Source organism: Bos javanicus, chromosome 10, assembly GCF_032452875.1.
Source record: "Bos javanicus breed banteng chromosome 10, ARS-OSU_banteng_1.0, whole genome shotgun sequence".
Lineage (NCBI taxonomy): Eukaryota > Metazoa > Chordata > Mammalia > Artiodactyla > Bovidae > Bos > Bos javanicus.
Window position 1 is genome coordinate 14,332,532 of NC_083877.1, and position 565,036 is coordinate 14,897,567.

At 42.0% G+C, this 565,036-nt stretch overlaps 4 protein-coding genes, 2 long non-coding RNA genes, 2 other non-coding genes and 1 pseudogene across 12 annotated transcripts; 5 read left to right on the forward strand and 4 right to left on the reverse strand.

Annotated features, from left to right (window-relative positions):
- The first annotated feature begins 13,615 nt into the window (after positions 1-13,615).
- Positions 13,616-16,699, forward strand: LOC133255487 (small integral membrane protein 30-like; annotated as a pseudogene).
- A 2,541-nt stretch (positions 16,700-19,240) lies between these two features.
- On the forward strand, positions 19,241-24,534 carry C10H15orf61 (chromosome 10 C15orf61 homolog). The gene is made up of 2 exons (XM_061430171.1): positions 19,241-19,780; positions 24,312-24,534. Exons 1-2 carry the CDS (start codon positions 19,435-19,437, stop codon positions 24,437-24,439), a joined length of 474 nt encoding a protein of 157 aa, XP_061286155.1. The 5' UTR covers positions 19,241-19,434; the 3' UTR covers positions 24,440-24,534.
- A 19,196-nt stretch (positions 24,535-43,730) lies between these two features.
- Positions 43,731-315,429, forward strand: MAP2K5 (mitogen-activated protein kinase kinase 5). Of its 2 annotated transcripts, XM_061430172.1 has the most exons (22): positions 43,732-44,444; positions 50,784-50,832; positions 67,294-67,361; positions 83,685-83,754; positions 88,098-88,138; positions 89,168-89,235; positions 97,799-97,847; positions 104,986-105,050; positions 130,467-130,506; positions 145,708-145,776; positions 145,872-145,953; positions 157,080-157,141; positions 162,913-162,961; positions 195,063-195,136; positions 196,099-196,149; positions 206,370-206,441; positions 227,779-227,808; positions 248,254-248,280; positions 248,592-248,624; positions 268,967-269,028; positions 271,974-272,019; positions 314,974-315,429. In XM_061430172.1, exons 1-22 carry the CDS (start codon positions 44,310-44,312, stop codon positions 315,076-315,078), a joined length of 1,347 nt encoding a protein of 448 aa, XP_061286156.1. In that variant the 5' UTR covers positions 43,732-44,309; the 3' UTR covers positions 315,079-315,429. The 2 variants fall into 2 exon arrangements, with proteins under 2 accessions (XP_061286157.1, XP_061286156.1); XM_061430173.1 differs by lacking the exon at positions 227,779-227,808 and having other exon boundaries at positions 43,731-44,444.
- On the forward strand, positions 251,608-251,992 carry LOC133255676 (HIG1 domain family member 1A, mitochondrial-like). The gene has a single exon (XM_061430174.1). The coding sequence runs from the start codon at positions 251,684-251,686 to the stop codon at positions 251,963-251,965; it is 282 nt and encodes a 93-aa protein (XP_061286158.1). The 5' UTR covers positions 251,608-251,683; the 3' UTR covers positions 251,966-251,992.
- LOC133255677 (uncharacterized) lies at positions 276,938-290,393 on the reverse strand. 4 transcript variants are annotated; one of them, XR_009739009.1, is made up of 4 exons: positions 284,855-290,393; positions 284,228-284,313; positions 283,071-283,210; positions 276,938-277,113 (listed from the first exon to the last, which is right to left on the reverse strand). It is a non-coding gene; the product is annotated as an uncharacterized LOC133255677 (long non-coding RNA). The 4 variants fall into 4 exon arrangements; XR_009739008.1 differs by having other exon boundaries at positions 284,716-290,392; XR_009739006.1 differs by having other exon boundaries at positions 284,868-290,386.
- LOC133255678 (uncharacterized) lies at positions 290,484-308,753 on the reverse strand. The gene is made up of 4 exons (XR_009739010.1): positions 308,678-308,753; positions 300,147-300,212; positions 296,968-297,045; positions 290,484-291,125 (listed from the first exon to the last, which is right to left on the reverse strand). It is a non-coding gene; the product is annotated as an uncharacterized LOC133255678 (long non-coding RNA).
- Positions 315,430-333,758: 18,329 nt separating the features above from the next.
- SKOR1 (SKI family transcriptional corepressor 1) lies at positions 333,759-342,702 on the forward strand. Its single transcript, XM_061430175.1, has 9 exons — positions 333,759-333,898; positions 334,118-336,317; positions 337,408-337,498; positions 338,374-338,481; positions 339,047-339,118; positions 340,443-340,517; positions 340,772-340,846; positions 341,359-341,424; positions 341,899-342,702. The coding sequence occupies exons 1-9, from the start codon at positions 333,792-333,794 to the stop codon at positions 341,991-341,993; spliced, it is 2,889 nt and encodes a 962-aa protein (XP_061286159.1). The 5' UTR covers positions 333,759-333,791; the 3' UTR covers positions 341,994-342,702.
- A 5,539-nt stretch (positions 342,703-348,241) lies between these two features.
- On the reverse strand, positions 348,242-348,348 carry LOC133256327 (U6 spliceosomal RNA). Its single transcript, XR_009739192.1, has one exon. It is a non-coding gene; the product is annotated as a U6 spliceosomal RNA (small nuclear RNA).
- A 14,307-nt stretch (positions 348,349-362,655) lies between these two features.
- Positions 362,656-362,790, reverse strand: LOC133256295 (small nucleolar RNA SNORA70). The gene has a single exon (XR_009739169.1). It is a non-coding gene; the product is annotated as a small nucleolar RNA SNORA70 (small nucleolar RNA).
- Positions 362,791-565,036: the final 202,246 nt, after the last annotated feature.

The window sequence follows — 565,036 nt, forward strand, 5'->3', positions numbered from 1 at the left end:
TAAAAAAAAATCGTGTTCCTACACTTAATGTATGATCCAGCCATTCCACTCCAAGTTATTTACCCAAGAGAAAAGGAAACATATATAAAGACTTATACATGAATGTTCATAGCAGCTTTATTTGTAATAGCCTTAAACTGGAAACAACCCAAACATCTATCAACAAGTGGATAAACAAACAAATTGTGGGATATCATACAGTGAAATACTACTTAGCAATGAGAAGGAGTGAACTGTGGAAAAACTTAAAGACATGGATGAATCTCAATATAATTTTGCTGAATGAAAAAAATTTAATTAAAAAAGTACATATCCATTTACAAATTATTCTAGAAAATACAAGCTACAGTGTCAAAAAGCAGATCAATAATAGTGCTCAGGGGTGGTAAGTAGGTAGTAGGGAAAGGGAGGATTACTAAGGGGCAGAAGGAAAATTCTGGGGCTTCACTATATTGATTGTGAAAACGACTTCCTAGATGTCAAAACTTATCAAGTTGTACTCCTTTAGTACATGCAGTGTTTGAATGTCAGTTATACCTCAAAAAGTTGTTTTAAAAAAATCATCTACTAGGAGAATACACTACATTAGAAGAAAATGAAATATTTATTACAAAATAAAAATGCATATTTTAAAACAGCCTGAAAACTGACTCCAAATTATGACTTTTAAAAAATGTGTGCATATATGTATACACACACACACACACAATACTGTAAGGATAACCCCCCACATGTTAATAGTGCTTACTTCTTAATGGTGGGGGGTTTTCTTTCTGTATTTTCTGTCTTATAATGAACCTGTTTTTAATTAATGGAACAAGTGAAACAATCTAATTTGGGGGAGGCTGGGAAAGCAAAATATGAGTTTCTTCACCATAAGTTCTACTATCCAAAGTGATAATGAACTTAGGGACATCGCCTGGGAATACCATAACCAGCTCACAGTTCCAAGTTCACAAAGCTGTCACCAGATAGTAATAGCCTGTTCCCTAGCACCATGGTTGGAGAAGGCAATGGCAACCCACTCCAGTACTCTTGCCTGGAAAATTCCATGGACGGAGGAGCCTGGTAGGCTGCAGTCCATGCGGTCGCAAAGAGTCGGACACGATTGAGCGCCTTCCCTTTCACTTTCATGCATTGGAGAAGGAAATGGCAACCCACTCCAGTGTTCTTGCCTGGAGAATCCCAGGGACGGGGAGCCTGGTGGGCTGCCATCTATGGGGTCGCACAGAGTCAGACACGACTGAAGCGACTTAGCAGCAGCAGCAGCTAGCACCATGGTAGGGTATTCTAAGCTTAATACCCTAAGTCTGAGTATTCAAAAATTCATGACTTTTTGGTGATACCTACTCATGTAAAGAGAGATGCATAAAAGGACGAATTCTTCTGGCACCTGCACCTGCAAATGTTTGGAGGAACAGATAGTGATTAGGAGGCATTTGTAGTTTCTAAATGGGTATGGAATATATATGGGCTTCCAGGTGATGCCAGTGGTAAAGATCCCGCCTTCCAATGCAGGAAACGTAAGAGACTCTGGTCAGGAAGATCCCCTGGAGGAGGGCACAGCAACCCAACTGCAGTATTCTTGCCTAGAGAATCCCATGGACAGAGAAGCCTGGAAGGCATGGTCCTTGGGGTCACAAAGAGTCGGATACAATTGAAGCGACTTAGCACAGCACAAACATCTGCTGTAGATTTAAATGTCTTAGTGGATGTTAGTTCCAATTCTTTCTTTAACGGACAAGTAATTTCTCCTATTTCTGGCACGTAAAATAAGAAAGTAGAATTGATATCTAAGCTTCCTCCTAGTTCCAATGTCCTATGATTCTATGCCACCATCGTTAAACTATCAAGAGGACTACGTTTTATGTATCACACAAGGAGGTGATTTTTTCTTCCAGTTTTCTCTTCCATCTACTGGAAATAATGGATGAAAAATATTTTGCAACTTAGTACAGCCTCTTAAGTGCCCTCATCAACTATTCAAAAGAGACGTGATTTTATTTTCTTTAATTTTTATTTATTTATTTTAGGCTGCACTGGGTCTTCCTTACAGTGTTCAGGCTTCTCATTGCAGTGCCTTCTCTTGTTGTGGAGCACAAGCTTCAGAGCACAGGCTCAGTAGTAGTGGCATAGTTGCTTAGTTGCTTAGCAGCATGTAGGATCTTCCCAGGCCAAGGATCAGACCTGTGCCTCCTGCATTGGTAGATGAATTCTTAACTACCGCACCACCAGAGAAGTCCAAGTGATGTGACATTAAGTGTTTATAAAATATTTTATAATTTAAAATGGTTCATTGAAATGCTAATGATTTTCTCTTGGAAGGAATTTTTTGACTAAAAATTGTAGCACGCCAAATATGTGCTTGAGACCAGGATAATGTCTTTCATTTTGGGGGAAAACCATCCCCAAGAAAAAAATGCAAAAAAGGCAAAATGGTTGTCTGAGGAAGCCTTACATTAAATAGCTGAGAAAATAAGAGAAGCGAAAGGCAAAGGAAAAAGGGAAAAATATACCTATCTGAATGCAGAGCTCCAAAGAATAGCAAAGAGATATAAGAAAGCCTTCCTTAGTGATCAATGCAAAGAAATAGAGAAAAACAATACAATGGGAAAGACTAGAGATCTCTTCAAGAAAGTTAGAGATACCAAGGGAACATTTCATGCAAAGATGGGCATAATAAAGGACAGAAACGGTATGGACCTAATAGAAGCAGAAGATATTAAGAAGAGGTGGCAAGAATACACAGAAGAACTATAAAAAAAGAGATCTTAACCCAAATAACTGTGATTAACTGTCATTAACCCAAATAACTGTGATGGTGTGATCACTTACCTAGAGCCAGACATCTTGGAGTGTGAAGTTAAGTGGGCCTTAGGAAGCATCACTACAAACAGAACTAGTGGAGGTGATGGAATTCCAGCTGAGCTATTTCAAATCCTAAAAGATGCTGCTATTAAAGTGCTGTACTCAATATGCCAGCAAATTTGGAAAACTTAGCAGAGGCCACAGGACTGGAAAAGGTGAGTTTTCATTGCAATCTCAAAGAAAAGCAATGCCAAATAATGTTCAAACTACCAAACAATTGCACTCTTTTCACATGCTAGCAAGGTAATTTTCAAAATCCTTCAAGGTAGATATCAACAGTACATGAACCAAGAACTTCTAGATTACAAGCTGGATTTAGAAAAGGCAGAGGAACCAAAGATCAAATTGCCAACATGCATTGGATCATAGAAAAAGCTAGAGAATTCCCAAAAACATCTGCTTTGTACTAAAGCCTTTGACTGTGTGGATCACAACAAACTGGAAAATTTTTCAAAAGATGGAAATACCAGACCACCTGACCTACCTCCTAGAAACCTGTATTCAGGTCAAAAAGCAACAGTTATAACAGGACATAGAACAACAGACTGGTTCCAAATTGGGAAAGGAGTACGTCAAGGCTGTATATTGTCACCCTGCTTATTACCTTATATGCAGAGTACATCATGCAAAATGCTGGGCTGAATGAAGTTCAAGCTGGAATTGCCGGGAGAAGTATCAATAACCTCAGATATGCAGATGATACTACCCTAACAGCAGAAAGCGAAGAGGAACTAAAGAGCCTCTTGATGAAGGTGAAAGAGGAGAGTGAAAAAGCTGGCTTAAAATTCAACATTCAAAAAATGAAGATCATGGCATCTGGTCCTATCACTTCATGGGAAATAGATGGGGAAACAATGGAAACAGTGACAGACTTTATTTTCTTGGGATGTGGATGGTGACTGCAGGTATAAAATTAAAAGATGCCTGCTTCTTGGAAGAAAAGCCATGATGAAACTAGACAGTGTATTAAGGAGAAGAGACATTACTTTGCCTACAAAGTTAAAGCTATGGTTTTTCCAGTAGTCATGTATGAATGAGAGAGAGATGAGTGAGAGTTGGACCATAAAGAAAGGTGAGTGCCGAAGAACTGATGCTTTTCAAACTGTGGTGTTGGAGAAAACTCTTGAGAGTCCCTGGGACTGCAAGGAGATGAAACCAGTCAATCCTGAAGAATATCAACCCTGAATATTCATTGGAAGGACTGATGCTGAAGCTGAAGCTCTAATACTTTTGCCATTTGATGTGAAGAGCCAACTCACTGGAAAAGACCCTGATGCTAGGAAAGACTGAAGAAAGAAGGAGAAGGGGACAACAGAGGACAAGATGGTTGGATGGCATCTCTGATTCAATGGACGTGAGTTTGAGCAAGCTCCCAGAGCTGGTGAAGGACAGGGAAACCTGGCGTGCTGCAGTCCATAGGGTCTCAAAGAGTCGGACACAACTGACTGACTGAACAACAACACTTTCTTGCACTAAGCTCTTAGATATTGCAAATTACCTAAAGTAATGAAAACATTTTATTCTGAAAACATTTTTATCTAAACTGATGTAATGAGTACCTCCTGTATCAGATCTTAGTGTAAATAGGTGGGATAGAAATGTGAATAAAAGCTTTAAATGCCCCTGTATAAACCAGAGCATATCTTCTTTACATATCTACTTTGCATCACTGGTGGCTCAGATGGTAAAGAATCTGCCTGCAATGCAGGAGACCCGGGATCAATTCCTGAATCAGGAAGATCCCCTAGAGAAAGGAATGGCAGCCCCCTCCAGTGTTCTGGCCTGGGAAATCCTATGAACAGAGGAGCCTAACATGCTACAGTCCATGGAGTTGCAAAGAGTCAGACACGACTGAGCGACTAACACTTTCACTTTTGCAACAGCGAGACAAATAACTAGAGTACTATCTCTGAACTTTTCTTTAACTTGTATCTTGACTTGAAAAGAGGTGGAAGATGTATTTTGTATCATTTTTATACAAAGCAGATGTCCTCCCTAGGGTTGCATGAATGCTTTGATACCATATTTTAAAAGATTTCCTAAAATGCACTATTTCCTGGGCCACATCCATAAGCAGGCATGCACTGCCTTTCTCAGAAGTCTTCTGACATCCTGGTAGCAAGGCCTGAATAGGGAGCTGAATGTAGGATGATTCTATATCCCTCTATAAAGCCCACTCTAACTGTCATGGCTAAAACATTTCCTTAAATATCATTGCCAGGACGGAAATCCCTTTGCTTCCTTCATTCTCATTCATTCATTCATTCCTTCATTCTACTACCAACTCATAGATTCTTGACACTAAAACCATGAAAACCAAAACTTATAGATGATGTAAGCTTTTAAAACTACCTATGAGCATTTTTCATAAGATTTCTTTGTCTTTCAATATACCTGTATTTTAATTTTTCAATTTACCTATGTTTCTAATTACAGAAACCTATACTCAGGATATGGAGAAGGCAATGGCAACCCACTCCAGTACTCTTGCCTGCAAAGTCCCATGGATGGAGGAGCCTGGTGGGCTGCAGTCCATGGGGTCGCTAGGAGTTGGACACGACTGAGCGACTTCACTTTCACTTTTCACTTTCATGCATTGGAGAAGGAAATGGCAACCCACTCCAGTGTTCTTGCCTGGAGAATCCCAGTGACAGGGGAGCCTGGTGGGCTGCCGTCTATGGGGTCGCGCAGAGTCCGACACGACTGAAGTGACTTAGCAGCAGCAGCGGCAGCACACTCAGGATAAAACAATCAAATAGGATCATATAGCTTCAAAAAACAAGTAAAAAAAACAAACACAGAACACCTTTTGAAAAACAGAAAAGAACAGGGAAGAAATTTAAAAATCAACAATTATTTCACCACCTGGAGATTAGCAACTGTTAAAGCTTTGGTGTGCATGTGCTGTTACTCCTGCCTGGGCTGCTATTTTTCCCATTTCTTCTGCCTGACGCTCTCCTCTCCCAGAAATTTCTGGGGGCTCACTCACTGCATTCAGTCTCTGTTCATCTGTCACTAGACCAGAGGAGACCTCCCTGACCACCCTTCCTAATTAGCACTCCCTTACTCTCTATCACCTTACTCTCCTTTATTTTTTTCAGATAACAATATATGGTATTTAATAAAAAATCTGCCTATTTTTAAAGTATCTGTCTCACCCAAAAGACTGTAAGTATAAAGATACAGCCCAGCTCCTGGAACAGTACCTATCAGTAGAAAGAGTTGCTCAATTTATATATATTGATATATACATGAAAAGTGAAAGCGTTAGTCGCTTGATTGTATTCAACTCTTTGCAACCTCAGGTACTGCTGCCCACCAGGCTCCTCTGTCCATGGAATTTTCCAGGGAAGAATGCTGGAATGGGTAGCCAATCCCTTCTTCAGGGGATTTTCCCAACCCAGGGATTGAACTCGGATCTCCTGCATTACAGGCAGATTCTTTTACTGTATGAGCCACCACGGAAACCCATTGATATACACACACATAACTTAATCTTTTATCACATACATATTGAGTTCCTAGGGCTTCCCTGGTAGCTCGGCTGGTAAAGAAGCTGCCTGCAATGCAGGAAACCTTGTTTTGATTCATAGGTCAGGAAGATCCCCTGGAGAAGGGATAGGCTACCACTCCAGTATTCTTGGGCTTCCCTGGTGGCTCCAGTTGGTAAAGAATCTGCCTGCAATGTGGGAGACCTGGGTTCGATCCCTGAGTTGGGAAGATCCCCTGGAGGAGGGCATGGCAATCCACTCCGGTATTCTTGCCTGGAGAATCCCCATGGACAGAGGGGCCTGGCGGGCTACAGTCCATGCGGTCACAAAGAGTCACAACACAACTAAGCACTGCACAGCATCGAGTTCCTATTATACAGTCTTTTATCTTTGTATATAATTTTTAAAATAGGTTATATCAGGCATACTATATTGCAGACTGTGTTTTTCACTTAGCAATAAATTACGATGACACATCAGAAATTCTTAGTGTGTGTTAGTTGCTCAGTCATGTCTGACTCTTTGTGAGTGCACGGACTGTAGCCCAACAGGCACCCCTGCCCATGAAAGTCTCCAAGCAAGAATACTGGAGTGGGTTGCCATTTCCTTCTCCAGGCGATCTTCCTGACCCAGGGATTGAACCTAGGTCTCCCACACTGCAAGCAGATTCTTTACCATCTGAGTCACCAAAAATTCTTACCCAGTGCTATTCTAATAATGGTTTAAGGATGTTACTAATTCTCTATTGTTAGACCATCAAGCACATGGGCATTTCAGCACATCCTTCCAGTACACATCATGTTACTCTCAACCAGTTAAGATAGTTATAAGTAATATTAACAATGCCTTATATTCACACAGTACTTTACAGTTCACAATATATTTTTATATGCCATTTGGTCCTTACAATAAACTCAAGCAAACAGAGCAGAAACTCAGAAAGGTTACATTATTTCCCTAAAATCATAAAAAAAGAACAGTAATAGGGAGTCTAGATTCAAACCTAGCTCTATCTATCTCTGCAGCCTGGGCTCCTCACTTTAAGTCATCACCCCTGGTTGAAGCCTTCATTTTACAGATGAGTGATCCATGCTTAGAGAAGGGAGTAATGATGTGCCCAGAGTTACAAAGCTTCTTTAAGAAAGAATACAGGTAAAGTAGAACCCAGGTCTCCTGATTCCCTGTCCAAAGCTCTCTCAACTACATGCTGGGTCAACAAATTAGGGAAAAAAAACCCAAATTGCTCCATAGCTACAACGGTAACCAACACATGCTGTTACACTTCTCTGAAGATTACTCTGTATATTTGCTCAGTGCTGCGAAGTGCCAACCCGATGACACTTGCAATCCTGAGCTTATTTGATGTGTTTGGGAAGCAAATGAGATTCCAGCACCCCTGTTGCGCATAGGTGCTCAATGAGCATTTCCTGCATAGTGGGAAAGTGCCCTATATTTACAGTATTTGATCCAGTTTAACAGCAAGATCTAATGTTAAAATTAGCCTTGTAAAAGTTTTCACCCTAGTTCATACAAAAACAAGATTCTGAGATTATGACTAGCAATTTTTCATGAGTTGATTTATCTGAATAAAACCTATAAGGTTTTGAACCATTAAACATTCGATTTAGAAAAAAAATCTCAGCATACAGAAGAATAAACTGAGAAATGGAACAGATCTGTTTCTTTTAATAATTATGAGCAATATCTCAAACTCAGCATCCTTAGACCATTGAGCTGTGTAGGATGAATGTGCTAATTAATCAATTACTACCCAACAATGTACCCTGTTTATTTACTGAAATGCACCAGAAATGTGTGCAGAACTGGTAATTATTAATCATCTTCAGTAACAAATATGACTCAAGTTCACCTTCATATAATTAATAGAGCATGTAGTTAGTTTTAACATCTTGCTTTATTAGAAACAGCAAGAAGGAATAAAAAGAAAGAGCTGAACTACAGTTGTGGTTCACTGAAGTGCTAGCTTGGACTAAATGTGCCTCTGACTCACAGCAGCAGCATTATTCATGCCTGTCCAAACTATGGCTAGATGTTCTCTCCATTAAAAACTAAGTTTGTAAAAACCAAACTTTTTAATGTGAATAAAATTTTAGATGTACAAAAAAGTTGTAAAAGCAGTCCAAAGAATTCCTACATATTCTCTATCCAGGATCCCCTAATAAAATCCAAGTGTTAGAGCTTGATAACTTGCTTAGAGTTGGGATCTTTGCTTATGGTAGGCAAACACCTTATTGCATGCCTTTCAATTTTAAAGATATTTCAAAAGTACTGTGATATGCATAGAAATAGTTGTTTAACAACAAATTTTGCAAGTGATTCCATTATGAAAAATAATTCTTTTTTTTTCTTGAGGATCATAATGTGTGCCCTCAAATTTCCTTTTGAGTCAGACTGACTCCTGGGTATAGACAGGCCATATTTTAGTTCTATAATGTATTTCCTGTTTACTTACAAATTGTAACATCTAAAGTGTGTTAGTAACTTTTACATCTGAGTCTAGCATCAGATGATTCTTTTTAATCGAAGTCAAACATGAGGTTTTGAATTCTATCAATGTAGGTACAGGTCCCAGCTCTACTACCTGCCTGCCCTGTGACTGGAGCAGCTTATTGTAACCTCTAACTTTGGACACTCGGTTTCTTCAGTGTGAAGATGAGGAAAATGAAACCCTGATTTGGAATGTTGTTTCAATGAAACAATAAGTAGAAACTTGAATGTATGCTCAGTTGCTCAGTAACGTCTGACTCTTTGCAACCCCATGAACTGTAGCCTGCCAGGCTCCTCTGTCCTTGGAATTCTCCAGGCAAGAATTTCTGGAGTGGGTTGCCATTCTTTTCTCCAGAGGAATCTTCCTGACCCAGGGAGTCGAACCTGAGTGTCTTGTATCCCCTGCGTTGACAGGTGGATTCCTTACCACTGTGCTGAGAAGCCCAGTTGGAAAATACTTAGCATGAAATAAATACTCAGTAACTGGCTAAGTATTATTACACTGACATTATGGCCCTCTGCAGCCACTTTTAGCTTAAAAAAATAAAATATGCACAAGTATGCATACACAAATCAAAAGGTATTTCATATAATGGAAACTGAAAACGTAGATTCACATTTTTTAAGTTTTCCTAAAGGGAAAAACTGATAAAATTTAATGCTGTTGAACTCCAGTATTCTTGCCTGGAAAATTCCATGAACAGGGGAGCCTGGTGGCTACAATCCATGGAGCTGCAGAGTTGGACATGACAGAGCAACTGAGCACATGCACACAGTAAATCAAAGGGCTTACCAGGTGGCTCAGCGGTAAAGAATCCTCTGGCCAATGCAGGAGCCCTGGGATCAAACCCTGGGTTGGGCAGATTCCCTGGAGAGGGAAATGGCGACCCACCCCAGTATTCCTGCCTGGAAAATCACATAGAGAGAGGAGCCTGAAGGGCTACATTCCATGGGGTCACAAAAGAGTCAGACACGACTTAATGACTAAACAACAACAGTAAATCAAAAACCTGTCCCATGTGAAAATACCAGTGGAATGCCACTTCCAAAACCTAAACTGACAAATCATAAATCAGTGGTAGACTACTGTATTTCTATAATAAAATGATTCAAGGCCCCTTTAAATGGAGAGCCCCCTCAGGGCATCTCAGTATTTGTTTATAGATCATTAACTACTTGACAGTGAGTCTGGAGAGGGGGCATAAAGACTCACAGCTAAAGTGCTAAGAGTCACTGTCGGTTGAAGATCAGCAATAAAGCCAAAATATCTTAGGAATTTGATATGAAAATCTGATTTCTACTACAAAAACGCTCTATGCTATTCGTGAATAAATCTGTTAGTAGGACGAGGCTCACTTTACAAAGCTGAGACTAATATGGGTTTTATGACAAAGTGAATTTACTGGGTCATGTTTTCAAATGCTTCCCCAAACACTGACTACATATTATAAAGACTGTAACATTGAAAACATGCCCATAAAGTGGACTGTGTTATCTACCAGCATAAATCATACTTGGTTTCAAAAAGTCACAAATATGTCTCCTTGCTACTGGATTCTGGCATCCACAGGACAGGAGAATAGCATAGAAATGTTTCCTAATGAGCAGCTTACTGAAAGCTGAGTGACCAGAATTTTGATTCATGTTTCTCGTGTTTGATCTTAGATAAGTTTCTTTCCTAGTCTGCAGCTTAATTTCTCCGAATATCAAAATTAAAATTAAAACCACTGACTCTGAATACTATGATTTCCTTTCTCCAACATCCTTCAAACATACTAATTGTATTCACTTTACCCACTTTCAACCCCTGCCCCCGACTTGTTCAACAAATAAGAGTGCCTACCATATGCCAAGTTACTAGGTTCTGGGGTCACAACCGTTAACAAAACACACAAAACCCTCTGGCCTTATAAAGTTTACATTCCAGTGGGGTGGGGAAGGCAGGGAGAACTTGAAAGTAGCTTAGACATAGATACTTTTGGAAGAGATCCCTGTACCCACTTTGTTCACAATAAAATGTCTGACCAGAGTAATTCTTCTTGTCACTCTTTGTAATAGCAGCCCCAGCTGCCAGCCAACTCCTTGGAGGCTTTCAGAACATCAATCAATTCCACAGAAGGACTCAAAAAGATCTAGAAAAAATATAGCAGTTCTTTCCTTTCCTAATGACTCCTGCCATAACTCAGTACCTCCAAGAGAATGATTTTGCATAACACCAATGTATATTGTCCTTCCCAGGGAAGACACAACCATATAGGAATGGAGCAGCAAGCACCACTTGCCACTGATAGAAATGGGAAAAATGAATGAGCATCCTTCCTGTTGTAGAGATAACTCATGCACTTCCTCTGGTGCTGAGCTTGGCTTAGAGGGCACTGAACTGTTAGGCAAATTTGGTTCCTAGGAGACTCAGGACGGTGGCTCTTTGGAGTATGTTTTTAAATTCCACAACATGCTGGAATATGACCTGGGGCAGCAACAATTCCATGGTCCTCCTTTTCTTAAACCAAAAGTCCTAAAGCTTCAAACTGGAAACTGTAAATGAAATTCTAATACGAAATATTTCTATCCCTTTTAAATAATTCCTTTATCTTTTACCAACTCGTTAACATATGCACTTAATATCTTGCTTTTAATTCTCCTTCTGAGAACAGCAGTGAATTAAAATCTACATGCCTACCCTACTTTCTTTTCAATCACATTATAAGCGTGCACACACACAGAAATATAGTGATCAGAATCTCACAGTATGGTGGCAAAAACAATACAAGGATAAAGATTCTACAAATGTATGAGGTCACACTTGGCTCATGTTCACTATATACGGTTTCTGTTCATATTTGTTAATAAATACTAATAGGATGTGTTAATAGGTATATTATATATTACAGAACTCATTGTTTTCAAGCTATTTATTGAAGTATAAGATACATGCAGAAAAGGGCACACATCATATGTGTTTAGTAGTTCACAAACTGAATATACCCATTTAACAAGAATCAGATCAAGGAAGAGAATAACTCATAGGTTCATCACCTATAACAAATGTATTGCTCTGCTGCTGGTGGTGGTAGTTTAGTCAATAAGTCACGTCCAACTCTTGCAATCCCATGAACTGTAGCCTGCCAGGCTCCGTTCATGGGATTCTCCAGGCAAGAATACTGGAGTGGGTTGCCATTTCCTTCTCTAGGGGATCTTCCCAACCCAGGGATCAAACCCAGGTATCCTACATTGCAGATTCTTTACCAACTGAGCTAACAGGGAAGCCCATTTACTCTGGTGGGGGATGCTAATAATGCGGAAGGCTATGCATGTGAGGCACAGGGAATTTATGAGAAAGATCTGTACCTTCCTCTTAATTTTGTAGTGAGTCTAAAACCACTCTTAAAAATTTGTCTTAAAAAAAGAACTATAAAAATCAAAGACTGTTTTTCAAAAGACAGAATAATTCCAGTCCTCCAGAAGTCACCTCATACTCCTCGTAGTAACTGTCTCTGCCAACCAGTAGTGATCACTATTCTGTCTTCTAACAGAACAGATGAGTTTAGGCCAGTTTTTATACTTCATAGAAATGAAATTAAATAGTAAATACTTTGACACCTGACTTCTTTCACTATTCCCTATGTTTATGAGATTCATGTGCGCTGCGTGTGACTGTAGGTCATTCTTGTTGCTGTGTAGTAGTCTGTGGTGTGAATGTGCCATAATTTGTAATCCACTCTACTATTGATACAAATTTGAGTACTTTCCTGGTTGAGTACTACAAATATAAATAGTGCTGCTATGAATATTCTAGTATATGTCTTATGAAGAACATATGCACACAATTTCTGTTGGGAATTGCCATGGACTGTTTGTGACCCCATAAACAGTTTTGAAAATGTTGAAGCCCTAATACTCAATGTTATGGTATTTGGAGATAAGTCCTCATGTGTGAAGAGAGGATAAAGGTTATGTGAAGTCATAAAGGTGTGACCCTAAAATAGGCCTGGTACCCTAACTGGAAAAGAGTCAGACACAGAGTTAGCTCTGCCTACCGTGTGCGGATTTACAGCAAGAGGGAAACATAAGCCAAGAGGAGAACTCTCACAGGGGACCCAACCGGCTGGCACCTGATCCTGGACTTCCCAGTCCCCAGAACTGTGAGAAATAAATTTGTTGTTGGCTAAATCTAGGCTGTGGTATTTTGTTATGGCAGCCTGAGCACACTACCTAGGAGTGGTATGGCTGGGTCATAGGTATGCACTTATTTAGCGTTAATCAATAAACTGCCAAAAAAATTTCCAAAGTGGTTGCCAACCATGTATAAACGTTCTAACTGCTGCATATCCTTAGTACTTTCTATCTTTTCTACCTTAGCCCACTCCAATGGGTATGTAATATATAAGGTAATATATATTTTATTAATAGTTCCATTTCTCATATGATTAGAGAAACTAAGCAGTTTTTTACATTATTGAACATCTAGATGTTCTTCTTTGGGAAGAGTCCACGAAATATTTTGGCCAGGTTTCTATTAGATTGTCTTTTTTTTTTTTTTTTTTTAGATTGTCTTTTTTAAATGATTTGTTCTGGATACCAAATGCTTTGTCAGATATATATACTGTAAATACTTCTCTCACTCTTTTGATTACCTTTTTATTTACTCTCTCAATAATGCCTTTTAATGAACAGAAATTCTTAATTTTAATATATTCCAAACTATCAACTTTGTAGAACTTAGTTTTAACATGTTCTGAACATTTGCAATGTCGTAAGTGCCTTTAAAACAAAACCAAAACAAAATCCCTTCTTTCCAGGAGTGGCATGATACACCCATGCACATGTTAAAAGCTGTACAAGGAAGCACTATTTATAGATATTTTTAAGGGATTCTGTCTAAGGCATAGGTCATCTCTCCATACTTTGTGGAAAACTAAATATTTGTGCATTTAATGCACTTAATTACTGGACACTAAGCAATGAACACTGACTTAGGCTTTTGAATAACAACTTCTAAGTCCCTTTGGGGGCACTTGAAGAATTAGAACTGAAAATTCATTGCTATGAAGAATTAGAACGGAAAAGAAAATCAAGCATCTGATCTGAATTGTAGTTTTTTGAGAGATTATTTTATTTCAAGTATGGAAGGAGTACTATATAAAGTTAGAAAAGATATCTAGATGTCATGTTCTTTGGCTCTGCATCTTTAGGCTGGGGTAATATTTCATTAAAACACTCTTGAAAACCTAGGTGTGGTACACCATCTGTCAGAAATCTTTGGACGAACTTCCTCTCTTACAATAGAAAAGAGAGATAATCAAAGAGCCTTGGATCAGAGAAACCTTTACCACTGATGAGGTTTTTCCAGGACAGCGTCTTCCAACAGAAATCCTTCAGCTCCCTAGCTATTTTACAAGCCTCCAGTGGCTCAGACGGTAAAGCGTCTGCCTGCAACGCAGGAGACCTGGGTTTGATTCCTGGGTGGAGAAGATCCCCTGGAGAAGGAAATGGCAATCCACTCCAGCACTCTTGCCTGGAAAATCCCATGGACGGAGGAGCCTGATAGGTTATAGTCCAGGGGGTCACAAAGAGTCGGACACGACTGAGCGACTTCACTTCACTTCACTTCATGAGACAATGCAGTGCTACCTATATAAATTTCTGGTTCTCTTTATCAGTGGTTTTTGCCTTATATACTACAGAATGTAGGATTTCTCAGACTGAATTCAGAGGTTCCCCAAATGTTTGATTCAAATTTTATTTTTTTAATAGATTTTTATATTGTCAAAAGGGAGATGTCAGAATTTTAACATATTACAAACTCCCCATGCTTTAATTTGAGGTTAAGCCATTTCAGCATAGATCTCAAAATTCATCTCCAGTTGTCATCTTTAGTTGAAGCACATGCCCAAGATTTCAAGGTGAATCACTTAAAAACCACTCTTACTTATATCTACTTCTCCCAAGAGATCAGGATTTTCTTGATAGTAAACAACCAAAACAAAGGAGTAAGAAACTGTTATTTTAAAAAAAGAAGAAAAAAAGAAACTATCCTCAAGCTACTATAACTGCAACTATTGTCCATAGCCCACAACTTCAAAAAATTTTCAGCATAAAACAGCAGGGTCAAGAGTCCATTGGCAGTGGGCGAGCCATGGCATCCCAACCATACTAATTCCTGTTGGTCTTACCTATGTCTCTGCCGGCCAGTCTCCCTTGATTCCTTCCAATTTCTAAGCTTGGGTCTTCAGACTTCCTATTTATTATTTTGTCTATCCAACTGCCTTCCAACAAATTCCTTTTCTGCTAAAAGCAAAACAAAACAAAGTAAAAACCCAAGACAACAACAAACTAGTCTCATTTTAAAATTTTACCTTTAATATTAAAATTTTGCACTTTATAAATGTTTAGTAATAAAACACAAGTTTTCATCTACTTTATAGGCTGGGGTTCTATGACAGATTGTTTCAAAAGGAACTCCATCTTTTTAAAATTTAATTTGAATTTCTGTAATGGTTACTGCCTTGAAGGCACTGCCATGTGTAGCCGCTTAGCCTCAGCATCCGGAGCTCCTGGAAGGAAGTTAGAATTAAACAAATACCACTTTCTTTGTAAGCTTCGGCCTTCAAGAACCAGTCACCTCAAGATCTCAACATCTGATACCAGTTTCAACAAAACTGTTTCTAATCATTCTTTTCATTGCCTTTGGTACTGCCTGTTGTCGAAGCAGTAGAAACTAGAGATACAACAGCTCTCTTGTCAGGTGTGGTTCTCAGCATTATAGGGATCTGTGCTTGTTTAGGGGGTGTGTATATGCATGAAGAAGAAATGCACAGATATGACTTTAAAGGGTCTCCTGAATCAAGCCATCCGGTCCCACCACTTCATGGGAAATAGATGGGAAAACAGTGGAAACAGTGTCAGACTTTATTTTTCTGGGCTCCAAAATCACTACAGATGGTGACTGCAGCCATGAAATTAAAAGACTCTTACTCCTTGGAAGGAAAGTTATGACCAACCTAGATAGCATATTGAAAGGCAGAGACATTACTTTGCCAACAAAGGTTCATCTAGTCAAGGCTATGGTTTTTCCTGTGGTCATGTATGGATGTGAGAGTTGGACTGTGAAGAAGGCTGAGTGCCGAAGAATTGATGCTTTTGAACTGTGGTGTTGGAGAAGACTCTTGAGAGTCCCTTGGACTGCAAGGAGATCCAACCAGTCCATTCTGAAGGAGATCAGTCCTGGGATTTCTTTGGAAGGAATGATGCTAAAGCTGAAACTCCAGTACTTTGGCCACCTCATGTGAAGAGTTGACTCATTGGAAAAGACTCTGATGCTGGGAGGGATTGGGGGCAGGAGGAGAAGGGGACGACAGAGGATGAGATGGCTGGATGGCATCACTGACTTGATGGACGTGAGTCTCAGTGAACTCCGGGAGTTGGTGATGGACAGGGAGGCCTGGCGTGCTGCGATTCATGGGGTCGCAAAGAGTCAGACACGACTGAGCGACTGATCTGATCTGATCTGATCTGAATCAAGCCTTGCCCTGAAAACCTTTGTGCTATTGAGGTTCAGAACTGAGCTTTGGTGTCTCAAAGTTCCCAAGAAAGAGTAAACTGGGTAGTTTCACATTCTTGGTTATTGACTGCACAAACCAATATAATGGAAAAATTGATATATTTGAACAATTGGTATACTGAACAAATTGATAATATTGTGTTAAATGGAAAACAAAATGTTTTCTTCACAACAAATAATGCACTGAAAAACATCATCTATAGTTCGCATTTGCTAGTTAGAAAGAAGGTCAAAGAAGTGAGATGGCTGAAATTTATGTAATATTTCATAGTTTCAGAATTCTCAATAGGAAGAAGGAAACTCTTGCTCAAAATCCTAGGAAACTGTTACGGCTCAGTTATAATCAGTATCTCTTGTATCACTAAGGTGTCTTTTCTCCATTATTTTTATTGGATTTTTGTTACCTCCCAAGTTAATATTGTACCTAGATATTAAATATAGTTGATTAAAAATTAAAACTTGTCTTTTGTGGGGGGAAAAGTTCAGAGAACATATTCAATGTATTTAACATTGAAATGGAGAAGAGATTTAATGTTTAACAAAGACAAAAATATCTCTATATGAACTGAGCAACATCTCCATGGTGAGAAGTACTATATTAAATATAAACCCATTATGTAAAAAGTGTTAAAAATCATGGTACTGAATTTTAAAATGTTAAGTATAAACCCATTATAAAAAAAGTTTAAAACATTTAATTTGAAATCATAGTATTGAGTAACTTCCCAGATTCTTGTCTTAGCCTCCTTCCAACCATTTCTGTGCAAATCTAACTATATCATGCCTCCCCATAAAATATTTTAAAAACTTTTATCTAAAAGGGAATCCTATAAAGGTAAGGTTTAAATTATTTGCTTGACTACAAGGCCCCTGAAATTACTTATCCTACAAGATTTGGTACATGGTTGTGAGTGTTCAATCACTGTTTGTTGAAGGAATCAAAAACTGGAGAATATAAGAGTCGCCACACTATCCTCCACTCCCCTTGAGTTTTCAGCAACAATATTAACAGCAGTGGTTATATGGTGCTTACACATAATTATCTCATTTACATCCAGCACTTTCCAGACACATTTTGTATGGTTTTTTCCCAAACATGAATTTAAGACATGTAAGAGGAAATGCCTCTCTAGAAAACAGATGTATACAAGTTCTTACCCCAAGAAGAACTGCTGCAAAACTTGAGAAAAAGTTTTCCTAAAGAGTTTTGCAGCAATGAAATTAAAAAGACGCTTACTCCTTGGAAGGAAAGTTATGACCAACCTAGATAGCATATTAAAAAGCAGAGACATTACTTTGCCAACAAAGGTCCGTCTAGTCAGTTCAGCTCAGTCGCTCAGTCGTGTCTGATTGTTTGCGACCCCATGAATCGCAGCATGCCAGGCCTCCCTGTCCACCACCAGCTCCCGGAGTTCACTGAGACTCACGTCCATCGAGTCAGTGATGCCATCCAGCCATCTCATCCTCTGTCATCCCCTTCTCCTCCTGCCCCCAATCCCTCCCAGCATCAGAGTCTTTTCCAATGAGTCAACTCTTCACATGAGGTGGCCAAAGTACTGGAGTTTCAGCTTCAGCATCATTCCTTCCAAAGAAATCCCAGGACTGATCTCCTTGCAGTCCAAGGGACTCTCAAGAGTCTTCTTCAACACCACAGTTCAAAAGCATCAATTCTTTGGCGCTCAGCTTTGTTCACAGTCCAATTCTCACATCCATACATGACCACTGGAAAAACCATAGCCTTGACTAGACGTTCCTTTGTTGGCAAAGTAATGTCTCTGCTTTTCAATATGCTATCTAGGTTGGTCATAACTTTCCTTCCAAGGAGTAAGCGTCTTTTAATTTCATGGCTGCAGTCACCATCTAGTCAAGGTTATGGTTTTTCCAGTGGTGATGTATGGATGTGAGAGTTGGACTGTGAAGAAAGCTGAACGCCGAAGAACTGATGTTGAACTGTGGTGCTGGAGAAGACTCTTGAGAGTCCCTTGGACTGCAAGGAGATCCAACCAGTCCATTCTAAAGGAGATCAGTCCTGGGTGTTCATTGGAAGGACTGATGCTAAAGCTGAAACTCCAATACTTTGGCCACCTCATGCGAGGAGAAGACTCATTGGAAAAGACTCTGACGCTGGGAGGGATTGGGGGCAGGAGAAGGGGACGAGAGAGGATGAGATGGCTGCATGGCATCACCGACTCGATGGACGTGAGTTTGAGTGAACTCCGGGAGTTGGTGATGGACAGGGAGGCCTGGCGTGCTGCGATTCATGGGGTCGCAAAGAGTCGGACACGACTGAGCGACTGAACTGAACTGACTGAAAACTAAAAGACTCCCGGTCTGGCCGTTTTCCAGCCTCTGAGGGAGATGGTGGTGCACACTGCATGGAGAGATTTAAGGCTTTCTAAAAAACAATTTTTTTTTTTCTGTTGAAATATCTGGGGCGTATTATAAAAAACACGAAAGAGGGAACCTAAATGGAAAAGTGCTCTCCGGCTTTACTAGCCAATGCAAATCTCGGGACTTGGCTTTTAACTCACTTCCCTGAGGACAACTTCTTCAAATGTTTCCTCAACAGCACCAATGAAGGATTTCTTCAGTCCACGACTTGGAAAAGAGACGCGGGCTTGAGTTCTGCCACTCTGTTGGGTACAGTTATTTAATTTTAAAGCTTAATTTCCCTCATACCTGACCTAGTAAAACTCACGAATACCCCCTCACTCCCTCCCTAGGGTTATTAACGACTTTATGAGGTCTTTGGTGACGATTTAACTACCTCAGCTAGCTCACTCCGCCCGGCCCTCCTCGCTGCTCCACTCTCTCCCCAGGAAGCCGCGAGACCTTTGTGCGCACGCGCCGCCGCGCCCCGGGGGCTCTCGCGCACTTGCGCGGCGCCCGTTGGGCGTCCCACTACCAGCCCCGGGGAGCGGGCGCGCGCGCGCCCCTTCGGCCCCGCCCCCAGGGGCGCGCGCCCGTAAGGCGGCCGAGGGGTGGGGGACGCGGGCGAGGCCGGTCATGGAGGCCCTACGGAGGGCCCACGAGGCTGTGCTTCTTCTGCTGCTGTGCCGGCCCTGGGCCGCGGGCGCCGCCTCCCGCCCGAAGCCCCGAGCCTCGGAGGTGCTGACGCGGCACCTGCTGCAGCGGCGCCTGCCTCACTGGACCTCCTTCTGCGTGCCCTACAGCGCCGTCCGGAACGACCAGTTCGGCCTCTCGCACTTCAACTGGCCGGTGCAAGGCGCCAACTACCACGTCCTGCGCACCGGCTGCTTCCCCTTCATCAAGTACCACTGCTCCAAGGCTCCCTGGCAGGACTTGGCCGGGCAGGACCGATTCTTCACGGCGCTCAAGGTCGTCAACCTCGGTGAGTGGCCCCGGGCCGGTAAAACACGTCCCGCCGCCGACGGCCCCACTGTTTGCAAAGCACGCTGACGTTCTGCCTCCGAGGCCGCGACCCCGTCCCGAGATCGGACCGCGCCGGCGCGGGGTTACCCTGCCCCGGCCCCGCGCAGGCTCGCCCGGGCGCACGCGCTCGCCACGCTTCGCCCAGTGTTGGGGCGTTTCCCAGACTGCCTCCGCGTCCCACCCACTCTGCAGCCTTGCAGGACTGACCCTGGTCCTGGGCTTCGTATTCCCCGCCCAGCAGGTGCTTGTCAGAGCTAAGTTGTTGCTCGCGAATGGTACCCCGGGAAAGTGGGGCTTATTGACAGGCCTGTACAGTGGGACCCCCCTGCATCCGCTCCCGGCGAGAGGGCATTTTATTCTTACTTCCAGCCACTCGTTAACTAGAAAGAGCCTTCCACTGGGCAGTAAGAAGGAAGGTGTAGAGCGCTGAAAATGGCTCTGAGGTTTTTATAAAATGCCTGATTATATGGCAGGATTCATTCTCATGAACATCACTTTGTTGGTGCGTTCAGAGTATAAAATCGGAAACTACTTTTTTAAGTTTCTTTGTTCTCTTTACATGAAGTCCCAGCAAGTTCGTTTTTCTAAAACCACCGAAGGTTTTCACCGGTGGTATTGGCTTCTTAAGATATTAGGCCTAAAAGATATTTAAAAGATTGCCTCTTTACTGGTATGTTTTCATGGGAGTATTCTAAGTCAGAGTATTTACTCTTGCTGAATGTTTATTATGTTTCGGTTAATGTCAGAAGAGGCGTGAACATTCACATGGGTGCATCTTTCCTGTTTTATAGGTAAATGAAAGATAGGCCTCAGGATGTTTGAACCTATTAATAACTGATAATCCAATTAATCCGTAATTCAGAATGTAGATGTGCAAGCTAACTTACATTATCCAACCAGTTTTTTGAACCAGAATTAAAGCTGAATACGCGGCCACACTTTTACTATATAGTCTTGACAGTTTCTTAAATTTAAATATATTAGGTGTGTTTTTGCTTATAATTACTTATAATTGCTTATAATTACTTATAATTGCTTATAAATCAGGGGTCTGGAGCCATTGCTCCACTAGTACTGTCCTGAGTCCATCCTATTAAGGAGAAGATTATTTAGCGTTGTGTAATCTTTTAAAAGTATGCCTTATTATTTGGCTGATGAACTATATAGAGCACGCCCACTAATTCTGAGGTTGATGTAAAGAAGTTGAAGAGTGTAGTGATTAAGAAAATTCAATCCAAAATTATTTGGAGAGACTAGAGTGATGACTAGATTCAGGAAGAATACGTTAGTTTTATTGAATAGCATCTTCAGAAACAGAAAAAAGTCATTCTTCCCAAATGTACAGTTAATACACTTTAATGGGTTAGGAAAAGCATAACTGGAGAGTTGTGGGTAAACTATGTACCCAATGCCTTTTTCTAAAGAAGTTTTCACCATTTAAGAGCACCTTACTGATTAAGGGCCTAATCTTTTTAGGTAGAAAGAAATCCAGAGGAAATAGGATGCCCAGAACATGCTCACATAGAAAAGTAGTGAAAGTAGTAAAATCTTTTGAAGAAAGAAACAACAGCTGTAGTTTTTTTTTTTTAATGTGTATGGAAGAGAAAGCTGAATCGTGATTTAATGGTGTTTTTGACCTCTTCAAAAATTTAAAAATTCTGTTTAAAAGAGAATAAGAATTTTAAATTAAACTGAAAGGGAAACTTTCTGCTCAGGTATTTGCTTCCATACAAATTGGCTTATACTAATAAAAGGAGATTTTTTTTTTCTGGACTTTTTATTCACCAATTTGGTAATGTTTATTTTGTATTATTGTCTTAGGGGAGGGAATTAGATAATAGGATTCTTTCTTATTCTGTGTTGTGCTATTGCGCCTCTGGATCATCAAGTATGTATTCTATTTAAAAATACTTAGGATTTTATTCCTCCTCTTCCCTTTCAAATTAGTAATTATCAAAGTAATTCATTTTTCCATTTTGTAAATAATAAAGATTTCTCTTTTACCCATTTGTTCCCTTTCTTGCCTGCCTTCCTTTCAATGGAAGTGACATTTTACTGATGGTTTATCAGTCTGCGTATCCTGCTGGGAAGTAGATTGAGATTTAAAAAAATCAACTTACCATTGGAATGAATGGGTAATTGGAGACTTGCTACAAAGTTCTAATTTTTTTTAAGTGCTTAATTTGACAGTGGTTTACCTACTGTTCAGCTGACTCAAAATGAATTATTATGCAAAGAACTGGGTTTCACATTCATTTTGATGTTATGATATGTTTCAGACAGTCTAGAAAAAATTTGATTTTTCATCAAACCTTACAAATTTTATAGCATATGTGCTATAAAGAAAATTATGGGGTTTTTTAACTGTGTTAATTATGTATGTGGCTAATCTTCACATTTAGTGTATTAGCCTGACTGCATTAAATAAGTAGACTGCAGGATAAAAAAAAATAGAGAATTTCTGACTCTCATATCACATCTCAACCCTCTGTCAAACAGCATTAACAGTTCCTAGTTGTTAGTTATTAGTAATCCTTGGTCAGTCCTCCATTTTAGCTGAAAAAATACTGACCATTTGTGTGATTTTTTTTAAAAATCAATATTTTACAGGAAACTGATAAATACTGTAAAAACAAACAAAATTTTCAGTGTCACCAGCTATTTCTTAACTGAATGTCCTTATCATTGGTTTAAAAGTCATATTTTATTTATTTTACTATCAATATATTTGGAAGTGAGTGAAGTTGCTCAGTCGTGTCTGACCCGTTGCGACCCCATGGACTGTAGCCTACCAGGCTCCTCCCTCCATGGGATTCTCCAGGCAGGAGTATTGGAGTGGGTTGCCATTTAAAATTAGTAATTATTTCTAGAACCTGTTTTTCTCTCACTCTATTGATTTTCACCTTTTGAAGTTGTGATAACATATATTAAAGTTTATTTTTTATTTCATCTGCTCCTTCTTCACTCACTTCTACCTGTCTTATGCTTCACTCACTTCTGCCTGCCTTACTTTTGTTCTCTTGTCCACTCCCCCATTCTACACCCCCACTTGCCCCCCCTTTTTTTTTGGTTGAATGATTAATAAATAGCTCTATGATGCTAGTTTTTGTGGCTTTTTTGTGACATTCCCTTGAGGCTTTCAGAGATTTGCAGGGAGGTGTTCACAAGGCAAAGAAGGCAATATATTGTGAAAGGTTTCACAGGAGTTCCAGGAAGCCCTGTGATTGTAAAAAAACAGTGACCCAGTATACTCCTAAAAATAGAGAGGTGCCAGTCTGAATGGGGTTTTTGCCTTTTCTCATTGCCAACTAGTGATGCTTCCCCTAATTAATCTTTGGCATCGCAGTGGCTGGAATGCAGCTTCAGGGAATAAGCACAAAGTAGTCCAGTGAACTTATACAATCAAAAAAGAGCATAACACAGCAAAGATACTCTTGCAGAAAAAATAAGAAAACAATTTAGCAATATGGTTAGTTCTGAGCATGTGTTGATTTCCCTAGGAACTAGAAAGAAAGTGATTTTCCAAATTACAGCTCTTCTTTTAAATTGACATTTTCTGTCCATTTCTGTCCTATGTATGTTCCACTCATACACAGGAACAGTAAAACTAATATTTGTGCAAAGCATACAATATTTTTATCGATTTCATGTGCCTTTGGTTCTATACATATGTTTTTAATGTTATTAATAGTCATTGGTTTTACATAAGTGCCTTACAAAAAATAGGAATTGTAAAAGATTTTTTTTTTTGGTCCAGCTTAGTCTCATGTGCCTATGAGGGCTTAATGCAATGTCTGACTAGTATATGTTTAGTTTCATGTATCACAAATGGCAGCTTATCACAAATGGAAATATTTCAAAGAAGAAATATATTCTTGGAGTCTACTATTAACCTATTTCAAGTAGGTTGAAACAAGATTTTCAAATCAGTTATAAAACTATGAATGGGATTCTTTCTTTCTCATGCTTGTTATTATACCAAAATCTTCCTTAGAATTAGGTTTTGCCTTTGATTTTGAAGACAGCTTTTTGACCTAGTTTCTTTTAAATTGTACAAAAATTATTTTAGCCATCAGTATTACTGTCCAACTTATAGCACAATAAAGATGACCTAGTAATTTAAGTTCAAGGCCAATAATGAAGAGCCTCTACAATGAAATAAATTAATATTCTCTGCTTATTTGTGAAAAGACTATAGAATTACTTCATAATTACTCAGAGGTAATGAATTAATGTTTGTAAAGTGCTTGAGGTTTACACCAGTCTTTATCTATAGTTGTAAAAATCTCTAGGCTCATACAATTGTTACTGTGTTTCACAATCATAGATGAAATTGACCTCTTAGGTAGAGTCAATGTTTACTCATATTTTTATAACTTTATAATTTATTGATGTTGCTAAAGAGTGCTATGTGATTTATACTATGACAAATATGAGTACATGATTAATCAATGTTTATTTCACAAATAACATATTTATTTGTTTTTTAGGTATTCCAACTTTATTGTATGGACTTGGCTCCTGGTTATTTGCTAGAGTCACAGAGACTGTGCACACCAGTTATGGACCAATAACAGTTTATTTTCTAAATAAAGAAGATGAAGGTGCCATGTACTGAAAGTGTGCGTTGAAGGACGTAAATATCAATAGATTTTTTTTCTCGTGTATGTGCAATATTTATTTTTGACCCTTTAAAATAAAACTTTGCAAACACCTTTTTCTTCCTACAGTGTCTGGTTCTTTAAGATGAATCATTGCCCTCAAGAGGCAAAGCTTTTCATACATTGTGATATATTGCGTACTCTGTTTAGCCAATGGGAACCACAAACACATAACATTATACCATTTTTTTCCTATAACTAGGTTGAACTAGAGATAAAAAGTGATTGTAATTTATAGATTCTGTAGTTATATATTAACTCTTTGAAAATATAGATACCCACACAAAGAAGGAAGGAAAAAAAAGTCTACAACATTGGAAAAAGTAGAGAATTTTAGAATATATGATGGAGAATAAGATAACGTCATTGGCAAATCTAAAATTGATAAGAATTCTAATTGCAATCTGAAATTTAAACCATTCAGCTGCCAGGATTTCAAATGGAAATGTGTTAAAAGCCCTTGTGCCATTTTCCTGTACTAGAGGTGTGGGTGGAATGTTGAACCTTCCCATTACCTAAAGAATCCAATACCACACTAATTTTTTTAATGTGATAACAACTCCATTTAATGCAAATGCAGCAAAATAAATGAAATTAAGACTTATTAAAAGTTAAAATAGCATGCTGATAAAGCTGTAAGAACAATTAAGATCTAGAAAGACCCAGAAAAAATAAATTTGGTAACTGCTTAAAAAAGCAATTAGCTGAAACGGTCCGTATCCATAGACTTATTGGCCATGGGAAGTGGGCTGAAATTTTAAAGACCTGATGGCAGTTTTGCGTTAGAATTTTATTAAGTTAATTGCATTTTTGAAAGCAAAGTCATTAAAAAAATTTTATCCTTGGGGGTAGTTACAAAATACCCAGACGAATGGTAAATTTCAGAAATTTGGAGTAATTTAGGGAGAACTAAGTAGAACTATTTAATTTCTAAACCAATGAGTGTTTAAGATTTATGATCTCTCCCATAATTACAAACATGCATTATATATCATTTTATGTTAATGTGTTGCTGATGCTCTGCAAGGTTTACACATTTTTGTAGCAAAATATTTTATAAAATTCAATCTAGCCAACATTGGGGTGCGTGCTTCTAACAAATCAGGGAAAGAGAGTGGAAGTAATTGAGGTGAAGGTACCAGAATAATAGAAGTAACACAAACTGGCTTTGTTAAAGGTAGTCATTTTAAATGAGCTACAGAGAGTGAACTGTTCTTCAAATATATGTAGTGTTCACTTGTCTAAAAGCAATTCTAAATAATGCCTTAATCAAAGAAGTACTTATAGTCCAGAAGAATATACTTGACACTAGTTAACGGCTTACACAAAGGAGATAGTGTTACATTAAGCTTCATTAATAATAAAACTGACTATTAGCATTTTGCAAGGAAGGCTAGAACTGATTTCCTCTGTAATGGGCAAAGTTAAATAACTATAGCTCATAAGTTTTAAGTCAAATACTGGTCATTCATTGCTGTTGGTCTTGTCAATACTTGCTGTAAAGGTTTGGTCCCCACACAAGGCTGATAAAATGGTTTTTAATTACTAGACTATAAATACAGCTTTTCAGTAAAGTTGCACTTCTTTTCACACTGGCCTGTTTGATTTCTGATAATTTGTACTGCTGACTCTGCTTACCTGTTTTTCAATAGCTACAATCACAGTGACTTCTTGTCCATATGGTGATAGGTAAGTCTCCTTGGAGAACATCTTTGACAAACTACCCTATTGATCTCTGTAATTCTCTGCTGTTTGCAGCATTAAATAGAGCCTTGATTTCTTGCCTGATGTGCTCACTGTGTAACAATTAAGCAAATGTAATATTTTCTTGTATTACATGAAAATCAATAGACCTCTTGCTCTCATGGAGTTGATCATGGTGAAGGATGAACTCAATAATGGCTAAGGGCATGGTTCAGATATTTAAAATATCATTCCTTGGGTTTATGAAGCCTTATAGTGAACCATTTAGCCTGAAAAATGCTTCTCATTGAACAGCAATGGTTTAAGTTTTTTCTTTGAAGTTGGATATTACATCAAAGTATTGTGGCCTAAAAGGGATAAAATATAAATGCTGGAAGTCAGGAGACTGATGCTATTTTTAGTCATAGTGCTGCCTTACTTTTTGACTTCAGGCTAATAACTCCTCCTTTGTGTCTTAGTTTTTTCTACCTGTAATCTGAGAAGGGCAAAATAAGAAACCCTTCTACCTTAAAAGTGTATCTTGCATGTGCTCATAAGCAAATGTCAGTTTTATTTCAGAAACGCTAGTTTTGTAATCCTCATTCTTGTTTTCCATTTATGTTTAAAAGGCTTCATCAGTAAAAGGAGTTTTAAAATAAGGTGAGAGGAAGGGAGAAGGAGACACACTGAAGGCAGTTTGTGTGAGCCTGTCTGCACATGCTGGCTATGCCTGAGATGGCAAGCAGGATTCAAATGGACGCTGCCCTTCTGGATAGCAGTTTTCTTAGGAGGAATTGTGGAAACAGAGACAGTTTTTCTGCATCTACTACTTTAATGGGATTTTAGTCTTTAATCCAGGCAAAAGTGTTTTTTAAATGAAGAAGATTAATTTCAGTTTAAAATCTTGCATCTCTTCTGTTGTTACTTCTATACAAATCAATGATCAAATGTTGGAAAAAATTTCTAGTCAAAATTTGTGGTTCCTGTGTAAGTGGTGAACCACCATAAAGATTCTGTAACAGAAAAGAAAAGATGCAGTAACAGAGTTGGAGGCAAGAAAGAGGTTACTAGTTTCTCAGTGCTAATGTCTTGACACACCAAATTGTAAAAATAGTTACAAATTCTTTCATCATATACATGTGTTGTGTTTAGTTGCTCAGTCGTGTCCAACTCTGTGATCCCATGGACTGTAGCCCACCAGGCTCCTCTGTCCATAGGATTCTCTAGGTAAGAATATTGAAGTGGGTTGCCATTTCCTTCTCCAGGGGATCTTCCCAACCCAGGGATAGAATCCAGGTCTCCCACATTGGAGGCGGATTCTTTACTACCTGAGCTACCAGGGAAGTCCATATTCATCACACATTTGGTTACTAATATTTTGCTTATTGTTGGCTTCAGTAGAAATGAAAACTTTTAATTATTAAAAGCCATATATATTTCTTTTAAAATATACATTTTATCTTGTGTCACATATTTATATTCACACAAAACTATAATCACAAAACATCTATAATTTTCTTGAAGTAATGTCTTTTAATTCCATTAAAGAATGAATGTCATTTGAATGAATGGAGTGACCTACTAAAGACAAGGATCTGGATTTCATTTCATTTAAAAGCTAATACAGGTAACAGAAACCTTATCCTAAAGCTAGTGGATTGGGTATCTTCTTTTTCTCAGCACTTAGCATTCAGACAGTAATGATGTTTGGGGCATCTTAACCTAAACCAGTACTTAGCATTACATCTCACCTGGGTCAACAGTCTAGGGTATCAGAGTTAAACTGTGTTACTGTAAATTAATGGAAAATGTAACTGCACTTTGCTGAAAGATCAATGTCCAATAAAGGCTGCACAATCAAATCTTGTTGCAATGATTGAGGTCTTTAATTGCCTTTCAAAGATAAGGTGGTAATCAACACAGCTTTAACTGATCTTTTTTACTAGTTCAATTACATGCTAATGACTAGTGCCAAGTCAGAATCTTTAACTACTTATACTTATTAAATCTTATGTTAGTAATGAAAAATTACTTTAGCTTACCCAATCGATAGAACACACATCTTAATTACTATATTTCACTTTTATACTATTTTGTGTGCTTGACAAATGTTTCACGAGTTTTCCCAACAATAAGCAGTGTTGTTAGTAGGGAGCACAGGCCATAAGAGTCTTTTTCTAACAAAAACTAGAGATCAGATACTAAGGAAAAAATTCTGCTTTAAACGAAAATGTGGATAAAATAGTTCCTAATGGTGCAAGCTTAGTCATCCAGTGACTTCTGAAAACTGTCTTGCTAATTGAAAGTACACTTAATACAACTGGGACGAAATAAATCTAGATTATTTTTACTAAGTGTATTTCTAAGTTCTGTTAGCTTTCTAGTAAGGAAACTGATTTCATATACAGCCTACTCTAAAAATGTGTTTGGGGGAAGGATAAATGTTAGAAAAGGCAAATGACTAAATAAATAAGTTGAGGATCATCAAAATTAAAAACTTTTGTGTTTTAAAGGACACTATCAAAATGAAAAGACAGCTGACATGGGAGAAAATATTTGCAAATCATATATATGATAAAAGGACTTGTAGCCAGAATATATAAAGAACTTTACTAACTCAACAACCAAATTGAAAAATATGGACAGACATTCCTCCAAAGAAATTATATAAATAGTTACTAAGCACGTGAAAAACATTTAACATTAACTGTTAGAGAAATGGGAGTCAAAACCACAGCGAGATACCACTTCATAGCCACTGGGATGGCTATCAGTTCAGTTCAGTCACTCAGTCGTGTCCAACTCTTTGCGACCCCATGAATCTCAGCATGCCAGGCCTCCCTGTGCATCACCAACTCCCGGGGTTCACTCAAACTCATGTCCATCGAGTCAGTGATGCCATCCAGCCATCTCATCCTCTGTTATCCCCTTCACCTCCTGCCCCCAATCTTTGCCAACATCACGGTCTTTTCCAATGAGTCAACTCTTCGCATGAGGTGGCCAAAGTATTGGAGTTTCAGCTTTAACATCAGTTGTTCCAATGAACACCCAGGACTGATCTTTAGGATAGACTGGTTGGATCTCCTTGCAGTCCAAGGGACTCTCAAGAGTTTTCTCCAACACCATAGTTCAAAATCATCAATTCTTTAGCACTCAGTTTTCTTTATAGTCCAACTCTCAAATCCATACATGACCACAGGAAAAACCATAGCTTTTACTAAGCAGACCTTTGTTGGCAAAGTAATGTCTCTGCTTTTGAATATGCTATCTAGGTTGGTCATAACTTTCCTTCCAAGGAGTAAGCGTCTTTTAATTTCATGGCTGTAGTCACCATCTGTAGTGATTTTGGAGCCAAAAAAAGTCTGACGCTGTTTCCACTGTTTCCCCATTTATTACCCATAAAGTGATGGGGCCAGATGCCATGACCTTAGTTTTCTGAATGTTGAGCTTTAAGCCAACTTTTTCACTCTCCTCTTTCACTTTCATCAAGAGGCTTTTTAAAAGTTCCTCTTCACTTTCTGCCATAAGGGTGGTGTCTTCTGCATATCTGAGGTTATTGATATTTCTCCCAGCAGTCTTGATTCCAGCTTGTGCTTCTTCCAGCCCAGTGTTTCTCATGATGTACTCTGCATAGAAGTTAAATAAGCAGGGTGATAATATACAGCCTTGACGTACTCCTTTTCCTATTTGGACCCAGTCTGTTGTTCCATGTCCAGTTCTAACTATTGCTTCCTGACCTGCATATAGGTTTCTCAAGAGGCAGGTCAGGTGGTCTGGTATTCCCATCTCTTTCAGAATTTTCCACAGTTTATTGTGATCCACACAGTCAAAGACTTTGGTATAGTCAATAAAGCAGAAATAGATGCTTTTCTGGAACTGTCTTGCTTTTTCTATGATCCAGCAGATGTTGGCAATTTGATCTCTGGTTCCTCTGCCTTTTCTAAAACCAGCTTGAACATCTGGAAGTTCATGGTTCACGTATTGCTGAAGCCTGGCTTGGAGAATTTTGAGCATTACTTGACTAGCGTGTGAGATGAGTGCAATTGTGCGGTAGTTTGAGCATTCTTTGGCATTGCCTTTCTTTGGGACTGGAATGAAAACTGACCTTTTCCAGTCCTGTGGCCACTGCTGAGTTTTCCAAATTTGCTGGCATATTGTGTGCAGCAGTTTCACAGCATCATCTTTCAGGATTTGGAATAGCTCAACTGGAATTCCATCACCTCCACTAGCTTTGTTCGTAGTGATCCTTTCTAAGGCCCACTTGACTTCACGTTCCAGGATGTCTGGCTCTAGGTGAGTGATCACACCATCGTGATTATCTGGGTTGTGAAGCTCTTTTTTGTACAGTTCTTCTGTGTATTCTTGCCACCTCTTCTTAATATCTTCTGCTTCTGTTAGGTCTATACCATTTCTGTCCTTTATCGAGCCCATCTTCGCATGAAATGTTCCCTTGGTATCTCTGATTTTCTTGAAGAGACCTCTAGGAATCAGCGAACTAAAATGGACTGGAATGGGTGAATTTAACTCAGATGACCATTATATCTACTATGTGGGCAGGAATCCCTTAGAAGAAATGGAGTAGCCATCATGGTGGCTCAGATCATGAACTCCTTATTGCCAAATTCAGACTTAAATTGAAGAAAGTAGGGAAAACCAGTAGACCATTCAGGTATGACCTAAATCACATCCCTTATGAATATACAGTGGACGTGAGAAATAGATTTAAGGTACTAGATCTGATAGAGTGCCTGATGAACTATGGATGGAGGTTTGTGACATTGTACAGGAGACAAGGATCAAGACCATCCCCATGGAAAAGAAATGCAAAAAAGCAAAGTGGCTGGCTGGGGAGGCCTTACAAATAGCTGTGAAAAGAAGAAGGATGGCTATAATAGATAATAAAAAGTGTTGGCAAGAAATGTGGAGAATATGGAACCCTCATAACTAGTTAGTGGGAAGGTAAAATAGTGTAGTCACTTTGGAAAAGTTCGGCCATTCCTGAAAATATCAAATATGAAGTTATCATATTACCCAGTAATTCTGTTCCTAGGATATATACTCTACAGAGTTGAAAATGTGTTCACAGAAAAACTTGTACACAAGGGTTCATAGCATTATTCACTAGCAAAGACCTGGAAACAATTCAAATATCAATAAGTGGATAAAAATAAAATTTGGCATATTCACACAATAGAATATTACATATTCAACCAAAAAAAAGGAAAGAAGTACTGATTCATGCTATAGCACTGACAAAGCTTCCTTGAAAACATTACACTAAGTGAAAGAAGCCAACCATGAAAGACCATATATTGTATGATTTCATTTATATGAAATGTCCAGAATTGGCAAATCTGTAGAGACAGAAATTGATTGCCTAGGACTGGGGAGATTGGGAGGAAATGGGGATTAAGTGATAGTGGGCATGGGGATTCTTGGGGGGTAATGAAACTCTTCTAATGGCCACACAATTCTGTGACCATACTTAAAACATTGAATTGTACACTTTCAAAGGAAGAACTGTACAGCATCTGAATTAGCTTTCAATAAAGCCATTAAAAACTAATAAAGTGGGGAGGGGAAATGGGTAGTTAGTGTTTAATAGGTATAGAGTTTTAATTTTGTAAGATAAAAAGAGTTCTAGACTTGGTGGTAATGATGGTTGCACAGTGATGTGAATGTACTTAACACTATATGCTAAAAATGGCTAGTGTGATAAATTCCATAATGCATATTTCACCATAAATAAAAATAATGTTTAAAAATTCGTAGTTCAGTTCAGTCATTTAGTCGTGTCCTACTCTTTGTGACCTCATGGACTGCAGCATGCCAGCCTTCCCTGTCCATCCCGAAGCTTGCTCAAACTCGTGTCCATCAAGTCGGTGATGCCATCCAACCATCTTATCCTCTGTCGTCCCCTTCTCCTCCCGCCTTCAATCTTTCCCAGCACCAGGTCTGGGTCTTTTCTAAGGAGTCAGTTCTTCACATCAGGTGGCCAAAGTATTGGAATTTCACCCTCAGCATCAGTCCTTCCAATGAATATATTCAGGACTGATTTCCTTTAGGATTGACTGGTTTGATCTTGCAGTCCCAGGGACTCTCAAGAGTCTTCTCCAACACCACAGTTCAATTCCTTGGCACTCATCTTTCTTTATAGTCCAGCTCTCACATCCATGCATGACTACTAGAAAAACCATAGCCTTGACTAGACGGACCTTTGTTGGCAAAGTAATGTCTCTGCTTTTGAATATGCTGTCTAGGTTGGTCATAACATTCCTTCCAAGGAGTAAGCGTCTTTTAATTTCATGGCTGCAATCACCATCTGCAGTGACTTTGGAGCCCAAGAAAATAAATTAGTAAAGGATTCAATTAAATTTTGAAAGATTAGTAAAGGATTCAATATTACTATGATAAACTGTGACCGCATAATTTCTATAGAAAATAACTGTATTTAGAAAAATGTTAGAAATAAAAAGAGGAAAAAAAACATTTTATATGTTGTATTCTTGGAATTTTAAAAATTTTAGTATGAAACCTAGTTTGAATTAAATAGATGAAATTTCATTTGGGATCATTTTTAGTAGCATTAAAGGTATACTTGGTTTGAGTTAATTTAAGAAAAAGTCAGGGAGTTCCCTGGTGGTCCAGTGGTTAAGACCCCATGCTTCCACTGCAGGGGGCACAGGTTCCGTCTCTGGTCTGGGAACTAAGATCCTGCATGCCTCATGACATGGCCAAAAAATTTTTTTAAAAAGATAAGACCAAAGAAAAGTACATAAAATGTTGGTAAATGATCTTTTAAATCCTAGTTGCTGGATAAAGAATATCAGCTACTACCAGAATGAGGTTTTATATAGTATTGCTTATAGCTATTTTAGTTGCACTTATATCATTTTAAATACAGTTTATGAACATTGTACTACTCCATTATATTATTAATTTATCTTCAGTGATATTTATAGTATCAATTTAAAAGCTGTAAAACTTCATGAAAAGTAGCCTAAACAAGGATTTTGATAAACCAAAGCTTTCAGATTTAGAAGCAAATCATGTACTTCTTAAGGAAGATTTGAAGTTTTTTGATGTTGATGATGATAGAATTATGAACCTTATAAACTCAGTAGTTTTTAGTTAACCTAAATACATAAATCTATTTGAATTCATCTTATGAAAAGAGATATGTCATTAGATATATGATCATTATATGCTTTAGTGATTCATGGACCTTGTTACATACATGCTTTGTAATGTATGAATTATTTAGCAAGAAAAATCACAATAATTTTGTTGTTACTCAAAAATTTATAGGTTGGCAGAAACAATTATGCAGCCCCTGAAGCTGGTATGTTAAGGTAACATCATTAATGCTACATATGATGATTTTTTTAGTAGTTATTTGACATAACCTTTACTGCTTTCGCTAGAATATATCAGTAATTTTATAACAATCTGTCTGTAAGCAGAACACTGAATTTATTAACCACAGAGTGATTCATTTAATTCTATTTTCATGTAAGTGTACAACTTAAGTGAGATCTAAAATGTTGTCTACCCAAACTCTAAAGCAAAAACAAAAATGTACAAAATAAAAATCAGTATTCTAATAAATACATGTGAATTTAAAACTCCATTTAATGAAAATAGATATTTTTATTTCAAAAATGTATGTGTTTATGAATTGGATTAAAATAATTCATAAATGTAGGAGATTATCTTGCAACCTTTCTTTACACATAGTACTAAGGCTCTAACTATGAGATAAATGCAAAATTTAGTTTCTTATGCTTTCAAATATCCAAATTTAAGAAATGTAGGGACCAAGAATTTCAAAGTTTGAATTAAAATCTAAATAGTGTCACTCATTTTTAGATTACATTAAAAATCAACACTCATTCATTCATCCTACAAGTCCTTTGCATTGATCAGTTGAAGGCAAACTTTCCTAATTTTACCTATCAACAAAATCTAGTAGTTCTGAATCTACACATAGGGTTCAGTCAAGCTATACTGAACAAGATGACTTCTGTATACAGCTGGATGAGAACAATGTGTTACTAAGTTTTGTGTTTCCAGTATTTTTCATATAATGAAGGCTGTATGTCAAATGAACGTGTGATGATTCAAAATCAAAAAGAAAACTTGTCTTCTTTTTTAAAAGCTTTAAGAAAAGGATACTTCAATTGGAAATCGTATGGAGTTTTTTACAAGAATAGTCAACAAGTCTGAAATATTATCTCAGGTGTAATGAACTTACACTGTTCTATGCCTCCTGAAAAATAAAAGATTGGACTCGCATTTAGTTTTGAGGCATCTCAAAAGGCGTCATTGTTTCCTTGCACAGGAATTTTGCTATTTGAAAGTCAATGAAACATTAAGCAGAAACTACTAGGATGAGTTAGACTTACTCTTTTTAAGCAGAACTAGAAGTAGTGTTAGTAATAAGGAGACAAGAAGAATATTTTGATTGATTTGGAAAAAAAAAAAAAGGAATGGTTTACCTCTTAAGGCAGTGAGTCCTGTTATTGTGGATGTTCAGAGGGGCTGTATGACAATTCATTAGGTGAATGTAGAGAGAATTCTTGAATTGGGCAGAAGATTAGATTGGTGATTTTTTAAGTTTCCCTTATCTCTGAGATTTTATTATCATTTTTTCAGGCCTGGGTCTGGTTTAGCTTGGTTTTATTGCTTTTCCACTATGTGTATAATACAAAGAACCTTGTCTTGAAGATGATAAATATGGTTTAAGTTCCTGCTGTACCATTACTGGTTGAGTAACACTGAGAAAGGAGAGTGAAAAAGCTGGCTTAAAACTCAACATTCAAAAAATGAAGATTATGATGTGGCAAATAGATGTGGAAACAATGGAAACAGTGATGGACTTTATTTTCTTGGGCTCCAAAATCACTGAGTCAGTGACTGCAGCCACGGAGTTAAAAGATGCTTGCTCCTTAGAAGAAAAGCTATGACCAACCTAAACAGCGTATTAAAAAGCAGAGACATTACTTTGTCTACAAAGTTCCGTACAGTCAAAGCTATGGTTTTTTTAGTACTTATGTGTGGATGTGAGCATTGGACCATAAAAAGGCTAAGAGCTGAAGAACTGATATTTTTGAACTATGGTGTTGGAGAAGATTCCTGAGAGTCCCCTGGACTGCAAAGAGATCAAACCAATCAGTCTGAAAGGAAATCAACTCTAAATATTCATCGGAAGGACTGATGCTAAAGCTGAAGCTCCAATACTTCACCCACCTGATGTGAAGAGCCAACTCACTGAAAAGACCCTGATACTGGGAGAGATAGAAGGCAGTAGGAGAAGGGGATGACAGAGGATGAGATGGTTACATGGCATCACTGACTCAATGGACATGAGTTTGAGCCACCTCCGGGTGATGGTGAAGGACAGGGAAGCCTGGCTTATTGCAGTCCATGGGGTCCCAAAGAGTCAGACACGACTGAGCGACTGAACAACAATACTGAGAAAAATTAGAGCCTTCTTCGTATATACAATATACAATATGGAGTTTATCCAAAACTTACATATTGTTCATTTGTGCTGGGTCCCAGATAAAGCACTTTACACATATGAACTCCTTTAATCCTCTCATAACAAATCTATGAATTAGGCACTATTTTTATTCCCATTTTTTAAACTCTGGAAATCAAGAAGTCTTACTCAAGACTTACATCAACACACATGATGAGTGTTATTCCAGTTTCTGTAATCTGTCTACAGAATCCAAGTTCTTAAGCAATACTCTATACTTTCCTATGCTGCTGCTACTGCTGCTGCTAAGTCGCTTCAGTTGTGTCCGACTCTGTGCGACACCATTGATGGCAGCCCACCAGGCTCCTCCGTCCCTGGGATTCTCCAGGCAAGAACACTGGAGTGGGTTGCCATTTCCTTCTCCAATGCATGAAAGTGGAAAGTGAAAGTGAAGTCGCTCCTATGATGCACAGGATAACAAAGGGAGATGTTTTAGACCTTTGCAAGCTCTAAAGCCTCACAAAAATGTGAGATATTTTATTCATTAATACAAATAAAAAAATATAGATGCCTTTAAATGATCAGAAGAAGGAAATAATAAAACTTACATGATTTTCAGGAACATCAGCCTACTCTCCCTTAGGGAAAATGTATTGGGTAGAAATTCAATCCAATGACATCATAAATTAATAAATTTAATTCATGTTAGAGCATCTAAAATCCATAGTACAGGGACTTCCTTGGTGGTCCAATGGTTATGAATCCACCTACCAATGCAGTATCTTCCCTGGTGGTGCAGAGGGTAAAGAGTCTGCCTGCAATGCTGGAGACCCAAGTTTGATCCTTGGGTCAGGAAGATCCCGTGGAGAAGGAAATGGCAACCCATTCCAGTATTCTTGCCTGGAGGATCCCCATGGACAGAGAAGCCTGGCAGGCTATAGTCCATGGGGTGTCGAAAAGTCAGACATGACTGAGCGACTTCACATTTACATCACGTTTACCAATGCAAGGGACACGAGTTTGATCGCTGGTCCGGGAAGATTCCACATGCCAGTAGGGCAACTAACCCCCTGCATCACAACTACTGAGCCTGCGCACCTAGAGCTTGTGCTCTGCAATGGGAGAGTAGCCCCAGCTTGTTGTGACTAAAGAAAGCCCACTTGCAGTAATGAAGACCCAGTGCAGCTAAAAATAAAATAAATAATTTAAAAATACAAAATCCATAGCACATACTTGGTGTTCTACGAATATCTGTTGAACTGTTGTTTCTGCTTCTGCATGGTGCTGAAATTGCTCTCACTGTTCTTTTTCCATTCCTGCCACAACACAAATGTGTAGACTTTCCCATCACACTTTGGGGTTTGTCTCTTATCACTTTTGTCCATGCTTCTGCATATTCTTTTTCTAAATTAATGGATATTAGCCCTATGAGGCAGAGAAGGCAATGGCACCCCACTCCAGTACTCTTACCTGGAAAATCCCATGGACGGAAGAGCCTGGTAGGCTGCAGTCCACGGGGTCGCTAAGAGTCAGACATGACTGAGCAACTTCACTTTCACATTTCACTGTCATGCATTGGAGAAGGAAATGGCAGCGCACTCCAGTGTTCTTGCCTGGAGAATCCCAGGGATGGGGGAGCCTGATGGGCTGCCATCTATGGGGTCGCACAGAGTCAGACACGACTGAAGTGACTTAGCAGCAGCAGCAGCCCTATGAGGAAAATTTTATTTTTTAATTGTTATTGTAAATTATATCTTTTTAAAATTAAAATTTCTAAGATATTATTGCAGGTGTGTAGAAATGCAACTTACTTTAAAAAAACATTTTATTTTGGGAAAACTTCAGGTTTACTGAAAAATTGCACTATAGTACAGAGAGTTTCCATATACCTTCGCACAGATCACCCTAATATTGTTGTTCAGTTGCTCAGTTGTGTCTGACTCTTTGCAACCCCAAGGACTGCAATGCACCAGGCTTCCCTGTCCTTCACTATTTCCCAGAGTTTGCTCAAACTCATGTCCATTGAGTCGGTGATGCCATTCAACCATCTCACCCTCTGTCGTCCCCTTTTCCTCCTGCCTTCAACCTTTCCCATTATCAGGGTCTCTTCCAATGAGTCAGTTCTTCGCATCAAGTGGCCAAAGGGTTGGAGCTTCCAGCTTTAGTATCAGTCCTTCCAATGAACATTCAGGGTTGATTTCCTTTAGGATTAATGGGTTTGATCATCTTGCAGTCCAAGGGACTCTCAATAGTTTGCTCCAGCACCACAGTTTGAAGACATCAGTTCTTCAGCGCTCAGCCTTTTTTATTGTCCAGCTCTCACATCCATATATGACTACTGAAAAAACCATAGCTTTGAGTACATGGACCTTTCTAGGCAAAGTAATGTCTCTGCTTTTTAATACATTGTCCAAGTTTGTCATTGTTTTTCTTCCAAGGATCAAGCATCTTTTAATTTCAAAAGCATCTTTTAATTTCACCAACTGCAGTTATTTTGGAGCCTAAGAAAATAAAGTCTGTCACTGTTTCCATAGTTTTCCCATCTAATTGCCATGAAGCGATGGGACCAGATGCCATGATCTTACTTTTTTGAAAGTTGAGGTTTAAGCCTGCTTTTTCACTCTCCTCTTTCATCTTCAACAAGAGGGTCTTTAATTCCTCTTCCCTTTCTGCCATAAAGGAGGTGTCATCTGCATATCTAAGGTGATTGATATTTCTCCCAGCAATCTTGATTCCAGCTTGTGCCTCATCCAGCCCAGTATTTCATATGATGTACTCTGGATATAAGTTAAAGAAGCAAGGTGACAATATACAGCCTTGATGTACTCCTTTTCCAATTTGGAACCAGTCCTTTGTTCCATGTCCCATTCTAAATGTTGCTTCTTGACCTGCATACGTATTTCCCAGGAGGCAGGTAAGGTGGTCTGGTATTTCCATTTTTTTAAATAATTTTTTAGTTTGTTGTGATCTACACAGTCAAAGGCTTTAGTGTAGTCAATGAAGCAGACGTAGATGTTTTTCTGAAATTCTCTAGCTTTTTCTATGATCCAACAGATGTTGGCAATTTGATCTCTGGTTCCTCTGCCTTTTCTAAATCCAGCTTGTACATTTGGAAGTTCTCAGTTCACATACTGTTGAAGCCTAGCTTGAAGGATTTTGAGAATTACCTTGCTAGCATGTGAAATGAGTGCAATTGTGCGGTAGTTTGAACATTCTTTGGCATTGCCCTTCTTTGAGATTGGAATGAAAACTCACCTTTTCCAGTCCTGTGGCCTCTGCTGAGTTTTCCAAATTTGCTGGCATATTGAATGCAGCACGTTAACAGCATCATCTTTTAGGATTTGAAATAGCTCTGCTGAAATTCCATCACCTCCACTAGCTTTGTTGGTAGTGATGCTTCCTAAGGCCCACTTAACTTCACACTCCAGGATGTCTGGCTCTAAGTGAGTGATCAGACTGTTGTGGTTCTCTGGGTCATTAAGACATTAAAACTTTTTTGTAAAATTCTTGTATGTATTCTTGCCACCTCTTCTTAATATCTTCTGCTTCTGTTAGGTCCATACCATATCAGTTAGGTCCATACCCCTGATGTAAGCATTTTGCATAATCAATGTACAGTACTGAAAAGTCAACATTGGTATATTACTGTATTATTAACTAAACTCCAAACTTGATTCCACATCACTGTTTTTTTATTACTCTCTTTTTTTTCTGTTCCAGGATTCCATTGAGGATCCCACAATACATTTAATCATCATATCTCCTTAGTCTCCTCAGGTCTGTGACACATCCTCTGTTTTTTATGACCTTGACAGTTTTGAGGATTATTTGTCGAATATTTTGTAGAATGTCCCTCAATTTGTTTTTGTCTGATGGTTTTCTCATGATGAGATTGATGTAATGGGTTTTGGGAAGAAGATCCCACAGGTCAAATGCCCTATTCATTGCATCATATCAGAGAGTACATGACATCAAAGATGATGTTAACCTTGATCAATTGGTTTGGATGGTATCTGCCAGGTTTTTCCACTAGAAAGTTACTCTTTCCATCCTCTATTCTTATCATATTCCTTTAAATGAAAATCAACAAGTATTGGGAATTCCCTGGTGATCCACTAGTTAGCACTTGGTGCTGTCACTGCTGGGACTGGGTTTGATCTCTGATCGGGGAACTAAGATCCTGCCAGCTCAGTGGTGTGGCTGAGGGTAGGGGAGGGGAGGAGAAAAGAAAAAGAAAAAAGAATCCCCAAATCAAGTATTTGAATGTTATATGCCTTGGACAGCAAGGACCAGTCAGTCCTTAAGGAAATCAACCCTGAATATTCATTGGCAGGACTGATGCTGAAGCTGAAGCTCCAATACTCTGGCCACCAGACGCGGAGAGCTGACTCATTGGAAAAGACTGTGATGTTGGGAAAGATTGAAGGCAGGAGGAGAAGGGGATGACAGAGGATGAGATAGTTGGATGGCATCACCGACTCACTGGACATGAGTTTGAGCAAGCTCTGGGAGATGGTGAAGGACAGGGAGGCCTGGTGTGCTGCAGTCCGTGGGGTCACAAAGAGTCGGACACGACTGAGTGACTGAACAATGCAGGGACACTAGGCACTGAAGGAGGCAAGAGATTCCTGAACATAGGAGGCAATCGACATGTTATGAAGTTTGTGGTTCAATGGGAGTCTATAATGTTTGTTGTCTCAGCCTCAGCGATGGTGGTGGTAATGGCAGTGGGAAGGCAAAGGAACAACTGAGGCTCAAGACAGGCAGAAGATACGCATGGTAGTTGCATTTGTATTAGTCAATCTACTTTGCCTTCAAATCCTACTTATTCATTCATTCATTCAGCAGATATTAAAGTGCCCACTGTATGCCAGGTACTGTTTAGTTACCAGAGATACAGCAGTGATTAAAACACGTACCATTCCCTCCTCTTGCCAAGCTATAGATTAGTGTGGAGACAAACACAGGAGTGAAACGTGTGTCATGGTAGATTGTGATGAGTGTTAGGAGAAAAGTAAACTAGGGAAGGGGACCAGGCATCATGCACACCTGTATGATTGCATCCATGGATGGGGTGGGCTTGGGGTTGATTTTTAATAGTGAGCTAAAGAAATACCTCAACAAGAAGTTGATTTTTTTTTTTAATTATATATTTATTTGGCTGCACCTGGTCTCAGTTGTAGCACGCAGGATCTTTGATTCTTGCTGTGGCATGTAGGTTCCTTTAGCTGTGACATGCAGGATCTTTAGCTGAGGCATGCAGAATCTTGTTTTTTTCAGTTGTGACATACGGGATCTTTAAGTGCTGGCTTGAGGAACCCCTAGTTGCAGCATGTGGGATCCAGTTCTCCAACCAAGAATCCAATCTGGGCCCCCTCCCCTCTACGTCCCCCACACTGGGAGCACAGAGTCCCAGCCACTGGACCACCAGGGAAGTCTCCAAGAAGGTGATTTTTAAGTCAAGATCTGCAAAAGGTGAGGGAATGAGCCATGTGGATATCTGGATAAAAGCAATCCAGGGAGAGAAAAAGGAAAATGCAAAGGGCCTGAGGTGGGATGCCTGATGTATTCAAGGAACAGTAAGAAGGAGGATGGTGTGAATGAAGTTTGAGAGCTCTTAAAGCCAGGAGGTGTGGAGGGCAGAATAGAGTTTTGCAGTTCAAGGAAAGGACTTTAGTTTTTATTCTGTACAAGTTAGGAGGCGATCAGGAGAGTTTTAACCAAAGGAGTGACTTGATCTAATCCTGGTAATTGGGTTGAGAATAGACTGTTGTTAGCATTGGCAAGAATGGAGACAGAAGTTTAAGAGAGAAATATAGTATGAATATAATACTGGGATAGTATCTATGAAGCATTCAGAAGGGATCAGATTCTGGGTTAAGGATTTGTGATGGGTAGCAAGGTAAAAAGAGATGAAAGAAAACCTCTATGAATCAATGTAGTAGTAAAATGTTAATTTTCTTCATTTAAGAAATACTTTATAACAAAAAGAATAAATAACCCAACTAAAAAATGGGCAAAGGACTTGAATAGACACTTCTCCAAAGAAGATATACAAATGGCCAACAAAGTATATGAAAACATGAACATCCCTAGTCACTGCTACTGCTGCTGCTAAGTGGCTTCAGTCGTGTCTGACTCTGTACGACCCCATAGACGGCAGTCCACCAGGCTCCCCCGTCCCTGGGATTCTCCAGGCAAGAACACTGGAGTGGGTTGCCATTTCCTTCTCCAATGCATGAAAGTGAAAGTGAAGTCGCTCAGTCGTGTCGGACTCCTAGCGACCCCATGGACTGCAGCCTACTAGGCTCCTCCGTTCATGGGATTTTCCAGGCAAGAGTACTGGAGTGGGGTGTCATTGCCTTCTGCGTCACTAGGGAAATGCAAATCACCCTAGTGAGATATCACCTCATATGCATGAGAACATGGCTTTTAACAAAAATACAGAAAACAGCAAGTGTTGGTGAAGATGTGAAGAAATTAGAACCCTTGGGCTACTGGTGGGAATGTAAAATAGTGCAGCCATTGTGGAATATGGCAGCTGCACAAAAAATTAAAAATAGAATTATCATATGATCCAGCAATTCTACTCGTGGGTATATATCCAAAAGAATTGAAAGTACAAATTGAGTTGGTTTTCCCCATAGTACTATGAATAAAAAAGCCATTTTAACAAATTATGAGTTCATAGAAAATCTCTGGTTTTGTGGTCTATTTTTTCAAATAATAGGAAATGAACTTTCAATAAAAAGTGTATGGGGACCTTGAACAAACGATTTATTTTTCACAGACTGATGTGTAGGTGGAAAGGGGCAATTCTTTCACTATCTGGAGGATCTGACTAAATGAATTTCCTCCTAAGCTATTAATTTACAATAACTGAAAAGGGATAATTTATCTCCTACAATGGACTTTCAAGTTAAATATAGAAGGAACGTAGGTAGAGAAAATATGCAGAAAAATTGGTATTATATCAAAACTGATAAATAATTTTAATGATTTTTTTGGGTTGCATTCATCAACTGACTGTTAGGGAAATAACACTCCTCACCCGAATTTATACAAAATTCAGTCCCCCGATATAAAGCGATATGTAGGTTTTTCTTAGAGATAAAGGACGAAACAATTTGTAAACGAACTTCCATATAGGCGTCACAGATCAACAAAATTGTGCATTTAAAAATCTGAAGTTAACAAGTCATTTAAAAATAATCAAGGGTTATTGCTACTGCCTGTGATATCACCGATTGTGTAAACATTGCTGTCTAGGTGAAAATTTATGGACTGTCTAGGATATTTTTTGCAACGGTTTAATAGGAAAAGATGATGCCACAACTCCAAATGTCCCTAGGCAGTTTAACCTCGTCACTGAATTTCTTGCCTGTCGCTTTTCAATAGGGGGCTGTTTGCTATTTTAGGGCAACCGTGGGGTAAAGAACCTCATTGAAAAATCCACAGTCACATTACTCATTTGGGAGACAGATAATCTCTAGATCTGTATCTTGGAAGAAGGAAAAAAGGCAACCTTGTTGATCGTTTGATGTACAAACTCCGCGAATATTTAAGTACACGGGCTGATAAAGCAGGAATTAACGAGAGCTGCCGTTCTATTTTCTAGGCTTCTGTACAGGCACACAGTCAGTACTCATTTGAAGTCATCAATCGGATTTTGGCGGACCTCTGCCCTAGTTCACTTTCCTCCTTCTTTTGTTAGATGCTTTTACCTCGACGACTTTAATCAGGATCGGGAAAGGAAAGGGCAGTCTCCGTGGATGGTCGCTTCGCAACCTCTCGGGTCTCCGGACAGAGTATTCCACTTGATTCTCTCACTCCAGACTCGGCACCAAGCACTTGCTCCTGTGGTCCCGCCCTGCGACGGGCGGGGGCGGGGACGGCCGGGAGCTGCCCTCTTCCAACATGGCGCCGTGGGAGGCGGGTCCGCTCTCCGGCTCCCGGGGTTCCGGCGCCGCGCGTTTTGGTTCCGGAGTAACAGTGCCCTCGCCGCTGCCTTCCCCCTCCTGCTGCCGTCTTCCCCCTCCTGCAGCTGCAGCTGCCGCTGCCGCCGCCGCCGCCGCCGCCGCCGCCGCCAAGACGCTGGCCTCGGATGGCCGCAGCTGAGTCGCGCGCCCCGCGCACTTTGGCTGAGGTGGGGCAGAGGACTCGTCTCCGGCCTTCCCGGGGACGGTCCGCTCGGCTTTCTTTTGGTCCGGCGGCCCTGGGACTCCTTCCTAACAGACCCGAACTGAGTCCCCCCAAGTCGGGGACCCTCCGCTCCTCTTAAGGAGGAGTGGACACCTGCCGCTGTATCTCCTTAAAACGGGGTCCTCTCTTTGCCGTCCCCTCACACCCACACAGACGGCAGAGAGCTTCACGATCCCTTTTGCCATCTTCTCCAACTCCAGAACCTTCTGACCTCCGCTAGTTCCTTCTGGCTTCTGCCCCTTATACCCCGTCCACTCTCAGCAGGAGACGTCCCTCAACCCCCTACAGCCTGGGCCTGGCTGCGAGCCTGCGGGCTGCTTCCGGACCACCTCCTCTCTTCAACCCTCCACCCCCTTCGTGCTCTGACCCACGGTCCTCCTGTCACCTCTTGGCGCCCCCCACGTCTAACCAGGGGGAAGGGGGCCCCCCTACCAGGATGTGAGCCCCTTTAACCTGTAATGCTGTGGCTGCTCCTTGGCCCCTTCCATGCCATGGAGAACCAAGTGCTGGTGATTCGCATCAAGATTCCCAATAGTGGAGCAGTGGACTGGACAGTGCACTCTGGGCCGCAGCTACTCTTCAGGGATGTGCTGGTGAGTGCTAATTTCAGTGTGTCGGTCCTAAAGAGTGGGGCGAGGCATTTGTGGGGTAGTCAGCACTGTGATCACTGAATCTTACCCTGGTGGCCTGAGCTAGTGACCATTGCTGGCCTCCATGTGGGGGCGGTTTTATTGCTTCCACAAGCATTGATTAATTGCATGGACTGAAATCTGACAAGTGTTGAAGTCTGTGGGGAAGTAGAGATGAATCAGATTGGACCCCTGCCCTCAAGGAACTCAGCCTGGACTGGGATAAAATTTTTTACACAGAAGCAACCAACGGAGATACACAAAGCTGAATCTAGAAGAGAGTTTTGTGGAATGTCCCTGGCCGGATTCCAGGTCTTTCTACTGAGTTCTCTAAACTTGGTAACTAGTGGAAAAGAGAAAGAAGACAAGCCTAACCAATCACGTTTTAGCAAACTTAAAGTGTCCTAAGTTTTAAGATAGTATTTTATGTAAAGAAAGAAAGAGAGGTAAAACGAAGAAAAAATGCAGCCCATTAAACTATGACGTGCCATACATTGTACAAAACCCAATTTCAGAGATGTTAAAATAGAGGTGTTATTTCAGAGATGTTAAAATGTACTTTTAAGACTCAGTGAAGCCTTACTTTCATAATATTCAAACTGTATTTCAAATAAAATGGAATGTTAGACTTGGCACTCAGCTTTCTTTATAGTCCAACTCTAACATTCATACATGACTACTGGAAAAACCGTAGCTTTGACTAGATGGATGTTTGTAGGCAAAGTGATGTCTCTGCTTTTTAATATTCTATCTAGGTTGGTCACAGCTTTTCTTCCAAGGAGCAAGCATCCTTTAATTTCATGGCTGCAGTCACCATCTGCAGTGATTTTGGAGCCCAAACGAATAAAGTCTGTCACTGTTTCCATTGTTTTCTCATCTGATTTCCATGAAGTGATGGGACCAGATGCCATGATCTTTGTTTTTTGAATGTTGAGTTTTAAGCCAACTTTTTCACCCTCCTCTTTCATCAAGAGGCTCTTTAGTTCTTCTTTGCTTTCTGTTGTAAGGGTGGTATCTTCTGTGTATTTGAGGTTATTGATATTTCTCCTGGCAATCTTGATTCTAGCTTCTGCTTCATCCATCCCAGCATTTCATATGATGTACTCTGCATATAAGTTAAATAAGCAGGGTGACAATATACAGCCTTGACATACTCCTTTCCCAATTTGAAATCAGCCTGTTATTCCACATCCAGTTCTGACTGTTGATTCTTGACCTCTTCCTTGATGGTAAGGCCCAAGCTCCTTGGCATGGTCCTCTGGACCCGTCTTGATTGGCTCATGCCTGCCTGGCACCAGCTTCATCTCTCACTACACCCACATGAGCATCCTGTCCTCCAGATATATAGAATTAACCTTGAGTTCTCCAAGGTGCCCAGGCCATGTCTACTTGGCCTCTTTCTTTAGCTAGCCCGCTCCTACCTGTCCTTCAGAGTCGAGCTTCACTTTTCCTCTGTGTTGGTCTTGGTCACATGCCCCTCCTCTGTGTGCCCACAACTTTGTCCTGGCAAAGTACATGGGTTTTGTGCTAATTTTGTTGGTCCCCTCCGCTAGATGATAAAATTCTGGAGGAGATGGACATCTTTGTTTCTGGTGCTACCTAGGACCCTGAAAGATTTGTTTACGAGGGAGCTTCAAAGAAGATGCACACCATTATGGTTTTGTGGACAGCACACTAGGTTTTGAATCAAGAACTTTGGATTTAACTATAACTAGGCAAGTCACTGTTCTTCTCCAAGCCTAAATTTTCTTGCTTGTAAATTAGGAGTAATGATACCTGCCTCAAAGACTTCTAAAGATTAACTGAGATTGTGTCTTTGATGAGAAAGACATGAGATTTCTTTGACTTTACTCATTTGAGACAGCAGAAGGTATTTTTTTAAGTAGAATGGCTGTTGTTGTTTAGTCACTCAGTGGTGTTCGACCCTTTGCGAACCCATGGACTGTAGTCCTCCAGGCTCCTCTGTCCATGGGATTTCCCAGGCAAGAATACTGGAGTGGGTTGGCCTGTCTTCTCCAAGGGATCATCCCGACCCAGGGATTTAACCCACATTTTCTCCTGCGCTGGCAGGCGGATTCTTTACCAGTGAGCCACCAGTAGAATGAGCCCAAGTAGAACGGTACAGTGTTTGAAACAGATTCTTGAGCCAGGCTGACTGGGTTAAAATTGGAAGCCTTACCATACTCACTCGAGCAAGTGTCTTCTGTATCTCAGTTTCTTCATTGGTAAAAAGAAAACAAAATAGGGTTGGGGGATAAAAATAGTGCCAACCTCATAGAGTTCTGAGTTCTAGGGCAGTTGATACCTGTAAAGTACTTACAACAACCTAGAGCTTACTAAGTTCTAAGTGTTTTTGTAGCAATGGAAGAGACAGGGCCTGGGCATCTCTTATTTGTACATTGGCTCAAGGATGACTGGCCTAAAAGTAAGCCTTGCACAAACAGTTCCATGATTGAGAGCTGAATGCAAGGTGCCTTTACACGTGCTTACTCAGATAAGCTCAAGTGGAGCATATTATGTTGGGAAGGCCTGATGCAGGGCTTGTGACAGAGGGTGTTATGCGGTATATCAAGTTATTTGAACTGCAAGCTCAAATCTTGCAGGACCCCTGAGCTCTCTTTTCCAAGATTTCCTTCAGCAAGAAACCAATAGTCCACATCAGCATTTTTGGCTGGGAACCTTAAAGTTTTAAGCCAAATGAAACCTTCACTGTTCCCCTTCATCTGATGTAACTGTCCTCAACATCATTTTTCAAATGAGGACTCATGAAACCCAGATGAGGAAAATGATAAAGCCACACGGCTAGTTTGTGCAGAACCAGACATGGAAGCCAGAAGCAGTTTGTAGTGACTGAGTCAGCTGGAGCTGAGGGTCTTTTGGACTCGGAGTCGGTAGTTGAGGGTACCACTCATAGCTCTACCGAAAGGCTGGGACTCCTTGGGCAAGTCACGGGGCCTCTCTGGTGGCTGTGTCCTCCGTCTGAAATAGGGACTGGCTGCCGTGTGAAACAGGCCCAGCTGGTCCTCTCAGGCAGAGGCACGTGGGTTATCCGTTTTTCAGCTTTCTGTGTTTCATGTCGTTTTTGGCGACACAGTCCCCAGTTTGGGGAAAATTGTGTAGGAGGTCTGGATTAGTGAGTGGTAGGAGAGAACGTTCCCCCTTTCCTCTGAATCCTCTCTCCCAAGTTCCAGCCCACATTTCCTCCTATCTGTGAAGTGTCTGTCATAACTGAGCCTGTGATTTCTCCTGCCTTCTAACTTAACTATTTGCAAGTTTATGTCTCTTGTTTGGCCGTTTTATCATACTCTGTGTGCTTGGTTGCTCAGTCGTGTCCGGCTCTTTGCGACCCCGTGGACTGTAGCCTGCTAAGCTCCTCTGTCCATGGGATTTCCCAGGCCAGAATGAAAGTAGGTTGCCATTTCCTTCTCCAGGGGCTCTTTCCTGACCCAGGGGTTGAACCCGCATCTCCTGCATTGCAGGCAGATTCTTTACAAGCTGAGCCATCGGGGAACTGTAGTGCTCTGAATTGTTAGTTTTTTAGGTTTGTCTCTATTTTTGTGACAGATTATAATCTTCCTGACGTCAAGGAGTAAGTCTTATTCTTCTGTTACCTACAGATTTTTGTTGTCTTTGTGCTCCTGGCATGTTGTGGATGCTCCCTTATATTTTTGGTTTGCCATTGGTTTGACTGAAGGGAAGAAGAAGAAAAGGATCAAGAAATGATCACCATCCCATGTGTAAACCCATGTGCTCTTTTGAAACATTGTTTAGATTGGGTAAAATGTTGAGAATAAGGGTCATTTTGAAATTAATCACTTAAAATACAACTGGAAAATATGCATAAAGTTGGATGTGCCTGCTTAGAAAAGACCAGGAGATAGTGTTTTATTTTCCAACTTTTTACCCCTTTGTCATCACAATAGCTCCACATTATTTGCCTTAACAGAACAAGGTGGCTGGTTATGCTCATGTGATTCTCATGATTCCCTCACGATTCTTGCTTTTTCTGTCTCTGTTTCTCCATGTTAGATGTAAAGTTTGTGTGGCTCCTTGTTTATGTTGATGGGCTAAGGAGGCCATTGCTGCCCAGCAGTGTGTTCAAATAGTTGTTAGAAATTTGTCATTTGATGGGGATCTGCTATTCATAAGTAGGAAGGATCCTAAGTTAGTTTGCTAATTCTGTAGGGTTCACACCTTGAGACTGGTTGTCTGAAAGTAAGCAGTCATGACCTAGACTTGGAGAGCTGGGAAGGGTGGAGGGTGTTCGCCCTTCTCTCCCCTCTTTTAAACCAATACTGGCTCGTGTCGTCCTCGGTAAATGCGTAGAAGGATTAAGTGAACAGAGATCATCCTCCATTAATTGCTGGGTGCTGAAATTTAGGGTTTTGTTATGAGCTAAGATTTGTAACGTTCCAGTCATCAGTGACTGTTTTATTTATTTAACAGACACTAATACTGAGCTTAACATGTGCTAGACACTGTTGTAAGCGCTTTATAAATATTAACTTATTAGTCCTACACGGTAGGAACAAGTATGATCTCATCTTACACAGAAGGAAGTGGAGGCCCAGAGAGATCCAGTCACTCAGGGCCTGAACAGCAGAGCCAAGGTCCAAGCCTAGCAGTTTGGCTGTCCTCCACACTCTCAGGCTTTGCGCCGGTTGCCTGTGCATTCCATATGAACTCAGCAGTTTTCATTTACCTGTCAATAGATACTTTCTACCTACAAATATCTAGAAAGAATTTTTTCTTCAATAGTAAAATCTTTTACAGATACTTCCTCAAAAAATTGTTTCATTTGCTAAGACTAAAGGAAAAAAAAATCTCTTTTGGCTCTAATGAGTGAGGACTGCCTCAGATAGTTCCTTTTGATCAATTTCATATGCACAGATTGACTTAAAGCACACAAACACACACAGAATAGAGGCAAGGCTATTATGCAGATTGCCACTGCAGCAAAAGCTTCTAAAGAACTGCCTTTAGAAGGAAGTTGCAGCCACCACACTGCTAAGTGCCCTGCTTGGAAGGGCTGTGGGCGCCCTGCTGAGAAATACTGCAAGCAGCTTTGTCAGCTGGCGCCTGGTGCCAGTTGTGGCACGGCCCGGGAGGGACGTTGCGGCAGAGCTCCCCGAGAGCAATGGAGTGTGTAGACCGTGTGGGTTGGACTGGACATCATGGAGGGTCACTTTTCCCAGAGCTGTTTCTCAAAGGTGTTCTGTACCCTTTTAAATACACTGTCTCTGTAGACTATTTTTCAAGTGTTTTTAACTTTACAGGTTCATTTAAACATTGATACCAAGTTATACGCACTTCTTTTGTAGGCTAGATTAACTACATAATAGATTAACTCTGTTTTGATGTCATTAAATATGTTTCTCAGTTGCACAGAGTAGAGGTTGATAATTCTTTGTATTAAATGTAGTATTATAGATTTACATCATCATGATGGAAACTTATTTTTTGAACTCCTCCCATTATGAGTGCAAGGCATGGTATTATTAGTTACATATCAACAACTACATTTGTTGAAGATCTATGGTGTATTAGGTTAGTTCATGTTTATTACATTATTTTATACTTTTTACGTTACCTCCATAAGCATTGGGCTTCAGTGGTAAAGAATCTGCCTGCCGTGCGGGAGGTGCAGGAGACATTGGTTCGATCTGTGGGTCAGGAAGATCCCCTGGAGGAAGAAATGGCAACCCACTCCAGTATTCTTGCCTAGAAAATCCCATGAACAGAAGAGCCTGATGGGCTGTAGTTCATGGGGTTGTAAAGAGTAGGATATGACTTAGTGACTGAGCATGTACCAATAGCATTATAGATCCATATTGGAGGATAATCAAATTCAGGCTCAGAGAGGATGAGTAATTTGTTCCCAGTCACACAGCTTGTTTAGTGCAGAGCTGAGATTCAGATCCAGGCCAGTCTGACTCCTGAAACCTCTTTTTCTACTAACAGTACATTAGCTTCCCATAGAAGAAACCTATTTTTTTTTTGGAAAATGCACAACAGTGTACTTGTCTATGCTATTGAATCCAGGGTAAAAACTTACATTATTAATACAGAGTGGGAAGGATGTTTTAATGGTCCTCTCCCCTAGAAAAGATTTAAACTCTAAAATAGAGATTTAAACTCTGGACCTAGATTGCTGGGCTAAGTGTGATTATGTGCTAATGTTTTTATAGTTTATGCCAACATTTCAAAAATCTTTTCCAGGTTCACATATTTCCTCTAGGATTTGCCACATGTTGGCAGTAAAGAAGATGGCTAATTGTGTTTCTTTATTCTTTCTTTGTTTAGGATGTGATAGGCCAGGTTCTGCCTGAAGCAACAACCACAGCATTTGAATGTAAGTCTGGGTTATATACTTTGACTGTTTCTGCAGTAATTTTTCAAAGGGTTTATGGGTTGCGTTACTTTAGAAACTGACAAAAACAGATTATTTATGATCATCATATGGTACATTTAAATATTTATAAATTAATGCAAGTTTAATGATGATACTGAACCAAGTAATATTTTCTTATTTAATCATATCTTGGGTGTACATATTTCTGTAATATAGCTTTAATTACCAACATGACCTTTATCTGCTCTTGCTCCTCACTGTAATAATATTGTAGGACAAAATGAAACGTGTAAACTACCTGTAGGCTGATGATTATTGATGAAAAGATTTTAATCCTTTGCTACCTTAAAACAGCAACAGAGTAGAGCAATTAAGTGAATGTTGCGTGGAATAATTCTGCTTTAATGGGTCTTCGCAAGGCTTTTGGATGGGGACAACAACACTTCAGGTCTTGAGTCATTCCCCCCACCCCACCCCCGCCCCGCACCAAACCAATTGGCTTGGGGCCTGGGGTGGGGGCAGGGTGTACTAGAAAACTGGTTTGACATAAGCCAGGGGGATGTGAAGGACTAAGTAGGATGAGAGTTTAGTCAGTAGCACAGGGCCTCTGGTGTTGGGAAGGATAAAGAAAGGTTTGTAACTGTGGCCCCAACTTTTATTGAAGATGTGGTCTGCTTTTCCCTGTGGAAAAATGTACAGTATCTCCACATGATTGTATCTTTTTTGTTTTTTAAGCAGATGGTTAATGACAGAGAGTACAAGGTCCTCTCTTTTATTTATGTTCTCTTGGAGACAAATTTGACAATATTTAAAATATAGAATGTTCAAAACCTTTGTCTGGACAGATCCACTTTTAGGAAACTGTCCAACAGAAATACCTACACATGTGTTGAATGCCCTTCAAACAAAGCGTACATTGTGGAGTTGTTTTTTTTTTTTTTCTTTAATTTTGGCTGCTCTGTAAGGCTTGTGGGATCTCAGTTCCCTGACCAGGGATTGAACTTGGGCCACAGCAGTGAAAGCATCAAACCCTAACCATTATGCCACAGGGAATTCCCTGTAATTATTTTTAAAAGCAAAAAATTTAGAGGTAAGCTAAATGCCTAGAATAATTAACTAAGAATTTTAAACATTGACATGGAAATATATTTGGGATATACTGTTAATAGGTAAAATATGTATGGTATGATCCCATTTTGATTAAATATAGTATGATCCCATATTTATTCCCTACTTCCACCTCCCAACTTCGTGTACATATTGAGACAAAGATCTGAAGAGGTGCCCTCTGCAGTGCTTTCCAGTCATTTCTCCTGAAAAGCAGACTTGGGGCTGTAGTAGGGGAAGAGTTGACTGAATGAACATACTTCCTGCTTTATCTCTCTCTCTATTGCTATTTCAGTATTCTCTATTGAATATTTTTCAACAATCACTTCATGGTTTTAAAAGCTACTTGAGTAGAACTCCTAAAATAATTAATAAAGAAGAGTATTGTATTAACCACACTGAACTTCATATACTACTGAAAAATAGCATGTATATCTGAAATACATGTTAGTGTTGCAAGCTCTTCAGACGCCTTGCGGTAACTCCTTGGGGGTGCCAAGGATTTTATGGGTGGTCTGGTAATTAACATTTGGGGTACTTAACTGCTGCTAGATGCTGTGTTAAGAGTGTTCCATTGGTTATCTCATTTAATTTAACCTTCACAAGACCCCCATGAAGTACTTTGAAGGACTGTTATTTGCTCTGTGCTACTTGAGGACATCTCCTCTAAGTAACTTAAGTCTCACAGCTAGTAGGTGATAAAGTGGAATTTCTCATGTGTATATTCTCAGCCACTGTCGAGACTTGTTCTCAGAGCTGTCATAATTTTTGATGTTGTGCATTCTGATTGTTTATAGGTGAGGCAAAAAAGAATCTTATCTTGCTTTTTCTACTTCTGCCTTTCTGTATCCCTCCAAGTGGCTTGATGAACCTGTGCCTTTTTGGCTTTCAGAGTCAGGGTTCACAGTAGTAATGCTGATTATTTTACCTATCATTTATTGAATGCATGTCAGGAAGCAACAGTTAGAACTGGACATGGAACAACAGACTGGTTCCAAATAGGAAAAGGAGTATGTCAAGGCTGTATACTGTCACCCTGCTTATTTAACTTATATGCAGAGTACATCATGAGAAATGCTGGGCTGGAAGAAGCACAAGCTGGAATCAAGACTGCCGGGAGAAATATCAATAACCTCAGATATGCAGACGATACCACCCTTATGGCAGAAAGCGAAGAACTAAAGAGCCTCTTGATCAAAGTGAGAGTGAAAAAGTTGGCTTAAAGCTCAACATTCAGAAAACTAAGATCATGGCATCTGGTCCCATCACTTCATGGCAACAGATGGGGAAACAGTGGAAACAGTGGCAGACTTTATTTTGGGGGGCTCCAAAATCACTGCAGATGGTGACTGCAGCCATGAAATTAAAAGATGCTTACTCCTTGGAAGGAAAGTTATGACCAACCTAGACAGAATATTAAAAAGCAGAGACATTACTTTGCCAACAAACATCTGTCTAGTCAAGGCTAGGGTTTTTCCAGTAGTCATGTATGGATGTGAGAGTTGGACTATAAAGTAAGCTGAGCACCAAAGAATTGGTGCTTTTGAACTGTGGTGTTGGAGAAGACTCTTGAGAGTCCCTTGGACTGCAAGCAGATCCAACCAGTCCTGAGTGTTTATTGGAAAGACTGATGTTGAAGCTGAAACTCCAGTACTTTGGCCACCTGATGTGAAGAGCTGACTCATTTGAAAAGACCCTGATGCTGGGAAAGACTGAGGGCGGGAGAAGAAGGGGACGACAAAGGATAAGATGGTTGGATGGCATCACTGACTCAATGGGCATGAGTTTGGGTAAATTCCGGGATTGGTGATGGTTAGGGAGGCCGGGTGTGCTGCAGTCCTTGGGGTCGCAAAGAGTCGGACACGACTGAGCTACTGAATTGAACTGAACTAATTGATGGGCTGCTGTGTGCCAGTGTTCTTGATGATGTACCTGGATTGTTGCTAATCTTTGCAATAATTGTATAAGGTAGGAAAATTACACTTGTGAGGAAACTGAAACTCAGAGACATAAAGAGATTGTTGAAAGTGATCAGCTAGGAAGTGGTAGAGTCCATATGTAAATACAGTTCTGTTTTGAGCGTGAAACTTGCAGCCTTTTTAACCAAGCATGTTGAAAGCCTGTGAAGGGTGTTAAGTGTGGTTTATGAGTGTGATGGAACAGTAAGTTCCATCTTGAATAAGTAAAACTTTGATCAAAGAAATATTTATGGTAATATATATAACACTGAAAAGTATACTTAACACTAACAGAAGAAATGTTTAAATTTCTAGGTTTAACTTCTTAGAGTCTTTACTTTCCTCCCCCGCCCCACAACAAGGGCAGTGGCGCTATACCCATCAGCTTCTGGACCAGTTTTAGGTGGCAAGAATAGGAACAAATGGACACAGAGACAAAGTAATGATAGTTCTTCATTTTATTGTGTTCAGATTGTTGTGAACTTTCCATTATAGACTTAAAATCCTATGCGAGCTTCTTTCATTAGTGTTCTAGGGTGACCTTATTTTCTGTAACAAAAATCCATACTAATGAATGAAATTTATGTGCAAAAAATACTGATAGTTGGAAAGATGTAGTTTATATGCTAATTTGCTGAAATGTTAGAGCTCTTTCAGTAGTTTATGGTATGATGGAACAAATCTTGAATAAATAAAACTTTAAGATATTTATGGTAATATATATTATTATATATATTTAATATATATATTAAAATAATATATATTATTTATGGTAATATATATATATGGCTGCTAAGTGTGGTGGTTTAGTTACTCACTTGTGTCTAACTCTTTGGGACCCCATGGGCTGTAGTCTGGCAGGCTCCTTTGTCCACGGGACTTACCAGGCGAGAATACTGGAATGGGTTGCCAGTTCCTTCTCCAGGGGATCTTTCTGACACAGGGATCAAACCTAGGTCTCCTGCATTGCAGGCGGATTCTTTACCAACTGAGCCACCAGGGAAGCCCTGCAAAGTATACCCAACACTAACCTATACAAAAGAGGTGGTATTATATTTAATGATATAATTGACAAGAGAAAGGACAACGTCAAATTTACCTGTTCTGTATAAATGTAGAGAAAAAGAGTAAGTGGAAAAGAGGGGAAGGGTTAAGGTTCTCTTACCGGAAGTTCAGTTCTGAGAAATGCCATCTTGCTGGTGAAACCCCCATTCCCCACCGGTGTGGCTCATCCCTCTGGGCACATCACTGGAGCAGGTGACCTGTTGGGCCTGCCCTCCAGTTGGCTGTGTGCCTGTTTCCCATCCTCCCTAGATTTTGATGACTTGGTGACAGGGGCCACGTTTTATTTCACTCTGGCTCTCTTCTTAGTACAGTGGGCCCTGTATATCCACAGGTTCCACATCTGCCAGTTGTATGACACCATTTTATGTAAGAGACTTGATGGTCCACGGATTTCGGTCTCCTGTTCGTAATGGAGCGGGAGGGATGTGGTTCTGGAACTAATACCCTGTGCATACTGAGCAACAAGTATACTTTGTGCCTCATAGAAACACCTTGTTGAGTAAGATGGAATGTTACATATGTCCATATTCAGAAGAGAATTGTAAAATGCATGTAACCTAAAGTTAAGTAAAAAATTTGCTTTTTTGGGGGGAATTATTTGTACAGTTATTCAGCCATGGGATATAACTAGTTGGTGGTGGACAATTCAGGATCCAAAATCAAATTCCCACACTTGTCCTGAGAGGGCAGAGGGTCTGTAAGTGGTTATATTCTTTCTGATTTCTGTTTCTGGGGATAGCGTTTCCAAGGGGATTTAGAAGTGAATGAGGGGAAGGAGTCCCATTCGGGCCAGACTTAACCTTTTGGACTAATGACCTCAAACCTCTTTTTCTTTTTACCACTTTTAGGTGAAAGTACTACTTTTCAATATATAGTGTCTAGTTTTTTGTTGTTTTAAGTTAAGAAGATGATCTTAAAAAAATTTCAGTCAGTATCAAAATAAAGCAAAAAGTCCCCAGCCCCAATTCCCTAGTTAATAGTTTCTTCTGTATCCTTCCAGATATTTCCTCATACATAATATATACAATATTGCAGCTAGTTGCCCCTGCCATTACTTAATAGTATATATTGGGTCTCTTTCTAATGTAAGTGTATATAAATCAGCTTCATTCTTTTGGATACTCTTATGGCTAATTTAACCTGTTGGTGGACCAGTTTTAAGTTTAAGACGTTATCAGTTTTTTTTAGTAGCATTAGAAAAGAAAAATGCTGCAGTCAACAACAGCATTGTCTCTTATGACTTTCCACGGTGTAGAAATGGATTTGGAACTACTGAAACAAAGAGTACCGTATTTTATGTTTTAATAGCTATTTCCACGTTGTTCTTTACAAGGTAGAGCCGATTTGCACTCCCACCAGCAGTGTTCAAGAATGCCCATTTCTCTCTACCCTCACCAAATCAACTTTTTAGTTGATGTCAATTTGATATGTGAAAAAGATTATTATATTATAATTTTATTTTGTATTTCTTCAATTATAAATGAGCTTGAGCATCTTTTCATTTATATTTTGGTCATCTGTATTTAATTTCTGTGAACTATTTATCACCTTTGCCCATTTTTCTATTTAGGTTATTTGTGTTTTTCTAGTTGACTGAAGAGCTTTCCAATATTAAGAAAATTGGTCCTTTGTCTTAGATGTTATGTTTTTGTTTAGTTTATTGCATTCATTTCAGCTTGTTTTGGTCTTTCTTTTCCTCTTTTTTTTTCCCATAGAGAAATTTAAAATTTTTGCATGGTCTGGTTTGTCATATTTTGACTTCTGGATTTATGTCATGCTTCGAAAGGTCTTCCACATTCCAAGATGTTGGAGAAACATTAATTCAGATTCTTTTTTCTTTCTACTTTAATGAGGTTAAATACACACTTTTAGGTATGTACGTAAATATGTATGTTTGTATGTGTATTCATGTGGGTTCTTTTTCTTCACAACATGTATTTTATTACAAAGGCAGAGGATTTTTAAAAAAATTTTTGTACCATTTTCAGTTTATTTTGGTGCAAGGAGTCAGGCGGAGATCCAACTTGATTTTTCAAGAAGACAGACAGTTGATTCCATGCTGGTTATTGAATAATTTGTCTTTCCCCAGATATGAGAACACTTCTGAGATGAAGCTAAATTCCATAACCATAAAACATCTTGTATGTTTGCGTGTGTGGGCCCTATGTATGCTATAGGAGCTTGACATTCATATAGGTCCAAAGAGCCCTGCTGATTTTCACGGTGTCATTAACAGATTAATGAGTACACCAACACATGAGGTGAGAAAAGTCAACTGTGCCACTAAGGAGTTTCCTGTGTATATTGTTACATGTGTTCCTCTCCCTGGGTTTTCTCTAGACAAGTTACTAGTATAAAATTACAGTTGGGCTGGTGTTGCTGGATAGTAAAAATCTTACTGTTGACTTGATAGATGCATTTTAAGTCTATGTAGACAAATGCTGACTTCAGTTCAGCTCAGTTCAGTTCAGTCGCTCAGTCGTGTCCGACTCTTTGCGACCCCATGAATTGCAGCACGCCAGGCCTTCCTGTCCATCACCAACTCCCGGAGATTGCTCAAACTCACATCCATCTAGTCGGTGATGCCATCCAGCCATCTCATCCTCTGTCGTCCCCTTCTCCTCCTGCCCCCAATCCCTCCCAGCATCAGAGTCTTTTCCAATGAGTCAACTCTTCTCATTGGAATGAGAATGCTGACTTATACATATAAATACCGTAAGGTCCCACTTTTCTGGGATACTCTGACATCATATATTCTGATCTATAGCCCTCATATGGGTATCTTCACACTGCTTAAGCCAGGTTTCTGAGTTTTGGTTTGGAAAATACGACTTTAGGATAAATCTTTGTTTTGTTTTTCTTTAACTGTGACTATTTTATACTCACTCTTCATTGAATAGAATCCTTTTCAGTTGTTTTATGAATTTCTGGGAAAAATGAAGCATTATTTTCTTACACTGTACCATATCTAAAAGCTAACTGTTTGCTTGTAAGTAAAACTGGGTAGGTTAATGAAAAATTGTAATTTCATATTAGACATACACTGAGTCTAAAAATTAACATGTAAGCTATATACAATGGAATATTTGTTGTCTTTGTTGAGTCACTAAGTTGTGTCCAACTCTTTTGCAACCCCATGGACTATAGCCCGCCAGACTCCTCTATCCTGGATTTCCCAGGCAAGAATACTAGAGTGGGTTGCCATTTCCTTCGCCAGGGGATTCTTCCTGACCCTGGGATCAAACTCATGTCTCTTGCATTGGCAGGCAGATTCTTTACCACTGAGCCACCAAAGAAGCCCACAGTGGAATATTACTTAGCCATAAAAAGGAGCAAAATAATGCCATTTGCAACAACATGGATAGATGTAGAGATTGTCATACTGAGTGAAGTAAGTCAGACACAGAAAGACAAATATATACTGTCACTTATGTGTGGAATCTAAAAAAGGGGGATACAAATGAGCTTATTTACAAAACAGAAGTAGAGTCACAGATGCAGAAAACAAATTTATGGTTATCAGGAGCAAAGGTGGGTGGTGAGAGGGATAAACTGGAAGATTGAGATTGACATATATACACTACTATATATAAAATAGGTAACTAATAAGAATCCACTGTATAGCACAGAGAACTCTACTCCATACTCTGTAGTGGCCTATATGGGAGAAGAATCTAAAAAAGGAGTGGGTATGTATATATGTATAACTGATCACTTTGCTGTGTACCTGTAACTAACACAACATTGTAAATCAACTATACTCCAATTAAAAAAAGAAAAAGAAACCCAGGGGAAAAGACTATCCTGGATGTGGCCTAGAGATGCCTTTTAGTGATCCATCAAAATATCTAATAAATGTTTCCCCATTGCTGGTGGAAAAAAATTAACATTTAAGAGCTAATTGTGTATTCTTAGAATTTGGAAGGGTATAAAGGGGGCTTTAATTTATTGAAATTTTATTTTGAAATATCACTGATGCAAAAAGTCCAAAACATTTTTAGTCTTATGAGAGTAGTTGTTAGTGGTAGTAGTAGTAGTAGTAAGTGTTGGTAGTCTGGCTGTTTTACATGAGAATTTAGAAGTTTAAGTCCTTTACCCAAGCACCAGGTTAGTTCCTTAAGGGCAGTAGATAGTGATGCTTGTTTTTCAGGTTTTTTTTTTTTTTGGCTGCACCCCATGGCTTGCAGGACTTTAGTTCCCATCCGGGAATTGAACTTGTGCCCCCTACAGTGAAAGCACAGAGTATTAATCACTGGACCGCCAGGGAAGTTCCAGTACCACTCACTTTTGAGTCACTAGAAACCCAGCGTAGCACCTGGCACATGGTAAACTCTCAATTTGTGCTTCTGGAATGTATGAATGGTTGAAGGAGTGAAGTAGTAAGGACACGCCTTCTGTCTCTCACCCATCAGCAAATCCTGTTGGCTCTACCTTTAAAATATATCCAGCATGTAATGACTGCTCTAAATCTCAACTTGGTTTAGGCCACCGTCACCTCTTACCTGGACTAGGACTGTGGCCCCCTGACTTGTCTCCTGTTTCTGCTTTGCCTCCACATAGCCTCTTCCTCAGACTGTAGCCAAAGTGATCCTTTTAGAAGTTAAGTGAGATCACTGCACTCAAGACCCTCCAGGGTTTCTTTCTCACTCAGGAGTGAAAGCCAAGTCATGCAAGGCCCTGCCCTTTCTCATCTGCCCCCAGCTCTACACAGTCATTACTCCTGTGAACTCGTCTCTCTCTCCTTCATCTTGTTCTCAGTCTGTTCCAGCTACTCTGGCTTTCTTTTAGTCTCTCAGGCATGTGAGGTATTCTTCTGCTTCTCTGCCTGAAGCATTCTTTCCCCAGATATCTGTACGGTTCATCCCCTCATCCCTTTCAAGTCTTTCTCAAGTAGGGTATAACCTCCGTGAGGGCAGGCGTTTTCCTTTTTCCACTGTTATTATCCCCAGTGTCCAGAACATTACCTGTGACAAATAGTGGGCACTTAGATATTTTATTTGAAAAGAAAGAGGAAGCAAAGAAGAAGGATTCAGGAGGTGGGAGGCGGAGCTAAATTAAAACTCATGGATATGAAGATTTAGCCTTAGAAACTATGGCCTCCAGTCCTGACCAGATCTTAGACCCTGAGAAGGGTTCTAAACTTGGCAGGTCTTCTGATCATTTCCTGTTGATGTCTTTTTTAACCTCTACAACTCTGTTTTCATTTCTTTCCTCTTGCCCTAGAAAAATGCCTTTGCTGTAGTTCTAATGGACCCTCTTACCTGGCACTGAAGCAATATGACACATGACAAATAAACCACAGTATTGTCTTAAGTTTCTGTGTGGCTCTTGGCAGAAGCTAAATTATTTCTCTCGAAAGCTGACTTGAGCCCTGCCACTGCAGTGGGTGTAGTGTGCCTGAGAGCTCCCCAGAATCTGCTGTTTGTCTGCTGTTTACTCGGTGGGAACTCTGCTTGCCGTTCTGACCGCCCCTCACCTGAGGCTGCCTCTCCTCCATTGGGCCTTTATGTTCCTCCTCTTGGTTTCTCTTTTGGATTGCATGTTGCTTCGAAGGAAATCGCTACCAACATATGGCCTGTTATGATTCTCTTTTCCCAAACTCTGCCATTTTGTATATTTGTGACACACTGCAGATTTTGTGAAGATTGCTTCATAATATTTGTTTACCATCTGCTGCACTCTATTTGGTATCTTGCTAGGATTTTTTTCCTCCATTTTAAGTGACATTAACAGAATCCAGCCAGTACATAGACTTTCTGGTTCTACTTTTGCTTCCCTAATGTGCTGGAAAATCATATTACTATGCTCCAGGCAACTAGAGAAGGCTGGAATTCTCATTGTGAACCAGTGTATCAGAGCGCTTCCCTGCCCCCCTTCTTGGTCATATCTAGTAATGCTTTTTTGGTCAGATGGCAAAGAACCTCCATGTGTAAGGCAAAAAGAGTTCAAATTATTTTTTTCTACTTCTCTTAGTGCATTGGCTTCCTAGTGTTCTTCAGTGTATTTATACCTTTGACACTTTCTGCCATTTTAGTAAGATTTTTATGATTTATGTTTCCAGCTAGTGTACATTTATAGCTAATCTAGTTTGATAGGCCCAGCCAGAGTCTTTGATAGATGGACTATGTATATCCTACTTTTTATTCAGAAAAGTATTTTAAGTTATTGTCATACTAAATTGCTTGGTATGTAGATCTACTTTCTTATCCTTTATTAACTTGTCATTACTCTCAATTCATTGTCTACTTAAAATTTTTTTCCAGCTTTATTGAGATATAATTGACACATAACGTTGTGAAACTTTAGGGTGTATAATATGCTGATTTGATCATTATATAGTGCAAAATGATTACCACTGTAGTGTAGCTAACATGTTCATCCTGATACATAATTAGCGTTTCTTTTTTGTGGTCAGAACATTTAAGATCTGTTAGCAGTGTTCAAGTATGTAATAAAATATTGTTAGCAATAATCACCGTACTGTACATTGGGTCCTCACACTTTGTTAGTCTTAAAACTGTAAGTATATACCCTTTGACAAGTATCTCCCTGTTTCCCTACTCTACAACCCCTGGTAACTCTGAATTTCAGTTGTTTAGATTCCACATATAAGTGATATCATACAGTATTTGTCTTTCTCTAACTTATTTCACTTAGCATAATGCCCTCAGGGTTCATCCATGTTGTCAGAAATGGAAGAACACCCATCTTTTTTCATGGCTGAGTAATATTCATGTTTTTGTATCTGTGTCTGTGTGTGTGTGTGTGTGTGTGTGTGTGTACGTATGTGTACACATCTTCTTTATCCATCGATCCATTGATGGATACTTGAGTTGTTTACAGTTCAGTTCAGTCGCTTAGTTGTGTCCGACTCTGCGACACCATGAATTGCAGCACGCCAGGCCTCCCTGTCCATCACCAACTCCTGGAGTTCACTCAGACTTATGTCCATTGAGTCAGTAATGCCATCCAACCATCTCATCTTTGTTGTCCCCTTCTCCTCCTGCCCTCAATCTTTCTCAGCATCATGGTCTTTTCAACTGAGTCAGCTCTTTGCATCAGGTGGTCAAAGTATTGGAGTTTCAGCTTCAACATCAGTCCTTCCAATGAACACCCAGGACTGATCTCCTTTAGGATGGACTGGTTGGATCTCCTTGCAGTCCAAGGGACTCTCAAGAGTCTTCTCCAACACCACAGTTCTAAAAGCATCAATTCTTCGGCGCTCAACTTTATAGTCCAACTCTCACATGCATACGTGACTACTGGAAAAACCATAGCCTTAACTAGGTGGACCTATGTTGGGAAAGTAATGTCTCTGCTTTTTAATATGCTGTCTAGGTTGGTCATAACTTTCCTTCCAAGGAGTAAGCGTCTTTTAATTTCATGGCTACAATCATCATCTGCAGTGATTTTGGAGCCCCTAAAAATAAAGTCAGCCACTGTTTCCACTGTTTCCCCATCTATTTGCCATGAAGTGATGGGACCGGATGCCATGATCTTACTTTTCTGAATGTTGAGCTTTAAGCCAACTTTTTCACTCTTATCTTTCACTTTCATCAAGAGACTCTTTAGTTCCTCTTCACTTTCTGCCATAAGGGTGGTGTCATCTGCATGTCTGAGGTTATTGCTATTTCTCCCGGCAGTCTTGATTTCAGCTTATGCTTCTTCCAGTCCAGCATTTCTCATGATGTACTCTGCATAGAAGTTAAATAAGCAGGGTGACAATATACAGCCTTGATGTACTCGTTTTCCTATTTGGAACCAGTCTGTTGTTCCATGTCCAGTTCTAACTGTTGCTTCCTGACTTGCATACAGGTTTCTCAAGAAGCAGGTCAGGTGGTCTGCTATTCCTATCTCTTTCAGAATTGTCCATAGTTTATTGTGATCCACACAGTCAAAGGCTTTGGCATAGTCAATAAAGCAGAAATAGATGTTTTTCTGAAACTCTCTTGCTTTTTTGATGATCTAGCAGATGTTGGCAATTTAATCTCTGGTTCCTCTGCCTTTTTTAAAACCCAAGAAAAAGAAATGCAAAAAGGCAAAATGGCTGTCTGAGGAGGCCTTACAAATAGCTGTCAAAAGAAGAGAAGCGAAAAGCAAAGGAGGAAAGGAAAGATACAAGCATCTGAATGCAGAGTTCTGAAGAATAGCAAGGAGAGATAAGAAGGCCTTCCTTAGCGATCAATGCAAAGAAATAGAGGAAACAATAGAATGGGAAAGACTAGAGATCTCTTCACGAAAATTAGATACACCAAGGGAACATTTCATGCAAAGATGGGCTCGATAAAGGACAGAAATGGTATGGACCTAACAGAAGCAGAAAATGTTAGGAAGAGGTGGCAAGAGTACACAGAAGAACTATACAAAAAAGATCTTAATAACCCAGGTAATCACGATGGTGTGATCACTGACCTAGAGCCAGACATCCTGGAATGTGAAGTCAAGTGGGCCTTAGGAAGCATCACTGCAAACAAAGCTAGTGGAGGTGATGGAATTCCAGTTGAGCTATTTCAAATCCTAAGATGATGCTGTGAAAGTGCTGCACTCAATATGTCAGCAAATTTGGAAAACTCAGCAGTGGCCCAGGAGTGGAAAAGGTCAGTTTTCATTCCAGTCCCAAAGAAGGGCAATGCCAAAGAATGCTCAAATACAATGAGTACAGATATTTCCGTAAACTTCTGATTTCAGTTCCTTTGGATACAGACCCAGCAGTACAATTGCTGGATCATGTATTAATTGTAATTTTAATTCTTTGAGGAACCACATCCTATTTCCCACAGTGGTTGTTTCAGTTTACGTTCCTTCCTACCTACAGTACATGAGGGTTCTCTTTTCTCCGCGTTCTCACCAACACTTGTTCTCGCTCGTCTTTTTAGTGATAGTGTAACAAGTGTCAGGGGATGCCTCATCTCGGTTTTGATTTGCATATCCCTGATGGTTAGAGATGTGGAGCACCTTTCTGTGTACCCATTGGCCCTTCGTGTATCTTTCTCGAAATTGCTTGTCTTTAGAGAGAAGTGTATTCTCATTTTAAATTTCAAAGCCAATGATTTGCTCTTGGGTTGCCGTCATGGCTTGGATTTTGCCTTTGGGCCAGAATCATTTGTCTTCTCTTAGTGTAAGTTCTTTTTCAACTCAGTCTCCTTTCTGACAAGAACAAGGAGTCTTCATTAAAACTACTAACTGCAATTATTAAAGAATGAAGCAGACAGTCCTTCAAAGAGCAATCTGTAAGGGAAAGTAGTTCCTACATAAAATGAAGCTTCTCATTAATCCATGAGAACTACTAGTCACTATGTCTTATAAACCTGATTCTGTCCTCAGGCTTTATTAGAATGCCTCTTTCAAGTTCCCTTGTCTCCTTATGAGACAGCACTTCAGGTTTGCATCGAAGTTGCTCTGGCGTTTTAAGTTTTTTCTGTCCACTTAAAGCGGAGTGCCCTTTAGTGTTTCATCGCTGCTTTCTATGGAACTGCTAAGTAAGAGATTATTCTGGTAACTGACTTCCCTCACAGTTACCAGATTATTTATGTCAACTGAAATAATCCTTCAGTGATTTCATAGAATTTTAGAATTATACAATCTTTGGTTTTAAGTAGCCTTAAAGGTTCAAGCCCAAGCTTGAGAGCTTAGAGAATTATTTTTGTTGTTATTGTTACTGATTTAAAGAGACTGTGATTGAAACAATTTTTTTCTGAAATCTGTGCCTTCTCTTTAAAAATTATAAAAAGATTCTTCACCTGTTTTATTAAACTCCAAGTACTTCTTCATTCCATGTGGACAGTACCTTATTGAGGTCTATTGTGTATTGGGATTTGAAAATCATCTGTCCCTTTGTAGCCACCATCTCTACAGCTAGCTGTGGTGTAGCGATGAGGTTTACATAAAGCTACTTTGTTCAGACTGAAAATTTTACCAAGTTCAGGACTTCATCAAGAACAAATCATTTTAGTCCACATCCAAACTGAGAATTTAACTTGCTTTTAAAAAACATTTTTAAAACAAAAAATGTAAAGTGCTTTCATATGTGGTGATATGTAACATTATATTCCTTTATACAGTGTCTGTTTTTTTCTCCTTTGTTTCCTGCATTTATGTGACAGCTTTTTGACTTAACCTTGAAAATACTAGTTTCTGGAACCTACGTAGAAACTATCTCTGTTTCCAAAATTAGAACAGCATTTTTCTCCCAGTTTGACTCTAGCCTATAGCTTAAAGAAAGAAAGAGAGGGAAGGAAAATGCTGGATTTCTGTGTAGTTCTTTATATACGTAACCTCCGTAGGAATATGCCTTCTTTGTTACTGAAGGTGACCACTGTGTGCCGTTTATACTTAAGAGAGGCAGCTCTTGGTAGGTAATACCAGTGGTGATTGTTGCAGCTCCTAGCTATGTGAATATTCAGTGTGACTTGATGATACTGATTTACATCCAGTTGGGGAACTCTGCAGGAGTGAACCTGTATCTAGGATCCAGAACAGTTACTCTGGAGGGAAAACCCCAGTGAGAGCTGTTGGCCTGGTCACTGAACAGGACAAATTCAGATGCTGCTTTCCCTCATACTGTCAGATTGCTGTTGGCTGTGAGGGAGAAAAAGAAGGTAGCATTGTGCTCTGAAATAGGCTAAGTAGGAGAGAAAACAGTCTCCCTCTTAGGGTTCCCGTGGCCTGGTCACCAAACAGTGGGCTATCTTAAAAAAAGCAGCTAGACAGGAGGGAGGGCCTGCTCAGGTGTGGTGGGCTAAGATCCAGGTGCTAAACTGAACTCCCCCTATATTTTCAGTAAGAGTTCTCAGAGCATGTCATGCTAGCTTATTCTCTTTATGATGAGAGATTTGTCTTTTTCTCCAGGCCTGGGATCAGGGTCTCTGCCTCTGATCGAATCAGCAATTAGATGCCCAAGAGTGACCAAAATAAATAAATAAATAAATCCTAGCTCGGTTTCGGAAATGCACACCAGTGGAGGCACCCGTTTGAGAGCCAGCCTATCCCTTCCACGCTGTCCCCATGGGAGGCTGTGTACGGCTTCCATCAGTGTTGCCCTTGCTCAAAATGTTTTTGGCATTTTTCAATCAACTGTACATTTAGAGTCTACTAAGTATGCCGTTTTCCTGTTGACAGATCTTTATCCTCAGAAGGATGAAATAGCTAGCTAAATATTTAGAAATAACCAGAAGTCATTCTGCCTGGCAGATAGTATGGATGAATGAGTGATCAGATGTGGACAGTTTCGTTAGGGACTAAAAACAAGATCTGGTATTTTTGCTTGACTTATCTTCAGGTTCAGAAAGCAGTTTTGGAGACATATTTCACGACTGTTTTAATAAAGGGAAGGATCAGTGAGGTCATTGCACTGTTCTGGATGTGGCTCCTTTGATGATCCACTTACTCAGATTTACCCATTCTTGTTCAGTATTTTGTGAAGTCTTATTATCCTCTAGTTTTAAGAGAGTTTAAATGATTTCACAGTAGTGCAAATCACCATTTGAAGCTTTCTGTGGTCATAAAGTACTCAGTATAAGTGAAACAGTTCAGAAAACGAGAGATCAAGTGGGTTATGAGGAGAACTGTATTAGAGTTGCTTTGTAAGTTAACCTTACACTGGGCTCTCAGTTCTGTAAAAAAGGGAATGATAATAATCAAGTCATATTGTCCACATCATAGAATCGTTATGAGGCTTTTAAGGGTGTATGGAGCATAAATCACAGTGCCTTGTGTTATAGTAGTGTTCAGTAAATGATAGCCATTTTTATTATGCTATTAGGACATGATAGATTGCCGGGAGAGAAGAAGAATGGAGAAATAGAGGGATAGGGTGCCGTGCGGGAAAGCAAAAAGTACTCATAGTTGAATAAGACTGGCCTTTCTTCAGTTTTTAAAGTTTTTCAAGCCAAACCTGTTCATACTCCAGTTGTATGTACTTTATTTTTAAAATATTTATTTACTTATTTGGCTGTTCCATGCAACATGTGTGATTTCAGTTCCCCGACCAGGGATTGAACCCATGCTCCCTGCAGTGGAAGCCCAGAGTCTTAACCACTAGACTGCCAGGGAAATCCCTGTATTTACTTTAACTTAGGTTCCTGTCATAAATGACATGAGCAATATTTTAATTTTCAGCTGTCCCTAAAATTTATAGTTCTTTATTGAGATTCTGTTGTATTCTGAATGAAAAAACCAAACCAGCAAACTAATAACGTCAACATCTGCAACATACAGTGTTGAGGGTGTGGACATCAAGTTTGTATAAACCAATTGTATTATGTTTCCAGCTGACATGGTTTTCGTATATTAAAAAAATCTTACCACTTACATTATGTTGCTTTTTAAACAGATGAAGATGAAGATGGTGATCGAATTACAGTGAGAAGTGATGAAGAAATGAAGGCAATGCTGTCATATGTAAGTCTACTGCTAATGAGGACTTTTCTAAAAATCTTGTTGTAATTGAGGATGCAGTTTCTTGATGTAGTGAAGATATGAAAGTAAATCACAGTTGCTCTTAACATTTTTCTATACAATATGTAAAATTTTTAAAGATCTCCTTACGTGAAAGTTAAGGGCATTCTTTTCAAAAGACACTTACTGATCATATCATGAACATTAAGAATAATGCATCTTAATGACTTTTGCATTAGGTATGGTGCAGACTAAATGGACTATCAATTTCCTGTATTTTTTATGCAGTACTTAAAGTAACGGCTCATTAAAAATGAACCCCTGGGCTCTAAAAAATTTTTCAAAATCTACTTTCAACTGGAGATCCCTTTCACCCCTTCCAAACAGACTGTAGTTATAATGTAGCTGCTGGCTTAATGTGGATACATGACTTACAGATGTACTCTCAGTGATTTTATATACTAACCACCCCACCCTAAAAGGAACTGCAGGGTTACTTACTGAATCTAAGTGATTTGAATATATCCCCAAATGACTTTTCTTTTGTGTTTCAAATTTCAGTGAAAATTTGCATTAACATTTGTCTCAGGGCCAAGGTAGATAGACAAGAAAAAAGGATACATTTCTAAAACTTTAATACTAAGCTTGAATAATTTAGCTACTCTGGAGAGAAGTAGCTTCCCTGAACCCTGGTTTGTTCTTTTCTCTTATTTCATTTTTTCTTAATTCATTTTGTTTTTTCTGAGCTTGCAGTCTGTGTACAAAACCTTCTCTAGTGGTCTGGTGAAGAGAGCATTAGACTGGAAGTCAGGAGACCACTGCCCTTCTCTGGCTTCCTGGCCTTAGGCAAAACATTTAACCTTTCTGTGCAGTAGTTGCCTCATCTGTCAGTTGTGGATAATAATACTTGTCCTTTCTTCTGCACAGGGTCATTGTAATGGTCAAATGGGATAATAGATGTGAAACCCTTTGAAAAGTTAAAAATTCTATACAAATGCAAAGTGGTATTATGGTAGAAATGATGGAACTGGCGCCCTGGCTTTTCAGTGAGTCTCTAATCTTAGCAAATGATTAGGTTGTAGGTTTTTAACCAGGATATTGTTTCATTGTAATGAAAACTGTAAAATATCTGTATGGGTTTCCACCAATAGTTTTAATTTAGGGTAGGAGGAAAGAGAACAAGAAGGATGGCATGGTTAACAGACCATGCATTCAGACTAGCACAGAGTAAAAAAGTCAATTTCCCATTGACTTCACATTAACTTATTTGAGAGTCTTTGTGCCCTGAGAATTTAGAGCAGGGCTCATCAGTACCTTGAAAGGCAGAGTAGGATTGTCTGCTGAAAGGTCTAGCGCTAGTATTGATAGATCAACTACCTCTCCTGAGAATGTGACATGCTTATTTTTAGAAAACACACACACACAGATGGGTTCCAGTTTTTTCACATGGATCCACTGCAGAGAGAACACTGCTGACATCCATGTACTTCATTATGTCTCTGACATGACCTCACACAAAATCGTGCTTTCAAAAATGTACTTTTGGGAAGATCTAACAAACTGTGCTCTTTGAGAAGTGTTACTACATGTGATCCTAGTGGTAGTCATAATTATTTCCACTGCTAAGTGCCCATTTTACACTAGATGCTTAAGGTATTTAGTTTCCTTTAGCTTTCATCATCACTCTGTAAAGTAGATAGTATCATCCCTACCTTTCAGATGAGGAAGCTACGGTTAAGAGACATTCCCAAGGTCTTATAGCTATATGAGTATGAATATGGACTATACGTTCAGCTTCTCCTTGTGCCAAGGCCCGTGCTCCTTCGCTGTTTCATACTGCTGCTCTCCCACCCACCTTCTTGCACATTAGTACTGGGAGCTTTCTATGTGTTAAAAAATGAGCTTTTTTTTTTTTTAATTTTGAAAATTAAAAAAAAAAGTTTTAAAAATTGTAAAAAACAGAGTACATTTTGTAAGATCTTATTGGCTTTATATAATGATTCATGAATTGGGCAACATCCCATCCAGCAGATAGAAAGGCACTCTAAAGATGTGGCAGGAGACAGGACAAGGAAGTCACTTTAGCCAAGAGCTGATGGTTTCAGGCAAGGTCACCTTCCTCTGGGGGACAGCAGGGGTCTGTCAGGTGGATGACCTCCCTAGCAATGACCAGGAAATTCCAGACTGACTGGTTAAGGTTATATTCCTCAGAGAGTTTTATGTAAAACTCACTACATTTTTCTTATGTTCGTTCATTTGCTGTGGATGGTGAAAACTTTTTTCTGTAAACTGGCAGTGGTTCATAGAATGGGGTCTAGATGATCAGGTCTGAGTTTTCTCTTTAATTCACTTGATATTCATAGATAAGAACCTGAGGCCCCAAGATAGAGCTCCACTCCCCAGATTGTGAATGTTGGAGCAGATTATTTTAAAATGAAAATGAAAATAACCCTGAGAGAGATAACAGGTTTTAAGTTATTTAAAACCTAACTGGATTTCCTTTTGCTCTTATCTGTTGAGGCAGCCTCTACCGTCAGATACTCTTTGTTTATGTATAGTCAGGCTCTGAATAAACAATTAAATAGTAAAGAGTAGAGGAAGCTCTCTCAGAAAGCACAAACAGGTTTGGTTGGCTGCCATTTTGATCTGTTTTGGTTTTTATGGTTGAAATTCCTTTGGGTTACAGTTTTGCCATAAAGAGAACAATTTGGACTTAACCTCACAATAGATTTTGGTTGATAGTCTTCAGTTGCCAACCTGGTATTAAAAACCTGTATTGGCCTTTTATTTTTTAAGTTCGGTTTGGCTCTGAAAAATTTTGATTCCAAGGACTTGGGACCGCATATTTACTGTTAAAAAAAAAAAAAAAGCTATGCTTTTCATGTGGAATTCAATAAATTTGCAGTCACTTTAGTATTTCTTTAAAAACCATATGGGGAAAGCAAAACTAGACATGTTTTTGCCATAAATCATTTAATCATTCTTTTAAAAAAAAACTACGGTGTCTGAGTTGAAACTTGCAGAACTCCCCCCCCCACCTTGGATGTAAGCATTTTCTGGCTTTGGGCCAACAGAAGCATAAGTTTGTATCAGTAATTTAAATAGATTTTTGTATTAGACCTGAAAATGTTGCCTTTTTAATTGAAAACTTATCAATTATTTAAATTGCTAGCAGCCCGAGGCTGTTAATTTTATGTGTGCCGTGATAACGGCATACAGTGGTTTTGATGCATGAGACACACAGAATGTCGCGTTGTGGTGAGGACTTGTCATGACAGTAGGTTGTGCGCTGTTAAATAATAACTAGCACATTAACCAAAGTCTGTTGTCACACATTAGTACCATTTTATGTGTTATTTAGAAGTTGTATTCTTTTCTTCATTAGATATATTTTTAAGAGATAATGAGAAGAAAACAAAGCTATAATAAATTGTCTTTTAAGAAAATGTAAAGTAATTTGGTCTCCAAGGAGATATTTAATGTATTGAGAGAATTCAGCAGCCAAGTGTTATTACAGCACCATTGTGATCGCTCTCTGCGTTTTGTTATGAGTTTGTGTTAATCAACAATCTGTTTTTATAGCGTAGTTTCTTGTAAGTTATGTTGTTAGAATATTCCACTTCTGGGATTGTGGCTTTTCCTCTGACACTATTGTATCTTTTTAATTTCTCCATAAAGTATTTTTTTAATTAGAATTTGAAATGCTTTATTAGAAAAAAAAAAAAATACACCCAACCTACATATCCTGAAAACTAAATACCTGATCATTGCTAATTATTTAAAGGACCCTGTTAAATACTCCCTTAAAGTAGTTTAAATTGTTTTGTTGTTCTTGTTTTCCTCTCTCATTTTCTAGAAGGATAGACAATAGTCTGCTGCTTTTCTCCTTCCATCTTTTTGTATTTGTTGTCTGGTAGTGCTGACCTCATTTCCTTACAGCATGAAACAGCAGTGCTGGGCCTTATTTTTGATTCATCGTAAGCGTTATTTATCATTGAGACTCAGTTATAGGAGGGGGTTATTTTAATGTTAACCTCTGCTTTTAGGTGACCTTTCTTCAAGGATCCCAGCAGTGCATCTTACTTTTGTAAATGGGCTCGTATTTGTTTCTGCTAAATCCTGTGGCTAGTAAAGGGTTTATTACACCTAGTTCTCTTGATACTGAGAGGCTTGTATGAGTGGAAAACAGTATTAATAAGAATTATTTTCTTCGTTTTGCCTAATCTCTCTATTTACACCATTTCTCCACATTGCCAGAAGAATGTGGGATGGGTTTAATGTAACACCTCCCATCATGGCAGACACTGTGTATTATTGGAGTGTAAGTATTCCCTTTGACATACGTGACTGTAGTGTACCTTGTTGGATGTTGGGTACCATGAGGGAGAATACTCTTTGACTTCTGTAGCACCTTGTAAATTGGGATATGATTGACTTTATCCTAGTTTTATGCATAACTTGGAGATTGCCTCAGAAATCATAGTTGCTCAATAGATAGCCCGTGGAAATTTGCTGCATGACTCGGAACTCAAACCGGGACTCTGCAGTAGCCTAGAGGGATGGGATGGAGAGGGAGGTGGGAGGGAGATTTGAGAAGGAGGGGACATATGTATACCTATGGCTGATTCATGTTGATGTATGGCAGAAACCAACACAATTCTGTAAAGCAATATCCTTCAATTAAAAAATAAATTTTTTAAAAAAAGAAAAAAATCATAGTTGCTCAAGTAGAGTTGGAAGAAACCCTTAGAGGGTTCGTCTCAACTGTTTGAGACCGTTGTCCAACTGTCTCATTTTACAGATAAGGAAACTGAGGCCCAGCAAGATCAGATTCAGTTTGAGGTTATATTGCTAATCAATGGGAAGGCCTGGACGCAGACCTAGGTCCTGGAATCCCAGTCTTCACTCCTGGTTAAGTGATGTTTTTGTTTTGGCATTTATTGAGATCCTACAGAAGAAGCTTTGCAAATACCACTGTTTTCCTGATAACAAAAAAATAATGCTACTTAGTAGCATGTTAGTGTACCTGAGTTTGAAAAGGACTGTAAAGAAATACTCTGGGCTTTTGAAGTTTCCTTCCTACAGGGCTGAATTTTACCTTAGGATGTGTTGCCCAGTTAGCTGTTAAACTTTTAATAGCCTTAGGACCTTTACGATTAGGAAGTTTTCTACATAGAGCAGAGATTGGAAGCTCTTTTCCACATGGTGCTTTTAAACATGCTCCACATTAAGTCAGTCCAGCTTACTTTGTATGCAGCAAAATAGCTTGGTCTTCAGTGAATGGTTAGTCCCATCGTTTGTCATGATCCATCCAAACAACTGGTAATACTCGATACTGTCCTGGCAGGGTAGGGAAATGGTGAAAAGAACAAGACAGGAAAACTGAATGCAATAAATAAATGGTGTTGGAAATTATTTAGCTTTTTTTTTTTTAAATTGGAATAGTATCATGCTTTAAGGTATAGAGCATGACACTTTACGATCCCATGGACTTTACAGTCCATAGAGTTCTCCAGGCCAGAATACTGAAGGGGGTAGGTAGCCTTTCCCTTCTCCAGGGGATCTTCCCAACCCAGGGATCAAACCCAGGTCTACCACATTGCAGGCAGATTCTTTACCAGCTGAGTCACCAGGGAAGCCTAAGAATACTGGAGTGGGTAGCCTATCCCTTCTCCAGCGGATCTTCCCGACCCAGGAATCAAGCTGGGGTCTCCTGCATTGCAGATGGATTCTTTACCAACTGAGCTATCCAGGAAGCCCAAATAAATGGTGTTGTAAATTAGTTTGTTTTTTTTTTTTTAATTGGAATAGTGTCGTACTCCAAGCTATAAGTAAGATTTTTGTATTTTTTTTATCATCCTAGTCAAAGAATGAAACTTCTTTTCAGAGGCAGATTATTTTAGCTTTCTTGTCTATGTTATCTGGGACATATGGATGTCCTTGAAATAGTGATAAGAATGTAGTGGCCCCTTATTTAGCCCCTCTTTGAAATACCTCAGGACATTTTTGCTAACAAGAAGCAGAAGCAGATGGCAGTTTGCATCAGATTATTAGGTAGCTCGTGGAAGCAAAGGAAGAGAGCATAAGCAGGCCTCAGTCAGGGTGGCACCAGAGTATTCTGGGGCTTCGAACCACCAATATTTTGTCATTAATATGTCCACGCTCTTAGTTCAGCTCCCTCTCTATGGAGGGCTCAGGATGACCTACAGTTTGGGTCCTCTGGGGTCCTATGTTGAGGTAGCTGACATGAGGGGACAGAAAAATGCAAGACATCAATTAAGCTCTTAGGGGCTATCATAGGAGCTTCTCTTCAAGAGAGATGTGGACTGGATGGAGATGATGGACGTCTAGCAGTCAGGTTGCTGTGGGGCATAACCAAGGCGTTAGGCTCTTGTTCGCACCTCCAAATGAACCCATTCTCTTAGGGCCAGTTTTACTGGAAACAAGAAGGGTGTTTTCTATATATATCTGAAAGGTGAACATAAATTTGCTATAACACAGTAAAGTTAGAGGAATTCAGTACATTTTCAACTCATGACTATAATATGTCCAAAAAGGTGTAAATTGTAACTGGAAATTAAAACAAGTTGTCTCTATTATTACAGGTCTCTCTGTTATATGTTATTTACTCATCCTCACTGCCTTTTCATTAATTCTTTTAACAACATCTGAGCAGTAGGCTGAATCTTTGTTGAACACGATTGGAGCTGGCTAAATAAAGTAGTCTGCTTGTAAGGGAATGTCCTGTTTGGCCTGCTCTCTTTATGACCTGATGCTCCTGTTTTATTTAAGTGGTAGGTTCCCTGAAGCTATTTAAACTTCTCCTCCTTTGGAAGTATGGCAGAATTGCTACAACTTAGAGATCAGGTGAAAGGCCAGTGTAGGCAGTGCCTAAAGCCAACCATGGTAGTGACTAGTAAAGCCTTAGCTGAGAGGATCCCACAGGTTTTGGACCCATCGCTGAATACAAGTTTAAACTTCTGCCAACACACATTACCTGAAACTCGGCCAAGTTGAATTTCATCTGCTGCTGGCTATCCAAACTTCAATTCCTATTAAGACCATCTGGAGTTCCCTAACATCCTTTATAGTTTTACTGTCCAAAACAAATAGTGTTATCATTAAACTTGGCCAACTTACTGTCTGTTTCATTTTCAAATCACTAATAAATACATTTGTCTGGTAACGTTGATCCATAAAGAGGCCCCAGAGTTGTTCCCTGTTGACCTTTCATTGGAAGACTTTTCATTGTGATTTTCTTTCTCTTCATCTAATCAGTCCATGGCCATATGTGGACCCTTGGTCTAGAGTCATCTAAGAAAGAACATGTGTGACTTGTAGTCACCTCAAGGCAGAGGAAATGAGTTTTCAGGGATTGAAGCCAGATAATAAAGATAGTTATTGTTTGGTATTCAAAATAGATTAGCTTCATATGTTATTTTTGACTAAGGAGCTGCTGTGTGCTTTTTAATAGGTGAGCATCATAGAAGGGATATGTCTTAAATGTAAAGTATAAGAAATAATTCAAAGAAAGTATAATTGATGACATAGATGAGTGTAATTGTTGTAACTGAATTTGTAGCCATCTGACAGAGTTAAGATTGTTGAGTTCTTTACCAGGAAAACTAAATGATATAACCATGGACTGCAAATAGTTTGTTAGTTTATTGATTATTGCTGTAATTACTGACTCAGCTACATATAATGGGGTATGCTTGGAGTATTGACAAAACAGGAATTTAAGAATTTTATCATTAATAGGAAAAGCCAGCATGCTTATTTTTTTATAAGTATATCCTCATACTGTACTGTTTATATTGTCTGCTAGAAGGCATGCTAAGGAGAGATTAGAGACCTTTCTGTTATAAATGTATAGAAGAATGATAAATTTGATTTGAGTTGACATGTAAGACTTGCCACTAAGTTAGAGATGTAACCAATGAGAATACGTAGTTGTCATGTCTGTATTATTTCCTGTTGGCCTCTCCCCTTGGACATATGCAGAGTGGCCATTATGCATATGCTATGGTGCTATACACTCTATGGCTACATACTCTACTAGCTTCTTAGATTTTTTGGAGACAGGTCTTTTTGAAAATGTGAGGAAAGGTGTTCTTTTCCCAGAAAATTCACACAGTGTAGCATTTCACCTAGGAGTTCAGGAATTTCAAGGATCTCCCAAGGCCCGTATAGACACCAGATTAACACCTCTGGCATAAGACATAATAAAATACATGAGACATGGTCCATGCCCTTGATGAACTTCCAGATGGAGAAACACTGTTCCTTATAGTACCTTTCCACTTGTATTATTATTTATAGTCTTGTACTAATTGAGGGGAGTTGAGGGCATACTGACTCAGCCTTGATGAACATTACTTAAATGCTGCCTCTGTACTTGGTCTGAAGATTTCAGCAGTCTTGTTTAGTGGTTTCTACGTCACCCTATTGTTATGGCCGTTTTTCTTGTAAGTACTGTTGCTTGGAAGTGGGAGATTCATAGTAACACGGTGCCCTATTTTAAGATATCTTTCAAGTACTTTATAAAAATGTTTCTTATATACCAGCTTCTCTGATTGTGATGTTCCTGACACCTCTATGAGGTGAGCAAGGCAGGTATTTTTTTCATATTTACAGCTGAGAATACTGAGGCACAAACAAGTTGCCTGCCTTTCTCAAGGTCACATGGCTGGTAAATGTCGAGATGGGACCTGAGATCACTCACTGATTTGCCCATTTATTCATAGAGCCAGTTTTTGTGTGTGTGTGTTTTGTTTTGGCTGTTCTGGGTGTTTGTTGCTCCACGTGGACTTTCTCTAGTTGCAGAGAGTAGGGGCTACTCTTCATTGCAGTGTGAGACTTACTGTGGTGGCTTCTCTTGTTGCAGAGCACAGGCTCTCAGGTGCGTGAACTTCAGGAACTGCAGCACGTGGAGCTTAGTAGTTGTGGCTCCTGGGCTCTAGAGCACGGGCTCAATAGTGTGGCATATGGGCTTAGTTGCTCTGTGGCATGTGGGATCCTCTCAGATCAGGCATCGAACCTGTCTCCTGCATTGGCAGGCAGGCTCTACCACTGAGCCATCAGGGAAGCCTCCAGCCAGCTTTTTCATACAGTAAATATTTATGGGATGGCAAGAATCTAGCCAAGCCCTATGCTAGGTGGTAAAGATGCAGTGAACATATAGTTCACTCCTTCAGGGAGCTCATGGTTCAGTCAGGGAAGTTAACAAAAAAGGAAAGAGTATTTTATGTGGGAGGACAGGAAAGACTCAGAAATACCAGGCAGAGTGATCAGTGCTCTCATATACCTAAGCACTTGGTATTCTGTGAGCTCAGAGAAGGAGCTCCGGATCTAGCTTTGGAGACAGATAAGACTTCCTGAAGAGAGTAGTGTCTAGGTGGAGTAGCAAGGACAAGGGGACTGGAAAGCGTGTTTGAAGAGAGAGAATAGTGTGTTTAAAGGCCCAGGTGAAAGGATGCCTGGTGTATTTAGGAGGCACTGCCTGTGATCAGTGTGGTATGGACAGTGCGGGAGGGTTGAGATGAGGTTGCAAAGGCAGGTAGGCTCGATCATGGAGGGCCCTAGCTTGAGGATATGAGCAGTGGGGAGAATGTAGAGTTAGTAAGAAGGTGATGGATTAGATGTGGGGAAGAAGGAAAGGAGTGGTCTGCAGGGCTCCCAGATAGCCGGTTTGGGAGGCTAGGTCATGGTGATGTCATTCATCCGGATGGTGAGCCCATCTGTTGGAAGACAGGCCTAGGGCATGAGGGAGGGTGGGAGAGGTGGGGACCTGTTGAATTTGAGGGGGCCTCTGGACAACCAGTTGGGTATGTTCTGAATCTTAGGAGAGAAATCTGGGCTGGAAATAAAGGTTTGTGATTCATCAGCTCCTAATTAGTCTCAATGACTCCTCTGGTAATTGAAACCTTCGAAGTGGCTGAAGTTAACTCAAGGAGAGGATAAAATAAAAAAAGGAAGGTTGATGAAAAGCCATGGGAAACTTGAGTATTTAAAGGAGGAATGGGGAAAGAATCACTTACAGGAAACTGAGCAGTGTGGCAAGAAAGGCAGAAGGAAAATGTGGGTGGCGGGGAGGGGTGGCGGAGCCCCTGAAGAAAGAGAAGTCACCAGCCAGCACAGGATCTGCAGTATATTAATACCTTCCCACCACCCCCGGCCTCCGAAAGGCCAGGCGACATGGCTTCACTTACACAGGTGACAGTGGAGAAGCCAGGCTCTCCACCAGCTCAGTAGTCCACCCACTAGCCTACTTTAGTTCAATCTTTTGAGGTATGAGAAATAGGAGATAGCTGATCTTTTTAAAAAAAAAAAAGAAATGATTATATTTTAATACACAACCAAAATATGAAACACCATAGTAAATTGATGGCAATAAAATATGGTATTTCATTTGCATTGCATGACAAACAGTTAGCATCCTTAGTCATAAATGAGAATAACTTACCTTTTGACTCTCAACTAGCAAACAAACATTTTATGTTCTAAGTGCATGGACTAGAATGAAAGGAGTGTTTTTCTTGGTTGACTGATAAATGGTTTACGACATTTGTCAAATAGGTGTGAATAAATGTAAATATCTAGTATTGTTACCAAGCAAGGACTCATGTGAATGAGGTGCAGAACGCTCTTGGCAGTGGGTGTTTGTAGTGAAGTGGAGGTTTATTTGCTGGGCACTAAGCCAGGAGAACGGGTAGCTCACGGTCCAAAGACCTAAACTCCTCCATGGCTTTCAGGTTGGGGTTTTTAAAGACAGTGTGAGGGATGGGGGTCATAGGAAGTTGATCAGCTCATGGACCTTCTGATTGCTTGGAGGTGAGGTTACAGGGTAAGGTTTCAGGAATCTCAGCCTTCTGGTTCCAACCAGTCTGGGTCAGTTCCAACCAGTTCCAACCAGTGCTTGTGGTTAGCAGGTAGTCACCATCCTCCACCTGTTCCCTTTTAAATCTCTGAACCACTAATCATTACAGTTTACAAATGCCTTCACTAATCTATTGCTGCAGTTTAATTCAGAGCTTCACAGTAACCCTATATAACAGTTTCTGTAGAACACAGATATGCATCAGATTGTTAACAATATCCCTTCAGGAGGAACTAAGCAGGCCTGTGATTCTGTTGTCCTAATAGTTTACTCCTTGCATCTGCTCTTTGGAACTCAGGGAAGCCTAGGAGAATAAAGTCTTTTTCTACAACAAGAAACAGAGGACACGGAGGGGCTTTTGAGTCCAGGAGGGCCCTGAAGGGTCTTACTTAAGTTTCAGTCCCTCCTGTTTTTTTGATACTCCTTAATACTGAGGGGAACAGAGGTGGAACAAGAAAGGGAATAAAGGTTTTGGATGGAGAAATTAATCATAAACTTGGCAGGGGGGTTGAGGGGCTCTGTCTCTGTATTGAGCCTAACACACAGTAGGTATCCAGTGGGTGGGAGTTATTTCTAGGTGTATCTCTCTCATTGTCTCTTTGTTTTCTCTCCTTTCAACAGAGGACTTGTGCCTTGTAAAATTAAACTGTGCTGTATTGGAACTCAGTTTTATGTGGCAGATTTCCATGAAGAAAAAAGTGTTGTAATTATTGATTGGATTGCGCTGTTAGAATTAGAATTAGGTCCATAACAGATAGGAATACTGTATGATAAACTTGCAAACAGAACAAAGCCAAAAATTGTACTTGTTATCCCCTTGTTGAATCTGGCCCTCTGTTTCAAATTAATTAGATTTTTGGATAACTATGCTAAACTTTGTCACATCCTTATTAAAATTGTTTAAGGATTTTGAAGAACATCTCAGAGGGACTTTGAAACTAATCTGAGTCTGGTACTGGAGATTCCATTAGCAATCACAAAACTGATTAATCTTTTACTCAGTTAGCTTATTGATTATTGCTGCAATTACTGCATGTAACAGATTCTACAGGGGATACCAGAGAAAACAACGTTTTATAACTGCCGCTGACGTGTTCAGAATGAATGCAGTCTTTTGTACTTTTCAAACATACCGTTTTTGTGTCTTTAAATCCTGGAACACTTCTACTTAGAAAGTGCTGTGCTTAATGTTGTTTCACTGTTAGGAGGTTCACTTTTAAATCTCTCAACTATTAATCATTACTGTTTACAAATGCCTTCACTAATTCTATTGCTGCAGTTTAATTTTGAGCTTCACAGTAACCCTGTATAATAGAGAAGCTATCTTTATTCTTATTCAGAGGAAACTAAGGTTCAATGAGGTTAAATGACCTCCTGAAGGCTGTGCAGATTAATAAATGGCAGAATTGGTATCAGGCTCCATTTCAGTCAGTATGTATCAGACACCTACTATGTGCCAGGCTTTGTGTTAGGGGTAATGAAAGCTGGATAGGATAATAGAGGTTGAGCTAAGAAAGCCTTTTGGATAACTTCTAATTATAGCTCTATTAATGTTATCATGATCACTTTGTTACTTTTCTGTCTAAAACATATCATTAATAAATACCTTGGTGTAAAAGATTTAGATTTTTGTCTAGTTTGGTTGGTTGTCTTTTCATTTTGTTTTTATCTAGTATAAACCTAGTCTTTGTCATTATTGCTTATTTTATCACTATTTAGAACAAAATTGGAAAGAATCCCTCTAAAGGGAAAATACATAAAACCCTGAGAGAGGATGAAGATCTAAAAGGAATTTGCTTTATAACTTGTTAAATGCTCTCATATTTTCTCGTGTGAGTCTTACAATAATCCTGTGGGTACATACCACCTTCATTTTACAGCTGAGTAAGCTGAGACACCGTGAGCATTTCTTCACTGAGGTCATCAGTTGAAAGTGGCCAGTCCTGAATCCCAGGGCTCGAGTCTCTAACTCGTCTCAGTGCCTTGCTCGTCTCTCTGGGCAGCACAGGCCTTGCGGTTCATCAGGACTGCTGCATGCCAGGAGCTACTGTGCATGGCCTACGTTTTATCCTTGTCCATTGAGGAATGCCATGTGAGCAGTGGCCTAAGGTCCGAGCCCCCTTGGCAGCCACTCAGCTGTCGCCAGGCTTGCTCCTGAGGGGTCATTTGCCTAGGGTGGGCCCATGCCATGGGTTTACTTACTACCCTTTATAGTTTGCCCTTGAGGGTGAGTTACTTTGGAGTGTGGAACACAAGATTCTGTGTTAATATGAACACAGATCAAACCCTGTATTTTAGCGGGAGAAAACGTTCCTTGGATTTGGAAGAATTGTAGAAAACAAAAAACAAATCCTAACCACTTGCTTTGAAGAAATTGTCAAGTGGCATGCTTAATATCATTACTGTGACTATGTTAATCAGCGTACAAAGAGATGTTTATAGATTGCTAAAAAAATTCCTGCAATGGTTATAAAAGTATGTATGGCTTGCCAGTTGATTTGATGCAGCTCAGAAATGAAAGGGAAACCATTTTTATTTATATATTTTGTGAGGTAAATAAATAAAGTTGGAAAACAGGTCAATTTCATGCATGCAAGGTTTTATAGTAGGAAAAAAATACCTTGCACCTGTTCTGACCCTTTACATGTGAGGTTATTTGTTTTCAAACTTGACCCCAAGCACCAGTTTCAGACAACTGTAATTAATTTGTTAGATAAAGCATAAGGATATTTTATTTGTTTTGATTTCTAGGACTGTGGTCAAGTAGTAACTGAAATTACTAACCTATTGTACATAGCAGTTAATTAAAGAAAAGCATTAGGTATAGGAGAACACCACCACTGCTGTTGTCTTGTATCAGTATAAAAAGGCAGTAATTTTTTTGACAGCTACTGATTGGAAAGTTGCTTGCAGCCTTCCAGAAGCAAGAGGGTACATGCCGTGGATCAATAACCAGCAAATTTCCCATTAAAAAGAATACCTGAGCAATGTTTCAAATAGCCACTGGCATCTTAATTTTCCATGGAAACCTCAAATACTTGTGTGCTGAGGACAAGTCATTTTCGGACAGTTTTTCCAGACTACTTGTTAACAGTTATTGCTGTCCCATAAGGTTGACAGCCTACAAGATTGATATTTCATTTACTTGTCATCACTGTTTGAGTAATGGCGAGCACTATATTTCTGTGATTTTAAGGAATATAGTTTCCTGAAAGACATTTGCTTTAGTATGTATTCCATAGAGTGTATCACATGCTTATGCTGTGTATATATACTTTTACATCATAGAGGGAGAGGATCAGTTTCCTTTATGGTTTGAAAGCTCTCAGAAGGCAGGGTATCCTTCTATTAGCCCATAGCCATCAAAAATCCACTTTCACTTTGTTTTTAGGGTGAGGATTCTTAGACTTGTTAACTTGTGATTCTAAAGATGATATGGAATTTTGTAACTCCCTTTTATTTCTAAGGGAAGAATAAACTCAATCTTGTGATAATTTTAATGTACATAAAAGCAATAAGAAGATATATGTACATGTTTTTTAAAAAGAAACTTTTAAGAATGTCAACAAATAGTGATTATCAAAGAGAAATTTTCTGGAAATGTGATAGTTAAAAAGGAAATATGCATGTGTTTTTAAAAAATATTATTTACTTATTTTTGGCTGCATCAAGTCTTGGTTGCAGCATGTGGGCTTTCCATGGCAACACTCAGGCTTCTCTCTAGTTGAGGTGCATGGATTCAGTAGTTGCCCTGTGGGCTTAGTTGCCCCACAGCATATTCTTAGTTCCCGACCTGGGATTGAACCTGCGTCCTTTGCACTGGAAGGTGGATGGACCACCAGGGAAGTCCCTGCATTTGTTTTTAATACAGAAACAAGTACAGAAGGGGAGTTCTGCTCTTTGACAGTCCCTTGAAACACAAAACCAGTGGTTTTCCTTGTTGATATTTTCCACCAAGAACATCATTTTGTTGTTTGTCAAGTGTTGAAAGAAGTCAGGGCACAGAAGCCATTTCCAGGTTAGGTGGAAATATGCTCATCAATTAACATATTAAGGAAAATAGGAGCAGACTGTAATACAGCCTACTGAATGAACGTGTTTATGATGCTGTATGAAAGCTTTTTGAATTTGGAACTTTATTTTTCATGCTCAAATTTTTAAAGTGAAATTTGATCTATACTAAAGTATTTCAGAAAACTAAGATCATGGCATCTGGTCCCATCACTTCATGGGAAATAGATGGGGAAACAGTGGAAACAGTGTCAGACTTTTTTTTGGGGGGGCTCCAAAATCACTGCAGATGGTGACTGCAGCCATGAAATTAAGACACTTACTCCTTGGAAGAAAAGTTATGACCAACCTAGATACCATATTGAAAAGCAGAGACATTTCTTTTTCAACAAAGGTCCATCTAGTCAAGGCTATGGTTTTTCCAGTGGTCATGTATGGATGTGAGAGTTGGACTGTGAAGAACGCTGAGCGCCAAAGAATTGATGCTTTTGAACTATGGTGTTGAAGACTCTTGCGAGTCCTTTGGACTGCAAGGAAATCCAACCAGTCCATTCTGAAGGAGATCAGCCCTGGGATTTCTTTGGAAGGAATGATACTGAAGCTGAAACTCCAGTACTTTGGCCACGTCATGCGAAGAGTTGACTCATTGGAAAAGACTCTGATGCTGGGAGGGATTGAGGGCAGGAGGAGAAGGGGACGACAGAGGATGAGATGGCTGGATGGCATCACTGACTTGATGGACGTGACTCTGAGTGAACTCCGGGAGATGGTGATGGACAGGGAGGACTGGCGTGCTGTGATTCATGGGGTCGTAAAGAGTCGGACACGACTGAGCTACTGAACTGAACTGAAAGTATTTTAGAAGATTAAAGCATGAAAGTTATGCATGCTTGAAACTGGGCTACCTTTTTATCATGTTAATCCTATTATCTTTGGATGGGTCATATCTTGTTTGCTTGTTACACAGTCTCTGTGATTTTGATTTCCATTGTCTGTACATTTTATATACAAATATGAATAATGTTTGATTAACTAACTGGCATATAGGTCCAAACTGAATATGAGGCATCTCCATTTTGCTTTGTAAAGTCCAGGGAAAAAGAACAAAAGGCAATTTGAGAAATTTCTACTAAAATACTTTGTGTCATTTTTAATATATATTATTTTCAAAACATTTCTAGAGATCAGATACTAACCTAAAGTCTTAATCAGCCATTTTTACTCTTAAAGACAGTGTGAAGGATAACACTATACTGGACTTTCAGTTCTGAGTATCCACCATAGTCAGTTTGATGTGCAAATAGAGTAAAAGAATTCTCTAGGCTGATATGTATGTACCAGCAATTTACAAAAGTACTGTGAATTAAACAACCCATAAGTGTCTGTTCCAGTGTTCATACATTACTGAGTAATCTCTTTCTATAATCTCTTTGCAGTATTATTCTACAATAATGGAACAGCAAGTAAATGGACAGTTAATAGAGCCTCTGCAGATATTTCCAAGAGGTAATGTTGAACAAATTCTAATCAACAATGATTATTTCAGCAAACTGTTTCATCAACAGTTATGTTTTCCAAAGGTTTAAATGCACATAACATGATGTTTAGCTCTTAATTTGAAAAAACAAAAGAAGTATTCATTACCATGGGATTGCAGGCTATATTATAGTTATGGCAGATAAAATATCTAATTTAGTAGAGTAAATTAAACTAACTAGATTGTTTTTTGTTTTTGAAGTGCATACTTACATTCGCTTAAAGAACTCTTTGGGGGTCCACATGGTTTCTAAACCAAGGAAAATGAATGACTTTAATTTTGGATATTTATAAATTGTGGCTCATGATGGTAGCCAGAGCTGCTATTAAGGAGAAAGCTCTCAGCTAGTGTAGAAGCCATGATTTACTAGAGGGTTTTAGGAGAGATATTTTGGTGGAATGTTTGGTGCTGGATTTTTGGGGGGATACATCTTCTAAATAATTGAAAATCCTCCTAAATAGGAATTTGATTGTTAAGTCTCAAAAAATATGAGCTGGTGAGAGTGAGTCTTGGTGAGTCATATCATTTGTTTTTCCCTTTAGGTTTGATAGTACTAGCCTTGTAACAGATATGATTGCTCAACTGGATATAAATGTTTCCTCAAAGTTTGAATAATGGTGAAAAAGAACAGTTTAATTATATAAACCATTAAGTCTTTCACCCATTATACGTTGCCCTACTTGGAAGTCTGTGTTTTCTAACTGATGAAACAGATAAGAAAATTTCTGAGTCTTCTAGAAATAGCTTAATTAAAATAATTAGAAGTTAAACTTCCCTTCGTTAACTGATACTGTACAAATAATCATGGTATGAGTTTTCCAGTTAGGCATTCTAGACTTTCATTACCTGTAACTCTCTGAAGTTTAAATGGCTCAGTTAACCAGTAGACTGCTATTTGCACTGATGAAGTCTCCAAAGGCAGCTGGCTCGGGGCCAGCCCATGAGAAGGTCTGGGTTCAAGAGTAATGCTCTTCTTTTAGCATTAAGGTGGGCAGCCAGCTTAGGAGTATTTAGTAAAGTATTGATAATAACTTATTAAAGAGCTAAGTGAGTAAATAAAACTTGGCCATTGATAACATGTCTGAAACAAATATAATTCAGTTCTGTTGTACCTGAAGACTAAAACTTGAAAAAAAAGAGGAAAAAAAAGTTGCCATTTCTATGTATCAGGCCAATAACAGGATGCAAATTATTTCTTAACAAGACAAGAGAATTTGGGGAAATTTCAGAACTGTTTTTCCATGAGGAATATTTTTTTTTTTTACTGGCTGAAATCATTTCCATAAATTGCTTTCCTGCTTTATAACTTTATAGCTCTCTTGTAGCAAACCCTAGTACAGTACCCTGGATTATTGTAATTCCAATGCCTTGGGTCTTCATTTCTTTTCTCCCATAATATTTACTTCTCTTTGTCCAGAATCTTTCCAGGTTCTCTTTGTTTTCTTTTATCTTGTGAACAGTCCCTGTCAGTCTCCCTGTCCATACCATTGTGCCCCTCCCATGATAATAACAGCCATTTTTAGATATCTTCTCTGTTCAAGCACTAATATTGCTTTTTGTGTTACCATTTATAGTTCTCTCAAAAGTCCTGCCTATTATTGCTTTATGTTATAGTTGAGAATATTTAGGTCCAGAGACATTAATTAACTCTAGTGTTAGTCACCCAATCATGTCTGACTCTTTCCGATTCCATGGACTGTAGCCTGCCAGGCTCTGTCCATGGAATTCTCCAGGCAAGAATCCTGGAGCGGGTTGCCATTCCCTTCTCCAGGGGATCTTCCCAAACCAGGGATTGAACCCTGGTCTCTTGCATTGCAGGCAGATTGTTTCCCATCTGAGCCACCAGGGAAGCCCACTAAGTAGCTCTAGAGACACACAGTTTTTAAGTGGTTAATGTACACTTTGAATAAGAATTTTGTTGAAGTTATAATTTGCTTAAAGTAGGAGGGCTATTTGCTCTTATACAGGTTAAACTATTAGTAGAGTGTGTATCGGAGAAGGCAATGGCACCCCACTCCAGTACTCTTGCCTGGAAAATCCCATGGATGGAGGAGCCTGGTGGGCTGCCGTCTATGGGGTCGCACAGAGTTGGACACGACTGAGCGACTTCACTTTCACTTTTCACTTTCATGCATTGGAGAAGGAAATGGCAACCCACTCCAGTGTTCTTGCATGGAGAATCCCAGGGACGGGGAGCCTGGTGGGCTGCCGTCTATGGGGTCGCACAGAGTCGGACACGACTGAAGCGACTTAGCAGTACCAGCAGAGTGTGTATGGGGGTAGTTTGGAGGACTTGATAGGAGTGTGGAGAAAAGTATGTTGTAGGGAGGAGATTCTTAAATGAAAATATGTTAGACATGAGTGTTACATGTAGTCCTAGCACAGAATCTGCTGTTGTTGTTGTATATCTTAGTCTATTAGTCTCCAGTTAACAGAATTAGCCTTCAATGAGAAGAATCTATTACCTTCCAGTACATTATTAAATATAGTTCTTCCATGACACATTTAAGTTTTTTAAAGTGAGACTCAGTCTCCCTGTCTCTGTGGTTTTGTAGATACTGTTGTATAACTCTTCTTAGTTTTCTACTTTTTTTGCATATTTATCTACATAAAGTATAGACTTTATACAATTTTATTTTTATATAATTTAATATATATAAAAGTTTATATTAGATTTATATGAATTTGGAGTTTATGGAAATTTTTACAGTTAAGAGTGTAGACATTAGGTATGTTACCTGGGTCTACTGAGTTGATGAGAGGCTCTCAGGCCCCATGTTATAAAGAATCTCTAGACTGAGCAAATCATAAAGACAGGAGAAAATGATTCTGTTCTAACAACAGGTCTTCTCATTCCAAGTGGCACAGTTGTGTTGGATAGTAACTTCCCTGCTCAGGACTGAGTGCTCTTTGTAGTTAAAAGATATGTTAACTATTAATAAGCATGAAAATTCCCTGGCTTTACAGTAACTTCTGACTCTACAATTTTATAAAATTAAGGTTACTGTATTTTTTGAATACTGCTTAGATTTCCAGTTATAAAGATTTAAGAAGCCAATTGAGGGGCAAGGCAGATTTTAAGGTACCAGATAAGAGTTGATGCCTGTCTCTAATCCCTTAGTTAGTCACTTCCTTACTAAATGAAGTTTATAAATGCACTGGTACTTCGGAGGAAATGCTCTGAAGCGTTTTCTTAGGAAGTATTAATGGTCCCTAAAGGACCAGGCATCAAGTGTATGTGACTGTTGTTTTGTTCAAAAAGTTAATTTCCATTTTAAGGAAAGAGAATTTGGAGTCTTAATTTTAATGTATTTTAGAAAAACAAATAAAAATGCTTTATTGAGGTGTAGATTTTTTTAAGGAAAATAACATAATAAATTTGAATATGCTTGAAATACACAAAACTAAAGCAACCGATGTGCTTTGTAATTATTACCTACATCATCTTCTTATTTAACAGCTGTATTTCTTGTCAGAAACAGAGGGAAATACATGTACATCTGAGAAAGGAGCAAAAAAAAAAAAAAATCAGATTCATCCTTCCCCAATCAATCAAAATTGACGGCCCCTTAACATATAATACATAGGACACCGTAGTTTTCAGATGGAAGCAGCCTATAACATGGGCATGAAGCTCTTTATTTTTTTAACATCTGATGAAGAAGCATTTACTGAATTGGAAAAGTGTTGTACTAATCTGTAACTCAAGATGATGTAGAGAAATTAATGTTATTTTTCCTGGTACTGCTTTATCTTTAGACTTAAATATTAATAAATGTCAAGATTTGTAAGAAATGTGACAAAATTAATGATATCTCTGTATTTTAGCAAATTTGACTACTTATTGCTTTGCAAATTAATATTCAAACTTGACTATATCATAGAATCTCTAGCAATCTTTTTGGCATTAAAAGACCCTCCTCCCTCTCCTCTCCAAAAACCCTAGCTATTTTCATTGTAGAGTAAGCGATAGCAGATATACGATGTAATAGAGTGAGGAAAGATTGCAGAAATTTGAATTATGAAAGGAATCTAATCATTTTAGCTCAGTTAACTTGATTTTTATATGTTTTAAGCAGAAATTGGAATTTATATGAGATGGTGTCAGAAAGCTCTTTGCATTTATAAATGCTCACTCCTGCAAGTTAAAAACCCTGGTTCATAATTCCCACTCTGGGTCTTGGGAGCCACTTTTCAATCATTTCTCTCTGCTAATTTTGGTGTCACCCTCATTTCTTTTTAAACGATTCATTTTGAGCAAATTTGTAAATGGCCCTGATGTGTTCTACAATTTAGTCAATTACTGTTTCAGCCTGCAAGCCTCCTGGGGAACGGAACATACATGGCCTGAAGGTACGAATTTCAATAATTGTTTCAGTAAAGTTAGATGGATTTGTAATGCTGTGTTCCACTTATTGAAATGTCAAATAAAACTGCACTTTCTCAAGCTCTGACAAGCGATCCCTTTTTTTTTTTTTTTTAAATGGGATGTGGAGGGGGAGTCATCTGTAGTATTTGTTCAATATGTGTGTGTGTGTGTGTGTGTGTATATATATATATGTGTATATATATATATATATATATATATATATGGGATTTGATCCCAAATTTTTAAAAACCTTTTTATTTTTGGAATTGTTTTGTTGGTCTGTTTTTTCAGGATGATCCTGGCTACTGATCTCCACAAAGATTTATTTGAGTGAAAATATAGACTTCATTTCAGTGATTAATTAAGCACATAAGCATATTGCACACAGAATACCCCCCTCTTCTTTTGACATGTTTATGCTGGAAACATATATCTATTTAATGTCCTTTCATTGTTCTGTGTATTTTAAATTCTAGATTTCTGCTTAAGGCTTTACATTTAAAAGAAAAACTGGCTATTGTATTAGACTCAAGTGTTTTATAATTAATTACTTGGACCTCATTTTTCAGTGAATAAGAGACATTCTGCAATATTCTGCCTAGTTTTAGAGCTGGAGGGATATAATAATGTGAGATTCGCTATTGGCCCTTGGATGTATTCTTAATATACTTTTTTGAACACATTGTTTTTTATATAAAACAAAAAGAAACAGTGAACCGAATTTCTTCTCTAGAATTGAATTCAGTTCTAGACAGTGAATGAAAATTTCCCATTTATCTCTTTTTTTCCAGCACTATTTAAATATTTGAATAATGGCAGAAGCAAAGTATTATGTAATATACAGGTTGTACATTTTTTGTAACCTATATACTGAATAGACTCCAACCATGGGTTGGTCTAGCAACAAGCTAATTAACCTTCATAGTGAAATGAGAAATTTGTGGCAAATTATAGGTTAATTAGAACTGTGTCCTCAGAACACAGACTGATCAAGATTCTTTCTTTACTTGTAGGTGAATACCCGGGCTGGACCCTCTCAACACAGCAGCCCAGCCGTCTCAGATTCACTTCCAAGCAATAGGTGAGAGCACGCAAGTAAAATATGCCCGTAAGCATGAGTATCTACAGAGCTGAGGGTGGGGAAGAGGCTTGTGGGATGACACCTCTTTTCCATGAGACCACAAAAGTGTGTATGTGGCTAAGAAGAAATCTGACTGGTTAAGTAACCCCAGCTTTGGTATTGACTGAAAAGAAAGGACCTCATAGAGAAAGATAAAATTAAACAAGTTGAACTGTTAATTTTGGTCTGTGGAGTGGTTTTCCTTCAGTCTCCAGATTATACAGAACCAGAAAATTCGGTGTCTTTGGCTGTTTCATGCTCTGATGATCTGGTTTTTAGGTTGTATAATACTTATTATTTCTGTCTTCCTTGTCCATCTTTTGGCAGTATGATGTTCCACTGATGCTTCCCCAGAAAGAGACAAGAAAAGAGTAAGGTAGTGAAATTTAAATTGGCCAGCCATGTTGTTCATTTTCGTACCTTTGGTTATATAAGAAATTGAGGTATTTTAGAAGGAAGACAGTTTTCATTAATTCATTCTGATGTTGTCCCAGACTGGGATGGATACTCAAGACTTGAGCCTCTTCAAAGTGTTCTTCTGACAGGCCTGAGAACTTACTTCTAGAAGATGAATGTCCTCAAGTAGACTGACCTGCTTAAGCTGAAAGAAATCTAGGTCATGTTTGTTATACATCCAGTTATTCTGCTAGTAGACATCTTATTTCTATTCCTCTGGTAGATGTCTTATTATTGTGCTTGAAGATGCCACTTGAAGTGGTTGTTCTGTGTGTTTGTGTTCACACTGGTGACTGAAGAGCCATCACAGAGCCAGATCACCCTTCCACTGTGTGCCCTGGTCTTCCTGGGTTTAGGGCAGTACTCAGTGCTGGCAGAGCCCTCATCTGCCGAGATGTAGCTTAGGCTTCTACTTTCCCTTCCATGCCCCTCCTTACCCCCTCCACTCAGATCTTGGTTCTTTTGCAGCTGGGCTTTACTGCAGGTAGAGTCTGTCCTCTTGACTCTTTCTTTGCTCTCCTGTCCCCTCCTCAAAAGTCACTTCCTTAGTTGTTTTTTTTTTATAGCGTCAGTAGATCTTATCCACAGCTTTCCTGCTGTGAACACACTACTCTTAAAGTGCGTTTCCTCTTTAAACAATTTATTCTGTGTTAAAATACATCCACTGATTTTTCACCAGTGGATCATCTGTCTCCTGGTCCTGAGGGGCAGGTCTTTTAGTCCTCATCCAAGAGCTCGGCCCTGCTCAGCAATGCTCTGAAGCCTCTCTCTTCATGCCTGTTGGGTACGTGAGCCATGGCCCACTGGGTAGAGGCGTGGGGACTGAGGGTCACTTGTTAACAGTCCACTCAAAGAGGGCAGGGCCTTTAATCATTACCACTACTTCTTGAAAAAATGATGTCCAGACGGACTATGAGCCTTGAGTGAAAGCAAGGATTTTTCCTCGTGTTTTAGGTCAAAGTTCATCATGGTATAAAAAGCTGGATGAAGCTGAGAAAGATGGTAAGACAGAAAAGCAGTAGGATAAATTTTCAGTTCTCTCGGGTTTGGTTTTAACCAAAACCGAAGTGAATTAGCTTGGCTTTTAAAAGACTATCATTTATATTCACGAAGTATTATATAATCTTTGATTATATTATATAATCTTTGAGTACTATATAATCTTTGAAGTATTATATAATCTCTTATATAGTAAGAGACTGTCTGATTTAGTGGTTCTCAGCCCTTTATTGCAGCATCTTCCTTTAGGGATATGACAGCTTCCCAGATAGTAATGGTAGTTTGCTCCAAGAGAGATTTTTGTTATGGGAGGAGTGTTGTTGGAGAAGTCCTACAGGTGATTTTAATGTACCACCCTAGGTTGGCCATTTTCTGTGCCCGTGTTGGTAACTAATCAGAAATATTTATTGAGTGCCTCCTAGTTATTTGGTGGTGTCCTACCCACTAGGAATACCTTGTGGTCCTTGTCCTCTGAAGTATGCTAATAGGAATATAAGACCACCCTACAGTATGCAAATAATTATACTTTACAATCATTGTTAGGAAGAAAACAAGCAGATTTTAAAGTGAAAGAATTCTGGGCAGGCATGTGTTTAGATTTGAACTGGGTGTCAGAAGTGGGAGGAGAAAAAAAAAAAGAAGTGGGAGGAGGCAGTGACATTCCATTTCGGCCTGAAGGATGAGAAGGACCTAGCCACATCCAGAGCCAGAGAAGGGCATTTCAGAGGGGTGGGAGAGCATCAGTGAAGGCCCGGGGGTGGTAAAGGAACTCCATGTGTTTGGAAGGAGGCCAGTTAGGCTGGAACACAGGGAGGGCTGCTGGGCTGGGGGAGGGCATGAAGAGGTGGGAGAGCAGTAGGAGTGACAGGAGAAAAGGATGTGACAGGAGCCAGATCAGGTGTGGCCTGGTGCTGGAGTTTTCCTCTCAGTGTATTGGCAAGCTGTTAGATGACTTTCAGCAGAAGACCACCATGGCCAGCACTGTGTTTACAGAAGACTCTTGCCTGTGGTGTGGAGCAGGAGAAGGAGAGGCCCCCACCTAATCCAGCCCTCCTTGGGTTCCTGACTCCCCTCTCCTTGCCAAATGGTCGTCCAGGTGCTTCCTAAACATCCCTGTGGCAATACGCCCTTTACTGGCTGAAGTACCTGTTTTATGTTCATGTAGCCAAGTCTCAGTGGAGAAGGCAATGGCACCCCACTCCAGTACTTTTGCCTGGAAAATCCCATGGACGGAGGAGCCTGGTAGGCTGCAGTCCATGGGGTCGCTAGGAGTCGGACATGACTGAGCGACTTCACTTTCACTTTTCACTTTCATGCATTGGAGAAGGTAATGGCAACCCACTCCAGTGTTCTTGCCTGGAGAATCCCAGGGACGGTGGAGCCTGGTGGGCTGCCATCTATGGGGTCGCATAGAGTCGGACACGGCCGAAGCGACTTAGCAGCAGCAGCAGCAGCAGCAGCCATGTCTCAGAACATTCTTTTTCATGAGCTGAGCTTTGTGTCCTTTTAGCACCCACTTGTAAAGACTGAAGGAAAGTTATGACCAACCTAGACAGCATATTAAAAAGCAGAGATATTACTTTGCCAACAAAGGTCCATCTAGTCAAGGCTATGGTTTTTCCAGCAGTCACGTACGGATGAGAGAATTGGACTATAAAGAAAGCTGAGCACCGAAGAATTGATGCTTTTGAACTGTGGTGTTGGAGAAGACTCTTGAGAGTCCCTTGGACTGCAAGAAGATCCAACCAGTCCATTTTGAAGGAGATCAGTCCTGGATTTCTTTGGAAGGAATGATGCTAAAGCTGAAACTCCAGTACTTTGGCCACCTCATGACAAGAGTTGACTCCCTGGAAAAGACTCTGATGCTGGAGGGATTGGGGGCAGGAGGAGAAGGGGACGACAAAGGATGAGATGGTTGGATGGCATCACCGACTCGATGGACCTGAGTCTGAGTGAACTCTGGGAGTTGGTGATGGACAGGGAGGCCTGGCGTGCTGTGATTCATGGGCTCACAAAGAGTTAGACATGACTGAGCGACTGAACTGAATTGAACTGTAAAGACTGAGTTTAGCCCTCAGAACAGGGCTGTTCCCTCTTCTAGGTGATGCATCTACCAGTCATCTTCCCGCCAGTCATCTTCCTGCCAAACAATCCCACCTAGATTTCCTGTCTCAGTAAATTCTCCCACATCCACCTGGATGCAAACTCCAGATGACCTGCCAGGCATCCTTCACTGCTTCCTGGGTCTCCCTTAGCCCCACATCCAGTCAGTCCCTACATTTGTAGGTTCTGCCTTCTGAATCACTGTGAAGCCTGTCTGCTTGCCAGCATCTCTGTTTCTGCAAAGGTGGATCAGGCTCCCTCGACTGTTGCTCCAGCCTCCTGACAGCTCCCCACTGCAGCACCTCCTCCACGGTTCAGCCAGCGTGACCTTGCTGATGGGTGTTTTGAGCCCCTCATTCCCCACTTTACTGATCCATGTAGCCTTTAGTACGAACTGTAGCTTCCACAGCAGGTAAGCCGTGGACTCCCACACTTGGGTCCTCTGCCCACTCTAGCCCCCTGGCCTGCCGCTCCCCATGCCCCTTCCAGTTGATGCTCCAGCTTTGCTAATGAATACATGGTACCCTTGATGGATGACATTCCCTCTTACTACTGGGCCTTCACATCTGCTGCTGTCTCTTTCCTGTTTTCTTCTTCTTTTAATCCACTCCCTCCTTTGCCTTCATCCTGGCTAACCTTGGTTATCTTTCAGGAACAAAGCTGTTGTCTTCTTCTGAAAACTGTCCCTCATTATTGCCCACCTCCTTGTCTATGCCAGGTACCCCTTCTATGAATTCCCATTATCTCCCTGAGCTTGCTTTTACTATAGTGGTTAGCACATTGTATTGTAATCACTTCTGTCCCCCAATAAATTCTGTACTCTTTGAGGGCAGTGATGGTAGCATATTCATCATTTTTTTAAAAAAGATTATTGACATTGATTTACAGTGTTGTATTAATTTCTGTATAGTAAAGTGTTAAGATATATATATACACACACATATAGATACTCTTTTTCATATTCTTTTCCATTATGGTTTCAGTAGATAAAGAACATGCGGTACATGTATACAGTGGAGTACTACTCAGCCGTTGCTGAACCCTAGTTCCCAGCATGATGCTTCACACATAGGTGATAGTTAGTCAGTGCTGCTTGAATAAATGAGTAGACAGATTCATTTATATTCCCTCTAGGTTTTGTCTCTGAATCAAATTCTCCCAACTCATTCAGCTTTTCTGCTATGTTATTTCTAACATAGCAGGAAGAGTGAAAGACCCTTTCACTCTTCTTTGAATATCTCAGTGTCCCCTTAAAGTGCCACACCCAAGTGACAGTTGTATCACACTTACATTTTAAAGGCAAAACTAATACAATTATGTAAAGTTTAAAAATAAAATAAAATTTTAAAAATAAATAAATAAAAGAAAAGGAAAAAAATAAATAAATAAAGGATCTTTTTAAAGTGATTTTTAGATAGCTCAAGTCACAGTTACCAGATAAATCACTGAGTCAACTGCGGCACAAAGAAATTGCCAGGATATATAAATGTAATTTTTTACCAGATCGAGTTTGGTAGCCAGATATTGGCCTAATGAATGAAATCAGTTTTTTCCTCTGTCACTCTTAAAGCATGAATTGGTCTTCGCCTTAGGTGGATGACTGTTTATTAAATTGAGCTTACGGGACTTCCCTGGTGGTCCAGTGGCTAAGACTCTGAGCTCCCAGTGCAGGGGGTCTGGGTTCAATCTCTGGTCAGGGAACTAGAGATCCCATATGCTACACCTAAGAGTTTGCATGTTGCAACTGAAAAATCCTACATGCTGCAACGAATACCTGGCATAGCCAAATAAATAAATTTTTTTTAATTGAGCTTACTCATTCACATGATGTTCCTAGGCCATAATTACTGAGTTCAAGTCCCACTGCCAAGCATGGCCTTTCCTGAACATCTTGGCTTTCTCCTATAAAATTAGGATGATTAAATTTTCCATCTATCTACTCTGGTGTTTAGAAGATTGATGAAGTTGTATTAAGGAATCACTTTTTGTTTCTTGGATGAAAGGTGTTGTGTAAATGCAATGAATCAAAATGTTATTATTTTAGGTTGCATGACATAATGGAATATCTGTGGAGAAACATTGCCTGGGCATTGTTTGGTTATTTCTGTTTTTATAATAATTGCACATATTAAATTGGGACTATTTATGGGAATATAAGGATCCAAATGTTTTCAAGAAAAAAAAAAGTGTACTTATGTTAGAGAGATAGACTAGAGTGATCTTGAGCAAGGTCTGTACCTTGGGTTTCTCTCTCTATATATAAGAAGTAACTCCCCCCTACAGGGTATACCCACAGGGGTGTAGTTATTGGGAGCATTAGATCAGAATACTAAGTAATACCATTTAGCACAATGCATGGCATATGCTCATCACTCGGGAAATAGTAGAGTCTGTTGTTTTGTTTTCAGCTGGTCTCATTTTAGGCAGTTATTTTATTTTTTAAATATATTTCAGATTTAGTCCTATTCTGCAGAATTCTTAACTGCTGCTTAGTGCATGAATTCTTAGACTTGGGAGGATGTTATTAAAGTTTAGAATCATTGGTTGAAGACATACTTTATAAAGTCTGGGGAATATAGAGACTAGGGGCCCATAGTTTTCATTTAAGAAATTTAAGAAGTATTTATTTATTTATTTTTAATTTTATTTTATTTTTAAACTTTACAATATTGTATTAGTTTTGCCAAATATCGAAATGAATCCGCCACAGGTATACATGTGTTCCCCATCCTGAACTCTCCTCCCTCCTCCCTCCCCATACCATCCCTCTGGGTCGTCCCAGTGCACCAGCCCCAAGCATCCAGTATTGTGCATCGAACCTGGACTGGCGACTCATTCCATATATGATATTATACGTATTTCAATGCCATTCTCCCAAATCATCCCACCCTCTCCCTCTCCCACAGAGTCCAAAAGACTGTTCTATGCATCAGTGTCTCTTTTGCTGTCTCGTATAAGGGTTATTCAAAAAATGGGCCAAAGAACTAAATAGACATTTCTCCAAAGAAGACATACAGATGGCTAACAAATACATGAAAAGATGCTCAACGTCGCTCATTATCAGAGAAATGCAAATCAAAACCACTATGAGGTACCATTTCACGCCAGTCAGAATGGCTGCAATCCAAAAGTCTATAAGCAATAAATGCTGGAGAGGGTGTGGAGAAAAGGGAACCCTCTTACACTGTTGGTGGGAATGCAAACTAGTACAGCCACTATGGAGAACAGTGTGGAGATTCCTTAAAAAACTGGAAATAGAACTGCCTTATGATCCAGCAATCCCACTGCTGGGCATACACACTGAGGAAACCAGAATTGAAAGAGACGTGTGTATCCCAATGTTCATCGCAGCACTGTTTATAATAGCCAAGACATGGAAGCAACCTAGATGTCCATCAGCAGATGAATGGGTAAGAAAGCTGTGGTACATATACACAATGGAGTATTACTCAGCCATTAAAAAGAATACATTTGAATCAGTTCTAATGAGGTGGATGAAACTGGAGCCTATTATACAGAGTGAAGTAAGCCAGAAAGAAAAACACCAATACAGTATACTAACGCATATGTAAGAAGTATTTATTAAGAAAAGTAATTATAACTTGGAATGGTGAGTGTGGCCAAACTTGAAGTCTGAGGTTTTCTCAAATATAACTTATTAAGGGTAACAAATGAATGTGTGTGAGTGTGTGTGTGTGTGTGTGTACTACTGCTGCTGCTGCTAAGTCACTTCAGTTGTGTATGACTCTGTGTGACACCCTAGATGGCAGCCCACCAGGCTCCCCCGTCCCTGGGATTCTCCAGGCAAGAACACTGGAGTGAGTTGCCATTTACAACTAGAGTAATGACCACCATTTATCAAACACTTAGTATGTGTCAAGTCACTGGGCTAGGCTCAAGGGTGGGAAGGAAATGGAATATGTAGAGACGTGAGTAAGATGCGGTCTCTGTTCTCAGAGAGCTTCCAGTCTTGGGAAAGGGTGTGGAGGAAAGAAAGACATCTACAGATAACTACCAAAGGGAAGAGTTAATTTGGCAGATGGGGAGAGGGTTAGAGTAGATAGATTAAGGATAGAGTTAACAAGCTTTAAATTTCAATTAAAACATTGATGGGAAAAGGTACCATTTTATACACCACTCTACTAATTGAGTGAATGTGTACAGGTGTAACTCAGTGTGAAGCTAGAAGGAATTCTTAGCATCCTTTGGCCACTTTCCCTCATATAAATTTTTACATAGTCATATATGTCCAGAGAAGAACATTTCCATATTTCTTACGTAATTCTGGAAACTGACACTCATACCTGTGGGAGAAGAAAGAGAAAGCAGCTAAAATTGATTTGATGCCTACTGTGTACAGAACCCAGTGCTAGGCTTTTTGTCATATTTAATCTTCTTGGTTGCACTATGACATTGATATTTCCCCCACTTTATAGAAAGAGGAAATTGAGATTTAGAGAGGCTAAGTATCTTGTTCCAGAGCACACAGTGAGTAAATACTGCGATTATTTCTGCCACACATTTGCTTCTCAGGAAGCTGCATTGTAACTCTTAACTATAATAAAAAATCAGAACTTAAATTATTTTATCTTTTTGAAGTTCTGTAATCTTTGGTGTGAACATTCTAAGAGTGCATTCTCAAGTGCTTGGTAGTGCTCAGCATAAAATAGCCACTGGAAGGCTATCCCGAAACAGCAGAACTAATAGCAAGGAGAGGTCTCTGAAGTAGTCTGTGCCTCAGTTTAGCTTCATTATTATAGCAGACTTCTGTATCACTTTAGATTACTGACGGGCTTCAGTCTCTTACTGATGCCTTTGGCTAGTTACTTTAGAAAATATTTTACGTAGGGATAAGGATGTAAAAAGTGTAGTCTATGTCTGCACCTAAAGCAAAAGTGTATTTTAGTCTAGAACATTCAGTGTTGTTAATGAATTTGCTATTAAAAACTATGCCTTTTGTTTTCAGCTTAAAGAAGTCTTCTGCCGAACTGAAAAAAATATTAGCCAATGGCCAGGTAGGTTTCATTACAGATTAAGATTTTCTGATAGTAGTAACTTAGTGCTGTCCAGGTTTTTTTTTAATCCATAAACTCAATAAACAGATAAAGGGTCTGTATATTTCTTCTTGTCATAAATGAATTACATGGCTTAATTTGATTGGCAGAACAATTTGCAGCACGTTTTTCAAACTGTGCTAATGGGTTTCACTCCCAGCAGATTGAAGTACCATGCACACACCCTGCTGCCAGCTCAGGGTAAAAAAAAGTTAATCAGTTCTGAACAAGTGTGTCAACCAATGGGTTGTTGAAATGGCCCTGCGTCCTGAGGTGACTGTTTCTTTCATTATCTTTAGGGAGAAAAAGAAAAACTGTTAACTTTCTCACCTTAGTTCCTTCTTTTGTCCTGAAACTAACACTGGCTTTTTAGAGGAACGGAGTCACAACAGACCTTTGCCATTTAAAATTCCTGGCCTTCAGGAACCCTCAGTTTGTCCAGTTGACTGGTCATCAAAAGCAGAATGACCTCCTCCTGTCAGTGAGGGACAAACGGGCCTGCAGGCCAGTTATTTCTCACTAATTTTGATCCAAGTAAATGGACACATCTGAAATAGTATAGTGCTTTTAAACATACACTGGTAAATTAAGCTACCTACAGGGTCCTCGATTCTTCAATAGCAACATAAATGCGCTTTAATGTTTGTTATAGAGGAAGCCCTTTGATAGCCTTGGAGGCAGGCGCCTGTCCATTGCGATCAAGCCTGCCTATTAGGCTCTATTGACTGAGACATCTGTGTCACCGCAAATAAAAGACTCTTATTGATTTTCTTAACTGCTGTTCACTTCCCGTCCATGTTTCGAAGGCTGAAATCTTAATTATCTCAGATGCTTATTCAGTGCCTTCACATGCTGACCTCTCCAAGCCTCATTGGCATTTCATGAATCAAGTGCTTGTAGTGGAGGATGTCAAGAAGACAAAGCTGGGTCCCCATGCTTGTCCTTTAATATCACCTGTAACTTGGTGGCCTGATAGATGTGTGTGCCTTAACGTGATGCCTGTATGGTGGTACTTCTGGAAACCTTACTTATTTAGCATGTAATCTCTTGAATGTAGTTAGAAAAAGTAAATTGATTTGGTTTTGACATCTCATTGTCATCCAGAGTGTGTGAATTCTAGTCCTTAACTATTCAGTGTACAGCTACGGAGAATCTGGTGGTGTATGTATAATCTTATTGGTGCCCAAATTTTAGATCATGTTTATCTAACAGTACTTTTAACTTGAAGCAGCCAAAGTCTTTGTTTCGGTTGAGGTCCACATATATATCCCTCTAGTGCCCTGCACGTTTTCAGACACACAAAACAAAACCTGACTAAAAGCTGAAATACTGAACCTAGGGTCTTTATGTATCTCCAACATGTTTGCATTCTAGTTACTAACTGTAACTTATGAGTTACTTGTGTTCTTCAGCTGGAAAATATATTTCAAAATTGACATAAATTAAGAAGCTTTAACTACATTTGTTCAACCCAGGCAATGGAAAATAACCTGTCATAGATTCTTTCAAAAATGAAAAACAGTTTATTTCCAGGGCAAAAAAAAAAAACAAAAAAACATTCTGAAATGTTCCTAGTATTCTGAATCTAATGCCATAAATATCTTAGTGCCCTCAGTTAGGAGATTCTCTTTGGTGGAGAATTGTCACGGCAATGATTTTTGACACTTAAAGATTGTTTATTGCTTTCCCTGGGGAATGTGATAGCCCCATGTTAAACAGCATGGCATTTCCTTACTTTTAAGGATTAGCCATTTTACATTTACTTTTATTCACAAAACAAAACAAAGAACTCCCACCTTTGGAAGTCTTCGAAATATCTCCTCCTCCTTTTAATTCCTTAGTCCTTGGTACTATCAGGTAAGTAAAGAATGAGCGAGATTGCATTGCAGTGAGGTAACATGTTCCATTGTGGCGTCAATAAATTTCTGGGCTGAACACTGACACCACTTGCTATGGAAGATGTAAGTCACATTTAACGATACTTTAACACTTAAGCATAGTTTTTTATTTTAGTGGTTTATGCTCTCAAGCATTAATAATGATTTGCCTTTCCACTAGCCTCCACTTAGATTTAATAAGAAATTCATATTAATCATTAAAAGAAAGGGACATGATTCTTCAAGATAATCAAATATTGACAGGTTAGAAATAGCTTTCTGCCTGGGTTCATTGATATAGGTTATGTGATATAAATATTTATTTCTTTTCTGTCACTCAGAGTAAATGCCACCAATTGATTCAGCATTGATATAGTGTCAACAGTTCATAAGAAACATTTGACTGGCTTGTGTTTTCCGATTAGTCTCTGCTGTATAAAGTGGGATTTACTAAATCTCTCCAATTGTCTGCTCATAGAGTGTGACTGCTTTCTGAAACCATTATTGCTTCGATTTGTGAAGCGAAGGTCTGGTGATAGGACTGGTTTCTGTCAGACCTTTACATATAAAAGTAGGATTAATTGAGCATTTTTGTTTTAATGATTTATAAGCGATAGGTACTGATTCTTCTTAATACAGGCAGACAGTAAACAAAGAATATTTTCTTTGTTGATCCATAATTGAATTCCATTTCATTTTCCTCATTAATTTCATTAATATTATATTAAATCAAACATTTTTTAGGAAGTTTAACATTTAGTCATTGGAATGAAGGCATTGTTTTTCTGTAATCACTTTATGATGGAGGGTTCCTTTTTTTTCCTGCTTGAAAAAAATTCATAAGGTATTTTTGGCATGTTTTATTGAGTGCTATAAGTCAGTACCACTGATGTGTTTTCTGGATGTGTTTCTCCCACTTCAGTTGTAGTGCAGTATCATCTGTTTAACATTGGCCCTTGATTTGAAACTGATTAGAAATGGCCCAGTGGGTCAATTTAAAGGATTAAAAAAGTGCAGTTACCCCAGGGATGTATGACTTTGACCTTTGCATCTCTAAAGTTGTCTTTCCTCGGTTTTTTTAAAATTTGTAGGAGAGAGTGACAGTGTTTTCTGTTCCTAATTACTCAAGTATAAATGTACTGTGAAGTCAGAAATCTAGAAATAATTCTAATCCTGCTACATGTTTGACTGTTTTGTGGACTTCAGATACCTTTAAAAAACTTCCTGTGTTTAGGAGAAAAAAAAAAAAAAGGAGGAAGAAAAATAGTATTCAACATAAAATTAGCTTTAAAAACTGTCCTATTACCAATATATAAAACACTTAGATTCTTCCAGTTCATCTTAGGTCTGACCTAAATGTGGATGAGAGTGTGTGTGTCCAGACGGCACGACCGCTCATCTCCCCACACCAGCAAAACCTTCCCGAAGCCCTTCCTGGCGCCCCCCACCCCCCGCCTCTCTTTCAGCAGCAGCAGAGCCCAGTGCCACTCATGTCTCTCAGGTCATTTGCCAGCATGGCAGTTGACACATAATTGTAACTCTCAGGATTTTTTTTTCTTCTTCCTCCCTCACATCTGTTATTCTGCCTTTTATTTGCCTTTTTTTTTTTTTTTTTTTTTTAGTTGAAACAAGGAAACTGACTAATACTGAAAAGTTATTTGGTATCTTTAATTGTATAAAAACTTTCTTTTACCTCTTATTTAAAGAGCTATGCGATTTCTCTTCTTAAAAACAAACATTGTAGTTGATGAAATTGCTTTTAACTTTTGAGTGCCCTTCAGTTGATTATTTTCCTTTCTATGGGCCAGTGACCATTGATGGAGAGGCTGTCCCTCCATACTTACCCATGAGATCACCTGAGATCGCAGAGCAGAGTATCCTGAAAGACTCAGTTCTCACCTTGACTAGTTACGTGACACAAATGAATTGGGTTATAAACTTAAAATGTTGTAAAAATATGTGATTTTTATGTTACCTGATCTCAACTATAATATTTAAATACTGTACTTTGTAGGCTTATAAATCCCACTTTTGTATCATGAGCACTGTGCCTAAGTTTCATTTTAGAAAAGTTGAATTAATATGCTTTTCTAAACTAAAAAAGCAGATATGTTGTTAGCTATTTGTTTATTCCTTTAATGATTGTTTCATATTTAAGATCAATTAAAGTAACCCATTTTGATCAGAGATACACAATTCTTAAATTTTGTTGTAATCAGTTCATAAGCTTGACCCTAATAGTTTTCCTTTTTAAAACTTTTCTGACATGATTAATACTTACATAATCTATAAAAATTAGAAGGTTCCCATAGGCAAAAAGTGGAGAAGGCAATGGCACCCCACTCCAGTACTCTTGCCTGGAAAATCCCATGGACGGAGGAGCCTGGTGGGCTGCAGTCCATGAGGTCGCTAAGAGTCGGACACGACTGAGCGACTTCACTTTCACTTTTCACTTTCATGCATTGGAGAAAGAAATGGCAACCCACTCCAGTGTTCTTGCGTGGAGAATCCCAGGGACAGGGGAGCCTGGTGGGCTGCCGTCCATGGAGTCGCACAGAGTCGGACACGACTGAAGCGACTTAGCAGCAGCAGGATAGGCAAAAAGATCTGATATTTTTAAATAGAAAAAATCTACCAGTCTATTTACAGTCTAGGCAGATTTCTATATAAAACTTTAAAACATTGTAGAAACACTTAATTTTTTATGGATACTGTTTTTTGAGTGACATCGTTCTAGAACTTATTCTTTAAAACCATTTTTATCTTTATGATACTCTTACAATCTTACTCATTATCTGAGGGACTCCAAATTTCCACCCTTGAATTTGCCTAAACGTTGTATTGGCATGCGCATAACACTTGTCTGTGCACACACACCCCTACACCCTGTATAGCATCCATAACATCCCCATATCGCTGAAGCTTTCAGCTTAGCCCCTGCCTTTTTTCTGTCTACCACTCCTGGTTAAGTTAGAGTGCTAGGTGGGTGACTGCTCCACTTTTCTTTTCAGCCTAGGGGTTTTAGGTAAAAAAAGACTGATGTTGGGATTATAATGGCTGAAGCTACTTAGAGACCTACGCCTTGGCCTTTTCTGCCTCCAGCAAAATATCACAAAATCAAGCCCCCTCTAAAGTCCTAGGTCTCTCACAGTATGTTATTGGAATGTGTAATATCACTGAGTCTTGATATTTATATTTTTCCAAGAGGAAACTACTGTTCCTTTTACCTGGAAAGTTCTGATGGTGTGGGGTAGATGGAGGGGATGTAATCGGACTGTGACCTCTCTAGGGCCCAGATCCTATAGCTGCATCCAGCTTACCCTTAAACCTCATTGCTACCAATTCAGAATTTGTGGACGTTGAATGAACTTTCTCCTAGAAATTTACTTCAGGCCGTGATGAGGATACAGATTGTTCAGCAAGTTACTAGTACAAATTAGGTTGTTGCAGTCATGTTTAGGAAGTTGCAGTCATGTTTGAGGAATGTTTTCAAGAAAGTAGCCTATTTGTACCCACCAATATATACTGATATTTACATACATAAATATTACATATTTTATACTGTTTGATCAAGGTAAACCCAGTAGCAACTCTGCTAGTTTGTTTAGCATCTCAAGTTACTTTATGTGCAATTTCATGCTGCTTTGAAATTTGTCATTTGGTCCAGAATAATGAGATTTTCTTTTCTTCATGCCACATTTTATATAGGTTGAAATAGGTTTTATTTTCTGTGTTAGTGGTTTAAAGGAAATGAAGAAAAGAATTTCCCTCAAATAGAAAAATTTTTGCCAATTTTTATGACTCATCTGTCATTTTGCCTCTGACCCTAAATGTAGTAATTAGCTGGTTGCAAATTACATCAGTTAGGTTGTACTACAATTAAATCAGGTGCTTAGATTGGCCTTTATACATTAATCTGTCAATATTCTTTTACAGTGTGGCAGAATGGCTTGGAAAGGAAGCTGTAATTCCACTGTATTCCTAATTATCACAGCTCTCTGAAGCTTCACCCTCAGAAATGTATAGAAGAAAAATATTTCCCTCGATAAATGGAGCCTTGTTTTATTCCACTGGTGAAAGTTTAGAGTAGAGCAAAATATTTAAAGCTTTACTATAATGGTCTGAAAGCAAACTTTTTTTTCCAGGTGATACTGAATTAAAAACTCCATCTATTTTTTGCCCATGCAAGGCAGTGCAATTCCCTGGAAATTGATTTTTTTTTTCAGGGCTTACTATGGCTTTTCCCAAGCTTTAGCTATATGGAAAATAACACTTTATTGAATCCACTTAGTGTATAAAGTTGGCAGTTAATTTTTAAGCAACTGGACCAGTGTGTAGAAAATTACTGAATTCCTTAAATAGAATCTGACTAGTCTTAAAGTCATTTGATAAATAATTACTTAGGGAGTTGTTTCAAACTCTAAAACATTATATTGTGGGTACTAAAATAATTTCACTTCTATTCACTATACAAATGAGAGTAGTATTTGTGGTATAACACTTTTACAGAATCTGGGGAAATGTACGTGTTGCTTTATATAATGGATTAGAAAAATGACTTTAGTTTATACTAATCACATGCTTACTTGCTTTCCTTTTATGCATTATAACATTTTACTATATGTGCCTTTTAAAGTGCATCGATTTGGCACTTTTCCATAAGATTTCTACCCAGCTATTGCTGGGTACTAATTTATCATTTCCCCCCAAAAAAGCAGTGTCAACTCTAGGAAAATCATTAGCATTATTCAGTTAGTTTATTTACTGTTAATTAGAGGGTCACTTGAGTTTTCAGGGGCTGATGTATTTACAGATTGTGCATTGGATTACTAGGGGTGTGTGTGTGTGTGTGTCTTGCCAAGTCTGACTTTGGTTATGTGCAGTGCTGTTTGGCAGCGGTTATTGTAGTGCTGGAGACCGTTCTTATCGGTATCTCTGACCTGACCCTTTTGAGCTATGTTATATCATTCCATTTTGACACCTTTTATCAAACTTTAATGAAATGACCCAGGCAAACAAATTGTCATTAAACTTTCCATCACTTTGTCCCTTGGTATCGTCTTTTATAAATTGGACAGCAAATGTTGTATTGATCTTCTCGTTCTTGCAGCTGAACTTGAAATGACCCAGACTGCTTGTTGTTTATGGCCCAGAGTTGCTTTTCCTTGACATTTCCATCCACAGCATGACACCCTTTTTGTTTTTCTTTCTTTCTTGTGGAGATGAATGAACAAGACATACGGTATCGAGACACTCTTGGTCATGGCAACGGCGGCACAGTCTACAAGTGAGTAGTCAATTTTGTTTAAACTTTCTCTCCACTTTTGCCAAATGTGGGTATCCAAGTTCTCCATGGCAAAGATTTTTAAATGACTACCAGCACTTAGATTTTATTTCCACATGTGACTCCAAAATTCTGTAAGGCATCTATTTTCTCAGAAATTGCTTGGAAAAGTGCATTTATATTGCCTTTTTAGTATTTCTGAGTCTGCATCTCTCCTGGGTGAGCATTTAATAGTCCACCATTAGCAAATATACCTTTAACTGGCCTGAAGTTTAATGCATTTTTTTTTCACTCTTTTAACACCATTATTTTTTTTAACTTGCTAGCACCCTATGCTAGTCCCCTGCCTGTTTACACCTATGCCCAGTGGAAGACAACCCTTATAAATACCATTGCTTTGCCCTGTGTCGACACTTAGTTATTAAAAAGCCTCTTCCTGTTGTGTTTCCTTCTCTCCTCGCCCTACACCCCTGAGAGAATTTCTACACATTGATGAATATGTTAAGTTATAAAATTCTCCCAAATTCTGGTTGCAGTGATCTTAGCCTAAAGGAGTGTTCATTTTCATATTAAAAAATGCTAACCGTAAAAAATACTTCTCTCGACAGGGAAGTCTTTCTCATGCAGTAGTGCAAAGTTTAAACTACATAATGTAATATCTGGTACTTAATAGTCTGCAATGATGTATGAAAAATATTCCACTAGGAATTAAAAAATCCATATTCTGTAAGAAAGCCCTGAGGGAGTAATAAAGCTTTCCTCCAGAGAGCTGTTTTCCATATATACACTACCCCTGCATCACATTATAATTGTGTTTTTACCTTAGATATTTTACTATTGATATTAATATATATTTTCAAAGTTGTAAAATAATTAATTTATGTTTTTATTGGTTACTGATTTTCTTAGAATTTTGAGTTCTTACTAACCATGTCTGAATATAGCTAAAAATTTCCCTGTTGCCCTTGAACATGAAAGGTCGCATCCTAAAATTCCAGAATATCCTCAACTCAGATGCCACCTTGGCATAGAATTAGATTTCTCGGGTTAGAAGCTCCTTCAAAGTTATCTGGTCTAGTTCCCTCCCTAGGGCTTTGATCCTCTCCGTAGGTGGAGCCAGGAAATGTCCTTTCTCCTAAAGTCCTTGAACATAGTCCTTTAAGAACATATGTTTACATATTTGGATGGTTTTTTCCTGTAGATGACTGAGTATGGCAAGTAGTTGGTCTGAATGTTAATTGCTTCCACTAGGCTAATTCAGATAATTAAATAATAACACATTTCTTTCACAATCCTTAGGTCTTACCCTCTTGCCCTTAAAATGTGTGATGCCTAATTTGCCTAAAGAATTTGAGGCTACCATTGTCCTTTCCTGGATCTGTACTATCATACCTTCCCACGCAGCCCCTAGTACTACATAAATAGCATTTCTTCATCCTGGTCTTCTCACTCTTATCTGACTTGACTTTTTACCCTGTCCTGAAGGTTCTTGGGTTCAGGTACCATTAGAAATAAGAAGGAACATGTATACTCAAATTGCTTCTCTTGAGTTCCCTAAAGGGAGCAGTTTTCAAAGTCTCAGCCTTTCTTCTTCTTAATGCTTTTATGCTAATGTTCAGGTGTAATAAAACAGAAAAGTTTTCTAGCAACTCTTTGAATGCCTTTTATCAGCTTCGAATAGAATCCAAACACATTTCTTTAGACTTCTAACCTACTTACTTGTGCTGTTTCACCAAATGTTTGACTCTTGAGCGTGTTAATATTTTTAAATTGAAGGCCTGTTGTGAATTTACTGTCCTGGTTTATTCTAGAGAGGAGAAAACATAAGACCAAACCCCAGCAGATAATTTTTATTGGAAATAATATTCTATGTGTTAAAATTTTAATCTTTTATCTTAAAACAGGTTTATAAAAAAGGGGGAGAGGGCATACAGGGAAGTAGAAATAACATGCTCATCCAGCAAGGGGAAATTACAGCATAAAATTATGTTAGTGTTGTTTTTCTTTAACTGTTATCCTTAATTGTAGTAAAAACATAAAAATTACCATCTCAACCATTTGTAAGTCTACAGTTCAGTGGCATTAAGTACGTTCACATTATTGTGTAACCATCAACACTGTCCATCTGCACAACTTTTTTGTCTTGCAAATAATTTCCCATTTGCCTGGCTAATGTTTTTAGCTAAGAAGCATGGCTAGAAGTTTTCTTTTTATTAGAGTCACAGTATCCAAGGGAGGGTCCTTAGCACGAGTTCTTTAATTTGCTAGGATGCCACAGTGACATTAGCAACTTCTCCTGGGTTTATTTAGTTGGCTTTCATTGCTTATGCTCAAAACACTTTGTAAGATTCAGTATGTTTTTGACAGTGGTTGTCATTATGGAGGGTGAGTGGCGGTGTCATGACCATTTCAGTACTTTATGTCGTAGATTTCTTATGAAAAGAAGACATTTCACTTATTGCCTAGGTGATTCTTAAGGAGAGAGAACATGAAGATATAAAATTACATAACCACTTGTCGTTGATCAGTTCAGTTCAGTCATGTCCAACTCTTTGCGACCCCATGGACTGTAGCATGCCAGGCTTCCCTGTCCGTCTCAAGCTCATGTCCATTGCGTCATTGATCATTGATCATTGTCATTGATCATTGGTCTTCATTTCTGTCTGGACTTCAATTTGTGGTGTTCTCCTATTTCTGGCTTTTAGTTCAGCACAAAGAAATGGTATAATCATCAAGAAATGAAAAGCCACTTTACTAAAGTCTCTATAAAACTGAGTGTTTGATGTGTTATGATTGACTTTCTCCTATACTAAGTTTACCTTAATGGTGTTGACTATAAAAACTGTGATTTTTCAAACAAAAATGATTACATTACAGGCTATGCTACATAAACTAGATGAAGAAAATATTGGAAAATCCACTCATTGGTAACAAAACTGCCTAATGGGCCTATTTATTTTTTTTCTTATAAAGAATAATAAAGCTAATAAATGTGAAGCAAAAGTTGATATTTCAGTCTTATTTGCTCCACTTGAGATGTTGTGAATTTTAAGGGATACGATGTTGTGTAACTACAATATATGTTATTTAATAGTTGATCACATTTTCATCCTTTAAGTTTGGGTATTCTCCTCAGTTATACAGTATGAAATTCTGGGCCTATATATTTGAACCAAATGCGGATTCTGTATATAGCCCCCTGCTGAACTCATGATAGCAATCCAGCCAGGTAATTGTAAATTGTGGTATCTCTTGGATTATTAGTTTGGGTGAAATGGATCAATTCTAAGAGAAAGAATTATTTAGGAAAAGTAAATGAATGTACTTTAACTGCTTCATTTCCAAAAGTACAAGTTGCTCCAAAAAATAAATCAGGAAGCACATATGTACTATTCCCTTCTGATAGATTCACAATAAATTCTGAAAGCTTAGAGGAAGTAGAAAACAGTATGTGTTGTGGTTAAGTATAGGGACTCTGAGTTTGAATTCTGCATCTGCCGCTAACCAGCTTGTGTGATGTTGGGAAAGTTACATAGTGTCTTCTATCTCAGTTTCCCTATGCTTAAAATGGGGATAATACTAATACCTGTCTTACAAAAGTGGGCTTCCCAGGTGGCTCAGTGGTAAAGATTCTGCCTGCCAATGCAGGAGACGCAGGAGACATGGATTCAATCCTTGGGTTGGGAAGATTCCCTGGAGGAGGAAATGGCAACCCACTCCAGTACTCTTGCCTGGAGAATCCCCATGGACAGAGGAGTCTGGTGGGCTATAGTCCATGGGGTCACAAGGAGTTGGACAGGACTTAGCAACTGAGTACACGTCGTACAAAATTACTGTGAGGTTAAATCAGATGTTCCATAAAAAAGGCTTAGTACTGTGTCTGACACTGAATGTTCATGATTCTTACATGAACTTACTACTGTTCATGATAGAAATGAACAATGATAGAAAGAGCATTAATCCCTGGGCTTTCTATGCTTACTTGGCCATGGGATTCTTTTCTTGAGAAAGATCTGTAAATATCTCACAGAATTAAAGTTGTATTGAATTAACTTTGAGAAATTCTGCAATATGATACCTAATATATTTCGATGTTTCCTTTGGTTCTTTAGTTCCTTTATGAGTATGGTTTATTTTTATATCGTATATTATTTTAAATAGAATGATTTTTCAAAGTTTCAAGGTATATTCTCATTTATTGTAGTTTACTTTCAAATTGCTATAAGACAGCTGGTATAATGGCAAGCCTGTTTTACCGCTGGTAAAAGCTGGGGCTCACATTCATGTAACAGAACCAGCACTCTACACAGCATCTCTTCCTTCCACTCTGTTTCTCCCTGAGGCAGTGTTTTCTCAAGGTCAGGCAGAGTCCATTGCATTTACTTGTATTTTCTAGTGTACCCAGCACAGTCCTAAGGATAGAAGAGATGCTCTATACATGCTGGCTGGAATAAGAATGAGGCCAGTGGAGGTTTTTTCCAAGCAGGTTTTAGCAGGGTTCTTTAATTGGATCCTCCCCATATCTAGCTAGTTTTAGAGGCTGCATAATTTTGAGCCTGAATAATTGTTTTAGAACATTCACCAAGAAGCATAGGGATTTCTAAACTAAAAGCATATGTTTGAATGATTAATTTTCTTTCACATATTAAAAACTTAGTATTTGGTATCCACTATCTCAACATTCTAGTTACTGTCCTTTTTTCTTGGATAGTAAGTCACATGGAAATGAAAGTAATTAATAGGACCAGTTACTTTGAAAACGTTCTATGATAATGAGCCAGGCACTCAGATTTTTTGCTCCTTCAGTGCATTGTTTGAAGGAGTCGCAAAAGCTCTGGGTCCAAAAATGAAGTAGTATCTACCTCTTAGGACTTAGGCCATGCTGAGTCAGTTAGCCAACACACACTTAAGGATCATCTGTTCTCTTTTTCTTTAATGCAATTATTTAGGCTAAGACTCTTGCTGTCAGCTTTCTGGCCATGTATTCTAATCTCAAGGTATTGGAAAACAGTAGTGAATTTTCTAAATGTAGCTGCTTCTTATGGTACAGTTAAGAGGTGTAACCTGGGTTTGAGGTAGAATTTTCTCAGTGGTATAATCGGTAGCATGTATGCTAACTACATGGTGTTTCAAAGATTGGATGTATACCATTATTTAACAATTAATTTGACCATATCTAGAGATAAGAGAGGAGGGAAGGGTTAACAGTTCTCAAAGGTGTTGGTCTTGCCTTCTTTCTGTTGTCTTACCTATATTATGAAATATTTGTTGGGCAGTAGGGTGGGGATGGTTCTTGGAGACGGTAACTCAGATCATGTGAACTATTAAACTGTATTCTACCCTTGTGATATGACTTACAGGCCAACTAAAATATTTTTGTTTCAGGACTGGAATTATATCAGCCCATTGCAGTGAACATGATTTATTTCATGAAAATTAGAAGCTGTGGTGGTCAGTTATAGAAAATGAAAAAAATACATGAATCGTTGCCTAATTAAGTGCTCTTTAGTAAACAAAATATTTTAAAACATAGGATTCCTGAAGGGAAAGTGCAACCAAGAGGGTCCTTGATGTAAATATTGGGAACCACATAATACCGAGAAAAACTCTGATTTCCTTTTTCACCAAACAACCCAAAGGTGCCAAACCGGAAACAGTCACAGGCCTGACCCCAGTTTCTCTAACAGCTGCATCAGTGGCCCCACTTCTTTTTGTTTTTCTGCCTGAAGTGCATCTGGTAAATTAAGAGTAGTTTTTAAATGGTTTTGATATTGACCCAAGAGCTAGGGTGATTGTTTGATTTATTTTAACTTTAAATTTCCAATCAAATGAAGTGCCTTTTCCTTGTAGCCAGGATCGTATTTTAAACAAGCAAATAAGACATCATCTTAATGTAAAATTAAATACTTGTATATGGCTGGATTGTATTGTAGCATCATGTGACAAGCAAGGATATTAAATATTTTCAGAAAATCGATGAACATTTGTCAAATAAAATTAATTATGTCCACTTCCCTCTCTCAGCATTCGCTGTTACAGGTTGGTTTCATACAGTGATGTGCATTGTATTGATTAGAACCTGAAGAATGAATCTGAGCTCCAGACTCTCTGCACCTTTCCCACCTTTGCTGCCCCATCTCCACATCCCCATAACTTCACACATGCTCACATTCATTACAGCAATGATGGATTATTGGCATCCAGCCAACATGACAGGATGTCACAGGTCGCTGAGCAGAGATTTTCAGACTCTGTTTCCACCCGAATTAACTATTATTGAAATAGTTTATTGAGATTGAAGTATTGATCATTTTCTGCTAACCTTGGCTTAAGGGAAGGAAGAAGAGGCGGGGGTGTTTCTGAAAGACACTAAATTTCATTTTAAAAAATCTCATTTATTTAGCCTTTTCTTCTTCCTTTTTTATAGCCCTTATTGTTTTATTGCTTGGAAAAGGGTATCTTGGCTTTATTTTTATGACAGTATAATTATACTTCAGAAATGCACTTGATTACTATGGGTAACAAAATTGTTCTAGTATATTGGTTTGGCCAATATTGCTATACAAACAACTTTTCAGTCAATTGAGTCTGGTAAAAATCAATACATTATGGTAATATTTCAAGTAAGAATTTGCTGAATTGAAGTATTTCAACTCTATCTCCTTTTAGGGAAAAATAGTTTTGAAGTAGCAAGACTTCTTTCTAATATTTTATTTTAATAAAAGTGCTTTCTTTATAGAGAAATATAACGTCCTCAGCAGAAGTGGTTAAGAACAGATAAGCATTAGCACACTTCTGTTTTTATAGGGTGGAAGAGGTCTAGTTTCCATTAAAATCTATTTTCTGGCTGCATTAAGAATGTATAGCATCCAGGTTTGACTTTGTCTCGCAGGGTGTAACTTTTGGATTTTTGTGTCTAGTTCTGGGTGCTGACTTTCTAGAGAGATATGGACAGTTCAGAGAGCACCCAGAGGAGCATGGGGAGAAAAAACAGGGGTCTTGGACATTGTGCCGTCCAGTCCTCCTTCGTTCATTAGTGGGCACCTTCTGAGCATGTGCTGTGTGGAGGGCACTGCGTCAGCTGTTGGGGAGAGCAGGCTCTCATTGGCCTGTGTCCAGATGGAGGGAGACGTCTTGTCGATAGGTAAGTACAGGGCCTCACGGTCTAGGCCATGTGTCTCTGTGGTACACAGGCCCTTGTGGGCCGAGGAGGGAGTGACAACTTTTAGCTCTTTCCTCAGGAGGATTCAGAAAGGGCCTCATGGAGGAACTGTTATTTGAGTTGAAAAGTGATCAGAGGAGTTGGCTGCCTTTTATCTGAATAAGAAAAAATCAAGAGGTCCCCTGACAACTGACATAAAGTCTGAAGAGCATTCCTGTAGACAGAGGAGCAGGTTTTTCTGAAGGCCCACCTCAGATTGCTTGTCTTGAATGTCTGTGTGACAGTGCCTTTGGTTAGAGTGAGCCCTGTACTCTTTCTGCTACTTTACCCACCGGCCTGTCCTCCCTAGAGGTCATTTGAACGATGTCTTTCCAGGGCCCAGTACCACTCGTTACCTACTGTAGACACTTAGTATTTTAGGAATTAACCTGTAGAGGCTGTCTTCACAGTCTCAGGATGGATGCAAAGTATTCATGGATGTATCGCTGGGTGGCTCTGGCTTCTACCTTAAGCAGAATGATACGGCTTAGTGTTCAGGACTGCTGAGAAAAGAATTCCCACCTAGACTGGACATGAAAAGACTGCAGAGATTACTCCTGAGTGTAAAGTTCCAGAATGAAATTTAGCATTCAGCTACCATAAAAATGTTAATGTCAAGTATTGTTTGGTTTTGTTCTTTTAGATTTTGTCTTACTGTATATTCATTGAATGTATACTCACCGACAGTCGCTCTGTGCCAAAGCCATCCAGTAGTGAATAACACAGGTGGCCAGTGCTCCTGGAGCTTGTTCTAGGGGTGCAGACAGACAGCAATCAAGGAAATGAATACCGAAGTAAGATGATATCAGACCTTACAAGTGCTGTAAAGAATGCTCAGCAAGGCTTATCTGAGGAGGGGATATTGGAGCAGAGACCTGAAGGACAGGAAGGAGCCAAGTCATGGGAGAATCTGGGAATCCAGAATCCAGGCAGAAGGAACTGCTGTGGAGAATGCCGTGAGATGAGTGTGAAGGTGTTGTGTCTAGGAGTGTGGTTGGAATTGGAGTAGAGCAAGCTCAGGGGATGGTGGAGAAATGGGAAGGAGCCTGATCATGTGGGATCTTTGAGATCTCGCTAAATCTTTGCCAAGAAGCATGGTCGATATACTTAGCCCCTTTTTACTCGTGAGAAAGATAAAGCTTGGAAGGGTTAAGTGGCATGCCCATGGTCAAATCAAGATTAGAACTCAGTATCAAAACATCGAGTTGTCCACCTCAAATTCCTTCTGACACTACATCATTACTTGGGCCTACTTCTCAAGCCACGGTTTTCCTTTTTGTCATCTGCACTCTTTTAAGTTTCTCAATTTTTAACCGAAATTATTTTTCAGTGTGAGATGTAAATTAATATATGATCTTGAAAGTCAGTGATGCACCATCTCTAGTTGTTAATTTTAGAGGCTTTTTAGTAGATGTTAAAACAACCATTACTTCGCTGACAGAATTATGGCGACATAACTTGTTATTTGGTCTATCCTTTGGGTCTCTTTACTTATCAAAAGCTTTGAATTTAATAATTGGATCCTGAGATTAATTCTACGTTTGTGCTAGAGGAGTTGGAGCATTTCTTGATTTATAAGACACATTAAATTTTTCTAAACTATTTTACAGTGTCTGATGTGTTAGAAAATTAACGGCTCTTGGTTGGCATATAGCACAAGCAAATATTTGTATGCCACAGCATCTAGGGTATTTACTTAAATTGCTTTTTTGGAAAATAATTCACTGGAAAGTACAAACCACATTTACTGTGTATAACTTTCTGCCACAGTTTTTTTTTTTTTTTTTTCATTGCTCTGTCTTTGGTTACCTTGCTATAAGAGACCGTGTTCCTGTTAAATTGCTGCCTTACTGGAGTCGAATACACTTAGGTTCTGATTTGTGCATTAAAACTGAATTGGAGGAGCAGGTTACTAACTGAGAGGGGGAAACAGCAATAGAGACTTAAGCTCTGGGTATTAAGCATCGAGTTTTTTTAAACATTACTTTGATTTTTAAGTGTAACTTTGTATTATGTTATCCTCTTGACCCTAAAATTTCCATATTTTTCCTAGTCAGTACTACAAAAGAAGGAAAGAAAAAGAATGTACAGTATTATTGCTCAAAGCAGAACTGTGGTTTTTGTTTTGTGAATTCAAATAATGAAGTGAAGAATGTTCAGACAAAATCAGAACTTGCTTTAGGGCACAATCAATATAGTATTTTAACAAGCTTAGTGTACTTGGAAAATATACATTGTGTAAGATTCTCAAGCATACTGATTCTATTACGACTACTAACTTTAGAAACAAAATGTAATAATATACTGTAGTCAATAAACAAAGCTCTGATTAAATTATAATTAAGTTTTCTGAAAAGTTATCTAAAAACTATGAATAAAATGTATTTTTATGTTGTCTGAGTAACAAATTATATAGCCAATGAAATTTTATAGTTGTAGAGAAAATGATAGGTGGGATAAAATTACAGAGTGAATTTTTACTACCACACATGTGCCGAGTTTAGTTTCTGTACACCATTTGTTTTTTCTTCCTTTTAACTTTTTTTGAAAGTTAATTTTTTAGTGTTGCAGAGTGTAAGCCTTGGGTAACTGACTGAAAAGGCAAATGCGAAGTTTCTCTGCTTCCCTGGAAGCCTAGTAAAATGTGTTAAGGCCTTGCCTTCATGTCCCCAGCATGCAGTGGATACTCAGAATCGTATGGCTGCATTTGTTTCCACCCTGGGCCACCGTTGCATGCCAAGGGTTAACGCCAGCAACGCTGGAATGTAGCTGGGTAGAGTAGGTGTCACCAACATTGTGTAACCTGTGATGAAATCCTGAAATCAAGGGATTTCTCTGAGGAGTTAAAGCAGACAAGGGCTAGAACCACCGTTGAAAGTCATGCTTTCTTATTTCTTGATGCTTTCCCAGTGCCCTTTTTAGTAAACAACTGCATTTTGATTCAGTGAGGAGCTAGCGTAAGCATACTATGTGCAAGCCTAAAATCTTCTGATGGCATTTTCTAGCACATAGACTACAGCTGTATTTTTTTTTAATTTTACTTTATTTTTAAACTTTACAGTATTGTATTAGTTTTGCCAAATATCGAAATGAATCCGCCACAGGTATACCTATGTTCTCCATCCTGAACCCTCCTCCCTCCTCCCTCCCCATACCCTCCCTCTGGGTCGTCCCAGTGCACCAGCCCCAAGCATCCAGTATCGTGCATCGAACCTGGACTGGCGACTCGTTTCATACATGATATTATACATGTTTCAATGCCATTCTCCCAAATCTCTCCACCCTCTCCCTCTCCCACAGAGTCCATAAGACTGATCTATTTTGTATTTGTATTTTTTGCATCAGGCAAATGTACCTTACAGATGACTTATGGGAACAAACAGCTGTCTTCTTTCTTCTCACCTTCCCTGAAATTTGTAATCTTTGAACTAAGTGATTAACCCAGTATTTAAAACATTAATTCCCGTCTCCAGACTTCAGTCAGTTCCACATATAGTTCTGCAGAAATTGCATCTTTGGGTTTTTTTCATTGCTCATGATTTTGTGAGTGCTTTTGTGTATGTATTTAAATCGTTGGAGTCTTACAGATGTTTTGACCTCTGATCTTTACAAACAAGTCTGGTTTCTTCCTCCCATGCAGACCCCTTTCCCTTTCTCCTCTCGTTAATCTTACTTTAAAAATATATGTGAGGTCTTTAAGCCTTAATCTCCTGAATAGATTGGAGAATCAGCTCCTCTTGACTAATCTCAAAGGACTTTGTAAAACAAAATGTTACTTAATTTTTGGAGAGAATGTTCTAATGCAGTTTATATATTTTTGGAAATCGCTACAGATATCTCAAAAAGAAGAGCAAGATGGAATTTGGTTTAGAATCCAAATACTTTCTCCTGTTGTCCAAAACATAGAGGCAAAGATTTTTCTTTGCTTAAAGATGACTCTCCCTGGATGGTGTAAGGTATGATGGTAGTTTGAGTGTTGTTCATTTTTTAGGTTAAAGGAAAAAGTTCCTCCTGGTTTGTTTTAACCCTAGTCATGATATGCCAGTGTCATGAAGTCTGTTATGCACAAAAGTGCACAAAATGAAGATAAAGTGCCTCTCTTCAGCCTGACAAAAGCCATTCCTTTTCAGAATGGTAGCTGCAGCGAAAGTAAATAAGTGAATGGACAGCAATCACAGCCTAGTTGATGAAACTGTTCAATTAAAGCACAGGCATTTACATGGTGTAATTTCCCTAAATTGCCAATGAGCCCCTTTAGACACAACCAGTGTTCAAATTGATTTCAGCATTGATTTTGGCTGAAGCTGATAAATTTCTGCTTGTTAGTTAAAGTAATTTTGCAGAAGACTTTGTACTGCAGTATTGAAGTGTTCATTTAGCTGATGGTTAAAAGAGGAGTTATTTACAGAGGCCTCTACTGTTGTTGTGAGATGGGACAATTCCCCAATCATCTTTTACTTTTAATTTTTTAGGCTTCAGTATACCAATCAATAGGTGATTGAAACTGATTAAAACTTATCCAACCAGCTGCCTATGGCAGTTTAATTAGAAGCTGGATGATTCTTAAATTAAAGTTGTCTTATTTTCATTGCATAGCCATCTTCCAGAAGAGTAAAAGACTAACAGTGCTGAAAACTTAAAGTTTGGCTTTATTAAAGTATCTAGCAACTGTTAAATCACTCAATAGCTATTCCTGAGACAACTCAGAAATGTATTCAGAGGCTTTTGCCTTTATACAGATTAAAAGTAATAATGTGCTTATTTGCTAGCCAAGAAGATTTTTTTGTGTCAAAGGGATAATCTCTGGGATAGTGAGATATGTGAAAGAACCACGATCTGTGATGTATATCGTATTACACACGCAAGATGAATGTTTGAGCTTTACTTTTTAAATACTGTAGTACAGGATGAAACTAGCCATCATGATGTCCTGTGCATCTCCCTGCTGAAAACCATCAGCTTTGAATTTGTGTTTTTTTGTTGTGTTTTGAGGCCTTGATTAAAATCAATCCCCAGTGAATGAAAGCCCACTATTTTCATATAAATACATGCTGACTTTTCACCAGTATTGTGAGCAAGGTTATAGAAGAGAGATTTTTGTTTGTTTTATTTTCCTCTCCCAGGGAAGCTTCCCCATACTCATTTTCTCTAGTGTGGGACAATTTCTTGAGTTTTTAATGGAAATGGGTTAATATTTCTGTCATAGGGGACAGATTACATCTGGTACTACAGGGAAGAAGGGGATAAATGGCTCACTTTTCAGAGGTGCATTTACTCTTTGACCCACTAGGGTACTATTTAGTGTGCTAGGAGAGGTAATTTAGTAAATTGTACCCCAGTGGCCTGAAAAAGTTAATGCAACTCTGAAAAGTGAGTCATTCAATCGATTTTCCCTATTGCTTTTTAAAAACCAGCACTGACCCTATCCAGAGAACCTTGAAGACAACTGGAATTAGAGGATCTAGAAGCAGCCCATTTATGTTCACACAGGATTGTTTGGGACAAGCATTGGATTTGGCTGCAGAGGAATTTGAATCCACAGCCCAGTCCAAAGCTTCAGTCAGTTCAGTTCAGTTCAGTCACTCAGTCGTGTCCGACTCTTTGTGACCCATGGACTGCATCACTCCAGGCTTCCCTGTCCATCACCAACTCCTGGAACTTACTCAAACTCATGTCCATCGAGTTGGTGATGCCATCCAACCATCTCATCCTGTGTCGTTCCCTTCTGTTTCCACCTTCAATCTTTCCCAGCCTCAGGGTCTTTTCTAATGAGTCAGTTCTTCACATCAGGTGGCCAAAGTATTGGAGCTTCAGCTTCAACATCAGTCCTTCCAAAGAATATTCAGGACTGATTTCCTTTAGGATTGACTGGTTGGATCTCTTTGCAGTCCAAGGGACTCTCAAGAGTCTTCTCCAGCACCACAGTTCAAAAGCATCAATTCTTCAGTGCTCAGCCTTCTTTATAGTCCAACTCTTACATCTATACACGACTACTGGAAAAACCATAGCTTTGACTAGATGGGCCTTTGTTGGCAAAGTAATGTCACTGCTTTTTAATATGCTGTCTAGGTTGGTCATACCTTTTCTGCCAAGGAACAAGTGTCTTTTAATTTCATGGCTGCAGTCACCATCTGCAGTGATTTTGCAGCCCGCAAAAATAAAGTCTCTCACTGTTTCCATTGTCTTCCCATCTATTTGCCATGAAATAATGGGACTGAATATCATGATCTTTGTTTTTGAATGTTGAGTTTTAAGCCAACTTTTTTCAGAAAAAGTTCTCCAAAGCTTAGGAGATAAGAATCTTGAAGCAGTCGTTAACCTCACCAAGCCTTGGTTTCCTTATCTGTAAAATGGGGCTAATAAAAATATCTGCACATTTTTGCACAACTTAAATAGCTTCCTTATATAAAAAACATTTTATAAACCATAAAGCACAATTGAATGTTACTTATGAGTAGAAGGAGGTTTTCTGAAATAGCCATTTTTATATCTCATTTTGGAAAGTGACTTATTGTTAGCTTTCCACTATGAGCAGAGATGATATTGTAATCAAGCCATTTCAGAAAGAAGTTTCCTAACTAGTTAATCGTCAAGATACTCTTGTTTCCCTCCCACATGTGTTGCCTCATTTTTTTCCTATCCTCATCATTAGGCTTTCTCTTGCCTCTGTTTTGGCCATTAACATTCTTTCAGAAGCTTTGATCAAGAGATCACTATGACTATAGCTTCCTTAATCTCAAAGGTACTTGGGCCATGTATTAAAAGACATTACTGTAGTTGATGTTAAAGGCTTGAATAAGGCTATATCACCTTATGAAAGAAATATGGAGGAAGTGATGACCACATTAACTTTGAGACAGATGTGGGAGTAAAAAGGAGAACCAAAGTAAATAGAAAGAAGAAGAAATCATAAAATGTAGAGTTAAAGTAGCTCTGGTTGGAACTCTTTCTAACCCTGCCAAGTTCTCTATATTAAACATTAGGTTGGTTTGTGAGCCCTGTGTATGATCAGCATCTTGAAAGAGTTGTTAATATATGTGACCTAATAACATATTTGATTTGATACTTAAACAGTCTGGGGGGCCCTGTTGCTTAACCATAAATCATTTTACAATCAGTAGTCAGCATTTGTAATGGGTTTTTAGGCAGAAGGAACGTTGGCATAGACTGCTATTTGAACTAGTACAGTTTATATAAAAGCTTTTTACAACTGCTGTTTACTTTGGATTTCCTATTTTAACAGCTAGAGCCTGGCTAATGTGTTTATCTATTATGGGAGACAACAACTGTCAGTGTTGATTTCCCTGAAACTATTTGAATTTTTTTTTTTTCTGTAGATGGCTATTTTGTTACGTGACATATTGGTAAAATCCACCCCCAAAGAAACCTACCAAGAGAATAAATCTCTAAAATGATCTAGCAATAAAACAAAATTTTCATTAACTGAACCATACATCGCTAGTTTACATTTGGTTCCTGATTTTAATTTTAATTGCATTAAAAAACAACATCCAGGGTTTTTTAGAAAAAATTAATCTCACAAAATAACAAAATATGTTTGTTTTGTTTGTGTATGTATGTCTTTCTTAAGCCAGAACTTAACGACTGGTTTCACCATTTTAGTGACTGGCTTGTTTTCTTAAGTTTCCCATTCATTTGGAGAGTTTCCAACAATTGATAGTGCTCTATAAATAATTCACAGTAATTGCATCCCGCTTTTCAGTAACCTTTTATGCAGTATGCTCTGTGAGAGTGGAACTTAAGTCAATGGCATTTATTCCACGTGGTATGTGAAAGAATTGCCCTGCCCCCTCCACAGGGCAGTGGCATTTCAGTGTTCTTGTGTTGCTGTCATGATTAAAAGTCATCATATGTGCAATTACTCTTGAAATCCTGGCTCCAAGAGGCAGAAAAAAGGGAGGAGGCGTATTTCCCTAGTCATTTTGATGACTGTTTTACTAACAGAGTGACACTTATCACATGTCATATTACAATTTATGCTGAAACATGAAATATTTGCAGTCAGATCATAGGTCAGTCCCCCATTCTTAAATTATATCCTACCTCACCATTAGAGAAGCACAAATATTCCCTATTATAATTCTTCTCATAATTGAAAATAATTTGATTAGAAAGTATTTAGAAATTGATATGCAGAATAGTGTTATAGAAATTAGATGCCTACTTTAATTGTATGAGATTGTACAAGCTTTATCAGAAAATATATGATCAGCTCTAGGTTATTTATTTTGTGAACAGGAGTCATCTGGGCCGATTCATATTTTTTCGGTTCTCCTAGAATTTGAAATTCTAAGCATAAATAATTTCAGTAAACATTGTAAAATACAGATGCAATTGATCTTATGCATGACATAAATTTGTGTGGGAGTCCAGATGTTGAAATGTGAACACAGGTTGCTTCTCCCTTATGTCCTATGTGAATCTAGGACTTTTTAACATTTCATTTTCAAATTTCTCCTTTTCCTTACACACTTTTAAAAATTCTTATAGAAATTCTGTTTAGTTTTTTGGATTGATGTATCTTTTAATAAAATCTTATTAGGAACTAGATGGAAGTTAACACACCTTTAACCTTGTGTGTATTGTACTAGACCCATCTTCATATAGAAAATTATAAGATTAGTTGCATTTGTCCCCAAATATCGCTTTTGAAGTCAGTCACGTGTTCTTTTGGATACCTGCCCTGAGCAAGGTACTGCACTTGGCAGTGTCAGAGGTGTAACACCAACATTCCGGGCCTTGGGAGTACTATTCTGTGGGTTCTGTTGCTGGCATACGTTCTGTACCTTCTCATCTCCTTTACTGGTTTCTTCTCAGCTCCCTGATTTCTGGATTTGGAGTTGTTCGGGTCCATTCCTCGTACCTCATCTCTATTTATTTCAATTCCTAATTGAGGCACTTCCATGGTAGTCTACTGGCTATGACTCTGTGCTCCCAGTGCAAGGGGCCTGGATTTGATCCCTGGTTAGGGAACTAGAGCCCATATGCTGTAACTGAGAGTTTGCATACACAACTGAGAATCCCATGTGCCTTACTGAAGATTCCACATGTCACAACAAAGATTGTAGATCCCCATGTGCTTTAACCAAGACACACGCAGCCAAATGTGTATGTGTGTGTTAGTTGCTTAGTCATGTCCGACTCTGCAACCCCATAGACTGTAGCCCACCAGGCCCCTCTGTCCATGGGATTCTCCAGGCAAGAACACTGGAGTGGGTTGCCATTTCCTTCTCCAAAAGGAACTGTAGAAAGAAAGAAAATGAAGTCGCTCAGTTGTGTCTGACTCTTTGCAACCCCATGGACTGTAGCCTACCAGGCTCCTCCATCTGTGGAATTTTCCAGGCAAGAGTACTGGAGTGGGTTGCCATTTCCTTCTCCAATGTAGCCAAATAAATAAATTAAAATATTTTTTTAAAATTCCCAAGTGAGATTTTGTAGTTTCATGGCTTTACATACCATCTATATGTTGATGAAGCCCAAATGTATATCTCCAGTCCTGTCCTCTGCCCTGAACTTCAGACTCATATCTAATTACCAGTTGAATGTCTTAGGCATTTCAAAGTTACCCAAAGCGGACATTTCCTCTAAAATCTGTTCCTTCTTAGTTTTTCTAATCTTTGTAAATGGAAACTTCATCCTACAAGCTGCTCATGACAGAGAGTTTCCAGTCATTCTTCTTTCTTCTTTTTCTCCCAGACCATCCATTATATTAACCCACAAATCTTGTTGGCATTTCTTCAAAGCTGTTTGAGCAAGCGGACCACCTCTGACCTACCACCATATTCTAAGCATCTATTATCTCTTGCCTCCCAGCTACTGTTCTAGTTTCTGTCCTTAATTTCCTACAAAGAATTCTCTTTACCCAATAGCCAAAATGATCTTTCTGAATATAAACTCTCCACATGTTTTTTTTACTGTGACTTTTTATAGCATTCAGAATAATAGCCAAAGACCTCACCATGGTCTAAATGGTACTAAACAATCTGTCTTCCCATTACCTTTCTGACTTGTCTCCCACACCTAGTCTTTCTTATTCCAGTTCCACACACATGTCAAATACACACTTCCACCTTAAGGCCTTGAACTCAACATTTCCTCTGCCCACAGTCCTCTTTTTCTGTCTAAATGGTATGCTCCTTTACTGTTCACATATAACTGAATGAGAGGTGCATTCCTTAATTTCCTCCTACCTATAATATTTTTTTTAAATGCCCCTAATCTTGATCACTGTCTATATCCCTACCTTTAGTCTTTTTTATTGCAGTTCTGCTACGTGACATATTGTGTATTTATTTGATTATTGTCAGTCTTGGCCCCACTAGAAAGTAAGCTCCAGGAAAGCAAGAACCTTGTCTGATTTGTTCTCTACCCCAGCCACAATGCCCACCATTGTTCTTGGCAGTTGGAGGTATGCATTATTTATTAAATACGAAAACTAGGTATCTAAGTGGAGAGTGTGTCATATACTCTGGTAGAATTTGGGGATATAGCAGGGAAGACAATGGAGCTTGACCCTGACTTGAAACTTGCAATAAAATAGGATAAGATACAGACCCTATATTAAGAATTCACAGATTGTTTGGTAATTAGTGTTTACAGTATAGTTAAACAAAGCATTTACTAGTGAAGTTATATAACACTTTTGAAGAAAAATAGTATTAGCAGCAACATGTGACATATCATAAAACATCAGAGTAGTTGATGCCAATGGATGAACTGGCATCAACCACAAGATAGGGAAACATAATCCATCGGATAGGGAATATAATATGTGAAATTTTAGTACATTCTTCTTCTGAATTCCACGTTCAACATTCACAGTATCCTGAAGTAAACTTATTTCAAATCATTCCCTGTGTATACTCTGTCTGTACTGGAAAGAACACAAGCATTAAATTGAAATAGACCTGAATTTGAATCTTACACCTGCCATTCATAAATTCTTATTACCTTAATATCCTCACATCTGTTTCTATTATTATCTGTGAAATGTGGCTTATGTTATATACAACATATAGAAATTAGAATAATTCTGTGGACTGTTAGAAATTGTTAGTTCCCCGTTTCATTTTTCTTTCTCCCCTTTCCTGACTACAGCATTTAATTATTATCTCACAAATATTTGAGTATCTATGATGTGCTAAGTATTTTGCTAGATACTATATATACATTGTTGAATGAAGTTGATGTGGTCTCTGCTCTCATGAAGCTAAAAAGTATAGGATTATATATTTAAGGATGACTAGATAAGAGTCTTCTCTTTCTGCTAATAAACACCATAATTCTATGATCTTTGCTTGAAATTTTAGGTTTAGCCTCCTCATCCCATGTGTCATAGATTATATCTGGCCAAAGTCTTCTATCTATGTCCCTTTTCCACATCTGGTAATACTACCTAGATTCCTACTACCCCCTCTTGCCTAGCCTGTGGTAACACCATTCTAAGTGCTCCTTGCTCTTTCACGTAGTGCTGTGGTGATCTGCAGCCAGAGTAAGAATTTTAAAGTCTGATCATAGCACTCTTCTGTCCAAGAACCTTCAGTGGCATTTATCGGCCAGCAAATTGTGGGTAGCAGGTTTGCACCAATAATACTGAAAGCTGAAAGACAATGGTATCCTCACAAGATAAAAAGGAAATAACCGTCTCAATTAAACTGTCATTCAAGAGTGAGGGCAGGGGACTAACCTGGTAGTCCAGTGGCTAAACTCTGTAATGTCAATTTTGGGGTGTCCAAGTTCAGTCTCTGGTCAGGGAACTAGATCTCACATGCTGCAGCTCAAAAGATCCGGCATACCTCAACTAAGGCTTGGCACAGCCAAATAAATAAATAGTTTTTTAAATGCTTTGTGGTGACCTAAATAGGAAGGAAATCCAAAAGAGAGGGGATATGTGTACATGTATTAGGCCTTTCCAGGCGGCACAGTGCAGGGGACTTCAGAGATATGGGTTCAGTGATTAAGTCGAGAAGATCCCCTGGAGGAGGAAATAGCAACCCACTCCAGTGTTCTTGCCAGGATAATTCCAGGGACAGAGGAGCCTGGCAGGCTACACTCTGTAGGGTCGCTAAGAAGTCGGACAACTTAGCAACTAAACAGCAATAACAATCCAGGATAGTAGACAAAGAGAGGTGAAAAGTAAATGAATAAGGTGGTAGAAATAAATCTATATGTATCAATAATTATAGATATATGTTGCCAGTTAGTAGATTGGTCAAGTGGAACTTAAAAAAATACAGCTATCTACTATTTTTAACTATTTTAGAATATATTCGTAAAACATGAAGACAGAAAAAGGTTGAAAGGAAAGGGTTGGGGAAAAGATATTAGGCAAAAACTAATCAATAGAAAGCTAGTGAGGTTATATTAACATAAGACAAAGCAGACTTTAAGCCAAAAAGTTTTGTGGGTTTTTTTTTTTAATTTTAGGGATGAAGATAGAAAGGACTACTATATGATGATAGAAGAAAAGAATATATAATAGTCTTAAGCTTGTATATAGCTAATGCTGCTGCTACTGCTAAGTCACTTCAGTCATGTCCGACTCTATGCGACCCCATAGACGGCAGCCCACCAGGCTCCCCCGTCCCTGGGATTCTCCAGGAAAGAACACTGGAGTGGGTTGCCATTTCCTTCCGCAATGCATGAAAGTGAAAAGTGAAAGTGAAGTCCCTCAGTCGTGTCCGACTCTTAGTGACCTCATGGACTTGCAGCCCACCAGGCTCCTCCGTCAATGGGATTTTCCAGGCAAGAGTACTGGAGTGGGGTGCCATTGCCTACATAACCTTAAAATACATAGAGCAAAAAAAAAAAAAAAGCTTGACAAGGAAAAGTTAATAAATCCACAATCATAGTAGGAGAATTGTCTTTCAGTAATCAATAGATGAAACAAATAAAAATTAAAGATATAGAAGACTTTAACATCATCATTAACAAGCTGATCACATGATCATATAACACTCTTTATCAATCATATTGAGAGGATATAGAGGTATAGAAAACTTAAGAATTGATTATATACTAGGGGACAAAGCAAGTCTCACTTAAGTTTGTAACTTACAGATCACTTTTTCTGACTATAATACAATTAGTTTAGAAATTAATAATAATAATCTTAAACCTCTTATTCATTTGAGAATTAAAATGAACATATCTGAATAATTTATGGGTTGTGTAGCACATTATAATGGGACGAAAATATTTGCAGCTGAGCAGGGAAAAATAGCATATGTGAAAACTCATGAGCCCAAGTCATACTTAAAGGATAGTTTTTTATATGTGTGTTAGAAAAGAAAAATTGGATATTAATAGGTTTAGAATCTAAACCAATAATTTTTTAAAAGAGCAATTTATTCATTCTTTCAACAAATATTTATAAAATTTGCCCAGTACAGGGTTAGGCACTGGAGATACCATATAGAGCAACAACAACAAAATGTCCCTGTTTTTACAGAGCTTGCTTTCTAGTGGTTGGAAATAAATAATAAATTGTGTAGAGTGTTGATGAATTATATGAAGAATAAAGAAAGAGAGAATGAGCTGTTCTACGTAGGATAGTCAGAGAAGTAACATTGGACCTGAAGGAAGTGATGGAACAAGTCAAGTGGATATTGAAGGAAGAGTGGTCCAGGCTGAGATGTAGGTAGAAACTAGGGCCTGAGGCAGAAAGATGTTTTGTGGAACAGAGTGAGTATTGTGCATAAGAGAGATTTGCAGAAGCAGAAAACTGAGCTTTTCCAGTCTGTTTGAGTGGTTTTACTCTTAAAACACCCATCTACCCTGGAAACTTTCTAGCTTCCTAACGTGTAACACCCACTTACTCTGTGCCAGGCCTTGTCCTCTGTGCTTTACTTATCTCACTAAACCTCACAAGTCTATAACATTGGGACCAATTTCCCCTTTTCAGACATAAGGCACGAGAGACAAGGTGAGGTTTGATAACAGTCCATGTTCACATTAAGTGTCAGAGCTAGCATCAGAACCCAGGCAGCGTCTCAGAGCATACAGCCTTCCCTCCTCTCCCTCCCCTGGCAGGTTGGCAGTGGTTGCAGAATGCTTCCTTGCTGGGAAAGATTTAGTGTGATGGTCTTAGCCTGATTGAAATAGGGCGGCACCTTTGTAAGTTTTGAATTATGAGTTTCCCTGCTCTAGAATGCAGTTAAGAGAACTTAAACATTACCACATATTTTTTTAGTTCCTAGAATACATGTGTTCTGCCTCAGTTCCAGTCTTGTCTTTGCCATTGACTGTGTATGCTTGAACAAGTTTTTTAACCTTGCTTTTAGATATTTCTCCCTTAAAAGGGAGGGATTAGATAAGACAGTACTCAATATTATTGACTTGCTCAATACATTGTCTGAATTTGTACTACCAAAATTAAAGGTTGGTACCAACTTTTTTGTTTATTTATATGGAACCTATTGTTCCAAATGGAAAGAGAAAGTAAAGAAAGTATGAAAAGTATAGATGTTCTCTTTGCTTGTCTTGTTATTTTAATACTCAAAAAATTTATACCAGGCTACTTAGCTTTTACTTAGCCTAAAGTGTGTATAGATTGTGTGCTCAATTTTAAGGGCTGGGACTATTCCCAGAAGTTCTGTGCTGGTCACAAAGTGGAATGCTCAAGGACTCAGCACTAAAAGTAACTTATAAAAGTGCTTCCTTCATGCACTCATTGGAACAGGTAATTACTGTGGCAACAGCAAACTAATTTGAAGTGTTAGCTGTTAATTAAAACAATGCAGAGGTGTATAGTTGTCTTTTGGTGTAACCAGAGCCTCCATTCAAACTTCATTAATCACTTTACAGTTAATGTGTTGAGGAAGGTCAAGGCAGTTGAGATGCAGTATCCACTGAAAGTAAACAAATTCCCTGTCTCTGGGTAGAATGCCATTTGCAAAGTTAAGGGATGCACTTGACTCCTACCTGGCGTTGCCTTTGTCTTCCACTTCTTGAAAATTAAATGTTAATTTGGTACTGTCATTGCACTGTAAACCAAACCACACAGCATTTTTAGTGCTCGAAATCGAACCCAAACTTCCACAGATGAATAAACGTGCATCATAATTAAATCATCAAGTTTCCCCTTTTAATTCACTTGGAAATAGGAGACCCTTCTTTTGGAATAGATCAGCTTTCTTGATAAGCTAATTGAGTTGCCAAACTGTCCAGTATGGTATTTAGTATGTACTAGATTATTTGCTAATCATTTCCCTATCACTCCTATCAGTCTCATATATCCAGGTGTTGCTCACTGTCCAGTGTAACAACACTGTTTTGAGTCCTTGTGTATGCATTCAATTATATATCTTTACATTTCAGTGTTTGTAATATAGAATGTTTTAAATGTTGACATTGGAAGACAGTATGATACTTTGAGAAGAAAAATGGTATATGATTGTTAAGTGTTACATATTATATTGCCTGGAATAAAGTTGCTAAATGCCTTCAAATCACACTTCATATTGGCTTAGGCCAACAACTTCTCTGTCATACATTGAGAAAAAACACAGTGTAAGCTTTTATATATTAATTTATGGCATGAGTTCAGACATATCATGAATTAAATCATGACATGTAGTTTCATACATTGTAAAAGTCTGATGTTAACACAGATAGTAAAGTAAGTGGTAATTTGTTGTAAAACCAGTATAATACAGGGGTTCCACTTTTGAAAATGTGTATCACTTTATACAAAGTATAAAATTTTTTTAAGTTATTTAAGTTATTTTATAATTGAATAGTATTTATGTATAATAGGGAGGTTGGTGTTTAGAAAAAGTCTTTAGACACTGTATAGATTAAAGTATTCTCTGGTAAAGTGAACAATTGATGATTTTTATAAGCTTGCCTTTCCTTTAATGATATGTATCTGAATTTCTGTACAATTAATTGATAAAATTGCCACCCTACTCCAGTACTCTTGCCTGGAAAATCCCATGGGTGGAGGAGCCTGGAAGGCTGCAGTCCATGGGGTCGCTGAGGGTCAGACACGACTGAGCGACTTCACTTTCACTTTTCACTTTCATGCATTGGAGGAGGAAATGGCAACCCACTCCAGTGTTCTTGCCTGGAGAATCCCAGGGACAGGGGAGCCTGGCGGGCTTCTGTCTGTGGGGTCGCACAGAGTCGGACACGACTGAAGTGACTTAGCAGCAAAGGCTAAGTTTACCTTCCATAATTGTCTTGACCTTTGTCTACTCAAGTAGGAGAAGCAGAATGAATTGTTGAATGAACAGTCCTAAATATGGATATATATACATATTGATATATGTTTCTTCTTAGTCGTACCTGAATTTGTAACATTTTATATGTGAAAAATTACAAATACTTAAACCATTTCTATAAGTCAGTCACTTTAAAAACACTTGTCAATGACCTCACAACTCTGTAAACATACTAAAAATCTTGAATTGTACGTTTAAAACAAGTGAGTTTTATCATAAATAGTCACACCTTAATAAAGCTGTTAAAAAATTTCAGAGCAACCACATGATTACTTCCACCAAAATAACAGAAAATGGTGTTTTCATTTTTAATAATGATGGAATATATGTTTTGTTTTTATTGTATGAAATAAGCAATTTTTGTAATAATTCTGTGTGGTAATAGATGTAAACTAGATTTGCTGTGGTGATCATTTCAAAGTATACACAAATATTGAATCATAATGTTGTACACCTGAAAGTAATATAATACTGCATGTCAATTAAATCTCGATTAAAACAATAAAAGAAATGAGAAATGTTTACTGCTAGGTCATTACCCAGTAAAATTTGGGAGCCTGGAAAATGTAGTTTGCGGCTTAGCATGTAAAAATGGGAAATTCCTGAGAAGCTAAATTTCTTTCACCCACATCTGTCCTACCCCAGTTACACCTTAACATTACTTGGATTAAGAGAAGACCAATTTGATCTTGGCTAATATGTAAAATCTTTTGTGGAGCAAGATTTTAGTTCTTCCAAACTAATTTGTTTCTTTATACTTACATGAACGTGCCATAAAAAGTGCTTGTTTATGTTACGCGGTTGGTTTTGACATCTTTATTTAAAGCGTACTGTTTCTGGATGGTGGTCAGAACGTGCCGTCAGTGCAGTCCATGGGCACACATTTCATTTCACACGAAAAGTCTTAATGAGATGTAATGGTATTTTATTTCTGCAAACATAATTCCCTTAGTATTTTTCACAAATGAATGTATTCATATTGCTTGATTTAAATTGTAATTATTTCACTGTATCTGATCACTTGAACTGGGCTCTGAAGGTTTTTTAGAGTGTAATTTTATTTATTTTATTTTTGGTTGCGCTGGGTCTTTTTGCTGAGTCGGCTTTTCTCCAGTTGTGGCAAGCAGGAGCTACTCTCTGGTTTCAGGGTGTGGGCTTCTCTTGTTGCAGAGCATGGGCTCTAGAGTGCTCAGGCTTCAACAGCTGCAGCACCTGTGTCTGTGGTTGCGACTCCCAGGCTCTAGAGCACAGGCTCAATAGTTGTGGCACATGGGTTTAGTTGCTTCATGGCATGTGAGATCTTCTTAGATCAGGGATCGAACCCATGTCTCCTGCACTGGCAGGCAGATTCTTTACCACTGAGCCACCAGGGAAGCCTTGTTCTGTAGCTTTCTGAAAAATACTGAGAGATGCTAGCTTTAAGAAAAAGATAACTGTCATACTTGATCCTTGTGACTCTATGACTTCTTACATAAATTTATATCTTAAGCCAATGTGTTTTGAGATTATTTTAATGAAATGTAGGGATGCAGTTTATCTGTATATATAATTGAGAAAAACGAAAGGGAAACCTCCCATTTTATGTGGCTCTGTACCGTGCTTAGCAGAGAACACACCACCACATACCGTGACAGTATGCTGTAAGGGATCTGGAGCCAGAAGACTTGGGTTTGATGTCTAGTTCTGCCTCTTATTAACTTGTACCATTGATAAACTGCTTAGCCTTCTCTATGCTTCAGAGTTCTGGGCTCTAAAAAGTGGATAATAATATCAGAATTAACTCAGAGTTATTTTAAGGTAGTACATAATGAATCACTGTGTAAACCATGAACCTCAATAGAAATGTAAATTACCAGTTATTAGTGTTCTCTGAAATGATCATATTTCTCTTACTGAGGATGTATTCAGATTTATATTATGTCCTTAGCCATTTTGTTTAGTAATCCCAAGTGATTTTTTTTTTTCTTTCCACAGAGCATATCATGTCCCAAGTGGGAAAATACTAGCTGTAAAGGTGAGTGCTAGATAAGTTTTATGAAATTTATGAATCTTTTGATGCTTACTGCTTTCTCTCCCACCGCGACCCCTGTTAGCTTGAATCATAGGTATTGTCAAAGAGGAAATGAAGCGGTTTAAGGTTTGGGTGGTGGCCCTGTTGTGACCTTCAGGATCCCCGCACTGTGATTTGACTCATCGTCTCCTACGCTTCTTTCCATGTTCCCCTCTCAGTGCACCACTGCCTTCCTCATCTTACAGTTCAGAAACTTGGTAGATGTTCACTTCTTTCTTTCTTTCATCTGCCACATCCTGTAAGTCACCATGTCCTGTCAGAAATTTCCCCTGAAATGGGTCCGTGTGCCACTTTCTTTCTGTTCTCATCCTCATTGCCTTTGCCTTGTATCAGGCTCACATACCTCGTACTTAGACTTTTATAACATCTCCACTGTACCTTTCACGTGGCCACTGGAGGTGAGAAGTTGAACCCCAGACCTGATGCATCACTGTCTTGGCATCCCTCTTCCCTCAGCCCTAGTAGTGTAGAACGGAAAGCCTATGATGCCTGTCTCCCTTCTTACGGCATTCTGAGAGACCCTAACACCGCACCATCGAATACAGTCAAGCTGCACGTAACTCAGGCATGTTCTGGGCCGTTACCTTAGATGCTCCTTGTTTGTTCCCCTTGTGTCCACAATCCACACTCCATCCCTGCTGTTCTCCAAGATCCCAATCCTGCCCGTGCTGCTTTGCGTTTAATTTCTGACCTTGGCTGTTGGTGCTTGATTTTCTCATCATTTTATCTCAGATTTCCCTATGGAGTCTCTCGAATTGCACCTCTGAACCCTGTATCACCTCAAATTCAAGTCCATAGAACTCCACTTCCAAACTGGGCTTTTAGCTAACAAACTTCATCCCTCACTCCCCTGAAGATGAGTTAGGCCATCTACAGACAGACCCCTACACACCTTCCAGCTGCACCTTCTGCTTTACCTGCCCATTGCTCTCTGCAATGCCCATTATCCTCAGTCTCTTTAATAATGAGAGCTTTTATTTTTTGAATGACTACTATATGCCTGGTATAATGCTTAATTCTATGTAGCTCTTACCTTTAATTTTCAAATGTATAAAGTAAGCCTATTATTTTAGATTTGAGGACACAGAGACTCAGAAAGCTGAACTGTCCAAGGTCACCCAGATTGAAGAGCCAGGACCAAGGTTTAAAACAAAATGCATCAACTCCAAAGCACATGTCTTCTCCTACACCATGCAGCCCGTATACATGTTATTAGCACTGCCCATGCCTTTGATTTTTATCTGTCCTTTCAAGGTCCATCTCCTCCAAGATGCCTTCTTAGCTGTCCATAGTGAGCATGTATTTCTGCATCTTTTATCTAACCTAGGAAACTAAGAATAAGAGTGATTAAACTGTGTGTGTTGTATCTTTTAGTAAACTCAGACCAAAACAGACTCAAGCCTCCTGACTGCTGTGCAGTCCAGAGTTGTTCTTCCATACCACACTTAATACAGCACCGAGGATGTGCTGTGTGTATTATCAAGTCTAGTTTTAATAATTCAAATAGCTTTTGGTGGAGCGCTCCAACAGAGCTCCTTCTCGGGATGTTTACTTTGATATTCCAGCCAAACTAGGTTCACAGAATTGTAGAACTGAAAGAGACCTTAGAGATCATCTACCGTGGCCCCACATTTTAAAAAGGAGGAACCTTGAGTCCAGCCAGTTCCCAGGGTAAGTGCTATAGAGATCAGGCTCCACCTCAGTCCTCATGAGTTCACTTGAGTGCAGCTCTGTGGCACCAGCTTAGCATTAGTTGTCCTTTCCATGTCTTCTGAGCTCCATCTTCAAAGAATGCCTCCACCAACTCAGCACTGTTTTCCTTTGTATCTAGTTATTTGTTTATTCCTTTGATGTCAAAACTTTTAGACTGTTGCCAGTGATGTTTTAAAGGTAATCAACTTTAGTTTGTTTATTCCAGGAGAGGGGAGCACTGCTATAAATCACCCCCTAAAGCCCCACTATTTGGCCTTGCTACTGTATTATAATTTTTCATAATTTCATACATTTTCATTTATGTTTAACCTAGGTTGATATTAAACTTCTTCTGCATGATTATTTAGCTGGGTGTGGCAAGGGGCCAACAGTTATCTCTGGAAAGGATTAAAAGCAATTTAAAAGAAAAGACACATTTTTAAAAGGCTGTTAAAATAGAGACCTTCAATAAAGGAAAACAGTAGGGCTTTACAAATATGCTGTTTGCTAGACCTAAGCGTAAAACTGACCTACAGGACAGGGACTGTATCATATTCGCTTTGTATCCCTTGATTTTATAGAATTAAATGTTAGAAGCTCACATTGAATGAATGAATGATTTGAGTAGATATAATTATTGTGTTTAAACTTTTGGTTAGCCCCGAGCTTCTTGGCAGTGAAGGCAAAAACCATTTTGTCTATATATTAGTCATTGTTGTTCAGTCGCTCAGTCATATCTGACTCTTTGCGACCCCATGGACAGCAGCATGCCAGGCTTCCCTGTCCTTCACCATCTCCCAGAGTTTGCTCAAACTCATGTCCACTGAATCAGTGATGCCATTCAACCATCTCATCCGCTGTCACCCACTTCTCCTCCTGCCTTCAATCTTTCCTAACATCAGAGTCTTTTCCAGGGAGTTGACTCTTCACATCAGGTGGCCAAAGTATTGGAGCTTCAGCTTCAGCATCAGTCCTTCCAAAGACTATTCAGGGTTGATTTCTTTTGGGACTGACTGGTTTGATCTCCAGGCAGTCCTAAAGGACTAGTCATAATCTAAGAGGAAAAAAAAAGTGTCATTATTTGCTTTAAAACAGGCTGAGTTTTTTCATTAAATTTTAGGAGTGTTATTTAGTTTCCAGATATTTGGGGATATTCCATATATCTTTCTGTTATTAATTTCTAATTTAAATCTATATGGTCAAGTAACATACTTCATATAATTGAAATTATTTTAAGTTTATTGATATTTATTTTTTGGCCCAGAGTGTGAACTGTCTTCGTAAGGGTTCCCTGTGTACATGAAAAGAATGTGTAGTCTGCTGTGTAGGATGTGGGATAAATATCAATTAGATTAAGTTGGCTGATAGTGTTTTTCCAAATTTCTGTATCTTTACTGACTTTTTATCTATTTGTCCTATCAATAAGAAAACAGGAGTTGCTTGTATATTTTTGAGATTAGTTGTTTGTCGGTTGCTTCATTTGCTATTATTTTCTCCCATTCTGAAGGCTGTCTTTTCACCTTGCTAATAGTTTCCTTTGATGTGCAGAAGCTTTTAAGTTTAATTAGGTCCCATTTGTTTATTTTTGCTTTTATTTCAATATTCTGGGAGGTGGGTCATAGAGGATCCTGCTGTGATGTATGTCAGAGAGTGTTTTGCCTATGTTCTCCTCTAGGAGTTTTATAGTTTCTGGTCTTATGTTGAGATCTTTAATCCATTTTGAGTTTATTTTTGTATATGGTGTTAGAAAGTGTTCTAGTTTCATTCTTTTACAAGTGGTTGACCAGATTTCCCAGCACCACTTGTTAAAGAGATTGTCTTTAATCCATGTATATTCTTGCCTCCTTTGTCAAAGATAAGGTGTCCATATGTGCGTGGATTTATCTCTGGGCTTTCTATTTTGTTCCATTGATCTATATTTCTGTCTTTGTGCCAGTACCATACTGTCTTGATAACTGTGGCTTTGTAGTAGAGCCTGAAGTCAGGTAGGTTGATTCCTCCAGTTCCATTCTTCTTTCTCAAGATCGCTTTGGCTATTCGAGGTTTTTTGTATTTCCATACAAATTGTGAAATTATTTGTTCTAGCTCTGTGAAGAATACTGTTGGTAGCTTGATAGGGATTGCATTGAATCTATAAATTGCTTTGGGTAGTATACTCATTTTCACTATATTGATTCTTCCAATCCATGAACATGGTATATTTCTCCATCTATTAGTGTCCTCTTTGATTTCTTTCACCAGTGTTTTATAGTTCTATATATAGGTCTTTAGTTTCTTTAGGTAGATATATTCCTAAGTATTTTATTCTTTCGTTGCAATGGTGAATGGAATTGTTTCCTTAATTTCTCTTTCTGTTTTCTCATTATTAGTGTATAGGAATGCAAGGGATTTCTGTGTGTTGATTTTATATCCTGCAACTTTACTATAATCATTGATTAGTTCTAGTAATTTTCTGGTGGAGTCTTTAGGGTTTTCTATGTAGAGGATCATGTCATCTGCAAATAGTGAGAGTTTTACTTCTTCTTTTCCAATTTGGATTCCTTTTATTTCTTTTTCTGCTCTGATTGCTGTGCCAAAACTTCCAAAACTATGTTGAATAGTAATGGTGAAAGTGGGCACCCTTGTCTTGTTCCTGACTTTAGAGGAAATGCTTTCAATTTTTCACCATTGAGGATAATGTTTGCTGTGGGTTTGTCATATATAGCTTTTATTATGTTGAGGTATGTTCCTTCTATTCCTGCTTTCTGGAGAGTTTTTATTATAAATGGGTGTTGAATTTTGTCAAAGGCTTTCTCTGCATCTATTGAGATAATCATATGGTTTTTATTTTTCAATTTGTTAATGTGGTGTATTACATTGATTGATTTGCAGATATTGAAGAATCCTTGCATCCCTGGGATAAAGCCCACTTGGTCATGGTGTATGATCTTTTTAATGTGTTTTGGATTCTGATTGCTAGAATTTTGTTTAGGATTTTTGCATCTATGTTCATCAGTGATATTGGCCATGGGTTCTGCAGGGGAGCATGTGTAGTCGGTAAAAACGAAAAAAAAAAAGAAAACACAGCTCTAAACAACCACATAAGATACGTTATTAATATTTCATATTAGAAGGAAGGTACCTACTTCATTTTCAGAGAAAGAAAATAAAAACCATAAAACCATACTGGAAAAGAACATAACATTCAGGAACACATTAGTGAAGGTTTGGGCTTATTAAACAAATGAAAAGCTCCTTCTAATGGTATCGTAAAATGAAAATTAAATTACAAAAATGAAAAAAAAATAAAATAAAATAAAAAAAAAAGAAAACAGGGTGTTGAAATCTATAGCAACAATTGTATACTTGTCTATTTTTTCCTTGCAGTTCTATCATTTTTTTTACTTCATATTTTTTTGTAGATCTGTTAGGTTACTTAGGATTTTATGGCCCCTTTATCATTACAAAGTGATCTTCTTTTTCCGTGGTAGTATTGTTTACTCTAAAACCTATATTGTCTGATATTAATGTAGTTACATCAGCTTTATTTTGACTGGTGTTCGCGTGATATAGTCTTTTATTTTTAACCTGTTTTATCTTTATATTTTGGCCAGTCTGATTATCTTTGCTTTTTAATTGAGGCATTTATATCATTTACATTTCATGTGATTATCAATACGGTTGGATTTGAGAATATCAATTTGCTGTTTGTTTTCTATTATTTGTCTATGTCCTTTTTAGAAAAAACAGTTGCTTTAAAGTTTATAGTATACATGGTTAACTTACTGAGGTCCACCCTCAGGTAATATCGTCCCACTTGACCTGTAGTACGAGCGCTCTACATGCTGTACTTTCATGTACTTCCCTCATCCTGACCTTTGTTGTTGTTATTGTACATTTTACTCATGTTAAAACCCCCAAAATACATTGTTACTGATTTTGCTTTAGACAGTCATTTTTAAAGGCATTTTACATGTAAGAATAGGTTTATTTTATATTTGCTTACATTTTTACCATTTCCAGTGCTCCGTATTCCCTTGTACAAAACCCAGATTTCCATCTGCTATCGTCTCGCTTCTGTCTGAACGACTCCCTTCCTTTACCTTCCTTACAGTGCACGAGTCTCCTGGCAATGAATGCTTTCAGCTGCTGCATGTCTGAGAAGTGTACATTGACTTTAATTTTTGGAAAACATTTTCACCAGATAGAGAATTCTAGTTTAATTGTGCTTTACTTTCAGTATTTTAGAGATTTTGCTTTACTGTTTTCTGGCTGACATTGTTTCCAGTGAAAACCTTACTGTACTGTCATTTAGAAATCTTTATTCCTCTGTACATTAGAATTGACGTCTTCTCTGACTGCTTTTAAGATTTTTTTTAATCACTGTGCATGCTCAGTCACTTCAGACGTGTTCAGCTCTTTGCAACCCCATGGACTGTAGCTCTCCAAGCTCCTCTGTCCATGGGATTCTGCAGGGAAGAATACTGTAGTCGGTCACCACGTCCTCCTCCAGGGGGTCATCCCTACTCAGGGATCTAACCAACATCTCATACATCTCCTGCATTGGCAGGCGAGTTCTTTACCACTAGTGCCGCCAGGGAAGTCCCTCTTATTGCAATTTGATTGTGGTGAGTTTTTGTGTCATTTTCTTCATGATTCATGTACTTAACGATTTGTTGAGAGATTTGGATGTGTGGATTTTTAACTTCCATTAAACTTGGAAAAATTTTAGCCATTATTTTCTTCACATATTCCCTCACCTTTGGGAACTTCAGTTCAGTTCAGTCACTCAGTCGTGTCCGACTCTTTGCGACCCCATGAATTGCAGCACTCCAGACCTCCCTGTCTATCACCAGCTCCCGGAGTTCACTCAGACTCACGTCCATCGAGTCAGTGATGCCATCCAGCCATCTCATCCTCTGTCGTCCCCTTCTCCTCCTGCCCCCAATCCCTCCCAGCATCAGAGTCTTTTCCAATGAGTCAACTTCACATGAGGTGGCCAAAGTACTGGAGTCTCATCTTTAGCATCATTCCTTCCAAAGAAATCCCAGGGCTGACCTCCTTCAGAATGGACTGGTTGGATCTCCTTGCAGTCCAAAGGACTCTCAAGAGTCTTCTCCAACACCACAGTTCAAAAGCATCAATTCTTCAGCACTCAGCTTTCTTCACAGTCCAACTCTCACATCCATACATGACCACTGGAAAACCCATAGCTTTGACCAGACGGACCTTTGTTGGCAAAGTACTGTCTCTGCTTTTGAATATGCTATCTAGGTTGGTCATAACTTTCCTTAATTGCATATATATTAGGTCACTTGAAGTTGTTGTTCAACAACAACTCTTTGCAAACCCCATGGACCGCAGCACGCCAGGCCTTCCTGTCAATCACCAACTCCTGGAGTTCACTCAAACTCATGTCCATTGAGTCAGTGATGCCATCCATCCATCTCATCCTCTGTCGTCCCCTTCTCCTCCTGCCCCCAGTCCCTCCCAGCATCAAGGTCTTTTCCAATGAGTCAACTCTTCGCATCAGGTGGCCAAAGTACTGGAGCTTCAGCTTTAGCATCATTCCTTCCAAAGAACGCCCAGGGCTGATCTCCTTTAGGATGGACTGGTTGGATCTCCTTGCAGTCCAAGGGACTCTCAAGAGTCTTCTCCAGCACCACAGTTCAAAAGCATCAATTCTTTGGCACTCAGCTTTCTTTATAGTCCAGCTCTCACATCCATACATGACTACTGGAAAAACCATAGCCTTGACTAGATGGACCTTTGTTGGGAAAGTAATGTCTCTGCTTTTTAATATGCTGCCTAGGTTGGTCATAACGTTCCTTCCAAGGAGTAAGCGTCTTATAATTTCATGGCTGCAGTCACCATCTGCAGTGATTTTGGAGCCCCCAGAATAAAGTCTCTCACTGTTTCCATGTTTCTTCATCTATTTGCCATGAAGTGATGTTGCAGAAAGTGAAGAACTAAAGAGCCTCTTGATGAAAGTGAAAGAGGAGAGTGAAAAAGTTGGCTTAAAGCTCAACATTCAGAAAACTAAGATCATGGTATCTGGTCCCATCACTTCTTGCCAAGAATAGATGGGAAAACAGTGGAAACAGTGGCTGACTTTATTTTTCTGGGATCCAAAATCACTGCAGATGGTGATTGCAGCCATGAAATTAAAAGACGCTTATTCCTTGGAAGGAATGTTATGACCGACCTAGGCAGCATATTAAAAAGCAGAGACATTACTTTGCCAACAAAGGTCCATCTACTCAAGGCTATGGTTTTTCCAGTGGTCATGTATGGATGTGAGAGTTGGACTATAAAGAAAGCTGAGCACCAAAGAATTGATGCTTTTGCACTGTGGTGTTGAAGAAGACTCTTGAGAGTCCCTTGGATTGCAAGGAGATCCAACCAGTCCATCCTAAAGGAGATCAGTCCTGGGTGTTCATTGGAAGGACTGATGTTGAAGCTGAAACTCCAGTACTTTGGCCACCTCATGTGAAGAGCTGACTCATTTGAAAAGACCCTGATGCTGGGAAAGATTGAAGGCAGGAGGAGAAGGGGACGACAGAGGATGAGATGGTTGAAGGGCATAACCAACTCAATGGACATGGGTTTGGGTGGACCCTGGGAGTTGGTGATGGACAGGGAGGCCTGGCGTGCTGCAGTCCATGGAGTCACAAAGAGTTGGACACGACTGAGCAACTGAACTGAAGTGAACTGATGCAACCACGTGCCATGATCTTCGTTTTCTGAATGTTGAGTTTTAAGCCAACTTTTTCACTCTCCTCTTTCACTTTCATCAAGAGGCTTTTGAGTTCCTCTTCAGTTTCTGCCTTAAGGGTGGTGTCATCTGCATATCTGAGGTTGTTGATATTTCTCCCGGCAATCTTGATTCCAGCTTGTGCTTCTTCCAGCCCAGTGTTTTCTCATGATGTACTCTAGATATAAGTTAAATAAGCAAGGTGACAACATACAGCCTTAATCCTATTTGGAACCAGTCTGTTGTTCCATGTCCATTTCTAACTGTTGCTTCCTGACCTGCATACAGGTTTCTCAAGAGGCAGGTCAGGTGGTCTGGTATTCCCATCTCTTTCAGAATTTTCCAGTGTTTAGTCTAGAGCTAACTTTCCCGGGTCAACTGAAGCAGTAGTCTTCTGAATACTCTGTCCTGATGCCTTGGCAAATATAGGGTTTTCATCCTTCCTGGTGCGAACACAAACTCTGCCTAGTGTAAGGTCTGGAGATCGTTTCTTCTGGTCTTTCTTGGGGTTCTTTCCCTGGCCTCATGTAGTTTCCTGACATCCATGTGCAAATCATTACTCACCTAAAGACTCCAGGTGCCCTCTGCAGTTTTCTGCAGCTGTCTCCTTTTGCTCTTCTGCCAGTGAATTCTAGCTGCCTTGGCCTCCTCAACTCCCAGTTCTCTCAGCTTAGGGAGGTGGTTGAGCTCCCCTAGCTTCCCCTCCCTGCATGGGTACTAAAAACTCTTGTCTAGTCACTAAGCTGGTCATAGGACTCATCTCATTGGTTTTCCATCTCTCAGAGATCACTGTCCTATTTTAGCTGATGTCTAATTTCTGGAAGCCTGCTGATTTTTTCTGTTTTGTTGTTATTTATTTATTTTTTTTAGTATCTTTTCCATTCTTATCACTGTGCTAATCCATACACTTATTTTTGCCTCTTGGCAGACATGTCTCTTGACCAGCTTTTAAATTGTTCTCTAAAATAGAAGCTACAGAAGTCCAGTAGATAGTACTATCCAATAGTACTATATTAAGCAGGTATCTGGGCTTCCCAGGTGGTATGGTGGTAAATAATCTGCAGGAGATGCATTGGGTAGGTAAGATCCCCTGCAGTATGAAATGGAAACCTGTTCCAATATTCTTGCCTGGAGAATTCCATGGACAGAGGAACCTAGCAGGCTACAGTCCATGGAGTTGCAAAAGAGTTGGACACAAATGAGCATCTGAGCACACACTCACACACAAGCAGGTGTCTACTCTGGTGACTCACTGATAAAGAATCCACTTGCCAATGCAGGAGACCCAGGCTCAATTCCTGGGTCAGGAAGACCCCAACCCCCACCCCCAGGCAAGGAAATGGCAGCGCACTCTAGTGTTCTTGCCTGGAGAATCCTGTGGACAGAGGAGCCTGGTCAGCTACAGTCCATGGAGTCAGAGTCAGACAAGACTTAGGAACTAAACAACAAAAAACTCTGCTAAGCACTGTACGTGTATTTTCCATGTTTAAAGCTCACCGTGACCTTTTGCATTTACTACTGTTATGGATCTTCATTTTACAGATGCAGAAGCTGAGGCACAGAATACTTAAATAGCTTAGTCCCACACCTAATAAGTAATGGAAGCAAGCTTTGAACCCAGGGAAGTCTTGCCTCAATCAAGTCCATGCTGTCAACCTCTGTTCTGTATTTCTGTTCACTACTTTGGGATTTGGCTTCTTAAAGCATAGCTCTGGTCACATTTCTTCCCTTCTCAAAAGTCTTCAAAGACTCTGCATGACTTCCAAGTAAACTAAAAGCTCTATGGGATGGAACTCAAGATCTTGCACAATACATCCTCAGCCTACTTCTAAAGCATTATCTTATGTGTCTGAATTCTGTGCTGCTTTTAAGTTGAACTCATTGCCTTATCTGAACCCAAGTACTTTCTTACTTCAATACTTTTATTCATGTATTTCTTTCTAATTAGAATGCCTTCACCGTCTCCAACCTGTCCAAATCCTCAACACCCGTCACGGGTCAGCTCCGAAGCTTGCTCCTCCTTGAGCTGACTTGAATAGATCCTGTCACATCTGGTAGATCTATCACTTACCACCTTCTCCTTCAGACCTCTCTAGGATTCTCTGAATGTGTCCCTTATGGGTGTCATCACAGGGTGACTTCTGGTGTTCTGATAGTATACATGTTACATTTCCCCTAGTACATTGAAATCTCTTTGAAAGTGGTGAACAGGTCTTGTTATCTTGTCTTAGTCATTGATTTATGTAGAATCTTGCATATGGAGTGTAATACAGAGCACTATGTGTCATGACTTGGGGTTCAACACATAATTTGTTGAACAACTAACTGAGTAAATAAACTTTAGCCTTTCATTTGTTCTTTCGTTCATTCATTCATGTTTTAACGTAATATCCTAAAAGCAAGTTCGGTTCACAAGCAAAATATCGCATAGTGTTCTTTGTGTTCATTGCTCTCACCCAGAGTATTTCTTAGCATTTTTTATATTAAGGGCTGAAATGAAAGGTTAAGAGTTAGAAGCACATTTGATCTTTTCCTGAACCCCTCCTGACTTTTGTGTGACTTCAAGCATGTCACTTGAACCTCTTAGTGACCTCAGCTGTGAAACCAGGCTGCCTGGTGTCATAGAGGGATTGCGAAGAGCAGCAAATCACAGTCCTTGTCTGAACAGAATCACCTGCAGGGCTCTGATGCCTGCATAGAATGATGAGGGAAATTTAATTTCCCAAGTCAAATGATCATTTTCACCCATACTTTAAATGTCGTGTGGGATCAATTAGATGAGAGTCCTTGAAAATCTGTTACTTTTCTCTTCCTACTCAAAATATTTCTAATTTTTGTTCTTGTAAATGTTCTTACTTTTTAGACTTTTTTGCCCAAAGGTTATTGCAGTGTCTAAGCATATTAGTGTTTACCACTTCAGACTTCAGAGGTGGAAAATATCACTTCAGATATTATAAAAAGCAAGTTGAACTTTGGGAATAATAGAAGTACCCTGAACTTTTAATTTATATCACTGAATTTAGAAAAAAAAATTGCCTCAAAGAGAGTACTTTGAAAATGTCACTAGTGCTATTTTAAAGATAACTATTTGATGACGATATCTAAATACGTGTTTCTAACTAGCTTTTGGGGGGTGACAGTGGTGGGAGAAATATAGTTAAGCAAGACAATTGCAAACAAGTAGAGCAGAAAACAAGTAAAAATACTATTAGCCATTTTGCAAATAGAACCTTTTTATACTGTTAATGTATTGTGTAAAATCTTTGAAAGAGTAGAGCTTAAAAGATTCCCTTGTACTACATATTTTCTAATTGGGAAAAACCCACTGTACAGGAAATTTAGCCTTGTATGTAGCACATGCTGATTATCATTCTTTGACTGCTTTGGGTTTCTGCTGCTTTTAAAGTAGCATTTAAATGGACCATTTGATTAATCATTTGTATACTGACTGTAATCCTCCCAAATTTCCTTTCTGAGTTGTACATACTGTAAAAGACAATTATGTCGCCACAGATTAAATAAGCGAATTAAAACAGAATAGCAGCTTAATTTGACCTGTGATTTTGCTCTCCTTCCCTTTAGTGGAGCGTGTGCCACTCCAGCAAATAAATGAAGTCATCCATGACAGCTTGTGATGAATTGCCGTATTTATACTGTATATTTTAATAGCCTCACACTAATTTAAATTGAGCACAGAGTAAATTATAATTCAGTCACTTGACTGCTTATATTTAACTTGACAACTCATCCTTACTTGTCCTGGAGGTGTAGTGGAGAGCCGCGGAAATGCGCTCAGGTATTTCAGTTTCTTGCTTAACCCTTTCTCCAGGAAGTGCTTCATGTTCAAATTCTCTCCAGTTTGAAAAATTGAGCTCTTCCTAAAGAGAAGAGAAAATAATCATGAAGACTCAGGGAGTTCATACTTTCCTTGTTCTTCCAAAAAAATTTAGTATTTGTCATGCTTTTTTCCCAGGTTTTCCATTTTAGGGTAGATTTTACTTTCCTTCTCAAGTTCCCAGAAATTACTTTATTCACTTTTTTACCATTATGGAATCTCCACTATCCTGGATTAAAGCAAATTTCAAGAATGATCAAGACCTTTTAGAGTGCAATGAATCAGTCCCACGAGTACACTATTACTCGCTACAGTTTAGGCCAGTGTGACGATTTTATTTTGGTATTTATGTCTTTGATTTTAAGTTCAATTATAGAAATCAAACAGTTCATTTCCTTCCTGTCTAGAAGTAGCTTCTTATTTAGAGAATTATGGTTGTAAGGTGTGGTATAATTAAGTACCACATCACTCAGTGGGCACCACTTGTTTAAGACCGTGTGCTGGGTGCTGGGTATGGAGGGAGGGAACCAGAGAAAAAATGCACAAGGCTTAGTTGTTGCCCTTCGTGGGCTTACAACCACTGTACTCTCTGGGCTTCAGTTTTTAGGAGCCACGGCATTAATGCGAAAGGCAGCATGTGATGGGAGAAAGATAGAGGGTCTGATAGAAGGCTTTAGTGCCGGCCTGATGGAGGTGGTGGTGGCATTCAAGCTATGTTTAAAGCATAGAAAAGGTATTATGGCCAGTGACTATGGAATGGAGCGAGAAAGCACACCTCGCGTGGAGGGAACACCTGGACTAAAGACGGAAAGTGGGGAAAGCATGGGACGTGTGGACTGGTAGCAGTCATCTGGTTCTACATGTAGATTGGATTTGTGGTAAGGAGTGGTGGGAGAAGGAACTGGAATAACAAATTGGAGGTAGATTGTGGAAAAATTCCTTGAATATCATGCTAGAATTTCAACTTTATTCCAGACTATGGAAGCCTAATTAAGATTCTCTGTGAAAAGAATATGTTCTTGGCTGGTAGTTTTAGGTTATTCCAAGATTTTGGTTAGCCATGTGGAATCATGTTGTTTCTTGATTGGGGGCCTGGAGATGCAGGTCTTTGGTAGTGATACTATACACTGAATAAACAGCATTTTTTTTGAAACTTTAAATAAGGGATTCTCAACCTTACTGTGGGCTACAAAATCAGCTGGCAAGTTTTTAAAAATGCAAAGATATGGGCCCAACCCCAGAGATTCTGATTCCTTTATTTTGGGTAAAGCCTGTGCATCATCAGGTTTTTTTAAAAGTGTCCTTATTGTATATAAATACCTTGATATAAAGGTAATTATAATGTGAGGCGAGGGTTGAGCACCATTGCTTTAAATGATGCTTTATTCCTTTTAGCAGAATTTTTCAGGCTGGAAGAGTCCCTGCACTTGACACAGAGGGTCAATGTTAGCTCTAATATTATATGGTATAGAATTGAAACAACACTAGATGAATTAATTTTGTTGCTAACTTTTATACAGGAGCAAAAATGTAAGTGAATATTGTAACAAATGACTATTGATTGAGAGAAATGTTTAAATGTTTTCTTGGCAGTTTTGCCTTACACTTACAATCTAGTTTAGTGAGAGCTTTTATAAATAACCCTAAAGCAAACTCTTGATAGAAACTGCTGTGCCTTCTTGTACTCATTCTACCCTCCCCCAGTGGATGTCAGTACTAGAAAATTTGTGTTTTTGGAGATTATCCTTTTCTTTCCTTGCTCTGTCATCAGTTTACAATTGAAAATTTATGTTTTTTCCTCCAGTATGATTATATATATATGTGTGTGTGTGTGTGTTTATATATATATTCTGCAATTGTAATACAGAATGTAGATCAGTGTTGGATGGTGTATAATTACTGTCCTTGGTAATCCTGAATAAGTTTTTATTTAGAAATGTCTGGAATCAGAAACTCTGTCACAAATCTTTAAAACTATTGTCTAGTTATTTTATTATTATCATTGTTCTTTTTAAGTAAAAAACAATTCCCTTTGAATTGACTTCACAGTAAATGCTAAGTGAAATTTGAAAGGTTGATGGTCTTCTTTCTTAAAATAAGTGTTCAAAATAAACTAGTATTATATGTATGTTTATAAATTATTGTACATTTCTTTGTTATGAATTTGACTCAGTGGTTGATATTTTAAGGGAAACCATAAAGCCTTGGAACATACTGGAAATTGTGTGGTCCTTGGAATCAGGGAGAGGCCCTGATGTTGCCGGGCCTCATGACTCCTCAGAGCTTTGGTTTCTTCCTTTTTAGAAAGAAAGGAATTAGGTGAAATAATTTCTGAGGTTCCTTCAAGCTCAGTTTTATAACAGTTGTGGCAAAGAAAGATTACCCAATTGGAAGAGTATAAAAACCTGATATATTTTAAAAACTCCTTATTTCTCTCATAACTAAAAATCTACTTTAAATGTTATTTTTACTTATCATTCTCTTCTGCTTTGCCCAGTATCTGAATTACAAGACAATTAATTTTTAATGGTTTCAGGGTCACTCCGGTCTTCCTCGTCTCAAAATAACCAATGTGGCCAAAATAGGGTGTGTAAATTAAGGGTGTTATAACGTAACTGACTTTTGAAGCCATTAATACTGACCTTTGAGACCTGGCTTTTTCCTTGATCCCATCAATCACTTCTATACCACCTCCCCCAATGCAAAGTGTTAGACAGATGTGGACACAGTTTGTATTACCAGAGGTTATGGTGGTGGAGAGGAGAAAAGTGGAATGAATAGAGGAAACACCATATTTTTTAGTTTTTATATTTCATAGTGAATGTGGCTAGATTTAATTTAAAGGTGAATAAATGTGTGAATGTTGATTTCCTTGTATGTTTAGGTCATACTACTAGATATTACACTGGAACTTCAGAAGCAAATTATGTCTGAATTGGAAATTCTTTATAAGGTAATTTTTTTCTTGGTTATTTTTCCTTATAAAGTATGCCTATGACAGTATTGGCTTGCAGGCTTTTAACTGCTTTTGTCTTATTTTTGTTACAGTGTGATTCATCATATATCATAGGCTTTTATGGTGCATTTTTCGTGGAGAACAGGATTTCAATATGTACTGAATTTATGGATGGTGAGTCTTCCCTTTTATAATACTTTAAAAGTGATTTTGAGAGTAGAATACTTTAAAACCTGATGTTGATACAGGTATCAAGTAGAATTAAAAATAATTAAAATATACTAATAAGTACCTCCTTTATGCTCTAAAACATCTTAAGGGTTCCCAGTGTTAAATATTTATAGTTGAGCTATAATTTCAAGAATGTAGTTTCATTTACTTTTATTGAAAATTTAAATAGAACAGATTAAATGCTAGTCTAATCAGTGGTTTGATATTTGATTCTTCTATACAATCTGTCTTCACTTGTGAAACAGATGTTCTGTTCTTTTAATGTTTCAATAGCCAAAACAGATTTTCTTTTAAAGAAATCTATTAACCCAATGTCCTACGTCTTTTAGAAAGAAATCGGTTCTTAATTGCAAGATAAGAAATCGTTTTCTAGCACAGCTGTTTAGCCAAGATGTGTTTAGTTTTCTTTGGACTCTAGCCCTTTCCTTCCTTCATTTTTTATTCATTTCTACTTTGGTAAATCTTTTTTGATCTGAATATTATGGCAAAAATGCAGATTTCTTGGTTCCCTGTCAGTGAAATGATGTCACCACTGTTATTGTTTATCCATTTGAAATCAGAGCAGTCTTTACATTTCACATATTCAATTTTTTAATGTCCAGCTCATTAAAACTCAACATTTGGAGTTCCCTGGTGGTCCAGTGGTTAGGACTCCATGCTTTCACTGCTATGACCTGGGTTCAATCCCTGGTCAGGGAACTCAGATCCCTCAAGCCAAGGGATGCAGCCAAATATATATACATATATATATAGTTCATTTGGGGCATTCTCAGTATATTAATAATACAGTTAGTTCATTCCCTATAAGACTTTTTAATGAGCCTACATTGATACCTTGATACTATAAGAATGTGTTCTAAATTTGTTATAGTAGATGTCAAGAATTAAAAGTCTTACAAACATATTAGTATGACAATTACTCTTCAAGGAGACCAGCTAGAAAAAGTGAGTTCACAGAGCCAGTGAGTGTGTGCATGCTCACTCACTCTGTCGATTCTGACCATTGCAACCCCATGGACCATATGTAGCCTGCCAGGCTCCTCTGTCCATGGAAGTTTCCAGGCAAGAATACTGGAGCAGATTGCCATTTCTTCCTTCAGGGGCTCTTCCTGACCCAGGGATCAAACCCACATCTCCTGCATCTCCTTGCATTGGCACGTGGGTTCTTTACCACTGAACCAGCTGGGGAGCCCTTCATAGAGCCAGTACATGTCATTGTTTTATGGCTTTCCATCATCCTTTTTTGACTCCTCAATTTGTGTTACATTAAAAAAATTATTTATTAAGATGGTAGGATGTGCATTTATGCAGTTCAGTGGTTTTCAGTACATTCATAGGATTGTATAACCATTACCATTAATTCCAAAACGTTTTTATCACCCCAGAAATAAATTCCCCACCCATTAGTAGTCACTTCCTATATTCTCTTCCCTCTAGTCCCTGGCAACCATTAATCTACTTTCTATCTGTATGAATTTCCCTATTTTGGACATTTCAGATAAGTGAAATCATACAGTATGTGGCCATTGCATCTGGCTGCTTTCACTTAGCATAATGTTCTCAAGGTTCACGCATGTTACAGCATTTATCAGCACTTGATTCCCTTTTTTATGACTGCATAATAGTCCATTATGTGGATGTACCATATTTTGTTTACTCTCATCCGTGATGAGCACTGATGCTCCTTAGAGGGGAAGCTTTCAGTCTTTCATCATCAAGTGTGATTTAGCTGTGGGTTTTTGGTAGGTGTCATTTATCAAGTTGTGGAAGTCCCCTTCTCTTCCAAGTTTGTTGTATATTTTTTATCATAAATCAGCATTAGATTTTGTCAAGTGCTTTTTCTATTGAAATGATCATGTGTTTTTTGTCCTTTATCCCATAGTTATAGTGTATTAATAGATTTTTGCATATTGAACCAATCTTGTATAACCTATTTTATATGTTGCTGGATTTAGTTTATTAGTATTTTGCTAAGGATTTTTACATTCATATTCTTAAGTGATATTCATTTGTAGTTTTTCTTGTAATGTCATTGTGTGAGTTTGATACCCAGATAATTCTGTCCTCAAAGGATGAGTGTACAGTATTCTGTCCTCTTCCATTTTTTGGAAGAGTTTGCTGGAAAGATTGATGTTAATTTTTCTTAAAACATTTGGTGTAATCCACTGGTGAAGCCATCTGGTCCTGGGGTTTTGTTTGTGAGTAGTTCTTATGGTCAGGTGGCATCTGTTGTTTATTATTAGGAGAAGTCCAGTACTTCTACCCGTTGCATCTTGTACTGGAGTTGCCAAGAAAAACACAATCCAGGCAAGCACTGGACTGAACAATTTTTTTTTTTTTAACTTTACAATATTGTATTGGTTTTGCCATATATCAACATGAATCTGCCACACAGAGCAAGATCAGCTTCAATAGTGGGTGTCAGTTTCCCATGGCCAGCAGCAGGTCCCTCCTGGCAGTCTGTGGAGGGCAGTTGGCCTGCACATACCCATCTCTGTTGCAGCAAAAATAGCCCCCACTCCACCTCACTCCCTTGGAGTCAGAAATGCTAAAAACTGAAGGCATGCCTAAGGTCCATTGAGGCACATGCTTAAACAGGAAAAAGAAGTACATATTGAGCCTAAAACAGGGAAAGGGTCCAAAACAAGGAGATAAACCCACCACAGGCTATATGGCCTCTTTATCTCTTAGTAAGCAACTGTTCTAGCCCCAAGGCCCATTGTTATGTGGCCAAGCAGGATTTGCAAGACTGTGTGCATAAGACTCTCTTTTCCAAAAGTTTTTTTTTTTTTAATTGTGGTATAATATGTATATAATTTACCATATTAGCCATTTTAAAGTGTGTAGTTCAGCAGTATTAAGTATATTCACATTACTGTGCAACCACTGCCACTATATATCTCTTCAACTCCTTTCCTTTTGCCAAACTGAAGCTCTATACCCGTGAAAGTATGACTCTCTACATCCTGTTCCCAGCCCCTGGCAGCAAACATTCTACATTTGTCTCTATGAATTGGGCTACTCTGGATGCCTCATCTGAGTGGAATCTCACAGCATTTGTCTTCTGGGGACTGGCTTGTTTCACTTTTCATAATGTCCTCAAGATTCACCCAAGTTGGGACATATGTCAAAATTTGCTTCTGGTAATACTGAATAGTATTGTGATGTAGTTTTTAAAATTACCAACCAATATCTTTACTAGTTATAGGTTTATTCATCATTTCTATTTCTTCCTGAGACAGTTTTGGTAGTTTGTGGCTTTCTGAAAGTTTGTTCATTTTATCTAGATTATCTAATTTGTTGGTAAACAATTAGTATTCCTTTATAATCATTTTTATATCTGTAAAGTCAGTATTAATGTTCTCTCTTTCATTTCAGATTTTAGTAATTTGAGTCATATCCCTTTTTTCTTCAGGGTAGCTAAAAGTTGGTCAGTTACTTTGTCTTTTTCAAAGAACAAACTCTTGATTTCTTTGCTTTTCTCTATTTTTTTTCTGTTGTGATTTACCTTTGGTCTAATATTTATTCATTTTTTTTCTACTAGCTCTGTTTTTAGTATGCTCTTTTTCTGTATTTTTAAGCCGTGAAGTTAGGATATTGATTTGAAATCTTTCTTATTTAATGTAGATGTTTATAGCTATACGTTTCCCTCTAAGCACTGCTTTAGCTGCCCTCTAGAAGTTTTCATATGTTGGTTTTGTTTTTTTCATTTTCGTTTACCTCAAAGTATTTTCTAATTCCCCACAAAGATAATCCCTTGTGATTTCTTTCTTAGGAGTGTGTCATTTTCCATGTTGAATTTGTCCTTCTGTTGTTGATTTCCAATATTCCACTGAGGTCAGAGAACATACTTTGTGTGATTTCAGTCCTTTGAAACATACTGAGATTTGTTTTACGCTCTAAAACATTGTCCCGGAGAATGTTCAGTGTGCACCTGAAAAATACATTCTGCTGTTGTTGGGTAGAGTGTTCTTCAGATGTCTGTCAGGACTAGTTGGTTTATGGTGTTAAGTATTTTATTTCCATGTTAATCTTTAGTGCAGTTGTTCTGTCTGTTGTTGAAAGTGTGGGGTATTGAGGTGGGGTATTTTGTTGCCTGTTTCTCCCTTCAGTTTTGTCAGTTTATGCATCAACTATTTTGGCATTCTGTTGTTAGATGCATTATGTTTTAATTGTTGAAGGAGCACCAACTGAACTCTGCCTGTGCAGTGACCATCAGGCAGCTGGTGTTTGCTGTACTGGCAGGCTGCTGACTTTCAAGGCTGTACTGAAGGTGGGGAGCAGGCGAGTTAAAATGCCACAAAGCTTGCTGTTCTTACCAAGATTCAAGCCTAGTCCTGAACAAATAATTTTGGGGTTGCTACAATCCTTTGGCTAATTTCCAGAGTCCTGAAAAGGTTGATTCTGACCAATTTTGTCTGTTCTTTCATTGCTTTTGCGGAGAAGGGAATTTTCAGAGGACCTTATTATACTCTGCCATTTTCAGTGACATCACCTTTTAATACATTTTAATGCTTTAAATCCTTAACTTAAAATATTCACTTTGTTCAGTTCAGTTCAGTTGCTCAGTCATGTCCGACTCTTTGCAACCCCGTGAATCGCAGCATTCCAGGCCTCCCTGTCCATCACCATCTCCCAGAGTTCACTCAAACTCACGTCCATTGAGTCGGCGATGCCATCCAGCCATCTCATCCTCTGTCGTCCCCTTTTCCTCCTGCCCCCAATCCCTCCCAGCATCAGAGTCTTTTCCAATGAGTCAACTCTTTGCATGAGGTGGCCAAAGTACTGGAGTTTCAACTTTAGCATCATTCCTTCCAAAGGACACCCAGGGCTGATCTCCTTTAGAATGGACTGGTTGGATCTCCTTGCAGTCCAAGGGACTCTCAAGAGTCTTCTCCAACACCACAGTTCAAAAGCATCAATTCTTCAGCGCTTAGCTTTCTTCACAGTCCAACTCTCGCATCCATACATGACCACTGGAAAAACCATAGCCTTGACTAGACAGACCTTTGTTGGCAAAGTAATGTCTCTACAAAGTAATTCACTTTGTAGTCTATATTTAATACTGTTTCTGAGACTCATCGCTCTCTAGGCTCTAAAACCCTTCTCCTACTGCTTTTGGCAACTCCTTTTACTCCACACTAACTGGTCCCTGAACAATTAAATCTCTCACTTAAGTTTTTCCCATATCCTCATCAACTCTTCTAAAACTTGATTCCCCTCCCCCAGATTTTACCTGCCTCTTTCTCATTCAGAGACAATAGTGAGCTCTCACAGGTCCTCACTCTTCCACCTGTAACTTAGTCACAACTGCACTCACCTGATTCACCTCTCACATGAAGAGCTGCTTAAGGTAAATCTCTTTACATGTGCATCCCCTTGGTAGAGTTTCTCCATTAGCCACCCTCTCTTTTTTGGACTTTCATTCTCTCTGTAATACAATAAAACAGTCCTCAAAAATATGTGGACCAAAAACTGTGTACCGTCAATCCTTCTCTTCCTATTGCAGTAAAACTTCACAACTTTCTCTCAACCTAGATCTCTCATTTCAGTGTAGAGTTTCATTGTTTATTTTAATCATATATTGTTTATTTCCAGATGTCAATTGGGCATTTTCTTTCAGACAGTATTCTAAACCTGGGGGTACAACATTGAACAAGACTTAATCCCTGTTGGTACAGGACTTAAATTCTAGAAGGGGAGACAGACAAGAAACATACAGTATGTTCTCAGAGGGAGTAAGTGTAGTTAGAACTTAAAGCAGATAGATGATGACAATGAGGAGAGGAGGTGCTCACCTTTGACAGTCAGGGATGGCTTCTTTATGGGAGTGGCATTTTCGCAGAGACTGAGTCAGTGAGCCAGCTTAGGGAGGATCTTTAAGGCAGAGGGAATATCAAGTATAAATGCACTAAGATGGGAAGCAAGGTGTCATCGGGCCCCACAAGAAAGTCTTGGTGATTTGGGAGGACCTGGGGCCAGACAGGAGGACAGAGAAGTAGGCAGAAGCTAAATTGTATAGGCCTTATAGGTCCTGGTGAGGAATTTATGTCTCAGCCTGAATTTGTTAGGATGTATTAAAAGGTTTCAAGTAGGGAAGTGATATGATATGCCTTTCCATTAAGTCAAAATTAAGTTCACTCAGAAATACCCAAATACAGCATGTGAGACTTTATGTACATGTATTTGAATTACCATCATGGAAGTAAATTGTTTCCCCCACAACCCATGTTGCAAAGAAAGAAAGGACTGTTAATTTTTTTCAACAGGAAGAGGCTAAGAGAGCTTCTGAATTTCTTGCTTGTGGCTTCAGATTTACATTTTTTACTATTAATAATTGTTGTTCAGTCACCCTGTCATGTCCGACTCTTTGCAGCCCCATGGACTGCAGCACGTTAGGCCTCACTGTCCCTCACCATCTCCTGAAGTTTGCCCAAGTTCATGTCCCTTGCATCAGTGATGCCATCCAGCCATCTTATCCTCTGATGCCCCCTTCTCCTTCTGCCCTCGATCTTTCCCAGCATCAGGGACTTTTCCAGTGAGTCAGCTGTTCACATCAAATGACCAAAATATTGGAGCTTCAGCTTTACCATCAGCTCTTCTGATGAGTTTTCAGAATTGATTTCCCTTAAAATTGATTGATCTCCTTGCTGTCCAAGGGACTTTAGGACTCTTCTCCAACACCACAGTTCAAAGGCATCAATTCTTTAGTGTTCTGCCTTCTTTATGGTCCAGCTCTCACAACCATATGTGACCAGTGGGAAGATCATAGCCTTGACTGTAAGGACCTTTGTCAGCAGAGTAATGTTTTTAACACACTGTCTAGGTTTATCATAGCTTGCCTGCCAAGAAGCAATCCTCTTCTGATTTCATGGCTGTGGTCACCATCCACAGTGGTCTTAGACCCCAAGAAGAGGAAATCTGTCACTACTTCCACCTTTTCCCCTTCTATTTGCCATGAAGTAATGGGGCCGGATGCCATGATCTTAGTTTTCTTAAGATATAGTTTTAAACCAGCTATTTCACTCTCCTCATTCACCCTCATCAAGACCCTCTTTAGTTCCTGTTTGCTTTCTGCCTTTAGAGTGGTATTATCTGCATATCTGAGGTGGTTGTCGTTTCTTCTGCCTGTCTTAATTCCAGCTTGTAACTCGTCCAGCCCGGCATTTCTCATGATGTGCTCAGCATACAGGTTAAACAAACATGGTGACAGCAGACAGCCCTGTCATACTCCTTTCTCAATCTTGAACTAATCAGTTGTTCCATACAGGGTTCTACCTGTTGCTTCTTGACCCACATACAGGTTTCTCAGGTGACAGGTAAGATGGTCAGGTATTCCCATCTTTTTAAGAGCTTTCCACAGTTTGTTATGATCCACACAGTCGAAGGCTTTAGCGTAGTCAATGAAACAGAGGTAGATGTTTTTCTGAAATTCCCATGCTTTCTCTATGATCCAGTGAATGTTGGCAATTTGATCTCTGGTTCCTTTTCCTTTTCTAAACCCAACTTGGACATCTGGAAATTCTTACAAGATTTTAAGCAAGACCTTACTAGCATGGGAGATGAGTGCAGTTGTTCAATGGCTAGCACATTCTTTGGTATTACCCTTCTTGGGAATTGGGATGAAAATTAATCTTTTCCAAACCTATGGCCACTGCTGGGTCTTCCAGATTTGTTGACATATTGAATACAACATCTTGATGGCATCATTCTTTCGGGTTTTGAATAGTTCTACAGGAATTCTATTTTAATATTTCCAAATTAATAATTAGTAATAATCATCATTTTAAGGAAAATGTTGAGATGAATATCACAGTAATGTTGCTTTGTTCATTTGCCACATATCTGTGTTTATTCCACATGCAAGATACTACTTTGTATTGTAGCCCTGTATTAGGATAAGCAGAGCCCTTACCCCATGAGTTCTTTTGACTTAATTTCATGAAGATGATAGCCCCACTTCATCAACAGAACTGTGTAGTTGTTTGGCAGTTGAGTGAGTTTTTTGCTATTCTATTAGCATTCTTCCTCCTAGTTCTCATGGTAGATAGTAGCATGCAAGGAAATGACTGACTAAGGCTAGGGAATGCAAGAAAGTGACAGATCACAGTGACCTGGACCAATGATCTTGGAGTCGTGAGGAAAAGGATCAAACCAAACATGCAACAGATAAATGGGTCTCTACATGCCTTGCATACCAATATCACAGCTAAGATTAAACTGTCTCTCTGAGTGTGTGTCATATAGTCTCATTTCAGTGAGACTAAAAAGTTCACATGTGATTCTCAAGCTGTGTGTTATGGGGAAACCTTTTAGATCTTTGGAGTTCAAAGACTCCAGTCTTTCCTGGGTTCTGGCCTCAACTGACTCATGGCTGTGACTAGAACACCCCACTCTCTAGGACTCAGTTTCTCTCCTCTGTCAAATAAAGTTATTGGACTGATCTTTAATGTCCCTCCAGCACTAATGTGCTGAGATTTGATGAGTCTAAGGATTGCCTTTTGGGAATAGGCCTATACGATAGAAATGATAGTAAAACTCAGTAAAAATTCAACTGAAAATCCTCTGCCGTTTTTAGCCTGATAAGAATTATTTAATATCACGAGAACTCATCTGACTTAGTAGGAGCTCTTGAGTGTCTTTTTAAAAATATATATATGTATGCATGCATTTGGCTGTGCCAGGTCTTAGTTACGGCATACGAGATCTCCAATGTTTGCTGTAGCATTCAAACTCTTAGTTGCGGCCTGTGGGATCTAATTTCCTGACCTCGAACACAGGGCGCCCTGCATGGGGAGTGTGAAGTCTTAGCCACTGGACCACTAGGGAAGTCCCAGAACTCTTAATTCTAAGTGGATCTAATGATTGTGTCAAAGACAAGATGAATCTGTGATGACAACAAAGCCAGCTATGTAAAGATTTCCCCATATGGATGGCTAAGGAGAGTGGAATATAACTGAGATTAAATAGATATTTACAAAGACCAGTGAATTACCTCAAAATGGGATTTCTTTTTGGCTTGTTCTACTAATAATGGTAATAACCTAATCTTTGCCTTTTTTGATTTAGCTTGTTGACTATTGTCCTGTTAGCTAATTAGGCCCTGATTTACAGCCTATGTAAAAGTAAATCTCCTCTTAGGACTTCTTAGTAGTATAGTAGTATATGTGAATAGATTTGCACCTCCTAGTTTTGAGCCACTCGAGCTGTTCACGTCATAGGGGATTGGCTGCTAAACTCTATTTCTGAGCATTCCAAATACCAACATGTAAAGCTTGGTATTCTTGAGATTTTTTATCCTTACAACTGCCAGTTCATCTGAAAGATCAATGAGAACATGAAATGTTTTCTCTACCATGTTTTCACTTTTATTGCATATATAATAAAAATGCCATTTTAGTAAATAAATATGGTTCACCTCGTTGCAGAAGTGTCTTTTTCTTTTTTTTTTTTTTTTTAGAAGTGTCTTTTTCATTCTCTTCCCAGTAACACCCAGAGACAAAGCATAAGGCTTAGTCATACTGTGGCTTTCTAGCTTCTCATCAGAATCTGAAAAATATAAGCCAAAGCTGCTGCAAGAAGTGATCATTTTCCTCCTTTAAACAGGATAAATACAAAGCCAGTTTCTTTATATATTGAATATATGTAATATTTTTTACAGGGAAAAATAATTTTTTCTCTGATGTTCAGCTTTAGGAAAACTTCACATAAAAAATTTTGTATTTGCCAAATAGAGTTAACTGCATTTGAAGAGGATAATATGCTCCATGTTATTATCTTATGAGGCATATTTACAAATTATCTAGTGGTAAATTGTTAAATATGAATTTTTAGCCTATAATAGAAACAAAAATTGTTTCTCAGATATCTTGGGTAATTCCTTCATGGAGCTGAAAGACTGTAAGTCTCACCCTTGTCTCAAAGAAATGTTATTGCATGTGGTTAAAATAGTTCTCATATAATCATATCATTAGTAGGAGTAAAGTAGTGTTTCTTTGCATAACTTCCTGAAATTCTTATACTACTTGTGTAAGATTAAATATTTAATAAGCATACTCAAATTTATACTTCCAAATGAATATTGGTTCCTTTGAAATAGTTTCCTGGGAAAGTTATGCAGTTATTTTAATCATGTTATTGTTGCCGCAAATGGTTTGTGATCCCTTCTTTTGAAAATGTTTTCAGAGCAACTTAACCTATCTGATAAACTTCATGTTGATTTAAATTCACTTATTTATGCATCTGACAGATACAGAATATGTCCTCTCTGCTAGTTGTGCTAATTTCTAGGTTGATAAAAAATCGAAACAACATGACTCCTGTCTTTATCATGTTTATAATCTAATGATTTTATTTTTTGGAAACCGCCAAAAGCTCAATTTGGTAAAGGTGAAGCATATTAGTGAATACCATTTTAGTGAAAAATATTATGACTAAAGAGATTTTTTTTTAACCTCATAAAGTAGTTTTCAAAATAGTATCAGAGAATTTCCAAAAAAACAAAAAACTATTTTGTTCTAAGATAGCTTCTTTGGAATATGTTGATTGCTTGTCATGATACGTAATTTGAAGGTTAACATACATTTAGGTAGATGTTAACATTGCCATTTTACTTTATTAATTTTTATATGTATTTTGAACATTATACTCACCAGCTTCTGTTTGGTTAATGTGAAAATTCTAAGATAAGGTCTTGGTTTACCTTTGAGAAAACTGTTAACACAAGTGAGATACCTAGATATGATCGTCCTTTCGATCTTTAGTTTTGTGTATGTATTTAAGTTTATGTAAAGTACGGATACTTAGCTGGTCCTTCACTGCTTTCCTTCAGTTTTTACATGTGTATGATTATACACTTGAGAATAAGATGAAAGTGTCTAGTTATGCTTCATCTGGAATTACGATTGTATCATAAATAAAATTGGACTAGAAAGCTAATTTTACCCTAGACATCCAATTCATGTTGTAAGTAGAGGAAAAAAAAAGTCTCACAGTAGCTGTCAGAGGAGGGGCCCAGTGCACTGTTCTGGTGGTTTCATTGTTGTAATACAACATATTTGTCTCCACAGGAGGCTCTTTGGATGTATATAGAAAAATTCCAGAGCATGTCCTTGGAAGAATTGCAGTGGCGGTGAGTCTATGGCTTCCACTCTATGACATGTGGGTGATTTATTTGTGTTAGTCAGGCATTATTCTCCTTATAGCCTTAGGATTTTTTGTTTTTCTATTTCTTCAATCCCTACTGACTGCCAGGGTCTTCTTAACTCTCTCATCGTTTTTGTCCTTTCTTCCTCTTGTAGACCAACCTATAATAATGACATAGAAACATGACAGTTTTCAGGCTTATGGATTTTTTTTTTTTTTTTTTTTTTTGGCCACACCATGCGGCTTGCAGGATTTTAGTTTCTGGACCAGGGATTGAACCTGGGCCTCATCAGTGAAAGAGCCGACTCCTTACCACTGGACCGCTGGGGAATTTCTTGCATATTCTGACTTGTGCTAGTTCATGTGTTTGCAGCGATCTTACTACTCTTATTAATCAGTAAAATTTCCACATTCTTCAAAAAGAAAGCTGTTTTATTGACATTTTGTAGTTACAGGCACACAATTAGAAAATACATTTAAAGCCTAAATTATTAAAGTAAAACCGTCTGCAAGGAAATACTACTTTGGTCTTAAAGATTTTTGTATATGTTTTATGTACTTGGTTTTTAATTGTTTCACCATCTGTATCTAGGAATTTATTCCTTTGTAATTAAAAGAAGTTTTCCATTTTTCTATATTCACTAATAAACTGACAAAATATATCAACTAAATTAACATTATTATTTAAACTCCAGATTTCAAATTTGGAATAACATAGGCTAAACAGTGTCTAAGAGAAGTCATGGGTGGTGTAATAGTAAACAGTTGCTAACCTAAAGGCACTCTGATAACTTAAGCAGTTTAATGCAGAACAAAGTGATTATACCATGTACCATTTAATTAAATGGCTGATTTTCACATTCATTATACATCAAACTGACAACTCAAATCCTTTAATCCAACATGGACCCTTATTTAGTCTTAGTTCATTATAATTCACAGCTTTCCTTTTTTCTTTCCAATTATTAGTGTGAACTGCCCAGGGTGATGAGAACTTTCTTTTCTGATGCTATTGCTGCTAAGTAGCTTCTAATCTACATGTTTAGGTAGATGAGTATGAAATTCGAGTACTTAAATCACCATTTTAGATGAAAATAAAAATGTTTCATTTCCTCTTTTAATCTCAGGGGGAATGAATGCTTTGTGGCTTTTGGCAGTTCTTGGCTCTAAAGTTTAATAACACGTATAATAAAGGGCAAAAAAAAAAAAAAGAGGGATACCAATTGAAAAAGAAAAAAGTATATGAGTTCTCTATACTCAATTATCTATCAAACTTGGCTAAAATAGGAACCTGCCTTCTTCAGAAGAGAAGCTTGTTCTTCCTGGAGTTCATAAATCTTGCCTCCCTCTTGTGTAGGGCAGCCACACAAGGCCATTGGTATTTTCAATTCTCCTGAAGTGGGAAGCCTGTGAAGTGAATGGAGTCAAGAAAAAAAAAAAAAAATCCAACTCTAATACAGGGCTTACCTATTGAGTAATCGAAAATATGACAATGGTTTTAGTGAAAAGCATTTGAAATAAATGCCAGTTAACCTTCACGGTAACTATAGATTATTGTACATATTTTAAACATGTGCGAGATGAGGTACAGCAGAGTTAAATAGCTTGCCTAGAGTTCTGTAATTAATCAGTAATAATCAGAACCCAGGGCAGTTTAACTCTGGGCCCCATACTCTTTCCCTCTGCTTTCCTAAGAGAATGAGAAAAAAAGAGGAGGAAATGAAAGGAAGAACAACGTTTGAAAGTAAAAGAGAAAAGTACAAATGAAAGAATACGAGAGTAACAATATACACTGCTTCAGATTCTTTTCATGTCTTAGAACCTCATCTTGGCATCTCTTCCTCCCCACAGTAACTTTATTTTCTGAATTCTAATAGTCTGGCATGCTGTACAGGCCCACAGATCCAAGGTTCATTACAGAATAGACCCCTGTCAGCCTTTATAATATGTTGTTCACATTTTCTCTTGATGGATGTATGGCAAGAGAGTATTTTCCCAGGGAAAGAAGTCCATATAAACTGGTTGATTTCAGCCTTCCAACTTGCTCAGTGATTTTTTCCCACTTTGTTTGAATCTGGCCTTCCTATAAAGAAGAATGCCTTTCTGCCTTTCCCTGCCACCTAACACATTTTATTTTTCCTCTAATTTCTGAAGCAGTGACACTGTGCACTGTGAGTGCTCATGTTGATGGAAGTCGTCCCTGAAACGATGTGCACTTGACGTGTCAAGCAGTGAGTGATTGACAGCAGATATGAGCACTTTTAGTGTCAAGGCTTCGTCAAGCCATTGTTGTGAAACCTGGCTTACTGAATACCAATAATACCCTCTAGGTTTTCAATGAACAGATTGCTAGCTCCCTGTACACTTATTTTTCTTCTAAAGGAAAATGTAGTCTATTTTGGCAAAGTTGGAAGAATATTTTCTTTTTTGAATCTCCAATAAAACTTTTAATTTTAGCAAGTATCATAAAATCAGTATTTGTTTTACTTTTTTCTGCCCAGTAATCTGAATATGGTGGATTGACTTCACCTTGTATGTTTTCTGATTATTCATTTTCTGTGGGACTAATTTTTAGTGGTGAGCTATGTTTAATGGGAAAGCTTTATAATATTCAACTAAGCTTATGTTGAGAAATTTAACCTTGTTTCCAGAACTCAGAGGGTGATTACTAAATAAGATGACCTTGTCCTTTGCTCAAAGAAGATATTGTTTTTATTGTTGATGTTATTTTTTTACAAGCATTTAAGGAAATATTTTTGTCCTGTTTATTCCTTCTGTGTTAGTTATTGCTATTTTAATATTTTCTTTTTTTAATTATCTTACTGTTCAGAGTACATGTGTTTTATTGTAATGCCACTTAGTCTGAATTCTGGAAGAAATAATTTGCTATAGATATGTATTCTGTTCTCTTAAAATAGACAAATATATCATAGAATTGATTATAATGCATTAGCAAATTTTTCAGGAGTACATTCCACTCAGAATAATTAAATATGTTAACTTCTGCTCAGCATTAATTGATATAGATTTTATCTTCTGCATTTTTCGTATTTATAAATTGTTTTCCCCTTTATATTTCTATTTTTAATATTGCTCTTAATCTTTTTTGATCAACTAAAATCCTTGCATATTTAGCCCCAACCCTCTTTTCATCATTCTCAAGATATGTAAATTGCCAATTAATTCTCATAATGGTAGTTTTTCTTATATTCCTGACTCACCTAAAAATGTCTATTATGATGGACGTTTACAAATTCTTGCCGCAAATCTTTAATAATAGTGGTGTGTCCTTTGTATCTGATACCTAGTTATGAATGGTCAGCCTTCAGGTTGTGAAGTTCACACTCATGTGCATACAGGACCAGTGGGTATGAACAAAAACATATGCATCTCCTTTTATAACACCTTCTATATAAAGACTTTTGAGACTTTTAATGATTAAATTTCCCACATAGAAGGTAGCACTGTCCCCCATGTACTTAAGGTCTCAGAAACATCTTCTTTTCAGTATCTTACTCAACTAATTATTCTTAATTCGGGCTATTAAATTTTAAAAATCCAAAATCTAACCCAGACGGTTTTATTTTCTCTCTTTATTTCTTTTACGTGCCCTTTTGATATTATGCTTCCACACACAGGCTTGCAGCAGCCGGTCAGAATGGCTTGTGAGGATCATCATCTTGACACACTTTGTTGTTTTCTACCCTAATGTCATTTAAAATGTTTTAGGGGAAAGTTTTTATTTTGGAATAATTTTAAACTTCCAGAAAACTACTATTTGGAAATACTAAGAATTCCCAAAGATGCTTCACCCAAACCCCCCAACTGTTAACAATTAACCACATTTGCTTAAACATATGTATGTTTGTGTGTGTGTTAGTTGTTCAGTCGTGTCCAACTCTGTGCAACCCCATGGACTACAGCCCACCAGACTTCTCTGTCCATGCGATTCTCCAGGCAAGAATATTGGAGTGAATTGCGATGCCCATGTCCAGGGGATCTTCCCGATCCAGGGATCAAACCCAGGTCTCCTGCCTTGCAGGCAGATCCTTGGTAGTCTGAGCCACAACATGGGCTTCCCAGGTGGCTCAGTGGACAAAGTATCTGCCTGCAAGACAGGAGACACAGGTGGATGCAAGTTCGATCCCCAGGTTGGAAAGAGCCCCTGGAGAAGAGCATGGCAGCCCACTGCAGTATTCTTGCCTGGAGAATGCCTTGACAGAGAAGCCTGGCAGGCTATAGTCCATGGAGTCACAAAGAGTCAGACACGACTGAAGTGACTGAGCACGCACTAAGCCTGTGCACCACAACTACTAAACACACACACACACGCGCACACACGCGCACACACACACATTTAAAATTTTTTAATTTTATCATTTACTTTTATTTTTGGCTATGCTAGGTCTTTGTTGCTGTGCTCAGACTTTCTCTAGTTTCATCAGGTGGGGGCTACTCTCTAGTTGTGGTGCACAGGCTTCCCATCGCGGTGGCTGTCTTTTCATGGAGCACAGGCTCTAGGGTGCACGGGCTTCAGTAGTTGTGACACATGGGCTCAGCAGCTTGGCACACAGGCTTACTTGTCTTGCAGCACGTGGGATCTTCCAAGACCAGGCATTAAATCTGTGTCCCCTGCATTGATAGGTGAATTCTTAACCACTGGACCACCAGGGAGGTCCCTATATAGTTTTCCTGAAACATTTGAGAATAAGTTGTAAGTGTCATGACCTTTTACTCCTAAATATTCCAGGTGTATTTTTCTTAAGAACAAGTATATTCTTTTAAATCACCTCTATATACTGATCAAAATCAGAAAATTAGCACTGATACATCATTATTACCTAATCAACCGTCCTTATTCAGGTTTTGCCAGTTGTCTAATAATACCCTTTATAGACCACAAGAAAAAGTTTTCTTGTCCAGCATCCAGTCTAGGATTATACATTATAATAGTTGTCATGTCTCTTTAGTCTCTGTTAATCTAGAACAGTGTCTCAGTGTTTCTTTGTCGTTCATGACCTTGATGTTTTTGAAAACTACACTGCCCCAACACTCTGATCATATGTTTTTACCTTGGCCTGAATGCTTTTTCCACTTTTCCTCACATCAGTGGGATCTGCTGCTCAGAGCCTGGCACTTCAATAAAGCCCTCCTGACTGTTGTTAGGGGAAGCAGCCTTTACTCCATCCATTGCCTTCATTAGTTAAGTTTTTAAAAATGTCTCTCCTTGGTGGGAGGGAGATTCAAGAGAGAGGGGACATAGGTATACCTATGGCTGATTCATGTTGATATTTGGCAGAAATCCCAACACAATACTGTAAAAGCAATTATCCTTCAGTTAAAAGTAAATATGAAAAGGAATGTCTCTCCTTGGTCATAAATGTCATGACTTAACTTTTTTTTCATATGCAGAAGTATAGAAAATAAGTGAGAATCTGTGTCCCTTTTCCCTGTCCTCCCCCCGTACACTAGCACTGAGAACTTTGGTGTGACTGGACTCCCGAGTCGCTCTGTGTGCGCACATACTCGTTTCTTTCGTACATTATCCTCAGAACATTGTGAGTTTATTAAGTGAAGGAGCCTGTAGCTTGTACATTCAGTATCCCTACAGTGCCCGGCACGGAAGGTGTTCAGTAAATGCTTGTTGGTTAACAGACTTTTGAAGGAAGAAATTATGGTGGATATGATTGTGTGTTTAAATGTGGAAAATTCCTCATAAAAACCATCATTGACCCGTTTTCTCTTTCTTAAATTTAGGTTGTTAAAGGCCTTACTTATTTGTGGAGTTTAAAGATTTTACATAGAGGTATGTACTGAGCTTATGAGCTCTGACTTATTTGGGGGTAGGGTGGGGGGCTCTCTGGAAACCTTGATTTTTAAAGTGAATTAGATGATCTCATATTTAAGCCAGGTGATATATTTGATAGTAAGATGGCGCCTTCATAAATGTTATTTTTAAAAAATTTTATTCCTTAACAGCTCTGATATAGATTATATACTTGGTATTATATTTTTTTTGTGAATGATGTTTACGAAACACATAAAATGGTATTTCACAGTATTTGGAAATGACAGGATCTTATTTTTCTTAACTCTAGTTAATGAAAAGCCTTCACTTTCTAGCAGTTGTATCCCTTCCTTTTGTTAACATTTCAATTATCCTCATGCACTGTTTCTTAAGAGGCAGCTTCACAGACCTTGAAAGTGAAACTTGAAGGAATTGGTGAATGCATCAGCAATTAGTCTCCTAAGTCTATTAACAGAATGCATGAAAAGAATTACCAGGTAACTGTTGAATGTTGCAAAAGGAACCTCCTTTCGCACTTTTTAATATTCCCAAAATGTCTGAATTCATTTGGAGCAAATTATTAAGTGAGAAACAGACTATAAAAAAGCAACTGCAAGTTGGCCTAATGTTAGTAACTACTGTTTAAGTTTACACATCTGTTCAGCCTAGCTTTATGCACATTTGGAGAATGCAACAGCATACACATTAGATGTGATTAAGGGAAAGTTTTGTTTGTTTTTAAGGTATAAGCTATGAGAGAGAAAACAACCGATGCCTGCAGTTGTAGCATCACATCTGTCACTAAGGGTTTTTTGTTGTGATTGTGGTTGTAGTTTTAATATCCTAGTGATTGCAAATTTTTGTTTAAATTCTCCTTCCTCTTTTGGAGAGGGTATGTAGATATTGACATGCAAAACTTTCAGTTCAGTTCTTGAAGGTGTTTATGCTGATTAAATGGAATTATAAACCAAGTTTTTCTTTAAAGCCAGTCCACTCTATTTCTGAGTATATAGTTGGTACAAAAGTTACATGTAGAGAGAGTGAACTAACTGTGTCAGAATTATTCTTCCTGGGAATAAATAAACATGTTAGTACATCTGGTGGGTGAGAAAAAGTGGAGCATTTTCTCCCCAGGATTAAAAGAGAACAGTCTTTAATGTAATATGACTTATATTCCTCCCCTGTACTCCAACTGCCCCACACTTGCAAACCCATAAAGTGGTTATAGCCATTTTAATAGGAGTTAGCACAGTGGTCAGTTCTTGTCATTTTATTGATTTTTATGAACATCTGCTATCCTTTTGACAAAGGAACTCAAGGAAGTCATCAGTGCTCAGCAGCAGAACCTTAATTTAAAGGCCTTTGCCATGGAAATGCAAATGTTATTATTAAAGTGACCCTTAGGCTCATCCTGTACTCTGGGCATACAACATAATTCTGGCTTATAGGGAATTCTCACTTATAATAACTTTCTATGCGGACTCTTAGTAGCACTAAGAACTATAGTAGATAGGGAAATGCTATTCAGTTATTCTGCAGTCATCTTTGTTTTTCTTCTTTAAAACCATTGGTTTTAGCTTCACTTTTTGTCTGGAAGAATAATGGAATTTTTCATTTGAAATGGTGTCTTGATAGACATGTCTAATGGATTTATGTCTGCATCTAAAAATAAAGACTGAAGAGTTGGTTAGAGTCCTGTGCAACCACTCTGTGTCCCTGTGGGCAAGTGTGGCTGAGCAAAGCCTCTCAGAGGCAGGTAGGTCCTTCTCCCCAGCTCTGGATGCAGTTTGGGCTGAGAAGGGTTCTTTGATCAGTGATGTATGAGGGCGTTAGTGGTTTGACTGATTAAGGTCATAGAAGTTTCAAAAAGGAATCCTAAGCCTGCACTTCTCTTTTCAGTCTGTGCTAGCCAGTCCAGTTCCCACAGAGAGTAACCACTATAAGATGCCACTGGTTATGGGTCAAGGTTATCGGTGAGAGGCTAAGTGGGGATTCTGGTAGTGGGCCCACTAACCCTCTCAAGGAGTTTCCATTTTTTTAATTTATTTGTTTAACTGAAGTACAGTTGATTTACGATGTTGTGTTCAGGTATTCAGTGTGTTGTGTTCAATGTTCAGGTATACGATGTTGTGTAGGATACAGCAAGATGATTCATTCATACACAGATTTTACACAAATATACACAGATTTGTACAAAGATATACAGATTCTTTTCCCTTATAGGTTATTACAAAATATTGAGTATAGTTCCCTGTACTATAGAGTAGTTCCTTGTTGGTTATCTATTTTATGTATAGTAATGGGTATATATTCAGTGTTAAGTAAGTATCAATAAGTGAATGTGCGTCTGTGTCTCTCTCAATGCAAAGACTGATGAATTACGGTGCAGATGGACAGTTATTCCCCAGTAATTATGGGTCCTCAGCTATAGAAACAGTGTGCTGTCGTAGTTTACCTTATTAAATATGTATGTTTAGCTTTTGAGTTTCATTGTTATTTGTGGAAATTTTACCTTCTGGATTTAAAAGTACATGTTTTTTACTGGAAAGTGGAAGAAGCCACGTGTCCCAGGAGACTTTTGTAAAGCTTTGTAATGAGAAATTTACTCTAGATTGAGTAGTTGTTAACTTAATATTTTAGAGGTTTTGTCCATATTTAATAACTTGGATTTCATAAAAATAAGATTAAAGATGCCTTTATATTTACCAAAAGCTATTTAATTTTCTCCTTGATTAAAAAATTGTAGCTTTCTAGATCAGTTCAATCAGGCAATTAAAGATCAGAGCTTTTAAGTTCAGCTAAGGCAATTAAATAGGTAATATACTTTTTTTATACACTTATGCTGTATAGGCTTATTGCTGTACCTTCATAAAAGCACATATCCTTGTTTTTGCTTTCTCGAAATGAATGGTGAGGGGAGTTCTAGCTGAATATGTTTCATGCTGTCAAATCAAAGACAGTGGTCCTTCTCTGGCAGGGGCTGCGGGGAGCCTGGTACAAGCGCTGTGAGAAGACAGAGCGAAATGAAGACAGGGAAAGGCAAACACTCATGAGCGGGCTAAGCCTCCTTTCCTTTGTCTTGCCTAAGTACCTGTATTCTCCTCTGACAGTTGGCTTCTTCCTCACCAACCGCTGTCCCTAAAAGCCAGGATCCTTATACTCAGGAACACAAATTTCAGAAGACTAAGAAATGGATATGTATTCAGTAAAGAGGACAAACTGTCTCTCACATTTCAGTGGCTTCCCTGAAGTACAGTGGTCCTGGATTTGTGACTGTTAAAAAAAATTATGCATATAGAAGTATATAATATATTGTGGAGTTTATATTGTAAAAGATAGTTAATGGCTTCCAGACAAGCTGTTGAAAATTGAGCCTTTCCTATAGAGCAAAACCCCATGAGGACTGTAGAGCAGGACAAAGCCTGAGCAGCAGCAGTGATGGGCCACCCGTCCGTCCTGTGGGCCTTGTTAGTCTGGTGCAGGTCAGTTTATTTGTGTATTGTGTAAAGTGGAAATTTTTTTAGGAATTGAAGTGTACAAGATCCCACCAACCCATAGGGGATCATCATATATTATATTCAATCAGGTTTTACTGATGTTTATTTTGTTCTTTTAACAATCTAGTTGATGTGATATATACGAAAGTTTTTATAAACTATCAGATATTACTAGTGCAGGTATGTTTTAATTATATAATAACTATTATTAGAATTATTGGAGAAGGAAATGGCAACCCACTCCAGTGTTCTTGCCTGGAGAATCCCAGGGATGGGGGAGCCTGGTGGGCTGCCGTCTATGGGATCACACAGAGTTGGACACGACTGAAGAGACTTAGCAGCAGTAGCAGCAGCATTATTAGAATTAACCACTTTATTCTGTTAATAAGCTTATCTCATTTCCAAATCAATCCAGGGAGAGAGTTTATTCTACTTTGTATTACTAGGTCAAAAATTATGAAAATCTTTTCTTCAAGAAAAGCATGTGATATCACATGAAGACATAATTATTAAAACTGTTTGAAACATCCACCAAGATTAACTACTGTGGAAAAAAATTGTCTTTATTAAAAAGCATTTGTGTGAGCCCTGTAAGCATAGCATGTACTGACTGAGTAAAAACAAAGAAAATGAACAGTGAGAAAGTCTGTTAGGCCAGATCCAACATTACAGCAAATATTGCAGCTTAACTTCAAAACATACATCGCCACTAATGAGGTGAGAGCCCTGCATATTAATAAACCTACAGCTCCAGTCACAGCCATCATTACCCACATCAAACATAAATACAAGATTAACACCTATGCCATTTCTTTGGAAGATGTGAGAATGCCCTGGCAGTAACTGCTCTGTGTTTCCCTGAGGATAAAAAATAGAAATGGAACGGTAATGAGAATAGAACTTGGATTAAGAAAATAAAATTGGCAGTCAGGCTGGGGCAGTCTTACACAGATGGAGAAGTTTATAGAAAGAAAAAAGCCTAGATAGTTGGTGTCCCAGGATATTTTTTGCATATACAATCCTGGTTAGTTTCATTAATTTTCTCTAATAGGAGAGCTGTCTCATATAATATATATATATATATATATATAGTTGTATTACTCTGAATGTGAATGCTGCCCAAATAGATTTATGTTTGGAGAAACTAAGTCTCGTGGTTTCAATATACATGTTAGAAATTTTATTTTCTACTCCTCTTATTATTTTTTTATAACTCCAGCCTCAATACTTATCTTCCAGTTGGTGTTGTCATAGACACCAAAGCCAGTTTTTTAAAATTATTTTTAATTGAAGGATAATTGCTTTACAGAATTTTGCTGTTTTCTGTCAAACCTTAACATGACTCAGCCATAGATGTACATATGTCCTCTCCCTCTTGAGCCTCCCTCCCATCTCCCTCCCCATCCCACCCCTCTAGGTCGATGCAGACCCCCCGTTTGAGTTTCCTGAGCCATACAGCAAATTCCCGTTGGCTATCTATTTTACATATGGTAATATATGTTTCCATGTTCCTCTCCATACATCTCACCCTCTCCTTCCCTTTCCCCATGTCCATAAGTCTGTATTCTGTGTCTGTTGCTCCAAAGCCAATGTTTTTAGTTTTTTCATTGAGCAACTTTTTATCTCAACTGTGTTCTAGGCACTTGTCTATCTAGTTGGAATATATTGATTTACATAAAACAAAAGATTCTGACACTCGTGGAACTTATATTCTAGGTTGGGAAGCCATCCATAAATAATGAACATAATAAAAATAAATAAGTATAGAGTATGTTAGAGGGTAGTCATTAATATAAAGAAAAGAAAACGTAGATGAAACTTAGGGGAGGCAAAAGACGGGTTGCAGTGTTCAGCAGGTAGGCCTCACAGAGATGAGATTGAAGCGAAGGCTTAAAGGAAGAGAGTTACTAGCCGGGAAGGTATATGGGAGAACAGAGCAGAAGATACCAGTGGGAGGTGCATAATGTGCTCATGGAACAGCAGGGAGGTCAGTGTGTCACACTGAGGACATGAGAGAGGGTGCTGTCAGCTGTTAGGCAGTGTCACGGTAACCAGGTGGGTTATAGAGGCTCAGTTGTGAAGATGTGGAGAAGTGGTCAGGTTCTGAATATATATATAAATGTAGAGTTAGAATTTCTGGGTGGGTTACTTAGGGATTTTAAGAGGAAGAGAGGAGCTAAAATTGCTTCAACTTTCAACAATAGCTCAATGTGATAAAAATGTTTCCTGCCACATTTTTTTCCTGCTAAAAGAGAGACTTTCTTTAAAATTAAGGAAAAAACTGGTAATGCCAAGTGCTGACAAAGAATACGGAGCAACTGGACTCTCATACATTGCTGGTAGGAATATGAAGTGGTCCAGCCACTTTGTTTTTGTGTGTGTGTGTGTGTGTGTTTAACTTTTTTTTTTTTTCTAATTTTATTTTATTTTTAAACTTTACATAATTGTATTAGTTTTGCCAAATATCAAAATGAATCCACCACAGGTATACATGTGTTCCCCATCCTGAACCCTCCTCCCTCCTCCCTCCCCATACCATCCCTCTGGGCCGTCCCAGTGCACCAGCCCCAAGCATCCAGCATCGTGCATCGAACCTGGACTGGCAACTCGTTTCATACATGATATTTTACATGTTTCAATGCCATTCTCCCAAATCTTCCCACCCTCTCCCTCTCCCACAGAGTCCATAAGACTGTTCTATACATCAGTGTCTCTTTTGCTGTCTCGTAGGGTTATTGTTACCATCTTTCTAAATTCCATATATATGCGTTAGTATACTGTATTTATGTTTTTCCTTCTGGCTTACTTCACTCTGTATAATAGGCTCCAGTTTCATCCACCTCATTAGAACTGATTCAAATGTATTCTTTTTAATGGCTGAGTAATACTCCATTGTGTATATGTACCACAGCTTTCTTATCCATTCATCTGCTGATGGACATCTAGGTTGCTTCCATGTCTTGGCTATTATAAACAGTGCTGCGATGAACATTGGGGTACACGTGTCTCTTTCCTTCTGGTTTCCTCAGTGTGTATGCCCAGCAGTGGGATTGCTGGATCATAAGGCAGTTCTATTTCCAGTTTTTTAAGGAATCTCCACACTGTTCTCCATAGTGGCTGTACTAGTTTGCATTCCCACCAACAGTGTAAGAGGGTTCCCTTTTCTCCACACCCTCTCCAGCATTTATTATTTGTAGACTTTTGGATCGCAGCCATTCTGACTGGTGTGAAATGGTACCTCATAGTGGTTTTGATTTGCATTTCTCTGATAATGAGTGATGTTGAGCATCTTTTCATGTGTTTGTTAGCCATCTGTATGTCTTCTTTGGAGAAATGTCTATTTAGTTCTTTGGCCCATTTTTTGATTGGGTCGTTTATTTTTCTGGAGTTGAGCTGTAGGAGTTGCTTGTATATTTTTGAGATTAGTTGTTTGTCGGTTGTTTCATTTGCTATTATTTTCTCCCATTCTGAAGGCTGTCTTTTCACCTTGCTAATAGTTTCCTTTGATGTGCAGAAGCTTTTAAGGTTAATTAGGTCCCATTTGTTTATTTTTGCTTTTATTTCCAATATTCTGGGAGGTGGGTCATAGAGGATCCTGCTGTGATGTATGTCGGAGAGTGTTTTGCCTATGTTCTCCTCTAGGAGTTTTATAGTTTCTGGTCTTACGTTTAGATCTTTAATCCATTTTGAGTTTGTTTTTGTGTATGGTGTTAGAAAGTGTCTAGTTTCATTCTTTTACAAGTGGTTGACCAGATTTCCCAGCACCACTTGTTAAAGAGATTGTCTTTAATCCATTGTATATTCTTGCCTCCTTTGTCAAGTTTGATACTGTCCTCCAAAGTGATTTGGCAGTCCCATGCCATATGGCTTTATGTGTAATAGCTCCAAACTGGAAATGACTTAAGTGTCTTTTAGCTGGTGAATAAATAGACTGTAGTACATCCCTACATGGAATACTACTCAACAATAATAGGGAAGAAACTGCTGATTCATGCAGTGACACAGATGCATCCCGCTTCCTTATGCTCAGTGGAAGAAGCCAGACTCAAAGGGCTACCTGTTGTGTCATTCCACTTCCATGACATTCTGGAAAAGGCAAAGCTATAAGGATGGAAAACACATTGGTGGTTGCCCAAGGTAGAGGAAGAGTTGACTGTAGAGCTGTGAGGGACTTTGGGGAGATGTTGCAAATGTTCTATATCTTGATTTTGGTGATGGTTATATGACTGTACATGTTTGTTAGAACACTTAAACTTACACATCTAGAGAGGATGAATTTTACTGTAAATTATATTGGACCAACCCAATACCTCAGTAAATCAAACTTTCTTTAAAAAAGGAAGAGAAAAAAGGCAATCTCTTAGTTCTTAGCAGTGCAGTGGAATTTCTACTTTAGAAAGAGATTTCCCTGCCTAAAGAGACAGACCATTCTTTCAAGGGGTCTGGTTGATTCTGTCTTTATTACCATATCTTGTAACGCCTGAAAAATCCTACCTAAGTTTGGTCTAGCAACTCACTAGCTTGAAAGACAAAAAAAGGAAACCCTCAAGGTTTGCAATGTCAGAAAGAGAGGGGGTGGCAAAAGAAAGGGAGCAGGGGGAAAAGGAAGGAAAAGAGAAGAAAGTTGCTGTTGTCCTTGGTCAACAATTTAGAGCATCTAGAAATTGGACAGATTTTTCTTTCCTTTGTTAACCCATTTTTTTCCCCTCAGATATTATTTAAGAACTGCAAATGTGCACCACTGAATTGGCCTGACTTGGGCAGTTTTAAAAGTTCAATTTCTAAGAGGGAATAGGTTTTATGTAAATTCCCAGTCCAGTCCTGTTGACCGATTGCCTCATTGTGTGACCCTGGAACAGCAGGTGACTCCTGCTCTCTAGGCATCAGTTTCCTCATATATATGATGAGAGGATGGCCGGATGATCATTCAGGTTCTGACAAGCACCAGGATTCTGGATTCTTTGCTTTGTAACAGAAGGAAATATGATATCTTAACAAGGTACAAAGCAAGTGAGGTATGGAGAAGAAAGAAAACAAATGAAAATCCCTGAGAGTAGCTTTTCTATGAAAATTGTAATAATAGTAATAATAACAGTAATGAATATTAATTAGGTGCTTACTGTGTACTAGGCCCTGTTCTAAGTACTTAATGTGTACAGACTATTTTGTGTTCCTTCAAAATGGGGAACTCTAGGAAATAAATATTTTAGAACTAAAGAGGCTTAAATGCAGACAAATAATTGAGAATTAAAGCAGTGTGGCTTATCTAAGAATATGGTTGCTTTCTAAATCAAACTGATGGAATCAAATCAAAAGATAAACTCTTTATGGGGAAAAAGTTTTTAAATTGTAAAGTATATTGAAAATAAAATATTATCATGAACAAAAAGTTACAGAAAGGACATATAGAGTCACAACTTAGGTGGAAAACAAAGGAATTAAAAAAAAAATTTCTATTTTGAATTAATTGTAGTTCCACAAGAAGTTGCCACCAGAATGTACAAGAAGGTCCCCCTCAAGGGCACCCTTTTTAAGGAAGGAATGTGTAAGAGAATTGGAGGCTGATAACATAGAAGAGTGTAGGCAGGTGAATGTTATGTATATTTGCTAATACCTTTTAAGTGAGATCAGTGTAAATTTTAAAACTTAGAGTGTTATAAGAATATTTATGTTATATTCCAAGTTATGTTTCATTTATTAAATGAAAGAAAAGGAATGAACTTGTAGAAGTAAAACCTCTGAATTCCTTAGGAAATGAGCTTTGATATCAAGGTGGTAGTGTTAAAAGAATACCTTAGTGTATTTAAAAGTTGGAAATTGTGATGGGGAAAAGTTAGGAATGATCATTTGCTGGATTCTTTAGGGAAAGGATTGTTGGAAAACATTTCTATCAATAGGAAACTCACCTGGTTAACTTGAAGTATTGTATGAAGAAATGTAACATACACAGACTTTCATAACCTCTTTTGCAGAGTTTTACATAGTTGGTGCTTACCCATACGTGAGTTTTATTTTTGCTATCTAGAGGACCAAACACAGGTTTTAAAAAGACTGGTTTGAGCAACCCAAGACGTTTTAAAAGAAACCATCCCCAGTTGGTTTTATGTTGTATTATGTGATGATGAGAGGACTGGCATGCACAGGCTCCTTCCCTGGGCTTTGTGACCGCTTAATCAAATGTGTCTGGAAGGAGGCGTTTATGTTAAGCATATGTTAAGTGCTCATGGTGGAAGCACAGTTATAGCTAGGCTCCTGTTCAAATCCTTTAAATAGTATCCTTTAGATGTATACATTAATCATATGCCAGTGATGTAGTAGATTGTAACTTATGAGCACTTGTGTTTTTGGAGGGAAAAAAAAAAAAGGTTTAGCCCATTAACTGAAGCAAACAAACTAGTTCAATGACTCTGGGTTGTTGATTTTATGTTGGATATACATAACCTGGCAAGTATCTGTTACTTGCCACACATAAATGAGCATCTCTAAAAATTAAGCCTCCTTCCCCACTTTGCTCATTCATTCTCTTTCCCTTGAGTAATCACTAGGAATTTCTGTATTTCTGGTAATGATTTTCAAGACAGGAAACCCCATATAGCATTCCTTAAAAGTGTTTTTTTAAAGATTGTATGTCTAGGGTATATAAACAACTATCAAAACTCAACAGCACGCCCCCAAATAATCCCAATATAAAATAAAATATTAGAAGAAACATTCCACTGAAGAGGATATACAAATGGCAGATAAGCACAGGAGAGGATTTCAGCATCATTAGCTGTTAAGATAATGCAAATTAAAGCCACAGCAAGGTACTACTACACACCTGCCAGAATTTTAAAAATAGCGATAACATCAAATGCTGGCAAGGATGCAGAGAAATTAGATCACTAATACACTGCTGATAGGAATGTATAACGATGCAGCCCTGCTGGAAAACAATTTGACATTTCTTAAAAATCTAAACATGCAACTATCATATGACCCAGCACTTGCACTCCTGGGCATTTATCCCAGAGAAATGAAGACTTACGTTCACACAAAAAGCTGTACACAAGTATTTATAGTAGCTTTGTTCATAACAGCCAAAAACTGGAAACAGCCCTGACATCATTTATGAGTGAATGGTTAAACAAGCTGTACTCCATTCACACCATGTACTACTACTCAGCAGTAAAAACGAATGAGCTTTGGATATACACAGCCTGGATGAATCTCCAGAGAATTATGAGTTAAAAAGAAAACCTAGTCACAAAAGATTACATACTGTGTGACTCCATTTTTATAAAATTCTTGAAATGACAATTACAAAAATGGAGAGTAGATTAGTGGTTTCCAGAGGCTAATGAGAGGATGCAGGTGTAGGAAGGAGGTGGTGTGGCTGTAAAAGATGTGGTGATGGGCACATTCTCTGTCCTGATGGTATCAGTGTCAATATCTCATTTGTGATATTGTACCAGAGATTTTTAAGATGTCACCATTGGGAGGAAATGGGTAGAGGGTATACAGAATGTATTCTTTTATTTATAACTGCATACGAATCTACAATTATCTCAAATTAAAAAGCTTAATAAAGAAAGAATATGTGGTTGTTCTATGATTGTCTGTGTTGAGGTGGTATACTTAATCAGAGAGGACTGATATTGTGGACTTAGTTTCTCTTTCACCCGTGCATCTGTGATGGGATTTATCATAGACAGAGCCATCCCTTTTAGGACATTTCTAAGAAGGTGAGGACCCAGGGAGATTGTCATGCAAGCCACTTTCCCTTCTCTCTGAAAATGAGTATCAGTGAAAATCTTAGGCAAGAGAAGTCATGTTCAATACAGGGAGGGATTACAAATAGTCTGAGAGGGTATTTGCTGCTGCTGCTAAGTCGCTTCAGTCGTGTCCGACTCTGCAACCCCATAGACAGCAGCCCACCAGGCTCCCCCATCCCTGGGATCCTCTAGGCAGGAACACTGGAGCGGGTTGCCATTTCCTTCTCCAGTGCATGAAAGTGAAAAGTGAGACTGAATTTAGTCCCCTGTAAATACCTATCCTAAGATGCTTCTGCCTGGCTGGGGATTGGGATTTAAAGTAGATTATGTTGTCATTGTGTGTTTGACTCACAGTTCTTTATGGCACCCAAATATATGCCCCTCACCTTAATGGTGAGCCGCTGTCCAACAAGCCAACATGAGGCCTCTGTGGTCTGTTGCGTGTTGGAGTGACTAAGCCCTGCTCACAGCTTTGTCTTTTAATCTAACTATGAAGTTTTAGGGTTTCTTCAGAGGGAAAGGGAGAGCAGCTGTGTGCCAGGTGGTTCCTGTTGGTAGAGGGTTGGAGGCCACAGTATGTTTGTAACACTGATTGTGTGCCAATGTATATTTGTTAGGTGAATACACTGAATCACCATTTTCTGGGAATAATTTTTTTCTCCTGGAGTTTTTTGTAGTGTAGCTGAATTGGAAGTCATCCTTTGTTCCTCTCTCTGTTATTAAAGTAAGATATTTATCTTCAGATAGAATATTCTGCCAAGAATGTTTAGCAAGCAGTTAAACCTCCATGGCTGTCCCTTTCTCTAAAGGCATGATTTAAGGTGATCAGCACCATGGAAATGAAATCCATTCTTTTGCTGTTGGGGAATTAAATTTCTTCTCCATTGGATGCGGTAATTATTACTGTTACTGTTATTATTTTTTGAGTGCCTTATTTGTACTGTTGTATTAGATCTTTTGTGTGTATCATTTTATTTAAGCTTCTTTATAACCCTGCACGGAAGGTGTCATTGTCTTCCCATTATCAGATGAACAAACTGAAGCTTAAAAAGGATAAATAACTGAATCAGGAGAAAAGTGATAACTGGTTGGTAGCTCTAGATTTTGGAGAAGGCAATGGCACCCCACTCCAGTACTCTTGCCTGGAAAATCCCATGGACTGAGGAGCCTGGTAGGCGGCAGTCCATGGGGTCGCTAGGAGTCGGACACAACTGAGCGACTTCACTTTCACTTTTCACTTTCATGCATTGGAGAAGGAAATGGCAACCCACTCCAGTGTTCTTGCCTGGAGAATCCCAGAGACAGAGAAGCCTAGTAGGCTGCCATCTATAGGGTCGAACAGAGTCGGACATGACTGAAGCGACTTAGCAGCAGCAGCAGCAGCAGCTCTAGATTTAGGGTCAGATCAAGATTTAAGTTCTGCTTCAGCTTCTTAATACAACTCAACTATGTGACTTTGGATCAGTTTTAACCTCTTTGAGATCACAACACTCTGGCACATAATAGCTATGTTATAGTTCAAATTACTGCTTATCAAGATGAGCAGCAAGAGGTTAAGCGAGAGAATAGTTAGAACCTTCCTCAATCTTCTCTCCTGTATCTACTTTATGTGATAAGTGAAAAAAATCTAAAGTAAGCATATGATAAAGATCAACACAGCTATTCAAGGCCAAAACTGGGATAGTAACCTAGCCCACAAATTCAGATGATATTTATCTCATAAACATAATGCTCTTTGCTAGGGTTTAAGAGTTAGGATTGTAAACTCTAGTTGTATGGCTTTGAGCGAGTAATTTCACTAACTTGAGTCTCAATTTACTCACCTATAAAATGGGGTTAATAATAGACCTATCTCAAGGGTTATGATGAGAATTAAATAAGCTACAGAATACATATGATGATAAATGCATTTAGCTTGGCATATAGCAAGTGCCAGAGAAGTATCAGAGAAGGCGATGGCACCCCACTCCAGTACTCTTGCCTGGAAAATCCCATGGATAGAGGAGCATGGTAGGCTGCAGTCCATGGGGTCGCTAAGAGTCGGACACAACTGAGCGACTTCACTTTGACTTTTCACTTTCATGCATTGGAGAAGGAAATGGCAACCCACTCCAGTGTTCTTGCCTGGAGAATCCCAGGGACGGAGGAGCCTGGTGGGCTGCCGTCTATGGGGTCGCACAGAGTCGGACACGACTGAAGCGACTTAGCAGCAGCAGCAGAGAAGTATAATCTGCCCTAATTTTTGTTATGCTTTAGAATAATTTACCATAGTTGGTCTTCTGGACATGCTGCTGTTGCTGCTGCTGCTGCTAAGTCACTTCAGTCGTGTCCGACCCTGTGCAACCCCATAGACGGCAGCCCACCAGGCTCCCCTGTCCCTTAGATTCTCCAGGCAAGAATACTGGAGTGGGTTGCCATTGCCTTCTCCGTCTGGACATGCTACTCCAAGTCAAGTCTATAATCAAAATATATCTTATAATTTATTTATGTGGTATTCTGTTGCTTCCTTTCCTTCTTCAAAGAAAAGATTTTGTAATCATAGGAATCTTATGTCTTGGAGTATCTTAGATTCATGGGAAGTAGGTAGTTAAGAGCTGGGGGCAGAATATAGTTCCCTTCTGACTCCCAGGAACCTCTTCCTCCATACATGGTATTTCCCATGCATCAACCAGAGAATGTTGCTGGGTAGGATCTAAGATCCACTGTGTTAGAAGGGAACCTGTTTTACTTACTACTAAAAGGAAGGCAGAATTGAGAGGCCTAAGCCTTTTTGTCTCTGGTATTAGTCTTATAAATGCCACATGTCTCCTGCCTTTATCATATATAAAGAGAGAAAACCAATGTTTGTTGCTTCTATTCAGAACTGAATCATGAGACTCTAGACAATATCTTCCATTTAGGATGGCTAAGTATGCTGCTTAATTTTATTTAAGGCTTTTCCAAGAATATTTGTATGGCCTACCCTTTACTGTGTGATGGAATGATTAGAATACCTTTTATATCGCATTGTGGTTTTCTCTTAAGTGTGTTCCTGTTGTGCACAGATGCATTTGTAACGCAGAGTGTCATCATAGTCTATATTTAATTGTACCTGCTGTTCTCATTCATTAGGATGCAGTCCCCAAGAAATAACTAGATAGATATATTAGTTGTCTTTTCATAAGACAATTAAACATAATAACATAATGAAAGAAGGTTGCTGAAGCACACTGGCATAGTGTTAGGAGAGCTTACCAGGAGTGAAGACCTGTAATGTGTCCTCCAGCTCCTGGTAAACTGAGTGGTTTCGTGGCATTCAAGCAAAATATTGTAATTGCTTTATAGAGGGAAAAAATTGAAGAGAAGTTTATTTCTGCTTCCATTATCATCCCACAAGAGAACCACATGCTGTATTTTAAAAACTGAGCTCATGTGTTCTTAAGGATTGCATGGTGCCTGTTTCTAAAAGTGTTCAGTGAGACTTCCACTTGAAAGCACAGAGCAAACTAAACATTTTAACTATAAGACACAATGGAGACCAGAAGGGAGCAGAAGTCAGACGCATCACCAGAACCTGATATGAATAGACCACAGCAAAAACAGAATCCTCAGTTTGCATGAATTTCCTTTTCTGAAAAGAGAAAGCATAGAGTCACATATGCAAAGTGATTTTCTTTGGAACTAAACTTAAAATTGATGTATAGAGCCCTATATAAAGTGCATTGGATTACTCCAGTCGTAGTTCTGTGAAAGGGATTTTATTTATCTGTTTTGAACAGCCCCCTCGGTGCCCAGTCATTTCCTGTGGAGGGTTGTCTCCTGCTCTGACCCCTGCTTGTGCTGGGGGTGGGGGCTGGGCAGTGGGCGGAGGAGCCTTTTGTGAAGAGCTGCAGAAAGCACATGCTCCTGTGGGCCTTTATTATCGAGCTTCAGCTTGATGCTGTTTGTGTGGGTTGTTTAATGGCTAATTGATGCAGCATGGATAGGATATAGTTTCCTGCATGAGGCAGTTATGGGTGGCAACATGGGTTTGTCTCAACATGATACCAATTTCCACAGTCAATTTGGTCAATTCAGTGAAGGGGAAAGAAAAAAGAGTCAGTCCAGCCTGAAAATCAGTCAAAGGAGTACTAGAGGTTATTGAGGCAACTATGGTTGGTTGATCAAAATTTTCATGTTTGGCCCATTTGTTTTCACATTTTGTATACATAGCCTTAGTCATTTTGGGAAATAATCTTACACACAGAAAAGTAACATTTAAAATTTAGTATCTTTTAAAAAATACTTATAATCACAATCAGGTCTTCTAGAATGTGTTAGTTTTGAGAGGGAATAACCATTTTACCATTGATATGCAGTGTATGATTAGTGTAAAAAACTCATGTTTTATAATTTGTTATAAATAGAGTAAGAAGGTGACCACAGGGATCACAAAGCACCGGAGAAATTATGGAGAAGTTAAATAATTGTGTTTGGGCTGATTTTTAAAACTGCTTTATTGTTATGTAACTTACATATCATAAAACTCACCCATTTTAAGTGTGAGGGGTTTTTAATAAGTTAGAGAATTGTGTTGCCATCACTGTAATCCGTTTGAGAACATCTCCCATCATCCCAAAGAGGAAGCCACATGCCCACTTGGGTTCAGTTCCTGTTCCTAGCCCCAACCTCCAGAAACCACTAATCTGTTTTCTGAACTTATAGATTTGCCTTTTTTAGACATTTTACGTAAATAGATTTATATAACATGAAGTCTTTTCTGTCTCACTTCTTTGATTTAGCATAATCGTTTTGTGGTTTATCCATTTAGTAACATGGATATGTCAGCAGTTCATTCCTTTTTTAAAAATGTCTTTTTAAAATTGAGGTATAATTGACATACAACATTATATTAGTTTCAGGTGTACAACATAATGATTTAATATTTGTATATATTATGAAGTGATCGCCAAAATAAGCCTAGTTAACATCTGTTACCATACAGACATAGAGAATTTTTTTCTTGTGATGAGAACTTTTATGGTTTATTCTCTTAGCAAATTTAAAATGTGTAATACAGTATTATTAAATGTAATCTCTGTGTATTAAATTGCATCCCTGTGACACACTTATTTTAAAAACAGATGTTTGTACGTTAGACTCCTTCACTCATTTTGCCCCCCTTGCAAATCCCTCCTGCCTCAGCAAATACCAGTCTGTTCTCTGTATCTATGAGTTTGTTTTGCTGCTCTTGTTGTTGCTGTTAGATTCTGAAAAGTGAGATCACATGGTATTTGTCTTTTTTTGATTATTTCAGTTAGCATAGTGCCCTTGAGGTCCATTTGTGTGGTCTCAAATGACAAGATACCATTTTTTTATGGCCAAAAAGTATCTCATTATATATACCACATTGTATATAGTACATATGTATACACCACCCTGTATGTGCCGCATTTTCTTTATTCATGAACATTCAGGTTGTTTCCCTGTTCAGTTATTACAGATAATGGTGCAGTGGACATGGGGGTGCAGATACCTTTTGGAGTGAGTGTTTTATGTCCTTTGAATGAATACCCAGAGGTAGAATTGGTGGATCTTACGGTGGCTCTGTTTGTCATACTTTGAGGAATCTCCGTACTGTTTCCCATAGTAAAAGTGAAAATGTTAGTCACTCAGTTGTGTCCAACACTTTGCGACCCCACAGACTGTAGCCCACCAGGCTCCTCTGTCCATGGGATTTCGCAGAAAGACTACTAGGAGCGGGTAGCCATTCCTTTCTCCAGGGGATCTTCCTGACCCAGGGATCCAACCCACGTCTCCTGCACTTCAGGCAGATTCTTTACCATCTGAGCCACCAGGGAAGCCCATTTTCCATGTACCAATTTACATTTCCATCAGCTGTGACCAGGGTCCCTTTTCTCCACATCCTTGCCAGCAGTTGTTATTTCTTGTCTTTTTGATAATAGCCATCCTAACAGATGTGAGGTGGTATCTTATTGTGGTTTAGATTTGCATTTCTCTGATAATGAGTGATGTTGAGCATCTTTTCATGTGTTTGTTAGCCATCTGTATGTCTTCTTTGGAGAAATGTCTACTTAGTTCTTTGGCCCATTTTTTGTGGTTTAGATTTGCTTTTCTCTGATGATTAGAGATGTGGAGCACCTTTTCATGTACCTGTTGGCCATCTGTATGTCTTGTTTAGAAAAATGTCTGTTCAGACCCTCTGTTCATTTTTCAATCACGTTGACTTTTTTTTTTTTCCTGTTAGGTTGTCTCAACTTTTTATATATTTTAGATGTTAACCCTTAATCAAACGGGGCTTCCCCAATGGCTCAGAGAGTATAGAATCCACCTGCAATCCAAGAGACAGGAGACAGGAGTTTGATCCCTGGATCAGAAAGATCACCTAGAGGAAGCATTGGCAACCCATTCCAGTGTTCTTTTCTGAAAAATCCCATGGACAGAGGAGTCTGGTGGACTCCACGGTCCAAAGGATCACAAACGGTTGGACACGACTGAGCACACATGCAGACAGACAGACACACTTTAATCAGATACATTATTTGCAAATATTTTCTTTTATTCATTTGGTTGCTTTTCCAGTTTGTTGATGGTTTCCCTTGCTCTGCAAAGCTTTTAAGTTTGATATAGTCCCACTTGTGTGTGCTTTGTTTTTGTTTTTGTTTTTGTTTTGCTTTTGTTGCCTCTGCTTTTTTATTTTTACTTAATTTTTTGGCTGCTATGGGTCTTCGTTGCAGCACATGGCTTTTCCTCTAGTTGGAATGAGCAAGGACTGCTCTCTGTTTGCAGTGCACAGGCTTCTCCTTGTGGTGGCTGCTCTTGTTCTGGAGCACAGGCTCTAGGGTGTGCAGGCTTCAGCAGTTGTGTACACAGGCTTAGTTGCACCACAGCATGTGGAATCTTCCCAGACCAAGGGTTGAACCCATGTCCCTTGCATTCCAAGATGTTTTGTTTACCATGGGACTACCAGGGAAGTCCCTGTTACCTTTGCTTTTGATGTCAAATCCAAAAAAAATCATTGTCAAGACTGATGTCAAGGAACTAACCCTTCTGTTTTCTTCAGGGGCTTTTATGCCTTCAGGTTCTATATGCAAGTCTTTAATTCATTTTGAGTGAAATTTTGTGTATGTTGTAAGATAGTGGTCCAGTTTCATTTTTTAAAGTGTGGCTGTGCATTTTTTTCAAAAACCATTTATTTAAGAGACTGTCTTTTATTTCTCCTTTGAAGAGTCAGATATTTTTGTCTGGTTTTGGCATCAGGGTAATGCTGGCCTCACAAAATGAGTTTGGAAGTGTCCCTCTTATGCTATTTTTCTGAAGAGTTTGAGAAGAATTGGTATTCTTTATTCTTTGACTATTTGGTATAGAATTCACTAGTGAAGCCAGCTGGTTCTGGTCTTTGTTTGTAGGACGTTTTAACATTACTGATTCAATCTCCTTACTAGTGTTTGGTCTCTTTCAATTTTCTATTTCTTCATGATTCAATCTTGGAAGTTTGTATGTTTCTAGAAATTTATCCATTTACTAGTAGAGGGATATTTGGATTGTATCCAGTTTGGGATTATTACGAATAATGATACTGTTCATACACAAGTCTGTATTTGGTTGTGTGTTGTATGTATCTTTCTTTAAATATTTGTAATCACAATGAATCAGATCACCTAATACACATCAGTTTTGGAAAGAAATAACCGTTTTCCACTGATACATACTGTATGATCAGTGTCAATAATTAACTGATATTTCATACTTTATTAAAATAGGAATGCAACCACAAAGATTATATGGTAAGTTTACATTTAATTTTAAAAGACACTTTGAGGCTGATTTTTATTTAGTTACAGGCTCCTCTAGAAAACCACCTGTGGCATGACACTGATATCCTATTTGTAAGTTCTGCCATTTTTCCAACTTCCCAATAGTTTTCTAATAATCCTCTACATGCTTGTATGCTCAGTCGCCTCAGTCATGTCTGACTCTTTGCCACTTGATGGACTGTAGCCCGCCAGGCTCCTCTGTCCATGGGGTTCTCCAGGCAAGAATACTAGAATGGGTTGCCATGTCCTCCTCCAGGGAATCTTTCTGACTCAGAGATCAAACCTGAGTCTCTAGACTGCTGGATTGGCAAGTGGGTTCTTTTCCACTAGTGGCACCTGGGAAGCCCCTAATAATCCTGTAAGCACTGCCTTGGAGGTAATCAAGAAGACTGAAATGGCTGAAATTTATAGAGCAGAGTCCTAGAGAGGAAGGAACTGTGCAGAGAAAGAGCTCAGGAAGTTACCTGGAAGTCTCCTTGAGTTTTTGGCCAAGTATCAGCCTCTGCTTTTATAGGGTAAAATCTTACAAAGCTAGTAGAACTCATATAGTGAAATTTGCATCTGATCTAATATATCAGATGATTCACATCTTGACTTTCTAGGGTAAGAGTCATTGTCATTACTGATTCTACAGAGCAGTAGCTTCCAGTATATATAGTATATGTTTCTCCCATTTATTGTGTTTATTCGATGAATCATTGAGCACCATTTCTTTGACAGGCACTGCTAAGCACACAGTCTCAGTTAATTTTTGTAACAACTTTTGTCAATATAGGAAGATCAGATATCACCTTTAATCTTATATATCATACACTCACACATACGTATTCACTCTCTCATACACATGTGCCCTCAAATCCTTTTTTGAAATAAATAAGCTAAAATAATTAAGAATTTATTTAGTTAGCCTAAATCTGAATTCATGTAATGGAATTTGAAGCAAATGGAATCTTTTTATGTTGGAATTTGCTTCAAATTCCATCACATGAATTCAGATTTAGGCTAACTAAATCCTCTGATTTAAGTTTCACTTTATCTGAATAAAATAATCCACCTTATATCTGAGTCATCAACAAACCTAGTATATAGTCAATGAATTTATCTCTTCCATGTTTGGAAGAGATGGAAAAATTATAGAATTTTGATAACAACTTCTATAATTCTATAGAATTCTATAATTCTATAGAATTCTATAATACTATAGAATTCTATAATTCTCAAGAATAGTTCCAGGAATACTAAAATAATTTTTGTTGTTGTTTTGGCTTGTTTTCAACTTCATTCCAAGCCATAAACAAGAGCACAACAGATTAGGCCAGAAACATTACTTTTAAGAAAACAGTTGTAACTATGCATATTTTAATGCAATTTCATGTTATGGAAAACAAACAACTGAGAGCATACAGCTTTTCATTCAGCTCACTTAAAAACATCATAGCCTTTCTTCTGTAAGCAAAGCACAAAAAAGATGAGTCTTTAAAGTGACTGATTATAAATGGCAATCATCAGGGCAGATGTAAGTCATTTTGGTTTAATCAGGCCATTAATTATTAGGGTTTATCAATTAGTTTTATTGAAGGCAAAGAAGCTTAAATGAATAGTGGAGCATTGATTTTAACTGAGACATTTTCTAAAAGAAAATACAAATGAGATGTGTGGAATCTGAAATTATATACAGGTCCTTTTCATTCCACTAAAAAGTAACAAGCTGCATCTAATGTAAACCGTAAACCTTTAGTGAAAAACCAAATTAACTCTAATTCCTTTGCATTATACATAAAATAACACATTTTAGTGTTTCCTAATTTGAGGTTTGTTTTGTGTTGGCCACAAAGTCAACATTATGTCAGATAAAGTGAAATGAAGGTTCAATGTAAAGTTATCCATTTGTGATATCAGGTATTTCCTATCCTCTTTCATTTTAGAAGAATCTTAGTTGTTTTATACAGATAAGGGTATATAGGAGTCAGTGTAGATTCCTGTTGGCCAGATCCTCTCAGGAAAAGCAGAGGTAACACAGAAAGTGTGTGTATTTGCCCACGTGGGCACATGTGTGTGACAGAGTGAGTATGTGTGTATAAGTGTATGATATATAAGATTAAAGGTGACATCTGATCTTCCTATATTGACAAAAGTTGTTATAAAAATTAACTGAGACTGTGTGCTTAGCAGTGCCTGTCAAAGAAACAGTGCTCAATGAATCAACAAATAAATACAATAAATGGCAGAAAAATACACTATATATACTGGAAGCTACTGCTCTGTAGAATCAGTAATGACAACAACTCTTACCCTAGAAAGTCAAGATGTGAATCATCTGATATATTAGATCAGATGCAAATTTTATTATATGAGTTCTACCTGAAGGCAGGCTTCTTGCCAAAAGACTAGCACTGTTCACAGAAGAACTAACAATGATTCCATCACATGTGTCTCCTGTCACAATATTTTCCTACTCCTTCAGTGAGATTTCACAGTAAGATGGGCTTTTTAATGATGATGTGACAAATATTTAAGTTGCAGCAGTTGTCAACCTATGTAGATTATCAGTAGTTATGATGCAGTTCTGTTTAACAATTTGGAGTGAAAAGTGAAAGTCACTCAGTCATGTCTGACTCTTTGCAGCCCATGGACTGTAGCCCACCAGGCTTCTCTGTCCATGGAATTCTCTAGGCAAGAATACTAGAGTGGGCTGCCATTTCCTTCTTCAGGGGATCTTCTCGATCCAGAGATCAAACCCAGTTCTCCTACATTGGTTCTCTGCAAGTAAGTTAACTACCTGCCAGTATCAAGTTTCACACTCTTTAAAGGATTTCAGTAAAATCACTCAACAACATAATGCAAATATCTGGCATCTAGTAAAAGTCAGCACATGAAAAAAAATTTTTTTTTCTTGTGACAGTGAATGAAAGACTATAACCAGAAAAATAATCAATCAATAGAAATGAGACTCTCATGAGGTGGATGAACCTAAAGCCAGAGTTATACAGAGTAAAATAAGTCAGAAAAAGAAAAACAAATATAGTATATTAATACATATATTAATATATGGAATCTAGAAAAATGGCATTGATGAGCCTATTTGCAGGGAAGGACTGGAGATGCAGATATAGAAAATGGACTTGTGGACACAGTGGGGGAAGGAGAGAGTGGGATAGATGGGGAAGGTAGCGTCAACGTGTATACATTATCAGGTATAAGATGGATAGCTGGTGCGAAGCTGCTGTGTAGCACAGGGAACCCAGTCTGGTGCTCTGTGATGACCTGGAGGGGTGGAAAGAGGGAGAGGGAAGGGAGGCTATGGAGGGAGGAATGTATGTATAATTATGACTGATTTGCATTGCTGTATGGCAGAAGTCAACACAACATTGTAAAAAAAATTTTTTTACTTAAATTTTAAAAATAGGCAAAAAAATAAATTACTAAGGAAGAAAAAGCCAATCAAATCTAGAAGGAAGATCCTAGACAGACGTCCAAATATCAAAGCGTGGAGCCTGTTTGTGTGCAGAGTCCAGATCTACTGTGTAAAAGACTTGCTAGTTGTCTATCTGCAGTAATTCAACCCGCATCCACTTTTCTTTCCACACACTCATCTGTGATGCAGAGGCTGCTGCTGCTAAGTTGCTTCAGTCATGTCCGACTCTGTGCGACCCCATAGACGGCAGCCCACTAGGCTCCTCTATCCTTGGGATTCTCCAGGCAAGAATACTAGGTCTCTGCAAATCACATTTCAGAGTACCTTTGGACTGGTGACCCTTTGTTAGGTGCTGCCAGTAGGGGGCAGTAGAGAGAGACTGAGGTGGGAATCAGAGCCAGTGGTTTCTGCACCTACCTGGTTTCTGCACCTCTTGCAGCATCACCTCAGCATTGGGTCCTGACCCAAGCACCCAGCTTCTGTTAGCACATGGAGAACCAGCCCCATATGCTCCTTCACAAATATGACCTGCATCTGGGCAGTGACCTCTTCTTGGAGGTCTGAACACTTGACTCTTTAAAGCTTCTCTTCTGAGTTCTTGGACCTTCCTGGTGGCAAAATGGTAAAAAAAAAAAATCCACCCGCAATGCAGGAGACGTGGGTTCAATCCCTGAGTTAGGAAGATCCCCTGGAGAAGAAAATGGCAACCCACTCCAGTATTCTTGCTTAGGAAATCCCTTTGACACAGAAGCAGAAATCTCTCTGAGGACGCAATAGCTGCTTCCTAAAATTATTACCCTAGTTTCATTTTTCTAGCCTTCCAATTCCTATGTAGCAAATTTCCTATATTAAATTCTTTCTGTTAAAAAAAAAAAAAAAGAAATAGGACTCTCCCATTAGGAGACAAGGACTTTAGAACAGTTATTATATTAATAAATATACTCAAGGATTTCAAGGAAAACATGAGCATTATGAGGAGAGAAATGGGAGACAAAATCGAAGGGAGCTTACTAGATATGAAAAATAAAACACCTGAAGTAAAAATTTCACTTAGTGTAATTAACAATAGGTTAGAAATTGCAGAAGAAACAGTTTGTAATCTCGATGTTAGAAACATAGAAATTATCTAAAATTACTGCAAAGAAAAAAAAGACTTTAAAAAAAATGAGCACCAACTCATTTGACCTTTGAGACAGTATAACAAAGTCTAGGATGTATGCGTAAGTGAAGTCTCAGAAGGAAAGGAAAAAGAAAAGGGAGCAAAAAATAATTTGAAGAAATAACGCTTCTCAAACTTTCCAAATTTGACGAAACCCATAAACCCAGATATCTGAGAAGCCTAACAAACTTAACCAGCACATATACAAGACCATACCAAAGTACATCAAAATAAAAACTTTAAAGCCAGTGGTTTTTTTAAATCTTTAAAATATTCAGAGTAAAAGTAATACATTAAAGATTGGAACAGAAAATGGGAATGACAGCGGACTTCTTTTCAGAAGCTATGCAAGCCAGAAAACAATGGAAACACATCATTACTATATTGAAGAAATGAAATCCTTTAAATCCAGAATTCTAAGTCCAGTAAATATATTCTTCCAAAATAACAGTTAAATAAAGGCTTTTTAAGGCAAATAAAGAAGAGAGAGTCCATTGCCAATAGACGATCATTATAAAAAATGTTAGAGGAAGTTATTTAGGCAGAAGGAAAATGATACCACATTGATAGTTAGGTCTACACAAAGAAATAAATAGTACCAGGAATGATATACCTGTGGATATATAAAAGGGCTTTTCTTTTAAATTTTTTTAAAAAGATGATTATTTAAAGAAAAAATAAAGACTATATTGTGGCATGTCCTCTATGACATGTAGAGGAAAAATAGGTAATAGTATCACAAAGGATGGGAGGGAAAAAATGGAAACATACTGTTCTAATATTCTTACATTATCAATTAAATACCCTAATATTATTTGAAAGTAGACTCTGAAATGTTAACATTGTAATCCCTAGAATAGCCATTAAAAAAAAAAAAAAAACACCTTCCAGTGGGCTGGCAAACTTTAGCCCACAGGTCAAATTCGGCCCACTACCAAACAAAGATTACTGGAGCACAGCCATGTTCACTTGTTTACATATTGCCTGTGATTGCTTCTGCCCTGCGGTGGCAAAACTGAGTATTGGCCTCAACACCTGAAATGTAGTCCTTTACAGAAAAAGCTTACCAGCTTCTGGCTTAGAAGCCAATGGTAGGGATCAGTGGAATGCTAGAAAGAGCCAAACTAATCCAGAAGAAGGCAATAAAAGAAGAAAGGAACAAAGAACAGATGAGACAAATAGTAAGATAGTAGAGTTGAACTCAACCATATCACCAATTACATTAAATTTGAATGGTCTAAATACTACAATTTATAGCAAAAATGTCAGATTTGTCAAAAAAGTAAGACCTAGGTGATACTGTGTGCAAGATAACTTCCTTAGATATTAGTGACAGAGAAGTGTTGTCCAAACACTAATCATTGACTTTTTAAAGCAAAATTATTACAGGGTTTATGATATATATTGAAAAGGAAAAAAATCACCTAAAAATAACAAATCAATCAGCGGTTGCCAGAGGTCAGGATGGAATTGACTATAAAGGGCACAGGGAATTTTGGGGGGTGATATAAATGTTTCATATCTTGATTATGGTATAGTTATATGGATGTATACATTTGTCAAACTCATTAAACTATATACTTAAAATGACTGCAATAAAATTGATTTTTAATGAATAAAATTGATTTAAAAAGCAAAGTTAAACAATAAAATTTCTTTTCAGATATTCTGAACTTGCCAGCAGTTAAATCAAAAGGAAATATAGCAGGTTTATGTTGATCTTTTCTAAATGCTGACATGAAGACCAGACTGTTTTAGATTGATTTCTGAATCAGTAGATCTGAGGTATAAACACACAGACAACACACATATACGTGTATATTCATATATGTATATACACACAGACAACACACATATGTATATACACATACAGAGGAGCCTGGTGGGCTACAGTTCATGCGGTCACAAAGAATCAAACACAACTGAAGTGACGTAGCATACATACATAGATCTGCTGCAGCTGCTGCTGCTGCTGAGTCGCTTCAGTCGTGTCCAACTCTGTGCGACCCCATAGACGGCAGCCCACCAGGCTCCCCCGTCCCTGGGATTCTCCAGGCAAGAACACTGGAGTGGGTTGCCATTTCCTTCTCCAATGCATGAAAGTGAAAAGTCAAAGTGAAGTCGCTCAGCCGTGTCTGACCCTTAGCATGGACTGCAGCCTACCAGGCTCCTCCATCCATGGGATTTTCCAGGCAAGAGTACTGGAGTGGGGTGCCATTGCCTTCTCCGACATAGATCTGAGGTGGAACCAAAAAAAATTTTTTTTTAATGCGCAACCAAGCTTGGAAACTCTCTAGTTACATAATTCTCACTGTTTTTATTATAGAAGCAAATACCATTTAGAGTATACATAAGCAGTGGTATTATCCTGAAATCTCATATATACTATTTTTAGTCAAAATATATACCAACAGTTCCTTAATATGACTCTTCTGAAGGGTAGAGACAGATCTTACTCATGCTTCTCTCCACAGTGCCTACCCTGTCATATCTGGCACATGCTAAGGCATCAGTAAATATTTGTTGAATGAGTATTTTTGAATGCCTATAGGTTCTCTCAGAATGAACAATATCATTCACAAATATATTCATTAATAGTGAAATACACTTATTCTGAAATATATGCCATCGGATGGGAAAAGATGGAGCTCCATCTCAGTCCAAATTCATGCCTCTCCAGGTACACATATTTGCCGATTTATTTAGTGGGAATATTCATTCACGATTTGTTCAACAGATACCATTTCTTATGCATATCAGGCACCATTCTAAACATAGAATTGAACATAACAGATCACATCTCTGCATTCATGGAGCTTCCCTTCAAGAAGGGAAGACTGAGACAGAACAGATTTACATGTACCTATATAGAGTGTTGATGATGCTAAGTGTTAAGAGGAGCATTGAAATAGGGAAGAGGGAAAATGAATCTCTGAGGTTGGAAGTACTGCTTTTCATAGTGGATGGTTGAGGAAGGCTTCTCTTACAAGGGTAACATTTGAGCAGAAACCTGGAAGGAAAAAAAAAAGCAAAGGCTCAGGCCACGCCTGCTTGTATATATGGGAGCAAAGTATTCCAGTGATATAGAACCACAGAGCAGGAAGGAGCACGCCTGAAAAGGCAGCCAGTGAGATGAAGCAGAGCAGGCAGGGAGAGGAGTAGGAAGGATGAGTACAGAGGTAATAGGGGGGCAGCTCAGAGAAGGCTTCAGAAACCATGAGGGCTGCTTTTTGCATTGAGTTGGGAGATCCCTGGAGGTTTCAGGCAGAGAAATGACATGGTCTTACTTACGTTTTGGGGTTTTTATTTTTTATATTTTTCGGCCATGCCATGTGGCGTGCAGGATCCTAGTTCCCCGACCAGGGATTGAACCTGCGCCCCCTGCAGTGGAAGCACAGCATCTTAACCACTGGACCACGAGGGAAGTCCCTGATTTAGATTTTAAAAGAATCACTTTAGCAGTGCTGTTCATGACAGGCTGTAGAGCAAGTGTGAAAATAAGGAGACCAGTTCTTTGGCCTTATTGGGGAATGAGTACATATAGTCTGGCAAATATGCCTCTTCATAAACATTGAATAGGTTTTATCATTCTACTTACTGGACTCTGGAAATTACTTTTGTTCAACTAGTATTTTACCTAAATACATCTTGAAATTACTGCAGTAGCAACAGAAATTATTCCTGAACATAAAGAAATACAACACTTTTTATGACTTGGTTGATTGCCAGTAGATAATAATAATACTTTATATTTATAGAGTGTTTGACAGTTTAAAAGCTATTGTACATTCATTATTTCATCTAATCCCCACAATTTTTTAAGATGCAGTAACTTTTATTATCTCCCTACAGAGGTGAAACCTAAAACGTCACATGCCTAGTCCAAAGTCACATTTGGCAGGGCCCAAAAGACTGAAATCCAAGTCTGTGTGTCCACTGAGTCAGGCTTCTGTCTCCTCACCTGAATCCATTGATTTTGTTTAAAGGGATCTATTGTGGTCCAGTGTTGCTGGGGAGGGGAACACTTACACTAGCAAATTCAGTGCATTGTTTAGGAAGCCATCAACCAGTGAGCAAGATGTTATGCTCACACAGGATAAATACAAAAATGTGTAAAGACATTCCTCCCCCGTGAACTTATTACTCGATGATACCTTTAACGGTAAATATGGTAAGTAATTACTGGTTTAAAAAAAAAAAAAAAGGTGTCACATGCTCAATTCTAAATGGTACAGAGAGTAAATGCCTTGGCAATTCAAAGGAAGCAGTGATTTTGGTGGCCAAGTAGATACGTTAACAGGGAGATGGGATACTTGAGTTGAAGGATGGACAAGATTCAGTCAAAAAATATCAAGTAAGGATTTCTAAACCCAGGGAGGTTGAAGTCTGGGACACAGCATGAGCGATGGTGTGGTAGTGGTGTTTTAGAGATTTGTTTCTTTTGAGACAATGGCTAGACCAGTCTAGTTGGAATACAGAAGTTGTTTTAGGATGGCTGTATGCCTGCTGCTTTCATACACAAACTATTTCTGAAAACTAAACTGAAAAGTTAATGTACAAAACCAGGCAGTAGGCATATATGTAAGTTAAAAAAAGATATTGGAGAGCTGAAAATGCCATCTGGTTCTTATTTACACCTTGCCTTTCAGAATGTAATCTAGAAATTTTGCTGTTTTATTCTTTTCTCTCTGTTGGTCCACTTAAGTCAAATGTGTGTCTGATTAAAACTAAGGATTTGTTCATCTTACCATGCCTTGTGATTTCCAGGCAGCCCCTTCTTCCAGGAGCTCAGAATATTTGTTCATTAACAGTGTCAGACTTTATTTTTGGGGCTCCAAAATCACTGCAGATGGTGACTGCAGCCATGAAATTAAAAGACCCTTACTCCTTGGAAGGAAAGTTATGATCAACCTAGATAGCATATTCAAAAGCAGAGACATTACTTTGCCAACAAAGGTCCATCTAGTCAAGGCTATGGTTTTTCCTGTGGTCATGTATGGATGTGAGAGTTGGACTGTGAAGAAAGCTGAGCACTGAAGAATTGATGCTTTTGAACTGTGGTGTTGGAGAAGACTCTTGAGAGTCCCTTGAACCAGTCCATTCTGAAGGAGATCAGCCCTGGGATTTCTTTGGAAGGAATGATGCTGAAGCTGAAACTCCAGTACTTTGGCCACCTCATGCGAAGAGTTGACTCATTGGAAAAGACTCTGATGCTGGGAGGGATTGGGGGCAGGAGGAGAAGGGGACAACAGAGGATGAGATGGCTGGATGGCATCACTGACTCAATGGACGTGAGTCTGAGTGAACTCTGGGAGTTGGTGATGGACAGGGAGGCCTGGCGTGCTGCGATTCATGGGGTCGCAAAGAGTCGGACACGACTGAGCGACTGAACTGAACTGAACGGAACTGTCTCCATGAGATGTGTGGCTTAAGAGTGGTTTAAGGGTGCTGTGTTGTGCTTAGTTGCTTAGTTGTGTCTGACTATTTGCGATCCCGTGGACTGCAGCCTGTCAGGCTCTTCTGTCCATGGGATTCTCCAGGCAAGGATACTGGAGTGGGTTGCTGTCCCCTCCTCCAAGGGATCTTCCGAACCCAAGGATTGAACCCAGGTCTCCTGCATTGCAGACAGATTCTTTACCATCTGAGCCACCAAGGAAGCCCAAGAATACTGAAATGAGTAACCTATACCTTCTCCAGGGGATCTTCCCGACCCAGAGAAGGAACCAGGGTCTCCTGCTTTGCAGGTAAACTCTTTACCAACTGAGCTACCAGAGAAGCCCAGTTTAAGGGTATCAGTATACAAAAGAGCAGATTGTCCAAAAGAAAAATATTTAAAGTTGAGGGCCTGTAGTGAGAATTAAATTTGGAAAATAAGACCAGGCTTTAACATTTCTTCCAGTTCAGCAAATATTTATTGAGTGTCTACTGTGGCTGTCTATGATGTGTATTTTTTGTGCAGACTACTGAGGCTGCACATATAAGACTGTTTATATGCAGAATACATCATGAGAAATGCTGGGCTGGATGAAGCACAAGCTGGAATCAAGATTGCCGGGAGAAATATCAATAACCTCAGATATGCAGATGACACCACCCTTATGGCAGAAAGTGAAGAAGGACTAAAGAGTCTCTTGATGAAAGTGAAAGAGAAGAGTGAAAAAGTTGGCTTAAAACTCAACATTCAGAAAACGAAGATCGTGGCATCCGGTCCCGTCACTTCATAAAAAATAGATGGAGAAACAGTGGAAACAGTGACAGATTTTACTATCTCTGATTCCAAAATCACTGCAGATGGTGACTGCAGCCATGAAATGAAAAGACATTTACTCCTTGGGAAAAAAGTTATGACGAACCTAGACAGCATATTAAAAAGCAGAGACATTACTTTGCCAACAAAGATCCATCTAGTCAAGGGTATGGTTTTTCCAGTGGTCATGTATGGATGTGAGAGTTGGACTGTGAAGAAAGCTGAGCGCTGAAGAATTGATGCCTTTGAACTGTGGTGTTGGAGAAGACTCTTGAGAGTCCCTTGGACTGCAAGGAGATCCAACCAGAGTCCATCCTGAGTGTTCATTGGAAGGACTGATGTTGAAGCTGAAACTCCATTACTTTGGCCACCTGATGCGAAGAGCTGACTCATTTGAAAAGACCCTGATGCTGGGAAAGATTGAAGGCAGGAGGAGAAGGGGACGACAGAGGGTGAGATGGTTGGATGGCATCACTGACTCAATGGAGATGAGTTTGAGTAAACTCCGAGAGTTGGTGATGGACAGGGAGGCCTGGCGTGCTGCAGGCCATGGGGTCGCGAAGAGTCGGACACGACTGAGCAACTGAACTAAACTGAGTTGAAACTGCTTTCAAGTGTGATTTCAAATGAAAGCACAACCCTATTCTTAGGGAATTCACGTTGGGGTTGGTGGGGGAGGTCAGGGAATATTTTACTTCCTCCTTAGGAGAGAAGTTATACAGTGAAAGTGTATTTAATATGATGGTGATATAAGGTTTATGTTGAAATTGGGGAAAACTGGAAGCAGAGAGGCAAGTTGGTTAAAAAAAAAAACTTACACATGCCTAGGCATACTGACCTATTTTCAGAGAGAAAGCCCCCCTACAAGAAGTATATAGTATGTCTTATCTGAAAGGGTACGCTACAGAGGCATAGTCTACAGCTAACCCCTGATCACGGAAACATAATCATTAACAAAATAATGCTATGTGTTCATGGTTTCCGTTCATTTTTTCTCATCTATTCAACAAATATTTATTAAGCATTTCCTGTATGACTGGCCCTCTTCGGGAACTAGTATCTAGAAGTCAGTGAAAGAGTCTAAGTCCCTGCCTTCATGGAGTGTATATTCTGGTGTCAGTCAGGCAACACTGAACAAGCACATGTATGAGAAGATGCCTGTCACGTGGGAGATAGGGTTCAGTAATCGTTGGTTACTGAGTTTGAGCCTGAAGTTTGAGTTAAGTACCTACTCTTGGCAAGATATTTTTGGGGAGGTACCCTTTTGCAGATTGGTTGGGCAGCATGAGATTAACTCACAGTTTTTTTTAGATGTTACATAGAAATTCTGAGTCTTTTGTTCAGTCTTGGAGTAATTGTGGTCATATATTCTATTGAATACAGCAAGCTGTCTGTTCCAAACCACTTTTGCTGCTGAAGATGAAATGCTGAAGCAGGTGCTGTCCTGTACCAATAGAAGTGCTGTGGTCTCATCCTGCTTGGATGGTTTTTGTTGGCTCCTTGAGTTCCTGAAAAGGCTTATTGTTATCACTGACGAGGCTTCACAGAAACCCTTTGTGTCTATTTAGCAGACTGCCTTGGCAAAAGCTATGTCAGTTCTTTTGTTAACTTTAAAAACAGTCAAAATGATATAAGGGACGAGAGGGATAAATAAAAGACTGATAAGTGCACGCATGCACACACGTACATACATCTTTTAGGTCAATTTCTGAGGATTATCTGAAGTATGGTTTGCATGTAAAACCAGGAAAAAGCAGTAATGCATTCACACCTTCATTGTTTCAATCAGATATAACCTGTTACAGCAAACATTTTGAATGATTTTTTCTTTACTGGCTTCCCTTTGGCCTTACTTTTTAGGTGGGAGAAGCAGTTTCACATTAAGAGCAAAGCTAAGCCATTTTGTACAAATTTTTTGCAAGAAGGCTACATTTTCTTATCTGCTTTTTCTGAAAGCTGGAGTAGGGTGTTAGGTGTGTTTACTGTTGTTGCAAGCCAAGATTTTATTTGACTTTCACATGAAATAAATAAACTCTGGCTTCTACAGAAACCAGAAATGGTTGGAAGTGTGGGAGTTAGGACCTTACATTTTGCCTCCAGATAAAATGCTTTGCATTAAATTTGTGATTAGAATTCTAGGTTGAACAGATGATGTCATTTCTGCAATATGGTTTGGTGTGTGTGTGCTTTTTTTAGAACAAGCTCGGTAGATATTGAATTAGTTACATGGGTTTTTCTGGTCCCTTTTTAGATGTGAAGCCCTCCAATATGCTAGTAAACACAAGAGGACAAGTCAAGCTGTGTGATTTTGGAGTTAGCACTCAGGTAGGTCTCTTTTTCCTCCTGATCTGTTCTCGTCTCTGTAACATCTACTTCCTATTTTCATTCTCTCTCTGGATTGAAAAATCACCTAGCTGCCAGACAAACAGAACTCTGCATCTTCTCGTTGGCTGGGATTGTGTTATTCATTTTTAATCTCTGAGCGAGTTGCCTTCATCAGAATATGATTGTTCATTGTTTAATGACAGTAAAAACTGCTGATATTGTAATTACTACTTACGAATAGCAAACTTCATTGATATGCAGCTTTGATATGAAAGCGTTTTGGCCAGACAAAAGGGAGGGCAGAGTGGGAGCTGTGCCTGGGGAGCCCAACTGTCCCACAATAAAAATTAATATTGGGAGCAACAATGGTGGAGGGCCATTACAATGTGCAGCACAAATTTTAATTAATTTCCATTTGGGGCCTCCCCTGAGAACCCTGGTGATAGTGACCCACGAGCATGCTGTGATGTTGATTTGAATTGCAGCCACCTTTACTCCCAGCCAAACACGAAGACCAAAGCGAAGGTCATCATTGTATTATGAGTTGTCAAAGTCTGTTATCCCTCCAGCGTATTTAGTGTTCGTTTCATTCTGGTAACGCATGGGGCTTCATTCACATCTTGAGCCATCTGACTAAAAAATGAGTGTGTTCAAATTCTACTTCAAATTGACTTTTTATATCAGGCGGGTTTGGGGTACTAAAGCGATAAGCATCCTGCTTAAGTGAATTGTTGAAGGTTATCTGCTATAAACTGTAAAGCTGTGCTTGTTTAAATTGGAAATCACATTCAAAAGAAAAGAGATTTAATCATTTTTAATGCCTTTGTAGATAAATTTGTTCCCTTTTACATAATTTTTAGTTGATTTATAGAAATGATGATTGTAGGTTAAATGAGGAATAATTGCCCATTTTATTTCCACATTATCTTTATATTGTTCTAACAGACTGTTTTGTCTCATAGCTGGTGAATTCTATAGCCAAGACGTATGTTGGAACAAATGCTTATATGGCGGTAAGTAAACTTATGCAAAAATAACATTTAAAAGCAACATCTTTATGTACTTGGTAATGTACAGTTCTTGAATTAAATCCACAGCTTTAGCCTAACAGATCATAAATTACGAAGTCAATCCAGTCATGGTTTGATTTTTAAGTCTTCCTAAAAGATGTTAGGGTTTATACAGGAGCTACCAACTTCTCTCACTTTGTTGACTTAACCGGTTGGTTCAAATATAAAATTGTTTTGAATGCAATCCTATAGAAAAATTGCATCTTACAGCACATTAGCTACTTTGCCTCATTGCTTATTAAATTAACCTTAAAGTATATCAAAATGTCAGTCAATAAGATCAACTGTTTTTTCCAGGAATAAGCATGCTTCCACACCAGATGAAAATTAAATTATTAATTAAAAATTAAATTATTACTTATGGGCTTCTGAATGTAAGGATTTAGCAGACATTTTCCTGTCAAATATTATGTCTGTCTTCTGTTTATTTGAGTTCATGTCTATTAAAAGATAACTTATTAGTCCCTCTGAAACAAATTTACCAGGAATAAGAAGTAGACGCATAGAACTATTTCAGATACCAGTGTGGGTTTGACCTTTTTCTTTTGCCTGCCTTTTAAGTAAGTGAAGTTATCTGTGTTCATAAAATTGCTTTTATTTATTGGTTTCCACTTTCACTTCAAGAGTAGGGTGCTGGGAAACGACAGGCAGGAAACTTATTTAGTATTTTGGAGCAACGTTTTGTTTTCATCTCTTAGGTTTAGTTTTTTGATGAGGCTTCTAGATTTATTCAGGTAGTCAGTTTCACTCCAAGTAGTCTTCATATAAGTTAAACGAACTATGTGTGGAACCTTGGATCTTATTCTTGGTGTTCTTTGTTCATATATTATTTTGTGAAAAGGATGTTAATATGGATAGAACTCTGGATCTTATTCTCAGAACAATACAAAGCATTTTTTAAATTGAGATACCAAAACAGTTAATTTTTGCCTTGCATTGTTTTTAAAGAAAATTCATTATTTCTCATTTTTCTGGGTAATGTGACAAAAAATTAATCTCTTGAGTCACCACACCTAGTTTTTATTTATTTTTTTTATTTTTTAGTTTTTAATACTTATTTATTTAGCTGCATCAGGTCTTAACTGCGATGCATGGGATGGCATGTGGGATCTTAGTTCCCCAACCAGGGATCAAACCTGCGTCCCCTGCATTGGAAGGCAGGTTCTTAACCACTGGACCACCAGGGAAGTCCCCGTACCTGTTTTTTATAAAACACAATCACCCTCTTGGCTCTACCAGCTTAGCTGAGATTGGTGAGCCACTTTGATAATTAACAAAGCCATGCCAAATGCCATGTCAGTCTTTGAAAAAATATGGAATGCTCTGACTTAAAACAATTAATGAAATAACTTTCCACTCTCCATTGTGTTCTTAGTAGCGTTAGCTCTAATAATTAAATTGCAATGTGTTTGAATGTACAAATCCAGGTTACAGTTGTATTTCCCAGGTACACGTTAAAGAAATAACTTTTTTTTCCTTTTTGTGTATGGATGTATGTGATGCATCCATCTCTTAATTGAAAATGTGAAGATTAAAATGATGAAACATTAGCTCATATTGGCAAAGCTAAAATTGCTTTGCTTTTTGGGCAAGGGAACTCTAGTTATCCACTTTCTAGTTAAAGCTGTAAAAAGTGAAAAACTCTAGAAAGCAAAGAGTGTGATACACAGATCATGAGCTTGGCTCAATTCAACAGGCTCTTGTTGACCATGACTTACCTAACTGCTGTGAGAACAGAGGTTGGGAGTGGGGGAAGGTGGAAGTAACATTTATTCTGACACAGATGTTAACCCCTGCCTGAGGTGTTGTGATGCTGTATTAAGAGTGCTAGCAACTGAGGGACTGAGTGAAGAGTGTACAAAACCTCCCAGAATATGTTTTTCCACTTCTTATTAATAAGTATTTCAAAGTAAAAAATTTTAAGAAGTTTCGTTGGAAGGTGGCCACGCCCATTTATTTCTGTGTTGTCTGTGGGGGCTGTAGCGCTGCAGTGGCAGAGGGGGATAGTTTTGATGGTTGCAGCAGAGACCATATGGCCCACAGAGTGAAAAATAACTGTCTGGCCCTTTGCAAGAAAAGTTTGCCAACCTTTGGTCTATGCCAGTAAAAGCTATTTCTGACACTGAGTGCTTTTAATTAATCAACCTGTAATTACTGAGCGCCTTCCATGCAGTTAGCCAGGTATGGTGGCACCACTCTGTAATCCACATAAGATTTTGGCAAAATAGGAAACATGGCATTATATGTGGCCATGTCATGTGTGACATAATAAAGGCTTCAGTTTACCGTGCATACCTTTAGAGAATAAGAAGGCATATAATATACGAATTTGATGATTCAAATAGTAAGTGAAAAGGGCACTTACAAAAGAGATCACTTTGGGAGGATGAACAAAGACAGAATTAGAGGGTGGAGTGACATGAGTGGGGGCTGGGAGGTATAGGGTAGAGGACAAATAATAAATTGTGAGTATCTGCAACTAGAGGTCACTAATATAGTGCACTCATTTTGCATCTATGTCTCTCACTTTATATTCATACCTGTTTCAGTACAGTGATAATAAAAACAATAGTAATAGTGAACACTTAATTAGAACCATGCACTAATCACCCTTTTCTTTACATATCAGTTCAGTTCAGTCGCTCAGTCGTGTCCGACTCTTTGCAACCCCATGGACTGCAGTGCACCAGGCTTCCCTGTCCATCACCAACTCCCGGAACTTGCTCAAGCTCGTGTCCATCGAGTTGGTGATACCATCCAACCATCTCATCCTCTGGTGTCCCCTTCTCCTCCTGCCTTCAGTCTTTCCCAGCATCGAGGTCTTTTCCAATGAGTCAGTTCTTCGCATCTGGTGGCCAAATTATTGGAGCTTCAGCTTCAGCATCAGTCCTTCTAATGAATATTCAGGACTGATTTCCTTTAGGATGGACTGGTTGGATCTCCTTGCAGTCGAGGGGACTCTCAAGAGTCCTCCAACACCACAGTTCAAAAGCATCAATTCTTTTTCGCTCAGCTTTCTTTATGGTCCAACTCTTGCATCCATACATGACTGCTAGAAAACCCATAGGTTTGACTCTGTGGACCTTTGTCAGCAAAGTAATGTCTCTGCTTTTTAATATGCTGTGTAGATTGGTCATTTTTCTTCCAAGGAGCAAGTGTCTTTTAATTTCATGGCTGCAGGCACCATCTGCAGTGATTTTGGAGCCCAAGAAAAGAAAGTCTACCACTGTTTCCATTGTTACCCCATCTATTTGCCATGAAGTGATGGGGCCAGATGCCATGATCTTAATTTTTTGATTGTTGAATTTTAAGCCCGCTTTTTCATTCTCCTTTCACCTTCATCAAGAGGCTCTTTAGTTCCGCTTCACTTTCTACCATAAGTGTGGTGTCATCTGCATATCTGAGGTTATTGATATTTCTCCTGGCAATCTTGATTCCAGCTTGTGCTTCATTCAGCCCAGGATTTTGCATGATGTACTCTACATATGTTAAGTAAACAGGGTGACAATATATAGCCTTGATGTATTCCTTTCCCAATTTTGAAGCAGTCTGTTGTTCCATGTCTGATTCTAATTGTTGCTTCTTTACCTGCATACACGTTTCTCAGGAGGCAGGTAAGGTGGTCTGGTATTCCCATATCTTGAAGAATTTTCCACAGTTTGTTGTGATCCACACAGTCAAAGGCTTTAGCATAGTCAGCGAAGCAGAAGTAGGTATTTATCTGGAATTCCCTTGCTTTTTCTATGATCCAGCAGATGTTGACAAGTTGATCTCTGGTTCCTCTGCCTTTTCTAAATCCAGCTTGAACATCTGGAAGTTCCTGGTTCACTGGTACTGTTGAAGCCGAGCTCGGAGAATTTTGAGCATTACTTTGCTAGAGTGTGAGATGACCGAACTCTTTAAATCCTCACAATCAACCTGTGAGGTAGATAAATATTGTTCTTTTACAGATGGCAACAATGAGGGATAGTGAAGCTAAGTGACTTAACCAATTTCATACAGCTAATAAGTAGCAGAGTGAGGAGTCAGACTTCTGTAATCAGCTTCCAGGGACTGAACTCTTTAACTGCTGTGCCTCTCACTCTATCCAAATTATTTATGTGTCTCTCCAAATCTAGATTAGTATATTCAGAGTTTATTCTGGTTTATTCTCTGTATCCAGTCCTTCACATGGTGCTAAATGAATGAATCAGTTCATGAAACCTGCATTCCAAAAGTGATTTGTTCACTAATTATAAGCAGACGATTTAAGTTTTTGTATTAAGTATCTTACTTGTGTGATAAAGTATAAAAGACCCTCAGATGACTCAGATACAACCCACTAGACTGCTCAAATATTGAAAAGAAAATAAAGAAATAGCCTTGCATGTGTGAACAGTCTCACTTTATTCTCCTATAATCTGAAATGTTAGGTATAAGAAAATGGTAATTAGGACAAAGATAGGGTAGCTTTTCTAAGATTATAAAGTCATTAGAACAAACAAGCAAATAAACAGTAACAATTTATGGGCATGTTAAACAGTGGTCCTTGTAGGAGACTTGAAAAGCCATCTGGTCCCTCCTCGATGATCTAGAAAATGAAGTGGCATGTTCAGGTACACATTACATCTTAGGGGCAGGTAGGTAATTAGGTTTAATGGACATTTTAATCCAAAGCAAGAAACATTTTCAGCTATATTTTAACAGGATTTCTTCCAGAAGAATTACAAGTGGAGTCCAGAAGGTTTGGGGAGTTTATATTAAATCATTTCTTGAAAATTCTAATCACTAGAACTTGTACTCTTGTTTTAAAGATAGAAGTCTCTGAAACTTTAACCCACTATTGAGTCATTGTAATTTATTATAATTTTCTAAAATCAAATATAAAATTTTGACATTATTACTGTGAATTTCTGATGTTTTGAAATTAAGAAATCTTATGCAAATACTTGTTCTTTGGGATCAGAAAGTCGGTCTAAATAACTATTCCTATCTTCTGAACGTTTTTTCCACCTGGACTCTTCCTATTCTTGGAAAGTATCTTTTCCCAGATTATAACCTGTTCAGATTCCATGATCCGGCTTGGTTGGCCATGCTCATGCAGTGATCGTAGTGATAGGGGTGATGATTAGAAGGAGGCCAGCATTTATTAAGCATCCCCATGTGGCATGTACTGAATTGAGCACATTACATGGATTGATTTAGTCTTCAGACAACTCCATTAGGTATACATGTTGTCTTTATTTTACAGGTAAGGAAACCAACGGTGAAGTAACTTTAGCCCAGAATCTCAGAGCTGGCCAAGTAGTGATGGTCAAGATTTAACTAGGACACCAGCTTCTAGTTTCTGGTGGTAGCACATTAGGGTATGTGGACCAACTCTTCTGCTGAAAAATGCGAATTAGAATACTTTTAAAAACCATCTCAAATACACTGAAGAGCTAAAAAGACAACTGGAGATTCCCAGGATGGTTTTCAGAAGGAAACCTACAACAGAGGGGAAAATAGAATGTTAGAGTACCAAAGCTACTTATTCCTGAGGATATTTTCCTGTATTGCTGAGGATATTTGTATGTGTTGCAGCTGTGAATTGATAAGGGGGCTCCCTTAAGGCAGAGGGTCTCAGAGGAGATCTTCCCCATACTATGCTGGAAGCTTGAAGAGCCCCCTACCCCACCAAAAGCAAACAAACAAACAAACCAGATCCAAAGCTGCTCTTCCCCATCCCAGGGAACAAAAGAGCAACAGGAAGAAAAAGAAAAAGGGGGAAACTTGTGGCCACAGACTAACTCTGGCACAAATTTGTACCCCGGATGTTTGTATATGTGACCTGAGTTAGAAAAGGAGCTTCACGTTGAGAATATTGTTTGAAGTAGACCCATTAACCTGAGGCCTCAGAAAACCTCTGTGAAATTTTTTTCCATAAACAAAAACTGTAAAGCAAAGAAAACCAGGCCCACAAAGAAACAGAGCAAACCAAAGAACCAGCAGGAAAAAGGTTGCAACAGACTTTAGATCACAAATTTTAAAAGTGACATAGTTGATATGAGAAAGTCTCAAACAAAACTACTAGATAAAAATGAAAAACTCACTATTTGGTAGCATGTTGAAGACGAGAGAGAATTAGTGAACTGGAAGATAGATTGAGTTAGAGCAGTGTGACTGCAGAACCCTGTCTAACCTGAATGTTCTACTATCCACATAGTGATCTTGCCAGCTTAAAAAAAAAAAAAATAACCCATTGTTTATGATATTGAGATATATATATATATATATATATATACACACACACTTTTTTTTAACATACTGTTATTGTTTTTCAGTCTCTCAGTCATGTCCAACTTTTTGCGACCCCATGGACTACGGACACCAGGCTTCCCTGTTCTTCACCATCTCCTAGAGCTTGCTCAGATTTGTTTCCATTAAGTCCGTGATGCCATCCCATCGTCCTCTGTTATTTCCTTCTCCTCCTGCCTTCAATCTTTCCCAACTTCAGGGTCTTTTCTAATGAGTCAGCTTTTGGCATCAGGTGGCAAAAGTATTGGAGCTTCAGCTTCAGCCTCAGTCCTTCCAATGAATATTGAGGATTGATTTCCTTTATGATTGACTGGTTTGATCTCCCTGCAGTTATTACCTACTAACCTAAAGTTTTGTGCATACTTTGTTAATTTTCTGAATAGCCTAACCCTGAGCAGAAATTCCTTCATGGGAAGAAGTAAGGGATGGGATGTACCAGATATCGTCCTGCTTTTGACAAGTAAACCCTAGGGTCTTGTGTTATGAGAGAATGTAAGTCGCTCAGTTGTGTCTGACTCTTTGCGATCCCATGGACTGTAGCACGCTGGGCTCCTCTGTCCATAGAATTCTCCAGGCAGGAATACTGGGGTGAGAGATTCCCTTCTCCAGGGGATCTTCCCAACCCGGGGACTGAATCTGGGTCTCCTGCATTGCAGGCAGATTCTTTACTATCTGAGCCACCAGGGAAGCCTGTCTTTTGTTATAAGTAGAGACAGTTCTGGAATGAGTTAACTAAATCTGGGTCCTAGTAGTCACAGCAGTAAGTGGAGGGATGGAGTGTGCACGCCATCTTGGAGCAATGCTCTTTTAGATCCTCTGCTTTTAAATCATCACCACTCCTTAGTGTTGTCAATAAGAACAGACCAGAGTTTTCCCTCTACACTTAAACTTCAGTGCAGAAGAGCTTCAGACAAGAGTCATATTTTTCCTTTAAAAGCTTTCCATACTGGTGACAAATGTCATGCCAGAAAGTAACCTAGCTTTTGCTTTTTACCTGAAAAATACTCATCACAGATCTCTCAATAGTGTGGTACCTGGCTGTTGGCTTTGTTTTGTTTTGTTTTGGAAGGAAGAGGACAGAGTGGGCCATCTTGGCTTCAAGTGTGAGAACAGATTTGAGTTGTGCAGTCTTAGGCCATCAAGTCCTGGCTCCATAAATTCAGAATGTATTGCTGCTGCTGCTGCTGCTGCTAAGTCGCTTCAGTCGTGTCCGACTCTGTGCGACCCCAGAGACGGCAGCCCACCAGGCTTCCCCGTCCCTGGGATTCTCCAGGCAAGAACACTGGAGTGGGTTGCTATGTATCGGGACTCATCTTGTACCCAAGTTAGTTTCAGCAGCCTGGACACATTTTTCTAGTCCCAACTACTGTACGAATTCTTGAGGGCAGACCTGTGGAACCGGCTGCCTGCTATGTGCCAGGCATGGTACTGGATGTGAGATAAGAACCCTCCTTGCCTCTTAGAAACAGACCATCAACTGGATGGTTACAACTCAGTGCAATAAGTTAATGTGAAAAATATGAAGAGCATTTTAAAGATGTACAGAGGCAGAGATTCATAATTCAACCTGAGGAATGGGAAGGAGTTTTCATCTAAAAAGGGTGGCCATTGAAGGGTGGCCTTAGAAGGGCCCTTTCTGTGCACTAAGCAGAGATGAGAAAGGCAGATCGTCCCATCTGTAGGAAACAGAGACATGTTTAGTGACTGGGGCCGAGTTTACTGAAGATTCACCCAGAGAAATAACTTTCTAAAATGAAGGTCTCCCAGAGCTACCTCCAGAGATTCTGATACTGGAAGTTCATTTGTAATAAGCATAGGCAGTTCTATGATGATGAGTCCAAGGCTGTATTTTGAGAAATACTGACCAGGTCACGACTAGTGTGTGGCTCTTCTGACTTACAGTTCAGAGGGGCCGTTTGACAGAAAAGAACTTCGGTTTTGCAGTCAGATGTACCTGGTTTGAATCCTGGCTGTGTACTTATATAATACATTTAGTATTTAATCCATAACTCTACACTTTGGCAAGTCATTTAATCTTACTAAACCTCAGTTTTTACATCTGTAAAATGAGGGCAATAATACTTGTCAGGTTGTATGAAGTATAGAGGATACAGAGTATCTAGCCCAGTGTCTGGGACAAACTAGGTGGTCATTCAGTGGTAGCTATTACTATCCTTTCCCAGTAGGTACAAATTAAACCTCTCTGGCCTCATTTGCCTTATTTTTTAATTGGGGATGATGAATAGTACCAGTCTAGTATGGGTGTTTATGAAAAGCACTTAGAACAATGCCTGGCACGTGGAAATTCTTCAGTAAGTGCACAGAGTAATGACGTCATCGTCGATGGTGATGATGATGGCATTACTCCTGTAACTGGCTGGCTGATTCCATATGGATGCTTCCGATTATGAATGGATCTCGCTAGAATTGGATAATGAGTTCATTCAGATATGACCATGGAACTTGAAAAGTGATGGTAGCAGGAATTAGAACATAAAAAAAAAGTATGAGGGGATTGGAATGACCATGTCTGTTAGCGGCTTGGAGAAATGGTCACATGACTCTCGGCCCTTGGGAAGAATTATTCTTGGTAGGAAAGGTATTCTACAAATTAAATAAATAAAGGAAGGGAAGTAAGACAATCCATCCTGCTATCTTAGGGTAGGGCTTTATGTAATTTTATGGAAAATGGTCCCAGGAGAAGACAGTAAATATACTGAGATAGCCTGGTAGGTGGGAGTGGGAAGTCGGTTACAAAGTTCGGGTCCCAACTAAGCCAACTCACCTGAGAGTATCTGGCCCACATCTCCCATACCCCTGATGTATCCCCTGCTGGTGAGTGGTGAATGCCCATTTCTTCCCATCTGCAGTGGACCAGACTCACCCTGACTCCAGTTACTACCAAGGGTGGCTCATGCAGGCTTTTAAAGGACGATGGCTATGGTGACTTCCAAGAATTCCAGGGATGGTACCAAGAATAGTGTACGGTACTGGGGGCCAAGAGGTATGGGTCATGATCCTAGCCCTGCCGTTACTAGCTCTGTAACCTTAAGCAACCATTCCATCTCAGTGAGACCTCAGTTTCTCTTACTCATTTGTTCATGTGTTCGTTCAGAAGACTCCTGTGAAGTACCTTACTGAATGCCAAATCCTGGAGGCATAGAGAAACTAGGCAGCAGCCACGCCAGTATGGAATTAGTCTGTTGAACTAGAGAGTGTGCAGCTAATTGTTAGAACAGGTATTTTCTACATATCTTGAATGGAGGACCAAGAGTCCCAAAAGGACCTTTCAAACTGTTCCCTGGATTATATCAAAAAGAAGCCCGATAAATGGGATAAAATGTTGAGCAGTAGGTGAATCTGGGCAAAGGAAATACGGGTTTTCTTTGTACTAGTCTTAATCTTAAAAATTTCCTACAAGTTTAATATTAATACAAATAAAAATTTTAAAATAGCAGAATTCCTAGTGATTCAGACCCACCTCTCAAAATGCAAATACATGATAATATTATATAATGTCCTGTAATTTGTCACTCGACAGCTAAGGCCACTGGATTTGGTTTGAGTTCAAGTCTCAGCTCATTTACTAGTTTAGGACTTTGCCTTATATCCCACGAATGTGAGCCTTCATTTTCTTTGTCTTTAAGATAACAGTTTCCCTCACAGGATCTTTTTGAGGATTCAATAAGATTATATCTAATATATCTGTATTACCTATACAATTTCTATGGCTTATCTGTATAATCCACATACATATAAAATTGTTTTTCTGTTCCTAATGTGCTGTGCAGATATTGGTGACTCTGCCTTAGCTGAGCGCACTTGAGCATATGTGTTTCCTGGAGTAGCTTACGTCAACTCACAAGCTCCCTTCTGTTTTCTTTCAGCCTGAAAGAATTTCAGGGGAGCAGTATGGAATTCATTCTGATGTCTGGAGCTTAGGAATCTCTTTCATGGAGGTATGTTAATTGCAAATAGATGCTCTTATGTATATCTGTACCGATATATTCTATTAGGAGAAATGAAGATTTGAAAAAAAAAAAATTAAACTTCCAGTGTGTTATGTGTATATGTAAACAGAGGTTAACTCAGTAGTCCTTACTTTGATACCCTTACATCACTATTTTAAAGTGCTTTTTCTCACAGATCACCTGTGTAAAACTTAGCTGGAGTGCTTCTTAAGAATACAGGTTCCCGGACTCCCATCAAAAGACCAGTTAAATACACATCTCTAAGAATTAGCATTATTAACATGTTCCCAGTGTGATCCTTATGCACATGAAATGTGGAGAACCTAGAAATTCCAGAAAAAGTATGTGTGATAGCAGCCTTGTTGGAAGGCATATATGACTTCTAGAGGTGATTACCTTATTAAAGAGTACAGCCCTACTCATTTGGATGTATAATTTCTATATGTTTGCATAGAAAGAAAAAAACCACCTTATTCCAGTTAGAATCATATCACGTGTTGCAGGACAGAGTATGAAATGATTTGAAGGAGGATAGGTATATGTACATAGCACAGTTTTAATGTATCTCTTTACAGCTGTATTTAGAATGGACTTTATTTTAGTATGCTACATGTGCCCCCACTAGAACTTTGTGCTAGGGTTTCTGTACAGTGATTGTTGATCTATAAGGAAATGCGTAGAATTTGTATTAGATGGAGACCTGCCTCAGCATGAATTACAGCAGTATAGAGCCTAGATATCCACTAGTGTTTCAAGTGATGTATCTTACACGCTTTGATTCAGATAAAAGAGAACTCTTTAAAACAGTAAAAAGAACTCCTTAAATAAGATCATGGATAGAGTTGCAGTCACAATTCCATCACTTTTTTTTTTTTTTTTGGGTCAAATGCTTTTTCTGTGATTTTTGCAATGCATGAATGCAGTTGAATTTCTAAGGAGATATCTTCAGAGTCAATTCACCTGCACTATAGAAAGAAAGCAAAAATATTCAGTGTTTATTGAACCATATTTTTCTGCTTCTTCATGAAAGGGGCTCTAAGAGGAAATACGGTATATATGAACAGCTGAGAGATTGGCAGTGCTGGTGGACAGATGCTCAGAACTGAGTCTCCCAACAGAATCCTGAAGGGCGTGTCCAGTTAGCCTGTCTCAGGGGAAACTAGTACCTTTGATTTGTGGAGCTCAGCTCTAGCTGTTACATAATTACCCTTTGTATATTTTAAATCATTGTCATTGAGTATACTTGATAAAAGACCAGATATAGTGTGGAACATTTGCGAGGTTGCACAGTATAAAGATAAGAGTCCTAGACGGAATGGAAGACCTGGGTTGCAGTTATAGCTTTGTACCTGGTTTTCTGGGTAGCCCTGTGCAAGCCCCTGTGCTTAACTTTGGGCCTCAGTTTCTTCTGCTGCGAAATAATGATCTCTAAGCCCCTTTCCAAACTAACATTTTATGACTCTAAGCAGTCTGCTCTTGCCTTTCTTTAACTTTCTGCAACAACTCTAGAATAGTGTGACTTAAAAACATGCAGAGGCATAGCAATACTGCCAAACAGGGTAACTAACAGATTTAAGATTTAGAGCACACCATTCCTTCCTTTCATATTCATTTCTTCATTCCATGTATTGAGCTCCTGCTATGTCGAGTAGATAGGTAATGGGGATATAGTAATGAAGGACACTCCATCCTTGATTCTTGTGAAGTAGCATTTGGTGAGGGGGGTGGAGTGTTTGGGAAGGATACTGAGTATATAATTTATATATATATAAAAGTATATAATACTTTTATATATATATATAAAAATACTTTTATATATATATAAGTATATATATAAATACTTATATATATATATATATATAAAGTGTATATTAAAGTATATAATACTGAGTATATAAACAGAAGGATAACTGAGTATATAATTTTTCAGGTTGTGGTAAGTCCTATGGGGAAAAATGAAGTGGAGTCCTCCTTTCCGATAAAACAGCCTTTGAGCTGAGACTTGAATGGTGTGAAAAGAGCGGGCCATCAGGCAACAGCAAATAATACAAGAGACCTGGGTTACTTGAGTGGAGTTAGCAAGGAAAAAATGGGAAAAAACACATTCAGAGTGGTAGCCAGGGGCCACATCATATGCAGCCTTGTTAGCCATGGTCAGAATTTTAGATGTTACTCTGAGAGTAAATTATCTGAAATATGTTTTCACAGGATAGCTGGGTGCTCTATGGAGCACAGAATATAGAAGGACAATCATGGAAACAGGGAGACTAGTTAAGATAGGTAGGTAGATAGATACTTAATAAATATAACATATTTATGTTGCATATTGAAATGTATGTCTGCCAGCATTTTGCTGAGTGCTCAGGATACAAAGATTAATAAAAAGAGACTCTGTTGTATAGGAAGGGAGATTGCCATTGATGTACTTGGGATTTTGTTGATCATGTTCATTTATCCTGGAGGTAAACTATTAAATAGTCTCTAGAAGACTGAAGAAAACAGACTCGTTGAATTTATAAGATTAAGGTGTAAGGAACTGTGTGAAAAAGTGTCAGCAGTGAGTGTGAGACACTTGGAGGCCTGGAGGAGCGCCTTGGCTCATGCACTAAAGTGGGGAGTAGAAAAGTACCACTGGTCAAGAGTGAGGGCTGAAAAGAGGTCAGTGTTTTACTGCTCCCTGCGTTTTAAAATAGATCCTGAGGAGCCAGATGTTAGAAGGAGGAAGAGATGGCCTTAGAGGATGTAAAGTGCAGTGTGATTATGATCATCATGAAGAGTTGTTGAGCACCTCTGTGTGTGGGATACTTAACTAAATGCTTTTGAAAGGAACTATGTGATCACAGTCTCTGTATTCTGGGAGCTTATGACCCAGCAGACACGCAAGTGAGAACAAATGACCGAACACAGGTGGTGAATTAAGTTTTTAGAGAGAAGAGTAAGGCCCTGGCATGTGCCTTATGGGTTTCCCTGGTGGCTCAGTGATAAAGAATCCACCTACCAATGCAGAAGGTGCAGGTTCAATCCCTGGGTTGGGAAGATCCCCAGGAGAAGGAAATGACCACCCACTCCAGTATTCTTGCCTGCGAATCCCATGGACAGAGGAACCTGGCAGGCTACAGTCCATGGGGTCACAAAACAGCTGGGCCATGAGTTAGCGACCAAACAGCAACAATGTGTTTTATACCAGATTCATTTGGGTACAAAAATATGTGATGTGAAGTAGGAGTCAGAGGCTTTGAGTCCATAGATGAGAAACTGTGTGTGAGTCAATAAGGAAGAGAACCCCAAGGTTCTTTTTTTCTAAGGAGCAGATGTGATAAGAATATTACCTGAAGGGATTGGGAAGTCAGCCCAACAAAGGCGCTTAAGGACCAATGTCTTTGTTTTCATCATGGTGTGCTAGGAATAGATGTGGTAAATCCTGTTCAGAATCACTGTAAATGGAGAGAAGTATGAATCTCAATAGCATTTTAAAATTCAGAGTAGAAAATTGTGTCCTGAAACATAGTTAACATCTTCAAAGAGTAATTGCTTCTCTACTGTTTATCCTCACCTTTAAAAACAAGGTTCCCTTCCTAGAAACACACTGTAGAGAGTAGACACTTTCATTCATTCAATAATTATTGTTTAAGCACTTATCATGTAGTGAACCTTAAAGAGTGGAGCACACTAAGATGAGGAAGGCTTGCCTGTGATAGAGAAGACAGACACTTAAAGCCCAGAGCAGTGTGACAGTCATTAGTGAAAATGAAGTACTCTGAGCCACAAAGGTTCAGGCGGGGAGAGCAAGACAGGTTTCTCAAAGGAGCTGACAGTTGAGCTTGGTTGTCTTAAAGGGAGTTGCCCCTTGGAGAAAGAAGGAAGAGATGGAGGAGCGCTTCCCCATCCCCCAGCACCCTCTAAGGTGAGATCTTTGTAAACCTTTCAGGAGAGAGCAGATGTCCAAGTATGCAGGATCTACCTACTTGTGTGGATACCTTCCTCAAAATGTTTTGAGTCAATCAGTTTATTCCCCTAGAGTACCAGGTGGTAAAGAAACACGGGGGAGGACTCCCCTGGCGGTGCAGTGGATAAGAATCCACCTGCCAGTGCAGGAGACATGGGTTCGATCCCTGGGTTTGGAAAGATTCCACACACCACAGAGCAGCTAAGCCCATGTGCCACAGCTACTGAGCCCGTGCATCCTAGAGCCCGGACGCCACAGCCACGGAGCCCCGTGCTGGGACTTCTGAAGCCTGTGCGCCTGGAGCCTGTGCTCCGCAGCAAGAGAAGCCACCACAGTGAGAAGCCACGAAGAGTGGCCCCTGCTCACCACAACTAGAGAACGCCCATGCAAAGCAAAAGACCCAGCACAGCCAAAAATAAACAAACAAAAGTTTAAAAAGAGGCAATGGGATAAGAATGTGGGAAACTGAGCAAAGGAATTTTCCTGAAGTTACACAAGAATCAAATAGAGACAAAATGGGATCTAGAGTTTTCTTTCCCTTCTACTTCTACCTAGCACCCTCCCGTAAATTCCATAAGATCCCTGAGGGTTTTGGTGACTCAGGAGTCAAAAGGCTGCCTTCACTGCTTTAAACTCCTAAAATACAGGTTCACCCTTGCCTGCCTTCTTCATACTTCCCTCCCCTTGTTAATGTGCTGTCACAGTCCCCATGGGGAGTCATAACAAGACCTCTCGCCACACTCTTCCATAAAAGATGATGCTACATGCCGCTAAAATGTGCCATTTAATAAGTCACAGGTACATCTGTGCCTTAAGCACAGAATCTTTAATATCAGACTGTCTTTAATCCAGCAGCAACACTGCCCCCATCTTCTGTCAGTTCAGTCTCCCTCTTTCTGTGAGATAAAATGGGTCTTCTCCATGATTTTGTTACCTATATATAGCATTTGGAGTTGGCTGAAATACGATAAGGGATGGAAGTTATCCTTAAGAAGGGAAAAAATGAGATGATTCAGCTTAACTAGAGCATGGTGGTTTTACTAAGATATGAAGATTTCAGCCCCTTTCTGTGTTTTTGTTTCTGATTTTCAACTCAGACCTTAAGATGTGTTGTAGTTCTCCTCATGTGAATTATAGAACAAAATAAAGGTCATTGCCATGTAAGGGGTTTATAATGGGGAAGAGAACCCACATGGAATTAACTGCTCTTCTTCCTTGAGCCTTTATGACAACAATCAGCATGAAAATGAAAAAAAAAAATAAGTGAGACCACTAACAGGCGTACAAAGTGTCTAAACAAGGACAAGCTGGGAAGATTGATCCTGCTCTAAAATACTTGTTTGACTCTCGTAGAGAGATCCCACCGATTCAGTTGACCGGGTGATTTTTAGGACTGTTCACCCTTCTTGCTGCTCTTTAAAGACTTCAGGGCTACACTTTAGAATGAAAAAGAGTGTGTCCACAGTAAAAACTGATGGTCTTCATTCCTAGGGGCAGGGAGCACCTAAAACGCTTTAGGGCAGGGTTCCTTCGTTTCAGTGCTTCTCTCTTCTCCCACGGAACCAACGGCTTGAGAGTCCCACGGTTCTTTCTCACTAATTAGTTACCCCATTCGTACTCTTTTCTTAATTTATTTATTTTAATCGGAGGCTAATTACTTTACAATACTGTGATGGTTTTTGCTATACGTTGACTTGAATCAGCCATGGGTGTATATGTGTTCCCCATCCTGAACCCCCTCCCACCATTCATACCCTTGTGTCACCCGAATCACAACACAGATCTGTAGGAGGGAAGTAAGCAGTCATATTTGGAAAAGCTGGACTTTTCAGCTGGTCCTAATTGGGTCAAAAAGTGAGTCAGCACATGCCCTCCTCTATCCTCGCATTTTTAGCGCCCAGAACGAAGCACACACATCTAAAAAAGGCACCAGGTCAGTCGTCAGGGTTCTTACTCTGAGTGTGCTATCCAAGTACATATTTTGGTTTGTGATTCTCTTTGGCCGGCTATTATAAACTTACTAAGGTCGGTGGTGAATAATCTGACAGGCTTTTCTCTAGGAGTCAGACTGAAAGCCCCATCTTTAGCACCTGCATTTTGCTCTTTTCACTTGGGTCCTCCTCGCTCTTTCTGCCTTTGTTCACCTCCTCTCTCCAGCAGTCTCTTGAGTCCAAAGCACAGAACAGTCTGGCTCAGTGTGCTTGGTTAATTGGAGTGTCATCCCGTCCTCTGAGACCCCTCTTCAGCATGATCACTGTTTTACTGAAGTGGTCTGAATGATGTGTTAAATGATGAAAGCAAGGTCCGTGGCTTAGAAAAATATCTCTAGATAGGTGAAGAGCACATTCAGAGAGTCACACAAGGTCATTATCATCAAAGTAGCACTGTCTTCTGAAGATTTGATGGGTTGTATTGTTCTGACAGAGTTAGAGTTTTTCTTGTGAGCTTCAAAACCATTTTAACCATGTTAAAAATATTCAAGGAGCACTATGCCATTCACTCTGTGTGGAGTATCATTTTCTTCTTCTCCCCAAGATACAATTTAAATACCCATCCTTTATGACACCAACTCATCTCTCCAGCTAAAAGTAATTTCTTCTCCTGACCTTCATCTACATCTTCCTTGTGGCACGAGCATTTTTCACTTTGTAGTATATTAATTTATTGCTATGTCATAGATCCTTATGACAGAATTTAAATCTGATTCTCTCGTAATCTCCTGCCCTCTCTAGCACAATTTCACTGCCCTAGTGGTTACTCAGGAAATCTTTGGGGCTCAATTTTTTCTGACTTTCGTAATGATTTTAAAGTAGTTTCTGAAAATTAAGATCAGAGTAAAAGTTTGATGAAGTCTTTAACGTAAGCACTCACAAACATTTGCTGAACGGATCACAAGTGTTTTGAATATGAAGACGAGTTTTGACTCAGACCTAGATTCAAATTCCACTTCAGCCAGTATAAACTATAGATCGTAGGGTAAATCATTTAATCTCTTGGGGCCTTTAGATGGAGGCTCCATTTCAGAGCTTGTGAAGAGGTCACAATGAGAAAATTAAGCCATTATCTCTTCTCTTTAAGAGGAATTACCTTTTGAAATGTTCACATATGGGTTCAAAAAGCCTACAAATTAGGGTTAAGGGCTTTCCTGGTGGCTCAGATGGTAAAGAATCTGCCTGCAATGTGGGAGACCCAGGTTCGATCCCTCGGTCGGGAAGATCCCCTGGAGAAGAGAATGGCTACCCACTCCAGTATTCTTGCCTGGAGAATTCCATGGACAGAGGAGCCTGGCATTGAAGCACACTCATTATCTTCCACTCTCACCTCAAACTCCACTGAAAACGGTCACAAAGAGATTTTTTAAAGCTTTATTACCATGCAGAAAGGGAAAGGAGACAACAGCAACCAGATTTTGGGTGTGGGAAAGCAGATGGCCAACAGTAAACAGCTTAAGGGGACTGAGAGTACTGTAATCTGAAGCCAGCAGGAAAGAAAAAAGAAGCACCTGATTTACTTTAAGCCACCGAGGACGCTCAGGAATTGGTGGCACCAGGTATCTGAAACTCAGAGTGGAAGTGAGGCCAGAGAAGAGAATTGTGTTAGTCTGTCTGAGAAACAGTTAAGCTGTTTTGACTAATAGTTACACTGTCTGACTCAGTGATTCTTTCCTTAACTCAGTCACCCTCCTAAGCCCTACACAAGAGGAGTTTGTATGTTAGGAGAGGAGTAAGTAGAGGAATTTCTCTGAGAATAAAATGAGTGATACCTGGCACTGTAGGAGGCTGAGTCTCATTCCTGATGCAGAGGCATTAAATGAAAGTTTAGCTTCTGAATGTGGAGACTCCCAGCCGTCCTACCACACCCTGTTTCTGGGACGCTGGCAGCCAAAATTACCTTTCAGGTAGAATATTGGAAGAGACCTTCTTGAGGAAAATATGACCAAGAGGTCTTAAAGATCCAGGCACTGGGAGTTTCCTATGGAACAGTCCAGCTAAATGGCATTACCTAAGCCTACAGGCTCTACCCGTAAAGTGCAGAGTTTCCGTCAGAATTTCTGCTACTGCTCTCTGCTAAGTCGCTTCAGTCGTGTCCGACTCTGTGCGACCCCATAGACGGCAGCCCACCAGGCTCCCCCGTCCCTGGGATTCTCCAGGCAACAACACTGGAGTGGGTTGCCATTTCCTTCTCCAATGCAGGAAAGTGAAAAGTAAAAGTGAAGACGCTCAGTTGTATCCGACTCTTAGCGACCCCATGGACTGCAGCCTACCAGGCTCCTCCGTTCATGGGATTTTCCAGGCAAGAGTACTGGAGTGGGGTGCCATTGCCTTCTCCAGATAAACCCTGCTGCTGCTGCTGCTAAGTTGCTTCATTCGTGTCCGACTCTGTGCAGCCCTATAGACAGCAGCCCACCTGGCTCCCACGTCCCTGGGATTCTCCAGGCAAGAACACTGGAGTGGGTTGCCTAACATTCATTAATTTACATATATATGTTAATATAACATTAATAAATTTTATTGAACACTTCTTATGTGCCAAATACTTTACTGGGTGCTGGGGACACATTGGTAAATAAAACAGGCATGTTCCCTTTCCTTGTTGAACCTACAATGTAGTTAGGAGACAGGTGATAAACAATAGTAATAAACATATATATATATTTTAAGAAGGCACTTTGAGAAGTAAGCTCCTTTTTGAAATAACATCTAGGCAGTGAATGTTTTACCAAGTGAAAAGAATTATGGAGCATTATCTAGACTCAGCCCCTGCCTCTAAATATACTGAAGAACCTACCTCTTCCCAGCTTTTGAAACAAACAAACAAAACAAACAGAAATGTAACTTCGTCTGGTCAGTCCATGGCTGCAGCTTTGATTGCTCCCCTAGCCCGTGGTGACCGCGAGCCTGGTCTGGGGGGTGACGGACGGCTCTGGATACCCTCTGAGCAGCTGCTGTCAGCTTCTCTCAACCATGACAGCTTAGCCTTTGGTGTGCTCCACGGATAACCAGTTTTTCCTCCTCTTCCTTTTCATAATCACTGTCAAGAACCTGAGTGGACATTGACTCTTACTATAATGTGTTGTCTGCTGCTCCATCTAGTGAAATATCTTACCCGTTGATCGAAGTTTCTGCTGAAAACCATCAGAAAGCAGAAGGGTTAAAGCTGAAGGGTCCTAGGACAAAGGACATTTCAGTGGGAGATTGTATAAGCAAGTGGGTAGAAGTGTGGCTCTGGAATTCTCGTCGTGGGCCTCTTTCCCTTCCACTGAAGAATACCGAGGAAAAGAGCGTGTAACAGTTTCTGTCACTCATGCCCCTGCCTGCACGCCCCTTTTTGTAATTGTCTTAACTTTATTTTTTTCTATTGTCATTTTTTTGTCTGAAATTTTATGTAACTTATTGCAAAAAGAAGCTGTTAAAATGACCTTTGGCAGATGATGGATTGACTGGTTCAGTCCTCTGCCGGGTCTGTGAAGGGATCCAGCTGTCTCAGATTACCATGCCTAAATGCGCATTTTCCAAGGTTGTCAGTGATGGTAGTGCTGGGAAACTGGCAGACAAAGTGAAGTGTTTCCCACTGAATGAGGCATTGTTGAGCTTGCTTTGTGCTCAGAGCTATCGTGAACAACCATGAGATTGACAGAACAAGATGGAACAGGTGCTAGCAATCCCAGCTAAGCATTTTGTTATTTTGATGGATTTCAGACAGTTTTTAAAGTTTTTTCAACAGCACATGTCCAAACCGTGTATAAACACAAGCACACACAATTTGGACTTTTAAAACATTTGAATCAAGTCTTGATACAAAAAATAAAGAAATAAAGAGAGGACAAAGCAGTTGTTTAAAAACTCGTACTCCAACGTTTGAAGAATTGTCAGTAGAGGATGGGCAGTCTGCTACTTTATGACAGGCAGGCCGGACTTTCTGAAGCTGCTGCTGCTGCTAAGTCACTTCAGTCATGTCCGACTCTGTGCGACCCCATAGACGGCAGCCCACCAGGTTCCCCCGTCCCTGGGATTCTCCAGGCAAGAACACTGGAGTGGGTTGCCATCTCCTTCTCCAATGCATGAAAGTGAGAAGTGAAAGTGAAGTCGCTCAGTCGTGTCCGACTCTTCGCGACCCCATGGACTACAGCCCACCAGGCTCCTCCATCCATGGGATTCTCCAGGCAAGAGCAGTGGAGTGGGGTGCCATCGCCTTCTCCGTTCTGAAGCTAACACAAAACAAGAAGTCCACGGTTTTCTATTTAGTATAAAGAAGAATTCTCTGGGGCTTCCCTGGTGGTCCATGGGCTAAGACTTCACCTTCCAGTGCAGGGGGTATGATTACGATCCCACATTTTGAACCCCCACAAGCTGAGACCCCACATACCTTGTAGTCAGAAAACCAAACCAAAACAAACAAACAAACAAAAAACAGGAGCAATATTGTAATACATTCAGTAAAGACTTTAAAAATAGTCCACATCAAAAAAAAGTTTCTAATGAATAGATCCCTGCACCCTTGCTGTTCAACAGTGTGCTGCCATCCCTTTAGAAGTAAAATGACCCAGCCCTAGAAGCATTTAAGTAGTGAGTGAAGACTTGTCTCAGGTTTGGGTTTTTTTTTTTAAGAGGTATTTTGTAGAAGAGCCAAGTATAAAATTAGACAAGCTGCAGTCATTTATTCATTTAGTCACTTAGCAAATTTTTGTGCGTGACAAGCGTCTGACTCTTCGTGACCCCATGGACTACAGCCTACCAGGCTCCTCCGTCCATGGGATTTTCCAGGCAAGAGTACTGGAGTGGGTTGCCATTGCCTTCTCCATCATAGAGTCCTATCAATACTCAAATCCAGTGATCCGGAATCAACTTAAAAATCCTCTCAAAGATCCTCCAGTCTGCTTTACATGCTTTGATTCTGACCTGAGTAATAATAACTTTTTTAGCATTTATTTAGACAACTTTTACACACCTTATCCTTGTATTTAGAGACCAAAGTGTCTTTTAACTATTTAGAAGGGAGACATTAGAACTTGTTAAGTCAGATCCCTCCTCTTATCAGTGAGGAAGCTCGGATCCTCTCTGGATCCCAGGGAGGGACTGGGCCTGCAGGTACTGCAAAAGCTACAACTGTGCAGAAGAAGCCCTGCAGCTGGGACCTCTGATGTGAAGGGAAGTGCACTTTCCTCTATTGCTCACTGTTGACATCTTCTTGCTCAGTGTCGTTCTGGAAGGATATCAACAGTTTATGTATATGTAACACTTAACAAAGCCATTTCATATTCATTGTCTCATTTAAGCTTCTTCCCACCGTGGTGGGAAGTGACCAAAAAATCAGCAATTTAAGGTATCCAAGATCATTCCACCAACTTTGATCCGTAAACGTCAAAGTTCCTACATGGCAAATAAGGAAACTGAGATCTAGAGAAATTAAAGGACTTTTCCAGAAAGGGTAGATGATTGGACCAGGCAGCAGCAGTTAAATATCCTGACCCTGGGTGAAAGTCTGCTTCTTCCCCTAAGCTGTAGAAAAGTAGATCAGTAGTTCTGAAGAAAAGAGTGAGAAATGGTAAATGTAAATGAGCAGGAAATTAGATAAAGGGAAAGACTGGTTTATTGTGACTCAACTCATCACTGCTTTTCACAGGATTGCTACCTACACTATCCCTATGGTTGGTTCAGCTTTATTGTATTTTGAAATGTATTAAAAAAACAATGTATTAAAAAACATTGTTGTTTTTTTCAGAAACCAAGACCTAGTTTATTTTTCTTAAAGAAACACAAAAATTAACCTAATCTCCAGTATGTCTGCTGCAATAAAGTAGAAGTGGATAGGTAAAAGTTCCATCTAATCAGTAAACATTTATGTAGTACTGCCCTGTGTTAGCAGTAGGAATAGAAAAACTTTGTTCTTAGGAACTCCTTGACTCGGAGGGGAAAAGATCAGTAAAAGTGCAATGGAAAAACGCAGAGGGGGCTTCCCTGGTGGCTCAGTGGTAGGAATCTGCCTGCCAGTGCAGGAGACATGGGTTCGATCCCTGAACTGGGAGAATCCCATATGCAACAGAGCAATTAGGCCTGTGAGCCACAACTGTTTAGCCTGTGCTCTAGAGTTTGTGAGCCTCAACTGTTGAAGGCCAAGTACCCTAGAGCCCATGCTCTGCAGCAAGAGAAGCCACCGCAACTAGAGAGTAGCCTCCGCTTGCCTCAACTGCAGAAAAGCGTGTGCAGCAGCAAAGGCCTAGCAGGGCCAAAGATGGATAGATAAATAAAATTCTTTGTAAAAAGCAAAGTGCGCAGGACTGGGCAAATGAGCAGGAGAGCTGACATCAATGTCAAGGGTAGCATTTCAGTTATCTATTACTCTGAATAAACTGCCCAACATTAGTAGCTTAAAATAACAGTCATTCATTTTTTCTCAGGATTCTGTGAGTCGGGAATCCTAGTAGGGCTCAGCATTCCATGTAGCATCCTCTCATGAGGGTGCAGTCCGGAGGTGCTTAAGAATGGAAAATTCAGGATGCCTTCACTTGCATGCATGGAATCTTGGTGTGGGGATGGCCACTCCATATCTCTCTCTCCCCTCCATGCCTCCTCTCTCCCTTTCTCAAGGAGCAGCAACACACAGAGAGGCCACGAGTGTGAGCATATCTCCTGATTGTGACTCTTTGAAATGCCTAGAAATACAAGTGTGGCTTAGATTGAGTTTCATAGACCGTACCCCAGCACTGATGTTTACTCAGGGTTCCCATAGCTACCTGACTCCAGTGAGCAATTTAGAGGTGGAGGACACCCCCACCCAAGCGAGGTCTCTAGGGACTGTATAAGGATTAAAGCTACCCACTGTTAGAGGACACAGGTCAGCATTATATGAAAATATTGAAAAAGTATCATTTCTTAATTCTTACTGTAAAGATGAGAATGGTTGTTGAATTCATAAGCACATGAAATGTTTTGGGGGGCAGTTAACTCTAACCTTTTTTCCTTCTTGTAACCCTTTAGTCTTTAATAAGAAATAAGTCAGCTAAATTCATCATAGTGCTGAAATAAGTGAAAATGATTATTCTAACCAGTGATGTAAGAGTGCCTTGCCAGTTAAAACATGGTTTTTTTACCATTAATGCTACAATACTTTAATAAACATAGTATACACATTTCTCAGTATTAGAGGAAGCCCCATTTAAAACCATCAACCACTAATACTGAGAAGTTTGTATGCTATGTTTGTTAAAGTATTGTAGTGTTAATGGTAGAAACATCCATGTACCACCAAGCTGACTAAGCTCTAGGAGACATCACCATCAGGGGCTTACCATAATCAGCAAATGCTCATGGTTAGCCTAGTGCAAAATACTATTTCTTGTGTCACGGAGGATGTATGAAAGTTTATGACTTAGAGTTTGCCCTTGAACAAGTGAGACTTACCAGGCATTAGGTATATAGGAAGATGTTACCAGGTGGGATATGATACAGTGCCCAGTGAATAGTATGGACAGAGAGGGTATGGATTTTGTCCTCCAAATTGTTTTCTGGGACTAACTCCCGGCTGAAGAGGAGAAATAATTTGAAACAAGTTCTGAAAGGGTAGGTAGCTTGGAGTCATCGATTCATCTGTTACCCTATCTCAGATTCCACATAGGAAAACCACCCTCACTATTGCATTTTGAGTTGTTCAAAATTTTGAAGAACGTCTGTTTTTCTATTAGAAAAGTAAAATGTTTGCTTTCATCCATCATGACTGAACTTTCTCTCTTTAATTCAGAGTCTCTCACTGAATTTCTTCTCAGTGCACAGAACACCATCAAAAAAGACCTTTGCAATTGTTTTTAAGAGACTTTTAGAGATTCAGTTATATACTCAGATATCTTAATTAGCATTGCTCTGAGTGAAGCTACTGATGGAAATCAACTTGAAACAATTAGAATGTCTTCAAAGCTTTAAAGTGGGTCTGTTTAAATGCAGGGTTGGGGGGGTGCCTTTTATTTTAAATCAATTTGCTGGCTCGTATTTACTGTGGCCTAGTTGAAGTTATATATTGCATTTAAACCACAGTGTTCAACTAAAAAATTAGTCAGGCAGAGTTTTTGGTCTACTATAGTATAGTATAAACAGATAGATTGTATATGTTTTATATATGTGTGTATATATCACACACATATTCATATATACATATATATGCATAGACATACAAAACTCTTTTTATAAGGGAAAAGGGAAGAAAATAACACAAGTAAAATAGCATTATGGGAGAAGGAGGAGAATCATGTGTTTTAGGACAGCAAGGTTAGAAAGACCAAGGACCATTTAAAGATTCAAAACAATAGCGTTTAGCATGAAATCTACTTTTTATCATCCTTACCCAGCCATCAGAATGAAGAAAGACAGTGTCCAGCTGCAGCAGTAGTTTGGTAGCAGGAGAAATAGAAGTAAAGGTACTAGTGCCTGAGGGGTGGGTCATGAATTAATAATTGCTATGTGGCGGATGAGCCCCGTCAGAAGAGCTGAAAATGAGGAAGTTGCCTTGCAGAGCGCTATCAATCACTCAGTGACCATAACTTCCAGTAATTAGTGTATTTTATGGGCCTTTGCTTCAGTGGCTCGAAAGCACATATGCTCCAGTCACAGCTAAACTTTGCCAGAGTAATATTCCAGGATGATTTATCCTCCTGCTGCACTGGGATATAACCCTATATTAGGTGAAGATTGTGAACTAAGCTGCAATAAAGTGTAAGTTTAGGTACAGTTTGCCCAGGTTGAGACCTCAATGTATCATGCTTTTCAGCATTCATGGTTAGACTACAGCCAGCAATCATTTTTTACAGTAAAACAAATAAAGCAATTAAAGGAGCAGCATTAGGATATTGTACTTGTGAATTACTGTTGCCCTGGCCCCATTTAAGTGTCCACTGTTATAAACCCATTTCTAATTTAAAAAGAAAAAAAAATCCACTGAATTAGAAACATTTATTTGTAATGATATCTTTTCTCCATTATTACTAGTAATCAGTGGAATAGAATGCAGGACCTTCTGAATGATGGATAAACGTTTGATTTATTTCTTTGTGCTGCTGTGTTTGGGATCCTTAAGTTAAAACAAATTTACTTTTTATCAGTGGGCTCTGGTGAGGATAAGTCATTCCTTTTAAAATATTGGGACGTTAAGAAGCACTCCTGATGGGAACCTCACCGGTAGGCTCTTTCTACACAAAGGAAGCGTTATCTGTGAGCCCTCCAGAGCGCTTGGCACTTTTTGAACAGGCGTCAGGAGTTATTTGCTGTGGCTCACCCACTGCACAGGGAGTCTCATGGGGCCTTTGCCGACCAGGGGCCTTTGCCATTGCCAAAACATCTGTAGAGTCCAGGGTTCCCAGTAATTTAACAAGCTTTGCCACCAACCTCCAGTATGACCTTGGGCCAATTAATTAAGCTTCCTGTGCCTCCATTGAGCCATAATTCTGTTTGTGTTAAAGAAATCCTTGGAATGATAGGAAAGCATTATGCGAAAAGTATAAATTGAATAGGGAAAACACATGCGTGGTCCCACTGTGTTCTTTTTAGGGTGAAATGTTTCTACGCCACTTTTCAATGTTTAGTGATGGTTGTTCTTAAATTTCCTGAAATAGACACCAGTCATAAGCCCATTTCACCAAACAGGGAAGGAAAAGTGTTCACAGTTTGATGCTTTCATTCCATTTGTTATTCCATCTTTAATTTGCAATGTATTATAATGTCATACAAGTTAAAACAATAATGGTAAAACAAACTAATTGTCTTTAATTAAAGGGAATTAGGTTTTGATTTTAATATATTTGATGTAGCGAGAACTGATAACGTGGAGGGTCCCAAAGGTTGTTAGGGCATATTTCTGTGGGGCCTGATAGTGTTAGTAATAACCCTCTTCCTCATAGTTCTAGACATGAACAAATATGTCACTTCATCAGTCTCTGTTACTCGCACTTATGCCCCTCCGCAGGGGTTGCAGATTCCACAAGTTATCAGCTAATGGCGTTATACATTAAAAATTGAAGCTTTCCTCACTCCGAGGCCCTTCAAGGCTTTGTTCTTAAGCCCTAGACACTTTGGAGTGCAGCTGCAAACTATAGGCAGAAGATTAAATTAATTTGTAACTCTTTTTTTTTTTGGTATACTGTATTAGTAAATCCTCCACATTTAATTGAAACTCTGCTTCAAGACGCTTTGTGTTACTGTGTTCTTTGTTGTCACTTTAACCTCCCAAGCACTTTAGCACTGGTAAATTGCTGTTATATCCTTCGGATTGTTTTTAAACCATTTAGTAAGAGGACAGGGAAATTGATACATGGGAAGAAAAGTAAAATCTTAGGGTAGGTTTTGAGGTATTTAATATTTATTATGGTCCTTTGCCAGCATAGTTTCAGATGATTTAAACTCTCTCTCTAGGACTGTGTAAATTGGTCTTGGGATGAAATCTTACCTAGGGAATTTTATGTAATCCAATAGTTAAGTCTGATTTTTTTTAAAGTTTCCCTGTGTCTGAATGTTCCAAAGTGCTGCTACAATCATGTAAAATGAGGGTTTAACTGCAGTGTATGGTCTAAAGGCAAAATCCTTCTGTGGAAATTTAACTGTGTAAGATGTGCACAGGTAATTCACAAATTTTAGAACATTTCAGACTATAAAGTCCTCCTTCGGCTATATCACTGACTATGTTGAAATGCTTATTTTCAATTTGCAGTTTTGTTGAGAAACGTAGAATATGTCTAAATTAAGAATTTATAAAACTCCAGTGCTCTTTAACATAACTGTAAATTTAAAACAACTCCCCCACTGTTGATATTCTAAGTTGGAAAGTTGGTCACCAAAAACATATCCTGGGTTTATGTCCTACACTAGCTTTCTGGCTACAGCATATGTTTTCTCTTTATCCTTTATGACTTCATGACAGTAATGATCTTTACTGTTAACAGAAGCCATTGTTGTTGTTTTGTAAATAAATGTCTTCTGCCCTGACTTTTTGTTGAAATGCAGAAGTTTCTATCATGCAGTTGTTATTATCTGGCAATTGTTATAATCACACCCACAGATATATTGATTATTTAAATTATAAAATCCAACTTATTCAAATAATGCTAAGTCAGTAGTATTTCATAGATTCTGGACAAATTAAAAGATCAGTAAGATGACACTAAGGAACCGTCCTAGTTTTACAGTGAAATGTTAGTAGTTTACTGTTATTTAAGTGTATTCCTAACAGGTAAATGTTTTCAGAGTGTTTAGCAGTTTACTGAATCTGAAGTATTTGGAATTAAAATGCACTTTTTTATTTAATGTTAAACAGAATCCTGTCCCTCCCCCATCTCTGCCTCCACTCCTCCAAAATAAATAAAGCTTTTCCAAATCTTTTACAATATGAGTTGTTCCCCTCCTGGGAATGAAAAGGATGTTAGAGTCATCTGATGAATTGCTGGCACGTACATGGATCCACATTTTTCAATATACTTTTTTTTAACTGGACTTAAGCTGCCTAAATTTAAATGCTTCTTTTGTAAAGATGATAAAAGAGAGCAATGACTTCTATTGGCTTAGCCCTAATCTGTTTGCTTTGTTGTGATTCTTTTTTTTTCTTCTTTAACTGTTAACCTATTTATAAATCTAAATCTACATACAAAGGTCATTGGTTGGCTGAACTTAAACCATTTTACTCAGTAAATTTAATTAAGAAAATACAGTGCAACTCATAAGCAAATGAGTTTTTTCCTAGTTTTAAACCAAACCACCCTCTTGAGTGCTGATTGCCTTGCCCGACCCCTGGTGATACAGAAACAGGCAAAATTAAAAAGGACATTAAAGCTTCATTAAATCTGAAACACATTTAGTACAGTGACATATCTGCAGGCCATTTCAGAGAAGATTACATACTCTCTTTTGTAAGTTTCCTAATTTATAATACCTTGACAATAAAAACTGGGGAAATGCAAGTAGATTAATAGACCAGTAGGGGTAAAAGATACAGAATGGCCCCAGGTCTGTCTGTCTCTGAAATAGTCACTCATAGCATATTTGCTCCCTCTTCCCCATAAGGTTTCAGTGTTTATTTTGAGTTTTGACAGCCTCAGCCTTATCTGCTGAGAGCCCCTTTCCTTTTTTACCTTCTCCTAATTGAACTTGATAAAAAGATTCTAGGGCCTGGCTGTATATTTCCTTCTGTTTTGTCACAAGACAAATAGTACAGAGAACATAAACATTGCAGCTGCATTAAACCTAAAAGGACGGAGACTTACGTGGAAGGCAGTTCCCTCTCCCAGAGCCTTAGAATGACAGCTTTGGTGCCACCCTTACAACGCTGCTGCCAGTTTTCACTGACGCAGAATTGGAATCCTTGGCTTGCCGCTGAACAACCCAGTGGCGACACTGTGAAAGGGGAAATGATTGTTGTGCATCTCTGGTCAAGAACTAGGAACCATTCTCTGCCCCCTCACATCTGCAAGATGCCTTAGAAACAGTCCTCCCAGGAATGTAGTTGACAAGTAAGACTGAGCTTCCACAGGATATCAGGAAAGTACACACAAGTAGAGCCAGTCCCACGGATGATGAGTTTGCTTATTCAAGCACTGCCACCTGTTCCCAAGCAGGCTGGTGCAGAGGCTCCCAGCTGAATTTTCTCTCTGTTCTCTTGCATGGAGGTCTCTGACAGAGTAAATCAATGACATCAGCCAGCCTTATTACCTTTTATCACTCATGAGAAGGGAGCCAAGTTGATGCGTGCACGTGCCTAAGTCAGCTATAGTCTCACCTCTCCATAGGACAGTGGTACCTTAAGAATTTGAGGTTTTGTGTTGAAGTGGGAAAAGTTTACATTTTTCATCTTATCCCATTTTGTTTAAAGCCTTCCATTTATCAATGCTTAGTTCTTTTATCTGCAAGAACTAGTGGCCAGTGTTGACACAGTAAGCCAGGTGGACAGAAGTCTTCCGTAGGCCCTAATAACATGTTCAGCATATACCAGGGTGAATGGTGCAGCACCTGTGGAAGGACTTCAGATCGAATGTTCTAAATGTTTTCTAGTAGTTGTTAAGCCGTCAGCTTTTTCAGATGAGAGACCCTCCTCTTGCTACTTTTTTAAGTCCAAATGAAAGAGTGTGCAAAGCTCATAATCTGCAGATGGGTGTGGTGATAGGTGACAGCCTTTGGTGAGCTGTCACCAAAGGCTGTCAGTTCAGTACAGAATGGGGCAAATGCCTAGCCCACCCATTTCTACCACGGAAGACCAGAGTGGGTCCTCCTGAATCAATGTACACATTCTCATTGGCCAGAAACACACTGTATTTACAAAATCGTAAGTCAAATTGATGGTCAGTGTTGGGTGGGGGATACAGTGGAGGCAGTGGAGAGCTGAGTCGCTTCCCTTCCTAACTAATAGTAATAGCAGTATATAGACAGACATAATCATGCAAAGCTGTGAAAAGGAGTTTAACATTCACACTTTTTTTCCTTCACTTTATACTTGAATGGATTAACGACGTCCACCAGATGAAACAATGATAGTATAACTTTATATCTTGAAAATCTGAGAACTTTGAATATATAAGAAATGAATGCAAGGTAACAAAACTTACCAAGTATTCCAAAACATATATATATATATATATACATCCAAATGAGTGCTGACCCTTTCCAAGTAGTCACCTTTTGTGGTCATATAAGTTTATTGGTTTTCTTGGTCATATAGGTCAATAGGTTTATTCCTATTATGTTGCTGAAGCACGCACTGGTTTTAGAACTTTAAAAATTAACCTCAGCACCTTCATGTCTATCCTTATTAAGGAACAAAATATTCTTTGAAGTTGGCTTTGGGTTTTGTTGACTGCTGCTGCTGCTACGTCGCTTCAGTTGTGTCTGACTTTGTGCAACCCCATAGACGGCAGCCCACCAGGCTCCCCCGTCCCTGGGATTCTCCAGGCAAGAACACTGGAGTGGGTTTCCATTTCCTTCTCCAATGCATGAAAGTGAAAAGTGAAAGGGAAGTCGCTCAGTCATGTCTGACTCTTCGCAACCCCATGAACTGTAGCCCACCAGGCTCCTCCGTCCATTGGATTTTCCAGGCAAGAGTACTGGAGTGGGGTGCCATTGCCTTCTCCATTTGTTGACTAAGGCCATTCAAACCTTAGCCAACAAATAATTTACATTATCAAAAAGCAGAGGGGTATAATTTTAAGTTCAGGGTAAGATGCAGTTCTAATAAAATGAAGTCATTCTCCTGTTACTTGAAATGATTCTAAACATAGTTTCTAAAGAGGAGTTCAGAAATGTTTGAGCAGTGTCAGTGTCTTTGAAATAAATATGCAACTTCTCAAGATATAGAAAGGTAGTGTAATACGTTGGAAAGAATCCTGGATTCGGTTGCAAATCTTGGGGTCAGTCCCCACACTTATTAACCACGTGGAAATGTCTTCAGTGGGACTCTGGGGTTCTAGTCTGGAAAATGGATTGATGTTTCTTGGATCCATTCCAACTTCAAAGTTCCCTATTGTAGCAATTCTACTCTTAAATAGTTACAAGTACATATAAAGGATTTTGAGCTTGAAGATGGGCCACATTATGAAGTTGCAAAATTTAGCCACTATTTTCTTTAAATAAAATAGTACAGTCTTATACTATAGTCTTACAGTATGTTTGGTAAATTTGATCTTATCACTGTATATTAATCCTGTTCCTGGTTGAATCATTTTGTTTCCACAGGTGAGAATTCAAAGACCAAAGTTAAGTGAGAGGTGTAGAAACACATAGCGGTTTACAAAGCAAGCAAAATTGGAAGCTCTAAGGATTCATTTTCCAAATTTCAGACCTATTGTTCCAGCTCCACGATCTCGAAATGCCATTTTCCTACTAGTAATAGCTCTTTCCTTTTAACTATGAATGGATGGGGGAAAAAATGAAAATAGTGGCAAAATTTCCTGTTTCATATGGCCCATCCCCATTTCCTACAACTCTTTTTATAATTCTTATAAATGAAAATTCTACAGAACAGTCGGCTCAGATCAATTAAATGTTCCCATTTTTACAAGAGAAAAAAACCAACAGTCTCCTATGATTTTACATCTCTGTCTAGAAGAAGCTGTTGTACACTTGTAAATGTGAATAATGCCTGTGCAGCTGAGAATATTCCTAAGAGAAATGACATAAAGATAGTGTTTAGTTGTTAAAATTAGAATATTTTATCAGGGAATACAGCATTGTCCAATGTAAATGTTCATTCTAAATACAACTCTCAATGTAATTACAACAATAATTTAGTTTGTGTGTTTGAGGTTGTGAGCTTTTTATATTTGCTGAATACAGTTCTGAAATTTAGTACTTGTCTGTTTTAAGGAGATCTGCCCTGCATGCAAATCTATAACTAGACAAATATTATTTCCTTTCCCAGCTTGCTCTTGGGAGGTTTCCATATCCTCAGGTAAGATTGTTCATTACTGCCGTTTGCCACTGTGACATTCATTCCTATGTATGAAGGTACAGGGAGCAATTGTGAACATTTGAGCCACATACAAATAAATCTGTCCTGTTAAATTGAAAAGTGATATCTTAAAGGAGTCATTTAGAAGTCTCTATTGATTTTTGATTTTTTTTAAACTCCAGGTTTTTTCCCTCTTTGTTAAAGGTTGGAAGCCGTCATCGGGCTCTTCCTTTGTGTCCGCTGGTGATGTTTTCCTCATCCCAGCCCAGCCCCATGTGCTCATACAGAGGTTGGAAGAGAGGCCCAGCCTTTTCTTGATACAGTGTTTGAGTTTTTGGATTCAGTTAGTTATTTGAATTAAAGGATGGAGATGAAGGGTGAAAATATCTAATCTAGGTCATTATTTTTGCTAAGCAAAATAGGTGGACCCCCACTTTTACATGGATATGATTTTGAACATTTTTGGTTTTTTAAATTTGCCCTTTCTATTTACATTTCTAAGAAAATAAACTATGTTATGTTATGTTACCATTATGTTACCACTGCTGACAATAATCTCTGTGGTAATTTCTTTAAGATTTTTATTGTAGAAGGGTGTTAGCACTTCAAATGTTAAGCTTTCTGTGGTTTGAAAATTGTTCCCCAGTGTGTGGGGAGAAAGAAGTGAACTGTCTAGAGGGATGAAAAATGAATCGTTTGACTGTTTTCCTCTGGTTGAAGCTCACTGTTTTTTCTGGCATCTTGGTCTGTACAGGCCAAAGTGCCTGGAGGCATGTCTGATTTAAAGGTGGTGTTGGTCTCTGCTCTTTAAGCATCTATTAACTTGCTATTATTATGCAAATAAGTGTTGTATTACACATACTAATTTATGCATGGTTAGATTATGCAGATGCATCACAAACATGGTTATTGAATAATAGGATGGGGCTCATTCTCTCTCCCATCTTTATAAGCAGTTTTAAACAAATTCTCCTGATACCCATGTGAACATTTAAAGCCCCTTCACACGCTGAAATGTCTCTTCTGTATCCTTTTTCTTTTACAGTTAAAGCCATCAGATAAATAGAGGAGAAATTGTCCAAGTTGTTAGGTTCAAGAGTGTCAGTCTCACTTTTCAAATGTGTAGGATTATTTGTTTAAACATAATCTTTTCCTTAAAGAGAAGCTCTGAAATGTAATCACTTGGCATGCATGCTCAAATTCAGTGACATTTTAGTGTATACAGCCTTGCTGCTTAGCTCTAGGTAGCCCATCAAATTAAAATCACATTTTCGGGATTTATAGCTCATTAGAATATTTATCTTGGTAAGCCTCTTATTCTGTCAGTAATTTTTAAACAATTCACTGTTTGGCCAATTTATGCAATCCCCTCATTTTGTAAATGAAGAGGCACTATACAACTTAACCTCTCAAACAAGTCTTAGTAGAAAGCTCGTAAGCCACCTAGAAAAAAATACCAAAGCTTGAGAATATAGCTGTATTCTTGAGATTCCTAATGCCTAGAGTATTTAATCAGTGAAATTTGGTATATGAGACGTCTAAGAAACGATTGCCTTTGCATTTGACAAATGAAGCTTTGGAAGACTGGTCGAATTTGGGAAGAGGCTGTCTGCCTTCCCAGTGTTGAATGTTTTCGGGACTGTGTTAAGCGTATATTTACTGGATCAGTCAAGTGGAAGTGGAAAACTCAAATGTGCTGCACTCCCTAGTTAGCAATCACTGATACGCCAGAGTGAGGGGAAAACTATTATTTCTTGGGTCATGACAGAGTATTGTCACCAAACTGGGGCTTTGAAATAATAGAAGTAGCTTTTGATGCCATCAGGTCTGTTTCTCAGGTCTCACAAACAGAAGTTTGTGCACTTCATTGTTGGCATCAGTAATGACTTTTGATGGACTTGGCATTTATTTTACAGGCTTTGTACTATATACTGAGGATTGGGAAAGGATACTTTACAAATTCTTTTTCTACCCTTACCTTTTGCCTTCAGATAAAACACATGAAGAAAAATAAACATTTTTATAGTATCTCAGGGACTGGATTATGAAACAATACCTTCTGTTTGGCCCGTATTATCTCATTTGAACCCCGAGCCACTCTGTGAGGTAGCCTCCCCTCACAAGTTGGGCAGACAGGATAGCTGATTTGCTCACTGTTGTACTGTAGCTGGTTTGAGGCCATTGAATCCCGAGGATGATGGGCAGGAGTGAATCACAAACTCTCAAGATTGGAAAGGGATCTCAGACAACGTCGAATCAGACCTCTCATAATATCTCTGAAAAGCAAACAGTTGAACATGTCTAGTGATAGGAGACTCACTAGTTTACAGAGCAGCCCTAGAGTCACATCTTGATGTACCAGGCTTAAGGACTACCTCGTCTCAATTGTTACCCACTAGTCTGCTCCTTGAACACAGGAAAGATTTTCACATACCCTTAAGGTCTCAAAGTTTTGCATCCCTTCTATCCCCAGGGATGGTGCTGAGTCAAATCAGGGCACCAGATCTCAGCTCTCCTTACTAGTGGGAAGCTGAGGAGACTGGCCTCTTTGAAAGAGCTCTAGACCAGGAGCCAGAAGATTAGGGTTAGAACCCAGCTCTGGGATTTCCCTGGTGGTGTACTCATTAAGAATCCATCTGCCAATGCAGAGGACACAGGTTAGACCCCTGCCCTGGGAAGATTGCACATACCGTAGAGCAACTTAGCCCCTGTGCCAAAACTACTGAGCCAGAACCCGAGAGCCTCAACTACTGAGTCCTTGTGTGTGGCTACTGAATGTGCCTAGAGCCCATGCTCCGAAACCAAAGAAGCCACCGTGATGAGAAGCTTGTGCACCACAACAAAGAGTAGCCCCCACTCTCTGCAACTAGAGAAAGCCCACTCACAGCAGCAAAGACCCAGAGTAGCCAAAAAATAAAAGTAAAAGAAATAAATCTTTAAAAAATGAACCCAGCTCTACCATAAGCTTCAGTCACCGCAGGCCTTAATTCTTGCTTTGTAACTCTTGGAGGCCTGTTTCCTCATCTCTAAAATGAGCCTGTCTGATTAGAAGCATGCAGAGCAGATGAGATTATGGATATGAAACCACTTGGGAAAGTACAGAGGGCCACCCTACTGGCCCTGATGTGGGACTGTAGCACAAAAGAGAACTTATAATCGTCAACCAAAGGTTGCAAGAGGATGTGTACGCAACCTGCCAGCTGCAGCTGGAGCAGAGCGTAAAATGAGCAGAAGGGAAGGAGGGGAGGAGAGGCCAGCTTCCAGACTCATCCTTCCCCCAGCCCAGCGTCAGCGCCGCTGACAGCATCGTTAGCAGCGTCTCCTCCTGCCGGTGACGCGGAGTGTACCCGGTGGGGATGCAGATGCAGGAGGGGTGCTAGGAAGATAGCCGGAAGAGTCAGTGGCCTGGGAACCACATGAAGGTTACAGGGCTGGATTTTCGTTGAAATAATCATTCTCCAGGAAACTTTATTGTTTGGGGGGTTGGTTTTTATTTGTTATTTGAAAGCACTATCTATTTTAGTTTCCCTTAGGCCTTAAAGTTGTGTAGCCTCATTGGCATGCAGTTTAGGGCTCTATGGGAAAAAAGGCTAGAAGTTATAATTACCCAGTCTTATGACTACAGTTTATAGTAGGAGGAACAATGACGTCGGAACCACTAGCACCTTTCCGACACTGAGCCCCAGAGCACTCGCTGTTATGTGACTCAGGCTATACATCCCAGGCTATACACCTGCAGGATGGGATGTATACATTTCCAGCCTCCAGGTGAGCAGGCTGAGTCTCTGGGGCTCCAAGGCGTCTTGCCTTGGGGATGAATTGGTACAGTGAGAGCCGAGACTCGCAGGTGACTAAACGAGATGACTGGATCTGTGAACTCTGATTTTGGTTGACTGTTCAAACCACCGCCCTTTTGCCCTCTCAGCCCCACCAAGCCCTTCTCCTCACTCACCTTCTCTGCTCTCGGCAGGCCTTCTGTGTAGATGAGAAGGGTTGTCCCATGGAAGATGATGGCAAAACCATTCCCCTGGAGCCTCCTGGCTTTTCTCACCATGTGTTAGCAGAGTGACAGGGGGTCTGGAGGCCTTGGAGCTCTCACTGACCCCAGTGCCGTTCAACTCTGGGTGCCTGTGAAGCATATTCTGCAATAGCATAATGAAAAATCATGGTTTTAAACATCTGGTAAAGAGATAGTATCTCAATTTCTTGAACAGTTTAGCTGTAATACTCTTTGGGAACAATGGGTGGGAGCTGTATGTAGTTAATCGTGTACATCCAAATCCAGTTGACTTAAAAAACACAATGGTGGGCAATGGTTGGTTTAATGACACCGTAATTTAGGGGAAACCAAAGAGATTGCTTTCTAAAAATTGTTGTCCTTCATTCAGACTTTACAACCAGTGCCCTGCACTAGGGCAATAGTAAATCCATTAAGGAGACTTCTCAAGGGTTATGTCGGCTCTGACATTTGAAAATTTGGTAAGCAAGATGCCACGGGAAAGTGAAGATAATATGGATACACATGTGTTTAAGGTACTTTTGCATGTATAAAAATGTACTTCTTTTGGCTACATTTCCTGATCTTAGTTAATAAATTACATCAAAATGACCTGAAGTTAAAAAAAAGGAAAAAAAATCTGAGCAAATAGTGCCCCTGGTATTGTAAAGCTTTGAATGTTTTCACACCCCATTAATTTATTACTTCTCTTTCTTCATCTTTAAATTTCATTTTTTTTTTCAAAAATTCCGACTCCCCGCTGCTGCAGTGATTTTCATCTTGTTGTTAATTTTCCCTGCTCCATATGGAGCTCCAGACATTTCACCTGGAGGCTGTACTAGATTTTGCTGTAGTGATCGTACTTCCGGAGGCCAAAACTGTCATTTAGGGTTCCTGGTGCATCTGTCTGCGCCAGGCTTTTCACTGGCATGGGAGAGTGTGAATAACAAATTGGATGCACCTGAGATTCAGATGATTAGTGTGTTTTGTGAATCTCCACGACTTGTAAGCAGATAGCTCTGGGGGTGGCGGGGAGGGCCGAACATCGACTGTGGGTGAATCTGTACTCACACCTTACATTTGGGGCTTTTCAAGGGAAGTGCAAACATCCTAGGCAGCCTGGGTGCAGAGAGAGTAACAAATATTTCATCCTGCCTTGTCATTGATTAGAAAAGAGCCTTTAATTTCATTTCACCCCATGTTGTGATTAATTTGCATTCTTTGTCAGAAGTTAATGGAGTTTTTTATGGTTCACTCTGAAATCCTTGAAGACATCAGACTTGATCTGATGTTTATACAACCGCCAGCGGAATTTTTTCGTTTGATTGATGGCAAGCTTGATGTTATTCCAAACGGCTTTTTAAGCTGTTTTTAAGAATTATTTGAATAAAATTCAAGCAAGATATTGTTGTAACGATCAAGATTATCTGTTAAAAATCTGTTTCAAATAAAGAAGATGATAAGTAGTAAAAAGGATCAAAAACATGAGATATAGTACATGGTGATGTTATTTGTTAAAATACATAAGAATGGCATTCAAATAAAATATTGCAGTATGTAGAGATCACTTTTATTGAAAAAAAATACCATCATCTGACCAAATAGAATAATTAAGGCCAAGGTAGAAGGAATGTCTGCATCTTGGGGATTAAAAATCTTTACAAGTGGCGATTCTCATTTATTCTGCCACCTTTTGCCACCAGTGTACAGAGTAGAGATCTACTGTTCTTAACTCAGGGAGACAGGGTCTGTCAGGCCTGTTAGCTGAACAAAATGATGACATATTACTTGTCTCAATAAAGAGGCATTCTTAAATCCCAATACAAGTTAAACATAAGTGGATAAGAGGATTTTAAGTGAAAGATATGTATTCTTAATAGTGTAATGACTGGGCTTTTTCACAAGATAGTACAGAAATGAAAATATCCTGTTCTTAAAAAGCAAAAACACCCCACTTGTTCATGGGTTAGAGGAAGGTCTGTTCACCCCTTGTACACTGTATATCAAAGTATGAAGGAAGCTATGGCGGCATGTGCTCAGAACCCCCTGCTGCTGACCAAGGAAATATGTTTTGCAAATGCTTTTTGATTACTAATACCATTTGTTTGATTGGGGGACTGCCTTGCTTCAGCAGGTTCTGGCTTTGCTGTGACTGCTGCTATTGAGACTTACTCATAGGTCAAAAAGCTACTTATCTGAGCACTTTCACTTAAAACAGATTAATTTATTTGCTGTATCTGAAAGTTTGCTAAGTAATTGGGTGGTTTTAATGGAAGTTACTGCTTTCTGATCCTTGTATTAACATGATCTAAGGTCCTTTTTATTATACGCAATCCATATTATTGACCACAGTTGCCCTGTTTTCATTTAAATGTAAGCAGCTTGTCAAGTAGAAAATATTTCGTTTAACTTGGCTTGGAAACCTGCTATTTTAATATGTGTAAGTTTTTTTTTTTCAATTGACAGACTGTCTTTTAAACATATGTTTATTTTGTAGTAATAAATTGTGTTCTGAATAGAGTATTTTCTCATAATAAAGTAAAAATATATGTTCTTAAAACTATTTTAAAATAGTAAATGTTTTTCAAAAGTTAATGTCAAAATACAAGAGTTTTTTACTCCTAATTTTATTCATGTTTTAAATTTCTTTGAGTATATTACTACTGATCCTAACTTTGATAATTTCATGTTGTTTTATATTTATTGTTATATTCACACTATTGCTATCACTATCTTATATATGTATTAATATACTGATTACATCTAGACCAACCTAATATTGCAAAATTAAACCTAAAAAGCTTGCCTTTTTTGAAAAGAGGTGTTCAGAATCTATCCTTTGTTGCATGAACTTTTTGAATTTGAATGTAAAGGATTTTAGTAAATTTAAGTATCCAGTTTTTTCTGTGAGATCTCTAGTCAAAGAGAAAAGTAGCAGGGGGTAATTACCCCAACTTCAAATTATAACCTTTAATTGGCAAGAGTCCAAAAGAGTGATATGTGTGCAGTTTTATTTTTTCAAACAGATTTCTAGCTTACATGTTTTAATTCATTGTTTATTTTCACCCTCACTATTTAGGATATAGACATTTAAAATATACTGACATTTGAAGCCATAAAATCAGATTTTATGTTCCATAAATGCAGAGGTGAAATTTAAGTGATATGAAGATGTTTGCTGATGCACATTTGCTTCTTCCCAGGAATTTTTAAATTGCCTCTGTCAAATTTTTCTCCCAATGCCTATTTCATACTTATAAAGATATTTCATAATTTTATTTGCTTAGCCTATCCTGAAGACGGGAGGTGGGTTCCCAGTATATCTTTAAGATAGAGCAGAAATGGAAGAGAAATCATCCCCCAAATGTGGGTAGCTTAGAAATGTGAAACTTTCAAGATAAATTACTTGTTAATACCTCAGCTAGGTTAGTGATTCCTGTCTTTGTTTTTTTTTAAGGCACTAACCCAATGTTGGTTTGTTTCTATAGCACCTACTAAACTATTTTATGACATACATTTCAGTTTTCTTGAACACGTATTTGTCACTGAGCATCTACTCTGTCCAGGCACTGTGCTAAGCACTGGGAGTAGAGAAATGAAATACGTTGTCCCTGCTATCAAAGCATCTAATGCAGTGGGCAGGAAGAACATAAATCAATGGCAGTTGATATAAAAGGAACCCTACAGGAGATGGTGTGCTCCAGCCTAACGAGTCAGAGGTCAGCTCACTTGAGGAAGCCACGGCTTCACAGGGTGGATGATGCTTGAGCTGAGGCTCTAAGGCTGTTGCTGCTAAGTCGCTTCAGTCGTGTCCGACTCTGTGCGACCCCATGGACTGCAGCCTACCAGGCTTCTCTGTCCATGGGATTCTCCAGGCAAGAACACTGGAGTGGGTTGCCATTTCCTTCTCCAGTGCATGAAAGTGGAAAGTGAAAGTGAAGTCGCTCAGTCGTGTCTGACTCTTAGCAACACCATGGACTGTGGCCCACCAGGCTCCTCCATCCATGGGATTTTTCCGGGCAACAGTACTGGAGTGGGGTGCCATTGCCTTCTCCCGAGGCTCTAAGGCTAGAAGGATGGAAAAGAACTCCAGGCATTCTAGTCAAGAGAGTCATTTTCTCTATCCTTAAGATAAAGGTCTGACACAGCATGTTGTACTTGGTTTCCTTGCAGTACTTCAACTCAGTAAGTTCACTACTGCTGCTATTACTTTGATCTCCCTCATAGTTTGGGAATTTCCTTAGATGACCTCTAAAACAACACAAGGAGGGAAAGAAGTAAGAAGGGGAGGGAAGAATGACAGAGGAGAGAGGTACTGTATCAGGATGGAGCCAGCACATGTAGCAGATCCAGATCATGAACTTGGGCTTGAGAATTTCATGAGTCCCTTTGAGATGACTGAGAACCAATCTGAGGTCAGAAATCATTACATTTTTAAAATTTTTACTCATTTATTTTGAATTTTTGTCTGTGCTCGGTCTTCATTGCTGGGTGAGGGCATTCTCTAGTTGCAGGGAGTAGGGGCTACTCTTTGTTTTGGTACATGGGCTTCTTCTTGCAGGGGCTTCCCTTATTACAGAGCACAGGCTTCAATAGTTGCTGCACGCAGGTTCGGTAGTTATGGCTCAAGGGCTCTAGAGCATGGGCTCAGTAGTTATGGCGCATGGGCCTTCATTTCTCTGAGGCATGTGGAATCTTCCTGGATGAGGGATCGAACCCATGTCCCCTGCATTAGCAGGCAGGTTCTTAACCACTGGACTCCAGGTAAATCTAGAAATCATTGCATTTTAAGGTTTCTACCCCTAAGGTCCAGACTTCCCAGGTGGTGCTAGTGGTAAAGAACCTGCCTGCCAATGCAGAAGACACAAGAGATGTGGATTCAGTCCCTGGGTCAGGAAGATCCCCTGGAAGAGGGCATGGCAACCCATGCCAGTATTCTTGCCTGGGAAATCCCATAGACAGAGAAGCCTGGTGGGCTACAGTCCCTGTCACAAAAAGTCAGATATGACTGAGCACTTAGCCTACAGTCAGTTGGCACATGCCTCTAAGGGGTTCTCTGCCACCCTTTATGAATTTGACTTGGCTAGACTGCTGGGGAGTTGGGGGGGTTGTCATGATCAAATGACCTAATACCTAAGAGAGCCCTTTGAAAAATATAAGTTGGTAAACAAGAGCAAGGTAATATTAGTATTATTTATATTTTCAGAAAGTACTTTAGGGATTTACCCACGTAGCTCTGAAAATATATGACCATGTCTCACTTCAGGTAGGACTAAAATGAATTACTTTTCTGATCCCATAAGAGCCTTCCTTTACAGTCTTTCTTTTTTCAGTTATAATCTATCATTAACAATCAGTCATTAATATATAGAATTATATGCAGAATATAGTAATTTTTAATTCAATAACTGGGGACCATTATTCTTCTACAATTTTTAAATAAGCAGTTTAGCCCAGAAATAGAATTGAAGCTTGAAGTAGAGAATTTGGTGCCCAGTCTGGCTTTTACGAGTGACGTCACTGCCTTCTTTCCTTCTGAGACTTGTGGTCTAGAAAGCCGGTCATTTTTTCCCCCTTTGGTTTCATTGGTGCTACTTAATGGTAGCATAGAATTGCAGGATGTGAGGCGATCTTACAATGGTCTAGTCCAACTCATTTACTTTACAGAGGAGAACATGGGGGTCCATAGCTGTTAAATGACTCACTGATGATTACCAGATATTTGGCAACAGAATCAGACTGTCTCCCACTCTGGAGGGCTGGGGTGCAGGGAGAAAGTGAGAAAAGGCACCCAGGGTCTTTGAGCCCAAATGGCTATCCTTATTTTACACACCCATCCACTCAGGTACTGCCTCCAACAGGCGTGTCTTCAGAGATGGAAATTACTGTCCTAGGATGCTCCATACCTGCTAGGTAATTGCTGATGGATACGGATCCCTGGAGGGAAAGTGGTCCTCAACAGCAGCAGTAACAGCAGCAACAACGGGCAAAGACATCAGCTTTTATTGTACTCCAGTGTTTTATTTAACAACATTCAGTATAGAAAACTTAGGTAGATTTGGAGCGAGGGGCTCATTGGCATCCAAGTTAAAAGGGGGGCAGGCCTGGCCAAGCTTTGTTTGAGTACAGATTACTTTTCAGATGTTTAACAGTTCTGGATTAATGCCTGGGGGCTTGGGAATTCTTCCTCAACTAAAATGTTAGTGATGCTCAGAACCCAACCCTCTTTACTGCCAATGAAACAGACAAGCTAAGTTCATTAAAAAATCAATGAGTTGCCTAAAAGGAGCAAAGAGCTGATTCGATTTAAGCCTGGAGATTGCCCAGGACACACCAGGTGGAAAGAAGGGTCACAGTGACTGCTAGAAGCTAGGAGAGGAGGCAGTTGTCTGTTTATGCACAGAGCCAAGGTATCAAGGGAACCTAAGGCAACCAATTAGAACCAAGTGTGGCCTCTTATGCTATACACTGTCAGGGTCTATAGGTGGTGACCACCATGTAGAGAGGGCAAGGAAGGCTGGGGAATGTGACAGTCTTATGAGGAAGGAAGCTCAGATGAGGAGAGAAAGACCAAAGATGGGAATGGAGTTTGTTTTATTTCCTGTTTAGAAGTTCAGAGAGCATCATTCTGGGCATGAGGAGACCTTGACTAGTTTGGTAAAATACAGTAAACAAAAGAACGTTCCCATCTAAAGGTCTCCCTGCAGCCCCTGCGCTTTGGACAGCCCTGTACCTCCTTGGTAGCCAACTGGAAATGTTCAGTGACTCAGAGCAGAGGTGACCGGGGCACAGCAAGCAACACACCCAGCGAATAACAAGTTAAATCATTGTCAGTATATGGTCTCTGCCCAGTGGCTCATACAACATTTGGCAAACAAGGACTGAAAAATGCTGGGCTAGATACATCTGTGGTCTCCTTTCATTTTTTTTTTTTTTTTTTTTTACCACACTACATGACATGTGGGACCTTACCTCCCCAGCCAAGGATCGAACCCATGTCCTCTGCATTAGAAGCACAGAGTCTTACCTTAACCACTGGACCACCAGGGAAGTCCCTGCTTTCATCTTGTATGAGCAGTTTCCTCCTCTTTTCCACACCTTCAGCCACCTTTCTCATCCCCATCTCCTAAATCCTCTCTTAAAATTTATTGAAACTTTATTTTGCCTATATCAAAATATGAGAGGTGTGAACCAAAACTCTGAAACAGAAGTCAAGCTTTCTTTAGTTCATTCTAAATCTGTGACTTCTTCTCTTTAAATCTATTTTGAATTTACAGTCACGCCAATAAGGCATTCGTTAATTGACATGGTTATGTGTGACTGTATTTCAAGGTTTTCTTTTCTTTCCTAATCCTGTAAGAACCACGTATTGGCTACAATTACAGCTTATCTCAGAATCTCAGCAGGCCAAACCATGTTGTCAGATATATCATATTTGTTTGGGTTTTTTGTTTGTTTGTTTGTTTAAGGAGCAATATGTGGAGTCTTAGCTCACAAAGAAAACCTTCCTTGCAATACCTGAAAACATGACTTGTTGTGGGCCTCATGGGGAAGCTGTCTTAGAGATTTACAGCATCCTGAATCCATCGAACTATATTTCATACAAATATTCAGTGGCATACAGAGGTGAGTGTACGCCCTGTGCTTAAGTCTCACCTCTGCCGCTAAGTTTCAGGGAACTTAAAGAGTCCCTTTGTTTTTGTGGGCCAGCAAGTACATATCTTACCCATCATCTTGGTCCTAGAGTCTCGTAAAGTGACTGGCAGTAAGATCTTCATACACACATATGAATTGATAATTCAGTCTAATTTTACTTTTTTACATGTTGGCATAGCATGTTTTAGAATCAGAAGAAACTAAGAATCAGTTCACATACTTAGGCTTTAAATTAATAATTTCATCACCTTCCATTGTCCATACTTCCACTCTGCCCTCGCAGGATCAATACCTGAAGAATAAAGCCTTCCAAGGAGACTCGATATTTGTCTTCAGATATTTGAGGATTCTCTGTAAAAAAAGGATGTGGATTTGCAATGTTAGGAGGATAGAACTGGAATAGGAGGTAGGATGGGCAGTCAGAAAATGCGCGGACTCCCCATTACTGTACGTATTCAAACAGAAACCCGATCAGCCGGGGTGTAATGATGGAAGGATTCAAGAGTCAGATGGGGTGGAAGCAGGGTCAGATTAAAGAACCTTTTGGGTGGCTTTCAGACACCAAGTCTATGAGTCTCCTTCAGCCAAATGAAAGACTAATGCATTTTCTGTCAGTTACAAGGGAAAGACCACAGGTAGAAACTTCATCAGACTTGTCTAGATGCTGTAATTAGTTTAATCATCTGCTCATTTTGACTCTCAAATACTCTATCAGTATGAAACAGATAAGAAATAGAAGAGTACAAGAAAGAAGTAATTTTTTTTCCAGCCCAAAACCTATACATTTCTCTGTTTCGCTCCATTGAGCCAACTATGTGATATGGCTATCAAAAATGTGAATACCCTTGTAGCCTCTGTGAGATTCTACCAAGTACAGTGTCCACAATCAGGTGATCTAAGCCAGTGCAAGGTATGTGTTCAGGCATAGGCATTGCACTTTATGAGGAATGTGCCTGTACAGCACCACATTCAGAGAAAGGTAGCTTCAGTGGAGAATGTGAAATCATGCCTGGGTGATTCTTCCAGAAGTTTCTGGTTCAGGTCACAGAAAACCTAGCTCAAAGTTGCCTCGGTCACAGGGGAAATTTATTGAAATACATGACCGAAAAGCTAAGTATTGCTGGTTTTAGGTAGAACCTTATCCAGTAGTTCACTTTGGGCTCTGACCTTAGTAGGCTTCTGCCTTCACAGACCAAGAATGACTATAGAGCTTCTGAGGTGACCTGCTTTTCAGTTTAGACGGGAAGAGCAGGTCTTTTTCCCCTCAAGCAGCCAGAGGCAGTAGGTTTCAGTTTGATTGGACCAGTTTAACTCCCTGAACTTGGGCCGTGTAGGCGATGCCGAGTAATTTAAGACTGGGCTACATGCCCCACCTCTAAAGCTGGGGTTGAAGTCATCTTCCCATGAAGCTCATGGGTTACTTAGAGACAAGGGGATGTTTGTTGGCATGCCATTACTAATGGAAGGGAGATGGATAGAGGCCAGCCAAAGATAGCAAATGACCCTAGGAAGAAAATGGGATGTTTGTTGAGGAAAGAAAACATTGTTAAGACATGACAGCCGTTTTGAAATATGTGAAAAGCTGTCTTTAGACTTAATCACTGCAGCTCCAGACCATGATCCTATCTTATAGGAAGACATATTTGAACTCAGAATAAGAACAAATTTCCTAACAATTCAAGCTACCCAAGATAGAATCATTGGAATCCTGGCACTGGAAGTCTTCAAGCAAAGACAGGATGGCTGTCTGTCAGAAAAATTATAAAGCTAATTTCTACGTGAAACAAGGAATTAGACTAGGTGACTTCTAACAGCGTTCTGGATTCTGTGGCATGTGGAGGATTTAACCTAATAGAGATGCATCCTAATGAAAAACCCTTTCAGATATTTTGCCACACTAACGAAGATCATGGCATCTGGTCCCATCACTTCATGGGAAATAGATGGGGAAACAGTGGAAACAGTGTCAGACTTTGATTTTTGGGGCTCTAAAATCACTGCAGATGGTGACTGCAGCCATGAAATTAAAAGACGCTTACTCCTTGGAAGGAAAGTTAGGACCAACCTAGATAGCATATTCAAAAGCAGAGACATTACTTTGCCAACAAAGGTCCATCTAGTCAAGGCTATGGTTTTTCCAGTAGTCGTGTATGGATGTGAGAGTTTGACTATTAAGAAAGCTGAGCGCCGAAGAATTGATGCTTTTGAACTGTGGTGTTGGAGAAGACTCTTGAGAGTCCCTTGGACTGCAAGGAGATCCAACCAGTCCATCCTAAAGGAGATCAGTCCTGGGTGTTCATTGGAAGGGGTGATGTTGAAGCTGAAACTCCAATAGTGTGGCCACCTGATGCGAAGAGCTGACTCCTTAGAAAAGACCCGGATGCTAGGAAAGATTGAGGGCAGGAGAAGAAGGGAATGACAGAGGGTGAGATGGTTGGATGGCATCACCGACTCAATGTACATGAGTTTGGGTGAATTCCGGGAGTTGGTGATGGACAGGGAGGCCTGGCGTGCTGTGGTTCATGGGGTCGCAAAGAGTCAGACACGACTGAGCGACTGAACTGAACTGATAGCAGATTTATTTGACCATAAAAAGTAGAATGGTCAAAGGCCTTTCTCAGAAAAAGCAACACCTCCTCCTTCCCCTCCCCCCCCCCACACACAGAGAACAGATATTCTTAAACTAAGACCACACCTTTTTTTGTAGCAAAGAAAACAGTTTGATGTAGCAGACATCTCAGATCTTCTTTGAAATGGAAGTACTCAATGGACTCCTCGGCCAGACCTTGTACTGTGAGGGAAAAAGTTGGTTTTTGCAGCTCACATTTGTCATGTTGAATTATGATTCTCAGCTCCTGCTTTTCTCACAGAATTTAGGTCTGAATATTGAAATTCTCATTTATTTGCCCCGGAAATGATTGACTCTGGCTCCTGCACCCCTGGGTAGGGGAGGACATGAGCTGTGTCAGTTTTAAATATACAAGGGATAAAAGAGCACAGGCCGTCAGGTCCTTTTCTTCCTGCCCGCTGACCGGCAGACCTGGCACGTGAATAATAGCTGCGCTGCACCTTGCTGCTCCAGCTGTTGTGTGTCGTGTGGAAATGCGTTGTCCTTGATGCTCGGGACGCAGTAAGAGCCAAGTGATCTAATTTATGGCTGTGATGATTTTCTGCCTGGTCCCATCTGAGCTGTGCCCTCCTCTAGGCACCTTAGAGCCTTTCTGTCGGCCCCAACTGTTTGTCAAATTCAGGGATATCTATTTTGAACTTTTCAAAACTGGTCACTCCAGAATGCAGCACCCTGGCCCAAATTCGGGGTGTGAGGCAGGGAGAGCGTGCCAGTGAGTGGATCTTAGGACACGGGGATCACAGTGACCTCTTATACTTTACTGAGTGACCCCTCACTGAGTCCTCTTATCACTCGTGTTTAAGTCATTTATTTGTATTTAAATAAGTGATATAACTTACTTTTTGTTTTTGTTTTGTTTTGTCCTAACAAGCTATGCTGATAGATTCACAGGCATGATTAGAGCTTGAACAAGGACAGAGATTGATGAATAGGGGAGATAGAGCACAAGTGAACTATATTTGTTCATTTTATATTGCTAGAAATAATATGTTTTATTCGTTTATTTTATCTCATAATACATTCAGTTAATCTGAAAATATCAGTTTGCCAAGATTCCCATTTACAGTTAACTAGGGTAAATTTTGTCCTGTTCCTTCTCAAAAAAACCAGCACTTTGTTTAGGCACTTTTATTTTAAGTTACCAAGCATTGTGTATTCAGTTTGTAAGGGATTCCCCTGGTGGCTTGGAGGTAAAGAATCTGCCTGCAATACAGGAGAGCAGGTCAGATCCCTAGGTCAAGAAGATCCCCTGGAAAGGAAATGGGCAACCCACTCCAGTATTCTTGCCTGGAAAATCCTATGGACAAAGGAGCCTGATGGGCTACAGTCCATGGGGTCTCAAAGAGTCAGACAGGACTCAGCAACTCAGCAACAGCAATAACAATTCAGTTTGTGGTCATGTGAAAGTGATATTTTTCTCTCTCTCTGAGGGCTTTTTGAGATTTGGGCACTTTTTTTTTTATAATTTCTGATGGGTTGGAGGTGATGCGACTCCGTTTCAGCACTCAGCACAATACCAGGTATAGTCAGACCGAATGTCTGTGTTAGTTCACCCTCCAGTAGGAAAAACATCTGTGCCTGAGTGGGAGACTCCAGGGGCGGGATGGATGCTTGGGCCCCTCTAGCTTATCTTTTCTAGACAAGAGCCCTAAGCCTAGTGAAAGGAGGGAGCTTCTGAAGCCATGAGAATCAGACAGGAATTCCAGGAATCTTTCTGATTCCAAAGCTTATGCATTCCCCCTCCCTTACTAGTTGCCTCATGAGTCAGCAGTCAATTCAAAGCCAGGTTCGGTGACCTTGGGCACTTTTCCCCTCTGAGCCTCAGTTTCCCTAACAGCAAAATGAGTAGATTAAACTAGGTCTCAGAGGTCCCCATCTATTTAAAAAAAAAAAAAAAAATGGGTCGTCTTTCTTCATTTAGAATATAAAATCTGTTTGCTATAATACTTGTTTATATTAATATTTAGCCAGAGTTCTAGCTTAGTGCATCTGATTTGAAAAGAGAGCCCTTGCAAAATAACTACAGTTCTTAAAATTTGACGTTTAAAAAGAGAATAGAGTTCAGCATCAAAAGCTAGAATGTGATACCAGGAGCACAACAGATAAAAACGGTATTCTTTTAAAATTCCAGCCGTATGATTTAATTTTATATTTCTTTTTTTTTTCTCGCTATTTAAGAGAAAATAACATAAGCTTGAAAAGCAGTAAATATGTAAAGAGAAAATTTGTCAACTGATATTGGAAGATCTGACCCAGGTCACATATAAATCTCTCCGACAAGAGCTGCAGGGCAAGCCATAATTTCAGAGAGTAAAAGAGAAAATGAAAGCTCAAGCTGGTATCTTCTCTAAGTTCCATAGGTGGATTCATTTTAGTTTTCTGATTGTGCTTCTGAATATAATGTAAAAGGGCTGGTAGCAAGGTCTGTCTACCATCGTGTGTGTAAAAAGTACCTCTCCAGAGACAGAAGCATAATGAGAACCTTCCAAAGTTGCTTTTTTATCACCAGAGTCATTGACTAAATAATTGAGGCCCCGTAAGTAAACTTTTGCATCGGTAATTTCCTTTCCAGGTTCATTTTCCAGATTCACAGGTCATATTACAGGAGCTTTTTAAATTGCCAGCTGTATGGTCCTCTCAAGGAAATATAAGACCCAACTGATATTTAGGCCTGCCTGTTGTGAAGTCATTCTTCCTCATTTAGACACATAAAGGTCTGTCTTATGTTAGAATGAGGCATCCCCTGTTAGTGTAGCTTAAAATCTTGGATCTAATAGCTGATGAACAGAAAAAAAAAAGCTATGCCCAGAAGAGAGGAGAGGTTTATCTAACTAGTGTTTCAAAATGCTGCTGGTTCTAGAAACTGATAAGCAAAGTCTATGACTGGAGCAATTATCGTTCTGTTCTTTGTCCCCAATTATTAGTTAGACATGGAAAACTCAGTATGAGCAAAATGTGTAGGCAGGAAGGCGGACTTGGACAAGTTAAGTTATAAACAGCATCTCATATGTTGGGAGGTACAGGCAGTACATCAGCCCTAACAATGTTATTGTGTCCCTCTGAACTCTGCTCTCGGAGCTAAGCATTTGGAAGGCAGACCCAGAATAAAGAGAGGCATTCACGAAGCTAACATTTTATATTGAGAACCCTTAGTACCCCTTTTAATGTGCTATAAAACCAGGGGCTTCGCTTTTTCATGAACTGTGTGCAAACGCAGAAGCAGTGACTGGAGGTTGACTCTGTTTGGGTCTGTTTTATGGTTGCCGCGCCTGTACAGTAATGTGATCTTGAAAAAGGTAAACAACAAAGAGTTTAGCAGTGAAAAATACGCCTAATATAAATACAGCCAAGTACATGGCACTTCAGAATTTGAAAAATATGACCCTGGCGTTAAATTTTCTGGTGGAATTAACAGAGGAACAGAATATAGCATTTAAGGCCATATATCTGAGACAGAGAAAGGAGATAATACATCTAACTCTATGGTCTATGTGGCATTCATATAAAAAAAAAGCACAGTAGCTTTATTTAATTGAGAAAATGAATCAATTACAATGATGTTGCATCATCAGATTCTTGTGAAATAGAAGATATAAGTCACTGCATTGTGTAACAGTGTTAAAAAGTAATTGAGTATCTTAAGCATTTTGAATCAATTTCAGGTACTGGCACTGCTACCTTAATACAAAATTTATGAAGATGATTTCATATAATATGTTGCTATCAAAACCGTACAATAAAACTTGGTAACAATGTCTCTCTTTAAAAACCTGGGCGAAACAGTATGGTTATAAGATCATAAAACAGACTTTTGATATTGCTATTTCTCCTTTTCTTGTAGTAAAGAGAAAACGTTAAAAGAGTACAGTTTTAAGTGGTCTTAAACCATGCTTTTAACCCAAAGAATAGGGCAAGGTGGAGACTTCTTCCTAGGTCTCAGTCTATGAGGAAAATTCCATTTAGTTCACACAATGGATGTTCCTGGAAACCATGTCTCACAATCCATCACTGAATTCATTTTGAAACATATCACTTAAAATGTTTTCCTTGGAGAATTTGTAATCCCCCTGACTGCTGGAAATTTGTGGAAAAACATTGTCTTTGATGTCAAAAATGGTTTTCTAATTCGTGTTCATTACAAATAACTCTTGTTGGAAGTAGATATATCTCACTAAGAATGTTGGGGGCGTGGGTAATCTATGTGTACTTTAAAAACTACAGTTGGCCCTTGAACAACGAAGGGGTTCATCTGGGTTTAGTTTAGTTGGCCCCCCATGTCTGAATATCTGAGGTTCCTTCACATCCATGGATTCAACCAACCATGAACCATTGAGTGCTGTAGTATTTACTAATGAAAACTAGCCTCGTGTAAGTGGGCCTGCACATTTCAAACCCGTGTCGTTCAAGGACCAACTGTAAAAGCAAGCACCAAAGATATCTCATAGGAGAATTTGCCTGGGGTTTTCCTGATGTTTTTAAAGGTGCTGTGGCTTTTTACTAAAATCCTAACCACTCCAAGGTGCTAGTTAAGAGCTGTATTCCTTTTTAATGTAAACATTTCCCTGCAGATCCTTATACAGAAGAACACACTGACTAGAGGAATAAGAAGGCACAGTAATTCATGACAGTATTCAGTAGGAACTACCAAAGTAGACTAAGACCCAATCCACCTCGGATGGAAGTTTCAGGGAGTTGTGCCTGGGGAGGGCATGATGCGGAGCCAAGAGCAGGAAAGAGAGGATACCATGTTCAGTTAAGATAACACATGGGAAAGCACTTTTTAAAACACTCAAGCACTGGGTGGGAGGGTCTGCTGACCAGCCATAGGGATGCAAAAGAAATGAAGAAATATGGCTTCTGCCCTGGAGAAGCTCAACAGTCCAGTTGAGAAGAACCCGTGTGCCCAAACTGATAATTTATCAACTTTACCATGCCAAATATAAACACATGTGAATCCAGTTGTTTTTAAGGAATGCTGTGATGTAGGCGGATATGATGCTGGAAAGAAGGGAGCATGGGAGAGGCCCCAGAACAACCACAGCCAGATCCTGAGGCCTTGGGCCTGCCCCAACCTCTGGGAGGCCCAGTTTTTCCCATCATAGAGTAGAGATGACCATCCTTGCCAGACTCAGGATGGTTGTGCAATCTAATGATAATGTGTATGTGAAAGAACTTTTAAAGGCACCATTAAAAGCATATAAGAAACTATTAATTAATTTACCTATATTTTACCAGCTTGTTAAAGCACAGTCTATCCCAGCAAATAACTGACCCCTAGGTAATTACATATAAGCCCTGAAATTTTCCTCCTTAGGAAAACTAATACCTGGGACTCCATTTGCATTGAGTTTGTAGTAACTGTAAGGCAGTTTTTTTAGGGGGGTGGTTGGAGGAGGAGGGACACTTAAGTGTTTAATACTTTAACTACTAAGTGGATGTTTTATTAATTTAGTGACTTTCTAAGAGATGTGGTTTATCGGTGTTAGCTGTGTGAGCATCCTGCCTCCAGAACAGGCATTCCTCTTTGACTCAGCTCTCTTCCCCTAAAAAGCAGTGTTAAAACTTGCGTGCATTTGATTTTCCCAGAAAGCATTGCTGCCCTGGAAACAAGCTGGAGGAACTTTGGAAAAGGTGGAGTCCTCACCCACTCTTGAGTCAGAGGCAAATACTTCAACCACATAATTAAAGTTTTCTTCACAAAATAGGGGATTGTGAGCAGACACTGGCAGGAATCCAAAATTCTAATTTCTGACTATGATTTAATTTCAATTTTAAATAAATCGGTTTTTAATTTAAAAAGAGTGAGCTTCATAACATTAGCAATGATTGCAACATTAAGCCCAGTGTTCACAATCTAGCAATATAAAACATTATTTATATCTGAATCGTAAACAGCCTTTTGAAATGGATTATGGTTTTTCTCCCTATTCTAATACAACCTGGAGGGTACTAAAAAGTGTTGTGTGAAATTAACATTCTGCTGACTTTCGCCTATAAATGAGAAGCGAGCTATTAACATTTGTGTATTTTCATTATGTAAATTGTGTTAACACATGCCCACAAATTGCCACCAGCAATGCAATAATTTTCTCTCAGTGATCATAATGTGTCCAAGTGAGTCATTTTGATTATGACATGCTAATTACATATTGCCTTTTTTCAGATTCAGAAAAACCAGGGATCTTTAATGGTAAGCTTTATGAGTTCAGAAAAAAATTCACTTTTCTTTTTCCTGATGGCTGCTTCCTTTGCATGCTTGAATGCCTTGTTTTAAACTTAGCAAATTGCATTTTGAAGAAAATGCAAACCTTTAACTGCCTGTATTAGATTAGGTACCATTAGAAATAATAGAACATCCTGAGCATCAATGTTTTTATAAGAGTTTGCTGTTGTTGATTAATCTTGCTATATTTTATTGCATTAATGATTTTTTCTTTCCACTCCACTGTAAAGATATTGCATAGAGGCTAATACTTTTTCCTCTCTTCTTTCCCATTGCAGCCTCTCCAGCTTCTGCAGTGCATTGTTGATGAGGTGAGGCATCGTCTTATGTGCTTTCACTCCTAAAGTCATTCCTAATGGTGTGGAAAGCTTATATTTTGTTTCCTAATGAAGCACAGTGCCCAACATCCTCAGAGCAAGTTGTGTTGTATGGCTCTGAGCTGTGTTACGTGAACTGGCCTTGTCCTGAATCCCGCTCTTCTGATGCCGGCTGAGGATCTCTGCCAAAACAGACTATCCTACAGGCTGGTCCTTGGGGGTATCAGAAGCCCTAAAGACAAAACATGATAATATTAATTTATCCTCTCTCTGGCCAGATGGGGATGGAGCCGGAAATTAAAGTGGTACCATTTTTTTTTTCTGTAACAGATATTTAAAGTCATTCAGGAGACAAGGGTCAGAGTTGAACAGCAGAAATAAGCTGGATAAAATTTGTCCTCCTTGCTTTACTTACCCAAAGCATAGCAGAGTGACAAAAGCGTTGAAAAGCTCTAGGTCAACAATTCAGCTTTAATTCCTCATTAGGCATTTCCCCTGAACATACTCCTGACTTTTTGTGCTTGTAACTGGTATTCTCACATGTTAAGTCACCCTACCTCTGATCATCCTTATCCATCAAGTTTCACTGTCCCTTTGCCTTCATGGAGTTAAGCTACCTGAATTTCATTCTCAGTCAGCTTTCTACTTTTGACTCTGACTTTGAATTCCTTTTTTTCTGTAAATTAGCAGTCTTATGGTATACACGATTCCAATTAAGAAACATTGATGTTTTGTAGAAACAGTTTTTCTGGGCTTGGGCTCGCCTGCTAGCAGTGTTTATTTTTTAAACTTTAATTTTACAATATTTGAAATGCCTGTAGTGAAGGCGATAAATGTTTCAGATAGGAAAGTTTGAAAGAAAAAAAATCGTAATTCATAATTATTCCTCTCAATTAAACATCTGTATAACCAGTTATGAGATTTGGGAGAAAAAATAAAGATCCTCCTAGGAAAAAAACAAACACATACACATATCACAACAATAGTAAGAATGGGCTCCAGCATCCTTAATGGCTGCATCAGTCAGTCCATATATCCCATGCAAGCCATAAACCATGTTAGTGCAAAAATGAAGGCACCATCCGGAAACAAATGGAGGCCCCATTATCTCAAATATCAGACAGACCTCCTGGATCTAACAGCTCATCAATGTCTTCTGTCATCTTAGATTCTGAAGGCCTCCCATCCCCATCAGAATTCTCCTAATTAAACTGATTTTCCTGAGCTCCCCCTTCAGGATTGCTTAGGAAAGTGTCCCGGGAAATTTGGCCTACCCAGTCAAGTGCGCAGCCTGCCACATTTCCTGGGCTCTACTGTTCTTGGTCTGCCAGACTCTTGGGCATCAGAACATTCAGGTACAGATATATTCTCCAATAATACAGGTATTGCTGGAGCGCTCACTTGAAGATTTTCTGGATCAAGTGGATATTTGTATTCCTTATTTAAAGTAGCGGTGATTGCTATTAATTGTAAAATATTTTACTTGTTTGAGTTGGGCAAAATCTTGAGACTTTTGAAATCATCATAGGGAGATTTTCTAAGGAGAGAAGGTCTATGTGATGAAGGACAATAGCTTATAACTTAAATAGTATGTTTTTCTTTATAGTGCTTCTTCCTCAGGTGAGAGAAAACTGTAACTTAAGACATCTAAAAACATTGATATCTTTTTTTATGAAGACTTGGGAAATTCACATATATCTTTAAAACAAACAGAAGTTGATCTTGGAACCAGCTGATGGTTGGTAATAAGAGTATTAGGAATGAGTTGGCCAGATGACCTGCCTTAGGCAAGGTGCGTCATAGCTTCTAAGAAAGGAGGGTTTGGTGGGATCCTTTCATTACTGTGCTTGTCCCACGGTTGTTAGATTTCTCATTGCTGTAAAACAGTGCTTCTCAAAGGGTATGGGTAGTTCAAGGACTAACTACATCAGGATTATCTAAGACAGTTGTTTAAAATGCAGACTCTTGGACCTAAATCACTGAATTTGACCTTCTAGGAACAGAGCCCAGGAATCTACATTTTCCTAGCTTCCCAAGTAATTTTGCACAATAGAGTTTGAGAACCTCTTCTATTAATATAATGCCTAAGTCTGCCCTTGTGGATCCCAGAGGACAATTAACTATCTATCTTCATTAACATCTGACATTTAGGGCTTCTATTTCTGAGTCAGTATAACCAGCCAGGATTTGAACCATCTTACTCCTTGGGTATGGAATATACCCCATTATAAAATGGCTCTCCAATGAGCCTATACTGTTTCTCTTAGGAAAAAATTAACAATCAAAAAGGACCACCCTCAAAGGAATGTAATTCAGATAAGATGGGTATATTTGGAGTCATGTACAAAATAGCTAATAAGCAAAGCCCAGTGTAATGTACTTTATTTATTATTATGTGGCTGTCCCTTGACCTCCTAGCATGGCCTGGCAAAGAATGAAGAAGTAATAAAACAACATCATGTGGATAGGAGGTGGTGCTAGAGTGGCCAGGGGTGAACCTCAGGAGTTGGGAGTCAGGAGATGGAATTGTGGGACAAAGCGAGTTAGCCATTTTAGATCCAGATAGAAGACAACAAAAGTTAAACCAGAGGAGTAAGAGCCATGAACATGAAATTTGAACCACAGAATAGGAACTGGAAGGGTAGCCAAAGAACCAGGAGGGCGGCGGGGGGAGGGGGGTGCAGTTTATCCAGCTTGGACCTGGCTAACTCAGCATGTGAGTGCTGTCTTAGAGTCACCGTATTTGCCTCAGAGTTGCTTCTCTCAAAAGAACTTCTTACTGTAAAACTTATAACGAGGTCCACTGCAAGTCCTTGAATGCCTGAGTTGTAAAGTACTGCAGTTTGCTGTCAGTCTTGTGTGTCTGTGTGTGCCGTGTTGCCTTGGCCATCTGATGTCTTTGGGAGATAAGGGGGCCCTTACTGTCAAGGTAACTGATAACTGCTTTAAGCTCTGACATCAGTGAGAAAATGTGCACTTTTAGAAAGAATGTTTCTGAGAATACGGTAGGAACCTGAAACGTCTTGAAGTTGTCTGAAGAGTCTTCAATCACTATGTCAAGCGACACAGATATTTCTCTTTCTTCATATGATGAAGATCAGGGATCTAAACTTATCCGAAAAGCTAGAGAGGCACCATTTGTCCCCATTGGAATGGCAGGTTTTGCAGCAATTGTTGCATATGGATTATATAGATTGAAGAGCAGGGGACATACTAAAATGTCTGTTCACCTGATCCACATGCGTGTGGCAGCCCAAGGCTTTGTTGTGGGAGCAATGACTCTTGGTATGGGCTATTCCCTGTATCAAGAATTCTGGGGGAAACCTAAACCTTAGAAGAGGAGACGCTATCTTGGTCGTCTTGGTGGTGCTTGCTTTAGTTAGACATCTCATATTGAGGTTATATGTTTATGCTGAAAATAAATTGTTTGAGTCAGACAAGAACATGGTAATTTGAAAATTGGCCTCCTTTCTTGCAGGCTTGATTTGCCTGGTGACCAAGTTACTGGTGACTAGTTCACTAGCTAGGTCATTCAGGGGAGTCAGACCAGCACAAAAGAAACATGTCACTTTTAAATACACTTGATAGTGGTACCTGTCCACCTTCTTAAACTCTTCTGTTGAAATTAGTTCTAAAGAAGACAACATGTCAATCCTGAAAATGCTCCCAGTTGCTGCAGAATATCATATGCTTTTGATGTAATGTAGGAATCCTATTTACCCCAGTTAATGTAACTTTCTGACGGCCTTGTGGACTGAGTACTGTTTTAAGGGCTGGTTGGCTGTTGAGGAACCCTTTCAGAACAGTGCATGGAATACAACATTATAAACCTCCCTGCAAGTCTGTGTGTGTTTTTAAACCAAAACTAAAAAGCTGGTAACAGAGCCACTTTGAAGTAGTATTTATTTTAGAATCATAAACATGAGAGTAACTTAACTTGTGGATCCCTTTTAGCTCTTTAGTAATTGCAGAATTATATTTTGCTGCTGTTATATTAGAATAATTTTAAATTATTTTGAAACATGTATTTTAAGTGCTAATGCAAAGGTAAATGAAAAACACTTTTTAAATGTGTGCAGTATGTTTATTTTCTCCAAAAGTATCAACTAAATAAAATCCCTACAATGGAAGTCATTGATGAGCAAGCTGGTTTGGTCAGACATTATACAAACTTTGGTATATCACAGAATGCTTTGTTGTACTTGTGAATTCTCGTCTAACCTGAATTTACATTCCATGGTGATAACATGGTAAATGTAGTGTTATTAAAGTAAATGAACACATAAAAAAAAAAAGAAAGAAAGAATGTTTCTAAAATGTTTTTGCTTTTGGCACCCTATTGATAAAGTGTGGTGCATTCCATTTTTCACTGATATAAAGGTTTCATTGTATCGTAACCTTTTCTTGATGACTCAGGTCCATGTTTTGAACACAGCACTGAACTAAACTTTGATGTATTGATGTCCTATAGGGTTATAGAATTGTGGGGATCCTGCCTTTCTCTTTTAGTGAATTTCCTAGCCATTTTGCCTGTGTTATTTTGCTTTGGCACTCAGCAGTATGCTTGGGCTTTTTGAGGTGTATAGAACCATTTGCTCCCAGACTAAATGGCCCTACAAGGATATGCTGATCTGCTTCATGCTTTTCTTGTGTTCTCTCTTGTGATCACCTCTGTTTTCTGTGGTGACTTGACTTGTTAGTGACTACTAACATTCTTGTCAGTGACTCCTTGTTAGCCTGATGATCTGATCATCTTGTCTTCAGTCTTTACACTCCTCACAGTGACTGATAGCAAAACTGAAAGGTATCAAATGAAATTGGATACCCAAGTGCTATGTGTAAGGTCAAACACACTCATCTGAGAAGAGCAAATAAGACTGATGAAGTAAAATGAGTGGACATGTGTTCATTCATTTCAGCAGATAGTTCTCAAAAGTGTCGACTGTATACTAGCCCAAGTTGACCAGACCATGCTCAGGACAGCCTCCAAGACCAGAGGGAATTGGGCTTCTGGGCAAGGCTCCCAGGTCAACTGCAAATTAGGTGAGTCAGGGTAGAAAGGCAGAGGCACAGTCGCAGATCCTGGGCCAATGCGGTGTGCCAGGACCCAGGAGGCTATGTAGCCATCCAGAGCTCTCCCTAGCACCTGGGCTCCCAGTTTGACTGGCAACAAAGGACTGGCCACACTGGTGATGGTAGATGGGAACAGAGAGGTGATAGCTGAGTCACCGAAATCCAGGGCTGGCTGGAGCCAGCCAGGAAATCAGTGAATTGAGGTGCTGGAAACTACAAAGATTGAAGTGGGCACTTCCCCCGTGAGCCTACCCAGCCACAGACTTGGAAAAGATAATGGTGCGGAAATGAGTAATTATGCTTCCGCATAGGGTGAGTACTGTACAACCCAGGAACAGGAGGGTTTGTTCTACCAGAAGAGTATGTGTTCTGGGGGTAGATTAAGAGAGGGCCTTGAGGAGACGTGGCATTTAAGCTAGGTCCTAAAGCATGAATAGAAGTTCACAAGGTCCAATGTCAGACAGAAGGGCTTGAAACTGTCTGGCAAGTCATTTTTGAGTTCACAGATGTATTTCATAATGTTCAGGATATCTAAAATATGACAGCCAGAAAAAAAATGGATTATTACTCTGAGTATATATATATGTATTTCAAGCATATTACAGCTAAAAATAAATTTCTCTCTAACATCTGTAGGTGCTCAGCAGGACAGTTAACAAATTTCTGATATATACCTCTGTTTACTTATTCCTTTTACTAGGAAAAAGTGAATTCCTGTAAGTCATGATCAGAAGTATCTTCTACATAATAGGTTATAAAATCAACACAAAAAAATTGGTTGTGAGACTCCTCTGCTGGTCCAGTGGTTAAGACTCTGCCTGCCAGTGCAGGGGACATGGGTTCAATCCCTGCCTGGTCCAGGAAGATTCCACATGCCACAGGACATCTAAGCCCATGCGCCACAACTGCTGAGCCTGTGGTCCAGAGCCCACGAGCCGCAACTACAGAGCCCTCATGACAGACCACTGCAGCCTTAGAGCCTTAGAGCATGTGCTCCGCAACAAGGGAAACCACACAGTGAAAAGCCTGCACAGCACAACTCGAGGGTAGCGCCCGCTTGCCACAGCTAGAAAAATCAGTTGTAACTCTTCATATTAGTAACCCAAAATGAGTGATTCAAAAGTGAAATTAAGAAAACAATTCAAGTTAGTTAGCATCAAAAATGATCAAATAGTCATGAATAAATTTAACAGAAGTAGAAAACTTCCACATTGAAAATTACAAAACATGTTTGAAAGAAATTAAAAGACTTTAACAGAAAAATATCCCAGATTCATGGAATGGAAGACTTAGTGCTGTTAAGATGGCAGTACCTCCCAACTGCTCTAAAGACTCAATACAATCCCAGTGGATTCTTGTAGAAATGAACGAGTTGATCCCAGAATTTATATGGAAATGCAGAGGAGTCAGAGTATCCAAAGCAGTCTCAGGGGGAGAAAAAACAAAGAGGATTCAAACTTCCTGAGTTTGAAACATATTACAAGTTACAGTAATCAAGATAAGGGTGGTTCTGGCATCAGAATAAATGTGTGGAATGTCCTGTCCAGCTGAAAAGGACTGCTAAGTACAGATCATCATAGAGAAACTTATTTCTGTTTTCTATTTTTTAACTTTGACATTTGTATTGAGGTATAATTTATATAACATAAAATCTGTTCTTATAAAGTGTACAGTTCAGTTCCAGAACATTTTCATCACTTCACAAAGAAACCCAGTACCTGTTAATAGTAACTCCTGGTACCTCTCTCTCCTCCAATCCCTGGCAACCACTAACTAATCTATTTTCCTTCTCTGTGAATTTCCCTGTTGTGGACATTTAATATAAAATTGGACATGTAATATCTGGCATTTTGTGTTTGGTTTCTTTCATTTAGCGTAATATTTCCAAGGTACATCCATGTTGAGGTATTTGTCCGTATTTATGGTCAGGTAACACTCCCTTGTATGGATGTACCACATTTTTGTCTGTCTTTCATCAGTTGATTAACATTTGGGCTGTTTCCACTTTTTGACTATCAGGAATAATGTTGCTGTGAACATTTGTGTACAAATTTATATGTGGATGTATGTTTTTAAATCTCTTGGTTATATGTACCCCATAGTGGAATTGCTGGGTCACACGAAAATCCTGTTTAACTTTTTTTTTTTTTTCATTTTAACAGCGTTTATTGCTTAATATTATCCAAGTAGTACATGTTTAGAAAACCATAGGCAAGTAAAGTACAGGAAAATGCCAGGGTCACCCATAGTCACCTATCCAGTGGTGGGCCCGATCACACTCTTTCTGTACATCCTTTATACCTTTGTTTTCTCTTATATGTGTATTAACATTGTATTTCACTTTTTGATGAACTTCCAAACTGCATTTTACAGCAATTGTACCATGTTACATTCCCATCAGCAATGTATGAGGATTCAGATTTCTCCATGTTCTTGTCAACACTTGTTATTTTCAGTTTTGTTTTTTTTTTAATTGTAGTCATTCTGATGGATATGAAGTAGTCTCTCATTGTGGTTTTGATTTGCATTTCCCTTATGACTTAATGATATTGAGCATATTTTCATGTGTTTATTAATTGTTTGAATATCTTCTTTTCACTTCTATTCAAGTGCATTTTCTCTTTTTAAATTGTTTTTTATTTTTAAATTACTAGTTTTGAGTTCTTAGAGTTCTTTATGTACTCTGGATACTCGATTCTAAATCTTCTCTCCCATACTATGGATTGTTTTTTCACTTTCTTGATGGTGTCCTTTGACACATGAAAGTTAAAATATATATATACATATATGTGTGTGTGTGTGTGTGTGTATATATATATATTTTAACTTTGAGGCCTTTCTGGTTTGATCACAGGTTAGGAAGCTTAGATCTCCACACTGTCCCCATCCCACCTCTGGCAACCACATAAAAGTCCTTAGAGTTCCTTAGATGACAGTTTGAAAACCACTGATTATAGCCCAAACAATCATTCTGTAAACCTGTATTAATCCCAGAGTTAGGTACAGGGGATAGGGAATTAGTTAAGATACAATTGCCAGTAGGCTCTGCTTTAGTTAAGGGGACAGGCTCGTAAGCAATCATATATGAGTTGAGTTGAGTTCAGTCGCTCAGTCACTTCCGACTCTTTGCGACCCCATGGGCTGTAGCCTGCCAGGCTTCCCTGCCATCACCAGCTTTAAACTGTAGCTAGTGTAAGTGGTATGAGACTTGATGAGCTCTCAGAGGAGTACAGTGACTGCTGTTTTACCTACTCACATAAATGAGCATGTATGATAAGACATTTAATGATGTTTGCAGCCAATAAATTCTAGAGTCTTCTGTCCATGGGATTTTCCTGGTAAGAATCCTGGAGTGGGTTGCCATTTCCTCTTCCAGGGAATCCTCCTGACTAGGGATCGAACCCAAGTCTCTAGCGTCTCCTGCATTGCCAGGCAGATTCTTTATCACTGAGTCACCTGGGAAGCCCCCTTATAAATTCCATGTGTACCCAAAGTGTAGACAAGGTGCAGGGGATACACAGAGAAGAGAGCTTGTAATGAAGCGGGTGGTAATATACCAATGGGCTCTACAGAGAAAGGAAGCCCCAGGGCCAGTAGGAGTTGGCCTCACAGATACTTGAGGCCCATATGGAGTTCAGCATGGCTGCAGTGCTTGGCAAAGTATTAAAACAGATGAAGCAACAGCCAGGTTTAGAAAAATCTTTAAACATTGTACCCAAAAGCATTTGCAGAAATGAAAGAGGAGGGGGTGGGTGAAAGGGTTTTAAGCAGAGAATCAACAGAACCAGATTTGTGTTTTAGAAAAGTCACTCTGACGGGCTTGTGGAAAGTGGATTGGGAACAACAGGAATTTACTGTGCTTATAGTCTTGATCAGAAAGTATGCAGACTTTTCACTAGGACAGCCTTAGCATGTTTGCAGGGTGTTTAGGAAATAGAATAAACTGAATTTGGTGAATAATTGGACGTAGGGGAGAGTGGGAGGATGGAATCAGAGGAGAAGCGTTTGGCATGGGCAGTCAGGGCCTCACTGAGATGGGGCACAGACACACACATACAGAGGAGATAATTAGCGTTTTGTTCATAGGACAGCACTAAGCACCTCGTTCAAAACTCAATTCCGGGCTTACCTGGAGGCTCAGTGGTAAAGAACCCACCTGCCAATGCAGGAGACACGGGTTCAATGCCTGATCCGGGAAGATCCCACATGCCTCAGAGCAACTAAGCCCACACGCCATAGCTACTGAGCCTGTGCTCTAGAGCCCACGAGCCACAGGTCCTGAAACCCACGTGGCCGGGAGCCCATGCTCTGCAACAAGAGAGGCCACTGCATAAGAGGTCCACACCCACACCTAGAGAGTAGTCCCTGCTTTGTGCAACTAGACAGAAACCCACACAGCATCAAAGACCCAACACAGTCAAAAATAAATAAAGTTATTTTTTGAAAAACTATCAATTCCTGTTTCAGACTCAATTATAAGAAATACATCAGCTAAAGTTTTAAGTTCCCAGGCTTTTTTATCGCCTGTCTTCCTAGTACTGTATCTATTCATAAGTATTTGTTGAATGAAATTTATGTGTAATTATAAGAAGTTACTACTTTTTTTAAGACTCAGAAAACCAAATCCAAAAAGTAATAGTGTATGATGAGGAGATACTTAGCTAATAAATACAGTCCTTTATCAAAACTCACAAGTCTGGCCTTAACCTTTATGATTTACCAGCTGTTTTCCACTGTGTTCCCAATGTCACATTGCTTTCCCACTACACTGTTTTACAGATGAGGAAACTGGGGGCCAAAGGACACAGCTCTTTTTATTACACTGTAACTGCCTTGATAGAAGCAAAAAGTGACAGCTGAACATTCTGGCATCAAAGGGAGAGATTATTTTTCAAAACTGTAAAAGAAGACAACTTAGAAAGCATTGCAGACATGCCCCCAGGGCAGAAGTATATTACAACACAGCACTGTCTATAAGAATGACTCCATGCCTGTAAAAAAGAATTGAATTCTCTTCTGCATATTCTGTTTAAGTTGGCAGGGAGGAGATTGACTTCTTTTAGAAAGATTTATGTATACAAAAGGATTGGCTATTAAACCACTATTACCTTTTAAAAATTCCTTCATGGAGAATCACTCCTTCTTAGGTTGACTGAGGGCTGGTTAACTGGGAAGCTGCTAGGGTATGCACATAGGTGCTTTCTGGGAGTGGAGGTAGGGGTGTGGATGTGTGAACTTGGCTGTCTCATAATACCTCCTTGGAATTCAAAGAGTGGTATTAACCAGCTCCAGAGGGAATAATACCCATTCATTTTTCGCCCGAGGGCCTTCACCATAATTCTGATTTCTGAAGTTAGCCAAGAGTAAAAGGAATACCCCCACCCTGCTTCCAGCATCCTAGGGTGGCCGGTTGCTTTCATAGAACGTAAATTGCAGGTAGTTTAAGTGAGACAAGAGTCGATGGCCTGAGCTGTCTGACAACCCATGCCTGCCTGGAGCTTCCCACCACAGTGGCTGGCACTCTAACCACTGGCTTAAATGGGTGTTGATGATGTGGGATTTCATGTTATTTGTGACTTGTACAACTTAATGACTGGGAGGCATTAGAAACTTGGTAAGTTAATACAAGTAGATACATAATAGTTGTATCCTCCTGCAGTATTGTTAACCAGATCTCTGTCTCAGAATGTCGGGAATGTATAATTGGGATCCTGAAAACCGATATTCCTCTTTTATGTAAGGCAATCTTTTGAAATCTAATACTTCTTTTGAAAAGTCTAGTATGTTTAAATTAATGCAGTTTGAGTGGTTTGAAGATTGAAAATAGGTTAGCATTAAGGCCATGATTCCTTTAGTAATTACTTTTTCTTTTGGTAATAACTGTTTCTTTTTTTTAATAACTGTTTCTTTAGAAATGACATTAACATTCTACCAAAACACAGCAGTAATCCAAAAGTTAATGTTCTGTTCATTTATAATTATATTTAATTCATATTTATGAGTTGTTGGGAGGAAGGAGAAAGAAGGAAGGAAATTTTTAAAATGTAACAGAAGAAGCAAGTTAAAAACAGAAATTTTCCTGATAGTCTGAAAAATATAGTCGTTTAAAGTGGGAAAAAATAATTTTTAAATACAGCTATATAAAATCAGATTTTATTAGCTACTGCTGAAAAATATATATATTTTTATTCTTAGTGGCACTGAATGAATTCAGTGGATAGATTTTTTTTTTTTTACTTCTTTTTTACTAATCAAAATATTAGCATAAACATCCCTATGATCTTGATCTTGGTAAGTCAATTAGATTAGTGTGTTTTTTTAGACAGGGAAAATTCTGCATCTTCAGTCATTGAACAAGTAGCTTTGTGTTGTTTTCTTTGAATTGTCCACGAAGCCTGATGTATTATTAATGAATTAATTTCTTGGTGGTGAAGGCTCGTGAATAGCTTCTGTGAATGGGCAGTTGCCTGGTGGGGCCAGTTTTGGCTGCTGTCATTTAACATGTGTTGCTCTATTGTGAAGTCTTATCCAGCCGTAGGACAGTGCTCGTTTAATCCACCGTGATGGGACCTATACACCCCGAGCCCACGTTGGATGCCAGGGTCAGTTACGCAGCAGCTCGGGCTGGGGCACTGCTCTGCCTCACTGCCGAGTCGCTGTAATCATTTTGCCTGCCGTTAATTTTCCCTAAACCAGGGGAAACATGTCTGTGAGCTGTACAAATGTTCTCAAAAGAGTCCAAACTGGTCGGCTGGGGTGTTGCCTCCATTCCAGAACGGAGGCAGCATTCCAGGGAGTGTTAAGCTCCTTCCTTCCTCCTGGAAATGGAAGCGTCTGGGCCCATGAGATCCCTGATGTTCTGAGGTCCAGAGTAGCAGATGGCATTATGATTTTCCAAATCCTGATGAACGTTCTAACTGAACTTGTTCATTTCACAGTATGTAGTTCTATTTTTTTCACTTCCTCTCCCTTCCTCCCCCTCTGTTCCTCTCTTTGTTCCTCTCATACTGGCTAATTTTAAACTGATTCAGTATCTCCTTTAGCCAGCTTTCAATCCTCTTGTCTTTGTGTTTATTGTATGGGACCAGGTATGGCACAATTTGACATACAATTCTCAACCTGCGACTCGCAGCTGACATCACCTTTGAATTGGTTTATAAAAATGTGTAAGCAGATACGGCCGACACTCCTGCACCGTGAAGCCGCTGGAAGTTCTGTTCTTTCCTGTATCTGTAGCTGGCAGTGTGGGTGGCACCGGCAGTAATTATTTTAACTAACAGTTGAGTGAACGTTCAGGAGGACACACAGTGTGGTGATGGGGACTTTGGATTTCAGCAAGTTCCCTGAGTCTATCTGGATAGCGTTCTGGCTTGTTGATTTTTCAGGACACGGACCTGCCAGGTTCTTGCCCTTGAACAGTATGTGGATGTAGTTCAGCTGTTTCAATGTTAACCCTTTACCAATGAAAAAAGGAATAATTCCTTTCATTTAGGAACTGTTAAGAGCTCTTTCACTCCTGGATTTTCCTCTTGCATTTTTGTTTAATATAGTTTATGATCTACCTTTAAGATTGCTTTTAATCAGCACTCCTACACATAGAGCCTGGTGAAATGGTAGTGTGTACATTAACATTATAATTTAGGTCTTGGATCAAACATGTGTAAGCTGGACTTTTCCTGAGGAAAAAAAACTAACCTTACCAGTATATGAAATTCAAACACTATATAGGGATTAGGTAAAACCACAGGTAGGAATTGCTGAATAATTACCTTTAGACTGGCCTGAACAGGAGGCTTCCCACGAGGGTGAGCTCATTTAATGGTTCCTAAAACTCAATCTTGTGGATGTCAGTGGTCATGCTTGATTATTTGCACCAGTGTTTTATGAAAAAGCAATAGAAATGCATTGGGAGGCTACAGGGAGAGTGGTAGGGAACAATAACAGGTTTACTTTTGTAAATGAAATCCCTTTGGTGTGAGACAAACATGTTTCTTTCTGCTATGCCTAACCCATTGAAAAGGAAGACAGATATGAATGTCAGTGTGTCTGTTGTATATGTGTGTGTACCATCAGATAGGCTCCTCTAAACAATACTGTGAACTATAGCTTATGACCAACAAGAGACCTAAAATAAAAAGAGGAAAAAAGATGTTCGTTGACTTGGGAAAAGAAGCAACTGCAAATATGGTTTTAAGAGATTAATCCATTTCAAGTTTTCCACCTACTAATTTTCAAGGAATTTTATGAAACACAAAGATCTTTGCCATATGTTTAGAAAATATCTGAGTAAATGTAAGTCTTTTAAATGACAAAAAAAAAAAAAGAAAGGGTTAGTTTTGACATAAATGACAAAGTTTATCTTCTGTTTTATCCCAGTACTGAAGAACTGCCAAAACATTTAGGAGAAAATGGGGAGGAGGGTGGGGACTGCATAATCTCAAATTTCAGAGGTTCCTTTAGAACTGTTTATTTATATTTTGTGTTTTTTATAAGCCGTCTGGTCGTGATGTTCTCTTGGCTAGTATCTGGTTATCCTATGATTTAACAGTTTGCGGGTAAGGTGGATGTTTCAGTGGTGAAAATTCTAGCCTTTTGCCCCTGGTTCCAGGTCCACCTGAGACAAGTTAAATGAGCTGATACTGTCAGCCAGGACCCAGTGGATAGAACTTCACACCCAAATGCCCACACGTGTAATTTGTCACTTCTGGCAACCCAGAGCATGGGGTGACCCGGCATGGAAATTGAATCATCTTTCACTTTCTCTGCTCAAGTCTTGATGTGGAGTGAGATGAGTAAGACAAGGGCTCCGTGGTCTCCAGCTGAAGAGGGTCAGAGGCTTCCTTTTCTGATGACGTCCATCTGCAAGCCTTCCTAAACTCAAAGCCTCTTTCTCACCCCAGTGCTGTCCATCATTGCATCCTGCAGATGAGATCAGTTCTATCTGATGGTGAAATCAAAAATAGACTTTAGGGTCAAAACACTTATTGTTCCCTGACAAAGTGACCACATTTTTAAGTAAACTAAGTGTTCTGAACAAGCATTGATTGAATTTGTATAAGCCTGGTGTGGAATTCTGATTTACTAATATATTAACCAGGCTGAATTACTCTCTGACTGAGCACTTGTCTGTCCATTTTCCACCTCTCTCTGATGAGATGTGACTGCCTTTTTCCCCCACTGGCTACAGTCGGTTATAGCAGAAACTTACAGATGTGAACATTGAGAACCTTCAAAATATTAAAACTGAGCTAATTTCCCAGAATCTCCCATTGGCTTACACTTCAGAGGGGTAGATTTTTGGTTTGGAGATGACTTCTGTGGAGATTGTTTTTAATATATGTATTTATTTGGCTGTGCTGAGCCTTAGTTGTAGCATGTGGGATCTAGTTCCCTGACCAGGGATGGAACCTGGACCCCTTGCATTGGGAATGCAGGATCTTGGCCACTGGACTACCAGGGAAGCCCCTGTGGAGACCTTTAAAGGCGAGGGTTCTGTTCTTTTGTTTGTGTGTGTGTCTTCCCCACACCCCAGCCCCGGCCGAGCAAGCAAGGTTTCCTCCCCAGTCAAGAGCAGATTTGCCCTGTGGATCCTGCCAGTTGTTTCACAAAGATACCACTTTAAGGCAGTGAACAGGGGAGGATCAAAAAACAACTTGAGATCTGATAAAGCAAAATGTCGTACACAGTCTGACATGAAGCCACTGGAATCACAGACACTCTTCCACCTCAGCATTGTGGACAGACATGGAGCAAGCTAGGAGAGCTATGCCAATCAGTATGAACGCCAGTGTGCAGGAGCCAGGCCAAAGGAACATGAGGCTTGAATTAGTTTTAAAATGTTAGAGCATAGCTCTCAGTTCTGGGCAGACCATAGGTGACTATCTGATGTTAATTACCTATTGGCTTGATGGCTTGACACCAAGAAGTCTATAAATAGGCTGTTAGAAAGGATGGCCATATTTCGCTTAACTTGTCTGGTTTAATCTACTAATCACAGCACAGGTGACCTCAGAATTCACTAGTGTGGCCAACACCTTGAGATTCTTGAGAATTTGTCCTACTATCTTCTTTCTGTTTTACTCCAAGTAAGTGTAAAATCTTGGTTTGGAGGAATGTCTCTTGCACACAAGAAGGAAACATAACACAGATTAAGATGTTCAAGGTCCCTTCACCCCTAGGTGCTTCTCTGGCAGTCAGGATGGAAGAAAGTAGGAAACCAAAGATGGTATATTCCAGCCCTCTAGACTCTCCTAGTTTCTTCCCCATCATTCTTAGCAGTGCACATCTTATCTCCTTGAACAACACTAATTCTTCCAGGGTGTAGATTAAGTATCAGTCATCTTGCAGTGCCCACCCAAGGACCTTTGATATGGTAGAGGGTCAAGAAAATTGTTGAATGAATGAAGCAATAAATAAGTAATGAATGGTTGTATCATTTTTATACAGTATTTTGTGTCTCTGCCTATCAGTGTCTGAATTCACCACCACATCATTGTCAGATTCCATTGTCATCTTTTATTATGAATTAAAGGCAAAAATTAAATCCTCAGGTACATTTTTAAAGCAAAGGTTCCTCAACCTTTTTTCCAATTGAATAGTTATACCAGGCTTCTCCATTATTCAAAACAGAACTCTACTAAAAACCTGGACCTCAATGAGTTTAAAAAAAAAAAAAAAACTCCTTACCTTTTAACTTTTAAACTTTCTATTTTGACATCGTTTTAGAGTCACATGCAGTTACAAGAAATAATGTAAAGACATCCTGTGCATCCTTAACCCAGTTTCCCCCAGTGGTAACAGTTCGGAAGTACAGTACAATATCACAACCAGGAAATTGACACTGATATAATCCACTGAGTTTATTCAGATTCTGCCAGTTTTACATGCACTACTGAGTGTGTGTGTGTGTGTGTGCGCGCACGCGCGCGTGGGTGCACACTAGCGTGTGTGTGAACATAACACAGATCCTTTAAAGCCAAGAAACATCATGGTTTAAAAAAAAAACTATGCCTTTGAAATAATGATTTCCTTTTTAAGTAAGTCATTTCAAAAGTGTTTTTCTCATTTGTGTTGTCTCTGTTTGGAGTGTCCAACTTACCTGCCTGTTCTCAAGGTAACAGAGTGCAGTTTTTTGGCATCCTTACTCTGCAGCGGAACTAGCAGCTATGGTTGGAGTTGGACCTCCTTCCCTGCCCCTCCTCATTGCAGGTCCGCACACATACACACACTCAGATTTTCTGCTGCTTACCTTTCTTTATGCTTGAGTACCTTGCTGACAAGTGCTAATAACAAAATGCCCAGAGAGAGTCCAGCTGAAGTTAGCATACATTAAACATTCTGAACTTGTCCTTTTGCTCATAGATTGTGCATAATTAATAATTAAACAGTTTCTGTTGTAATGGGTTGACCTTCCTGAACCGTTCATTATTCACAAGGCAAAGGCATCACTCAAACCTTCTTCCTGTTGTCCTTCACAGTTCCCTAGCTTGCCGCCTGCTTGCGCTGCAGTCGTTTAGCACGAGGGGCTGGCCAGGTAGTTCACAAAACCTCTGAGACTTGAAGGCTGTACTCCGTGATGACCAGAATTGCTTACTGAAATGGCCACGGCAGTTTTTAATACATCAGTTGCCTGTTCTGTAACAAGATCCAGCTTGTGTCCCGTGAAAGTGAAGTTGCTCAGTCATATCCGACTCTTTGCGATCCCATGGACTGTAGTCTACCAGGCTTCTCTGTCCATGGGATTTTCCAGGCAAGAGTACTGGAGTGGGTTGCCATTTCCTTCTCCAAGGAAATTGTGTCCCTTTAAGCAGGACACTAAAAGTTGATTTGGGACCAGAATCTCAGGTCATGACTTGTGGTTAAGGTTGTATCCACTGTTTTTGTTCCATACCTCCATGCTCAGAAGTTCAACAGAGAAGTGTCCCACAGAAGCCCTCACGGTGAGGTGTGGCACCTAAGCTCCTAAAGACAGTGACTTCTGTTAACAATTTAGAGTCTCTTTCGGCCAGTGCTGAGCTGTTGGTGTAACTGCTTCTCTAATTTACATTTTTAGAATGTATTTTTTTCTTCATTTTGCCTGAACCCGTGTTTCACAGAGAGCATTTCTGATAAGTAGCAGCAAAAGTATTAGGACTTCAGAGATGCTCTGAACCCTTGGGTATGTCTCTCTCTTGCTCTAACTCTAAGGTGGATGCCTGCTTGCCCTCCCTGGGGGCCACGGAGACGCCAGAGCAGCTTTCCTGTGAGCCTCCCCATCCCCTTTGCACAGATTGGAATTAGATAACAGAATAGACAGGTTCTTGGAGATTTTTTTTGCATCCTGATCTAAACTAACTTCTAATTTTACTTGCTTTTAAGCTTGTTTTTAAACAAGAAAAGTATACCTGAAAAGTCCTTCAGCGTGGTGACCGCTGTCAGATCTGTCTGTTCCTCTGGGGTGTTAACAGCCTGCGTGCTTCTGTGGGTTTGGAGGAGGCTCTCCGAGGACTCCCTGCCTCCATGTCTACATGTAGCATTCTTGACACCCACCCACCCAGGCACTAGTCAGTCTTCTGTATCTCAGAAAATTCTCCTCTGAGATACACAAGAGACATGGATTTTAAAATGAAAAGAAGTATCTGGCATTATGCATGTGAGATTAGAATTCCCCCTGCATCTTTGATGACCGATTCTTTCCAGGCACCACTGTGATGAAAATCCACTCGGTGGTTCTGCAAAGTCGACTTGTGCTGGCATTTTCACAAGTGAAATAAATTATTCATGGGTACCACCCAGTGTTCCTTGGTTTTATATTATGAGGAACTTAACAGGCTACAATATCAGGTCTTAAATAAAATTAACTACCCATGCAAAGATGTCACAGTTCCCTCGTTTTGTCTCTCATCCATGTTAAAATGACATCTTCATCAAGTTGCCTATAGTTCATCAATTTACTCTTGGTATCATACTTTGAAATGAGGCCCACATCAGCATCACGTTTTACACCAGGATCTTTGTAGAAAACCAGTCTAGAATTTTAACCATCTTGGTAAATGTTCAGCCACATTAAGACACTAGGCTTTTATTTCCCTAAACATTCATCTTAAAGCAACTGCTACTCAGATACTTCCAGTACTACCACGTCCCCAAAAATTTCAGAAAGGAATGACTTAGAAAAAATTAACTACCTGGTCAGAGTCCATAATTTTCGTACCTCAGACTTTGAAATATCTTTTTACTAACAGTGTTTGAGGCAGTAAAACGTCACTTCTTGAACTGGGCCTTGTAGAATCTCGCAGGTTGGTGATATATATGGCTTTCCTAAAACAGACTGGGCTGAAATTGATATCATGTTTTATTTTTGCTCTTCAAACTGATAGGACTTCCGTGACCGTTTTATAGTTCCTTTATCGAGGACTTGTCATGTTACTGTATGCCTTGTTTCTTTTGAGCAGACTATTCCATCAGCCCCCCATTTCTCATGTCCTCTCTATGTAACGCCTGCATGTAATCCCTTGAACTAGGCAAGATTTTATTTCGCTCCCATTTCCCTTTGTTTTCCTCTTGGAAGCCTTTCTCTACTGATGAGAATTTTAACTTTATGATTACTAGCCTACCTCTCCTCTGGATGAACAGTCAATTCAAAGAGGACAGATATGCAAAAACTAAGAAACGTTTGGTTCACATTCTTTTTTTTTTTTTTTAACCTCTTTGGGATTTTTTTTTTTTTTTTTTTTTTGGGGCTGCTTTGACCCCCTCAGTTCCTTTTGATTTAATTGTATTTTCCACCAGTTTCCAATTGTTTGAATTGGAAACAAAGCCTTAATAAGAGTTCTAGTTAATTTTCTGTCTTGTAATTACCGATCTCATTTTTCTGATAATTGGCCACAGCAATTATATGTATATTTACTAATCACAGAGGAGGCTGTGCAATTGTATCTATCTGCCACCATTGATAATGACACGCATATTGCAGAGGTGCTTTTATCATCTTCTTTTTTCCACTACATCAAAGCTATTTCCTCTCATTCTCAATAATGAATACATGCATGCATTTGACACAGTTGTGTGCTAGAGAAATTGTTTGGCTCCCACCAAATGCTGCATGCTCTGAGTTTCTTGCCTGCAGCGCTAGAAGGTTGTATGCAATGATATATTGCTCATCCAAATGGCCAAAGCACTCCAAAGCACAGTGAGATTAAAATAAGTCATTCCTTTGTTAATTTAAATAGGTGCATGTATCATACTTTGCAGGGCACTTTGTGTAGGGATGTCAGGGAGGAAAAAAGCCGCCGAAAGGTATTTTTAATAGCAAATGAGAATAGATGAGAATAGAGTCATTTGCAGCTGCCTACTTTATGTGGCTCTCTCGCTCCAACTGTAGGTCTAATGAGATGACTGTTAAAGTACTCTGCAGTGTAATTTCATTACATCCTGAGCTGCTGCACTATAAACACGGTGGCGCTCTCCGTCATTCTTGGAAAAACTCCTAAATTCTTAAAGCCCTCCTTTGCGAATGGTAATGGGGTTTGCTCCCTGTGTTACATGGTGATTGTGGTTTGTTGCTGTGCAGTTTCCTGCTCTCTTGAGTGACTCCCATCCCCACCCTAGTTCTGCCACTGGTCAAAGTGGGCATTTTTCATGGCGTCCTTAAGTCAGTGGCTTTCTCCTGTGATGAGTTTGCCTAGACTGGCAAAGAGGCTGAAATTCTTTTTTAGTAAACAGCTCTTCCCCTTTCAAAGCTTTTCTATTAAAATGAAAGAAAAAACAAAAATCCAACTCTGACCCACATGACTCAGTTAAAGGCAAGCAGTTAAAAGCAACTGAATATACTAATACGTGTATATAAAAAGGAAAGTGTAAATAAATAGCAAATCCAGTAAAAGAAACAAAGGTCAACAGAAGAATAATTTCACAGCTCTTTGTTAATTACACGACCATTTGTGTGTTACTTAAATAATCATTAATTTCTCATTTACACTTTCGTACCTTCTTTCCTACCCCGTGGCTATCATTGTCCTTTTTTCACCTCCCTTCCCTCTGCTCTCCTGTTTCTCACCATTATAAAATGTGTGTGGCTTTAAAGTTCACATTTTTACATAAATGTGAAAGAGTATAGACGGTTTTTTTTTTTAATTGGATGAGCCTTATTTTCCTTTCTACATGCTGGTGAATCCTTGTTGTATAGTCATCTTTATTTGCTTCTTTGGGATGAGGGGTGGAGGGTATAAAGAAAGACAAGGAATTGCTGTGACTTTTGATGACTTGTTTTTCCTTCATCCCAGGATTCGCCCGTCCTTCCGGTTGGAGAGTTCTCCGAGCCATTTGTACATTTCATCACTCAGTGGTGAGCCTGTTTGCAAACATGCCATGCCCTCAATGTAAATGATACATGCCATTAACTCGGGGGCTCCGTGAGACCTTATGGCTCTCCCTGCTTCCTTTTGGAGACGGGAGGGACTTCGGGGCCTTGGGCAGATGGGGCAGCAAAGCTGAAGGAATTGTTCAAATTATGTAAACGTTATTTACACACAGGGTCATAAACGTACTTTAGAGGCTTTTTCCTGTTTTAATAAACTTCTGAGAATCAGGCTACTTCTTTGAGCACAGATACTGTTGCTATTCAGTTGTTTTGTTTTGTTTAAGAAATACACAATTTTATAGCCCCTGTTGCACAGACATGTGAAGCTTATTTTTATTAATGGGACCTCAAGTTACCCATAAAAATGCCTGTCACTTAGTGGAAGCAGAATAGTTTATTAATTCATCGGATTTTCAGTAAATAACTTTTATCTTTGGTCATATTTTAGACAAAATACTGGTGTCCCGTTTCAGTGAATTTTGATGTTAGAGAGGCCATGAAAACGTGGTTCCATTAGGCCCACTTTAACCTTTGTAAGTACTGAAAACCACAGGATTTAGATCAAAGGGGCCACAGAATCTCTGTCTCTAGGCAACCCCTTGTCATTTTACATCTGAGGAAGCAGGTGTAAGGGTTCTTTTCCAGCCATCTGCCTTTTTCTTCCCCATAGAATGGAGTTTTCTTTTATTACCCCTTTCACATCATCCTCCTCTCCCCTACTGGGACACACCCCTGTGGCCCTGGAAGGCCCAATTCCCCCACTGCCACCGTCCTGCCTGCTCCCTCACCCTGACATGGAGAGAGAGGGAGAGGGAGACGGAAATTGGGAGCATAGAGATGACCGCCCTAAAGCAGGAGACACGACTGATCAGAAGCCGTTCTGCACATTCTGGAACTCCTTCCTAACTGCCTTTACTTCTCTTTCCCTGCTTCCTAAAGTCCTCATTTCATCACCCCTTCAGAATCACGTCCACTAGTGGAAGACGAGCCCTTCGTTCCAGTGGTGCCACAAGAGGTGCACTCAGGAGTCCTTGCTAACCCGGAATAGCTGAACACTCTCCCCTCCCCCTCCCCCATGAGCCATCTGATGATGATGCTCAAGTGAAACCAAGAAATATTCCTTAATATAAATGTCAAGCTTTATCACCTTTTTGACTAAGTGTAATATGTTACCTCTTAATAAAAATGTCTTATGTAGTTTATATTCCATACAAAACATATGTGGGGAAGAGATTTTTAAGCCCCAACTTCTAAAATTTTTATTAGCACTATTTCTGTTTATTTAAAATACTTATATAATATTCCATAGCTTGTAAAAACTAATTTCATTCTGCAAACATTTTATTTCCAAAACATGCCATGTTGTTAAAAAGCATACATATTGGTTAAACACTGGAATCCTAAGCTCATTAATACTAGAACCATTATCTAGAAATATGTATTAGTCTTTATTTTCTTTATGTGGAATTCCTAGTAACAGAAGCACATGATGGAAATGTCCCATTTTGAAATGTACACATTGGAAAACCGTGCAATTCCTGAGCTGCCTGGAGCGCTGGGTTTGGGTATCACCTGCTCAAAGATGTGGGGTTTGTGCCCTGACCACCCTGCTTATCTTGCTGTGTGGTCTGGGACCAACCTGGGGGTGGGGCCCATTCTGAGCAGATAGGGCCTTGCCTGCCTTCTGTCCAAAAAAATTGATCAGCTGTTATATTAAAGTTTTATGGAGACAGAGGGAGGGATAACCTGTGTTGAAATTTCCACAGATGTCAAGCTGAAACAGAAATGATAGTGGGTAATAGCCTTGTTTTCCCAAGAGATACAGCTACTTTGGAATGTCAGATTAGGAGTGTTACCAAATCTACTGGTGAGACAGCTTGAATTACTTGCTAATGGATGCAGTATTTGAGAGGTGCATATGGTTATTTATAGGGAAGGCAAATGTCCTCCATGTCATTAACAGTTCGTAACTACGGTTCTTATTTACCAAATGATCATTAGATCTCTACTTTAAAAAAAAAAAAATGCTGTCAGCAAATGCAGAGATTGTATGTTTGTTTGTTTGTTTTCTTGCTTGTTTGAGGTTCACTCATATGAAGAAAAAGTGTCTATGATTTTCCAGGTAACAGAAGCAGCAATCTCTTTTCATGACTTCATCCCACAGATACTCTGAGTTTAGTATAAATTGGCCATCACCTAAGCAGCTTACCCATGGTTACCTCAGTCCCACGAGTGGGTGCTTCATCACCTAGCTAAGTACATGCTGCAGCTACTAATTACACCTGTTGTATGTCAGATGAAATATTTTGCAAGAGGAATGTGATTCTTTAAGCAAACTTAACTTCCCCACAGATGTTTAATGAATTATCAACTTGCAGAGAAGCCAAAATAAATGAAAGACAAGATAATGTAATAACCCATTTATAATTTTGTAGCATTATCTAGATGTCTGACCCCTTTTATATATGACTTGTTATTCAGAGTAGTAATGAAGGAATGAGGTGTTTTCTCGTTTGACCTGATCGTCACATTTCTTTTATTATGGTCTTATCCCAGTTACCAAAAAAGAAGTACATTATTCCCTAAATTTATTTGAAATGATTGATAACCAAGTCAGGAAGAGAACATTGCTGCTTTTTTTCATAATTCGTTTCAAAAGTAGAATTAGGATAAATTTAAACTGATTGTCTGCATTACAAGAGTAACTCCAAAACAAAAAAAAAACTTTGTATTTTTGATTCATGAGCTTCCCCTCAAACCTGATATTTTGAAGGCCAAAATAAACAGGAGAGAATACATGCTAATGCCTTGACCAAGAATCGAACGTGTTAAATTTTGAAAACATTCAAATTCCAGAGCAAATAGCCAGTGGTGGGAATTATTGCACAGATTTACAAGTGATATGGATAATGTGAGTTTTTCTCTTACAGCATGCGAAAGCAGCCAAAAGAAAGGCCGGCACCTGAGGAACTGATGGTAAGTGGATGTTTTTTAGTTACAGATTTAAAGTATCCACAGGCTCCAGAAAGCCAGTATAATTTACTTCATTTGGGTGGGTGCTCTTGAAGCTCACATTCAATAGTAGTTTTCACTTCTTAAAAACCCATCACCATTTTGAAGCTTCATGCAGAATCCTTTGCGTTTGCCTCACACTCAAGGGTCCCAAGTTAATCTAGGTTACTCCTTGCCCTTATTTGCTGTTACAGCTTCTCAGAATTCAGAGGCTTGGTAACAGAAAGGATAGTCAGCATGTTAAGTTTTTAGTGCAATCCTAGAGGAAGTTCTGAGTGTGCCGTGGCGTGCTCTTGGATTCATGTAGAATGAAATTAGATTGGCTGGAAAAGATCAAGTAAATGTGACTCCTTAGTCCTTCCTCAGAAAGAGGCAATTGTGAGGCTGCAAGTGCTGTGTTCTCAGCTCCAAGGCCGCTTTCCTTGATTACAAATGACAGTTTTTAGTCAAGCAGGGAGAGGAACAGAGTCGTTCCCTAACAAATTCCCAAATGGTCATTTATTTAGTGCAGATTGTTGATTTGACAACGCACAAGCTGTTAGAATAACGTTAGCGTCGAGCATTGGTAAATAATAATTATCGTCTACTCTTTCTGATGTCTTGCATACCATTCCTTGTCTCTAGATTGTTGCAATCAGGATGAATTCTGATCAGTTTTCTCTCACCACTTTAAATAATAAGCATTTTATGATATCAATTCAAAGGTTTTTAGCCTTTGTATTTCATCCTTATAAATACTCCAAACACCCAAACTTCTGTGTAATACAGTTTTCATCCCCAAATATAATATAGCAGTATGTTTCCCTTTTACATAATATGTGCTTTCCAGGAAGGTAGTTTTCTTATTCATGTTACCCCTGGAGCAAAATCTCAGTTTTCAGGGTAGTTTCAAGTTAAAGTTCACCCCTAAAACCCCTGCAATTTATACTGTGCAGGTTGCATGTCTAGAATAAACTCATCTTTTTTTTTCTTTCTTTCTTTTTTTTTTTTTTTTGATGGGGAGGTCTCTGATGGTTGGGAAATTCATGTAGTTAGTCACATCTGAGGAAACTTGGAACAGGTTCTAGAGATGGAGACCCATTTACCTTGTACATTATCATGCTATGGCTGGATAGCTCAGCTATTAAAACAAAGGAATAGGGTTTCATAAAACAGATATATATGTGTAAACGCATGTTTCAATGCTGCAGTGAGTTGGCCACTTATAAATAAAACATCTACAGATCGTACATACACTCATAAATGCATCCGGATGTCTGTGTTGGTGGGGAACACCACTCCAGGGTGGCAAGTCGTAAAGACAAGGCTGAAGGGCGGGTGCTGTCAGTGCCTTGGAAGCCAGCATACGTGGCTGGCTGCGTGTGTGGAGAGAGACAAGGGAGACATATTCCAATATATCTCTTTACAACTATATGCCCTGGTGTGTGCTGTCCCACATTTTTAATTAATAAATATCAATAAATCAATAAGATGCAATGAAAAATTTAGTCACAGGAAGCACCATCCTATACTTAATTTCACATTATTTCTGGTACTGCTCACAGTTTGATTTGAGTGAGTTTATTCCCCTAGGTGTAGCAGCAGGGAGGCACACCCTGCCTTAGCACAGCCTCCGTGAGGGGCAGGAACAAAGGAGTGCGTGTGATGCCTCTGCGGTCAAGGGGGTTGAGCCCAAATATTGGACCCCCTGGGGGTAAGAAAGAGAGGGCTGTCCCTGGCTTGACGAACCTGAGTCACATCCTAGGGATCCCCTTAAAGGAGCCAGTCTCTCTCTTCCTTCCAGCATATTAATGGCTTTAATTTTTCCTTTTCTCTCTCCGTCTACAACCTATTTGACGGTGCTCCCATCTGGAAGCTGAGAGCATTCTCTGGAATGCATGAACTGTAGAGCCCATTTGTCACTGTGGGTGGGGGCCTGCCTTTCACAGAAAGAGCAGTTTATCTCCCAAGCCCGGTGACTCCAGCCAGCAGGATACCAACATGGTCTGCACAGCTTGGGCCACATCGGCTGTGAAGACTGCAGAATTGCTGAGATTTCCCTATGGGCCTGCCTTTTCTAGATCCAAGGGAGAACATCAGAGGTGAAGTTGGACAGGAATATCGAAAGTTACAGACTCGTCAAGAAACTCTTACATGAACTTGAGAGTGTCCCTGACAAGTCTCAGCCTTAGTAAATGAGAATACAGGGAGAGGTGCCGAATCTGCCACACCTCTGGGCCTGGGCTGTGCGCGTGGCGAGTGCTCAGGTGGTTTTTGTCATTTTATTTGGGGCAGTCGCCTTCCATACAAGAATACTTGAGTCTTAAAAATCATCATCTTTGTAGTTTTTGACCATGTCATTCTTAAAAGGTGAAACGTAAAACTCAGGTTTAGGCTCTAGAATGTTAGAACTCATTTAGCCGTTTAGCTATTTAATTCTCTCTGCTTTGCATGGTTATTCCTAAGATGGCTACAGTTTTTCTGTTCTAAGTGGAAATATCTTAAAATTGGACTAAGAAATTCACTTGATGTTCACATTTGGGGGAGGCCAGCCAGGATCCACAGGAACTAGTACTGTTTTCTGGCGCATAGCCCTTAAACTACATAAAGAATTAACTCAGAATTCTCATCATTGGCATCCACATCAGCTTGAGAGATCGCAGAAGCAGGCAGACAACTGAATTCAGTAGATACACACCGACTATTATGTGCAGAGTCCTGTGCTAGACTCAGCAGAAGACACAGAGTACGCCTCACACAGACAGTGTTGCAGAGGGTAAGGCGCCTATGCAAGTAACTAGAATAAACTAACTACAGAAAAGAATTGCAGAGGTCTGTGCAAAGTTATATGGAGAAAGTAGCATTTGAAAAGGGCCTTTGGAGGTTGTATTGAATTTTAATAGAGAGTTTGCAAGGAGTCATTCCAGGCAGAGGAAAGGATGGGCAAAGCATGAGTCTGCCGAGTCCCCAGACCTTTTGCAGAGCAGTGTGAAACCTCTAGTGATGCTGCAACAGAAATCCCACTGACACTGGCCTCCTGGAGTCACAGACCCACAAAGGTTGGGTTCAGGTAGGCAATATATTCACCACATGCTGGGCAATCTGTTAAGAAATTCCACTTCTGGTAGAAGGAACCCTAGTATCCAGGTCTGAAAACTTTGACTTGACATAGAAGCAGCCACCCACCCATCAGTACCTTTTTTCTTGAGTAAATTCTCCTGAGTGGACTCCTGCTCACTTATAGGGAAGTGCTTCATCCTTGGGGAAGATCTTCCCTCTCCTCAGTGCCTCCAGTTATGTCATGAGTAACTCTTCAAGTTATTGTTTAACGCTAGTTATTGCTAACTTTAAGCAAAGGAAAACCAGCCATGCAGGCAGTGAGGAACATTCAGACAGATAGGAACCCCCCACACACACTCTTTCTGCTCCTCTGATGATGATGCCATAATTAACCCAATTTTAAGTCACCCTGATATAAAGCACAGAAAAGACCTTGCTGCCCCAGCTATGTGACTGAAGACCAACAAACTTAGCAAACTAAGTTTCCACACTGCAGAAACTCTGAGGGAGTGGCAGACAGTGTTCAGAGGCGTCAGACAACCAAGCAAGGGTGTTCCAGCTTCTGTGGGGAAAGCGCAGCCTCTGCCAGGCGGAAAGCATTGATGGGATTGCAACAAGAAAGGAGAGGATGGTGATGTGCAGGCGGTGGGGAAGGTTTCCCAAATGTCAACCATCAGATTGAGGGAAGCAAAGCATTAAGGATCCTACCCCTGAGATCTCAGGCGTTCAGGGAGAGAGACGACCTGACGAAGGCATGGAGATGGAGAGGTGTGTGGCCGGCTTGGCTATTCAGATTATATGTCTACATATTTTTAAGTAAAAGACACATGGTGAGCAACCTTTCTGTACAGACCATTTGTATAAACCACAGAGAATTCCTTCTGAGGAATTAATCTTCCTTCCAGGTCCCTTTATAGTAAAGGTCAGGCTGATTTAGCAGAAAAGCCTCCCTTCCCTGGTCAGCGGGTCCCTAGTCCCTCCCCACTCTCTGTGTCCTCTTCTGAGAATGAAAGGGATGGACTAGATAAGCAGTGCTTGACCTAGGGTCAGTGACTTCCGGAAGTCTGTTAGAGCCCCTGAAATTACTCCCAAACCGTATGCTTGTGGGGATATGCGTTTTTCTTTTAAAGAGAAATTCATGGCTGTCATCAGTTTTTCAAAGAGGGACTGTGACCCTAAGTGATTGTTCAGCTTCTCACTTCCCTCCCACTTTGATCACAGGAGCTCTGTGGCCAGGACCAGGCGAACTGCTCTGGAGGGGGGCCTTCATTTGGAGGGTGAAATGCTTGCTGGCATGGGGGAGGGAAGGAAAGGGATGGGCCCTCCCTGTGGGACTCAGCCGGCCGGGCTTCCCACCAGCTGTCAGGCGGCCCTTTAACCTCTCAGCCTATCCTGAATGTGGGCCTTGACTCAAGCCAGGACGGTGTGGGCCATGGGCACCTATGCAGCTACAATTTAGGTTCAGGGCGCTGTAGATCCTTCTATGCATTTAGAGTGTTTCCAGAAGCTTTCCATGTCTAAGCTCTATTTAATGGAATCTATGCATAGTAAGTAATCAGGTCAGAAGAAGCCGCCTCCCGGTTTGAGATCAATCGCTGGCTAATACTTTATCTAGGCCACTTTATTATCTCATGCTGATCCGATTGCCATTCTCCCCCTCCTTTGTACCATGCGCTTCGGCTGTGGTACAAGTACGTATCACATACATATTAAAAACATATACCCATTCTATCTGTATGTAAATGTGTGAGGCACAGCTGGATATTGCAGAGGAGTTTGATTTACTAATAGTTATTATCTGTTCTAGCTGTTCAGTGGCAGAGAGAATTTCAGAGAAACAAGCTGGCGCAGAAATTGTCTTTATGCCGTTACTATACTGCTTTAGTAATTGTTTAAAAACATGGGTTTTCTCCTCAGGTTCCCATAATCATGCCTGGTACTTTGTGCATTTCCTGGTACGTTCCAGAGCAGGGCATCCTCATTCAGCATTTCCTCAGGTTTGGTTTTCCACTCAGGCACCTGAGAAGAAACACAGACTGCAGTTTGCAATTGAAATTTGACATTTTGCTTAGAAAGCAAGTAAATAGCGGGGCTGGAAACCCCAGAGAAGCAAGTATGGGTCTTGCGGGAGGAGTGTCAGTTATAATCAAAATAGTGCTTTTAGAAAGATTTTTTTTTCCCCCTTCATCTGAATTCCAGCAGCTGCAAACTTGAAGGCATCTCATTTCTCAGAAAAGGCTTTATGTACTGGAGGTGGTATTGTTTGGGGGCTAATAAACACCAAACTGTTCCAGAAAAATCTGTTTAAACATTTAATTACTTGCAAAGAGATGTTAACTTGTTTAACTCCTCTAAATTACATTGTCACTGGTAGCTTTTCTGCTTATCCAAAACCTGATTATAATTACATGTTCAGATAGGCTGGGTGCGTTGTTCTCTAAGCGAATCCAGGTATGCGATAAATTGGGCAGGGTCCCTTTTAAAAATCAGAAGAACCATCACGTTAGGATTTTTATCTCCAGCACTCAAATTCCAGTGTGACTTCTGGAATAGTCTGAACTTCTGAGTTCAGACCAAATGGCTTTATTATGGGACTCAAACCCACAGAATGCACTGGATGGTTAAGGAGATGATTGTAGTCAGGCTGTTGCAATAGGGAGAATGTTTCTTAGTGAGGAGTGTCTCAAAGCAAAGGGAGGGAGCCAAGGTTATGGAGGCAGGTAAACCAGAAAGTTAGCCTCCAGCCTTACGGAAGGATGGACAGGGGTCTTATCTCTGTGAGAGCAGCTAGTCTTTGGAGCTAACATGGAAGTAGGGAGATTCCTCACTTGTTACTGCTTTCTGGGAGCCTAGGACTCAGATAAAATTCAGCATTATCACCATATTCTACTAACTGGACCAGAGATGAAGTTCCACTTTATTTTGGTCCAGTGCTTACTGAGTCCCTAAGCACAAAAATGAGGAAGGGCACACTTCCACGCACATAGCGCCTTGCCCATCGCTCATGGACCATGTGCTTGTAATGTAAGCTTTTTAAGCTGCTAGTGATGGTTAACAAGCGACTCTGAACTTGGTGGTCATTTACTCCCTTTAGCTAGTTTGCTGCATCACGTGGACCATGGATTAAAAATAGACCCTGAGGGCCAGACTTACACGTGTGTCTAGCCTCCAGTTCTTGCAGACACCATTTTTGCTTTTGGTTTTTCTTTGGAAAGTGCACATCAGCTCATTGGCCAAGACACCCCAGATTTGCAGAGGGAAACTGGATAATATTGAAACTTCAACTAAATATTTTCTCTGAGCACAAAAGACATCACAGAAGCCCGGGGGCTCCACATAGAGTCCATTTGAGAACCACGTAATGAATTTATTATTATTATTTTCAAGTTTTAAATGCCATTAAAATCATCTGTGTTGTGTCTCCTTATAAATAGGAAAGCACTAGTAAGAAGTTGATTTTAGTTTTTAATTGCACATAATTACAATGGCAGAATCACTGTCTGGATGTTTGAGATCACACTGAATCAGACAGCTTTAATTTGAATTTTTGATGACATGTTAGCACTTCAGCGAGAACAGAGAGATTATAACCCCAGAAAGTAAGCTTTGTTTTTTCATGTGACTGCTTAATCTTTTCACCAGACTAGCAGATAAATGCATGTGTATACGTGTGAATGTATTTGTATATATGCACATAGCCAGAGATACACAGATAGATAAAAATCTGTCATTCCTTGATCATAGTAATCTGACAGTTTTAATTTCCCAGTTAAGGATAACTTTTTTCCTCCATCAGTCAAGTCCGATCTCTTAATATGGTGATGATTTGCCTGTTTAAGATTGCGATTTTTGAACTCCTGCCTGCAAGTCTTCTTTCTTGTTTACTGAGCTGACTGCCATCTTCCCAGCATCATTTCAGGGCGCAGTGTGGCTGCACAGCCCTGGCCACAGGAACAGTTTCATTGCCTCGGATGCGGTGAATGCAGCAGTGGGGCCTCTTCAGTGTTCTGCCACATTCACCCAGGCTGAGCTGGGTCTTCTGGGTGGATTCTGCATTTGTTCCTCCTTTGAGGTTGCCCAGTTCACAGGGAGTTTCTGTTATTTGGGTGGTGGCCTCAACCTAGAATGCCCTCCTCCCCACCGTCCTCAGACTTTGCCTTCCTCCTCCCTGCAGCCTTCCCCACTCCTCTGTTTCACAGTGCCTGCTCCCTGCTCAGAATCCCTCCACCATTTATTGTCTCCAACTTGAAACAGCACTTCATCACATAAAATATATATTCATGGTAAATTCACAGCTTGGCCCATGTGGTGCAGGGGTTCCTAACTCATCAGAATCATCTGAGTGGGTTTTAAAAGAAACTGCCCAGATCCCAACCCAAGTCAGAGAATCTCTGGCATTTGGACCAGGGAGCAGGTCCTGGGGGCTCTTTTTGTTGCTGCTGCTTTTAAAAACTGTCCAAGTGAAACTCACTGGTTTGACACCATGTTTTTCTCCTTACAACTAGATTGTGAGCTCCTTGAAAGAAGAGCCTGATCTTTAATTCAGTTCCTAGCTTAGTCGTATGTGGCTGTCATTCAGGCATGCTCTCTGTTCTGACTAAAAGAAGAGATAGCACTATTGATTATTCTTTGCATGTGCCACTCATTCTACTTCATTGTAATAAAACACTGTATTAGACATAAAGACAAAAATGACATCATGTGTCCCTGTTCTGTAGGAACTCAGAGTAAAGTTGGGGAAACTCACCCAAGAGCAAGCCATCCTGGGCTCTGATATTCAGTATGAGTTAAGATGGCCACACTAGAACTACATGATCTGATCCGAGATTCTTGTTTGACTTTCTGCTATGAGAGGTCATGTGGGGAAATCATTTGGTTCCAAAATAATAGAATTTCTGGGATATCACATTGTTTGCTTGGATACCATTCTCAGCTTTTAACGACCAGTACAGCCAGACCCATCAGAACAGGCACCAGGGCTCTGCTGTCCACCCTGGAAGGACAGGAAGAGCAAGAAAGTGTGAAGCAGTCCTTGCTCAGAGCACCTGTGATCTTTGGCATGTGTTCTGACCACTTGAGAATTCACCTTTGACGGTTCCTTCCAAGTCAAAAGGTCATTAGAGAGTCAAGACTTAGAGGAGACCACCTGGCCAGCACGTTTTTCAGGTTAAATTGATGGCAGGGGACCCCAAGGTCTTCTGTCTATCACCATGTCAGATGTGGGCCACCCTGCCCCCCAGTCCTTGGGAATAACAGATGAGGCTGAAAAATCCTGTCATTCAGCCACTTGTGGGGGGAATATAAAACAATCCTGAAGCCCAGTCTCTGTGACTTGGGAATTGCTACTGAAAGCAGCAAACTTGTTTTCCTGTAGTTAGTTAGTTCAGTCGCTCAGTCATGTCCGACTCTTTGCGACCATGCCAGGCCTCCCTGTCCATCACCAACTCCCGGAGTTCACACAGACTCATGTCCCTCGAGTCAGTGATGCCATCCAGCCATCTCATCCTCTGTCGTCCCCATCTCCTGCCCCCAATCCCTCCCAGCATCAGGGTCTTTTCCAATGAGTCAACTCTTTGCATGAGGTGGCCAAAGTATTGGAGTTTCAGCTTCAGCATCATTCCTTCCAAAGAACACCCAGGACTGATCTCCTTTAGGATGGACTAGTTGGATCTCCTTGCAGTCCAGGAGACTCTCAAGAGTCTTCTCCAACACCACAGTTCAAAAGCATCAATTCTTCGGCGCTCAGCTTTCTTCACAGTCCAACTCTCACATCCATACATGAGCACTGGAAAAACCATAGCCTTGACTAGACAGACCTTTGTTGGCAAAGTAATGTCTCTGCTTTTGAATATGCTATCTAGGTTGGTCATAACTTTGCTTCCAAGGAGTAAGCGTCTTTTAGTTTCATGGCTGCAGTCACCATCTGCAGTGATTTTGGAGCCCAGAAAAATAAAGTCTGACACTGTTTCCACTGTCTCCCCATCCATTTCCTGTAAGTGCACGTCTCCCTGTAAGTACGCTCCAATAAGGGCTTCCCTGGTGGCTCAGTGGTAAAGAACCCACCAGCCAATGCAGGAGACGCACGTTTGATCCCTGGGTCGGGGAGATCTTCTGGAGGAGGAATTCGCAACCCAGTCCAGTATTCTGGCCTGGGAAATCCCATGGACAGAGAACCCTGGTGGACTACAGTCCATGGGGTCACAAAAGTCGGACACAACTTAGCAACCAAACAACAACATCAACAGCACTCCAATAAATCGATGCAATACTTATCAATAATGAATGAATCTAGCCAGGAATTTCAAGGGCTGGAAGGTTATTAGAAGCCACCTAGTTACAGTTGTAACCAGCTGGATTTGTTTAATGGGTTGTTTGCTTTTTAATTTGTAGCAGTGTCAAGAGAGACCTTGGGGGACCAGGAGCTGTGTGGATTCAGTGAGGGCTTCTGTAGACAGCTATTTGGGGGGTCAGATCTGCCTGCAGATAACTTGAGGTTTACTTAGCCGTTTAAGAGACTGCAGAAAGGCAGCAGAGACATTTGGGCCTTCTCTCCTCTATTTAATTTTCAAGATTAGAATTGAACATTAGGCCATGGTCTACCAAGGGACATTTGCTGGAGAATGGACTCGTTTCTTTCCAGTATCCTGGCTTACTGTTTCCCCGCTCTCTTAATATAAATGGTCACTGATTCTGAAGTAGGAGAATAAGTTACCATTCGTTTATTCGTGCAAAGGTTCCCTCAACACAAATGAAAATGGAATTTTCAAATGGAACCTGATTAACTCTTAATTGTATACCAATAGCCTGTGTGCGTCGCAGCTCCCTCAGACTGCTTCTGAATGACCCGCATCTCTTTCTAAACTTGGGGGTGGGGGAGGGGGGTTCAGTGAATAGGAGGACTTTCTCATTGTGGGACTGGTGTGGAGTTGACAAAAATTTGTGTACATAGGGTACATTTTTCCACTTAAGAGGGCTGTGCTGAGACATTTTTAATTGGATTTTCATGGTGATTGACAGCATTTGATTATGACAGTAACTTTATTTGGCTGGACTGCTTTAGCCTCTTGTTCAGATTTTTCCATCAAAGCTCCTTTTTATCCCCTGAATCCCCGGTGGAGCAGCAGTCATTGTGGAAGAGCCTTTTACCACCTTTGTTGTAGCCATCCCTGGTGATGATTGGGCCCAGCTGGTAGTAGATAAGAAAATGTTCCTTTCACAAAGAGGCTGTCTCTCCCGCCTCTGTGGTTTCAATAATTTTAAGAGCCCCCAAAACCTGTTGAGGATTAGAAGTAGCTTTAGATGTGAAATGAGTGTTAAGTATTAGTAATCGGGAGATTAGGGCCCCAGGGACAATGAGAAATAAACAACTGCAATTAAGGCAAATCTGCCGATGTAAACAAAATTTAGCAGAAACAGATGCCCTAACCATTTTGGGGGCTTGATTTGAGGGCACTAAGGAATCGATTTTTGTCTTGTTTACACTTTCAAACCCCTGTGATATACTGGAAGGCTGAATATTTCATACAGCCTGATTTTAGTTAATTTTTTTTTCAGCGCCTCACAGTAGGTGCCTCTCTGCTCGCAGTGACCAGGCCTGAGTTTATTCAGCATTCACAGGGAGCAGCTAATTGTCTATGAAGGGCCCCCGTGTTTAAATGGGCTTGACAGGAATTTAAATTTTGTTTCAATCAACCCCTGTGCTCACAGCCTGCTCCAGTTTCTAATTTTTAAATTAAACATGATTTTTTTTTTTTTTTTTTTAAGCCACAGGCTTGCCTCTGGAATACTCTCGCTCTCGGGAAGGCAAATCAGCAGCCCTGGAATGCTGGCGTTTGCCGGGCTTGAGGCACCAGCCCCAGGGCTAGAAAGTTCTTTCTCCTAAACGAGCTTTGGCTTCCCCTGTCAGGGAGGTCCGCAGAGCCCTGGCTGGGCAGCTCGGCTTCCCGCCTTTGGAAATGGCCCCCTTTGCAGCTCACCTGTGCAGGCAGCAGTGCATGTCATCTGGAAAGTGGGTTAAGTACCAAAGGCAGGCATGAGGCTAGCTTTTCGGGGGCCGGCTGAATTGTAACGCACTGTGCGTCTGGTGCAGGTTTGTATTTCAGCAGCCTCTTCTGCTCTTGTGAGACAGGAAGAGAATGTCAGCACACACCCACCCTTCTTTGTTGAGTGTCTACTCTGGGCAGAGCGTCCTGCCTGATGCCGAGGAAACACTGTCAATCTTGCCTCCTGCCTTCAACCAGTTTCTAGTCTAGCAAGGAATATGAGGGCATGAACAGCCAAGCACAGGATAGACAGACTTGGCAAAGGCCCTCCTGCACCTACTCCTGCCTGCCTTCACCTGGCCCTCCACCTCACTGTGCTCCTGTAAACGCAGCCTATGCCCTGACAGCCTGACAGTCCATTAACACGTGAGGCATCCTCACACGGTCATGTCATGTGCCATTTCTTCCATCAAGAATGTGCTTTCCTTACACTCATGTGGTGAACTCCTACTCGGCCTGCAAAACCCCACTGGCTCAGCCCCTGAAGCTTTGCCAGGCCTCCTTCAGTAGGGCTGCTGGCTTCCTGTTGTGTGCCACCCTTCTTTCTGGCCGAGTACCTCTGCTGCTGCTGCTAAGTCGCTTCAGTTGTGTCCAACTCTATGTGACCCCATAGATGGCAGCCCACCAGGCTCCCCTGTCCCTGGGATTCTCCAGGCAAGAACACTGGAGTGGGTTACCATTGCCTTCTCCAATGCATGACAGTGAAAAGTGAAAGTGAAGTCGCTCAGTGCTTTTTTCACACTTTGTGGCAGTAATGTAACAGGCCTTAAGCAAGACCACAGGTTCCTAGAGGAAAAGATCAAGTCATCTTTATCTTTGTACCTCAGCTTTAGCCCAATCCCTAGCCCCACACTGAATGCTCAATAAATAATTATTGAACTGAAGTGATATGAATTTAACAGGTTCAATGAGCTCTGAGAAAGGCAAGATTTCTTCCAGCCAGGGTTGCCTGGGGAGGCTTTGTGAATGGGGTCACAACTGAGCCACGCGTTGCAGGACATTGGGGTATTTTTGTGAGTGTATTACTCTCTGCACATATGTGAGACATAGCTTATATCTAATATACACACTAGTCAAAATCCATACTATACCTATTTTCTCTGAAATTACTTGAAATCGGAGCAACTGTTGCATACAACTTGTGGCTGCAGATGAATTCAGTCTTCTAATTTTTAACCTTAAAGAAAGAAAAGCTTTACTTTAGAGAGAAGAATTAAGCTTAACAGATCACAGTTTTAAATACGCATGTATTTACAGAGATCTTTCGTATATCATATCTCATTTGACATTCACACAAACACTATGAAGATTATTCTTATTCCCGTTTTACTGATACATTGAACTGGGGCTCAGAGAGGATAATTGACTTGCCTAGAGTCACACAGCCAGGAAGAATATAGGACTGCTCTGCACTACATCAAAGCTAATATTGGTGCATAGTGGGCAGAGGGTTGTTATTACGCTTGTGACAGTTGCAGCTGAGGCAATCCAAAACAAAACTGAGACAGACACCCCACAGAGAAACATGGAATGGCAAGTCTGTGCTTGTTCATTCTTCCAGGATGCTTGCTCAGCTCACCCCTTCTATCCCCCTCCACCTTGGCCTTGTCCTGCATCTGGAGGACTGTGGTTGGAGCAGAGAGCTCGTGTCTGGACACAGCGGCTGGGGCCTAAACCTCAGTGCAGATAAACCGAGTAGGAAGAGAGGAAATAATGACCAGCAGTTTGCACCTGTCTGTTTCTCTGAAGAGAAGCTGTGAAAGTTCGCGAGCTCTTCCGGATTTCTGGCTTCATCAATCTATGGCAAAAACTGAAGGCAGAGCATGTTCTGCAGTTTATCTGGCCACAAAACCTTCTCTCCTTTTTAGTTTACTATCACAATTATAGAAATGAGCAGCTTCTAAGTGATATTACTCTTTGAGTTTGGGAGAAATTTCTTTTAACTCAGAAAACCTTACTGAGCACGTTCTATATGTGGAATAAGTTGCTAGGTGCTGCAGTTTAGTGCTACTCAGATACAGACCCGGAGAAGGCAATGGCACCCCACTCCAGTATTTTGCCTAGAAAATCCCATGGACGGAGGAGCCTGGTAGGCTGCAGTCCATGGGGTCGCTAGAGTCTGACACCACTGAGCAACTTCACTTTCACTTTTCATTTGCATGCATTGGAGGAGGAAATGGCAACCCACTCCAGTGTTCCTGCCTGGAGAATCCCGGGTACGGGGGAGCCTGGTGGGCTGCCGTCTCTGGGGTCGCACAGAGTCAGACAGGTCTGAAGCGACTTAGCAGATACAGACCATGGACTAATGGTAATATCTGAACAGTTTCTTGAACACAAGATGAGGAGTTCGTGCTAGAATATAAATCAAGCACGTATGGAAGTTTTCTGTTTAGTTCACCTGACAGTTTTTTATAGCAAAATTCTCTCTGTGAAGAAGCTGTGTGCTGATTTACTTCGTAGCATAGCTTCTTATCTTCTTGCAAACTAGTGGCAAGTGGCCCCCAGACCACTTACTTGAGTTGCACAGCTGTAGGAATACAGAGACTGCCGAAACACCAGTCTTGCCCTCCAGGAGCTTAACAGTGTGGTGAGGAAGACACTGCATCCCTGCAGCTGGCAGAGCTGTTTAGTCAGTCAGTCTTGTCTGACTCTGCAACCCCGCAGACTGTAGCCCTCCAGGCTCCTCTGTCCATGGGATTTCCCAGGCAAGAATGCTGGAGTGGATTGCCATTTCCTTCTCCAGGGGATTTTTCTGACCCAGGGATCAAACCCGTGCCTCCTGCATTGGCAGGCGGGTTCTTTACCACTGAGCCAGCTGGCACAATACAAGGCACAGAGTAGCTGTTCGGTAATCTCTCTTGACTGGATGATGGAAAAGAACTAAATAAAAGACACTCTTCAGAAGGAGAAAAAAATATTCGCAAATAGTGTATCTGATAAGGGATTAATATCCAAAATATATAAAGAACTCATACAACTCAAAAGCAAGAAAAACAAACCAATTTAAAAATAGGCAAAGGAGGACTTCCCTGGTGGTCCAGTGGTTAAGAACTTGCCTGCCAGCACAGGGGAAATGGGTTCAATCCCTGGTCCAGGAAGATTCCACATGCCGCAGGGCAACTGAGCCGTGTGTCGGCCCCTGCTCACTCCAGCTGGAGAAAGCCTGTGCACCGCAGTGAAGACCCAGTGCAGCCATAAATAAATGATCAAAATCTACAATAAGTTAAATAGGCAAAGCACCTGAATAGACGCTTTTCCAAAGAAGCTACACGAATGGCCAGCAAGTACATCACTAATTATAGAGGGAAACGTAAATCACAACCACAGTGAACGTATCACCCCACGCCTGTTAGAATGGCTGTCATCAGAAAGACAAGAGATAGGTGTTGGCAAGGATGTGGAGAAAAGGGAACCCTGTGTAGTGCTGGTAGGATCGCAAACTGGTAAGGCTACTCTGGAAAACAGTATGGAGCTTCCTTAAACAATGGGAAATAGGGCTGTCATGTGATCCAGCATTTCCATTTCTGGGACTGTATCTGAAGGAAACAAAAACACTAAGTCAAAGAAATACCTGTACCCCCATGCTCATAGCGGCATTACTTACGACAGCCAACACATGGAAACAACCCAAGTGTCTATCAACAGATGAATAAGTAAAAAGGTTGTGAGATAGATACACGTATATACACAGCAGAATATTATCCAGCCATAAAAAAGGAAATTCTGCCATTAGCAACAATATGGATGAATCTTTAGGGCATTACGGTGTTTGAGGTAGGTTAGACAATGACAAAGACAAAAATCTGATATGTGGAATCTTAAAAAAAATTTCATAGGAAAAAGATTTGTGGTGATTAGAGGCAGAGGAAGGGTGAATTGGATAAAGATGGTCAAAAGGTACAAACTTCTGGTTCTAAGATAAGTAAGTACTAGGGATGTGATGCACAAAATAACGACTATAGTTAATGTGATATATTTGAAAGTTGTTAAGAGAGTAAATCCTAAGTGTTCTCATCACAAGGAAAAAAACACTGGGCTTGCCTGGTGGCCCAGTGGTAAAGAATCCACGTGCCAATGCAGGAGACAAGGGTTCAATCCCTGGTCCTAGAAGATCCCACATGCTGCAGTACAGCTAAGCCCATGCGCCTCAACTGTTGAGCCTGTGCTCTGGAGCCCAGGAGCCACAGCTGCTGAGCCCATGAGCCCCAACTACTGAAGCCTGCATCCCCTAGAGTCTTTTTTCTGATTGTTCTAAGATCATGAGGAAGAATCTTGTCTCCTGGACAGCAGGGGAGGGGCTGACTGTGGGCAAGTAGTTAAAGCCTGAGGTGGCTGTACCGCCTCTCCAGAGTCCCGTCCCCAGCCTCCAGCTGCTCAGCAGGAACCAGCACATCACTCCCTACCTCCTGACACTTTGCTTTCCTTCCACTCGCAGATTGTGACTTGTTCATAGGATTTGTCGTCGTTCAGTCGCTCAGTCATGTTCAGCCCTTTGCAACCCCAAGGACTGCAATACACCAGGCTCTCCTGTCCTTCCCTATCTCCCAGAGTTTGCTCAAACTCATGTCCGTTGAGTTGATGATCCCATGACCCAACTGGTTTCCATAACCATGGTTGTAGAAGTAGAAAGGTATGTGGCTGAAACCAGCAAGACATACTCTGTCCTCTGTGTGTTAAGTCTGCAGAGGCCAGAAATGGGCTCTCGATCTTGAAAGTGAGTCTATTGTGAACATAAGATGAGAAGCAACATGGCAGATTGGAAGGAGCGTTGCTCTGGATTATCAGAAGACCCAATTTCAGGATTTCTCTTTTCAGGAGAGTCTCTGCCTCTCCTGGGTAATCAACAGTTACTTAGCTTAACTGAGCCTCAGCTTCTTCATCTATAAAATGACAGATTTAATACCAATCTTGAAGGGTGGGTGTTTTCCCTATTAAAATAGTTTGTGAAAGTGTTTAAACTGTTAAGTGCTGGATACGTAGGGGCACTGAATCCTTCAGCCTCTTTGGGTTCTGATTTGTCTCGTCTGATGTTCTGGGCACGTCTGATCCGTAGCTTCTTGAAAGACACATACGCTTAGTGGAGCTTAATGCAATCTAGAAAAGTAAACGTAAATTACACATTTGTAGTAGTGTCTGATAAATTGGTAGTTTCTTAGAGATATTCCTTAGTTTTCTGAATGGTGAGCTTTAAGCCAACTTTTTCACTCTCCTCTTTCACTTTCATCAAGAGGCTTTTTAGTTCCTCTTCACTTGTCTGCCATAAGGGTGGTATCATCTGCATATCTGAGGTTATTGATATTTCTCCCGGCAATCTTGACTCCAGCTTGTGCTTCTTCCAGCCCAGCGTTTCTCATAATGTACTCTGCATATAAGTTAAATAAGCAGGGTGACAATATACAGCCTTGACATACTCCTTTTCCTATTTGGAACCAGTCTGTTGTTCCATGTCCAGTTCTAACTGTTGCTTCCTGACCTGCATATAGGTTTCTTAAGAGGCAGGTCAGATGGTCTGGTATTCCCATCTCTTTCAGAATTTTCCACAGTTGATTGTGATCCACGCGGTCAAAGGCTTTGGCATAGTCAATAAAGCAGAAATAGATGTTTTTCTGGAACTCTCTTGCTTTTTTGATGATCCAGCGGATGTTGACAAGTTGATCTCTGGTTCCTCTGCCTTTTCTAAAACCAGCTTGAACATCTGGAAGTTCATGGTTCACGTATTGCTGAAGCCTGGCTTAGAGAATTTTGAGCATTACTTTACTAGACTGTGAGATGAGTGCAATTGTGCAGTAGTTTGAGCATTCTTTGGCATAGCCTTTCTTTGGGATTGGAATGAAAACTGACCTTTTCCAGTCCTGTGGCCACTGCTGAGTTTTCTAAATTTGCTGGCATATTGAGTGCAGCACTTTCACAGCATCATCTTTCAGGATTTGAAAGAGCTCCACTGGAATTCTATCACCTCCACTAGCTTTGTTCGTAGTGATGCTTTCTAAGGGCCACTTGACTTCACATTCCAGGATGTCGGGCTCTAGGTGAGTGATCATACCATCATGATTATCTGGGTCATGAAGATCTTTTTTGTACAGTTCTTCTGTGTATTCTTGCCATCTCTTCTTAATATCTTCTGCTTCTGTTAGGTCCATACCATTTCTGTCCTTTATCGAGCCCATCTTTACATGAAATGTCCCCTTGGTATCTCTAATTTTCTTGAAGAGATCTCTAGTCTTTCCCATTCTGTTGTTTTCCTCTATTTCTTTGCATTGATCACTGAGGAAGGCTTTCTTATCTCTCCTTGCTATTCTTTGGAACTCTGCATTCAAATGGGTATATCTTTCCTTTTCTCCTTTGCTTTTCACTTCTCTTCTTTTCACAGCTATTTGTAAGGCCTCCCCAGACAGCTATTTTGCTTTTTTGCATTTCTTTTCCATGGGGATGGGTCTTGATCTCTGTCTCCTGTACAAACCTCTGTCCATGGTTCATCAGGCACTCTGTCTATCAGATCTAGTCTCTTAAATCTATTTCTCACTTCCACTGTATAATCATAAGGGATTTGATTTAGGTCATACATGAATGGTCTAGTGGTTTTCCCTACTTTCTTCAATTTAAGTCTGAATTTGGCAATAAGGAGTTCATGATCTGAGCCACAGTCAGCTCCTGGTCTTGTTTTTGCTGACTGTATAGAGCTTCTCCATCTTTGGCTGCAAAGAATATAGTCAGTCTGATTTCGGTAATGACCATCTGGTGATGTCCATGTGTAGAGTCTTCTCTTGTGTTGTTGGAAGAAGGTGTTTGCTATAACCAGTGTGTTCTCTTGGCAAAACTCTATTAGCCTTTGCCCTGCTTCATTCTGTACTCCAAGGCCAAATTTGCCTGTTACTCCAGGTGTTTCTTGACTTCCTACTTTTGCATTCCAGTCCCCTATAATGAAAAGGAGATCTTTTGGGGGTGTTAATTCTAAAAGGTCTTGTAGGTCTTTATAGAACTGTTCAGCTTCTTCAGCGTTACTGGTTGAGGCGTAGGCTTGGATCACCATGATACTGAATGGTTTGCCTTTGGAAATGAACAGAGATCACTCTGTCATTTTGGAGATTGCATCCAAGTACTGCATTTCAGACTCTTTTGTTGACCATGATGGCTATTCCATTTCTTCTAAGGGATTCCTGCCCACAGTAGTAGATATAATGGTCATCTCAGTTAAATTTACCCATTCCAGTCCATTTTAGTTCGCTGATTCCTAGAATGTTGACATTCACTCTTGCCATCTCATGTTTGACCACTTCCAATTTGCCTTGATTCATGGACCTAACATTCCAGGCTCCTATGCAATATTGCTCTTTACAGCATCGGACCTTGCTTCTATCACCAGTCACATCCACGACTGGGTATTGTTTTTGCTTTGGCTCCATCCCTTCATTCTTTCTGGAGTTATTTCTCCACTGATCTCCAGTAGCATATTGGGCACCTACCAACCTGGGGAGTTCCTCTTTCAGTATCCTATCATTTTGCCTTTTCATACTGTTCATGGGGTTCTCAAGGCAGGACTACTGAAGTGGTTTGCCATTCCCTTCTCCAGTGGACCACATTCTGTCAGATCTCTCCACCATGACCCACCTGTCTTGGGTGGCCCCACATGGCATGGCTTAGTTTCACTGAGTTAGACAAGGCTGTGGTCCTTGTGTGATTAGATTGACTAGTTTTCTGTGAGTATGATTTCAGTGTGTCTGCTCTCTAATGCCCTCTCGCAACACCTACTGTCTCACTTAGGTTTCTCTTGCCTTGGATGTGGGGTATCTCTTCACGGCTGCTCCAGCAAAGCGCAGCTGCTGCTCCTTACCTGGGACAAGGTTGCCCCTCCTGACCTTGAACATGGAATAGCTCCTCTCGGCCCTACTGCGCCCGCGCAGCCACCGCTCCTTGGACGTGAGGTTGCTCCTCTCGGCTGCCTCCCCTGACCTTGGACATGGGGTAGCTCCTCTCAATCTGGTCTCATTACTTCATGGGAAATAGATCGGGAAACAGTGGAAACAGTGTCAGACTTTATTTTTGGGGGCTCCAAAATCACTGCAGATGATGATTGCAGCCATGAAATTAAAAGATGCTTACTCCTTGGAAGAAAAGTTATGACCAACCTAGATAGCATATTGAAAAGCAGAGATATTACTTTGCCAACAAAGGTCCATCTAGTCAAGGCTATGATTTTTCCAGTGGTTATGTGTGGATGTGAGAGTTGGACTGTGAAGAAAGCTGAGCACCGAAGAATTGATGCTTTTGAACTATGGTGCTGGACGAGACTCTTGCAAGTCCCTTGGACTGCAAGGAGATCCAACCAGTCCATCCTAAAGGAGATCAGTCCTGGGTGTTCATTGGAAGGACTGATGCTGAGGCTGAACTCCAATACTTTGGCCACTTCATGCGAAGACTTGACTCATCGGAAAGGACTCTGATGCTAGGAGGGATTGGGGGTAGGTGGAGAAGGGGACAACAGAGGATGGGATGGCTGGATGGCATCACCGACTTGATGGACATGAGTTTGAGTGAACTCCGGGAATTGGTGATTGACAGGGAGGCCTGGCGTGCTGCGATTCATGGGGTCGCAAAGAGTCGGACACGACTGAGCGACTGAACTGAACTGAACTAGAGATAGACAGATCTCTGTGAGTTGTTCTTCCCCAGTCATTGTAAAGCCTTAACTTTTTGTGTCAGTCCTCTAGTATCAGTATTGTGAACATCTTGTTGGAGGGATTATTATGCAACAGTTAAGGAACAAGAATGTGCTGTCTGTGAGGTGCTGTGATGGGCTCAAAAGAAATGTAAGAAACATCCAGATCTTCAAGGAGCAGACTGGACACACCCAGAGGAGACATCTAGAAAATACGGGGTGGGCTGTGTGCTGCTGATGTGCCTGCTGGTGCGAAGGCTCAGGACAGGGAGTGTGAGGGTGGTCAGAGGACACATCTCAGCTCCAGCCAGACCTGTAGGATTTGTTTGAAAATAGAAATTAAAAAATGGTGGTTCTGGACATCCCTGACGGTCCAGCGGTTAAGACGTTACCTTCCAATGCAGAGGATGCAGGATCCCTAGTCAGGGAGCTAAGATCACACATGCCTCACAGCCAAAAATAATCCCAAAGAGAAACAAAATTATAACAAATTCAATAAAGACTTTAAAAATGGGTCACATAAAAAACAAATTTTTTTTGAAAAGGAAGGGGTAGCTCAGCAGAGAGCCAGCTCCGGAAGGGCTTTGCACACCATTGAGGAGTTGCAGCTGCAGGAAGCCATTGTTAGTTCTTAGGCAAGGCAGTGTTGTCATTGTTCAGTCACCAAGTCATGTCCAACTCTTTATGACCCCATGGACTGCAGCACACCAGGCCTCCCTGTCCCTCTCTATCTCCCAGAGTTTTTGCCCAAGTTCATGTCCATTGAATCAGTGATGCCATCCAATCATCTCATCCTCTGTTGTCCCTTTCTCCTCCTACCCTTAATCTTTCCCAGCATCAGGGTCTTTTCCAGTGAGTCGGCTCTTCACATCACGTGGTCAAGATATTGGAGCTTCAGCATCAGTCCTTCCAATGAGTATTCTGGGTTGGTTTCCTTTAGGATTGACTGGTTTGATCTCCTTGCTATCCAAGGCAAGGCAGTGACCTCAGCACAACAGGCAAACAGGCTACAGAGGACTGATCTCTGCTTGCTCCATGTGGATCAGACTCTCTTACTGAAACTGATTTATAAATAGGGATGTTCTAATCCCCTGGCTCTTTCTGAAATTCCATGAAGTTCTCCAGCCAGAATAACAGGAAACCCAGTTCAGAGCCTGTGGCTTCTTGGCAGCATGTCATTTGTCTCTCTTTCTGCATCTTCTTTTCAGTGTCCTTTCTGTCACTATCAGAGAAAATCATTAGTATGCTAATCTAGCTAGCCGTCATTTTAACAGTGACCTTTGCTAACCTGCCTTTGCAATTTCAGGAACTACGTTTGACTTCTCTAAAAGTAACCTTAAATTGTAGTCTTGTAAGAATTCCAGAGCTGTATCCTTCACTCCTTCTTCTAATGAGGTTATGACCAAATGCTCATTATAATTGCTTTAGACTCCTTTTAATTTTCAAGCTTATTAATCATAAGAAGAGTTATTTAAAATTGCATAAATTAATCTTAGATTAAAAGCCCATCAAAGCCTCGAAACAATTAAGAATAAGTAGGATTTCCCTGGGGCAGCAAGTTTTATTTTAATATTGTAGTCAGGTGGATATCAGAACCTTGAAGTATGGTAGTGATTAATGTATGCAAAATTTAAATGAGATTTTTTAAATGGCAATTCTCAATCACATATTGACCTAACTGTAGGCTTTAACTGCATTGTCTGTCATATATTTAAACTGTTTACTAATCAACATTTTAATTACAGTGTGTGTTGGCAGACCCTAGGACAAATAAAATCTAGCATTTTAAAATGTTGCTGCAAAGTCTGTTATCCAACAATAACAAGACTCTTTTATTGGGGAGAATGGAGGAATGGGAAACAGAGCAAACTTCTGAAGCAGCGTCACGATTCCGCGCAGAGTCCTAAGGCGTGGCGTTGCCCCCTCCTTCCTGGCCCCCACTCTCGCCTTGTGATTCTGCTGGTTTCAGACAGCTGCCTCTTCATTCATGAAGTGCCTGCTGTGTTTCCTTTGAAGTCGTTTCATGTTTAATTGGGGAAATACTTCCCTTCATGTGTTCAAGCCCTGGTTGCCAAGCGTTGTTTACTTGAACAGTGTGGGTAGCCTAGGGTCCCTCAGCCCATCTCCTTTTGTGATGTGGAGACTGGATATTTCCAGAAACTCAATTCCATCTCAAAGTCAGCAGTCTTTTTGTCTTGCCTTCCTCCTTGACCACAGGTAGGGTAAGGCAAGCTTTCCCAGCTTTCCCCAGGAAGGTGGTCATGGGCAGCATCAGAATCTGGAAAGATTTTTCTCTGTTTCATTATTGAAAGTAGATTGGCAATAAGGTCACCTTGAACAAATTATTTTATCCCTCAAAACTTCAGTTCCCACATTACAGAAAGGGATGTGTGTGTGTTAGTCACTCAGTCATGTCTGACTCTTTGTGACCCCAAGGATTGTTGTAGCCCGCCAGGCTCCTCTGTCCATGGAATTCTCTAGGCAAGAATACTGGAGTAGGTTGCCATTCCCTTCTCCAGGGAATCTTCCCAAACAAGGGATGAAACCCAGGTCTCCTTCATTGCAGGCAGATTCTTTACTATCTGAGCCACGAGGGAAGCCCTTATAGAAAGGGATAATAGTGACCAAATTACTGCTTTTTTGTGTGTGAAAATCCAGACAAGATAAAGTGCATAAATCACTTAGCATAGAAGTTAGGAAATAAATTCCCCCAAAATGTTTGCTCCTGCTCTCATCATTGACTTTCTAAAACTAGTGTTAAAATTGTTTAAAAATTCAAAGAGTACAGAAGGATGCAAAATACACCCTCAGCCCCACTCTCCAGAATTAAGCACTATTAATAGTAATTTGTGTGTCCTTCAAGAATTGTTAATTTTATTGTTCTGTACCTTACTTTTTTGCTTATATCTTTGAGATCTGAGATCTTTCCATATCACATGAAAGTCTGCCTCATTCTGTTTTATGCTGCATGGTGTTCCATTATATAGATGTTTCATATTTATTTAACCAGGACCCTGCCATAAAACATTTTGGTGATTTCCAGACCTTGGCTGTTAAGCTGGTGACCATCTTTCTATATATATACATACACCTTTACAAAATGGATATGAGAATTGCAATTCCCCCTCACCTCTTTCAGAGCTTCCCAGGTGGCCCAGCAGTAAAGAATCCACCTGTGATGCAGATGTGGGTCCTGTCCCTGGGTCAGGAAGATCCCCTGGAGAAGGGAATGGCTGCCCACTCCAATATTCTTGCCTTGAGAATTCCATGGACAGAGGAGCCTGGTAGGCTACAGTCCATGGGATCGCCAAGAGTTGGACACAACTGAGCATTCACCTCTTTTGCTACTAAAGTATTAGACATTAATCTTCATCTGTCTGATCAGTGATAAATGATATTCAGTTGTTTTCATTTGCATTCTTTTTATTAAGCATGAAGTTTTTTTTTTTTCATGTTTATTGGCCATCAGTATTTTTTTCACATAGTGTGCGCATTTTTCTTTTGGATAGGTTGTCTGTTCCTTTATCTTTTTGAGCCTTGATTTCCCCATCTAGAGAGTGAGGGAGGTAGGTACACAGTCGCCAAGATCCCTTCTGCCTCTGGAGACTGAGGTTCTGGCCTGAGTGTCCCACGGGCAGCTTCTGCACTGCTACCAGAGGCGCTCTCTGCTTGTGACCTTGTCTAGCCCACATTGGGGTTATGGGGCATATAGCTGTGGGTGAACTGCAGAAGGCTCGTTTCCTTCTTTTGTTCAATTGTGCATCTTCCTCTCTTAAGAAAGCAGTCTTGGAAATTGCAAGGCAGAGCTGGGATTGAACTTCCGTTAAAGCTGCCTGTAGACATCAGGAAAATTTATTTTCTCTATTTGCTTTAAGCCTGGGAAGACTGTGCGGTTTTCTCAACACTGCCCTGATGGAGCCCTGACCAGCAAGCGTGCAATGCCCCTAGCCCTAACGTGCCATTAATGATAGGTTAATGTACAGTATAATGTTTTGGGGACTATGGGTTCATTACACTTCTGAGTGTGAGGTCTTTCCACAGAGCGCCCAAGGTCCCATTGCATTATATCATGCAATAAAAATACCCTTTTCATATCACACACTAATAAACTGTATTTGAAATGCTGTCTGAGGGCACTGCCGTCTTGTCTATAGGCTGTGCACGACCGAGTGCAACAGTTGGGTTTCCTTTTTTTCTGTTTTGTGTTTTAGTTACACGCAATTCTGAACTCAGGGAAGTCAGCTCATTCCCGTTTTAAATGAGGGAGCAAGTTGGGTCTTTAGGCCTGAGGCTCAGGAGAGAGGCAGCTCAGTGAGTGGTGAGAGTCCTTCCTACATGGAGAGCCAGACCCCCTCTGCCTGTCCACCCACACCGTGTGCAGCTGTCAGGAGAGCCGGTCTCGGTCTTCCAGACTTAGCACTGAGTATGTGTTAGGCATTGCAAAAATGTCCTTAGAAAAAAACAAGTCCAGGCCACTGATAGTCACGACTATAGAGCTGTTTCCAGCATAGCCTCTGTGCTGGGCATTTCCTACACACAGCCTTCCTGATGTCCAGGGCAGACCATGGCCTTCCTGTGCAGTTGGTGATGTTCTCCTGTTGTACAGAGCACAGAGTTTCCAGAGCGAGGGGGAAAAGCTGCATGATGGAGAGTGAACTTCACAGGCCCCTGGAAACCACAGGGAAATTACCTGCCCACATAGACAGAGCTCCTCACACCCAGAACTCTTATCACCTGAGATATCAGAGATGCAGCTGGACTGGGGCAGGTGTCCTCTTTTCAAATGCATATAGCCCCAATGCTCTTATTAGTTATTCATACCATCCTGTGAGTTGGTGTAATCAGATAGTTTTCTTCTCAACAGTAAGCTGGCAGCAGAGGTAGTTTTGAACCTTGGGACACTTTAGAAAAGGAGACTCTACTACATCAGAAAGGAAAAAGACATTAGAATTCAGGGATGAGGCAAGGCTGGGGTCAGAGAACCTTAAAAGACCTGTTCTGTACTTTGATCCAGGGCAGACCGTGGCTTATGTGCTTTGTATGGAATGCAGGAGGTCAGGGGTGGGGGAGTTGGGGGTTGTTGCTGCAAGCTCTAGAGTGTGGGCAAAGAATATGAAGTCCAAGAGCCTGGGTTCCAGCCAGTATTGAGACTTCAGCCTGAAGCACAGGGCTTACCACCTAGGAGCATCAGTATCTTTGCTGTAAAGTAGGCCCACGTCTCTTCTGACAGGTGACTGGAGATCGTAGGAAATGCTGTAAATGAAAACACCTGGCTAGTATCTGACATGGGATAGGTGCTCACAACCATTGGCTGTTATATTGCTGTTATCATATATTATACTATAACAAAACATATTAACAAACCTAACAAAAAGCACAGGCTTTGGAGCTGATGTCCAGCTCAGATCCCACTGCCACCTTAGCCAGATCACTTAACTTCTCTGAACCTAGTTTTCAAATCCACAAGTAGATAATGACACTAATGCCATCCTGAGACTTCATGGCATTACTGTGACATTTGAATTAGATGATGAGGTTGAAAGCACTTTGTGGAATGAAGAACTCTACTCAGATGCTGCTAATTATATTTATACTTATTTTTCTCTCCAAATCAACATGTTCCAACTGAATAAATATCCTTAGAGCAAAGCCGCTGAGGGCAGCTATTAAAGATTCACTGATCTTTCGTCTCCCCACCAGGGACCTTGTTACAGCCAAATTGTAGGCCAGAGCGGTTCTCCTACCCCATGTCTTCATAACATAGGAGCAGGGGACCCAGAACAGTCTGTGCTCCCCTGAGTTGGTGCAAGGAACCAGTCCCTGCTTAGAACACTGTTTGAAAGATCAAAGGAGCTGCCCTAGAGAGCCAAGATGATGACTGAAAGGAAAAAAAGTTGCTAAGGCTGTCCAGTAGAAGGCTGGACCTTTGGCTCTAGGCATAATCCCCTTAATTGTTAGAAGAAGAGTATTTAACTTTCAAGGATAATTAGTTTTTCTTTTAAGGGTGGTAGGGTTGGACTCAACCTTTTGTTTCGATGTGGGTGCTTTAGAACACTTAACAGAAACCTCTCAGGGGTTAAATCTGTCTTTAGGGCTACCAGGACTTGAAAAATGTTACCTTGTATCAAGAAAACCAGAAGTGACATGTTCATTTAAAAAGCCTGGTTTGTCATTGTTTATCTAATTTTCAGAGTTGACACAGAAAATTAGACCAGCTGACACTCACCTTCTGACTGTCTCCCTGGCTCATTTCCCTGGTCCTTTCCTCCCTGACCCCTGGAAGTACAAAGTGCTCCAAACCCCCAAAATATAAAACTTCTCACTGAGTTTCTAAGTCTCCCTGCAGTCATTCCAAGATTCTGTCATAGGATGTCATCCCTAATGTTATTATAAAAACAAGATGAGGTTATAAATCTGCTCTGTGAGGTATGTTTTTTCCCTTCCACTTTGACCATAAATCTTAGAAGTAATCAAACTTGCTCCAAAGGAAGCCAAGATAAACTTGGGCCCTAAGTGGCCCCATATGTCTTTATTGAGTTCAGAGGTTCTGAAGGCTTGTCTGCCTGGTGATGTCACACGGTGCTACTGAAAGGCAGCCAGAGTGCGAGCTTTTCCCTGTTTAATCCTGACCTTCCAAAATGCAAAGGGCAGCAAGTCTCCTATTCACCACTTTCCATAAATGAGTACCTCCAAATAAAGGAAATTATTCAGATAACTGGAAGATTACAGGCAAGAGGTTTTAAATGTATTGTACACTTCCCTGTCCTCTTAAACGGATTATGTGCCTCAGGGTTTGCTTTTTAGAAAATGTTCTTAGACCGTCTTCATGAACAGTCATTGGCTGTATTCTGCTGGCCTAGCGTCTCCTGATATTAACATGTGGAGGGCCATTGTGCTTGCCCTGGATGATCCCACGTTGGTTCCTTGGTTTCGTTTTTGCTGTGTAGTGTTGCTAATAGAGGTCACTTAGTACTCCTGCCCTTGTTCCCTTTCTAACAGCTCTCGGCTCTTCCTCCTCTATTTGTCTGTTTATTTTGTGCTTTAGATTGAGAAACCAGAAGCTAAGTGTGTTAGCATTAGTAGTCTAAACAGCAAGAAAATGGACTAAGTAAAGGCTTGAGGGGCTAACTGAAAGTAAAGCGTTCAAGTTTTAATGTAACTTTCAGATTCTTAGTCTTAAGTAAGGGAGTCAAATTTACAGTGCCCTGTAGGTTTGTAAAGTGCCTCTAGATTTGAAAACAGGCCATTTCACTAAACAGGAAATACACCGCTCCGTAAGATTGCATGTAAATGCTGAAGTTTGAAACAATATGACCACGTTGCTCTTGAATCAGTAATTAGCATAAAATTGTTTTGCATTATTATTTGTTGAAGGTTTGTTTTGTTTGTTTTTTTGAAAGTGAAATGAAAGGGAAAGTCGTTCAGTTGTGTCCTACTCTTTTGCAACCCCGTGGACTATACAGTCCATGGAATTCTTCAGGCCAGAATACTGGAGTGGGTAACCTTTCCCTTCTCCAGGGGATCTTCCCAACCCAGGGATCGAACCCAGGTCTCCCATGTTGCAGGCGGATTCTTTACCAGCTGAGCCACAAGGGAAGGCCTGGGGACCTAATAAGCCATGAATGTGCCAAAGGGGAGTCCTTAGACTTTAAAAACCAGGTTTAGAGTCAGACCCACAGAAGCCACTCAATACATCCATATTGGATTTGATCGAAGCCTCCCTGTACACTGGAGCATAACTAGCAGAAGAAGCAAGCTTGCAACTAAATAACTTTGTCCTTCTCAACAGTGAAAACAGACTTTGGTTTCATAAAGCTCTGCGGCAACGAGCTTCTCCAGCTTATTTGTAATCAGATGAAGTGTGCTCCCTTAGTCGTGCATTCTGCGCATGGCCAGCGACACCGCCTCAGAAAACACAGGCTACCCTGCTCAGCACCTCAGAAAATGCATTTCAGTCTTCCATACATTTAATTTTCTTCAACATTACCTTGCAAACCACAGTAAATCAATAGCAGAATAGTTAAGTACCACAGGTTCTTTGTGTTTTGTTTTAGAAAATATTGCTCAAGGCTAAAAGCAAGTTCTATTGATGATTTTTATTTGCTGCCAGGACACAAAATGATCAGAATTTTCAAATGGCTTGTTTCCTTGTTTTGGATTTTCATTAGGGGAAAAAAAAAAAAGGAGGGGACAGTTTCAGGAAATGGTTGCTGAAAGCAGAAACTCTGGAGTAACTAGTAATTTTCAATCCTGTATTATAGGCTAGGCCTGGTAACTTTGCCCTTTGTTATGCTTTTATTTCAGATTTTCCAAAAGGGCTGCCCCAGCCAGTCCCCTGGTTCCCCTACACTCACCTCAGCAGCAACCCTGTCTACTGAATTGAATGAAGCTCAGATAACTGGGGTATCATAGCTGGAAACCTTAAAAAAAAAAAAAAAAGATGGCCCTTCAGTTACAGTTATCTACCCCAAAGTTCAATATGTGGTGTCCTTAGCAGTTTTTCCTTAAGGTATTTTGTTGGTTTGATAACATCAAAAAATCTCCACTTTAGATTCGGTCTTTGTGTGAAAGGTTGTTTTTCCTTCCTGAGAAGCTAGAAGCTGTTACTGAGATGGATTTTGGTAGCACCTTTACTTAATTGGATGTTTCTTGAAATCAGATGAAGCAATAGATAAGAATCATTTTAAAAGTTTGAAGTGTGGTATCAGGGCTCACAACCTACCAGGGTGACTATTTGTCAATACTTGTTGACACCTCCAGGTCACCAGCATCGCCACCCTGCCCACTGCCCCAGCACCGCCCTCACACACCTCCTCTCCCCTCTCTCCTCTCCCTCCTGGGGAGCCGTGATGCTACATTTTCAGCGTTGGTCTCATATCATTCATAAGATATGCCCTTACTATGTTAAATTTTTTCCTTCATTTATGGGCATGTACCATTTTTTTATTCCCTAATAATGTTTGCTTCTGTTCTCTCTTTACCAGTTTTATCAGAAGTTAGTCTATTTTACTAACCTTTTTAAAGAACCAGTATTTTATTGATTTGATCATCTCTTTAATGTCTAATTCTTTTTGTTCTTTATTACTGCTGTTTTATGTTTTCTTTGGATTTACTTTTTGTTCCATTTATAATTTACTGACTTAACTCATAAATTTCCAATCTTTTTTTCCTTAACATATCCATGTAAAACTATACATGACTTTACCCGCATTCCACAAATATTTATATAGAGTATTTTCACTGTCATTCATTTCTAAGTAATTTTCCGTTTCAATTGGGATTTCTTTTTTGACCCATGAATTATGTAGAAGTATTTTTGTTCGCACATACTCAGTGTTGTTTTGTTCTCTTGTGATTGTTATCTTCTTTTTGTGCCCCATGGTCAGAGAGCATGATTGATATAATATCAACCAAAATAACAAAGACCTTTGTTACTTGTTGAAATGCCTGTGGTTTTTTTTTTTCACTGTACTCTCTTTGCTTCAAAGGAATGTGATTCTCTTAATTGTTGAATGAAGTGTCCTTTTTACATCCTTTAGGTCAAATTTGTGAATTGCGTTACTTACATATTTTGTGTCCTCACTAATTTTCTACCTGCTTTATCTATCAATTACTGAGAGAGCCGTGTTAAAGTCTCCCACTATTAGTGTGGTTTTGCTTCTCCTTGCGATTTTGTCAGTTCTTTCTTTAAGGTGGTGATGTTAGGTGCCTGTGTCAACGTGCTATATCTTCATTTTAAAAGGTTTCTTTTATCTTTATGTAGTGACTCTCTTTACCTCTAGTATATTTTAAGTTTTATTTTTGTCTGATATTAATATACATATGCAATCTTCTTTTGGTTAGTATTCGTCTGCTACATGTTTTTCTGCCCCTTTGTTTTCATTATTTCTGTGTTCTTTTGTTTTAAATGAATCTCTGCCTTTTGCTATTGATGTCTTTAATTTTATCTGACTCTTTTAATTCATTAGTTTAATCATTTATATTTATTGCTTATTGATACACCTAAATGTTTTTTTCTACTCTTCTGTTTTGTAGTTTTCTCTCTACAATGCTTTTCTGACTTCTTTTTTCTCCTTTCTTTACTCTATTAGATTGGTTTTTTTTCTTTCTTTTTAGTCTTCCCATCGGTTTAGATACTGTATTCTATTTCTAGCCTTGTAATGGTTATCCCCAAGTTTCTCACTTAATTTAGCAAAGCCTAAAGGTTAATCACTAGATATACCCCCTTCCCGACAATATTCAGCTTTAGGTTCAATCTCCTAACCTTTATATTAGGTAGAATTGGCTTTAACTGCACGTGATTAAAATAAACAACAGCTTAAATATGACAGCAGGATATTCCCCGCACATATAAAGACAGGCAGGACGTATCCCAGATTAGGTGGCAGTTCCTTTCTAGTTAAGGGGCATTTGAGCTCTAGCCAACAGGAATGAGGAAGAGTGGTCAAAACACTCCTTTGTTTAAGGACAGATCTGCGGATCAGCACACGCTTACGGGCTTCCATGGCGCTGGCCAAAAGCTAGCTGCCAGGGAGGCTGGGCATGCGGCTGCTTTGCTGGACGACACTATTCCTCTGTGTGTGTGTGTGTGCTTTCCCGTTGTGGTGTTTGTTTTGTTTTCTTTTAATTTAAATTTATTTTTTAACTGAAGGATTATTGCTTTATAGAATTTTGTTGGTTTCTGCCAAACATCAGCTCTATTCCTTATTAAACTTAGGATTCATATCACTAAGGAAAAAGGAGGAATGGATATTGACAGGCAGCTAGCAGCCTCAACCTCAGCTTTACTCCACCGAATATAAGGAGACTAAGAATTTCTGATCAGTCCCTTCTTCTTTCATGTCCAGGATTTCATTGGCATCGTTTTTAGTCTTCACAATTAGTCATTACTCTTGTTCTCATTTTGTATAATCAATACCTGTTGATATTTATCCATGTGTTTACCAGTTATCTGTTCCTATTCCTGTTGCATCCTACTTCCTTCTCCTGAAGTTTCTTTTCCTTTTGGAAGTACATTAAGAGTTCTGTCTTTTGTTCTAGGATTATCTTCACTTTGCCCTCTTTTCTGGGGGTTGGGGGGAGCTGTACTTCACAGCTTGTAGGATCTTAGTTCCTGAACCAGGGATTAAACCCAGTCCTCAGCAGTGAAAGCTCAAAATTCTAACTACTGGACTTCTAGGGAAGTTCTGCCCTAACTCTTGATTGTTAGTTCAATTGGATTTAAGAGTTTAGATTGACAGTTTCCCCAGAGCCTTGACTCTGTTTTCATCTGGATTCTCCATGCTGCTGCTGCTTCTAAGTCACTTTAGTCGTGTCTGACTCTGTGCAACCCCATAGGTGGCAGCCCACCAGGCTCCTCTGTCCCTGGGATTCTCCAGGCAAGAATACTGGAGTGCGTTGCCATTTCCTTCTCCAGTGCATGAATGCATGCTAAGTCACTTCGGTCATGTCCAACTCTATGTGACCCCATGGACAGCAGCCCACCAGGCTCCTCTGTCCACGGAATTCTCCAGGCAGGTCTCCAAAAATTCTCCACTGGAGTGGGTTGCCATTTCCTTCTCCAGGCTGCTCCACTAGCTGGTGAGAATCTGCTGGCTGCCCAGTTACCATGGTCTTTCTCTCTGGGGGCTTTTCCCATCTCTGTTCCTGGTGTTCTGCAGTTTCCCCACAATTTGTCTAGATATAGATTTTTGTATAGTTATTCTACTTGGAGATCATTTTGATTTTTGAATCTGAAAATTCATATCTTTCATCAGTTCTCAAAATTTTCAGATGTTGTCTCTTTGAATATTTCCCATCTGCCACTGTGTCTTGTCTCTTCTCATTCTCTCCTCTGGGTCTCTCTCTTTCACATTAAAAAATTATTTTTTGCTTATCTGTCAGTACTGAGTAGTGCTTTGGATACTTTTCTCAGACCATTCTTCCAGCTTGCTAAGTCTCTCCTCAGCTGTATTCAGCCTGCTGTCTGGCTCATCTATGGAGAGTTTCTTTTGTTTTTCCCACTCACCACACGTGTTATTTCTATAAGTTATATTTGATTCTTTTTCAAATCTCTCTTCTCTTTTTCATAATATCTTGTTCTTAGTGTTTCAACTTCTTTTATGTCTTTAGTCTTTTCAACTGTACATTGTTTTGCATTTTCTTTCCAATTATTTTCTATCACCTTGGTTCTGAGAGCTGTAATCTTCCTGCATGTTGTGTCTGCTGACTCTTGTCCATGCCTAATTGTTTGCTCACGTGTTTTAGAATTTTTATTGTAAGCTCATTCTGAATGAGGCTTATTGCTGTGGAAATGATTGTGTTCCAGAAGTACTGCCTCAGAATGTGTTTTCATTTGCTCCTGAGAGATACTCCAGAGTATTGCTAGATCAATATCAATGTTATGTTAGGTTAATCAGCCTTGTGTTCTCAGACCAGAGCAGTGGTACATAGGACCCCAAAGTGCACAAGGCTCAGAGTCACCTTACACAGCATCCCCTTTGCTCATGGGCAGACTTTCTGCAGTCCCAGCTTTGCCCAGGGTCCTAGGCCAGCTCCCCAGCTGGACTTTGTCTCCTGTTTCCACTTAGTATTACACTTTCCAGGTACTGCATTCCTGGAACTGATAGCCTCCCTTAGGGCCACAAGACCTCAACTCGCACCCTTACTGAAGAGGTTTTCCGTTTCCTCTTCATTTTTGGCACTTGCAGATTTCCTTTCTTACAAATTCATCTGTTATGGTTTTGGTAAAATGTTCCTTGACTGGGAGTTTGTAGAGAGAGGACTTGTAGGCTTGGTCTCTCCCCATCTCTTCATTCTCTCACTGTCAGAATCAGTCCATTCTGTTTTGTTCAACAAGCTCACTGAGCTCCCCACTCTGTGCCAGAAATTGTGATGGAACTTGCTGTCTCTTCCCTCCCCTCTGCCCACTCACATGCCCACATATGCGTATATACACAGAGAGAGCCAAGGTCTCAGAGTTTAAACATCAAATCTCAAAAGGTAAGAACAAAAGAGGACAGGAGGGAACCGTCCTTTTGAGCACTGTGTCTGTAAACCGCCACCACACAGCCCATCACACCAGAAGACAAACCCTGAACATCCAGACGCCTGTAATTGGCCGCCCTATTCACTGCTTGGACCTGCTGCAGAATCAGCCTCTCAGATAGGAGGCCTCAGCATTATTGGAGCAAGAACCCCACTCTCCCTCTGGCATCCTCCGGTCCTGACTTCTCTGGGTATCTGCTCAGCCTGAGACTGACTGGGATAGCCAGCATGCTCCCTGCTCTTCCTGCTCACCCATCTTGTCTGAGTTCTCTACAGGGCAGCCACCACAACCCCTCTAGATGGGCAGGGGGCACCTTCTGCCACCCACATGGATCCACTTCCTCCAACATTTACTCGCGGGTACTGGCACACACATACACACCCACTCCTTTCCCTTCACAGTGGCCCACTGCAATTTCCCTGTGCCCTCTCCTCCACCACACTGCTCTGGTCCTGGGGCTGCCCTGTCAGCATAGGCCCTAGAATGACTGGCGGAGCCTCTGAAAACACCTTGCCCTCTCGATGGGCCATTTCCTGGCCAATTACCCTGTGTAGGAACACATAGATCTGCTCAGGTGAAAGCAGATCTCACCTTGACCCCCTTAGGTGCCTCACGTACAGTCTAGGGTGGCTAGAGGTAAGCAGTTTGCTGCTAATAATTGAATATTTGGAAAGAAACATCTATTTCCGTGGTATTTGTGAAGAATAAACTCAGGAAGGGTGATTGAAATTGCATGTCACAGCTGAGGATCATTTCTTCATTTCAAAGAAAATTAAAGGCTAGAAGGGAACCCACACCCCCAGCTTTAGGAATCAGAGGCTGAGAAAGCACAGTCTCAGGACCAACGCCTTGCCTCTGAGAGCTTTGCAGCAGGGCATTGGCCCAGGTAAGCTGGGCTAGGCAGACGGTGAGATTCCACACGAGCTGACAGGCAAGGCTCATACCTTCATCTCACTGCCGCTCCCCTAGGTGTATTCTACATGGAAGCATAGTAGCCTCCCATCACGCTACTCAGTGTGTGTCTGGGAAGCCTGTCTGCACTCAGGCAGTTTCCTACCCCAGCCCGGAGGCAGAGGGAGCAGAGATATTCAGTAGGGTGACAAGGCCAGCCAGCAGCCTCCCCGTGTTCAAACCCAGCTTGGAAATAAGACTCAGGAAATGGCAGAAAGGAAGCATCAGCTCTCCTTCTATGCAATCTGAGTCAAAGGCTGTGCTGATGTGCTGGGCCTTGCTGGGAATTGCCCACAGAGCTCCATCAGAGGTGAACAGCAGTCTGGAGCCTGCCTGGGAGCTCGCCAGAAGAGGGCAGGCCAGAACCCAGCCCTTCTGTGGGCAGGAGACCCCCTGGGCTGGGCCTGCTGCATACTTCCCGCCAGCCTGACTCCTCCTCCTCCCCGGGGATAGGGTGGAGAAGTATAATGACAACACAAGTCCCTCCATGTGGGATGATGAAGCCAAGGAAATGGAGGTGCCCTGGAGTATTTTCTCTTCTATAAGTGAGGCCATCGTGGCCTTTCCCAAGCCTCCAAGACTCCCGGGCTGGCAAGAGGAGGCCCACTGACTCTCAGGCCAGGACCCCTTGCCTTACCTGACATGGGGGCAGATGCAAGAGTTGCTATGGTGGTGCCTCAGCTTCTTCCTGCTGAGTCACTCCTGAGGAACCTCCCCTCCACCCCCTACTGCAGCCTCAGTCCTGGCCACCTTCGTCTCAGACACCACCTGTTGATTAGTGCAGGCACACCCACCCTGAAGGAAGCAGACCCTCAGGAGGAGCATGACTTACTATCTCATGTATGCTAATTAATACTAGGGATTCCCTGGGGTCCAGTGGTTAAGACTTCACCTTGCAGTGCAGGGGGCAGGTTCAGTCCCTGGTCAAGGAGCTAAGATCCTACATGCCTCATGGCCAAAACACAAAACATGAAATAGAAACAGTACTGTAACAAATTCAGTAATGTCTTTAAAAATGGTCCACATCAAAAAAAAAAAATTCTTAAAAAAAAATTAATATTATATAGGCTTGCCCACTGCCCTGCCCTTGTCAGCAGTTTAGCAGACATTGGACAGTGTGCATTTTTCCAAAAGTTGTTTAACTTTTCTAATCTGAAGTTGTCTTCAGGGTAAGTAGGGATTAGATTGCTAGTTTTGAATCTTTAGCAGTGGAAAGCTTTTTATTGTGTAAAACTAATGCAGTATCTCATTATTAATATAGGGGAAAAGTAGCTTTTTTTTTTTGTTAGCATGAATGTGTTGCTGCTGCTGCTGCTAAGTCGCATTAGTCGTGTCCGACTCTGTGCGACCCCATAGACAGCAGCCCACCAGGCTCCGCCGTCCCTGGGATTCTCCAGGCAAGAACACTGGAGTGGGTTGCCATTTCCTTCTCCAGTGCATGAAAGTGAAAAGTAAAAGGGAAGTCGCTCAGTCGTGTCTGACTCTTTTCGACCCCATGGACTATAGCCCACCAGGCTCCTCCGTCCATTGGATTTTCCAGGCAAGAGTACTGGAGTGGGGTGCCATTGCCTTCTCCATGAATGTGTTAGTATTCATTAAAGGCACCTCTTTATAAAGGCGTGAGACCTCTTTTGAAGGACACAAAAATCTGAGAACTGGGGTCATAGGTGATGGTTGCAGTCTAGTATCTGCATCAGCATCCCACTTATCTCTGACACTGTCTCAGAAGCCTCATATCAAGGAAATCCAGACTCCTCCAACTGTCCTCCCAGCTTAGGCATCTTTTAAACCTATGTAGAAGCTTAAAAAAGGAATAGCAGAAAAGTGTTAGAGTTTAGTTGCTGACAGTAGCTAGCTGCTGTTCATATGAATTGCTTACAATAAGTCTACAGGCCAGAGAAGAGGGATTCAAAGCCTGTAGGAGCTGACACCACTGGAAGGCTTGACCCACACCCCGGTTGGGCATCGTGTGCCCAGCCACCGGGCTGACATGCTCTGTAGGCTCAGTGCACTGGCTCCAGTAAGTGGACACCACAGCCCTGAGTCCTTTCAGGTGCCCAGTGCACCAGCCCAGCCTTCCTAGGCGTCAGCGCATGTATTAGCAGTCAGTAATATGCACCGGTCTAACAAGATCTAACAAGACCACCTGTCCGAGGAGCTATAGAAGATAGCTCCAGTTACCATCACAGTGTTGGGTAACACACAGCCAGTATTCCAGGTAGCATTGAAGACTTGAAGATAGTTGAGTGTATATGTTATTTTTAATTAGTTTTTTAAAAACAAATATAGCTTAAAATATCTTAATGATTTGAATCAAACTGTGGAAACCCCAACACAGCTCACCCTCTATGGCCCTGCTGGTCTCTGAGGTCCCATCCCCTCCCACCACTTCTCCATAATTGAAGGGACTGAAGTGTTACCCCTGCCACGAGGGCTGGATCCTAAAGGGACACACAGGGAGCCTTCAAGTACGGCTGGCAAGCCCAGAGCAGAAAGGTGAAGTGATGGGCAGTGCGCTGACCAGAGGGCCCCTCTGGCCTCTCACATCACCTCTTAGAGGGCCTGCCTGATGGCTGGACTGGTCCTGTGGCTCGTGTTGGACTCTTCATTTTGGACTTACCTGGGCTTTGTACTTGAGCCAGGCTGGCTTGCTTTTTGGTGGGAGGAGAGGGGGTGGTTCACTTGCTTGAACTAACTCATGGATCCTTGGTGGTGTGCCCTGTGCAGCATCCTTGGTGGGCCAGGACGTGCCTTGTTGGCCTGGGGCTCCTCCAGAGAAAGAAAAGCCCTATGGTCTGGGGAGTCCAGAGCAGCCTCAGCTTGTGGAACCTTCTCCCCAGGCCTGCCCACCCAACCTGCTGCACATCCCAACCTAGCGCCAGGCTCCTGGGAAGCAGTATAACGTACCTGTCAATCCAGATAACTTCTCCTGGTGGTTCCTCAGTGATCAGCACCGCACGTTCTCGAGGTTTCTAGTCTCGTGCTAGGATAAGGTGGGCTCAAATGCTGATAACGCACAGCGGAACAAGTGTGTGCCCTTGTTCCGGAAGAGATGGCGCCCCTTGAGAGGAGACAGGAATAAAGGCCTCACAGAGTAGATCTTAGGTGTGGGGTGCGGTCTGCTGCCACGCATCCTGTTTATTATTGCTGCCCTTATCTCTAGGAGGGGCACTTCCCTGATAGCTCAGTTGGTGAAGAATCTGCCTGCAATGCAGGAGACCCCGGTTTGATTCCTGGGTCGGGAAGATCCACTGGAGAAGGGATAGGCCACCCACTCCAGTATTCTTGGGCTTCCCTTGTGGCTCAGCTGGTAAAGAATCCACCTGCAATGAGGGAGCCTGGAGAATTCCATGGACTGTATAGTCTGTGAGGTCACAAAGAGTCGGACACAACTGAGTGACTTTCACTTTCACTTTTTCTCTAGGGTGTGGTCTCTGTAGCTCTGGAAAATTTCTTCCAGATCCTGGATCTTCATTTTGCTGCTTCCCTAGAATCTAGACCCACAGAAAAGGAGCAGAGAACCGGGTGGGCTGGGGTTGTCACGCAGACCCCTGGTGCCTGCTCTGATGGCTGGCTGTCCTGCAGAGTGGGCGCCACCATCCAGCCCTGGTGCTGATGAGGAAGGACAGTGTGATGGCTGAGGACACGTGCAAGCGCCCTGGCCCTGGACAGAGTCCTTAGCCTTTCTGTGCCTTAGCTTCCCCGTCTATAGAACAGGCCTAAAGTAATAGTCAGTAAATAGACTTGTGGAGTAATAAGTAAATTACTTGGTGAGAAGTGGCTGATACAACTTGGATCAGGGAGGACACTGTTTGCCTTTTTTTGCCACTCTCTTTTTAGTTTGTCAGTTAAAAACTACCAGTTAAGTCCACGGAATTCTCCAGGCCAGAATACTGGAGTGGGTAGCCTTTCCCTTCTCCAGGGGATCTTCCCAACCCAGGGATCAAACCCAGGTCTCCGGCATTGCATGTGGATTCTTTATGAGCTGAGCCACAAGGGAAGCCCAAGAATACTGGAGTGGGTAGCCTATCCCTTCTCCAGTGGATCTTCCCAACCCAGAAATGGAACTGGGGTCTCCTGCATTGCAGGCAGATTGTTTACCAACTGAGCTGTCAGGGAAGCCCCAGTTAAAAATAATATACCATAAAAATGAACAGGCACAGAATTTATTATCCCATTCCTACAAATAAAGCCTGGGTTGTTATAGGGGGTGGAGGGAACATAGTACCTCCTTCGGTAACTTATTCAAGGGGTTAATAAAATATATAATAATAAAAAATAATATTGTTCCATATATTCTTTTAAAAAGTAGGGATTTAAAACTTGCTGTGCCCAACCTCAGTGAGCAGAGTGGTGTGTCTTCATGGCAGAACACCGTCCTGGGTTCAGCCCTTAGCTTTGCCACTTTCTAGCTCTGTTACCTTAGCTCAGGTCGTGTCTGTTGGCATCTTGGTCTCCTTTGTCTGTAAACAGGGTGCTGGGTGGCTTCAGGGCCATTTTAGGCAACCCAGGCCTGGCCCACAGCAGGGGCTCGGTGACCAGATGCAGGCAGAGAGGACAGGCAGGTCACTGTTTCCTGCAACAGGGTGTTAGTCACTTCAGTCGTGTCTGACTCTTGTGGCCCCGTGGACTGTAGCCCACCAGGCTCCTCTGTCCATGGGATTCTCCAGGCAAGAATCCAGGAGTGGGTTGCCATTCTCTTCTCCGGGGGATCTTCCTGACCCAGGGATCGAACCCAGGCCTCCCACATTGGATTCTTTACCTGCCACAGGCCCACGGCTAATGGAGGACCTGCTACCTGCCAGCACTGCGGCAGAGCGGCAGCCACACCAGCAAGGCATTGCATGATTCACATGCACAGAGTTCTCTAGGAAGTTATTCAAGGGAACAAAGTGTGGAGACCCCAGTGGAGTAAATTCCTATTTGGGAAGAAACTTGAAGCCCAACTAATGTCACAGAGCAAAGTGTCAGTGAATGAGCAGTGTCCTGGGAGTCCAGACATGTCAGCCTCAGGCCACCCTTCACCTCAGCAGGTTCGAAACGTCCACCTCGTGCCCGTGCGGTGGGCACCCGGACCCCTCCTCTCCGTCCCCTCTGGCAGAAGCATGGAGGGCTGTCCATAGGGGGAGGGTCATGCTGTTAGCCATCAGGAAAGCGTCTCATCACGATGACACGAGTGGGCAAAAATTTAGGCCGTTATTACCAAAGTCGAGGGCCAAACTCTAGCGAAGCCCTGGACGCTAGTGCCCAGGTGGAGGAGGGTGTGCTGGACCGCCTTGAGCTCCGGTTCCTCGTCACGAGTTGCTGCCGGAGCACCATCTGCCCGGTGGTGGGAGGTCCGCACCCAGCGACCCGCTGGCTTTGCTTGTCATTGACCCGTCGCTGCCCCTCCGCTGTGCCCCACCCTGGGATCCATCCTGCCTCTCACGGTCCCATCCTCTCCCCTTCATTATGCCTCCATCTTCTGTGGCGGAGTTTGTGGTCCATTTTACCTCAGCCCTCGCCGGTTTAATGGTTGCAATCGGCCCTGAGAGAATCCGGGAAATGAGAGTGGCTCCCACTGCCTGGTACAGAGGCCAGTGAGCTTGTCGGTGGCTCCAGCCTGCAGAGTGACCGCTCACACACACACTGTGCGGGCAGCAGAGGCCTGGGTGTCTGGGCGGTCACTGTGGGTGGAAGATGCTCTCGACGAGCGGCGTGTGGGTGTTCTGGCAGCAGCGGGTGGGCCACGCCCTGCTCCTGTTGTCCTGGCAGCCCGAGGGAGCTGGACAACTTGTCCATGTCTGGATTCCTCTGCCTGGGAGAGGGGGCGGGGTGTGCATTTACCCAGGTACTGCAGAGGGTGTCGTGCAGGGGGCCACACAGAAACCCCAGGAGGGGCCTGTGAGGGCAGCCCTCATGCCATAGATGTAGGAGAGCATGCGGTCCTGAGCATGGCATCTGGCATCCAGAGACCCAGGTGGTGCTTCCAGCCCAGCCCTGGCTTCCGTGACTTCACACAGGTCCCTGAGTGTCTGTTTCCTCATCTGCCAGGTGGCCATGTGCACCTCCGCAGTGAGCTTGGGGATCTGGTGGGAGGATCGGGACTAAGCTCTTGGCAAGGCCTGGCACACAGCGCTCAGTCCTGGGTGCTGGACTCGCTATTAACCAGTGTGCAGTTTCCATCTGCCTCCAGGCTTCTGGTGGTTGCAGGCACCTGCTCGGGCCTGTCAGGAGCTACCTAGGAACTGAGGCCCCTAAGGGTGGCAGAGTGATCTTCATGCTTTTTCCCAGCATCGTGCATCAGCTTTTGTTTGCTCATTAAACTCGTGAGGAATACCTGCTTCATGCACGTCTGGGGCTGGAGGAGCATCTGCTACATGGTAGGGAGGAAAGGAGCCCACACGCTGGCGGGGTCACAGGGGCTGGGGTCCAGCCCTGAGAATGTACCAGAGGAGCAACCAGAAGCCCTAGCACTTAACGAGTCATGTTCCCTCCAGGGCTCAGTTTCCTCTTCTGTAAAATGGGGTTATGGTGTACTTACCCTGCTTCCCACCCAGGGCTGATGGAAGGACAGAGTCAAGTAAGAGTGACCTACCACCCTGACCCCACTCTCCCAGGGGTCAGGACCTGCAGTCTCAGTCCCCTCTGGTCAGACAGGCCTGAATCCTGTGGCAGAAATCAGGCAAGGAGGAATTGACTCTCAATGTCTGCCTACCCCAAGGCAGCCCAGGAAAAGCCTCAGACAGTAGGTTTGGGTTTCAGAGACTTGTGATCCAGTCACAGCTCTGGGAGCCAGAACAGGTCAACCATGAGCCTGTGGCCTGTTTCCTCATCTGCAAAGTGGAGATTATCATGCCCACCTGTGTGATTTAGCGCCTCCCTCCCAGACCTTGAGGTACCCTTGGACCCTGCAGGCAGAAATGCCCCCAGACTGCCGTGATCTCTCGCGTTCCCAGTGCCGCCTCTGCTCTGGTTTCCTCTGGACAACTCTCCACGCTCTCACTCCCCACGTCCTGGCTGTCTCGGCGCGTCCAGTCACGTGGTGGACCAGGCAGTCTCCAGTTCCCAAGTTCACCTGTCACAGCCCAGGCTGCGTGGAGAGGCTGGGGTCTCCCCTCCGTCTCTGTGTCTCTCCTTTCTTTCTCCCTCTACGATTCCTCTTCTTATCCCCCCAAACCCATCAACAGTAGATGGGGACAAAACCACTTGTCTCAGTCACTGCCGTACAGGGTGGTGTAAAGCCCCAGGGGTACACAGGAGATGGGGGTCCCGTCCCAGCCAGGGGGTGGGGGTCGGAGAGGAAGGGGGCTGAATCTGCACCAAAGTGGTGGATGCCCACCCTCTCCTCGTCCGCCTCCCGGGACACCTGGGCGAAATGCTTCCTGCAGCGCAGCCCTCAGCCTTGCGGTAACTGGGAGAACGCTCCCCTCTCCCCTCCTGCGGTTCCGCTCTGCTTGCTCCTGAACAGATGATAGCAGAGATGCAGCATATGGCCCCCAAAGTCACCCGGCATTCTGGGAAAGTGACACTGTGCACCCCGGGCTGCAGGGGAGGGGCCCATTGGCTCCTGAGCATAGCATCTCCCTTTGTTCTTCAGAAGGGCACAAGGTTGCCTCCTCTGAGCCTCCTGAAAAGGAAACGTGCTCGCTGACTTCAGGAGGAATTCCTTCTATCTGGGCGCTGATTTAGGCAGGCACACATGAGGTGGGATTATACACATGGGGGACATATGAGAGCCACAAGAGAGTCCCACCTGGGCTCTCCTGCCTCAGCCCCGCTCAGGCTTGTGTGGCCTGGGGGGATGCCCACCCAACCTGACTTCCCACCTCCTTCCCCAGCTACAGTCTGCAGGGGCACCTGCTCCCTTGGGGGGGGCCCTGCAGGTGTGTTGGGAGCCACAGGCAGATCACAGAAGGTGCCAGGCGGGGCTGCAGGCCCAGCTCCACTGTGATCTTCGTGAGCCTCTGCCCTGGGTGCCTTGGCACCCTCTAAGCCGAGCTCCCTTCCTCCCTGCACCTTGGACACTGTTCCTGGTGCCTCTGAGCTGGCCCCACACAGGGTGCTCCAGGGGCGGGTTTTCTTGCCCAAACTGGGAAAACCGGGCAAGGGGCATGGTGTCAGCGGGGGTGGAAGCCTGGAGGTTCTTCTGTCCCAGGGACATCTCGGGGCTGACCAAGCAACCCCCTTCCCTCCCCCAGCCTGGGCTTTGACTGCTCCTACAGACATGGGGTCTGGGCATCCAAGCCCCAACCCAGTGTCTCCTGATGAGCTCATAGGGAAAGCTGCCTGGAAAGCCCAGCCTGGTGGAGGGCAGTGGGGGTTGAGGGGGAGAGGGCTCAGAACAGGCGGAGCAGGGCAGCTGGAGCTGGAGAGCTGAAGCCAGAGGGAGAAAAGGAGCTGGGGGGTGTGGGAGCCCCCATTCTCTCTGCTCGCCCACCGTGGCTCCCTGAGTCTCGAGCTACAGAGTTTGGTAGGGGAGGACGCTGCCACGCGAGCACTGCTTAACAGACAAGCACTTGGGGAAGAGGAGAAGGCTTTGCAGTTTTCCTTCCACCCGTGGCTGCCCCTGCTTTTTTCTGACCATTCCTGGGAACTCCCAAGGAGGCCCTAAGATCATCAGGAGGGATCTTGTCTCCTGGACAGCAGGGGAGGGACTGACTGTGGGTAAGCAGTTAGAGCCTGAGGCAGCTGTACTCCAGAGTCTGCTCCCCAGCCCCCAGCTGCTCAGCAGGAGCCAGCACATCCCTCCTGCCCCCGCACCCCCGACACTTTGCCTTCCCTCCATGCATAGACTGTGGCTTGTTCATAGGAGAGCTTGAAACAAAAGAAAACTGGGCTTGATGTAGCCCCTGGCGAGATGATTCTCTGGTTTCTGGGCAGCAACTGGACTGGAACGCTGGCGGCTCTGGTGCCCGGCCTTGCCTGCCAGCTGTTGGGAGTGACGCTGGGCCGAGGAACTGCCAGGCTGTGTGGAATTAAGACAGGTTTATACCCTGGGGGACCTTCCAGGCTGGTTGGAGTTTAAGGAGAAGGTAGAATGTGAGGGCTGCAGTGAGTGCCCCAGACAGGCTCCAGACTGCTCTGCCTTGGGCCTCAGTGATCAAGGCTATAAAATGGGACTGAAGCTGCCCTCACCTCACAGGGCTGTTGAGGAAGGCAGTGAACAGGCGACGTGCAAAGTCCAGGGAATGGCTGTCACAGCTTCCTCCTCTTCCCCACAGGGCCACCCATTCATCGTGCAGTTCAATGACGGAAATGCCACCGTGGTGTCCATGTGGGTGTGCAGGGCGCTGGAGGAGAGGCGGAGCCAGCAGGGCCCCCCCTGAGGCTGGGGTGGACGCTGAGAGCTCAGGACTGGTCACCAAGGGGAAGACCCACCTGTTGCACCTTCTCCGTTTGCTGTCCGCACCGAAAGAGCTTTGCCGGACTCACCTTCGACACTGCTGGCAGATGGCCTTGCCTAGGGAGCCCTCAAGGGTGGCCCGCCCTGCAGAGCCAGCCCTCGCCTGCCTCGGGTCTGGAAGCCTGACTGGCAGGGTTTGGGTGGAGGGCTTGGGGCATCATAAACGGAGGCCCCTACACCCTGGCCCCCCTTTCTTCTTCCTAACCATCTTCTTTGTAAAAGGTCGGGCCCAGTAAGCATCCCTGATGGGAATAAAAGTATTACTGCTTTGTAACCGCCTCCCCCTGTGAGGGCCGTGCTGCACAGAGTGTCTGTTGCCCACGCAGGGCTGGGAGTGGGGCAGGGATGGCAGGGGCGGGGGTGGGGGGGGGTAGTGCCAGCCCCTCCCCCAACGTGCTTCCTCCAGTTCTCTGAGGAGGCTCGCAGACCAACCCATTGCACAGGTTAAAAACTGAGGTGTGGCGGTCCCTGAACCAAGCCACCTGGCACGGAGTGGCCCAGCCAGCACCCACCCTGCGCCATTGCTGGGCTGGAGTTTGTCCTCACCCTTGAGAGCCAAGCAATCCCAGCTCCAACTCCGGCTCCAACATGGTGATCTGAGCTGGAGCCGTGGGTGAAGGAGACCCAGAGCTGGAAAAGGGCTGGGGTGGTTCTCAGAGGCACCCCCTTCCCTCCCATCCCAGCCCCGCCCCCAGCTCCTCTCCACAGCGAGTCGGCCCCCACTGCCCTGCACCCCAGCCTCAGCACAGCTCATTCACCTCGGGCCATTCAGAGCCATCCTGTCAAGTAATGCTCTCAACCACCCGCCAGGTAAGTGTGTTTTTACAGGAGGCCTCTCCTCCCATTTTACAGGTGAGGAAGCGAGGTTCAGAGAGGCTGGGGTTCCACTTGGCAGTCCCAGTGTTATAAGAGCCCCCTCTGCCACTCTCCCGTCTCCATCCTCCCAGTGCCCTCTGGGGTACTGGGCCATGGCCGTGCTGCCTTTCTCTTTCACACCCCACAGCTCGCCCACCTGGAAGTCCTGTTGTCTTTGCCTTCAAAGTATATTGATTCCACCGCTTCCCATCCCCATCCAAGGCATCACGCCTGGACCAGCACACAGCCCCCTCCAGGCCCCTGATCCCACCTCCCCTACAGTCTCTTCTCCACACGGCCGCTAGAGGGAGCTGGCTGGAACACTGGGATCATGGCCCTCCCCACCCAGAACCGCCAGGAGCTCTTGTGTGCTCACAAGACCCAACAGTGGCCTGTATGACCCTATAGTCTGCCACAGCCCCCCACCCCATTATCTCTGACCTCAGCTCCCATCACACCCCACTCTCACTCCACTCCGGCCACCTGGCCTCCTTGCTAAGTCACTTCAGTCGTGTCCGACTCTGTGCGACCCCATAGATGGAAGCCCACAGGCTCCCCAGTCCCTGGGATTCTCCAGGCAAGAACACTGGAGTGGGTTGCCATTTCCTTCTCCAATGCATGAAAGTGAAAAGTGAAAGTGAAGTCACTCGGTCGAGTCCAACCCTCAGCGACCCCATGGACTGCAGCCTACCAGGCTCCTCCATCCATGGGATTTTCCAGGCAAAAGTACTGGAGTGGGGTGCCATCATCCAGGCCCACTCCCCACTGAGGGCCACCACAGAGATACCAAGCTGACCCCCAAACTGCAGGAGCAGTTCATGCTCCCTGCATAGCGCAGGGCTATGGGGAAGCCGCTGCCCAGACCCGGACCCCAGCTCTCAGTCCCCCATTCGTTAATCAGGGGCCGAGGGGCTAGTGCTCATCAGCGGAAGCTGATGGCAGGTTGCTTCCTGGCCAAGGAGCTTAAGAGGCAGACGTGCCTTCTGTGCGCCACATTTTCCCACCCTCTTCTAAACGGACAAGTGACTGTGGTGGGAGGCGGGGAAGGGCTGAGATACAAGCGAAGGAGCCTGAATCCTTGAATCACCACATGGAGGAATGTGTCACCCCCAGGAACCCTTGCATTGATGACTGTTCAATGAGCTTGAACTAAACTGTTTTGCGTTTATGTCCCTGGCAGCTGGTATTACACCACCTCATTCAGGCCTCCGCACCAAATGCAGGATGTTTTCCCCCGGAAGTGTGTCCACGTGCATCCCTTCTGTCCCATTCAGGTCTCTGCTCACAGGGCATCTCAGTGAGGCCTGACCTGAACACCCTATTTGAAACCGCAGCCCGCCCACAGCTGCTCCCTGGGACCCGTGTTCCCCTTGCCTGCACCAGCGCCCTCCATGGCATTTGTTACAAACCACTAACTGTGCTCACTTGTTTTATCTTCCACCTCCTCCCCCCGCCCCCAGTAAGGGCAGAGAGAGTTTTCTTCACATGGATCCACTCCACCCCACCCAGTGCCAGGAACCTGGTCTTGCAGGTTCCCAGTAAGTGTGGACTGAGTGGACGGTGGTGGGGCTGTGGTTCCAGCGCTGCTCAGCTCTTTGCCCATGAAGGCTCAGCCTTTGTGTGACATCCTTTTGTTTCCCGGGGCAGAGTTGTCATGTTCTTGGTAACACTTTTCAAGGTGGTGCAGGCCTCCAGCTGCCCCTGGGCCTCAGGCAGAGCATTCATCCACTTACTGAGCACCTGCCGCATCCCTGAGGCTGGGAGGTCACAGGATGAGATGAGGCCCGGGCCATCGAGGCTGCTGCTCCCCGGGTCAGTGCTCAGGGCGGGGAGAGCTGCATGGGGCACATGTTGCAGAAAAATGCTCCCCAGAGGGACCTGCCCAGCCCAGGACATGAACCAGCCACCACCCAGACACAAAGGTCATCCTTACTTTGAGAAGATGCACCCAGGCAGCCTGTTGTCCTCGGATCCCAAGCCCAGGGAGAGAGGGAGAATGAGCAGGAATCCCATGTCAGCACTTGCTGAGGGCTTCCTTTATCAGCTGTACCATTCACATGAGGTAGGAGGTATTGTGAATGCCCCCATTTTACGGATGGAGAAACTGAAGCACAGAGAGGTCAAGAGACTTGCCCAAGGACACCCAGTAAGTGAGTAGGTACCATTTGGAGTAGGTTCCAAAGGTACCATTTGGAACTCAGAGCCATACTCTCAGCCACACACTTAACCATGGCTCCAGAAGTCAGCTCTACAAGCACTGCCTGTGTAACGTGAGCAGGCGCACACCCTGTCCTCTAGAACAGAGTTTGCACACGAACTCTGGTGTGCAAGGATACTGTATCGGTACCTTCGGAATGGGGCCCAGGGATCTGCTCGGTGACCCCCCTCCACCCGGACACAACGCCCTCCAGCCGCACTGAGAAGCACACCCTCTAGAGGGCTCATCGGAGACTTCCCAGGTGGCTCTAGTGGTAAAGAACCTGCCCGCAATGCGGGAGACGTAAGAGATGCAGATTCAGTCCCCTGGAGGAGGGCAACCCACTCCAGTATTCTTGCCTGGAGAATCCCCATGGACAGAGGAGCCTGGCAGGCTATGCTCCAGGGGATCACAAAGAGTTGGACACGACTGAGTGACTAACGCTTTCACTTTCACTTTTTCAGAGGGCTCTTCGAGGCCCTGGACCAGGAAAGCAGCTTTCAGGATGACCTTGGACAAAGCATGTCTCATTCTAAGCCTCAGTTTCCTCTTCAGTAAATGGGAGTAGTCAGTGCCACCAAGTCCTGGAATTCCTCCCAGCCCTGATGTTCCAGAACAAGGCTTCTCACTTTGGGGGGTCATGAACTGCCATGTGCATACCGTAGAAGTGACAGACCCTTGCCCCCAGGATAATGTGCCCCTACACGCACACACCCACAAAGTTTGTCCACACCTTAGAGTTCATGGAGTCATGGAACACACTCACTCAAGGGCTCCAGGTCTAGACCCTCAGCTTGGGGACAGCCCCCCAGGTCTGAGTTTCTCTCAGTTCAGTGTTGGGAAGATGGGGAGCTGGGCAACCCCTGAGGGGTTCTCCTCCAAAGACCCCTCTGGCTGGGCAGGGCCACCTTCAACCCATTTAGGTTTGGTCGTCCCCACAGTCACCCTTAGCAACCCCAAGGCCAAGCTGCCCTTGCTCTGAGGGTCATGGAGGACTGAGACCAGGGGCATAGAGGGACAGGAGTGAGCTCCTGACTGCCCAACTGCCTCACCCTGCCCACACTGCCAACCCCACTCCTCCGTCCAGGTCCCTCTTAAAAGCCCCCCTCCTCTTGGAAGTTTCCTTTGCCTTTCTCGGGTACAGACTGTGAGCCCGCCGGGGTCCGATTCATCAGCCTAACACGTGGCACATGGCAGGTTCTCTGAGGTGGGAGAGGCTGGGGTAGGAAGGGTCAGGCCCGCAGGCCCCTCCCTGGGCTCAGGGACACCCATTTGCCTTCTAGCCAGAGCCTCCTGGAGACCAGAGCCCCGTGGGAGGCAGCCTCGAGTCTCTCAGACTTTCAGGGAAGCTGGGAAGGTGGTGTTTTCTGGGACAGGTCGGTCCTTGTGGAGATCCCAGGTCACACTGGGAGGTGGGCCCCGCCCAGGGCTTGGAGCCAAGTCCTCTTAGCAGTCAGCCACCCAGACCTTCCTTGTCCTGCCCTTCAAGCTTTCCCATCTGGGAAATATGGGGTTACAGGACCCCAGAGCTTTGGAGATCTTCCAGAAGGAAATGGGAACAGGGAGGAACGGTGGGACCCTTGTTCCCCAGGTGTGGTCAGACAGAGGCCCTGCAGCCCCAAAGCAGTGTGATCTAGAGCCCAGCCTAGTTGGGGGAAGTCAGGCCAGTGCAAGGTGGGCTGGACGCTGTAGCCTGGCTGAAAAAGCCATGGGTGCCCTGCCTGCAGGCCAAGAACCAGGGGCCTTGTACTTGAGCTGAACAGGCCTGAAGCTTTGCGGGCAGGCGTATGCTTCCCGATCTCCGCACACTCGAGACTGAAGGCAGAATATAATCTCAAAGCAAGCCCCTGGGATAGTACCAGGCAGGCAAGGCGGCAGCTCTCCAGATCCCTCTACTGCACAGGTGCATTAAAAGGGGATGGACAGCTGCCTCCACGTGGGCTGGGGAACCCAGAGAGGACTGAGATACTGCCTCAAAGATGTCTTCCATCCCCACTGACGGCTGCCCACGTTCCCCATGGGAGCTTCATCCTTTAACTAAATCTGGGCCCTATTAGAATGGGCCTTCAAGCAGCCAGACACAGCTGAGTCCAACCACAGGTGAGAAGAGGAGCAGCTCTGAGGGGCACGTGGAGAAGGTCAACAGCTGCGGTGATGTGGGATGGGGTCGGGGGAGGTGGGATGGTGGAGGGGTGGGAGCCTGCACAGGTGGAGGCGCAGGATGCATTCCCCTTGCCAGGAGCAGAAGGGGGATGGGAAGGGTCCGCAGCCCTCCGTGGTAGGGCTGGGTTTTGATGCACTTCCTGGCTTTGTCATGACTCCTTTCTGGTTGGCAGAAACCATGTCCTGCTCCACCTGAGATGCCCATATAACCTAAGAGGCAGGTGGGTGTGCCTGGCAATGGGTGGGGCCCCGCAGAGGGCAGCCAGGGAGAATCCCAGAGACAGCCCAGGCTGGCGCAAGCCACCAAGATGGATGATGAAGTCAGGCAGGGGGAGCTAGCAGAGCCCGGCCTCGTAATGACAAATTTTCTGCTGAACAACTACAAATATTCGCGGTGACTTTGGACCGAGTCAGAAAAAGACTTTGTTTCCTCCCTTGGCGGTATCATTTGTCTTGTTTTGAAGCCATGAGATTGCAGGCACGAACTTATAGACTAAAGTTTGTCTTAATTGCTGCGGTGTCACCACCTCTCTGGCAGATAACAGCACAATGAACGAGTCGATGGGGCTGAGCCCTCCAGGTCCTTCTTCTAAAGTGAGACAAATTTCCCTTCTTTGAGCCCAACAGTCCATTGGCAGCTCTGTCATTTATTTATCTCCCTAACAGTTCGCATTAACTTGCAAGGGATAAAAAGTCTCTCCTGCCCGCAGACTTAGTTAAAAGCATCCAGTCGGGCCGTACTGCTGGTTCTTCCTAAGAGTTTGCCTTTTATCTTTCCCCCCACTGGAGGAAGTGGGGAGTAGGGGGAGCAGTGGGGTGCACACTGAGAAAAGCAGACGGGGGGTGGGAAAGGGGGAGAGCGTGAAGGATCCCCTGAGTTTCAGTGTCCAGGTCACTTTAGTTCTTAGAAAGAGAAATAGTGCTGGCTTGCAGGATCAGCTGGGCACGGCTCACCGCCTTCACACTCACCTCGTCTGGTCCTGCAAGGGTAGGGGCATGATTGCCCCACCTCTGTCTCCCACTCCATGTTCCTCCACAGGGGGTGATGCCCTAGCCCTTTTTCTAAAAAAAAGAAAATTGTTTTTTTTATTCAGGTGTACCAGGTCTTAGTTGCATCATGTGGGATCTAGTTCTCCAACCAGGGATCAAACTCAGGTCCCTCCCAGGAGCTCAGAGTCATAGCCGCTGGGCCACCAGGAAAGTCCCTCTAGTCTTAAGTGAGCTGAGCATTTCCTCTGAGCCTTGGCACAGGCTGTGCCCTCAGCCCTGGACAGCTTTGCCCACCGCCCTTTTCTCCTGACCAACTCCTACTCATCTTCCAAGACTCAGATGAAATGTTCTGGGGAGGCGCTTTTCAACACTCCCCCAGCTCCCCATCACCACTCAGCCTCACTGTCTTGTCCTCATCGGTTTTCTCACACCGCCTGTCTGCCTTGATGCAGTGAGAGCCCCAGGAAGGCAGGAGCTGGGGCACTGCCTGCCATTCAAGAGATGCTCAAGAAATAGTGGTTAAATAAATGAAGGGGAGACGGGTGAGACCAGGGAGCTTCAGAGAGATCAGTGACCTGGCCTCTACCACCCCACCATGTGGGAACAAGACCCTGGTTAATACTGGGCAGCAGTGGAGTGCAGATGCTCTTTAATCTCTCTTCTGTTCTGCATTTTCCTGGTATAATGCAACAATCATGTATTATTTGTATAATAAAAAATAATTTGTTTTAAAGGTAGTTTAAATCTCATGATCAGCAAGGCAGCGGGAGAGGCAGCATTCAACGTGAGTTTTCTGACACCCAAATCAAGCACTTCTCCACCCATGCCTCCTGGATCCCTTTTTGGCAGTCCTGTGCCAGAGGCAGTGGAGTGTAACAATGAGCGACAGGGGTTTGGGCTTGCAGACCTGGGTTGGAATCCTCACTCTTGCAGGGACTCACTGTGCGACCCTGGGCAGGATGCCTAACCTCTCTGGAAGGGCCTCAGTTTCCTCATTGGTAAAATGGGGTCATGACGATGGCCTTCTAATGGATTGTTGGTGTCACTATCGAATCATCTCCAGTCTGACTGGGACACACACAGAACACTTCCCCAGAGCGCTGGTTTCCTCCCCCATCTCCTCCAGACACCCCTGCCACACTTTCACATAGACCCACACAGCCACTCCTCAGTCCCTGTGACTCCCCACATTTACATCTGCCCCCCCCCCACCCCGCCCTCCAAGTCTGGAGAAGGACAAAGGATGGGAACGTAAGATATATCACCGCCAGCGAGGGCCGCTGCACATCTGGTGTGAGAGCCTGGCCTGGGCTTGCTGGACTCTTAATGGCAGTGCCTGTGGGTGACCACACTGCCCCCGACCAGTGTGATCCTCAGCCCACACCCAGGCCTGCTTCGGCTTGCCCAGGAGGTCCGTGTGGCTCGGGGCAGTAGCTCCAAGCTCAGCCTTGGCCACGCCCAGGCTCTGGATTCCAGGCTCAGGAGGCCAAGGAGGGGGACAGAAGCCCCCTCACCCAACGCACCTGTGCTGTCATCCGTATTCTGTAGTCAAGTTCCTGCACACACTCCAGCTTTGCAGAGCCTCTTTTTGAGAGACATCTGTAGTAGGCATAATACGGGGACAGCCCCCCACTACGTAGATCTTCACAGCCTGACCCCAAGAATCCATGAATATACTCATGTGGCTTTAAAGATTATCCTGAATTATCCAGTTCAGCCCAGTGTAACCACAAGGGTAGAGGACCACTTTAGAGAAGGTGGAAGAGGGAGGCAGGAGGGACCAGGCAGAGGCGGAGAGAGCTCTGAACACGCTACACTGCTGCCTTTAATGACAGAGGAAGGAGCCAAGAGCCAAGGGGTGCAGGCAGCCTCTAGAAGCTGGCAAGGATGAGGAAGCTGATTCTCCCTAGAGCCTCCAGGAAGAATGCAGCACCTTGCCAAGGCCTTGAATTTAACCCAGTGAAACCCATTTCCAATTTCTGACCTCTAGTATTATAAAATAATACATTTGCATTGTTTTAAAACACTGTGGTGATGTGCTATGGCAGAAATCTGAAATGAAATGTCTCCTCTTCATTTTCCAGCCCAAGCTGTCTCAGATACCTTTGGAACACATCCTTCCATTTGCACATCCTTTTTGTTGTTGAGTCACTAAGTCATGTCTGACACTTTACGTCCCTATGGACTGTAGGCCGCCAAGCTCCTCTGTCCGTGGGCTTCTTCAAGCAAGAATACTGGACTGGGTTGCCATTTCCCTCTTGAGGGAATCTTCCAGGACCAGGGATTGAACTCATGACTCCTACATTGGCAGGCGGCTTCTTTACCCCTGAGCCACCTGTGAAGTGCATGCATCATTTCACAAAGCCCGTATTTCCAGACCTCCATCCTCAGCTGACTGACCAGCCGATGCCTGCTCTTCTCTCTCTCTCCCTCTCCCCTCCCCCAGCACCTTGTATCCAGTGTCAGTAACTCCCATTTTCCAGGAGCCTTATTCCCTCCTTCAGATCTACTCCCCTCTTGGTTCTTCTCCTCCGACAGAGCTCAGTGCTCTGGTCTCCTTGACCCCTGGAGGGTGACCCTTACAGCGCCTCAGTTATCTCAGTACCAGGGCCTAGGGACTCCCCCAGGACCTCTGACTGCACCAGCTTGCCCAGCTCAGGCTTTGGAGACACTGTTTATTCATCAGATCCTTCCTCAGCACCTCCTGTGTTCCAGGAGCTGGGGAAATGGTAGGAATCAAGACAAGCTAGTCCCTGTACTCTGGGGCCTCAGTTTCTTCAACTGCAAAACAGGGGTGATAATATCTACTGTGCAGGATGATAATATCTACTGTTATTGTGAAGATTAGAAATAGGCTGGCTGGGCCCCCTCTCTGGGGAGGCCCCGTCTCTCCTGGGGAAAGGAAGAGAGTCATTTCTCCAGGCCAGAGAATCCAGTGGGGTGCCAAGACAAGTTAATGGGGAGAGGATAATATTTTCAACAAATGGTGCTCTGAAAACTGAATATCCATATGCAAAAGAATAAACTTGGATTCCTACCTCATATCATACACAAAAAAATTAACTGTACACAAAAAATTAACTGTAAGTGGATCAGAGACCAAAATGTAGAAGCTAAAACTATAAGGTTCCTGGAAGAAAATATAAGAGTAAATCTTATGATCTTGGGTTCAGCAAAGCCTTCTCAGTTCTCACACCAAAAGCAACAAGTAGAAAAAATAGATACATTGGACATCATCAAAATTAAAAACTTTTGTGCTTCAAAAGAAACCATTAGAAAGTGAAAAGACAACTCACAGGGTGGAAGAAGTTATTTGCAAATCATATATCTGATCAGGGACTTGTTTCTAGAATATATAAAGAATGTTCTCAATAATAAACGTACAAATAATCCAGTTGGAAAACGGACAAAGGATCTGAATAAACATTTCTCGAAAGATGTACAAATGGCTAATAAGCACATGAAAAGGATGTTCAAAATTGTGACTCAGCAGATAAATACAAACCAAAACCACAACGGGATACCATTTCACACCCACTAGAAAGGATAATAAAAAAGATAATAAAAAGTACTGTCAAAGATGTGGAGGGACCAGAACCCTCATATATCACTGGCGAGAATGAAAATGGTGCAGTGCTTTACAAAACCAGTCTGGTGATTCCTTTAAAAAGACTAACATAGAATTACCATATAACCAGGACTTCCCTAGTGGCTCAGATGGTAAAGCGTCTGCCTACAATGCAGGAGACCTGGGTTCAATCCCTGGGTCAGGAAGACCTCCTAGAGAAGGAAATGGCAACCCACTCCAGTATTCTTGCCTGGAAAATCCCACGGACAGAGAAGCCTGGTAGGCTACAGTCCACGGGGTGGCAAAGAGTCGGACACAACTGAGTGACTTCACTCTCTTACTCACCATATAACCTGACAATTGTATGCTTAGTATGTACCCAAGAGATATGAAAACATAGAGTCACACAAAAACTTGTACACTACTGTTCATTGCAACTTCATTCATAATAGTCAAAAAGTAGACACAATGAAAATATTCATCAGTGGATGAATAAACAAAATGTAGGATATCCATACAATGGAATATTATTTGGCAATAAAAAGGAATGAAGTAATGATAGATGCTGCTGCATAGATGAACCTTAAAAATATGCTCAGTGGAAGAAGCCAGACACAAAAGATCACATTTTGTACATTTCCAATCACCTGAAAAGTCCAGAATAGGCAAACAGAAAATAGTAGTTGCCAGGGTCTGGCAACTAGATAGCTAATGGGTACAGGATTTCTTTTTGGGGTGATGAAAATATTCTTAAATTCATAGTGATGGGACATCCCTGGTGGTCCAGTGGCTACGAATCTGTGCACACAACACAGGAGGGCCAGGTTCAATCCCTGGTCAGGGAACTAGATCCCACATGCTGCAAACGAGACCTGGCACAGCCAAATAAATAACTATTTTAAAAAATTGATGGTGGTGGTGGTGCACAACTCTCTGAAGATATGGAAAAGCACTGAATTGTACACTTTAAATAGGTGAATTATATGGTATGTGAATGACATTTGAATAAAGCTCAACCTGTCCCAGCAAGCAGACTGAACTCCACCGAGGTTCAGGCAATTGTCCAGAACTGATGTGAGGCTGCCGGGGAAGGGAACTCACAGATGTTGAGCACCTACTGTGTGCCATGTGCTTTGTGTAGGGCTGGGACTGTGAGAGGGTTAGGGTTAGGGTTAGAGTGAATCCCTGCTCAAAAGGCGCTCACTCTAGTCCAAGATTGTGCTATATGCCATATACTCAGCACCTTATTTAATTCTTACGATATCTTTGTGAGACCCTGAATAGCCCTGACCCATTAAGGCCAGGAACTATTTTACAGATGCAAGTTCAGAGACTCAACAAGAGCAGACCTAGGATTTGAACCCAAGCCTTGCTGAGTCCAGAGTCTGTTCTCTTCCCAGCCATCCCCCGATCATGTGTGGAGGAGGCTCTGGGAAGGAAACCCTTATTATCAGTGAGTACTCAGTAAACCTGCCAGCAGCTCCCCACCTGCCTCCCAGAGCTCATTTCCTCCTTCTACGAGAAGCAGCCTGCAGCCTTCACAGGCTCTGCCTGAGTAGCCTTGCTTGAATCCATGTGGGAGGCGAGAATCCCAATATCCTCCTCCTGCTGCTAAGTCACTTCAGTCATGTCCAACTCTGTGTGACCCCATAGATGGCAGCCCACCAGGCTCCCCCGTCCCTGGGATTCTCCAGGCAAGAACACTGGAGTGGGCTGCCATTTCCTTCTCGAACGCATGAAAGTGAAAAGTGAAAGGGAAGTCACTCAGTCATGTCCGACTCTTCACGACCCCATGGACTGCAGCCCACCAGGCTCCTCCGTCCATGGGATTCTCCAGGCAAGAGTACTGGAGTGGGGTGCCATCGCCTTCTCTGAATATCCTCCTAGACATCACCAGAGATCACAGAACCTTCGACCCTTCCTTGAAGAACCAGGCTGGCCACTAGACACCGACGGCACCATTCCGTCACAATGGCCAACCCAGCTCACAGCCTTTCCACTCAAATGCCGTTCACTCATTAATTTAGCAAGCATGGTGAGCGACAACTATGTACTAGGCCTTGTGCTAAGCCCTGGCAATACGATAACAAACAAAACGTTCCAGTGGGAGAGACAGAAGACAACCACAAAGAAATCAGGAGCTATTAACCAGTGAACAATCCAAGGATGAAAACAAAATAGCATCAGACAGACAGGAGTGAGAGGTCCAAGCAAGCAGACAGGCTTGGAGGAGGCTCAGTGTGGTGCCCAGGAGAGGTCTCTGAGGCCTCTGCAAAGCAGGCACTGGGGAAAGAAAACAAGGTAGGCTGTTCTATGGGGCAGAAACCTCCGGGGCCATTGAATTTTCTTCCTATGTATTCCTTGGGTTTATAGGAAATTTTGAAGTGTCTACAGAGTCTCTCCTGTGCTAAGAACTTTGGAAAGAGACTTGGGGCCAAGCTGGGGCTGACATAGGGGAGGCAGCTGGGAACCGAACTAGAGATTGGGGGCTGAGGGAGAGTCCTGCGGCCAGCTGAACTACTCACCCTTCCTCTTTCAAAATACCTCTGTTCAGGCCTTGGGGATCTCTGTCTAGTTGGGGAAATAAGTCTGTCCTGGGCTCCCTCCTCAGTACCTCCCAGCCTAACTTTCATCCCCAAGTGCAGAGAGAGCCCCAGAGTGGGCAGAGCGGGACCCTGCAACCTTCATACCATTTTAAGTTCTCCTGGCACTGCCCCTTCCCCAAGCTTAAGCCACCTACACTCAAGCAGGGTCCCACCCCCTCAAGGCTCCACAAAAAAAAGATGTTCCTCTTCAGCGCTCTTGGGCCTCTGAGTCAACCCTTCAGCACCAGTGTGCCCATGCTACAGATGCACATATTGAGGCCAAGTCAGGGTCCATGGTTACTCAAGTGGTCAGTAGAATTGGATCTAGGCAGAGACCTTCCTCCCTCCTTTTGATGTCCCCAGGAGTCCTTCGTTGGGAGGAGTGCTGGCCTGGCCTCTGATTCCCAGGAACCCAGAGTGTGCGGCTTCCAGCCAGTCCCGCCCCCACAAGGCGGAAGCTTCAGTCTTGCTGTCCCCACACGGAGCCAGGTGGACACTTCTGAGCACCTTCGCGAAGGCTCTGTGGCTCCCTCGCCTCCCACACGACCTCACCTCTGTATGCTGATGCGGCCAGCAGGCCCCACCCGCCCAGCCACCTTCATTTGCTAGAGCTGGCGGCCGGGCGGGGCTAGGGTCTATCTGGCCGTCGGATTAATATCCAGATATTAAGTAAACAATAAATTAGCAAAACTACAAGAAAATTTTACAGCCCTTTGCATTTGGCAATCATTGAGTGTTAATTAGAAATTCATTACAATTAAAACCCTGCCTAAACAGGGCCTGCGCGCCTTAATTACATCTGATTTTTAATTCAGAATACGTGTTTACACAGTAAGCGCTACGTACCCCATGATTATCCCCAATCCTCTTTATACTGTACTAATTATGTAAATTAAACCTAATTAACTGACGAAAACTGCCGTTAATTCAACTGGTAAAAGATATGTGCTTGCGGAGGAGGCGCGGCCGCAGCCCAAGACAGAGCTGGAATGGGCACGGGACGCCCGGCTGCGTGGACGCGACGCCAGGGACTCAGAGGCAGCATGGACCCGGCGGGGGCTGGTGGGGTGCACGCCAGGCGCGTCCCTGATCCTGGCCCTCCGACCCTGGTGCACCCAGCAGTGGGTAAAATAGAATCAGCGCCAGTGGGGGTCAGAAAGGCCAAGGGCACTGACTCTAGCGCACTCCCCAGGCGCTGGACTGAGCTGCAGGACTCAGAGCCCACTGTGAGCAAAAGGGATGCCGCCCTCCCCCGTCTGAGCCTGAGTTCAAGTCCCAGCGCTGCCCCACACTGGCTGCCTGCATCTGAGCAAGTCACCTGGCTTTGCTAGGCCTGTTTTCCTCCTCGCGGAGTGTTGCGAGGGCGACCCTAAAAGCTCCTCGTGAGCTGCGCGGTACTTGTCTTCCGTTCATTAAACGAGGCCCTCCAAGCAGCGTGCAAGACACAATATTTGGGGTCTGGGAGATCAGCCTGCATCCCTTATTGACTGAGGAGCCTGGGTGAGTTGGCTTCCACTGCCTGACCCTCGATTTCCTACCTGTAAAATGGGAATAAATGATCTTTACCTATTCCCAGGGTCGTTGTGAGAAAGGGCTCTGCCAACTGAGATGCTCTTTGCGGTGATACTAACTAACCAACTGGACGCTGGTCCAGCGCAGAGTCCAGGCCCGACCAAGACCCCTCCTCGGAGATTACCATCTCTCAAGCGAGCGGAGCTGCTTCCCCAACCTCGCCCATATGCGTTTAAGTCTTTCTCTGCTTCAGACCCGGTGGAAGAGCAGGGTGGGTCTTCGAAGTCAGAGAGGGCGCAGGGAGCTATCCGCGGATTGGTGCTGAACGGAGACGCAGGGGTCAACCTGCATCCCCTACCCCCGCACCCCACGGTGCTGCATCCGCAAAGGGAACTTTTGTCTAAGAAGTCCCCCGGGACCGCGCGGCCCGGCTGCCAGGAGTGCCCTGGAGGCCGTCCCCAGAGGCACTGCTGGCCATCGCAGTACAATAGAGGTAGGAGAGACAGGCCCAGCTCAAGGGGATCCTCCCCATCGTCTTTCCACTCCAACCCCCACCACCCTGAGGGCGTCCGGGCTCCAGGATCGTTGTCACCATCACACCGAATTCTGAGATGCCTTTTAAAAAATCATTAGGAGGCTAAGAATAATTACCGAACGGGATTGTAATTATGGGGTGAGGAGGCCGGCCAAGGGAGGGGGATGAGGGGTGGAGTCTGGGGGACGGCTCTTGGACTGGGACAGAAAATAGGTTCCTGTTTTCCTTGGAGGGAAGTGGGATGGCGGGTGCGGGGGTGGAGATGCGCAGAGTTAGAGCGGGACAGAGGTAGAGCCTGGGAAAGACGCGTCAGCGGAGGGACAAGATTCGGAGAGAGAAAGGGGGCTGAGCAGGCTCCGGGAGCAAGGCAAGGAAATAACAGAGAGAGAGAGAAAGGCGGGAGCTGATAAAGGTGAAAGAGCAAGAATCCCTCTAGAAGAGACCCCGCAGCAGAGACTAAGCCCTCAAACTTGTGGTGGGGTTGTTTTGTAGCCCCGGAAAACAAGCGAGGAGCGGGGGGCAAGCCAGTTATAGGGCCTGGCCGTCCCCTCTCTCCAAGGGTTGGCCTGGCCGATCTGCTCCCACCCCCAGAAGCATTTCCCAAGACCCCTGCGAACCCGCGGAGAAGAGAAAAGCACACGGAAGAAGTGCAGGAGAAGGGGAGATGAACCCTAGAAGAGCCGGAGTGTAGGAGGGGAGAGGGCCTGAAACCCAGAGCGAGAGGGAAGACGAGAGGGCGGGGGCGAGGGCGACCGGGCGCCACTGGCCGCGGAAGATTTATGGCACCGCCCGGGTTCCAAGGACTGGCTGCGATCGCCGCTGCTGCCCGTGTCAGGAGCTGCCGCGGCCGCTGCGCCCCCTGCGCGGGCAGCCCGCCGCGCCCCGGGCCATGCCTGCCATTATTAACTTCTGTTTGATTAGGGTAATTGTTCAAACTTGGACTGGACAGTATGATTAATTACAGTTTAATTAACGTGTCCATTAAGGACACTTAATGCCACAGAGGGGTGGGGGGCAAGGGGTGTCCGGGTGCGGGCAAAAAGGGAGGGAGTACAACTGGTAACTCAAATAAGGAAAGACGCAGATTGAGAGAGAAGGAGAAAACCGGACCTACTGAGTCAGTGCGGGGAAAGAACGGTGAAGACAGAAATCGACAGAAAAGTTAAGGGGTGGAAAGAAATGGAGCTCTTCGAAGAGAGAAAATGCCAGGGAGGGTCTGCAGCATCAGGGGCTAGACCCCCCCCCCCCACCACCACCACCAGGAAACTGAGTTAACAGGAGAGCTAGGGAGGGATCTAGCTTTCAACTAGTAGTTGACCCCAGATATCACCCAGCGATGACTTGGCTCCTGCCCTGGGCTGGTTGGTGTTAGTGGGGTGGGGGTGGTGGTTTAAAGGCCTAGGACCCCCCTAAACCCAGTTCCCAAGCCCACAGCTCAGTGAAGGAGAGAGGAGGCTGTCCTGACACCAGTGCATCCAAATCAGAAGCGTGGGCGAGTTGGTTCTGCCCCTTCCCGGCTACTATCCCCTGGCACCTCACACCCTGATCTCTGCTCTGACTTCCCAGGGTCACCTCCCTGGCCCGAGAGTGCGGTATGCATTCTCAAGCCCTTTCCTTCTGAGTCTTCCTTAGCCCTTGGTCTAGCTTCTTGCCCCTTAGCCTGGAGAGCTGGGCCCTCCCCCACTTTGTTCTTGGGGGCAAACTTTGTGGCCCCGGGCTCCTCCTTCCTCCCGGTCCCCTTAGCGAGCTTGGGCTGCTGGTGCGGGGCTCAGGGAACAGGTGTGTGGCCGCTTACCTGGGGCGCCCAGACCCGGGAGCTGCGGGAAGGCGGCGGGGCCAGGCGCGTGGCCCGCGGGCTAGCTATCGGACCCCGGGAGGGCGCGAGTGACTGCACGGGCGGTGGGTGTGGCGCCCCGGCTCGCAGATGTCAGGCGCGCCCGCCCCGCGCCGGCCTCGCCACTCGGGCTGTCCCCGCGCCTTGCCAGTCGCCGCGCTATGCTCTCCAGGCTTCGGCCTCCGCGCCGGGCCCGTCCAGGGCCTCAGGGGCAACCGCACAGGGCACACATCTCTCTGCCCGAGACCCTGGAGCCCTGCGCCTGCTGAGAGCCTGCGCCGCGCGGGAGGGGCCAGTGGGGCCGCGGGTGTGAGAGCGGGGAGCCCGGGAGCGCGGCTGTGCGCGCGCGCGGGGAGGGGCTGCGCCGTCACCCGGAGAGCCCGGCGGATCCCCGACTCCCGCCCGCCGCTCCGCCCGCCACGCACCTCCGTTCACCGCTCGCCCGGCTCCAGCCGCCGCCGCACGGTGAGTACCGGCGCCCGGTAGCTGGCTGACCCCGCGCCTTGTCTCTACAGCTTTTTTCGTTTAGTTCCGATATGGGTTCTTGTGGTTGTTTTTATTATTAGACCCCAAGACTCCATCGCCTCACTCTCTGTGCTGCCTGACTCCCTCTTCGTCGCCCTCTCCAATCTCACCCCTCAAGCCCCAGGAGCCGGCAAGGGCTCCCAGAGCCGCCCTGGCCGCTGCTCCTTGTCGCTGCGCACAGCGCTTTGCCCTAGCTTTTGAAATTCGGTTCCGTTCCTAGGGTCCTCCTTCTCCTGGTTCCGGGGTCCGGAGTCCCCTCCTCCCACTTGGAAAGACCCCGAAGGGACTCCCGACCCTCAGCTTGGAGAAGACGCGCTCGGCTCAGGGCTATGCCTTCACTGCATGCGGGCAGGGCACATTTGCCGATTTCGGGAAACCGAGAAGACGTCTTCATTTCCCAGAGCCGCGGCACCCCACTTCCACCTCCCTAGCCAGCCTGAAGACCCTTTGGGAGCGGGGTGCGGGGCTTTTCTTGCTGATACCTCAGCCGAGGAGTTTTTTCAGTGCTTTTGCCTCCTAAAACGTTGCAAGGGACTTCGACGCAAAAGAAGGGTCAACTAGTTTCAGTTTGATCCACGGAGATAAAGATGAAACAGATAACAGATATATAGCTTGATACTTGAAGAAGGTATGAAGACAGATGGGAGAAAGAGGAGCGAGCAGAGACAGACAGACAGCTCAGGGACAGATAAGATCGACAGATGAAGGAGGGAGAGAGGCAGAGGGGGAGAAGATCCCAGGCTTTTGAGCTCGGGTGCCCTGTCTGGCTGGAGCTGCCCTTTGAAAATGGATTTGTCAGTTTCTGCTGAGTTTAGAGGAGGAGCCCTCAGGACTGGGCTGTCTGGGCCGCAGGACTGCCTGCAGCTGTGGGCCCAGTGCGAGCCTTCCCTGTCTGAGGACACGTGGTTGGGCTGGGCCATCTAAGGGGCCCCAAGCATCAGTCCTCGGGTCCTTCCCGCTGCCGCTGTCCATAGAGCGACTGCCTCCCTATCTCGGCCAGAGAGTAAAGCTGGGGACCAGAAGTAACTTTTGACCTGGAACCTTAGGGTGGCTTCAGAGATGGGTCAGGATTCCTCTCAGCCCGTATGAGTCAGGACAACTCCGCATGAAGGATGCTCCAAAAAAAGGGGGGGGGGATGTCCCCCAAAGAGGAAGCTCAGAACCTAGAGACTGCGTTTGGCCTGAGTGGGAAAAGTATATCTGAAGGAGGAAAACTTAGGCGGCAGGCGGCTACAAGCCAAGAAGTGGCTTCTGAGAAACTTCCTTGAGAACCTCTTCGTCCCGCGTGCTGACCCGGAGGGAAACCAGCTTGGGTCTAGACTGCAGCTTAAAAATGCAGGAAATGTGGTTAGGAATTGCTTGACCCGGATCCCACCGATGGCTGGAAAGAAAACGGTTTATATTTCCAGCCGGAATCTTTCTGCTCAACGAACGCGGGGTTCCGGGTGTAAGAGGAAAAGCTTGTGTTTGGGGAAAGCAGTCCTGTTATCCCGGGGAGCCAACTGCACGGAGCTGGGTGCAGTGAGGGCAGCTCCAGGGCTGGGCGCTCACGGCGAGCTTTGGAGAGAGTCGGGTTCAGCACCACGAACAGCGGCCGTCTCTGTCTCTCTCCGCCTCCCTCACGGCCTCTAGATCCTCCTCCTTCTCCTTACCACCCCCCCCCCGCCCCGCCCCCTGCTGTCTGGAGATGGGCAGTGACCGCCCCTCCCCCCCCCATTCCTCCCAGCGCTGCCCCCGCCCGCGTGCATGCGCGACTGAGCAGAGGGGCGGCCTGTCCCCGAAGTCCGAGCTTCGGGACCCGGGCGGATAGGGCAGGCTGCGAGGGTGGCCGAAGTCTTACGCATCTGGGCACCAGGAAGCCTGGGTTTTGCAATGGCTTTGCTGTGTGGCCTTGGGCAAGTCACTCGCCGTCTCTGGGCCCCACTTCCTCCCCAGCCCGAAAACGGGATCGGGTTCCTAGCTACCCAGGCATTCCTGAGGTCTCAATTACCCCTACTCCTCCTCCAAACCCCGGGGGCTTTTGTTTCAGCGCCAGCACGCGTCTGAATAACAAAAGGCCCGTCCAGGGGGCGAATGAGCTAGGACTCCCCATTGCCAAGTTTCCCCGCGCGCCCGACTCTGCGCGCCCTGCTGGGCGGGCCCGAGCGGCGTTGGCGCTGAAAATGGCTCATCGGCTCTCTGCTTTCTCTGTTTCGCAGGAGCGGCGGCATGGAGGCTCTCACCACTCAGCTGGGGCCGGGGCGCGAGGGAAACTCTTCTCCCAACTCCAAGCAGGAGCTGCAGCCCTACTCGGGTTCCAGCGCTCTCAAACCCAACCAGGTGGGCGAGACGTCGTTGTACGGGGTGCCTATCGTGTCCCTGGTCATCGACGGCCAGGAGCGCCTATGCCTGGCGCAAATCTCCAACACCCTCCTCAAGAACTACAGCTACAATGAGATACACAACCGCCGCGTGGCCCTGGGCATCACGTGCGTGCAGTGCACACCGGTGCAGCTGGAAATTCTGCGTCGGGCAGGGGCCATGCCCATCTCTTCGCGCCGCTGCGGCATGATCACCAAGCGTGAGGCCGAACGCCTATGCAAGTCGTTCCTCGGCGAGCACAAGCCACCCAAGCTGCCCGAGAACTTCGCCTTCGATGTGGTGCACGAGTGTGCCTGGGGTTCGCGTGGCAGCTTCATCCCCGCGCGTTACAACAGCTCGCGTGCCAAGTGCATCAAGTGCGGTTACTGCAGCATGTACTTCTCGCCTAACAAGTTCATCTTCCACTCGCACCGCACACCCGACGCCAAGTACACGCAGCCCGACGCAGCCAACTTTAACTCGTGGCGCCGACACCTCAAACTCAGTGACAAGTCGGCCACAGACGAACTGAGCCACGCTTGGGAGGACGTCAAGGCCATGTTCAATGGTGGCACCCGCAAGCGGACCTTCTCGCTGCAAGGAGGCGGCGGCGGCGGCGCTAACGGAGGGTCGGGTGGACAGGGGAAGGGTGGTGCTGGCGGCGGTGGGGGCGGCCCGGGGTGCGGCGCAGACATGGCCCCAGGTCCGCCGCCGCACAAAAGCCTGCGCTGTGGCGAAGAAGAGGCCGCCGGGCCTCCCGGGCCGCCGCCTCCTCACGCGCAGCGGGGACTTGGTCTGGCGGCGGGAGCTGGCGGCCCCGCGGGCCCTGGAGGGCCTGGTGGCGGCGCCGGGGTCCGCAGCTACCCTGTGATCCCAGTGCCCAGCAAGGGCTTTGGCCTCTTGCAGAAACTGCCCCCACCGCTTTTCCCTCATCCCTATGGCTTCCCCACGGCCTTTGGTCTCTGCCCCAAAAAGGATGACCCTGTGTTAGGCGCAGGCGAACCCAAGGGCGGACCAGGCCCCGGGAGTGGCGGGGGCGCGGGCACTGGGGCAGGAGCGGGAGGCCCAGGAACCGGCCATTTGCCCCCCGGGGCGGGGACAGGCCCGGGCGGCGGCGCCATGTTCTGGGGTCACCAGCCCTCCGGCGCAGCCAAGGACGCGGCGGCCGTAGCTGCGGCCGCCGCCGCAGCCACTGTGTACCCGACGTTTCCCATGTTCTGGCCGGCGGCAGGCAGCCTCCCGGTGCCGCCCTATCCGGCCGCGCAGAGCCAAGCCAAAGCTGTGGCGGCGGCCGTAGCGGCGGCAGCAGCGGCGGCCGCGGCTGCTGCGGGAGGTGGCGGCCCCGAGCCCCTGGACGGTACCGAGCCGACCAAGGAGGGAGGCCTGGTCGCAGAGGAGCGCTGCCCCAGCGCGCTGTCCCGCGGGCCACTGGACGAGGACGGCGCGGACGAGGCGCTGCCGCCCCCGCTGGCCCCGCTGGCCCCGCCGCCCCCGCCGCCCGCTCGCAAAGGCTCCTACGTGTCGGCCTTCAGGCCTGTAGTCAAGGACGCCGAAAGCATCGCCAAGCTCTACGGTAGCGCCCGCGAAGCTTACGGCGGTGGGCCAGCCCGTGGGCCGGGGCCGGGCGCAGGGACCGGCGGCGGCTACGTGAGCCCGGACTTTCTGAGCGAGGGCAGCTCCAGCTACCACTCCGCCTCCCCCGACGTGGACACTGCAGACGAGCCCGAGGTGGACGTGGAGTCCAACCGCTTCCCCGACGACGAGGGCGCCCCGGATGAGGCCGAGCCCGGTGCGCCCAGCACAGGAGGCAGCCCGAATGGAGACCAGACCGCAGGACCCCCGTCTATCACCTCGTCCGGCGCCGACGGTCCCACAGACTCTCCAGAAGGCGGCAGCCCTCGTCCCCGGCGCCGCCCGGGGCTACCCCCAGCCAGTCGAGCCGCATTTGGGGACCTGGCGGCCGACGACATGGTGCGGAGACCGGAGAAGAGCCCGCCAAGCGGCGGCTATGAGCTGCGAGAGGCTTGCGGACCGCTGGGGGGCCCCGCGCCCGCCAAGGTGAGCCCCAAGCCCGCCCCGCTGGTGGCGCCTCCTTGTTTACCCCCTCGGCAGCTCTGGGTTGTGGGGCAGGCCCTGGCCGGGTGGGGGACGGGAATTTTTTTCTGAGCGGGCGTTCAAGCAGTAGGCCCTGGCTGCTCTGGGTAGACCCAGCTTCGGAGCTCTGTGGAGCTGGACTCGCTGGGACCCCTGACTGAGGGTTTCGGAAGATCGGGGTGGCGGTGGGGGTGGGAGGAGCAGGCCTGAAAACTATGTGTGCTGTGTTTTTGTTGACGGGAGTAGGGAGGAGACAGGCCGAGATCTGTAGTCATACAGAGATAGAAATCAAAAGGTCTGGATGAAAAAGACCAAAAGCCAGAGAAAAGAGCTCACGAGGCCGGGCGGGTAGCACGCCCTCCGGGATGGGGATCAGAGCCCCAGGGAAGACGGGCCAGTAAGCCGAAAAAAGGGAGGCCTCTCCCTCAAGCTGCAGTACGGGGTCCTCGGAATCTTTCAACACCCCAACTCGCAGTTTTCCGAGTCGCAGAATTCCTGCCCCGGGAACCTCAGGGTTCGTTGGCAGGAAGCTGTGGAGACGGTGTGCGGGGCGGGAGAGGGGCTCTCAGGTGGCCGCGGCCGCGGGTTCAGGTGGGGGGTATGCAGCTAAGCCTGAATCGTTCGCCATTTGACAGTGGGTGGGCACACCTGTACAGTTCCATTCGGTCCATTAAAACACGAATTACTAGCCGGATGCGAAAGGCGTCATTTATGTCGGGGACTGGGCGCGGGCGGGAGAGAAGATGCTGAAAAAGAGGCGGCGAGGAGGGTGGGGGTGGGCTTTGAGCGGCCCTTGGCTTGGGAACCGCTTTGTGTCTCGGGTAATTTTCTCAAGGGCGCTCGCAATTACCGGGAAACTACAAACGGCGATGCGACCTCCTTGGGCTCCAGGCTGCGCCGCGTGCGTCACGGCCTCTCGGGGCGCTGGGGTCCCGCGGGCAAGCAGACCTCCGCCACCCCTTCAGGTTTTCTCTTGGCTGCGGCGGAGGGCTGGGCAGCTCCAAGCCGCCGTCAAGCGCCCCCCTAACCGCCTGTCATTTCTCGGCCGCCGCAGGTGTACGCGCCCGAGAGGGACGAGCACGTGAAGAGCGCGGCGGCGGCGCTGGGGCCCGCGGCGTCCTACCTCTGCGCCCCAGAGGCCCACGGTAACGCCCCCTGCCGAGGTCGCTGGCCAATGGAATGGGGGTGGGGGGGACCGCGGGCAGAGGGCCGGGGCCAGAGGAGGCCTGCGAGGGAAGACTAGAGGAGGAAAGACAAGCAGAGAAAAAGAGGGAGAGGGAAAGCAAAACACTGAAAGAAAAAGGAAGCTAAGCGAGGACTCCCAACAACTTGCATCTTTTGGTTACTTAACAACAAACCGCCCTCTCCATCGCAAAGATACCGCTCACCTACACCTCAAACACTGGGTTAAACCTTTTAAAAACCACGCCTGGCACGTCTTTCAAATTCTCTCATTTATTCAGCAAGTGTTTGGGTCGAGAGGTCCGGGCGCAGGGTGGGGGCGCTTGGCCACGCGCATAGGGACCCCTGAAGTGCGCGGTAGCCGCAGCCCAACGCGGAGGTGCCCGCGGGACCCATTGACTCTCAGAGAATGAACTGAGGGCCTCGGAAATCCGGGCAGCCTGAGCCCGGTACGATGTCTCCCCCGTTGTCGCCACCCCGCGGGTCGCCTCCTGGGCCGCGTTCTCGGAGCAGGTAGACCCGGCGGCCACGCGCGCTCGCGGTGCCCCAGTATCTGCGCGCGATGTAGGTCGCTTGTCCCTGGTGGGCTCGGCTGCTCGTTTTGCTCTTTTCCAAGGGGCTGGGGAGGGGGCGTGGAGCCGGAGATGAGCAGATCGCGCGCGGGGGAGGTGGTGCCCGGCCCAAAGCCTGAGGGTGCGAGCCCAGGCGCACAGCCGGGAACCAGCGGCGGCCACGACGCTTTTAATTAGGGCTCCGGCGCCCCGACCGCGGCAGCTCTGGCCGTATCCGGGTCACGGTTTCTTTGCCTCTCCTTGAAACTCGGTTTATTGCCTTTAAGAGCCAGATAAGGAAGACAATCACTCGACCGCCGACGATTTGGAAACGAGGAAATGCTATCCAGACCAAAGGAGTATCTCCCAGCCAAGTCCGGCAAATACAGACCGAGGTGAGCCCTAGGACCCTCGTTCTCCTCCCCAACCCGGGAGCTGGACCCCAGGTCGCCCAGGTTTCCACCGACTCCAGTTTTCGAGGGAGGCTTTCTATCAAGCCTCAGGGGCTGCCGGATAAACATTTGCTCTCCTCTCGCGGCTGGCAGAGAGGAGAGCAAATAGACATTTAAACACAATGGGCAAGGGTCAGGCCAGGTTTCCTGAACTGCTTACCTCCTTGCTGGGTTTGGGGCTCTCCCGGGTAAGGGAAGGAGACTTACTAGAAGGATATGAGGAGCACCATCACCCACATAAAACAAGTCAAAGAACATTTCCTGCCCTAAGATAGCCTATTATCCCTGGTTCCACTCTCCTGGGGGCGGGGGGGCAGGTGTCCACTCTCTGAGTGACCTAAAATAATGGTTTGGAAGGTGGGAAGAATTGGATGCCTGCAACTGTCTCCTCTAAAGGCAGAGGGTCTGAAATAGGTACTCAACTTAGCTCAGTTACCAGGAAGCTCACCCCTCCCCTCTCAAGGCCTCTCCCAGAACAAAACCCCTCTTACCTGCCCTTGTATCCCAGGCGAAGATGGGCTCACCCTAGATGTCACAGGAACTCAACTAGTGGAGAAGGATATCGAGAACCTGGCCAGAGGTGAGGTTAAATCTATGAAACGGGTGTACACTGTGCTTGGGGGAAATCATCCCTTCTTGTTGAGGGGTGTTATTGCTGCAGGAGTGAGTGTGAGAAGACAAGGCTCTTGAGGAACCAGTCTTCACTGACTGGAAAGGATAATCCCCTGGACACATTACCCTGGCACAGAGGTGGGGGGTGGGAGGGTGGAAGGGTGAAGGGAGTAGGGGGAGGGAACCAGCCACCCCCAGAGTTCCCAAGGCCAGGCCTGTCTGAATAGTCCAGTGAGAAAGAAAAATGAGTAATGATCCTTAGAACCTGACGCATGTGGACAATGAGAAAGGACAATCTAGGTCTCTCAACCTCATCTGAATAGCAAGATTTTGAGGAGGCATTTACTTCGGGAGTGTCTCAGAGGTTATTTTCCTGAAATCAATGCATAACGGACTCCACCTCACCCTAAATGGGGTGAGGATGGACCTTGTTTGTGGAATGGGGTCCCTGCTCAACTGCAGGGGCTGAGTGTGGCTTGAAGCAGAGAAAGGAACTTCTAACCCCACTTTGCTCCTCTGTCTCTCATTTTTTGCGTTTTCTGAGCACCTTCGAGGAGAGGACCAGATACCAATAGCTCCATAGGCAGCTCCCTGCCACTCCTCTAAAGCAACTTTGAGAGCACATGTGGGGCTTTCCACACCCAATTGCCCCCTTACCCCACCCCAGCCCAGGGTTGGGCTTGGAAACTGATGTGTGTTGGGGGGGTGAAGCATTTGTGGTCTTCCACTGTTCCCAGTTACAGATTTTACGGGTGATGTAGTTTGCCTTCAAAATCCTTCTGCTTTATATGAGTGTTCTTAGCCTGGATTTGGGGTCCTGGGACCTCTTAAAGTTATAAATAAACTGTTATGAATATATGTATTTTTTTAGGGTGGAGGTCCAAAGCTTTGACCGGATTCTTCCTGGTCTGTATCATTGAAGGGAGAGGTTAGGTTTGTCAGTTGAAGGGATGAACTGAGTCTTCCTAGGCCTACCTCTAAACTTACAGAGTTAAGAACAATTTAAAGCAGATACCATGCTGGTTAGTACCTGGGCCCAGGACCTAGAAGTCCAACAAGCATTCTGCTATTCTGAATTTGATTCTCCTGGACAACTTAAACCCCTAACCCCATTTTCTTCCCAAATCCTTTGGATGCACGTGGAAACACTGAGCGCTGAGGGCCTACCAGTTGGTCTCACCCTCCACTACTCCTATCTCATGGCTACTGGCCAGAGTGGGACCTGGGTGCCTTAGAGGCTACCTGAGTCCCACCACCCTCCTCCTTTACATCCCACTCTCGCCCCTTCACAGACGAATTGCAAAAACTCCTCCTGGAGCAAATGGAGCTTCGCAAGAAGCTGGAGCGAGAATTTCAGAGTCTCAAAGGTACCCTCATTCAGACCCACCCCACCTGATCGCCAGAGCCTTCTTCCCACATGCCCTGCCTGGCCTGGACCGGGGACCCAGTGCAGGCAGCTGCTGCTGCTGCTCATGCAGTCAGAACCAACGAACCCTTCTTTTCCTAGCCGGGTTTCCTGCTAGGCCAAAGACAGAGGGGGTGGGGTGGGGCTGGGGAGTGGGGAAAGGGGGCCGAGGGAGGGGGTTGTGCGTAACAGCTCTCACTTAATCAATTTGCACAGATAATTTTCAGGATCAAATGAAGAGAGAATTGGCTTATCGAGAAGAAATGGTGCAACAGCTGCAAATTGTCAGAGGTAAGACGGGAGTCAGGTGAGCGCGTGCACGGGCCGTAACTGCCTCTCGTCTGGCAGGAGCCGCAATGTTGGCTCAGTCATTTGGATTTAAATTGAAGGTAATTTAACAATTATTTTTTTTATTTAATATCCTTTGTATACTCTGATTAGCCTCAGAATGGCAAGCGAGCCCAGCAAACGGCTTGCAGGCATCATTACATGGAGTGATTGAACTTCTTATCGCGGCAATTTCCATGGTTTCTAAATTAAAAATCGAGGCGTAAAATTACCTGGGAAGTAATGCCTAAGTTTGCTTTAATTTTGGTTAGATCCGTCTGCCTTTAAGCGCCATCCCAGGCCATTTCCTCCCTCAGCCAAGCTGCAGTTTGGAGTTTTGACGCCCCCTCCCTCGGTCGCCGGGACTTGTTTCTGCCAGGGGCTGAGCGCTGAGAAGAGGGTGAGGCCCGGGCTGTGACCCCAACGGGCCGTTGGGTGGTCTCATTTCCTCACCGGCTACTTCCTATGTCTTCCAGATACTCTTTGTAACGAACTTGACCAGGAGCGGAAGGCACGCTATGCCATCCAGCAGAAATTAAAAGGTGCGGAAGCGGGGGAACAAAGGAGAGGTGCCAGGCACTGGCTGTGCGGGCGAATGAATGAATGAATGAATGATGATGAGGGGGAAGGCCAGGTCTGCAGAGATAAGTAACTGAGAGAAGAATTCATTTTAATGGAGAAATTATCCTAGAACGGTGGGCAGGGATAAGGAGCCCCTTGAGCTCTGGGCATTGGGAAATCTGTCACCAGGTCCAAATCTGGTTTTAAGCTGATCGATCTCCCTCTTCCTGTGCCTCAGTTTCCTCTTCTGTAAAATGGGGCTATTGAACTAGGGCAGTGGTTCTGAATGACCGGGATCTCTACCCCCTTCCCACCTTTTGATCTTCTCGCTTGAGAACTCCTGAATCTGAAGGGGGTGGGTTAGACGTGGGTAGACAGGCGAGCGAGGGAGCCCATGGACCGCGTGGGTGAGGCAGGCCAGGAGCCCAACATGGCCCAATCGACTGTCTCTCCAGAAGCCCACGACGCCCTGCACCATTTCTCCTGCAAGATGCTGACGCCCCGGCACTGCACTGGCAACTGCTCCTTCAAGCCCCCGCTGTTGCCCTAGGGCCGGCCCAGCCGCGCCCACGCGCCCTCAAGCCATGCTGCTCTCTTCTTGTAAATACCCGCGGCCGCGGCGGCCGAGAGCGAGATACAAGCCATTCGGACCGGACCGATGTAAATACAGCCTCCCGCCCGCCTGCCCTTCTCCCGGGCGCCTCGGCCTTGCCCGCTCCCTCCTGGGAGCCCGAGACCAGGACCCAGTATCCGTTTCCAATTGTAAATACCACCTTGCCTCATGGTTCAACTCCGGGCATCGGGTCTCATGGTCTTAACGGACCAAAGGGGGTAAGAAAAGGGAGAGGGGGGCTTCTCCTACCTGTACAGCCTCTGAACCCCAATTGTGAATACAATGTAGCAATTTCGCTGGCCCCGCGCTCCCCTCCCAGTCCACTTCTGAAACTCGTTCCTAATGACAAAGTGGCTATGTGCAATGGATATAAATGTATTGTGAGTCTCTTGGTTCAGTAATAATGGGTTCATTTTTAATTTATTTATGCTGTAAGTTATTTTGCTTCCTTCTCCTGGACCTACTTCCAGTCCCATTTTGCATTCCCTCTTGGGTTTTTGCTTTGTCTATTTTTGTTGTTGTTGTTGTAACCTCTTGATGTAACAGCACTTTAAAAAGGGCGACAACTGACTCACGAGATGGAGACCACCTTGAGCCTGATTGGGGAGATCACCCTGTATCCCTGATTTTTGTTTTGTTTTTAATAAAAAAGGAAAAAAAAAAACCGACACTTTCTGGGGCTGTGGAGATGGGAGTGTGGCGAGGGGAGGAACGGGGAGGAGACAGGCGCAACAGGTGGGGCGTGGGGACCGCAGCGCGGGTGCTGGGACCCCCGAGCTGAGACCCGTGTTTGACCAGGTGGGCAGCAGCGAGCACCGCGACCTCTCCACTGGTTATTCAGGCACACCCAGCTTGCCCCATAGGCCATAGGCTGTCCCCGCCCCGCGTTTAGGACCCTCCTTTGGGCCTCGGCGAGGAATGAGAACTCCTGTGAGGTCTCTGAATCTTCCCTCTAGCGCTCGCAGGGGCTGAGAATTTACTCCTACCCATGTCCATGCCTGCTCCACCGGAGAAGCCTCCTCCAGGGCGCTCAGAGATGGAATTCGCGCCCTGCCGGGAGCCCCGGGTTCAACTAGAACTGCCAGGAGGCCCGGGCGCCGTCCGCCCGGGCCTAGAGCTCCGAGCGGAGCGGGGGCGAAATACGTGGAATGGGCCTGGGCCTCGCAGGCCTGTGCAGATGTCCGCCTGCCTCGCCGCTAGCAGGAGGCATGGAGTCCTGGCTGTTTGGGACGTTCCGGCCATTTTAGTCCCAGCGGGTTTGCGGACGTCGAGGAGCCCAAGGAGGAAGGTGAGATACGCCGGCCGCTGGAGTTCCGGGGGACGGCCGCGGTTTTCGAGGCCTTACCTAGCCACCGGCCTCCCTTCGGCCTCAGTTTCCACAGCGCACTCGCTGCCTGGGCTCGGATAAAAGATGGAAACGGCAGCGCGCTTTTTCAAGAGGGAGGAGAGTGTGCACGGTCCTGGGAGTCATTCTGACCTGACTTCCAATTTCTGCTCCTTACTTGACTAGCAGTGGTGCCCTGTCCTACCCTTCATTCTTTCTAAAATAATATTTAGGCCTCCGCCCCTGGCGGCGCGTGAACGCGCTCTGCGAGGAAGCAAGCGCAGGGCCGCGCTGCGCGGCCGGGACCTAGCGGGCCCCGACGACCTGCTTTCAGACACCGCAGGACTCTCACTGCGCGTCCCTGGGCGGCCTTGGACCCCAAGGGTGGAGACCCTGGAGGCGGGCGTCCTGTGCTCCCACCGAGCCAGCAGCTGGGACCCGGGAGCCTTCGGCTGCGTTGCTGGGGAAGTTTTTTGGCTGGTCGTCCAAAGGGCCCGGGGCGGAGCTGGCGAGCAAGGGCGCGCTCACGGTCTCGGAGAAGGGGCCCTGGAGGGGAGATCCGCCGCGCGATCTTGGCAGGAAGCCAGACCCTGGAGCACCCAGTCCTGGGGCTCCGAGCCCTCCCGTCCCAGGACATTCGAGGGCTAGACCCAGAGGGGACTGAGAGAATGGCTGGGTAAATTGTGAGGTGTTGCTGAGGGATGAGCTCGCCTCGAGACGCGAGAGTCCCCATAGGGACTCTCCAGGGAGCGGGGACGTTTTTATGCGTGGAACCAACCGGGTCAGAAACCGAGGTCCAAGAGACGAGACGTGAGTCCCCAGCGCGCTCTAGGGGTGAGCGGAGCTGGCACCCGGCGAGGAGCGCAGGTTGGGAGAGTTCGCGCACCTTTCCCTCTGGACAGAACAGCTTCTTAGGAAACAGCACTTTCCTTCTCTGTAAAATGGGATCAACACTTACGGCCTACGTAGGAAGTTACTCCTTGGCTGTGCCCCACACAGAGGAACCTGGTAAATATTTCACCTTTCCTTTTCGAATTTCCCCAAGTCGGGGAAAGCGCCGCAGGCAGTTGGGGCCAGCCTGAAAGGGCGCAGCATCTGGACCGGATTCTCTGTGGATTGGAGGTGTAGGCGGATGCGACCTAGAAAGAGCTCGCAAAAACCCTCCTGGGCTCCGATTCCCTTCAGAAGTGGTTTGTTCCCCCCAAATGTTAATAACCAAGCGATTGGTATGGATGTAATTATCAATAATTATACGAATTATTGCTGATTGCGGGGCTCGTAGCTACTTTAATTAGTTTACCAGATTCTAATTAAGTTAAATGAAACATTAATAGGGAAAATATGCTTTGAAAAAAAAAAATCCCGATTTTTAATGTCTTTTTCTCGCCACAACGTTGCCACCTTGCGACACATTTTAGGCATTACAGCCAGCGTCCGAAGGCCCCAGACTAGGGAGCCATGACTTAGGGAGAAAAAGTAGGGCTTGGGAAATGGGGAGCTCTCGTATTGTTTGTTCCTCACCTCGGCCCCCGGCAGTACCCAAAAAGGTCGGGCTTTAGAGTCTGAGGTTTGGGGGTCAGGAACCAGGCAAACATGCCTCTTGGATCTCCCACTCCTTTTTCGACGGAGGAAGGCTCTAGGGATGCTCCTCCAGACGGGTAGTGTCTGTCCCAGCAAATCCAGGGTGATAAACTGCGGGAAGCTGGAGGAGCAGGTGGAGACAGCATCAAGCGACTTGGTTTTTCACTCTCCTGGGAGAAACCAATAGGCAGCTCCCCCACCTTCATTTCCTCTGAAATTTGGGGTAACCCCTCAGCAAAACACACCCTTAAGATTTCTGGATTCCTGGGAGTAACCTCTGTGTTCCTGTGGCACTTGGTTAAGGAAGCTAATGCGGTGCTTACCTCCCTGAGTTATCCTTGTTGTGTGTTTGTGTTTCCCATAGAACTGTTAAGTGCCCGGGCCATCAGAGCCACATCTTCCCCTTCCTTGTGATCTCCAACAGGGCCCAGTGCATCACAGGTACTCAACAGATGTCCAGATGAATGGGGTCAACTTTGTGGTTCATCTGGGTGCTGGAAATGTCTGAAGGAAGGATACCTTAGGTGCTTCTGGACCACAGCTACTGGGAAGCAGTTAAGCTCATTTGCATAGCTAATTAAACAGGCTTATGCTCAGAAGATCTTTTGCCAATAGGATTAGTTTGGGGGGAGGGGGCAAGGGTCAGGTAAGGGATGGTCAACCTAGAACAGTAAAGCTTTTTCCTCTTGCAATTGCATCCCAAAGAGGGTGCTCCTTCACATTCCCTCTAATTTTGCAAAGTTACTGGGCACATAACTGTCCACCCATTCCCAGCTACCCTGATCTAAATTCGAGCCTTGATCCTTTGCAAAAAATGTGACTCCTATCCTTGAATTCAGAACACCAAAAAAAGCAGAACTGGACCTGCACTCACTTTGCATTAATTCTAAACAGACTTTTCTCCCACTCTACACTCCCAAAGGGAAACATCAGTTCAGTTCAGTCGCTCAGTCGTGTCTGACTCTTTGCGACCCCATGAATCACAGCACGCCAGGCCTCCCTGTCCATCACCAACTCCGAGTTCACCCAGACTCATGTCCATCGAGTCAGTGATGCCATCCAACCATCTCATCCTCTGTCGTCCCCTTCTCCTCCTGCCCCCAATCCCTCCCAGCATCAGAGTCTTTTCCAATGAGTCAACTCTTCGCATGAGGTGGCCAAAGTATTGGAGTTTCAGCTTTAGCATCATTCCTTCCAAAGAAATCCCAGGGCTGATCTCCTTCAGAATGGACTGGTTGGATCTCCTTGCAGTCCAAGGGACTCTCAGGAGTCTTCTCCAACACCACAGTTCAAAAGCATCAATTCTTCAGTGCTCAGCCTTCTTCACAGTCCAACTCTCGCATCCATACATGACCACAGGAAAAACCATAGCCTTGACTAGATGAACTTTTGTTGGCAAAGTAATGTCTCTGCTTTTGAATATGCTATCTAGGTTGATCATAACTTTCCTTCCAAGGAGTAAGCATCTTTTAATTTCATGGCTGCAGTCACCATCTGCAGTGATTTTGGAGCCCAGAAAAATAAAGTCTGACAGTGTTTCCACTGTTTCCCCATCTATTTCCCATGAAGTGATGGGACCAGATGCCATGATCTTCGCTTTCTGAATGTTGAGCTTTAAGCCAACTTTTTCACTCTCCACTTTTACTTTCATCAAGAGGCTTTTGAGTTCCTCTTCACTTTCTGCCATAAGGGTGGTGTCATCTGCATATCTGAGGTTATTGATATTTCTCCTGGCAATCTTGATTCCAGCTTGTGCTTCTTCCAGTCCAGCGTTTCTCATGATGTACTCTGCATGTAAGTTAAATAAGCAGGGTGACAATATACAGTGGTGAAGAGCACAAACTCTACAGCCAGATTTCCTGGGTCTCAGTCTCTTCTCTGCCACTGACTGGTTGTGTGACATTTGTAGGGCAAGCTGTTGAATATCTCTGTTCCTCAGCTTCCTCATCTATAACATGATGGGGAAAAGAATACCTACTTCATAGAACTGCAGAGCCGCGGAAGTCAGCTAGGTCTTTGGCTTTTACAGCACTAGGAATTGCTCCTGTCTTTCCTAAATTTTACTGTGAAACAGGGTTCTGCCACAAAGAAGGACTAAGAATGACCAGTTTCTCTAGAAAGAGAGCCAAACCAGTAGTGGTCATTTTATCGTTAGACATTCCAGAAATGGGCCTTTAAGCTACTCACCCAGTGACCCAAGTGGCCTCCAAGGAACCAAGTATTTTGGGGGGAAGAAACGAAAACCAAAAATTGTCCTCCAACTCCACGCACTGGAGGCCGTGAGGTCCCACGGATGCCTGTTCTCGGCTGGTTCCTGGAAAGGATCATTTTGCCTCCACTGAAGAGAACAGAAGTGGATCCTTGATAGTACACTGCTCTGCAGCTCTGCGCACTCGCCGATTGGGGCGGCTCTGAGCCTGGGTGACCATCCCTGTGCCTTGACTGAGGCGAGCGCAGAGCCTGGGAGCCGAGGGGCCGCGGGAGGCAAGCCAACCCAGCTCCAAGCGGCTGCAGACACCGCCAGGCGGACTACACGCGTGCTCAGGCACCAGCAAGGCGTATGCACCCACATTTTTCTTCTGGAAGGAAATTGATAAATCTGAACTTTGTTGGCAGTTTTTCCTTCTCATTCTTATTCGTTAGGACTGTGCTTTTTGCCATTGAATTACCTGGGGGCAGGGCTTTTCAGGATTTGTGCAGCTAAAGGTCTTAGCAGGCCTTTTTTCAGCTACTTATTAACTAACATGATCGTGCCCAGGTGGCTTTACCTCAGCATCTCCTATGAAATAGTGGCAGTAATACCCACGAGACAGGGCTGTCAGGAATATTAAAATGAGATATCGGTGAAGGCCCTGGCATATAGGAGATGCTCAATAAGGAGTGAGTATTGTTACTATTATTTTAAGATTCAGAGGTAGCATGAGTCAGTCTTGTTCCAAGTTCCCGGTGTAGTACAACTTAAGTTTATGGTGGCACTAAGGTCCTGTTATGCTTTGGACGTAAAACGGACCAACTTTGGCAAGGCCATTTCCTTAAGGGTAAGGTTCAGTAGAACTCAGGATAATGCAGAGGGAAGCAGAGGCAAGATTTGCAAGGTTGAAGACTGGGGCCCAAGGGTCAGGTGTGAAAAGCACAGCAAGTGATCAATCTGATTGCCCACACTTCCTTTTACTTCATCTCCAGGAACTATAGCTTCTTTTATGTCAAACAAAAAGCAGAAACTTTAGGTGAAAAGCGTTCGCATCAAGGTGCGAGCTGTGCAGACGGTACACTCGTGGACAAAAATATGGAACGCTTCACGAATTTGCGTGTCATCCTTGCGCAGGGGCCATGCTAATCTTCTCTGTATCGTTCCAATTTTAGTATATGTGCTGCCGAAGCGAGCACGATAAACATGGCCTCTCAAGAACTATATAAAGCTAAGAATAGAAAAAATTTTACAGTTATGGTGACTAAACTGTATCCCTTCTTTAAGTTTCAAAGTATATAATAAGTTATGACCTTTTGTACCACACACATTATCATCATATAGTTTGATTAGGGTTAAGTTTAATAGTCTCCATAACCTTATTACATCATATATGCAAATGAAGGGAACCATGGGAAATTGGCCCTAGGCCCGCCCGACCTCTGCGCGTCTAGTGGACTGCGCGGGCAGGCAAGCTCGGTCACGTGGTGCGCGTTGCTCAGGAGCCTCTTGCGCTCCTGCGGGACTGAATGCCCAAGGGTCGGTCGCAGCGCTTGGCGGAGGGGAACGCGGCAGCGCGGTGATCCCCGCAACTACTCGTGGCGGCGTGTGACTCGCGAGAATGCTTTTTTGGGACGAGGGCCATGGTGCCAAAGAGATTCCCCCAAGAAGTGCGGTCCGGGACTCCGAACCGCTTGCGAACCGATGGTCGCGTTGGGACTAGTGACCCCGCGAGGGCTGGAGCCACCGACAGAGACCTGGCAGGGACTGGGCGCGGGAAGCTGTGTGCTGCGCGGCTGGGGCTGGGCGCCAGCTCAGAAGGGGTTGGAGTGCGCTGCTGCTTGCCTGGATGCTATCAGGACTAGCGCCCCGCCCTTGAAGCCAAGGGAAAGAGGGATTGGCGGGGGTAGGGGGGGTCCTCTTTGGGGTCCAGGCTTTGCATAGAGTGGCTCGAGGGTGGTGGCAGTCTGGGAAATATCACCACCCTTTGATCCAGTCCTGGGCCAGGCACTGAATCTGATTGATCAGTCCCACCCCGACCCCCCACCCCCACCCCCAGTTTGTAAGTTAGAAAACTGATTCTCTAGTTGGTTAAACCATCAAGGCCAAAATTATCCTGTCAGTGGTGAGACAACTGGGGATTTGGATGCAAATCTGGTTTCAAAGACTGATCTTTTCCTCTTCACGGTGTAACTCAAGAGAAAGTATTCGGGACGAGGAGTGTAGGCTGCCCTTTTCCTCTTAAATGATGCTCCCAAGGCCTTATCAGCTCAGGTTTTCCTTCCTGCCTTCATTTCCACCAAATATTGATGAGCACCGGGGCTGCAGGGGTCATGAAGCTTGCGTTCCAGCATGGGAAGAACATTTTTCAGTGCCGAGACAGATGGGAAGGAACATGCGGGGATACAGTGTGGCTGGGGAAGGAGGCCACGTAAGTGGGTGGACAGGAAGGAGGTGACAGTTGGGCTGTCACTTGATAGGGATGCAGCCCTGAGAGGACAGGACGCAGAGTCCAGGCAGAGGGACACTCTGGAGTCACCTGAGTCAGTTTCACCCACCTGGGCCAGGCCTTCCGAGGAGACCACTGTGGAGGTATCCAGTAGTTGGTGCTCCACGTGGGGCTCTGGCCCCGCACTGTGAGCCTGACTCAGCTCTAGCCGGGGAGCGCCTGGCCTGGCCTCTGGGGACTTTGGAACCGCCACACCCCCCTCCCCCACCCCCCCACCCCGCCCCCGCCACCGTGTTCAGTGAAATGGGAATCAGGTGCAGGCAGCCCAACTTCTCATCTGACCTCTCTCTAAATAAACAGTAAGCAAACACAAACCTCAGAATGCTAATATGGCCTTTATTGAGTGAAAAGAGCTAATTTGGGCAATGATGTTTCCCTCAGACTTACAAAAGGGAATTGCAAATAACCAAAAAGCGTATTAGCATTGATGGGAGATGATGCTAATCTTCAATTAGCAGCCACGTTTTTCTTCATTTATTTAGAGGGAGAGCCTTTTGGACACAGTCGATGCACACACGTGTCCCCGTGACAGGTACCTCTCATGGGTTCTTAACTGCCTTATTGCAGAAACCAGCAGGAGATGGACCAGGCTGATGGACCAAGTTACTCGCTGTTTCTGGCTATATGGGCTTGTGTTATTTTGAGCCAGAGGTGGGTTTTTGTTTGTTCTGTTGTTTTTTTTTTTTTTTTCCCTTATCGAGCTGCTGTGGTACAGAAGACAGAGATCTGAATTTTAGTTCCCATTCCTCCCTGCACCTGTCTTGGTGACCTTGGCCAACTTTCTGGACCTACCTCTCTGGTTCAGTTTTAACTTCTGCCAAGTGAGGAAAGTGCTCTAGAGACTAACATTTCTTTCTGCTTTTACCTGCTGTTGTTTTTGTAACCAGGTGAATTAAGAATTTTTCAAGACTAATTAGCAAGATGTTAAAATTCAACACTAGTTTTGATTTCTGTTTTAGGGGCATGGAAGATCCTGGAAACAGTCCACAGGGGCTCATGTAGACCTAGGGTCTGGGACCTGCTGAACCATAAACCAATTGCCCCTGCCTCGCCGGAAGGCCCAGCAAGGAGGGAGGGGAAGGTTGGGGGAGGGTGAGAGGTTTCTTTTCTTTAAGCTGTGGAGACTGTTTCTTAGACACACCCACACAAACTCACATCCACATTCACACCCACAAAGACACATCCACACCCCTACCTCTGTTCATTCCAGGCAAGAATACTGGAGTGGGTTGCCATTCCGTTCTTCCTGACCCAGGGGTAAAACCCACGTCTCCTGCATTGTAGGCAGATTCTTTACCATCTAAGCCACCAGGTGGAATTCTGTTGTTTTTTTTTTCCTCCTTTACTGAGCTACTGTGGGCACTGTTTTTACCAGAGGTCTTCAATCCTTCGGGTTTGAGTTACCAGAGGCCCTGATTAAAGTGTAGTTACATTGCTTGGGAAGGACAGCATCACACAGACTCATTAACTCCTATTCACTCAGCTTAGCATGAGTCCTAGCCCTTTAAGGTCACCACAGGACCTTCTGATGTATTATTTTATTTTAATGTCTCTGAGAGATAAGCACAGGGAGTTTATTATTCCTGTTTTGCTGATGGGGAAAACCTAGGTCTAGAGAGGTAAAGGGACACAGCTAGTCCACGATACTGGAATTTCTCTCGGATCTCTCTGACTCCAAGGGCTAACTGCACCTAGAAGGAATATGGGAATGCAGTTTTCAGGGTTCTAGGAAGCTCTCTCTCAAATCTCTTTCTTTGCTGCCTTGAATTCTGCCATTGACACATCATTATTTTGAGCTGTTGCTGTATATATATATACACACACACACACATATTTTGGTTTGGCTGTGGTGGTCTTCATTGCTGCGTGGGTTTTCTCTAGTTGCAGTGAGCAGGAGCTACTCGTCGTTGTGGTGGTGGGCTTCTTGTTGCGGTGGCTTCCCGTGTTGCCCTAGGCCTGTGGGCTTCAGTAATTGTGGTGCAGGGGTTTCGTTGCTCCGTGGCATGTGGGATCTTCCCAGACCGGGGACTGAACCTGTGTCCTCTGCATCCGCAAGTGGATTCTTAACCACTGGACCACCAGGGAAGGCCAAGCTGTTGCTATCTTAAGGCTTCACTGTGATTTTTGTAGGCTCTGAAAGAAGGTTCAAAAAGAACTGCCAAGTACAAAGTCAGCCAACTTCTCTGTGTCTCTGTCAGTTTCTCTATGTGTGGATACAGGTGGGGTGAAGAATGACACTTCCTCCAAATCCTCCCTGCGCCAGAGTCCAGACATTACTCTCCCCTGGGTTATTCTGACAACAGCTGCGGAGCAGGGGGAGAACGGCAATGGCTGTGAGCCAAGAAGGGTCATTGTGATGTCCCAGGAATGAGCCTCAGCTCCCTCATCTCTAAAATGGAAGGAATGATTTCCCTGCTTGCTTTGCTGGGTTATGAGGTCCAGTGAGAAATCCCATTGTAAAGTGCTATATGGGAAAAGGTGGGAACATGTTCTGGTCAGACACCCATTTGAGCTCCAGGCAGTTACACACTTCCCTTACCTGGTGAGCGAGGCATTTGTACGTAAGGAACAGGCCTACAACATATGAGCGCCAAGATGAACCATCACATTGTATTAATATTTTCACACCACTTAACTCTCATTAAAATGTACTTTGCTGAATTTAATATGTGATTTCAAATGACACAACATATTAAGTGCTTAATATACTAGAAATTATGAAACTATTATAGTTGATGCCATATGAAATAATTAGACTGAATTAAACTTTAGCAGCCAAGTAAAGACTTCAACTTATAACATCTTAAAGTAGCTTAATCCACTGCTGTAATCCCCAAAATGAGCATCCAGAAATTAGGATTTTTAAGTAAAAATGGAAACTTAATCTGTACTTACACCCAGCTCTTCCAGGCTTTGGTGATAAGAAGTATCATTGCCTTTGGGAGATGAGAGACCCTGGGACCCACCCCAGGTCTGTTGCCCTGGGGCCTGGCTGGGGGATGACTCAGGAGGCTGGAGTAAGGCCTTCTGCTGAAGTGGCAGATGGGTCTTTGACCCTGCTTAGCCAGTTAAGTTAAAAATAAAAACAAACCAGGACTTCCCTAGTGGTCCAGTGGTTAAGACTTCCCCTTCCGATGGCAAAGAGTGTGTGTTCCATCTCTGGTCAGGCAGTTAAGACCCCAGATGCCTCCTGGCCAAAACATAAAACAGAAGCAATATTGTAACAAATTCAGTAAAGAGGTAAAAAAATTAAAAAAACAAAACAAAGCCACAAGCCCACTTTATTGAACATGATTGAGTGTTTCCTGTATGCCGGCATTGATGTGTTTTCTCATTTCATCCTCACAATACACCCGTGGGATAAGCCACCATTTTCAGAGAGGAAACTGAGCCTCAGAAAGATTCAGTGAGTCATACAAGGCTTTACAGTCAGAATCCACAGCGTTTGCTCCTACATCTCATGCAGCCTCCTTGTTTTTATGCCTTTGTGGGTGTATGAGTGGGTGTGTACACTACTTCCCATTTCGATGGACGTGAGTCTCAGTGAACTCCAGGAGTTGGTGATGGACAGGGAGGCCTGGCGTGCTGCGATTCATGGGGTCGCAAGGAGTCGGACACGACTGAGCGACTGATCTGATCCCATTTCAATAATGGCTCCCCGACCAAATGCATTAACCTGCTATCTGACAGTGACCCATGGCTTTATCACATTACAGTCATGGAGGGTAGGGACCATGACTTGAGAGCCTCACTTTGAACAAGGAGGACACAGCCTGGCTAACTCACACAGGAAGTTCTCTGTGAATATTAGCTGCATTCAAAAAGAATGAATTCAGGACTTCCCTGGCTGTCCAACGGTTAAGACGTCACTTCCGCTTCAGTGGGGGCTGGTTCGATCCCTGATTGAGGAACTAAGATCCTGCATGCCCAGAGATACAGCCAAAAAAATAAATAAAATAGAGAATGAATTCATTACCTCCTGAGTATCCTAACGTTTACTTACATGTAGCTGTCATAAACAAGACAGCTTCTTAGAGAGGAAGGAATACTTCCTATCACAGGGAGTACCTAATTTTATAACCATTTAAGATACTGTATCTCAATACTCATATCAGCATGAAAGTACTGATCTAATCGGCTATTTGAAAAATGTAAAGTTGAATGCGGATATCTAAATATGTTAAAATTTACTGACCAGAAAAATGATTTTAATGGAAGCAGGAAAAGTTAACTCCAGCCAACAGATGTTTATAATTAACTGAAAATATAAATTTTCCATTAAGTATCAAGATTCAGTTGTGCCTCATCTAAGAGAAAACCGGATAACAATGGCTTTAAAGTGACAGAGGTTAATTTCTCTGTTGCGTAAAACAAGTTGTCTTTCAAGGTCTGGTCTGATGGCTCCTCTCTGTCACAGAGCCAGGTAAGTTCTTTTATCCCTTAAGGCAACAACTCATGGTCTAAGATGGTTGCAGGAGGTCCAAGTTCCAGGTTTCAGGAAGGCGGCAAAGGGTGCCTTTTACTTCCTTGAATAAAATCTGCAACTAAGAAAGAGGAAGAGAATGGCAATGAATGGGCAGATAGCAGGCACTGGCCTATGACCTGGCACTCAGAGGCTGGTCAGCAGTCGTTACTTTTCCTTTCTGCAGTACTTTCCCTGGTGGCTCAGACGGTAAAGAATCTGCCTACAATGCAGGAGACCCGGGTTTGATCCCTGGAGGGTAGGGTAGGGGGGTCCCATGGAGAGGGAATGGCCAATATTCTTGCCTGGAGAATTCCATGGAAGAGGAGCCTGGCATCCTACAGTCCTTGAGGTCGCAAAGAGTTGGACACGACTGATCGACCAACACTTTCACTTTCCTTTCTGCAGAGCATCAGGAAGGGGAAGGAAGTAATATTCACTAACAGCATATGGGGTTCCTGGGATTATGCTGGATGTTGCACCTGATCTCCTTCAGTGATCATGTCCTGTGCGGGTGGCATAGCAGCAGGTCAGGCAGGAGGGGATGCTGTGACTTGGGGTGGGGCTCTACCCACATGTGGAGGTAGGAAGTTGAAGTGGGTTTGTCTAAGATGTTTGTCTAAGAAGCCCAGGGGCTTCTGGGAAGAAAGAGATTAAACCTCCAATACTTTTTCTCTGAGATTCAAGTTATTAAAAAATTTCAGGATGGATCTGATGGTACTGACCAAGGTCCAGGAGCAGGAAGGTTAACACTATGCCCTTAAATGATAATAAAATTGCTCTGAGTGTATAAAGTGGAGTAATTCAAAGGTTAAAAAGAGAACTTAATAGAAAAGTTAACAAAAGTCTTGAACAGCCACTTTACAAAATGGAGCTCTAGATGGTTCATGTGAAAATGTGCTCAATGCCATCAGTCATTCAGATCAGATCAGATCAGTCACTCAGTCGTGTCCGACTCTTTGTGACCCCATGAACTGCAGCACGCCAGGCCTCCCTGTCCATCACCAACTCCCGGAGTTCACACAGACTCACGTCCATCGAGTCAGTGATGCCATCCAGCCATCTCATCCTCTGTCATTCCCTTCTCCTCTTGCCTCCAATCCCTCCCAGCATCAGAGTCTTTTCCAATGAGTCAAGTCTTCGCATGAGGTGGCCAAAGTACTGGAGTTACAGCTTTAGCATCATTCCTTCCAAAGAAATCCCAGGGCTGATCTCCTTCAGAATGGACTGGTTGGATCTCCTTGCAGTCCAAAGGATTCTCAGGAGTCTTCTCCAACACCACAGTTCAAAAGCATCAATTCTTCAGCTCTCAGCCTTCTTCACAGTCCAACTCTTGCATCCATACATGACCACAGGAAAAACCATAGCCTTGACTAGACGGACCTTTGTTGGCAAAGTAATGTCTCTGCTTTTGAATATGCTATCTAGGTTGATCATAACTTTCCTTCCAAGGAGTAAGCATCTTTTAATTTCATGGCTGCAGTCACCATCTGCAGTGATTTTGGAGCCCCCAAAAATAAAGTCTGACAGTGTTTCCACTGTTTCCCCATCTATTTCCCATGAAGTGATGGGACCGGATGCCATGATCTTCGTTTTCTGAATGTTGAGCTTTAAGCCAACTTTTCCACTCTCCACTTTCACTTTCATCAAGAGGCTTTTGAGTTCCTCTTCACTTTCTGCCATAAGGGTGGTGTCATCTGCATATCTGAGGTTATTGATATTTCTCCTGGCAATCTTGATTCCAGCTTGTGTTTCTTCCAGTCCAGCGTTTCTCATGATGTACTCTGCATATAAGTTAAATAAACAGGGTGACAATATACAGCCTTGAAATACTCCTTTTCCTATTTGGAACCAGACGGTTGTCCCATGTTCAGTTCTAACTGTTGCTTCCTGACCTGCATACACATTTCTCAAGAGGCAGATCAGGTGGTCTGGTGTTCCCATCTCTTTCAGAATTTCCCACAGTTGATTGTGATCCACACGGTCAAAGGCTTTGGCATAATCCATAAAGCAGAAATAGATGTTTTTCTGGAACTCTCTTGCTTTTTCGATGATCCAGCGGATGTTGGCAATTTGATCTCTGGTTCCTCTGCCTTTTCTAAAACCAGCTTGAACATCTGGAAGTTCATGGTTCACATATTGCTGAAGCCTGGCTTGGAGAATTTTGAGCATTACTTTACTAGCGTGTGAGATGAGTGCAATTGTGCAGTAGTTTGAGCATTCTTTGGCATTGCCTTTCTTTGGGATTGGAATGAAAACTGACCTTTTCCAGTCCTGTGGCCACTGCTGAGTTTTCCAAATTTGCTGGCATATTGAGTGCAGCACTTTCATAGCATCATCTTTCAGGATTTGAAAGAGCTCAACTGGAATTCCATCACCTCCACTAGCTTTGTTCGTAGTGATGCTTTCTAAGGCCCACTTGACTTCACATTCCAGCATGTCTGGCTCTAGGTGTGATCACACCATTGTGATTATCTGGGTCGTGAAGATCTTTTTTTGTACAGATCTTCTGTGTATTCTTGCCATCTCTTCTTAATATCTTCTGCTTCTGTTAGGTCCATACCATTTCTGTCCTTTATCGAGCCCATCTTTGCATGAAATGTTCCGTTGGTATCTCTGATTTTCTTGAAGAGATCTCTAGTCTTTCCCATTCTGTTCTTTTCCTCTATTTCTTTGCATTGATCGCTGAAGAAGGCTTTCTTATCTCTTCTTGCTATTCTTTGGAACTCTGCATTCAGATGTTTATATCTTTCCTTTTCTCCTTTGCTTTTCGCTTCTCTTCTTTTCACAGCTATTTGTAAGGCCTCCCCAGACATCCATTTTGCTTTTTTGCATCAGTCATTAAGGAAATGCAAAATAAACTACCTCACAATTAACCCTGGCAGGTCTGCTAATACCAAGTGCTAGTGAGGAGTAGAGCAATGGAGATGTGAGACTCTATGGCTGGGGTAAGAAGAAATTGGTGTAGCCACTTTGGAAAACTGTCCACACACCTTGTAAAATTGAAGATAGGGACTTTCCTGGTAGCCTGGTGGCTAAGACTCCATGGTCCCAATGCAGGGGGCCCAGATTTGATCCTTGGTCAGGTAACTAGATCCCACATACTGTAACAAAGACCAAAGATCCCATGTGCCACATCTAACACCTAGCACAGCAAAATCAATTTAAAAAATAAATGAATAAATTGAAGATAAACTTATCCCGTGAGTCGGTTGATCTACTTCTAGTTACAAACCCTAAAGAAATTCATGCACACCTGCACCAAGTTACAGGTAAAAGAAAATTCAAAGCAGTGTTATTTGTAATGGCCTCCAAACTGGAAACAACTCAAGTGCCCATCAACAGCAGAATGGGTCAATACACTGTGATTGACATACAATAGATGACCACACCGTAATGAAAATGAGTGAACCACAGTTATATCCAGTGTTAGGCTCAGTGGTATCTCCCCCATCCCACCATATTCATATAAAGCCCAACCCCCATACTTCAGAGTGTGACTATATTTAATTACATAGGCAATTAAGTTCAAATGAGGTCATATGGGCCAGCGTCCATCCAGTACAGCTGATGTCCTTATAGAACGAGGGTATCTGGACATAGACATGTACAGAGGAAAGATGAAGACACAGGGAGAAGAAGACAGCCATCTCTCGATAAGCCAAGAAGAGACCTGGAACACAGCCTTCCCTCAGCCCTCAGAAGGAAGTAACCTTGCTGACACCTTGATCTCAGACTTACAGCCTTTTCAACTAGGAGAAAATGAATTTCTTTTGTTTAAGCCAGCCAACCAGCCTGTAGTTCTTTGTTATGGAAGCCCTAATAAACAAATACACGTGGCAACATGGATGAATCTTGTGAACATGATGTTGAGTGAAAGAAGACAAGAATATATACAAAATTATATTAATACCATTTCAATGGAGTTCAGAATTAGGCAAAACTGTATTGTTTAGGAATACAAATATAGATTGTACAAAATGATAAGACAAGGAAGGGATTACTGTGAACGATAAGAACATGGAAAGGAACACAGGAAGTCTTCTGGGATGGTGGCTAAATATTTTGTTCTCTTGGGTACTGGTTAAAGTGTTCTGTCTTAAATTATTCATTGAATTGAAACTTTGTTTATAATAAACTTCCTAGTGTTTATTTATAATAAAATGTTGTAAAAGCACGAAGGAGAAGGAGATAGGGAAGGCGGAAGGGGGAAAGAGGGCAAGAAGAACCCATGGGCTGACTTCTTACCAAATGAATTTGCCTGAAGATCTGTCACCACAGCTGTCTGTACATGGAGAGTCCGAGGGTCAGGTGCTGCTTCTGAATTCGTCACCAGAGCCTAGAATCTCACACCCTTCCTGAGAGGAGTCTTAGGAGCTTTGTAACCTAGGGAAAGCCACTACATTTCTCTGAGGTTTGTTCCTTTTTTGGCCTCCCAGCACTGACATGTGGGAATCTTAGTTCCCTGACCAGGGATCGAGTCCACACCCCTGCATGGGAAGCGTGGAGTCTTAACCACTGGGCCACCAGGGAAGGCATCTGAGGCTTGTTTCTTCATCTTTAGGCTGCAGAAGCCTCACTAAAATGCGGTAAGGCTCTTCTCTTGCTAAGTTGGGTCTCTGCTCAGACGTCATCTCTTCCGGGAGCCCTTCCCTGACCACTTCTTGACAGTGGCACTTCCTTTTATTCTTTTCCCCTTTATTTTGCTTCATAGTACTTAATACTGATGATAGGTATATATCACTGAAATTACGTCAAATATTTGTTTCTTTGTTCACCAGGAGTACTTTTGTCTTGTTTGCCACTGTATTGCCAGTGCCTAAATCAGTGTGGCACTGAATAGGTGCTCAGTAAGTATTTGCAGAATAACAAAGACTAGGTAAGACTCTTAGTGCCTGCCCCACGAAGCCATCAATAAATGCTGGGCTCTGCTTCTCCCTCCTTTAGCTGAGACTCTCACCCACGTTTCCTGGGGCTGGACTCAACCAGCCCCCTATCTCATTCTGGCCTCCTCTCCAACCAGTGACTGAGAAAAGACCCAAAACTCACCCTCCTGACTGTTAGCAACATTTCATCTTAGGTAACGTCAGAAACCTCAAATACTCAGGGCTGGGGTCTCCCATTCGATGATACCTCCTCCTGGGTCACCGCTTTCCCCTGAACCCAATGTGATCCATTTCATCTGCCCCCTCCCCACACCCCTTCTGTGGGTCCACCCCTTCTGTGGACCTTCCCCTCCAAGGGGCGCAGCTGCCCCAGGATGACCCGGCTCTGAATACTGACCACACTTGGGGTATGTGGGTATTTTCCTCCGTTTATAGTTACTATTGTGGGCTCAGAGAGAGGCCTTGCAGACTTCCCATAAAGGCTTCTCTCATTCCTCCACCAGCATTAATTGCTCCCTCCTCCCTGTCCTGGCTACGTGGCATCTATATTTAGCACTTATGTCCTTCTGCCCTGTGTTAGAGTTAGCTGTGTGCTTGCTTGCCTCCCTGCCCCCCTCCCCAGGCCATGAGCACCTCCCCAAGGCGTGGGGCCAGGCTTTGTTCATTACTGTGCTCCAGGCGCATGGCACAACACCGGAGGTTCAACAGACAGTTTTTTAAAAGGGCCTCCTATTGAAATAAGAGGTCATAAGATCTTAGGCTTAAGATGACATTCAACAACCTTCTTAGATACTTAACCGTCTGAGCCACGGGGAAGCCCTTCCTAGATATACCATCTCCCAGCTTCCCAATTTAAAAGCTAATTAAGGCATAGGAAAAGAAAAAACTCAGAACCTTTCAGAAAAAGTGGCAAATGATTGGCAGGAGCCTGGGAGGAATTTTCCCTAATGATGTGCTTGTGGGGCTGAGCAAGATGGCATGGTTGGTGGCCAGTGCATGATTTTTTAAAAATTTTTTATTGATTGATTTTTTGGCTGCACTGGGTCTGCATTGCTGTATGTAGGCTTTCTCTAGTTGCAGCGAGAGGGGCTACTCTTGGTTGTGGTGCATGGGCTTCTCATTGCCATGGCTTCTCTTGTTGCAGAGTTCGGGCTCCAGGCACACAGGCTCAGTGGCTGCATTGCACGGGCTTAGTTGCTCGGAGACATGTGGAATCTTCCTGGACCAGGAATCGAACCTGCATCCCCTGCATTGGAAGGTGGATTCTTATTCACTGGACTACCAGGGGAGTCCCCAGCCATGCTTTGCCCTCTAAACTGGCCTTGAACCTTCAGACAGGAAGCACACTGGGGGAATGTTTGACCCTCAATCTCTTTCTGGGATTGTTCCAGCCAGATAACTGGGTAACTCCTCCTCTCATGAAGGTATGGCTTCCTGAGGTGGTCACTTCTGTCCACCCTCAGCCCTCTTGTTAGTCCATGTCCATCTAGAAATCTTAGAGCGGGGAGTTGAGTGGTACTGGCAAGGGGTCTGTCTGGAAGGCATGTTCACCTAATGTGCAACAGCACAGGAGGAAAGGATGTGTCTTTATTTTAGCTCAGTTCAGTTCAGTCACTCAGTCATGTCCAACTCTTTGTGACCCTATAGACTGCAGCACGCCAGGCTTCCCTGTCCATCACCAACTCCTGGAGCTTGCTCAAGCTCATGTCCATTGAGTTGGTGATGCCATCCAACCATCTCATCCTCTGGTGTCCCCTTTTCCTCCTGCCTTCAATCTTTCCCAGCATCAGGATCTTTTCCAATGAGTCAGTTCTTTGTATCAGGTGGCCAAAGTATTGGAGTTTCAGCTTCAGCATCAGTCCTCCCAATGAATATTCAGGGCTGATCTCCTTTAGGATGGACTGGTTGGATCTCCTTGCAGTCCAAGGGACTCTCAAGAGTCTTCTCCAACACCACAGTTCAAAAGCATCAATTCTTCGGCATTCAGCTTTCTTTATGGTCCAACTCTCACATCTATACATGACTACTGGATAAACCATAGCTTTGACTAGATGGACCTTTGCCGGCTCTGCTTTTTAATGTGTGTCTAGGTTGGTCATAACTTTTCTTCCAAGGAGCAAGTGCCTTTTAATTTCATGGCTGCAGTCACCATCTGCAGTGATTTTGGAGCCCAAGAAAGGAAAGTCTTTCACCGTTTCCACTGTTTCCCCATCACCTGTGAAGTGATGGGACCTGATGCTATGATCTTCGTTTTCTGAATGTTGAGTTTTAAGCCAACTTTTTCACTCTCCTCTTTCACTTTCATTAAGAGGCTCTTTAGTTCTTCTTCGCTTTCTGCCATAAGGGTGGTGTCATTCGCATATCTGAGGTTATTGTTATTTCTTCTAGCAGTCTTGATTCCGGCCTGTGCTTCATCCACCCCGGCATTTCCCATGATGTGCTCTGCATCTAAGTTAAATAAGCAGAGTGACAATATTTAGCCTTGACGTACTCCTTTCCCAATTTGGAATTAGTCTGTTGTTCCATGTCTGGTTCTAACTGTTGCTTCTTGACCTGCATACAGATTTCTCAGGAGGGAGGTCAGGTGGTCTGGTATTCCCATCTCTATCAGAATTTTTCACAGTTTGTTGTGATCCACACAGTCAAAGGCTTTGGCGTAGTCAATAAAGCAGTAGAAGATGTTTTTCTGGAACCCTCTTGCTTTTCCGATGATCCAACGGATGTTGGCAATTTGATCTTCGGTTCCTCGGCTTTTTCTAAATCCATCTTGAAAATCTGGAAGCTCTTGGTTCATGTACTGTTGAAGCCTGGCTTGGAGAATTTTCAGCTTTACTTCGCCGGTGTGTGAGATGAATGCAAATGTGTGGTAGTTTGAACATTCTTTGGCTTTATTTAGCTATATCTTATATACAGTATCTTTATTTAGCTGTACTATATATATAATATGTATTATAAAATATCTTTATTTAGCTATATCTTATATACGGTAATACGGATGCATAGTAGTACTGAAATTGTATTAACTCAATTACAGGCTCTTTGGCTTTTAGTAGAGGAGGAAAATGCATTTATATTTATTCTGGCATTTGCTTTCATTTTCACGTTTGTGCTTTATTTTCATGTTTTGATCTAAGCTTTCTCTTTTTTCTTGCCTTCTGTGATATGATTTATTTATTTTTATCTTCTGTGATTTGGAAAGTATACAGCTTATTGTTTTAATTCTGCTGACACCTTCAAGATTTTTTTTGGACAGGAAGGTAGGGTTTATGGATGGGCGTGAGTAAGGAAGGGGAAAGGCTCTCATGGAATCAGGGTCCTAATCACGTACGATTAGGGGCGTATGTGACCCCACAGCCATCCCGGGTGAGCTGCTTCTCGGCCACCGTGTTTTCAAATCCATCCTCATTAAACTTAGTGAATCCCCATTTCTTGAAGATGTGGGTCTTCTGGCGGCCAGGTAACCTGAAGTCGGCCCTGCGCAGGGCCTCAGTCACATGCTCCTTGTTCTGCAGCGTGGTGTGGATGGGCGTTATGACTTGGCCTATGTGGACACTGACCACTATGCCCTTGGGCTTTCCAGAGGCACCTTGGATACAAGCCTGGAGCCTAGACTGGGGACAGCATCCAGTCATGAATGTCCACTGGAAAGGGCTGTCTCCAGGGTTCCTTAAGGCAATGCCTACAGGCAGCAGGCTGCACGCACCGCGGGGGAGACTGCTGTTTGCAGCCATCGCACACCAGGCCTCCACACGGAAAAGAACTCAGTTGGCTTAATCGGCTGCAAACAAGACGGTAAAACATTTTATGGAACCCATGTTTCTCCAACTCTCACATTCAAGAAAAATCTACAATTTTTGTCTCTCTTGCAATGTAAGAAGTTTTCCAGTTCCTTACTTCCACACCTTTCCAATAAAGGCTTAGTTATCTTATCTTTTTCAAAACTATGTAAGTCTTCCTTATTCAAAAATTGGAATTTGTCATTCAAATTTTAACCATGTTTGTGACAATTATTTTTATTGAATTCTCTATGTTTAAGTGGTGACCATGTATATTGTGTGTTCAGTCACTATGGTTATACATATTACCCCCCAGAACTTTAATGGCTTAGAGCAATAATCATTTATTATCTCTTGTATTTTCTGTGCATCAGGTATTTATTTACTAATTTTTTAAAATACTTTATTGGATATTGGAGTATAGTCAATTAAATTGTAACTAGAGTGATCCAGCCATACATATGTTTGTATCCATTCTTCCCCAAACTCCCCTCCCCTCCAGGCTGTCATGTAACATTGAGTGGAGTTTCCTTCATCAGGAAGTTAGACAAGGTATGACAGGGATGCCTGGTCTCTCCACGAATGTTGGAGGCCGCAGCTGGAAGCCTTAAAAGCTTGAGTCCCTAGCTTGGCCTTAATCATCTGAAGGTTTGGTCACTCGTGTTTGGCGCTGGGGACCTGGCTGGGGCTGTTAACCAGAATCCCACACATAGTTCTTGTGTACCCTGCACTTCCTCGAAATGTAGAGGCCGAGTTCCAAGGGCAAGCATCCCCCTGCCGCCTTGCCCCCAAGAGAGAGTCAGGCGGATGAATGCTGTGTGATGACCTAGCCTCAGAAATCATTCAGTGCCACTGCTGCTGCATCCCAGTGGTTGGGGCCCTTTCAAAGATGCACCAGGTCGAATGGAAGTGTGTCCACGTCACCACATAAGATGAACAAGTGGGATGCTCACATAAATGCATGCATACATGTGCACGAACATATTCATAGATACACACATTACATCTTGAAAAATATGATCAGTCACACTGCATTTCCTTAAATTCCCGATTTCAATTTATGTATCAGTGGGTTGGAGTCTGTATGTAGTTGAGTAATTTGAGTAATTCTTTCAGGAAGATTGCATGAATGAATATCTGAAAGCATCCATAAAGTCTTAATGTGTAGCATGGAAACTGCCATCTTCCTTATTTTAAAAATTATGAAAGTAATACAGGTTCATTATAAATAATTCAAAGAGTGCAACATTCCCCCCGCTAAAAAAAAACCCCAAAATAATGAAAATCCTTCACAGCTCTACCTTCCAGAGATAAACACTTGTCTGGCATATATTCCTATAGACATTTCTATATTGTAGTGTATATTATTGTATATGTGTTACTATAAAATCAATTGTACCATCCAAATTGGTTTTTTAACTCGCTTGGTAGCAAGATTCCCTTTCTACTTCACTTTTAGGTGATCCGTGAGTGTCTCCTCATGAGCAGCCTGGCCAGCTGGATCTGGTATATTCCTGTCTTAGACTGTACGATACCTTCATCCTTCAATAGCAATCCAACTGTGTGGGCTTTTCCTGGGCCACAACCTTTCACAGTACAATGGCTGAGTCCGCCAGCAGCAGATACGTTTAGGGACCTAAAAAAATTCAGTTCAGTGGTCATTCAATTGTCTCCCCTTCCCCACTGTGCAGGAAGCCAGTTTTTGTTTTTAGGAAGCCAGTTTTTATTCCATTTGCACATTCATCTCAGTATTTCTCTAAATGTGTTTTTTCTGTACTTTCACCTTTGAACTGGTTATAGTATCTTCCTGAGCTCCTGGTTAGTAATGAGTTAAAGAATACCTTTATATGTGTTCAGTTTGTTTCTGTATGAGTCGTGGTTGTAACTTAAAAATAGTTATCTTTTTTGAAAAGTTGGGAAATGGTGTGTTCAGCATTATCTATAACTTAGCAGACATGATATGATGCTACTATATCTTTCTTTTTCTCACCTTGCTTAAAATGGTAACTTCTAGGTCCATTCATGTTGCTGCAAATGGCATTATTTCACTCTTTTATGGCTGAGTCCCATTCCACTGTGTGTGTGCCGCAGTCTTTATCCATTTCTCTGTCAATGGACTTAGACCGCTTCCATGTCTCGGCTATTGTGAACAGTGCTGCTAGGGGGGAATGTATCTTCTCTCTGATAGTTTTGTCTGGGTTTACACACAGCAGTGGGATTGCTAGGTCACGCGGCAGCTCTACTTTTAGTTTTCTGAGCATCCTGTGTACTATTTTCCGTAGTGGCTGCACCAATTTACGTTCCAACCAACAGGGCAGGAGAGTTCCATTTTCTCCACATCCTCTCCAGCGTTTGTTATTTGTCGACTTTTTAATGGTGGCTATTCTGGCCAGTGTGAACTGGTATCTCATTGTAGTTTTGATTTGCCTTTCTCTAATACTTAGCAACGTTGAGCCTCTTTTCACGTGCCTATTGACCATCTGTATGTTTTCTTTGGAGAAATGTCTGTTTAGGTCCTCTGCCCATTTTTGGACTGGGTTGTTTTTTCTGTTATTGATGTTGTTGGATATGATGCTACTGTGGACAATAGAATGCAAATATACAATATGGTTAAAACTACATTTAATGTTCATAAGAATAGAAGACTGGAAAAGATATGCCAAAGTATATTAGATTGCTTGGTATTTTTCTTTATTATATTTTCCACAAAACTTTACATATGATTACCTTTGTTACAGAAGTCTAGTGAGGCTTCAGACTGATCCTGTGTTTTATTGATGGAGTAATGATTGGAATAACAGACTGGTTCCAAATAGGAAAAGGAGTTCGTCAAGGCTGTATATTGTCACCTCGTTTATTTAACTTATATGCAGAGTACATCATGAGAAACACTGGACTGGAAGAAACACAAGCTGGAATCAAGATTGCCAGGAGAAATATCAATTACCTCAGATGTGCAGATGACACCACACTTATGGCAGAAAGTGAAGAGGAACTAAAAAGCCTCTTGATGAAAGTGAAAGTGGAGAGTGAAAAAGTTGGCTTAAAGCTCAACATTCAGAAAACGAAGATCATGGCATCCGGTCCCATCACTTCATGGGAAATAGATGGGGAAACAGTGGAAACACTGTCAGACTTTATTTTTCTGGGCTCCAAAATCACTGCAGATGGTGACTGCAGCCATGAAATTAAAAGACGCTTACTCCTTGGAAGGAAAGTTAGGACCAACCTAGATAGCATATTCAAAAGCAGAGACATTACTTTGCCAACAAAGGTCCGTCTAGTCAAGGCTATGGTTTTTCCTGTGGTCATGTACGACTCTGTGAAGAAAGCTGAGCGCCAAAGAATTGATGCTTTTGAACTGTGGTGTTGGAGAAGACTCTTGAGAGTCCCTTGGACTGCAAGGAGATCCAACCAGTCCATTCTGAAGGAGATCAGCCCTGGGATTTCTTTGGAAGGAATGATGCTAAAGCTGAAACTCTAATACTTTGGCCACCTCATGCAAAGAGTTGACTCATTGGAAAAGACTCTGATGCTGGGAGGGATTGGGGGCAGGAGGAGAAGGGGACAACAGAGGATGAGATGGCTGGATGGCATCACTGACTCGATGGATGTGAGTCTGGGTGAACACCGGGAGTTGATGATGGACAGGGAGGCCTGGCGTGCTGCGATTCATGGGGTTGCAAAGAGTCGGACATGACTGAGAGACTGATCTGATCTGATCTGAATGATTGTTTTTGGATCATCAGGGGCTAGAAGAAAGGATTTCCTGTTCTCTGCACAGCTGTTGGAGTCAGCATTGAGTTCTACTGGGGAGTGAGAAGGGCATATGATAAAAACAATAATATAATAATGAGTATGTATACTGTTCCAGGAATTGTGCTAAGCAGTATCTAATTTAACCTCCCAACAGTAGTGTCTGATTTAATCAACAGTACCAAACTGATAGGTACTCTTAGTATTTCCATCTTACAGATGAGGAACTGAGGGAGTTAGAAGTCCAATGCCCTATCCACTGCACTACAGAGCCGGAACTGAGGGAGTTAGGAAACAGAAGCTTAGGTAACTAGCCTAACTAGTCTGTGGTGAAGCGGGAATTAAAACTCAAGAGTTGAACTTTCTACCCTGCAGCCTGTGAGAAAGGAAATCCTGGGATCCCCTTTTGAAAAATCACCCCTACTACTGAATCTAAGCTCTCCAATCAGTTATCTGGGAAACATTTCTTGAACCTCCTCTGGGTCCCAGGGCCTGAGGATGAGACATGGCTGAGACTTCCAGTAACTCCTGAGCTCGGATGAGCTGGGGGTTGGGGGGTGGAAAGGAAGCAGGAAGGGAGCATCCCGTGGGGGCACAAAGGAAGGGCACCCCAAGCGTGGGGGTAGGTGCTTCCAGGAGGAGGTGACAGCCAATCTGAGTCTGGAAGGAGGGCAGAGCCTGCCTCCCAAGGGGGTGGTAAGGGCATTCATGACAGAATGGCCAGGGCAGAGAGGTAACAGAGACATACCAGAGAAGCACAGTAAAGACACCCATTCTAGGGACTTCCCGGGTGGTCCAGTGGCTAAGACTCCACATTCCCAATGCAGGGAGCCTGGGTTTGACCCCTGGTCAGGGAACCTGATCCCACATGCCGCAACTAAGAGTTTGCATGCCACAACTAAAGATCCCACGTGCCACAACAAAGATGGAAGAGCCCATGTGCTGCATGCAGCTAAGATCCAGTGCAACCAAATAAATAACAAACAAAGACTAAGAAAGATACGCATTCTAGCACTGCTGTGCCCTACCTCCAGCACCCCTCCCTGGTTATAGAAAGCCATTTTGTCCAGTGGAAAGGGGGGCATCTGAACATGCCAATCAGAGCCCATGTTTCTTCAGGATGTTTGGACTTGGGTCAGCTCACCCCTCCTTGAGGGCTAATGGTGTACGATGCAGCCTGGAACAGGTTGAGGTGGTGATGTGCAGAGGGTATCTGGAGAGTGGGACCAGGCTGTACCAGGTCTGAGCGAGGCCCTACACATCCCTACAGTCCAGCCATCCAGCCAGCGTGGGATTCCGTGCCACATGCCAGGTCATCTTAATCCCGGTCTCATTTCTTTTAGATGGTCCACATTGGGTTTCTGTCACCTGTAATGAAAGATCCTTGCCTGACAGTCTCCAAGTCAGACTGAGGATAGGGTTATTCTAGCTGATGCAGCGAGGCTGACCTATGGATCAGGAAGCCAGTGATTCATTTACTGGGAGAAATTCAACTGCTCCTTGGATCAGCCTTTCAAGTCATTACTGCTGCTGGCTTCTTCTGGAGAAAAAGCACCGGGATTGACTCCTGGAACCCTCTTGATGAGCAGGCCCCAGTGCCAGCAGTGATTTTTGCAGCTAGCGGCATCAGGCTAGGGTTGCGCAGGAGTCAGCAAACAGTTTCTGTTGATGCTAGATAGTAACCGTCTTAGGCTTGGTCACAGTTATTCACCTCTGCAGCCCAAACAGCCAGAGATAATACATAAATGAATGGGCGTAGTCAGGTTCCCAAAAAGTTTTATCTATGGACACTGAAATTTGAGTTTTATATAATGACCCTGTGTCTTGCTATATCATTCTTCTTTTGATGATTTGCCTTTAAGAATGTAAGTGCCAGTCTTAGCTCTCAGACCAAGCCAAAACAGGCAGCAAAGAGCCAGGTTTGACAAACTACTCTCCTAGGGCATGAGCCCTCACGCCAAGATGTCCGGCAAGGAGACTGGGCAGTTGGGTCAGGCCAGTAGTACTGCTGGGACCACAGACCAGGCTTGTTACACTGGAGTCCTTTTCTCTCCGGTCAGTCAGACCACCCTCTTCAGTCCGCACCCTCCTGTAGGCAAAGCATAGGACCCATAGGTGGGCTCAAGTGCCGGGAGATGATGACACTTCCAGCCTGGCTTCTCAGACTGCAGCCCCGGGTAACTTGGACGCAGCTGCTCCCAATGCTTCTAAGACTGGCTGTCCTGTCCCAGCCCCTATGAGAAGCAGGTCATTTAATTCATCCATGCCACCCTGAACAACTGAGGGACCTGGGTGGGCTGCCTGCCAGAGGCATGGCAGGGTAGTCAGTGACTTGGGGCCTGGGCTTGAAAACATAGGCTAGCTTTGGGGAGGGGTCTTAAAAGACCCAGAGGAAGCTGCAGTTCCTGGTGGGCTCTATAGCTGGAGGTTGGGTAGACTTGGGGGCTGGGGTAACTGCGAGTGGCCAAGTGCCAGTTGAAGTTATCGGTGAGTAGAGACTGTGAGTGAGAAAAGAGGCTGGGTAGGAAGAGAGACTGGGGGCCAGAGACAGACAGAGACCGACTGGCTAACAGAGTGACCCAGGAGCTGCGTCCCAGAATTGCCCCCGTACTGGCCCTTCCCCAGCCTGACTAGGGGACTTCACAGTATCTTCACAGCCACCATCCTGCCTTTCCTGCGGTAAATCCTAACACTTTTCCTGGATGATCCCAGCACATTGCTGATACACTCCATCAAACCGAAAGCCGTGACTGAGCACAGGCCATTTCTGGGGCAGGCTGGGCTCCTCCCTTGCACACTGACTGGACGATTTTACTCTTAGGGTGAGCTTTCAACTTCAGGTTGGGGTCACCTTGCTGTCTTAATTATCTGCAGGTTGGAATTTTGCCTCAGGCACTAAAACCCATGGATGCATGACCTGGGCCTCACTACCCTCACCTCTTAAGTGGCCCTCCTGCAGCCTGCTCCATTATGACAGTGTTGAACTTCATCTGAGTCCTGTGCTCCTGAAAGGCAACTGTGGTTAAGAAATTCCCCCACGTCTTTAAGTTCTGGGGAAACAGGGCTACTTTGCTCTCACATATTCCAAGAAAACAACCCATCTACACCTCTTGCTATTCCTACGAGACAGGCTGATGACTCCCTGGTTTACCTGCCTCTCTAAAATCTCAGGACCCTTCCTTTTCTTTGAGATGGTTCTCATGAATGAACCTTTTCCCTACTGCAACAGCCTGAATAAAATCTTCATCATTGCCTGGTGCCTTTTGCTTAAAAGATGTCGAGAAGTTGTAAGCATCTATTGGTGGGGCATCTGGAGTCCCAGGTTCCAGTCCTGGTCCACCCAGGCCTGGCTTCCCCTTCTGCCAGGTGTCAGTCTTCTTTGGGTGCTCTCCAAGGGCCCCTTACTTTGAGGATGTGAGTGGCAGCTCAGCCCCTGTAGCGGGAGGCGGGGCCTACAGAGCAGCTGTAATATTTGCATTCGGCCACTAGAGGGCGGCAGCTCCGCGGAAGAAGGCCGTGGGCGCTGCACCCCCGCTCGCTGCTGCAAAGGCTTGAAAATGCGCTTTGGAAGGAGGACGCCAGGCAGCGTCTTCAGCCCTTAAGTGCTTTTCCATGCTACACGCCGCTGCACTCCAGGCATTTCTTTTTTGCTCCTGCCTCCAGAGTCCTCCGCCGCCGATGTCAGTCGGAAGACTCGAGTGAGCTGGAGGGGGCCCAAAAACCAGTTTCGAGCCTCTGGACCTCCAGCGTTTGCCTGGGGACCGTGACCCTTCCCTTTCTGCGGCCCTCTGGCCCTCTTCTCTACTCCAGACAAGTTGAAGAATCCCTCAGGCTGCAGGGAAATCGGGAGGAGAGGCAGAAGGGAGGAGCCAGAAGAGCACTGCTTTGCGGGCAGCACTTAACCAGCCACAGCCATCAGCCTTTTGGAAAGTCACAATGTCCCCTTCACGTGGGCAGGCAAGAGCTGTTACCCCATCAGAAGGACAGGGAACCTGGCTCCCGGAGAGAAAAAGCCGTTAGCCTCTGGTTGTATGGCGGAAGTAGGACAAGAACTCAGTTCTCCAGGCCTTAAACCCAAAGCTCATGGGGCGGCCAGGCACGGTTAGAAATGGTTCGTCAATTGATAAAATTAAACTGGGCCACTCCAGCAGAAAGGGGCCCTGGACATCCCCTAGCGTAGAAACCAAAAGACAGCGGCTGAAAGGGCTCAAATTGTCAAATTTTAAGTACTGACTTGGTAAGACGATCACGTTTGCTTTTTCAATTGTATATGTCTACAGACAAAATTGAAAAACAAATATAAATACCAAAGCCAAATATAAATTAAAAGCAAATATAAAACAGCCCTACTATCCACAGTGGACTGTCTCTGGTGATTGGAATAGCAATAGTGGGAAGAGGATTTTCGTTTTCTCTGTATTGCTCAAATTATTCATTACTCACATATATAAGCTCCTCCGTCCATGGGATTCTCCAAGCAAGAGTACTGGAGTGGTTTACCATTTCCTTCGCCAGGGAATCTTTCTGACCCAAGGATCGAACAAAGGTCTCCCGCATTGCAGGCAGACGCTTTAACCTCTGAGCCACCAGGGAAGCCCTTGATAAAAAGTAATACCTCTTTATTAAAGAGTTACAAAATACAAAAGCGTATGAAGAAATTCATCAGTAACCCCCTCTTCTTCCCTATAGAAAAAGGGAAACACTGATGTCTTTCTTTCTAGTTGGTTTCTTTCTCTACAAAATGTGAACAACAGTATTAACTGTAGAGGAATATTGTGAAGACTGAGGGACAGGATGTATATAATAGCTAACATTCCAGAAGCGTTAGCCATATATAGATAACAAAATTAGCACCACTGTATATATTTTTTATATGCTGCGGTTTTCACTTATAATGTTGCTTCATGAACAGTTTCTCATGTCAACTTTTCTTTTAAAATTATATTTTTAGTGACTGCACAAAATTTCATTATATTTAAGTACAGTTTATTTAACTTATCCCAGATTGTTGAACCTTTAGTTTCCAGTTTTTTGCTATTAAAATAACAGTGAGATTAACATCTTTAAACATCTTTCCTTGTCAGCATTTCTGATTACTTCCTTAGATGGATTTCTGGAGGTAGGATTACTGGGACAAAGAGTGCAAATATTTTTCAGGCTTTTGATTCAGGTTACCAAATTGCTTCCCAGAAAGATCTTGCCAATTTACACTCCCACCTGCAGTGTGTGAGAATGCCTGTCCCACGCACACAAAGGAGGGATTTTTTGGGGATGGGTGAGATTTGATTATGTTGCTGGTCTGAGGAGAAGGAGCCCCGTAGAGAGGGAGGGTTTCAATTTCAGGAGAAAGAGGCTGTCTAAAGGAGTGAGGTCACTGGGAGAGAGGGATGGGGTTTTGAAGCACATTTACAGAAATTATCTTGGATTTAAGAAGGGACATCTCGTTCTCAGAGTAGAAAGAGGTGTGATTGGCTTCGGATATGTAGTCACTGTAGGTAGGTAAGGTGAGACGCAGGAGAGCTAGTCTCTAGGAGTCTCCTTGGCTCAATAGAGTAGGAGGCTGAGTCATTTATTCAAATGTGAAAGGCGAGGGCCAAGGAGGAGGCTTGAGGTGGGGCTGAGGGATGCCTTATCCTTTTGCTTCCAGAGAGTAAACAGGTTGACAGTCTGGTTGAAATGGATGACCTTGACTTTGTGAGGGCACCATTCTTAAAAAAAAATTTTTTTGCTACGTTGGGTCTTTGTTGCTTGGTGCAGGCTCTTTCTGTTGCAGTGAGTACGAGCTACGCTCCATTGTGGCGCGTGGGCTTCTCGCTGTGCTGACTTCTCTTGTTGCAGAGCTCAGGCTCTAGATGCACGGGCTTCCGTAGCTGTGACACAGGGTCTTAGTTGCTCCACAGCCTGTGGAATCTTCCTGGACCAGGGCTCAAACCCTTGTCCCCTGCTGGCACCATTCTTAAGGGCTGTGTGTACTTGATAGCATGCAGCCACCTGAGGAAAGAAAAAGTTGTACACTTATTAATTTAAACCAAATCTTCCAAAACATGTGGTAAACCGTAGAAGACAATGAAGCTGGAGGACTCATGGTGGTAAAAATTTTATGAACTTCTGGAGTTGTGCCAAACTTAAGGAATGGTTAATTCCTATTTTGTATAAGTTTTTCCAGAAAGATTAGAAAGAGCAAAAGCTGCCCAGATCATTTTATGAAACTGGTGTAATCTTGGTTCCAAAATCAGTAAAGACACAGTAATAAATGAAAAGAATAGGCTTGTTTTAACTGTGATATATATATATATATATATATAAATCCTATATAAAATATCAGCTAACTAACCCAGTCATATATTTTTTAAAATCTATTTTGATCAAGTAGGATTTATCCTAGGAATTTCAGTTTGGTTCAACACCCGAAATCATCCCATTAATAAAGGGGAAAAAAAAATCATACAATTATCTCAACTGGTGAAGAAAAAGCATTAGCTAAAGCTCATTACCTATTTATAATCCAATAATAACTTAGGAAACTGGATATAGGAGAGACTTTTTTAACTTGGTAAGGGTGATATATCAAAAAACTTAAAGCAAACTTTATTAAACATCATACTTAATAGAGACTTTAAATGTGTTCTTTTTAAGATCTGGGAAAAAATAAGGAATCCAACTCTACTGCTAACATTCAGCATGTAATAAGGGAAGTTCTAGAAAAAGCTATTGCAAAGAAAGAACAAGAGAAGCATTAACAGAGATGAAACAATCACCATGTCGTACACCCTGAGGAAACTAAAACTGGAAAGACACGTGTACACCATTGTTCACTGCAGCATTATCTACAATAGCCAAGACACGGAAGCAACTTAGCTGTCCATTAACAGATGAACGGATAAAGAAGCTGTGGTACGTATACACAATGGAATGCTACTCAGCCATTAAAAGGAATCCATTTGAGTCAGTTCTAATGAGCTGGATGAACCTAGAGTCTATTATACGAAGTCAAGTAAATCAGAAAGAGAAAAACAAATATTGTATATAAACGCATATATATGGAATCTAGAAGGATGATCCTGACAAATCTGTTTGCAGAGCAGCAGTGGAGATGCAGACATAGAGAACAGAGTCACGGGTGGGGGAGGGGGAAGAAGAGGGAGAGGGTGAGATAAATGGAGAGAGTAGCATGGATGCATATACACTGACATATGTAAATCGATAGCCAATGGGAATTTGCTGTATGACTCGGGGAACTCAAACTGGGGCTCTGTAATAACCTAGAGGAGTGGTAATGGGTGGGTGGTGGGAGGGAGATTCAAGAGGGAGGGGACATATATACACCTAATTCATGTTGATATATGACAGAAATCAAATCAATATTGTAAAGCAATCACCAATCAATTAAAAATAAATAAATATTTTTTTAAAAACTATTACCATATTGAATTAATAAAGAAGGATGGAGATATATCTGTATCTCATATATATATATGAGAGAGATATATGATATATATTACATCTTCTTTAATAGAATACTATTCAGCAATTTCTAAATGGCTGAATGAAATAAGACCATTTGCAGAAACATGGGTGGACCCAGAGATTATCATACTAAGTGAAATAAGTCAGAAAGAGAAAGACAAATACCATATGATATCACTTATATGTGGAACCTAAAATATGATACAAATAATGCAAATGAACTTATTTACAAAACAGAAACAGATTCACAGGCATGGAAAACAAACTTATGGTTACCAAAGGGGAAAAGGGGTAGAAGATGGATAAACTGCCTGGAAAAACAAAGAGTAAAGAGAAGCAACAGATTAAGACTATTAAGAGAATTCAGTAAAATCGCTACATGTATTAACCTACAATATAAATCTATAGCATTTCTCTTCACCAGCAGTCTAACTAACTCCTAGTTACAATGGCAGCGAAAGAGCCTGCACCATACCTAGGAATGAACTTAACCAAGAATATACAAGAAAGCCTTAAAACTCTAATAAAGGATATATAAATTAACCTTAAGAAATTAAGGGAAATGTTATGCTCCTGAATGGAATGACAGTACTAGATAGGAGTCAGTTCTTTGTGAATTAATTTATATATGCAATGAAATCCCAATAAACGTTTCAGATATGTTTTCCAGGAACTTGATAAACTCATTCTAAAATTTATGCGGATGAGCAGGATTAAGTCAGCCTTACAAGAGTGAACAGCAGCACACTACAAAGTCATGTAAAAAGCCAGACAAAGCGAAACAAAGAATATTTTGCATAAAAACAGACCAAGAGAGCATAGGAAAGAATAGAAAACTCAGAATCAGACCATGATGTGAGGCATTACACATCAATGAAGAAGGGGCAGGTTAACCATCTTACTTGATGGAGAAAAATGAAATGGGATTCCTGCCTGACGCCAAATAAAAATGTACACTGTAAATGACAAAAGAGTTCAATGTGAAAAGTAAAACTCTAAAGTTAATAGAAGAAAGTATGAAAGGGTATCTTGGAACTTGGGTTGAGAGAGGAACTCCTTATATAAAACCTCAAAAGCACAAACCAGAAGGGAAAAAAGTGGATTAATTTGTTGATGTCAAAATTAAGGATTTCTGTTCAAAAGAGGATACCATGGACGATAGGTGATATAATGGGAGCAGATATTTATAAAACCTAAAAATGATAATGAATTACTATGAAGAATATACAAGTCAGTCATGCAAACCAAAATGCAAGAGACTTCAATTTCCAATTGGGCCAAGTAAGGAGATTGAAAGTCTGTTTGTTCAGGAAAAACTGAACAATCTGAGAATAAACAACTCTCTTTGGACCTGTCAGAGAATTTAGGACACAGGGCAAACCATTGCTTCAAAAAGTGAAGACACAGACATGTGGACACTCACAACTTAGCAGAGCAAAAATTCATAGACAGAAATCTCCCTGAGAGCCGGCAGTGGGAGAGGCAAGCCTCAGCTGTGCCTAGTGAGCTGCTGGAGGTTCCATGTGGACAAGTTTGAGGTTTAAAACTCCAGGAGGGGCCAGTCTTATAGGGATATCTAAATTTTCGTGAGTTTTACCTCTAGGAGCTCCACCAGGTACTCACAGCAAATGTCAGAGGAAAATTGGGTAATGCTTCCAGCAGGGGGAGACAAAAAGTAACCATTTTGAAATATATCAGAAGGTTCCATTCTTCCTAACACCCCAGAAGAGGCTATTTTACCTGAGTGTAATCTGCTGGGGTTTTAGCAGAGTCTAACCAACATTGGAGAAAACCCCAACTCCAGCCAGCTCTAGCCGTCCTGTGTAATCGAACAGGGGAAAAAGACTGAGAAGCACTTGTAAGGTTCACAATCCAGAGGTACAAGCTCACTAAAAGAGTGAGACCTGGACTCCCTGGTGGTTCAGTGGTTAAGAATCTGCCTGCCAATGCAGGGGACACAGATTTGATCCCTGATGCTAGAACTAAAGATCCTTCATGTCCCAGAGCATTTGAGCACATGCACCACAATTACAGAAGCCTGCATGCTGTACAGTCCATGCTCTGCAGCAAGAGAAGCCGCCCCGGTGAGAAGCCTGCACACCACAACAGTCACCCCTGCTCGCTGCACCTGGAGAAAGCCCACGTGCAGCAGTGAAGACCCAGTGCAGCCGTAAGTTAAAAAACAAAAACAAAATACTACGACCTTATCATAGGACTCTAGGACTCTCCTTCCCACTCCCCCTTTTACCAAATAATGACAAGCTTATTTATTGTAGTTTCTTGTATCCAGTACATCATGAGTGACTTTCCAAAAAATTATAATGCATGCTCAGAGGCAAAAAAAAAAAAAAGAATTGAAGAGACAGAGCAAGTACAGAACCAGACTCAGATCTGGCAGAGCCGTTGGAATTATCAGACTAGGTTTTAAAATAACTCTGGTTATCATACTAAGGGCACTTAGATGGATAAAATAAACAACGTGCAAGAACAGATGGGCAATATAAGCAGAGAGATGGAAATTCTAAAAAGGAATCCAAAAGAAGTACTAGAGATCAAAAACACTTGAGCAGAAATGAAGAATGCCTTTGGGGACTTCCCTTGTGGTCCAGGGGTTAAGAATTTGCCTTGCAATTCGGATTTGATCCCTGGTTGGGGAACTAAGATCCCACATGCTGCGGGCAACTAAGCCCACATGCCACGATAGAGAGCCCACACACTCCAACCAGTGGGCCCGCATGCTCTAGAGACAATGCTCTGCAACAAGAGAAATGCCCGAGCGCCGCAGCAAAGACCCAGCACAGCCAAGCCTGAACGTGGTTGAGGAAAGAATCTCTGAACCTGAGGGTATGTCTATAGAAACTTACACAACTGAAGAGCAAAGAGAAACATGACTGGAATAAAACAGAACAGGATATCCAAGGACTGTGGAACAACGGCAAGCGGTGTGTTGTTGCTGTTGTTTAGTCACCAATTGTGTCTGACTCTTTTGCCAGGCTTCTCTGTCTATGGGATTTCCTAGGCAAGAATACTGGAGTGAGTTGCCATTTCTATCTCCAGGGGATCTTCCTAACCCAGGAATCAAACCCTCATCTCCTGCATTGGCAGGTAGAGTCTTTACCACTGAATCCCCAGGGAAATCCCACAAAAGGCATAACATACACATAATAGGAATGCTAAAGAATGAGAGAAAGAAATGGAAGGAATATTGGAAGCAATATTGGCTGAAAATTTCCCCAAATTAAAATCAGGCACCAAAACACAGATCCAAGAAGCTCAGAGAACACTAAGTAAGATAACAACAACAAACAAACCTACATGCCTAAGCATTTTATCTTCAAACTGCAGAAAGTCAAAGGCAAATAAAAAATATTGAAAGAAACCTCTACAGAGAAACAGAGATCAGAATTACATCTGACTTCTCCTCAGAAATTATGCAAGTAAGAAGAGAGTGCAGTGAAATATTTCAAGTCCTGAGAGGAAAAATACCTCATCAACTTTGAATTCTGTATCCTGAGAAATTATCCTTCCAAAGTGAAGGAAAAATAAAGACTTTCTCAGCCAAACGAAAATTAAAGGAATTTGTTGCCAGTAAACCGGTCCTGTGAGAAATGTTAAAAGTTCTCCAGAGAGAAAGTAAACATGTTAGTTGCTCAGTTGTATCTAACTCTTTGTATCCCACTCTTTGTGGGACTATAGCCCACCAGGCTCCTCTGTCCATGGAATTTTCCAGGCAAGACTACTGGAGTCATTAGCCGCCCCCTTCTCTGGGGGATCTTACCCACCTGGCAAACCTGAGTCTCCTGCCTTGAGGCAGATCCTTTACCATCTGAGCCACTAAGGAAGCCTGTAAAGAGATGATATAGGTTAGAAGCTTAGACCTACATAAAGAAAACAAGAGTGTTAGAGAAGGAATAAGTGATGGTAAAATTAAAAGCTTTTCATTTTCTTATTCTTGATTGAGCTAACATGTATGTGCATGCATGCTAAGTCACTTCTATCATGTCCGACTCTGTGTGACCCTATGGACTGTACCCTGCCAGGCTCCTCTGTCCTGGGATTTTCCAGGCAAGAATACTGGAGTGGGTGGCCATGCCCTCCTCCAGAGGATCTTACCAGCCGAGGGATCAAACCCACATTTCTTACGTCTCCTGCATTGGCAGGTGGGTTCTTTACCACTAGCGCCACCTGGGAAATCCCCCTAACGTGTACCAGTTTGTTCAAAATAATAGCAGCAACTATGTACTCATTGATTATAGCTTATGTATAAGTGAGATGAGTGACAGTAATAATCCAAGGCATGGGAAGAAGGGATTAAGAATAGTTGGCTATTACGAAGTACTTGCAGTACCTGTGAAGTGGTGTAGAGACATTTGAAAATGAACTTAGATTAGTCAAAGTGTATATTGCAAACTCTAGATAACCTCTAAAAAACGTTTAAAAAGAAGCATAACTAATATGCTAAGAAAAGAGAGAAAATGGAATCATGTTAAAATGTTCAATTAAAACCACAAAAGGCAGACAAAAATTAGAGGACAAAAATAGGAACAAAAAACTAGGGTAACATATAGAAAACTGTAGCAAATATAGTACATACTAATCCAACTATATCAACAATCATTTCAAATGTCAATGATCTAAATATACGAACTGAAAGACAGAAAGTGTCAGAATGGATTAAAAAATATGACCCAATTATGCTGCTTAGAAGAAACATACTTTAAATATAAAGGCATAAACAGTTTAAAAGTAAAGGAATGGAGAAAGCTATACCATGATAGCATCAATTAGGAGAAAGCAGAGAAGGGCATGGCAACCCACTCCAGTATTCTTGCCTGGAGAATCCCATGGACAGAGGAGCCTGGTGGACTCCAGTCCATGGGGTTGCAAAGAGTCGGACATGACTGAGCGACCACCACTTTCGCTTCCCTTTCATATTAATTTCAGACAGAGAAGCCTACAGAGCAAGGAAAGTTATCAAGGATAAAGAGAGGCATTATATGATAAAAGGATCAATCTTCCAAAAAGACCTAATAATCCTTAACAAATATGCACCTAACAGGAGGCCATCAATGTATCCGAGGCAAAGCTGATAGCACTGCAAGAAGTAATAGATGAATCTACTATCGTAGTTGGAGACTTCATCATCCCTATTAGAAACAGACAGACTGACCAGGCAGAAAATCCATGAGGATATAGTAGAACACAAAATATATCAATCAAGTGGGTATAATTGATGTCTATCCAACAACTTCAGAATATGCATTCTTATCAAGTTCATATGGCACATTTACCAAGACTGGCCACATTCTGGGCCATAAAACACACCTTAACAAACTTAAAACAGAGATCATACGATGTCTGCCCTCAGATCGCAGTGGAGTTAAACTAGAAATCAATAACAAAGATAGCTGGAAAATCCCAAGATAATTGAACAGTATATAACACATGGGTCAAAGCAGAAGTCTCAAGAGAAAATTTAAACTATTTGGAACTAAATGAAAATGAAAATACAACTAATCGAAAGTTGTGTGATGCAGCAAAGCGGTGCTTGGAGCAGTGCTTGTAGCATTGACGTATGTGTTAGAAAAGAAGAAAGATTTAAAATTCATGATATAAGCTTCCATATTGGGAAACTAGAAAAGGAAGAGCAAATTAAATTCCAAGTGAAACGTAGCAGGTCCTATAGAAGAAAATGGGTGAAGTTTATCAACAGGCAGTTTGTAAAAGTGGTCACCCAAACAGGCAAATGAATAGAATTATTAAGAATTAGAACCATCAATAATGAGAAGTTAAATTAGGACAACAATGAAATATCACCTTCCACTTAGACTCGCACACGTTGTTGTTCAGTCGCTAAGTTGTGGCTGACTCTTTGCAACCCCATGGACTGCAACACTCCAGGCTTCCCTCTCCTTCACTGTCTTCCGGAGTTGGCCTAAACTCATGTCCATTGATTCAGTAAAGACTGGAGAAGACTCTTGAGAGTCCCCTGGACAGCAAGGAGATCAAACCAATCAATCTTAAAGGAAATCAACCCTGAATATTCATTGGAAGGACTGATGCTGACGCTCCAATTCTTGGGCCATCTGATGCAAAGAGCCAACTCATTGGAAAAGACCCTGATGCTGGGAAAGATTGAAGGCAAAAGAAGAGGGCGATAGAGGATGAGATGGTTGGATGGCAAACGTTGGAAAGCTGGAAAATGCCAAGAGTTGCAGGCATGTGGGGATGTAAGCTCTTTCATGTGCTTCTGGTGGCAGTGCAAGACAGTCAGCCTTTCTGGAGAGCAGTCTGGCACTACATAGACAAATTATCAGTGGATATATGCATAGTCTGTTGCTGCTGCTGCTGCTAAGTCACTTCAGTCGTGTCTGACTGTGCGATCCCATAGACGGCAGCCCACCAGGCTCCCCCGTCCCTGGGATTCTCCAGGCAAGAACACTGGAGTGGGTTGCCATTTCCTTCTCCAATGCATGAAAGTGAAAAGTGAAAGTGAAGTCGCTCAGTCGTGTCCTACTCTTCTCGACCCCATGGACTGCAGCCCACCAGGCTCCTCCATCCATGGGATTCTCCAGGCAAGAGTACTGGAGTAGGGTGCCATCGATGCATAGTCTAGGACCCAGCAAATCAACTCTTGGGTGGATATACCAAACAAATGATCATATAGGTCCGTTAGAGAATATGAATTAGAATGTTCACTGCTGTGTCATTTCTGAGAGTGGGCAATCATAGACATCCATTGTCCATCTGTGGAGGAGAAGGTGAGTAAAATGTGGAAGATGCACACGATCTACGTATTGTGCAGCAGTCAGAGAAGCAAGGGATTAGATGCATAGCTACCAACACAATGGACCTTAAAAACAGTGCTGAGTGACAAAAGTAAAAAGCAGAGTGAGATAAACAACTCAATAATATTCTCGTCAAGGTTGCTCAGATGGGAAAGAATCTGCCTGCAATGCAGGAGACTCAGGTTCGATCCCTGGGTTGGGAAGATCCCCTGGAGAAGGAAATGGCAACCCACTCCAGTATTCCTGCCTGGAGAATTCCATGGACAGAGGAGCCTGGTGGGCTACAGTCCAAGGGGTTGCAAAGAGTCAGACATGACTGAGTGACTGAGCACAAAGTAAATGCATGTATTTTTGTAATTTACTGTGTGTATGTCACTTAAAATTGATGCAATTTAATAAATGCATAGCAGGGGCAGAGGGAAGGATGAATAAGTGGACCACAGAGGATTTATAGGACACTGAAAATATTCTGTATTATAACATAATGCTGGACACATATCATTATACATTTGTCCAAACCCATAAAATGTAAACACCAAGAGTGAACTCTAATGGAAACTATGGGCTTTAGGTGATCAGGATGTGTTAATGCTGATTCATCAGTTGTAACAGGAGTACCCTCTGGTGGGGAATGTTGTGAATAGGGAAGGCTATGCATGTGTGGGAGCTGCGGGTATATGGAGAATCTGTACCTTCCTCTTCATTTTTCTGTGAACCTAACATTGCTCAAAGAAAAATAAAATCTTTAAAAATGAACATACAAAAAAATTGAAATGGATCATAAACCGAAAACTATAGCTTCTAGAAAAAAAAAAAAGGGAAAATCTTTGATTTGGGGTTATGCAGATATTTTTTAGAATAGAAAAATTCATGAATGGCAAGAGAAAAAATTGATATACTTGAACCTGATCAAATTAAAAACACTGGCTTTTCTGAAGACACTGATAAGAAAATGAAAAGGCAAGCCACAGCCTGGATAAATATTTGCAAAACACACATGTGATAAAGAATTATGTAGATCATCAACATTTTTGTTCTTCTCAGGTCCAAATGTTTTGAACTTCTCAGGTTCTTCTTTACCTGCTCTATGATCATGGAGGTGGACTGTGCAAATATTTCACCTGAGACATTTGGTGTGATGTTATGCCAGTAGAGGAGACTGGAAGGAACCGAAGGAGGAAGTAATTTTTTCTCCCTGTTTCCCAGAGTCCTTGCAGGGTGCAGGGTCTCCTGCACTGGGCCCCTACAGGGTGAGTCTTTCTCTGTTGCCTCGCTCCTGCAGAGGGCATCTTCCCCAGCTCCCAGTTCTGGTAGCTCAGGGCAACCAGCAGTGCCCAGCTGCTAGAAACTTCCCTCAGAAGCTTCTCAAAGTCTTGTGCCACTGACAAGGCACTGACTGTGAACGACTTCTTCCAGCATCTCTCAGGTGAGTTTGTAGTAAGTTCCAAGGTATGGTAGCTCTCTGTGAACAATGTCTCCCATCCTCCCAAAGGGAGAATCCTCTGTGAGCCGTCGAGATGTCATCCCCACCATCTATGGAGCCACACTGTGCTCTTTCCAATGGGGTGTGGAGCTCTCCTCGGACACTCCATCTCAGCCCTGCAGGTAGTGCCTGTCCCTGTACTTGCTGTTCTGTATTCACAAGAGTTCCCTACCTTATACAAGTCAGTTCTCCATTATTCCAATCTCCTGTTAATAATTCTCCTGAATGGACCCTCTTAGATACTGACTTATACACAGAACACATAAAGAAAACTCAGAACACAAGAAAAGGAAAACACACAACCTGCTTAGAAAAAGAAGGAAAGATTTAAACAGACACTTTATCACATAAGATGTATGGATGGGAAGTAAACATAAACAAGATCCTCAATATGAAAAGCCATCAAGCAGTTGAAAATTAATATCGCAGTGACAAACTACTAAATCACAAAATTGCTCACATCAAAAAATCTCACAATACCAACTGCTCTGAGGATGCAGAACACCTGGAATTCTTATACGTTGCTGGTGGAATACAGAACGGTGTCTCACTTTGGAATACTATTTCTTATAAAGTCAAATATGCACTTACATATGTGTCTCATTCATTCAATTGCAACTCCTTAATGACAAATGATGTTGAACATCTTTTATATGCTTATTTGCCACCTATTTGTCTTCTTTAGTGCATTATCTGTTCAGAAGTTTTGACTATTTTTAAGTTGGCTTGCTTGGTTTTTCACTGTTGAGTTTTAAGAGTTCTTTTATATGTTTTGGATACAAGTCCTTTATCAGATATGTGTTTTGTAAATATTTTCTCTCAGTCCGTGACCTTTTCATTCTCTTAACAGCATCTTTTGCAGAATAGAAGGTTTTAATTTTGATAGTCCATTTTTTGTTTTATGAATCATGCTTTTGTTGGTATATCTAAAAATTCACTGCTAAACCCAAAGTTACCTAGATTTTCTCCTGTTTTCCTCTAGATATTTTATGGTTTTGCATTTTACATTAGGTCTATGATCCATTTTGAGTTAGTTTTTAATGAAAGGTATAAAGTCTATGTCTAGACATTTTTTTTTTTTGGTATATGGACATCCAGTATTGTAGCAGCATTTGTTGAAAAGACTATTTCCCCCATTGATTTGTGTTTGCTCCTTTGTCAAAGACCTGTTGACTATTATTGAAAGTAAATTCCACCTCAATAAAATTGACTCCACAGAAGGAAAGAATCACATGCCCACAAAACAAAAATTACTTTTTCCCCCAAAATATAAACAGAGCCTGTACTTTATTTTTTTAAGTCTTGAATATCTTTTGTAAGATTTATTCTTTTTTAATATTTATTTTGGCGATGTTAGATCTTAGCTGTGGTGTGTGGGCTCTGTAGTTGTGACTCACAGACTCTCTAGCTGTGGCTTGCAGGCATGTGGCATAACCTGCCCCGTGGCAAGTGGGATCTTAGTTCCCTGACCAGGGATTGAACCCACATCCCCTGCATTGGAAGGTGAATTCTTAACCACTGGACCACCAGGGAAGTCACAAGAATTATGTACTTTAAATATAATAGATTGATTGGTATATGGGGGTGTGTGTGGGATGGCCATAAAAAAGAGTGAGTGAATGAATGGATGGAACAAATGATGGGTCTTGCACTGACCACTGATGATCATTTTGGTCGATAAATTATTGCCACTAAATTGTTCTCTCCTTCCTGGGCCCCGGAGCAACCCAGCTAGAAATCACATTTTCCAGCCCTACTTTGCTATTTGCTGTGACCATATGACTAAGCTTTCACCGATGAGATCTGAGTTGAAGTGATGGTGCAACTTCCATTTTCATATTTTTAAAGATGTTTGCTCTAGTTGGTTGTGGTGCAAAAGATGAAAGTGAGCAGCACTCGCCCACTCCCTCCGTCCACCAGGACATAAACACGCAGCACACACGCTGAATTCCTAGGCACATTTTAAAGAAAGCAGGGGAGTCCTGAAGGAATAAGATAAGCATGAACATTTTGCTAATACAGATAGGTCTATACTCAATCCTTATATTCTAGAATTCTACTAGAACGTATATGCTACCACCACTCCAAAGTTGAAAATAAGTACCACAGTTACATTTATAACTCACATGAATGTAAGGTTAAATTTTTGCATTTTGTGTTCTTTTGAATCTTTTTAGCCTCATTTTGTTTTGAGTGTGTCTCTTTTAAGAGGCATATGGTTGATTTCTTTTTAATCTAAACCATGAGTCTTTGTCTTCTAATAGGGAGTTTTAACTCATTTACATGAAATGTTTTGATTGCACATTTTGTTTTTGGTAATCTTGCTTATGACTGATGCTTATTTATGATTCTATTTATTTGTCCCTGTCTTCTGTTATACTGACTGTGCTTTGCTTGCTATTATCTTGCTGTGATTTGGAAGACAGATAAACTATTTTTAAATTCCACAAGGAATTAAGTTTTTTTAATATATTTTTTTATTTCAAAAAGACCCACACATCTTTATTATAAAGCCTATTCAGCATATTTAATCTAACAAAAATATCAGTGTTCCTCTAAGAAATATATTTCTTTGTACCTTAGCAAGTCAGATCCAAATGAGATGTTACAGATTCCCCATACACCCCCCTCCATTTTTGGTTTAGGGGTTAGCATGGTGAGAGTCTTGGACTTGGTACAAACTAATTATGTAATCTATCATATACAATGATGCTCAGAAGTCCAGCTTTGTTTGTCTTAGTTTCTCCTTTGAATCATAGCTGATCTTTTTATTAGTTTTATTAGAATCTACTGACAATGCAGTGATTTTCTTGTTTCTCAGCTTGTTTTAACCCCAAAGACATACATAATGAATTCACTAACAAGACACATTTTCATAGACATAACCTGTTTTTGAGGAATATTCAACATTTCATAGACAAGTAAAATAAACAGACCCTCAAACTTTTTTTGCATGCTATTTATAAAAACAGTTATAAACATATGAGTAGTAAAATCAACCCTTTAAGGAATTTTTTAAAACTTTGTCATTTTGTAAGGAAAAGTGCATAAATATAACAAACTTATTTTTTTTAATATGCAGCTTTATTTAAATTAAAATGTACCTTTTAATAAATTTTATTTTCACTGCATCTTCACACCATAGATAATATTAGGAAGGGAAGGGACTTCCCTGGCTGTCCAGTGGTTGAGACTCCGTGCTTCCAATGTAGGGGGCATGGATTCAACTCCTGGTGGGGAAGCTAAGATCCCACATGACACATGGTGTGGCCAATATATATGTATCTGCGTGCATGCTAAGTTGCTTCAGTTGTGTCTGACTCTTTTCGACCCCATGGACGGTAGCCCTCCAGGCTCCTCTGTCTATGGGATTCTCTAGGCAAGAATACTGGAGTGGGCTGCCATGCCTTCCTCCAGGGGATCTTCCCACCCAGGGATCAAAGCCACATCTCTTATGTCTCCTGCGTTGGCAGGTGGGTTCTTTACCACTAGCAACACCTGGGAAGCTGTGTGTGTGTGTGTATGTCTCTCTCTATATATATATACGTGTGTGTGTGTGTATGTGTCTATATATGTGTGTGTGTGTGTGTGTGTGTGTGCGTATGTCTCTCTCTATATATATATGTGTGTGTGTGCGTATGTCTCTCTCTATATATATGTGTGTGTGTGTGTGTCTATATATATATGTGTGTGTGTGTGTGTATGTAAAGGAACAAACATGTGCTGTTGCAGAATAAACAAGAGCTCATCTTATTTCACCATTGAAAACTACAACGGAATTCAAATCTATACATCAACATGAATATGATTATGACAAATTCCATCAGTTTGTGTTTGATCTGGTAACTGCTGTGTGGTTCCTGATAAAAACAGTCCTCCTGCCAGACTCTTTCCCGTGCCTTCTAGATGTGGATATAGACTTTGTGTTTGATTCATCTCCGCTGTCTCCTTCCCGATTAAGAATTTACCTATGGGTAAAATCAAGACTTACCTATGGGAAAGTCGTGTAAGGACCATGACTCAGGCACCAAGATCCTTCATCATCCCCACTACTACTTGTGGTGCCATAGTCAGGGGTAGCTGCTACCAGCTGAGGCCGAGAGAAGACCACTTGTGGGTCTTGTGTAGTTTCGGGCATTCACTGGACCAGCCAGGATAAAGCGCATCATAATTCAAGGGAGGCAGGGTGTGTCATTACACTTAAATGCAGTCTGAGTTTCCAGTTAATTAATTAATTAGTTTCAAATTAGGAAATATTCTAAGCAATCAAAGAAATACAGTGAATGATAAGACAAAGAACAGTATATGCTCCACCTAGCTTAAGTAATAAAACCTTAGACAATGAAAGCTCCTTCTTATTTAAAACAAAACAAAACCCAAAACCAAACCCCTCTATTTTATGAAGTGTCATATACATCTACTAACTTATTTTCCTGAATAAATAATTTTCACAATTCAGCTTTTTTTTTAATTTTTAAAAATTTATTTTTAATTGGAGGATAATTGCATTACAATGTTATGTTGGTTTCTGCCATACAGCAATGTGAGTCAGCCATAAGTGTACATATGTCCTCTCCCTCTTGAACCTCCCTTTCGCCCTCTAGGTTGTCACAGGGTACCCAGTTGAGCTCCCTTTCTTACACAGCAACTTCGCATTAGCCATCTGTTTTACATATGGTAATGTATACGTTTCAGCGCTATCTCTCAATTTGTCTCACCCTCTCATTCCCCTGATGTGTCTACAAGGCTGTTCTCTGTGTCTGCGCCTCTGCACATGTCAGCTCTTGAACCACGCCTTTTGATTAATTTCTTGGGATGTCTTTGCCTCTGGTGATGTCATAATATGGTGTTAAATATTATAACTGCAAGATATTATATTTCTTGAGTCATCAAATTCATGAATGAAACTGTCTTTGACTGTAAGATATTACTGCAACACTTTTTTGTTGAATATGTAAATTCAACATTCAACATTCAAAAACATGACTAAGATGAAAAGCAAGTCTCTTGTCCACCCCTGTCCTCTAATCACTCATGATTCCTCCTCCCAAGAGAGGTAACTATGGCTACAGTTTCTCAAGTATCATTCCAGAAGTGTTCTATGTAACTCAAAGAATTTTCAGCCTCTATGTATCAGTTAGGCTGGATAGAACAGAAAAGCCACTATCCCAGCTGAAGCACGGAGGAGCTTCTGTTTCTCATTAATGAGAAGTCTGCAGGCAGGCATTCAAGGGTGGGCAGCAGCCTCACAATATCATCAATGTCCTACTATTTTCCATCTTTCTGCTCGGTCACACTTAATGTGCGATTTTTCCTTTCTTGCTCATTGTCTCATGGTCACAAGTTGATTGTCCCACCTTCACTCTCACATCTGTATTTCACTAATCAAGAAGTAGGAAGAAAGAGGGGAAAGCGTATTGAAAACAAAAAGATTTTCAGAAGTCTCCAGCGGCTTTCCATTTATATCCCAGTGGTCACAGTGATGTCACTAGCCACTTGGAGGGAGTCTGAGAGGTGGAATACTTTATCTGTGCCCACTGTCAGTCTCAACAAAAAGTCTCTTACTAAAGAAAGGAAGCAAATAATTATATACTATTAATATGTCCATACATTCTACTTTGTATTTTTCACTTAACTATATGATTCAGTGGGGCTTCCCTGGTGGCTCAGCAGTAAGGAATCTGTCTGCAATGCAGGAGCCACAGGAGATGCAGTTTCCATCCTGGGTCCGGAAGATCCCCTGGAGGAGGACATGGCAACCCGCCCCAGAACTCTTGCCTGGAGAACCCCATGGACAGAGGAGCCTGGTGGGCTACAGTCCATGGGGTCGCAAGGAGTCTGACATGACTGAAGCGACTTAGCACACACGTACACATATGATTCAATATGCCCTACCTCTTCAGGATACAGATGTTCAATGTCAGATTAATTTGTTTAGTTATTAATTTAACAAATGCGAGTGTGTTGGCCACTTATATGCAAGAGACTTCTTCCAATGTCTGTTTCTGCTATTTTTAGAACCATTAATTTTTTTTTTACAAAGTTTTCTTTAAGTATAAAGGAGATAGAGAAAGCTTCTGACATAGACATTAGAAAGGGGCAGAAAGAATACCCCTAGAACAATTAATTTTTAGATGGACATGAGACTGCCCAGCACCCATTCAGTGAGGTGCAGTCCTGTGACTAAGTTCTGGCCTTTAGAATGAGAGCCCAGACGATCTGTGCAAGGTCCTGCGTTTTAAGGGGACAGCGTGTGCCCACCCCTTCCTCTGTTTCCCTTCATTCTGGATATGTGGTGGCTTTTGTGGCGTTCCATCGTGCAAATGAGATCCTGTGTGTAACAGCAGTCAAATCTATATTCTAACACGTCTGGGAAGGGTCGAGACACTGGCTTGAACAAGCCTAGGGGCCAGGATACAAAAAAATGATAAAATTAACTGCATGCCTTTGGTGGCTCAGTGGTAAAAGCATCCACCTGCTCAATCCCTGGGTCGGGAAGATCCTATGGAGAAGAATATGGCTACCCACTCCAGTATCCTTGCCTGAGAAATCCCATGAACAGAGAAGCCTGGCAGGCTGCAGTCCACTGGGTCTAAAGTAGTCAGACATGATGTAGGGGACACAACTTAGCAACCAAACAACAACAAGATGCCTTTGAGGACCTCAGGATCTCATGGAAGAAGACAAGTGAACGAACCAAAATCTCTGAAGTCACGGCAGTGCTGGGGTAGGCCGAGGGCCTCTGTTGTTGTTGTTCAGTCGCTATGTCACGTCTGAGTCTTTGTGACCCCAAGGACTGCAGCACGCCAGGCCTCCCTGTCCTTCACTATCTCCCGGAGTTTGCTCAAATTCTTGTCCATTGAGTCATGATGCCACCCAACCATCTCATCCTCTGCCGTCCCCTTCTCCTCCTGCCTTCAATCTTTCCCACCATCAGGGTCTTTTCCAATGAGTCGGCTCTTCACATCAGGTGGCCAAAGTACTGGAGCCTTAGCATCACTCCTTCCCATGAACATTCAGTGTTGATTTCCTTTAGGATTGACTCGCAAGTCTTCTCTGGCACCACAATTTTAAAATATCAATTCTTGGCCGCTCAGCCTTCTTTCTGGTCCAACTTTCACATCTGTACATGACTACTAGAAAAACCACTGCTTTCACTATACGGACATTCGCTGGCAAAGTGATATCTCTGCTTTTTAATACACTGTCTAGGTTTGTCATAGCTTGTCTTCTAAGGAGCAAGTGTCTTTTAATTTCATGGTGGCAGTCACTGTCCACAGTGATTTTGGAGCCCAGGAAAATAAAATCTGCCACTGTTTCCACTTTCCCCCATCTATTGGCCATGAAGTGATGGGACCAGACACTATGATCTTAGTTTTTTGAATGTTGAGTTTTAAGCCAGCTTTTTCACGCTCTTCTTTCACCCTCATCAAGAGACTGTTTACTTTCTGCCATTAGAGTGGTATCACCTGCATATCTGAGGTTGTTGATATTTCTCCTGGCAGTCTTGATTCCAGCTTATGATTCATCCAGCCCAGCTTTCATGTGATGTACTCTGCATATAAGTTAAATAAGCAGGGTGAAAATATACAACCTTGACCTACTCCTTTCCCAATTTTGAACCAATCCATTGTTCCAGGTCTGATTCTAACTGCTGCTTCTTGACCTGCATATAGGTGTCTCAGGAGATAGGTAAGGTGGTCTAGTATTCCCATTTCTTTAAGAATTTTCCACAGTTTGTTGTGATCCACACAGCCAAAGGCTTTAGCGTAGTCAATGAAGCAGAAGTAAATGTTTTCCTGGAATTCTTTTGCTTTTTCTATGACCAACAGATGTTGGCAATTTGATCTCTGGTTCTTATGCCTTTACTAAATCTAACTTGTTCATCTGGAAGTTCTTGGTTCATGTACTGCTAAAGCCTAGCATGGCTTCCCTGGTGGCTCAGAGGTTAAAGCATCTACCCACAATGCAGGAGACCTGGGTTTGATTCCTGGGTCAGGAAGATCCCCTGGAGAAGGAAATGGCAACCCACTCCAGTATTTTTGCCCGGAGAATCCTATGGATGGAGGAGCCTGGTGGGCTACAGTCCATGGGGTCGCAAAGAGTCGGACACGACTGAGCGACTTCACTTTCACTTTGCTCAAAAGGACCTTTGGAGGCCAGCAAATCCAGTTACCTATCTCACCCCATTTATCCATTTGTGCAGTTCCCTAGCCATTCACCCCTTTATTCATTTACCTACTTATCTTATCCATCTACCATCCACTGATTCATTCTCCACTCAGTCATCACTTTCTCCCATATAACTCATGAGGACTCTGTAGTTATTTTTTGTAGAGTTATTCAGAACCCATTCTGATGTATTTTTTTTAGATTCACGTCAATCTGAACGGCACCTTTTATCAAATTTTAACAGATGCCAAGTACGAAGATTATCATACCCATGCAATAGAATGATGAAACTTCATATTCAGATCACATGATAAATGCTTATTTGTGCTCATTTTTAGATTTTTGTAGACAACAGAGATTATATATTCACTACATAGTCTTTTTCAAGCAGTCCCTCCCGCTTCCCTCTGACCTCTCACTTCCCCTGAGCTGGATATGACACCAACTCAGATCACAACCAACCCTGGGACAATGTAGGGAAAGCATGTGTGTGCTCAGCCTCTAAGTCAGGTCTGACTCTTTTGCGACCCCATGGACTGTAGCCCACAAGGCTCCTCTGTTCATGGGATTACCCAGGCAGGAACCCTGGAGAGGGTTGCCATTTCCTTCTCCAGGGGATCTTCCTGACCCAGGCACCAAACCCCAGTCTCTTGAGTCTCCTGCATTGGCAGGTGGATTCTCTACCACTAGCACCACCTGGGAAGAGAAGGACAAATTCGGTGTTTGCTGTAGCCATTTGTACCATCAGGCTAAGGGCTGTCTCTAGCTTCACATTCCCTGCTCTTCAGGACCGGGGGACGAAGCAAGTTCCACTCACCTCTGGGGAATGCAAGTCATTCTCTCTCTTTCTCACTTAGGTCATTTAAACATTTTTTGAAGTTCCTTTTAACAATAAAGACGAAACCAAGGAAGCAGATTATAGCAAGAACATAGTCAAGGTATGAAAGTTTTTGTTTCATTTAGTGAGAAAACAGAGCTGTTGTTGAGAAATAAGATAGTTCACATGTTGACCCCTATTAAGAAATATTAAATGCTATTTGTCAAAAATGCTATAAATTTATTTGGCTAAAATATTAAATATCAAACTTCAAACAAATCAAACAAGCAGTTAAGTCTAATAATAGTGGAGCTGAACTGGGGGTGTTGGGGGGAGTGAAAGGTGGGGGCAAAGAAGAGAGGGAAGGGTGACATTTTTCTTTCTGAAATCAAAAAAGCTCTGGAACATGTAGAAATTCTGCCTGATCTTGGTATTGGGGGACTACAAAGACTCAGAGCACTTTTCCCCCTGGTCCTCGGGCAGGAAATTTACTGTCTGCTCAGGTTCATGAGGTACCCAACTGTGAAGTCATATAACAGGATGAGACAGTGCTACAAGTGATGTCACCAAGGGGATTGTTGTTGTTTAGTCACTAAGTCATGTCTGACTCTTCTGCGACCCCATGGACTGTAGCCCGCCAGGCTCCTCTGTCCATGGGATTTCCCAGGCAAGGATACTGGAGTAGGTTGCCATTTCCTTCTCCAGGGGATCTTCCCAACCCAAAGATCAAACCCTCGTCTCCTGCATTGGCATACAGATTCTTTACCACTGAGCCACCAGAAAAACCCACCAAGGGATATAATACACCATTAGTTAAGTGAATCACTTGAATGAGAAATGTGTATTTCTCCAAGGGCTGGCAGTCACAATGGGTGGAAGGACCTAGGAAGCTACTTTTCCCTCTTCTTCCATTCCTTCCTCCCAGTTTCACACACTGGGAATACAAGGAGGAAAAAAACAGAGAGAAATGTCTACCCTCAAGGAACTTGGCTTCTAGTAGGACAAGACAGACCATAAACAAAAAAAAATAAATAAAAATAACGCGAGTGTACGGGACAGCGATGAGTGCTACAGAAAGAATGAAACAGGGAAAAGGAATCAGGATCTTGGTTAGGCTGTAAGTGAAAGGTGGTGGTCAGGGAAGACCCCACAGGGAAAGTGTCATGTGGAAAAACTGAAGGAGGTGAGGGAAGAATCCATGCAGGTACCTGGAAGAAGAGCCTTCCAGGCTGAGGGAGCAGTTATTCAGTGCCTACTGTGTGCCCACGTGATAAGACTGCAACATGTGGCTATTCGCAAAATCATCTTCAACAAACATTTAACACCTACTACAAAGAATGAGAGTGTTCCTTTCCTGGGAGGTGGTAGGTTGAAGGAACACAGGCGGAAGATTCCATAGAAGCAACAGCAACATTTGCATTTTTTTGTTTTTATTTATTTGGCTGCACTGGGTCTTGTTGCGGCACGGGCTGCTCCTGTTGTGGCGCAAGGACTCTACAGCGCATAGGCTCAGGAGTGGCAGCACGCATGCTCTCTAGTCACTACACTCGGACTTAGTTGCTTTGCCGTGTGTGGGATCTTGGTTCCCCCACAAGGGATCGAACCCATGTCCCCTGCATTGGAAAGCGGATTCTTAAGCATTGGACCACCAAGGAAGTCCCAAAATATTTGCATTTTTCAAAGAAGCAGAACCCAGCTAGGGATGATACTCATCCAATAATGACTTTCCAGTCAGGGTGATGGAGGAACTGCAGAAGGAAGGGAGCATAATGAAAATGGGACACGGAGATTTTCTTACCAAGCACTCCTTCATTCACAACTTAGGGCAGCTGACCTGCCCTCTGCAGAGATTCTGGGTGGAGATGCTTCCACAGGTTCTAGGCAGCTGGGCTCCTGGAAGCTGTACACCAGGAGCAGCTCCCCAGCAGGTAGGTTGCCAAGGATACCGCTTGAGACTCATTACACTCTCCAAAGCTCCTGAGATCACCAGGCAGAGTTGCCTCAGGCAATGTTTAGAGACAGAAGGACTGTCCTTCCAGGCTAACCTCTATGATCACAGATTCAGATTCTGTCTCCCTGTTAAACACTACAAAAGAATGCTGCAGCTAAGCGGTTATTGGGCTCTGGCTTCACGATAAATGAGTTTCACCTCCTAGAACCCATCCACCCTCTCAGTGCCTCGATTCTTCCATCTCTTAAATGGGAATAATAATGGTAGTACCTAGCTCACAGGGTGTTCTGTGAATCACAGTCCTAAGGCAATGGCACCCCACTCCAGTATTCTTGCCTGGAAAATCCCATGGACGGAGGAGCCTGGTAGGCTGCAGTCCATGGGGTCACTAAGAGTCCGACACGACTGAGCAACTTCACTTTCACTTTTCACTTTCATGCATTGGAGAAGGAAATGGCAACCCACTCCAGTGTTCTTGCCTGGAGAATCCCAGGGACGGGGGAGCCTGGTGGGCTTCCGTCTATGGGGTCGCACACAGTCGGACATGACTGTAGTGGCTTAGCAGCAGTATCATTACTTATTGTTAATTATTAGTAGTAGCAACACTTCTTCAAAATTGTTAATGGATCCCAGTATGTCCAAATAAACAGATTTTTTAAGGGCTCCTGTAGACTAGCAGTATGGAGGCAATATCTGTACAGGGAAGAGTGGAGGGTTTTGGCCTCACTGTCTGGGTTTGCATCCAGGATGGCCACTTAGGAGCTGTGTGCCCTTAGACAAGTTATTTAACCTCCCTGAGCTATTCTTTCCTCATATTTCAAGTGAAAGTAATAATAGAACACATTTCACTACCTGGAAGGAGGCTGGGCCAGGCTTTCTAAAGCCAGCGCATCTGGGCTGTGCAAAGGGGCTGGCAGTAAGGGAGTACTCCTATGAGTACTGGTGCCTTAGAATACTACCAGGATAATTACATTATCATATATAGTAACAGCGCCTACCTCAAAGGGCTGTTTGGAGGAGTGAGCGCTTGCAGAGGGCTTTACCACAGTGCCTGGCAATAACTGTGCCATTTTGATTACTCTTATCCCCACTTGGTAGATGAGGAAATTGAGGCCCAGAGAGGTCAAGAGACAGAACGCCCGCGGCATGCAGCTGGTCGTGGCTGGGCTGACACTGGAATCCAGGGGTTCCGCAAGGTGCCTCGCAGCTGCCCAGCCGGGAACTAGACCGCTCCGCTCCCTGCCCTCCCCACCCCACCCCGGAAGGCACCCTGGGAACGGAAAGCTGGCGGCCTGCCAAGTCCCAGGGGCCCTAGAGTCCTGGAGCCCTGCCCCCGCTCCACCCTCCCCCATCCCCAGAACAAAGTACACTCGGCCGCGGGAACATTCCAGCCCCCACAAGGCCAGGCGGGGCAGCCACCGCCCCTGCCCCCTCCACCCCTCCCGGGGGGCTGTGCAGGGCGTCTGCCGCCGCGGCCCGGGGCCCTGCCCGGCGCCCTCCCGGCCTCCGCGCCAGCCGAGTATGCACAAGCAATTGCATCGGAGGAATTCTGCCTTCTCTTCCTTCGCCGTCGGGACACAACGCTGAAAAGGCGTGGGACGCGGAGGGCGGAGCAGATGCCTGGCCGGGCGCGGGTCCCCGCGGGCGCAGAGCCGGAGCCACGTTCTCCGCGGCGCCAGCGCTGGGCAGAGCCGGCTCCGGGGGCGCACTGGGCCCCCCGCCTCGCTTTACTTCTTTATGAGAAATTAACACATGCTTTTGTTAAAAAAAAAAAAAAAAAAAGGACAAGTAGAACTAGGAGAAAGCTTTCCATTTATCCTACCACTCGGAGACAATTGCTATTAATTTTGGTTATGTCCTTGCAGAGTTATGTACACAAAAACACACAATGTAGATTGACATGAAAGGGATCATGCTGTTATTGTTTGTTTTTTAAAGTAACAGACTTTAGGTTTTAGAGCAGTTTTAGGTTTACAGCAAATTGAAGAGAGTGCAGTTTCTCTGTTCGCCTCCATCCCCCTGCCCCAGACACACCATTTTCCATTATGAGTAATGTCTTGTGTTGATGTGGTACTTTTGTTACAATTGATGGGCCAATATTGATACACTATTATGAACTAAAAATCCATAGCTTAATTAAGGTTCACTCTTTGTGCTGCAAAGTTCCAAGTTTCAATAAAGGCATAACTTCTCATGTAGCCACCACAACAGTACCACATAGAATCATTTTACTACCGTAAAAATCCCACATGCTCTACTTATTATTCATCTGTCCCCCGAGACCCCTTGCAGCCATTGATCTTTTTACTGTTTCTCTAGGTGTTTTCTAGAATGCCTTATCATTGGAGTAACACATAAGTAGCCTTTTCAGGAGGGCTTCTTTCACTAAACAGTATTCTTTTCAGCCTCCTTGTCTTTTCATAGATTAATAACTCATTGCTTTTTATGGCTGAATAATATTCCATTGTATGAATGTAACACTGTTTGTTTATCCATTTACCTCTGGAAGAACATCTTGGTTGCTCCCAGTTTGGGGCCATTATAAATAGGCTGCTGTAAACATTCATGTGTAGGTTTATTACACTGTTTTCTAACTCGCTTTTTTCAGTTACCTTATGACTGGCTTTTGGTGTTATAAATATAGATGTCTATCATCCCTGGTGGCTTAGACGATAAAGCATCTGTCTACAATGTGGGAGACCTGGGTTCGATCCCTGGGTTGGGAAGTTCCCTAGAGAAGGAAATAGCAACCCACTCCAGTACTCTTGCCTAGAAAATCCCATGGATGGAGGAGCCTTGGTGTCCATGGGGTCGAAAAGAGTCGGACACGACTGAGCAACTTCACTTCACTATCATCATTTTAAGGCTACACATGGTTCTATCACAGTTTATTTAACCAGCTCTTTTGTTGATCATATAGAGTGTTGTCTCTAACCTCATAAATCTTCTCTAATTAGTTGGCCTACAGTTGACTGTATCTTGTCCTTAAGGCTTGGCTGAGTCCTGTGTTCAAATCCTGGCTATTCCACGTACTTACTGAGTGATCCTGGGCCAAGTTTTTAATTCCCTATGACTTGGTGAAACCTGTGAAATGGAAACAGCTCTTATAGTTTGTTATCTATTGCACACGTCTTATGTGTCCTGAGCTAGGCAATGTGGAAATTTTCAAAGACTAAATCATATGTGTGATCTTACCCTCAAGGAACTTTGACTCAGCTCCTGATGGGGGGGATAATGCAAAGCAGAGTAATACTCATTCTTTATGCTGTTTTCTCTGTGCCAGACACTGCTGTGGAGCTAGAAAAAGCAGGGTTGGCATTTGAACAGATGCCTGGTTCTAACTACCATACTACCTTGCCTCTCTGTACATATAATTCCAATACAAAACAAGATGGGTCCTAAGAAAGTGGAGGATCATGGCATCCAGTCCCATCTGCTGCTGCTGCTAAGTCGCTTCAGTTGTGTCCAACTCTGTGCGACCGCATAGACGGCAGCCCACCAGGCTCCCCTATCCCTGGGATTCTCCAGGCAAGAACACTGGAGTGGGTTGCCATTTCCTTCTCCAATGCATGAAAGTGAAAAGTGAAAGTGAAGTCGCCCAGTTGTGTCCGACTCTTCTCGACCCCATGGACTGCAGCCCATCAGGCTCCTCCGTCCATGGGATTTGCCAGGCAAGAGTACTGGAGTGGGGTGCCATCGCCTTCTCTGTCCGGTCCCATCACTTCATGGCAAATAGATGGGGAAACAGTGGAAACAGTGGCTGACTATTTTTCTGGGCTACAAAAACCACTGCAGATGGTGATTGCAGCCATGAAATTAAAAGACGCTTACTCCTTGGAAGGAAAGTTATGACCAACCTAGAGAGCATATTGAAAAGCAGAAATATTAATTTGTCAACAAAGGTCCATCTAGTCAAGGCTATGGTTTTTCCAGTAGTCATGTATGGATGTGAGAGTTGGACTATAAAGAAAGCTGAGCGCAGAAGAATTGATGCTTTTGAACTGTGGTGTTGGAGAAGACTCTTGAGAGTCCCTTGGACTGCAAGGAGATCCAACCAATCCATTCTAGAGGAGATCAGTCCTGGGTGTTCATTGGTAGGACTGATGTTGAAGCTGAAACTCCAATACTTTGGCCACCTGATGCGAAGAGTTGACTGATTGGAAAAGACCCTGATGCTGGGAAAGATTGAGGGCAGGAGGAAAAGGGGATGAGAGAGGATGAGATGGTTGGATGGTGTCATCGACTAATGGACTTGGGTTTGGGTGGACTCCGGGAGTTGGTGATGGACAGGGAGACCTGGCGTGCTGCGGTTCATGGGGTTGCAAGGAGTCAGACATGACTGAGCGACTGAACTGAACTGAACTGAAGAAAGTGGAGATGAACAAATGTGAGAATACAAGGGACCCAGTGATAGCTTCCACCTGGGCACACCAGGCAAGACTTTTATGTTAAAATCCATTCTCTTAACACCAGAAAAGCTTATCTACACCAGGCCCAGCCCCAAGCACCAGATGAATAAAGAGGCAAATAAAACCAGTGGGGAGCATATAATCTGGTGAGAGAGGGAACAAAGTCAACATGCAAATGTCAAATGACAGATTGTGATACAAGTCACAAGGAAGTACTGGCTGCTGTGTTGGATACGGGAGGGTATGGCAGGGGCTTGTCTTAAGGTGGTCTGGGAAGGTGCCTGGAAAGAGGTGACCTTGAAACACAGGAAACTGTGGGGTGAGCAATCAGCCACATGAGGAGCTGTGTGGAATATTAGAGCAGCAAGAACAAGTGAAGGCATGCAGATAGAAGCGGGTGTTGGGTATGTGCTGAATTCTGTCAGAAGCTAGTATGGGAGGAGCTCGGGAAGCAAGGGAAAAATGACTAAAGATGAAGTTGCAGAGTAGAAATGGACCGCTTTCTAAGAACTTTCCAACTTAAAAGAACTCCTGAGAGTGGCTGGGCAGCCTGCGACAAGAGGACCTATTCTGTGTGCAGCTGTTAGGGACCAGGCTCCGCACTGGGCTGCTCACATAGTACTGTATTTGACCATTCTGACAACCTACTCTGCAGGTGAGGAGACTTAGGCTTGAGTTTTATTCAAGCCTATTCAAGTTTATTCAAGTAGCAGGAACCCATTGAATGATTTTAAGCAAAGCAGCATGGCTGGGTTGATATGGTAACAAGATCTGGCTGGTTGCTCTGTGAGACTTGGTGTGCGGGTTTGCAAGGGAGGAACAGAGGGACAAGTCAAGGGACTGTGCAGTCAACCAGGTAAGAGAGAAGGAGAGGGAGAGAGTAGGAGGGAAAAAGAGAGAGGGAGGGAGAGAGACAGTTGGGCTATCATGATGCCCCTGGACAACAGAGAGTGAGCTGGATCTGTCTGAGCCATTTGAAGTTGAAAGGAGGTGTTGATGGATTGGTAAGTAGAGGAAGGGAGCTGGTATATGCTCATTGTAAATAATTCAAGAAAATATAGAGAAGAAACCATTTAAAATTCTCTAAAAGCCAACTTCCCAGAGAGAACTTCTATTGACTTGCATCAGAACATCCTTCTGACCATCTTTCTATATCCAGATAGGATAAATAAATGGGCTTTTTCAGTTGTAAAACAACAAACAACGATCCACTCAAGCTAACTTATGTAACAAGGACTGTGCTGTGAGGAGTCAGGGGTATCTCCCAGAATTGCAGTCACTGATGCTTCATAACACCCGGAAGGAGTGCAGAAAGCCAGGAATTCAGGCGCCTCTCTTTCCTCTCCTTCACTCTGCCTGCCTGCTCTTGTCTTCTCAGCATTTTGGTTGATTAAAAGGCACATAATCTGCCGTAAGTTCCTTCCCTGACTTGGTATCTCTCTCCTCACATCAAGTACCTAACAAGGGTGAGCTGACGTCACTCTGCCAGAGATCCCATTTGCTGGAAGCGGACATGGGATCCAGTGTACTAGTGATGTGATGGCCCACCTTTATAACATACAGATGCAGGTAGGATGTTAGGTGATGGGAGGATGAGGAAGTGCCCTAGGTTGCTTCTTTTATCTCAAGGAAGGGCTTCCCTGGTGGCTCAGATGGTAATGAGTGAGGTTGTCGGTGAGAAGCTGAGAGCAGAGTGGGGACAGGTATGGGAGGTTTCTCACAAGATGAGATGAAATAGTTATCTCTGAGAGCAGAGATGTGAATTTATAAGGATTAATACTGATGGCCCACTTGAGATTTGTGGTCATGAGTTTGAAGAGAGATAAGTGAGCGTAATTGTGTGTTCCTCCAGCCACTTCTGGCTGCTCAGGCATGGGTGTGAGGTGCAGGAAATTAGCTTTTACCATTTTTCAGGCAATAAGATGAGGAAGAGTAGAGCAAGGAGGGAGTAAAGTGATGGACTGTGGAATCTAAACGGATAATGCAGAAAATGAGGAGATGAGCAAAGTGATGGACCCTGAAAGTGCTGAGGAGTCTCCCTGGGGTTGAAGAATTATTTGAATCAGGGTAAAAGAGTAAGACAGCTGGAAAGATTGGAGGAAATGGCCAAAGAGTGGGATGCTGGAAACTAATTTTAAAGGTAGTAACAGTGTCTATAGTTTTTCCAGTGGTCATGCATGGATGTGAGAGTTGGACTGTGAAGAAGGCTGAGCACTGAAGAATTGATGCTTTTGAACTGTGGTGTTGGAGAAGACTCTTGAGAGTCCCTTGGACTGCAAGGAGATCCAACCAGTCCATTCTGAAGGAGATCAGCCCTGGGATTTCTTTGGAAGGAATGATGCTAAAGCTGAAACTCCAGTACTTTGGCTACCTCATGCGAAGAGTTGACTCATTGGAAAAGACTCTGATGCTGGGATGGATTGGGGGCAGGAGGAGAAGGGGACGACAGAGGATGAGATGGCTGGATGGCATCACAGACTCGATGGACATGAGTTTGAGTGAACTCCGGGAGTTGGTGATGGACAGGGAGGCCTGGTGTGCTGTGATTCATGGGGTCGCAAAGAGTCGGACACAACTGAGCGACTGAACTGACTGAACAGTGTTATTGATGACAGTCAAGGGTATGACCACGGCAGCCAACGGAGGTTGCGTGGAGGACGAAATAGTTGGAGGTGAAGAAATCAGGAACCTAAGATGCCAGCCTCTCACCTGGCCCCTACGGGTTTTCACCTGGTGATATTCACATCTCTTGTGTAGTCCCTCTCACATTCAATAGACCTGATTTGTATAACTAATGACTGTGTAGGACTTCCAAGGTTAGGTTGTAAAAGACTTACAGCTTCTGTCTCTTGGGAGAAGCCAGCTGCTACTCAAGGTGCAAGAACTTTCTCTATGTGGCAAGAACCAACCAATGCTCACTTGCCAGGCATGTTTCTGAGCCACCTTGGAAGGCAGCCTTTCTGTCCTGGTGAAGCCTTTGGATGACTGTGACACCTCCAGCAGACAGACCGCACATCCTCAGAGACTGTAAACCAGAATCACTGTCTAAGGTACTTCTGAGTTCTTGACCCAGAGAAACTGCACGAGATAATAAATGCTTTTGTTTGAAGTTTTGTGCTAATTTATCACATGCTAGCAAAGTAATGCTCAAAATTCTCCAAGCCAGGATTCAGCAGTACATGAACCGTGAACTTCCAGATGTTCAAGCTGGATTTAGAATAGGCCGGGGAACCAGAAATCAAATTGCCAACATCCATTGGATCATCAAAAAAACAAGAGAGTTCCAGAAAAATATCTACTTCTGCTTTATTGACTACGCCAAAGCCTTTGACTGTGTGGATCACAACAAACTGTGGAAAATTCTGAAAGAGATGGGAATACCAGACCACCTGACCTGCCTCCTGAGAAATCTGTATGCAGGTCAAGAAGCAACAGTTAGAACCAAACATGGAACATCAGACTGGTTCCGAAAAGGGAAAGGAGTACGTCAAGGATGTATATTATCTCCCTGCTTATTTAACTTATATACAGAGTACATCAAGAGAAACGCTGGGCTGGACAAAGCACAAGCTGGAATCAAGACTGCCGGGAGAAATATCAATAACCTCAGATATGCAGATGACACCACCTTTATGGCAGAAAGGGAAGAAGAACTAAAGAGCCTCTTGATGAAAGTGAAAGTGGAGACTGAAAAAGTTGGCTTAAAACTCAACATTCGGAAAACGAAGATCATGGCATCAGGTCCCATCACTTCATGGCAAATAGATGGGGAAACAGCGAGAGACTATTTTTGGGGGCTCCAAAATCACTGCAGATGGTGACTGCAGCCATGAGATTAAAAGACACTTGCTCCTTGGAAGAAAAATTATGACCAACCTAGACATCCATTAAAAAGCAGACACATTACATTGCCAGCAAAGGTCTGTCTAGTCAAAGCTATGGTTTTTCCAGTAGTCAAGTATGGATGTGAGAGTTGGACTGTGAAGAAGGCTGAGCGCTGAAGAATTGATGCTTTTGAACTGTGGTGTTGGAGAAGACTCTTGAGAGTCCCTTGGACTGCACGGAGATCCAACCTGTCCATCCTAAAGGAGATCAATCCTGAATATTCATTGGAAGGACTGATGCTGAAGCTGAAAATCCAATACTTTGGCCACCTGATGTGAAGAACTGATTTACTGGAAAAAAATCCTGATGCTGGGAAAGATTGAAGGAGGGAGGAGAAGGGGATGGCAGAGGATGAGATGGTTGGGTGGCATCACCAACTCAATAGGCATGAATTGAGTAAACTCCGGGAGTTGGTGATAGACAGGGAGGCCTGGTGTGCTGCAGTCTATGGGGTCGCAAAGAGTTGGACGTGACTGAGTGACTGAACTGACTGACTACACATAAATAGATAAGTAACACGGAACCCAGAAAGCTAGGGTGTTGTATAAGTCTTTGACAGATGCTGGTTGAAAAATAGTTAGGTTCTAATGATGGAGAGGGGGCTTCCCTCATAGCTCAGTTGGTAAATCATCTACCTGCAATGCAGGAGACCTGGGTTCGATTCCTTGGTTGGGAAGATCCCCTGGAGAAGGAAATGGCAACCCCTTATAGTATTCTTGCCTGGAGCATCCCATGGACAGAGGAGCCTGGCAAGTTACAGTCCATGGGGTCGCAAGAGTCAGACATGACTTAGTGACTAAACCACCACCACCAATAATGGAGAGAGAGCTGAGAGCCAAGCCTTAAGTCTTCAAGGAGTAAGGCAGAGTAGCCAGCAGGCTGGGAAAGACTTCAAGAGGAATAGCGGTGGTATAGTCTAAGGACAAAACTTCAAGGGAATGGTGATTTGTAGGGAAAAGAAAGGAATAAGTCTAGAAAAGGTAAAGAAGAGCAGAGAGGACCCCCACCCTCCCAATGGGCCTATATAAGAGAAAAATCTGCTACACAAGAAAGAAAAACAACATCCTCAGAGAGAACCAGATTTTAGTGTAAGCAAGAAGTGGAAATGAATGTTTGGAGAAAAAGTAGGAGATTTTGGGCATTTTGATAAGGTTGAACCATGAGTTCGAGAGTCAGAGTGGAAGAATGGGAGAAGTAGGAAGAATGGAAAGTTGAATTAGATTAAGGAGCTCACATCAGAGTCTGAGCAAGGATGGATATCTATCAATGGATTTTGAATTTTATTGCCTTTTCCATTGAAAATCTATCATTTGGTTATATGATTCTTCTTTATTCTGTCCATATGATAAGTTTTAATCATTAATTTTCAAATTTATACCAAACTTGCATTCTTGGACTCACACAAACTTTCACTATATATAATCTTTTGTATATGTTGTTGAGTTATTTTTCTGTTATTTTGTTTAGAGATTTTTGCACCTGTGTTCATTAGTGAGATTTGCTTAAACTGTTCCTTTCATTTATTATCCTTGTTTTAGTAACAAGGTTATGCTGATCTCAGAATTTGAGTTTGGGTATGTTTCCTCTTTTCTATATTCAGAAGAGTTTGTATAATTGTGGTATTTTTCTTTCTTAAATATTTATTAGAATTTGCCAGTTAAGCCATCTGGGATTGGAGTTTTCTTTGTTGGAAGATTTAAATCGTAAATTAAATTTCTTTAATATATATAATATTATTCAGATTTTCTATTCCTGCTTTTGTTGGTTTTTGTAAGTTTTAATTTTCTAGAAACTTTCTCAATTCCCTTAAATTTTTAAATTTATTTGAAGGCATCAAGTTGTAACTTTATCATGTTTATAGAATCTGTAGCAATGTCCCTTTTTAAAATGACTAATATTGGTAATTCATGCCTTCTTTTTTTTCTTTATCAATTTTCCTAGGGGGTTTTATACTTTAATAATGTTTTCACAGAATAGTCTTTTGACTTTAATCAATCTTTTGTTGTAACTTGTCTTCTGTTGCATTAATTTCTGCTCTTATCTTTATCGATTCCTTTATACTTTTAAAAATATAATTTGTTGACGGACTTCCCTGGTGGTTCAGTGGTTAAGAATGCACCTGTCAATGCAGGGGACACAAATTCGATCGCTAGTTTGGGAAGATCCCTCATTCTGCAGAGCTTGTGCTCTAAAGCCCTTGAGCCACAATTATTGAGCCCGTGTGCCACTACTACTCGGAGAAGGCGATGGCACCCCACTCCAGTACTCCTGCCTGGAAATCCCATGTACAGAGGAGCCTGGTGGGCTGCAGTCCATGGTGTCGTGAAGAGTCAGACACGACTGAGAGACTTCCCTTTCACTTTTCACTTTCATGCATTGGAGCAGGAAATGGCAACCCACTCCAGTGTTCTTGCCTAGAGAATCCCAGGGACAGGGGAGCCTGGTGGGCTGCCGTCTATGGGGTCACACAGAGTCGGACACGACTGAAGCGACTTAGCCACTACTACTGAAGCCCCGTGTGCTCAGAGCCTGTGCTCGGCAATAAAAGAAGCCACCACCATGAGAAGCCTGTACCCCACTGGGAAGAGCAGCCCCTGCTCACCACAGCTAGAGAAAGCCCTCATGTAGCAACGAAAATCCACTGCAACCAAAAAAAAAAAAATATATATATATATGTGTGTGTGTGTGTGTGTGTGTTTGTGTGTGTTTATTGAAACATACAGTTACCATATGACACAGAACACCACTTCTAAATATACCCGAGAGAAATGGAAACATATGTTCACACAAAAAATTGTACATGAATGTTCATAGCAGCATTAGTCATAATGCCCCCGAATGGAAACAACCCAAATGCTACCAACTGATAAATGGAAAAACAAAATGTGGTATATCCATACTGTATAAGTCTGCTAGGGCTGCCACACTGGGTGGCTTAAGCAACAGAAATGTATTTTCTCACAGTTCTGGAAGCTGGAAGTCCCTGATCAAGGTTTGGCAGTTTTGCTTTCTCCTGATCTCTCATGCTTTGTCTTTCCAGGGGATGCTTTCTCCTTGTGTCCTCACAGGACCCTTTCTCTGTTCATGTGCATCCTTGGCGTCTCTTTTTCTTATCAGAGCACCAGTCCTATTGCATTAGGCCCCTACTCTTACGACCTCATTTAACCTTCAGTTCAGTTCAGTCACTCAGTCATGTCCGACTCTTTGCAACCCCATGAATCGCACCACGCCAGGCCTCCCCGTCCATCACCAACTCCCGGAGTTCACTCAGACTCACCTCCATCAAGTCAGTGATGCCATCCAGCCATCTCATCCTCTGTCGTCCCCTTTTCCTCCTGCCCCCAATCCCTCTCAGCATCAGAGTCTTTTCCAATGAGTCAACTCTTCGCATGAGGTGGCCAAAGTACTGGAGTTTCAGCTTTAGCATCATTCCTTCCAAAGAAATCCCAGGGCTATTCTCCTTCAGAATGGACTAGTTGGATCTCCTTGCAGTCCAAGGGACTCTCAAGAGTCTTCTCCAACACCACAGTTCAAAAGCACCAATTCTTCAGCACTCAGCCTTCTTCACAGTCCAACTCTCACATCCATACATGACCACAGGAAAAACCATAGCCTTGACTAGATGGACCTTTGTTGGCAAAGTAATGTCTCTGCTTTTCAATATGCTATCTAGGTTGGTCATAACTTTCCTTCCAAGGAGTAAGCATCTTTTAATTTCATGGCTGCAGTCACCATCTGCAGTGATTTTGGAGCCCCCAAAATTAAAGTCTGACACTGTTTCCACTGTTTCTCCATCTATTTCCCATGAAGTGATGGGACCGGACGTCATGATCTTCGTTTTCTGAATGTTGAGCATTAAGCCAACTTTTTCACTCTCCTCTTTCACTTTCATCAAGAGGCTTTTGAGTTCCTCTTCACTTTCTGCCATAAGGGTGGTATCATCTGCATATCTGAGGTTATTGATATTTCTCCTGGCAATCTTGATTCCAGCTTGTGCTTCATCCAGTCCAGCATTTCTCATGATGTACTCTGCATATAAGTTAAATAAGCAGGGTGACAATATACAGCCTTGACGAACTCCTTTTCCTTTTGGAACCAGTCTATTGTTCCATGTCTACTTCTAACTGTTGCTTCCTGACCTGCATAACAGATTTCTCAAGAGGCAGGTCAGGTGGTCTGGTATTCCCATCTCTTCCAGAATTTTCCACAGTTTATTGTGATCCACACAGTCAAAGACTTTGGCATAGTCAATAAAGCAGAAATAGATGTTTTTCTGGAACTCTCTTGCTTTTTTCCATGATCCAGCAGATGTTGGCAATTTGATGTCTGGTTCCTCTGCCTTTTCTAAAACCAGCTTGAACATCAGGAAGTTCATGGTTCACGTATTGCTGAAGCCTGGCTTGGAGAATTTTGAGCATTACTTTACTAGCGTGTGAGATGAGTGCAATTGTGCGGTAGTTTGAACATTCTTTGGCATTGCCTTTCTTTGGGATTGGAATGAAAACTGACCTTTCCCAGTCTTGTGGCCACTGCTGAGTTTTCCAAATTTGCTGGCATATTGAATGCAGCACTTTCACAAGCATCATCTTTCAGGATTTGAAAGAGCTCAACTGGAATTCCATCACTTCCACTAGCTTTGTTCGTAGTGATGCTTTCTAAGGCCCACTTGACTTCACATTCCAGGATGTCTGGCTCTAGGTCAGTGACCACATCATCGTTATTATCTGGGTCGTGAAGATCTTTTTGTACAGTTCTTCTGTGTATTCTTGCCACCTCTTCTTAATATCTTAATATCATTTAACCTTAATTCCTCCTAAAACCCCAGTGTCCAAATAAGTTTCTTTGAGGGTTACAGTGTCAGTGTATGAATTTGGGAGGAACGCAATTTAGTCCATGATAATATTGTTGCATGTTTGTTAATTTTCATTGCTATATAGAAATTTTTTGTGAGAATGTACTGTATTTTATTTACCTCCACTACTGTTGATGGACTTTTGGCTAGTTTCTAACTTGAGGTTATGATGAATAGTGTTTCTATGAGCATTCTATGTCTTTTGGGTAAACATTAACATTTCTGTTGGATATACCTAAGAATTGCTAGGTTAATAAGTATCCTTATTTTCAGCTTTACTGCTGCTGCCAAGTCGCTTCAGTTGTGTCCGACTCTATGCGACCCCATAGGCGGCAGCCCACCAGGCCCCACCGTCCCTGGGATTCTCCAGGCAAGAATACTGGAGTGCGTTGCCATTTCCTCCTCCAATGCATGAAAGTGAAAGTGAAGTCACCCAGTCGTGTCCGACTCTTAGCGACACCATGGACTGCAGCCCACCAGGCTCCTCTATCCATGGGATTTTCCAGGCAAGAGCACTGGAGTGGGTTGCCATTGCCTTCTCCTTCAGCTTTACTAGATCTGGCCAAATTCTTCCATAGATTAACTTGCACTCTTACCAGGAGTTCTGCTTGTTTTACCTACAACTTAGTCAACAGTTGGTTTTATCTGATTTTTTTTTCTTTTTTTTTTTTTTTCAGTCACTTCTGGAGGTAGTGTGGAATATCTTATGATTTTAGTTTGTATTTCTGTCATTACTAATGAAGTTGAGTACCTTTTCTGAGTTTATTGGCTGTTGGAATACAATTGATTGTGAAGTGCGTGTTCATTTTGTCATTTTGTTATCGATTTGTAGGGATTTTAAATATATTTTGACCAAATGAATACATCCTCTGTTATTGAAAATATCTTCTTACGCACTATAGCGTGCCATTTTACTCTCTTTCTACTAGCAAATACGTTTATTCTGAATACAGTCCAATTTATCATTTTCTTTATATAGTTGGCCTAGTATTTTGGTCCCATTTTAAAAGTCTGTATGCTACAAGATTGTGAAGATGTTCTCTTATGTTTTCATCTAAATGCTCGTTTTTGTTTTTTTTTTTTAATTCATATTTAGATCTGGAGTCTGTTGTGGTTATTTTTCATCTGTGAAGTAAGATGGGGACCAACACTATTTTTTCCATTTGAGCATCCAGTTAGCACAAGACCAAATATTAAAAGAGTTTTCTTTCTCTAATGTACTACAGTATTACTTTTGCTATAAATTAGGTGACTTAATAAGTATGAATTGAATTCTGTTTATTGGTTTATTTGCCTTTGTTAGGATTGATATATTTTATCATTCTATTTTCATCTTCTATTAGCTTGAAAATTAAATACTTTTATTCTATTGGTGGTTACTTCAGTTATTATAAATGAAACTCTGGTTTATCAAAACCTAATATTACTAGGTAGTTTTACCTTCTTCCTAGATCTTGTAAGGAGTTTAAAATACTTTAACTCCATTTATCATCATCCCCAACTTATATATGATTTTTTAAAATGCATTTTAATTCCATATGTATTTCAAACCTCATAAGACATTATTATTGTTTTTGACAATCAGTAGTCAAATAGATTTATCTATAGTGAAGTGAAGTCGCTCAGTAGTGTCCTACTCTTTTCGACCCCATGGACTGTAGCCTATCAGGGTCCTCTGTCCATGGGATTCTCCAGGCAAGAATACTGGAGTGGGTTGCTATTTCCTTCTCCAGGGGATCTTCCCAACCCAGGGTTCGAACCCAGGTATCCTGCACTGGGGGCGGACGCTTTACCATCTGAGCCACCAGGGAAGATCTCCAGATTTATCTTTAGACCTGCTTATTTTGTTGTTCTTTATTTCTTCCTGTGTCTCTGTACTTCCATCGATACCTTTTCCATCTGCCTAATGAACACCCTTTAATGTTTACTTTGAGTCAAATCTATGTGAATTCTCTTGGTTTTTATTTGTCTGAAAGTCTTTTTTTATTCCGTCTTCAATCTTGAAGAGTGTTTCTGCTGGGTGTAGTATTTTAGTACTCTGATGGTATTACCACATTGTATTTTAGACTTCATTGTTTTGTTAAGATTTAATATGTCATAATTATTGCTTCTTTGAATGGAATCTGTTTATTCTCTCTTTTAAGATTTTCTTTGTGCTTGAGTTTATGATTTGTCTAGATGTGGTTCTCTTTTTTTTTGAATCCTCTTTGGGAGTTGGTAGGAATTCTTATATCTGTGACTTGATATCTTTAATCAATTTGGAAAATTCTCGGCCATTATCTCTTCCGGTATTGTTTCTGCCTCATTTCTCCCTGGTGGCTCAGATGGTAAAAAATCTGCCTGCAATACAGGAAGCCTGGGTTCGTTTCCTGGGTTGGGAAGATATCCTAGAGAAGGAAATGGCTATCCACTCCAGTATTTTGCCTGGAGAATCTCATGGACAGAGGAGCCTGGCAGGGTACAGTGTATGGGGTCACAAAGAGTCAGACACAAATGAGTGACTAACACTTTTACACATGGAACTCCATTATACATATATTAGGCCTTCCTAATGTATTGGAGAAGGCAATGGCACCCCACTCCAGTACTCTTGCCTAGAAAATCCCATGGACGGAGGAGCCTGGTGGGCTGCCGTCTATGGGGTCGAATAGAGTTGGACACGACTGAAGTGACTTAGCAGTAGCAGCAGCAATGTATTGTTGCTTTCACTTCCACATGTTATTTACTTTGGACTGTTTGTGCAATCTGGATATTTCTTCAGTTCTGTTTATTAAGTACACTAATTTTCTCCTTAGGTTTGTCTAATCCTACCATTAATTCCATACATTGAGTTTTTGTTTGTCAATTATGGTATTTTTCATCATATCTAGAATTTCTCCTTTGTCCTTTTCATGGTTTCTAGTTCTTTGATGAAGTTTTGAGGGAATACAAAGAGTTACTCAGTGCATTGTCAAGCAGGGAGACTCTTGCCCTAAGACTGGCTTTGAAATCATTGGAGGAACTGGAATATGGACAGTGCCCTATAGACCAACAAAAAGCATCTTGGTTTATGAATGGAAGTTTCAAGATACTCTGATTGAAACGGGTAAAAATAAATCTGCTCAGTGGTCTATATTGCATGTTGTTTGCCCCCACATTTGAGTTTTTACTAACTTACGGGAAGTTGTCAATGGCCCAAACTTATGGTTAGGCAGAAGGACAATGGAAGATGGGCCCAAGAAAGAGATGCCCGTATGGGGCACAGCCCTATGGAAGTCATCTTGGGAATTTGAAGGGTGCAATTAAAATAGGACATATTGATGACCATCTGTGGTTATTCACTTTTCCCATCACTTCATGGGAAATAGAAGGGGAAACAATGGAAACAGTGGCAGATTTTTGGGGGGGAGGGGCCCCCAAAATCACTGCAGATGGTGACTACAGCCATGAAATTAAAAGACACTTGCTCCTTGGAAGAAAAGCTATGATCAAGCTAGACAGCTTATTAAAAAGCAGAGACATTACTTTGCCAACGAAGGTCTGTCTAGACAAAGCTATGGTTTTTCCAGTAGTCATGTACGAATGTGAGAGTTGGACTATAAAGAAAGCTGAGTGCCAAAGAATTGATGCTTTTGAACTGTGGTGTTGGAGAAGACTCTTGAAAGTCCCTTGGACTGCAAGGAGATCCAACCAGTCCATCCTAAAGGAAATCAGTCCTAAATATTCATTGGAAGGACTGATGCTGAAGCTGAAACTTCAATACTTTGGCCACCTGATGCGAAGAACTGACTCATTGGAAAAGACCCTGATGCTGGGAAAGATTGAGGGCAGGAGGAGAAGGGGATGACAGAGAATGAGATGGTTGGATGGCATCACCAACTCAATGGACATGAGTTTGAGTAAACTTGGGGAGTTGGTGATGGACAGGGAGGCCTGGCGTGCTGCGATTCATGGGGTTGCAGAGTCGGACACGACTGAGCAACTGAACTGAACTGAACTAATGACCATCTTATTTGTGCTCCGCAAAGGTGACTGAGTGATGACACTTAGAGATAAATACTGTTGAAAGAAGATTTATTAACTTACATTTCCAGAGGGGAGGGGGCTTGTTATGCCATACAGGGCCACTAGGAGAAGCACCAGTGTTGGTCAGCAGATAGAAAGAAGCAAAGGGAATATATAGGTCACAGCCTTTATTCCCTTGGGAAATGCAAGGGAAATGCAACATAAATAGCTTAGGATTGGCTAGTTTGAAAAATTCCAGTAAGTTTTGGAGCATTGGGAGTGTCTCTAGCAGTCTGGCACCTGAACCAGGCTACTTGGTCCATGGGATTTTCCAAGCAAGAATACTGGAGTGGGTTGCCATTTCCTTCTCCAGAGGATCTTCCCAATCCAGGGATCGAACCCAGGTCTCCCACATTGTAGACAGACGCTTTACCGTCTGAGCCACTGCTGCTGCTGCTGCTAAGTTGCTTCAGTCATGTCTGACTCTGTGTGACCCCATAGACTGCAGCCCACCAGGATCCCCCGTCCCTGGGATTCTCCAGGCAAGAACACTGGAGTGGGTTGCCATTTCCTTTGAGCCACCAGGGAAGTCCAATTGCTATAAAACTTCTCACCAAAACCTCCTAGGTTGGGACACACCCCATTTTGAAAGGCAGGGGCTCATTGCCTGGCAAAGCAATAAAGCTCTTCTTTTTCACTTCACCCAAAACTCTGTCTCTGAGATCTGATTGGCACCAGTGCACAGAGGTCAAGTGTTTTGGCATCACATAGCTATCTGCAATCTCTATTTATCTTGTTGGTAGACAGAACAGTTCTTACTGGCATTTCATGCCTCAGAGGGTACAAGAAGTATATATCTAAATTCAGCCAGTATCTGCCTTTATGAAGCTCCCATATCCATTTGTTTCATGGACCAAAGTGGCCACCGCAAGTGAGCAAGCCAGGATATCTACTTGCTGGCTCCAGTGACGTTCTGATCATGAAACTGTGTGTCCTTAGATTCTATATTTGTCTGTTTGGCATCCATTAATGCAGGGCCAAACTAAGCACGTTGTTTATGTTTCTCTTTTGATCCAGAGTCCATACCCTACATCATCACCTCTTTATCTCACTCTCTCACATCAAATGAATATTTCCCCTGATATATCCCAGCGTCAGGTGCCAGACTACTAGAGAAGGGAAAGGCTACCCACTCCAGTATTCTGGCCTAGAGAATTCCATGGATTATACAGTCCATGGGGTCGCAAAGAATTGGACAGGACTGAGCGACTTCCACTGTCCACTATCTCCTGATCAATACTGGTGCTTCTCCTAGTGGCCCTGTATGGCATAACAAGCCCCCTCCCCTCTGGAAATGTAAGTGATAAAATCTCCTTTCAACAGTATTCATCTCTAGTTCAAGGATGGGGTTGCTGACAAGATTAGGGTGTGTATGCGGGGCCTGCATTCCTTGAATCTTATCTCAGGTGGTCTAATTTTGATGAGCTTCTCTGACTCCTTTAGTCTTGCTCAGGTGGTTTCTTGGCTGCTCCTTCTTTATCTTTGCATCCCCTCCCTTCCCCTACTGGCAACTCTTGGAAACTGTCCTTTGGAATCCAGGGAAGATCATGGAGGCTGGAGTCTGTTCCTTACAAACAAGCAGGGGACAGAGAATTCTGTGCCCAGGAACCCCACAGGGTCCTGCTTGGTTTCATATGGGGAAGATTCCCTGGGAGGAAGGCAAATGGGACTGATACTGGTAGTACTGGAAGGCTACAAATGGGTTCTAACAAGACCACTTATTCTGGGCTGGGCTTTGATTACCCAGCTGTAGTTGCAAATACTCAAAGTACCGTAAAAGAACTGGAACAGACATGCTGTTATTGAATGCAAGTTCATGTGCCTGTTAATGTACAGTGAGACCAAACACACCAAAATGTTTGAGTTTGAAGCAGAGAAAGGTTTATTCCAGGGCCAACCAAGGAGAATGGGTGACTCTTGCTCAAAAATTCTGAATTCCCCAATGGTTTGGGGGGAGATGTTTCATAAGCAAAGCTTGATGTGAAGGCTGCAGGCTGTGTGACTTTCTTCTGATTGGTTGGTGATAAGGTAACAGGGTGATGCTCCAGGAATCCTGTGCTCGGCCTAAAGTTACTACCTTCCATCTGGGTGGGTGCCTTAGTTCCTGCAGAACTCAAAGATGTTGTTATGTGTATTCCTTGAGGAGGAACCAGGACCCTGCCCCAAGACTGCACTACTGTTTCTTGACTGCTCCCCCCTTGTTTCTGCATTCCCTCCCTTCCCTGATTAGCAACTATTTGAACCTGCCCTTAGGAACTCTGGGAAGGTCATGGAGGCTAAATGAAGCCTATTTCCTACAAGCAAGAAATAGAGGACACAGAAAGGGTTTGCACCCGAGAGGCTTACAGGGTCTTGCTTGGTTTCAATAACAAGAGATGATATTGTTTCTTAGCACAGTTATACCAGATACCTGAAAAGGTGACACCATGTATTTCTGGGACCATTCCTGCTTTTGACAAGATCACAAAGAAATCTGCAAGCCTGAGTGATCTTGCCCTGGGACACATTTTGGTCATATGCTAGGAGACTCTAGTAATGTGCCAGAATCTTTTTACTCTTATTTTTCAGGTTACATCTGCTACAGTGTGATAATGATGTAAAATTGGCATTGTTGGTAAGATTTTAATAATGATATTGATGGTCAAATATGTTGGGAAATTGAGTTAAAAGCCCCACCCCCCACACTGGCTTTTCCAAAGGCTAGGCATATTCATGTTGGAATATTGATGTGTATATTGTATAAATGTTACACCTAATGTAGCTGCTCAGATAGGATTGATTGTTTTGTTATGTGGGAAATATGACCAGAGATAGGGTGGAGTGGGATGGGAGTGGAGGTGAGGGGATGGGGGGTGGTGGCCTCTGTTTATAAGAAAGAATTTATCTAGTCTTTGTTCAGAGTTCCTGGCACAGAGCTTCTAAAACCCTTGGAATTTCCCTAGAGATCAGAGTGTCTTTGTAATTCATGAGCTGTTGGATCACATCTGAGTCTATGCTAATAAGATGACTCAGGGTGAGCCTTTAGATAGCCTCAGGTTAGGGACTGGTTGAGCTTGTGGTATTAGCCTGACCTCTCAACCTCCAGGGAGGGGATGGGGCTTGGTCATGTGGCCAGTGATTTAATCAAGCTTGCCTATGTAATGACCAGCTTCCCAGGTGACTCAGTGGTAAAGAATCCACCTGCCAATACAGAAGATGCTGGTTCAATCCCTGGGTTGGGAAGATCCCCCAGAGGAGGAAATGGCAACCATTATTCTTGCTTGGGAAATGCCATGGACAGAGGAGCCTGGTGGGTACAGTCCATGGGTTTGCAAACATCAGGACATGACTTAGCAACTAAGCAACAAAGCAACAAATGTAATGACACCCCCAGCAAATTCTGAGACACTGAGCTCTGTGGAGCTTCCTGGTTGCTGAGCACATCTGTGTGCCAGGAGGCTGGTATCCCTGATTCCAGGGCAGAAGGCACAAAGCATTGTTTGGGGACTTCCCAAACCCCGCCTATGTCTCTCTCTGTTCATTTGGCTCCTCCTTTACAGTAAGACTGCAATCTTAAGTATTGTGCTTTCCCGAGTTCTATGAATCATTCTAGTGAAACATCAAACCGAGGGAATCACGGGAACCCTTGAATTTATAGCCAGTTGGGCAGAAGTACAGGTGGACTGGGGACTCCCCCAGGTGTGGCTGGTGTCTGAAGCGAGGACAGGTTTTTTTGGAACTGGCCCTGCTCTGACACCTGTGGCATTTGCTGCTAACTCCAGGTGGTCACCATCAGAACTGCATCTCTGGGTACCAGCTGGTGTCAGAGCAGATTCCAATTTTTATTCCATTCCCCAAAGGCTGGCAAAGACTCTACTCAGCTTCTCAGCCCCTCAAATTCCTTGCCTGGACTCATCTGGTGCCCACTGGGGCAAGGCAATGCCAAACTCTCAGCTTACCACTCTCGGTTTTCTTTTTCTGAATTTTGACCCACTACGTGTTCATTGTCTTGTTTAGATCTTCAGTCCTCCGATTAGATGCTTTTCATATTCTGTCCAGATTTTGTAATTTCTCAGTTTGGCCTGTGTAGCCAGTTTGTCCATTAATGGAAACATAAATCCCTCTTTTCATAGATTTTTTTAAACTTGTGGTTAAAAATACATATTAACATGAAGTTTATAATTTAAACCATTTTTAAGTGTACAATTCAGCGGCCTTTCGTGCATTTTCAGTGTTGTTCAGTCATCACCACGTACCTGGTTCCAGGTTAGTTCCCTAGTTTCAGTCGTCACCACTCCCCAATTCCACCTAGCTACATTTTCATCACCTCAGAAGGAACCCCCACGTCCGTCACCAGTCTCTCTCCACCTGCTCTCCACCTGGCTCCTGGCAGCCATTCGTCTGCTTTCTGTCTCTGTGCATGTGCCTATTCTGGACACTTCACATGAATGGAAACACAGCATGGAGGTCTTTCGTGTCTGGCTTCTGTCACTTAGCATGTTTTCAAGGTCATGGATTTTTTTTTTTTACATGTGGTGTTTTCTTGTTTTCAGAATTTTCTGTAGTCACTGGTTTTGATTTCCTCTTTGACTCAGAAGGTGTTTAGAGACTGTTTCCTAATTTTTATTCTATTTTTATTATTCATTGGTCACTTTTGGTGTACTATAGACAGAAAATATGACTGATTCTATTTCTGGCTTTTTGTAAATTATTTTGTTTACGGCCTATTGTACCATCAGCTTATACAAGTTTCATGAGGGCATGAAAATAAGATATGGTCTCAATATTCAGGGTATGTATATATCATATATATGCTCTATTTTCCTATTTAACCTGCTAGTTAGTGATCTCTCATCAATTTTATTAAATATATTATTCAAAATCTCTAAATCACAACTTATTTTTTTTCTGTCTGATTTGTCAAGATCTGAGACAGGTGAGGTAAAGCACCTTATTATACTTTTATTTCTGTACTTATTTCAGTATCATAATCTGTAAATTAGTCCTTTTAATTGTTATATTTTTACTTTGTTTTTCAGTGTTGTTATTTATTATAGCATTCCATAGTGTAAATTCAGCCTGTTATTATTAACAGAATTCTTGCCTGCTTTTCGTTTGTAATTCACACGCAATGTTTCTTCCCCCATTAATATCAGCCTTCCTGGGCTTTTTTGTTTTAGGCATATCTCTCATTGATAACATATAACTGTCTTTCATTTTCTTTTAAACAGAGAGTTTTTATTAGTTTTTCATCCCTGTAACAGATAGGTTTAGTCTACTTCTGTTGTCTTTCGTGTTCTCTGCTTTTATGCTTCTGTGTGGCCTGTTTTTGTTGCTTTCTGGCAATCTGGAAGGTATTCAGAACACTTCTAGTTCCACTGGTGGTTACCTCTATAATTTTAAATAATATGTTTAATCACTATTTTTCAATTTTTTATCTTCAGAAGAGAAACAATATCATCTACATTCTCCTAAGAAAAATAAAGAACATTGGTGATTTAAACAGTATTCCTTGCAGCTGCTTTGGAAAGTTGTATGGCAATTCTTCAGAAAATTAAACAAAGAATTACCATATGACCCAGCAATTTCACTTCTGAGTATAGAAGTGAAAGTAGAAACTCTGACATATGTTTGTACAACCATGTTCATAGCAGCATTATTCACAATAACCCCAAAGCAGAAGCAGCCTGAGTGACCAGCAACAGATGAATGGACATACAAAATGTGGCTTCTGAATATTATTCAACCTTAAAAATGAAGGGAATTCTGACACATGGTACAACATGCGTGAACCTAGGGGATGTGCTCAGTGGATTAAGAAGCCAGTCACAAAAGGCAAACAGTGTAGGAGTCCTCATACAAGGTTCCTAAGGCAGTCAAGTCCCGAGAGACCGAAAGTGAGGCGGTGGTTGCCAGGGGCTGGAGGAAGAGGGATGCTGAGTTAGTGTTTACTGGGTACGAAGTTCCAGTTGGGAAGATGAAAAAAGTTCTTGAGATGGATGATGGTGATAGGCTGTACAACAATGGGGATGTACTTAATGCCGCAGAATTGTATACATTATTAAATGGCTAAAATGGTAAATTTTATTTATGCATATGTTACCAAGATATACATAAACACACAAACACCAATCTCTTTTCCTTTGATTCCCTCCCATCTTCTTTTTAAATGACAATTTGAGATTCTTTCCCCCCATAACTTATTAGCAACAACAACATTTTGTAGGGCTTTTTTTGTTGCTGTTCATAACTACAACCATAGCATTAATTGCTTGGTAAATAAAATCATTATAGCTACATATGCTTAATTATATCTTTAAATAGGTTTAATGCCCACCACCAGTCTTTTTATACCTCATTTCCCTCTATGTAAGTTCTTTTCTTTTTTCTTTACATGGAAAAACACTTTTTTTTTTGAAGTATAGTTGATTTACAATGCTGTAAATGTTAGTTTCAGGTGTATGGCAAAGTGATTCTGTTTGTAAGTTCTTAATTTATATTCATCTTTTGGGTTGTTTTTATCATGTCTTCGAATAGAGTGAGAGATTTCCTGACAATAGAGTGGATGATAAGAATGTTACTGTGCTGTCTTTGGAGGAGAGTCGTCCAGCCTGGGCCTGAAAACAGCTTTCCCACTGTTGCAGGCTCCCGGCTGAAGCACATTGCCCTTCGGCTTCCCTCAACTCTTGCCCACACTTTGTCCGTCATCCCTCACTAACTCTCCTCCGTCATCCAGCTCGAGGTTGGCTCTGTTTCCACCACTCCTGAGCGCCAGTGCCCCCTCTTCCTTCCACGTGTTCCGTCCGCTTTCTCTTCTCTCCTTCCCGTTGGCCCTCCCCGACTCCTGCCCCTCACTATTCCTTTTCTTCATCCTGTCTTCTTCTCGTTTTAGAGCTGGGTGACAGGCAAGCATGTAGGTTACCATATCAGGCTTTTCATCTGGTCTGTGGTTGCCCTCGTCCCTGGGTGGTCAAGAACACAGTATTCCTTTCTGCACTAGTTTGTATTCTGGCTGCTTTTCAGAGTGTGCAGCCCACGGCCCAGCCTCTCAGAAGCCCCACCCTTGCCAGCAGCCCAGAGCTCACAACTCTGTCCTCTGCTTTTTTCCTACAGACGACCCGTTTATTTCCTAGTCTGACATCTCGGGAGGGTGGGTGAGACCACATCTCTTATATCAGTGTCTAGATGGAGCATTTGCTAGTTCAGGCCAAGACATCATGAGTTGCGTTTTTATTGCTTTCCCAATCCTTGTGTGCAGATTTTATTGTGCTAGGAGTTTAAAATGTAATAAACAAGGAGGAAAAAAATAATTTTTTTTTTAAGTCACTCTGGCTAAAGACTCCAGCCTAACAAAATCTTTAACAGACCCTTGTAAGTCCTGTTGCTGGGGAGTATTTGTCCAACAGACCTGGAACAGTTTAAAAAAGGAGGAGTGGGGGTTTGGTTAACATTAAAGAAACACAAAGATTTTTCATCTGGCTCTGGGGGAGACCAGAGCCACAGAGGGAACAAGAAAAGAAAGAGGGGTTTGAGCATTTTTGCAAACAAATGATAAAACTGCCTTTTAAAGAAAGAGGGGGGAGACCCCTTGTCCAAACAAGACTTTTGCCAGGGTAGGAAATCATTTCTGCAATTGTTTACAATGCTCAGGCAGCCCGTCCAAAGTCAACATGGCCTGGGAGCGTTGCCCTGGAGCCTCCTGCTCTTTGCCAGCCGCCTGCCAGCTCGGGCTCAGCTATTTCTGGGACTTAGTTCCCTCCCTTGAAAAACAAACTGTGGCCCTCACTGTCATCCCCAATAAAACCCCCAGTTTCTTCAGCCTTAATCATGTTTTCCAGAAGAGTTGTCCAACTGGGGGCCTGGATGCTAAGTGCTGGATGTTGGAGAGCCAGTGGGGGGAGAGGCCTTTGACTTGCAAGGTGGAAATTTCCACTGCACTCCAAGGTGGCTTCCCCTGTGGCCAAGGAAACCTACTCTGTCTCTATAGAGGAGGCCCTGGCTAATGCATGTCCTGAAATGTATGCCCTTTCGTACAATTCATCCCACAAATCCACAGCAAAGTTTGCCTTTACTAAAAAGCGCTGTAATTACTAGGAATAGCCCTTTATATCTGGCTATCACTTTCACGTAGAAAAGACTTCTGCTTTTGTTATCTTATTTGATCTCTGCCATGAGAAAGGCATTAAGCTCATTTATTTAATTTGTTTCCTAGTTTTGTGTTAATAATAGATGGTTTGAAATTTTTTAAGGGAAAATAAAATCTCCTACTCTGACTCCCATCCTCCAGTCTCCACCCTCCCATAGGTAACCACTGTCGTTCATTTCTTGTGTATCTTTCCAGAAGTGCTTTAGGTTTATGTAAGCAACTTGGAGTGGTGCCAGGAGAGAGCGTTGCACTGAGACAAGAGTCCTGGGCACTAGGCCTAGTTCTGCCTCTGATCTGCTGTGTGGTATAGTACATGCCACTTTCCTTCTCTGGACCTCATTTATGTCACTTGGGAAAGTGGGAATACCAATAGCCAGTGTTCATTAGGCTTATATGAATTACATGTGAAACCAAGCAAGACCCTGTGGGGCTCCTGAGCCAAAGCCTTTCCATGTCCACTGTTCCTTGTTTGTAGGGAACAGCTTCCATGAACTTCCCTGAGTTCTGAAGGACGGATTCAAACAGTCGCTGATTAGAGAAGGGAGAGGGATACAGAGACAAGGAAAGAATATCCAACAAACAGTGATACCACCTTGGGGCAGGGTCCTGGTGCCATCGCAAGGGATACAGGTAGCAATACCTTTTGAGGTTTTGTAGAACTAAAACCTGGAGAAGGAAATGGCAACCCACTCCAGTGTTCTTGCCTGAAGAATTCCAGGGACGGGGAGCCTGGTGGGCTGCTGTCTATGGGGTCGCACCGAGTCGGACATGACTGAAGCGACTTAGCAGCAGCAGCAGCAGCAGAACTAAAACCACCAATAAATGGGAGATGTCAGCATTTTTCATTCTAGATGAAAGGAACCATAGAAACTCAGCAGATTACCTGAAGATTACTCATCAAATTATCTAAAGGAGTGCAGGCCCTGCACATACCCTAATCTTATCAGTAACCCTACCCTTGAACTCTTTGCTATAAAACTCCTCACTGAATCCTTCCAGATTGGAACACACGGTTTTCGAGAGGCATAAGCCCATCCTGTCCCCCTTTTCCTGGCAAAACAATAAAGCTATTCTTTTCTACTTCACCCAAAACTCTGTCTCTTAGATTTGGTCTGGCCCTGGTGCACAGAGGCTGAGATTTCAGCATCACATGTATTAGTTGAATTAAGTTCACCACACTATAAGGAAGCAGCATTAGCCTCAATTAGCAATGAGAAATGGAGAAGGCAATGGCAACCCACTCCAGTGTTCTTGCCTGGAGAATCCCAGGGGCGGGCGAGCCTGGTGGGCTGCCGTCTATGGGGTCGCACAGAGTCGGACACGACTGAAGTGACTTAGCAGCAGCAGCAGCAATGAGAACACTGAGGCACAGAGAAATTAGATGACTTACCCATACCATAGCTAATTAGAGGAGAGCCTGAGTTGTATGAAGCTAGGCAGTCTAGCAGTAGAGCTCATGCTGCTTAGACCACTTCACTACTACACTGCCATTCACTGATGCTATTGACAATATTAATAAAGGCTATTATTAATGGGCAGGAGGCTGGCCCAGAGTGGTTCTTCCCAAGTCTGATATCTATGGTTCTATGTTCAGTTCCTATGAAACTCTGGCCAGGCAGCTCTGACTCACTCAATGCCATTTAGATGGACAGCTGGCAAAGAGCTACAGACACCAGGGCAAGGCTCAGGCACAAACCCTGATATTAGCCCAGGGTCTCCCTCTCTGTCCCTCCAGGGACATCAGGACAACCCTTTAAAAACAATTTCTTATTTTTTATTAAAAGTAGTAATGTACATAATTTTAAAAGTCAGCTAGTATTTCGAGATTTATAACAAAAATAGTGTATCTCAAACAACCCCTTAACCCTTTAGCTACTTCATTATGTATTGATCTCCATTATTTGAAATCAGGGGTTTACTTTTTCTGGACAAGGGCGAAGCTTTTCTATAAAGGCTGCATAGTAAATGTTTTCAGCTTTGAGGCTCATATAAATGGTTCTTTATATGCAAGAGTTGTTTGTTGCAACTGTTCTACTCTTAAGTAGAAAGCAGTGTAGGTAAATTGAGTCAGTATTGATATTTCCCAATACAACTATATTTACAAAAACAGATTTGACCTGTGCACTGTAGTTTGCTGATACATGTTCTAATTCTTAAAACTTATAATTTTTAATTTTCTTAATTTATCATTTTAAGCATTGCTCATTAATTTTCTACTAGAGCGGATTAAGACTGTACTTCTGTTATTTACTCTCTTGCAGTTATTTCTCCTACCTAGTCATCTTAATAGACTCATAGCATAGTATTAGTCATTCAGTCATATCTGACCCTTTTGACCCCATGGACTATATCCTGCCAGGCTCCTCTGTAAGAATGCTGGAGTAGGTGGCCATGCCCTTCTCTAGGGGATCTTCCTGGCCCAGGGAATGAAACTTGGGGCCTCCTGCACTGCAGGCAGATTCTTTACCATCTGAGCTATTAGGGAAGCCCCAAGTTATAGCATAATTATCAGTTAAATCAATATTCAATGTTTGCATTATTGTGACTGAGTAAATACTATTCTCTGCTGAGCCAAGTAGTATACCAAGTGATATTTCCTATTTCCTTTCTCAGACAACTTTTGTTTTTATGTGGAATTGATAACTATTGCATTCTTTTTCTTCATTTGTATAGTTCCTTGACTTTCAACAGCTTCTCTCAGATAATTTTCTACATGGTTAAATATTTTTTTCCCCAAGTGCCATTGTTTTACTGAAGCCCCTCCCAGAGCCCTCCAGCTTCCTGCTCCAACATGGTCTGGGTATTCCCTTTGGGCTTGGGTTCAGCTCTTATCCTAGGAAGAAAGGAGAAATCCACTTAATCTCTTTTCTGTGTTGGATTTCTTTTACCTAGATCCCATGTCTTTTTGTCTGACTTACTTCCTCCTTTTGCTGGAGCACATCCTCTAGTAACTACTTTAGAAAATGTATATGGGAGGTAAAATTTTGAAATTTAATATATCTGAAAATGTTTTTAATCTACCATCAGTAGTCTTGAGTGATAGCTTTCAGGGTGTAGAATTCTAGATTGGAAATAATTTTTTTCTCACTATTTTAAAACATACAGGTTATTGGAATTCTAATAACTTTTGGATACTCAGTTCTTTGTCTACAATATGTTTTTTCTTCTCTAGAGGTTTTTATGTTCTTCTCTTTATTCCTAAAATTCTTCAATTTCAATGTGATGTAACTTGGTGAGGCCTAATTTCTAGTTATTGTGCCAGGCACTCAGTAGACCCTTTTAATTTGAACATTCATATCCCTTAGTTCTGAGAAATTTCTTTGTGATGTTTCTTTTATAATTTCCTATCTTCATTTTCTCTGTTCTAGCTTTCTGAAGCTCTAAAAAAATTCATTGGGTTTTAGTCGTTGGATTGAAACCTTAGTTTTCTTTTATTTTTTCTCTTTTTCTTTTTAATTTCCTTTTTTGGGAAATTTCCTAGACTTTAACTTCCAATCCTTCTATTTAAATTATTTTTTGTCTTGTTCTTTGTTGTTTTTATTGTAGCATGTTCTTTTTATACATTCACAGGGTCTTCTCTTACTCTTCTGAAGATATTAAGTATGGCTGTGATTGTTTTGTTTCATTCTGCTCTCTGCACTGTCCTTGTTTCCTCTAAGCTCTTATTTTCTGTTTTTTTCTGTCTTTAATGTTGGAGGCTTTCTTCAACTTTACTAGAAACCTTTGTTTATTCTTATTAAAGAGTGAGTCCCTGAAAAGCTTTATGGAATTTCTATATTCATAGACAGGATTGTCAATGGTGGGCCACACTCAAGGGAACAGCGTAGGCAGTGTATTTTTTGAAGGAACTCTTCAGTGTCATTGTCAACAAAGCCTCTTATTTTTAGCATTCTGAATTACCTGGTGCCCCCAGTTACTGAGACTTTCTGGGTTTCTACAGGGTGAATGGGCTTACTTCTCATGCTGTCATGAATGTGCAGCCAAAAAGAGCTGGCTTTTCCTACCCTGATAAGACAGACTGGATCCCTCTATCAGCTTTTCACCCTCCTAGCACATGGACAACTCTTTCCCCCAATTGTTTCCGTTCTTGTTCTGTTATCCTTGTGTACCTAGAATTTGCTGTTACTGCAATGAGCATACCCCACTCCCCCAACTGGTCTCTTGGCCTCCATCCTTGCCCTTTACAGTCTGTGGTGGTGGTGGGGGGATGGTCTTTAAACACATAAGTCACAACACCAGGATATAGACATTCCATAGGATACTGCCCTAACCTCTTTGATAATCAAAACATGATAAGAAGGGGAGTGAAGTGAGAGACTGTCCAAGATTTAAAATATTTAGGAAACACTAAAACAATGCAATGTCTGATCCCGAGTTAAACCAAATTATGAACAATTGTTGAAATTTGAATACAGATATGAAAGAATCGTTAATTTTGTTAGGAACAAAATCGTGGTTATGTAGGAAATGCCTTTTTCAAGAGATGCATATTTAATTATGATGAAATGTCACAATGTCTACAAATTTGTTTTCAAAAACTCAGCAAAGGTTAAAAGGGTGAAGCAAACATGGGAGGATGTTAATAATTATTAAATCCAGGTGGCAGGGATGCTGAAAACTCGGCCTCTGTGCACTGGCACTGAATCAAATCTCAGAGACAGAGTTTTGGGTGAAGTAGAAAAGAAGAGTTTTATTGTTTTGCCAAGCAAAGGCGAACACAGTGGGCTCATGTCTCAAAAACTGTGTGTCCCAACCCAGGAGGATTTGGTGAGGAGTTTTATAGCACCAGTTCGAGGGTGGGGTTGCTGACCACCTTCAGGTGCATGCAGGGCCTGCACTCCTTTAATCCGGCCTCAGGTGGTCTCCTCTGGAATGAAGAAGGTTGCTGCTGCTGCTAAGTCGCTTCAGTCGTGTCCGACTCTGTGCGACCCCATAGACGGCAGCCCACCAGGCTCCCCCATCCCTGGGATTCTCCAGGCAAGAACACTGGAGTGGGTTGCCATTTCCTTCTCCAGTGCATGAAAGTGAAAAGTGAAAGTGAAGTTGCTCAGTCATATCTGACTCCTAGCGACCCCATGGACTGCAATCCACCAGGCTCCTCTGTCCATGGGATTTTCCAGGCAAGAGTACTGGAGTGGGGTGCCATTGCCTTCTCTGTGAAGAAGGTTAACACCTTCCATTTGTTGAGGGTCTTAGTTCTGCAAAGAGCTCACACATATTGTTCTGTGTATTCCTTGAGGCAGAAATAGGACCCTGCCCCAAGGCTGTACTATTATTTCTTGGCTGCTCCTTCTTTGTCTCTGCATCCCCTCCCTTCCTTGATTAGCAGCTGTTTGAATCGGCCCTTTGGGACTCGGGGACGGTCATGGAGGCTGGAGTCTGTTCTCTACAAACAAGAACTGGGGGACCCAGAAAGGTTTCCAGGCTCAGGAGCCCCACAGAGTCCTGCGTGGTTTCACTAGTATGCGTTTTCCTACTTTCCGTACTTTGGAAAATTTTTTAAAAAGTTGGGGAGGCACTTCCCTGGTGGTCCAGTGGCTAAGACTCCTCGCTCCCAGTGTAGGGGGCCTGGGTTCGATCCTTGGTCAGGGAACTAAATCCCACATGCCACAACTAAGAGTTTGCATTCCGCTTCTAAGAGTTCACACGCCACAACTAAAGATCACGCATGCCGCAAAGACGGAAGATCCCTCGTGCCACAACTAAGACCCGTTGCAGCCAAATAAATAAAAGGGGTGGGAGGGAGGGTGACCATGTTAAGCTAGTCAAGCCTTTCCATGGTTTCCCAGCTCCTTAAAGTAAAACCCAAAGCTTTTCTTGTGGCCTTCAAGGCCCTGTGAGATCTGATCCCTGGATCTCTGCTCCAGCTGGTCTTCCCTGTTCGTAGAATCCCAGCAGCACTATCCTCCGCACTGTTCTCACCAAGTTCATCGCCGCTGCCTCAGGGCCATTGCATTTACTGTTGCTCTGCCTGGCACATTCTCCCCTCCCCCAGCCCCCAGCCCCCAGCCCATGCCCCAGAGTCAGTGAACCACTTACTTCCTCATTCAGGACTCCGCTTCAATATCCAATCTGTAAGAAAGAGTTTTCCTGACTGTTTGTCTAATATAACATTTTCTTCTCCAGAAGAAGAAAGTTGCTCAGTCGTATCCAACTCTTTGTGACTCCATGGACTATACAGTCCACGGAATTCTCCAGACCAGAATACAGGAGTGGGTAGCCTTTCCCTTCTCCAGGGGATCTTCCCAATCCGGGGATGGAACCCAAGTCTCCCGCATTGCAGGTGGATTCTTTACCAGCTGAGCCACAAGGGAAGCCCAAGAATACTGGAGTGGGTAGCCTATCCCTTCTCCAGGGGATCTTCCTGACCCAGTAATCAAACTGAGGTCTCCTGCATTGCAGGCAGATTCTTTACCAACTGAGCTATGAGGGAATTCCTCTTTTTCCTGCTTCTTGTTTCTTATCATTTACCTTTTTTAAAAAATGTACCTCATGAAATTTAACCATTTTGAAATGTACAATTCAATGACAGTCAGTGCATTCATATTGTTGTCAAACCATCACCACCATCCATCTCCAGAACTTTTTCATCTTCCCCATCTGAAACTGTCCTCATTAGACACTAACTCCTCATTCACTGCTTCTCCATCCCCTGGTACCCACCATTCTACTTTCTGTCCCTATGAATTTGACTATTCTATGTACCATATATAGATGGAATCATACAGGCTTTGTTACTTTGTGTCTGGCTTATTTCACTTGGCATAATTTCTTCAAGGTTCATCTATGCCAGCATTTCCTGTCATGTGCATTTTGTCTGTTTATTTGTGCGTTTACTTATGATCATTACTGTCTCCCCTCCCACCCCCACTGGAAAGTAAGGTCCTTGGGGACAAGAACTCTGTTTTGCTGGTTCATCGAGAGCAGTGCCTGGTCACAGAGTAAGCATTCAAAACATATTTGTTGAGTAACTGGCCTCCTGTTGAGGCAATTTCCTTTTTTTTGCATAGAGCTGGTCTTCTTCACTGAGCATGACTTGTACATTCAGCAAGCAATTTTTAGCTCCCACTGTGCTGAACACTCTGGGGGATGGAAAGATAAGATAGTAAAACATGTGGCTGAGAGGGTAAAAGTGATGGAATGATATCTATTTTCAGTGGTGTTTTTCTGCACATCATTTGCTCCCCTTTTTCTTTTTTCTTTTGAAGTAGAGTTGATTGACAGTGTTGTGCTAATTTCTGCTGTACAGCAAAGACTCAGTTATATAGATACATACATCCTTTTTTAATATTCTTTTCCTTTCTGGTTTATCCCAGGAGTTTGGATATATTCCCCGTGCTGTACAGCAGGACCTCGTTTATGCGTTCTAAACATGATCGTTTGCATCTACTAACCGCAGACTCCCAGTCCATCCCTCTCTCTGCCTCCCCCTTGGCACCCACAAGTCTGATCTCTATGTCTGTGAACCTGTTTCCGTTTTGCAGATAGGCTCATTTGTGCAGTGTTGCAGATTCTGCATATAAGTGATTTCATGTGGTATTTGTCTTTCTCTTTCTGAGCACTTAGTATGATCATCTCTAGGCCTATCTATGTTGCTGCAAATGGCATTATTTCATTCTTTATTATAGTTAAGTAGTATTCCATCGTATATATGTACCACATCTTCTTTATCCATTCATCTGTCAGTGGACATTTAGGTTGTTACCATGTCTTGGCTATTTGTATATTTTGGAGACTAAGCCTTAGTCGGGTACATCATTTGCAAATATTTTCTCCCAGTCCGTAGGTTGTCTTTATGATGTTTTTTAATCGTTCCCTTTGCTCTGCAAAAGTTTGTAAGTTTGATTAGGCCCCATTTGCTTTTTTTGTTTTTATTTCTATTGTCTTAGGAGACTAACCTAAGAAAACACTGGTATGATTTATGTCAGAGAATGTTTTACCTCTGCTCTCTTCCATACTCCCCCTTTAGCTGATAATAGCAATGAGATTTTCCATTCGGGAGTTTCCCCTCCCCATTTTCAGTCTATGTGGTTCTGAGGGATTCATCTTATCCTCTGACTTCAAGGAAACACAAGCAACCCAGGCTTGCCAATAACACCCAGAAACTTTTGCTGCAATCATGGGGGAAAATGCAGCTATTCAACTATGCTATAGAACTGAGATAATGTTAACTTTGAGCTATGATGACTTACTTCATTGAAAGTTTATGTTTGAGAATGAAGACAACCCTAAAGAAATCAGAATTAAGAGATGGACAAAACGAAACTGAGTTCTTATAACACTGCTTCCCTAGATCCAGCCATGCCTAAAGGCAAAGATCTAGTTCCTGGAATTGTCAGCTTTGTGAGCCAATACATTCTTAACACCTCCCCACTTATTTGTTATTAGTCTTACTTTCATTTGAATTGGATTTATATTTCTGACCAATATAAGGGAGTTGGACAAAATGTCAAGTGGGTTGCCTCTTGGGCAACATGTAAGGAAATCCTTCTGTGGAGGGAGGATCAGGTGCTTGTGGGGTTAGGAAACTCAGGGTGGTTATCCAAGAAAAAGTTAAAGGAGCTGGGATATTCACTAAGGAAGAGAAGCTTCTGGGAAACAGGGATATGCATATCCTTATATATGTAAAAAGCTGTCACATGGGAGGGGAACTAGATTTGCTTTATTTTATATATATATATATATATATATTTTGCTGTGCTGGGTCTTTGTTGCTGCATGGGCTTTTCTCTAGCTGCAGTGAGTAGGGGTTACTTTATTGTGGTATTTGAACTTCTTATTGTAGTGGCTTCTCTTGTCATGGAGCACAGGCTCTAGGCATGCGGGCTCCGGTGATTGTGGCTCAGCAGTTGCAGTTCCCGGGCTCTAGAGCACAGGCTCAATAGTTGTGGTGCACGGGCTTAGTTGCTCCATGGCATGTGGGATCAGGGATCAAACCCTTGTCTCCTGCATTGGCAGCCAGATTTGTTACCACTGAGCCATCAATGAAACCTTAGATTTACTTAAAATGATGCAAGAGGGAATATCAGTGGCAACAGATGAAGGTGTTCAAGAAACAGGTGTCAGTTGAATTGAATGAAAAATTTTGAGGTTTCAGGAGTAGCCCAAAGATACAGTGGTAGCTTGGAAGTGAATGGATCCAAGGCTGGGATGTATACAGTAAGGAAAAAACGCAACCCTGTATGGGTCTCATTCTAGACAACCCTTGAGTTCCATTTAGTCTGGATTCTCTGCCTGTGCTGATTGATGCAGACAGAGAATAAGTCTGTTACTTGAAGACTTTAAATATACAACCCCTCCTCCTCACTGCTGGGCCCAGTATCAACATCCTAGAAGTTAATTACAAGATTGTCCAAAACCACAATGGACATGGGCTGAAAGTTGTGTTGGTCTATGGGTTATTATAGAAGTGGGCTTTCCCAAGGATTGTGAAAAAAGTTGTTCTTATTTGATTAGTCTTTTCTGTCAGACAATATCTGGAACCAAAACATGTGCTTTGGTTTTGTTAAGAATTATATTTAATGTGAAGAGTCTGGGTCACAGCCCTGGAGAGTTTCTGGATGGCAACCACAGCACAGGCCTGAGACAAAGATGCTCCCAACATGCTACTACTGGGACTTCCTCAGTAGCTCAGTGGTAAAGAATCTGCCTGCCACTGCAGGAGATGCAGGAGATGCGTGTTCGATCCCTGGGTTGGGTAGATCCCCTGGAGAAGGAAATGGCAACCCACTCCAGTATTCTTGCCTGGAGAATCCTGGGGCCAGGGGAGTCTGGCGGGCTACAGTCCATGGGGTCGCAAAGAGTAGGACACGACTGAGTGATTGAGCACGCAAGCAATATGCTACTGTCCTGGGGCCCACACTGTTCTTGTGGTAACACGGGGGTCTATAAAGAAACATCAAACTCTCATCAGCTTGTCTCCTGTGGTCCCTCAGACCTTGTTTTTGGACCAGTACACAGTCTTCAGAAGGTGTTTCTGGATAAGAAGAAAAGCTATAGTGATGAAGAAAACATATCATTATGACGTGGCAGAAACAGTTAGGGCTTTGGAGTTAGACAGAACCAGGTTTGGTTTCTGATTCTATCTTGGATCAGCCACTCCATTTTCCAGAGTCTCAGTTTCTTCACTTATAAAAAGAGGATAATGACACTCTTTTAATGGAGTATTTTGAGGATTAAAGATGGTACTATTAGGTTCTCCTTACAGAGGATGGATGCTTGTTGAAAGAATGAAAAAATATTTAAATACTGGTAGCTAGTGGTCCAGAAGTACAAAGATGAAGATGTGCTTCTGTGGAACAAGTTGTCTTCTAAGAATTCGCTTGAATCTTGTTCTTTCAACATGAAAGCTACTGCTGAAGATGAAAAACTTCAAGGCAAGATCAATGATGAGGACAAAGATTCTTGATATATGTAATGAAATAATCAACTGGCTTAGTAAGAATCAGACTGCTGAGAAGGGAGAATTTGAACATCAGGAGAAGGAGCTGGAAAAAGTCTGCTACCCCATTGGTACCATGCTGTACCAGAGTGCGGGAGGCAGGCCTGGAGGGCTTCCCTGGTGGTGGAGCTCCTCCATCTGGGGGTGCCTCCTCTGGGCACACCATTGAAGAGACTGATTAAGCTAACCTAGCATATGGGTTTAGCATCATTCCACACAAAACACTGAAGGACCCAAATTGATAGTAAATTTCATGATGCTTTTAAAGTTGAGCTGCTATAGTACATAACTGGGCATTCCTGACACTTGGATATGGATATTTACACAGGGAAAGGAAATAATATTGCACTTTATAAGCACTGTATTGTAAGTGGGAAAAAGTAACATCTTAAATACAATTATATTTAAAATTGGCACAGGGACTTTTCTGGTGGTACAGTGAATGGTTAAGAATCCACCTTCCAACGAAGAGAACATGGATTTGATCCCTGGTTGAGGAACTAAATAAAGATCCCACCCTCAGTGGGGCAACTAAGCCCGTGTGGCAACTACTGAGCTCACAGACCTCAACCAGAGAACCCATGCGCCCCAGCTACTGAGCCAAAGACCCCACATGCTACAACTAAGACTGGAACCCACCAAAAAATAATAACAGACACATAAGTATTTAAAAAATTGCACACACATGCAAAAAAGATTTCTAGAAGACCAAAGGGCCTTCAAAACCCAAAGGTGGCCCTTAAATGGTTGATTTTTAGGTACAAGGAGGCAAGTGAGAGAGAGAGTTATTTTCTTGGGAGGAGGTCAAGAAGAGTATGAAAAATAGCTGGAGACTTTCAATGCTTTGTGTGGGAGATTCTGCCAGTCACCCTGCCAAATCCATCCCCCTTCTTTCCTGGGCATGTAGCTAGATCATATTTCTCTTTCCCTTTTGTGGTTAAGGGTAGCCCTGTGACCAAATTCTCTCCAGTGGAATATGAGGGGTAATGATATGTAGCATTAGGGGGCTCAGGCCTTAAAATGATGGGCGTGTCTCCCCCTCTTTTCCTTCCCACCAACTGCAACCCAGATGTGGCTGCAAAACCAGCGTCAGTCATGCAAATAGATTATAAAGGGGCTCTGGAGATGGTAGAGCGACAAGTTGGAAGGAACCTGGGTGTTGACAAATTGCGTGCAGCTGAGCTGCCAGGCATTGTGGAGTATTACAGGAGAGAAAAATAGGCTTTTCTGCTCCCTAAACCATAGTTTTATCAGGTCTCTCTATTATAGCAGCTGAGCCTTGCCCTAACGTCTGTTATAGACCGTCTTGAGTAGGCATCCATTTCTGAAAGCTGGTTTCTTTTCCTTTCAGTTGTGATATAGCAGGGAAAGCCCTAGACTCAAGAAATTTGGCTGCATTGTGAGAATGATTACCAATGTGTGCTTTGCCTTATAAATTGACAGTTTTTCTTTGTGAGACATAGTTTCCTCATCTGTAAAATAGCAACCACAGAAGTATGAGGAGCGTAAGTGAAACTTTCGTAAATTGCCACAGGCCACACATGTGTGAGGGCCTCTTGGTGTCCTGGGCAGTGGAGGGCACTAGATTTGCTCTGTTTCAGCCAGGAGTCAAGGTGGAGTCATCTGAAAAGGAGCTAGGGAACAAAAGTTGTTGGAATGTGATTTCTTGTCTCCTGGACCAATTGTTATACCGGAGGCCAGCCATGGAATGTATGTACTCCTAGTCAGCTAATCATAAAAATATGCAGAATTATAGATACAGCAAGAGCTTGTGTAACACCTTACATTACAAAGAGCTGTCTGCAGAGGAGTGCAGCACTGAAAGTACAGCCATGGCCATCGTGAGGCCGCCTTCTGAGATAAATGCTGGCGTTTGGCTCTAAATGCCAACATCCTTAGCTAATTTAAGTAATGCATGAGCAGGAAGAATTTGGTGGCTGGGAGCCCAAGTGGAGTTGTATAAAGAACTCTTAAGAGCAGCTAGTAACCTCACAGCAGAAGGCCCGACTGCATGATGGGAAATGTAACATTTAATCAAATCTGGGATGGGGAGAGGGGTTGCTGACAGGGCTGGGGGTGGGGGGTGGGGTCTTGGCAAGAGGCAGGCTGCTAAGGGGACTCTGGCAGGGTCTCCACCACACCACAGATGGTTTTTGTCTCTGTGGTTCATTTGTTCTGAGTGAAATCGGCCCCTTCCCAGATTAGAAGTTCCGCCACCCTCTTATTAAAGAGCCTGGAGGGGCTCAGCCAGAAGTTAGGGGGAAAGACATCTCTCCTGTTGAGAAGGAGGGCAGCCACTTACCTCTGATGTGAAGAGCCCTTAATTTTCTGAACTAGAAAGTCCTTCAGGAGATTGTCTCGTCCATTCCCCACCTCCCCCACTGCCATCTCCAACTCTCAGTTGAGCAAATTGAGGCTCGGAGTAGGGATATAGCGTTCTCAAGGTTGCACAGAAGAGTTAGGGTCCTTGGAGATTAACTCTTCCAATCCAAACCACCCTTCTGGCCTCCACCCTGTTATTTCACAAACACAATACCAAAGTGCAGAGAAAGTGACAAACTCAATTTCAGGGCAGAAAGGGGAGTAGTAGCCAGTTTCTCTGGTTCAACACCATGGAATTTTGATCATGAGAGTTCAGCATCTTCTCAGCTGAGGGTGCTGTGCATCAAAGGCTCTTCTCCGATCCAGTTTACTGAGTCTCTCTGCAGCTGTTGGCAGCTGGGGAAGGGGTCTCTGCAGGATAGGAAGTGCTCTGCTGCCCAGACTGGGTCAGCTGCCTGTACTTGAATGAATCAGATGTGACCAGGAGGCAGGATATTTGCAGATGTTGGTCGTTCCTACAATAAGCAGATGGATGGAGAAAAGAAGAGATCATTCCCGGGAGAAGGGGATGCTAAGCAGATAGTACCCATGGACATAATACTGTAGCCTTGACCTCAACTGTCTTTGTCTGTAAAATGGGGACAGTAATTACGCCCACGCCATAAGGCTGTTACGAAGATTAAATAGCATTATATGTAAAATCTGCTTTACATAAGCACCTAATACATAGCAGTTCCCTTCTCCCTTTGCATTTTCTTTTTTTTTTTTTTTGCTGCATGTGGGATCTTAGTTCCCTGACCAGGGATCAAATCTGTACCACCTACACTGGAAGAGCAGCATCTTAACCACTAGACCACCAGCGAAGTCCCCTCCCTTTGTTTCTTCAAGAGTATTTCTGTACTTGCAAGCTATCTCCTATACCAAAATTCACTTTAAAAGGGAAAGTGAACATTTGACCAGGAAGCTCCACTATGAAGAAGGGGAGCAATGTAACCAGGAAAGGAGGTAACGGGAGGAAGCAGAGAGAACGACTAGGAAGCTATTACAATAGGCCAGGAAAAAGATGCTTGTGGCTTGGTCCAGGGTAGTAGGAGAGAAAATGGAAAGAGAGACTTGGGACAGTTTTAAAATCACTACGAGCTATCACTTCACACCTGTCAGAATGGCTGTCATCAAAAAGAACACAAATAACAAATATTAGGAGAATGTGGAGAAAGGTGAACCTTTGTACACTGTTGGTAGGAATGTAAATTAGTGCAGCCACTGAGGAAAACAGTATGGAGGCTTCTCAGAAAGCTCAAAATAGAACTACCATATGATCCAGCAATTCCTCTTCTGCATGAAAGTGAAAGAGGAAGTTACTCAGTTGTGTCTGACTCTTTGCAACCCCATGGACTATACAGTCCATGGAATTCTCCAGGCCAGAATACTGGAGTGGGTAGCTGTTCCCTCCTCCAGGAGAATCTTCCCAACCCAGGGATCGAACCCAGGTCTCCCACATTGCAGGTGGATTCTTTACCAATTGAGCACAAGGGAAGCCCAAGAATACTGGAGTGGGTGGCTGATCCCTTCTTCAGCAGAGAACACACACAAACACACAATAGAATACTCAGTTCAGTTCAGTTCAGTTCAGTTGCTCAGTCATGTCCGACTCTTTGCGACCCCATGAATCGCAGCACGCCAGACCTCCCCGTCCATCACCAACTCCCGGAGTTCACTCAGACTCACGTCCATCGAGTCAGTGATGCCATCCAGCCATCTCATCCTCTGTCGTCCCCTTCTCCTCCTGCCCCCAATCCCTCCCAGCATCAGAGTCTTTTCCAATGAGTCAACTCCTCGCATGAGGTGGCCAAAGTACTGGAGTTTCAGCTTTAGCATCATTTTTCCAAAGAACACCCTACTCAGCCATAAAAAGAATGAAATTTTGTTTGCAACAACATGGATGGACTTGGAGGGCATATAAGTCAGACAGAGAAAGATAAATACTGTATTATATCTCAAATGTGGAATCTTTAGAAAACAACAAGCTAATGAATATAGCAAAAAAGAAGTAGACTCAGAGACATAGAGAACAAACTAGTGGTTACCAGTGGGGAGATGGGGAGGGATTAAGGGGTACAAACTCTTGGGTGTAAGACAGGCTATAAAGGATGTATTATATAACCTGAGGAATATGTCCAATATTTTGTAATGACTATAAATGGAGGGTGACTTTAAAAAAATTCTATTAAAAATAAATTTTAAAAAGAGAAGTGGGGCAGATTTGAGATATTCTGAGAGTTGACAGCACTTGGATGTGGGGAACAAGAGGTAGGTACAAATCAATAAGAGCTCCTCAGTTTAAAGTTTAATTGTTTTTTAAAAAAAACCTTATCTTCATTTTCTTTTTCCTGGGTGGTTTATTGACTGATTCTTTTTTAAAAAAAATTGTGCTTACTTTTTGAATTGTCAACAGTTTCACCCGATACAAAATCAAGATCTAAAAGGTGTACAGGGAAAATTCTCCCTCCACCAACCATTAGACCTCCCAGAAGGCAATGTGTATTCTGAATTTAATGCATATCACTCCAGAAATATTTTGTGCATATAGAAGTAAATATATATATATGGATCACACACACAATGGAAATATTTCTCCCCTTTTATACAAATAAAAACATATAACATTTTTCTGCACCTTGATTTTTCTACTTAAGAACACACCTTGAAGATTATTCCCATCGTAATTATCTTGCTACATAACAAATTACCTCTGAACTCAGTGGCTTCTGACAACATTTACATCTCAGTTTCTATAGGTTAGAACTGCTTACTTGGGTCCTCCGTTCAGGGCCTCTCCCAGGCTGCCATCAAGGTGTCAGCTGGGATCAGATGCCAAAGTTGTGGGTAGGATTCAGTCCCTTAGGAGCTGCCAGACCCTTGGCTTCGTCCCTTGCAGGACCTGGCTGCCTCTCCAACATGGCAGCTTACATCACCAGGGTAAGTGCCCTGAGAAGAGAGTGAGCAAATTGGAAGTCCCTAGCTTTTGAAAGCCCAATCTCTGAGTGACCTCCAAGGCCTTTGTTGTATTCTAGCTGTTGGAAAAAGGTATTAGGTCCAGCTGTTCCCCATCCCCACCCCAACCACCATAATCATCCACATACACAAGGAGGGGATTATACACGGATGTAAATCCTGGGAGGCCGGATCACCAGCAGCTATTTCAGAAGCTGCTGACCACAATTCTCTCGAAGCACATAATAAAAAGCACACTTGGTCTGTTGCAGCCTTCCATCAAATGGATGGGCCCTTGTTCCTTTAACTGGGGTTCTGCTGATAGGCTGACCTGTTAACGTCTTTTACCCCTCCTGGTGGGGAAGTTCCTGAGAGTAGGGGTCTTGTGTGTGTGGTGTATGTAGTTGGCACCCAGCTATTACTATGCTCTTTGGGGTGTGTGTAGGGTGGAGAAAGTTTTGCTGGGTCTGTCTTGATCAAGAGTGCACTGGGCCATAAACTGTAGCTTGTTCTTTATGGAACTGTGGGTGCTTTGAATGGATGTTTCAGAAGATTTGAGGAACTCCATTCAAGAGGACTGCAGAAAGCACATTTGAACCTGACTGTCACCTGGAACAGAAACTGTGAAAAGGGCCTGGACCAGCCTGGACTGGACGTACATGATATATACACAATATTCTGGACTGCACTGATCTTGGACCTTCTGTATTCCTGTAATCATTCTGCAATTTGCAAAGAGCAAGGCCATGACCTTAGGGGGAGGGTAAATGCCATTAAAGAAAAATTCCTACTGCCAGTCATCCTAAGAGGACAATATCCTGGAGCAGAAACTGAGGACTCAAGATGTGAGCCCTGGGGATGACAGGGAAGTTTCTCTCTCTCCTCCTCTGTCTGTGTTTTAAGAAAGTTGCATCTGGGGACTTCCCTGGTGGTCCAGTGGCTAAGACTCCATGCTCCCAATGCCGGGGACCAAGGTTTGAACCCTAGTCAGTGACCTAGATCTCACATGCTGCAACTAAGAGTTAGCACGCCGCAGTGAAGATTGCTTTCCCCAGTGGCTCAGCAGTGAAAAATCCGCCTGCAATGCAGGAGGCCTAAGTTTGATCCCTGGATCAGGAAGATCCCCTGGAGAAGAAAATGGGAACCCACTCCAGTATTCTTGCCTGGGAAATCCCAAGGACAGAGGAGCCTGGTGGGCTACAGTCCATGAGGTCACGAAGAGACACGACTTAGCGACTAAATGACAACAATGAAGATGGAGATCCCTCAGGCCACAAATAAGACCCGGCACAGCCAAATAAATAAACTAAAAAAAGAAAGTTGCATCTGTCCTTTGATGGAAGGCACGGTCCAAGCAAACTTTGGAGATGGTGCTGGGCTGGGCCCTGCCATATGGAACTAGCCAGGGCTAGCCAGGTCAGTGACCTTGTGAGATTACCTGGGTATCAGCCTGGGATCTGTAGACTCTGAGAAAAACCATATCAATCATGGTCTTGAGTATTTCTCTTTGTTTTACTCTTCTTCGTTGGTCTCTAAAATTTTGTCAGCTCATGCTAGAAGCTGTGCCTGGTTTCTGTTAAGTATGATGCATTGAGAAAAGGGCCCTGGCCATGCGTGGGGCTAAGTGGCTATGAGGAGGCCAGTGGAAGGCTCCTTGGTGCAACCACCCACAGAGCGTGGTCATGCCCAGGCAGGTGGGAAGTCACAGAGGGTGTGGGACCACTGCCGAAGCTGAAGGGCAAGAATAGAAAGAGGGAGTTCTAGGGCTGGTGTAACCCAGCACTGAGGCGCTCTCCAAGATTGCTGGAACACTCTGCAGGGGCTGGGTTCCCATCAGGGCCTGTAGGGTTCAAAGTTAGTTGTAATTTAAGTATTTAAAGGGAATAAGATAGCTTTTTTTTTTTTTAATAAGATAGCTTTATTATCCTTGGCTGGGGAAGCCTGAACATAGCCATTTTCTTAGATGTGGTAGTAAAAGATAAGACCAATAATCTAGTGTGTCGACATTTTAATAGAACACTTTACAAAGCATTTTTACATATGCCCCTTGCTAGTAGATCTTCAAATAAATCTACAAGGTAGGTAGAACAGGTACTATTTAATTATTCTTATTAATTAACAGATGAGCCATATGAAACCTGTAGGTCAAATGTGGTTAAATGTCAACAACTTACATGGTTCAGCTAAATATTATGATATAAACAGAAACTATAATTATTATTGGAAATAAAAACAGCAATAGTTACCTTTTTTTTTTAAGAGCTCCTCACCAGATACAAGATCTGCTGACACTTTTTGTTTTCATAATTTTTGTTATTTTTTGGCTACACGGTGCAGCATAAGGGATCTTTGTTCCCCTACCAGGGATCAAACTCACACCCCCTGCAGTGGGAACACTGAGTCTTTAACCACTGGACTGCCAGGGAAGTCCCAGTAACTTTTTAAAGAAAACCATTACATACCTGGCATATTGCTAAGCTCTTACCACATTTTCTCTCATTTAGTTCTCACAAGAACTTGCTGAGATGGTTTGATAAATTGTAACCATGTTCACCCTGCTTATTTAACTTCTTTGCAGAGTACATCATGAGAAACGCTGGGCTGGACGAAGCACAAGCTGGAATCAAGTTTGCCGGGAGAAATATCAATAACCTCAGATATGCAGATGACACCACCCTTATGGCAGAAAGTGAAGAGGAACTAAAAAGCCTCTTGATGAAAGTGAAAGTGGAGAGTGAAAAAGTTGGCTTAAAGCTCAACATTCAGAAAACGAAGATCATGGCATCCGGTCCCATCACTTCATGGGAAATAGATGGGGAAATAGTGGAAACAGTGTCAGACTTTATTTTTCTGGGCTCCAAAATCACTGCAGATGGTGATTGCAGCCATGAAATTAAAAGACGCTTACTCCTTGGAAGGAAAGTTATGACCAACTTAGACACGTATTAAAAAGCAGAGACATTACTTTGTCAACAAAGGTCCATCTAGTCAAGGCTATGGTTTTTCCAGTGGTTGTGTATGGATGTGAGAGTTGGACTATAAAGAAAGCTGAGCGCCAAAGAATTGATGCTTTTGAACTGTGGTGTTGGAGAAGACTCTTGAGAGTCCCTTGGGCTGCAAGGAGATCTAACCAGTCCATCCTAAAGGAGATGACTCCTGGGTGTTCATTGGAAGGACTGATGTTGAAGCTGAAACTCCAATACTTTGGCCACCTCATGCAAAGAGCTGACTCATTTGAAAAGACCCTGATGCTGGGAAAGATTGAGGGCAGGAGGAGAAGGGGACGACAGAGGATGAGATAGTTGGATGGCATCACCAACTCAATGGACATGGATTTGGGTGGACTCCAGGTGTTGGTGATGGATACGGAGGCCTGGCGTGCTGTGGTTCATGGGGTCGCAAAGAGTCGGACACGACTGAGCAACTGAATTGAACTGAACTGAAGCATGTTCCTACTGGCCCCCCTTCAATGCCCACAAACCCAGCTGCTGTGAATATTGGCTCCTGGTGTCTCACTGCTCCTTCCCTCCCTGGGAATTTTCCTAGCTACAAGTCATTGCCTCCACCAAGGCAAGGCCCAGACCTTTGGGCCGTCTTCAGCCAGTGACTGGTTGATGCAGAGAAGTCATGCCCTGGCCTCCTTGCCACATTCTGGAACCCTCTAGAAGGGCCATCCCAGCTCAGAGCTTCCTGTGCGACCATCTGAGGCCTTGCCTGCAGCCACATTGTGATCATTTACTCCCTCTTTCCAATCCTGTCCTCTTACAGCTCTTATCTCTCAGAATTCTGCCTGCTAAACCGTCTCCATCTCAGAGTCTGCTTTCAGGGAACCCGAACCAAGACAGTTTGGGCCAGAAGTGGTCTTAAGAAGCAGAAAAGGGAATTTGGAGAGGAACCATTTGCCAGCCAGGTATCAGTGAACCTGATGGATAGAAGTAAGCTTAGTCCCTGGCATGCCATAATCTTGTGATGGTTAAAACTCACTCACTGTTGGTGACCTGGGCTGGGATATGGGTGGAAGGTATTTGCACCTGGCTGGTGCAGTGTTTTTGGCAATTGAAGGAAGTAGTCAATGTATGGACCATGGAAATGAAGAACTTTGCCAGGCCCATTGATTTACTCACAAGGGGTAATGACAGTCTCAGAGTGAAAAATCACTCAGGCCAAAGGCAAAAGCCAGAGGACTGCCTGGGCAGCATTTGAGGAACTCCCACCTGCAGAGGGAGGACCAGGCTTTAGACATAATGGTAAGAGTAAAAGAGCTCCAGAGAAGGTGGGATTCTTAGTTCTGATGGGCCTTGTGTGCCAAGGTCAGATCACTGTTAGGAAAGTGGTAGGAGCCTGAGACCTGGGCTGGGCATATATGAGTAAATGCAATTGAAAGCCTTGACCTCTCAGATTCTTCTGGACCCACCGGACCTGCAGAAGTGACCTACTTCTCTCCCCCCCCAACCCCCACTGGGTCCCCAGGGAAGTCCCTGAGAGTTTATTTTTAGACTTTTTTGATGTGGGCCATTTTTAAAGTCTTTATTGAACTTGTTACAATATTGCTTCTGTTGTTTGTGTTCCCCCCCCTTTTTTTTTTGGTGGTGAGGCATGTGGGATCTTAGCTCTCCAACAAGGGATGGAACCTACACCTCCTGCATTTGAAGGTGAAGTCTTAACCACTGGACCATCAGGGAAGTCCCAGAACTGATCCACTTCTAGTTGGCAAATAGTGGTTCCCCCATTTAGGAAGATAGCACTCCGTTTGAAATGAGGTAGGTGCCCTGCAAGATAAAGCATGTCTCCCTAGGAACTGACTTCTACCTCTTCTCTATCTGATGGACAATGAGTCAAATCCCAGGTGTGCTGGGCTAGCTAAGGGAGGAGGGAGATTATCTGCTGAATCTGGGTCATAGCGTTCAGGCAGGAAGTGGGCACAGAACTGAATCCCAAGGGGGCCAGATCAAGAGGGGAGGAAGGTGAAGTTGAATAAGAGCAGGTGTTGATACAGAAGTACTCTCCCATGAGAGTGGATTTAACAGCCTGGCCAGAAACCTAGGAGGTAATGCTAACACGCTTTAAAGATGGATTTTAGAAGCGTAGGAAAAGCAAAGGTCCACATGAGTGAAGTAGAAATGTCAGAGCTGCTGTGGCAGAGGGTGAAGGAAGAGATCAAAAGGCCCAGAGGAGTGGGCATGTCAGAGTGTTTGTAGTACTGGAGGCCAGAAAACCCACCAGCCAACTCTGTGCTGCGGGAAGCCCTGGAAAGCATCCTTTATGGAGGCAATAAGGAAGAAGCTGACGAGGGAGGGGCACAGTAGGATATGCTATTACAGAGCTGGGCTGTCTGATACCCATGGGGATTAGAGGATCCTGACATAATAGCGGTCAGGCAGCGGTGCTCAGCCTTTAGAACCCAGGTGGGTGCAATGATTGCAGTGAACAGCAAAATCTTAGTGGCAATCCGAGTGGTAGTCAGGAGTGCCTGACCTGCAGAAGATTATGGAGATGGTTAATAGAACACAATGTTCCTAGATGGGTGTATAAGGTAGATGGGTGTAGTACTCAATTTAGACAATCAAAAGAAATCAAGGATGGATGATCAGGGGGCTGAAGGCAGCCGCCCCCAGTAAAATGTCGTGATCCCTTAACCAGTTTCTGGACCTGAGCCATTGACTAAAGGACATAGAACATCATGGCAAATTTGTATTCAGTAGTATTCCCTCCAAGTTCTTTCCAAAAAGAACCTGTGACCATTTGCTTGTGTAACTGAGCATAAGACAGGGGAATGTCCTTGTCCAAGGACTTGGCAGAATTTTTGGCCACAGGGTCTGAATTGACAATTCAGGGTCTGAATTGACAGGGTCTGGTGACCCAAAGTGCCATCACCACCACCCTGTCCATTAGAGTGAGGGGGAATAATGGAGCCCTGGCCTTGATCCAGCTCACTGTGAGTTTACAGGTCCAGTGTGGTTACTTGCTGTTCCTGGGTGTGTATTGGAAGAGACAATACTTGGTAGCTGGTAGAACCCCCTATATGGGTTCCTTGGCCTATGGAATAAGAGCTAATACAGTAAAGACGGCTAACTGAAGCCTCTAAAATGCTCCCTCTCCCTGGCCAAGATGGTAAATCAAATACAAGATTGTATCTATTCCAGGGGGAATGGCCAAAATCAGTGCCACCCTCAGTGATAAAAACATGCAGGAATGGTCTCTGTCGTATTCCCATTTAACTCACCCATCAGGCCTCTACAGAAACTGGATAGAATGGCTGATGAGAGTAAACCACCACAAAGCTAACCAAGCAGGAGCCCCAGTTGGTGCTGTTTTGCTAAGTAGGGTATCTTTGCTGGAGCAGATCAACATAGCCTCCAACACTACATGGTGCCTGCCCATCGATCTTTTTTTTTTCTTCTTCTTCATTGATCTGTTTTTTGTTTTCTTTTCCATCCCTGTCAGAAAGGAGGGTCAAAGCAGTGCACATTCACGTGGAGCAGAGGACAGGATACCTTAGTGTCTTGCGTCAGGGCTGTGTTAACTCCCCCGCCTTCTACCATCATGGAGTCTGGAGGGACCTGGATCATCTGGACATTCCACAGAGCATCAGATGAGAGTGCACCGTACCAGTGACCCCATTAATGAGACCAGTTGAGGAAGAAGTAACAAGTATGATGCATCTACTCTAGAGGGGAGGATATAAATCCTATCTAGATTTAGGGCCCGACACATCAGTGAAGCATATAGAGGTCAAGTGGCCTGGGGACGTCCCCTCCAAAGTGAAGGGTGTGAAGAACAAATGGTGGGACCCTGCAGCCCAGGTGAGACTGAGCTCCCGTGAAACTGTCCCCCCATAGCTATAGCTGACAGCACAGGTCAGTGGAGGGTATATGACACAGGGCACTAGAGGAGTCTCCTCTAGCCCCTTATACAGATGAGGCAGCAAAGTCTCAGCAAGGTGAAATACATTGCCCATTAACACAGAGTGGGCAAGTAGTGGATTTGGATTAAAATCTACATCTGTTTGACTTCAAAACCCATCTTCTTTAACCCTGTGTTGCATAGCTAATGAGCCTGGGAAGAGAGGGAATATGTGTGGTCTCTTGTATTTTGGGCACCCTGAGAATCAGGCTGTGCGACAGAGAGGCCTGCAGGGGAAGGCTTTGCAGGACTGGCACCCGCAGGGAATGAAGAAGGCAGGACTGGGCACAGAGGTTGAGGGCATGATGAAGGCTGTTCTGGAGCTCAGCTGGCTCTGTAGGGTTGTCCCTCCTGGCAAGTAGGGGCTGAGCCTTTGTACTCCTTCATGGAGGCGGTCCTTGGGCTTGAGAAAGGTGGGCCTTCTCAGCCAAGGCAAGTCCTTGAGGTGACTCAGCTGAGAGCCATCAGCTTTCAGCACTTCCAGCTGCTAGGGAAGGTGGGCTTCAGCCCTGGAGAGGGCTCTGGGTGATTCCCCACGCTATCCACCACTTCTCTCCAGCCCACAGCTAGTGAGCTGGTGGCTAAGGAGCAGGAACACACACGGAGGTCCTCTGTCTCTAAACCTAATGAGCCTAGCCTCATTTTTCCAGCTCCATTACGTACTCCCCTATCTCAGGGTACACGAGCAAGAACATGGGCTCCAACTGGAGGTCATTGAGTGGCAAGACCAGGACCAATAACTCAGTCAAACTTGATCAATCAGGACGAGGAGGAGCTGTGGTTATGAGGGAATGCTGTCTTCATCCGAGAAGAGAGAAGAAATTTCATTTACTCAAAAAAATCTAACTCAGTCAAACTTGATCAATCAGGACGAGGACGAGCTGTGGTTATGAGGGAATGCTATCTTCATCCGAGGAGAAGAAATTTCATTTACTCAAAAAAATCTAGCACTTACTATATTCCAAGCCCTGCTCTAAGTATGGGAGAAGTTGAAGAAAGTAAACAGATCTCCTTCCCTTTAGAACTTCCTTTCTATGGAGGAGGACAACGGGGAAGTGAGCCCTGGTCCTCCAGGGCTCCACGTGGACTTGCGCACTTGAGAAGACGAGGAGTGAAACAGGTCTCCTGTCTTTGCATAAGATGTCTGCAGGAAAATGATGCTCGGTCGGTTTCTCATGTGATTATCTGCCATATGTAAGCGAGTAAGGAAATGTGGGTAACAGTTGCTACCTTTGGGAGGGAGTAGAATGGGTGGAATGGGGGAGTAAAGGGGACTTCAATCCTCTCACTCTCTCCCAGCCTCTCTCCCTGCCTCCCCTTTCCTTCGCCACCTCCTTATTGCCCGGGTACCCAGGGTGCAGCCACTGTGCAGGGGGTTGGGTGTGTGGTGGGGGGCTGCCCTGGTTTCCCCTCAGCTCTGTTTGAGCTGGAAGGGCACTTGGAGTTTCCCTGCCTAGTCCCCTCTGTTCCTTCACCCTGGGGACTCCTCTTGGTGTCCACTGAGAAGGGGGAAGCAAGGACTTGGATATTCCATAAAATGGGGCCCATGTTTGGGAGAAAGAGTCATTCTACAGACTTTAATTTTGTACTCTATATAGTTATGTGCTACTTGGAAGTTTTATAAGCACGCTGTGTATATTGCATGTCTAGAGTTGTTGTGAGTTTCTTTGTTTACTTCTCTCTCTCTTTCTTTTATTTTTAATTTATTTGGCTGCACCGGGTCTCAGTTGCAGCATGTGGGATCTAGTTCCCTGACCAGGGATGGGACCTGGTCCTCCTGCACTGGGAGCATGGAGTCTTAGCCACTGGGCCACCAGCTTATACCTCTTTTTTGGGCATTGTAGGAAGAAGACTCTGGCTGATAAACCAGGCCTGTCTCCAGACTCCTCAGGGTGAAGACCTCTTGGCTGGCACCCACCTTTGGCCAAATTATGAAGGTGGTCGGGCTGCATATCGGAGCCCAGCCTCTCTGTCTGGTCTCCCTTTGTGGGCACATCCCCTCCCCTGTCTCCCTGTAGCCCCTTCCCTTGAATGATTGTGGTTGTAGTTCACCTTGGTGAGGACTAAGTTCTCTCCAGATGGGCTTCCTCTTCCCTGGAGCCCTTTTGCCCAGGTACTTCATCCTGGGCCTTCTTGCTCGGGGTGAAGGGCTCTGTGTCTTGAGAAGGGAATACTCAGCGGTAGCTGCTGATGCTGGTGATCTGGTGACAGCCGACTCTCTTTAGAGAGGACCTGTGAGTCCCTTGGGGACAACCAGGCTGGCTTTGGAGACAAGTTGTAGGATCCATCATGGATAATTTTGTTTGTTTGCAGTGTAGTTGGTTTACAGTATCATGTGAGTTTCAGGTGTACAGCATAGTGGTTCAGTATTTTTGCAGGTTATATTCCCTTATATTGATAGGTTATTACAAGAGAATGGGTATAATTCCCTGTGCTATGCAATAACCCTTGTTGCTTAGCTCTTTCATATATAGTTTATTTCTGTAAATCCCATACCCCAAATTGATCCCTCCCTCCCCTCTCCCCTGTGGTAACCGTAAGTTTATTTCCCATATCTGTGAGTCTGTTTTGAATACAGATTCATTTGTATTATTTATTAGATTCCACATATGAGTGATGTCAGAGAGTATATTTGTCTTTCTCTGCCTGACTTTGCTGAGCACAATATTCTCTAGGGTCCATTGTTGCAGATAGCTGGGAACTTCATTCAGTGCCCACTCTTCTGGTACTAGGGCCACAATTTTGCCTTAGTGATTGACCTATCTTTCATCTGATACATTTTGATGGGATTGGCCATCAAGGGACCCCATTATCTCTGGCCAGAGGATGAGCTGTGTCACCCAAGTTAGGCTGATTAAATACTCTGTTCTAGAGAGAGATAGCAGTTGATACCAAAACAGAAAATGTCTGGGGTCTGTTTATCTCAGTTCCAGTGACTATACCCTGGCGTCTGCTTCCTGGATTCCTGAAACTGCTGTCCCACGTGTCCTTCTGGCTTCAGTTTTCCTTTGAGTTCTCTGTTGCCTCTCATCTTCCAATAAAGTACTTTCTGGGTAAGTCACCCAGAGTCCGTTTCTATTGCTTACCACATAAGACCCCAGGCTAATACGGCACCCATGCCTACTAGGTCTTTCAAGCCCCACTTCCTCCCCTGACAGTGGGCCAGGCTTCTCAGTTTGCACACATACGTGTGGTTCTGCTGAGTCTTATTTATACTGTGGATGGGGTGTGGGCACTGGTTGAGCAGGTCAGGTCAGGCATGAGGAACTAAGGGAGATGGTGGGGCCACCTAGATTCATATCCTTGTTCTGAACCATGCTGTCAGATTGGAATTGCACAGGCATGGAAGGGGGTCTGTGGCAGATACAGGCAGAGCAAAAAGCCATAGCCTGAACATACTGTGTCTTCTCAAAGTGCCAGCTTGAAGATTGTATGGGGGCAGGGAGACATGGTGGTTGTTTTTTGGTTTGGGTGTTTGTTTTTTTTTTTCAATTTTAAATTAAATATATACATATTTGGGCCTCCCTGGTGAGGGAGGTAGGAGAAGGCAATGGCACCCCACTCCAGTACTGTTGCCCGGAAAATCCCATGGATGGAGGAGCCTGGTGGGCTGCAGTCCATGGGGTCGCTAAGAGTCAGACACGACTGAGTGACTTCACTTTCACTTTCCACTTTCATGCATTGGAGAAGGAAATAGCAACCCACTCCAGTGTTCTTGCCTGGAGAATCCCATGGACGGAGAAGCCTGGTAGGCTGCAGTCCATCGGGTCGCACAGAGTTGGACACGACTGAAGCGAATTGGCAGCAGGCAGGTGAGGGAGGTAAAGAATCAGCCTGCAATGCAAGACACGTGGGTTTGATCCCTGGGTCAGGAAGATCCCATGGAGAAGGGCATGGCAACCCACTCCAGTATTCTTGCCTGGAGAATCCCCATGGACTGAGGAGCCTGGTGGGCAATGGTACATAGGGTCGCAAAGAGTCAGACATGACTGAAGCAACTTAACACACATTTTTTTTTTTTAATTTTAAATTAAATACGTGTATATTTGGACATAGAATAGAAGAATCTGCAGCAATTTTTATGTGAACACAAGTGTATTCTAAGAAATGTCCTACTGGCAGAGAGCCAATTCCATATGCATATCTAAACCTCTTGGCAGTATGCATTCTTCTCTGCAGCTATAAATGGTTCATTGGAAATTTAGAGAGACACTGGTATCAGGAGCTTTGATTAAACTACACAGGCTGTTCTAATCCAGGTTGCCTCCTCTGTCTACGCTCAGATTCCTTTTTTGGTTGAACTAGAAGTGGGAGCCTCTCAGAGTCTTGCTGTCCCTAATGTCTTTCCCACACCCTAATTCCTGCTACCTTGTTAGAAATGGGCACACTTGTTAAAAAACTCTTTGGAGGAGAGACAGCCTTTTCTTCCATGGGTAAATGTAGAAAGCTTAAAATCAGTGTGGTGGATCTTATGATACAGATGCTAAATATATAGATTCCTATTATGTTCTGGGCGTTTCCCACGTTTAATCATTATATCCATAAGGCAAAAATAGTGTTAGTCCCCACGGTATAGATGAAGATATTGGGGTTCAGTGAGGTTGGGTAAAAAGCCCAAAGCCACACAGCTAATTAGGCCATTTTTTTCTTAAATATCATTCTTGTTCATCTCCCGCTTTTAAAACTGTCCTCTTTAAATCCACAAAACTCCTCAGCCTGAATGGGTTTATTGTCTGATACTTTCTCTCTAACCGGGGGTAGGGACTAGGGGGGAAGGAGAGGGGTTCTCTTTACCCAGGGGACTCTGGCCACCTGAGGCTGGAGAAAGGCCCAGAGAGGAGGAGGGGCCCTGAAGACAATTTCCCCCCGATGCCTCTGTCCTGTAGAGCGATGGCCCTCAATCTTTTTGGCACCTGGGACCAGTTTCATGGAAAGGGGAAGGCGAAGTTTTCAGGATGATTAAAGCATATTACATATATTGTGCACTTTATTTCTGTTATGATTATATCAGCTCCATCTCAGATCATCGGCATTAGATCCTGAAGTCTGGGGACCTCTGCTGTAGAAGGGAGATGGTGGGCTTTGAGAACAATCAGGGCTGGATCTGAGACTCCACTCTCCTGCTGACCATAGATAAGAGGGGCAAGGCAGGGGTTAGAGAGGCAGAGAACCCACCACCACCAACATGCCACAGTCAGGGTCAAAGCCAAGTCTGTTCCTACTGTCTTTACAAAGAGGAACAGCAGCTGCTACGCCTCCCACCACATCTGATCGAGTATCCTGCAGGATGTTAAACCAATTTTGGAGAATTTGATGGCAAAGTGGCCATACCTATGCCCAACAGCCTGGCCTTGGCCAAACAGGCCTTCGTAACCTCACCCTGACCCGAACCACCCACTCTGCAGGTGCTCCTGCTGTCCCCTGACACCGCTGCCCAGGGATCTAGGACCAGCACAGGAAGGACCACAGGACACCCTTCTTTGACCCTTGGGCTGGAGTCCAAGGTGGTGACTCCTCCTTGCTGAGGTTCCTTTGGGGGTGGAAGTGTTGTCTCCTGCCCCCATCTTTCCCAGGATATCCTGTGCGGCAAGGGCTGATAACACGGCCCCTGGGGCAGCCGTCCCTTGTGGCCAGGCCTTGAACGCTCTGACCCGAGCATGGGACTCTGGCAGCTGGGAATCCATGATTGTGATACCCTCTCCACAGAGGAGCAAGAGTCGGCTACTTTATTGTCAAGTTAAAATTTTAAACTTTGTTTCCATTATGTGTTTCTTTTAAGGGAAGAGATTCCATTGTGCTGCAACACTTTATGCTCTGCAGAACTGTCTGATGGGCACAGCCCAAGCTTATGACCCTGACCTCCTCCCAACCAAACAACCATCTCTCCACCAATAGTTCCAGAATGTCCCGTTGAGTTGATGGTCCCAGTGGCTCTGAAGGGCTGCTGGGGGATGATGTGTTGCTGTGAGTCTTCAAGGGGATGAGGAAGCCAGGCACCAAGTGGGGAGCACGCTCTGGAGGTCTTCAATCAGCTAGCCTGAGTCTCCCTGTCCCTAACTCACAGGGTGGGCCTGACAAATCTTGCTCACTGAACTGAAGTCTCACATAGGCTCCTATGGGTCCTCTAGGCTTGAGGCAGGTATTTTCAACCCTATCTTTGAGTTGAAACTGAGGTCTAGAGAAGGCGAGTGACTTTCTTAAGGTCATATAGCTGGAAGTGCCAGCACAGGGTCTTTTTTGGTTTGCTCTTCCTTATCTACCATGATCACTCCCCCAGGCCACTCTTTGGTGAATTACAGTAAAGGAAATGGAGACAAGAAGACAAGTTGAGTGACATGGTGACACTCCATGGGGTATAACCCATTACCTTTATTTCAGTCAGTTCAGTTGCTCAGTCATGTCCCATTCTTTGCAACCCCATGGATTGAGCATGCAAGGCTTCCCTGTCCATCACCAACTCACAGAGCTTGCACAAACTCATGTCCATTGAATTGGTGATGCCATCCAACCATCTCATCCTCTGTCATCCCCTTCTCCTCTTGCCTTCAGTCTTTCCCAGCAGCAGGGTCTTTTCCAATGAGTCAGCTCTTTGCATCAGGTGACCAAAGTTTTGGAGCTTCAGCTTCAGCATCAGTCCTTTCAATGAATATTCAGGATTGATTTCCTTTAGGATTGACTGGTTGGATCTCCTTGCAGTCCAAGGGACTCTCAAGAGTCTTCCAACACCACAGTTCAAAAGCATCAATTCTTTGGTGCTCAGCTTTCTTTACGGTCCAACTTTCACATCCATATATGACAACTGGAAAAACCATAGCTTGGACTATATGGACCTTTGTCAGCAAAGTAACGTCTCTCTGCTTTTTAATATGCTGTTGAGATTTGTCATAGCTTTTCTTCCAAGGAGCAAGCATCTTTTAATTTCATGGCTGCAGTCACCATCTGCAGTGATTTTGGAGCCCAAGAAAATGACATCTCTCACTGTTTCCACTGTTTCCCCATCTATTTGCTGTGAAGTGAAGGCACTGGATGCCACGATCTTAGTTTTCTGAATGTTGAGTTTTAAGCCAGCTTTTTCACTCTTTCACTTTCATCAGGAGGCTCTTTAGTTCTTTTTCGCTTTCTGCTGTAAGAGTGGTGCTATCTGCATATCTGAGGTTAATTTATTTATTTTTAAATAATTTATTTGACTGCATTAAGTCTTAGTTGTGGCACTTGGGCTCTTTCACTGGGGGGGTGTGGAACTGTCTAGTTTGTGGCACATGGGCTCAGTAGCTGCTGCATGCGGGCTTAGTTGCCCCAGGGAACATGACATCCTAGTTCCCTGACAGGATTGAAACTGCATCCCCTGCATTGGAAGGCGGATCTTTTACCACTGGACCACCAGGAAGTCCCAGTAACCCATTACCTTTAAAAACACTTTTTTGAACCTTAGTGGAAACATTCATTTCTCCATTCATTCATTCATTCTCATATCTGTACATGGAACAAAACTGGGGGAGGCATCAAGTCCTGGGCATGATGAAAGGAGTGGGAGGGGATAAAGAGAGAGGTCAGCTGTGACTCTTGTCCTTGAGAATTCACCACATGTAGGATGACGGATATTGAGAAGCAAAAATACTAGAAAGTCATTTATTTATTCCTTTAATTTGTGAAAGTTGTTTGGTCTTCTGAAAGCCTTTATGGAAAAAACAAATGCCTGTAAGAGGATCTCTAAGGAGGTGGTGGGCACATATGAGGTGAGGGTCTGAGCACAGAGTTTAGCAACTCACAATTGCATTAAGAGTTGTGTGTGTATGTGTGTGGAGGGGGTGGGGGTGTGCCTGAACACATTCTTGGACATCAGAATCCCTCCCACCACATTCCCCACCGCGTCTCCACAGTCACAGGAACTTTGTAATCACATCCAGCCTGGGACTTAACCAAACACAGCATTCCACCACCCTCTGCAACCTCTTTGTTTGATCCTCCCCCTGGAGACACAGGTCATGAGGAAGAGAAGGGGGGAAGGGGGCAAACTGCAGGGAGCTGAGGGCAGTTTCCTCTGAGTCCTGCTTGAATTCAGGAACTGAAAACAAGACGCCATTCCCCAGGCCTCCTGAGCCGGCACTCCCTTACATTAATGGAGCTCAGTCACAGAAACCCAGGAGGTCACCAGTCCAACCCACTTGGGTTAACAGAGCCCAGAAAGCGGCACTAACATCTTTGATGGCACACAGCAGAAGGAAACTGCTGACGGTAGCCACCCAGAGAGCATGATTTTAGAAGCCCGGGAAAGAGACTTCTGCTTCAGGGACTTCCCCAGCAATTACCGCTGATGCCTCAGCTGCCTTCTCTCAGCATCCAGCCTTTTAGTCCACCATCAGAGATCAGTCTAAAAAGCAAATGCAGCAGGGGAGGGAGCCTCGTCATGGAAACTCATTTATGCTAGGGTGTAGATGATGGAGAGGCGTGGATGACTGATATCATGGGAGAGGCTGAGATAGTAGGGGCAAAGGAGAGGAGACCAGAAGAGCACTGGATCCTGCAAAGGCAAGAGGTGGCAGGTTCAGTCTAGAGGGAGGAAGGCGCAGAGCTGGAAGCTTAAGGCACCAAAGAGAAACTTTGTATCTCCTCTGTAAGCCCTGGGTCCTGTGCCTGTTTTTGTCTTTCCTCTGGGAAGGAAGCTGTGAGCTTTCTAAAGTGTCAAATCACTTTTCGAATCTAATCCTGTTGCCTTCTACAGAGAATGTGTTTTAGATTTATTTTCAGCCTGCGCGTAAAAGTATCAGCAGGGTCATTCATTTAAGCTACCTGGGCCTGGTGGATGCCTCAGCATCCAGGCAGGGCGGCACTTCCTTCCTCCAGCCCTGTGGGAAATGAGGTATTTCTCAGGGTGAGCTTTCTCTTGTGTCTTGTTTTGTTTTTTAATAATTTAAGCTCCCTGCTTTATGTATCTAATCTCTTCATATTTTCAACATAAAAACAGGTCCAAGGAGCATTTTACATTCTCTGAGTGTGTTGTAATTGGTGTTTATCATTTATTTAATCTTTTCCTTTCTTTAGTGTTTTTAATTACTTAAGAAATACATACACTTTGTAAAGGATTCAAAAAAGAGAAAAGTATGTGACGTACCAAGCAAATGTCACTTTATCACTTTCTACTGCTAGAGTCACTGTTAGCACTTTGGTGAGTATCTTTCTTTCGGTCTTTGCCTTTTTTTGTCTTAAACAAAAAAGGGATCATGGGCCACATCAGCCGTTCTCAAAGGGTGGTTTTATGAATTCCAGAAGATTCCTGAGACCGTTTCAGAGGGTCCATAAGGCCAAAGCTGTTTTTATAATTCTGCTAAAGCATTATTTGCTTTCTTCACAGTGTTGATATTTGCACTGATGTTACAAAATACGAAGGTGGGTAAAACTGCTGGTGTCATAGATCAGGGTGGTGGCACCAGACTGTCCTGGGGTGGGGGTGGGGAGTCATTATATGCTTCACCAGCACAGTCTCGGAATAACAGAAACTCTGTTTTCCTTAAGAACACCCTTGATAGAGCAGTAAAGACGACTAAGTTTATTAAATTTCAACCCTGGAGTCCCTTTATTTTTAAGAGTCTGTATGAGATGAGGAGTACACATCAAACACTTCAGCTGCATTCCAAGTTACAATAATGGTCTGGAGGAGCAGTACTTGTGCAACTGTTTGACTTGCAAACTGAATTCAATTGTGTGTGTGTGTGTGTGTGTGTGTGTTAATGGAGAAATATTTTTACTTGAAACAATGACTAACAGCCAAACTATGTTGGGTCAGATTTGGGCATTTTTTCAGACATTTTCTCAACAATTAATGAGCCTGTTACTTCAAGGAAAACTGACAAGTGTGTAGTACTAATGATGAAATTCCAACTTTTAAGCAAAAATTAAGATTTTTTTTAACAAAAAAGGGATTATAAGCTACACAACAACTCCCAAAGCATGCTGTTTAACTTATATTTGTCATTATGAGCTGACAGCTTGCCAACACTTAAAGACTGTAATGATGAGATTGGTGGTGATATTAACAAATGTGATTTTTGACATTGTTACTAATATGTGTCAATATACAAAACATCTATATAACTCAGTGAACCGGTATTTTTTAAATGACCAGTTATGATGTTACAAAGTCATACATGTTACAAAGAATCATTCAAAGTGGAAGATAGACTGATGGATTTTAAAGTAACAGTAAGAAAAGTTGATCAATATGGTTTCAGAATCCACATTGCAACTAATCCTTGAGAAACCACCACTTGTGGAGATTTGGTGAACTCGCCAAGAAGAATATCCAAAATGATCTATGAAAATTACCCTCCCTTTTCCAACTACATCTGAGCATGAGGTTGGATTTTTCTTCCTGTACTTCAACCAAAACACCTACCACAACAGATTGACTGCAGAAGTAGTCGTGAGAATCCAGCTGTCTTCTATTAAGCCAGATATTAAATACATTTGCAGAAATGGGAGACAATGCCAGCCCTCTTACTAAATTACGTCCTGCCATAGTTCATTTTGATAAAAAGGATGTGACTTACATAAACATGTAATCTGTTTGTTACTGTTATTGGGTTGGCCCATGTGCTGTGTGCTAAGTCACTTCCGTTGTGTCCGACACTTTGCGACCCTGTGGACCATAACCCACCAGGCTCCTCTGCCCATGGGATTCTTCAGGCAAGAATACTGGAGTGGGTCGCCGTGCCCTCCTCCAGTGGATCATCCCAACCCAGGAATCAAACCTTAAGTCTCCTGCCTTGGCAGGCAGGTTCTTTACTACTAGCGCCACCTGGGAAGCTTAGCCAACACCTTAAATAAATTAAGAAGTGTATATTTAAATGTCGTAGTTTAAATTTCTAATGTGGTAAATACCAGTAGATATAACCTACATAACAAAAGCTCTTTGGAATCCCAATTAATTGGTAAGAGTAAAATGGAGTCCTAAGACCAAAAAGTCTGAGAACTGCTGTTCTACGTATTGTTTAATACTTGATCGTCACCAAGTGTCAGTGAACAGGTCTCTCACACTCTTTTTCACTATACATGTTTTTTCATAACTTACTTTACCACTCCCTATTGATGCACATTCAGTTCAGTTCAGTTGCTCAGTCGTGTCAGACTCTGTGACCCCATGAGTTGCAGCACGCCAGGCCTCCCTGTCCATCACCAACTCTCGGAGTTTACTCAAACTCACGTCCATCGAGTCAGTGATGCCATCCAGCCATCTCATCCTCTGTCGTCCCCTTCTCCTCCTGCCCCCAATCGCTCCCAGCATCAGGGTCTTTTCCAATGAGTCAACTCTTCACATGAGGTGGCCAAAGTATTGGAGTTTCAGCTTTAGCATCAATCCTTCCAATGAACACCCAGGACTGATCTCCTTTAGAATGGACTGGTTGGATCTCCTTGCAGTCCAAGGGACTCTCGAGAGTCTTCTCCAACACCACACTTTAAAAGCATAAATTCTTCAGTGCTCAGCTTTCTTCACAGTCCAACTATCACATCCATACATGACCATCCTTTGCTTTTTGCTTCTCTTCTTTTCATAGCTATTTGTAAGGCCTCCTCAGACAGCCATTTTGCTGTTTTGCATTTCTTTTTCTTGGGGATGGTCTTGATCCCTGTCTCCTGTACAATGTCATGAACCCTCATCCATAGATCATCAGGCACTCTGTCTATCAGATCTAGTCCCTTTAATCTATTTCTCACTTCCACTGTATAATCATAAGGGATTTGATTGTCCTTTGTACTTATATCTTACACATTTCTACAAGTATTTTCATAAGACAAATTCCTAGGACTGTTGAATCAAAATCCATGTATATTTAGGAAATTAATAGACATTTCTAAATTACACTCTTAAAAGATGGTATCATTTTAAACTTCTATCAAAAATGTGCCTTTCTTATCTTCTTAATCAGGTATTTTTTATTTCTTCTTCTTCTTCTTTTTTTTTTTTACTATTTTGCCTCAGAAAAGAGGCTTACAGTGAAAGTCAGTAAGAAAGATAAATTAACAAAAACCAGGTAAAAGGTAGGACTGTGGGGGAGGTGTTATAGTAGAGATCTAGATAAATGGAAGATACTATAGCTAAACATTACATTTTGCCTTGCCCTTCCAGGCAACTAAGGCAAAAAGAAACATAATGATTTATTTATCTTGCCTTATCTGATAGAGGGAAGTCTATGAGAACTCAGAGAAAGATCTATTCCTAATGCTCATATGCTAAGTATATCTTCACATGGATTTTTTATCTTAAAATTTTAATTTTATTTTGGTTTATTCTTTTTATTGAGTAGGTAATACATTTGTATGGTTTTGAAATCTAAATAATATTAAAACACATACACTGAGAAGTCTCACTTTCATTCCATCCATATCCATCCTGTTCCCTTTGTCCTTTTTCATTTATTCTTTCACTAATTATGTGAAAATTCATGCAAATGTAAGTATTAATATTTATTTTTACTTCTCTCCCTCTCATTCACAAAAGGTAACATACTCTATACTTTTGACATCTTGTTTTTTTATTCCACAATCTGTCTTGGAGTTCATATGGTATCATTGTATTGAGGAGCGGGGTCCATTAAGATAGCCTACCGGCCATATATGGTTATTTAAACTAAAATTAATGAAATTAAAATGTAACTCCTTGGCTGAACTAGCACCATTTCAAGTACTTAGTAGCTGCATGTGACCAGAGGCTACCATACTGGACAGAGTAGAATATTTCCATCATGGCAGAAAGGTCAATGCAGCTAATGTATTCAACTGTGTGGCTGTAACACAGTTAATGCTGCTGTCCCATATTGCTAAATATTTGGGTTGTTTGCAGTATTTTTGGTGTCATAAACTGTGTCCTACTATTGCATGAATTCTTTTGAAATTGTTTTAAAAAAATTTTTATGTACAAAGAACCCTAATTGTTTATTCACTGGGTAAATGTCTTGGACAATCTATTCAAGGAAAATCACTTAGTCTGACTTGATGAAGACTGTATCCTCTGTGTATCAACAGAAACACTGATGGCCCATATTGAGGCCATATTTCCAGATCAGATTATGCTGGTTTGAGCAGACACAGAATGAGTGAGAACCCTGGCTGAGTTTTCCCAGGTGGCTTCAGTGATCCTGCCAGTGACCCAGCTTGCTTTCAGTGGTGCCAGCATGGAAATGACACACGAATTTTTATAGAAGGGGCTCTGCAATAACAAAAGGCATGGTGAGATAAGGGCATCACTCAAGGCAGTGATTTCACTGCAGCGTGGGACCTCTATGTTCATGAGTCTATCTAGTCCTTAGCTCTGCAGGTCTGGAAATGCTCAGGCCCAAGTCATATTACCAACACTCATAAGACACTGCTGGGTACCCAAACGTTAGCAATCAGTTGATCTTAAGTGCAGGTGATTCTTTAGGTTTACTGAAATCATCATGCCTGCTGCCTAGGACTCTGCATTCCCAGAAGGCATCTCCCACCCAGGGGAAATGGATAATTCTGACAGATATTTCATCTAGACTTGATACATTCCTGCCCCCAAACCAAGTATGCCTCTCCTTTTATGAGATAACTGTGTCCACTGGGTTCACCATTCTCTGTATAGTATTACCGCTCTGGGCCATCTTCTCAAAGATGCCTTGAGAACTAGCCCTCTTCTATTAACCTGCTTTTACTTTGTATAGAGCACAGTATGCTTGGGAGATTTCACCTTGCTTGGTGATGGTCAAGTTTCAATGTAAAGTCTTCCCTAAGCTCTTCAATTGTATATTAAAAACTACAATATCTTTGGTATATGCTATTGTGATATCTAGTGGTTTTAGAATATGTTCACAGATTCTTACCAATCTCATTAAGAGATGGCATTTAATCCCTGCCATGTATCTCCTCCGTCCCCTCCCACAAGTGTGGTTTGGGTTTTGTGATTTGCTTCTAATGAAGAGCGTATGGTGGAAGTGATGGGTTATAACTTGGGAGACTAGGTCATAACAACTGTGCTTCCTCTCTGTTTTGATCTTCTCTTTTTAAAATAGATTTATTCTAATTATCTTTTTTAGAAAGTATCTATTTATTTGACTGCACCAGGCCTTAGCTGTGGCATGTGAACTCATAGTTGCGGCATGCGGGATCTAGTTCCCTAACCAGGGATCAAACCTGGGCCCCCTGCATTAGAAGCACAGAGTCTTAGCCATTGGATGACCAGGGAATTACCTGCTTTGCTGTCTTGGATCACCCTGGAGAAGCCAACCGCCATGTCTCAAGGACACTATTCCAGTCCTGTGGAGCGGTCCACATGGTAAGCAACTGACGCCTCGTGCTGAAAGCCAGCAGTCACTTGCAAGCCTAGTGAATGAGCTGCGTAGAAAATGAATCCTTCAGCCCAAAGCAAACCTTCAGAGGCCTCCAACCCTGGTCAACCCCTTGACAATCTCATGACAGAACCTTAGCTAGTACCACCCACCCGCCGAGACTGCATGAAATAATAAATGTTTGTTATTTTATACTGCTACGTTTTGTTAGCAGTGACAGATCACTAATGTACCCTAGATGGCTGAGATCATCCTTGATTCATTTATTTGGCTGCCTTGGGTCTTGGCTGGGGCACATGGATCTTTTCTTGTGTTGTGGTGTGCGGGCTTGTAGTTGCAGCGTGTGGGCTTAGTTGCCCCGTGGCATGTGGGATCTTAGTTCCCCAGCCAGGGATTGAATGGTATCCCTGGCATTGCAAGGCAGATTCTTAACCATTGACCACCAGGGACATCCCCACTGTTGCTTATGAATTTCCTTTTCAGAAGGTAATCTCCCTGTTCTACAGGGACCCTGAAGAGCACAGTAGCCTGTGAACCATCATTTCCTTAGCCATAGAAGGCAAACAGGTGTGAATGGCGCAAAGCAGGGGCTCAAACGGAACGTGTTGTTAATATTGTTGTCATTAATGTCATTAGTGAATATGACATTGAAGAAGCACTGGACATCGCCTCTTTGCCCTGTTAGATTCACCCGTCATCTCTTTTCACTCTATTCTGTATCCTAGGAGACTGACTTCCATGGGCTATATCGCTTGCACTCAGGGTTCCAGTAAGGTTTTGCAGATGGGAAATGATGGAGATAGGAGGGCCAGAGGAAAGTGAGGAGAGAGATATTTTCCTTGGTTTCCTCTCTGCCAGGTCACTGTGGTTTGGCTTTGTGCCTCTAGCTAAGATCACAGCTCTGTCAAGGACCTTCTCCATATACACCCCCTATACACTGCTTCCTCCCTTCTCCCCTCTAAGCTTAGGGATGGTAACTGCTCCCCAGGGTTGCTAGCCTCAGGGTGCTGCGCTGGCATGGGGTAGTTTCCCTAAACTTGGCTCTCATACTTTTGGGAATATTTCCTTTATAAATCCTCTTCCACGGGCGGTCCAGTGTCTTGGACCGGGAGCTTTCACTGCTGTAGGCCTGATTTCAATCCCTAGTCAGGGAACTAAGATCACGCAAGCTGCATGATGGAGCCCAAAAAAATTCTCCTCCAATCACATAGATCCCCTGCAAGGATCCTGAGTGACACATATGGCTTAGAAATGGTGTAGTAGTGCTAGTTATGGTCGTTTTTAGTAATAATCTTGGGTAACAAAAACATATGGTATAATCTGAAAGATTGCTATGAATCAAAATAGATAGAAGATGGAGTTGAGAAACATCTCAGGAAATGGTTATGCAGAATATCTTGAGTCAACTCCTCTGGCAAGTTTGTGTATTCTGCCTGGTCTGCAAGAAGATCCCACAAGTTGGCCTACAGATGACGGTTGCCAGCAAAATGAAAAAGTGGTGACAGATCAATAATCACGAACTTAAGTAGTTCTTAGCCACCGAGTAGAATCTTTGGAACCCACCTTACCAATTCCATGGCTCAAGTATTTTTCTGAATCTCAAGTATTATTCGGTGCTGTAAAATAGGGTTAGACTGGTGTCACAGAAGGGGGCAAGACTTGTTGCAACAGGACACGGCTCCACTTGGTAGCTTCTTGAATTCCTGGTATTTTATTTATTTTTATTTTGGTCGTGCCAGGTCTTTGTTATGGCATGCAGGGCTTGCTCTAATTGTACCACATGGGATCTTAGCTCCCCATCCGAGGGTCAAACCTGCGTCCCTTGAATTGAAGTCTGATTCTTAACCACTGGACCACCAGAGAAGTCCTGCTTCTTGAGTTCTCATATGTCAGTTATACTCTTTTGTACTCCAGTTTTTGGCCTATTTCCTCACTGTAGGCCTTAAAAAACCATAACTTATTGCTTAGAAAGTAATAAACATTGTTAACAAATGTTAGTTAACTAATAATGTTTGACTGTGATTCTAAGTCTTTCTCATCTCCTATTTTCCCTGTTCCACATTCTAATCTACTACAAACTAAATAGCCAGATGTTAAGTTTTGTTTCAGTGGGCATGATGCTAGAAAGAATGAGTATTGGAAAGCAGCTTATTTTATTCTTGAGGCCTTCATGCCCATGTGGAGCTCCTTTCGAAGAAACCTGGCCACATGACTCTGCCACCATGAAGCAGGGGTGGGCAACAAACCCAAGAAGAGTTGGCTGTATAGACTGACCGGCAGCCAATGAGACAACCCCAAAAGGACAACAGTAACTAGAACCAATCAGACCTTGTCTTTTGGAAAGTTTGAGTATGAGCCTCAAGAGGGCATCCATGACTCCCTAGTGGTCCAGTGGTTAAGAGTCCACCTGCCAATGCAGGAGACATGGTTCAATCCCTGGTCTGGGAAGATCCCACGTGCAGTGGAGCAACTAAGCCTGTGCACCACAAGTACTGAGCCCATGTGCTGCAACTGCTGAAGCCCACGTGCCTAGAGCCCATGCTCTGCAGCAAGAGAAGCCACTGCATGAGAAACCTGCGCACCGCAACCAGAGAGCAGCCTCCTCTTGACCCGGCTAAAGAAAGTCCACTCACAGCAACGAAAACCCAGCACAGCCAATAAATAAATAACATTTTTTAAAAACAGGCTCTGCATACCGAGGAGACCTGGGAAGAGGCAGCAGTCTACAGAGGAACAGAGATAAGAGAGTGAGCAGAAGCCCCAAGGCTCTAGGAGCTCTAACTGTAGGGGCAGAGAGTAGCTTTGTTGCCTGATGCTGGAGCATTATGTTCAGGGGTATATAGGATGCCAGGGACTGTTAGGCAATGCTCCAGCCATCAGAGCTTCAGTGATCCCAAGTGAGCCCTACACCATGTCCTGTTTATCTCCAGAGCTGTTTTCAGGAGAGACAGTTGGTACAGAGTAGGTGCTCCTGTGTATGTGGTGACCTGAACTGTTTTTGTCTATTTATTTAGGAAGGTAAACTGTGCAGACGTAAAGAACTCACACTCACTCTAACCAAAGTATCATTACTTTCTTGATTTTTTTTTTCTTAATTTAAGCATTTGATCTATGGAGCCTGGAATATCTATTAAAATTTACTCAAGAAGAGACATACTTCTGAGCTGAGGTCCGATTTTCCAGTTTCTTTTTCTTTCAGTTTGAGTCTGGCAGGAGGTTTTTATATTGCCTCCCAGGTGTGGAGACCAGCCACTATGTAGTGCTTGTAAAGAATGAAATGAGTTTGGAAAAAAGTTAAACGAAATCCCTTTCCAAGATGCCATTAGTTTTAAAAGTCCTACTCGGAGTATCAGCTAGCGTGACTTTTAGACACTCAATTCAAGGTCATGAAATTCCTCTCCCCACTCCTCTCTGCTTTTCAACCTTTCAGCTACCCCAACTCCCACCCACTTCTTTCACTGCCTTCTCGGACTGTCTTGGCTCCTCTATTCTTGCCTTTCTCTGTGTTCTCTGACACAGTGTAACACTTGCCAGCACCAGACAATTATTACACGGTGTTGATACACAAGGAGCCTAAGGTGCTGGCATGAGGGACGGAGCAGGGCTTAAGGAGGACATTCATTGCCAACTATCACCCATGAGAGGATGGAGAGCATAGCAATGGACCCAGGAAAGCCAGAAAACAAAGGCTTGCTAAACAACCCCCAAAGAAACCGAGCTGCATAAGGGACACCTTTGACTACAAAAAATATTTAAAATTTCTGAATGACAAAAGATACCATAAACTCAGAAAGCAAAGGGCAGAATGGGGGGAAATATTTTTAACACAAGTAGCAGACAAAAGGTAAATGTCCTTCCTATACAAAGAGTGTTCTACAATTTAATAAGGAAAGTAGAAAAGGCCTGATAGAAAAGTAGGTTAAGGTTTTTAGTTCTTTTTGTTTCTTTTTTTTTGGCTACACTGCAGCATGAAGGATCTTAGTTCCCCTACTAGGGATGGAACCCATGTCCCTTGAAGTGGACATGGGGGGTTGTAACCACTGGACCACCCGGGAAGTTCCCTGTTAAGGCTGGAACTGGCAATTCACAGAGGAGAAAATGCAAACTTTCAGAAGACACAAAATGATGCTTGATCAGAGAAAGTCAACCCAAAACAATGAGATGTTCTCTCTTGCCCATCAGATTAGAAAAAACTAAAAAGACAGATAGTACCTAAGGAATGACTGCATTCATATATTGTTCATGATATATCAAGTTAAAACATTGACTAGCTAGACAACATGATTCAATTTCTGTATTTTAAAAAACCATGAAGAAAGAGAGAGTGATCAATAGGTGGTCCAATTAAACTTGAAGAAAAATAAAGAAGGAGACACAGCAAGCTGTTAACCTAGAAAGTGGAAAGTAGGGTTTTGTGAAGTCTTTGTACTATTCTTTCTTTTTACATACAGATGAGCTGTGGGTGGATTTTACTTTATGTGTTTTCACTAATTTTCAACCAAGTTATAAAATGTGATGTCAATGATAAAATGTGATATTACAAGGATGCTTGTGATAACTGATTGATCTGTGACATGTCTGCTTTGCTTTAGGCACTGTGCTAGGATATTTTAGTATGTTAGTTTATTTTATTCTCACAACCCCCTATGAAACGAACTATTTTGCAGTTGAAGATGATGGAACTTAGCCAAAGTGACTGGTCCATAGACTCTGGCTGTGGTCAATGGCTTATAGGCAATTCAAAGCAAAGGTGTGGTCAACACAGGCGATACCTAGGTTGTTATAAGGACTGGATGTGAAACTTTCAATGGGATGAATCCCCTTTAAATCACATGAAGAGTCCTTAAAAACTGGGTCTCAGTGTATGCTTCCCTAGCTGAGGTCTAGTCCCCCTCCTTTTGGCTTTTGATAGTCCCAGCTTCATAGAATTGCCATACTCCCAGCAGACCCACAGGAAGGCGAGGGAAGGTAAGGGTTTGAAGTCCCAAGCATTCAAAGGCAACTTTACTTCCCACCCACTTCATCCTGGATTAAGCAATACCAATCAGTAGTCCAGACTATCCACTGTCTACATTTTCAACAATACTTCCAGCTCTTGCCATCTCTTTCTCAGTGTAAGTCCCCACCTGGGAAATACCCAGAAGCCCCCTTCCACAAAGCTGGCAGCCCTTTCCCAGACCTTGGCCATGACTCCCAATCTCTGTTGAGTCTAAGTTTGTATATAGGAGAGGGGGTGCTAGTCTTCCATGCTGGGGTAGAGGTGGGAGGAGTCTGTTTAGGGCCAAAGCTACCAGGAGAAATTGGAGCCAGGGAAGCCAGCAACATCTGAGAAGGGAGGGAGTAAGGGGAGCAGGAGAACTAGTAGTTCTGAAATGAGCCTGCATGGGTCATTTCAAAGGCAGGGGAAGGTGGGGGCTTCTGGGGCCATAACACCACTCTGGGGAATAAGGTAGCCTGACAAGTACAAGATGCTATGAAAGAGACAGCAAACATCTGATACAGGCCCTCCTTTTGTGCTTAAATGATCCTAGTGTGCATTTATGTGGGGAGGGAAGGGGAGTGGAGTCTTCCAAGTTCTGTTGACTTGATTGAAATATCACGGTGGTGGTGGTGCTTAGTCGCTAAGTCATGTCTAACTCTTTGCAACCCCATGGACTGTAGCCTGCCAGGCTCCTCTGTCCATGGGATTTCCCAGGCAAGAATACAGAAGTGGGTTGCCATTTCCTTCTCCAGAGGATCGTCCCAACCCAGAGATTGAACCCATGTCTCCTGCATTGGCAGGAGGATTCTTTACCGATTGGACCACCAGGGAAGCCCCAAGTATCAGCATACCTGATCTATATTTTGAATTTCCCCGCCTTCCAGCTGAGACTCTTCCCTCCTCTTTGCAAGCCACTGTCCCAGGTTTGCTGGGGGCTGGGCAGATGACCCGAGATCAGTCCTGCCTACCAAATCAGATCTGCTCTCCTAGGGCAGGCAGACCTCCTCTCCTAGGGCAGGCAGGCCTCCTCTCCTGGGGCAGGCAGGCCTCCTCTCCTGGGGCAGGCAGGCCTCCTCTCCTAGGGCAGGCAGGCCTCCTCTGCTGGGGCAGGCAGGCCTCCTCTCCTGGGGCAGGCAGGCCTCCTCTCCTAGGGCAGGCAGGCCTCCTCTCCTGGGGCAGGCAGACCTCCTCAGCTCAGCACAGGGACCTTTGGAAAGCCGCTGGGTGTTACCAGGCCATGGCCTTAAAACTTCTTTTACTTCAACCCTTACCAAGGAATACATGTTCTATCATGACTCATTACATAGGTGCTAACTAGCATGTACGTGTGTGTGTGCACACACACAAACTGAAACAGAAGCTGCAACAAACAATACTAAATATGCACCCTAATTATCTATGCTGCACTCTTGTTTGCCATTCTGCCTTTTTTTCATGTTTTAAAACGTAAATGCTCACAACCACTCAGTTGATTTCAATACTGATGGGTTAAGACCAGCAGTTTGGAAATGAACTCAATTACACAGACATTTTTGGAGAGAATACTTCAGTTTGCCATAGCCATACATGTATAGGAGAAACCAGGATGAAGGGCAAGCTGTGGCCCAAGGTCATCTCTTGGATCCTTCTCAGTGAGAGATTCTCAGTCACCATAGGATTGACTGTATTGAGTCATATGATGAAAGGGACCCCTGTCATTCTAGAATAAAAAATAAGATTATTGAGGGCTTTCTATATGCCAGCTATTGTTCTAAACGCTTTACTGCAATTAATGCTTTTAATCCTCATGATACCACCATGCCATACATAGTAATATTAATCCCTGGAGAACAGATGGTTTGAAAACTTAACTCCAGGAAATAGCTAAAGCAAGAGAGTTCCAGAAAAACATCTATTTCTGCTTTATTGACTATGCCAAAGCCTTTGACTGTGTGGATCACAATAAACTGTGGAAAATTCTGGAAGAGATGGGAATACCAGACCACCTGATCTGCCTCTTGAGAAATTTGTATGCAGGTCAGGAAGCAACAGTTAGAACTGGACATGGAACAACAGACTGGTTCCAAATAGGAAAAGGAGTATGTCAAGGCTGTATATTGTCACCCTGCTTATTTAACTTATATGCAGAGTACATCATGAGAAATGCTGGACTGGAAGAAGCACAAGCTAGAATCAAGATTGCCGGGAGAAATATCAATAACCTCAGATATGCAGATGACACCACCCTTATGGCAGAAAGTGAAGAGGAACTAAAAAGCCTCTTGATGAAAGTGAAAGTGGAGAGTGAAACAGTTGGCTTAAAGCTCAACATTCAGAAAATGAAGATCATGGCATCCGGTCCCATCACTTCATGGGAAATAGATGGGGAAACAGTGGAAACAGTGTCAGACTTTATTTTTTTGGGCTCCAAAATCACTGCAGATGGTGACTGCAGCCATGAAATTAAAAGACGCTTACTCCTTGGAAGGAAAGTTATGACCAACCTAGATAGCATATTCAAAAGCAGAGACATTACTTTGCCAACAAAGGTCCATCTAGTCAAGGCTATGGTATTTCCAGTGGTCATGTATGGATGTGAGAGTTGGACTGTGAAGAAGGCTGAGCACCGAAGAATTGATGCTTTTGAACTGTGGTGTTGGAGAAGACTCTCGAGAGTCCCTTGGACTGCAAGGAGATCCAACCAGTCCATTCTGAAGGAGATCAGCCCTGGGATTTCTTTGGAAGGAATGATGCTAAAACTGAAACTCCAGTGCTTTGGCCACCTCATGCGAAGAGTTGACTCATTGGAAAAGACTCTGATGCTGGGGGGAATTGGGGGCAGGAGGAGAAGGGGATGACAGAGGATGAGATGGCTAAATGGCATCACTGACTCGATGGACGTTAGTCTGAGTGAACTCTGGGAATTGGTGATGGACAGGGAGGCCTGGCGTGGTGCAGTTCATGGGGTTGCAAAGAGTCGGACACAAGTGAGTGACTGAATTGAACTGAACTGAACTGATGGATATGAGAATCAAAATCAGCAGACTGGGTCCAGAGCCTCCAGCTCCTAAGTGCCACACCTGCCTCCTCCCTATCCCAGACATTCTTGGACCCTTTGTTACCAGTTCATTTTGTCAACTTTCAGAGAATGCCATCCAGGGATTTCTCTGGTAGTCCAGAGGCTAAGTGTCCGGGCTCCTAAATCCTGCAGGGGGGCAGGATTTGATCCTTAGTCAGGAAACTAAATCCCATGTGCCTCAACTAAGACCTGGCATATATATATATATATATAATTTTTTTTTAAGAGAGAGAACTCCATCCAGTGCTGAGCTCAGCAGGCTCTGGCTGGAATTCCACAGTGGACATAGGCTAGAGCTGGCCTGGTCACCAGTCCCAGACCCTTTAGTTCTGGTGGCCTCTGCTGAGCTGTCCTTCAACTCATAAGCACCTCAGACTCAGGAGATCAGGGCTAGAAGGCATCTCAGAAACTATTCAGTTGCTCAGGGACTTTCATATGTAGTGAAAGGGGCACAGTCACCCCCTGTCCCAGGACCTCCACTTGTCTCTGTTGGAGTTTCTACATAAGCTCATGCTTGAACATAATAGTTTTGCATTAAAACAAACTTGTTTCTCTGTTTGCTTATGGAGAGGTGCTTAGGGAATTCACTTTCTTTTGGAAACTAATTCATTGAACATTTTATTATTGTGGTAAAATATACATAATGTAAAATTTACTATTAGCAACATTTAGAACCTTTGCAGTATTCTACAGTATTCACCCTTACCTAATCCTGGAACATTTTCATCACCCTGATGGGCGACCTCAATGCCATTAACCAATTGCTCTCTGTTAACCTCTCTCCCTAGCTCGTGGCAACCACTAATCTACTTTCTGCATCTGGGGATTTGCCTATCCATGATATTTCGTATAAATGAAATCATGAAGTATGCCTTTTGTGCCTGGCTTTTTTTACTTAGTACAATGTTTTTAAGGTTCATCCATGATGTAGCATGCATCTACTGAATAATATCCCATTGTATGTGTATACCAAGGGCTTCCCGGTGACTCAGTGGGAAAGAGCCTGCCTGCCAGTGCAAGAGACGTGGGTTTGATATCTGGGTCAGGAAGATCCCCTAGAGAAGGAAATGCAACCCACTCCAGTATTCTTGCCTGGGAAATCCCATGAACAGAGGAGCCTGGCAGGCTACAGTCCGTGAATAGCAGAATTGGATACAACAGATATAACTGAGTGACGAAAAAACAAAAACCATGTATATATCACATTTAAAAAATCCATGTATCATTTGAGGGACATTTGAATTGTTTCCACATTTCATCTGTGAGTAATGCTACTATGATCAGTTTTATATAGGTTTTTGTTTAAACACTTATTTTCACTTCTTTGGGGTATATAATCCAGGACAGGAATAGTTGGGTCATATGTTTAAGTTTCTAAGGAACTGCCAAAGTGTTTTCTATAGTGCCTGCACCACTTGGCATTCACACCAGCAATGTATGAGTGTCCTAATTTTCCTGTGTCCTTGCCAATACTTGTTACTTTCTACTTGAAAAAGTTATAGCTATCCTAGCGGCTGTGAAGTAGGGTCTTGTGGTTTTAATTTGCATTTCTCTAGTGACTAATGAAACTGAGCATTTTTTCCATATTCTTATTGGTCATTGACTATTTTCTTTCCTGAAGTATCTATTCAAGTCCTTTGCCCATTTTGTAATTGTGTTTTTTTGTCTTTTTGTGATGAGCTGTAATCACAATAAACTGTGGAAAATTCTGAAAGAGATGGGAATACGAGACCACCTGACCTGCCTCTTGAGAAACCTGTATGCAGGTCAGGAAGCAACAGTTAGAACTGGACATGGAACAGACTGGTTCCAAATAGGAAAAGGAGTACGTCAGGGCTGTATATTGTCATCCTGCTGATTTAACTTCTATGCAGAGTACATCATGAGAAAATGGAGGAACCACAAGCTGGAATCAAGATTGCCGGGAGAAATATCAATAACCTCAGATATGCAGATGACACCACCCTTATGGCAGACAGTGAAGAAGAACTAAAGAGCCTCTTGATGAAAGTGAAAGAGGAGAGTGAAAAAGTTGGCTTAAAGCTCAACATTCAGAAAACGAAGATCATGGCATCCGGTCCCATCACTTCATGGGAAATAGATGGGGAAACAGTGTCAGACTTTATTTTTTGGGGCTCCAAAATCACTGCAGATGGTGATTGCAGCCATGAAATTAAAAGACGCTTACTCCTTGGAAGGAAAGTTATGACGAACCTAGAGAGCATATTCAAAAAGCAGAGACATTACTCTGCCAACCAAGGTCCGTCTAGTCAAGGCTATGGTTTTTCCAGTGGTCATGTATGGATGTGAGAGTTGGACTATAAAGAAAGCTGAGCACCGAAGAATTGATGCTTTTGAATTGTGGTACTGGAGAAGACTCTTGAGAGTCCCTTGGACTGCAAGGAGATCCAACCAGTCCATCCTAAAGGAGATCAGTCCTGGGTGTTCATTGGAAGGACTGATGCTGAAGCTGAAACTCCAATACTGTGGCCACCTCGTGTGAAGAGCTGACTCATTTGAAAAGACCCTGATGCTGGGAAAGATTGAGGGCAGGAGGAGAAGGGGACAACAGAGGATGAGATGGCTGGATGGCATCACCGACTTGATGGATATGGGTTTGGGTGGACTCCGGGAGTTGGTGATGGACAGGGAGGCCTGGTGTGTTCATGGGGTCACAAAAAGTCAGACACGACTGAGCAACTGAACTGAACTGAACTGTAGGAGTTTTTAATATATTCTGATAAAATAAGTTCCTTGTCACTTATATGATTTGCAAGTATTTTGTCTTATTCTGTTGGCTGTCATTGCACTCTCTTGACAATATTTTATCTTAAATATTTATTTATTTTTAATTGATTGATGATTGATTTACAATATTGGTTTGATTTCTGTCATACATCAACATGAGTTAACCGTAGGTGTACTTATATACCTTCCCTCTTGAATTTTCCTCCCCCTGCCCATTCCCACCCCTCTAGGCTATTACAGAGCCCCAGTTTGAGTTTCCTGAGTATACAGCAAATTCCCCTTGGCTATCTGTTTACATATGTCAGTGTATTTACATATGTCAGTATATATGCATCTGTGCTACTCTCTCCATTTATCTCACCTCTCCCTCTTCTCCCCTACCCTTATCCATAAGCCTGTTCTCTATGTCTGCGTCTACGTTGCTGCTCTGCAAACAGTACCATCCTTCTAGATTCCATATGTATGCATTAACATACGATATTTGTTTTTCTGTTTCTGACTTATTTCTCTCCATATAATAGGCTCTAGGTTCATCCACCTCATTAGAACTGACTCAAATGCATTCCTTTTTATGACCGAGTACTATTCCATTTTATATATGTTCCACGGCTTCTTTATCCATTCATCTTGACAGTGTCTTTTGATACACAAACATTTTAAATGTTGATAAAGTTCAATTCATCCATTTTTCCCCTTTTATTCCTTATGTTTTCAGTGTCATTTTAAAAAACTACCAAATCTGAGTTCATGGTTTTCTCCCACGTGTTCTCCTAAGAGTTTCATGGTTTTAGATCTTATATTTAAAGCATTGATTCATTTTGAGTTAATTTTTAATATGGGATGAGGTAGGATTCAAACTTCATTTTTTGCAATTAGATATTCAGTTTTCCTACCACAATTTGTTGAAGAGACTCTTTCCCCTTTGAATGGTCATCACACCGCTCAAAAATCATTGCCCGTAGATGTCTGGGTTTATTTCTGGACTCTCAATCCTATTTCATTGATCTATATTTCTATTCTTAAGCCAGTTCCATACTGTTTTGATTATTGTAGCTTCATAGTAAGTTTTGAAATCAAGAAGAATGAGTCCTCCAACTTAGTTCTTTTTCTAGACCTATTTTGGCTGTTTGCAGCCCTTTGCAATTCCATGTGAATTTTAGAATCATCTTGTCTATTTATGCAAAAAGGCCTTTCAGATTTTGATAGAGATGACAGTGAATCTATAGTTTGCTTTGCACAATATTACCATTTGAATGATATTAAGCCTTTGAATCCATGAGCCCGGAATGTTTTTCCATTTATTTAGATCTTATTTTCTTTCAGCAATATTTTCAATGTAAGTCCTGGTTAAATTTATTCTTGAATATTTTATTACTTAAAAAAATTAATGGACTTTGGGGGGACATTTAGGTTCACAGAAAAAATGAGCAGAAAGTAAGGGGAGTTCTGATAGACTCTCTTATTCTTTTTGATGTTATTATAAATGAAATTGTTTTCTTCATTGCCTTTTCTGGCTATTAACTGCTCATTTATGGAAATAAAATGTTTCTGTATTGATCTTGTACTCTGCAACTTTGCTACATCTGTTTATTAGCTCTTGTTGTTTAGCTGCTAAGTCATCTCCAAGTCTTTCGGACCCCATAGACTTTAGCCCACCAGGCTCCTCTCTCCATGGGATTTCCCAGGCAAGAATACTGGAGCAGGTTGCCATTTCCTTCTCCAGGGGATCTTTCCGACCCAGGAATGGAATCCATGTCTCCCGAGTCATCTGCATTGCAAACGAATTCTTTACCACTAAGCCAGCAGGGAAGCTCCATTATTAGCTCTAATTGCTATTGATATGCGACCCTTTAAAAAAAAAACATTTATCTATTTGGCGCAGCAGGTCTTAGTGGCAGGTTTTAGCTGCATTACACAGGCTCTTTAATCTTTGCTATGATATGTGGGATCTTTAGTTGCAGCATGCGGTATCTTTCAGTTGGGGCACGTGGAATCTAGTTCCCTGACCAGGGATGGAATGCAGACCCTTGCATTGGGAGCAGGGAGTCTTAGCCACTGGACCACCAGGGAAGTCCTCCACACACCTTCTTTCATCTCTGTTTAATTTTGAAGAAACTGAGTAGCTGGGACTTGCCCACCTTATACTGCCTCTTATGGCTGAGCTCCACTTACCCAGTTTAGCATTCCAGCTCACCTCCCCTTGAATTGAACCTGGAACTTTTCAATGTAATATCCAGACACAAATTCCAGCGAGTTCCCTCAACAAAATTCCTATCCATCCCTTCCAAGTCCCCAATCTCTACCTCCTGTTTACCTTCTTTTAACCATTATCACGAGTCCAGCTGGACTCCCACCCAGACCCTGGCCCTCAGTTCAGTCTTCTGGTTGCCAAGATAATTTTCAAAAACAGAAACCCTAGAACTCTTTACCCACAACCTCCCACCTGCAACAGAGGACCGCTGAGGGCATCCACTGTCTCTGTCCTCCACCCGCAAACTCCACCCCAGTCCCTGGTGACTGGGGTCTCAGGCATCCCAGAGCTCTGCGCTCACTGCCCTGGTGAGGTCAGACCCCTTGCCTGCAACACACGTTCCAGGAAAGCAGGCAAATCCGGCATGCAAGCCAGAATTATTTTAGGGGTGAGCCTCCACCTCCCACCCTGCTTGAAATCTGGGTTTCATGCTCACAAAAAGGCAGCCCTAAATGTGAGACTTGCATCTCCAGACCCAGACAAGTTGTGGACAGACAGAGGGGTGGGAATGCAGCCTGGAGTTTGAGTGAGCATGGAGGGGGAAAAGGGGGACTGCAGGCCCACCAACCAGTGCCCTGCTTGGTTGCCTAGGTGACAGAGGCAGGGGAGCGGAATGAAGGAGAAGTGGCTGAGTGGGTTGAGTTGATCTGAGCTTCTCAGATCTTAGCATCATCTAGTAGCACCCATCTCCACTCTTCTCCCTATAGCTCAGTGCTATAGGGAATTGGAATCTACTGTGTTCTTTTCACCCCGGTACCCAGCATTCTGTGATTGCTGTAGAAATAGAATGTCAGCCCTAGAAAAAGCTCTGCAGAGTCTCCTGGCTCAGTAGTTTTCAAGTAGTTTTTTATTAGTAGCTACAGATCCTTATTTCAAAGGAAATCTTGCCCAGAATCCAATATGCAAACCAAATACAGTAGGCACTGCTCATTCTACCCACCCTCCCCAGGAATCCAGGGTGGCAACACCCAGAACGTGAAAATCTCTGGTCTGGGCCCAAACCCTCATAATACAGATGAGAAAACTGAGGTCCCCACATAGTCATTGACTGGATCAAGGATACCCAGTAAAAGAGTTTGTGACAGAACCAGGATGGGACATCACATCCCTAGGACCATGACAGAACCAGCAGAGAAAAGCAGAACACTTTAGGTAACAGGAGAAAACAAAGAGCACAGTTGTCCTGGAGCCTGGGATTTCCGCATCTGCTAGGGCAACACAAGTCCCTTGTTTTACAGAGGAGGAAACTGAGGCCAGTGACAGGGCAATGGCTTGTTAGCAGAGTGATCCTAGGAGGGAGTACTATTCCCTTAGAAAGAAGAAAAATTTGAACATTTGGCTCTGGCTAGCTCTAGCAGTCTTTGATGAAATTCCGAGGTGCCAGATGGTGCAGGGGGAGGAGTACTGGCCTGGGAGTTTCAACCCCCTCTGTTACAGACAAGCCCTGTGACCTTGGGAGATTTATTTTAAAGAGCCAACAGGATCATCCCCTGGTTTATAAGAGGTCCAGAAGCGTAATAGGATTAAATGATGCTTCAGAGTGTTTTATGTTTTTTCTAAATGTCAGGGCCTCCTTTAGGGGAAAGAGCAGTAAACACACTACTTTTTAAAGACTGAATTTGATGGTGGTTTTTTTTAAAAGGCTCTTTATTTTTATTTTACATTTTTCATGGCTAATTATAAAATAACACATGGCTATTCCAGAAAATGTGTAAAGTACAGGAAAAAAAAGAGAAAACAAAATCACCCATAAACATATCACCCAGCACAGCCATTGTTCAAAATTGTTGTATATTTCCTTTCAGTCTTTTTTCTATATATTTTCTCCTTGTATAGAGTGTATTATATTGTAATTTAAAAAATAATCTTATTTAATGATTAACAAAGTGGTTCCTTTTACCTGGTACATCATTGTACCTGGTCTGACTATAAAGAAAAAATTGTAAGACATACCAAAGGCAAAAAAACAAAAACAGCAACAACATCAAACAATTTGAAAAGACAGAGAAAGCATCAGAACCAGACATGGCAGGGATTTTGGAATGATCAGACTGGGAATTTAAAATAACTCTGATTAATATGCTAAGGGCTCTAATAGATAAAAGTAGATAGCCTGTAAGAACAGATGGGCAATATAAGCAGAGAGATGGAAATCCTAAGTAAGAACCAAAAAGAAATCCTAGAGATTTAAAAAAACGAATACGCTGTAACAGAAAGGAAGAATGCCTTTGATGGGCTCATCAGTAGACTGGACACAGCTTAGGAAAGAATTTTTGAGCTTGACAACATCTCAATAGAATCCTTTTAACCCAAAAAAGCAAGGAGAACAAGATTGAAAAAAATAATTAACAGAAAAGTATGACATATGTGTAATGGGAATACCTCAAGAAAGAGAGAAAGACAGAAGAAATATAACAATAATGACAGAATTTTCTCACATTAATGTCAGATTCAGGACACTTAGAGAACACCAAGCAAATAAATACTTAAAAAACAATGTCTTGGCGCATTACTTTCAAATTACAGAATATTAAAGATAAAGAAAGAAGTGAAAGAAACCAGAGGGGAAAGACACCTTATCTATAGTGGGAAACAAATATAAGAATTACATCCAGCTTCTCCTCAGAAACCATGCATGTAAGAAGAGAGTAAAGTGAAATATTTAGTGTGGAGAGGAAAAAAACCCAGCCACCTAGAATTCTGTACCCTGCAAAATTATCCTTCAAAAGTGAAGGAGAACTAAAGATGTTTTTTCTCAGATAAACAAAAACTGAGGGAACTTGTTGCTGGCAGACCTGCACTGCAAGAAATTTTAAAAGTTCTTTAGAGAGAAGAAAAATAATATATAGTTGTCCCTTGGTATCTGCAGGGGACTGGTTCCAGGACCTCCCATGGATACCAAAATCTATGGATGGTCAAGTCCCTTACATAAAATATATTTGCATATAACTTATGCACATCCTCACATATGCTTTAAATCATCTCTAGATTACTTATAATACCTAATACAATTTAAATGCTATGTAAATAATTGCCAAGGTATGTCAAATTCAAATTTTGCTTTTTGAAACTTTCTGGAATTCCACCCCCCCGCCAAATTTAAGGTTGATTGATTCTACAGACATGGAATTCATGGATATGGAGGACAAACTATAAATCAAAACCTCAGACCTCCATTAAAAAAGAAAAAGAGCATCAAAGAAGGAATAAGCAAAGGCAAGATGCAACTCATTTTTCTTATTCTTAATTGACTTAAGAGATAATAGTTTGCCCAAAATAATAATAGCAACTATGTATTCAATTATTTTTCATGCCTCAGTCAGTTCAGTTCAGTTCAGTCACTCAGTCATGTCCGATTCTTTGCGACCCCATGAATTGGAGCACGCCAGGCCTCCATGTCCATCACCACCTCCCGGAATTCACCCAAACTCATGTTCATCGAGTCGGTGATGCCATCAAGCCATCTCATCCTCTATCATCCCTTTCTCCTCCTGCTCCAAATCCCTCCCAGCATCAGAGTCTTTTCCAATAAGTCAACTCTTCACATGAGGTAGCCAAAGTATTGGAATTTCAGCTTTAGCATCAGTCCTTCCAAAGAACACCCAGGACTGATCTCCTTTAGAATGGACTGGTTGGATCTCCTTGCAGTCCAAGGGACTCTCAAGAGTCTTCTTCAACACCACAGTTCAAAAGCATCAATTCTTTGGCGTTCAGCTTTCTTCACAGTCCAACTCTCACATCCATACATGACCACTGGAAAAACCATAGCCTTGACTAGACGGACCTTGGTTGGCAGAGTAATGTCTCTGCTTTTGAATATGCTATCTAGGTTGGTCATAACTTTCCTTCCAAGGAGTAAGCGTCTTTTAATTTCATGGCTGGAGTCACCATCTGCGGTGATTTTGGAGCCCCAAAAAATAAAGTCTGACACTATTTCCATTGTTTCCCCATCTATTTCCCATGAAGTGATGGGACCAGATGCCATGATCTTTGCTTTCTGAATGTTGAGCTTTAAGCCAACTTTTTCACTTTCCTCTTTCACTTTCCTCAAGAGGATTTTTAGTTCCTCTTCACTTTCTGCCATAAGAGTGGTGTCATCTACATATCTGAGGTTATTGATATTTCTCCTGGAAATCTTGATTCCAGCTTGTGGTTCCTCCAGCCCAGCGTTTCTCATGATGTACTCTGCATAGAAGTTAAATAAGCAGGGTGACAATATACAGCCTTGAAGTACTCCTTTTCCTATTTGGAACCAGTCTGTTGTTCCATGTCCAGTTCTAACTGTTGCTTCCTGACCTGCATATAGGTTTCTCAAGAGGCTGGTCAAGTGGTCTGGTATTCCCATCTCTTTAAGAATTTTCCACAGTTTATTGTGATCCACACAGTCAAAGGCTTTGGCATAGTCAATAAAGCAGAAATAGATGTTTTTCTGGAACTCTCTTGCTTTTTCCATGATCCAGCGGATGTTGGCAATTTGATCTCTGGTTCCTCTGCCTTTTCTAAAAGCAGCTTGAACATCAGGAAGTTCACGGTTCACATACTGTTGAAGCCTAGCTAGGAGAATTTTGAGCATTACTTTACTAGCATGTGAGATGTGTGCAATTGTGTGGTAGTTTGAGCATTCTTTGGCATTGCCTTTCTTTGGGATTGGAATGAAAACTGACCTTTTCCAGTCCTGTGGCCACTGCTGAGTTTTCCAAATTTGCTGGCATATTGAATGCAGCACTTTCACAGCATCATCTTTCAGGATTTGAAAGAGCTCAACTGGAATTCCATCACCTCCACTAGCTTTGTTCGTAGTGATGCTTTCTAAGGCCCACTTGACTTCACGTTCCAGGACGTCTGGCTCTAGGTCAGTGATCACACCATCGTGATTATCTGGGTCGTGAAGATCTTTTTTGTACAGTTCTTCTGTGTATTCTTGCCACCTCTTTTTAATATCTTCTGCTTCTGTTAGGTCCATACAATTTCTGTCCTTTATTGATCCCATCTTTGCATGAAATGTTCCTTTGGTATCTCTAATTTTCTTGAAGAGATCTCTAGTCTTTCCCATTCTGTTGTTTTCCTCTATTTCTTTGCACTGATTGCTGAGGAAGGCTTTCTTATCTCTCCTTACTATTCTTTGGAACTCTGCATTTAGATATTTATATCTTTCCTTTTCTCCTTTGCTTTTTGCTTCTCTTCTTTTCACAGCTATTTGTAAGGCCTCCCCAGACAGCCATTTTGCTTTTTTGCATTTCTTTTCCATGGAGATGGTCTTGATCCCTGTCTCCTATACAATGTCATGGATCTCCGACCATAGTTCATCAGGCACTCTGTCTATCAGATCTAGTCCCTTAAATCTATTTCTCAGTTCCACTGTATAGTCATACTGCCGCTAAGTCACTTCAGTCTCATCCAACTCTGTGCGACCCCATAGACGGCAGCCCACCAGGCTCCCCCGTCCCTGGGATTCTCCAGGCAAGAACACTGGAGTGGGTTGCCATTTCCTTCTCGAATACATGAAAGTGAAAAGTGAAAGTGAAGTCGCTCAGTCGTGTCCAACCCTCAGCGACCCCATGGACTGCAGCCTTCCAGGCTCCTCCATCCATGGGATTTTCCAGGCAAGGGTATTGGAGTGGGGTGCCATTGCCTTCTCCGACTGTATAGTCATAAGGGATTTGATTTAGGTTATACCTGAATGGTCTAGTGGTTTTCCCTACTTTCTTCAATTTAAGTCTGAATTTGGCAATAAGGAGTTCATGATCTGAGCCACAGTCAGCTCCTGGTCTTGTTTTTGCTGACTGTATAGAGCTTCTCCATCTTTGGCTGCAAAGAATATAATCAATCTGATTTTGGTGTTGACCATCTGGTGATGTCCATGTGTAGAGTCTTCTCTTGTGTTGTTGGAAGAGGGTGTTTGCTATGACCAGTGCGTTCTCTTGGCAAAACTGTATTAGCCTTTGCCCTGCTTCATTCCGTATTCCAAGGCCAAATTTGCCTGTTACCCCAGGTGTTTCTTGACTTCCTACTTTTGCATTCCAGTCCCCTATAATGAAAAGGACATCTTTTTTGGGTGTTAGTTCTAAAAGGTCTTGTAGGTCTTTATAGAACTGTTCAACTTCAGCTTTTTCAGCATTACTGGTTGGGACATAGACTTGGATTACTGTGATATTGAATGGTTTGCCTTGGAAACGAACAGAGATCATTCTGTCGTTTTTGAGATTGCATCCAAGTACTGCATTTCAGACTCTTTTGTTGACCATGATGGCTACTCCATTTCTTCTAAGGGATTCCTGCCCACAGTAGTAGATATAATAGTCATCTGAGTTAAATTCACCCATTCCAGTCCATTTTAGTTCGCTGCTTCCTAGAATGTCGACGTTCACTCTTGCCATCTCTTGTTTGACCACTTCCAATTTGCCTTGATTCATGGACCTAACATTCCAGGTTCCTATGCAATATTGCTCTTTACAGCATCAGACCTTGCTTCTATCACCAGTCACATCCACAACTGGGTATTGTTTTGACTTTGTCTCCATCCCTTCATTCTTTCTGGAGTTATTTCTCCACTGATCTCCAGTAGCAATTTGGGCACTTACCGACCTGGGGAGTTCCTCTTTCAGTATCCTATTATTTTGCCTTTTCGTACTGTTCATGGGGTTCTCAAGGCAAGAATACTGAAGTGATTTTCCATTCCCTTCTCCAGTGGACCACATTCTGTCAGACCTCTCCACCTTGACCCGCTGATCTTGGGTGGCCCCACACCGCATGGCTTAGTTTCATTGAGTTAGACTGCATATATATATATATAATAAGTAAAATAATAACAGCAACGATACAAGAGACAGGATTAGGAATACAAGGAATTCTATACAAGGAATTAGGATATTTTGTTATTATAAGGTACTCACACTATCTGGTTTAGTATTAGTTCAAAGTGGACTTAGAGTAGTTGCAAACATAATTGCAAATTTTATGGAAACCACTAAAAATATAACTGATTTGTTGAAAAAGAAAAAAATAAAATCATATAAGATGCTTAATTAAAACCACAAGAGGCAGAAACTGTGGAAGACAAAAAGATGAATAAAGGACAAAGGCAACAAGTAGAAAACCAGTAATAAATATGGTAGATATTAATCCAACTATATCAATAATCATTTTGAATGCCATTGTTCTAAATGCACCAACTAAAAGGCAGATATTGTCCAAGTAGATCAAGAAACATGATTCAACTATGAGTTGTATATAAGAAACCCACTTTAAATATAAAGACATATAGATTAAAAGTAAATGGAGAAAAATATACTACGCTGACATTAACCAAAAGAAACCAAGAACAGCTATATTAATTTCAGACAATCAGCTTCAAAATAAGAGTGTTATCAGAGATAAAGAACCGCAATACATAATAACAAAGGGGTCAGGTCTCCAAGAAGACACAATAGTTTTTGATACGTATGCACCTAACAACAAAGTGAGAAACTATATGAGGCAAAACTGATAGAACTGAAAGAAGAAATAGATGAATCACTATCATAGTTACAGATTTCAACACTCCTCTGTCAGTAATGGACAGATTCATTGGGCAGAAAATCAGTGAGGACATAGTTGAACTCAACAACACCATCAATCAGCCAGATATTAATGTTATTGACATCTGTAGACTACTTCATCCAACACAGAATAAATGTTTTTCTCAGGCTCGTATGGAATATTTACCTAGAAAATAAGATGAGTAGCTTTTCCTCTTTTTTCTTCTCTGAAAGAGTTTATATAAGATAGGAATTATTGGTCCCCTTGTGGTTTGATAAGCAGGCTTCCCTGGTGGTGCTAGTGGTAAAGAATTCACCTGCCAATGCAGGAGACACAAGAGACGCAGTTTCCATCCCTGGGTTGGGAAGATCCCCTGGAGGAGGAAATGGCAACTCACTCAGGTATTCTTGCCTGAAAAATCCCAGGGGTATAGGAGTCTGGTTGGCTACAGTCCAGGGCGTCGCAAAGAGTCAGACACGAGTGAGTGACTGAGCGTAAGCATGAGCACAACCGTGTAACAGTCTCCCATAGAACCGCACGGACCGGTATCTTTTAGTGGATGGATCTTTAACCATACTTTCAATTTCTTTTGTGGCTGATAATTTATGTTTTCCTGTTTCCATTTCATCTGGGTTTCATTTTTGCATAATGTTATTTAGTAGTCTTTTAAAACTTTAAAATCTCTTCTGAGTCAGTAGTTGGTAGTTTGACCATTTTGTCAATGCATGTAATGTTAGATAGCTCAACTGGTAAAGAATCCATCTGCAATGCAGGAGACCCCAGTTCAATTCCTGGATTGGGAAGATCCCCTGGAGAAGGGATAGGCTACCCATTCCAGTATTCTTGGGCTTCCCTGGTGGCCCAGACGGGAAAGAATCTTCCTGCAATATAGGAGACCTGGGTTTGATTCCTGGGTTGGGAAGATCCCCTGGAGGAGGGCATGGCAACCCACTCCAGTATTCTTGCCTGGAGAATCCCCATGGACCAAGGAGCCTGGCAGGCTACAGTCCATATGGTTGCAAAGAGTTGGACGTGACTGGGCAACTAAGCACACACAGCACATATAATGTTAATTTGCCCTCCTTTTGGTTTACTCAATCAAGTTCTTCAAGTCTTTTTAAAAAATCACTATTAATTAACCTTTTCTTATTGCTTACTACTATGGTCTTTACTATTTTCCTTTATTCTACTTTCTTTATATTTCATAAGGTTTTTCCCAATTTATTTATTTTTTTTTTATTAGAAGCCCTACTAGGTTGAATGGTGTCTCCCAAAATTGATGTCCATCCAGAACCTATAAATGTGATTTTATTTGGAAATAGGGTCTTAGCACATGTACCCAAGTTAGGATGAGATCTTACAGGGTTAGATCCTAACCATTAGGATGAGTCCTAAATCCAATATGACTGGTGTCCCTATAAGAAAAGAAATCTTTCTCTGGGCCCAAAGACAGGCACACAGAGAGAACACTATGTGATGATGGAGGGAGAGAGTGGAGTGGTGTGTCTAAAGCCAAAAAGTGCCAAGGGCTGCATGCAGTCACCAAAAGCTAACAAGAAACAAGGAAGTATCCTCCCCTTGAGTGTTCAGAGAGAGTATAGCTTCTAGAACTATGAAACAATAAACTTCTGTTGTTTTAAGTCACTTAATTTGTGATAATCTGTCATGGCAGCTCTAATACAAAAGCTAAGTTTATCCATCATTGGTCTTTCTGATTTTATAATAATTGCCTTATAATAGGTGCCTATAAGTCTGTATATTTCCCTGAAAACTACTTTGCATCCCAAAGCAGTACTTCATTCAATTCTAATTTTCTTATGATTTTTCTTCAACCCATTAATTATTTAGAACTATGTTTTTAAATTTCCAGGTGTATACAATTTTCTGGTCATCTTTATACTGTTGTTGACACCTAATTTTATTTGGTTGTCAGTAGATTATTACATCAATCAAAACATTTTTGGAGACTTACCAGGCAGCCTAATAATCAATTTTTGTAAATATTCCATTTGTCTTTTAAAAGAATGTGCATTTTCTGTTGGTTTCAGAGTTCTGCACATATCCATTAGATTCATAGGTTGTTAATTACCATGTTAAAGACTGGCTAGCTGGCAGACTGGGAGAAGGCGATGGAACCCTACTCCAGTACGCTTGCCTGGAAAATCCCATGGATGGAGGAGCCTGGTAGGCTGCAGTCCATGGGGTCTCTAAGACTCGGCCACGACTGAGTGACTTCACTTTCACTTTTCACTTTCATACATTGGAGGAAATGGCAACCCACTCCAGTGTTCTTGCCTGGAGAATCCCAGGGACGGGGGAGCCTGGTGGGTTGCCATCTATGGGGTCACACAGAGTCGGACACGGCTGACGTGACTTAGCAGCAGCAGCAATAGCTGGCAGACAAACCCGTTTTTCGCCTTCCTCCTGGGCATACAACAAGGCTGTATTTCATGGCCTCTCTAGCAATTTGATGTGGCCATATGAGTTTTGGGCATTGGAACTTGAGTAAAATTTATACTGTGTCAGTTCTAGGACTGGTTCACAGTTGATTCTCCACTTTCTCTCTATCCTTTTCTCATAATTTTACTTTGATTTATTTTTGGTTGTGCTGGGTCTTCGTTGCTACGTGGGCTTTTTCTCTAGTTGTGGCCAGCAGGGGCTACTCTCTAGTTGCCGTGTGCAGGCTTCTCATTGCAGAGGCTTTTCTTGATTTGGAATGTGGGCTCTAAGGTATGCGGGCTTCTCATTGCAGAGGCTTTTCTTGGTTTGCAGCGTGGGCTCTATGGGGTGTGGGCTTCAGGCATTGCAGCTCCCTGGGTCTAGAGCACAGGCTCAGTAGTTGTGGCACACAGGCTTGGTTTTTCCTTGGCATGTGGGATCCTCCTGGATCAGGGATTGAATCATTGTCTCCTGCGTTGGCAGGCAGATTCTTTACCACTGAGCCATCAGGGAAGCCCCCACAGTCTCGCTTTTACCACAGCTGTCTGCTAGGTCTCAACACTTAGGTGACCATGGAAGCCATACTTTGAAGCTTGCAGAGTATGTATCAGCTTGAATACCTGAATGACTCTCTGGAGCAGAGAGCCTTCCTCAGTACCTAGTGATCTAAGATTGGATTTTACATGAAAGAGAAATAAAGTTATATTCTTTAACATTTAAATTCTTGATATTTAAGGGAGGGTTTTTTTTTTTTTTTAAAGATGTTAATGTGACCTAAACTGATAAACATTTTTGCTCTCAGGTACTCAATGCCTTTACATTTTTTGTCTTACTTATTAGTCAGATCTGAAGTGTGTGTGTTAGAATCTCTCAATAGAAATGCTGATTTATAAATTTCTCTTAGTAATTCTATAAAATCTTTAAAAAAATTTACTGGCTGCCCCATGTCTTAGTTGCAGCATGCAGGCTCTCAGTGTGTGGGATCTAGTTCTCTAACCAGGAATCAAACTTGGGCCCCTTGGGGTGGGGAAATCGTAGCCACTGGACCATCAGAGAAGTCCCATAATTCTACGAAATCTTGCTATATATTTCATAGCTATGCTGTTAGGTGCACAAAATCTCATAAGTATTCTAAGTTCTTAGTAAATTATCCCTTTTGTCCATCTGAGAAGTATTTTGCTAATTATTTGCCAAATGTTCTTTTTCAGCTTTCCTCTGTAATTTTTAAAAGTACATTTTCTATATAATAAAATACAACTACATTCTTTTAATGGATTTTAAAGTTAACCATATTTTCATAATTATTGATATCCTTATACTTATTTTTTAATAAACTTTTTATTTTGGAATAATTTTATATTTACAGAAAAGTTGCAAAGATAGTAGTGATACACTAATAAATATAAATAGTACAGAATTTTCTAAATATTTCTAAATGAAACTGCACATCCAGTTTCATTTCCTGTGATGTTATCCTCTTACAGTATAGTGCTACATTTGTCAAAGCCAAAAAACCCAGTATTGGTAGGTTTCTGTTAACTAAAGCCCAGATTTTTTTTTCAATTTCACCAGTTTTTCCACCAATGTCTATTTTCTATTCCAGGACTGAATCCAGGATATCACATTTCTTGCACTTATTCTTGATCATCTTATTCGTATTTCCATTTCTAGGTTTTTACCTACTTTTTCTGCCCCCCACCCACACACTCTCCTAGATTTTCTTGAAATCATGGAATCATTAAATTTTATTTATTCAGTTTTTTCATCTACTGATTTGAAACTTGCATATTCTATTTGAGACTTCTAGTGGTTAACAATCATTTTTTATTGTGGTAGAATGTGCATGAAGTGAAGTTTACTATTTTTTTTTAATTTAATTTTATTTTTAAACTTTACATAATTGTATTAGTTTTGCCAAATATCAAAATGAATCTGCCACAGGTATACATATGTTCCCCATCCTGAACCCTCCTCCCTCCTCCCTCCCCATACCATCCCTCTGGGTCGTCCCAGTGCACTAGCCCCAAGCATCCAGTATCGTGCATCGAACCTGGACTGGCATCTCGTTTCATACATGATATTTTACATGTTTCAATGCCATTCTCCCAAATCTTCCCACCTTCTCCCTCTCCCACAGAGTCCATAAGATTGTTCTATACATCAGTGTCTCTTTTGCTGTCTCGCACACAGGGTTATTGTTACCATCTTTCTAAATTTCATATATATGCGTTAGTATACTGTATTGGTGTTTTTCCTTCTGGCTTACTTCACTCTGTTTAATAGGCTCCAGTTTCATCCACCTCATTAGAACCATTTTTAAATGTACAGTTTTGGGATATTAAGTCCATTCACATTGTTGTGCAACCATCACTACCATTCACCTCCAAAACTTGTTCATCTTCTCATCTGAAACTCTGACTCCTTATTCACCCCTGCTCCAATCCCTGCTACCCGCCACTCTCCATTCTGTCTACGAATTTGACTACTCTAGATATCACATGTAAGTGGAATCATACAGTGTTGGTTCTTTTATGGTTTGGTTGATTTCACTTAGCATAATGTCTTCAATCATGCCATAACATCTTTCAGAATGCTCTTCCCTCTTTTAGTCTGAATAATGTTACATTCTGACATAAATCCATTTTTAATATGTATTTATTTATTTGACAGCACAGGGTCCTAGTTGCAACATGTGGGATCTAGTTTCCTGACCGGGAATTGAACCCCGGGCCATGAGCATTGGTAGTGCAGACTCTTAGCCACTGGACCACTAAGGAAGTTCCCTGACACTAATTTTTTAAATAACAGTTTTATTGAGATATAATGGGCTTCCCTCATAGCTCAGTTGGTAAAGAAATCGCCTGCAATGCAGGAGACCACAGTTTGATTCCTGGGTCGGGAAGATCCCCTGGAGAAGGGGTAAGCTACCTACTCCAGTATTCTTGGAGTATTCCAGTATTCCTTTGTGGCTCAGCTAGTAAAGAATCTGCCTGCAATGGGGAGACCTGGGTTTGATCTCTGGCTTGGGAAGATCCTCTGGAGAAGGGAAAGGCTACCCACTCCCAGTATTCTGGCCTGGAGAATTTCATGGAGTATATAGTCCATGGAGTTGCAAAGAGTCAGACACAGCTGAATGACTTTCACTTCACTCACATATAATAACATTTACCTTTGCCAAACGTACACCTGAGTATTTTGGGTGTAGTTTTATAGAGTTGTCCAACCATCATCACTCTCTAATTTCAGAACATCATCACCCTTCTGAAAAAGTATTCCAAACAATTATCACTCCCCATTCTCCCCTTCCATTAGCCCCTAGCAATCTTTAATCTACGTTCTCTTTGTATGGTTTTATTTTTTCTGGACATTTCTTATAAACAGAATCATACAATATTTATCCTTTTGTATATGATTTTTTTCATTTACCATAATGGTTTCAAGGTTTATTCACGTTGCAGCATATGTTCGTACTTAATTTCTTTTTTTTTTTTCTGACACATCCTATAATAAAATATTTTTCATCTAATCATTGACAGTATCAACCATGATGTTTTGGTTTTTTATTGATTTTTATTAGAGTATAATTGATTTACAATGTTGTGCTAGTTTCTTCTGTACTGCAAAGTGAATCAGTTATACATACATTCACTCTTTTTTAGATTCTATTCCCATATATCATTACACAGTATTGAGTAGAGTTCCCTGTGCTATACAGTAGTTTCTTATTAGTTATCTATTTTATATATAGCAGTGTGTATGTGTCAGTCCCAATCTCCCAATTTATCCCTTCTCCTCAGTACTTCATTTCTTTTTTTGGTTGAATGATATTCCACTGTGTGAGTATACCACATTTTGTTTATTCACCCATCAGTTGATGGATATTTGAGTTGTTTCCACTCTAGCTATTATGAATAATGCTTCTATAACCATGTATTTACAGGTTTAAAATTTTTTTTTAGTTTTTAAATTATGAAAGTATGATAACACATTTATAGGAGACTTAGAAAATACAGAACAAGGTTATATATAGTTCTACTATATATTACAATTATTTTTAAGTAGATAAATTAAGATTTTTAGATGGAGTTTCAATATCAAACTCTCAAAAGTTGATAGAATGAATATACAGAGAAGTAGAAGGATACAGTAGACCTGAAAAGCATTACAAATCAATTCAACATAGTTAAAATTTATACAATTTTCACACAACAATAAGATACAATTTCTATTCAAGTTCCTATGACAGTAAACTAGGAGACACTGGAACATATCCTGGGACATAAAACAAGGTGCAAAAATTTCATGGTCTAAAGGTATTGAAATTTCATGGTCTAAAGGTCTATTCTCTTATCACTATGGAATTATGTTAGAAATCAATATCAAAAGATATTTGAAAATAACTCATATATTTCAAGTGCAGTGTGACATTTACCGAGGAGATCTTCAACTTAGCCATTGAAAGCATCAATAAAGTTAGACTGACAAAAACAAGGTAGTGATTGCAGAGAAGAAAGCATTTAAACGAGAAATTAGTATCAAAATGAGAAACTGTGGCCTGAAAAAAAGGTGAAATAGCAATAAAGCATTTTTGACAAATGGCCAGCATAATAATCTCCTGGACTGTTGCTCATGAGATAATAAATATACTGTGTAATATATAATAATAAAGTCATGTAATGATTTATTAAACATATGATTATCTTAAATATTAAAAAATGAGAAATTAATACTAAAGACCCTCTAAACAAAATCCCATGTATTTTGGAAATCAACTGTCCACTTTTAAATGATGGGTGTATCTAAGAAGCCATAACAGAAAATTGGAAAATATTTGTAATAGAATAGAAACAAAAAGAGAATTTACCAGAATTTGTTGCATGCAACTAAAGCTGCTCAATGCAATTAAATACAATGTGGTGTCTTATAAGGTATGAAAGCAAATAATGGGCACTGGCATACAATTTTGTGAAAATTGAGCAAAATCTGAACTTTAGTTAATGTTGTATCACTTGTTAATTTCCTGTTGTTTTTTTTTTTTTTTACAACATAGTATTCCTTTATATTCTCAGAATGGATTAGATTTCAAGCCTCATTCAAAAAAAAATTTTTTTTAATCACTAAGATAATAAATTTTCTAGACTTTTAGCAGTAATACTGGATGCCAAAATACATGGAACTATATCAAAATTTTGAGTGAATGTTAAGTTAGAAACCTAGCATTCTATTCATACTAAGTCAAACAGGTGGAACCAAAATGTCATAAATTTTTTTAGGTAGGCAAAAATTCATAAATTTTCTGATATATATAATATGTATACTATCTATAGGAGAAGGCAATGGCACCCCACTCCAATACTCTTGCCTGGAGAATCCCATGGATGGAGGAGCCTGGTGGGCTGCAGTCCACGGGGTCGCTAAGAGTCAGTTGGACACGACTGAGCGACTTCACTTTCACTTTTCACTTTCATGTGCTGGAGAAGGAAATGGCAACCCACTCCAGTGTTCTTGCCTGGAGAATCCCAGGGATGGGGGAGCCTGTTGGGCTGCCATCTATGGGGTCACACAGAGTCGGACACAACTGAAGAGACTTAGCAGCAGCAGCATACTATATATATGTATATGTACATATATATGTACATGTATATACATATATATCGGAGAAGGCACTGGCGACCCACTCCAGTACTCTTGCCTGGAAAATCCCATGGATGGAGGAGCCTGGTAGGCTGCAGTCCATGGGGTCACTAAGAGTCAGACACGACTGAGTGACTTCACTTTCACTTCTCACTTTCATGCGTTGGAGAAGGAAATGGCAACCCACTCCAGTGTTCTTGCCTGGAGAATCCCAGGGACAGGGGAGCCTGGCGGGCTGCCCTCTACGGGGTCGCACAGAGTCGGACACGACTGACGTGACTCAGCAGCAGCAGCAGCATATACGTATATACGTATATCTATCTATCTATCTATATATATGTTCACACGTTAGTAAAGTAATGCTCAAAATTCTCCAAGCCAGGCTTCAGCAATACGTGAACCATGAACTTCCAGGTGTTCAAGTTGGTTTTAGAAAAGGCAGAAGAACCAGAGATCAAATTGCCAACATCCGCTGGATCATAGAAAAAGCAAGAGAGTTTCAGAAAAACATCTATTTCTGCTTTATTGACTATGCCAAAGCCTCTGACTGTGTGGATCACAATAAACTGTGGAAAATTCTGAAAGAGATGGGAATACCAGACCACCTGACCTGCCTCTTGAGAAACCTATATGCAGGTCAGGAAGCAACAGTTAGAACTGGACATGAAACAACAGACTGGTTCCAAATAGGAAAAGGAGTACATTAAGGCTGTATATTGTCACCCTGTTTATTTAACTTATATGCAGAGTACATCATGAGAAACGCTGGGCTGGATGAAGCACAAGCTGGAATCAAGATTGCCGGGAGAAATATCAATAACCTCAGATATGCAGATGACACCACCTTTATGGCAGAAAGTGAAGAGGAACTAAAGAACCTCTTGATGAAAGTGAAAGAGGAGAGTGGAAAAGTTGGCTTAAAGCTAAACATTCAGAAAACTCTTGGCATCTGGTCCCATCACTTCATGGGAAATAGATAGGGAAACAGTGGAAACAGTGTCAGACTTTATTTTTTTGGGCTCCAAAATCACTGCAGATGGTGACTGCAGCCATGAAATTAAAAGACGCTTACTCCTTGGAAGGAAAGTTATGACGAACCTAGATAGCATATTGAAAAGCAGAGACATTACTTTGCCAACAAAGGTCCGTCTAGTCAAGGCTATGGTTTTTCCTGTGGTCATGTATGGATGTGAGAGGTGGACTGTGAAGAAGGCTGTGGACCGAAGAATTGATGCTTTTGAACTATGGTGTTGGAGAAGACTCTTGAGAGTCCCTTGGACTGCAAGGAGATCCAACCAGTCCATCCTAAAAGGTGTTCATTGGAAGGACTGATGCTGAAGCTGAAACTCTAATACTTTGGCCACCTCATGTGAAGAGTTGACTCATTGGAAAAGACTCTGATGCTGGGAGGGATTGGGGGCAGAAGGAGAAAGGAACGACAGAGGATGAGATGGCTGGATGGCACCACTGACTTGATGGACATGAGTTTGAGTGAACTCTGGGAGTTGGTGATGGACAGGGAGGCCTGGCATGCTGCGACTCATGGGCTTGCAAAGAGTCGGACACGACTGAGCGTCTGAACTGAACTGAACTGATATATATATGTATATGAAAACTTTTATACTATGCTTCATAAAGGCTTGAGAAAGAACAACAAAATAGAGAGACAGGGAAATTGGAAAACATAAACTGAAATGGGAACATGCGTGCATACGTACTAAGTCGCTTCAGTCATATCCGACTCTTTGCGACCCTATGGACAGTAGCCTACCACACTCCTCTGTCCATGAGGTTCTCCAGGCAAGAACACTGGAGTGGGTTGCCCTGCTGGCCTCCAGGGGATTTTCCCAACCGAGGAATCCAACCTGCACTGACTATGAAATAGAAAAAGTGAAACAAACTAGATAAAAGTAAAAGATCATATAATCCAGTTGTTTTTAAACATGGCTGTCATTAGAAACACATCTGTTTACAGGTTTTTGTGTGGACATATGTTGTTAATTCTCTTGGGTATTTACCAGGATTAGAATTGGTGGATTATATAGTAAATTTTTATATAACATTTTGAAGAACTGCCAAACTGTTTTCCAAAGTGGCTGTACCATTTTAGAGTCCCATCAGCAATGTATGAGGGTTCCAGTTTCACCTTATCCTCTCTGATACTTATTATCTTTTTTATTATAGTCATCCAAATGAGTGTGAAATGGTATCTCATTGTGATTTTGATTTGCAATTCCCTAATAACTAATAATGTTGAGTACATTTTCCTGTGCTTGTTAACATATATTTTTAAAAATTTTATTGAAGTATTGTTGATTTACAATGTTGTATTCATTACTGCTATGTAGTAAAGTGTCTCAGTTATACATATATTTATACATTCTTTTTCATATTCTTTTCCTTTATGGTTTATCACAGGATGATGAATATAGCTGCCTGTGCTGCACAGTAGGACCTTGTTGTTTATCCATCCTATATATAATAGTTTGCACATATGAATCCCAAGTTCCCATCCCCCATTTCTCCTCCCCCTTGGCAACCGGAAGTCTGTTTTCTATGTCTGTGAGTCTGTTTCTGTTTCATAGATAAGTACATTTGTGTCATATTTTAGATTCCACATATAAGTGATAAGCATAGGGCATTTGTCTGTCTCTGTTTGACTTACTTCATTTAGTATGATAGTCTCTAGGTCCTTCCTGCTAATGGCATTATTTCATTTTTGTGTGTGTGTGACTGAGTAGAATTCTACTGCATATACAATTCTATTGCATATACACACCACATCTTCTTTATCCATTCCTCTGTCAGTGGATATTTACGTTGTCTCCATGTCTAGGCTACTGTGAATAGTGCTGCTATGCACATAGGGGTGCATGTATCATTTTGAATTATAGTTTTGTCTGGATATACGCTCAGAAGTGGGATTGCTGGATTATATGGAAACTCTGTTTTTAACCTTTTGAGGAACCTTTACACTGTTTTTGGTGGCTACACCAACTTACATTCCCACCAACAGTGTAAGAAGCTTCCCTTTTTTTCTGTACCCTCTCGATCACTTATTATTTGTAGACTTTTTAATGGTGGCCATTCTGACTGGTGTAAGGTGGTACCTCACTGTAGTTTTGATTTTAATGTTAATACTAAGTGATAATGAGCATGTTTTTCATGTGCCTATTGGCCATCTGTATGTCTTCTTTGGAGAAATGTCTCTTTATGTCTTCTGCCCATTTTTTGATTGAACTGTTTCTTTGTTATTGAGCCGTATGAGCTGTTCATATATTTTGGAAATCAAGCCCTTACTGGTCATATCAATTGCAAATATTTTTTCCCAGTCTGTAGGTTATCTTTTCCTTTTGCTTATGGTTTCCTTTGCTGTGCAAAAGCTTATACATTTGAGTAGGTCCCATTTGTTTTTTATTTCAATTGCCTTGGGAGACTGACCTAATAAAACATTGGTATGATTTATGATAGAATATTTTGCCTGTGTGCTCTTCTGGGAGTTTTATGGCATCTTGTCTTAAGCCTTTAAGCCGTTTTGAGTTAATTTTTGTGTGTGGTGTGAAGGTGTGCTCTAACTTCACTGATTTACATACTTTCCCAATACCACTTGCTGAGTATAGCACTTGTATATCTTGCCTCCTTTAATGAAGATTAATTGTCCATAAATTTGTGGGTTTGCTTCTGGGCTCTCTATTCTGTTCCATTGGTCCTTGTATCATTTTGTGCTAGGGCCACACTGTTTTGATTACTGTAGGTTTGTAGTATTGTCTGAAGCTTGCAGGGTTGTGCCTCCTGCTTTGCTCTTTCTTCTCAGGATTGCTTTGTCAATTCTGGATCTTTTATGGTTTCCTATAAATGTTAGGATTATTCATTGTTCTAGTTCTGTGAAAAATATCATGGGTAATTTGATAGAAATTACATTAAATCTGTAGATCGCTTTCTGCAGTATGGCCATTTGTTGCTGCTGCTGTTGCTAAGTCGCTTCAGTTGTGTCTGACTCTGTGCAACCCCATAGACGGCAGCCCACCAGGCTCCCCCGTCCCTGGGATTCTCCAGGCAAGAACACTGGAGTGGGTTGCCATTTCCTTCTCCAATGCATAAAAGTGAAAAGTGAAAGTGAAGTCGCTCAGTCGCATCCGACTGGTAGCGACCCCATGGACTGCAGCCTACCAGGCTCCTCCATCCATGGGATTTTCTAGGCAAGAGTACTGGAGAGGCTTGCCGTTGCCTTCTCCAGTATGGCCATTTAAAAAGTATTAATTCTTCCAATCCAAAGGCATGAGATATCTTTCCATTTCTTTGAATCATCTTCAATTTCTTTTATTAATGTTTTTTAATTCTCAACATATAAATTTTTTACCTTCTTGGTGAGGTTTATTCCCAAGGATTTTTTTGGATATGATTTTAAGAGATTATTTATTTACATTCCCTTTCTGACATTTCATTGTTAGTGTAAAGAAGTACAACTCATTTCTATATTAATATTCATTTTTTAATGCACATATACAAATACATTTTTAAAGAATTCATTAGGATCTATGTTGTCACTCAAACAAGGTAAAAATTCTAATAATAAACTTTTTTATTTTCCTTCACTTTTTGTGCAATATTTCTATACACACTGACTTTGTTGATACCTGAAATTTTAGTTCCAGGTGGTTATTTTATAACTTTTCCAGGAAATTCTTACTATGATTTCTTAAACTCTTTGCTCTCCTTGGGTCTTTGCATGATGGTTTCCTCTTGGATTTACTTTTTTTCCCCCTTAACTGGAGCACAACATCTAATTGGCTATTGTTTTATTTTGGTTTGTTTTCAGAAGGGATCTGGAGAGAAGAGCTGAGTAAATTTTCTGAGTACTTTTATATCTGAAAATGCCTCTCTTTTATCCTCACAGTTAAGTAATAATTTGGCTATTAAATAATGAATACAAATGCCCCATGGTTGGCATTTTGAAGACATTGAAGTGATGTTGCCAAAAAGAAATGTGATTTCATTCTTTTGTGGTTGATAAATCTGACTTTTAAAAATGAGCTTTTAATTTGTAATTTCTTCTTTAGCCTTCATCTTCTGAAATTTCACTTTGATGAATCCAAAGGTGGCTTGAAAATTTTTATTGGCACATGATGGACTATTTAAATCCGAAAACTTTTTAAAAGAATATCTCTAGGTAGTATTTCTTTAAATATTGCATCCTTTCTATTGTCTCTGCCCTATATGTCTGAAACTCTTTTTAGATAAGTATTAATACTTCTGAATCTAGCCCTTATATCCCTAAGTGTTCCTTTTACCATCCATCTCTATTATTTGTGCTGCATTCCAGAAGAATTCCTAGATCTTATCATTCAGTTCCCTGATTCACTCTTTAACTGTGTTCATTCAGCTATTAGCCCATTTATTTTTAAATTTCAATAATTATATTTTTATTACAAAATCTCTAATTGTTACTTTTTTACAACCAGCACTTTCTCCTTCTTAAATGAAACACTCTTCCTTATCGCTCTGAGGATTTATCACTACATTTATTTTAAAGTCTAGTTCTGGTTAACTTTCTTTCCTCAAATGTGCCTTTATCTGTTAGACCTTTGATGTCTTTTTTTATAATATTGCACACCTCAAGCAATTGGCAATTGTTGACTGTCTATGCATTTTTGCAGTTGCAGTGTCTGATTAGGCTGACAGCTGTCTCTTGTTGAGCAGTTTGCTTATAGAGAGGGGCAAAACAGTTGCTAGGACTTGTACTCCATGATACTTTGATGGGCAGGACCTGCTGCCCATGGAGCCTCAGCAGCTGGTCTTCTGGGCATGGATGTTTTTCATTCCTTCCAGACTTTGACAGCCACTCAGTACATGGCACTTTCTCACTAATCCAAGTACTTACCCTCAAGCTCTTACATACAAGGTACGGGGAGAAATGCAAGGTCAATGGGCCTGACTGCTCCTACTACAGTTCCCCAAAATTCCCCCATCAATTTCCCCAGGGGCACTACTTTTTTCTCCCATGACCTCTGGACGTGGAACACCTTGGTGTTCTTCCTTCCTTTGGAGTGGCTCACTCCAGCTGTTGCTGCTACTGATTTCCTCTCTAATCCAATCTTGCCTGCTTTCAGTCTCATGGAAATCCTTCACACTACTGGACGATGACGAAAACTCTACTTGTTTTTGAATGTGTGTTTTATCCCCCTATATTTTCTAAGGCTGACTGTGGGTTCAGTCTGCTGTATATACATGTAATTCTGTATTTTCCCACTTAATATTTTGTTGAAAACATGTTTTCAGATACGCAAGTATAAATTATGTGCTTTTGTGTGTTTCTGTGTATGTGTTTCCTAGCTGTGTCTGCTGACAGGGCCCAGAGGCAATGATACGTTAGTTGTAAAGAGTACACTTATTGTCCAAATCTTGGTTTCTAAATACTATTATCCACTAAAAGTAAACAAGGCTTCTTTGGAGAAATGACAGATTCTAGGACTGAGGCATGGACGGTACAAGACAAACCTGGAATATCTTGGTGCATCAGATAGTTTAGAAGTGTCAGAAAAAAGGATGAGTTTCTGTGAGGAGAACATAGGAGTCAGTTGAAAGGATCCCCAGTGGATAAATCTGGGGTAACTAATTAATAATAACCCATAAAATAAAGATACATAAGAATCCATGCTGATAAAAAGATGAATAAGTCTATAAATGAGGGAGAAGGGAAAGTTTTCCTTAGGGTAGAATTCCAACTAGTAAAGAAAGTTTGATGGAATCAGAAAATCACCTTTTGGCAACCACCGTGGTAAGAATTGGGCTTCCCTGATGGCTCAGAAGTAAAGAATCTCCTGCATGCAGGAGACCCAGGTTCAATCCCTGAGTTGGGAAGATCCCCTCTAGAAGGGAAAGGCTACCTGCTCCAGTATTCTTGCCTGGAGAATTCCAAGGACAGAGGAGCCTGGCAGGCTAAAGTCCATGGGGTTGCAAAGAGTTGGACATGACTGAGAGACTAACGCTTTCACTTCATAGTAAAACATTTAGCATCAATAGTTGCTAAAATTGGTGGGTAAAAATTTAACAGGAAACAGGCTATTTGCATAGTCTCAGAGTATATTTCCATGAGAAGCTTATTAATTACAGAGGGAAGAGTAGTAAGTTTAAAGTGGAGAAACTTGACAGTCAACACCTTAACTAAGTGATTGTTGTTGTTTAGTTTCTAAGTTGTGTCCAACTCTAGAGACCTTATGGACTCTCACCCACCAGGTTTCTCTGTCCATGGGATTTCCCAGTCAAGAATACTAGAGTGTGTTGCCATTTCCTTCTCCTGGGGATCTTCCTGACCCAGGGATCAAACCTGCATCTCCTGCATTGGCAGGTGGATTCTTTACTGCTGAGCCATAGGGAAGCAACTAAATGATTGTTGTTGTTGAGTCACTAAGTTGTGTCTGACTCTTTGCAACCCTGTGAGCTGCAGCATGCCAGGCTTTCCTGTCCTTCACTATCTCCCGGAGTTTGCTCACACTCATGTCCATTGAGTTAGTGATGCCATCCAACCATCTCATCCTCTGTTGCCCACTTCTCACTACTAATGTGACAAGTAGTCACCATGTGCCTCTTTATTGATAAGGACATTCTATCACCTTGGTCATGTTTCTGACAAAAATGCAAAGTCAGCATCTAAGTATGAGGAGTATAAGCTTTCCACATTTTATTATGATCTACACAGTCAAAGACTTTGGCATAGTCAGTGAAACAGAGGTAGATGTTTTTCTGGAATTTCCTTTCTCTGTGATCCAGTGAATGTTGGCAATTTGATCTCTGGCTCCTTTTCTTTGTCAAAACCCAGCTTGGACATCTGGAAGTTCTTGGTGTGCATAATGCTGAAGCCTAGCATGCAAGATTTTAAGCATGATCTTACTAGCATGGGCGATGAGTGCAACTGTCCGATGGTTCAGTTCAGGTTAGCACATTCTTTAGTACTACCCTTTTTGGGAATTGGGATAAGGATTGACCTTTTCCAGTCCTGTGACCACTGCTGGGTCTTCCAGATTTGCTGTCATATTGAATGAAACACCTTGACGGCACCATCCTTTGGGGTTTTGAATAGTTCTACTGGAATTCTGTCACATCCCTAGCTTGTGCTTCCTAAAACCCACTTGACTTCGCTCTCCAGAATGTCTGGCTCTGGATGGCTGACTACAACATTGTAATCCAGTTCATTCTAAATATATGCATGCATGTATAATCTATAGTGTGTGTGTGTGTGTGTGTGTGTGTGCTCATATAAAACATTGTTGTTCAGTTGCTAAGTCAAGTCCAACTTTTGCAACCCCATGAATCATAGCCTGTCATGGGATTTCTCAGGCAAGAATACTGGAGTGGGTTGCCACTTCCTTCTCCAGGGGATCTTCCTGATCCAGGGATTGAACCCATGTCTCCTGCTTGGCAGGCAGATTCTTTGCCATTGTACCACCTGGGAAGCCCCACATATATATAGAATATATTGTATGCATTATAATGTTACATACTATCATTATCAATATAATATAATCCAATAGTTTGGCCACCTGATGCGAAGAGCCAACTCATTGGAAAAGACCCTGATGCTGGGAAAGATTGAGGACAGGAGGAGAAGAGGGTGACAGAGGATGAAATGGGAGCAAACTCCAGGAGATAGTGAAGGACAGGGCAGCCTGGGATGCTGTAGTCCATGAGGCTGCAAAGAGTTGGACACAACTGAGCAACTGAACAACAACAGCAACAAATAAGAATATAATCCATGATAATGTAATGTATGCATGACTTTGCCAGGCATCAGGAAGGCTCAGAGAGGTGAGGTCAGCTCTCTCTTCTTTGGGGGCACACACTGTACTGAAGGCAACAAGATATGTGCCTCATGATTTTAAGTCAAGGAGGCTAAACCTGGCACCCACATCCTTTTCAAGCCTCTTCATTGTCCACCAACCTGTGCTCTGCGTTTTCTCTAAAACCTTTGCTTTTCTTCCTGGGAACCTTGCTGTACCTGGAGTTCCCTTCACTTACTCCCTCTCAACTAACCTAATCATCCTTCAGAGTTTCACTCAGATGCTACTTCTTCAAACAGCTGTCTGACTTGGATGTGATGGTGTCTGGGCTCTGTCTGCACTCTTCACCTCTTGTGTGGCACTCAGCACTTTAGACTTTGCTGCTGCTGTCACTTCAGTCGTGTCCGACTCTGTGCGACTCCATAGACGGCAGCCCACCAGGCTCCCCCGTCCCTGGGATCCTCCAGGCAAGAACACTGGAGTGGGTTGCCATTTCCTTCTCCCATGCATGAAAGTGAAGTCACTCAGTCATGTCCGACTCTTTGCAACCCCATGGACTGCAGCCTACCAGGCTCTTCAATCCATGGGATTTTCCAGGCAAGAGTACTGGAGTGGGTTGCCATTTCCTTCTCTGTTATACTTGGCACTGCAGCTATTATTGCACTTGTCATATGTCGTCAAGCGGTGAGCTCCTAAAGGGCAGGACCTGGTCTGATGTATCCCTGGACCTCTATGTCACCTGTCATAGGTCCTGGCATAGAGAAGACACTCCCTGAACATAAGGATAAGTGAATGAGCGAGCACATCCATACAATATCCTTCAATATCACAGTTTTCCCGTATCCTTTACAAGGTGCAGAACATGTGTACGAGTTGACTGAATGTTATCACCTCTGAGTGATTGCATACAGGTTGGTCTGTGGGCAAGTTTCCAAAGGGAAAGCAGCACCTGGGCGTGTGAGCATGGAAAGGACTGGACTGGGAATCAGGAAGCCTGGGTTTCTACCCCAGCCCTGCCATTACCTAATTGTGTGACCTTGGAAGTTGATTTCTTCCTCCCTGGGTTTTGATATACCCGTCTGTAGAATGGGCATTTTTGGCACAAAGTGTCCACTGCTTTGGCAGCCCATGAAAGCCCTCAGTACTCAGAGATTAACCCAGAAAAGAGAAAGTACCTGGAAGCTGTTGGAGGAATGTGAGCTCTCTATTTTCTTAAAAGCTGTGGAGTTTCTAGAGATATTTCCCATGTGATACCTTTTCTCTCTTAGGTTTCATAAATTATTTCACTTATGTACACTTACATACACATGGGGTGTCTTAAAAAGTAATCATGAATATGAAGTGCAACCCTAGGCACAGCCCAGGAAACTAACTGTCCAAATACAAAGAAGAGTTTATTTTCTATGAGAGTGTGTATATTCCTATAGGAAAGGGCTGAGAAGCTTACATCAAACTGATAGTAATGGTTTCCTCTGGGGAGGCAGAAAGGGTAATGGAGTCAGGGACTCCAAAAAGACTTTTTAGCATTATCAGCGATGTTTAATTTTTTACAAAGAGAATGTATCTGTGTATGATTCACTCATATAAATTTTTGCATATGTCCTGTATATTTAATGCTTACAAAAGCTAGAACCATTTTGAAAGATAATTAATAAAGTAAAAGTAAAAAGAAAAAAAAAGTAAATAATAATCAATAATAAATTGGACTTCCCTGCTGGTCCACTGGTTAAGAATCTGCCTGCCACTGCAGGGGACATGGGTTCAATCCCTGGTCTGAGAAGATTCCACATGCCATGGGGCAACTCAGCCCAGGCACCACCACTAATGAGCCTGCCCAACCTAGAGCCAGCGCTCTGCAGCAAGCCACTGAGACACCCAAGCACTGGAGCTGGAGAGTGGCCCCTGCTCTCCACTCGAGAAAGCCCGCACACAGCAGCGAGGACCCAGGGCAGCCACAGATAAATACGTACATGCTTAAACCATAATAAGTGAAAATGTTCAGGTAGTATTTAGTGCTGCACTGCCATAATTTGGGGCCTTGATATCTATGTGAGTATATCTCTTTATTTTTATTTCCCCGTATCTCTATCTTCTGTCTAAATATGAGGATAGAAATTCATTAAGTTTCTAGCAACAAGGGGTTGGTTAAACAAAGGTGCTTGGATTCTCAAGAATATTCTGCAGCATTAAAACTACTATCTCATAAAAGTATAAACTTTCATGGAATAGAAGCAGATTAAGTGGGAGGGGAAAAAAAGGAACAATCAAAGCTTTACAACAAAGGACAGATTTAACACAGAGAATGCAGTCCAGGAAGAGGAGATGGCAGAGACAGTCACCAAAGGGGACATATTTTTGCTGGGACTGGGCATCAAACTTGCTTCTAAGCTTCCTGGCAGCCAGGGAGAAAAAAGGAAATTGCAATTCCTTCCATAATTATTCAAAAAAAGGATGTATATCAGTTAGGCAGAGAAAAGAAGACTTGCTATGAAATTCTAAACATAATTTAATCTAAGTATAATTATTATTGTCATGAGGAAACTGAGGCTCAGAATGATTTAGTAACTTGGCTAATATCCCATAACCAGTAAGTGGTATGGCAGGACATTCAGCTGATGTTCTCCCATGCATTATCTTGTTGAATCCTTACAAAGACAGTAAACAATAAGTATTACTGTTCCTGTTTAAGAGATAAGGAAATGGTGGCTCACAATGGTTGATGTGAAGGAAAAGGCAAACCCAGAATTCGGACGCCTGTCTTAGAACTCTAGCTCCAGAAGGCCACCAAGGGCCTCTAAAACAGCCCATCTCCCACCATCATACCATCCCCTCCTCTCCAAGGGGTGTCTAAATACCCCACTGCTTGCCTTCTGCAGACATAGTTCTTTTCATTTAACCCCCCATTAATGGCATCTCTTCCACCATTGCCCTTGTAGGAAAATTCTTTTTACTCTTCAACATCTATATCAATCCTCACCTTCTTTGTTCTCCCTGGTATTTGAAATCATGATTTCCTTTGAATACTTACCAGGATGTCTATAATTTTATATTTTCAAATCTATTGGCTTCTCCAGATTTTGAGTTTCATGAGAATCTGGACTTTATCTTAATCATCTTTATGCCCAGAGCCTAACACTGAGCCTGGCACACAGTTGCTGCTGTTCAGTCACTCTGTCGTGTCCGACTCTTTGTGACCCCAAGGACTGCAGCATACCTGGCTTCCCTGTCTTTCACCATCTCAAGGAACTTGCTCAAATTCATGTTCATTGAGTCAATACTGCCATCCAACCATCTCGCCTCAGTTGTCCCTTTCTCCTCCTGCCTTCAGCCTTTCCCAATCAGGGTCTTTTCTAATGAGTCAGCTCTTGGCATCAGGTGGCCAAAGTATTGAAGCTTCAGCTTCAGCATCAGTACTTCCAATGAATATTCAGGATTGATTTCCTTTAGGATTGACTGGTTTGATCTCCTTGCAGTCCAAGAGACTCTCAAGAGCTTTCTCCAACACCACATTTCAAAAGCATCAATTCTTTGATGCTCGGCCTTCTTTATGATCCAATTCTCACATCCTTACATGGCTACTGGAAAAACCATAGCTTTGACTATATGGACCTTTGTCAGCAAAGTAATGTCTCTGCTTTTTAATATGCTATCTAGGTTTGTAATAGTTTTTCTTCTGAGGAGCAAGTGTCTTAATTTCATAGCTGTAGTCACCAACCGCAATGATTTTGGAGCCCAAGAAAATAAAGTCTTTCACTGTTTCCATTGTTTCCTCATCTATTTGCCATGAAGTGATTGTGATGGGACTATATTCCATGATCTTAGTTTTTGGAATGTTGAGTTTTAAGTCAGCTTTTTCACTCTCCTTTTTCACCTTCATCAAGAGGCTCTTTAGTTCCTCTTTGCTTTCTGCCATAAGGGTGGTGGCATCTGCATATCTGAGGTTATTGATATTTCTCCTGGCAGTGTTGATTCCAGCTTCTGCTTCCTCCAGCCCAGCATTTCTCATGATGTACTCTGCATATAAGTTAAATAAGGAGGATGACAATATACAGCCTTGACATAGTCCTTTCCCAGTTTGGAACCAGTCTGTTGTTCCATATCTGGTTCTAACTGTTGCTTCTTGACCTGCAAACAGGTTTCTCAGGAGGCAGGTAAGGTAGTCTGGTATTCCCATCTCTTTAAGAAAAATGTTGGCTAAATGGATGTGTAATACCTATGAGCCTGACCTTATTCTGGATGGCAAAGGGCATACAATGGTAAATGATGGTGTGCCTATCCCAGAATGATTTTTTAAAAATTGAAATGTAGTTGATTTACAATGTGGTGTTAGTTTCAGTTGTACAGCAAAGTGATTCAGCTTTATACATATATTCTTTTTTAAACTCTTTTCCCTTACAGGTTATTACAAAATATTGCATTTAGTTCCTCATGCTATGCAGTAGGTCCTTATTGTTTATCTGTTTTATATATAGTAGTGTGTATAGGTTAATCCTAAACTTCTCCTTTATCCCCCACCCTTTCCCCTTTGGTAACTGTAAGTTTGTTTTCTATGTCTAGAATGATTCATAATTTCACTGAAAATACAAGAAACAATACACATGAAGCAAGTAGAGAACAAAATATATGCAGATGGCAAACTGTGTGGTTTAAATTCTGAGTGTTGATGAGGAAAGGAGGGGTGAGCTCTTTATGGCCAAGTGTGATAGAGGAGGATTTAGGAACTTGAAGCAGACGTGGGTGCAGGATAAAGCCCTCCTCTTAGTGGACTCCACATATTTTTTATGCAGCAGTGTTAGGTGATCAAATAAGTTGAAAAAAGTGTGATCAGAATGAATACATTGATGGGAAGAAGGAATCTCCATGGGATCATGGAATCTTAGACTTTCTAAACTGGTTAGGAAGATAATAGAAATTGTTCTGCTGAACAAGAGAGGAAAGGAAGGTCCAGAGAAATTAACTTCTGTTCATTTCAACAGATGTTCTTTTTGTAAAATTTAATTTGTTAGAAGCTCAGTGTATTTTTAAGTGTTTAAAGTACCTTAATGAATGATTCAAATTTTAATAATTAATAACTTTAATATCTTATGATTGAGAGTTAAAATTTGATAAGCTATTTAATTTCTAAATCTGATATCTCTGTTTTCTGATAAAGTGAAATGGGATTACTTTCAGGACAGGCACGCCCTCCTTGGTGTGTCATTGAGAAGGTCACCGATGGTCATAACTGTCTTCTCCTTAATGTGCCATTGTCCAGCTGAGACATTTCTTAAAACACTTTATTCCTTTTTTTTTTTGGCTGCATCATACAGCTTGCAGGATTTTCGTTCTTCAACCAGGGATGGAAACCATGCCCCCTGCAGTGGAAGCACTTAGCCCTAACCACTGGACTGCCAGAAAAGTCCCTTGAAACACTTTATTCTTGTCCAGCGTTTCTAAATTTCTCCATATCAATTGCTTTCACTTTTATACTAGCACATGTTGTCACATGAAAACATAAAGCCTTTTTTTGTGTGAAGATATGGACCCCTACCAAGATGTGGAGAATAAGGGCACACTGTAATGATCAGGGTCAGAGCAAGAAGTAGGATTTGCCCCCAGATGGTTCAAATGAAGATACTTGAGAGAGCGAGATACAGAGACATGAGCAGAATTCAGGAAGCAAACAAGGGATGTTGAGGCTACTCAGAGACCAGCCTTAGGTCTGAAAGGCTGAGGAGTATTACTGGGGCCCACTGAACCTGGGACAAGGGACTGCCCATTAGGAGCTCAAGCCATGGAGGGAGGAAGTCAAAGACAAGCCATGACAGCATGGAGATAGAGGGAAAGAAAAAGACCTGACCCCAAATCTGTTCCTGTCCCGCATCTCCTGCCAACCAGAAGCGAGCTGGCAAGTGAGGCTGGGGGTGCATCTATGGAGGCAGACTTTGGGGCACAGAATAGAACAGAGACTAGATCTGGGGAAAGTGTGTGTGTGTTGCCAACGAGCAGGGGATGGTTAGCCAGTACACTCTCAAAGAGCCAAACTAGAAAACGTATACATGTTGGATGCCATTAGCCACTCTAAAGCAACCCTTAGCAGGCGACCAAAATCATTGAGTGCACCCAGGATATTGCTGGGAAGCAGAACTGCAATGGGATTTCAGTTAAGGCAATTGATTCAAAATTGATTGCATTGTATCCAATCTGGAAGTTGTATGGACTCTCAGTAGGAATATGGACAGTTGGGGTGAGGACTCAGAGAATAGAATTTGGCCACGTGTCTCAACACTTTATCAGGGGAGAAGGTGGGTTCACTATCAGCACCCCCTGTGAGCCTGCCTCCAAAGAGTGATGGATGTATCAGACTGTCACAGCTTAGTGACACCTGCCTCGAAACCACCTGCTCCCTCCAGTGGCTCTGAACCGGACTCCCCACACAGCCTGTGTTTAGCACTTGACTTCCCATATAGGTTTTCTTTTGTATGTCCTTATCAGCGCACTAAGGGTTCTGCTTCTCTTGACAGTTATATCTAAGCTAAATTAATAAATTTGCCTCTGGAGTATCTGATAAACTTGGGAATTCAGAATCAGGGCCCAACCACATTTTACTTCCATTTCCCAAATCCAGTCACATCCAGATTTGATAACCGAGTGTCCAAAGCTGCAAGGTGTAGAAGACCAGTTTCTGGAGACAGGACATGCAGCAAGGCCTTGCCTCTCTGAACAACCAGCCAGCCTCACCAGAACATACCTCTACTTCACTTTTCCAGGTGCGGTGGGCCGCTGACTCTACCTGCCTTTTCAATCCTTGTTTTTGTGACACTTAGCCCAAAGCTGGCAGCGGGGTGTAAGACCAAACATCCCAATCCCTCCCCACTTTTTTTTTTTCAGAGAAGAAGGAAACCCAGAAAGAGGGAATGACTTTTCCAGGGTCTTAGCACATGTTGGTGGCTCACTTCAAATCTTTTTGGTACTGGGAGGGAGTATGATAAATGGATAGATGGGTGTATGGACAGATCCCTAGATGCTTGAATGAATGGATGATGCACGAATGCTGCGTGGATGGAGGTATGGCCATGAGTTCTGCTCAACACACTCTCTTTTGTGTTTGTGGCAGAGGCTTTGGGCCACCACTGAGGCCATGATGGATATCTCCAAGCGCATTGACAGCGTCCCACCTCAGGTGTTTTATCCCCTTTTCTGCCTCAGCTCTTATAGTTGATTTACAATGTTGTATTAATTTCTGCTGTATGTGTATATATACAGTCTTCTTAATATTCTTTTCCACTGTGGTTTATCACAGGGTATATTTAGGAAATTCCCTGTGCTGTACGGCAGGACCGTGTTGTTTACCCGCCCTGTATATAAGTGTTTGCATCTGCTAACCCCCAAATCCCACTCCATTCCTCGTTGGCCCCACCTCCCTCTGGCAACTACAAATCTGCTCCCTGTGTCTGTGAGTCTGTTTCTGCTCTGTCAGTAAGTTCATTTGTGTCATATTTTAGATTCCGTACAGAAGTGATATCACATGGTGTTTGTCTTGCTCTTTCTTCTGACTTACTTCACTTAGCATGATAATGCCTAGATCCATCCAGGTTGCTGCAAATGGCATTATTTTGCTCTTTTTATGGCTGAGTAGTGGTCCATTGTGTGTATATGCACCACATCTTCTTTATCCATTCATCCGTCAGTGGCCATTTAGGTTGTTCCCATGTCACACCTATTGTGAATAGTGATACTGTGAACATAAGAGTGCATGTGTCTTTTTGAATTATAGTTCTGTCTGGATGTATACCCAGGAGTGGGACTGCTGGATCATATGGCAGCTCTATTTTTAGTTTTTTGAGGAACCTCAGTACTATTTCCCTTAGTGGCTGTACCAATGTAAATTCCCCCCAATAGTTCAGGAGGGTTCCCTTTTTTCACACCTTCTTCAGTTATTTGTAGACTTTTTGGTGATGGCCATTTTGAGTGGTGTAAGGTGGTATCTCATTGTAGCTGTGATTTGCATTTCTCTAACAATTAGCAATAGTGAGCATCTTTTCATGTCCTGCTTCAAATCTTTTTCCAAAGCTGCAGAAGTTCACTCAGCCTAAGTGCAGGGTAGCCTCAAAGTGCAGAGGAGTCAACATCCCCAGGGATAACCCTCTGCTATGGAGGATTAAAATCAACGCTCAAGTGCCCCAGCCTCTCATCCTTCAAAGGAACAATTGTGAGATGTGTTCTAGATTATTCTTAAGAGATTTACCAGCAGGATTCAGGCCCACCTGCCCACAGCAGTAACCAACTCACATGCTTTACTGATTTTTCACCCTTTCTGTCCCACGACCCCAATTTCCATCACTCTTGCATCCTCGGATCATCTCCCCAAACCTACCTGTACTTAAGTTCTTGTCTCAGGCTCAGCTTTTAGAACACAAATGAAGACTCTGGACTTCCCCGGTGGCTCAGTGAGGAAGAATCCACATGCCGATGCAGGAGACATGGGTTTGATCCCTGGGTTGTGAAGATCCCCTGGAAAAGGAAATAGCACCCACTCCAGTATTCTTGACTGGATAATCCCATGAATGGAGGAGCCTGGCGGGCTACAGTCCATGGGGTCACAAAAGTCAGACATGATTTAGTGACTAAACAACAAGGAAGATGCTGCTCAAACTAGTCTATTTGTGTTCCCCTAGAAGGAAGATGCTGATGCCTATTGAGGCATGTATGCATGTCCTCTTTCCAAATGAGAAATCCAAGGTTCAGAGGGGTTAAGAAACCTTCTCAATTCACCAGACGATAAGTAACTTTGCTGTGCTGGGTGGGGAACAACTCAGAGGACACTTCTTAATTATGGACTTACAGAATCTCATAGCTGGAAGGACTCTTAGAAATATCTAGTGCAGTGTTCTCAGCCTATTATTACCTTTCCAAGGGTGCTTTTACATTTTTTTTAACCCTATCCACTGCTTCCATGAAATTTTAATACCACAGATATATTATATATCCATTTATGCACTGTGCATGCACGCATGCTTGGCTAGATATTCTTTCAGATACTGTTGACATTTCTCCTTTTCAGCACTTGCCATAATTACTGATGGATTGAATAACTTAGTAGAATGAAATATAGTAAAATACAACATTTTATTTCATTATCAAAGCCCAAGTCACACACAAAGTCACTGAGAAATAAACATAAACGACATCCAGGAGGCAGCGAATAGGAGCCAAAAGGCACACGTGAACCATCTCTTATGACGGGACTTCGTGATGGAATGCGGGATGACGAGAAAGGCTTCAGTCCATCCCCTGTAGTTTTGCAGTACTGATCCTGCATGCATTTTGTGTATCTTCTGTGACCCTAATGTCAATACCAGAGAAAACCTGATGAGAGAAAACAAGTAAGCTCTAAGAAATAAGATTTTGCTAGATAGGGTTGAGCTGTGGAGGGCCACCAGCCATTGCAATATCTAAGACTGCTTCACCTCCAGAACCAGTGTTCACCCCTTCGATTGTGATGAGAATGCATGAGTTAGTCCAACACCAACATTTTACCAGTGACAAGGATACCAAGTGCTGGAGGAGTAGCCGTACAAGGTGATCACACAGAGCCGGAATGAAAACCTGCTCTTCAGGCTCTGAGCCCAGAGCTCATTTTATGTCACCTAAGAACCTGGCTCACTAGGCATGTGAACTGGGCCCAAGATCAGCCAGTCTTGGCGCTCTTTTTAAAAAACCTATGTATTTACGCACCTGCTGTGTTGGATCTTCGTTGCAGCACACAGCATCTTCATGGTGGCATACAGGCTCTTTCACTGTGGTCTCTTCGTTGTGGCATGGGCACCTTTCTCTAGTTGAAGCTCACAGGCTCAGTAGTTGTGATATGTGGGCTTAGTGGCACGTGTGATCTTCCCTGACCAGGGACTGAACCCAGGTCCCCTGTATTGGAAGGTGGATTCTTAACCACTGGGCCACCAGGGAAGTCCCTGTTGGTACTCTTTGGGAGAAAAAAAAAAAAACTCTTCATTTTGCTGTTGGAATGTACCATGATTATTAAGCTGTGTTACAGTTGCTCCCCAACCCAATTTCCGCTGGGGCATATAAAAGCAGAGAGCTAATTATATGATAGTAATTACCTGGAAATTATATGTTTATTGGTTTTCCACTAACAGATATTACTATTTTTGAACTTTGCATTGTTCTGCTCAGTGACAGGAGTCACACTGTCTCCTCCAAGCGTGCCCTCCAATCTCATGATTAGCAGACTTTTAAAAAGGAGCCACTGCCAGCAGCACGGAAAGCCTCCTGGGTAGGAAAGGGAGCGTGTCGACTCCGTCTACGCAGGAGGCCCCCGAAAGTCTCCATCCCCCACATCCACATGCACCTCACTTCTTGACAGAAGCCTTTAATAATAAAGTGCTCAGCATCCTCTGGTCTAAATGAAGCACATTCCTATCTTTGCCCCTGGATACTGGGAATAGTATCCAATAAGAAGGGGCCTCATCTGCCACCGGATATATTTATCTACCCTTCAATTATGTGCCTTGGTTAATTGTCCCTTTTCTACCAGCTCTTCTTACGACAGAGATCCTGAGCCTCGCCCGTAATTATAGTGAGGAAATATTTCTATGAGCTTTTAAAGGGAAGCCTAAACTGGGTCAAAACACTGAAGGTGGGACGGTCAGGAAGCAAGGGTCAGTGTCAGCTTTACCTTGATGATTTGGTTTCCAGGGGTTTTCTCTCACTTAAGGGCCCTTGCCTAAAATCTATCATCAGCATCTCGTTCAATTGTTATTATTCCAGTTAAGATTTATGGACAACTTCCATGAAGGATTTTACAGTTTACAAAGTGCCTTTTACATGAAGCACCTCACTTATCTTCAGAAATGCTGAAAGCAGTTAGGTGATTTGGTTATACTCAGTCATTGAAATGTATCTCCTTGCCTGTGTGGAAAGGCTGGAGGGCCGGCTGGATTCAGTCCTATTGATGCTTCACTATGGGTAAGGTTGGAGAAGGAAATGGCAACCCACTCCAGCATTCTTGCTTGAAAAATCCCATGGACAGAGGAGCCAGGCTGGCTACAGTCATGGGGTTGCAAAGAGTCGGATGTGACTGAGCGACTGAACACACACACTATGGGCAAGGAGGCAGCCCATGCACCAGTCACTCTGGATATGTCTTCTGTTCACCAGGACCTCAGCACCTAGCACAACACCCACACACGGTAGGATGGAGGAAAGGTTTATTGAGTGAGTGATTGCATATATCTAGCACAGGGATTTATGAGATCATTGTTAATTATGGGCTCTCTCCTGTTCAGTACATTCTTACCTCCATGCCATTGCTGATTATGCCTGCTTGGAAGCCCTTCCTGTCTCTGTAAATGTGGCCATCAGCTTTGCATGAATTCTCCTAAGTTAGAGACCCACTCAGGGCCACTCACCCACAGGGATCCTTTCCTTTTCTGCACTCTTCCAGCCCTCCTCACCTAAATCATCATCCCACTCACTTAGCCGTGACATGAGGTTCCAAGTCAATCAATCAACTGCCCAACCACTTCATTTATCAGATGAAGAAACAGGTCTGCAGATGTAAGCAGCCTTACCCAAGCCCCAGATACCCCGGTGAGTCAATGGCAGGGTTGAGACCAGAGTCCTGGTCTTTTGGTTAGCCATCCAGCGCAATCAAAGGGTAGGAAGTAGGTTTCATCACACTTGTCGGCTTTGCTTAGGCTGTGCTGGCTGCCCAGAGTGAGAGATGGGTAGACTCATGAAGAAGTAGCCTGCCTGGTGGGAAACAGTGCTGAGATTGTTTAATCATGTCTGCCAGACTGTGGGAATGAATGTGTGGGATGGAGAGTAGCTCATGTGGCAACATTTGGGACCTCCAGTTAACCTGACCTGAATCTGATGCTCTCAGCTCCTCCTTTCCTCTCCGTCAGTTGGTTCCAGGCAACTCCTTTTGCTTATGCTGAAAAGAGCACCATGGTTGAAGGCCAGTCCGAGAGGCAGGTCAGGACCTCTCTCCTGCTTGGCTTGTGATAGGGCTAGGCTGTTACCTACTTTTCCCCACCATCCTGCCCCAATGCCAGAGATGGTTTCAAAACTTCCAACATGTGTTTGTATAATTAGAAGAGCAACCTTTAAGGGACAAGCAGCTCAGCACGTGGGATCTTAGTTCCCTGACTATGGATGGAACCCGTGCCTCCTGCATCAGAAGGCAGAGCCTTAACCACTAGACCACCAGGGAAGTCCCCAGTAATGGAATTTTAAAATGCCAGCAGAGCCAAGAAAGTTTGTTTTTCTTTGTTTTTTGAAGGATAATTGCTCTACAATATTGTGTTGGTTTCTGTCAAACATCAACATGAATCAGCCATAAGTATACTTATGTCCCCTCCGTCTTGAACCTCTCTCACAATGCCCAAGAAAGCTTGTTTGAAAGGTAGAAGGGAGTTTAAGGAAAAGATTAAGCATAATGAGGTAATAATATGCAGTACCAGCTCCACTGGAGGTGAAGCATGTTTGCAAACTCAGGGACAATTAGGAAAATGTTTCTCTTCCTTGTGGGTTTGGAAGAATAGTAGCAGGTACAGACACCTACAGAGGCAACACAGATAATACCTGTGAGTGAATCAGCCTGTGTGTTGGGTACTGGAGAACAGTGGGGACTGTGGCTAATTGAGGAGGCATGCCCTACTTTGAGGAGTTCAAATTTTCAAACATTTTTGAAAACATAGCACAAACCAACTAGATATTTGCAGACTTTATTTAGCTTTAGGGATTTAGACTGAAAACTCTATCCATTAGAGACGAGTGTGTATCTGATCTAAAGTTCAGTTCAGTTCAGTCGCTCAGTCGTGTCCGACTCTTTGCGACCCCATGAATCGCAGCACACCAGGCCTTCCTGTCCATCACCAACTCCCGGAGTTCACTCAAACTCACATCCATCGAGTCGATGATGCCATCCAGCCGTCTCATCCTCTGTCGTCCCCTTCTCCTCCTGCCCCCAATCCCTCCCAGCATCAGAGTTTTTTTTCCAATGAGTCAACTCTTCGCATCAGGTGGCCCAAGTACTGGAGTTTAGCTTTAGCATCATTCCTTCCAAAGAACACCCAGGACTGATCTCCTTTAGGATGGACTGGTTGGATATCCTTGTAGTCCAAGGGACTCTCAAGAGTCTTCTCCAACACCACAGTTCAAAAGCATCAATTCTTCAGCACTCAGCTTTCTTAATAGTTTAACTCTCATATACATACATGACTACTGGAAAAACCATAGCCTTGACTAGATGGACCTTTGTTGGCAAAGTAATGTGTCTGCTTTTGAATATGCTATCTAGGTTGGTCGTAACTTTCCTTTCAAGGAGTAAGCGTCTTTTAATTTCATGGCTGCAGTCACCATCTGCAGTGATTTTAGAGCCCCCCAAAATAAAGTCTGACAGTGTTTCCACTGTTTCCCCATCTATTTCCCATGAAGTGATGGGGCCAGATGCCATGATCTTCATTTTCTGAATGTTGAGCTTTAAGCCAAGTTTTCCACTCTCCTCTTTCACTTTCATCAAGAGGCTTTTTAGTTCTTCTTCACTTTCTGCTATAATGGTGGTGAATCAGAAAAATAAATAAGCCTACCTGGTTCTCACAGGGTAGTGATAGTTGGGATTTTAGGGGACAGATTCTAGAGGAAGCTGGCGAGGCCCTCCCCAGCCTCTGACGATTTTATGGAACAGAGTGCCACTACTCTCTGTGGTCTATCCCGCAGCCCTTCTGGCTGTCTTTCCAGACTGAATAACTCACACTTAAGCAACGATACTGCTGGGGTAGGGAATGCTTTATAGTGAGATCAAGTCCTGGGGTTTAAAGTTGGGGTTTCCTAAAAAGTGGGAGCAGATTTGTGAGGCAGAGTAGAGAGGTTTGCAGGTCAGATCTGCAAGGCAGAAGTGAAAAGGAAGAAGCTTTCTCAGAGAAGCATAAGGCTGGGGCAGAGGATTAGGGACTGGCAAGGCCCCAGGTAGGACTGAGCTGTGCAGTGTGGCAGCCCTGGGGGCTTGTGGTACTCACAGACATACCTGGGATGACTTCTTGGCCCCAGACTTCTTGGTTTCACTTCTTGGCACTCGCTCTCAATCTATGGGGGATAAATCATATTAGCATGCATGCTTGAAATTTTTTCCATTGCTACACTGAGATTGTCCCTAGTTACCCTCCCCTCCCCACTAGTTTAGCCTGATGATGCCTTGGAGAATAAAGGGAAGGGGCAGGGGGGTCAGAGTGGCCTGCCCCTCCCATTTGGAGCAAGCAGCTTGCTCTCAAGGGGACCATGAAAAGCTCCCAGGAGGCCTCAACAAGCAGAGAGGAGTGCCTGGCACTGGAGGGTCTCTGCTGCTCAAAGCCTTCTTTTCTAATACGCCCTGGAGGACTTGTAGCCCCAGGAAAGGGGAGCCATTGACATTTGGAGCAGCCTGCCTGATCTCTGCCCCAACTCTCAGAAGGAGCCAGCCATAGTAACTGCTCCAGCTCCCTCACAGGAGGGCTGGGTGACTCAGTGCAGTGGTAAGTGTAAAATGCTTGGGAAAATAGAGTCCTAGAAATGCAAAATATTATTTTGAACCCTCCCTACCCACACTTTTCACCTTCATTAGATGTTGTCTTTCAGGCTCAGTCAGAATAATTTGAGTTATAAGCGTATTCAGTTCAATTCAGTTCAGTTCAGTTCATTTCAGTTGCTCAGACGTGTCCGAATCTTTGCGACCCCATGAACCGCAACACGCCAGGCCTCCCTGTCCATCATCAACTCCTGGAGTTCACCCCAACTCATGTTCATCAAGTCAGTGATGCCATCCAGCCATCTCATCCTCTGTCATCCCCTTCTCCTCCTGTACCCAATCCCTCCCAGCATCAGGGTCTTTTCCAATGAGTCAACTCTTCGCATGAGGTGGCCAGAGTATTGGAGTTTCAGCTTTAGCATCATTCCTTCCAAAGAACACCCAGGACTGATCTCCTTTAGAACGGACTGGTTGGATTTCCTTGCAGTCCAAGGGACTCTCAAGAGTCTTCTCCAACACAACAGTTCAAAAGCATCAATTCTTCGGCACTCAGCCTTCTTCACAGTCCAACTCTCACATCCATACATGACCACTGGAAAAACCATAGCCTTGACTAGATGGACCTTTGTTGGCAAAGTAATGTCTCTGCTTTTGAATATGCTATCTAGGTTGGTCATAACTTTCCTTCCAAGCAGTAAGCATCTTTTAATTTCATGGCTGTAGTCACCATCTGCAGTGATTTTGGAGCCCCAAAAATAAAGTCTGACACTGTTTCCACTGTGTCCCCATCTATTTCCCATGAAGTGATAGGACCAGATGCCATGATCTTCATTTTCTGAATGTTGAGCTTTAAGCCAACTTTTCCACTCTCCTCTTTCACTTTCGTCAAGAGGCTTTTTAGTTCTTCTTCACTTTCTGCCATAAGGGTGGTGTCATCTGCATATCTGAGGTTATTGATATTTCTCCCGGCAATCTTGATTCCAGCTTGTGCTTCGTCCAGCCCAGCGTTTCTCATGATGTACTCTGCATAGAAGTTAAATAAGCAGGGTGACAATATACAGCCTTGACGTACTCCTTTTCCTATTTGGAACCAGTCTGTTGTTACATGTCCAGTTCTAACTGTTGCTTCCTGACCTGCATATAGGTTTCTCAAGAGGCAGGTCAGGTGGTCTGGTATTCCCATCTCTTTCAGAATTTTCCACAGTTTATTGTGATCCACACAGTCAAAGGCTTTGGCATAGTCAATAAAGCAGAAATAGATGTTTTTCTGGAACTTTCTTCCTTTTTTGATGATCCAGCAGATGTTGGCAATTTGATCTCTGGTTCTTCTGCCTTTTCTAAAACCAGCTTGAACATCTGGAAGTTCACGGTTCACGTATTGCTGAAGCCTGGCTTGGAGAATTTTGAGCATTACTTTAGTAGCGTGTGAGATGAGTACAATGTAAGAGTATTAAACTCAAATCAAACCGACAAATCTCAGGCCTTTGGAAATAGCAGCCCTCACTTTGGCCTTGCCTCTCTTCCCTGGGAGGAGACAGAGTGTGAGCCAGTGGAAAGAGCATGGACTGGGGCTTCTGGCAAGTCTGGGTTTGAATCTCAACTTCACAAATTGTGAAACTTACCCTCTCTGAGCCTCAGTCCCCATACCCACCTCCAGCCATAGCAAGCTGCCATGAAGTTGGTTGACATGGTCCCTCTGAGTCCCTGAAACTTTGAGCAACCTGAAGTGGGGCTACAGGTAAATTTTTGCATAGGTGGAAAGGAAAGAATGTCTGTTGGGTTCTCAGATGACATTTATACTTTCTGTACAATTCAGCTATTGCCCAAATGCACAGACCAGGACAGATGAGCTGTGTCTCTAGTAAGGTAACATTCTTTCATTATAGAATATGTATTATTTGCCACCAAAAGTGAAAGTGAAGTCGCTCAGTCGTGTCTGACTTTTTGAGACCCCATGTTCTGTAGCCCACCAGGCTCCTCCGTCCATGGGATTCTCTAGGCAAGAATACTGGAGTGGGTTGCCATTTCCTTCTCCAAAGTCCTTTGCAAACTTACCTCTTGAATCTGTAAAAATAGAGTCTCCAGCCCCTGGGAGCCCGAGAGGCCAAAGATTGAGGTCCAGGGAAGTGGTTATGTCCCAGGACTTGGTACAGGGGGACTGCTCACCTCCTGAGGTCCCCTGGGTGTGGTCACCCAGTAGAGCTGATGTCTGCACACCTCTGAGTCCTAGCTCAAGCACCCTTCCCTGTGGCTGGGACACCTGCAGCCTTAGCAGCAGAGAGGCAGTGACAGAGGAGCAGACAGCTTACACCTGCTTCCTAGTGGCTTGCTCTCTGGGACACAGAAAATGGCGTGGTGACAGCCAGTGTTCAGACCCATCTCTTAAGGCAGTGAGAGCTCCTGGGTCCAGAGTCACCTCTTCTTCATTGAAAAGAAGGTCTTCTCTTTGGCTAGAGGATGAAGTCTAAGCCCTGAAGCCTGCGCCCAAGGCTTCCCAACATGGCTCACATCCACTGGCACATGCTCATTCGTACCCATGGCCCCTGGAGCCCAGAACCCAGCTCTTCACATGCTTCCTGCCTTTGCCCACACACACACTCACTTCCCATTTCCATCAGCTCGACACCTTCCTACTATCAACGTGTCTGAGAAAACTTCTTTTCGCCTCCAAAAAGCAAGATACTCCCTTCATCGCATCTTAAACCATCAAACTGGGCTGATCCACCTGCATATCACTCCCCTAACAAGCACGTAAAAGCTATCAAAACAGAAACAGGCTTGGCATGCAGCTCCATCATGGGGGCCCCTGGTGGGTCACCTGAACCCATTGGTTTCTGGACCTTGGGGAGGTCTCACGGGAGGGATGGGGAAATATAGGAGCAGCAGGGAATGGGGGTGGGGGGTGCGAATACCTGCCAGTTGTGGTCAGTCTGGTCTCTCTGCTTCTCCAGATCTCGAGCTCTGTGCTCCAGAACTGAGCCCTTTGCCTTTTCCACCCTAGGACTTTTATTTCGACTTGGGACTTTGGTTTGCTGCATGGACTCTGGACTCGGTTCAACCCTCTGGTTTTGGTGGCGCAACAACCCGTGATGGGGAATTCCCTGCCCCAGCCTCAGGTTCTCAGCTCCTGCTCCTGTTTCCATCCCAAGGGAGGAGTCAGACTTCTCCTTTCTCTGTGCGTGCCACTTTTTTTGATCTGTAACTTATCATTTCATCTTGTATCATTTCGTTTCACTATGACTGAGACCTTCCCTGGACTGTGAGGGATTTGAAGACAGAAATACGATAGGGTAGACGTCAAAACATATTTTTTTTCCCTTCAGATTTTTTTTTTTTAATGAGGTATGGTTGATTTACAATATTATACAAGTTTCAGCTGTACAACACAGTGATTCACAAATTTTAAAGGTTATACTCCATTTATAGTCATTATAAAATATTGGCCATATTCCTTGTGCTGTACAATATATCCTTGTTGCTTATTTATTTTACGTATATAGTTTGTACCTCTTAATCTCCTACCTCTCTTTTGGCCCTGCTCCTCTCTTTCCCCACTGGTAGTCACTAGTTTGTTCTCTGTGTCTGAGTCTGTTTCTTTTTTGTTATATTTACTACTTTGTTTTATTTTTCAGATTCCACATATCCATGATATCATACAGTATTTGTCTTTCTTTGACTTATTTCCCTAAGCAGAATACCCTCCAAGTCCATTCATATTGTTGCAAATGGCATAATTTCATTCTTCTTTTCTGGCTGAGTACCTATATAATATGTATATATGTCGTATATACATATATATATATATATGCCTGGCAGGCTACAGTCCATGGGGTTGCAAAGAGTCAGACACAACTGAGCGACTAAGCACAGCACAAACACACACACAGACACACACGCATATATATATACATATATATATATATATATATCTCCCACATCTTCTTTGTCCATTCATCTGTTCATGGGCACTTGGGTGGCTTCCATATCTCAGCTATTGTAAAATCGCTGCTATGAACATTAGGATGCATGCATCTTTTGAGACATTTTTTAAATGAATACATGAATAAATTATACCCGGTCTCTTATAAAACTACAGATGATATCTGAGCACCATGAACTACATAGAAAATAATCTTTTCTCATCCCTGACTTCCATTTCAAGCCTCCTGAGAGAGAGGAAACAGAATCTGTACCTGTCTGGCCCCACTTGGAGTCAAAGGAATATTTTCGTTATTTTCCTCGTAGCTTTCTAATGCCACTACTTTCTTTGGGGCTTGTCCACCTACTACCTGCTGCTTGAATTTAGATTAAGTCTGTTGCTTGGTTATGTATTTTGAACTTCATCCTAAATTGGTCGTGGCTCATTGCTATGGCTTCACATTTCACACATTTCATCCGTTGTGTTTCCTTTTTTATTACTTCTATAGGTTGTGAGTTAGGATAATAAAGTCAAGATAAAATCACCCCAAGCCATTTGCTGTTCTGGGAAGCTGGCAAGGGCTGTCAGAAGCTGGCTGGGTGCCATTAAGAGAAGGAAATGTTCTTCCATACTGCCAGCCTTATCAGGGCTTCTAACAGCTTCTTGCCAAAATTTTAGGAAAATGATCATATACACCCTGGAGCTACCCTGTATGTTTCTATAGGCGGGGAGTCTTTCAACAAGTATTTTGACTATAAATGCCTGTCATGTTTTTTCACTGGATTAAGTTTGTAACTTGAGCTCCATATCGTGAAATACTGACATAGAGAATTAATCACTGTTCCAAGCTGAGGTATCCTTGTCATCATCACCAGCCACTCACACTAATTTAGTGTATGCAATCCCATTCAGAATATGTTCATGAAAGAATAATTGTAGACTTTTTTTTTTAACCACAAAAATGTTCTTTTGGTGGAGGGAGATGAGAAGCAGGGAGAATGACAAGAGCTTATGAAAAGCTGGTCAGATCAGATCAGATCAGATCAGTCGCTCAGTCGTGTCCGACTCTTTGCGACCCCATGAATCGCAGCACGCCAGGCCTCCCTGTCCATCACCAACTCCCGGAGTTCACCCCAACTCAAGTTCATCAAGTCAGTGATGCCATCCAGCCATCTCATCCTCTGTCGTCCCCTTCTCCTCCTGCACCCAATCCCTCCCAGCATCAGAGTCTTTTCCAATGAGTCAATTCTTCTCATGAGGTGGCCAAAGTACTGGAGTTTAGCTTTAGCATCATTCCTTCCAAAGAAATCCCAGGGCTGATCTCCTTCAGAATGGACTGGTTGGATCTCCTTGCAGTCCAAGGGACTCTCAAGAGTCTTCTCCAACACCACAGTTCAAAAGCATCAATTCTTCAGCGCTCAGCCTTCTTCACAGTCCAACTTTCACATCCATACATGACCACAGGAAAAACCATAGCCTTGAAAAGCTGGTAGATAATCACAATTCTATTCTTTTAAATACTTACTCTGCATCTCTTCTGTATCTCTGTGATGCCAATTCAGATAAGAACTCAGTTCAGATAAGTCAGTTTATTACATGTGTGGTATTTTTCTTTCTTGATGGAGGACCGAATCTCAAATTTCTTGTGTAAGTGTGGAGAGGATGAGGCAATAAGCGTGTCTTTCCCCACCAATTAATTGATCACCAATCAGCCATGCCTACTGAGCACTGACTACATGCCCAGACCTCTGTTAGGAAGGATACACAGAGAAATAGGGTTAGGGTTAGGGTTTAGGTTAGGTTAGGGTTTGTTTCTCCCTTCTATTTATGAGTTTATAGTCTAGTCAGATAGTCCTGGGTTCAAAGCCTACAACTTAGTAGCAAAGTGGAACTTTAGCAAGTTATGTAATAATTCTGATCTGTTTCCGTCAACATGGAGATAACGATTACACCTATCTCACAGGGCTGCTGTAGCCAGTAAGGGAAAAGGTGGGTGTCTGGTGCATCTATAGATGTCGGCTTCGTTCCCCTTCCGTTAGTGTTTGGTTTGGCAAGATCCAGCAGAAAGGGTCCCAGGACCCTGTGTGAACGTCCTGTTCTCAAGGCCAAGAGCGTTACCTCCGAGGTTACTTGAAAGCAGGAATATGGTGGCTGGCCTGAGCAAGGCTGCAAACTGGCTGCCTGTAGGCCAAAGCAAACCTTAGGCATTTCTAATTTGTCCTCTGTGATAGGAAAAAAATTTGAATCTGTTGCCAATGTTTAAATATCAGAAGATATCCATAAAAATCTGAAATTTGGGGAGTCTCTAGAAAATCAGAAGATTCTGGCCTTTGACACTCAGATGGAACTGACCAGAAGCCACCTTCTTTGAATGCGTCACGTATTCTCATGGTTGCTTGTGACTTCCCACAGGGAACTCCAGTAGCTAAGACTCTGTGCTCCCAATGCAGGAGGCCCAGGTTCGATCCCTGGTCAGGGAACTAGATACCACAGGCCACAAGTAAGAGTTCCTGTGCCATAACTAAAATCCAGCCCAGCCAAAAGAAAAAAACTTAAGGGAAAGAACCAAGCCAAGAGTGACAAGCTAGGGTTGCAGAAGCCCTAAGAAGATCCCCCAGAAAAGTAAAGGCTTCATTCATTCATTCAACAAATATTATTAGTGAGCACCTTGGTGTACAAGTTTCTGTATTTGCTACAAAAGAAAGAACATTTATTGAGAATCTACTATGTGTCAGGCTCTAACGTGCACTGGGCAGCCCTCTACAACAAAAAATTATCCAGTCCAACCTATCAACAGTGTCAAGGTTGAGAAACTGAATTATATGCATTAATATGGATGAATCTCATAAATATAATGTTGAGTGCAGAAAACATGTTGCAGAAGAATATATACAGAATAATACTATTTTTCTTAAAATTCAAAGGCAAGAAAACAAACAGAAAGCACTGTATAGGAATTCACACATATACAGTAAAATCGTACTGAAAACAAGAGAAATAACAACCAAATCAGTTTCCCTGGGGTGGGGGAACAGCACTGGGGGATGGACTTGGGAAGGTGTATACAAGAAAATGCAATGCTATTGGAATATTATAATTCTTAACAGGGGAGATGGGTTCATGGTTATTAGTTTTATCCTTCATAACTTACATATACACATTCTTTTAAAAGTATATTTTAGTTTATTTTTGGAAGAATATACACTATTCTGTTTATAGTGATATGTCTAACGACCAAGTTTATGGGTAACTTTCATTTCTAAATTGTTTTTATCTTTTGTGATGCATCTGCAGATGTTTGTGTTGGGAAGAAAACAATAAGGACAGAAACAAGGAACAAATACATTAGAGTTTCTTCATTCACAAGGGCTATGTTTCAAAACCTCAGATACACCTAAATGCAAATACTACCATCATAATTCATCAAATCTAATATACCTCAATTATAAGATATACCCATCATTTTATGTATCACTAAGAATGAACAAAAAGCACTGTCAAATAAACTGTGACCAGTACTTTCATATCACTTAAATTTTTAATTCTATTTTACTGAAGTATAGTTACTTTACAATGTTAATTTCTCCTATATACAAAGTGATTCAGTTATGTACATATATACATTCTTTTTCACATTGTTTTCCATTATGGTTTATCACAGGATATTGAATAACATCTCCCTGGGCCACATAGTGTGACCTTGTTGTTTATCAATCCTATATATAATAGTTTGCATCTACTAGTCCCGAACTCCAAATCCATCCTTCCTCCCACTCCTTAGCAAGCACTTACCTGTTTCCATATCTGTGAGTCTGTTTCTGTTCCGTAGATAAGTTCATCTGTGTCATATTTTAGATTCCACATATAAGTGATATCATATGGTATTTGTCTTCTCTCTCTGACTTACTTTACTAAAGTAAAGGGCAGAGGATTGCAAGTCACAGGTCTTCAGGGTTTTTTAAAAATAGGAGTGTATGGACTTCCCTGATGGCCCAGTGGTTAAGACTCTGTGATTCCAGGGCAGGGGCCAGGTTCAATCCCGGTTCAGGAAACTGAGATCCTGCAACGCATGGCCAAACAAATCCACCCCTGCCCGCAACGGGAGTGTAACAGGAACTAGTGTTGGGAGCAGCCCTCCCCAAACAAATCCACCTCTGCCCCAGCGGGAGTGTAACAGAACTAGTGTTGGGAGCAGCCCTCCCCAGGTACAAGCAAGAAAAGGGTGGGCTCTCCCTAGAGAACATGAGAACAAAGATAACCAAAACTTCAGTTATAAAATCTGCCAATCCAGGGGGTCTTATCCGGAGACACTGTCTTCAAAATTCCTTGCAGTTTCCCAAACCCCTCCTCTAGGCCATGAACCTTTGAATTATGACACTACATTCTCAATTTCTAGCCCAACCATTACAGAATGTGGTTTGCGGACCCTTGTTGATCCTCAAGACCATTCCAGAAGCTCTGTCAAGAGTACTTTCATTGTAATAACAAGATATTATTGGCTTTTTCCACCGGTTAACATCTGTGCTGGTGGTGCAAAAGCAATGATGTGATGATGCAAAAGCAGTGATGGGCGCAACTGCTGGCACTTTAGCATGAATTGAGGCAGTGGCACCAAACTGTCCTGGTAGATGTGGCATTTTTAATCAGTCTGGACTCTCAAGTTTGAAAAAAAGCCTGATTCACTTAACAGTGTCCTTAACGAAGCTGTGAAAGTATTTCTTCTATTGTATCTTGACCTTTGAGTACCTGTATTTTAATACTATCCTGGCTCAATGGTGAAGAATCTGCCTGCCAATGCGGGAGACACAGGGGACGTGGGTTGGATCCCTGGGTCAGGAAGATCCCCTGGAATAGGAAGTGGCAATGCACTCCAGTATTCTTGCCTGGAGAATCCCATGAACAGAGAAGCTTGGTGCATGGGGTCCATGGGGTTGCAAAGAGTTGGACATGTCTGAACATGCATGCATATGGAAAAGTACAAGTAAAGCATTTCTACTAAATACTGAAAAACAATGGTTGTCTTAAGAAGTGTGATTGCTCTGAAATGAAAATTGAATCCCTTGCTTTTTTTTTCTCTCCCTGAAATAGTGCTTTTACTTGAAAGAAGACTGAGAAAGATGTGTATTAAGATAATTATTTAGTAGACAGTCTCTTAAATATTAATATAAACAAATAAGCCTGTCACTTTAAGGAAAACAACTGATAGCATTTGTTGCCAATGATAAAATTCAGGTTTTGAACTGAAAACTAGAAGTTTGGAAAACCTATATTTGCCATTGCGAACCTGACAGGTTACCAATACTTAAAAACTCTTCTGATGGGATTAGTAGCAATATTAACAAATGTGATTTTTTGATATAATATACTGAACTATGTCATCATGTGGAAGTTCTGTATAACTCAGTGAGCCAATATTTTCCAAATGAGCAAAACATAATGTTACAAAATCACACATGAGTAAAATGATCCAAAGTACAAGGATTTTAATATAACAGAGTGGGAAAGGTTTGTGATGTGGTTTCATAATCCACATTGCAGCTAACCTTTAAGAAACGTATTTGATTTAATAAAGTTAAATTTCGTGAGTTTTAGAGTGGTAGCAAAAAAGGAATATTCACAATTATCTGAAAAGGCTTTTAAAGTACTCCTGCCTTCTCCATCTGCATAACTGTGTGAGACTCGATTTTCTACATGTACTTCAACCAGAACAACATATCACATATTGAATGCTGAAGCAGATATGAGAACCCAGCTGTCTTCTGTTAGCCAGACATCAAAGGTATTTGCAAATGCCACCCTTCTCACCATTTTTTTTGTGTAGAAAATACAGCTATTTTTCACAAGTGGTATTATTCATGTTAACATGTTAGATGTTATGTAACAATGTAACAATAACATGCTTGTTATTGTTATCTTTCAAAGAATAAAACAATATCTAAAATGTTCTCGGTTTTCATTTTTAAAACTGTGCATAGTGACAGATGTAGCTCACATAAAAGTTCTTAGGATCCTTGATAATTTTTAAGAGCGTAAAGCAATCCTAAAACCAAATGATTGGAGAGCAGTTGCTCTAGTCTAAAATGGACCTGTTTCGTTGATCTCCTGCCCATTTTGGTCTCTGGAAGAGTTCCATTTATTGAGTGCCTACTATGGGCACGGGCAAACACTCCTTTATAAGTAGGATGAAAGAGTTTTGAAATTCACAGGACTTGGGACTTCCCTAGTGGCACAGTGGGTAAAAACCCACCTGCCAAGGAAGGGGACATAGGTTCAACCCCTGGCCCAGGAAGATTCCACATGCTGTGGGGCATCTAAGCCCGTGCACCACGGCTACTAAGCCTATGCTCTAGAGCCCTCGAGCTGCAGCTACTGAGCCTGGAGCCTGTACTCCACAACCGGAGAAGCCGCTGCAGTGAGAAGCCCGAGTACCACCACAAAGAGCAGCCCGCCTCCTGCACCGCCCTGCTCACCACCACAGCTAGAGAAAGCCCACACAAAGCAGTGAGGACCTAGCATTACCAAAAAGTAATTAATTAATCTTTAAAAATTCACAAGACTTGGCATCTCATCCTTTGACTCATGGTCTTTACTTTCAGCAAAATATTTACAAAGATTTTCTCCAAGTTATTTTCTTCCTCCTCCTTTCTTTGTACTCACCCATTCATTTAGTAAACATTATAGAATACCTTTTAATAACATAAAATTAACTAGTTGTTATCACACCCTTACCCAACCCAGACCCTATACTTCATATAGTTATCTAATTTAGTTCCTTGACAACCTTATGTTTTACAGGTATTTCCCATTTTACAGGTAAAAAATTAAGTGTTAAATGAATGAAGTGAATTGCTCAAGGGTGTGCAGGAAGTAAATGCAGAGACAAGATGTAACCCCAGGTTTAATGAGCTGCAGACCTGGTGGGTTTAGCCTCTATCTTACTAAAATTTGCTTGGGAGGGATATGACTACATTGGTAAAATATAGTCTCTGTTGTGTAGAAGCTTATAGACTAGCAGTGAAGATGAAACAATTTCGCAAACATTTGGTATGTTAAAATTTATCCTATCTTGTTCAAGAAAAAGAATTTTTTAAAGAGTTTTGATGCTTACATTCATTTACTGCCTGATTCTCCCAAGTGTTTCAGAACATTAAAAACCCCTCACTGATAAGGACTTGCTTGATGGTCCAGGGCTTAAGAATCCATCTGCCAGTGCAGGGGGTTGGGAAGCCAAGATCTCGCCTGCCACAGGGCAACTAAACCCACAGGCCAAAACTACTGAGTCCCTTATCTTTGGTTTCTGTGCGCCACAACTCCTCTGAGCCAGAGCAAAGATCCTGCGCCCTGCAACTAAGACATGATACAGCCAAATAAATTAATAATAATCATCACCCCTCACTGAGGATTGACCGTGTCCTGAGCAGAGCATTGGTGAAAGAGAAAAAAAGCGCAAAAATAAGCCTCTCATTCCAAGAGCTCACTGATTAGTGTGTATTATTGGGATGAGGGTGGTGGTGGAAAGACTCACAAAAAGCTACAATATTGGGGAGAAGCAGACAATTTCAGTAAAAGAGGTACACCATCTAAGGTGGCGACAGATTACTGAATGGTGGGAGTATGTCTGACTGGGGCAACTAGGCAAGGCTTCTGAGAAGAGATGACATCTGAAGAGTAGGACAAATTGAGGCAGGAAGAGATGGTAGGAAATGGGCAATCTAGATGGACAGAAAGATCCCTGAACTGTCGAAGCTTGGGTCCTCTGGAAGCAAACACTGAGACAGAGGGCAACATCCATGGAAGGCTGCAACAGACACAGGAAGGACAGGGGAAGAAGCAGAATTGCAATGCCAGCTCGACAAAGCCCCAGTCACTTGGGTGGGAAGTTCTGCCAGGAATAGTGCCTGGCAGTGCTGTCCCAGGTCAGGTTGCGATACCCAGGCCTGTAGACCCCTACTTCATTTGGCTTCACTGTCGGGCAGCTATAGACCACCCTGGGCTGTGACCACAGGTGAGGTAACCTTGCAGCTGAGGTTAAGTTGCTAAGTGTCAGTGACTTACTCAGAGGTCTCCTTTGGGAAGGATAGCCCGGTGAACAAATATGGCCAGGCAGAGTCAGGGACAAAGGTGTAAATTCATCATTGGACTGCTTGTCCAGGTCCTCTTCTCTGGGAATGGCCGTGCCCCTTCTTCATGGCAATGGTGCTTGATCATGAACAGTCTATGGCACAGTTGGACGAGGTCCCCAGAACACAGCTAAGTGGTCCCAAGGCAGAGGCCTGGCCCAGGAGACTAATCAGAGTCCCTTGCATGGAGATTTGGTATTGAGTCTGAGACATTCTCATTCCTGTCTGAAGTGGTCTCTTGGAAGCAGATGGAAAACCTCAGTTGCGGGTCCACTGACCATGATTTCCCTGACGAGGTCTGAGGAAAAGGAGAGAGAGGCATAGACTAAAATTACCAAGAAGTACACTGAAAGACATCACTGACTCGATGGACGTGAGTCTGAGTGAACTCCGGGAGTTGGTGATGGACAGAGAGGCCTGGTGTGCTGCGATTCATGGGGTCGCAAAGAGTCGGACACGACTGAGCGACTGAACTGAACTGAACTGCCACTGAAAGAGGCAGCTAATGAGCCTTGGTGCTTTTCTTGTCCCTAACTCTAGTGTTTCTTTTTTGAGGTTCCAGAGGTCATCCCTGTAATCTTTTGATGAATCTTCCCCTCCAAGCCTTTTTTATTTTCTATTTTAAAAAAAATCAGTCCATTTCCAATATCAGCTCCATGCCACAAAAAGTCCTAATTGGGAGACCAGGTAGGAACTATTAGAGCCAGGAGGATCTTAATAAGGAGGACGGTGATCAGAACGGAAGAAGGGTTGATTTGAGAACCATATATCTTGGCAGCAAACTGAAGGTGGAGGGGACAAAAAAGAGAGAACATAGGAAGAGTTTTGTGTTGGGGAGGATGGCAGTCTCAGAAGAGGGATGTCAAGAAAGGGAGTTGGGGACTTCCCTGGTGGTTCAGTGGCTAAGACTCCATGCTCATGATGCAGGAGACCCAGGTTCAATCCCTGCTCAGGCAACTATGTCCCCCATGCTGCAACCTGCGACTAAGACCAGGCACAGCCAAACACAAAAATAAATATTTTTTTAAAAAAGAGGAAGAAGGAGTTGTACCCTGAAGTGGACCAAGACGTGGGGATGCCAGTCTGGCTTGTGTTGGCTGGTGTCCTATAACTGCCTCACTTCACTCTGACCTTCCTCCTATCTAAACATAACACTTGCAAACAACTTTCCGACCTGCCCTTTACTCCACCCACTCCCCCAATTTTCATAATTCCATTTCAGTGTAGGTAATCATCCAGCCCTAGGAAAGATGCTATGGCCCTTGCCATCCGGCTCTTCAGTCCTATTTCTTCATTTGATTATTTATGCCTATAACATTCAACAATAATGTGTAGAATAACCCACGTGTGCTGGATACCAGGATACAAAGATAATGAAAGAAGTGTCCTTGGATCACAGTCTAACAGTTTAAATAAACCTGCCATGATAAGAGTAATGCACAAAGATAGAAACATATGCAAACCATGAATGAGTGAACACATCCATGTAACCAAGAACTCAAATCAGGACACAGAACCACATCAGCATCCCAGAAGCTCCTTTTGGCCACCACCCCTTCCCAAGGACACAAATGTATTTGCAAAATTCCTCTCTAGCAGCAGGTCAAAAGCTGGGTCCAAGGGGTTGAAACTGAAGACAGAGACATTTGTCAGAGGGAAACAGCAATGGTTGTTGTTCAGTTGCTCAGTTGTGTCTGAGTCTTTGCGACCCCATGGACTGCAGCACGCCAGGCTTCCCAGTCCTTCACCATCTCCCAGAGCTTGCTCAAACTCATGTTCATTGAGTGAGTGAAGCCATCCAACCATCTTGTCCTCTGTCATCCCCTTCTCCTCCCACCTTCAGTCTTTCCCAGCATCAGGGTCTTTTCTAAAGAGTCAGTCCTTGACATCAAGTGGCCAAAGTATTGGAGCTTCAGCATCAGTTCTTCCAGTGAATATTCAGGACTGATTTCCTTTAGAATGGACTGATTGGATCTCCTTGCAGTCCAAGGGACTCTCAAGAGCCTTCTCCAATACCACAGTTCAAAAGCATCAATTCTTCGGCGCTCAGCCATCCTTATGGTCCAACTCTCACATCCATACATGACAACTGGAGAAACCATAGCTTTGACTATATGGACCTTTGTCAGCAAAGTAATGTCTCTGTTTTTTAATAGGCTGTCTAGGTTTGTCATAGCTTTTCTTCCAAGGAGCAAGCGTCTTTTAATTTCATGACTGCAGTTACCATCTGCAGTGATTTTGGAGCCCAAGAAAATAAAGTCTTTCACTGTTTCCATTGTTTCCCTATCTATTTGACATGAAGTGATGGGACCAGATGCCATGATCTTAGTTTTCAGAATGTTGAGTGTTAAGCCAACTTTTTCACTCTCCTCTTTCACTTTTATCAAGAGGCTCTTTAGTTCCTCTTCACTTTCTGCCATTAGTGTGGTATCATCTGCATATCTGAGGTTATTGATACTTCTCCCAGCAATCTTGTTTCCAACTTGTGCTTCATCCAGCCTGGCATTTCTCATGATGTGCTCTGCATATAAGTTAAATAAGCAGGGTGCCAATATACCGCCTTGATGTACTCCTTTCCCAATTTGGAACCAGTCTGTTGTTCCATGTCCAGTTCTAACTGTTGGTTCTTGACCTGCAGACAGGTTTCTCAGGAGACACGTAAGGTGGTCTGGTGTTTCCATCTCTTTCAGAATTTTCCAGTTTGTTGTGATCCACACAGTCAAAGGCTTTACCATAGTCAGTGAAGCAGAAGTAGATGTTTTTCTGGAACTCTCTTGCTTTTTCAATGATCCAGGAGATAATGACAATTTGATCTCTGGTTCCTCTGCCTTTTCTAAATCCAGCTTGAACATACGGAAGTTCTCGGTTCACATACTGTTGAAGCCTAGCTTGGAGAATTTTGAGCATTACTTTGCTAGCATGTGAGATGAGTGCAATTGTGCAGTAGTTTGAACATTCTTTGACATTGCCTTTCTTTGGGATTGAAATGAAAACTGACCTTTTCCAGTTCTGTGACCACTGCTGAGTTTTCCATATTTGCTGGCATATTGAATGCAGCCCTTTAACAACATCATCTTTTAGGATTTGAAATAGCCTGGGGGCTTCCCTGGTGATTCAGTGGTAAAGAATCCACCTGACAATGGAAGAGACATGGGTTCCATCCCTGATCTAGGAAAATCCCACGTGCTGAGGAGCAACTAAGCCCGTGTGCCACAACTATTGAGCCTGTGCTGTAGAGCCCAGGAACTGCAAATGTTGAGCCCACATGTCTCAGCTACTGAAGCCGGAATGCCCTAGAAGATGTGCTCCGCAACAAGCTTCTGCATCAAGAAGCCTGCACGTGGCAATGAAGAGTAGCCCTCGGTTGCTGCAACTAGAGAAGAGATCCATGCAACAACAATGACCCAGCACAGCCAAAAATAAATAAAAAGTAAATTATATATATATATACATGTATATAAAGCAATGATACATGCAAGAGATGGTGAGACCTGTCTTAGGGTGGTGACGGTGAAAAGGAGACAAAAGTTCTGATTCAAAGAGCTGTGAATCTGATGGCATTGATGATATCCTCTCTGTCGGAATTCACGGTATGCATTTCTCCTAAGGCAATTGTGATCTGACCCTGAGAATTTCCAATGACTTCCCTTGTAATTTAAAAGTACCCAAAGCCTGCTTAATAATAAGCAAATGCCTCTACCCTCAACGTTGCATCTCAAAGCTCTGTGGCTTTTAGAGGGAGGGAGTGCTTTAGTCTATTTCCTGGAAAATGTAAAAACAACAACAAAAACCAAACTAGATCTTGTCATGTAGACTACAGATACTTCCTGAGTATCTTCAGCCTGTAAGAGTATTTTTGCAGGTTGGAACTGCTCACTGAGGCACACTGGCAGAGCTATATGGCATGGACTCAAGCCTGTTAATTTTACAAACACCCACACAATATTATAGGGGAAAATTTTTTAAGCAAAAAAAAAAAACACAAAAAAACCCGGATAATTGCTATACATGTTTCTGCAATCCTGACAGAGTAATAACTTGCCTGTAAACACCCTCCTTGAAGAATTGGCTAATAGTATGCATAAGATATGGCAAAGGAAATCATTTATCCCACAAAGGCTTTAAAAATGGGTCATTGATTATTCTTGTCAGTCTGTGACGATTCTAGAAGATCGGAGAGAGTAAAGCAACAACGTTCTAAGGATATAGGGTGAAGTAGATTTTTTTGAAATAGTAATGTTCCCTGACCACGGTTGTGTCATCAGTAAAATGAAGGCATTGAGCAAGGCCTGAGAATTTTCAATTTTTGACCTGTGGAGGTAGGTCCATAGGCTTCTCTCTTGGTACCACCATTTCGTCTGCTTTAACTCGAGCTTTTCTGTTCTCACCTATCTAAATATCATTTCCATGTAAGATTCTGTTTGAAGAGGGATTGCAGAACTAGAGTTTGAAAACCACTGGATTAGATGATCTCCAAGTTTCCTTTGTTGTTCAGTTGCTAAATCATGTCCAACTCTTTGAGACCCCATGAACTGCAGCACACCAGGCTTCCGTGTCCTTCACTGTCTCCCAGACTTTGGCTCAGACTCATGTCCATTGAGTCGGTCATGCCATCCAAAAGGTTCCTTTATAGCTCTAAGACTCTAGGAATTTAGAATCCATGTAACATATGCCTGACTTGTGAAAGCTGCTAAAGGAAAACACAGTTTCTATCCATAAGATATTCACTATCACAGGAAGTAACATGTATAGTATTCTTTTTTTTTTTTTTTTGGCTGTGCTGGCTCTGCAGCATGTGGGATCTAGTTCCCTGACCAGGGATTGAACCCAAGCCCCCTGCATTGGGAGAATAGCATCTTAGCCACAGGACCGCCAGGGAAGTCCCAACATGTATAGTATTAATGATAGTAATGTGATGGGGCCTAAGATGAAGGTATATCTCAAGTGTTTGTGAGATGCTTTTGCAAGAGTTTCAGAGAAGATGACATTGAAGTGTTAGGAGAAACACTGACTGAACTTGCCCACCCTGTCCAGGCAAGATAGTAGCCACTTGCATGAGTTATCTAAACAATACGAGTTCCTGGTAAGAAACATGGAACCAATAACTAATTAGTTATTAACTAATAAAACAGCTAGTACTAATTGGAAGAATTCGGGAAAGGTCAAAAGGAGAGAGGAGATACCAGTCCACACATCCTGCCAACTTCCCAGAATCCTTCTTGCTGGAATCCATCTTGGCTGAGCCATGTGTGTGCCACCAGGAAGGACCAAGTCAGAGTGACTGGCCAGAGAGAACCTGGAAACTAGCCCCATTACCATAAAACCCAAGACTGCAAGCCACGTGTCAGAGCAGTTCTCTTGGATTTCCTTATGCTTCTGCTGTCCACCAGAGCACACTTTCCCAAAAGAGTCTCTGGCTTTGTCAGGTGTGTGCCTGCTCAGACAATCCGTTTCTGAGTGTTAGACAAGATCCGACTCTTGGGTCCCCTTTCCGGCAACAGAAGTGAGTGTTAAAGAATAGGAGTTCACCAGGATAGAAAAGAAGGGGGAGGTGTTAGAGACAGAGACCAGCATAAGCAAACTTACGGAAGCCACAAGAGGTACCTGGTTGGTGAACTACAGGTAATTCATTATGTCCCCTGCATACCCAGGGAGAGTGACTAGAAGTGGCCAGGAAGATGCTGAGGGACCAGCTGAACAGAGGCACGCTTCTCAAACTCCCAGATCCCATGAACTCTTTTTGGGCTGATGCTAGATTCTGTAAGAATGTGACCAACAATAGGTTGGTTAATCATTGATGAATCACTTCTTCCTTCTATTATTTTGCAACTCCATAGAGTTAAGTACAAGAAGAATGTGTTGATAAGACAGTGGGTGAGTCCACAACAAAAGCCTAGAAAAGGGAGAGTCATAACTATCTGTGCTGGTGATGTTGGCCCCACACCATTTCTGGGCCCAGGGATATGACCTGCTTAGACCAGGCCAGGGCCAGGATTCTCCTCTATGCCAAGTGGAGGCAGGCCTGCCAGGCCACGTGCCCTTCAGAAAACAGGACTTTGTGTTGAACTCTAAAGCTTGTTCCTCTAGGACAAGGAAGTCTTCCAGAGTTGAGGAGGCAAGGAAGGGACTGAGTATTCTGGGATAGAGGGTTTGTGGGTGATGAACTCTAGAGCAACCACTGGTACCCAATGCCCCAGACTGAGGGTGGCCCAGGGAGGCCAGGGGCTTCCCTGGTAACTCAGCTGGTGAAGAATCTGCAGTGCAGGAGAACCCAGTTCGATTTTTGGGTCAGGAAGATCCCCTGGAGAAGGGATAGGCTACCCACTCCAGTATTCTTAGGCTTCCCTGGTTGCTTAGACAGTAAAGAATCTGCTTGCAATGTGGGACACCTGGGTTCAATCACTGGGTTGGGAAGATCCCCTGGAGGAGGGCATGGCAACCCACTCCAGTATTCTTCCTGGGGAATCCCCATGGACAGAAGAGCCTGGAGGGCTGTAGTCCATGGGGTTGCAAAGAGTCGGAAATGACTGAGCGACCTAGCATAGCACTAGGAGGCCAGACCCTACAAACTGGGGTCTGGAAGTTTGGATGGAAGATCTTTGTGACCTGCTTGACTCAAAGGGGATGGACTTGGTTTATAAATTGGGTAAATAGCACCTCAGCAGTGAGTGACCAGGATGTACCTTGATGGCCTTTCCTCGTATTTTCTGGCTTGTTAGGGCCTCCTGGGATTCTTGTATGATTCTAGGAAAGAAGATCCTCAATAATAAGCTGCTCTTCTGGAAAATGGATGCTCAAATTCAATTTAATCTGATTGAGAGAGATAATGAGATGCAATATTTCTTGCATCCAAATATTGTGGTGCAAATGCTTGCCACCATAATGGATTTTCAGTGGGTGTTAAGACACGACCAGACCTGTATTTGGGAAAGATCACTCTGATAAGTCCAAGAGGATGTTTGAGAGGAGGAGGGACTGACTGTGGGGAGACAGGTCAAGAAGCAATTATGGTAGTCCAGGTGAGGGAATGAAGGAGCAAGAAGAGTAGAAATGGAGATTTACAGTGGGATTAGGAGACATTTTGGAGACAGAACTGACTAGTTTTTGCAACCAATTTAATAAATTCTAGGAGGGAGTAGGTAAGGATGACAGGAAAGCAGTGGTTTGCAACTTGGCTGAACATCAGAATCACCTGGCAATCTTTTAAGCCTCCCCTCCCACAATGCCCAGGCCACACCTCAAACCAATTAAGTCTGAATCGCTGCCCATGGGACTCAGGTACAGGTATTTTTGAAAGTAGCCTAGGTTGGGAGACACTGCATTCAGGGTTCCACCTTGGTAAACAGAGAGAATCTGAGATGATATTAAATGAGATAGGGAACAAATAGTTCTTTGTGGTTAGGTTGTAAATAGGTGAAGAGTGGGGAGGAAGAGCAAGTTCAGGCAGAAAATAATGAGTTCTGGTTTGGATGCGCTGACTGCAATTAATGACCTGATGTCCCTGCGGAGATGGCTCCTAGCTTAAGCTTAGGGGTGGGGGATGAGGGCTTGGAAAGGGTGGGGCATCACTTATTTAGAAAGAAGGATGGGTAAACAGCTTCCAGGGGAAATGAGAAAGTTCTTACTTAGAAACAACAAAACAATGTATGTGTCATGTCAAGCCATAGGAAGGAAGGGTTAGGTAAGATTACTCTGTATCAGTTATTATGTTGCAGGAAGGTGGACCTCTTCCAGGACCTAAGAGTGGGTTCTTGTTTAACACTAAGAAATGCATTGATTGAGGAGACACACGTGCTGACAAGGAAAGAGACTTTATTGGGAAAGGACATCCCGGTGGTAAAGAAGGCTGAGCACCGAAGAACTGATGCTCTTGAACTGTGGTGTTGGAGAAGACTTGAGAGTCCCTTAGACTGGAAGGAGATCCAACCAGTCAATCCTAAAGGAAATCAACCCTGAATATTCATTGGAAGGACGGATGCTGAAGCTCCAATATACTGGCCACCTGATGCGAAGAGCCAATTCATTAGAAAAGACCCTGATGCTGGGAAAGATTGAAGGCAGGCGGAGAAGGGGATGACAGAGGACGAGATGGTTGGATGGCATCACTGATTCAATGGACAGGAGTTTGAGCAAGCTCTGGGAGATGGTGAAGGAGAGGGAAGTCCAGCGTGCTGCAATCCATGGGGTCGCAAAGAGTTGGACATGCCTAAGCAACTGAGCAACAACAACAACCCTGGTGGAGAGCTGTAGGGTAAGGGAAATGAGGAGAATTGCTCTGACATGTGGCTCACCGTCTCGGGTTTTATGGTATTGGGGTTAGCTTCCAGGTTGTCTCAGGCCTATCATTCTGACTCAGAGTCCTTCCTGATGGCTTGTATGTGGCTCAGCAAGGACATGCTCAGCTTGTACATGCAGCAGCCTAGATAGATTCCAGCAAGAAAGATTCTGGCAGATTAGCAGGACATATGGACTGGAGTCTCCTCTCTCCTTTTGACCTTTCTCAAATTCTTCTGGTTGTTGGTAGCTTGTTAGTTTCAAGTTTGTTACCAGGACCTCCTATTGTAAGATTAACTCCTGCAAGTGGTTACAATCAGGCCAGGCCAGGCCAGGCCAGGGTGTGTGGTTTCAGTCAGTGGTTTCCCTAACAATTATATTAACCTGGTAATAAATCTGAGAATTTGACCAACATTCATCTTAATCTGTGGTGTGCTAGAGTCAGTTTGTACCAGTTTGCAAAAGCAGATGGTCAAATTTATAGGAATTTCAGTTATTAAACAGCCATCATTAAAATTAAATAGCCTAAATTGGAATGTATTAAGTACATTCTATTTAAAACAAAAGTGATAAATCTTTATTCAATCCTCATAATTTACTAGTTATTTTACTACATGTTACTATTAGCAATGCCTTTGACGTAATTTACATCTCTTGTATGTGTATTGTAGAAGTCCTATATAATAGTATGCTACTTCTGACTCCGTATGTGCTGATTTCACATTGATATCTTGAGAGTATTTACACCTTGGAAATTGGCAAAAGCTACAAATTAGGGCCTACCCCTCCCACCTACCTATAAACAAAGCCCATCAGTAAGCATTTACCAGGAAATCACTGGTCTCAATTCATTTCACAAGAATTTCTTGACAATGTTCTAGCACCATTGTATTATATGTGCTCAAATTCTTATTGCAGTTTATGTTTACCACAAAATAGTGTATTAGTTTTGAATCTTCTGACTAATATATTAAGCCAAATATAATTGGTAATGACAAATTGGTGATAGAAGAAAATTGGCACCAAGTTAAGCAAAAAGAGATTTATTATGAGGATACAGAAGAGTCTCATAGAATCCCAATAAGTAACCAAATCTCAGAAAAGAACATGGATTGGTGCCAGAACGTTCTCTTTCATTTTGCATCCTCTCCATCTTGCTTTTTTCTGCTGCATTTTGACTTTCTTTGTTCCACAGGCCATGTGGCAGAAATCATCACTCTCAGATCCTGAGTTTGTAAGTCCTATCTATAAACCAGTCCCACTGAAAATGGAATCTCTTGTTAATAGTTTTGGTTCTAGATTCCCAGGGAAGACGCTCATTTGCTTTGCTTGCCCGAGATATCCAGCCTTGGATCCCTTGAAGTTTCTTCAAGGCCAAGGGAGATATGGAAGCCAAACAGGAAAAAACTACAACTCTATGTCCATTTTTTTCCTTAGGAGTAAATACATCATTTGTACTTAGAGTTCACTGGGTGTTGTAAAAGATGACAGCTGTCCTGAGACCTGGTATACAAAACTTATACATAAGAAGCATGCATGCGTGCATGCTAAGTGGCTTCAGTCATGTCTGACTCTTTGTGACCCCATGGACTGTAACCTGCCAGGATCCTCTGTTCATGGGATTTCCCAGGCAAGACTACTGGAGTGGATTGCCATTGCCTTTTATGGGGGATCTTCCTGACCCAGGGATGGAACCTGAATCTCCTGCATTGGCAGGCAGGTTCTTTACTGTTAGCAAAACACGGGAAGTCTATTCCAAAACTTAGAGAAGACCTCATTGTTCTTACTCCAAACTAAGATATCACATACATCTGTCATCTTTGCAGAGACATAAACAGCTCCAGAGGGCATCAGGCAAACAAAATTTTGTTGTTGTTGTTCAGTTGCTCAGTCATGACTCTTGGCGAGAAGCAAACAAAATATATTAGCCTAAGTGGCAATTCGTAATTTTGATGGCCTAGCTGTTTGCGTTGGTATTATGGGAGACAATTTAATCTACTACTGTTTGCTGTAAGATTGAATCCCCATCTTTCACTGCCAATCACCTCCTCCATCATTCTTCGTGAATTGTCTGAGGCTGATCAGTCCGTCTAGTCAATATTTGGGATAGTTGTTGGTTTAGGGCTTGGCAGACTTCTTAGTTCATTAACTTCTCATTGACCAGTTCAGGTATAGAAGATAGAGCACAAATCTGTGGACTTAAGCAGAAGCCAAGGTTAAGATAGCAGTGGTGCACCGCTTATTATCTTCTAGCATTAGACTGTAAACAATTGAAGGCAGGGCTGCCTAGAATCTAGACCTTAGATTATCCCAACAATCTCATAGTTCTTGGCATCAGGCCTTAATATACTAGAATTTGATATTTTTTAAGAGGAAAAAGCTTGTTCCCAATTCCCATAATTTATGAAACATAGAACACACTTCAGCTTGTGCTAAGCAGTAAGAATTTATGCAGTGAATTCTGCCCTCACACTAGTCAAGGAAGGTTATATTATTGGTGTTGACCAATTACTCAGCAAATATTTCTTTTTTTTTAGGTTTAAAAACTTTTTAATTGAAGTATAGTTGATTTACAATGTTATGTTAATTTCTGCCATACAGCAAAGTGATTCACTTATACACATATATACATTTTAAAAATATTATTTTCCATCATGGTTTAACTCAGGATATTGAATATAGTTCCCCGTGTTACACAGTGTGTGGGGGTGTAAGTGTGTGTGTTAGTTGCTCAGTCCTATCTAACACTATATGACCCCATGGACTGTAGTTCACCAGGCTCCTCTGTCCATCCCTTGCCCAACCAGTGCCTGCTTCACCTGTATCTCACACACTAGACTAACCTTCCTATGTACTTGCCGCAGCCACCAGCTAGGCATTGTTCTCATCAGTGGGACAGTAAGGGCTTGCTCCTGTACTGGTTTCTCTGGTGACTAATGAGCCCACCTGGTATCAATTCCCCTGTAACTGGTGATCTCTCCTTCCCCTTGGGAGCAGAGATCGTGATGTCCTCCCTGCTGTGCTCCACACATGGTGGGGTGTCACTCCAGGACCTTGCTTCAGACGTGTAAACTCCCCCATCTGTTAAACCATTGATGTCTCTGTTACTGACTCCAGGTTCTTTCTTCAGTCTTGAGGTTGAGCAAGCACAGGCCCTGTAGGCCTGTGGAGTGCAGCCCAACAACTCCACATGTTGTTATTGTTCAGTTGCTAAGTTGTGTCCAACACTTTGAGACCCCATGGACTGCAGCACACCAGATGGTCCTTCACCATCTCCCAGAGCTTGCTCAAACTCATGTCCTTTGAGTCAGTGATGCCATCCAACCATCTCATCCTCTGTTACCCTCTTCTCCTCCTTCCCCCAATCTTTCCCAGCATCAGGGTCTTTTCAAATGAGTCAGTTCTTCATATCAGATGACCAAAGTATTGGAGCTTCAGCTTCAGCATCAGTCCCGCAATGAATATTCAGGATTGATTTCCTTTAGGATGGACTGGTTAGATCTCCTTGCAGTCCAAGGGACTCTCAAGAGTCTTCTCCAACACCACAGTTCAAAAGCATCAATTTTTTGGCACTCAGCCTTCTTTATGATCCAACTCTCACATCCATACATGATAACTAGAAAAACCATAGCTTTGACTATATAGACCTTTGTTGGCAAAGTGATATCTCTGCTTTTTAATATGCTGTTGAGATTTGTCATAGCTTTTCTTCCAAGGAGCAAGCATCTTTTAATTTCATGACTGAAGTCATCATCTGCAGTGATTTTGGAGCCCAAGAAAATAAAATCTGTCATGGTTTCCACTGTTTCCCCATCTATTTGCCATGAAGTGATGGGACCAGATGCCCTTTAAGCCAGCTTTTTTACTCTCCTCTTTCACCCTCATCAAGAGGCTCTTTAGTTCCTCTTCACTTTCTGCCATAAGGGTGGTATCATCTGCATATCTGAGGTTGTTGATATTTCTCTTCGCAGTCTTGATTCCAGCTTGTGCTTCATCTAGTCCAGCTTTTCTCATGATGTATTCTGCATAGAAGTTAAATAAGGAAGATGACTAAATATGGCCTTGACATATTCCTTTCTCAATTTGGAACCAGTCAGTTGTTCCATATCTGGTTCTAACTGTTGTTTCTTGATCTGCATACAGGTACCTTAGGAGACAGGTATTCCCATCTCTTTAAGAATTTTCCACAGTTTGTTGTGATCCACAGAGTCAAAGGCTTTAGCATAGTCAATGAAGCAGAAGTAGATTTTTTTGGAATTTGCTTGCCTTTTTTATGATCCAACAGATGTTGGCAATTTGATGTGATATCATATGGTATTTGTCCTCTTTCTTATTTACTTTACTTAGTATGATAAGAAAGGCAATGCCAAAGAATGAGCAAATTGCACATTTGCACTCATCTCACACGCTAGTAAAGTAATGCTCAAAATTCTTCAAGCCAGACTTTAACAATACGTGAACCATGAACTTCCAGATGTTCAGGCTGGGTTTAGAAAAGGCAGAGGAACCAGAGATCAAATTGCCAACATCTTCTGGATCATCAAAAAAGCAAGAGAGTTCCAGAAAAACATCTATTTCTGCTTTATTGACTATGCCAAAGCCTTTGACTGTGTGGATCAAATAAACTGTGGAAAATTCTGAAAGAGATGGGAATACCAGACCACCTGACCTGCCTCTTGAGAAATCTGTATGCAGGTCAAGAAGCAACAGTTAGAACTGGACATGGAACAACAGACTGGTTCCAAATAGGAAAAGGAGTACGTCAAGGCTGTATATTGTCACCCTGCTTATTTAACTTACATGTAAAGTACATCATAAGAAATGCTGGGCTAGAGGAAGCACAAGCTGGAATCAAGATTGCTGAGAGAAATATCAATAACCTCAGTTATGTAGATGACACTACCCTTATGGCAGAAAGTGAAGAAGAACTAAAGAGCCTCTTGATGAAAGTGAAAGAGGAGAGTGAAAAAGTTGGCTTAACAGTCAACATTCTGAAAACTAAGATCATGGCATCTGGTCCCATCACTTCATGGCAAATAGATGGGGAAACAGCATAAACAGTGGCAGACTTCATTTTGGAGGGCTCCAAAATCAGTGCAGATGGTGACTGCAGCCATGAAATTAAAAGATGCTTACTCCTTGGAAGGAAAGTTATGACCGACCTAGACAGCATATTACAAAGCAGAGACATTACTTTGCTAACAAAGGTACGTCTAGTCAAGGCTATGGTTTTTCCAATGGTCATGTATGGATGTGAGAGTTGGACTATAAAGAAAGCTGAGCACCGAAGAATTGATGCTTTTGAACTGTGGTGTTGGAGAAGACTCTTGAGAGTCCTTTGGACGGCAAGGAGATTCACCCAGTCAATTCTAAAGGAAATCAGTCCTGAATATTCATTGGAAGGACTGATGTTGAAGCTGAAACTCCAATACTTTGGCCACCTGCTGCAAAGAACTGACTCATTTGAAAAGACCCTGATGCTGGGAAAGATTGAAGTCAGGAGGAGAAGGGGATGACAGAGGATGAGATGGTTGGATGGTATCACTGACTCAATGAGTTTGAGTAAACTCTGGGAGTTGGTGATGGACAGAGAGGCCTGGCGTGCTGCAGCCCATGGGGTCACGAAGAGTTGGACACGGCTGAGCGACTGAACTGAATGGAGTATGATAATGTCTGGTTCTGTTCATAGTGCTGTAAGTGGCATTATTTCATTCTTTTTTATGGCTGAGTAGTATTCCACGTATGTAGGTATGTGTGTGTATATAAAGAAGGTGTGATATGTATACATTACAGTCCTCTGTCAGTGAACACTTAGGTAATTTCTACATCTTTGCTACTGTGAATAGTGCTGCTGTGAACATAGGGGTGTATGTATCCCTTTGAATTACAGTTTTATCTGTATATATACCCAGGAATGGGATTGCTGGATCCTATGGTAATTCTGTTTTAGTTTTTTGAAGAACTTCCACACTGTTTTCCATAGTGGCTGTACCAAACTACCACACCCTCTCCAGCATTTGTTATCTGTAAACTTTTAATGATGGTCATTCTGAACAGTGGGAGGTGGTACCTCATTGTAGTTTTGATTTACTTTGCATTTCTCTAATAATTAGCAATATTGAACATTTTGCCCATTTTTTGATTGGGTTGTTCGGGTTTTTTTGTTGTTAAATTGTATGAGCTATTTGTATATTTTGGAAATTAAGCCCTTAGTTGCCTGGTTTACAAATATTTTTTCCCATTCCTTAGGTTGTCTTTTGATTTTGTGTATGGTTTCCTTTGCTCTGCACAAGATTGTAAGTTTGATTAGGTTCCATTTGTTTATTTTTGCTTTTATTCCTATTGCCTTGAGAGACTGACCTAAGAAAACATTGGTATGGTTTATGTCAGAGAATGTCTGACATATGAGAATGTCAAAAGTCTCTTGAACTTTCTTAGGCAAGCCAAAAAAATTATCAAGCCCTTCGAGGAGCAACTTACGTTGTGTTTATGGGTGGCTGTTGACTAGCTATGTTATGTTTAAACTTTGTTTGTATTACCACTTTTTAGGAAATTCAATTATTGTAAGACATATTTGGCACTGAAGCCACTGGGGCCACAAATGAATCTCTGTGTTTGATGACTCAGAGGGCATATTTGTACCTTCCTTCAACAGATTTTGAAACCTTGAGTGTCTGTTCTATGTGAGGCCTGTTCTGTATTGACCTTAGAAATTCAATAAAGAAGACAGCCCCACTCTCCAGGAATTTGCTAGTTTAGCTGGAGAAGGGAGGCTGCAGGGGAAGAGGAGTGGGCTGATGGGCTGGCAAGTGGGGGAATTTCAGCGCTAAAGGGGCCACGCATGTGGGTAGGGACTGCCCAAAGAAGGAGTACGTCACTTAGGCTTTTGGGTGGGGTGAGGTTCAGGGAGAGCCTTCAGAGGAGGTGACGTTTTACAGTGAGACCAGATCAACAGGAGTTTGCAGACTTCCCTGGTGGTCCAGTGGTTAAGACTCTGAGCTTCCAATGCAGGGGGTGCAGGTTCAATCCCTGGTAGGGAATCTAAGATCCTTTTCACCGTGTGGTACAGCCAAACAATAGAAAAGATAAAATAGAATTATTCACTAAAAAAAAGGAGTTTGCAAATGGAGAGTGGGACAAGATGTCCAGGAAACGGAAGCAGGCTCTGCATAAGTTGAGATGCAGGAACAGAACTGGGGAGGGAGGTGGGTGGGAGGGTCAGGATGGGGAACACATGTACACCCATGGCTGATTCATGTGAATGTATGGCAAAACCACCACAATATTATAAAGTAATTAGCCTCCAAATAAAATAAAATTAAATTAAATTTTAAAAATGTGAAGGTCCCACAGGCTTTGGGGCATGGTTATTAGGTATGAAAGTACTAGTTATTATTGTTCTTCCTGATATTATTCCTAATAATATCAGACACATATTATAGTACATTTCCTCTCATTATCTTATCTCCTGCTCACCAGGAACCCTATGATGCTGATGCTGTAGCTCCATCTCACAGATGAACCTGAGGCCAGGCATCGTCATGTGGCTCAGTGAGCCTTAGAGAGTCTGAGGCTGTGCTGGCCTCAGCTCCTTCACCCTCACAGCCCCCTCAGGAGAGAAGTCAGCTGAAAGGATGTCTGAGGTACCCTCATGTCTCTGGGGCCAAAGGATATCAGTCACTCCTCAGGAAGCTGATGGAAGTGTTAAGGCACTGAATTTCTATAATCCTGTAGAGCAGTGGTCCCCAACCTTTCTGGCACCAGGAACCGTTTTTGTAGAAGACAAATTTTCCCCATAGACCAGGGTGGGAAGGATGGTTTCAGGATGATTCAAGTACATTACATTTATTCTGCACTTTATTTCTATGATTATGATATAACTCCACTTCAGATCATCAGGCATTAAATCCTGAAGGTTGGGGACCCCTGCTGTAGAGTAACTGAGAAGGAAAGGTGGGGGGTTGGGCTAACAGACTTGGGCTTAAATATCAGTTCTGCCAGGCGTTAGCAGCTGTATTAATGTGGGCAAGTTACTTAACTGATTCAGTGGGCATCCCACTGAGACTTGAAACTGAGTTCTTCCCTGCTTCACTGACAGGGCTGGTTTCACACAGCTCCAGAGTCTCTCTCAGTGCCAAGGTGGGGGTGGGTGGCAAAGTGCTCCCATCAGACGTGTGGTACCACTGAGACAACCATTGATCCTACCCACACGGTCCCTTTAGCCCCAGGAATTCTCTGCTATCTTTGTGCCACATTGGGGATTTGGGCATCTTTTGTGAATCTGTTCATGGTCACCCACCCTAGATGCAGCCAGAAGCCACTCCTCCGTGGGTACTGGCTACCTCCCAGGAATCAGAACCAGGGTCCCTGTGGATCAGGGACCTCCCCTACCACGGAACTCTATTTTTGCCGCTAGATACTATCTATACCTGCAAAAAGACTTCTTCCTTTCTTTCCTTTGCAAACCCTCTAATTTTCCCTCAAACTGCTTGGGTTTTGGGGAAATGAAAGTGAGGAAGCTTTGCCTACTTCTGTCTTCTGCTTTGCATCACATCTTTCTCAAGCTATCCGAGTTGAGAGCTGACCGTCTGCTTGAATGTGAGGAATAGAGAGGAACAAATTGGGGGGTGGGGTGGGGAAGGGTACTGACAACATTAAAATCTCAAAATATAAAATCTAGTCACACAGTCAAGAGATGACTGAGGTCCCTAAACTATAGAAATAGGGTGGAGAGAGAAGGCGATAAAGTTGAGAGATGGGAAGAAGAATCGTTCATTTTTCCAACCAATTTAATGTGGGAGTCATGGAACGCACAGGTCAATCAAACAAAGTGATTAGCAGTTGTCATTTTAGGTTGACCTTGAGTTACATATAAGTAAATAAGCTGATTCATCATCTATTGACTGCACTCACTCAGCTGAACATAGTAGAAATCAGTTTGTACATTTTAGATAGATGAAGCTGGATGGTGGGGACACGAAGTTTCATCATAAGATTTCTTTTGTGTACATTTAATATTTTGCATTGTTGTTGTTGTTTAGTTGCTAAGTCATATCCAATTCTTTTGCGACCCCATGGCAATAATTTCCAAGGCAATAATACTGGATTGGGTTACCATTTCCTTCTGAGGGAATCTTCCTGCCCCAGGGATGGAACCCACATCTCCTACATTGGTAGGCAAATTCTTTACCACTCAGCCACCAGGAAAGCCCTAAAATTTTGCATACTACTATTTTAAAAATAAATAAATAAATAAATTCATTTTAAAAGTAACTTTTTACAATCCATCAACTTTTATATTATGACAAGAAATATTTGAACTAATGTTTCAAACTCACTATGAACACTTTATTCTACCAGTTAGTTGTTCTCCATAACCCTTAGTTCTGACCTGATGAATTTTTAAATCTTAAGAAGGTCTCTTGCTGAAGGATGAAACATGCAGACCAAGAAAGCAAAACATGAGGGGAAAAAAATCTCAAATTGTGATAAGCCATGTCTGTATTTTCTTAGAGGTGAAACTAAAGCCAAAAAGGAAAAGGAGATTATGGAGCCTGAGTGTACTTGGCTGTACCCTCAACATCATGGGGTAATGGAGAGAGAAAGGGAGCCAGAGCCAGAGGGCATGGAGCTACAGAGAATGACTCCGCCATCAGACTAGCCCCCAGGGGACTGGCAGCAGTCCAAGACAGTGTCCAAAGGGACATGCCATACTCAGAGTCAGACAAGCGGAAGCACCTTTGTTCTGGGTCATCAGTTGATTCAGAACAAGACGGCAGCCAGAAGTTGGGGGTTTAGAGAATACTGGCCAGTTCCTCAAAGGGAGAGGCTGACAAATGTGGGCAGTGTCCTGGCCACATGGTCCCAGAGTCAAGGCAGGAAGTGGAGAAACAATAAGGACACCAGGCAGTTACCCAGCTGAGTGTGGTCCTAAGGGTCTTTCCAGTGAGAAGGAAAGGGGACAACTCGGGTTACTTCAAATGATGTTAACAATGTATTGGGAAAGTGATTTGAGCTTTCTGGACTATTCTTCTCTCCTTTTAACTGTAACTCCTGACTTCTGAATGGTTTTCTGCAAGGACATGGTCATGCCTTTTGCTTACTGTCTCCTCTGAATACATCTAGGCTTCTGTTGCACTGTCTGCTTTCCCTTCTGTCCTAGGATTCCCTAGGAAAAGACTCTGTGATGGATATTTGTATGCAAGAAGATTATTGGGAAGAACACTTATGATCAAAACCTACGAGAAGGAAGAGACAAGGGAAAAGTAAGACTTTGATATAGTCAATACAAAGGCCTCAGCCACCCCATGGGGAATTCTGGAGCTGCAAAAGTCTCTCAGAGATGCTTCACATTGAGCCCATGAGCCAGACCTTTGTACTCTCCCACAGGATATTAGATACTGGCTGCTCCTAGTGAAGGGGTGTAATTTGGCTGAGAGCAAGTCTAGGAGAGGAGTGGGTTGTGAATAGCCAATAATGCCTGCAGTGGGGAAAAATGAGGGCCTCATCCTAAAGGGGGGATCCACATCCACATCACAGCACCCCCTACATCTTCTCTTTGTCCTCTAGAGAGTACTGCTGGTGGGTCCACTGGTCACTCTGCTAGAGAGAATGTGCCTGTTTGCCAGAGTTCTCATGCCTGGCACCCTCTGGACTTCCCTTGTGTCCAGTCTATAAACATGGCTACCATTGACATGGGCCTTATCCTCTGTCTAACCAGATGGGGACATGGGTTGCAGAGCTGACTGACTCAGAACAAGACGGGTTTCTCAGAAGGGCCCATAAGAATGGCATCATGTGGTACCAGTGAGATAGGTGTTAGAGAAATGTATAACTGTAGCACAGAAGCCCCAAAAAGGATGCAGAAGCTCTCTTAATCTCAAACCCCCTGCCTGAAGGACTGTGGTGGCTAACACTCTGTTGGTGGTGGTCAGCATTGGCCTGGGACCTGTTGGAGTTGAGGCTGCACATTGCGGACTTGATGGTCTCCAGATGAGAGGGCCTAAGGAGGCCTTCTAACTCTGCAACTTACTAATTTTAATCAGTCATTGGCCCAGATTTAGTCAAATTAGGCCCCGATTTAGTTTGACCTGAGGCCAAACTATGTTGGAGGTAATGAAGGTAATGGTGACCTCCTTGAAAAGGGCCCTTGAACGCACTCAGTGCACCCGAACCTGCAGCAGGCCACCGCCGACCCACGCATCCCCTGGAGACTCCTGGACACTCATGGGCAAGTCTGGGGCAATCTCTTGTGGGGTCACTGCTCCTTTCTCTTGGGTCCTAATGCGCACGAGGTTTTGTTTGTGCCCTCTAAGAGTCTGTTTCCCCAGTCCTGTGTAAATTCTGGTGGCTCTATGATGGGGTTAATGGTGACCTCCTGCAAGAGGGCTTATGCCATACCCAGGTCTGCTGCACCCAGAGCCCCTGTCCCTGTGGCAGACCACTGTTGACCCGTACCTCTGTAGGAGACACTCAAACACTCAAAGGCAGATCTGGCTCAGTCTCTGTGGGTTCTCCTGGTATGTATAAGGTTTTGTTTGAGCCCTCTGAGCATCTCTGGTGGGTATGGGGTTTGATTCTAAACACTATTTCAGCCCTCCTAGCATCTTGTTGGGGCTTCTCCTTTGCCCTTGGATGTGGGGTATCTTTTTTTGGTGGGATCCAACATTCTTCTGTTGATGGTTGTTCAGCAGTGAGTTGTAATTTTGGAGTTCTCGCAGGAGAAGATGAGTACACATCCTTCTACTCCACCATCTTGGATAGTAATGGGTAAATATTTAGTTAGTACCTATGTACCAGGAACTATGCCTAGCATTGGTAGTCTCTCTCTGGGCCTCATGTTCTTTTTTGTAAAATAAGGGTGTTGGAATAGATAATCTAAATGGATTAAAATGGTGGCCACATTCTCAAATAAAAATCTAAGATACACTATCTGATAATGCAGAAAATTTGATATTGAGCATGCCCCAGATAGCACAGTTGGTAAAGAACCTGCCTGCAAAGCCGGAGACCTCAGTTTGATTCCTGGGTTGGGAAGATCCGCTGGACAAGGGAAAGGCTACCCACTCCAGTATTTTGGCCTGGAGAATTACACGGACTGTATAGTCCATGGGGTCACAAACAGTGGGACATGACTGAACAACTTCATTGTACGCCTACAGATGGCCTTCATCTCCCCCACCCTCTGATCTTTATTTATTTTCCCTGAATATTCCAGAGAGAATGGTTTGATCCCCAGAACCAGGAGTGGAGCTATATACGTTATACAGTTTCCTATCTTGCTTACCTTTAACGTCATTCAAGTGTTTACCCTTATGTTTTGAATTCCTTAGGAGCTACATGATCTGAATTTAAATAGTCCTGAACATGTTCCTCTAACACTCTTATTTAAACAAAGCCAAGCCATGGTAGTTACACAGCCAGGTTATTTGCAAACCCTGAAGACTTTATCACGGTTTTATCTTGGGGACAAGCATCTGTACCTCCTAAGTGTTTTGCTTTTGAATAGCCTTTCCCAGATTGGTGCCAGAGTTCTGCACAGCACCATCCACAGTGGTTCAGGCAGATCTGGTAAGGTGGGGTACACCTTCCCCCTGGTCACAGAGCCACAGGGCTGAATATTGGGAGGTAGACAAGGATTCAGTTCAGTTCAGTCGCTCAGTCGTGTCTGACTCTTTGCGACACCATGAATCGCAGCACGCCAGGCCTCCCTGTCCATCACCATCTCCCAGAATTCACTCAAACTCATGTCCATCGAGTCGGTGATGCCATCCAGCCATCTCTTCCTCTGTCATCCCCTTCTCCTCCTGCCCCCAATCCCTCCCAGCATCAGAGTCTTTTCCAATGAGTCAACTCTTCGCATGAGGTGGCCCAAGTACTGGAGTTTCAGCTTTAGCATCATTCTTTCCAAAGAACACCCAGGACTGATCTCCTTTAGAATGGACTGGTTGGATCTCCTTGCAGTCCAAGGGACTCTCAAGAATCTTCTCCAACACCACAATTCAAAAGCATCAATTCTTCGGTGCTCAGCTTTCTTCACAGTCCAACTCTCACATCATACATGACCACAGGAAAAACCATAGCCTTGACTAGATGGACCTTTGTTGGCAAAATGATGTCTCTGCTTTTGAATATGCTGTCTAGGTTGGTCATAACTTTTCTTCCAAGGAGTAAGCGTCTTTTAATTTCATGGCTGCAGTCACCATCTGTAGTGATTTTGGAGCCCCAAAAAATAAAGTCTGTCACTGTTTCCACTGTGTCCCCATCTATTTCCCATGAAGTGATGGGACCAGATGCCATGATCTTCGTTTTCTGAATGTTGAGCTTTAAGCCAACTTTTTCACTCTCCTCTTTTACTTTCATCAAGAGGCTCTTTAGTTCCTCTTCACTTTCTGCCATAAGGGTGGTGTCATCTGCATGTCTGAGGTTATTGATAGTTCTCCTGGCAATCTTGATTCCAGCCTGTGCTTCGTCCAACCCAGCGTTTCTCATGATGTACTCTGCATAGAAGTTAAATAAGCAGGGTGACAATATACAGCCTTGACGTACTCTTTTTCCTATTTGGAACCAGTCTGTTGTTCCATGTCCAGTTCTAACTGTTGCTTCCTGACCTGCATATAGGTTTCTCAAGAGGCAGGTCAGGTGGTCTGGTATTCCCATCTCTTTCAGAATTTTCCACAGTTTATGTGGTCCACACAAAGGCTTTGGCATAGTCAATAAAGCTGAAATAGATGTTTTTCTGGAACTGTCTTGCTTTTTTGATGATCCAGTGGACGTTGGCAATTTGATCTCTGGTTGCTCTGCCTTTTCATTAGAGGCCCAGTATTTGGCTTGATAGGAAGGGATACAGGGGTGAGTGGAAAGTCATCAGAATAGTGAGTGCTTCGTATGGTAAGACATTTTTTAAAGTACTGTAAGAGGTATAAAGGGAAGGGAAGGAAATTAAAATCTGTTACAAGTTTGTTTTACATTAGGCCCTTGTATACATACTTCTAATCAATCAATAATAATAAAAACAATAAGTGCTTCGACACACTTGCTATGGTCTAGGCACAGCACTCAATGCTTTGTGTGTGTGTCCTCTGTCCATGAAATTCTCCAGGCAAGAATACTGGAGTGGGTTGCCATTTCCTTCTCCAATGCATGCATGCTTGCATGCTAAGTCGCTTCAGTTGTGTCCAGCTCTGTGTGACCGTATGGACAGCAGCCCACCAGGCTCCTCTGTCCATGGGATTCTCTAGGCAAGAATACTGGAGTGGGTTTCTATGTCCTTCTCCAACATGCTATCTAGGTTGGTCATAACTTTTCTCCCAAGGAGTAAGCATCTTCTAATTTCGTGGCTTTAGTCACCATCTGCAGTGATTTTGGAGCTCCCAAAGATAAAGTCAGCCCCTGTTTCCACTGTTTCTCCATCTATTTGCCATGAAGTAATGGGACCGGATGACTGGGAAACGTCAGTTTTCATTCCAGTCCCAAAGAAAGCCAATGCCAAAGAATGCTGAAACTACCGTACAGTTGCATTTATCTCACACGCTAGTAAAGTAATGCTTAAAATTCTCCAAGCCAGGCTTCAGCAATATGTGAACCGTGAACTTCCAGATGTTCAAGCTGGTTTTAGGCAGAGGAACCAGAGATCAAATTGCCAACATCTGCTGGATCATCAAAAAAGCAAGAGAGTTCCAGAAAAACATCTATTTCTGCTTTATTGACTATGCCAAAGCCTTTGACTGTGTGGATCATAATGAACTGTGAAGAATTCTGAAAGAGATGGGAATACCAGACCACCTGACCTGCCTCTTGAGAAACCTGTATGTAGGTCAGGAAGCAACAGTTAGAACAGGACATGGAACAACAGACGGGTTCCAAATAGGGAAAGGAGTACGTCAAGGCTGTATATTGTCACCCTGCTTATTTAACTTCTATGCAGAGTACATCATGAGAAACACTGGGCTGGAGGAAGCACAAGCTGAAATCAAGATTGCCGGGAAAAATATCAATAACCTCAGATATGGCAGATGATACCACCCTTATGGCAGAAAGTGAAGAGGAACTAAAGAGCCTCTTAATGAAAGTGAAAGAGGAGAGTGAAAAAGTTGGCTTAAAGCTCAACATTCAGAAAACAAAGATCATGGTATCCGGTCCCATGAGTTCAGTTCCGTGCAGTTGCTCCATCGTGAAGCATATTGTTGAAGCCTGACTTGAAGAATTTTGAGCATTACTTTACTAGCGTGTGAGATGAGTGCAATTGTGCAGTAGTTCCAGCATTCTTTGGCATTGCCTTTCTTTGGGACTGGAATGAAAACTGACCTTTTCCAGTCCTGTGGCCACTGTTGAGTTTTCCAAATTTGCTGGCATATTGAGTGCACCACTTTCACAGCATCATCTTTTAGGATTTGAAATAGCTCAACTGAAATTCCATCACCTCCACTAGCTTTGTTCGTAGTGATGCTTCCTAAGGCCCACTTGACTTTGCATTCCAGAATGTCTGGCTCTAAGTGAGTGATCACACCATCATGATTATCTGGGTCATGAAGATCTTTTTTGTACAGTTCTTCTGTGTATTCTTGCCACTTCTTCTTAATATCTTCTGCTTCTGTTAGGTCCATACCATTTCTGTCCTTTATCGAGCCCATCTTTGCATGACATGTCCCCTTGGTATCTCTGATTTTGTTGAAGAGATCTCTAGTCTTTCTGATTCTACTGTTTTCTTTTATTTCTTTGCCCTGACCACTGAAGAAGGCTTTCTTATCTCTCCTTGCTATTCTTTGGAAATCTGTATTCAAATGGGTATATCTTTCCTTTTCTCCTTTGCTTTTTGCTTCTCTTCTTTTGCAGCTATTTGTAAGGCCTCCTCAGACAGCCATTTTGCTTTTTTGCATTTCTTTTTGTCGGTGATGGTCTTGATCCCTGCCTTCTGTATAATGTCATGAACCTCTGTCCATAGTTCATCAGGCACTCTGTCTATCAGATCTAGTAAGCTATGGTCTTCTGACCCTCACTGACAAGGAAACACAGAATGTATAATAATTGAGATTCAGTTGGAGCACCCTGGCTGCAGTGTTGAGAAGGGACTGGAGGGAGAAGCATGGAGACCTGAGGAGGCCATCGCCATCATCTAGAGGAAAGGTGATGCTGATCCTTGGACCAGTGAGGTCATAGCGATTACATTCTCATTTATCTTCCACCAACCTCTGACATATGTACTGAAATGATCTATATAGAGGAGGAGATTCAGGCTCAGAGGTAAAGTGACTTGCCTAAGGATTCAAAGCATATGAGTAGTAGAGCTTGGATATGAAGCCTAGTTCAACTCCAAAGTCCTTAACAATCATACTGCTACAGTCCTCTCACGTGGGCCTTGTTATCCCAAATTGCAGATGAGAGTACTGAGACTCTAAGAACTCAAGAAACTTGTTTGAGATCAAGTAGGTCTTAACGACTCCAAAGCTATCACTCGGACTTCCCTGGTGGCACAGTGGATAAGAATCCACCTGCCAGTGCAGGGGACATGGTTTCAATCCCTGGTCTGGGAAGATTCCACATGCTGTGGAGCAACTAATCCTGTGTGCCACAACTACTGAGCCTGCACTCTAGAGCTTGCGAGCCTCAACTGCTGAGCCTGTGCGCAGCAGCTCCTGAAGCTCGTGTGCCTAGAGCCTGTGCTCCACAACAAGAGAAGCCACTGCAGAGGCCCTCACACCTCAACAAGGAGTTCCGTTCAGTTCAGTCGCTCAGTCGTGTCTGACTCTTTGTTACCCCATGAATTGCAGCACGCCAGGGCTCCCTGTCCATCACCAACTCCCGGACTTCACCTAGGCTCACGGTCAAAGGCTTTGGCATAGTCAATAAAGCAGAAATAGATGTTTTTCTGGAACTCTCTTGCTTTTTCGATGATCCAGCGGATGTTGGCAATTTGATCTCTGGTTCCTCTGCCTTTTCTAAAACCAGCTTGAACATCTGGAAGTTCATGGTTCACGTATTGCTGAAGCCTGGCTTGGAGAATTTTGAGCATTACTTGACTAGTATGAGAGATGAGTGCAATTGTGCAGTAGTTTGAGCATTCTTTGGCATTGTCTTTCTTTGGGATCGGAATGAAAACTGACCTTTTCCAGTCCTGTGGCCACTGCTGAATTTTCCAAATTTGCTGGCATATTGAGTGCAGCACTTTCACAGCATCATCTTTCAGGAGTAACCCCCACTTTTGCAACTAGAGAAAGCCTGAGCAGAAGCAACAAATACTCAGAGCTGCCAAAAGATGGATAAATAAATACAATTTTTAAAAGAGTTAGTACTCTTATTACAAACCAAGACTAATTCTCAACCTAAAATGGGACTTCTGCCCACAGATGTTTCTATTCTGGGTGGGAAGATTCTTTATATGAGAGCCTCTGGACTGTGTATAAAGTGTGTAGGGCATGCAGAGGAGGTGGAGTGACATTTACCTGGAGTGGGGGGAAGAGGGGATTGATGGAAAGGTTGCTATTTTCCATAGGCTTTGAAAAATAGCTGGCTAAGTCTTGGATAATTCTTACTGTGGTCAGGACTGCTGTTGGTTCTTCTCAAAGATACAATAGTATCTGGAAAAAAAATTTTATATCATATAACATGTATGTTATACATAAAACTTTTAAAAGATAGAGGGAAATAAAAATTTAAATAAATAGTACTCAAAATTCCATGCTCTGAGATAACCACTGGTATTATGTTAAAGTAGACATATCCATATTTTTTCCCATGTATAAACACACCTTTTGAAAATTGGATTATAAGGTATATATTGTTTTACAATAGGATATTCCCACTTCATGTATTTTGAACATTTTCCTACATGATTAAATGTGGAAATTTCATTCTACAAAATCATTTGTAATGGTTGCAAAGTATTCCATTATTCTTTTACTCCAAAAAAAGTAACTGAATATCTAACTATCTGAAAAGTACTGTCCTGGGCTCTCTAGGGATACACAAATTAGCAGAAGTGAGAAAAATCCCCAATCTTACGTAATTTACATTTTAGTAAGAGAAGACAGACATTTCAAAAAAAGAAATGTAGTAAATAAATAAGTATAGGGCATTGTAGGCCGTTGTGAAGATTTTTATTTTTTGCTGGGAGTGAAATGGGGAACCATTGCACTGCCTATTGTATGAGTATATAATTTATCCAACCAAGTCAGGCATTGGTTGGCCATTTAGGTTATTTCCAATATTTTGCTATTATAAAAAACATTTTTATATATAGATATACAGTAGACACTTTTTTGCTTATTGGCTGTTTGATGTTTTTGTCATAAGAGTAGTATATTCTAATTGTGATAAGCCAAAGAATATAGAGATATATACAGAAATTTCAATAATCTTCTCACTCTCTTTTCAATTTCACCCTTCTGACATAATTAAACTGAATTAGTCAGGAAAACAGAAAAATACATGGGTACTTTAACAGAGATAATTTTAATCTAGGTTGGAGTTGACATGCTAGGGCCCATAATTCATTCAAGTACAATAGTTGGTCAAATCCCATCGTATCTATTTTTGTAGATAAAGTTTTATTGGAACATAGCCATGCTCATCTGTTTTTCAATCATCTATGGCTGCTTTCCTGCTACAACAGCAGAGTTGAGTAGTTGTTACAGACACAGTATGGCCTACAGAGCCTAAAATGTTTACTGTCTGGTCCTTTACAGTAAAAGATTACAAATCCCTGATGCAGGAGATTGGGGTGGTATGAAGAATACTGGCCCCCAATGATGTCCATATCCTAGTCTCCAGAATCTGTCACTATTAGGGAAAGAAGGCCCTTTGAGGAAAGTGCATTACTCCAAGGTTGGGAATCATATGATTCATGTAGGTCATATACAGAACATCAAAACCTGTGTACACGTGTCCCAGAACACTGACCAAAGAGATCCAAGCACATATTTCAATTTTCTAGTGACATTTTCTACTAAATAATTAACTACAGAACTAAACCTATTCCTTTATCCAAAACATGCATAATATGCCTTCTATGTACTTCACAAGCAAAGTTCCTGCTGTCATGAAGTTTTGCTAAGGGGACTTTGTAGATAATGATAAGGTTACAGATCTTGAGAAGGGGACATTATCATGGATTACCAGTGTGTATCCAATGTAATTGCAAGGGTCCTTAAAAGGAATACAGGGAGGCAGGAGAGTCAGAGAGTTGAAGATGCTATATTGCTGTCTGTGAAGGTGGAGCCATAAACCAAACTATACAGGCAGCTTCTAGAATATGGAAAAGGCAGGGCAATAGATTCTTTCCTAACCCCTCTGGAAGGAATGAAGACTTGCTGATACCTTGATTTTTTGTTTATTTTTTTAATTGAAGGATAACTGCTTTACAGAATTTTGTTGATGCCTTCATTTTAACCCAGTGAAACCCATTGTGAACTTCTGCCCTCCAGAACTGTAAGATAATAAATGTGACTTGATTTAAGCCACTAGGGTTGTGGGAACATACTGGAGCAGCAATAGCGATCCAATACACTTGACTTAAACAGATACTGGAAGACTGAGGAGGCCAAAGCAGGCTTTGAGATAACAGAGAAGCTGTAGGAAATGGCTCCCCACCTAGGGCTGGAGAACAAAGGGAATTAGCCAGAGTTGTTTGAACGCAGACACTAGGAGAGCCGGGACCCAGACCTCTTGAGGAGCAGACACTAGAGGACCAGTGCTCTAAAGGGGCGTTACGAAGCTCATTCTGGGGTTGCGGAAAGTAGTGAGAACTGGAACCAACTGCTGCTGCCAGTGGGAAAAATTACTGGGATTACTTTTACAGGAAGCCCTCAGGAGGCAGATAGGAAGTCCCTCCTTCAACTTTCCAGTCTCCCTCCTGCACCCCGTATTAACAGAGGGTGACAACAGCTGGCAACTGTAGTTTGTGGCATTTGAGGCCTGGCATCACAAAGCAGAATGAAAGGTTTCTGGACCTGAGACAAGAGTCTAACAACAAGCACACAGTGTTAATGATATTATCTGCATGCTATACACTTTTCTCTGTGCTCAAACAAAGATTTATTCACATGTATTGCAGGCATTCCTCTTTTTATTTAGAAAAAAATGTGATCATATTATACACATGACTTGAAAACTTGGTTGTTTCATCAAACTATCAATATATATTATGCTCATCTTTCCAAATAAGCATACTAGAACAATCTCATCTTTTAAAAGCTGCTCAGTAGTATCTAGTGGAAATGCCAACATTTATCCAGTCGTTCCCAATTCCAGTGATTAGTCCAGGGTTTGGCATGTGACTCGATCCAGTCTGGAGTCCACTGGAGCTGAGGGTGTGGTCATACCTACCCAATCACATGCCTGAGAATGTGAGAGGAGCAGTTCCTCCAAAGGAAAATCTATGTTTTCGACAGAAAGAAAAACTGCTGGAGAAGGAAACAAAAAATGTCCACCTCAACTTTGTCATATCCTTTGCCTGTTGCTTCTGTTGGGTAGTTTTTTAACTGGTTGATTAATGGTCTTTGAAGATAGTGAATATTAATCCTTTTTATATGTATTACAAATGTTTTTTTCTAGCATATGATTGCTTTGTGGCATCTTTACCACACAAAAGTTAAAATTAGTACATAGTCCAATATGGCTTTTTTTTTTTTTTTAGTTTATGGCTGTGGATTTCCTTTCTTGCTTAATGTTTTCCTCCTACAGAGATTAAGCACACCGGTCACTGCATTGGTCAGGATAGATTAGGGGTGCTGTGATAAGAAGGAAAAAAATGATCTAAAATCTCAGTGGAGTAAATCAGTAGAAGTATTTCTGCTTATATTACATGTTAGGTTGGCAGAAAGCTGTATGGATTGTGGTCACTCAGGCACCCATGCTAAAGGAGACTGAATCTCAAGATGTGCTTCTATAAACACCAACACAGAGGAAGAACAAGAAGAGGAAATGATGGGTCAGCACTGGCTCTTAAAGTTTCTGCCCTGAGTTTCCCTGGTGGTCTAGTGCTTAGGACTCCAAACTTCTACTGCAGGAGCACAGGTTTGATCCCTAGTTGGGGAACTAAGATCCCCCATGCTGCCAAAACAAAAAAAGCTTCTGCCCCCAAATGCCATCTGTGATTTCCTTTCACATGTTATCAACCAAATTCAATCACATGGTCAGGATTAATTTCAGATTGAAAGAGGAAGTACAATCCTACCATATGCTTAGGAGAAGAAAACCAAAATATTTATAAACAGCCATGAAGATGACTATAATCCACATTTCAGCCACCAAAGGCCTTTCCCACAATCCAAATATTCTCATTCATAGGCTTCCCTGGTGGTCCAGTGGTTAAGAATCTACCTACCAATGCAGGGGACACGGGTTTGATCCCTACTCTGGGAATATCCCACATGCCGTGAGATAACTAAGCCCCTGCACCACAACTACTGAAGCCCACTTGCCTAGAGCCCCTGCTCTGCAACAAGAGAAGCCATCTCTCTGCAATGAGAAGCCTGAGCACCGCAGCTGGAGAGTAGCCTACGCTCACCAGATCTAAGGAAAGCCTGTGCACAGCAGCAAAGACCCAGTGGAGCCCAAAACCAAACCAAACCAAAAAAAAAAAAAAAAAACACAAAACCAAAAAATCCAAATAGTCTCACTCACTTTTTCTGAAGGGAATCAGCCCCAAAGTCCCATTCTGATTGGACCTTTATTCTCACATTTTAGTCCTTGGGGAGGTTTTAAATGTGGATATGAGGGCAGCAGCCTTGAATAGATTCTTACTATAACACTGGGTTTTCGTTGTTTGAGCTTTTATTTGTGAGTAGAAGCAGTCTTCCAACTCTGCAAATCTCTGAATTCCTGGACTCTTTCTTTTGACTTTCATTCCTGCTTGCAAACCACTCAGCCCCTCCCTCCCTTTCTCTCTCTCTGTAATAACTTGTCAAAAACAGCCAAAGCATACGGTTAACATTATGTTTTTTAATTGCTTCTTCTAGATCTACAACTTCATTAGGTACATAATTTACCTTCCAAGTAATTTCATGCAACAGCTTTTACCAAATGTTTCACCATTGGATAACATGACTCATCGTCCTTGTCACTGCCAATGACACTTTACAGGTTTTTGTTCTGGCAGCATCTCATATTAGGCATGAGGTCGGGATTAAACTGTAGTAACAAACTCCCAAATCTTGATCACTGAAAACAAAGAAAGTTTATTTCTTGCCTATGCTATATATCCAATGTGGGTCAGCAGGGCCGACTGTTTGATGAAGTCACCCAGGAGCCTTAGCTGATGGAAGGTCCACTTCAGCATCTGCTTCTACAATCATCACAGCAGGGAGAGGGAATATGGCACCGATCCATGGCTCTGCCTAGAAGTGACACATCTCCCTCCTCCTAACACTTGGATATTTGTGAACAAACTTAATGGCTATCACAGGTATTTTTGTTTTGAGGGTTTATTGTGGTGAAATAGACTATAGGTAACAATAACAACCTCTCATTATTCACATCACTGGGTCCCATTTTTTAACTCCAAGGACTACTCTATTTTTATGGTTCAGAGGATGGGCCACCATATTCTGCCCACCTTCAAAAAAATGTAATTTTGCTTTAAGGCTAAATGAAAACACCCAGTCCTTAAGACTGACTTCCTTCCACTACACCACCCTCACTCAATATAAGTTATAATTTGGATATCTCCTTATTCTATCCTTCTTTCTTACCTGATATTTCATTCTGCAATTCTATTAAAGACTGAAACTCCTGGTTAATAATGTGTTTTACAAGAGAGTCAACTCAGAGAAATTTTAAAAGTTTTTATTCAAAACAAAATCCTTATTTTGTTTTTATTCAAAAATTTTAAATGACTTGGTTTAGTTCCCTAAGATGGTGGATATTCATCAGGTTATGATGATCTACTTTGTGGAATGGAAGAATGTTAGTTAGAAAAGTGAACTATTGTTTAGCAACTAAAAGGTAAACATAAATATTCGAGAAGTAGCAACATGAGACAGCTTTCTAATCATTTATCCTGAAATTAGATCCTCGATCTATCTTGAAGCTAGGCTCCCTTAATGCAGGCTTCTTAATCATTGGATGAAAATGCTTCAACAGAAAATATGTTGAATTAAACATTACAGAGGGGATGGCTGCTGAAAATCCCTTGTCTGTGAAGAAACAGACAATACAGCTGCTGCTGCTGCTGCTAAGTTGCTTCAGTCCTGTCCGACTCTGTGCGACCCCATAGACGGCAGCCCACCAGTCTCCCCCGTCCCTGGGATTCTCCAGGCAAGAACACTGGAGTGGGTTGCCATTTCCTTCTCCAATGCATGAAAGTGAAAAGTCAAAGTGAAGTCGCTCAGTTGTGTCTGACTCTTCGCGACCCCATGGACTGCAGCCTACCAGGCCCTTGCATCCATGGGATTTTCCAGGCAAGAGTGCTGGAGTGGGGTGCCATTGCCTTCTCCGGACAATATAGCAGGTAAGTAAGCAAAGGAGGCATTCATTCATTCAGCTAGCACTTACTGAGTTCTTGTTATATGTCAGTTCCTAGTCAAGCATAAAAGGTACAGTGGAAAACAAGATAGATACTAACCTTGACTTCCTGAGGCTTACTGTTAGGTACGGGTCAACACCAAGTAGACAAATAGATAAAATAATTATACATTGTGATAGCTATAATGAAAAAAATGAATGAGAGAGACACATCAGACAGGATCCTTGATTGTAAGCAAGCAAATCCACTTAGGTTAAAAAAAAGTGGTGGGGGTGGGTAGTTATTAGAAGGTAATTGGAAACTTTGGATCAAAGGGAGTCTGGATAAATAGACTTGGAAAGCGAACTAGAACCCTGAGAGGTCCAGAGACTGAGTATCAGAAACCACTGAGAAGGTGATGCTGCAGATAGCTGGGTTTGCTAGGTCTCTGCCCTTGTGTCTAGGTCTCAATAGAGAACCAGGGAACCGACAGCAAGCGTTTGTGCGACTGGATTTGATTCACGCTCCTGTCCAGCTGCCTGAACCGTGAAGCTGTTCTCCCCCCGCTCCTGGCTTCCACTGTGGGTGGCTAGCTCTGGACACTTGCTTCCCACAAAAACTCCCACCATGGGGGATTCCCTCTGTGAGATCTAATATAATAGAGGTGACTTAGATGTGGGTCAGCCAAAAATAAGGCAAATATTGACTACAGGTGAAATAAACACCATGTACTGTCTTGGATAAGAAGGCATCTCAGAGGGAGTAACATTTAAGCTGAGTACATCATGAGAAACGCTGGGCTGGACGAAGCACAAGCTGGAATCAAGATTGCCGGGAAAAATATCAATAACCTCAGATATGCAGATGACACCACCCTTATGGCAGAAAGTGAAGAAGAACTAAAGAGCCTCTTGATGAAAGTGAAAGAAGAGAGTGAAAAAGTTGGCTTAAAGCTCAACGTTCAGAAAACTAAGATCATGGCATCTGGTCCCGTCACATCATGGCAAATAGATGGGGAAACAGTGTCAGACTTTATTTTTGGGGCTCCAAAATCAGTGCAGATGGTGATTGCAGCCATGAAATTAAAAGACGCTTACTCCTCGGAAGGAAAGTTATGACCAACCTAGATAGTATATTAAAAATCAGAGACATTACTTTGCCAACAAAAGTCTGTCTAGTTAAGGCTATGGTTTTTCCAGTGGTCATGTATGGATGTGAGAGTTGGACTGTGAAGAAAGCTGAGCGCTTTTAAACTGTGGTGTTGGAGAAGATTCTTGAGAGTCCCTTGGACTACAAGGAGATCCAACCAGTCCATCCTAAAGATCAGTCCTGGGTGTTCATTGGAAGGACTGATGCTGAAGCTGAAACTCCAATACTTTGGCTACCTTATGCGAAGAGTTGACTCATTGGAAAAGACCCTGATGCTGGGAGGGACTGGGGTCAGGAGGAGAAGGGGACGACAGAGGATGAGATGGCTGGATGGCATCACCGACTTGATGGACATCAGTTTGAGTGAATTTCGGGAGTTGGTGATGGACAGGGAAGCCTGGTGTGCTGTGATTCATGGGGTCACAAAGAGTAGGACACGACTGAGCAACTGCACAGAACTGAACTGAACTGAAGCCTATTTTTTCCTTTTCCTAAATTTGCTACACTATGGGTTTAATAAGTGTTTCCCTGATAACTGATGAAGTTGAACATCTTTTTATGTATCTATTGGCCATTTAGAATATGCTCTTTAGTGAAGTGCCAATTCAACTCTCTTGACTATTTGCTCTATTGGATTGTCTGCTTTTTATTTTGTTGAATTGCTTTGAATAAGTTTTATAAGCTTCTCACATAATATTATAGAAGATTTCTTTTGTTGGATACATGTATTTTAATATGTTCTCCCACTAGTGGCTTGCTTTTTCTCTGTCTTCTAGGACCCACCTCCTAGAGTAATGGAAATAAAAACAAAAATAAACAAGTGGGGCCTAATTAAACTTAACAGCTGTTTCACAGCAAAGGAAACTAGAAACAAGGTGAAAAGACTACCCTCAGAATGGGAGAAAATAATAGCAAAGGAAACAACTGATAAAGAATTAATTTCCAAAATATACAAGCAGCTCATACAACTCAATACCAGAAAAACAAACAACCCAATCATAAGATGGGAAAGGGACCTGAAGAGACATTTCTCCAAAGAAGACATACAGATAGCTAACAAGCACATGAAAAGATGCTCAACATCACTCACTACTAAAGAAATGCAAATCAAAACTCCAGTGAGACATCACCTCACACCAGTCAGAATGGCCATCCTCAAAAAGTCTACAAAAAATAAATGCTGGTGAGGGTGTGGAGGAAAGGGAACACTTGCATTGCTGTGGGAATGTAAATTGATACACTATGGAAGATGGTTTGGAGACTATTTAAAAAGCTAAGAATAAAACCACCATAAGACCCAGCAATCCCACTCCTAGGCATATACCCTGAGGAAATCAAAATATGTGAAAAAGACACATGTACCCCAATGTTCATTGCAGCACTATTTACAATAGCTAGAACATGAAAGCAACCTAGATATCCATCAACAGATGATTGAATAAAGAAGCTGGGGTACATATGTATGATGAAATACTACTCAGCCGTAAAAAGGAACACATTTGAATCTGTTCTAATGAGGTGGATGAAACTAGAGCCCATTATACAGAGTGAAGTAAGTAAGAAAGAGAAATATAAGATTGTATACTGACATATATATGGACTCTGAAGAGATGGCACTGCTGAATTTATTTTCAGGGCAGCAGTGGAGAAACGGACATAGAGAGCAGACCTATGGACACGGTGGGAGGAGAGGAGGGAGAAGGGGAGATGTATGGTGAGAGTAACATAGAAATTTACAATACTATATGTAAAATAGATACCCAATGGGAATTTGTTGTATGACTCAGGGAACTCAAACGGGCTCTGCGACCAGCTGAAGGGTGGGATGGGGAGGGAGATGGGAGGGAAGTTGGGGAGGGAGATGGGAGGGACGTCTGGGAGGGAGGGGACATGGTTGTACCTATAGCTGATTCTTGTTGATCTATGACAGAAAACCACAAAATTCTGTAAAGCAGTTATCTTTCAATTAAAAATTCGTTTAAATTAATTAACATGTTTATTTTTGGCTGTGCTGGGTGTTTGTTGCTGCGTGTGGGCTTTCTCTAGTTGCGGCCAACAGGGCCTCCTCTTCGCTGTCACGCGTGGGGTTCTCGTCGCAGAGCACAGGCTTCGGGCGCACTGGCTTCAGTAGTTGTAGTACGCAGGCTCAGTAGGAGCGGCTCGTGTGCTCTAGAGCGCAGGCTCGGTTGCTCTGTGGCGTGTGGAATTCTCCCATACCAGGGGTTGAATTCATGTCCCCTGCATTGGCAGGCAGGTTCTTATCCGGTGTACCACCAGGGAAGTCCATCTCCTTGTAGCATCTTATGATGAAGAGAAGTTTTCATTTTATATACTCCAATTTATTCAAGTTTTCCTTTGTGGTTGGCACTTTTTGTATCTCATTTAAGAAATCTCTTCCTATCTTAGGGCCTTAAAGATATTCTTCTATGTTAACTTATAGAAGATATTATTTTACATTTCACATTTAGATTTATAATTTGTCTGTAATTGCTTTCATGAGTCATTTTTTTGCTAAATGATATCCAATTGACCTGTATCTTTTTCTGAAAAGAGTGCACTTTTTCCAGGTGTCTCTGAACTATTTCTTTGTTCCTTGGTCTATTTGTTTCTCCTTGTGCCAATGTTATAATGATTTAACCACTCTAGGTTTATAATATATATTGATATCTGGTAGTCTGAGGCCTCCACTTAGGTTGTTTCCTTCGAGACTGCATTTCCTTCTTCTGAATCATCACATTTCTATAAATATTGGAATCAGTTTATTAGTATCTGTAACAAATCTAGGATTTTGATTACAATTACACTGAATATATTCCAATTAAATACCTATCAATCTAGGAAGAACTAATATCTTTACAATATTGAGTATTCAAATCTATGAAAAGCATAATCTTTATTTAGGCCTTTAATTTCATCAAAAGTTTAATAGCTTTCTGTGTAGAGGTCTTTTTTTAATAAAATGTGTTCAAATATATTTTTTGTTGTGTTAAAAATGTAATTGACATCTTTTTCTGAAGTACATCTTCTATTTATTTATTGCTGATATAGAAATGTAATTGATGTTTGTTAGCTCACATCCCATCCAGTGAAATTCACTTATTAATAAATTTTACTATCCAATAATTTTTGTGAGAATTATTTCAGATTTTCTCCATGCACCATCATGTTCTCTGTGAATGACAGTTTTATTACTTCTTTTCTTTTTTTTTTATATTACTTCTTTTCTAATCCTGATTTTCCCCTTCTACTTACATTATCATCTTGTCTCATTCCAATTATCAAAAGAAATACTTTCACTGTTTTACCTTTAATTATGTTTTATTGTGGGTTTTTGGTAAATACTTATAATCATATAAAGGAGTTTCCTCCTATTACTGGTTTATTAAAGTAGTATCATGAATAAGTGTTAAATTTTATTAAAGGATTTTTCTATATCTATCAATGTGATCATGTCATTTTTTTTCTTTTTGCTAATGTGACAAATTTAAATGGTTGGTTTTCAAATATTAAACAGTTTTTTTGTGTTCCTAGAAGAAGCTCCTCTTGGTTTTATTCCATTACATGTGTGTGTGTGTGTGTATATATATATATATAGAGAGAGAGAGAGTTGGATTAAGTTTGCTAATATTTTGCTTAAGATTTTCACCCCATGGGAATGAAAGACAGTGGTCCTTACTTTTCCTGTCTTGTAATATCCTTGTTAGGTTTTGGTTTCACGGTCCTGGCCTTGTAAAGAGTTGAGAATGTTATATCTTTTTCTGTTCTTGAGAAGACTAAGATTGGCTGTTATTTCTTCCTTGTCTAGCAAATTCACTGGTGAAATCATGTGTGTCTGGCGTTTTCTTTGTAAGAAAGTTTTAGATAACAGATTCAACTTTTTAAATAGATGTAGAACTGTTCTTATTTTCTTGGATATGAGTCAGTTTTGGCAAGTTGTAGGCTTTATGGAATTTGTTCATTTTGTTTAAATCATCAGTTGTATTTGAATCAGACTGTTCACCATATTCATTATCTTTTATAGTGTTTATAGGATCTGTAGTGGGTGACCCTTGCTGCTGCTGCTAAGTCCCTTCAGTCGTGTCCAACTCTGTGCTACCCCATAGACGGCAGCCCACCAGGCCCCGCCGTCCCCTGGATTCTCCAGGCAAGAACACGGGAGTGGACCCTTAGTTCATTCGTGATGATCATAATTTCTAAAAAGGGCTTCTGTCCTTACTGGCACACACAGGACTGCTCGTTTGCCTTTCGTGTGGAATCGACATCATGATGATGATAATTTCTTCCTTTTTTCTTCTTCTTGATAAGTTTTATTAGGAGAAATTTAATTTTATTTATTATTTTTATTTCATTTTATTACCAATTTCATTAAAATTTTCAAATAGCCAACTTTAGGCTTTGCTGACGTATTTTTATTTTAAATTTTATCTCTGCTCTCATTATTTGCTTACTGCTAGCTTGAGTTTGATTTGTTATTCTCTTAATAGCTGCCTGAGATGGAAACTTATATAACTGATTTTCAACCTTCAAATTTTTCTTATATTGGCACATATGGCTATGATTTCCTTCCAAGTTTATTTGCTTGGTTAATTTTTTACTGTGGTAGATCATGTGACACAAAAGTTGCCACCTAGGAGTTAAATTCAGTAATGATATGAAATACAAAATCAACACACAAAAATTAGGTTTTTTTCTGTACACTATGAACAATTTAAAAAGGAAAGTAGGAAAATAATTTAATTTTTAATAATATTAAAATAAATAAAATTCTTCAGAATAAATTTAACCAAGAGATTCACATTGAAGAGCTTAATCATTTATATTTAAAGTAATTATTGATTAGAAAGGTCTTTGTTCTGTTATTTAACTATCTTCTGTATGGTTTATACACTTTTCATTCCCCCATTACTGCCCTGACAATTTTTTGGGTTGATTTTTATGTAGGATTATATTTTGATTCCCTTCTTTTCTTTTCTGTATGTATTTTAGTGATTTTTCAATCTAATCTGAATAATACCAATGTCTGAGCTTCGTCAGGGATAGTTTTTATCAATTTTATTTTTTTTGAATGGGCCATTTTTTCCTGTTTCTTTGTACTTTTTGTGATTTTTTGTTGTTGTTGAAACTGGATATTTGAATATTATAATAGGTTATCTCTGGAAATTAATCTCTCTCCCTCGCCCAGGATTTGCTGGTCTTGATTTTTGAAGCCTCAACTTACATTCAGCCAGTGCTTTTACTGAAATTTCCTTGAACACTGAGCACTTAAACAAATACCTTTCCCAATTTTTGCAGTTGGCTCTTGCGGGAGTATTCCTTTAACACTTAGCCAGGCCACTTGAAATTCTTCCTCAGCCTGTTACTTCCTGGTTACACTGGGCATATAGATCAGCCAGTGGTAGAATTTCAGGATCTTCTCAGGTCTTTCCTGAGCATGCATCTTGTTTAGCTTTCTAAATACCCCAGTGTGCATAAGCACTTTTGAATTTGAGTGCTCTTAACTTCCCAGAAAACTCTCTCCAGCTTTTACTTCCAGGCTTTAGAAGGTCTTTTGTGTACCAGCCGTAATCTTTGGCCCCAGGCCGTAGCAGGTTATTTATTCACTTTACAGTGTTTTCAAGCAATGACCACTGCTTTGGGTTCCAGCGCTGGCAAGATGGAGACAAGGACCTTGAATTAGTCCTTCAGCTAGCCCCCAGACAGATTGGAATAGACAAACACAGTGATACCAGGGATCAGGGCTCTTCCCTGGAAAGGTGGGCTTCTGTCTGCTGCAGAGTCAGGGAGGGAGTAGGGAAGGGGCAAGTAAAAATGTCATTAAGTTTTCTTACCATTTTTAAGTTGCCTTAAAAAAAAATTAAGCATTTGGCTAGTTGCTATAAATCTTTGACTGTTTTCCAGAATTCTGATAAAGTTGGTGTGATACCTTCTGTTTGTTTTTTCAATGATTTGTGGTATGGAATTGGGAGCTATCTACTCTGTATTTTGTTGCTGTTCGTCTCTCCACAAATTTCGATATATATATATATTTAAATAATTTCCCATTCATTTTATTTATTTTTATTTTTGGCCGCACTGGTTCTTCCGTGTGGTACCCGGGGGCTTCTCTCTAGTTATAGCACATGGTCTTCTCTTGTGGAGCATGGGCTCTAAAGCATGAGGACATCAGTAGTTACAGCACATGGGCTCTCTAGTTGTGGCACACAGGCTTAGTGCCCCCACAGCATGTGGAATCTTAGTTTCCCAGACAGGGACTGAACCTGCATCCCTGCATTTGAAGGCAGATATATAACCACTGTACCTCCAGGAAGTCTCCAGATTTTGATATGTTAATACATATATATATACATATATACACGTTTCATATATATGTATATATGCACACTGTTCAAACATATGTATACATATGTATGAAAAAATATATGTACTTTTATTTTGAAGTAGATTAACAGAAGATTGCAAAGAAACACGCAGGGAAGTTACATGCATCCTTTTCCTATTCTCCCCCAAAGTTATTAACAACATCATATGGAAGTATAGTACAATATCAAAACCAAGAAGCTGACACTTGAAAGAACTATTTTCTCCCTCTACCCCTAATTCCTGGCAACCACTAATCTCTTCTCCTTCTCTGTAATTACATTATTTCATCACCTGGTAGCTCAGACAGTAAATAATCCACCTGCAATGCAGAAGACCTGGATTTGATCCCTGGGTCTGGAAGAGCCCCTAAAGAAGGGAATGGCTACCCACTCCAGTATTCTTGCCTGAAGAATTCCATGAACAGAGGAATCTGGTGGGCTACCATCCATGGGGTCGCAAAATCAGACGCAACTGAGCTATGAGATATTTCATTAATGCTACATAAATGGAATCAAGCAGTAATTCACATAATTCTTTCGGGATTGTTTTTTTCACTCAGCATAATTTCCATGAAGTTTATCTAAGCTGTTGTGTATCAATATGTATATTTTTTAATTGCTGAGTAGTATTGAGCCGGGAAGGAAGAGGGGAAGATACAACTTTTAAAAGAATAACATAGATGTTATGGATAAGACAAAAACTGGTTAGAACCTACTAGGCCCAAGATGGTGGAAGATTCAACTTCCAGTAGACCTTGACCCTCACGGTAATACATTAGTGTGCTAAATTACAGGCATACAGTACAAATGCTGTGACAGTTCTGAGGCCAACCATAAAAGATTACGGAGTAGGCTGTAGCCCAGTTCCTGGAAATTTCCATCTCTTTTCCCAAATAGCTGGAATAATCCTCCCACTCATTAGCCTATGAAATTACCAAGCCCATAAAAACTAAACATCTCCCATGTTTGGGTCCATTTGCCTTTTGAGACTGACTGCATTTTGACTGTGAAATGTGTATCTCCCAGGGTGTCTTACCTTCTAAGACTGCCCACATTCTAAGAAGTATGTATCTCCCAGGGCGTCTCACCTTCTAAGACTGCCCACATTCTAAGAAGTGTGTATCTCCCTAAATAAATCTGCTTTCCCACCCTTGTGGCTCAGATGGTAAAGTGTCTGCCTGCAATGCAGGAGACCCAGGTTCTATCCCTGGGTTAGGAAGATCCCCTGGAGAAGGAAATAGCAACCCACTCCAGTACTCTTGCCTGAAAAACCCCATGGACAGACAAGCCTGGTAGGCTACAGTCCATGTGGTCACAAAAGTCAGACACGACTAAGTGACTTCACTTTCTTTCACCCTTGCCTTCTGGCTTATATCCCTTATAGAAGATTAGAGAAAGAAAGTGAAAGTCGCTCAGTCGTGTCTGACTCTGTGCAAGCCCATGGACTATACAGTCCGTGGAATTCTCCAGGCCAGAATACTTGAGTGGGTAGCCTATCCCTTCTCCAGCAGATCTCCCCAACCCAGAAATCGAATCAGGGTCTCCTGCAATGCAGGCTGATTCTTTACCAACTGAGCTATCAGGGAAGCCCATATCCCTTAAAAGCATCCTGTATTAATGTCTACTTTGTTGCCTATCACTTTGCCTCTTGCTAAATTCCTATTTCTCGAAGACGTAAAGAACCTGAGCTTCCATAAGTCCTGGCACCAGGTGAGTGCTTTTAATTTAAAGACAGTGGGTTTGAGTCCCAGTCCATGGGCTCAAGACCCAATCTGAACTTTAACTGTGTGAAAATCCCATCTGATGTGTGTAGTTTCAGCATTTCATGGTCTGGATGTATCAGTTCAGTTGGCCATGTACTCATTAAAGGATATTTGGATAATTTACCATTTGGTGCTCTTATACAGCTGCTATGAACATTACTTTGCCAACAAGGCTATGGTTTTTCCAGTGGTCATGTATGGATGTGAGAGTTGGACTGTGAAGAAAGCTGAGCGCTGAAGAATTGATGCTTTTGAACTGTGGTGTTGGAGAAGACTCTTGAGAGTCCCTTGGACTGCAAGGAGATCCAACCAGTCCATTCTGAAGGAGATCAGCCCTGGGATTTCTTTGGAAGGAATGATGCTAAAGCTAAACTCCAGTACTTTGGCCACCTCATGCGAAGAGTTGACTCACTGGAAAAGACTGATGCTGGGAGGGTTTGGGGGTAGGAGGAGAAGGGGACGACAGAGGATGAGATGGCTGGATGGCATCACTGACTCGATGGACATGAGTCTGGGTGAAGTCAGGGAGTTGGTGATGGACAGGGAGGCCTGGCGTGCTGAGATTCATGGGGTTGCAAAGAGTCAGACACGACTGAGCGACTGAACTGAACTGAACTGATGAACATTCTGGTACAACCTCCTGTACAACCTCTGTGAAAACTGCCCAAGGACACAACTGTTGTCTGTAAGTATGTTTTTAGTTTTCAAAGGAACTGCTAAACTATTTTGCAAGCAGAAATGGCAACCCACTCCAGTATTCTTGCCTAGAGAATCCCCATGGACAGAGGAGCCTGGTGGGCTGTAGTCCATGGGGTCGCAAAGAGTCGGACACGACTGAAGCGACTTAGCATGCATACATGCATACTATTCCTATTAACAACGTATGTGTGATCCTTACCTAACTATGCCTAACCCAAGGCCATTGAGATTTATTCCACAGTTTCCTTCTGACGAGTTTTATAGTTTTAACTCATATTTAGGTCTATGATTTATTTGGGGTTAATTTTTAAGTGTTGAGTGAGACCCACAATAGTTTTAGGGTCTCACAAAAATGTTTTAAATCTTTAAAATCAGAAGAAAAAATAAGTATACTCTGCTTGGATTAATTAGTCTTTATACTGATACAGATGTAAAATATACTTTTAAAGTTTTTTGTGGAAGAAGGGGCTTCTAAGGTTCTTTCTGACACCAAATATGGTGGTGTCTTTCTACATTAGTTCTCCAGCACCAACTGGGTACCCAATAAGTCAATTTTGACACTAACTACGGGAGTAAGACCTGATGCTGCGAAAGACTGAAGGCAGATGGAGAAGGGGACAACAGAGGATAAGATGGTTGGAGGGCATCACCAACTCAATGGACATGAGTTTGAGCAAATGGACATGAGATTGAGCAAACTCTGGGAGATGGTGAAGGACAGGGAAGCCTGGCATGCTGCAGTCCATGGGGTCACAAAGAGTTGGACATGACTGAACAACTGAGCAACAACAACAGGAGTAAGATCAGACCCCACAGATTGAGTGCTCTGTTCCACAAGACTGCACCTATTTCAGATGCCAGTTGCCAGTTTCATAGGCCACTCATACTTCTGACTGACCATATTTGAGGATTCCTGCAATCCCCTCCTAAGTTTTGATAATTCCCTGAAATGACTCAGAACTCAGGAACACACTTCACTTACATACACCAGTTTATTATGGCTTTTCCTGGTGGCTCAGATGGTAAAGAAAGTGAAACTCGCTCAGTTGTGTCTGACTCTTTGTGACCCCATTCCATGGTCATGTACAGTCCATGGAATTCTCCAGGCCAGAATACTAGAGTGAGTAGCCTTTCCCTTCTCCAGGGGATCTTCCAAACCCAGGAATCAAACCCAGGTCTCCCGCACTGTGGGGTGGATTCTTTACCAACTGAACTATCAGGGAAGCCCTGATTACAAGAATCTATCTGCAATGCAGGAGACTCAGCTTTGATTCCTGGGTCAGGAAGATCCCTTGGAGAAGGGAGTGGCAACCCACTCCAGTATTCTGGCCTGGAGAATCCCATGGAGAAAGGAGCCTGGCAGGCTACAGGCCATGGGGTCGCAAAGAGTTGGACACGATTGAGCAACTAACACTTTTCACCATTTCTTTATAAAGAAAACAACACAGGAACAGCCAGATGGAAGAGATGCACAGGGCAAGGTATGAGAGGAGGGGATACACAGCTTTCATACCTTCTTCAGGCACCCCACCTCACCTGCCAGGGCCTCCAGGGTTTCACTGTCCTCCTCTAATCACATTTGATTTTCTAATGACCAACTCCCATCCTGAAGCTATCCAGGAGCCCCACCATGAGTCACCTCTTTAACATAAACTCAGGTGTGATGGAAAGGGGCTTGTTATGATGAACAAAAGACAATTCTATCACTCAGGAAATAAGGATTTTAGGAGCTGTGTGTCAGGAACCAATGTGTGTGTTTCAGTGGTGTCCGACTCTTTGCGATCCCATGGACTACAGCCCGTCAGGCTCCCCTGTCCACGGGATTCTCCAGGCAAGAATACTGGAGTGGGTTGCCATTCCCTTCTCCAGGGGATCTTCCTGACCCAGGGATTGAACCCCGGTCTCCCTCATTGGAGGCAGATTCTTTACCTTCTGAGCCACCAAGGAAACCCTCCAGGAACCAGGGACAAAATCAAATTTTATCTGTTCTTATACCACAGTACCTAGAAGGCAAAAGTCCCTAGGATCAAAAAAGTCTGTGGTCCTATCAGTTGAGTAGCTTTCCAGCAGTCCTTTTGTGAGATTATGGCAGCCTGGAGTAGAGTAATAGTAGTGGAGACAGTGAAATGGATGGGCTTGGGATATATTTTAGAAATAGAGTCAGCTGGACTGACTGATGGATTGGATGTGAGAGGTAAATGAAGCAGCAAAACCAAGGGTGACTTCCACAGTTTTGGCTTGAATGGCTGGGTAGATGATACTGCCATCCACTAAGAATGCTGGGAAAAGGCCAGGATTGGGGCTAAAAGATCAAGGCCTTTTGCTATGGATCTGAGAAGAACATGAGTCATGAGGTAGAAGTATAACCCATTATTGATTGATGGATTTTTGTAGAAACGAACACCTGTGGCCAGTGATTTTTATTTTGGCTGGTCAAAATGAATTCTGTTATATAACTAACACTTTGTGGGTTATTACACTCAATAGTTACATCTGACACACCTGTAGTCTTCTTCAGCTCTGTGAGTTTCACTTTCCATATCAGAATCAATCACTCAGGTTTTTCATCTTTACTCTGGTCTAATATTCACAGGGCCTGAATCAGAACTATATTCTGAAGATGTATCATCTTCTGAGACACTAGTATATATGTCACTCGGACAATCAGAAAAAGTATCTGCATACAATTTACTGAAAAATGTATCTTCGCTCAGAATTTTGCAATGCATCATTTTTTAAAATGTTATGGTAATAAACCTGCATTTATAATATACACAGGTTGGAACAAAAACCTAATGGAGCAAAATGTGATTGATAATGGCGATTATAAGTTGTATAATGAACCCTTGATCAACTTTAAGCTCTAACACTGTGATGTTAATTGTCTCATTTTCTAAAAACATATCGATACATCTCTGGTCATGTCTTAACTCTGGTCATGTGTTAACTTTGGGTAACAAAAGACATTAATACATCTCTGATCAATAATATTTTAAGTAACCAGTTGGATTTCTGAATCTGGGTTTTGGTGGAGTATCTGGGCTGGAGAGAAATCTGAGTGTCATCACAGATTTAGACTTAGAGTCAACGAGATCACCTAGGGGGAGTAAAATTAAAGAGAAGAGGATAAGGGCTGAACCCTGGAGCACCGAAACATTGAGAAAAAGAGGGAAAAAACAACAAATGATTTTGAAAAGGAGGCTCAGGGAGGGAACAGAAAATCAGGAAAATAAGATATTGAGGGGAGTTCAGGTGGAAAAGTGTTTCAAAAGAAAGGAAGCTTGTCGACTGTTTGAATCTGCTGGGATATCAATTTAGATAAGAATAGAGAATTGGCAATTGGCTTTGGAAACCTGGAGATCATTAGTAATCTTGATAAGCGATGTTGATGAGGAAGTCCAAGCTGGATCAGAGTAGGCGGAGAAGTAAATGTGAAGTGAGAAAGTGGGAAAGAGCTCTTCAAAAACCTGTGAATTTATGCAGTAAAGAGAACTGAGAAATTGGGCAGCTCTGGAGGAACTTTTGGAGTTAAGGAGGTTTATTTTAGATGGGAGGAGTTTCAGTATGTTTATTTGGATATAGAAATAATCTAATGGGTGGGGAATTAATGATGCTGGAGGGCAGGGTAATTGTAGGAGGAACATGGGAGGGGAAAAAAGTCAGTTTTTTTTGGAGGGACTGGCTTTCATAGGCACAGGAAAACTTATAGTAACCCAAATGTTGCCACACCTATAAGAGTAGTTTTAATGCTGAGAAGACATATGATATCTTTTCCACCAGGTGTGACACAAAGTTAAGCAGCAATAAGTGGAGTTTAGGAGGAGGATTTTAGTAGAGAGGGTAAGGTGTGAAATAATTCTTTCAACACTTCTTAAATGTCAATTTCATGGAGAAAGCCCTTGCA

Coding starts and splice junctions, on each gene's coding strand:
- MAP2K5 (XM_061430172.1), top strand. CDS start 44,310: ATGCTGTGGCTGCTCCTTGGCCCCTTCCATGCCATGGAGAACCAAGTG. Junction 89,236..97,798: donor GATTCACTTCCAAGCAATAG/GTGAGAGCACGC, acceptor TTTTGTTTTCAG/CTTAAAGAAGTCTTCTGCCG. Junction 196,150..206,369: donor GAACAAATGCTTATATGGCG/GTAAGTAAACTT, acceptor GTTTTCTTTCAG/CCTGAAAGAATTTCAGGGGA.
- SKOR1 (XM_061430175.1), top strand. CDS start 333,792: ATGGCTTTGCTGTGTGGCCTTGGGCAAGTCACTCGCCGTCTCTGGGCC. Junction 338,482..339,046: donor TCCGGCAAATACAGACCGAG/GTGAGCCCTAGG, acceptor CTTGTATCCCAG/GCGAAGATGGGCTCACCCTA. Junction 340,518..340,771: donor AGAATTTCAGAGTCTCAAAG/GTACCCTCATTC, acceptor CAATTTGCACAG/ATAATTTTCAGGATCAAATG.
- C10H15orf61 (XM_061430171.1), top strand. CDS start 19,435: ATGGAGGCCCTACGGAGGGCCCACGAGGCTGTGCTTCTTCTGCTGCTG. Junction 19,781..24,311: donor GCTCAAGGTCGTCAACCTCG/GTGAGTGGCCCC, acceptor TTTGTTTTTTAG/GTATTCCAACTTTATTGTAT.
- LOC133255676 (XM_061430174.1), top strand. CDS start 251,684: ATGTCAAGCGACACAGATATTTCTCTTTCTTCATATGATGAAGATCAG.